This window comes from Sylvia atricapilla, chromosome 3, assembly GCF_009819655.1.
Source record: "Sylvia atricapilla isolate bSylAtr1 chromosome 3, bSylAtr1.pri, whole genome shotgun sequence".
Taxonomy (NCBI): Eukaryota; Metazoa; Chordata; class Aves; order Passeriformes; family Sylviidae; genus Sylvia; species Sylvia atricapilla.
The window spans coordinates 64,957,403-65,534,118 of record NC_089142.1 but is presented as its reverse complement, the minus strand read 5'-3'; the positions used below and the strand labels follow the sequence as shown (position 1 = coordinate 65,534,118).

General features: G+C 38.2%; 3 protein-coding genes and 1 long non-coding RNA gene across 9 annotated transcripts in view; 3 read left to right on the top strand and 1 right to left on the bottom strand.

The window, feature by feature from the left end:
• FBXO30 (F-box protein 30) overlaps nucleotides 1-3,987 on the top strand; it is a 17,402-nt gene extending 13,415 nt beyond the window's left edge. For all 3 annotated transcript variants that reach the window (XM_066315628.1, XM_066315626.1, XM_066315627.1), the window contains 2 exons: nucleotides 1-205; nucleotides 1,044-3,987. The exon at nucleotides 1-205 is cut by the window's left edge and continues 1,887 nt beyond it. In XM_066315628.1, the coding sequence (XP_066171725.1) occupies nucleotides 1-205; nucleotides 1,044-1,247 (409 nt within the window). In that variant the 3' untranslated portion in view covers nucleotides 1,248-3,987. The remainder of the gene's footprint in view (nucleotides 206-1,043) is intronic.
• Nucleotides 3,988-18,786: 14,799 nt separating this feature from the next.
• On the top strand, nucleotides 18,787-54,702 carry EPM2A (EPM2A glucan phosphatase, laforin). 2 transcript variants are annotated; one of them, XM_066315623.1, is made up of 4 exons: nucleotides 18,787-19,150; nucleotides 30,592-30,766; nucleotides 51,276-51,517; nucleotides 52,879-54,702. In XM_066315623.1, exons 1-4 carry the CDS (start codon nucleotides 18,889-18,891, stop codon nucleotides 53,157-53,159), a joined length of 960 nt encoding a protein of 319 aa, XP_066171720.1. In that variant the 5' UTR covers nucleotides 18,787-18,888; the 3' UTR covers nucleotides 53,160-54,702. The 2 variants fall into 2 exon arrangements, with proteins under 2 accessions (XP_066171720.1, XP_066171721.1); XM_066315624.1 differs by lacking the exon at nucleotides 18,787-19,150 and adding an exon at nucleotides 19,324-19,463.
• On the top strand, nucleotides 19,516-21,945 carry LOC136359205 (uncharacterized). Its single transcript, XR_010743237.1, has 2 exons — nucleotides 19,516-20,357; nucleotides 21,817-21,945. It is a non-coding gene; the product is annotated as an uncharacterized lncRNA (long non-coding RNA).
• A 203,072-nt stretch (nucleotides 54,703-257,774) lies between the features above and the next one.
• UTRN (utrophin) lies at nucleotides 257,775-574,217 on the bottom strand. 3 transcript variants are annotated; one of them, XM_066315631.1, is made up of 75 exons: nucleotides 574,109-574,217; nucleotides 543,107-543,168; nucleotides 528,408-528,500; nucleotides 526,928-527,005; nucleotides 525,107-525,199; nucleotides 524,070-524,242; nucleotides 520,682-520,797; nucleotides 519,531-519,694; nucleotides 518,719-518,922; nucleotides 517,545-517,726; nucleotides 516,683-516,833; nucleotides 515,123-515,242; nucleotides 514,300-514,401; nucleotides 511,308-511,415; nucleotides 510,552-510,731; nucleotides 509,090-509,256; nucleotides 506,678-506,801; nucleotides 504,844-504,931; nucleotides 502,861-503,096; nucleotides 502,411-502,591; nucleotides 499,655-499,800; nucleotides 498,921-499,133; nucleotides 495,011-495,124; nucleotides 494,041-494,196; nucleotides 493,010-493,180; nucleotides 490,544-490,723; nucleotides 488,913-489,047; nucleotides 488,268-488,417; nucleotides 486,729-486,890; nucleotides 486,266-486,394; nucleotides 485,664-485,837; nucleotides 484,958-485,113; nucleotides 483,431-483,601; nucleotides 481,349-481,528; nucleotides 479,562-479,690; nucleotides 479,242-479,412; nucleotides 478,550-478,699; nucleotides 477,307-477,444; nucleotides 476,362-476,514; nucleotides 471,277-471,468; nucleotides 469,288-469,460; nucleotides 465,260-465,410; nucleotides 463,736-463,911; nucleotides 462,731-462,866; nucleotides 461,574-461,723; nucleotides 460,328-460,412; nucleotides 458,575-458,780; nucleotides 457,329-457,446; nucleotides 453,978-454,183; nucleotides 452,326-452,480; nucleotides 446,803-446,992; nucleotides 374,863-375,035; nucleotides 369,654-369,810; nucleotides 346,455-346,584; nucleotides 335,015-335,283; nucleotides 332,810-332,956; nucleotides 331,333-331,411; nucleotides 326,463-326,523; nucleotides 317,014-317,075; nucleotides 315,942-316,016; nucleotides 310,039-310,240; nucleotides 303,112-303,197; nucleotides 296,356-296,513; nucleotides 293,707-293,873; nucleotides 291,211-291,322; nucleotides 284,622-284,758; nucleotides 283,037-283,075; nucleotides 282,735-282,800; nucleotides 279,213-279,278; nucleotides 271,545-271,703; nucleotides 270,922-271,165; nucleotides 264,693-264,801; nucleotides 263,156-263,242; nucleotides 260,486-260,508; nucleotides 257,775-259,926 (listed from the first exon to the last, which is right to left on the bottom strand). In XM_066315631.1, exons 1-75 carry the CDS (start codon nucleotides 574,200-574,202, stop codon nucleotides 259,918-259,920), a joined length of 10,449 nt encoding a protein of 3,482 aa, XP_066171728.1. In that variant the 5' UTR covers nucleotides 574,203-574,217; the 3' UTR covers nucleotides 257,775-259,917. The 3 variants fall into 3 exon arrangements, with proteins under 3 accessions (XP_066171728.1, XP_066171726.1, XP_066171727.1); XM_066315629.1 differs by lacking the exons at nucleotides 283,037-283,075; nucleotides 462,731-462,866; nucleotides 463,736-463,911; ... (40 more) ...; nucleotides 543,107-543,168; nucleotides 574,109-574,217 and having other exon boundaries at nucleotides 461,574-461,724; XM_066315630.1 differs by lacking the exons at nucleotides 446,803-446,992; nucleotides 452,326-452,480; nucleotides 453,978-454,183; ... (46 more) ...; nucleotides 543,107-543,168; nucleotides 574,109-574,217 and adding an exon at nucleotides 382,776-382,900.
• Between the last annotated feature and the right edge of the window lie 2,499 nt (nucleotides 574,218-576,716).

The window sequence follows — 576,716 nt, the reverse complement described above, 5'->3', positions numbered from 1 at the left end:
CAATGACCATCTGAGTAGTCTACCATTTGAGGTGCTGCAGCACATTGCTAGTTTTCTAGACGGCTTTAGTTTATGTCAGCTTTCAAGAGTGTCACGTTTAATGAGAGATGTGTGTGGAAGCTTGCTTCAAGCACGTGGAATGGTGATACTGCTTTGGGAGAAGAGAAAGTGCCCAGAAGGAAGTTCTTGGCAGGTAAAAGAAAAGGTAAGTTACTATTTTTTTTATTTTGAAGGTGAAAGGGTAAGTATTACTCTGGTCCTGTTTCTGCTTTTTCTCTTTATATTATATCTATTACTACTGGATTTTGGTACAGTAGCCTTTCAAGAAAGAGGTTGTTGTATAGAAAAAGTGAAAATTGCTGCAGGTTGTCTCCATCTTCTCCACACTTGTAGAAGTGGAAATAGAGTCTGTCTAGTTTTTGCTGGATATAAGTAAATTATCTTCTGTTTCTTCCAATATTTTAAAATGTTAAAAGATTACTCCATTATTTGCATTAAGATCAATATTCTATAGAAGTGAGAAAGCTGCCTACAAAGTTTGTTTTCCTTGCCTGTGCAGTGTTTACAGCAATTTTTTTTTTCAAACCTGTTGAGATCATATCTATTGCTTTGGTACTGAATGCCTTCAACATTGAAATAATTTCAAAGCTTTGGATGACCTTTGTGTAATGCAGTTTTTATCATTCTCCCCACCCCAAACTGCAGAGTATTTGCAGCACTCATATGGAGCTGCCGAAGTTGATAAGAAGTAAACTGTTGTATCTGTCTTAAAATACTTTGTCATTTAACTTCTAATTGTATCTATTTTGTGGACACGAAAAATACTACCTTTGTTTCTTCCTAGTGTTCAGAATTGTCTTGGAGTCTGAATCAGCTTGGGACTAACAATACTAAATTCTGTATAGTGTATTTTTGTCATGTTGATTTTTAGTATGAGTTAATGACAACATTACCTGGAAGTTTTATAGCACAAGCATGTAATTTCCTGCTTTGAGTTCAGGTATCTTAAAACGTTGTGAGCCTAAGTGCAGCTTATTTTCTAGGTTTGGCGCTTCAGTACAGCCTTCTGTACTGTGAATGAGTGGAAGTTTGCTGACATAGTGAGCATGGCTGACCACTTGAAGAAGTGTAGCTACAACGCCGTGGAGAGAAGAGAGGAGGCTGTGCCGCTGCCATGTATGTGTGTGACACGGGAGCTCACCAAGGAGGGACGCTCACTGCGCTCGGTTCTCAAACCAGTACTTTAAGTATTGCAGCCACTCCAATTGCACATACACTCAAGCACCTGATATAACCTCGGTAATATTACGAGACACTTTATTAATGTACTAAAGATACTTTCTAGCTAAATCTACTCTGTCACTGTGTATATAAGGTTTGAAGTGACATTTATTTTTTATAATACTGTTTAGCTGGAAAGTAATGAAAGTTGCCTTAACGTTTGAAAAATTCGGAACTTGCTGGACAGGGTAGTTTTATCTAACTTATATAATTTAAGAACAAAAATCTTAAGGTGTGTTTTCTGATTCACTGGTGCCCATGTAGCTGTTGACTGATAACATTTCAAAAATGGCCTCTAAATGGTATCCACATTTGGATAGGAAACACTGAACTGTAGTGAGAGTCCAAATCCTGTACCTTCTGTATCTGGTCAGTTTTTTTAAAAAGAAATTGCAATCCAAATATCTGAAAGATAAGGAAGAATCCAAAACTTTATAATAGATGTCTCAAACACAGCATTTTGAGCACCTCTTTTCTCATGAAATCAGTGTTTTACTGCTCTTCCTAGTTAACAGGTGATCTAGGATCAGCTTTTTTTTTTTTAAAAAAAAGGTTTTTTAGGAATGATCTAAGTAAACTCAGATTTACAGCAGCTTAATTTTTAGTAAAACTTTGTTTTGACATGTCAACAATTGCTATTTTTCTTCTGAACTCTTAACAGTTGTTTTACTTCTGGGAGCAAAACTTTTAGAGCTAAAACCATGGAATACTAGTTTTTATTCTCACACCTACAATTATATCAATGTCAAACGTTCAGAAAATTTTTCCTTGTCCTGCAGTTGGCTGAGGGTTAAATTGCTTGAGCAGTCAGAAATTCAAAGTATGTGATGAACAGTTATGAATTTATAGTGCAGCTAATGAAAGGGCTTTACTTGTTCTGTGGTATTGTGAGATGTATTGTCTCCTTTTCTGTTAATTTGTCTACAAAAATGCTGCTTTTTAAAGGAGCATTTTAAATTACTGGTATGTACAGCAAATGTATCATCTTCATAAGATGAGACATGATTTGTTAATTGCATAAGGCATATCAGAAATGTTATGTTAAACCGCATTTGTGAAACCAATAACTCCAATTTGCTTCCAGTCTTCCATAAGAAAAGATCTTACAAGGAGTTTGTGAACAGAGAAAACATGCTATGAAAAATGGCCTGGTATAGCAAAACTTTAATAACTTGAACTGACTTTCCTACTTGTTTGTATTACTGTCAGTGTTTCTAGCCTGTTGCACTTAGCAACTGTGCCACAAAGCTAAAACAGAAACAGACCAGAGCTTGGAACAATGAAATACAGTTCATATTTCCATTATAGGAAAAAAAAGATTAGTAAGGAGGAGATGTTTACAAAGATGGCTAAATTTATTACTTGTAATTTCTGTACCAGACACTTGTTTATGGCTAGTCTGGCTGCAGTTCATAGCTTTGGTATCTGTGCATTTCCCATTCTGGATTCAGTCCAGCTAAACATTCACTGCCTTTTTTCTATTCAGAGTGCTACAGGTGCCCAGAAAAAAAAAAAAAATAAACAAAACTAGTTCTTCAGTGCCATGATTTGAAATAATAAGAATTCAAATAGAAGCTTTGCCTGGATCTTCAAACTGCATGTTCTCGTTCCAAAACTTCTCTTCTTTGTTGTGTGAAGAGAGGAAAGGAGTAAACCCTCTATAGAAGTTAGCAACATTTGCAGTAATTCTTAGCTGTTATCACAGCTCTCTAGAAAGGAGAATCTAATTTCAAGTACAGATCTGACTACAGCAACTGGGTTTTAGGTAGGAATCTTAAACCCCCAGCCTGGTTCTTTGAGCACATTGAAATGCTCATTACCCACAAATTCTTCAGTACAAGGCTGGAGACGGACTTTCATCAGTTCTTGTCTTTTGGCTCTAATGGCTCCTTGCTGCTGCTCTCCAGTGTTTAAAAGTAGTTGTGTGACTGGGAGAATCCTGAAAGTTGAGGAGATAATGCTCGTATTTATGCCTAAATCTACTTTAAAATATCTGTCTTGGGTTACTGGTATTTTTTAGTGAACAATGTGGTGGTTTTGGTACTCTGCATTCTTTCTAACTCCTCAGAACCCTGATAAGTATGGTAGGCAGGCACATGTCTTGGTGCTTATGGAAAAGAGGATGTTCAGTTAGAGGAACTGGTGTTAGAACCTTGCTTGTAGCACAGTGCAGAACTGCATCTAAAGTATCATCAGTTGTTGATCTATTAAAATGAACTTTTAAAGTACTCTTCTTAAGAAATAACACTATTTCTCAGTACATGCACTTTTATTTTCAAATGTAGATACAGGCTTTTTTGTTAAATTAGTTTATTTTTTATGAGAATCCAGAGCTATTAAAATATCAATGTCGTAAACAACATCTCTGCCTTGTAAACTGCTCCAAATGCAGGAATACAGTATACTTAGGATTAAACCTTTTTTTTTTTTTTTTTTTTTTTTACACTGCTATGCAGTTTGTAAAACATCTGTGGTGTATAGTCAATCTATCAAAATGTGACTTGCTCACATTTGCCCTTGAATTTTAAAAATGTCATATCCCTTTCCTGGTACATGTTCCGTACATCATATATAGACAGCTGTTCAGTCTTTCTTTTACTTGATACCACATTGCTACTTTGTTTAAAATATTATGTGTTCAATCATTATGCAATTTTTTTCAATGTCTGTTGAAATTCTAATAAAACTTTTGGAGTTTCTCTTTTAGTATGATTGTATTTTCTTTAAAGTTTGTCCCCAGCCTTTGGGTGTTCAAGCATGGTGCTCAGAGTCTGCCTATAGGATTCCAGTAAGTACTCCAAATATAGTTACATATGGGAAACTATTTACAAACATTCAAACATTGCATAATTTGGAAATGGTTAATATTTATACACATTGGTCATTCACTTTCAGATTACCTACCAATTTCTATTGCTTTGGTCTGTTATGCAGGATAGATTTTCCCTTCCACAATTCAAGATTTGAGTACATAACATTGAAGACACATATTGTAGGTTGTTGGCTTGTTCTAATTTGTTTTTCTGAGTAATAAATTAGAAATATTATCTGATCAACATGATATCCTGCTGGTTTGCAAAGAACATTTTAAGTGTGTTGTTTCATGATTAAAGTTTTCTGTAAAAAGTTGTTGGTTAGAGTAGTACAGAAACAAAAATTTAGGGTGTTTAGATAATGGTTGTATTTCAGACTGCTTATGGAATGGCAAAATATAAAACAGGATTAAAATAGAAGACTGTTCAGAAATTGACATTTTGCCCTGACACTTGCTAATACTGGCATACTAATAGTCTTTACAAATAAAAATGGTACCCATACTGCACTAGGTTCAGCCTTAAAAATGTGTGACTATTTCAGTTTTTAGACAGACCACATTTTGGGTCTCTCTCCATAACTGCATTAGATATTCAGCTGTGTAAGAAAATATTTTTTCTTTAACTTTCTTGATGCTTGAAGTATTGTAGGGGATTTGCCTGTATGTTTTAGGTTCTTTTTTCTGAGATTGCTACTGCTGAAATTTCTGTGCTGCATGTAATGTTCTAAAATGAGATTTAAGTTCAGTGGACAGTTCAATCCCTGCTGTAATATCAGATTTAAATTCCTTTAGTCAGAATGTCTGTTCCGGCAGCTTTGATCATCTTCAGATGAGCAGAACCTAGCAGTTGTTTACAGAACTGAGGAAAAAGTAGTATTCAGATAGGATTTATAAGAAGTTATGGCATGTAAAGCAGAGTTTAAAGAATGGGGGTCTCATACTGTGACTTTTTGGCATGTGGTGAATATTGAAGCAATAATCCGTATTGGAGAGAGAAACTGAATGAAGAGATAGAATAACTCAGGCATGGAGTCCCAGCATATACAGTGTCTTCTGAGAGACTGTGAGAATGCTGGAAGTTTGACTTGTACATTCTGCAGCTGTGTTTCAGTGGGGATTTATCAGTTTTTCCATAATACCAGGAGTTATCCTGCTGCTGCTTTAGTTGTAAACTGTCTCCAAGCACTGCTTGCATTCCTGAATCAAATATTAGTCAAGTTAAACATAATCCTCTCTGCTGAATGCAAGGTATGTAATTGATGTAGATTGTACATGCTGGTGGTATCAGAGGCAGTATTCGGTAAGAATAATAGAAAAGTAAGGTCCTTCAGAGACAGAGGATCCATCTGCTTATTTTTATTGATATTTGCTGGAAAAAGAGACCAAAAACGTGTTAAGGAATGCAAGGAGCAAGATTGATGGCATTCAGTATTGCTCACTAATAACCTGGTGGTCAAGAAAACATTAATCATCATTAGATGCAGTATGATGGCAAAAGTCGACACCTCTACTGTTTTGACAGACTAGTTCTGTGACACATGCAGCAGTAAAAGGAGGTGTAAGGAGGTACAGCCTCAGGTAGTAGAAAAAAACAAAACTTATACAGTGTTTAACTGCAAAATACAGGAAAGCTAGAATTTCATTAGGGCTAGATTTGTACAATGAATCAGGAAAATGTGATTTCTGCCTCGAGGATATTTCAGTGTTCTGGTTCTTAGTTTCATCCTAAACTGGGCTGACATTTATATGTTTGTCTAAATCACAAAATGAATGAGCTGCAGGAAAACAGTAGTAGGAAAAGATGAAATGAAAATTGTTTCAGTTTCATAGTATCATATGTTGTATTGAACTGAGATTTTTTGCAAGATGTTAAAGAGAGGAACAGAAGAAATAGATTGATATATGCTTTTCATTTAACATTTGCATTTTTTTCCTCCCCTAATGTATGTTTTCAAGTATGTAACAGCAGAGCTACCTTCAAGTTTAATGTGATTTAAATGGAGGCAATTCTGCTAGCAAAATGAAAGTTGGGTTGCATTAGTATTCATAGCACAGGGGTAGGCTGCAGGACAAAACTAATCTGATTATGTGACTGGTTAGCAAATGAACGATCAATGACCTGGCGTGAACCTATGTTGGACTTTGTTCAGAAGTGTTAATGTTTGATTGTTATGTGTTGTGTAATCTGAATATTGTGTTCTCTTTAGTATTATAATTATATAGTTGTGTTTCACATGTGATTCTGGAGGCCTTTGCAGCAAACAGGAAACAGTGTGCTGCTTAAAGAGATTTGAACCTTGGTTAAGGTAAAATATTAGTGCTATGAGCTGTGACAGCTGTTCTTGAGCATCAGCTGTCCAGAGTTTCAGGTCATTGTGCATTTGAAGAGGAAGGGATGACTGGATGCCGTGTTGCCTAAGCAAAGTGGCTTTACTTAAAATGAAGATTTTTATAAGGTACAGCACTGGGCATGTGTTTTTTAATATACAGATGGCTAGGATATTCTTGAATTAACAATGCAGTAAGCCTACTGAGTAGATGGGATTGCATACAACATTCCTTCTACAGTTTGTGAAAAAGCAGACTCTATCCAAGTGACCTGCATCTCTGACATCAGTTAAATGGAGTTGTAACTTGTAATCATATTTTTCAGCTGATGCCTTTTTGGATACACACAGAAGCCTTTATGTTAAAGGTTAGAACCAAACCAGCCAAGAAAAAAAAAAAAAAAAACCAACACCACACGAAAAAGAAACCTATCCCAGCAACTGGAAAAATTCTCAGTGGTATATTTTTTTAATGTATAAACAGTGTTGATTAATGGTCGTTAGGAGAGGCTGGGAAGTAAACAGAAAACTCAGTTTCTATATTTTGTTCAAATGAAGTCTCCTGCATGTAGATAAGCAAGTGCCTCTTTTTAATGGAAACGAAAGTCAAAACAAGACACATAAGCTGTATGATTTGCAGTATCACTTTTCTTCTGTCCTTTTGACCTTCAAGTGAAAATTTATGCGTCCCAGATTTACTAATTTTGCCATCCAGAGGGAAGAAGCTCTGTGAGAAGAGACTGGACATTTAAGAGAGTATGTAGTAGCTGTGAAAGAAGAGTGATAAACACGTGAGAGAAATAGCCTTGCAGACACAAAGGGTCAGGGGGAGGAGGTGTCTGATCTGGGAAGAGAAATTCCCCTGCAATCTGTGGAAAAGACCTTGGTAACTCAGGTCATTCCTCTAGCCATGGAGGACTGCAGAGGAGCAGGTATCAGCTCTGCAGCCAGTGAAGGACCATGTGGGGTGCAGGTGGATCTACCTTGAGGGAAGCTGTGGTCTGTGGAAAGCCCCCACAGGAGCAGGCTTCCAGCAGGAGATTCTGCCCATGGAAGGGAGTCTATGCAGGAGCAGGTTTTGTGGCTATTACATTAACTAGTCCCAGAATAACACACAGAAACCTGTATGAATTAGTTACCTCGTGTAGAGGTGTGGTAAATAAGGCTGGCCAGAACGTCTATAAACTGTAGATGTAAAATGGAAAAAATAAGATGAAATAAAATTTAAGTAAGAAATCATCGAAATAGGTGGGGAATATGGAGTCATTTATGTTGTTGACAGTTAATGTAAATTGTAACTGGTCTTTAATTTTGCTCTGACCAGCCTATGCTCTCAGCAAGAGTGGGTTTAAAAACCACTACTCTAAAGGTGGGGCACAGCCTGCCTTTGGAATATTCTCTTTGAACTTCAAGCCGCTCTTGGTTGACAGCAATTGAACAACTTTCTGTTAACTATGGTACTTAGTGAGAACAACACACAAAGTGAAAGAGTATTCCCTGGCAGCTGTGGTGACCTAGCAGAGCTTGGGGAAAAGTTTAGTAGCCAACTGATGCATGCCATGCAACTTCAGGTCTTGAGCAAAGTACCTGATGGTTGCATGAAGATCATATGAGCATGTTTTTCTTACATATTTTGACCAGGTTAGAGTGGCTACTTGCATCCATGGTGATAAAGTTTCAGAGTTGTGCTCAAACTGAAACTATCATGAGGCTCATCGTCTGGGGACTCACCCATTGTAAGGCTATGCGGCCCTCAGACACACATGACCACACAGCTTGTAATTGCAGTTGTTCTCATCAACTTACCCACAATGCAACTTGTGTAAGGAAAAAAAAAAAAGTCACTATTTATTGCCATATGGATCATATAGATGTAGTCACATTTAAATGAAGTAAGATGATAAAGCTTTGACTATAGTAATTCCTTGAAATCCATGTAGAGTTAATTTTATGCTTAGTTGGATCAATGTATTAAATGAATTTATTTCTATCTCATTGAATTTATGCAGGTAGTAATGTTTGAACAAAGATGTGCTACAGCAAAGCAAATATTAAATGCAGACTAATAAGTGTAAAATAAAACCACTCATTCTCTGGTGCTATGGACATAAACCTTAACAGAACTTAGGAAAGACTACCAGTAACTACCAGATGGATTTACTGTGTAAATAACAACTTTTCTCAGATTTTTGAGTGGTTTTGGTCTCAGCAGAACAATCTGAAGTTTGTTAGTTTGTGTTATACACATTCATGGCATAGACATTTGTACATGTTCACATTCTGTCATATGACAACACTATTACTAAATTTACATAAAGAGGTGTTTGTGGGGAAATGAGTGACTTGACTTCCATGTAATTTTCAGGCTGTTCTAATCCAAGTCACATAGGTTGCTGCTTAAAATACATCTCAGTTCTAAACCAAAGTACTAACTCTCCAGGTCTGAAATAAGCCCTTCTAGGCAATAATGTGCCGTTCATCCATCACTCTAGTCCATTGCCATGAAATAATTCAGTAGCTTTCCCTTTTGCGGGACTCTGGTTGTTAGCCTGTCCCTAAAAAAAAAAAAAAAAAAAAACAAAAAAAACCTGTGATGTTTGCAAGCATTTCTGACTGGCAGAGAACTGCAATTAAAAAAAAATATATATATATGATGCCCAAATCAGTTGCTGAAGTTTAATAGTCCTCTTTACATTTTGGGCTGATTGTTTGTGAGCTTCAATGAAATCCACAGAGCTTTGCAAAAAAACACATCTGAGGGAAGCAGTAGGAAAAGAATCAGCCTCTCTTGGCATAGTTCAGACAGAGAAGGGCTTCTTTGCAATATTTCCTTTTTCCTTAATGCCTGTAATTTTCTTGGCATTGTTCAAAAAGTAATAATATCCCACTGGCTGTTCTCACTGAGACTTTTCATCTGCAGTCATACTAGTGTAAATTAGGTATGTAAAAGACCATTTTTCATAGCTTTATAAACAGCAATTCTATTTTCATAAAGTCTTAAGTTAAAACTTGCACCCATGTTAAATACCCATGGCTTAAAAAAGATGGTCTGAAAGCACAGAAAATGAAATACATGTTTCCAGAGGTGCATAATCCTTTATGTGGTAATAAAGTCACAGGCAGGTATGGATTTATCTGTTACTTCTCGTAAAGTCTTAGCTTTTGACTTCCAAAAAAAGAATGGTTTTGCTGGAGTCACTTTGAATCTTTCCACTAGCAAATGAAGTCAGTGCTTTTTATTTCATGCTTTTTAAATTAAAACATACTTTCTGAGGTTTAGTGTTTAACACATTTAGGGAGCCTTATTTGAGTAAGATTGGTTTAACTTTCCCTACAATGACATGGAGACCAGAATGATATGAGTACTGGTTTGTCTCTCTCCTTAAAAATATTAAAAGGAAAAGCGTTAGAAGGTAGGCATAATTGAGTTGTTACAACATAATATGCTACCTTGGCTCAGTTACTTTTTGAAGGCAAATAATTATGGGCTCAGCTCTTGTAGTGTTAGATGTAAAAAAATTTAAGTCTCATGCCTGTTTGGCATAGGAGCTTTCTGGAATCAAATACTGGTGTTGCTGTGCTGCAGATGGTTGTTTGGTACAGACGTGGATAGGTCTGTGATTGACACCTCTCCTGCAGTACCTGGCTTTGAGCATGCTGTAGCATGGATTGTTTCACTGGTCACATGTGGCAAACAGGCTTGATTTTTTTTTTTTTTTTAATTGATGCTGATAACTTGCCAGACTGTTTACTTCCAACCCACACAAGGATGGCTGATAGAGAAAAACAAGTACCTGCAGTGCGCAGAGAGAGGAGTATGGAGATCAACATGCAAATATTAAATTGTATTTTGTGTGCATAATCACTCTTTAGAAATAGGGTTGAAGAAAACCCTGTCAATTAGTTTAGCTTATTATTTTATACTGGTAGAGTTCAGGTAGTTTGAAAGCAATGTGTGTACAGCTGAAAGCGAAGTAGTTCAGAAGGCAAAGGTAAGACAAATGCTCCGTTATACTTGGAACCCACAGTCAGCACCTCACGTAATACACTCGTGTTCTGGTGAGGAGGAACTGGGCAATAACACCAGTCAAATTGACCAAACCAGAAGTGATACTCTCAGAACTTCTGATGATGGAAGCAACAGATTGAGTTCTCACACCACAGTCTTTGCAGAATGCTGAAGAGTAGTTTATTTTATGTGTCATTTAATGCAGTTCAGGGTAGTGAACATTAACAAGATCATTGATCATAAAGGTCAAAATCATTTTATTTGCATATTCATACTTACAGTCAAAGTGAAAATGCAGAGCTTAATTGTTGCTTTCAGTTTAAATCACTTGAAATGTGGCTGCTTCCAAAGATCTAATAGTGGCACATTAAATGCTTCACTGTGCGGCCCCTGTCAATGCAGACTGGCCATCACACCATTCTAACAGCTTTATTACCTTTGCCTTTTCCTCCTTAGAAATATTTTAGCCACTGAGATAGCTGTATTTGGTAATAAACTAAAATTGCTCATAAATGTGTGCAGTGTAAAAAAACGATCCTTTAAATAAGATTAAGTTCTTGAGAACTTGGAACATAATATTCTACTACATGCTACAAGGAATTGTTAGTTGGCTGACAGGGACTCAAAAGTGCTTGAAGTTTGCATGGAACTAGTTCCAACAATCCCTGTATAAATATGTTTTTTAAAACTCCCATTTCATTGTTTTATGGGCAGGAATGTAAAAAGGGAGAGAACAGATCAGGACTTAGTCTGCAAGTTTCACAGACAAGGAATAATTCCACTTCACTGGAATTTGAGGTCATGAGTGTAATACTTGAGAAATACGCAATTTTGGCCAAATTAACACCTGTTATTAATATATGAATATTAAGTTTTCTGATTAAATTTATCTCAGACTAGGAAAGGCATTGGGCAACAATATTTTATATAGAACTAAGCTTTAATGGATCTTAGCTTGAGAATTTATGCTTATGGAAGAGTGCAGTTTACTTAATGTATAAACATAAACCAAGAAGGAATCTCTAAAAATTAGATCTCAGTGCTATTTTTCAGTAAACTTAAAACCACTTTAGAGAGCACAGGTGTTAGAAGTTTGACAGCTTGCATAATTATAGTTTCATTCAGTAAGGAATTAAAAGCACTGAGAAAGATAATGTCATTTGAAAATTCAAGTGTTCTTATAGCTGTCCAAGACAATGTATGTGTACTTCAAGTGTAACTCTACATGGAGAATATTTGAAGTGTGTGCTGTGCTTCAAAGGCTGTTGTAATACTGTTGATTAACATGACTGATCTGGTTTTGGGCTGATCTTCAAAACCCATTATTCTTTCAAACAGGTGAAGAAAAACCAAGTGATCAGCTGCTGACTTAGGGGCCAGGTACAGCTCAGCTGTGGTTTCTGTGGCATTACCTTTAGGGATGGCTGTGCTAATGGGGAGGCATCTGTGTGAGAACTTGAGCTCAAGTGGAAACAGGTTACTATGGTACACAGCAACATACACACACCAAATTAAGTAGCAGGAGTCCCCTGTCTATGATCTAGTCTGCAAAGTATGTCATACACATCTCCTGGTTCTTGGCTGCAAGCTGTTGCCATGGCCTGTGGAAGGTTGCTAAGTTGCAGGCTGTTTACACTCTCATCCTAGACTGCAATTCCTATTTCCAAGGGTTTCTTTATATCTGGATGAGAGTAGTGTTTGCTTCTTAGCAAGGATTATTTTTGTGCCAGGTAAGTGAAATTAGCCAAAATAAAGTTTCTTTAAAATAAAGACATGTGCAGTGGAAAATTTGGTAAAGACATGAAATCAGGAAGATAAGCAGCAGAAATGTGTTGTATTGATGCAGTGATACAGCAACAGATTCATATACGGAAAGAAGATAAGAGACTAGATACTCTGTATGCTGTTATATACAATTGAACATTAAATCTTTGTTGTATTAGATTTAGCTGGTGATATAACCTCATTTTTTGTATGTGGTGGAACTGTTGGGTAGGGTGTTTTCTGAATTATTTTTTTTATTTCTGCTGCCACTTTTCCTAACTCTTAAAAATAATGTGATGATCTAAAGATAACTTCTGGATTTATTTTTGACCCAGTTTCAGTCTAAGAAAAACACTTGGATTTTTTTTTTTACATTTTTAATGTAATTGGAAAAATAAGTTGATTGGTAGGGTCAGTCACCAGTAAGTTTGATTTCTTGTACTATGGGGAGCATATAATAACCACCGAGGATTTTTTACTTAAATGAATAATTGTTTCTGTTCCACTTTCTGATATAGGGCCATGGCTTGAAGGATAATATCCTTCAGTTTGTGTTTGCTTGATTCTTTAAAAAACAGTAAGAGTTTCCCTTTAGTGTTCCAAACAGCTTTTGTTCCAAAGCCGTTTAATCATTATACAATAAAATGGTTGTATTTCTAACTTACTTAAAATCTAGTCAGACTTTTCAGCAAGACTTCCATTTTAATTAGGCTGTTTATTAAATTCCAGTCAGTTTTGGAGCTAGAAGCTTATTGCTTAAGCACATACTGAGAAAGAAGTTTTCTTGTCAAACTTCCTTTCCCATGATTGCTTTTCTCACCTTTTACTCAACATCTAGTGATGTGTGTGACTTCCTGAAATGTTATTTGCCATACATAAAACAATTGCAATTAAAAAGTCTTCAAAATGAAAAGCAATTACATTTTTCCTAAAATGGCCCCAGGAGTATAATACACAGGCACTTTCTATCAATCAGTAATTGCTGGGGATCCCAAGAACGAGGAAACCCTACACAGGTACAGCGGGTGCATTAGACTGGAACACAGTTATTAGGATCTGTGAGCATCAGCTTTTGAAAGTGTAAGGATTATTTAAATATCCACAAAAAAAAGGCAGGCACATTGTTCTACTTAAAAGGTTATCTGTCATACTGCACATAAGTTTTGGGTCAGATTGCATTCTCTTAACTAATGAAATAAAGTTTTGCTGTTCCATACAGTCAAATATTTGTTTTTATACTGTCTTGTTTCTGAACACTTTTTTCCTTGCATAGGTATTTTAATTAGAAACTTGATACAACATTGGTGGTAACAGTCCGGTTTCAAAAATGAAGCTTACAGTGAGTTAATATTGTAATGATTTCTGCTACATACTGTTTTTCACTCAAGAAGCTCCAGGTACTTTGATCTCCAAGTAAGCACCCGGTCTCTCTCACATCTTTATGCCAGGCAGAAGAGCCATGTTCCTGCTAGGGCTACCAGAACTCTTGAGTTGGCCTGGGCCACAGCATCCCAGTGCAAATGCACCACAGATGACCTGCAGCATCCCTCCAAAAACTGTGTGGCTCACTCTGGGCAGAAAAGGAGCCATGTGCTGGACTAGTCTGAAATATTCATTGATTTCTGGACATTGATGAGGCTGACTGGACATCCTGAAAGGGCCCTGTGCTGAAATATGTTGTGACTTTTTCCAGCTCCCAAGGCATATGAGGCTGGGGAGGATGCAGACAGCTTTACTAGATGTTGAAAAAAGAAACCTACCAGATCAGTTATTCCTGTATGTATTTCTGTAATGTTTACTGTAATGTTATTGTGTATTTATATTGCCAAGTTACTTCTAAAAATAACAAACTTTTTTTAAAAAATATGCTACACAAACCCCCATGTAAAAGGGGAAACAATCTCCTGTAGTGTCCTACCTCTTGTTGCAGAATCATTTTCCAACACAATTCCTAAAATGGTCAGTCCTGACAGAACTTCTGTAGCTTAGTCTGCATAAAAGGTCTCTCCTAGCAATAAGCAGCTGGTTCATGCAGTTATCACTACTCTGACACAGCTCAACTTAAAACTAAAAATTATGGATAGCAGTGCTTCTCTGTTAACAAGTTCTTTAATTCTTAGTCTTCTTTCAGTCTTCCATCTAGAGAAGTATTTCTTAGCTGCTGTATTGTCAAATTAGAAGTAGTGGTGAGAGCATTAGTTCATAGTTCTATCAGAATTGATGACTGGGACAGAATTCCTTTTAGAATTAGTTAGAATTCAATAAGAAGGATAGATTGATTAGTTTAGATTAATCAACATAAACAATTTTCACTTAAACCAGTGGTCTTAAATTATTTGCACTAGAATAGGGTTTCTTATATATTTAGCTCATTCTCTTTGAAGAAATGCAGACTGTCTATAATTTTTTCAGCAATGAACATTTTACCCAAATCACTAATACATCTAAATCAGCTTATCACATAATATAAATGTTTGCCTTTTTACAAGCAAGACTGCATACCATGTGCTGCCTTTTTATTTTCTATAATTAGCAGAAACATTTGGAAATTGCAGTAACACTTTCTCTGTATCTTTACAAGAAAGAAAATTACCTAAAAAGGGAAGAAAGGCAAGTCTAGGAAGGAGCACTGCTAATCTAAACATCACCCACAACTTGCAATCAGGGACACCCCCTCCCTTCTCCAACCAGATCTTTCTGTATTTGTGTTTTGTTTCTGTTATTCAAATTCTCTCTCTTCACTACAGATTTCCCTACTTGGAAATACTATCATCTGAGATCACTGTACAGCAATAACAGATAAAGCTGTTCCAAGCTGCAAACTGGACTATGGGGTAAAAGTTTGGAATCAGTAAAGAACACGTACACTGAAGACACAGGCTACCCCAACATGGAACTATTAAGTTCATTTGTCATTTTATTAGTGTTCACATTGATCAGATAACTGTGAGCTGTCTCTATACCTAGTAGACACTTTTTAAATAAGAAAACTGTGAAGAAAAATATGACTTTCCACTTGGAAAGCTGTATTTTGAACTGCTGTATACTGTCAAAATTCTCAACTACTGTCTTTGCTAAAATTTCAACCAATTTCAAATTTTGCCCAAGTTTTCTGACTGTAACAAATGGTTTGAAACTCTTGGGTTCACAAAAATACCATGACAATTTTATCCCTGAAAGAGACACTGTAAGAAATTAGACTTCTGCAGAAAGTTAGAAGTGTGATTCTGGAGAAGTTTAGTGCACAGAAAGTGAAGATACCTTTCAATGTGTTATACATGTTTGCAAATAGAATTACAGCTCCAGTTTCTGCACATTCAGACTTTTCCCTAGAATCCTTTAAATACAGCCATTAGGCAGAAACCTGAAGGCATAACAAATGGTTGGTTAATGTTAAGTTGGTACCCAGCCTCGGTGAGTTCTCCTGTGAGATTCCCACCTGCACAAATTTTGGATAATAAACCAGCTAATTAGCTTGAAATTGCATAAGGCTACTGTGTATTGGTACAATTTAGGTGAAATCCACGAAGCAATTGATTATTGCAGAAACTCTGATCTCTCGAGTCCCTTCTTGCACACTAATGCTGTGTAAAAATAAGCTGTCTTTTTTTTTTTTTTTTTCTCATACAATTCTTCCCTTTTTGCCAGTTAGAATCAGCTTTAGCAAATGCCCGGGATGGTAGCAGCAACAATAAACTGAAGGCTTTAAAATAAACTTGGCACTAAGCCTCACTGTGTTGCTAGTTCACTGTTCGATTTGAGGTCAATCGAGGCTTCCACTCAGCAAGTGGCTGCTGTAAGTTAAGTGTACTGAGAGATGCTAAACAGCTGTGAGGGGCACAAATGCACAGTGTTTATTATTACACTGCAGACACACCACTAAGACGGTGGTTCGTTCCCACAGGAATCAACAGTTTTTGTGACAGTTAAAAACAACTTGATTATTAGGGTTTTGCCCCTTTGTGCCAAAGCTTTTTGATGGGAACTTTAAAGCTTGCCAAGTTGGAATAACTTACTATAGTGGAAAAAAAAAAAAAAAAAAGGAAATAGTCATGTTTAATTTGTGCTTGTAAAAGATGACTGGGTTATAGGGAAAGCTTTTAGGTTTCAGAATAGTGTTGAGGACTGTATGGGAAGAGCAGTGGCCAGGCAGTACTAGAATAATGGGTCATTTTGGCAAAGGAAACTATTGTTAATTCCTTAAGAGGCTTAGGGTGACACTTAAAACTAAATTTAGGGTTATGGCAATGGCTCAACTGTGGAAGTACTTCATCAACTCCTTCAATCCCAAATACTAACAGTAAATGGAACTCCTCCCCACCTCCCCTGCCTTTACTCCAGCTGAAGTTCCAGTTTAGACAATGACAACTCATAGACAATGCAAATCTAATAGGGGAAAAAACACATATATTTGCATTTACTTCCTGACCTTACAGTACCCTTGGCTCCTCAGTCTCAGGTCTAATGCTAATAAATTTTATCCTGTCTCCAGCCCTTACTCAGCCTGTAATTTCACCAATAAAAAGTGCTCTTCTGTTCCCACTGTCACCAGCCATAGGACGTCCCAAGCCAATCTACATTTCTAGTTTCTATCTCAGTCTTGAGTGATTAATCCATCAGTAGATCCAGTTTTTCAGCCCTTTCCGTTGATCTCTCAACTTGACCCTAATCTGCACTAGGACTTTTGAGGAAACCACAGGAAATCAAGCTGGCCAGTTTCTGTCATCTTGAACTTTAAACTAACACACAGTATTGAGTGGCACAAAATGGATTAAGGCAGATCCTGGAGAAGAAATGGACTGAATTATTTTTAAAGATACTGCTTGACACATCAGAGTCTATGGCACAATTTTTTATTGTTCCACAAGGCTTACAAGTGTAAAATGAGGACTCAATATTTACAGGAATAAAGCAGTTCAGATTTGTCCAAAGATGGATGTTGCTGGTCTCTCATAACACTGGCGCTTAGAAAACAGCCAGGAATTAAACTGTCGGTCAGATGTACTATTAGATCCTGCAGTTTCTTAGCTCACACTGGCTGGAATGAACAGAAGCATATGGTTTTATGTAGACACAGCATGCTGGGGTGGTTTTAGGACTTCTATCATGCTTGACCTTTAGGATAAAACCCCAAAGTTACATTCTGTCTCATCCATGCTGCTAAAATGAAGGTGTATGGTGGAGAGATAGATATTTGAAAGACAATTATCAGATAGGGTATGGGTAGCTTGACTGTAAGGTTGAGCAAAAACAAAGATTAAAATGCACTGCACTGTTCCACAAAAGCGGCAGTGCTACAGTGAAGCCAGTAGAAATGGAGGACAGCAAGAATTCCATTCGCTTTGGTTACATCTAGAAAAGCAGTGGAATATCACTTACACAAGTTCAATGAGTATCAGTAAAAATTGGCTAAAGCAGTCTTAAAAATAAATTTGGCAGCACATACACTTCAGTGTCATCACCCCTGAATAAAGGAAACAAACAGCCATCTTCTCAGGCAGGATTTCTTTTGACTCATTGAAAGGCCTTGATCCTGTTCCCAGAACTTGACCTAAATAAGGTTACCACTCCTCTGTTTCTGTCCTTAAAAGCTGCTGAAATGGGTGTATTCAAGCAAGGACCGCCCCATGAATGGTTGGACTGCATCCTCTTCCTCAGTCTTTTTAAGGCCTGAATATGTAGGAGTTGCCGAATTTTCCCCTTCTGGCTGTAAACAGAACGCGTGCAGTGAACTCCAGATTTCTTTTAACAGCCTTCTAACCTCCCTCAGCATTTCACATTTCTTTTCTCACCACAACTGCCTGGCTGTGAGCGGGGAAGACACAAACACTAAAGCCTTATTTGCAGCCAATCCTTGTTTGTAGCTGCACGTATGGCGATTTTTAACGATGTGTTTGCTGCGCTAAATTAAGTCTGGGCTCCTGGGAGGAATTGCAGCGGCCCCCTTTAATGCAGCAATAATCCTTGTTAAAGTCAGCATACGTGACGCGTAGCCTTTGGCAACCAGGAGACCCAGTGTTTAGCTGGGGAGGGCTTCCCATCCCCACCCTCGAAGGCGATCGGGGGCCGGTGTTGTTTGAGCTCCCAGCCGCTACTTTCGGAGGGGAAAGTTCCCTCGGCTACGAGCGGCAGCCAAGCGCCCGAAACAACCGGGAACACTCCCGGCCGCAGGAGCCACAGCCCGGGCCCGCCGAGCCAAGGGGCGGGGGCGGTGTTCGGGGCACTGTCCGGGGCAGGGGCTGTGTTCGGGGCACTGTCCGGGGCAGGAGCACTGTCCGGAGCACTGTCCGGGGCAGGGGCGGTGTCCGGGGCAGGGGCACTGTCCGGGGCATTGTCCGGGGCACTGTCCGGGGCACTGTCCGGGGCAGGAGCACTGTCCGGGGCACTGTCCGGGGCAGGGGCGGTGTCCGGGGCAGGAGCACTGTCCGGGGCACTGTCCGGGGCACTGTCCGGGGCAGGGACGCTGTCCGGAGCAGGGGCACTGTCCGGGGCACTGTCCGGGGCAGGGGCGGTGTCCGGGGCAGGGGCACTGTCCGGGGCACTGTCCGGGGCACTGTCCGGGGCACTGTCCGGGGCAGGGGCGGTGTCCGGGCCCGGGCGGAAGGGCGGGCCCGGGCGGCGGCCCAGCTCCGGGCGGCGGTGCAGCCGCAGCAGAGCTCCTCGTTAGCCCACATTCTGTGCGCGGCAGTAAGATGCTGTTCCGCTTCGGCGTGGTGCTGCCCGCCCGGGTGACGGAGGGCGGCGCGGAGCTGCTGGTGTCCGGGTCGCGGCCGGAGCTGGGCGAGTGGGACCCGCGGCGCGCCGTGCCCATGAGGCGGGCGCGGCCGAGCGCCCCGCTGCCCGCCCAGGAGCCCGCGCTGTGGCTGGCGGAGGTGGCGCTGCCCGACGAGGACGCCGCCAGCCCCTTCTGGTACAAGTTCCTGCGGCGGGAGGGCGGCCACTTCCTCTGGGAAGGTAACGGAGGGGACCCCCTCGCCGTCCTTCGCGGCCCGGGCGCTGCCCCTCAAGGACGTCCCGGCCGTGCCGGGAGGGGCGGTGCAGCGCCTCTGCCTCTGGCTGCCTCTGGCTCGGCCCCGCTCCCCGCCCGCTCCCCGCCCGCTCCCCGCCCGGCCGTGCCCCAGCCCGGGCCGCCGCTGCTCCGGCCCGGCGCTGCCCTCCGCTGAGCCTGCGCTGCAGCCGCCCAGGCTGTCGGCGCTTCTCGCAAACAAAAATATTTTTTAACCGTGTGGTGGAGGCGGGTGAATGCAGAAGGAAGCTCCCTTTCTAGGTTGGTAAAAGTTATTTGAAACAGTTTTATCCCCCCCGCCCTTCCCCCCCGCTTACTGCCGGTATCCATTGTCATGGTGTTTTGTTTTCTTCATTCCTTCAGAAGTAAAGAATTCAGGATCTCCTAGTATCCACTATGGTGTGGGTTGTTATTTTGTTTCGCTAAGGTGAAATGTCATGATGGCATTTTCAGGCTGGTAAATTTTACTATTGTGATTTCTTAAAGAAAAACGCAGGGAGAAGTTCGATTACGGCTTTTCCAGTCTTCTTACTGTTTCAGTAGTACTTCCACGGTGTTTTCCTCCAGCTATGTGTTTTGAAAGGTTGAATAACTCTAGTGAGTTTCCCTGTGCTGTTCTAGTATAGTTAAGTATCTTAAATACAAGAGAACACTCAGACAATTGTCTGCTGAGTCAAATACAGCTCTAAATATACCTCCTGTTTCTGAGGAATAGATCTGACCTAGTGAAAGGAAGACAGATCACTTGGTAGTTTGCGAGGGTATTTTTTTAACTCATAGCATCATAATCCATGTACCAAAATAACACATTGTAGAGCAGTTGCTCTTCACCCATTTTAAGAATATATACTACACTTCCAAAGTGCCTTTCTGTCATGTAGACTAAAACATGCATGTTGTCATAACTGTTGCATTTGTTTGTTCTTCTTTATGCTAATAAAAGACCTTGTGTTAATGCTACGTTCACAGAAGTTTACATCATGGAGGACTATGTACATCATACAATAGCAATTGTTTTATTTAGTAGCTAAAACAAATAGTATATTCTTCCTCTTTTAACCATGTTTTTCTTTTCCAGAATTGCAGGAAAAGTGAGTTTATGGAATAAAAACCTTTACGTCCATCCAAGGAAGCTGAATTGGGTCTCTTTTGAAGGTGCCAAGTTGTACATAATATGACAATGATACTGGTATATAAAGCGGTCCTCACCATGCAGAATATATAAATAATAGTAGAATTAGAAGTAATTAGGATTCTAGAGAAACAGTAGAGAATAACTGGAGAGAATCAGCAATTGTAAGGTCCATGGTTACTGTCTGGTTTGGAAGAAGAGGTAGCTCAAATTTCTGTTCCAGGGAGCACATTTAGGAAATGTAGTCAGAGTAATGAACATACTGTGTTTCAGCAGATTTGCACACAGGATTAACCTGGGTGGCGTTTTGTTCTTGTCATTGTGAATGCTCAGGAGTTTGAGCTCAGTTCTTAGCTGGAATGATAGAAAGCAAGTGGGCATATCATCCAAATGCAGAAGAGTTTTTAAATCAGTTATTCATATCAACATTTTTTCATCAATTGAATCTAATTGAATCAATCAATTGAATCTAATTTGTTTTAATGTTTTTTTACTCTTGATCAGTGAAAGTTTTGGCTGTCATCTGTTTATTCTTATAAAAACCACAACTTGAATATACAACTCCCTTCTTAAAGAAAAGAACAATTTTTTTTTTTTATTCTAAACAAATACTGTGCGTTGTCTCTTTAGTATCCTTGTATGTTTAGAATTAAAATGTGCTTTGGGAAAGACTTAGCACTTGCAGAACATCTGCAGTTTTGAAGACATGTTTATGAGGGATGGAAAAAAGTGCAGAATGATACTTGCTCTAAGTTCATGAGTTGAGGCATTCATCTGTAACCAGAGAAACTCTAGTCCAGTTATGGATGTCAGATGTTTACATATATTGGATGTTGAATCATGTGCTGTATTTAAGAAAATTACTTCAGGTTTTTTATTAAATGTATGTATGTGAGAATTCCACTGGCAGTGCATATTGGTTTTATGATAGTACAGTACCTGCCATATCATATATTTTGAGTACAAATTGCAGCCATTGCAATGCAGTGGGGAGACTGAAAGATAAAAGTGGGGGTAGTTATTTCTATGGGCTGGAAGAGTCCAAGTCACAGGCCAGTGTTCTGTGGCTTTTGGTAGGAAGCTTTCAGGCAAGGCTTGGCCTGTGTGAGATTTGCTGGCTTGTTGTTTGTACCTGGAGGGAACAAGTTCCCCTCCCTCGAAAGAGGAGGTGGGATGTGAGGCTCCCCTGTGCTCCTGAAGGATCAGATACTCGCCTCTGCTGTCCCGGAGTGATGTTGCTGGTCTGCACCCAGGACTGTCACTTAAAGCCATTGAGCGTTTCTGGCTCATGTCACATGAGCTGTGTGGGGTTTCTTCAGGGTTGGTACTTGCTTATCTGCTGTGAAAGCTGAAGCCTGCTGTCCGGGAGGGTTTGTGATATGCTGTGGTGTGTGTGGAAACAGGTTGGTTATGCTGAACTGTAGAATCTGGGAATAGGTTTAGAAAAACCTTAAATTCATGTATGTGCTTTCTTCCCCCCAGCTGCACCTGTGTCTGTGTACTTTGGTTTTGATGTTGATTCTTCAAAACTGGACTTAACATCTTTCAGTGTGGAAATTAAAAGTATTTTGTGCCTACTGTCAAAACTAAATAAATACAAGATGAAACTTATGCTTGAATTTGTTTTTGTGAGTTTATGATGGAACACTCATCTGTGCCTTTATCCCCTTACTTTCATCTAAATAAACTATAGGTACTAATCAAGAAAGATGCTGCATAAAAGGACAGGGAATTTACTAGAGGTATGCCCCAAACTGTATTTTGAGATGATGGAATACAATCTGCTGATTTATATTTTTGAGAAGAAGAAAAAATAAATTATATTAAAAAACCTACATAAGCTTGTAGTACATACATAAGCTTGTATTGGGAAATGTTGATCCTTTGTTGCCCAGAGTAATTGTGGATGCCCCTTCCTTGAAGTTTTGAAGGCCAGGTTGGATGGGGCCCTGAGCAACATGGTCTACTCAAACGTGTGCCTGCCTGGGGAAGAGGTGGAAGGCTTGGAAGTGGATGATCTTTTAAGGCCATTTCCAACCCAAACCATTTTGGTTTTCTGTGATTTTTGTGTAGTGAAAGCTTAAAAGCAGGGTCAGCTGATGTTGTAGTAATTTGTTCAGGTGAGCAGAGCCTTAAGCCTTCCAAAAAAACCCCATCTCTAGTTTTTTGGGGAGGGAGTAGGTTAGAAAATGAGGTGTATTGTTTGCAAGACAAAACAATACAGTGCAATTTAGAAACAATTATTCACTCTGTGTTATGTTGGCCGTCCATTTCCAGTTCATGCTCCTGTGAGCCTGTTTGTATAAACCAAAAGATTGATACATTTATATAGAGTAGTAAAGGTATACACATCATTGTAATATAATCAATCAGAAAGTAAATTCTGATCATAGGTTTCATGGGTTGAGCACCTGATTTGATGAAAACATCAGTGATAATAAAGCACATTAAAATTTCACTTTTAAAGTGTGTTGAAACTTAAAGCATTCTGACTATTGGCCTCAGCTCTTTGAACAAATAGATATAATTTCTTCATTTAAAGGAGATTCTTGCAAGACTGTATGAGAAGTTAAGGTCCATTCACGATTTTCCATGGAGAGACTCTAACAGAACGAACAATATTTGGGGCTGAGCTTCAGCAGGATACACAAATAAATTCTTTGGAGGCCATTCCAAGAAGTACAGTTGGATACAATACTAATTTCTGTAGCTGAGATCCATTTTTTTCCACTTCTCCAAAGCTGATCTACAGATCCCTAAAACAGGTAGCAGATCCATTATTAAAAACAAACCCAAACAAAAAACCCTATCAACCCCTGAAGAGTTACATTTCTTCAGGGCTCTTTTAATGCAGGTATTTCATGTAGTGCTGTTCCCACTGGGTGGTGCCATATTCCCTGTGTATAGCCAGCGCCTGCCTAGCATCTTGCAGCTGCTTGAATGTTTCATTAGTATTTAGTGTGATCTGTTCTGCATTTGAAAATAATCCAGAGATTTACTTATTTTTCCTATCCCATCCTTGTTCTGAAGTAGGTGGTGACTAGAAATGAACACAAAGCACAGGTTATGTGATAGTTGAATAATTATGCATCATAGGCATTTTCGTTCCTGCAAAGCTGTTGCCTTCTGGACAATGCTAGATGCCTTAACACCTTTCAGATGTGACTAAACTTAATGAGTAAAAGTGGATAACTTTGAATTCTTCAACCCAATACTTCTTTAACGAATGGAAAGAACTTTTGGTTACAAAGTGCAATAGCTCCTGGTGTTTTGTTCTTCAACCCCTTCAAAGACGTATATAGAGCATGCATTTTCTATTTGCTTATCAGCATTAACCAGCTCATACTGAGCGGACAACCAGACATCAGTAAAACAATGTAGAGTGGCCTATGTAAAACTGTAAAATTACAAAAATAAAAACAAATACATATACTTGGCATTCCTCTGAGTTTGGCAGGCATGTATCTTTTCCTACCTACAGAGATAATCTGACGCCAGTTCTGATTTCTGTGAAAATCTAGTTAAAGCCTTTGTGGTTATAATGGCAATTTACAATAAATGCATTTTTTTATGCAAATCCTGTAGTTACCCTTTTTCCTGTCCCTCACTTCCACGTGGTGGTAGCATGCAACAGGGCTCAACCACTTCTTTTCAATGGCAAGAAAACTGAGAAGTGATAAGTAACGAGCCTGATACTTTGGTTAAGGTGTTGCTGTGGTTGCTATTTTGATGTCGCTCGTTTCCTGCCCATTCTTCCAGTGTGATAGAAAGCAGCAATCAGTAGCAGACAGTACAGTAGAGAGTGTCAAAGCAAATGGGAAGATTATACATTTAGTTGCTATCAGCCATTATTCTCGCATCTGAATTTCCTTTAGTCTTATTTCTACCAGCTGTCAGAAAAGAAGCTCTTTTACATGAGGAACATTTCCTTTTAGTTCCTTTTCTCTGACTTCCTCTCCATCATTAAACTAGGCATTTAATTAAAATCTCTTAGTACGGTAGAAGTTCCCACTGAAAAACACTTGGGCCTGAGCATTCCTAGAGAGAGAAATAAAGCATGTTTTTGAAAGTTCCCTTTGAAAATTCTGATTTTCTTATATCTGATTAAAAAAAAAGAAAAAAGAAAAAAAAAAAAAAAGGCCTTGGTGAGTAACAGCATTAAGTGTTGAGAATGGCTTTCTTGTAAACTATTTCATTTTAATTCTGGCATAATTTCAAAATATAATTCCATCAAAGAATTTTTTTAGGATATATAAATAGACTAAAATCTTAAATTCAGCCTGGATTTTAATAGAATTAAAACTTGTTTCCATGGTTCTATTTAGCAGCTCTACCAAAAGGGAAGTTGAAACAGTCTGCTTTAAGTCTGGTAGAATATAAACATGTGGTATATGATGCAAATGATTTTCTTCTTGGATATCTTCTTGGCTTGCAAATGCAAGGAAACATTTCTGAAAATCAAAGCAGTTAAAGAGTTACTGAATGATGTGGCAAATTAACAGTTTTGTCCTATGTTAATACTAGGTATTTAAGTAATACAATAGATTCATCTACCACTTACAGAATCTAAGGGGAAGATGCTTTACTGACAGCAGAAAAAAAATAGCATTAGAAATCAAAGTATGCTTTTCTTAGGCATACGAGTGAGGCTTTGTACATGGCACACAGAATTGGAGCTACTTGTCAGAGCTGTAAGAACAAAAGGGCTGCTACTGAGGGCTTTGCTGAGACTTGAGGAAGGTGAGACTCCAGAGCCTGTGGCAGACTGAAACTCTCAGAAACTTGACCTCGCTCAGTTCCAATGAGGGGAATTCAGCCTCCCCTACCTCTGGTTTTTTAACAATCAATAGCAATTCAGTCTTGGCAAGATTGAGACAGACCCTATTTCAAAACATCAGAGATTGAATTTTGTTCACAGGCTGCAGGGAGATTTTTGTTACAGAATCTGGTGTGAAGGGTAGGTAAATTTGAATATTGTGAGTGTACTGAAGGGAGTTCAGTTAGAGTGATGTGGGATAACAAGACTGTGCAATAGCACATTCAGATAACTGAGAATTGTATCCAAAATAGGACTTGAGACTTTTCTTCATTTTAATTTTAGTATAAAAGGTAAGGAAGCTAGCAAAAACTTATTCCGTCAAATGTTTCATTTTGGAGATTTTTGGGCATGTTTTCTTTCTTTCCTGTTCTACTACTGTTTTTTTAAAAGCCGTCTTTTATTCCTTGACCCCTCCCTGTTTATCTGCCCTGAGAGTGCTTATAATATTAAACTCTTCCAGGGGAATCTCTAAGCATGAACTTAAGATACTCATCTACCTTGTTAAAGGACCTCATTTGATACAGCAAATGGAATTACTTAAAGTATTTAGACATAGCTAAATTTTTGAATTGACACTTAAAGTCTGCTGGTTCATGCAAAATTTATGGCAAAGATTATAGGAGTTAGTCTGTGCTCTGACTGATTTGTGAGTAGGTGATATGAAAATTGGCTGTGTGTGGTTTGGGTTGGTTAGTCAATTAGTTAATCTATTTCTCTAAGGTTATCTAAATAGCCCTGTGGTTTTTAAAGAGGTAGCAGTGAATGGAGAAACACCTTCACCTTACTGGGGTTTGGAGGTTTGGAAGTTGCATATTGGTGTTTTAGGGTCAGGCTAAGGCAGGGATGAGATACCCAGTGTATTTATGCTGCTGTTGTGCCCTGGAGTTCCTACATACTTCCCTTATACAACACAAACCAGAAAATATTAAAACTTTGAACAAGGTGTGCAACAAGCTGGTAACTGGGAGAGCAGTGGCTGAACAGAGCCTTTGGTGCAAAGAGCTCTACAGAGACAGTGGGAGATGAAATATTTTTAAAAATTTATTCATGTGGTTTTTGTTCACCACTCTTAATGGCAATGACCCATATTTTGTTTATTGTTTATTTTGTTTATTATCTTGTAAGATCAAGCTGGTAATTTCTCCACTCTGAGTCTTGTGCAATCCATATGCAGTTCTCTCCTGTGTTGAGTCTGTGCTCTTGGCAGACTGTTGGATTTTACTTCTTTCATCCCTGCAGTACAGCTATAATAAAGTGCAGTTTTTTCTTTGTGTTTTGTGGTTGTGCCTCATTAGATTGAATTTCAGAACATCCTCTTCTAGTCTATGCTTACCTTCTTCCAGTCCTAGATCTTTGCACATCTTGTATAACTTCCTGTATCTTCATCTGGTTTTCACAGAATCACAGAACTAGTCAGATTGCAAAGGATCACAGTGCGTCATCTGATCCAACTTCTCTGCTCAAGGAGGATTAAAACCAAAGTTTTCCTTTGCTTCATTCTGGTCTCCTCCTTTTACCAGTGCCATTTATCAGTTTGATGGAGATCTTTGGTTTTATTCTTTCGTTTAGTTATTTAGACAGCCACTTCTTAGGCTCCTTTGATCATGCTTCATATGCATTAAACAAGGAGCCATAAACTGCAGTTATGCAGATTTTGAAAGTGCCCTCTGTGAGGCTTGAGCTGTAAGTAGGGCTACTTGGTTGCTTTGCTCTCCAGCAATTCCCTGTGTCAGTGGATTCTGTGCAAAATCATCTGCAGTACAGAACAAGAAGTGCAAAAGCAATGAAGAACTTTATAATTTAATGCCTAGAAACTTATTTTAATCTTCCTCTTTCAGATGAGCACTTTTGCTGTGAAGAATCACAAAGATGGGTTTTTTAAAAACTGGACCTTATTAAAGGAAAAAAATTCTATCCTAGAAGTTAAACTAGGACCTGTATATTGTAATAAACTCTTCCAAAATACTCTTCTTTAATTAAGAAAGCCAATCTTCCCAATTAATGGGAAGATCAGCACTATTCAAATATTTAACTTATCCCTTTTTATGGTTGAATTTTACATGTTTTCAGATGATTGTTTATTTGCTTCCCAATGATAAATAATTAAACTTATATTTTGCCACTTGGAATATGAATAAAACAAGATGAAGAAAAATACTGATATAGAAATGAGTTTAGCTGTAAAACCATGTATTTGCTGTTGTGAGCCCTTTCTCAAAGGACATTTGTGTTTGTTTTCCTTTTTTTCAAAGATGAGCAGGTGAATGGAACATTTGATGTTCTTGGCATTACTATTGTCTCTAGGGACATTAAAGTTGAAATACTATAAAAATTGCAAAAATTGTTATCTTATGGCATCCAAAATATGGTAGACTTCCTGTGACAAATTGTGCTAGCAGATGCATGATCTTGACTGATACAACAATTTTTTCTCATTTTGAAACTTACTTGTTAAATGCATATTGTGAAGCAAACTGTGGTGAGAAGTACTTGTGTAATCATGTGGCTATTACCTGGGTAGTGAAACCTGATATTTTTTGGTAATTGCAGATTTTTATAGTTCCCTTAAGAAGTATAGTGAATTCAGCTTTCTGAACACAGTCCACTTTGATCATACCGTTCCCTAAATTAGTATTCATTGAAGATGGTAGCACTCTCTCCTTCCTGTATGAAGCTATATGGCACGTGAATATATATCTGTATGTTGAAAATATGTTGATGTACATTCTGTTGCACAGATGTCTTATTTCAGTAGGAAAGTTGTTTAATTCATAGATCAGTATATAACATAAGCAGTAGCAAAGAGCTAGGCAATTCTCATGAAATATTATATGAATACAGGCTACTACTGTTTACCTGATTATTAAAGGCATAGCAGAACCATACCTTTTGAGATTCAGGTTTGACTGTAGGCCACAGCAGGAAGGCTGAGGATGAGTGGTGTAGAAAAATCAACAGTGATAAATAGTGATTATAGAAGAAAGTGTTTCAGCATGAGATTTGACAAAACCTATTAGAGGTAACAAATAAAATAAACATCTCATGGAAACTTACTCTCGGCCCCATTTCTGTATGTGGTTGTAGGCTATTTAGGGAATTAATGATGGTTTAGGCAGTAAGGTTACAGGGCAAGGAGGCTGAAGCACTTAAGAAGGCAGAGAGGATAAGGAAAGTCAGAAGGAAGAGAAAGTCAGAAATAGAGAAGGAAGGAAGGCAAAAAGAGACAAGAATTAAAGCTGGAGAAGGAGAAGGATGATGAACTGTAAAACTGGCAGGTGGCAGAAGTGCACACACCTCAAGCAGCAGCAATTGGAAATGGGGTCGTAGGAAGCACATGGTGGATACCTGAATTCAAGGAAACACAGGGATGGGAGTAGCAAAAAAGCCAGAGACCCTGAGAACGTGGTTCAAAACTGCCAGGGTGCAGTGAGGGCTGGCAGCTCCCTGGGGACTGACAGCCAAGGGCACAAGGGCAGCCCTGAGCATCAGGCATCTCCCTGGGGAAAGACTAAGGCTGGGACAGGACATGGGTCCGTGGGCATGTGGGGGTCAGGATCAGACACAGCCTCGTGATGGCAGGACATGGCCAGGGGATGTGCATCACTACAAACAGGTGTTGGAGGGTAGAGTGTGGAAGGCAAGATGTGATGTTTGTGACTGTATTTTGCTGAATGTATGAAGTCATTAATTAAATGTCATAAGCATCCACAGATTCTGCTACACTGTTGTATTTGTTGATGTATGCTGCTGTCTTCTCATATTGTTTAAAAGTGGTAAGAATATGTAAACAATTAGAAAAGTGACATAAAAATATAGTGGTAAGATTTGTAGCTTCTGAAGCTGTACTGATCTTGCTTACCTTATTTATAATCAAAATAATCAAAAAATATGTGATGCATAATTGCTCAGGAATGTGAAAGAGAAAATAGTTTTCTGCCTCGTATATTATTTTTCATTTTGGTAAATAATAATATTTCACAATTATGATAAAATGGCCTGCATGTCATCTGGAAAAAAGGAGATGGTTTGAGCTTTCCTATTCAATGTTATTCTTACTCTCTAATCATTGCATTAATACATCTCACAAAAAGCTCTTGCTCTAGTAAATTTCCCTAACTGTGGTGCTTGAAATGCTTGAAAACTGGTCATGCATTTACATGCAATGTGAAATTGAAGATATTCTTTGGGCATAATTTTTCTCAGAAATATTTTAACATCATTAATAATGTATAAGTTAACAGGCTTAAGCAAGCCATAGACTAGGTCACTTCTGATCTGCATGATAATTATTCCTACATGGTAATTAGTATTACAATAAGTATGTAAATTGGTGGTGGGGGGGAGAATGTACATTTACTGTATTTTTGGAGGCCAGATAACCTTTTGATTGATGACATGACCTATTTCAATTCAAGTTGCCTACTCTGGCATGGTATTAAAAACCAGTTTTCTGACTAAAGCTCATACTACTGCTGTAAGAGAAGAAGAAGAGGTAATGAATATTAGTGGAAAATCGTAAAAAAAGAACCTTATTTTAACTAGGTCGTTTAAGGTAGTTGTGGCCATTCACCATTGCAACTGTGACTGTCTCTCTGTGGGCAGCTTTACTGTGTGTGAACAGACACTCAAAGTGAGACATGCATTTGAAGACAGCAAAGCGATGTTTACTGGTTAGCAAACACAGAAGACAGATAGGGTTTAATGAACTCCTTGGCTAGATATCCGTATCTGTCTGGTCTGCAACAGGAATCTGAAGAGTCTTTGCTGGCCAGGCAGCTGTGAGTGAGGTGGAGGAGGACCACCCTTCTTTGTCCTTTAAATAAGTCTGCCTTGTTTCTAGGTGGTTGTCTACCACCTTCTTTGGGCTTTGATGCCTTTCCACATTGATGTTTTTCATCAACCCTTAAGCTGGTAGCAAATCCTATGTCACCACTCCTACCTTTTTTTGTGGTTGTCTCTGGCATGGCTGTCCTTTGAACTTTCACTGTGGTCTTTCCCATATCTTGGCAACTTCCTTAGAAGTCAGCCTGAGCCAAGGTCAGGCTGCCATGGCGTGTCTGAGACACAATAAGATTGATACCCTAGAGAGATCACTGAGCAAGAATATTAAACACTGAGGTCTCATATTGTGAGACATGAAATCAGGAACTTAAATGACATTAATTATTCCTTAAATTTTAAATTATTTAGGAGTTTTTAATATTGTGGGAATTAAAAAATAATTAATTAAAATAATCGACATAATTTTATTTTACTGCTGAACATTTATTTGCTTTGTGGCAGTGCTTCTGTTGCCAGTATTTCAGTTATTGGTAATGCAGTTTGAAGAAGCAGGAAGCACCACTCCTGGCCTTGAATGCTCAGTTCAAATCTTCCCACAGTTTTCTTTGACGATTATCCAGGTACACAGCCTGCAACTGTCCTGTCTTCTGTTCTAGGTAGTGGGCCCCATCATGATCGAAGTTGTGTTTACAACCAGAGCAACATAGTAGATGGAGTTTACTGCCTCCCAATAGCACACTGGATTGAAGTTTCTGGACATACTGATGAGATGAAACACACAACCGATTTCTATTTTAATATCGCAGGACATCAAGCTATCCATTACTCCAGGTAAAAGAAATGTGCAGAGCTTGGCTGGTGTCAAATGTTACAAACAGAAAATCTCAACTGGCATATCTGAAAACTGCATTTGAAGTAGTGAATATTTGTCTGTATGTAGCAGTAAACTTTAACAAAGACTCAGCACCTCTTTTCAATTAAATGTCAGTTTAGCAGATCCTAAAGGATCTGCTAAAGGATCCTGTATCCTGTATGGGTCCATTATGTTGCATCACATCTGAAAAGTTTTGTGGCAATTTTTGAACAGTCATTTTCAAATGCTTGTCTATATACACATGTAAAATTGCATGTATGTTATGTGTTTGGTTTGGGATAATTTTACTGAAGAACATGTCCTGGGAAAGAAAAATAATATAATCCAGCACCATAACTTAGTGGTGACATGTTGTCACTCATGTGGCAGCCACTGCAATTAGTGACAGCTGCTTTTGATGACTTCTGCTTCTGGGCATGTATTTACCAAAATACTTAAACTTAGACAAGCTCTAAAATGTTTATATTCTGTAGAATTCACTTGAGTCCACTGTCTCAGCAGTGAAGCATCCTGGCTTGAATTTGGAGACAGTAAAGGCCAAGGAGGGCACCCACCCTTTAGGGCTGCAGATGAAGCAAAGGCTGTATTTAGAGCGAAAGGCTGAGCACTGATGGTTAACAAAGTGGCACTGAGGAATTTGGGACCATGTGTACCTTTTTTCCCCAACTCCAGTCAATTGATAGAGCAGGAAGTTTGTGGATTGATAATAGTTGTGTGAATGCTAGCAGGCCTGGTATGCCACATGCATTGCCGAGCAGTTAGTTATTCCACAGGGATATGTATTTTTTAAGAAATCAAACCACCTTGTACTTTCACTAGACCTTAGCATTGTTTTGTGTGAATTTCTCCAGACCACTTATCAGCTACACCAACCTCATCATCTTGTCTCCTCTTTGTGCTCTTTATCTCCACCCTCTAACAGGGTAGGAAGGACAATTGTCTTTTCCTCATTAGACTTGTAGTGGGAAAGATTTCTTCCCCTTGGTATCTTTTGCAATAGGATGGATTCATTAACACTGTCAGGCACATGTTGGTATTTGTGGGAGCTTTTCCTTGAGACCCCCTCAAGTTACAGAGTATGCCTTATAGACTAGTGTTCTGTGGATCTTAAACGTATGTTTCCAACATCCTATCAGAGTAAAGATCTTGTTTATTCCAAAGCACAGACTTGTCAATCCCAAATAATCTTTGCTTGGCAGAGAATTTTTTTGAGAAAGAAGAACAGCTGTCAGAAAGAGAATATCTAAGTAGCAGAGGCTAACTTATCTTCCTTTCCAGAGGCAGCAGTGATCCATTTAATGCTGCCTTATCTGCATGACTATGTGTTTCAAAGATTAGGAAAAAAGCTGCAGATTCTGCTAGAAAATATTTGAAGAAAATTTTCTGAGCTGTGTAGTCTTTTTAGATGAGGATCTTCTCCTTCATTTCCTTCTCACACACACGTACCTTCATTGAAAGGCAACCTTATATGTACATCTTAGTAGTTCTTATCTCATTTCTTTGAGCTATATTAAGTAAGCATACTCTGTAATAGTCCTGTCACATAATTACTTCTAATACTTTGGAGATATTCTGCCTTAAATGTTTTTCTTTTAGTTATTAACAGTTGGGGGCAGATTCACCATTCTGCTGGTTATAATAAAGCAGCCCAAAAATACTAGGTGTTTTAGATTTTTTTTTTTTTTGATGTTGTTGGCAGAGCAGCTGAAGTGAACTGATGAAAATGCCTTTATGTTGCAATGGATTTATTGATTCAGAGGAGTACTATGAAGATTAATCTAATAAAAAATACCTACATAACCCCCTCTTCCCCAAAGCAAAAAAAAAAAAAAACCAAACAGAAGCAAAAAGCCAGTCCCTCTGCCTGTACAGTTAAATCTTAGAGTATGATCAGATCATGGTTTTGCAGCTAAGATGACTTTTTTCCATGCTGTAGTGAAGGCAGCAGTGCTGTGGGGAGCATTATGACCACAAATTCTGAGTCATGTCACCACTTATAGGATCTTGACAGACTGGCAGAGGCTGGAAAGAAGTGATTTATCAATGAAAACTTTTGATGTGAGTCCATCCTCTATGTTGCTTCCATTTAATAGGGCTGCCATTTGTGAATTAATGAGAAAGGAAGGTTTTCCTCTGTCAATGGAGCTTCCCACACGAGCCTTGGGACTGATTTTATTTGTCTTCTGTTGAATCACAATTAGTTGCTCTGAGCTTTCTGCCGTCTTACTTCTTCATAAAGCACAAGCTTCTGCTTTAATTGGACTGCGGCAGGATGAGAAGACCCTGCTTCTGGCTGGGGCCAAAACCAATTTTGCATTATGCTGAGGCAGATGATGATGCTCTGAGGAATCAGATTTTTCTCATTCATCGTAGATGTATTACTCATAATTTAGTGAACTTACATTTAAATTTCTATTTCAAGAACTCATTTATTGATGGTCATTCAGGTAGGAGAGTATATAATGTGATTTGAACAGCAGATTTGAACTAATTTCTTGTAAATCTGAAATGGAGCTTTCCCACAGCTAAGAGTCATGACTGATACTTCCATGGTATTAATACTCACTTGGTTTGGAGATGTAATGACACCTCTAACCAAACTGTGATTCAGGAAAAAAAAAAAGAAATGCAAAAACAATGAGTTTCTCTTTTGTGTTAGATATTACTGCAATAAGATGGCTTCAAATTGCAGGAGAGTTCACATAGGATGCAGTAGTTTTCCAAAGTAAATTAGAGTTATTGTGATCTTTTCTGAGAGAAGATGACTTCAGAAAATTTGTGAATCTGGGCCATATTATTTCTGTTTCAGTTCCATTTGTGAAACATGGAAGTTCCTAATTTGTAGATGTAGTATACTTTATTATTTATATTAAAACATCTGCATTTTTCAGAAGAAAGGCATTACATAAGAGCAAGAGCGAGAGTGACACCTAAAATTACAAAATCCTTAAATAATATGTTGAAGACAATGGTGCTTCATGGCAGGATTATGTACTACGGAAATTAATATCTCTGAAAGTAAAAGCCATCTAGTTAGTTTCCTGATTTTAGGTTTGTGCTTTTTTGGAGTCATGTTTCTTAAATCTGACAAAGAAAATTAATTTTCACATGCTTTGCATATAAAATGCAGATAAACTGGAATGTGTAAGTGAATTCCTCAGGCAAGAATCGTAGCTAATCTGTAGCTGTGGTATTGTATGGCTGTTAAACATTTTGGAGGAAAATACACAACTAGAAGTCCACAATCAGGGGAGTCACTACATGAGAGTAACCATGGGTCCTCACAACAATTTTTTGAAGTAGGAGTTTCTTTAGTACATTTTTTTAATTTTATATGTATATATAGGCCATTAAATACTAATATTTAATGTTCATGGAGTGATTAGGAAGTTGACAAATGTGTTGCTATCATCAGTGATTTTTTTTCCTAAGACAAAATTAAGGTAATTATAAAAGAAAATTGACTCCCGTGCTTGGAAATATAATTTTTGTTTCTCAATGGTTGCAAATGAAACACAATTTATGATGCAGTGTTTACAAATGCTTTGTGGCTTGTTGGTAAGACAGTTTCCTACAACACTCCCAGTAATACAGGTTATAACCTAAGTTAGGTGTTGAGTGGGAATGATTAGGAGAGTGCTGCTGCTTTGGAATGATTAGGAGAGTGCTGCTGCTTTGTAGTAAATGTTAATGTAGATAGGTGAGTGAATGAAGAATGATCCAGGGCAAAATAGGGGTTTTTTGTTTGTTTGTTTGGGTTGTTTTACCTTTTGGAGGCACTAGAGCAGTATTTTGCTGATGGAGCACAGAATTTCTTACTGTGGGAAATCACAGAAAGAAAAGGAGCATTTACTTGATTGATATGCATCTTTAATTAGGTGGAAAACAAGAAGTTGGTTAAGTATATTTCGTTTGGTATGAAATTAGAATTACCTTTGAAAATAATACAAGAGAGAACACTTACTAATTTTTTTAGTCTTTAATTTCTGTTTTTACTGGTTGCAATTCATTCACAAAATAAAATACCTTCCTGTTTTAAATATAATTCTTTCTATAGAGTTATTTTTTATTCCTGAATTATAAAAAAGTCTTTAAAAAGTAAGCTGTCACAAAAGCCCCCTAGAGTGCAGTGACCTGTGCCACCATAACAGAAAGCTGCACTGATATTTTATGCCTGGATTATGAATTAGAGGTAATGATGTCTACAGAGATTACCATAATTAACATTAAGAGCTGAGAGCTAACTGTCCCCTGCACCTAAATAATGCTTGTGATATTAGGGAAAAGAATAAGAAATAATGAGCTCTGGAACAAAATTCATTGATTGTGCTCTAGTAAAATAATCCTGATCAAAGGGACTTAACATCAATAAGAATTCATCCTTTGATTTCAGTACTTGGGGGTCTAACAGTAAAGTTATCTGGTCAGTAATGAAAATATTCTAAGGCACATTTTTTGATATGTTTATCTCATAAGCTAGGATATCTGAGTACTCTTTGGATATTTTACTGTACTGAGCTATAGTCTGAAACTAATCTAAATTTGTATTATTGTTTATTTACCAGTGGGAATTACCTTTTATAGAATGGTTTAATGGTTAATTCTATTTTTGTCCTTTCTGTGTCTTCATTTATTTTTCTACATCACCCCCAACTGGAGCTGGGAAATGCTTTTACTAGCCTCTGTTGTGAAGAAAATTGGTTTCAAATCATGTCACAAAGAAGTGACATTTAAGCAAATTTTTATTTAAGTTCTTGAATGTGAAGGAGTGTGAGGCAATAGGAGCAATAGTGAGAAGACAGATTATGAGGCTATAATTTGATCAGCTTTTAGTCCTCATTTGTTTTCGTGTATTTGGTTTGTGTGATCTCTGTATTGGGTAACAACTGCATTTTTCTTTCACATTTGTTGTCCATCCAAACAAAGAGCTTCTCCTTTTCTGAACTCCCCACACTGTGCCCTACATAGTAATGGCTAAACCCAGGAAAACTGATTCTATTTTTCCAAGTTTTGTGATCTTGCTTGGGCAAGATGGCACTCGGCTGGGATAGCTCAAGCCAGGCTATTCTTGAGTAAGCTACAAATCTCAGTCTTGTGAACGTGAACAGAAATAGAGCTAGGATATCCCAGCAATGCAGTCACATGCCATGAAGTTGAATACTGGGAATGAACTAGGTGGCAGGAACTTGCTTTTCAGTTATTTTGATTTTTTGAGTATTAGCAAATGGCTGTTACCAGCACAGCTCTGGTTCTCTTGCTGTGACCTACTGCCTGAGCACCCAAAAGGAACTTGACGTGGAAACTCCTGGATGTCACTCATTTCTAATTGCATTTCTTGTGAGCTCTGTAGTAGCAAGTGAAATCTACCTTTAGAAAAGGTGATTTTGCCAGAAGAAAAAAAGTGTCAGAACTTCTAGATTAGTGATTTTTACATGACTGTCATCAGCATTTGAATACCCAATATTACGTCCACCTACAGTGACTGGTCTGTAAAGCCTGATGAATGGCTATTAGCCAGCAGGCTGCCAGGTTTGTTGCCTCCTGCAGTGGCTGAGGGACACACATTTTTGGCTAGACTTTGGGATAAAGTTGAAGTAATGTCTGATGAATGGTACATTACCTATATGAATAAGTTAAAGGAGATCTTAGCATGGTATCTGGTTAGTCTTGTCAGTTTTTTCTGGAGGGTTTTTTTCTGTTGTTTTCTTTACCATTCTGCCATTCATATCTGGTTTTGGCAATGGGTGTTTGAGAATTTTTTTTTTATTTAGAAGGCTGATTGTTCTGGAATGAGTATTTTATTAATAAAATGGCAGCAAGCACAGACTGGCTGTTGATAAGAAGATAAGGCCTTTAATCAATTGGCCAGCGATGGGTAATATTTAATTAAAATCACTCTTGAGCTTTAAAATGGATCTTTTCATAGGTATGCCTCTGCACGAAACATTTTCCTTCTTAAGAAAAACTTAAAATTCTGTGTCATTCTGGGAGAAAAAACAGAAGGAAGATTGGGAACCCTCCATGGAAAAACCTGGAGGAGTAAATGTAGTTCTGTTTTTCTCTGTGGGATATAACAGAAAAATGTTGATAGTCCAGTAAGTAAGAATTTTATGTGGGGTGTCACTGTTAGGGAACAGAAACTATTGTTGCTTCTAATTCTTCTGTGTGTTTTACTGTGTCTCCCTGCCGCTTGTCCATATTTCTTCTGGAGGTTTTCAGCCCTTTTTCTTGCCTCTTTACTCTTTAACATTCAGGCTGTCAGTGAGGGAGTAAAGTTCTGTCTCCATTGGAAAGCAATTTGCTGGTGTTGCTGGCTGTGAATGAAATTGACTGAGATTGTGAAATCCTGGGCAATTTAGCTCACAGCTGGGATGACAATGAAGGGGCAGCATCACTCTCTCACTGAAGATGATGTTCCAGATATCTTGCAGATATTTATTCCTTCCTAGCATTTACATGCATTTATTAGGTGCTGGGTAATTGCTGGCATTTCTTAGTACAGTTTATCTAAAGATAGCAGAACTCTTTCTGAAAATTAGAGATTGTGTACACTTCCTTACTGATATTTAGCTTACCAGGAGGAAGTGAATTCAGATTTCTGGTTGTTGTGGAAAAAATGTCCCTAACACAACTCCATATGTTACACCTGGTTAACCTGTTGAACCAGGGGTGTGTTTGCAAAATAAACCCACTCTGCCTCTCCTTCCTGTGATTTTTTACAGGGACAGCTCCTAGGGCAGATTGGCCCAGCCAGCCTGATGCTGACTCTTACAGAAAAAAAGTCAAAAAGTCTTGAAGCAAGAGAGTTTTTAGTCCCCAAATGTGATAAGTGTCAGATGTTTTATTACTACCAGCTGTTTTAGTGTTTGCTTACTTGCTCAGTGTATACTATATTTCTGAAAGAGGTGATCTGGAAATCAAATCTGAAATAAACAACTGCATAGTTATTTTAAATTAAATGGGAAAAGCATTACAGATACTTCATTTATTATCAGTAGCAAGCCATAGCTATGAAGTTATGAATTCTATCTCCATCTTCAATATTTTTTGTAAATGCTGAGAGATATGAATGTAAGTTTTCAGGCTTAAATGCTCTAGATATTTACAAGATAATTTAAAAAATGTGCCTCCATATGAAAATATGGAGAGTCCTACTTAATGGGTATTTTTTTTTATTAGGAAGGAAACTAGAATATAGCTCTAGTTCCTTTGAAATGTGTCTCAGAAACATAAGTATTTTATTTCCCAAGAGTGAATAGAGATTATCAATTTGTTGTTGTATTTTCTCATATATAATTTTCTCTCTGTAAGAAAAAAAAAAAAAACCAAAGAAATGAACTGCATTTGTCTTCCCAGGGAACATATTAAGAGGCTGAACTGAAAATCTCTTGTTCCCTCCTTTAATGCTTGTGCTTTGGGAAATTTAATTTCAGGGAGTCAGGTACATAATCCCTGCTGTTGTTCAGAAGTTTAATGTGTGTCCTCCCATGAACTGTGATAAAAATTGAGTCAAATGTCATAGACATTGCCAAGCTTTAAGGAATGTGGATTTTTCCTTTATTGGTTCAGTAGACAGCATGGTTTATAAGTTTAAATGAAATGTCTTTCTTATTTGATGTGAAAAGCCTAGTAATAGAATTTATGATTTTAAGAATCAAGAAGAGGATAAAGGCAAAACATGCAGTTCAGTTTTAATACAGATGTAAGAAAACGTGGAATACATATAAAATTAATAATTAAGTAGGTGCTTGCTTACTTTTAAATTAAATTAATAATTAAGTAGGTGCTTGCCTTTCTCCCCTTTCCTTCCCTCCTCTTCCCTCCCATCCATCAGCTGTGGGTCAGCAATGAGACTCTCTGTGACTGTCATTCACTTCAGGGGCTGGATGCTGGGGACTAGTACATGGGGGTGGGAGGTTGGTGGGCTTCTAGAGCCTTTTCTTTTTCAATTATTATTTTTTAGTTTAACTAACTTCTCCAGGGCTGCCTTTTAAAAGCTCTTCAGAACTGTTATATCCACTGCCTTTATTTTCCCAAGGTGATTATCTGATAAGGAGGATATGCAGCTTCCCTAACAAAATAATTTCTCTAATGTTCCTTCTCTCTGTGATTGGGCTGCCAGCTTGAAGGGTTGGCCGTGAGCAGATCAGTCTTAAAGAATGTTAAATACTGATTTCACGGCAGAAGATTTAATTTCTCTTCCTTGTAATAATGAGTTACTTCAATCTGATGAGATAAAAGGAGAAAAAAAAATGCTCAAATATATCTGTATTCTTGGTAATAAGGCTATCCAGTATGTTTAACAAATTTACAAAGTCAAGCTTCAGCTGATAATGTAAACACATTTAAGCAGACTTTAGTAACAGTAGATCACTTTAATATATTTGTTCAAATGCTTGAAATTTCAATTTCCAAGTAGGTGCAATGATATTGCTAGAAAAGAAAGAATTCTGAAAAAAAAAAAAAAAAACCCAAAAAACAAAAAAACCCCCAAAAAAACCAAACCCCATTTTTTAAAAATAGAGAACTCCTGGTAATTCATGTCAGTCTTTGAGCTCCAATAAAAACTGCAACATTGATTGTTCATAAATTTAACTCTCATGATTTTTTCCAATTTTGTCATCCAAGACTTCTTCAAGACATTCTACTATACTTTGTAGTTTTGTGTTAAAAAAGACACACATAGGTTCTTCTGGGGCCTCTCAGTAGCTCCATTACCATCCCAGCCTCAACCTTTGATGTTGGCTGCACATCCACCAGGGTTATTCATCTTACGTTTAGAATCCAGTACTAGGTGCATTAGCTAAAATGAAGTTTTCTGACAATTTTGTTGGTAGCACTATGCACATGTGGTTCCTTTGATTTGAGTTTGCTGTGAGAACACCTTATTTTAGATGTTTATGTAGCTGACTGTGGTGAGGCATTAATTCCATTTTTCTCCATGTTTTCAAGTTGTTGTCCTGCAGCCTGTGCTGTTATAGTGTATATCTGTCTCTCTTTAAAATTCAAATAAATTAACTAATGCAGGCCTAGAAATTCTGGATAAATTGGAATGAACATCTATATAGAGCTCATCAAGGCTGTTTTCAGATGGTGCCACAAGGGATGAATGTGCATCTTTCTCTGACTGTTGAAGTTCTGAGAGATTCCATTATTTTGTACATGTGCAAATGGCACCATGTGGATCATAAGGCCACTTAGCAATAATCTGTGCTTTGCAATTATGCAATTTTCATGAATAGGTACTTGTTTCTGAAGCATTGGAATGTATCTTCATTGGATCTGAAATGCTATATTTTGAAAAGTTGATTTATCTTTTTTTGTTTTCCCAGTCTAGATTCCTAAGCAGTCGCTAATAGGTAAACTCTGAAAGAAGACAAAATATATTTTTACCAATGATTCCCGAATCTTCTCAGGCACTAACTTAAAGTTCATTTGTAGCAGTTTAAGTCAATTTTGTCGAGATGATTTAACTTACAGGTGCCAGGAGTGGCATCATTCCCATTGCTAAGCATTAATGCTAGAAATTCTCATTCCTATTGCCAAGAGATTCATGGCTTATTGCCGTCTGGCTGAGTTTAGCAGCCTGTTGTTCTTGTGTTTCCGGGTATTTGTTCTAATTCAAAACAAATGGGAATGTTGGCAATCTAAGGGAGACATATGTGGGAAGTAACCATTGGCAACCATGGCTGCATGAGACAAGATTCTATAATTGGAGCATTTAGGCACTAATGCTTACAGGCTAATGGAGGAGTCCTTTCCAGGTTGTTCAGTACAAGCCTTGGAACCTGACTCTCTTCTTAGGCTGTATTTTTGTAATTGGCACACTATCTACTTTCAGAGAATGTTTATGAAATGAAAGTACAAGGAGAGTAATTCCTTACAAAGGCAAATCTTGCTTTCTGCTGCATACAGTGTGCTCCTTAGGCATCAGTTGAAATCTTGCATGTATGTTTGAAAATAAATTCTGGCAAAATCCTATAAGGCTAGATCTGAACACCCTGTCCTACAAGGCATTGGTGTGCTTGTGAGTCACTACTTATCTTTACAATAGAAATACATAGAAAAATGTGGCATGAAATGTTTCATTTTGAATACAGGGAGAATAACATTTAGTCTTCCACATTTCAGTTTTGGCTATGTACATAAAGTCTTCTGTGACCACATTACTTTGGATCATATCTAGACTAGAGACAAAAAAAAGATTATTAAAAATGTATAAGAGATAAATTAATTTGCTTTAAGCTTTTTAGTGGAATAAGTGAAGAAGAAGGGACAAGAGTTTATGTTGTGAGTCTTTTCACTGTATAGACTCAAATGTACTGCAAGGTTGATAACAGCAATTCTACTGAACTTACTGGAGTATGTGTCTCTACATTTTAGAGACAAAATTAGGTAAGTTTGATCCATTATTGTGTCTGGAGAACAAATATGCAATGAATGAGAGTATTTTCCACAGGACATGTAGCTTTTATGCCACTGGAGTTGAAGCAAAAGAAATTGGCTTGAAATAAGTCGATGCTACTGTAGTTTGACTACTTCTGGTGCCTGGGATAGACAGCATAGTTTAATGAAGACTAAGAAAGAGGATCTATTATTATTTGTAAAAGACATTTAGGAATTACTACAAAAGGGGAAGATGAATTATTGAAATTGAACCTTCTTTAAGATCAAATGGATATTAATTGCTTCTGAATGAATTCAGAGTGTAAATTAGAACAAGGTTTCTGTCATCAAAGGAATGATGTCTGAATTCTGGCATGACCTTTCAAATAGGGCAGGAAGGACAAGGAACCTAAATTATTTCAAGATGGAGCTTGATAAATGAATATAGGTAGTGATTCCAGAAATAGAAATTAAAGTTTATGATTATAGTGTCATAGATCATAGGCTCAGAGAGACCTCAGAAAATATCCAGTCCATTTCCTTGCCCCAACTTAATCTCAATTACATTTAAATCATTTCAGGTTTATCCAGCCTGATCTAAATTATGATCTCATCTTAGTGATGAGGCTCTATAGGCCTGTTACTCTCCCATTCAGTTACCTCACTATTCCAACCATTAAAAAGCTTTACTAATCTCAATTTAAGTCTTTCTAGTACAATTTAAGTTAATTTCTTCTTGTTCTCTCCACAGAAGACTTGGAGAACAAATTAGTATCTTGCCCTCTATAGCCCTCTAATATATGCTTGAAAACTCTTTTTTTCCGAGAATCAGAGTGATTGACTTTGGAATAGCTCACTATGTTCATTCTGATATTAGTCCTTGGATCTTTCAGTCTTTTCTCTGTAAACTTGTCTTCTAGAACTCTCATTGTTCTGGCACTCTCTGCTGGGCTCTCCAGATGTTTCTCCCTTCATCCCAGTTTTCCTGATGATGGTCTACCAGTACTGCATGCAACAGAAGGATTATTTTGTGACCTTCAACATGGTGCTACGGCTTATCCAAGTATTATCGTCATTTTTGCAGTGTGGGATGTGGTTTACTTCCCAGTTGTCTATGTGTTTTCATCAAGTAAGTTCCCTGCTGTGGCAGGGTATATATAGGATGTTAGCAATGTCCTTGATCTCTGCATCTGTCCTTATGAGACCTTTTTTGTGAGTTTCTTCTAATAAAGCTCTTATGCTCCCTGTAAGGGAATGTTTGGGATTGCTGTGGAAGGGGAAAATGGGCCAAAAAGAGAAAATTTTGTGGATTTGTCTAGACTAAAGTCTTATGTGACTTTAATTCTTCTCACGTGGATCTTTTTATTGTCTATCCCTGGTGAATTCAAAGCCAGGACAATCCTGAAGCAGACACAGCCTACAGGATGCACTGGAAGGTTGTGAGCGGGAAGAGCTGTACTGTGCTTAGGCATGGGCACGGCTGCTCAGTGTCTCAGAACCTGAAGAGAGCACTGTGGAGCCTGCTGTAAGAGCAGTTTGGTGGATGAAGCGGGGACCAGGAAACCCTTTGTACTGTCAAGCTGATGCTATGGAAATCTTTTCCTGAGACAGCAGAACCTGAGGGCAGTGTAACACTGGAACCACTTTGTAGCTGAATGTCTGTGTTTCAGTTACAGGTTTGATATTATTCTTACCTGCTTTACTTTTAGCACATTGTCAGCTTGAGGTCAAACCTTAATGGCTTATTTGCTTGGCATATCAGTAAATAAGGTAGTTTTGTGTCACAGATTTGTGAACATGGAATAAATAAGATACTATTAAGCATAAGACTCACATTTCAAGGGCTTGAGAAACTTTGCATATTGCTAAACTGACAAAGTGTTGTTCTAAAGTGATAAAAGCAGGTGTTTCTTTCTACATTCTGAGTCTGCTCCCATGTGAGAGGCTAGATAAGTAGTTCAAATTACATCTAAGAAGAAAATTTGCCAGACCTTAATTGCTTTTCATCAGAGTTCCAAATAAGTAGAAGTAAAAAAAACACCTTGGAACTACATTGTAGCCTGTTTAATTTTCCTCATTTAAAACCCTGAGGTAGAATTCTTAACATCACAATAAACAGCACTCTTTCAGTGGTAAAGTAGAACAAATTTAAAAGCAATGACTTGTGCTCCTTCTACATTTGACATTTAGGTAAGAGCAATTTTTTGTTCAAGAATATAAGTAATTTCTACAAGGTCTGCAGCTGTGTTGTTTCAGTAGGATAAGTTTTAGCATTATTCAGTGCTTTTCTCTGATGGCTTCTGCTAAGGTTATGGCCATTTATTCCATCTTTCTTGATAAGAGTAATCTTATTAGGCCTGTTTATTCTACCTTGGAGTTAGACCATAGCATCATCAAATCTTGCTCTTCTGCTCTGGCCACTACTACTTGAGTCAGTGCTGGGAAATCAAGTGCATCTGACAGTTCTCAGTCAATCCTGCTTTAGTCAGGCCTCTCAGCACGAGGAGTCCATTGGTTTGTCTTCTGCTAGGAGACTTTATCAGTAAATCAACAGGAGAAGGGATTAAGACCACAGCCATTTACCCTTGTGCCCTATGCAATATGCAATGAAATGTCAGTGTTGTAACCCATCAGTTCTACATTATTATTTCATTGGGAAGGAGGCATTTTGCTGAGAGATCTTTCTGTCCTTTGTTTAAGCAGACTATAGTGAAACCAGAATTCCTGTACAAGACCAAACCAGGGACTCCTCGGTTTTGATATCTGCCCATGCTGTCTGTATTTTGGAGGAAGACACAAGACTAAAAAAAATATTTTTAAAATGTTGCCATTTTTCTCATCTCTTGCTAGTTAGTTTATAGGTGAAGCTATATGGAATTTTATATTCTTTATGTCTTTTATTTAGTTAAAGCCAGTTGGTTTCCTCTTCTCATATATATTTAAACAGTTGCTAAATTCCCTCCTAAGAATGTTAAATTCTCAGTCTGCCCTCATTTGAAAGAATTTTCACAAGAAATAGCTAGAATGTACTGTATTTTGAATATTTTAATTTTTTTCTCTATCTTTCTTGATACAATAAAATATTAATAAAAGGTTCAAATTTTGAGTGCATAGAATAGGATCAGTGATTTTTAGACTATTACTATAAATTTTCCATTACTTTCAGTTCACTTCTTGGTACAGGCTCATATTTCCACTTTGACCTCTTTATAAAGCAATGCTTTCACGAGTGTCACAACAAGCAGGTACTGTTTCCCTTTCTATTTGATTATAGTTGGCTTAAAACACAGTGATGTGCATATGAGATTATTTATTCCAGGACATATTGCTGAGATACATTCATCAACTGTGAATCTCATCTGCTCCTTTGCTGCATATTCATTTAGTTTAATTTGACACCATTGGCAATTGAAGCTAATATTGGTCTGGGCAAACTCTGGTCTCTCCTTGAGTAGGTTCTTCTGTTTGGAGAGATCTTAACTTGAAAAAAGAATCCCATGTTGAATGTAGGTCAGCAATGACATGCTGTAGAAGAACTGCCAGGGAACTATAAAGAGGGGTAAAGCCTTTGAAGCACAAGAAGTAAGTAATCTTTGGTTCTTCTCAGAAATGTACTCTTTTCAATACTGGGCATAACATAGTAAAAAAGAGAGAGTGAGTCCAAAGGCAAACAAGAGTGATCAGATGCTTTGAATATATGACAAGTATGTGTGTGTGTATGCGTGAAGAATGCAAAGCTGTGTTGGAGTGTGTTAGTAACTTAGAGATAAGTAAAAGGATTTTACAGAGTAAAAGGAAATAATCTGTTCTTTGTGTCCTTTGTGGAGACAAGAAAGTATCTCTATAACCTGTGACTGCACTATTCATATTGGACAAAAGTAAATTTTTTCTGAGGTGAAGATAGTAATCAGTGTGTTTTCTACATATCAAAGAATACTTGAACATGCTCAGATCTTCCACTGGAGAACAGAATTTGGTAATTTGAAAATCCTTCTCTGTTTGTGAATGCATTTAGGGCATTAGACGGCAATCTAAGTAATGTTTCTAGATTGCTCTGGCAAAAGTACAGGAACCTCATCTCATTTCTAGGAAGTGCTCACTGTCACAGGTTCAGAGAAAAGAACAAGGAAGGCCTGGAAAAGAGATGTCTAATTTGGTACTTCAGGGAAGGCACACACAGACCTATGAATAAGCTGCTGTATGTTGTTAGAAGGATGCCACAGGCCAAAAGAAGGAGCACATACAGGATGATAGTTCTGGGTCATCATAATCCAGTGGTATCGCCATTTAAAGTGATGTGCCTTGTCACAAGGCAGAGAATACAGAAAATATGAAAGCGCATCTCAGCTATAGCTGGTAGGATTTCCTATATTCTCATTTTGAATATGCCCAAAGCAATACTTCTGGAAATCTCCTTTTTGTGTCAAAAGAGACAGGGAACAGACATCTGGTTTCTGAACTAGTTTAAATTTGGCTGAAAGTTGAAAATTTCTACGAAGCCTTTGGTTCAGACAGATCGTGATTTTCCATTAAAAATCCACCTTATAAAAGAATTCTGAATTAGTTCCTACTCCAGTGCCATCAGGGGAGGAAATAGGAATGCAGTGTAATTGGAAACAGTCTCTAGTAGTTCAAGTGCTGCAGAAATCATCTTTAATGCAGTTGTACTTCAGGCCTATATTCCCTTTGAGCTGCTTGCTTGTAGTGGTACCAGGGTAGTAGCACTACACTGGTGCAAAAAATCACCCTGTATGCCTAGAAGCAACACAAAATGCTGGGGGTAAATTGACTGAATTATATATTGCTCTTCTGGGAGTGCAGATTGTTTTACTGCAAGTTCTATGCAGCTGTGGTTGCGTGCTATGCCTTTAGGAAATAAGAGTCTTGAGGGATGACAGTCAATGTAATCATTATTTTGTTTGTTGTTTCAGCTAAATTGCTCTGTTTTGTTATATGTACATATTAGTACTTATATCCACTGTCATCAGATGCTTAACGGGATCTAAGGGAGTCTGGTGTAGACAAGTGAAGTGGAGTGCAAGCTTTAACACAGGCTACACCTTGACCTGGCACTGAGGGATGATTCAATCCATCATTTTTCCTTTAAAATAATAGACTGGACCTTGGTCAAAAATATCTCTGGTATAAACAAATGGCATCATTGATGGATCACTGTTGCCAATAACCAGTGACAAATACCCTGCTATTTTTCCTTAGTTTGGCAATGTCATATCTTTTGAATAAAGCTGGCAACTATCAGGATAAAAGGATGTCTGTCAGTGCCTGGTAGATACTCTGATGAAATGTGTACCTTAAGTGACAAATCCTATCCTTTTCTATAAGAACTGTGACTCTTAGAGGGTTGATTAATTTTAGGGTAGATTCCAAGATGCCTCCTCCTAGCGCACTGATGATTGTTCAGATCTGGAAGCAGTACCTGAGTCATTCCAGCTTGCAACTCAGCATTTGAAAGAAATTTCTATTTAGGATCTGTTTGTCTCAAAGCATTACTAGAAAAAGTAGAACAGGAACTGCTGAAGAAGCAGAGTAGACATTGGTGTGATGGAGGAAGAGCTGACTGCCTGATGCAGTAACCTAGTGTCTTCCCCTAGGTCAGGTCACCTTCCCTGGGAATCAAATCCCTACAATTACAGTTGCTGGGCTGGTTTTGTACTGTACATAAGATTGAGAGGTATGGTGTGTCATGCTTTGTCAACCAGCCTGAAAATTAGTCTGCACCATTAAAAAAAAGTTTCACAATGCTAATTTTTCATTGCCTCAGACTCATTTTGTCCTTAGGGATGGGAAGATCATTTGCATACACATTGATTAAATGGAATGTATTTGTAATTTTGGATGCATTCACTCTGAATTGCTATATTTTAATCTAGACTGTGCAGGGTCCTGGGGGGAAGCCAACTAACACAATATATTTCTAGATCATTAAAAATAATTTAAGTGTGCTGGAAAAGGAGTGTACAAGTGTTTGCATGGTGTTCCATATTTAGTCTGTGGTAATGATAAATAATTGTTGTTTTTCTCAGTTTATAAGTCAAAAAGCAGGTTTTAAATATGTCAGCCTTTAGTCTGGGCTCTGCAAAAATAAACTGAATAACGTTTGCCTAACATTTAGTCCTTGTTTCCACAACCTCAAGCTTCTCATAATAATTCATCCATTGGACCCCTAAAAGTTCTCTCTACTACTGGTGGAGAACTGAAGTGTAGGGCAGGCTGAAACTGCCTATAAAGAAAGGGCTTATAGACAATCTGCAAGTCTTAATTTCAGAAGACTGCCAAATGTCATTAATATTTAAATCACTCTAGGTGATTCTTTCATTGATAAACTGTCTCTGACTGAATTGACCATTTCTTCTGGAGCCAAGCATGGTTTATTATCCTTGATGCAGAGAGTAAAAATGTACAAAGTGCCATTTTTATAGTAAAGCAAAATTTCAAGTAGAATTTTGCTAAGACACCATCCTGTTTTGATATTTTGGAACATCAAAGGGGTTTGGCTGAAAAGATTAAAGGTCTGTTGATCACTAATAATTTCCTAATGTTTTTTGATGTGCTTAGGGATCACATGATCTGCTGCTGGAATACACCCACATGTGACCTGGAAAGCAGTGGCTGTCAGAGAGCTCAGAGCACTATAACTTGACAGTTTAGAGAGAAATGTAAAAGAGCTCTCTTTCCCATGCCAAATAGTTTTGTGGCTAAAATCTAGCTACCTACTGAGGTTCCATGGCAACTCAAAGAAGGGCCACTGTTGACAGAGGCTCTAAATTATAGGAGGCCCAACAGAGAGCAAAACGGCACGTCGAACCGATGTGGTTAGCATGGCGTTCTCCCTCTATTCTCTCTCAGAGCATGGGTTAGATAGATTCTTAGTATAGTTTACAATGACAGGCCGTACAAAGAATGCAAACAAACACTATTTGTCTTATTCTTAAGGTGGCTGAACTGTTCATGCCACAACACTACATACTCCTAGAAGCCCACTATTCCCTGGGTATGCCTTAACATGAATTTTGACCTGTGCCACAGGGGCCCACAGGCCTCGTAAGCCAAAGGGCTCAGTCTGGAGTTGCTCAACCCTCAATCCAAATATAATTCATGTCCTCGCTATCTAAGAAACTCCACAATAGGCCACATTGAAAGGAAAACTAAAAGTTGTATCATTAAAGAAAGAGATGTAAAAATTAAGTTACCACATTCTTGCTTGGTTCAATATATATGTTTTCCTGACCTCAGTGTAATGAAGCCCTCAGTAGGGCTATCAGAAAAATGAATATATAAAATATAGCTGCTAAACTCTCCATTAGTCTCTGTACTTGCACATGCACTAACCCCTTTTGTTCCTTCCTAGTGATGTCAGAAATTGGTAAGGTTTGAACACATAAAACCAAATAGAAATATAGGTACTATGCAGTAGGATTATCCTAGAACTTTTACATAAATTTGCTGATAGGATAGCTCTGCAGTACTGTTTTCTGCATGGTAAAAGGGTGGTTAAGCCTTGGCCAGCATGACCAAGAATCACAGTTATTTGTAGGTGGGTAGGTAAGGGGCTTGTAGACCAAGGTCAAGGCTGCACCTTGATCCTCTCGAAGGCTAAACTTCAGGACCTGATCATAAAATTAATTCATAAGAATTACCTGTCCTAAATACATCCCTTAGGTGATTCTCTGAATGCCTCCACTAGTTTAGTTAATTATGGGGAAAGACAGTGAAAAAACTTGGTAAACTCTTCAGATTGTTCAGTAAATGCAATTAGTGTTGTGCAATACAGGAGGTCTTGTCATGTACAAGACCTGTTAGGCTGCAAGAACAAAATAAACAAATGGTCTGTATCCCAGGGATCTGGCAGATAGCACATCTTGTGATGTTCACCCATCAAAAAATCATTGGGGGAAAAATTATAAAGTGTTGGTTTATCAGTAAGCAAGAGTACTATCCAGATTGGTTTTTTTTATTTCAGGAATGCTTTAGTCAGTTTTAATTCAATCAAGTACTAGAAAGCATTTTTTTTTTCTCCCATCAAGGTAATTTAGTGCACTGGATGTTTCACAAAGTATCAAGTGAATTACATATGTATGAGTCTCCAGGAAAGCCTTTGAAGGAAGGCTACTAATGTTCTTGTTCTTGAAATAATATCCTCATATTGTCACAAGGTATTAGTGATATTGCCATTTCCCTGTCCTGGGAATGGAGTTTTGTGAGCATTGCTCATCTCCAGCCATTCGTCAGCATCTGTTAGGGCACTGTAGCTTACATTCACCACTCTGAAATGCTCTAATCATCGTGGCAGGTTCCTGTGGCAGAATGCTGGCAGCGGTCACTCTCTCAGGATAGGATGGGGGCTGCCATGGGGCTGGCACGTGGGAAGTGGGGCAGTGAAGCAGTTGTTGCAGTGCAACTTTGCCCCTCCCTCTGATCAGTGAGAATGCTTGAGCTGGTTATGTTGGAATTTTGGGCAATTCTTGAACATGTATGGGAAACAACAACTAAGTTTAAATCTTTTCAAGTGATCTCATTGTTGGAACATGGTTGGAATGGTTATTTGCTATGTAATATATTGGTTTAAATTGGTCTCAGTTACCATATATTGAGATCAAGTGGTTTGTGCCATTGAAACAGGGGCTGTTAAGGCCCAAGGCTGTGTTTGTGTAGCTAGTATGCAACTCACAATGGATGCAGCTTACAAACAGGAAACAATAGTAATTAGTGCTTCCTGGATCTGAATTTTCCTTTTTGATAATATTATAGTACTAATATAGCAGGATTTAATAATTACAGTAAAATACAAGTCTTATATTAAATACTAGTACTTATTACTGTGATAGTAAAATGGAAATAGCCACCTGATAATTTAAGAGTGGTTTATAAGTTCCTGTAAAAACAGGACCCTAAAGCTTTCCTTATTTGTTGCTGAGGTTAAAATTGGGAAAGATCATAAGACATGCATGGCAGACATGTTTGAGGAGCTTGCTTTTGTTTTAGATTTGCATTTAATAGTGTTTGCTAAGTTTGTGGTTAATAGTATTACAGATTTGTTGCAGTTAATAAGGTTTGCAAAGTTTTATGTTAAATGCAGGGATATTTTGTGTAGTTTGTGGATTGCATGTTCAAAATCGAAGTTAATGGAAGCCTAAAGAAATTAAAGTAGATGACTAGGAGTTTGAGCATCTGAATAATCCATTGTAGATACCATCAGTTTAATTGCATGTGCATATTAAAACCCCTCATTTGAAAACAAGTTTCTTAATATTCAGTTTATAATGTTGAAGTATACAATAGTTTTATGAGAATTAGCAATGGGAAAACGATAGAACTCTTGAAGTTTGATTTAGATAAACAACCATATTTCTGGTACTTTCCTACATAAACCTCTTTTCCTGAAAACTTTCTGGTCCTTCAGGCATTGAGGGAAGTATACATGTGTTGTAATTCTGTATTTGATTCCCACTAGACTCCAAGAGATCAGAGAAAAATTAGAAGAAAATTCCTCATTAATTTTTATGTTTCAACACAGAAGGGTATTCAAAATGCTTTTTTTTCCTGCTTCCCTCATTATAGTGGTAGCTAAAGAGTTGGAAGAGTTCTTTATGTTTGACTTATTATTAAATCAATGCCTATATGGATCATGTGAATTTTTTAGGTTTTTGTTGTTGTTGGGTTCAGTGTTTTTGTTTGTTCTCTCTGTGTGTGCAAACTGCATGAATCTTCAGAGTCTTTTTATTCTAATCCCTGATGTTAGTAATCTTCCACTGCAAGCTTAGTGATGAATGATGCCTTGGAGATCTGTGCTATAATTATGGTCTGGAATTTTTTCTCAGTTCATGTAGCTCTTTCTGGTAGCCTAGGAGCTTGATCCCCAGCATCAGACATCACCAACTCAACTGTAACAAAATAAGTTGTAGTGAAACAAGAAGTTTCTTACTGCCTGACATGGAAAGTCTGTGCTTAGCAGTGTTTGTGTGATGATGTCAAGCAGGTTTGGAACTGGAACACTGCTGAACTTGGCAGTTTCCTTAAGATACTGTAATCAATCCCTCTGCAATGTTTTCTCAATGCTAGGATTCTGCCCAACATCTGGCTGGGAAGTTGCCCTCGGCAGCTGGAGCATGTGACCATCAAGCTGAAGCATGAGCTGGGTGTTACAGCTGTGATGAACTTCCAGACTGAATCTGACATTATTCAAAATTCCTGGGGCTGCAACCGCTACCCAGAACCTATGAGCCCCGAAATCCTCATGAAACTGTATAAGGAAGAAGGTCTTGCCTATGTCTGGCTGCCAACTGCAGACATGAGCACTGAAGGTAATGTCACTCTTGCAGTAAATTAATAGCAAAAAACACTTTGAGTTATGAATCTGTCACTTTCATGACAGTTGGGAGGGAGGAGTTCAGTGTACATTTTGCATGAAAATATAGCTGGCACACAAGGTATAGTTTCTCTGTGTACTGTCTTTAATTATTCATATATTCTTGTAGGCAGAGGGCCCATCTGAAGTACTTTGTGTCTGGCAGTATTATGTGTATTTGAGTTTAAAGCCATCTGACATCAATAGCTGCTTGACTGTTTTTGCTTTCAGCTGGAGTTCAGCCTATATAATGAAAAGATGCTGTGTAGGTGGAAGACTGAAAGTTTGCAGAGCAGAGCAGCTTGCTACCTTTGCTGATTAAAAATGGAGAGACAGTGCTGGGTGTCTGCTATTCCCTTCCCAACAAACTTTTTCTTTAACTGTAGTATCCCAGTCTGATGAAACTCCAGAAAGACATTTATATAATAGTTTGTAATTAATTGAAAATACTCAGCACCTGAGCTGTAACATCAATTACTAGTACTTTTAAATCCTTGGTTGGAATGCTCAGACTAAAGTCTTATTTCCAATCAGAAGGCTAGAAAGTGAATGTTTTCAAGTGAGCAGCCTGCCAGCAGAAGAGAGTGCTTTCAACACAGTGAAATACCGCTGCCCCAAATAGATAACTGTCATGTCAGCAATAGGACATCAGAGAAGACAGGAGACCTTAAAAAAGGGATTTGAAAGGGCTTAATGTCACTGCTTATATGTGCCATGAAGAAAAGTTGGACTCTGCTGTTTGCAACTCTGGTTCCCAGGATAGCCAGAAAAAAGTGTCAGAAAATATGGCATCTGCATCCCTTTGGCAGTGAGAAAGACTATTCTGTGTTGTTTAACTGTATGCTTAGTACACAATGAAGTCATAATGGTTTTAAGTTGTACAGTAAAATGTTCTTCTCCCTCACTTATTGAAATGATGGCCTTCCTTACAATGGTTTGGAAATCAGCAGTATTTAGGTACCTTCACAAATACCTGGTATTAAAAAGAAACCATTTCATTTTTGGGTTGCTAACTTCAACGCTGGGTAAGTTGTGCTGTTCTCTATAATGTGTTGTCTTGTCTCAGTTCTTTGAAAATGAATGTGCCACACACATCTGATGTTATCAGAATGTATATTTAGGGAAGACTTGGGGCATTTTACAGTGATTCCATGTTACAAGAGAAGAATCAAGTTAGCCTAGAAGGTCATTTGAGAAAAGAAAGAAAAAAGCGGAATATGTCAGGTCTGCCATTATATCTCACAGTTCATCAGGCTGTGCAGGCAGAACCTCAGCCTTTGTCCAGTGCAGATGAACGTGCCTTGTTTTTCACCTTAGGAAGGATCCAGATGCTGCCCCAAGCAGTGTGCCTGCTGCACGGGCTGCTGCAGAACGGGCACACGGTCTACGTGCACTGCAACGCCGGCGTTGGGCGCTCCACAGCCGCCGTCAGCGGCTGGATGAAGTACGTGCTGGGGTGGAGCCTGCGCAAGGTGCAGTACTTCCTGGCTTCCCGGAGACCAGCCGTCTACATCGACGAGGAGGCTCTGAATCGTGCTGAAGATGATTTCTACCAGAAATTTGGGCATCTTCGTTCCTCATACCAAATACAGGAGTAGAAAAGCAGAAGAGGAAAAGGAAGGTGAAGAGGAATCCTTACATTTGAACCCTAAAGATTTAGAAATTTCTGTGACTCAGTCACCCACCTCCCCTCTTCAGATTATAAACTTGTAAAAGTGATGAGAATTTTGTTTAAAAAGTGCCTTAGAGTGTTTTTTATTTGCTTCCCTTAAGCTGACATGATTCCTGTTTTCAAGCCTTTTGGTGCAAATATGAGACCTAAAATCTGCAAAGTGAAACAAGATTCTCTTTTAGCTACTTGCCTGTAAGAACTGAGGCTTTAAGGTAGACACTAAATAAGATGTGAGGTGAAATAGAGGAATATTTCAGTGACAAAAGTACAAATATTAACTAGATTGAGGTTCAAGTTAGGATGGAGCAGATCATCATCAAAGTTGCTTAGTTATTTTAAGCAGATACTAACTAGATTGTTGCAGTGTTTTGTAGTAATTTTGTAGACAAGTGGTATTAATGAGAAAGACCATAAGAAAACTGGTTCTTCAACTCAGTGTTTAAAAACAAAAAGCTGATGTCTAGTACAGTGAACTAATATTTTCTCTTTGCCTATCTAGTTAATGTCAAATATTATGAGCTCCAGCTATATTCTTTTATGACATTGGGGTTATGCTAGGCTGTGGCATGAAGAGAGGACTCAGCTCCAGCTGTGGCAGCCTTGCTTTGTTGTGGGGCAGGAGCGCTGTTTGTTACATTATCCTAGGCTGTGAGTTCTCTGAGCTGAAGCTCCATTTTTCTCTGGTCCATGCAGTGCTGTACAAGGGCTCCCTTAGGTACCAAGTCAATCTGAGCAGTAACTGGGGTAAGACATTGGAATTGTGTGGTAAGCAATGTGCGTGACTGGCACCACAGCCTCTGGGCTGTTGGCCTAGATTGATATCTTCAATACAGCAAAACCCTTTCCTCGTACAAGCATTGGGTGTGTGTTCAGTTTAGCTGATTGAAGCTAATGCTGGGCTGTCTCTGGGCTGAATGAATACATCCCTCTCTAGGAACAAAGAGCAACTCTGCAGAGGATGGTTTCTCAGGAGCTTAGCCTCAGTGTTAGCTTTGTGGATGATCCCTAATGTTTTCCATTTCTGCTTGGTCCCTTAGCTAAACTAAACAGTGGCACCAACAGCTTCCTGCTCAAATAAAATCAATTTGCTGTAGGTTTCAATCTTCATAAATAAATAAAAGGAAACATAATTTCTCTAGGTTTATTCTTCAGTGAAATCTCATTTTTTTCCAGCCAAGTTGTCCCTCTAAAGATGCAGTCAGTGACAGAGTAGTTTAAGTAATAAATACTGATTTTCTGAATACTTAATGGAGAAACTATTAGATATGAACTGTTTATGGAGAATGTCCAAAATAATATTTTTTATTTATCCTATATTTCAATCATATTGAAAAGAAAAATGTTTATTTAAGTTATTCTATGTGTGGATTTGATCATGACTTCATTTCTGATTTTTTGAAGTAACACTGCCTGTTTACAAAATGGATGAGAAAATTTCTCTGTTAAATAAAGACAAAGCTACTATTCCAGCAGCCCATTTTGTCATGCCTTTGTCTCCCAATATCACAAATAGCAAAAAGGGTCATGACTAATATTTTTATATAGAAGTGGAACCAGCCACTTTAGTCGTAACAGCCCATGTCTTGTCTGGTGTGCTGTGTCAGTTTGATAGGAAATCTCAAAAAAACAGCACAGCAGTGGTGTCTGGATCATATGGCACCTCTGGTATCTCCAAAGACAAAAATAGGCATTTCTTCTTCTAGCCCAGTGCAGAGAGGAGAGGGAATGTGTGAGTGCTCCTATCTGGCTGCTGGGCTCACATGCAAATGTACAGAGCTACAGCTGCCTGCCCAGGAGTTACCTCATTTTGACTGAGTTTAAAGTAAAATTGGTGAGCTTTTGCTGCCATGTTCTCCTCAAAAATCAAGCACTGAGAGAAGGAGAATAACATAAGAAGTACAGAGTATACCTAAAGTTTTACATTTCTGCTAAGATTTATTTGAAACCACAAGCTTAAAATGTGTTTCCAAGCATCCCTGACAGACAGCCCTTTCCTCCAGATGCAACTTGTAATAAATGCTGGGACTAATACTTGTAGAGTTGATTCTTGTTCCACAGGTAATGTATATATATATATAAATATAATTTTAGGACCCTTGGGACTGAGCAGTGTATGACATGCTACAAACAAGTACGTATATGACTAAGTAAGTACGGCCACTCTGTTGGCTACTTCCTAATTCTGATTATATCAGCAATGGAAGCAGACTGATATTTCATTTGTAGGGCAGGAATTCATACAACACAGGAGTCACAGAATCAAGGATGCCCTACCAGGCTGTTAATTCATTGTTTACTGTCATTTCAGCAAGGGGTTGTTGACTTATTGCTTATTGCCACTTCAGTTTGCTTCTCTGCTGAACTGCTTGGAAGCACATATCATAGAGATTGCATTAGCTCATGAACTGCACAAAAGCAACTTGCCAACATCATATTAACAAAGGATGCAAAGAGATCCCAGGGGCTTGCAGTCCCTTTGTACCTAATTGTAGCATCCTTTTTTTCCCTCATTGCTACCTTCCTGTCTTTGTCAATGGAGGCCACTCTGACAGGCAATATTCATTCAAAACCTTTTCCGTGGAATGCAACACAGAACTTAAATGCTAAAGGCATCATTGCAAGAAACTACAGCAACAGAGAAATTAATCATATAAAATATTAAATTTCTTCAAATGTATAATTACATAATAAATCTGCATATAGAGATTATGTATTAGAATTCAGATTTGTAATCTTATGCATATTGGGTCATTAGCTCTTTCCACAGGCTAACCTCTTGATTTAATTTGGATGAGAGGCTCATGGCAGGCTCTTGATTTTGTACTTGTACATTTCCTTGCTATTTCATGTTGCAGCAGCCCTCTTGTTAGAGGGTAGAAATGAGCTGAGACACAGACTTCTTGTTTATGACAGCATAGAAAGGGTCATGCTTTATTCCTCTTTACAGCTCAGCCATCCTGACTCCAACTATTCATTGACTCTGGCTGCAGCAAGCTCCTACTGCAGGTTTCCCCTGCAGCCTCTGACTGCTGGTTATTTCCTGCTAAACTCTGACTGCAGATATTGGTCTGCAGACTCTGACTGCAGGCTTTTACCTGGCTAGAGTGTGACTGCAGGTTCCAACAACAGCCTGCTCTAACTGCAGACCCAGACTGACCTCACAGCAACGATTCTCTCTCCCCAAGATCCTTCTTCATGATCCTCTTCTTCAAGGTTCCTCCTCCTTCATGATTCCGCCCTCAGCAGCTAACCCACTCCTTTTTATCACACTCATCATTATTGGATAGACTCATCAGGGTCGAGGCTATTTTGGGTAATTAACACAGCTGTTACTTATCAGGAGCAAGGTCACTTGTACTCCCTTCTCCTACACTTCAGTCCTAAAGCACTAGAAAATTTAGAGAAAAACAGCTCCTATGAAAAGAATTAGAATCAGATAGACAATAATGGTTTTTTTGGAGGGGACCCAAGAAGCCCATAATAATGGGGACCAGGGAAAAATGTTTTGATAACTCATTACAGAAGAGCATCAGTTGGGGAAAAGAGCTGTAATGTTGTGAGCATCACTATTCTCTGCCCTGTTAGAGCCATGCTTTTACTTCAATTAAATAAGAAAGTAGAGTTTGCTGCTTGAAATGGGAAGTTAAAGTAGCTAAAGGTAGCTAAAGTATCTCAATGTCATGATGAGGCCAAACAATAGTGCATATTCTTTCCCAGGGCTATGCACATGAAGGGGCTAAGCAATTAGCTTATGAGTGATTTTGTAATGAGCATGGCTCCTTGAGAGATGGATTGGGCTTTGAGGGATACAATTTCATGGGTATTTTTCCTTTGGTCATCACAAAAGTACTCGTGACAATATTCTGCGGGACATTTTTAGATTGATGATACAAGCTGATGAAAGGGGACAGGTGTGGCTGGTGTGACTATTTAATACCTTCCTCTCTCTCTTACTTCTTGGTTGCTATTTTACACTTTGAACTTTGGTCCCTTTGCATATGTTGTAAGTTGATGATCTTCCCTCTGTACAGCACCAAGCACAATGAAGCTGTGGCTGCAGCTTTGATACCAGGCTGTTCTCTGTGGTTGAAAAGTCTCAAACCTGGCAACTGAGTTGTATGTTCTGCACAAAATTCTGTGCAAAACAGTGTCTCTGTTCTGGAATGAAATTAAAATTTGAGACTGCCCATCAAGCTCACTTGGGCAATGGTAAAGAAAAAGGGTTGTAAATTATGCTGGAGCAGGTAATAAAGATCTCTATTTAAAAGAAGAACCACAAAAAGTTAGACTTATTCCATCAGCTATCATGATGGCCTTTTTGAGCTCTAATCTATAAATCCCACTGAATTTACTGGTCTGTAACTGAGGGGAAAAAAAATCTAAAGTAGCCAAAGACATTTGCCATAAATATATTAGCCTATTACTCCATTTATTCATCATAATTAAATTGCAGTGAGATGTTTCAAACCAATGATGAAGTTACAAAAAAAAATCTTTAACAAAACAGACTGTGCAGCAGAAAACAATGAAAAAATACTTAGAAGTGTAATAACTAATGGAAAAGCATATATTTGGCAAGCAAGAGTTACCTTCTGGAAGGATAATGAACACCAGGCTGCTGTTAACTAAAATGAAATTGGATTAATGCAGCAAAGGATAGCTGAATGTCTCTAACTCTTTTTACATTCTCAGTGGTAAATCACCTCTGCAGATATTTCTTAAAAAGTATTCTGCTGGAAAAAAAAATGTGGTTTATTTTCCACATGAATATGACATAAAGGGAAATGGGCTCTGAAGGAGCAGACTGGGAATAGTTTAAGTGGAAACGAATCAATATTTTTTATGTTTTTTTATTTTTTACTCAGCAACAGAGTGACATCACCAACAGCAAGACCAAACCACATGACTTCATAATTGATCTCCTTCCTAAATTATTAGAGGAAAGCAGTATTTTCAAGGGCAATGGCATTACCATATATTTGCATAATTGCAGGATTTTGATACAAGTAACCAAAATAAATATTGTTGGCACTTCAGTTGTGCTAACAATGAACCTATGGGGTGCTCATTCTTAATTATACATATTTTCCTCTTGCTCTTCCTTTCACCTCAAGGTCTTTCATTAGAGTCTTAAATGGTTTACTTTTTAATTTTGTGGTTAAAAATTTCCATATTTGTAAGAATGAGTAATGAGTATTTTATCAAATCCTTTTTACATAGTGAGACTTGTCTTATGAAGAAAGAACTGTTACACCCTGTAAACTAAAGATGGTAACTTACTTAACCTGACGTGATTCAGTCTTTTTATGCTTAAATGTCTTGTCTTATTTGGGAGATAGAATTTATAAAAATTGCAGGATAACATTTGTGATTTGATAATTACTTCAATGCTGATGTTGTTATATTTACATCAAGGAAAATAGAAGGTCTATTTATTCATAAGATGGTAAAATATTAAATGATATCTCATTCTTGATTTAGATAATGTGGAAAAAAAGCATTTAAAAGCATCCAAGAAGAAATTTCTAATGCTGGACAGGTTTCTGTGGCCTTTACTTGATGTCATTATAACAAAATTTATTTTGTGGTAATGCAGTTTCAGCAGGGAAATAATTAATGGTCAGGCCATCATCCAAGAGTAGCAGCCATGGTTGAGTTGGGCAGCCAGCCCAAAGTCACTGCAACAAATCAAATGCTGAAAATTAATCCAATCTTCAAAAATTCAATAAAATGCATAAACACAGAGGTTAAGAATGAAAGACTGTGTTTAGGCTTAAAATGCAGTTTGCGATATTTAGCTGTATAAAAAAGAGACGTGGAAGGGTAGGCTTTCAAGAACACAGACCAGTTGGATACCATCTCTTGGGCAATTAACTCATGCAGTGCACCCAAGCTGGTGAAGCTTCATGAGCACAAAAATGGTTGCTGGTGCCCTGTGGTTTGGCAGTCACATAAATCCTTTGTGTAGAGATGTGCGGTTCAGAAGTAGGATCGATGCTTTAGAAGAACTAATGGTAAGGGCCCCACTTAATACATGCTTGAATTATAGCTCCAGGTGGAAGTCTAAACAAAAACGCATCTTGACGGAGACTTTCTCTTCACATCTGGCTTGCTGGAACAGGCAAGGCTCTTACCTTGCAATACCTGTGCTAATAGCCAGAGAGCCAGAACGGGAAATCCTCATGTAGTAGCAGCGGCCTTGACACCGGCTGGACTCTACCGGTCAAATGGATTATTTAATCTCTACTTCTTAACATGACACAAAGGATGCTCAACCACAGTCCGCTACCAGTAGCTAAATGGGAGAACTGCTGTTCCCAGTGCCTCCACTCACAGTGGCAGGGGGTTGCTGTGAGCACTTGATCAAACAGTATTTCAGGTACTTTGGAACTCCACGTTAGTATGGTCTAAATGACCACTTTAAATTTCACTGTGAGTCACTTGTCCATGACTCCCACACACTTTCCTGCCACATGTGTGAGTGTTGCAGTTTGATGGCACTTACAGGTAGCTCAGGGTCTAGCAATAAGAACCAGGACTCTGATCATACCTTCTTCCCACCTGAGGTGTCTTACTCACCTGGAACAAGGATGCATGAACAGATGCTGCTCTTTTTAGTCAGACTCAGTGTAGGTTTTTTTGTGCCTTTTGGCACTTTCCAACCAAGTGCCCTTTTCAAAGAATAATGTAAGTAATCATGATAGGGTAGTCTCAGCACCACTGAAAAACTCATTTGGGGGGTGGTTTTAGTTTGTTCGTATTTTGTTTTTAAATTAAGCTTAATTTAGCTATTCAGCTCTGGGCAGCTAAAGCTGAAAGTGCTGCTCTTAATCTGAAGACTTCCACTCTTCCTATATGGTAAAATAAATGCATGGGTTTGCAGCAATTTTCATGCAAAGACTGCAAAAGGTCTTGTAAGGCAATAACTAGCTATATTAGCCCAGCAGAGAAAGATGGAGAAACAGGAGCAGGAAAATGCTTGAACTGAGGAAATGAGCAGTCTGCTGGGAAAAGGCAGAGGAAGTGGCCAAGTGGCCTTCCTATCTCTTGAGCTCTCATGTCACCTGAGAAGAAGCAGAGGCGAAGGTGAGGATGGCAACACAGGCTGATGGCAGGGAGGGGAGACAGGGAGAGCTCTGTGAACCAAGAGTGGGTGGGAAGCAGTCAAACTGCAGGGTAGAGGCTCTTCCCCGGGGTTAGCAGAGCCACAGGCACAGCCTCCCATTTTCACTCGGGTTTCCGGGCACTTGGAAATACCTCATTCAGCTGTTGAGACACAGGGACTGAGGAAATGCAGCGTTGAGGCACAAATATATCTCAGCACCCAGCAATCACCATAAGCACGCAACACCCTTGGGAACAGCAAAGCCTGGAAGCCATTTAACAAAATCTGCCAAGATCATTATTTTTGAGAGGAAAAAATCTGATTAGGTCTCTCTTGATTGCTGGGAATATGACTTGAGTACACTTCAGAAAATGCTGAGCTCTGCCATTTGTGTACTTATGCTTATGGAGCTAAAATCAGTAACTTAATTTTAGCTATAAACACGGTTTTATTTTGCTTTCCTGAATAGCTGTAATTTCAAAGTATCCTTTCAAAGTACTCTGATTAAAAAAGGAAAAAAAAAAAAAAACCAAAGAATTATATCAGGAATTTCTGGAAATTATATCAATAGGGTAATTTCTGTGCTTTTAAGTCTGGTTTATTGGGGTATTACTAAACACAGAACAGTTATCTTCTTTTTGCTCAACTGTATATATTATATACTTATAACTGTGTTATATTCCTGATTAAAATCTATTCTTGGATAGCACAGTTATTATAAAACTATGTTTGAAAATGTTATGGTTTTTGTGTTGCTATGAAGATCCAAGGTTCACTGTGCCAAAATTTTTGTTAGAACCCTCACATCTGTAAAAGAAACATTGATGAGAAATGCAGTATTTACCAGAATCTGCTGTTATCCTGCTGAACCTGCTTTTCATTTGGCAAGCAAGAGAGAAGATTGTTTAGAAAAACTTGTTAAAGTCAAAGAGAAAGCATACCTATACACATCATTGCACATTTCCTCCCTTTTTTCAGCAGTAGACTTGGGCAGGTGATTGGCTGATTCTCTTCCTGTGCTCTGAAAGGCTCCACTCAGGTCACACATCCTTTAGATACAAATTGATCTAACAAAATACACACAGCTTGTGGAAATTTTAGTACCAGAACAGTCATGGGGATTTTAAGTTGAATATTTTACACTTGGTGCCCAAGTGCTTGGTTGCATTCTCCACTGTGATGTTTGGTGAAACAAATTAAAACTTGATTCATTGCTGCAACTAAAATGCCCCCAGAAAATGCCATGAGTTTGAGGATAAGGACACTCTCATGACTGTGACTCAAACAAGCTGTGTAAGGTGGCAAAGTTAAATCACTTCATTTTTCAAGATATTGGGTGGTAATATGTGTTGGAACTTCTTTATGCAAACAATATCTGACAGTATCTGTTGTGCACACCAACAGACTTTTCTGACCGTCTGTGTTCAGGTGCTGCATGCCTCCTTGGAACACAAATAAAATGAAGAGCAAGCCTATCCAACATCAGGGTTTTCAAGACTGCAAATTAAAAGGGTGGAAGTGTACATGTCAGCTACATAGTGGCTGCAAATGCAACTGAGCTCTGCAGTTTCTTGGTGAGACACTTGCATTTTTCAGCAATATTGCTGTTGTATTTGGCATGAGCATAATTTTTGTCTAGTGTATGTACACATTTACTCCTGTACTTTTCTGCTTTCTTTCTACCCCTGCTATTCCTCCCATTTAGAAGGACTCATACTACAGAAATTTGGAGAAAATTCTTTGACTTGTGGAATTTTTTTCTCCATGGGCTTCTGCAATCTGTCTTGGTAACTGTTCATTCCAGACCTGCCAGAAAACAGAGCAATCCTATACATGGTTCGGTGCCACAGCTGCTTCTTTTCACCTGTGTTTCTCCATAGTGCTTTTATTCAGTGGAGAGAAACACAAAACTATGTGAGGATTCTGCATGGCTCTGAATCACCTACAAGAGGGGTGCGGAAATCATAGCAATTAGATAGAAATCTCCCTGCTGAAGACTCTGGATCCTACACGTGAGCAGGATTTTTCCATCAGTCCTTCTAAAGTGAGGCTAATAAAGTTGTTCTCCCACAGGCCACAGCTGCACAGAGCAGTGAGATGGGGTAACGATGAGGGTTCCTCCAGCCCAACACCCCACTCAGATGGTGGATGAAAGCAGAAGCCAAGGGCAGGGCAAACATCAAAGGTACTTTGCTGCCCCCAGGCTCTGAGCATTTATAGCTCAGGATATTTCCCAAGCTGATGTAATCTCTCTGTTTAGGAATCTAGAATATAATCTCTATTCAAGTCCTTGTGCTGTCTTCAGTGTGCATAAGCTTCAAGCATTCACAGGGGCCTCTGGCAAGAAATTCCACAAGTCTACTACATGGTAGAGGAATAACCAGATTATTTTGTTTGTTTTGCAGTGCATTTCATATCCTCAAGTTTTCATACTGGAAGATTCAGAGCGTAATTAATCTGTTCTTCACCTTTTCCATCTGAGAACACGTGCTCTGTTAAGCACACATGTAACAGAATATTAAGCACTTGAGGAGCTCCACTGGGAATGAGCAAAATCTTAAGCCAAACCTAAATACTCTCTCACCTGCAAGTGCTTTGCTGAGCTTGAGAGTTCTGACAGCATTGCTGTGGAGTTGAGCTATACTAATTCTGTTCTGCTTTAAAACAGAACTCCCTGCTCCAAATCTTCATTTAGGTGTAGAGGTTTAAAATGTCCCTTCTAAACCTCTGCTTTCCTTGAGGCAAACTTTTCCCCCCTACCCCTATTTGTTATCTGCTCCCTCAAAACCCCTCTGGTTTATTAAGTTATTAATGAAGTGTTCAGGCCATTCCCACATAACTTTCATTCTCAACTCTTTTTTACCTTTGATTTCCATTTGTTCTCTGCTGTGGTCAGAGGCCACCAGCACCCAGAAGGAAACGAGTCCTTACACTCATTTGGCCATCTCACAGAGACTGAAGATCTAAAACTCCTGTGAGCACCAAATGCTGCTTCTAGGTACTTAAACGACCAAGTGGAAGCAATCATCACATTAGCATTGCTTGTGTGGTTCTCGTAGTGCTTGTGCAAATGTAATTCTAGTGATTTATTTTATTTGTAAAGATTCTGATGCATATATGCACAGTTAAAAGACCTAGAAGTAATGGAGGATAACTTAAAGGAAAAAGGGTCCTCATGTTTATGACTAATGCCTCATAAAGTCCTTTTCCCATCCCTGTCCCCAGAGATTTATTTCTGAGCATGTGACCTGCAGTTGTAATAGCCCAGCCATAGAGCAGACACCAAGAAGTTTATTATTTTTTTTTTAATTACCAGCTAAAAACTTCATTAAACCCCAGCAGTTTTATGGCTTTTGTGGACCAGATGAAGCTAAATTGTTTGGCGTCCCAGCCCCTATATGCCACCTGCATGCTGACAGAGGAGTCACTGGAGATACTGAATAGAAAACCAGAGGTCAGAGGCAAATCTGATACCTGTCCCTAGCTTGGGAGAACTTCGGATAAACACCTCAACCTGCCTGGGATATGGGGCATAGCATCATCCCTAGAGGAGATACCTCTTATTTGTAATGAATTTGCTGACTCCTGCTTCTTTTTTAGGGTGGTGGGACAGGGGTCATACCTGTAGTGCTCATTGCAATTTTTCAGGGATTAAAATACTGGCCTAGAAAATGGGACTGCAGGCTTAATACCCTCATCTGCCAAAAATATTTCACAACTATTGTCTCCCAGGATGTTGCCCTAGATGCTGAGTTGTATAGCATGTGAAGGAAATTGATGTTGAAGAGCCTTAACCAGCCAAAAACTTCCTGGAGAGCAGAAAGGTGCTGGGGAGATTTCGGGGATTTGATCCCATGATAATACAGCCTGGCCTAGAACATATTGGTAAAGGAACTTGCAGATTTTATGCTCACTTCCAAAGCAAGAATTCTTAGAAGAAAGCTGTTATGCCAAAAATATCACCATAATCTCAGGTGTTTCAGAAGAAATGAGAGAAGTGGTAGCATATGTTCACATCAGCATCAAGAGACCGACAGCCAGTAAGAGATATTTGTGCTCTGAAGCCTCAACTCACTGTGGAATCAGCAATGTTGTAAATCCCAGCCCTGGTAGCTGAGGTATACAAGGTTTGGAAATGCTCTGTGCTGCCACCACCATCATCACCCCAGAATCTAAGGGGGTTTTTGAATGTCAGCTCCTTCTTCGTCTGTCATCTGTTGTAAGTACAAAAAAATGTGTATGTGCCATCACTGTTTTATTCAACAGTTTGCAACATTTTCTAGTGAAAAAAAAGAGGAAAGTTTGTGTGCTGCCTCACCAAAGAAGTGTTTAGTTTCTTCCCATTCGTAGCCCATACTGACTGCAAAAGCTGTACTTGAAATGGACAAATACTATGGGTTTATAGTACAAAGAATCTGATTTCCCTGTTGTCTTTTTCTTCTTTTCCCCAAATGGTGAAATTATTTAAATAATAATTCTAAGGGAAGTTGGAGATCAGTCATAGAAAACACCAAATAACTGGTGATTTTCTAAAAAGGTAGCTGTGTGGGGGAAAAAGAAAGGGGAACAGAAAGGACGTGTGCCTTTGCAGCCATTCCAACAGCCTTCACCTGCCACTCTCAAACTGCTGGTACCACGGTGGGGGAATTCTGAACTAGGCTGAATTCCCTCAGGAAATATATTTGCAAAAAATGGGGCATACAAAATCATGACCTTAAAGTGGGTGTCAAGGTGAGGGATGACTTTTTGATTGCTGTGGGAGTTCAGTGCAACCCAGGAGAGTTCTACTGTGCACAGACAGGTCATGGCCTCCTGTGAGGAGCTGCCTGTCTGCCAGAGCATCAGGTTTGGGGGCAGCCTTACAGCAGAGACCAGCCTCTCTACCTCTGAGCTATGGACAGTTTTGGGGTACTTTAGGCCCAGGCTGGAGTGTTCCCATCACAGTGTTTGTGTGGACTCTGGCAGTCCAGACTGGGGGCTGGGGCACCTCAGGAGGAATGGAAGCAGAGCAAAGGCATAGCAGGGAGCCCCTGGCTCAGTATGGCTTATGGGGTTTGAACAGTTTGAAGCAATATCAGCTCTTGCAGCTGGGCACAAAAACTGAGACAGACTCATGCTTAAAAAAACCCCTCACAATAGCCTCATAATATAAGCAAGGTTTTGAGAGTCATCACAAAATGTGTTTGGAGCATTGTGCTGAAATCCTGCTCAGCCACCTGCCAGCAAGTTTCAGAGGGCAGCAGAGAGCCCAGATCTCTTGCCACTCTGCCCCACCACCTATCTGAGCAGGCGAGCAGGGCAAAACACAAAGATAAACTGCTATTTAGTAGTATAAAAACAGGAGAAACCATATTGTAAAGGAAATGAGAGACCTGGAAAGTGAGGAAAAATACACCAGGAGAAGAAACTGAGAGAACACCCAGGTGCATGTATGTGTGGTTTAGCAACTCTGTCAAAATGTTCCCATCATCCCCAAGAAAGGAGTAGAAAAAAAAGAGTCTAGATTTACAGCCCCTGGTGTTTATACAATTCTAATAAACAGTCCCCCCACACACTCATCACAATCTCCTATCCACACATGGATTCAAACAGAGATTGTTGTTTCTTGGGGTTTTATTTTGTTCTGTGTCTTGCTGACTGAAGGGTATAGATGAAATATATACAGAAATATAGGAATCCACAGAAGATCCTTTAATACCACCTTCTCTGGTGATAACTTTGCCATAGGTCTGTCCTTCTATCCTGTATCATAAAGCTTTTGCACTTGGTAAAAAGCAGGCATTTACCCTGCACGTAGCCATATCATAACAGGCAAATTTTCTTATACTGTATTTTCTTCTACTTCCCCACAAGGTGCTCCAAGGGAAAAGGGCATTCTCTTATCCTAGCATTTCACATTATAATATCAGTAAGTTTCTGTGAAAGGGAGAAAGGACAAACCTCCCCTACAGTTTACCCCAAATATCCTGAAATTTCTGTGATTAAGCCTCTAATGGGGACATCTTGACAAGAGACCTCAGGCAGCTCCAATAACACTTTGGAGGGAAAACAGTTTGCTCTGGAAGATGCAAGATCCTGAGAGATCCACGTAAGAGTGCCTTTGTCTTGATCTCACTTGACAGTGCAGTAGACTGTGCCAGTGCTCCATGTCCTCAGGGCACCTCGTGGTGTGTGAACCAGCTTCCTTGCTCATCCTCTCTCCCAGGAGATTCCAGGTCACTGGCGTCAGCAACTCAGGATTTATTTCCATTGTCTCTTACTTCTCTGTAACTGGGTAAAAACATGTACTTGTAGAAACAAATCTTTTTTAAAATGATTTTGAGCAGGTTCAAGTTTTTCAGTTCTCTGTCTACAGAGCAGACAGTGTGATGAGCTCCTCTTGCTGCTGGGTGTGGAGGTATGCCTATAGCACAGGTGGAAATTCTGAGGATGCAAATGCTGAGAATATCTGAGGTACTTATGGAAAAATCCAAGCAAGCCCCTCATACTCTGAAATATTCTGTTTCAGTCAATGTTTGCCATGCTTGAATTGGTCATTCCTTGGCATACAGCCCTTTAGCTGTATCATTTCATAGTCAATTCATAGAAAAATATCAAGCTGGCTGACTGGAAATCTTTGCTGCAATATATACACAAAGGGCAGATCAGTAAAATGACAGCGGAGCAGATACACAATTCATTGCTGCTGGCTGGGCTAGAACTGGTGAGGTGAAGAGTTACTTTCACTGGGATTGGGAAATTCATACACTGCCACAAGTGATTGTTTGCTTGGGATCACAAAGATCAACACATGAAAACATACTGATATCCTGCTTTCTGGTTACGGTTAAAAGTTTCATTGGTTTCATGGGGTGGAGTACTGCTTCAGATGTGCAACATTTGGTCTGCAAGAAATAGGGACAAGTGCATGTGAAACAGATACAGTGTGAATAACAATAAGTACAGAATAAAGCTAAAAACAGCACTTTGTCAAAAGTGTTACGGGTTTAAATGTTGATCCACGCATCAGCACCTTCTTTGGTTACTGACTAATGTGCAGAGCTGGGACCTCCAGAATGGTGTTCACATTCTTTTCTGAAAGTGTCTTCCAAATTAACTTGACTTCATCCTGTCTTCCTTCTCTGCTTCCCTTCTCAAGTGTTCCCTTGCTATGCATGAATTGAATTTTTAAGTTACTGCAGTTGCTATTGGTCTTCGAGGAAAAAAAATGCAGCACCCACATATGGGTTTTGAACATTCTGTTTTGTAGGGCTTCATTTTTAGGGAAGTGAGTGACAGTTTTAAAGTTTTTCTTGTGGGGTTGAGGTTTTTTTCTACCTTCACGAGAATATTCCTCTTTTCATGTTTTTGAAATGGAATTTTATTTTCATTTCTATGCTTGAGGAAAATTAAATGGAGCACTAGGGAAGGTGACTTTCCTCATTCAGATTAGATTGGTCTGGTTTCTCATTAAAAAAAAAAAAAAAAAAAAAAAAAAAAAAAAAAAAAAAAAAAAAAAAAAAAAAACAGGATAAAAAAGATTAAGCACTTGACAATACAGCCATATCAATCTTAGCTGATCTTAACTTTTGGGGGAATGAGGGTTTCTGAGTTAGTCTTTCATCAGGCTGTCAGGACATTATTTTCTCTTATAAACTATAGGTCCTGTTTGCATTTTTGTGGCATCTTCAATCCCGATGGACTGACAGCACTTCACCTTCTATCCATCTGCTCTGTCTTCACCCTCTGTTGAGGTACAGCTGCCACAGTCTCTGGAGCACAAATTGGATATGTGTTTAATTGTGAATAACAACCCTGTCCCGTAGTGAAGGACAGAAGCAAAGCAGAATCCAGCAGAAACAGCAGGGGACCTTCACATAAAAGTGTAGCTAAAAAATGAATATTCAGCTGAAATAATTTTCTGACATTAAATTTTACTTCATCTCATCCCTTACTTGGTTCAAACCTGTTTGTATTATGGGCATCATGTGGAAGGTATCTGATCTGCCTGTCATACTCTATAGCTAGTATTTTGATCAAAACCAACAAATTTCTAGTTTATTCTGAATTTATTTAGGTAGTACATGCTTTCTGACTCTCAGAGGTGCTCAATGTCCTTGCAAAAAATCAGTGGCTACTGATGGAGCCCCTTTGACATGCTCATCCTGCTGAAACACAGGCTCCCTAGACAGCCCAAGTCAGGAGCAGGGAATGAATTCCTGCTCCAGAAAAGTTTGATGATAACAGCAGTACCCTGCTAATACACAATGAACACCAAGTCAGAAAATTGGTGAGGATCGTAGCAGCCTCTTCTAGCTAATAAGGCAGTTCAGCAGCTGAAATAAGCACAGGCATTCAGGGTTTACAACTGCTGTAAACGGTGGCACTTCTAATGGCAGAATAGCAACAGTGCTCTGGGACTTTGATTCAGCAACTGGATGGTCACTGATATAATTTTATGTGGCTTCCATATTGTTGTCTGCAAGAAAACAGGACGACCAGCCCAGAAGCCCAGACGCACACACTTCAGTGTCCCTACTTTTGTTGAGAGGAGGCTATTTTGGTGGTTAAAGGAAGACAGCAGTGCAGCTACGTGCTGGGCACACATGAGCAGGGGTCCTTGGTAAACAACCCCAGAGGAAATGCCTTGTTACATGGAAAGCTTTCAGCCCCAGTTAGCTGAAATTGTAGGGAAAGGATATTTAGTAAAAAATAATTTGAAGACAGAAATTTCTTGAAGTCGGTGAAGTTTCTCGGCATCGGTAAGGCAGATGAAAGTAGTGAGGTCATTCTTGTAGACAGTTTTTCAAGAGTTCTGATTTCACCAAGGTTATTCTGATTTAATGATGCGCTGCGTCTCTAAGCTGAGGCCATGTGTGTGGCAGTGTGTGCTCTAGAGTCATCGTTAGCATGGGCCATTTTCCTAATTGTACCTGAGCATCATTTATAGGTGAGTCAGTCTGCCAAGGAGATTTGGTATTCATGGTAGCAATCCCCCTCCCTACTTTCCAATAACGTTAAAGGACTCATTTGGGCATATCTATCACATACAATTATGTAAGAACCCTGTTAATTAATTATTATTAACTTCTAATGGTTATGCAGTTAATTGCATTTGGAAGAATATAAAAAATTAGTAAATAAACTCAATGTGTTGAATCCTATTTGGCAAGATAATACAGCTCATCCTGCCCTATTACAATGATAAGATTTTAAAACTAATTGACTCACACTGTGCTTTTCCATTACCTGACATCCAGCAGCACACAGAAAGATTAAAGGGATTCAGGGGTGGTGTGTTTATAAAACCAGGAATAGTCACTCCTGAATCTTATTTAAGCATAAATACATTTTAATTCACAATTTAACATTACTTTAAATGGAGTTTGCCATAGAAATTAACATATTGAGAAGTTTGGGGCTTTTGCTGGTGTTTCAGGTTAAAAGTAGTGACCTGGGATGCTCAGGATCTCATTTCACAATGGCAGGTGCATACCCAGCAATCAGTTGCTCACTACGGCACCGTAGGAGCAGAGGGCTTGCCAGACTGTATTAAATCATTTGTTCATCTAACTTGACATTTTGCCTTCTGCACTGATGTTCTTGAGGAAGGTGGAAGGCTCCCATAATGCCTCTTACATATCCAATTATCCTGTGTGGTGTACAGGGATGAAACATCCTTCCAGAGCCCTGCAGGCAATTAGCATACACCCAGAAGCGTGATATTCAATTACCCTTATTATTTTAGCGTGCCAAGCAGCAAGAGGTGGTTAATGATTGCACAGAATTATCTAGTCTTTTAGGAAAGTATACTCAAAGTTACTGGAACCTTACACGGCATATCAGCAAGACCCATATGAGGCTCACTAACAGCAGTAAAGCTGATGGAAGGCCAATGACAGATTATTCACTTGCATGGTAAAATTTGTGTTTTTAAGCCTCTTATTCATACCCCCAGAATTAGTCCTGGGGAACATTTTACAGGATGAAAATTTTCACCCAGAAGCAAATCTGTTACTCTCCCCAGCTCCCCAGCTGAAGCTAAAGGCTTTTTGTTCAGTATACAGAACTGGCTGTTTTTCAGAGAAAGTTTTGGGCTGCTGAGGTCTCAGATTCTATTGCAGCACTTTGGACTCAGGAGCTGATGGTGACCATATCCATGGTACCCTGACGTCTTCTGCCACTCACAGCAAAACAAAAAAAAGATTGAAAACTTTGAGTTATCTTTCAATCACTCTTTCTAAAAACTTTTCAGGGGAGTTTGCACTTGAATGGGTATTTCTGTTGTGATGGCAAAATGGGGTCAAAGAAGCCAAGGTCTGTGTAAGTTCTGTGTAGGAAGACAGAATAAACCCCTTTCCATACCATATCAGACCATGCAAGAAGAGAGATGGTAAATAATAACTGCTGTGAGAAATTATACATTTGATACCTATTTTTACCAGAAAGATCTGGGCTGGTATGTCCTTCAGAGAAAGCATAAGGGAGATGATGATGAAATGCATCTACATGTTTTATAGTACCAAACAAGTGCTGAACTTTGTCAAACTGGTGAATGTGGGCTGCTGGTGAAATTTCCCAAAACCTTCAGTCTCTGAAGGAGATATACTCTGATTAAGATGTATTGAATCATTACTTATTCAGTAAGAGTTAAGTTCTTCCTGCTAACAAATTCAAGCAAAAATCATTGTCTTTGAGGCTTAAAGCAATTATCTTCCTTTTAAGTGAAAAGCTGTCTGCTAAAACCAAAGGTGGGGTGATGGGTGCCTCTTACAGCTTCAACCCATCATCCATGTTCATAGAGTGTCAGGATCTCAGTTAAAATGCAGTCTCATACCTTTCACCAGTACTGATTGGATCAAATGTATATTCTGCAAATACGTATTATCCACTAATGTTCATGGCTCTGCCTCAGTGAATACCAGGACTGATTCTGACCTGCTTCATATTTAACTAAGAAACAATTTAATTCCAAAGCCTTTACAGAAAAATACTATGTTTCTAAATTGACTTTTAAAATGGACTAGTTAGGAAGTGTGAATTTGAGTCTGTTTTGGGCATAGTCTTGGGATTCACAAAGAGGACATCAGGATTTATATTCCCCAATGACAGACCTACTGCTCATGACAGATAAAACCAGGCGGCCTCCTCATGGGTCACAGTGAGCACATGGAAATAAAAATACTGCTTTGCCAAGCTTACTTGATTATTGCAAAATTCATTTCTCTACTATCTCTGTTTCCTGTAGCAGATGATTAGAAAAAGTGAGACTAATCAGCTAAAATGTTTTCTTTTCCATATGAGGATTAAAATTTCACGGTGTGCTTTCAATTCAAATATTCTTGAATACCTACAGCTGTAGCTTATTGAATAAAATGGGTGTAAACTAGAAAAATGTATGGGTTTACTTCTTTCATTAATCAGAAGAATAAATTGCATTAAGATGTTGACGTTTTCCTAGAACGGAAAACAAATGATTCTGTGAATGACAAATAGGAAGTAGCACCAAATTTCTGCAAGTTTTGTAGCAGTGGCCGCCAAGACCTGCAAACATCAGAGGTGAATGAATAATCACCAACAGAAGCAGAACAGCCATCAGACATAATGATAGCAAACCTCCTTTCACACTCACAGACGTCAAGTTTCTGAGCAATTAGAAGTTGGCAGAAGCAAAAAATTGGCTTTAAAACAAGACAAAGAGCTATGAAAAGAACCAGGCTTTTTGCTTCAAATATGTGGACTGTGAATGAATTCGGTTGCTCAGCATGGAAAAGGGACCAAACAAAAGCATATATTTTGCACCCTTCAAAAAATTCAATGTAAGGAAAAAGAAATCAAACTATTTAATAAATCAAACAAGAGCTACCCAAAACATTAATTTCCCTTATTTCTTTTGAAGCACAGCTAGTAACACCCCTCAAAAGTGTCTTTAGATTTGTGGCCCTCTTGAAAAGGGCACAGAGAATAGGGAGAAATGGGGTTGTATCACCAACTGATGAACAGGATAAAGGTGTATCACTTAGTGTCTTCTTCAGTGGTATCTCTTGTGTTCTGGTGGAGTGCTATTGATTTCTTAAGCATCACTCACACAAGGGAGATGAGAGGTTTTTTTGTGTCCTTTGTGGCTCAAAATCCTTTAAGCACTGTTTGACTTAGTACTTTATTGCGAGCTACTTCTATTTCCTGAAGGAAGTTGCCAAAGAAGATGGAGGATGTTATTTGGGTGGCACCTGGTAGGAGATACTGACTGAAGAAGGGACTATGTAGAAAGAGAGAAGGGTGCTGGAAACAGACAGCAACTGATCTCAGTGTCACAGAGTAAAACCAAGACAATGGGACTTTGCATGATGATTTCCTTGTGAATGCTTTTCTTTCGGTCTGGGCCTGTGGGTTTGAGATACAAAACCTGGAATTTGTCTGGTTTCATTTTTGTTCTCGTTCTAACTTTCTGGTAAATTCTAATTTCTGGTGAATTCTAATTTCCACATCCTAATTCCTACCAACACTGAGTGGATAGCAGTATTTCATTGATTGCCTTCTTTAAATGACTGCAGCCATTCATGCTGAGAATGTTAGGCAAATAAAAACCATGTATCTCACCACTGAGCAGGAGGGTTCAGGGTTGCATATTTCTGTGCTTTTGACGGTTTTATTTTTATTATTAGGAAAGCAAATAGACATTTAATTGAAGTCCTTTCCATAGAAATGAGAACACCTGAAATTTTAGAATAGAAGAAAATAAATCAAATAGTACCTTTCAGGAACATTTTCTAATTTTGGCCATTCCAAGTGAAAAGACAGTACTGTCAGTCTTCTGACTTTTAAAGAAAAAAATCAGGCATCTTGAAATTTCAGAGTTAAATTTTATCAGCATAAATCTCCTGAAATACTATGGAAAATGTCATTTCATTACCATTCTTTACCACTGCTTTTTAGCTGTATTTTAACAGCAAGGTGAAAAGCAATTTATTGCCTTACCAAAAATTACTTTCCTGTGTTGGTTGGTTTGGGTACTAGTGTTCGGTGAAGGAAGTTCTAACATGAGTGCTTGGCTATTAGCACATTAAGGTATTGCTGTGTGGGAAAGCATTTCAACACTTGAGTGTTTCATTGAACTGAAACTACAATTTAAAATGGTATTGCACGCTGACATAGTAAAGTACGTAATGCTGGAGCAGATGGGAACACCTAGAAAGAAGGAAACTTCTCAGGAATGTGAAAAAGATTAGATTATATTCTTTCCACCAGAAAATAAAGAAAGAGAAAACAAAAGGAAAATAAACCACACACAATAACCACAAAATAAAATCCTGTCCCCTCACCTCAAGAGGAGATCGTCTTGATCAGTGGAAGATTAGATCCATTCAGATCCATCCATGTTCTCATGGATCTGGGCATCCTGTCACAGGGACATCAACCACCTTCCACCCTCCTCTGTTGCCAGACACCTATATAAATACTGGGGAAAGTTAAATAGACAAATTAAAAAAGTAAAATTTCCTTGGAAAAAGTTTTCTCTTTAGTTTCAGATTCAGGGAATTTTTTTTCATAAGATAGGTTCTTAATTCATCACATCTTCTCTACAGGCTGCAGCAAGGTCTTTCCCAGTAAACATTTGGATTAATCAGGTGTCATGAATAAGTGGCCTGTCTTTGTTAAGTTTGAAACAGGAAAAAGAAAAACACAAAAGGAAAAGGCTAAGAAAAATAGAAAAAAACCCTTCAATTCAATAAAAATAAAATGCAAGAGGGGATGAGGGTGAACTTGAGATTTTAAAAATTACCTAAATGTTAATAGTTTGGGCACCATTGCAGTTAGATTGCTTTGTGGGTGCACTGAGGGTTATGATGCCAGGAGCCACGAGAAGAAAAACTAATTGTCCAAGCTCCCTGGCTCCCAGTACAAATGATCACCCAGATTCTTGCCATGATCTTGCAATGACAGAGAAGGATGTGGTCCTTCATCACTCCCAGCTCACTGGAGTGATAGGTATGGTATGTCTACCACCCAGGTATCAAGGCAACACTTCAGGTGCTTCAAACACAATTTGAAATTCAAATATTTTCTCTTACTAATTCTGTGCCAATTTAGGACCCCAAGTAAATACCTGGAGTTCAGTTTCACTGTTGAATTCTCCATGAATTGCCTAAACCAGGCAGAAACATTTTTCTTCAGCTTTGCCAGAAAATGGCTTTTATCAACAAATTTATGGGAAACATTTACAGGTTGAGCTTGGTTTTCTGTAGCTTTTTTCATTTTCATTCAGCAAGGCATTTAAAACTCTAGCAAATTTTTATAGCATTTGCATGCCTCAACTATAGAGACTTTGTAGTGTAAACACACAACCAACCTGCTGGCTTGGACCCCCCCCTGTGAAATGTGATTGTTCTTCTATTCTCAGAGTATATTTAACAGTATGAAAACTCTACACAAAATAAACTTCTTGTAGGCTCTGAGCTTGCTTCTCTTATTGGAAAAATAGCAGCGTAATTTCCCCGCTACATATTTAACACCTTCCTTGTGAAATATAAATATAAATATAAATATATATTCAAAACTATATTTCCTATTTATTTATATGCAGTTTTTTATTTGTTGCTAGTGGATGATATAATTCCTTACTCTATGCAATAATTCTCTTAGTAAAAGTACCTTGCAACTACTTTAAGTTTTTCTCTATTCATTTGTTCAAACCAGCACAATAACTTGTCCTGCATCACTGGGTTATTGAGCTACACTCACTAGAACCATAGGTTTCAGGGCACAGAGCTCCTGGACATAAATGGTTGCTCTGCTCTCCTAAACGAGCAAAATCTGAGAAGACTAAAATCAGGGAGGAGCCTCCTATTGTTATTTACTATTTTGTCAATGTTACGTGGCATTTAAAAACAAACAAACAAATAAAAATGCAACACAAACCCAACCAACCCAACAATGTGTTTAAACATATCTTAGAATAGATCCTTCCTGATTGCTGAGGCAGATCTTTTCCCCAGCGAAATCCCAAGAGAGAACAAACCTCACACAAATAGTTTTTAAAGTTTTAGAGCTCTTCAAATTTTAGTCTTGTACAAGGCACCTTCTAGAATTAAGAGAAATTTGCCCGTGTCAAGGCTACATCTGGATGTCCTAGGAAGGAGAGCAAAAATGCTGGAGCCAGAAACAAGTTCTTTAAAACTGAAAGCTTCATTTCTCATTTTTCTATGTGTTCTCACTTTCATGTGTGCTTATTCTCTTTCTTTTTTTAATCTCAGCCTCAGGTTCTCAGAGCTGTAGCAGCACCTTGGCTCACCTATGTTACCCGGTGCTTTCTCTCTGACAGGCTTTTACACCATCCAGAAATCAATCAACAGAAAAATAGTTTGGTATTTGAAGCTAAAATTGTTATTCATATCAATGGTTTGGATACATTTGCTAATGAGATGTTTGTGCAAAAGATTTAAAAAATTAAGTTACTGGCTTATAACTTCAGAGGAACTGAGCAGCAGGTGATCTGATGTTTTCCCCTCTTACTTTTGTGCATGTTGAAGGTTTTGAAACAAAGATCCCTTTAGCATTAATGCACTCAACATCTATGATGGCAGTCAGTTTATCTCTCACTAATTGCTGCTTCACCACCATGAAGAGCTCATGTCTAATCCAAGCACCATCAAGTGTCAGCAGCATCAGTTTCCCATGTTAAAGCCATCTTGCCCTCATCGTCTCCCTAATTCCTGCATGATTTAAATGTGCACCTGCCACTGTTGACTCGATGGACTATGCTGACACCCTGGGAGCCAGTCTGTGCAAAGGGTGACAGTTTGTTCCTGTCCTGTGACAGGAGTAGTGTGCCAGTTTAGCACCATGTGAGTGGAACCAAACTGTGTATTTGACTCCCCTCTACATCCCAGTGCACACCCCACACCTCAAGCTACAAGCTGGTTGTTAAATGAGATAAAGAGGCAAACCCTGCTACACAGGCTGATGTTTCTTTTTCCTCAGAAATAGCTCAGCTGTGATAACTCCCCTCTGGAGAAGCACCAGCACAGTTACACCCGCCCTGAGGGGTCATGTCTGCTAATGTGCCCTGGTGCACTCCATGGCACCAGCAGAAGAGGCAGCTGCAATGACTTAGACCACCAAGAACTCCCAAAATATCTCATGATTCAGTGTTACATCGTCCACTGTGAAACTCCCTTCTTTGGGGGAGGTACTGAGCAACCCCTCCTGAACCTTAGCACGTACAAATCTTTGGCTTAGGGGCTGGAGACAGCACCATTGGATAGATCCAGAGGAGGATCAGAATTTCCCCAGGACTCTACCATGACTCTGACCAACAGGTGCCAGGTTATACTCTGATGCTGGGGGTCAAAACTAGTTTTCTCTGCATTGTTGTATTTGTTGTAACCTCTTCAGTAAGTTGCAAGTCCAAACTGTAATCTCTCTTGGGGTGTTTGAGTGGGGGTCAGTTCTCTGACCAGTTTGCTTTCAGACCAGCCTAGCTCCCAAGCTCTGGGCAGCCCTCAGTTGATACTCTAAGGTGTTTTCTGACAGCCATGGTATGACAGCTCCTGTGAAGGTCAGTTTCCCTGAGATATTCACAACATTCTCCTGAATCCCCATCTCTGACTCCATTTTCCAAAGGAAAGGTGTTAGTATTTTTGTTCTGTTGCTTCCTTCACCCCACATAAGCACTGGGCTAAAGGTAGAAATGTTGTTTTCCTTGTGGACTTCTTGGGTTGCTCATCCTGTTATTTGAATGCATCATTCATTTGGTGTCATGACAACCAGGCAAAATGGACTGCTGTTGTCATGCTTGATTTACAAACAGGATACTGAAGAAAAGGTAGTTGAAGTGACCAGAATAACTGGTGATCATTAAAGCCTGAATGATGAGGGGCCAAGGGAGACACCAGAAGGCCAGTTTTCAAGGGTCTTTAGCTCTTCCATGCTTTCTGCCCCTCCTGCTGTTATGCCACCCAGCAGCATCACCTTTTTCAGTCATCTTTCATATCGTGCTTTGCTCTTGGTCTGCTGCTAAAATCTGTTTCCTAAATTTAGTCTGGTCACAAAAATGCACATTGATAGCCTCATGTGAATGAAAGCATTCCTTAGCCCAACTAATCCCACTGACTTCGATAAGAGTAATAGCATTTGGCTTCATATATTAATAAACAGGGGAAAAAATGGTGGAGCTGCAAATATATTTTGTATTTCATCTTGGCTGTGAAACAAATATGCATTTTCTGGTAATCAATTCATATTATATGGTCTACTAAAAGAAGTATATCAGATGACAAGACTGACACACAGGCTCATATTTGTGGGCAATAAATCAGGCAGGGAGTGAAGAACTGTGTGTTGCTGTTTCAAGGGAACAATGATCATGCAGACTCAGAGCTTGCTGTTGGATTAAGTCCATAAGTTCTGGGGAAATAAACATTTCTTGGTCCCAGAATTCATCTTTTTGTCTCATTATTTATTTGCAGTTTGTTTATGCTGAGCTGGGCAGACAATAAGGGAGTAATGAACAGCACTGAGTTGCAAAGAGGAGCCTTCCGAAGCTGGGCTGTGCTACTCTGTGTGTGTGTGACGCCTCAAGAGCAGCAAAACTTTGTTGTCTTGCTTGACCAGCTATATCCCTAAAGCAGGCCTGGATACAAAGTCTGCAAGAGAGGTTTAGAAGAGCTGCAGGGGGAAGGTTCTTGCTTTATTTGCCCTTTCACTGCAGAAGCTGGGATAGTGCTCTAAGTGAACTCTGCATTTTATACTGTGTTTAAAGAGAAAGTCAATGCCTACTTTTTAGTCCAACCTAAACTCAAAAGCTTCTTCAATCTTTTGATAGTTACATTAAAAATATTAAAGCAAAAGTTTTCATATCCCTTAGCTAATAGCCAAAGGTTTTTTGATAATTTACCAAATCTATTCAATCCCCATGCTAGAGCTTCCACTTCCAACAAGAAGTGTGAAATGGCACTGCCAAGGTAGGGGCAGAACTGTATGCCACAATGTCCTTAATCATCAAAAGGGATTTTTTTTCTCCTCTGTCTTTGATGACTGAGTTAAAATTTAATAGAAAGTATCTGTCCCATGGACACATATTTTTGGCTGCATTTTGAGAATTCTTATCAGGCATCCTAACACTTTCTTTCCACCCTTGCAACTCCAAAAAGACCTACTGCTTGCCTGTGTTACTGCCTACGTAAAGAGCATGGTATGCAATCACTGGGATTATATACAGCACATGCATACAGCCTGGGAATTTACACTCCATTCAAACATAGTAATCCTCTTTTTGAAAAAACAAAGGTAGGTAGGTAAACATCTCAACATTCAACCAAGAAGATAGAATCTACCACTGTCAAAAAAAAAAAAAAAAAAAAAGATTGGCAAGGGGAAATGAGAAGAGTGATGAGCAGGAAAAGAAAAGTTATTTTATCAAGGCAACATAAATCAGGGTTGCTGTTGAGCTTTAAAAATTTTAGTAGTTTATAATGAAACTGCATCCCTGACTGTTTCTAGTGAGGTGACTCACCTCTTTTAACTTCCTTGGGATGTATTTGTCTCCCAGGTGGAAGCTGTCTCTCTAAGTTCAGCACCATTCTTCTGTATGCCAAGCAAGGTTCCTTGCACTTCCTTTTGCAGACCACTATCTATCCATCCAAAGTCAACACCAGTCTCTGACATGCAGTAGCGCATCATTAACAGGGTTATTAAACTGTCCACAGAGCTGGCAGCAAGATAGTCATGTCTCTTGATAGTGTTTAAATATATGGAAATATTTTTGACTCCAGGAATTAAGCATTTAGCTATACTTTCATGAAAGCGGAATGCTAGGCCAGATATTTGGTGGAAACTGCTTTAGGGAAGATCTGGATGAACTTGGCATCTTTGTAATCTCAGATGTTTTCAGATAAGCTTTGATCTTGGCACTCCATCATGAAATTAATTTTCCTGGGAGACTTCACAGAAATGCAAAATTAGACTATTCTCTGCTTTTCTAAGGTCACAGGGATGACTAGCATCAAACTTTAAAACATATTATCTTTACAACCCTAATAAAGAAAAAACACTTTAGGTTAATTGCTTACTTCCAGATATATTAACTGATGCACCATCCATATGTGGAAGGTGATGGTAGCAACAGAAAGGTCTAGAAGTAAAAGAAAAATTATGAAGGACATTCATACCAAAAATATTTGTATTCCTCTCATTCCCTCAGGAAGAAAGCTTAGACTGCAAATGTAGGTATTAGTTAAACTGACACAACTATTTATCATTTAAATGTGCTAGTCTCATAATTCTAAACCCCCCAGATATTAATACAAAGTCACCTCAACATCTGTTAGAAATAATCACAATTGTGCAATAAATATTTTTGACAGTGTAGCTAAGTATGTTTATTAAACAATTGATGTTGAAGCAGTGCAGACTTACTTAAAAGTCCTGTTCCACCCCAAAATCACTTCATGTCTTGAATTGCACAAGTTTAGTTTTGGATAAATGACAACAACAGTGAATACCACTAAGGCTGCTCTGCTAAAGCATCCCGTGCATGGAGGCCCACACATGCAAAGTAGGGGTCATATTTAAGGGGTAAAGCAAGATGATCAGGAAAAAAAAAGCTTGCATAGGGACACTCTTGAGAAGTACTATGATTTCATTAAAATGATACATAAGTCCATGTCTTTTTCCTTTTAATCATACAATTTTTAGTTCAGTCATTTAGTGACTTGTTCAATCTGTTCTGTTATTAGAGGATCTGTCCAAAGATGTTTTTACATCCCAAGGGCTTGCCTTAAATATATACTTAATACTTAATAAAATTGAATCAGACTACCTGCAATCCTTCATTTCCATACTTAATGTGTACAAGGCATCACTTATGTAAAAGGAAGCAAAAGGCTGAAAGATGATAATGAGCCCATTTGCTTCTGTCCCATTCTGGTTTGTGCATATACTTGTCAGCATTATGCTTGTTCACCCTGGATTGTGCCATAAAGCCATTTCAAGAAGAAACTGGAAAGAGCAGGTATTTGCTGTAAACATTGGGACAGGAGGCTGCTAGCTGCAGAAGGGTAAGAGTTTTTTTTAAAACAGGGAGGCAGAAACTAATATTTCTGGGTATTTGCTCTAAACAAACAGCACTCGTTCATGAAGAGATGTTGAAAACTGTGGTTCTGTAGAAGGAAAACAACGTTGGTGTGCCTGATATACTGTATTTGGGTGCTTTCCATTATGATTCTCTCCAAGATGTAAAGCAATGACTTTTATTATTTCATCCCTGTCGTTTACTAGTTAATCCACAGACATCTGCAAAATCACAGCTGACATGCAAACTGAGGCATCCTTTAGATTAAGGATAGTGCACACCAAAATCAGGAGTGGAGAGACCAATCTACTTGAATTTATGCCCGGTCAGCAGGTGACGAAATCTTTGGACCAGTTAAAAGATGCTACTTAGAAAGCCAGAGCACACGAATTATTTAGTGAGCTTTTATCCCTTGAAGCACTGTCCCTTCTGTTTAAACAAAAGGGAGATTTTTGGGGCACGATTGAGAGAAATTTGTACATTTTCTTACTTTTCTGCTAAATAAGACTTCATGGCATTGCCTTAAATGCTATGGTTTTCCAACAACAGAACAAGCACTTTGGGAAAACAGACCCATTACTTCTTTGTTGGAAGCAATGGAAAAATCTAAAAAATGCCCAGATCTGTTCTGCTAAGTGGAGTAAGGAGAGTTGGCCCAGTAAAGAGCTTTAAAAATTAAAATCCTGCTCATGATGTGCTGTACCAGTTTGGCATTGGTGTAGCACAGCCTTCCAGGTTAACTCTGGTTCTATGACCACTACCTCAGGCTCTTTTTCTCCAAGTGTTTCTGTGTGTTTTGCCCCATCCAGAGATTTTTTTGTGAGTTTCTCCCATCCACAATTTTATCCTCTTAGCTAAATTTCTTGCAGATCAGAATCAGCACTTACCACAGTCTTTGCTGCACGATTCTGCCAAAATTCATGTTAAGCAATCTTAGGATTTTTCCTGAATGTAACCTTCCAGTATTTTGAAAGAGGCTGCCACTGTATTTGAATAATCTCTTTACAGAAACCAGTATTATCTCAGAAACCATGCCTTCCTGCAGCTATGAAATAATTTTTAATGTTTCTAATTCTGCCAAGAAACCCTAAAGGGAATATTTTTATATTAAGGCAAGCTTGTAAATTTTAAAAAGTAATAAGGCTTGAATTTGGAATATAATTGCCCAATGCCTTGTCTAAATCTCATAACTTGACACAATTAGGGACTCTAGGAGGGCAATGATAATGAGTAGACGATGTTTTAAAATTTATTGTGAATGCAGCTGAACTATGCACAGAGGTATATTCACCGTTTCCTCAGGCATATACGTCATCTGCTTTTCAGGACAACAAAGGATCAAGGTGCTGCCCAACTTCAATAACTAAAGGTCTGATGATATTTCCTACAGGCTTAGTTTTAGCCTTTGTGTTCTGCCTGGGCTCCATTTCAGCTACTCGTGCCTGACCTACAATTTCAGTCACTTTCCTGGTCCCCATGGCTGTGTGATAAAGTGAGTCTGCCCTCAGCACTGCTGTGCCTTCCAGTGCCAACCTCAGTGTTTGCTGCCTGGGGAGATTGTGGAGGTATGCCAAGGTTGAAAGGGTACCTCTAACTCAATTTCTTTTTAATCAACCACCCTCCACTCCTGTCTGTGGGAATAGCCACAGTACACTTAGTCAGAAGGACAGGCTGCAGAGAATGTCCAGGGCATATCAAGATCCTAACTGTCTCCTGACAAATAGTGGCATAAACAGGAATAACTCTCTGTGGAAATCAGTGGGGTTGATTTACCCTTTTGTTGACGAGAGGAGAATGATTCTCTTACCCTAGGTGTTGTTGATAACACAGGCATCTGCTTTATAGCCTGGCTCCTGGCACAGGTCTATGAGCACTGTGGAGCTAATGATTGAAAAAGAGAGTTTTGTGCCTTTCGTCTCACCTGCTCTAGCTTTGTGATTTTGTTTCTGTGTTTGTTTTGCAGACAGCTAAATCCTTTCCTCTCAGTGTCACTGAGCCCTAGACAAACACTATGGTATTGGTACACCACAAAGAATATATTTTGACAATTTAATCAAAGGGGGTAGGGATGAGCTCTGAGCTGCTGGCATGGTCTCAAGCTATTTTCTTTTTTTTTTTTTTTTTTCACCTGATACTTATTTTTTATACAGTTTGTTTGCTTTCAGATTTCCCAACAGCTTCCACCAGTCATGGCTGACCCTGCTGTTCCAATGGCTGTAGGTGTTGCTTGGCAGGGTCAATGAGAAGCCCTACTGAGTAATAGAACATGAAGGATCTTGTGTTCCACAGTGTCTCACAGAGAAGACTAAAATAAACTCAAAATGAACATGCCTTCCATCCTGCCTTTGTGCCAAAGCGAGAGATGTTTTCATTTTCATTTTTTGTTTATCCAACTAAAAATAGAGATGATGGGAAAATGGATTTTATACCTGGAAGGAATTTCCAGTACTTTGGTGTTTGGTTTTTACCTTTGGGAATATTAAAAGGTGAAATAGAAACTTTTATCACAAACGCGATATGAAAATTAAATGAACTGAACAATTTTGGAGCAATGAGTGCCATCAGATATATAGTTTAGGCAGTCTGTCCAGAGACCATGGGAACATCAAATAGATGACAACAGCAGCCACAAAGCACAGAAAAAACTAGCTGAAAAAACCCGCAGAAATTAAAGCCATGCAGACAAGTTGTTTAATTTGAGTCTTCTGGTAGAGGAAGAATAAAATTTACTATTTTTATTTCAAATGTAAATAGTAAATCAAACCCAGAATTTTCTTAAGGAAGCTTTCAGCTCTCTGGAAGCCAGGGCTCACCAGAAAAGCAATTGGCTTGAATCTTTTGTCCTGTTCAGTTAAGAAGCATGTTACCCTTTTCTTTGTCATGCTCCAGGAGAATGAAGTCTCACTCATGCTTCGGCCCACCCTCAAGAGGCAAACAAACACTTGCTGTGCCAGGACTCAGGTCCCATAACACATAGTCAAGGACTTATTTATTTTTATCAGAAAGATCTTAGCCTTTGGTTTTTTTCCTGATTCCTTGGACACAGTCTTGGGACTTTATAAATCTTGGGCATCACCTAGCTCTTGGAAATACAGCCAAGAGAGCTCTGGCTGAATGCATGCACTAAAGGTTTTCTAAGGAACAAGGCAGAATTTACTGTCTCTTTCAGAATACAGGGGGTTTTTTAAACCTTTTGAGTGTATTGTGATATTTCTTAAGTTTTCTTTCAGTGTCTAAGAGATGTACACTTCTGAGTTGTTAGAGGATGCTTCAGACATGCAGATCCAGGTGATGTTTCCTTTTTTCACTGTCTCATGAGGTCACTTGCAGCCAGCCTGGGGAAGCAGCAGGCAAGGATGGCTGCAGTCCTTGCAGGTTTGTTTGGTTGTAACATGTTATCCCTAGGGGTCAGTAAGATTGTGATCTGAGGTTTATTTGATTTCTTGTCTTTTCTTGGTTTCTAAAGCAGGCCCAGGGAGGCAGTTTCAGGCAGGAGACAGGCAGTGCTGCTCCTCATCATCCTTTCTGTGCTAGGGTGGGAGCACGCATCTGCAGTGATAAGAATGACTGCATGTTACTTTTATATGTCTATTTTTTGGCCTGCCAGGGGACTGCATAGCAGTCAAAGTAGCATGAAGGTTGCTTTTCCTGGGGCATTGTGCTCTACTCAAAGAGCAGGCTTGAGACAGATGTTGGTGTCATGGTTCTTGCTGCTCACTTTGTGTACCTTAAAGCCCCCACAGAGCATTATTGTCAGGTCTCACAGGGCTCTGATTGAGCCCCTTAGAAACCTGCTGGGCATCCTTCCCTGGAGAGGTGGAAAGCAGACAGGAAAGTCTGAGACACTTTGTGCCCTTGAGCAGCCAGCACACCTTTGCTGTGCAAGCTCAGCCTTTCTGCTTATGCTACAGGGCCACAGAGAGGCAACTTAGCCTCACTGGACCATCAGATAATTTGGAGTGGAAGAGGCATCAGAAGGGTTCACATGCTTAAAGCAAGGTCAGCCAAGGTCAGACCAGGATGCTCAGGCCTATATCCAGGCATATTTCCAGAGAGACTCTCTCATATAACTCTTCTCCAGACACTTGTGGGTTGTTTTCTTTCTGAAAGCAGTAATATTTTCAGGAAATTGGGACATAAAAAGCAACAGAAAAACAGTGAAAAGCCCTGAGTTTTTTCCTATTCTTTACATGTTTGCCTGCATATGGTCTATCTCTGCAACTTTTACTAAGGCATACTCATCTTTAGGTAGAAGATTTCCTTTACAAACCAGCCAGGCATTTCTGCTTTAAACATCTTCCTCATTCCCCATCTGGTGATGACAACATTTATTAGTTTACATGATAGATGTTTCATGTGGGCTGGAAACAGATAAAGAGACAAATCCTGATAAAGGCTACAACTCATCGGATAGTTTCAATGGAGTTTAGCTCCATATCTCTTTTGATTGCCATTCATTTTAGATTTGAGTACCACAGTCTATTTCAGATATGGAAATTTCTGTGTTTCCTTGGAACTAGAGCACACCCAGGAACTCGCTGCGCAGGAAATACTCAGCTTTAAAGATGAGGTAGCAGGATGTTCCTAGATCTGACCCAAACAAACAAAAATGTTTGTTTCCATTAATGACCTTCACACAATCAGCAGGAGTGCAGCACTGACCGATTTGAGAAGCATCAGCATGCAGAACAGTATGAGAATACCAGCACAGGAGAAGGATGGTGGATGTGGCTGAAAAATATTTGAGTACAGGACATTAAAAGAGACCTTTAGGACAAGAAAGTCTCTGTTTTAAACTTCTACTGCAACCTGATCAGGGGGAGGTGACTAATGTAGACTTGAATATACTTGTGAATGACAGGTGTCTTACCTCTTGTCATATATAAGAGAGACAGACAGACATAGCCTTAGAATTCTTTGGGAAAGATATTCCCCAGTTCAAGAAGTCTAAGTATCACTGGGCAATGTCCTGAGAAGCCCTCCTCTGAATACAGCTGTCAAGAGTTTTGTCTTGATGAGTTCAAGAAAAATGAACTGAACCTAGAAGATGTCAAAAAATTCTGGCCAGCTAGTCAGAGGACAAGATACTGTGTAGGAGAATAGAAAATTATTAATGAAATGAAGAAAAAAGGCTGACTATGGTGTGTGTCTTTATGGTATAAATACAAATAGAAAACATGTGTTTTACCTTATTAAATGCTTTAGCTTCTTTGGGTTTGGATTCTTCACTAAGTTAGCTGGATTTGAGCAGAGCCAGGAGCACCAAGAAGACCAGTGGGGGGCACACATGTTTAGTAGGTGTTCCCTATTGAGATCAGGGTATTGGCAAGACCCTTTGTGCTTATCTCCATGTTTGTGTTCTCCTTTCCTTCTAAAGATTTTGTAAAGCCATATTACTGAAGTAAAGAGAATGATAAATTTTTTGATCCTTTTTGGAGAAGTTTTCTCATCTGATGTCCCACTTACCTTCTTGTAAGTAGATTCAATTTAGAAAGTACCATATAGCAGGATTTGGAGTATTTCCTAAAATCAGCCTACAAATATACCTGCATTGTGTACAAGATCTTATTTCTGGTGCGGAGACTTCTCCCACTTCTTGCCCTGATATGCTCATTTGTGACCCTCAAATTTTCTCTCTTCTTCATGGAACTAAGTATAATTACTCTATTGCCAATCCCAGTCTGTATACTGCCTGTGCTGTCTATGCATCCTTGGCTATTGAAAATCAAGATTTTTTGGGGGATAATAACTAACTGATCTTTAACCTGCAGGTTACCCAGTCATCAGGACTAGCAGGCAATTTTATTTTCCTTGTTTCCTTCTGCTACAGATTTCCAAATGGCTTTTTTTTTTTTTTTTTTTTTTTTTCAGATTTCTATTCCTTGCAGGACCTAGCTCAGGTTACTTTGTCAGTTACTGTCTTTATCCTTGCATGTCTTAACCTGCAAAATTTAGGTTTACTTACATATCTGTCTTTTTACCTTTCTATGTCTTGTAAGCTTTTTGCTTATATCCTTTTAAAGGGTACTATAATATATTTTAAAATATCCTTTTAAAGGTAGATATTTATTTACATAAGTGTTTAATGCATTTCTCTAAGTTTTATTTCTGGCTGAGGTTAAAGATTTCTGTTACTTTCAGTGCTCTTCAGCCAGCAATAAATTCCTTTTTCCTTCCACAGTCAAGCTGCTGTATCATCTCAGTCCAACAGAGTTTGCTAATCATTTTCCTTAGCTTATCTAAATTTGCTTTTCTGAAGTCCAAATCTTTAGCTAAAGATCTAGTCCTATTTGTTCTTTGATTTTAAATATAAACTGACTAATTTTTTTATCATTCTGAAGTTACTTTCTATTATTTTGTCCATTAGCCATCTCTCTTTTAATGTCCTTTACACTTGCTGAAATCCCACACTGTTACATCTCATTGACTGTAACTGTGATGAAGAAATGTGCTGAGTAATATATCCATGAATCCTTGCACTGGCATTAATACTGTTCATTTTTTATACAGTATTTAGGAAATTCACCCTTCTTATAATGCAACAAGAGTCTCTGGTATTTATCTCTGAAATGGAATCAGGCCTCTCTGTCACAGTCATGCCAGTCTGAAAGTGCAACCTCTCCATTTACCCGAAAATTCATCCAACCTCCCTGTCTTGGTTTAGGGCAAATCTGGGAGGAAACCTCTGAATGGGGTTCCTCTGGAGAGCAAAACCTAAACAGCTCCTCCCCCCAGCCAGTCTGGGGAAAAGAATTTTCTCAGAGAAAAGTGAAAAAAACTATTTATTTAACAAACAAAATGCTCACAAGCATGAGAAATGAAAAAAAATTAAACAATAAAACCCCTCCGAAGAGAGATGGCAAAACTGAGGAAGTTCTCACTAGGAGTTAGCTTGGCTCTCTCAGTCTCTTATCAGTCCCAGTCCCTTCAGTGCTGGAAAATGCCGAGGTTCCAGGCCCTGGCGGGCCACGTGTACCAGATCCCAGTCCTACTCTGGGTTTTCAGTCCAGAGTAGATTTAAACAATCGCAAGAAAAGGAAAAAAAACCAGTTCAGGAAGCTTCTGTGCCTCAGCTAGCTAAACTAACTAAAAGGAAAAAAATAACTTCTTTCTGGCCGCTGTCCGTGTATCCAATGAACACACCGTCCCGAGGAAGGAGGAAAAAGGAATGTGGAGGAATGAACACTTTTCAAAACAAACTGTGCGCATCTTCTTTCCCTGCTCACCCTCCGAACCAGTCTGAAAGGCACAGAACACAGCCTACAGCACACACAGAACAGACGACTGGGGATACAGAGGCATCATAGTCACCCCAGGACACTCCCCAAGCATCTGGCCTTGATTTTCCAAGCACCATATCCCCAGAAATTCTTGTCTCACTTTCAGTGAGCTGACCAACATGTTGCCCAGCAGTACCAAATATTGCACAACCTCACTCCTCTTGGTATTTAAACTATAAAATTTTTCTTCCTCAAACTCCTGTGGAGAGAGGGAGAAATTAAAGTTTCACAGAGGATCTTTTGGGAGACTGGGTCCAGGCAGAGCCCACCTGTGATCATCAGTGCTGGAGGAATTCCATGGACCTGTGTCACCACACAATAAAATCAGGTACACCGCTTGTGCGCTGCTTGGTTTATCTTCTCCATGGGTATTTGATTGTGGAACTGGAGATTGCATTTTCATTTTAAGGTAGTGCAGAGTGGCACATGATGGATTCAGCAAATGCTTTTCAGTTGATTGGATCAGTGTTTAGAAAATATAACTATAAAAAAAGGCCAAAGAAAAAGATTAGTTCAAAGTCTGATGTATCTGGATTTAAGACAATTCTAGCTGAATATGTTTTAGGGTTGTACACAGTTTTAAGGAAACTTGAGGAATTTTGAGGAACCTTTTAAGCATAAAATTCAGAGTTCTGAATTCAGAGTGGGGGATTTTAAGGTGACAAATTAGGATCCCTTATGTTGCAAAGCCTAGTCAAATATGTTTAGGCTTATGAGGACTGCATTTAACTTTTCTATGCAAAAAATAGTTTTAAACAGACTTCATAACTTTTAAGGTAGGAGACCTGACATCAACTGCAAAATGTCATATCAGAATGATGGAAACTCAGTAAAACTCTGTAGTTGTGGCCTCAGGGAGAATTTGATAATTTTCTTTAATGAAAATGCTTAAAAAAAGAGTATCAGACAAGCAAACACAAACACAAGACATCATTTTTAACAGTTTCCAGGGTGTTTTCAAAAACGTGCCATTCTAATGGGAGAAAAAGATTAGAACCCCACTGCAGCCAGGAGGATGAGACAGCCATGGTCTTTGCAGGCAGCCACATGGTGGTTAACATAATCTGTCACAGGCATTTTGTAGTATATAGTCTGTGATCATTAAAGCTTAAAATTACATTCTTTGGATGGTCTAATTCCTGTCTATCTTTGCTGTAATTACTTTGCACAGAGCTGAAATTCCTTTCTTCCCCTTGTAATTTTTACTATGAGCATGTATTTGCCAAAGTGAGAAAGTGTGTCTGAGCCTACAGTCTGTTGTAAAGCAGCTGTCAAGTAGAAGTTACGGTTAAAATACAGTAACTTGAGATATATATTCCCACGTGAGACAGACAGGAAGTACAGATTCACTGCTTGAGAATCTTTGTCATCTGGATCTTATTGTGGCCAGGTGATACTAGCTGGCCTGTTCACAAATTCTGGTCAAGCACAGCCTGCTCCATTGTGTCACAACCTCTCTCAAGAGTACTCTGACATCTCAGGCAACATCTCCACCTCTCCTAACCCCTTACATCTCAGAAGCATCTGCAAGGGCTTTCATGTCAAGAAAAAGCTGGAGAAGTTCCTGTGTTGTAACTTTTTTTGCTTTGAGTTTTGCACACTTTGAAGATGAGGAGGAAGTGCCATCTGACTCCTTTAAGGTTGAATTTCCAATAGCCAATGAAGAACAAATTGAGAGCTGAAAGTAATTACTGAGAACAGTTCACATCTGCTCTTCTGGACAGCTGCTTGAAGCCCCTAGTGATGGCTTCAAATAGGTTAATCCTTTTCCAGAGACCAGTGATCTGCTAGAGGGCTGCATTTTTTCAAATGAGAAAACAAGTCAGTTCTGCAATGAAGGACAGGGGCAACAGAGGGAAGAGGCTATTTAAGACCCATATTGTAAATTGCTGCAATAGCAGAGAAAGGACTCCTCTCTCATCAGCATTTTCCCGTTGTCTTATAACATTAAAAAAAAAGTTATCATTTTCATTAGATCATCGAATGGTTTAATGTGTCATTTGCTGATTACATAATGGGTACCTAGTTTACCTCAGCATTAACACTGTAAAGTGGATACTCACATAGACAGATATCAAGCTTTGCCTGAGCCTTCACAGGCATCTTTCTTCCCCTTTGCCATCACGTTTGTACAACCAGTAGAGCATCACTAATCAGAGCAGCAACCAGTGGAGGTGTGGACAGGAGCTTGTGTCCAAACTGGTGCCTTGTTCTGTCCTTTCTGCATGACATCAATGCTCACTGGAGAAGAAGCTTGCAAGGGAACTTTGCATCAATATAAGGAGCTCTGGGATAAAGCTCCTGTGATTTAGGTATGGATCTACAGTGCTGTTCCCCTGCACTCTCATTTTGAATCTTCTGTTTTTTGTGGGGACTAATTTTACATCCCAAAATAAGCCTCACCTTATATTTCTAAATATTTTAAATTTAGGCAAGTATCATCCCAGATAATGACTCCATAGTAGAAAAATGGGAATGTGTAAGAGAATTCCCAACTGAAGCTGCTTAGCACAGAGAGGCTGTAGTGGCATTTTGACCAAGACAATTCTGATTTGAGAGTTGGGATGTTTGTGGTTCAGGAGCAGAGAATAACTGAAGGCATTCAAAGGTATTAGGTGAAATTATGGAAAGAGCCAAACATAAAATTGCCTAAAGCTTGTACTTCTCCAGAGAAAAAAGAGGCCAAAAATTCTTCCTTTAGGTTTCTGCAGTCTAGACTTTCTGTGGAACTTATGACATACTTTTGTCAGAGCACTAAATCTGAGTTTCCAATAATGTCTGAAGAAGATTAATAATCAAGAAATTAGAGCAGTTATTGAATATAATTAAATAGAAAAGTTTCTATAAGTGCTTTTTTGCTCATGGTGATAACTGAAGACATGATGTTCAGACTGAGAAGAAAGAGGTGGACCAAAGTTTTTCTGCCTCTAGGCTGCTCACATGTAAAATACACCAGAAAAATGTAGCACATTTTTATGGGCAGTGTGGAATGCCTTCTCTTTCTAGTACATGAGACAAACTAAATGACCATGTGAAGGAAAAAATACTGAGGTCATTATGAGAATTAGTGGCAAACAGAGTTTTATCTCTGATAAAATGAAGGTGCTGATCTCAGCCAGGCAAATGCAAATCCACTGGCCTACATAACTAGAATCAACATTGTACTTGGAATTTTCTGTCTTTCTCAGCAGCACAGTAATTGGAAGGGTTTTTTTAAATATTTGGAATAGGTTTTAAAATTGTCAAAATCAGTCTAGTCTAGGCATAAGCTTGAAATGGCATGGGAATTTCACAAGTATGAAATGATCTGGAAGTGTAACCATAACAGCCAGCAGAGCACGTGCTCCTAATCACCTCAACAATTTGGGAGGTCCCAGATTAGTGCTTTCACAAGAGTTTATGACATTGTTCACACAGCATTTAGTGTGAAACAGGAACAACACTTGGTGGAATGCACTTAATCTTATTTTAGCTGCACAAAATAAAGCACATAAAATAGGTTAGTTGCTTACAACATTAGTGTAAAATGACTAATAGAAAGGGAGGAAAAAGCAATAAAGCAGCACATGAGTTTGTTTTCAAATGAAGCTGCTTATGTATTTATTTCTTATTTCTTCAGATGCAGAACTAGGAACACAGAGAGAGTTCTGTTCACCAGGAAAAAAGTCACATCATAACCAGATCTATTCAATCTTTATTGTTCACTTTGTAATAGAAGAGGAGAGCAACGAGCTCATTGTGAATTGTGCTCAGTAAAATCAAACTGCACTGTCAGAGAGCTTTGCCCACTGCTTTCAAAGCCTTGCTATGGAGTAGGGGCAGGCTATTCCAAGGACACTAAAAATGCATAATATCTTTGGGGGAAGAAGAGAAGGGTGTGATTTTGATCATGGTCCTTGACAATATGCTGCTGAAAGACATCTTAGAGTCCGCACTGATAAAAATTGTCTGTCATGTGAGTGGTGTGCAGTAAGACAATCCCTGGTGAGTCATAGAGGTCAAAAATTAACATCTAGCCTGTTGTTTCTTTTTTTGGAGAAAAGAGCTGACATTTTGTCTTCTGATTGCCAGGGAGAGAGACAAGAGTGTCACAGTTTGTCCAAATGACTCAATTTCCAATTTTAGGAACATAATACTTGCCCCTTTCTTTAGATTTTTTTTTCACTTTAGCTAAAATGAAGTGTGTTAAGACACTTTTGTCTCTGGGCCTATGAAGTCAATGGATCCTTCGAAATGAGTGGGAGCCTAAGGTTGTAGTGTCAGTGCTGTATCATACGGCCTTAAAAAAAAAGCACTGGCACTTAACCTTCTTATAAGAAATTATTCAAAGCTGTTACAAAGATGTAAAACTCACAGCTGAGACGTGTACCTTCAAAGATAAACAGCTGCTATTTTCTTTACATAATCAGGGTTGTTTTGTAGACTGAGACAAAAAAGAAGTAGGCCCTTGTAAATGCTGTCTGATTATTCCCTCACAATATATCCCTCCAAAACCACTGAACTTGTCACCAGCTGCCAATTTTCATCAAGAAAAGCCTCTCATTAAGTTCACGGAGAGCATTTCTGAGCTGTGCTCACAGAACTGGCTCTGAGCTCCTCAGTGTCTGGCTGGATGAGCCCCTGCTCTGCAGTGACAGTCATGCATCTGCATTGCTTCAAGGCTCGTGCTGGTCACCTGGAGGGAGAGAGGCAGAGTACTTTGATGAGGACCTTGTTTTTGCAGATGAAAATGGGGAAGGTGATTTGATTTCCTATGACCCACCCTCATGGTAGCTTCTGATCTCTCCTTGCAGTTCCAAAGCTCTTTGAGATTTTTTGAGGTGCCCAAGGCGATAGCTGTAGGACAGGGATACTGTGGACCATTGTAAGCTGGATCTCTCTTGTGCACTTGCCTGGAATGGCAAAGAGCTGGTCTTATGTTCTTAATGCCTCCTTTTGAACAAGTTGAAAATACATTATTGCCTTACACTTGCTATTTTAATAAACATTTATTCACTCACCATCTGTAGGATAGGAGGTAGTCTCTGAGTCAAGTTATGCTGCTATAGCCCTGGCTTTTACTGCCGCATGGGAACACAAAGGATGGATCACTGAAAACAATGATTTTCTTTTCTTCACACAAAAAATTGCTGGTTTTCAAGTTATAGGTTGCTTGCTAACAACACAGACATTTTGAAAAAGTTGTATGAAAACAGTTTACTTGCACGAAACTATAATTTACACGAGCTCGGTTACAAATGTAGCAGTCTGCTTTGTGAATGCTCCAGGCTAAGGGGTTGCCCAATTGCATTTGAAGGTGGCTGGTGCCAGTAAAAGAGGATGGAGAGCTTCATGCATGGCAAGCCAGACCTGCAGCGGGGACTTGGTTTTGGAAGGTAGGGAACGGTATGAAAGAACAGCTCTGGGGAAAATAGAACAAGGTTTCAAAGTTTTTACAGTGCAGACTGTTATTCAAATCTGGTTTTATTTATTTATTTATTTATTTAGTTATTTATTTATTTATTTGTTGATTTTTAAATATATTTTATATGTTGAAACCCTCATAAACCAGTCCTTGGCTTCAGCTCTGTAGAGCTGAGGTCACTCTTCTTTGCTTCATGTTGAAGAATGTGAAAGAGATGAAAAGACTGTGATCTTTCCTTCTCTTGCAAATAGAAAAAAATCTGGTAAGAGCCAAGAAATATTAGCAAAGATTGAATTATCTGTTCCACTTTTACTGCAACTTTCTTTCTTCCACTCAATTCACCAATTTTTAAATAAATTTTAAAATAGAATGCATTCTTTAAAAACTGCCATGGATATTTACTTTGGTTCAGAACAGACCATTTTCATCATCAAGTCTGACCTCCTGGAAGCCACCATGAAATTTCACTTATGGATTCCACTGTCTAATAATCTGTCAGAGGAGATAAATCTTGGGCAGAGTTAATTCTGTGTTAACTGGCAAACCTCTCCTGCTCCAACACAGAAATTTCAAAAGATTTTCACCCCGACCTGCCACTTCAGTCAATGCTGATAAAACTAGATCAGTCTGTCTAAAGGAATTATTTTTTTTCATTCTGAAGTGCAGGATGACAGTTTGCTTTCATTCATTTACAGGCTGAGCTAAATGCCACTCAGATCCTTGTTTCAGTACACTGTATGATCTTGGAGACTGAATTCTCACGCCACCACCACCCACTCCTGTAGCTGCCCAGAGTCATTTCCTCTGACATGCACTAAGCTGACACATGAGCCAAAAGTACCAGTCAAGAGCTGATCTTTATAGAGATATTGATAAGAGGTGTTAAGATCACTTTCTCCTAGCATAAAGGATTCCCTGCCAGCTCTGAGAAATTAATTGAGTAAAGACTCAGTGTGTTCAATATATCAGGCAGAAAATGTGCTCCTCTGTCCTTTCAGGAACTTAAATACTGCTGCAGTTTGCTTTTGTATGGGTTACCACTCTCCTTCAAGGCATCAAGCAAAGTGGCTGACAACACATCTCAAATCTGCATGAGGACCCCTTGAAGGCAAGAGGATATTCACAGAATATTGAATATTCCATTTTAAGCAGCCCATAGGTGCCTGCCAGACTTTAATGACTCCTGTTCACCTATAATCCAGAAGGATGTCTTTGGTACTACAATAATATTCACTGTTTATTTTATCCTTGCTCAATAATAAAAAGGTAACACTTAAGAAATACATTGAGAGTTCCTGAATCAGATGAGTGCTTAGATTTTAGTCGTTATCCAAGGAAATGTATCTCGATGTAGTGAGATGACGAGGTAGCTCTTCAGAGATTTTCCCTTGAGCAATCCACTTAAATGCAGCTACCTCACTGTGAGATGATTATAATGAGGGTTTGCCCATATCCACTTGGTCTTCTGGATTTTTGGGAGCTTTCAGCCTCTTCAGAATCACTGAAAGGTAAGGAACAGTTTAAAGCTAAATGTTTGAAGCCTATAGAAGGATAGAGTCCATGAATATTTGGTAAATATATACCCTAACTGGTAACAGCTTTGGGCACTTCAACAAGATGCTCATTCTTCTGCCACTTTCCCTAGAAAATAATTCTTCTTTATGTTTCCCCACTCACTTTTATTCTATTTCAAAGCTCACATTGCTGACTGTTAAATATAGCAAGTTTTCTTAAATTTTAAGAAGTCCAGATATTATAAAAACTGTGAGTGTAAAACAGGATTTTCTTTCAAGCATGGCCTTAAAGCCAAATTCACTGTTTATAGAGAGTTGTAGCTGGAGGAGGACCCAGCAAGACTGCTGGGTTCTGGGTGAGGGCCTATCCAGCTGCCTCAGTCAACTCTAGGTGGTCCATTCCACCAACCAGTGCCACTGAGGAAGTGCAGTTGAAACTTTCAGTCAGTTTTCTTTGTGCTGACTTGATTTCCTATCAGATGAATAGAAAAGGATCACCTAAAATCCTTTCTTAGAAAAGAGGATTTAATGCTTTGTCTTAACAAAATGCAACAGACTCTGCAGTGTGGTTAGACTGACCAAGGAGGTCTTCCTTGCTTTTCAAGTTGGTGGGACCAGATAGCCTCTGATCCCTTGTTTTGCTGATACAGGTTGTTTACTTTGTCTGTGACATGTTCAGTCTGGGGGTCAGAAATGCGGCTTCAGTCCCAGGGAAGATTGACAGATGCTTCTTTTTTTACCTTCCCCAGTGATGAGGACACTATTTTCCAGGAACATCCTGTACCTAATCAATTCTTTGCCATTCACTACTCCTTTGGCACCAGCTTGGTCTCTCTGGTATTCTGCCTGCAACATGCAGTTTAATCTCCTCAAAAGATGTCAGTGCCTGAAAATCTTTAGTTTTTCTAAAGCCTTTGGATTTAATATAAGATACCATCATGAAATTTAATGGCCTATGATATTTCAGAAGCCTGACTGGATGATCTAATGACTCCTTCTGGCTTTAAACATTGAATCTCTTGGATCTTCACTTTTCTGATGACTGCTTCATATAAAATACAATTTAGAATAAAAACAACCTGATCATTTATGTAATTTATTTTATAATTTATAATATATATATTCTTCGTGGAAGAAAATTATTTCACTGAAGCAAAATTACAGAAAAAGGTATCTTACCGGGACATCTGTGGATTGGTTCAGTGGAGTGTTCCTTAACCCAAAGCCTCATCTTGTATGGAGGGTTGTTGCATTTCTCTGTGCTGAATCAGGACTTCTGGCACAGTGATGTATGGAATACCCTTATCAATAATAATGAAAAAGAGCAGAGCTCATTTACTGAAGAAGACAAACAAAATAATTTCCCTGCTAAAAAGAGTTAAAAGATTGAGTGGTGTGAAAGTCTCTGGGAGGATAGTGAGGAGCAAATAGAACCTTCTAAATACAACAAAAATAAAATGTTGGTTTAAAAATTATCAAAAAGGACAGCTGAACTAGGAGTCAGAAAAATCTGATCTCAGAACAGTGTATCAGGCAGAGGAGTCTGAAATGAGATGTCAGGAGTCTTTGGCGGTTTGGGTCCAAGCTGGTGACCAAGTTTGTCTGAAGCTGTCCTCAGCATGGCAGCAGCTCTACAGTGGGGACTGCAGGGTGCTGGGCTGGCTTCTGTCCAATCCTCTGTGCAGCCAGGACCATGGCACAGGGAACAGGGACACGGGAGTCATGTGAGCATCCTGCTCAGGGGGTGGCTGAAAACCTGTCCCTGGATGGGACCAGCTCCTGTAAGAAACACAGCTGGGGCCTCGTTTCCATTGCTGCTCCTCGTGCAGCTTAGCCATGAAAGGGAGCACTCAGACAACAATTCTTCCTCCCTCCAGGACATCTGTTTTTCTTGCAGAGGATCTTAAACCGAAATTAGAGCCAAGAGTCCAGAAAATGTCCATACCACTGCAAGCAGCATGCTGTCTGTGGTGGGATTCTGTGAGAAGCAGAGCCCCTGTGGAAAGAAGTGGCAGAGAAATGGAATCCCAGTGTGGGTATCTCCCCACAAGTCCATTTTGAAAAGGGTATATAGAGAAAAAAATTGATTATTGAGAGAAAAAGAGTGTAGTCCAGCCAATTTACTGCCTTTTGTCTCACTGTTTAGGCCACTGGCCGAGAGGTGAATGGTTTCCTCTCCCCCACTCAGAATGAAACAGCAGGAATTAAGGAGCAGTCAGTGCTTTTTCAGGTACAAATCAGTTTCCACTCCCTGCTCCTTTTGCTTTGACAAACACTTGTATGAGGCACAGGTAATCCAATCAGTTCTATGTCCTCTCAAACCAGGTTCTTGTGTGAGGTTTAGTCCCCAAATCCCTGACACAGTTACTTTCTGCAAAGGATTTAGAATTGTTTTTGAACAGCCTCCAGTGTACTCTCCATCTGTGACTAAGTTCATTATAAACAAATTGTTGAATTTGCTCACCAATGTCATAAGGAAGTTCCTACTGTGATGAACTTGAAGGATGATTTTGTTTCGATTTGCTGACTTCTGAGTCACTCATAATTGGTAACAAAACATATAAAATAATCTTTTATTCTTGTCTTATATCTTTTTACATGCTTATTTACTGTGTACAAAGTCACTGATGTTACCAAATGACCCAAAATACAGTGAGATTTAATTTTTAGGAGGATAGTCACCCATAGACCTACCAATAATTACTGCCCTTGTTTTTCTGGTACATCTATGGTAAGTAATAAACATAATAGCAAGAGTAAGTAAGTAATAATAATGACAACAATAATAATAATAATAGGAAGAAGAAGAAGAGTAATAAAGCTCTCATTATCTGCAATGTGGTGAAGAATGTCACCAGTCATACTACCCATGGTCTCTCTTGACTATGAGTTGACATAAATGACGTGAATAAAATTATAACCATATGAAAAGTAAAGATGAATCCAATATTTTTCCTTGTCTACTTTGTCATAGACACAGCTTGCCACACAACTGTTTGCTACTGCTTTCCGGCATCTGCTGAGGGTATCTGTATCTTTTGATTGTCTGGGATACTGAGCTGAATTGGTTATTTAATTTGGTGGTACTTCTAATATTCCACAAATTTCCTTTAACCTTTGCATGAAGTTTTCTTCCTTCTCCTCTCTGCCATTTGGGAAAGAGCAGAAAATCAGCCCTTTTTGTTTCCTTATGTAGGGATTTGTGTCTCATCCTCTTGCAAGAAATTATATAATATATTTTGCCTGCCATGCTCTTCATGATGGTATGATGCTTGATAAAGAACATTTGTACTGTAGATGTGCACATTACTTCACAGTTTAAATATCATCCTGCTCATTTTCCTGCTGTGCCATGACATTCAGAGGATGATTTTTTTCCTTTTCATAGAATGTTCCTGCATTTTATCAATTATGGTGATTAAAATACAGTTTTCTGGAAAACAGCATGAATTGCTCAGCTGAAGAATTCAGAGAATGTACAGCACTTGGATATTCTTGAATCATAGCCCTGATGCAGCTCAGCTTGCACACTGAGTTGGTGCCAAAGTGACTCCCATGGACTTCCTTGTGCAATGTGAGCCCAGTGCCTTAATTTCTGAGCTTTGCTCAATTAAAAATGCACAGCATACATAGTTTACTGGTTTACCTGAACATTACATTTCTGTCACATCAGCTGGCATATCATTTTTCTAGGTATGTTGGAAAGTTGGAACAGGGCAATAGCCACACTGTGGAGGTGTGGTGACAACCTCTTTCCCCTGCAGCCACTGCACCTGCCAGGACCGAGCTGTTCAGCATTGCAGGAGCAATAGAAACAAACATTAGGGTAAGAACACTTCTTCCTTCTTGAAAATCTGGCACTGTGACAGGATGGTAATAGCCTGATAGTGCTATGATGTGTGTCTGGAAAGCCACTTTAGGACGGCACAATTCAGTGCTGCTACCAAAGAGGTTGTACCACTCAATCTTTTCCCTCTGGGTTTGGCAAGTAATTTGTGCCAGCATTCAGTGGACTACCTGTGGATTGAGGTGGCTGAAAAGTCACTCGAGAAGCAGCTTGCCCCGGGCCATGTTAGTTTTATGACCAACTTCACAGTTTGACTGCAAATTACTTCGAGGGATGAGTAGTGTGGGCATGAGAAAGAGCTGCTGGGAATGGGAAGTGAGCAGGATGCCAGAAAAACAAGGACAGTGAAGCCAGTCCAAGTGATCAGTGGAATTCGGAGATCCTTGCATATAGAAAGTCAGCCATTCAGGAGAAAGAAAAGGATGAGAATGGGCAGGGCAAGCCGGCCAGGGGCTCCTTTGACTCCTTTGGGAACACCTGACATCTGGTCCTACCTGTGGCTCTTTTTTATCTACATGGAAATAGTTTGGCTCCTCCTTTCTGGGAGGTAATGGGAGGGTAGGCAGAGATAATAAACACTGCCCCACCTGCTTTTCACAGCTGGTTTCTTACCTGAGAGGCTGCCACTCCCTCTCTCCTGGAGTTACAACAGTAAGGAAGATACACCTTCCCCAAGTGTTTTTTAACAGATGGAATAGAATAAACTTATTTTTTGGTAACGTAGCCTAAAACAAAGATAAAGCTCGTAAGGATTAATAATGTTCCTATTTTAAAACTTTTTTTACCTACCACTCGGAAAAAAATTCTCTCTATAGTCATTATTAAATAGTATATTTCGGTGTATAAAGAGGATTTATTGCCTCTGCCTGAAACATTGCGGTAGATATTTATTAATTTATTCTTTAATTCATAATACTTTGAGAGCACAATCAGGGGAACTATTGTACTAGACACTCAGCTCTGGTCAAGCAGATTTCAGTGATTATTATGGAGCTAACAGAAGTAAAATAGCCATTTGTTGCTTTTAAAGCACTGACATTTTTGTATGGAGTGGCCAGTCACAGTTGTGTTCATGCAGAATACCAAGCAAGGTTATTTAGTTCATTGTCAGCTTCTATCAGGAAAAAATACATCACCTAAAGGCAACAAATCCTTTTTCCTTCTGTCTCGCAGTAATATAAGTCAGTAAAGCATTGAAAAAGTGAAAATTTGCCACATGTCCCACAAATTCAAAGCCATGTTTAGGAGATGGGACAAAAATTTGCTTCAAGTTTTTTGAAGATCTTAACCATGTTCATGCTGAATGTTTCAGTGTAAAGTTAAAGTCTAGAAGCTATGTTGAAATTTGCAATGGTTGAGAAGGTCCTGAAGGTCATTTTATGATCAAGGCATAAAGAAGATGCTCAGAATGAAACTCAGAACCCTAAGAATGGAACATCTAAGCCTGCAAACAATAAACAGAGGAAAAAAAAAAATAAAAGAGGGAGGACAGTTTAGCACATGGTGATGGTGCTAGGTTGACAGTTGGACATTATGATATTTAAGACCTTTTCCAACCTTAATGATTCCGTGGCTTAACTTCTTCTGTATTTGTTTGAACATGTGTTGGGATGTTTTCTTCCATTGTCAAACTGATAAGAGGCAGTAACACAAGTAGCTTCTTCACCAATACGGTGTTTTGAGCCCTTTCCTCTTTGTGACATCTGGTTTTTAATGCATTTTCGTATGTCTAGATTAAAGACAACAAGCATGTAAGAATATTCCACTTTGATTTCTCTTTCTTCCTTCTGTGATCATAGTTCTATTATGATTTCTATACCAGTTTAGATTAACTATATTTTTCTCTGCTACAAAATGTGATGTTCAGGTCACCATTCACAGGATTTAAAATCTGTCTTAGATTTATCCCTTTTAAACTGAAATAAACCTTTTCTTATATTGAGCACATTGATAGAACTATTTGGAAACTCCTCATACATCTGATTCACTCCTCCCACAGCATATTGTTCTTGTACTTTTATTATGCATTTTCCATTGTGAAGCAAAGTGTTTATCACACCACTACTCACTTCAATCTGTAGTAGGTTTCCTCAGCTTTTTGGATTAACTCACAACTGTTTCTAATGGCCATATACTTGGCTTTCTGCTCAGAGTGATATAAAGCCTTGTAAGAGACATCAAGTAATCACTGATGATTGGATCATACCTTGAAAAGATAACATAAGATAGATTTGTTGGATTGAAAGTATACTTGTTATTGAAAAGATAAGAAATGATGGATGGAAATGATGAAAATGATGGATTTACACTCATTTGCATATAATAATGGAATACAATATAAAAACTACATAAAGGAGATTTTATAAAATCAGAAAAAATATAAAGGAGAAAAATATAAAAACAGAAAAAATATAAAGGAGATTTTTTAAATTGAGTGCAGTTTTAAAACCAGGAGAATTAAAAAGTGCTCACCACCTAAACCAGAGGATGAAATATGGACTCATTTTAAACTATTACAGCAGGTCCCTCAAGCCAGTGTTTTCTTAGTAATAGGCATATAAAGTCTTGATGCTTTCATAGCCAAAAAAGAGGTAGCTGTAGATCTAATTACATTTTTGAAATTTATAACTTGTTCATGTTCTCGATGTCATCATAGTCCAAAAAACAACCATGTTTGTGTCAGCCTATTGGAAAAATTTGCTAAGAGCACTTGCTCCACTGAACTCTCAAAGCTGATATCAATATAAATATGTCTGTCAGAAGGAAAACAGGCTTCCCAAATACTTCAGGAGGTCTGTGGGACTTTAAGGACCTTTATTCACAACTTATCTTAAAAAGGTAGTCACCTTTTATTTTTTTCTCAGCTCATTTCCCTATTAAAAGTTTTGAGGGAAAACAAACATAGAATAATGTTCTAAAAAAAGAAAAAAAAAAACACATTTACATAGCAACACAAAATTCAATGTGTTATACAACAGACCTGTCAAATTGAGAAAATATTATTTATATTTTTATATATTACTTATATTTAAATATTTATATATTACTACAATAAAACCCCAAAAAACTTAAGAGCCACATGAAGAACAGTATCATCCAACATGTTTAAAAATGTCCATGCCTCAGTCCATGATAAATCTTGCAAAGATGTCTCCTGTCTTGAACTGGCTGGTTTTATGCAAAGGTGCCGAAAGCCTCCACAGAGGAAAAAGTATCGCTCTCAATATTATCATGCTCTGAACTACAGAAAACAAACTGAAGAGAAGTACCCTCAAGTTTTCAGGGACTCAGTTTTCTGTGGAATGTAGCACTAGAAATGGCATATAATTTCTAACCAAGAGCCTTAATTTCTTCAATCCAAATAAACTTCATGATGCTTCAAATGGGGATATAGATACTTATCTCCATGATTTCAACAGCACTGTCTAAACACAGAAGTAGATATCTCTGCCTTTTCTTCTCTTTTCTTGCACTGAGCTAACTTGGAAATAGCAGCTCAGGTCCTTATAGATCAAACTGAAAAGAAAATATAGCATCTGTACTTTCAAGAACATTCTTATCCTTGATTATTTAATAGCAACTCATTCACCTCTCCCCTCTTCTGCAAACAATGATGTGATTATCACCCAATAGCTCTCTTCAGTCACAGAGGTGCAATTACAGAAATAGCCTAATAAAACCCACCAGTGTGCTATTTTTTATTACCTGCATAGGGTATCTTTTTAGATGGCTGTGGAATAGCTACAGGTATTAGTCATTAAGTTTCAAAACTCTATTGGTGAAGGAAACTAACACAAAGAAAAAAATATTCCATTTTACTCGTGTAATAAAGAAACATTTATTTTTCACCAGAGAGCACACATGCTTGCATATATTTAGGTATTTATACTAATTTTTTCCTGGATCCCTGAGAGTTGCTTTTTCTTTAGAGGTTAATATGAGTTTCAGTGTGTACCACCATTAAAAAAATAAGACAGACACTTTTTTACTTCTAGAGCATTCAGAACACCTCTAAGTTTTTATTTTGATTTCTTTTCCTGAATGCAATGATCTGTAGAAACCTTAAAATGTTTTCTATCAACTCTCATGCAGTCACTTCTAATTTTTCTCTATGGCCAGTATTTCCCTCTAGTGGAGCTGCTGTGTTCAGTGCCCTGCTGTGTTCCTCAATCCTCAAAATTGAGAACTGTCACTTGTCAGCACCCCTGATCAGCTACTCAGTAAGAGATTCTTTCCTTTTCAGGCTGAATGTAATCTTCTCAATCTTTATTTATCAAGATTTAAAAATGTGAGTGGTAAAAGAACACAAGCCAGCCCTTCTCTACTGAACACATAGTGCACATATGTAGATATTTCTAAACTTTTCTTCCCCTTACAGAAATTCCATCACATTTGTACATTCCAGATTCACCCACTCATCCCTGATGCACCCCAAAGTTCCATGCCAGAGTTTAGTGGCTCATTTATCTCTGTAATATTCCTGTTTGTACAAGTCCATGTAACAGGGGCAGAGAAAGCACTGCTTGGTCATAAACCCTGGGTTTGGTTCTGTGGGATGGGATAGTGAGTGGTCAGGGTCTTGCTTGACTAATTTTCACAGTGTAGTCTCAACAAGGGCTAATTGTGCAGATGCTTGTTCTACTTAGACACAAAACCCCAACCTTTTCCTTTTTGTCCTTTTCCTTTTCCCTTTTCCTTTTATTTATTTTTCTCTTTTTCTTTCAGCTGCCATATTGCACAACAATGGTGCAGAGAGGGGACTTTCAGAAATTTAGTAATGATGTTAGCTCATTAGAAGTTTCCAGGATTACATTGGGAAAATTTTCTCAGTCCATGACAACTTGCCTTTCACCCCAGGACCAAAGAATTTTTACACTAAAAGGGTCAGCACAGATCAGCTCTGTCTGGATACTCAGTTTTTCAGTAGGCTTAAGTATTTCAATCACCTGATACACTGAATTCTGGCAAATAAGAAAGAAGATGAATTAATGCAATGGAAAACAGTTTTATGAAGAAGGCAACAGCTAGATTAGGTTTGTGGAAAAGAAAAGGGAAAGTATGAATTTGAATCAAAGTAGTGCACTGGAAAGGAATCTTGCTAAAAAGAAAGAGAAAGAGAATTAATTTTCAAAAAAGTATCTCTGTGGAACAAAATGGTACTTTCCTTGGGTTGGTATTGGTCAATAGCATGTTTCACAGCATACAGTGTACCAGTTCTTCTGTGCCTCTTGTCCTTTGTCCCCGCATATCCATGGTGATTTGAAACTGGTAGAATTTAAAAGAAAGTGCTTTATGTAATTAACTGATTTTCAGAAGCCTAATTGTCTGTGCCAGAACAATGACAGAGAAATCAAATTAGTTCTTCATACAGCTTGGGAAAAAATGGAAAGCATCCAAAGAAAAATAACTGAGGCTGCATATGGGCTGATATTAAAGTTCAGGAAGTCCCTGAGCTTTTGCCTATCAATCAATGAGTGCAAATCTTCCTCTAGTGGCCCGCCTCATATTTCAAACATGCATGGAAAGAACCCTATAGAGAAATACAGAGGATATACATATATAGTTATTCACTGTTATTCATATTGTGAATCCTTTATGTTTTCATGCTCTGTATAAGAATTATTGTGCAGATGATCCGTAACTATAGTGTTAAAATAGAAAGAAGTTAGAGTTTCATCCTTGATGTGTTGAGATGTCACCATAGGACTCTCCTTCTCAACAGTGGTGTACCAAGCACAAAGTGTTTGATTACCAGTCAATCTTGGGGATTATATTTCTTTTCATAAATTAAAACATTTAGGGACCCAAGTGTCTAAGTGGTAACTTCCAGATCCGGACAGCAGCAAGCCTGTCTAACTCTGCCATACTACTCACAATAAAAACTGTGAGCTGTTTGTCAAAGACTGGAATTGCAGTGAATGCTTTCTGCAAAACTTTCAGAAGCTTTGCTTTCTCAAAGCAGCTTGTGAGGGCAACAAGCATAGATATTTAATGATGCCACAAGTTGTAGCTTCTGGTTCTGTATTTCCGAGAATGTCTGTGAAATAATCCATGGGAATACAACGGATCCCAAGTCTGTCTTCCATCCAAAAACTGTAACCATTTACAGTGATGTATTGCATTTCTTCCTTGTCTTTGTTTCCTCTCTGCTGAGGCACCCTCTTTACAAAGTCAGTAAAAAGTTGATAGATTCAGTGGTGGTATATTTAGAAGCCTTAGAGAGGATGGTGAAAATGCCATTCCCAAACCAATATAGGATTCTCTCCTCTGGATTTCAGACAGTAAGGATTATCCAGTCCTGTCCCTCACAACTTCAAGTGAGTCAGTAGCTGCTTAGTCCAGCTAAAGTCCACAGAGTATTGAGTCCTTACTCTCAGGAATTCAGCCAGACAGTACCTTTTGCACTCTATTATAAACTTCTATTCAGCCATGAAAAGATTTTGTGTCACATAAGAAAAGAGCAGGGTAGTTCAAGGGTGAGTTGACAATTCTAGCTCACTTTAGTAGCAAGTAAATGTTTTAAGTGGAAATGCTCAAAGTGATTCTAAAAAATTGATGGCTCCACCTGCTGCAGAAAAAGCTTTCCTACCTTATCACCAGTACCTGCCAGTCTGAGATACAAATGTGTACTCAGTCCACTTTAGATTTTAATTTATTGCTACCTTAATCGGAGTTCATGAGGAAACTTCTGACAAGTGATTGGCTCTGAATATGATTTTCTTTACTATTTTTTCCCATTGATAATATATTAACAGCCATTACCTTGATGTAGGTTGCAACTTCAAGTCTGCTGGTTCGCCAGATTTATAGATTTTACTTCCTTTACTTGTCTGTAAACCATGTGTTTCATCCTTCCTTCAGTCTGGATGTATCCGAGTATCTGCAACTTCTCCAGAAGCATTTGCTGTTTATAACTTTCATAACTTTTCCTGCCTGCCCTGGTTTAATTTCACCTGGTTGCTGGTGTGTGGGTGTTTGGGATTTTGAGGGTAGCATTTGCCACATGCAGAGTACTTGCTTGCTGGCAATTTTGCAGTAAGCAATCAGAGGTAGAGGAAGAATTGAAATGTAAGAGAGAAACAAGTCAGGGAAGGACAAAGGAGATATAAAAAATACAAAATAATTTATTTTTCTTGTGTATGCATGCATTTAGTAATAGATAACCAACTGACATGGACAAGAAGCAAAAAGGCTCTTCTTGGGGTGGATGTTTGATAGCAATGAGAAATACTGGTAAATGCACTCTGAGGAGGTTGGTGCCAGAGCAATTTTGCTCAGCTGATGGCTCCCCAGGCACCGCTCTGGGCTGATGTGTGATGATTTCTCACCACAATGGGCCCAGGGAGCATTGTGACAGAGCCCATTTCTGCAGTCAGTCCCATAAGTTTGCCTAGTGCTCCCTGCTTACCAGAGACCTTGACAAAGGAAGATGCAGTCAGCATCTAGGCATTTGTTCTCTTGCAGAATCCTTCTCCAGATGATGTCTATGAATTTCTTAGATGAGGTTCCTTTTTTTGGTAAGGGTAAATTTATGCATTTCTTTCCATATTGGATATGTTTTGTGTCAATAGCTCATGTTTACTGCAAGCCAGGCACTAAGAAATATATCCTGCTGAGACAATCTGGCACAGCTCTCCAGAGTTCAGACATTTTTCATCCCTTTCAAACTATGAGAAATTTCTAGCAATAGCTTCTTGGAGAGAACAGTGAAGTTATCTAAAAGTATTTTGTTATCTACAATTTCCCCCAACCAGCTGTGATATTTAAAAGACACTAGTCCCTTGCTGGGTCTCCCCTGCCTCTCCATATCCTCTGTTCCTTGTCCCCTGCCCAGCCCCTCCACCTCCCCAGCCTTTCAGCTGGGAGTCTTCAGCAAAGACTGCAGTTGATTTGTGTCTTGAAAGTTGCAGCTACAAAACATCTTGTGAGCCTGACAGCAGATGAGTGCAGGAGCCAGAAGCAGATAAATCACACCTCCTGGATGCTAACTTTTCTTTGTGCTCTGAGTTTTTTAACCTCCTGCATAAGCACATGAAGGCAGAGGAATTGCCAACTGTGAAGGGCTGAAGTGGCTTTCGTCTTCAAAGCTTTACTGCTACTTGTCATTAGTTATGTCAATTCAAAGGAGAAAAAAAAGGAGACCTTTAGACTGATGAGAATACATTGACAGTCAAAACCTGTACTGGAATATTAATAGAGGATTATATGAGATTCCTCTCTAAACAGCCAACAGATCCTGTTTTCCCTGCAGTGAGCCAAAAGACCTTCCATCTATAATGATCCAAAAATCATTGTGATAAGATTTAAAATATTTAAATATTTAAAATATGAAGTACTAAATAGAAAAAAAATCAAACCTAATGTGAGCTTTCTTCATAGCGGATTTTGCTGATAGTTATTACAATGAAAGTCCAAGGAAGTGCTGCAAATCCCTTACAAAGGCCCTTGGAGCAGGGAAAACCTAAAGAAACAAACCCTTTTTTTTCCTTTGTGTTGCTGGACACACTCTGCAGAATCATACCCTGCATAACCTTTTCTATGGTTATTACAGGCATTTAATCACCTCAAATGCCCTTAATAAAGAAAGAAGCACAGTCTGCTCTGGAATGTCTTCATCCTGCAGAGACCAAGGGTTTGAAGGGAAAGGAGTCCAAGCAAACTCTCCATGTAGACACCATTATTCATATGTTCAAGGCCAGTTTTTAAACTCTCTTTTTTTTTCTCCTATTAATATTTTTAATGTGTTCATATATGGACATATATGCCTATACACAAGGGCAAGTCCTGTTTTTGGACAAGAGTCATTTATTCTATCCTCAACGTAAAAGTATGCCACTTTTCTGCAGACACCAGAACTGAATGGTTCCATGTTATATTGAAATCAGCCAACAAGCTGAACAAAGTCAGTATCAGAATGGATGGTGTAAGTTTATCCCAGAAAGTCTAAGGAATCTCATGGTATTGTCACAGCACTATGATAGAAAATGGTAGCAGAAATGTTACTCATACTTTTTGTCTGACACACTGTGTGATTTCCAAAAACCTCATTATGGAAATAGGCATTTAGCATCAGGACTTGTATGGAAAAAAAAAAAAAAAAAAAAAAAAAACCAAACCAAAAAAAAAAAAAAACCAAAAAAAACAACCACCACCAAAACATTAACACATTTTAATAATAAGCCAACAATAATAGCATTAAAGTTCCCAAGGAGAGGCACACTATACAACGTTTTTTTTTTCTTTGTGCAAAAGGACTTCGCAGAGAATAATGTACTACTGAGCAGTAATTGGAATGATAAATGTCTGTAGAGTTGTTCTGTCACTTTTTGCTGAATAACACTGATTGAAAGGTGGTTTCCAATGACAGCTGTAATATTTTAAACATAGGTAGTAGCTATGTGTATTGAATACACAGGCTTACAAAGACACCTTCATTTTGAAATCACCTAAAATCCTAAAAGCAATGAGAAACTTTTAAACTGAGCAGGTGTTTACTGCAGAGAAAAACAGTCTGAAGTACATGAAAAGAGATTAAATCTTCTCAGAAAAGTTATCTTAAGTGCAAGGCCTCTGCAAAATCTTTCCCCTGTGACAGAGGCAACATTGGCTTCTTCTTAGGAAGGAAACACTTTGCAGTCCAGGGCAGAAAAAGTGAGAGCTGTGATGTGTAAAGCACTGAATCAAATAGACCTGTGATTGATGATACTTAAGGCACATCCAAAGTCTTTTATTTATCTCCCATGAAATGGGACAACTGGTTGTGTGCAGATGATTGAGAAGTGACATATATCACCCTAGAAAAATCCCATTTATTTTCTCTCCTGGAGGAATGGAAAAAGAGTAAAGCTGCATAGAGGCAGGGGGTTACAGGGATTTAGGGCTTTAAAATGAAGGTGATTTTAATGAAAAAGCATTATGTCTGCACATTCATGTACTTTTATGCAAATATTTGCAGTAGAACATTTTATATGGCATAAGAATACTAATTTTCAATCATAATTCCTTAGATTGTGGTATCTTTGAGACAGAGGCCTTCCTCAAACAGTCAATTTTGTACTTTTTTGCCAACAGCCCATCTCGTTGGAGTGCCATTTTGAGGCCAACAATAAACATTTATTATACACCTGAATATATAGAATTGCTGGAAAGGCTCACAATTTAATTCCAATTTTTATGTGCTACTGCAAGTAAGAAAACATCCTATGGAAATGTTTCCCATGTTGAAACCTTGCCTGCAGCTTGAATGAGCATGGAAAGGCCTAACCAACCTGAGAGGGGATTAAAAGAGTTACTGAGCATGGTTTTCTGCCAACCCAGAACAAACGCTTGAACAACAAAGTGAGTTCATCTATTCCCAAGCTTTTACTGAGCCCAAGGGTGATGTGAAGTCTCACACTGCTTGCCCTGTAGGAGAGGGCACAATAAGGAGCTCCCAGAGGCCATTTAAGTCTACCTGGGGAGTGTCCTGTTTTTATAAACAGCAATAAATCAGCAGTAATGTAACCAGTGAAATCACATGATGAATCCACATTTACGAATTTGCATTAATGTGGGATAATGTCAGTGAGAAGCAGCACAGGCACTAGGTCACTTAAGGTTATGTACACCCTTGGGGCTACCCAATTTTATACATTTCTATTGGCCATGAGAAGGTCTCTGGGATTTCTTCTGATAACAGTCCCAACCAATTCTATCCTATAAATCATTTTACATGAAATTCTGAGCTGGCTTGACATTCTTGTTTATGTTCCAGCAAGTACAACAGAGGAGCTTAATGTATAATGAAGGAAAGGAGTATCTGAATCCTCCAGTTAGAGCTAGAAAATGACTTACTGAATCTTACTTTCTCACACATTTAGAATCTAGGAGTTTGTCACATGGGGGGAGGATAGTTTGTACTAAAGTGGCTGTCATCTGAAAGTTGTTTAAGATTAGGAATAATATAAGGTAATAAGGCTGACAGAGTTCCCTGTCAAAGATTTTGATTTATCTCGTTGTCACTAACCACTTGCAGTTTATGTCATGTTTTCCTGAGTTTCCTCATATTCCATTTTTTTCCTGTCAATGTCCTATATCTCCAGACTACTTTTGGCTACAGGAATGATTCCAGCAATGGGAATAAAAATTGTTGAGCAGAATAAATGCTGTGCTGTGAGCACTTGGGCTAACATCCAGATAAAAGCTGTGGTAGATGTTTCTTGTGTGTTTTTTTTTAACAGTTTGGCACAGATGGTTGCTTAGTTATCCAAATCCCAATTTTCATCCTACCCTGCACGATTTCAAAATAGCCTTTCCTCAGAAAGTCTTGCTGAGCACTGCCTTCCAAACCTTTCTGACTGGGCTTTGCATAAATTGAATAGAAGTGTACAGCTTAGCTGACAGCCAGAATTGCAGGTGATCCTTCCAAAGCCCTCATCCCTAATTTACAGAGTCAGGGATCTGGATTTACATAAGGACAGCTTTGCAACTTCACCTTTCCCTTTTCTAATTAACCCCTGCTTGTATTATACTTTGCCTGGGGATTCCTCAGCTGTGTTATTGATAAATTTTGATAAGCTTCTTATGTTGATTAGAAACAAAAGGTGATGGTAGTCTAGGGAATCTCTAATGTGGCAAAGTGCTTTAATGTGCTTTGTGAATCTCTGCTTTGAAAGCCATGTAGGCAATGCTTGGGATTAGCAAATGCAGAAGCTGTAAAACCTTAACTGCTCCTTCCAACACTTTGAAAGATAACTTCTCTTGCTATTGTGCTCTTTGCAACAAATTATATTCATGGTATAAGTGGAAAACATGCCTTAAAAGAGTATTTCCCTTTAGTTATTTTCATCTTCAGCATGATGCTCCAGTGCATTCCTAAAATAATCAGAATATACATTAAAGGAATTCTTTGAGGGCTTTTTTGTCCATCTCCTGCTCAAAGCGGGGCCAGCTTCAGTGTCAGAGCAGGTTGCACAGAGATACTCCCAGCTGAAATTTGAAAACCTTCAAGAACAGACATACGCAGATTCTCTGGGCAATCTGTTCTTGCATTGAACCACCCTCATTGTGAATTTTTGCCTCATATCGAGTTGAAATTTACTTGCAATTTGAGACTGTCACCTATTCTCTTCATTGTGCCCTTCTGTGAAGAGTGTAAATTTTCATACTCTCCCATTTGGGGAGGGGAGGATAGCAATTAAATCTCTCTTTGTCTTCCCTTCTCTGGAGTAAACAAACCCAACTGTTCCAGTCTGATCCTACGTCATGTGCTCCAATCTCTACTCTCTCTTTGTGATCCTCACAGCATTTATCACAAGTAATACAGTAAGTAAGTAATGCAAATCAAATTGCTTTTGCATTCCAGTTGGAGTAAGATAAAGTAGTCATAGTTTTTTTGCAGTGTTTTTATGCAAGTTTGAATAGGAAATAACACAGATAATGGAATTGGGCATGAAAACTAAAGGAGAGATCGGGGTGTCACTGTGTCCCACTAGCCCTTAAATCCTTATCCCCTGCACTATCTCTGAGAAGCCATAAACATAATATGGCACTGTGGATCCATTGCACCTTGTGGTTTTGAATACCCTAAACACAGCAGTGGAGGAAACAGAGCGCTGACTCCAGCTGATTCTCAGTGAGAGATATGGCAAGATGACTCCAGTGGGATCCAATCCCTCAAAGAGTCACCATCCAGCCGCACAGGAGATTGCAGGCTGCACTGTCCTAAAACTAATGGAAATCACTTACTGGTCTTATCAGGGCTGCACAAGTTGCTTGCAGTTTCCAGAAATGGTGCCTTATTTAAAACACCAGGACTGATTCATCACTTTGTTATAGAGGTTTAATGGGGTGGTGAATCACATTTGTCATTTTCAAAAACTTAGAAGCATTGGTAGAGCTTCTCTCAATTCATAAATTTTAATATATATGTTAGGATAAGATTTTACCTTTAAATTTAAGAAGAGAATAACACCCAGTAATCATATTTAAGAATGTAACAGCAAAACCAATAATTTTCTGGAAACATTGTATATCAAGAAAAAGAAAACTTGTAACATTACTGATTTATATTTTCACCTTTAGGTTCATATAGCCTGACACATTTTTTGCCATTTTTAAGTATGAATGCAATGAAAAACATTATTTCAAGGCGTTAATTCTGGTAATATTTCACGTCTGTAGGGTTTTTTTTCCCTGACTGCTTGGTAAATGTTCAAAATCCCATGTCCTTTTTTTGTACCCAAATTCTGTTAATTTTCTTCTTCCTCACTTTCTTCATCCATTTTATATTATCCAGCTTGCAAGCAGAAAGGGGAGAGAGGACTGGAAAAAGTTTAAGGGGAAGGGAGAAAAACAGTGCATCCACTTTAATTTATTCAGGTATAAAAATATTCTGCAAACATTTTAAATTTTGATCTGGAAAACATTTCAACCTGCTCTAGAAGTTTAGGTAAAAATTGCCTAAGGTAATTCTGTCACAATCAGAAGACAGATATACTCATCTTCCCTAGGTGTGATGTTTGGCAAATAAAAAGAAAAATCGTGGCAGATTAGAGCAACATGTCCTTTCCCAAGTGTTGCTGTCATTTATTAGCTGGAAGAGAACTGCTTGATTTTTTTTTTCCTTTTTATTTTCTGATCTTTCTCCCTTATTTAAAAGGATTTAAAAGAACTGGGCTGGAAACCCTCTCACAATCTCATAAAATGCCTCTGCATGATACTGCACATTTTCTTCTTCATTCTGTCAGTTGTTATTGTATATTTTATACAGAAAAGCCTTGGGAAATGTAAACCATGATGGCAGTATATGTCCTCTTGTTCTTGAGAGGCACTGTATTTAAGCAAGACTCATACCATGGTTCCTGAGACCTATTTCTAATCCTGCCAATATCTCATTTTATGACCTTGGGCCAAACTTCTCTCTGTCCTTCAGGCTACTCATCTGTTATACAGGAACAGAAATCAGAGATACTTTAGGGCATTATGAAGTTTAATCAATATCTGTAGATTCCTTAGAGATGCTCAAAGGAAATTTGTCATCAAAATGGACAGCTCATACCAGTGCACAAATACCCTATCAACCAAAACCTTCTGGAAGGCTTATCTTGAGGCAGGGAGTAAAGATCATAAGTTATGTATTTGTTTCACTTACTGTCATCTGCCTCCTTCCAGCTGCATGCATGAGTAGAGAAAATCACTGCCTAATTTTTCCCATTCATTTGGTTTTTGTAAGCAAATGTAAACAGTGAAGAAAGCATGATCTGACATTGACCCTTGGGGCACCACTGGGCTGCCCATTTTGCCAAAGCTGGGGTTTGCTGGCTGTGTGCTGAGCTGCCATCAACCCAACATAGAGATTTGTCTTCTCTCTCACTGGTTTTCTACAAGACAGCAGTATGAGGAAACAGAAATTTCAAACCAGGATGCCCTCACTGTGGGTGGGATGTGAGCACAAGGTAAAGGAGAGGTGAAGAAGCAGAAGAAATTCATCCAGCTGAAGGATATTTATACACTTGTGCTATGAGTGCATTATTAGCTATAACAAGCGAGTCACTAACAAGGCCAGTGGGGTGGTCAACAACAGGCATTTTTCAAGCTCTTTATGGTGACTTTTGAGCATGCATTAGAAAAATAGATTTATTTATTGATAATCTTCCTATGATGATACTGCTACTCAAAGAAAAAAAGGCTTATTCAGGGCCACACACAGTTGACATCTGTATTTTTAGATCTCTTTTTCTTGCAATCATGGGCATTAAATTTATCAATATATCCACACTGGGTCAGAAGAAGCAGGTATTTCGATAGGAAATTGTTATGTAACAGTTTAGCTTGAAGAGCGTTTCCCAGATGTGAAACACTGATAACTCATCATAATTAACTGGGAAGCCTATGATTTTCTTGAACTTTTCACAAGTTTGCATCAGGAACAGAAGATAAGCATTTCTAGCTCAAGGCTTTCATAGATTCCTCTAATTAGGTCAATGTAATAAAATAGCTTAGTAAAACATGACTTGAGATATGTAGAATATTTATATATTGATCAACAGGTATTCATCTCCTGGCAGAAGTTTGTAGTTACATGATTAGATACTATGCTGGGTGCTAAATGCAGATACTTTTCCTTTTTTATTGCAAATTCTCCAAAACAGTCCCAGCTTAACTGAAAGTGCAAAATCCACTAATTATTGCCACCTACCATTGTTGCCTTCCTCCAGGAAACATTATTGGAGTATAGTTTACAGCACATCAGCACTTGTTAAGGCAGATATCTGAGAGGTGGAAGTCTTCTGATACAGGTGAATTTTCAGTCCTCTTTCCTGAAGTATCTGTCTGCAGACAGGAGTGTCACAGACAGAGGTGACTGCTGGGCTTTCTGCAGGGGGGTTGTGCACATCATAACTGCTCTGCTGTACAGCCTGCTTCCTCTGGAATCCTTATTTTACATCTGCAGGCTGCAAAAACCTCTTCCAGGTGTTCACATTGTCAGCCTCCATTCTCCTCCAGACACAGAAGTTGCACTTATTGCTGGTTTACAATTACGTGCTCATACAGGGTCATGAATTGTTTTCTTTGGGATTGACACTCCCGTGCCAGTCCCCCAGGCCATCAATAGCTTCCTGGGATTAATACTGTCCGACCTTCTTCAGCACTGATCAAGTGCACTTGCTCCATCCTTTGCCTTGTTGCCACCTGTCCCTTCAGTTGTTGTTAAGGTGAATTCAAGTTATACACTTGAACCAGTCTACAGGGGGAAATTCTTCCCAGAAAAAGGAGGTGCAAAATCTCCTGAAACACTAATATAGGTGACCCCTTACAGTCAAAGACTGTCATTTCAATCAAACAAAGCAAATTAAATAATAATGAAGTTTAAGTTTAGACAGACAAGATACAAACTGAGAAGACTTGATATGTGGCAGTCTGATCCTTCATTTTCCTCTGCTTTTTAAAAACATGGTTGACAGAATCTTTCAGATCTGAAGTGTTCTATTGCAAAAATGTAGGTATTTATGCAGTATAGTCCTATGCTGCTCGAATTATTTCAGCCATCCCTCATCCAGGCTGAGATGCAGGTTGAAATGGGGATCTTTGTTCAAATAAATTACGTCAATAGAATAATGTACCCAGTTGTTAACTGAATAGTGATTTCAGCTGCTAGTCTGATGGTCACACAGGACTTACTTCTTTCAGTAGTTCAGGTGATATTTGGCTGGGTTAATAGTGCACTTCACTGAGGTGTTTTAATTATCCAACACTCCTGAAGTCAGGAAAATTCAAATGGGAGAGATTTTTAAGATGAAGAGATAAAGCAAAACCATATAAATGTGTTTATAAATAAACCTAGGGTTTTATCTGAGGAAAACACCAATTGCTGGGCACAAAGTCTTTAATCTTAAAGACTGCAAGTTAATTCAAGGCCTTACTTCATTTTTACACACGGCATAATAATTACTGTTCATTTCCTGAAGGGGACAGTTACTTCCTTCCCTTTCTTACTGAGGGTCACATTACAGTGACCTGTGTTCATCACATATTTCCTTCATCTCTGCATCCTCTGCAGGAGCACAGTGAGTGGAAGAGGGGCAAGAAAATCAGAAAGACAGAGTCTTCTGAGGGTTGTGCAAATGAGCAAGAAGATAGGCAATGAACAGAGAAAGAGAAGAAGAGTAGATCAAAGTGGTGAATAGACTAAATGGCCAGACTTGTGGTACCTGGCAAGTTGCTATGAAGAGGACAGTGTTGCCTTTTGTACATAGGATCTTTGATGTGGGATTTGTAAAATCTGGAGCTCCTGCCCCAGTACATCTCCAAAGAATTGCTATTTTTCTGTATTTATTATGGATATTTTTAACCTGCTGCCTTCAATGACCAAGCACTTCATCTCACTGGGCTGCATGGCCATCTGCTCTGAAGACTCTCCCTCATAACCTCTTTTCCTGTCATCTGAAGTCTGTTCACATGATAGTGGAAGTTGGGATAACAGCCACAGCCAAGTGCTGTCAAGTGCACCCCATAAAAACAGAAAAGGTCTTGGTGTCACTAGTGCCACAGAAGGAGGTGAGTATAGGAGTTCTGGAGATGTTGGGCACATTTGCTTCAGAATTGCACTCCAGGCCTGAAGCAAAACATCAAACAACATAATAGCAGCTGAATTCAGGTTTGCAGAAAAAAGAGATTATTATAAGTAGAGGACCTTACTGAAAAGCAAGGAGCAGTGGAGTCTCTCAGACTTCTAAATTCTACAGAATGCATTTGATTTTATATTCTGCTTTTCCCCCTTTTTTTACATATGGCATGATATTCTGATTTATGTCATGGAACTTAAAGGCCTTAGTGTTGCCTCAAGTTTGCCTGCTTTTCACTGTTTGCATTTTGTTCTCACACAGCTTTAAGAAAACTATGTATATTTTTAGAACTTATCTACTTTGTTTTCATATTTTCCTCTTTGTTTACATATTCAGCATCCTTGATGGTGATGTTCACCAACGAGGTCGAAGAGGTGGCAACCTGTGTAGCCAATCTTTGGCCTGCTTGTAAAAGTGTATATATATGGAGTCAGAATAATAAAGTTTAGAGAGCTTTCCTGCTGATCTTTCTGCTGCCTGCTTCGTTCTTTCATGTCCCTAACAGCAACACCTTAGCTAACTCCAAAAGCCCAATTCACTTATGTGAATCCTAGCTAGTTCTTTGTACATTATGACAAAGAAGATTCACAGTTTAAGAACTGTATTTAAAAAGCAAGTCAACAACTTTTTTTGTATTGTGTCTCATTTCCAGATTTCCAATTTAATAAGCCATTGTTTCTGGTTTATGTGACAGCTTTAATGGAGATTTTCAGATGAACTTCTCTATGTTGCTACTGATTTTGAACATTTTATCCAGTATGTTTTATAAGACAATAATGAAGAGAAATGCAAAGTGCTTAATATTTATAATGGATTTTCTATGAACTTGGTTCTCATTTGAATAAATGGATTGTGCATATCTTCATTGATCTTTTTAATGAAATAGCATTTCTGACATTTTTCTAATACCTCCACAACATAGAAAGCTTTATTCTTCAAAAGTCTTTGCTCATAATTCCTACTGAATCTTTACTGAGGCTGGATGACAAGAACAAGGTACAGCACTGAAAGTATAAATGACCCTTTGAAATTACTCACTTTTTTCCCAAAGTCTCATTCTTATTTATCACTGAGCTGATCTTTGCTCTCCTAGAAAAGGAAGATAGAGCTCCTTAAATCATGCCTGTTGCAGTAGTGGAGCTTTTTAGTAAAAGCCATTAGACTGCCAGAATTTTCTAAGTAACAGAGGACAGTGGCACAAATTCTGTCTGCTCAATGCCTCAACTTTTGCAGACAGGCTGACTTTAAACTTTCCGACAGTCAAATGTTACATTATAAATTGAAAAATGTGTGTGCATTTCTAAAGGGTTAGTGACTAGCCATGTACTTGAAATGAAGTTATGGTGTGGTTTCCCTTTCAAGGCATTAAGGCTTTTAAGGTTTATTTTTCTTACCATTTCAAAGTCATTCAGAAGTAACCATCTAATACAGAAAAATTGCTGTCCTTCTTTTTTTTCTTTTGAGTTCAAAAGAGCCTGACCTTTAACTTCTGTAGGTCTCTGGAAAGATAGAGGAAGGATGGTATCCTGCATATGAAGTTAAAATGGATAGGATACTATTTCTCATATAAGGTTTTAGTTCTGCTGGAATTTTGATTGTTTATGAGAGGTATTTGTAACCCTTACCCTTCTTGCCATTAGAATTCATCTAACCTTCTTGTCTATACATGCAAGGCTTTTGAATCAGACCAGTTACCTATTAGCCCTGCAATCAAGGACAGACTGTCACAGCAGTTGCAGCAGCCCACTACTGGGCTCAGGTCACAGTCTGGAGAGCTCCCAGTGAATACCCATGTGCTTGACATGTGAATCAAATTACCCTCCTACAAGCCATGTCAAGAGAGAGACTTATCTCATTAATTATACATGGAAATTGAGATCCAGCAACATCTGACGAGATTCTGTATTTCAAGGCTTGGTTTTCTGATGCTGTCAGCAGCAGATCAACAATCTAATTAAAATGGCCATCAAAGCAGATCTGAAATACATTAAGTGGTTCCCATTTGTGTCATATTTAATTTACTGGTTCAGTGTTGAAGATGTTCATTACTGTCCTTTGCTCGATTTTAAACTTCTGGACAAGTTTTATAAATTATATTTACATCTCAAGAAACATAAACACCCTGTTTACATATCTGATAGCTCTTCTGTCTTTTCACTCCCATCTTTATTGCATCCAGGTTGCCAGCTCCGCGTTGGTTACTTCTTCAGAACACCCTGAGGAACTTAGAAAGGGTGGGGGAATTGCAACCAGGGGGAATGGCACCAGCTATTTTTGCTGTTTGTTCTCCCTGTCCTTCACAGCAAGTCTTTTGTCTAATTGTACAATTGAGTTGAGTCTAGTGATAAGATCTGAGGGAATGATCTGAAGTTGTGTCAGGGGAGGTTTAGGTTGGACATTAGGAAAAGGCACAGGGTATTTGGACGCTGGAACAGGGTCCCCAGGGACTGACAGAAGCTGAAGAAGGGTTTGAACAATTCTCTCAGGCACATGGTGTGACTTTTGGGGATGGTACTGTGCAGAGCTGGGGGTTGGACTTGATGATCCTTGAGGGTCCTTTGCAACTCAGCATATTCTGTAATTCTGTGATTCATTGACACAATGGGATGGCTGGACCTTCCCACTTACCATCAGTGTTCTTTTTGACTGCTGCGCACTAGAACTCACGAGGTGAGGAAGACTGAGTCGCAATCTTAGGTAGAAATAGCCTGTTAGAGGTCAGATGAGATGTGAAGGTCTCAACTTCATGCACTGCAGAATTACTTTGCTATTCTTCCTTATGGGATAGTCAGGAATGTAAAAGGCACTGTCACTAAACCCTCCCACACACAGAAGAAGGAAGAAAAGGTATTCTGAGAGAGTGTATTTACATAATTTTTGTCTTTTACAAATGGTTGTGGGTTTATTTTAAAGCAGATTTGTGTAATAGAATGGAGGAAAAATAAACCTAGTTATGAAAAAGATATCCAAACCACAGTCATGTAATCAGTGTATATATGTTGCCTATGTATACGTTGCCTTACTCAAAAATAGCGTTTTCCAAGGAACATGTGGAAACTTTACATTGTTGATCTTATTGATAAGAAGTCATATTTTTTTGTCTAATAAAACTGTGACAGAATTAGAAAAACACCTTTGCTGAATCCTTTAAGACACTATGAAAACTTTGAATTCAGAAGAATGTAAATATTTGGTATCTTCGGTGATCCAGGAAAGATGTCAAATAGTATAGCAGAATTGCAGCCAAGGAGAAATTGATAAATTTCCCAGAAATATTTTTTCATTACCCATGAAAATGAATTTTTTGGTTTGTTTCATATATCTAACTCTAGTCGCCACCTAAAGAACAATACTAATTAGGAAAACACCAGAAATACTTAGAAAAGTTGGAGACATTTCAATTTTGGAGAGAAGCAACAAAATCATTCTTTTATAGTGACATGATGAGGGCCTTTTAATAAGCACACACCAAAAACTGAGTTACTAGAAGGAATAAAGACCAAATTTTTGAAGATTATAAATACCGTATTAGGAAGAGTGATTCAAACAGTATCTGTATGAAATAAATGAGATTAAATTCATCAAATGAAAGTTAGCATGTAATATTTTACAGTTTTAAGATATTAGAATGTCAGTACCTGTTACTCTGAAAAAATCACCCAGAGCAAATCTCATCTCACTATCTAAAAGAAGACTGGGAAAAAATCATGACTTTTTAGAACTACATATGTATCTCTGAAAGGGAGTATTTAACTTTGAGCTAATCAAAGCTTTTTGCCATGAGTGGGATTACATGGCATTAATAGTTTTACTGAGACTGTCTACAAAGAGAAACAGAAATGTATTAACTCAAATTAATTATTTCCCTATAATGTGCTACAGAACAAGTCAGCCCTGTAATAACTGTGGCCTGCCTTTGCAGAACATCGACCTTAGATGTGAACAACCCTTGGACATTTTGGCTGTATTACCAGTAATTGAAAAAGGAAGACTCCTGGAGGCTGTAATTCAGCCACCCACACCATAACATTGTTACAATGGTATCTGATACACTTTTGGACCAAAGCCCAAGCATTGTCACTTTTTTGGGTTGCAGAAAAAGTGGCAGAGGTGGCAGAAACTATAGTTCCTACAACCCTGAAATTTTCCATGAGAATGTATCATTTCAGCTGAACCATTCACAAGTATTTTGCTAGCAAAGCAAAAAAATTATTGCTTTCTGGTCAAATTGAATTGAGTTATATTCTTGGCAGCTCTCAGAAACATCCCGTCAAAGTTCTACAGTTAAATTAAGGGTGATTTTCTTCTTTTCTGATTTGGTCTCCTGTGTACAGCACCTCTTTTTTAATTATTATTTTTAATTCTAGTCTGCTTTTCTCTCTGAACATATTGATAAATCCTGAAGAATTAAGTTTCTTATTTGGAGTAAAAAAAAAAAGTTTGCACAAGATTACCAGGAAAAATTACAGTTTTAGGCTCCCTACAAAGACATCCTTCCATTGCTGGTGAGAGTGTGATACAGTCATGTGGGCAGCCAGGGACTGGGAGAGGGCTGGCCGTGGTCGACAACAAAGTGGGCATTAGTCTAAGACCCTGGGAAACAAGATGCTAGGAAGGGGAACATCTGGCTAGATTATGGAGAGTAGAATGGGATTATGGGAACGATTATGTTAATGAAGTTGTGCCATATAAGGTTGTTATATGAGTTCTTGTATATGACTGCTTAACAGGGTTTTACATATGAGGTAATGTTAATGGTCGTTGGTTCGCAGTCATGGCTAAAGTCTATATACTGTTATGTTTGCCCCATTGTTGGGTCTTTCAAGATTGCCCCCATACTGTGTTCAGCTTATGTTCTTTTGTTGGCTCAGTTATATTGAAGTTATTTTCTGGGTTTACTTGATCATTCCTGTCCCTATTTCAGTTGTCACCCCAGCTGGTCCAGTTCATGTCACATCGCCAGTGACACAGTAATTCTGGAGATATATTAATCATACAGACTGACTAGATTTTTAAAATATAATATGTTGGTCTCCAGTGGTTTAGTGGTAATATTGATTTATTTAGAATTTGATAATTTTAGTTGCAATAGGGAAAAAAACCAAGTATTTTCTCCTGTTTTCAATCACAAACAACTTTAGCTGCTTGTACTTCATAAACAGAAGTGAAGGAAGGCCCCTCTTTCCTTCACATGGTTTCTTTGCTTCCTGCTGTTTTTGAGTTTGCTGTGAATTTTAGATGTGTATGTCAAAGACATACATTCTGTAGAATTCTCTAAAACACACTTGATTTCAAGCAATAATGTGGATTTAATATTTTTTTTTCTTTGTTTTTTTCCAAGTAGTGTTCTGTTTTTTGGGGGCTAGGAGTGGAGCAAAAGTCTGCTGTGTGTCTCCAGAGAAAAGACCAGGTTCAGGTCAACCCAGAGAGGAAGAAGTTGTCTATAATGCTGTCCCATTTTAACTGATATGCCAGGGAAGCCTTGTTTTTTCTCTCAGGAAACATCATCTGAATTGGATGGCAAAGAGAAACAGATTGGAAGTAGAACTAAATTACACTTACTAATTTTGTTATTGCAGCAGCACTTCCAGCACATTTTGGGGTAACTATATTACTTCTGCCTTTCCTAGAGGCTGTGGGTATATAGAAATGCACTTAAGCTGTGATCAGATCCTGCCGCCCAAGGCTTATATTTCTCACTGCAGGTAAGCAGAGAGCCAGGATTAGTGAATGAGTGCAATAGGCATTCAGAAGTTATGATGCTTTTTCTGTAGGTAATACAGGCTCCAGATCAAGTTCCAGTTTATCACTACCTACCAACATCCTATTTAGCCTCTCCCAGAACAAGATAGCTGTTCCACTGGTGATTATTTATTCCATACTTTTAATATAATTTCATTTTTTAAAAAAGGTCTTTGAATCAAGTGCCTCCTGCATTCATAAATTTGACACCTCTATGCCCTTTGAAGACTTTCTTAGACATAGCTGGGGTTAGTGAAGTTAATGTGTTAAAAAATACAGCAAGATTACCTTTCAGAGACAGAAAACTACACATTGAATTTAAGTTTGCTGAAATGTGTCTAGATGTACACTCAGGGGAGAAAAAAAGATTAAACATTCCAAGTGTTATGGTTTACAATACAACACAGAACTAAGTGTGAATAATCAGAATATTCTGACGTGTGAACTGACAAAAACCAGGGTAATGTGACTCCCCTTCCTCCACTGTTGCTTACAAGAATTATTCTGCACTGCTTCTTACAATTTTTCTCAGAGGATTTCCAGATTCTTTATAAACACAGACAAATCAAGACTCCTAAGGGAATAGCTCTCTGTACTCCAACCATGCATATAATCTAAATGTCTTCTTTACATATGCTGTAACAAATCTCAGAGAAACAGGTCTCTGCAAAGAGCTCTTGCAGCAGGAGCCCTCCCAGCCCACACAGGTGGCAGAGGATACTGGGCTCCCGAGGGGGACAGCAAGTGTGCATGTGACAGTGCACATGCCTGCTTCTGTGCAGTGAATTTCATAAATTGTTAAATTTAGCTCTGTCAGTTTATGTTTGCTTTCTGTGGTCAAATGCTTTTGAGGCAGGATCCAGGTAGCATGATACTTAACTGATACAGTGCCTGGATCTCTTGAATTTTTTCCATTCCAATGAAGAGGAAAAAAGGATTTATTGCAGTCAACCTTGTTGAACTGCCACTTGGGGAAAAAAAGTCAACTATGCATTTAAACTACAATACTTCTTTTTTAGACTCACTACTTTTGTAGTCCTACACAATTAACCTCACATGGCTGAGTCAAGACTTTGACCAGAGCACTGTCCAGTTACTTCAGCCAAGGCTGTGATGTAATTGAGCATTAAAAACCTAATCACTAGCACCAGCATGGTTTTAGAGCATTTCTTAGAATGACTGCATGGTATGAAACATAATAATGCACTTCCAGACATAGCTTATTAATGGCACATACATGGAAAACACCTTTGGGAGGCAATTTTTCCATACGAGCAAAATTAGGTGAATAAAATTCAACTAATAATTTTTTTTCAGAGTATTTTTTCAGAGTAACAATTCAACACAGTTGTCGCGAACATGTAGTTGCAAAAGCTGAGTGTTCAGATGTTTGCATACCACCAACACACATGAGTGATGCTGACCAAAACTCCTGCTATCAATTTCCTCTGAGTAGTGAGCTTCCTGCTCTATGATTATGGACATATTTTCCTGGGTTTTTTGAAATAAATACAATTAATGTTTTTTTCTGCAGAATCCTCCACTGCGTGCCTACAGCCCCCATAGGTGGGTGATAGTGCACCTGCAGTAATGAAGGCAGCAAAATATTTTCTCAGTTTAGAGAAAAAGAGTAAAAATGTATTTTGCTTATTTAATCTTCTCAGTGCATCTCAAAAATCCTGAGTCAGGTGTTTGAAGCCTTTATTGATTCTACAGCAAAAGTGAACTTTCCACACTGACATGGAGTCAGCTGCAAGCAGGTGGGTCTTGCTGTTTTCATAATGTATAAAATGGTCTAGAGAGCTAGACACCTAGCTCAGCATTTCTGAAGGTTTCAGATGAGTGCAAAACTGACTGCTCAGCCTATTACTAAATCATAAAAATGTGCTTATTTTGCTTGTTCAGTAAGGAGTACATTCACATAGATTTTTTTTTCCCATCTTGCTTATCCACAAAGCTGGGTAGCCATCTACCCATGTAGATGGGCAGTGAAGACTTAAAGGATACAGCTCTGGCAGCATATTTGGAGATCTAGGAAAACTATTCCTATCTGTGAACACGGAGGCCTGCAAATGCATTGTAAAATGTATGCTCAAATTACTGCCTTATGTCATCATAATACTCTGGTGAGTCATAGAACTTCTGTCCTGTAGGATCTGATAATGGAATACTCTTCATTTTGGTGTCTGGAAGAAGCTCAGCTTAGATTCTGAAGAGCTACAACCTGGGTTCTATGTATGTGGGTTCTTACTTCTGAGTAACTCTTCAGCCCCCTGGCATTTCTTCTGCTGTGTTAAGCACAGCAGAGGATTCAGTAAGACAGAAGCTGACTAAAATCAGCCTTTGTCATGTATGGTACCAACAGCCTACAGCCATCTGACAATAAAAATTTTCCATCACATGTTTCAAGACTAACTTCCAAGAAGCTGAAAAATACATTCCCTTCATCAATCCTCTGAGTGGCCACTACTGTCATCATTAAATTGTGTTAGGGGTGGTCTGGTGTCATAGCAAATTTAGAGGTTTCTCCCACTCCAGGTTGTCTTGGTGTATAATATTAAATACACACCAGTGCTACTAGTGGCTCAGGGAGTTTTCACCATAAGAAAGGGTAGTGGAGTGATAAAATGGGTGGCTGTCTGAAAAAGACTCTCTGGCTCTTTTCAATTCAAGGAGACAAAGAATGACTCTGCTCAATTTCCATGTACAGCATAATAAAGACAATTTATAGTCAAATGGAACAGAATTTGAAGACATTTCACGAAACAGTTACTCTGACAAAAAATAGATTTTGCTTTAAATATATAGGATTTCAATAAGAAGTGTAATGCATTTATAAATGGTGATGTTTTTGTAACTAATGCTGCTGGACCAGCTTTTGTTGCAGCTGTATCCCTGTCATCTCAGCATCTCATTCAGTTATAAAAAGCAGAAAGAGGGTCACACACTGAAAAATACCTTGGGCATCCATATGAATTTCTCTAATTTTTTAATGAACTTGGTATTACAAATACCAGAATTGTTTTCCTTTAGGGCACTTATGAAGGTCACTTTTTTGGGTTAGTCTATTTCTAAGTAACCTCAGGGTGTTTCATCTACATTTAAATCATTGGAGTTTTGAGTCCAGGTTTTATTCTTTTTTCCTTTGAATGTATTCAGCGCAGAGCTTTCTGCTTCAGCCCTTCAGGACATCTCAAATTTGTTGGGTCAAGGCAGGATTTTGCTAAAACTGAGTTTTGGGCATTTGAGCATTTGGGCATTTCTGAGGTGCTCTGTGCTCTTAGACCAAAAGAGTAAGTTAACAGCCTCATTCTTGTTCTACGGACATGCTTTCAACTGAATTACCTTAAGCTATCATATTTCCACACAAATTTTGCCATGATATTAAATTGTTGGGCTTTTCAGGAGCTTTCCCTCAAGATTCTTCTTTGAAAATATTCGATGCTTTCCATGACTAAGACGAGATTTAAAGCAGCAGAGTTTACTGTAGCAAAGTGCAGTAGCAAAGTTTCATAGTAGTAAATCTCATGGAGCTGTGTGTCTTTCATTTGAGAACTCTTACTCTTTTAGATAGAGACAGAAATATTTAGGGCTGGCATTTTTGTAACAGCAATGCAAGTCTTGTTTTGTGTACACGGGAATGAAAGCAGGAGAAAATAGATGCACAGGCTAGGGAGATGGTACTGGGCAGAAAGAAACAGACTTATTGTAATCTATCTCTGGAATCAACTGTGAAATTTGTCTTGAAGATTTTAATTTGTAACAGGTGAGGAAAGAGTTAACAAGTTGCTGGTAAGCTTTAGGGTCCAATGCTAGAGTTAACTCACTTGTCATCTTTAATTTAGTAGTCAGTCAAGATGTGTAGGAAATCAAAAAATACAATAGTATAAAGATATTTTTGATATTTTTGATCTTTATTTCCCATGTCAAAGGCCTTAACTAATCCAGCAACAAGTACAGCTTTTAATTCCACATGTTCCAAAGCATGAACCCTGACTCTAGCTCAGAATTTAAACTACAGACACTCGATGTAAATGCATAAGATTAAGGGGTTTGCCTTAATGTTGTACCTATTTCCTTTCTATCTTTCAGAATGGGCAGAATGGATGGTTGCTGTTTTCTATTTTACAACCCCAGCCCTAATTGTATCCTTGGCATTAATATTATTGCTCTCTGTGTATCATAATCATCCTACTGTAAAACAGAATATAATGCCTAATCCAATTTTTTTTTCCTATTTTTTTGACCTTTATGAGCTTCTTGAATTGCTGTAATATAACCACAATCCTGAACTTGTAACCTTGGTAAAAGTCTTCTACTAGAAGATTGCAACAGCTAAGAATTCTTCTATTTATCTCTGGAAAATCTGAAGTAACTTATAGCATAACAGCTTTCTGTGTATTTAGATTTTTCCAATATTAACTACATTCCCACTCATAATCCTTACCCTATCCTTCCCAGAGGATCACTTAAATGCAAACACAGTAAGGGTCTTTATGGGAGTGAGCACGTCTCCTTACTCTATATGCTGGAAACAATTCAATAATAAAATAAGATTTTTAGACTTTATGTTTCTTAACTGAAACCCACAAACCTAAACTTAGTTATAGGCAATGCATCAATTTTGGTGATAAATAGAACATAAGATTTCAAGCTACAGTCCTGATTTTACCTATCCATTGACCCAAATCCTGAACCACGAATTTACAGCAGACATTGGTTACTAATCACAAATATTGTTCCTGTCTAATGGAGAATCAAACAATGAGAGAAATCATGTTCTAAAAGAGAACATAATTGAGTGTCCTGGATATGCACAAGCCTTCTTACAACCATCTGAGATGTTATGGAATTCAGAAGTAAGCAGAACACTGAATAATTTGAATTTCCAAAGTAATGCTAACTGCCATCATACCCAAAGTAAGAAGTATTATTTTAAAAAATGTGTATACATTAGGCCTTACCAGCACCAGCCCCTTCTGCAGTTTCCTTAGACCAGCTTCCTTTGTTCACTTTCTTTGGGTAGGGAAGGGGACAAATTCTGCCTCAAAGGATTTAGTAGCATCTCATTTCCTTCGACAAACGCTGTTGCATTGACTTTCTTTTGTCAAAGAGTGTGTTGAACAGAAACTTCATTACTGCCTGACAGCAATCATCATGTGTGTTATTCTGAGCAATGGGGATAAAAAGCATTTAAAATGAAAGAGAAATCAATAAATTGTGAGGCTGAGGGTTGCCTCCCTATTTGGCAAGCCCTGACTCCATTAAATACCCCTTTTTAAACACTTGTGGGTTGCAGTTTAAATTACTGTTACTTTTGCAGTGCAAAGTCATATTCAACCATTGGTTGCTCCTTGTTGCCTTTCAATCAATAATTTAAAAGCACTTTGAAAGCCTTAATTGAGTCTCAGGGTTAAGCAGTTGTGATAATGAATGTTGTCACTTGTAAGAAAGAAACCTGTTATGCCATGAGATCTTACAGCTACCTCAGATTCTTGTCTCTTTAATTTATATTTACTGCTTATCTATCTTTTTTTTTTTTTTTTTTTTTGAGGTTTCAAGGGAAATGGTCACAAGGGGAGAAAACACTGATTATTTGAGAAAGAGCTAGGTAATATTAAGCAGTTTATAGCATGCAGATAGGTTGTGCAAAGATTTTAAAGGAAGCTTCTTGTAAAAAACCTATAAACAATCAGTATTGCTAGGTCAGATTGACCTTTTTCTCATTTTTCACATTTTTGTTATGAATATTCCTACAAAAAACTCAAACCAAATCCAGGACTCTAATGCCACCTTTTGTTTGCACTGGTAATTAAAACTAAGCACACTTACAGAAGGGCTATGAAGCTAGAGAAACTTCCAAGTTAGGCATCAGTAAAAAAAATAATAGCAAAACAATCTATAAACTGACATGAAATATGTACAGGGTCTCTTAGATTGCTTTCACCTCAGTGAATTTATTATTTGGATATCACACAGCAAGTTACTGGAAGAAAGAGAAGTATTAATTGCGTGTTCCACAGTGAAAGAATAAATCCCAAATCTACTACTCTTTTGACCATATAATTTTTTGATTTAAAAGATGCTGATTAGTGCCATCCTGATTTCTCAAAGTATTCATGTGTTATTGTGTTGGAAAATATTCTGTTCAGATTGAGACGAGGTGAAATCATGAGTTTTATATTCTTTTGATGCAAGATTCTAGGTTTAGAAATTAACTTGAAGATTATGTGCTTTCAGCCATAGAAAGTAATTTGTCTTTTGGGGAGCTCTGCGTGACAGAGTTGTATTTTCAGTTAGGCAGACATAGAGAAGTCTGATTTCAAATTTATGTACCATAAATCCAGGCTGTGGGAATATCATGCTGACCAGCTGGCACTTCATCTACTCCATTTTTCAAAGTAGGTGGTTTTCTCACACTATAGCTCATGTCAGCTTCTAAACTCAGAGCTATAAAGGTTGAGCTTGAAAGGGGCTCCTAGATATTGCCTAATTCAATGCCCCCTGTTCAAGTAGAGTCACCGAGGACAGGTTGCCCAAGACCATGTCCAGTCAGGTTCTGAGTATCTCCACAGATATCAATGGGTATGAATGCCTTAAAATACTTGACATATTGCACCTGCTCCAGGGAAGGTTACTCCAAGTGTGGTGGCAACCATCACGTTGGGTGTCTGGCTTGTGGGATGTGTGCTTTATGGATCAGAGGAAATGCAAACACTGTCCCTTTCAAATAAAAGCCTCATATGGGACACTTTCCACCTTATACTCCTACCTTCAGTCAGAAGTGGTGGTTTGTTTTTGTTTTTTTGTTTTGTTTTGGGTTTTTTTGGGTTTTTTTGGGTGTTTTGTTTTGTTTTGTTTTGGGTTTTGTTTTGTTTTGTTTTCCTTCAGGGGTGCAGTTTCTATCAAAATCAGGCCTGACTCCACGAAGTTACTCTATGTAGTGTCTGCTCTGAGAGTGGTCTGATCCACAGGACACCTTCAAATCTGAGACTGCTGCCTGTCTGCACTCCTAGCAGGAAGGGTGTCATGAGGGCCAGCACTGCAGCAACTTTTCTTCCTTTTTCTACTCCTGAGAAGGCTTTTTCTCCCCCTTTTTTGAGGCTACTTCAAGCAGTCACAGGGACCCCGACTGTCCTTTGAAGGTCTCCCCATCCTTCTGGTGCAGGGTGGGAGGGACAGAAGGGGATCAGAGGATTTTGTGGGAAGTCTGAGCCCAGGCTGAATTCAGGCAGACTGCAAGATGAAATCCAGGTGCCAGGGATCCTGGCATGAAGGTCCAGCCTCCCTGGCACAGCATATTTGCAGCTCTGACCATCTGGACTTTCTTACACAGGCAGTTTCATCCACCACCTGCTTCATGGCCCAGTTTCTTTTCTGAGGTTGGTCCCATCTGGTTTTAGCTCCTTTTCCTGCACTGTAGGAACACCACAACTCTCTAGCCAGACACTATGCACATTTCTACACAGGCACCATCCATTCCCATAGGAAGAGTAACATTATTTACAGTTAAAATGTTTTCTAATTCATTCCTCACCAAGGAATACTAAATATGGAAAATAGTGGGCATCATTACTCTCCCACTAAAACCACACCTCCCTTTACCAGCTCTCATTTACAGCTTTGGAAATATTAAAATTGAAGTTGACCCTGCAGAGATAAGTACATGGTAATATTGTGGTTATGCAGATATCAGTGTTATGTTAACGCCCCAGTACAACAAAAAGCTGATTGGCATTTTCGTTGCTGCATTTATAGTTGTTTATTAACATGGAAAAAGGCAGTCCAGGACTATGAACAACATCCTTTTCTCACAGCCACTCTTTCAGAGCACTCAGCCATCTGCTGGCTTGTCTACCTGTGATAATCACTCCTTCTCCCTGCCAAATTTTGTGCTGCACCATGCATGACATTTCAAATTATTTGATGGAATAATTTGCATTTTTCAAATAATTTCGCATGCCAATTAATTTCAGTTTATGGTTAATCTGCCCTTCTACAAACAGCTTTGTGGAAAGACACAGATAAATACAAACTTTGCCTGTTCTGAGTACATCAGAGAGGGAGGCCAGAACTGCTGGGGTAAGTCTGTGGGTAGAGGGGTTGGAGAGGGATGCATGAGGGATGTCTGAACTCGATTGTGATAGTAGCATGGTGTCCAGGAGTGTTATGCTTTGTGTGCATGGCTGTCAGGCAGCAGGGTAGGACAGGAGCATGCTGTAACCATGATGTGCTCTTTTCTGTGGTGCTGGCATGCCTGGGAGAGCTGAGGTAGAAGATCAGGCTTTTCAGGCAATGCAAACTGGAGATTTGCTTTCCCGCCCAGAGAGGCCTTTGTCAAATCCATCTTTTTTACCTGTCCTGCCCACCTTTCAGCTGCTGCCCCGACTGGGTGCCTGTGTCCCATCAAAAACAGCAAAGGGCAGATGGGGGATCAGCAGAGGGGTGTCCAGATGTAGCAGTTTCTGCCAGGAGCTGAGCAAAAATTAAAGAGCATAAAGCCTGAAGCATAACATTCCTGTCCCTAGACATAACTTCAAATTAAATAAATATTAGGTAAGAAAGGGAGAAAGACATCTCTCTCCCATTTTTCAATGTCGTTTATACTATGGAAGAGTACATACTCAAATCTGTATGAACTGGACAACTCGGAGCTAAGCTGTTTTGAAAAAGTGTTTCTTCATGAAGAGTACTTCCAAATGATGCAATTGAACCTTCCTATTGTGAGTTTTCAACAGATTGAAATAGTAAATTGTGTGTCTGGGGGAAACTCCACCAGCCAGAATTCGCCAGCTTCAGACTCTGTGGATGCTCCAAAAGATTTCTTTTTCTCAGCAGCAACCCTGACCGATGCCATGTCTTCCACACCACAGACACTGCAGCCTCTTCTGATGCCATGGGACAGGTGGCAGGCTGTAGGGAAAGCTTCCCAAAAAGTTACAGGGGATTTGCAATGGGAAATGCAATAACTAATGCACAAAATACTGTGTGTCTGTAGTATCTACAACGTCTTTCGGGAAGTTGTTGCTGTCTCTATTTTCTGTGATTATAAACGGCTTAGAGCTGCTCTATACAAAGCTAATTTTCCACCTAATTTTTAGGTGTTTACCTAAACACCTGTTTTTATCCACTGTGTTAAAACATCTGGCTAAAAATTAAGGGCATATTCTCAAGGTTGGCAGATTCAAAGTATGAGATATTTTCTGTGTGGAATGCACTTTAAAGTCCTCGCACATGCTATACTGATTGATTTTTATCAAGAACAATCAATTTTTTTATTTCATCAGTCAATCTGAAAAACAAGAAATGTTTGTTTGTGTGATGAAAAAGGAACTGTTTTATGAAAATATTTAGTTTATTAGTAGTCTTCCATATGTTCATTAGAGAAAAATGGCAAAAACATAATCTACCATAAAGTTCTGAGAAGTATCGACCTTGTCGTCTTTCATTTTTCTTAGTTTTAAAAAAGAATTCAGCTGCACTTATCAACATCTCTCCACTGAGAGAAGTGGGTATGTGAGGGTCCTTTGTTCATACTGAGGGTTTTTTCAGATATCATATGCAAACTGTTAGCGGCTCTGACCACTCGCAATATCTAACAACTTCTGTACGTCAGATGAGTGCCTGGCATCTTGGGCAATCACATCTGTAGAAATTTATAGCAATCTCCCACAGTGAATAAAATCACGATAAAATTTTTTATTAACCTAATTTAGAGAAAATCTGGAATCCCTCAATTTTTTCCTTAAGGGGAAACATACATGGCACTGCAGGTTAGAATAAGGATTTAAACATTATATGTTGGGTTTTAAGCCTTCAGCAGTGAGCCAAGGAGAAACCCGACTGTTCATAAATCGATCTGTTTCCATGGGACTAGTTTATCTCTCATAAAAATGTGAAGCCAAATGAGAAATCTCTTAAGGTATTGGACAAAGACCAGCAGCCTCTAAGTAACATTTACAAGAAGTTGTCACCAAAATGTGACCTCCATACCCTGAAGCCCCTTTATTCATTTGAAGTCCCAAGAGCAATTGCAAAAATTAATATTCATATAAAATATACAAGGATTTGGAGTGACACCCATGGTATTTTTCTGGATTTCACATTCATCATGTATTTTTTGAGAGGAAAGAAAATCAGGAGACTCAAATGTGTGACATGTATGCTCATTCAGAATATGAGTAATGTTTATAAAATGTTCCTCTTACTAACAGAATAAACAGCCCTATTTTATGCCAGAGGAAATCTAAATCACTCTAATGACCTTCCCTGAGCTGCAGGAACTTGGGTCTTCTCCATCCCATCAGATATTGTAGAATATTTCTGTAGTTATGCATGAGGAATATGTAAATGCAACTACTCTGTGAAAGAAAAGGGAATATATGCTAAACAAAGCTGTTGAAAACATTTCTGCTTAATGCTACTAGAAAACAGTTAGGCTTTGGGGATAAGAGTAATAAATTGGGGATAAGGGGAATAAATCATGTTTGTTTCTTAAGCACTCACAGTACCACAGTGATGTAGTGACAGAGTCCTTTAAAACCCAGAATGTATTCATCCTTACAACAATTCCGTGAGCAAAGCAAACCACCTTGCTCATTTCATACTGAATGGAAGTACAGAGAAACACCACCATTTACACAGTCATGTGAGGACATTGTGCCTCAAAAAGATTCAAAGAGCAGTCTAGTTGCTCTCCCTTCTTCCCTTCCTTATCAAGAAAACCACGCTTTTTTTTCCAGTCAGTAATACATTAATAGACTGTAAGCACAGAAAGAGGACCTTACATGGAGAGCATACCAATGAAATTGAGCGACTGGATCTTTTTGAAATTCTTCCCTAGGTTTCTTAAAAAATTTTTGGGGTCTTATGCAATCTCTGGGATTGCCTACTAGTGCTGCTAAAACCACTGACCCTGCAGTGTTTTGCAAATTATATGATGAAGGTATCTGTACAATAGTAAGCAGCCACTCCTGTTAGGGCTCATTTTTTTCCAAATGCAGCTGGAATTGTGGCAGGAACAGATAGGGTGCAGAGGAATGAGGCTCAAAGACAGAAAGATGAAAGTGAGTGGAAGGCTTGAAGACCTTGAGCAAAACTGGGAGGAAACAGACCAATAATAGAAGGGTGAAAAATCAGAAGAGCTATGGACAAAGCAGCAGAAATAATGAATCCGCAGAGGAATGGTTCACTGGAGAGGAAACCCTTGAGACAGCAAGAATACTCTTTCTGCCAGGAGCAGGGAAAGATCCCAAGGAAGCAGGGAAAAAAAACAGGGAAGAAAATGGGCTAAGTCCAGGCCATTAGTGGACAGAAGAGCCCTCATTGAATGTAATTGGAGAAGAAAAGTTTAGTATTGAAAACTTCTTTGATGGCAGGAGGTTGGTTGGATAAAGGGGCCTTCCAGAAGGCAGGAATGTCCTCTCGTCCTGTTGCTGGTTGCCTGTGAGGAGAAACTCTACCCCTACCTGGCTACAGCCTCCTGCTGGGTAGATGTAGAGAGTGTTAAGGTCACCCTGAGCCTCCTTTTCTCTTCAGGCTAAACACCCCCAGTTCCCACAGCCACTCCTGACAAGACTTGTGATCCAAGTCTTCCCCAACTCCGCTGCCCTTTTCTGGACCTTTCTTGCAGCGCAGGGGCCCAGACCTGGCCACAGGATTCAAGGTGTGACCTCATCAGAGCTGAGTACAGGGAAGCAATCTCCTCCCTGGTCCCATTGGCCACGCTATTCGTGATACAAACCAGGATACCACTGGCCTTTTTTCCCCTGCTTTTAAACAAATCTCTTAATTCTTATGCCTCCTTTTTTTTTTTTTTTCTTTTTTTTTTCCGTACTATAAGCTACTTTCAGAATAACTTGGAGACTTCTCAGCTTTCTTAAGCTCATCCTAAGCCCCTGCACACATCATTTATTCTGCTCTTCTCATATAATTCAAACTCTGTATTAAAGACGTGTAGAATAGCTTTGTAGAATGGCAAATATCATTGGTACCTCTGTGTTTGCATTTATTTGCCTTTAATATATGACAAATGGTAGAAGTAAAATTAATCCTTAATATATGTGTACCTATATCTTTTTTAATAACTTAGCACCATTGCGGCCTTTCCTCCAGTTCCTCTTTCCAATTCACGTGTGTTATGATTAGGTTTAATTGAAGTCTGACAGAATCATCCTGCTGAGGTTCACATCCACACTTTCGTGACAGAATACGACTTTCATTGATTTCACAGTATCACACTTTTTGTCAGCTTCAGAGCTGTATAGACTTTTCTGATCTTTTGCCAACCTGATTAGTGTACATTCAAAATGCACCTAATGGAACATTTTTAGTGCAACTGTCTAACCATGGCCAGCTGTGGGGATGGCACTGCACTTCTGGAAACTGGATATGTGTATTTTCTACCCTTATTCATCACCATCCACACTAAGATTGTATCTCTCTTCAGATTGTTTTGTTTTGTTGGTTTTTTGTGTTTTACACAGGTTTTTTTCAGGAATACAACATGAATTCTCTGCCCTTTCTGTGAAAGAAAAAAAAAATCTGAACCATCTGTTTCCTAGAAATAGCTGTATACACTTCGCTGAACTTTATACTTAATTGATGCAAATAAGTGAATGTTGTAGTCTCACTTCTACAAAACTTTATAGTGTCTTGAACAAAACAGTTGGAAACAAACAGATTTTACCATAAATGTGGTTCTTCTAACCCTGTTTTCTTAGCAGCGTGTAGGGATGCATCTACAAGAGCTATGGAGATGTTTGCCTGTATGTATGGAGAAGAGGACTGAGATAGTTTTCAGGGAGGAACCTGATATTTTAAGTTCCCCCCCTTCATTTACTCTGGGGCAAGAATACAGAGATTAACTTTTTATGTGACTGTAGCCTTAAGAATAGTTCCTTATACAGCTATAGCTAATATCTGGGGGTTAGGATTTTTTATCCCTTGGTAGAACCCTGCCTTCTCACCCTATAATGAGGCAATAAATTGGTTTGAAGGAGGTTCTTACCTCGACATGTTTCCCATTCTCTCTATAAACAGCAGCAAAACAGAGCTTGAGTGCACCAATGATCAGCAGCAATTGTGAAACAGCCTAGGGCCCTTTAGAAATATGGATCTAAGGAGCAAATTCCTCTGTTCTGTGCCTCCACCAGAGCTGGTGATTATTATAAGAAAACATATTTGATCTTTGATTCCAACACAAGCTATACCTAGGCATGAGGATTTTTTTTGAGAAACTCTATTACACTTCTTCACCCTGCTGTTTCCCTACTGATTGGTGAACATTTTTTGAAAGCTATCACTTTCCCAATACATTGTGTCTTCAACAAACCCTGTGCAATTATTGCAGAAGCTTTGTATTTTAACTAGTGAGACATGAACGGCTAAATGGAAAAAACCCAAAAACCAACAAACAAAGCAAACCAATTGTAACACTGAAAAATTGAGCCCTGTGTGCAGGTTTGGACACCACAATATAAAAAAGACATTAAAATATTGGGAAACATGCAAAGGAGGGCCACAAGGATGGTGAATCACCTTGAGGGGAAGCTGTATGGCTGAGGTCATTTGGTCTGTTCATTCTGGAGGAGACTGAGGGGAGACCTCATCACAGTCTTTAAATTCTTGTGAGGCAAACAGGAGGGGCAGGCACTGATTTCTTCACTCTGGTTTCCAGTGACACGCTCCAAGAGAATGGCCTGAAGTTGTGTCAGGGGGTGGTTAGGCTGGATATTGGACAAATATTCTTTACCTCCAGGATGGCTGGCCACTGATTCCCCAGGGAAGTGGTCACAGCACCAAGCCTGACATAATCCAAATGCTTGGGCAATACTCACAGCACAGGATGTGCTTAAGGGTGTGTTTTGGGGTGTTGTACACAGGGTCAGGAGTTGGACTCAATTATCCTTGAGGGTCCCTTCCAACTCAGCTTATTTTATGATTCTCTGATTCAGTTATGAATGTCTCTCATGTCCTTGTCCATCCCTTTAATCAACTTGTATTGCTGGACTTACCCTGTGTGCACAGAGCTAAGTCTTGGAGTGCCATTAAGTGACAAACCGGGACCTGGCCTTGCAGCCCTGCTCCCTGCAGGCCTGTGCTGTGTTCACATCAGTCCCTCTGAAAACAAGAAATTTCTGCCTGCTAGTGCATGGTCAATTACAGGACTTGTAATGACCCTGATCTTTCCAGATCTTAATTTTTATTCCAAGGAATAAAAATAATAAAGGTATTTCTTGCCTTGTTAACTGACACTAGAACATTTTAAGATTATGTTTTGGAGAGAGTGCATGATCATGTATTCAATCACTGCTTGAAACATCTCCAAGCATCTGAGTGCTACCAGCATGGAAGTCAATAACAATTAAATAATTCAGTAAGTCAAAATAGCAAGTTCATAATAGTAGGAAATATTCTCAAGTGAAAAAATAAGTGGATTTTTTTTTCCTTATTACATTGCAAAACAGTTCTTCATTGGCTGCTTTCTGATTGACATGGAATTGTTAACTGAGTGCAAATTGAAATTAATTGTTTAAGTTCTACTTACAAAAAGCACACTAGAACATGTCTTGCAAGGGCCTTTGCCTACACTTTACCATGTGCAGGTATTTAGAAACCTGATCACAGTTTTAGAGCATCTGGTAACCTCTGTCCAAGCCTCCTAATTGTATCCTTTTTCCTTGCCCTTTTGAACAAACATGCAAGAATAAAATTGAGTCACAGAATCATTGAAGGTTGGAAGTGGCCTGTAAGATCATTGAGGACCACCACTAACCCAGCCCCACCACATACCACTAAACTATGTCCCCAGGTGCCACATCTACATGACTTTTGAATGCTTCCAGAGTGATACACCCATCAACAAATGGTGATAACCAACCAGGTTAAATAACCATACAATTTAAATTTGGGTTTTTTTCCATAATCTTGCCATCTCCATGGAGCTAAGTAGCAGCTGACAGCATGATTAGTAGGTTATGCACAGTTTTGATTAGCACCAAGTATATTTTAATAGATAAGTCAGAAGCAATCTGGAAATGTTTGTTGATAAAGATAATTGGGAATATAAATTCATGCATGACTAGAGAGAACATGTGATTATCAAAAGTATGCTTTATGTACTCAATTTTAAATTATTCAATGCACTCCTGTAAAACTAATAGCATGCAAACATTGCCCAGACTGAAGCTGCTCAAATGATCTGTGACTCCAGAGTGTTTACGATACAGTTCACCTTCTGGCTGAGGAAATGTCATTGAAAATGCCAAGTGAAGCTGAAAGCTTAATAGCTTTGATATACTGATAGTATTAATTTCCAGCGTTTTCCCACTATTGTCAAGTCTTTTCAAGTGTTCAGTGACATCATCCTTCCTTCATCCTTTTTAGTCTTCCAGTACATTTTCAGTTCTTGCAGGGAAGAGCAGTTACGACTCCTTTTTCTCTGATGTTGGTTTTGGCTTGCAGAGCTTGGCAGCATTCACACTGCACTGCTTCTGACGGTACTGTTAGTTCTCAGTATTTTCTTGGTTGGGATGTTACAGGGCAGGATGCTGATTCCCTGCTCAGTCCTGCATTTCAAAAAACATGGGGTCTTTCTTCTGCAATCTTTCACATTTGTTATCTGTCAATAGACATCTCTAAAAAGCTTCCTTCTGCAGGCATGAACACCAGTAAGTTCCACTTCCAAGACTACTTCCAATTCAATTACTTACTCTCACAGATACAGCTAGTATTCTTTTCACAAATGCATTAATTTTTTTACAGAGTAACTGGACAGAAATGACAAACAACAAATACATTGAAGACAGTCACAAGACCCTGATCAAATTTGTTCGAAAAAGTGAAAGAAAACTGAGTCCTGATTGGAACTCCCCCTCAGTATGAGCAAGGGGTTAAACTAGATGACAAAATTATTTTCATTACTACTTATTTTATGTTTCCTTATTTTGGCAGCTAGGTAACTTCAGCTCTCAATGGCATTATGTGCCCAGCAGCCCTACTTTCATTTGGCTGTACAACAATCTCTGATCACCTCAAGAGCACAATCATTCTACACCAAAATGATTACTTAAGGCTTCCAATAAAGATTGTAGATTAGGTTTAGAGAGTTGATATGTGTCACTTTTGGGGATTATCTGAACTTTTGATGGACTGTTTTTTTTAATATTTCATGGCTTAAGCGATTTATTCCCTTTTACTTGTTTTAATCTTTTGAACCACACAATCCTTTTCAAAGCTGTCTGATTATCTTATTTGTATACAATATAAAAAAGATAATTGGTCAGATTTCCCCCCTGAATTAAAACAACTCACAAAACCAATCTGCATTGGAGCAATACATCAATGGCTGCTACCAAGCTCAGAATACAGGGAAAGATCTATATGAATTTTGTTACTTGCTTGTTTTCTTCTAGTTTGCTTTTTGCTTATTTTAATTTATTCAGAATTGTTAAATATCAGGTTGAATGAACTAAATTTATATGGATGCAAAAAAAACAGAAGGGAAAAGTCTAATAGCTAGGATGCAGTTTTTGTCGTGGTGTAAGAAGTTGACTTATCCTCCCTTTAGTAACATTACCCCCAGTTCATCTTTAAGACCTGCTCCTATGTGTGGACTCTGGCTTGATGCTTCTCTCACTAACATGACTGCAAAGCAGCACAGATATCTGTAAAGTCAATGAAAATTTGAAAGTCTCAAAGTGAGAGTAAAAGCAAAATAGTTCCCTTATTCTTAGCAGTGTATTTGTTTAAACACCCTGGAGAAAAGCCATGAGACATTTCACACTCTAACAAGCCTGTTATTAATACAGATCCTGGGGCTATTGATACCTCAGTAAAATATTTTCAGCTGTTTATAACACCAGCATCATTTCATTTGAGAAGAAAGAATGTTCTAGTCTCAGTAAATATATTGGTTTATTGTGATCTCTGTTTTGATATATTTATAAGAACTGCATAATGGAAAACTTTCCTAGAGGTAAAATAGAAAACTAAGAAATGAGCTTTTTAAAATCACCAATCAAAATGAAAAACAGCTTTGGTGAAGGAGGATGAGAGCAGCCATTTATTATACCACATTTTTGTCTGACTTATGAAGGGACATTGCAGATCTTCAATATTTTTTCAATGTCTTTTCTGGTCAGAGATCAAGTTTGCTGGGACATAGATCTTCCTTTCCCTCTCATAAAATACAAAAGATAGTGGACTTAAATGCCCATCTTTGTAATTGCAACTGCACAGGAGTTTGTTTATTTTTTTTGGACCACTCAGCTGGTGGATGACCATTTTCAGCAGTCTGGCAGGCAGAAGAGTGGTGGGATGGGGAGGATGGGCCAAAAGGCAGACTGTCCCAAAAAGACCTTCCTCCTCATCTTTTTGTGGCCCTGAGCGACAAAGGAGCCTGTGTTCTTGCAAGGGAGCCTCTGGGACAAATCAAATGTGTGCCCTGAACCAGAGAGGGGCAACTGGCTGGAAGCCAGAGCAGAGGCCACAGGGACACAAACAGCATAAGGGAAGCATAGGTACATAAATTAATGTGCTTTAGTGTGGATTTAATTACCAGGGAGCTTTCCTCTGAATAGAAGCCTCAAAATAGATAGAAGGTCATTTTAACCTGTGAAATAGTTAAACAATTAGTGAAACCATTAATCAGAACATCTTTGACTTTTCCTGGGAGTAGCTACCTAGAGATTTTGAAAAATAGGGACACTGGACATTTTGAAAAATGTTCACTTGATGATCATTTGCATCTGACTTAAATTTGTTGGTAGATAAATAGCCACAGGGTTTCCTCTGTGGCTGATGTCAATAAAGATCAAGAGATATCGAGATGTCAACTGAGGCATCCACATAGAAGCAACTGCAGCACCTTCCAGCACCTAAAGGAAGATTATGAGAGGGCTGGAGTAGGACTTTTTACAATGTCATGCAGTGATAGGACAAGGGGTAATGGCTTCAAACTCAAAGAGAGTAGATTGGATATTAAGAAGAAATACTTTATACACTCACCACTGTGACGGTGGAGAGGCAAAGAAAGAGGTTGCCTAGAAACGTTGTGCATGCTCAATCCCTGGAATTCTCCAAAGCCAAGCTGGATGGGTCTTTCAGCAGCCTGGTCCAGTGGAAGGTGATCCTGTCCATGGCAGGGGGGATGGAAATAGATTATCTTAAAGGTCTCTTCTTACCTAAACCATTGTATGATTCTATATATGCATAGTCAGTGCAGCTGTCAGCGGTGAGGCAGTGATGTGTGTGGCTCCCATTTTGCCCTTTCCGTCATTTTATGCTGCTGGCTTTTAATATTTACTCTGTGTTCATCATCTTTTTTTTTTTTTTTTTTTTTTTCATTTTTCAACCTGGGACTGCTGTGCATGGTTAGGGCCTCATCCATGTTTTGTGTGACACGGTTATGAGGCGGAGTCAGTAACCAGTTTGTTTCATATAACATAACGTGGCATTTAAAAACCTTCCACATTTCCTAGTACTGTAGTTATTCACAGCCCCATTTCAACAAGATCTTTGTTGCAATCCATAAAGTCAGACATGATTTAAATAACTTTCTTAGCCCTCTCCATGGCTTTGATTGCTTTTGTCACCATAATACTATTCAAAATGTGAGCAATAATGGCAAAAGCAAATTCCTGGAAAGAGATGCTTAGTGGAAAGGGAAATTGAGGGTAAAGGGTACTGCCTAGATCAATGATTCTACTTATTAGTAACCACAGGAGAACCAGAAAGTACAAATATGGCATACATAACTAAGCTGAAACCTGATATGAGAGCCATCTCACTTCAGATACAGCAGTTCTGTGTCCTGGTTCTGAGTCTACCATGTGATTAACTTCACACAGTCAGGGCATGTCAAACAAGGTTCATATCTCTAAAAGCAAAAATTTGATAGTCTACATCGTTGGATACAGAGATAATATTAGGTACTGATATAAGGTGCTCTGAGTCCACCAAAAGTTCTTCACAGAATTCTTTGTGTTCTTCTCCTTCTCTGGTAGTGTAGGGCTGAAAACAATTTTCTCTGGATCATTTCATTCTCCTGTTAGGGTATGCTTGTAGGTCTGCTAATTCATAAACCAGTAACTCTGATTTATGGTGCATGACATTACCAGTACAAGACGAAAGAAGAAAGTGGAGAGGTTCTTTGTATCATACTAGGATTAAAATTCTTACAGCAGTTAACACTGTTCCTATGCAATTTTTGTACTCTCTTGCATTGGTAAGTTTAGCTGATGTTTACACAGCACATAAAGTTGCCTGAAAAATTGATCAAAAGTAGAATTCTCATAACAAAATATTTTAATTCTTTTTGCATAAGGTCAATGTAGAATTAACAACTATGATAGAATAACACGGTCTTTTGTTTTCTGGGTATAAAGAGATCACTCTTACTTCTGGTATTTGGGTCAGCAGATATTGCATTGTTCATGCAGTAAGAAGTCCCAGAAGTTCTTAGTAAACTATCAGTCTGACATCCTGTTGTATACAGACCTCAGAATTTCAAGCAAAAATTTCTGTCTCAAGTATCTAGTTTTTCACTGAGTTGCAATGCACTGTCTGGGAAAGATCTGCATATTTTAGCCATCATTTTCTAGTGCCATATTAAAAAGTGTCTCCAAAGTACTTAATTAATTAATATCACTGAAGAATTTTTACTACCTTTTTAAAAAGTTCTCAGTTTTAGAAGACTGAGGCTGACTTAACTTCTGAATAAACTGCAGAACCAGAAAGACAATATTTCTAAAGTCAATTAGGCACTAATACTAAATGCTCGTTGTAGCTCCCAATTTACTGTGGGAATATGGAAGTTCTTTGCCCAGAGTGCAGAAACAATGAGAACTAGTCTTGCTTGTGGCACCTTGAAGGTCAATGAGACATGTGCCCTACAACTCATAATTGCTTCTGAAAAAAGAGAATTTTTAAATAGTAATGTCTAGTGAAGAATGGATTTTCAGTGCAGAGGGGTGAGGCACCAGATTCACATCAAGATTTGAGGTTGATCTGCTTGTATTTCGGTTATAAACCTACATCAAAATCCTTCTCAAAGACTTTGTAACAGTAAAGAGAATTTAAAATTTGACTAAAATGCCATTGATAAATTACAATCTACTGCTATTACACTGAAGAAGATGGAGGATTAAGCTGCAAGCAGTGGAAATCCACATTACTCATGCTTTCTAATGTACATCTGAGAAAGGAGCTGCCCCTCTGCTGAAGTCTTTGTTAAATCCAATTGAAAGAATTGGGGAGTTTAACCCAAAAAGTACAGAAAACACAGGAGTGTAAACAAAGCTTATCAGAGAAGTGAAATACCATATTTGCCAAACAGAAGAGGGAATGATCATAAAGCAATGTGAGTAGAAGCACTGTTAAAATTTCTAAGGTTGAGGGAATAAACAGAGAAGGGAAGTGATTAAAATGATGTAGACTGATCTTTCCTGAAAAACTTAGGGATAATAAGTAGGATTGTTGTAAAAAAGCTGAATACTTTGCCTGCACATTTTGGAATTTTGAATTATGTTGACAACTGTTTGGAGTTTGAAGACTTAATGGTTTTAAATAGATATAGTAGTAGTAATAACAATAATAATAATAGTAATAATAATAATAAATTGAATTGTTAATCTGAAGTACTGATGAACAGCTTCTTTCTATCTAATTAGAAGGAGAACATTTCTTTCAGAGAGAATTTAGCCATGAACTTCATTTAGCAACGAACTTATTTAGCAATGAATCTCATTGAGTAACATCTTATTTGAGAAAATACCTCTCATGATATTACTTTTCAGCTCCTCTGTCTTCACTTTTGGTGACTTTGATTTCTGCCAGTGAATGAAAATACCCCAGGAGGACCTCCAGTCCTATATCCAAGCTTTAGCTGTGAGAAGCAGAAGAAAGTGTTTTTCTTGTGTCTTCTTCTACTGGTATTACATGACATTATTGACAGCCAAACCTACTTGACTATATTGAATATTTTGGATTTATGTTTATTCCCAGCTATCATAGAAAGGTAAAGATAAAAACAGTTCCTTACTGTTTCCAAGCTAGTTCCAGCTGGACATGAAGATTCTGGTCATATCTTCGTGCTGTCCTTCCAGCCGATGAATCTGTTTTGCTTGCTAGTAATAACATACAACAGACACACACCAGTGCTACATTTGAGGTATCACCTCAAATCTTGCTTCAACTCATTCCTCCTTTCTATTCCTCCTTTCACATTCTGATCAGCAGTCAGACAGAAAAACCCATAAACTAAAATCCCAATTCCTTTTTAATAGTCTTATCACTGTGGAGAGCTGTTGGAGTAAGAGAAGGACATGGAAGAAATGATCATTAATCAGAATAGAAAATTTCAGTGTTTTCCTACTCTTTGGCAGCCCTCTAGGGATACGCTCCAAAGCTTATTAGGGGTATGCAAAACACCTCTCAATTTTGTTTCCATTTTTCTAGAAATGAACTAGAAAAAAATTTTAAGAATGTCACTTTATTTTGTTTGTGCTTTTCTCTTCAGTGCCAGTTTCTTTATTCCCCATTGCAGATGATCTTGAATCTAAGTACACCTGATCTGTTGCTCTTGAGGTGTCTGCTACATAGTTGTTACATAAGCCTCATATAAACCAAGATGTTCTAGATATTAGCTAGGGAGAAGAAAAAGAAGTTATACATTAGCCTAGAAAATAATGGAATTTAATAAACAAAACTTGCTGAAAAATTCTAATTATTAGAATTGTCTAGAATGAAAAACTGGGATCCCATGCCATTTTATGGTTGAATAGGTTCCAGATAATTTTCTGATAACTACTGTATATTTTGTTCAGACATCACAGTTTAACAAAATTTAAAACCACAGCATTTTCATCTGGCACCAGATGTTCATTGCTTCCGAAAAATCTCATTCATTCTGCTTATGCAAAAGCCTGTCTCATCAAATATGTATGTCTTTTCAATGTTAACTTGGCGTGTACAGTCTCCAGTGAAGGCTTTGAATAAGTTCTGAGTGTTCCTGTGTGCTGTACAGGTTGCTTTCCCAATAGAAATGGTCATCTGAGAAGGGAATAAGTGACTACAAGACTTTCACAGTGAAATACATCACTAAACTGAACAGCAAGAGAAAATATAGCTAAGCCAAATGCTTCAGCAGAAGGAACTCCAATTATAGTCTCCAGAGGTGATTTTAGAGGTGAGCCATACCATAAGTTATGAATAAAATTCAGAGTTTACACAGAACAGCCATCCATTTTAAAAAAATAAAAGTCTTTCCATTGTTTTCAGAAAAAACAAAGCTCTCTTGGGGAACACGACTCTTGGGTAACAAGAGCTCCAGACACAGTAATGGAGCAATCCTTCATTACATCAGCTGAGGACTTGATACCTGACTTCTCAAGGTGTTTTAGATATTGGGGAATCACTTACTTCCACCAGAACAGCTCAGCCTTTCCTGTGGGCAGAATGTTACAGCTGAGATGCACAAAAGGGAATGATGCCAGTCGTGTTGTGGGTGATCACTGTGCTCAACAATTTCTTTTGCCGAGTGCTGGGTCTTCCTTGACAACTGTGTGCTCACAGACAGATAGTATCATAGAACATCACACATTCCTCAAATGTGTGTACAGGAGATTCCTCTGACCCTAGAAACATTTCACAAGTGTTGCTACATGGCTGTATAGTAGACTCTGAACTTTATCTGCTTGTAAGAGAAGAATGATTTTTGCATACGAAGAAGTTTTTTTAAAAAAATTTTGGTTCCTCTCTAGTAAGTCAAGCAGCCCTCTGACCCTCCACTTTAAAGGGAGAAGTGGTGTTACCAGCTCTCCAAGTCTTTCAGCAATAGAGTTATTCTGTGTGTTTCTTATGTTGGTGACAGGTGGAGGAGGACTTTTTCTTATCAGGTAGTAATTTACTTTTAATTAGAAAGCATCTTTTTTGATAATCTAATTACTTTCAGGTTGTCTAGGTTTGCAAACTAATTTCCTTCATATTTCCAGGAGTTTATGCATAGGAGATAAATCATAAAAACTGCTAATTTAAGGGGGCTTTGAGGTAAACAAATAATTACAAGGGTGATATGTTCTGCAGAGATACATAAATCCTAATATAAGTTATAACTCCACATTCACACAAAGTCTGTCCCAACTTCTAAGGCAAGTCTTCATTACATGATTACCCATTTTCATAGAATCATAGAATGGATATGCTGAGCTGGAAAAGATCCATCAGTATCACTGAGTCCAACTCAACATCCTGACACAAAATCCTGACCTTACCAATAATTTTACCAGTGAAATTTAAATGAAGATGAAATCTGAAAAGAATTATCCAATGTTCTGTGATCTCCTAATATCCTACTATTTCAAGGCTTGTAATTTCCCATCTCGCTATTCACACAATTGTTTTGCAACTTCAACACCAGGCTGGTTTTAAACACCCTTTCCCTACTTGCAATTTGTTCCATTTAAGCACTTCCATTCCACACTCTCCAGCTTATCTCATCTAAATGTTACTGGATGCCCAGTGATAACAGTGATCCCAAAGGATTTAATCAGATTACAGAAAAGAAATATGAATTTGGGAACCATATCAGAAGGAGGTATCAGATAGCACTCTGAGAAACAGGATCTGCTGGGTGGCTGGCTAGAGTTGGGGGCATATGAAAAATTTTAAGGTGGACTGCGGCATCTGCCTGACATTCATTCTGTTTTGTACAGCAAAAGAGATTAATTTTCTTGTTATCTATTCTCCTAATTATTCCAGTTCATTGATCAAACTTCACATTTAAGGATCTCCTAGAGATTAATAAGAGTATGTTCAGTGAAATACTACCTCTGGCCTGGGGATACCATAGCTACATTACCATCAAGTTCCACCAGGGCTCGTTCTTGTCTTAAGAGTTCAATTTATTCTGGGCACAGCACAACTCTGCTTTTACTCCTGCTTTTAGCTCCATGACTAACTTGGCCGTCTTTCAGCATTACTGGACTGCAAAGCACAAACAGACCCTAAGTATTTTCCACAATTCTTCTGCCTTGCTAATGAGATGTGTGAACAAAGAAATATACCTTTTCCTTCCCTCACTCATCCCTCAAAAAAATGACCCTATGCATTTCTCTTAATGTGTTTCCACCTTCTCCACTTCCCTTCACCCACTGAACTCTGCATGGCCTGGGCTGTGCTCACTTTGTGCCCAGAGCAGACCATCACAGCTTGAGAAAGCTGTCACAGGTCATTCCTGGGCTCAGAATAAGGAAGAAATAATGAGGCGGGATGAAATGAATGCAATAGGTGGAGATGCTTCAGGAAGACAGATACCAATGAGTAATTCAACCGCTCCAAATCATCTACATTTGTAGCCAATTTCAATGCACTGAAGGTACTGGGCCCCTCAGGAAGCTGGTGCCATTAGACTAAAATCTATCCTTTGTCAATACCCCTTCAGTAAGGCAATGCATCTCCTTTTGCCTTGACTGCTTGTATTTTATATGAATACCTTTCTCCACAGAATTCTGTTCTAATTCTTGCACAGTCAACCATGAAACAAGACTACTGTTGACAGACCTCAGATCTCCTTGGCACATCATTCAGAACCCTTGGACATGGTTTTGTAACCAACTGGGGTAGAAGCCAGCTCTAACTAAATAAAAGATTAGCTGTTGGCAATTGTCCCTATAATTTGAAGTCTCTTGCTTAATTTCAGTTTGCTGTGCTTTTGTTCTGCTGAGCATTTCAGCCTAGCTGCTACTGTTCTCAGACTGTGAGGCAGAGAGAATTTCTTTTGATATGTTGTGCAAAAGTTAATCTTAAAAAAAAAAAAAAAAAAACAAAAAACCAAAACCACAAAAGACAAAAAATGAAGGTGTTTTGTTTGGTTTTTTTTTCTGGAGCATGGAGAAAACATCTCATAAATGTTTTAACTTATGTCTTCATGTGTCAGTAAAACTAGCAGTAGGAAATTTCTCCCCACGTGGCTGTAAGCATGCAAGGCACCAGCTATGTAAACTCCAAGTCTTATTTAGGTAACTGGCAAGAAGAAGTTGTTACAGAATTCCCCAGCAAGTATTTATTCACTGGAGAGTCCAGAATAACCCAGTTTAAATTCCTTGTACTTTGTTTCAGAGGGCATCTTCTGAGCTGTTGGCCCCTTACAGTTCTTCGGCTCAGAGGAAAAATGAAGGCAAATACACAAAATGCAATAGCACTGCAGATGTCAGAGTGATGGCCACACAATCTCTAGCAATTGTTACCAGGGCTGAGCTCATCTTCAGTCAAATCACAGTACCAGACAGTGTGTGCATCTCTCAGTCTCCCTGCTACTCTGACTGCAGCTTAAACGCATGACCTTACACCACCTTTCCACGAGCTAAGCCAACACTTTTCATCTTGCAGCAGGCTCAATATAATGATGTCTGCAAGACCTGTGACTGCAGAGGTAGCTTGCTGCACCCACTCAGTCACTCCATGGTCAGTTGCCTGTATCAAATGGCTTATCTGCACAATAAATATTCTCTGGAGCAGTGGTTTCTCATTGACTTTCTGCATGAACACCTTTGTAAAGACTGTCTATATAGTTGATCTAATATAAAATTAAATCAGATTACAGCAATATGGACTATATTATATGAATTATACAAGATCAACCTGATTTTTAAAAAGGTACTTCTGTCTTAAAAACATTAAAACATAGATTTCAAAACCATTCTTCTTCAAATGCTGGTCAGAGAATGACTGTGATCACTGCTCACCTTCTACTGCTCTTCTGTAAAAAAAAAAAAGTGCATTATGTTACTGAGAAAAGTCATAGTTAAAAAAAAAGCAACTAATTTTTCTCATTAACATAATTCATACTAGTGAGAAAAATCTTACTCTCCTTATACTAACCTTATTGCAAGAATTTTTCTATATAGAAAAAATTGAACAGACAAATCACACCTTTTTCAGCCAATAGGGCTCATACCATAATCAGGATTTTGCTGGGGAGTCTAGTTTAAAAATCAATGGTATGGATGTTCTCATGGAACTCTTTCTACAGAGGAAACATGAAGCTCCTGTACCTCCCTCATATTGTGTATATGAGTTCATGTTCTTTTAAGCCTCATGAGAGTTTTTGAAGTACAGTCAGCACAGTAATGTGTACAGAGATGTTTATGCACCCTGCCTGCCTTGCAGGTGTGAATTACAGGTTAGTGACTTGTGCAAGGAGGGAGTATTTACAGTTGTTCCTTGTGGTACTAATAGTTGAGGTACTATATGTTGTGGTACTAACAGTTGAGGCTAGATTCCCTGCAGGAACCATGATCAACAACAACAATAAAAAAGTGACAGTAGGACCATCAACTTGATATTAAGGTAAGAGGGAGATTTGAGTGGTGCTGTATCCTGACATATTTTCCAACAGGAAATAGGAAATAGGCACAGGAAATGCTTTAACCATTTCTGAAGACCAAAGGTTGCTCAAACAGACAAGAGAGGAGTAGAAAACACATGCAGAGGCTCAAACTGTTATTTTATTCCTCATAATCTGTCCTATGCTCTCAGTGAAATTCAGTAGAACCTTTCTTTTCTGGGAGATGTTTGTGAGTTGTAACAATAAAGTCCTTGAGATTTTGGCATTGTAATTTGCTGCTGTGACAGTCACAGGGATACTACAAGCTCCTACAAGGTCTCCAAGCCTCTAGACAAGAGGAAATAAAAGGGGACAAGAAATTATATATGAAACTTAGGAGAAAATATAATTTTTCTTTCAAACCATCAGTAAAATAGTATTTGATGCTTTGCCAGCTAAAATCTGTGGGAGTTTTGTCACTTGTGTCAACAGGAGCAGAATCAAGCACAGTTTGTTATGGAGATTATTATGCAAAAACAAGAGATGTGAGCAGCAAAACAGCTCTATAATCCCTTATGAAAAATCCTTTCCTGCCTCTTGAATGTATTGGCTGTTGTTGCCACTTTCCTACATGAAAAAGAGAAGAGCTAAATATCATCAGTAAGATGATATTGTTCTTAATCTCTAAAGGATATCATTCTGCTTTCACTAAGACAGATTTGACTGTTCTCCTCCATTGAGGAAGTCGGATGGTCCCTGGAAGGCTTTGCTTGCAATTACACTTTCAGCTAAGACAAAGATAAAACAGCTGAGTGCCAAGCCAGATTAACTCTTTAAAAGGGCTGGAGACCAGATCCTCAGGCTCTCACTCACATAGACAAGTTTGGAGAAGGACCTTTTTCATGTTTAAAACTGAAGGATTAGGTTGTAAAAGAATGAAACTAATCCCAAGGGTCAACAATTATTTCTCAGAGTTTTTAAGTTAATAATTAAGAAGAAAATTGAATCCTACTCGTTGAATGGCACAGCCAACTTCAAGGCAGTCAGGGGGAGGTGTTAGAGCACTTAGGATATTTATCCTTTACAGCAAGGGACTATTAACCTGGAAATAGAAAAGCTCTTATAAAACCCTTCATGAAAAATTGCCTTATTATTACATTCATGCTGCAGGAAGGGAAAGGAAGGAACACAGATATAAACAAGGTTTTCAACATTACACCACAGGAGAATGACTCTATTGCAGTACCATGGATACCAGAGCCTGTCTCTGGACACCCAGTCCATCATGTATGAGCAAGAATTGCATGCAGCATGCCCTGCTCATCAGACATACTTTTGGCACATCCAACGCATTGAAAGAAAAATCCCAGAACTAGAGGAAACAAAAGCTGACAAAGCACTTCGTTTCAGGAGGAGGGGAAGCTTGGGTTTGTGCATATGTGCTCTTCCATAGGAGTAATTGTTATTTGACAGATGAACATGCCATCTTCTTCCTCACAAAGCCATCAGAACGCTCAAGTTCTGGGTGCACCCCTCAAAGTGAGGGCCTTGCACTGATGTTGGTGGAAAGGTTGTTCTGCAGTGAACACACAACACCAGCATAAAGGCAATCATTGCTCAGCTATGAGAGCAGATTTTTGCCACCAGTGTTTTAATCAAGCTACAAGCGAAGATATATGTCCTGTGGCTTTGGCTGTTTTCCAGGTCTGTGGCAGATATTCTATACAGGTTTACAGGGCACTTTGCCATTGTTCTGTCCATTTCTCACATTTTCTATTTCTATACATCATCTTGATTTCGGTAAAGATTCTGCTCTCCATATATGATGCTTCTTGCATTCTCAGAAAGAAAATAATAAACTGCAATTTCAAAACAAAAGACAGAGAACAAACAGGAAGATAAATGTTTGCAAGGAAAATAGACCAAACCTTAAAGGGAAAGAAACAATAATTATAACTGTTAAAGTTTGGAAACCAGTAAAACATTCTCTATGTTTCTCAATTTTATACCATAGTGAAATAAATCTGAGATAGAAAGCTCTGTAAAAGATGTGAGAGCAAGTACCAAATATGGAGGAATTCTTGTTACCATTAGGCTTAAAATGGCTGGTTTTTTCACCATTGCAGAAATACGGTACATTAATTTTAAAAGTCTTGTTGATGCAATTAATGGAACTTTTTTCCTTATCACAAAAATTATACAATCCTTTTGAGTTGTTTGTAAAGTTTGTAAAGAAGAAAAGAGTTTAAGAATCAGTTAGGTCCATTACTTTATTTTCCAGGTTGAAAGTTGGTGCTTATCGTTCCTCCACCCTCAGGGCTCCCATCTGTAGAGTCTCCCAGTGCTCCACAGTTCCTTCATACTGGGAACAAAGGCAGGGTTTTTTTCTGTAATGCTACTAGTTATTAACAGTAAGCCACCAATGATGATAATATTTCTAGTCATTATTTTAAAAACTGCAACCTGGAATTCCTGGTCATATTATCTCCACATAGGAATGGGCAGATAGTGAATATATTATATTTAGAATGCACCACCTCACAAAAGTCCATTAAAAAATCTAATGAGTGTAGGGCACAATGGTAATCTCTTTCTGTGTACCTTTATTTCCATAGTGCTGACATCTTAAGAGCAATGCAAGTTCTGTGGTCAACTGAGATTTTTAGACATTAGCATACAGGTGCAGGCCTAGATTTCAAATGCTAAACATTATAAGTTTTTCTCACCAGAATCACCTAGAGAAAAACACTTTATATTTTTTTTATTCCCAATTTCAATGTTATTTTATCGGTTAATTCCCAGAGCTTCTTCCATATCAGAAATTCATTGTTTCTACTCTCTTTCCAAGATAATAATTGGGAGTGAAGGGTAAGCCTTTTCTTTGGGTTTGAATTCAGCATAAATAAGAACATTTTTCTCCCAAAAAAATAAAGCAACAACAACAACAAAAAAAAAAAAAACTCAGAGAAAAGCAAACAGCAGGATGACTCATCTTACTGAGGATAAATGTTCTGCTGGAAATACTGTGTGGGTGGATCTGATCTGCTGTAGTAAGTCTATGGTGCGCTGAATAAAAAAACAACCAAAAAAACCTTTTGGCTCCTGAGTCACAGTGTTGCAAGAAAAGATCCAGTAGTAGTCATAGAGCACAATGAAAGAAAATGAAGTCCAGACCATTGCAAATTTTGGAACAAAACCTGATTAATAAAGTGGCCCATGACTGGTGTTCTTCACAGAGCAGCAACCATAAATTTCCAACTGACCCCTCTTGAGGCCTGGCACTGGCAATACAGAGAATAAAATCTAGACAGGCCCAAACTGTTCACAAAGAAACTTCTAGTGTCTTAAGGAGAAAAAGACTGACAATAAAATACAAACCATCAGTTAAACTGAACTTTAGCTAATGTTGCTCTGAACGAGCTCTCAGTTATTTCTCACACAACATCTCTCAGCTATCAATGTGTGAAGGAGACTTCTAAAATTTCTGAATTTCTAAAGGGGGATATCAGAGATTCTCTCCACTTTTGATCTCTCAAGGAAAGAGGTCATGAGAAGAAGCTAAGGAAAAGAATCAGCTTTATAAGAAGCCATGAAAACAAGGTGAAGAGTTGCTTAATGCTGCTCCAGTGCTTGAAATGGAAATGGTAATTCCAAAGTTTTTCCTTTTCAGCTGTATTGTTTGCATTTTCTGTTACAAACTGCTGGTCATGAATGAGTTGGGGTTTTGTTATTCCACGGGAATAATGAACAATGGAAGAATTCTACATCTTAAAATAATTCTTTTTATCATTCAAGATCATCAGCTCCAATAGAAATCAAATAATCTGTCTGATTGTCAAATTTTGCCACCTTCCATGCTGCCTCTCTTTATCAGAAGCTTTTCTTACCCCAAAAAAACCTCTGTAAATCTAGCAAACAACAACTGTTAAATATTTAATGGGGTTTCCATAATAAAAAATATTCTGCATCTGCCATAAAATTGTTTTTTAAGGGCTCATAATCGATCAGACTCAGGTAGCTGTGAGCTCAAGGACTGCCATCAATGGCAGAACACCTTATTTATGTACTGGGTTTCATAATAGACCTCTAAATGGATTCAACAATGCATCGAGTTGTTTAAATATTCATACCTGTTCCCCTACAAACAAGATTTAATATGTTAAATTTGAAGGGATAGTCAAATTTATAAACTCCACCCCAAGCTCAAGCAGCAGGCCGTTACTACGTCCTCCTAAGGTGATGTTAGCAGCTCCATGCTATCATTCTGCCAGATGTATTAGCCAGATGTAAGTTAATTATTGGCTTGGACAAAATTTATTATATGCTATAAAGCTTCGCATGAAATGTTGCTTGGGGAAGTGAAAAATGAAAGAAAAAAGAAAGAGGAGATGGAATAAGTAAATGCTAAGCCTTGGGCATTGAATTTACATTTATGAGATTCTCTACGATTTACTGCTCCAGCTTGTTTTCCTAGAAATGCCCTGGGTTTGTTTCAGATAAAATACACTATAATGCTTATAACATTAATTTGTTTAAGGTGTCCCTTACTCTGGGAGTATTCAAGTACAAAAGTGAGTGCCCACAGCAAAACTCAAGTCAGTCACAGCTTCGATACATCCCAAGGCAGCTAGAAAACCCATATGTGTACAATCCTTTATCCATCCCCATTCATCAAAACCTGCTCTAAGTCACCATCATAACCAGAACTGCCTGGTTTTCTCACAACATCTGGATTTTTAGTCAGGACTCTGTCATATCCTTGTAAGAAGGAGGAAGCCCAGGCACTTTCAGCCCTGGACACTCAATACCAGAGTATTCACATGGTCCCCTGTGTGGTGGCTCAGGGGTGGAAGGATCTGGATAACATTGATCATTTATTCCTGGGTTGTTTGGGTTTTTTTTTCCACCTCTGATTTCACTAACGGTGTGCTAATAAGACTGCTTATAAATCAGAAGTAAAGGTAATGAATCAGCAGCTGACTGAGACTCGTATCTTCTGCCTGCCAACACAACAGTCCTCCCCATCTTTCACCACTTCAGTACTCCCTGGCAATTAGTAACTGCTGGTGGGTGTTGGCTCCTGTGCACCATATTAGCATGATATGGGGGAATTCCACTATTCCTGTGCTATTTATAGCTTCAGATATCCTGTCTGCTTGGCTCAGTGCCAACTCATAACCTATAAGAGGCAGCAATTTTAATGTAATTTCTTGTCATCCATATGCTCTCTCTTCAGAATGAGAAGAAATGGAATGGATTAAGCAGTGATACATGTAGAAAAGATGAATAAATAAAATGAAAAAGGCTTTGTCAGAAGAAGTTATGTGCATGTTTTAAGTTGACAGGAAAGCACTGACTTAGAGAATCACTGCAGAGCATTCTATAAAAAAAAAAATCAAAGAAACAAGATTTTTTCACATTTTCATATTATTTTAGGTTTTAAGGGGCGTGGATCTAACCAAAGAGAGTAGAAGCTCCAAATGGCAATTAAATACAAAAATTAATCTGCAATGATAAGCATTACTTTTCATAACATTCCCATCAGCCTCACTGAGTTACATTTTTGGTACAACTTTTTTTTGACCAGTTCTTATAAATACATAAGAAAACTGGGTATAGAATTCGAAAATTTTTCTATATTTGTATACAATATTTGCATAAAACCTGTTTTATTCAAGTGAATGGAGAGGGACAAGCTAGTTCCAGAAACCAGCAGGTGAACACTGTGAAAAAAAATGGAAGGCACTTTGAAACAGAATTACTGAGATTATTAGAATTTGCATAACTCCCTTCTGAAACAGGTTTTTAAAAGACCTTAAAGTGGCAAAGCACTACTGATATTCCCAAAAGATTTTTTTCCATGAGTAATACTAATAAACTGTGAACTGATGTTGCTAGAGTGAAGTCATAAGGAGAACAATTTTGAAAGTGGTGTCATGGGAACTACATACGTAAATCCTGTTGTTTGCTAACAGGATTTGTTACCAGACGTCCCCATACACTATGTTACAGATTGAGCTCTGAGAGGATTAAAAGAGGCTGAATTTTTCTTTTTCAAACATCTTTATTTTATTGCTTTTCTTCCTCCTCAGTATTCAAGAGGACACCATCTTCACAGCTAGAGGGAGCTGGATTGTTACAAGGTCCCTGTCAGCAGCAGTTTGTAGGTTGCAGGAAATCGGAGAGTTTTTCTGGGGCTTTGCTGATTCAGTGAAGAAAAACAGAAGGCTATCAATGACTGTTACTTGCCAAGTTAAAAAGAACAATCTAGAACAAGGTGAAACCAGAGTGAGAAAAGGAGTTGATCTGGATCTCCACCTGAGTCCATGGTGGAACAAAACTGTTGCCCCTCCTTTGGAGCACCGTGAGAGGAGGAGGAAGGAAAGGGTGTGAAAAAGGGTTCCTTCCAAGAAGTGTCCCAGCACCAAGCATGTGCAGATGGGTAGGGATATTTTACCTGATGGCAAAAATATGCCTGTTCACCACCTTGTAAAAAAAGTACAAACCAATGGATAATGATTTAGCAATACTTCAGTGACCTACCTGATTTTAAAGAAAATGTAACACATCCGTTATTAGGCCTGCGTGCCTTACAACATTTGAAAAATGTTTTATAAATCAAGAGTTGAAGGAGAAAGTAGAATCTGCCTATCTGCCAAAGGCCAGGGCAAAGTCAACATACTATTTACTTTCTCAAAGTGGGTTAAAGGGACCCCTACAGTTCCATGTTGGCCTTTCCCAAAGAGATGAGCTTCAAGAGCATTCAAATGGAAAATAATCACCTTAAAAATGAATACTCTGAGAGAGGAAAAGAAGAGGTTTCTTGACAGGGTGAAATATATAAAATCCCCAGCTCATATTACAGAAATAAATGTCTGCAGAGAGTTAAAAAGAGAGGCAGCATGTTTTTGCAACACCACATCCAGGAAACTGAACCACATGTTAACTTGAAAGAGATGCTATATTCTAAGCAGAAAGAGTCCTGTATATTTTAAAATATAAGGCAATCTAAACATCATAAACTCCTTTGAAATGTAATTTGATAATTCTTCAATAATTCCAGGGGAAATAAAAGATTCATTTTAAATTCTCTTTCTAAATACCATCTAGCTGTTTCCATGAAAATTGCTTAAAGAGGAAAGAGGCAGAAATAATACTGGAATGCTTCTGAGCAGTTTTTATTCTTGAATGCTGCCCAGCCTTTGGGCAATTTGCCCTTGCTCTTGTCCTCATGTGCTTATTTCCATGAAAGAAAAATGTCACTGCTCCAAACTAGAAAGATCTTACAGCAATTTAGGATCTCTATAAAGGACTGTTTCACAAGGTGTCAGGTTGACAAAGAGAGCAAAAACCAATCAAGGCTATGAAATACAGCAGAAGCAGATAAGCTATTTTAATTGCATGGGGCTAAATGCTAGTGGTATCATCTTCATTATTGTCTTTTCAGGTATATATACATATATAAATATGCATACATATTTCAGGAAGCTTTTTATGTTAGACCCACAGCTTGAAAGGGGTGTTAAGTGTGTTTGGCAGATTCTTCATCTGCACAGTGTCATCTATGCAATTAGTCATATTTTGAGGGAGGGTTGCTGGTTTTATTCTGTTTTTATTGACTGCATTTTCAAATAGTTATCATGGGCACATCTCCAAAGTCTTCATAGAAGAACACCAAGTATATAAATAATGGATCTTTCACTTGATTCCAAATGGTAACACATTACCCACCAGGGTCTTAGAACTTATGTGAAAGCTCTAGGAAACTAACTTCCAGAAAGCTATGAGGGCACAGATGCACAAGTGAACAGCATTCTGATGTGATTCCACACAAGGATGCACTTCTAGGCTCTGATATAGAGTCACAGCCCCTTGCTATGTAATGAAGCTTCCACAGCATTTAACTGCATGAAAGAGCAGAAAAGGAAAAACAGTGCAAAAAACCCTAAAGAGTTTCAGAGCCAAGCTCTAGCTGCATGAATTCTTGTTAGCAGTAGAAAATATGGATTGTGAGAGCTGAAAACCTCTGAACTAGTTTCTAAATATTCTCCAGACATTTAAAAGTAGACTGGAGACATGATACTACTAGTCCAGTCAGCAGTTTTCAAGATTCACACTTAGAAAACTATTGTGGACCAGTTACAAGAATAAACACCTGCAGGACAAAATTGAAGTTTTAAAAGTATACATGTAAGATGATCTCCTTTTATCTCAAGTTTGCAACTTCTACATACCTTAAATATTTGTGTGTCTACATTTTTTTTTTATTTTGCTAGTAATACAAAAGAAAGGAGAAAATATGAAGATGAACTCTAGAATGCATGGGAAATATCATAATATTAATTCTAGTTTAGAAGCTAGTGGCTGTGCTGTTACAAATGGCACTGACCAATTATGCCTCATACCTGACCAGACTATTCAGAGCCACAACAATACAGAAATTATTATAAAGCAGGCCATGAACCTTGTTAGAAATAATAGCTCAGACAAAATTGAAACCCATTAGTGTCTATTTGAAATTTACCTGAACATTTTTATATTTGATATATCACTGGCCATATAATTAATATAAGCTTTATTTTTAGATTTTGCATATTGCCTAGAGCCTTTCAGACCAGAAAATCACAGGAACAACCCTTTTCAGACAATATTTTGACATGATTTTTATTTTCAGTCTGGCAGATAATAAGAATCTGAAAGCGGAAGATAAAAAGATAGTGTTATCTGTCTGCAAAATAAACTGTGTGTGCAATGTGTGATTCAAGTTATTTCCTGTTTTTCTGGACCTGTTTGGCTCTCTACATCACTGTCCTGGCATCTAGTGAACAGAAATTCCTTTTTCAAATTTAATTTTGCCTCTTCATGAGGTTACAGCTTTCTATGGGGTATATATCTCTCACTTAAAGCTATAGTGGCACACCTTCATGTACAGGCTATATATTCTACACAGACACAAGGAACTCAGGGCCATAGGTACATGCAAAAGATCTGCTTTAAAACTACTCACAGCTTTAAAAGAAAAGGAGTGGCAAGTGCCAGGAAGCGTTTGCCATGGCTGGTTGATAACACCAGGGCCCAGTGTTCCATGATTTGCTGCCAATATCCTAGGGAGGCAAAGCTCCTCTTCCTGTTCCCTGACTCAGCAAGCTACATATTACTTTCAGAAATAGGAGAGGCAGGAGTCCATAGGTCTGATGGAGTAAGTATATTAATAGAAGAAAAGTCACCTTGAAAAAGTCAGTGGAAGAACTCATGTTCTTATGGCGAAACAAGCTGCTGACAAATTTTTTAAAATACATTATGCTCGAAGTATGGTCTTGTGGATAATGCTTCACTACTTGAAATAAAAATCAGTACAAGACAGTTTAAGGACAGCAACCATTCTGCCAGCATGGGATTCAGGCAGTGTTACTGCACACAGTACTCAGAAGAAACGAGAGGTTAGTTTATAAGACCATTTTCTGAAAGGTTTGCCATGGTGAATCATCATAGATGCAACTCCTGCTCTTGTGGCTAAACAGAGTTATCTCCCACTTGAAATTTTCAGAAAGAGTGCAGAAGTGAAATATGATTTAGAGCTCGAATGTTGTTATTTTTTAAAAGAATCCAGACAGGAGGTCCACTCACAAAACCATCCTTATCTTTTTTTGGGAGGGGAAGGTTCAGCAGAAGAGTTGTGGGGGTACTCCCTTCCCTCAACAAACTGTGAAGAGTAGGAAGGAGGTGATCCCCCGTGACTTGTTACATCTACTCTGTCAGAGAAGCACTCCTCAAATCAGTCTTACAAAACACCCCCTTTGTAGTCTTTTTTTTTCTCCAAGGTTTTTTAATCTGTTCATTTTGTCCCAGGCTGTACCATCATCTATCATTACATTTCGGAAAGTACTTATGGATCTCATCTTCATGCATCTAACCATTCATACTATGGCATTAGTGTAAACATTCAATAGCAAATTCCTATCAGATTTGGGATTAGGAAATAAAACAGCTTACAGTTCTTTATCCCTTTAATAATAATAGTGTTTACTTCAATAATCCCCTCACAAAGCAACAGAAGATGGAGCCCTCAGAGAACGATTGTCTTCATTAAACTCTGTGTAAATGTTCCAGCAATATACAAAATTACAGATATAGTCTTTCTATATCTACCTTTCAATAGCTTGGAAAATAATTTAAGCATGTACAGATGCATTTACAGGTGAATAAATATCCCTGGCCACAGGATGAGAATGTAGAATCTGAGCTCACCTCAAAACCACCTGGATTTCAGCCACTTAGTAGGTGGGCATGTATAGAGCTGCTTTATTGTGAAATGAAACCCTCACTCACAGAGTGATGATTTTTTCCAAGTGTAGCATGTCTGAGTGTCTCACACTTTTGCAGGTGACATTGTAGCCCAGCACCTCATGCTTAAAATAGAGAATCTGATGTACTGTGCCTGCTCCAATTCATTCCTCTCACTTTGAGATTTAAGCCATTCCAGGTAGACAGGTCATCTGTGAAGTCTAACACATTTGTAAAGCGTGGACACCTCTCAGCAGAGCTTAGGCTTTAATCATTAGATGCTATCAGCAGTCTTCTAGGCTGCTGCTGCATTTCGACAAGCACATTTCAGCTGCAACCCTGAAGGTGCATGAGGTAAAATTCTGAGGTCCAAAGGAAGGTCTCTTCCCAAAAATGGGTGAAGTTTGACCTTGATGATAACTCTTGTCCAGCTAGAACATAATCAGGTTGCTTGGATGGTGCAGGATCACTCTCCACTCATATTTTCTTCTCACCCAGCTGACAGTGACACTAATTCCAAAACAATTGTTGTAAGATGTAACTATTAATATGCTGTATATTTAAATACTGATTTGAATCCAAGAGCAGCTTTTGACTGTCTTTGACAGGCACGTCCTGGCATGTGTTGCTATACTGCAAGAGACAGGATCTGCACATATTAATGCATGCACATTTTCTTATCAATAAAAGCTAACACAAACTGAGCTAAATAAAATCCGACTTCACAGTAAGGTAGAGAGGTCATTGTTAATTAGAGTATGCAAATTAATATTAGCCCTAAACGATGCAGAAATTTGCTCTTTAATATTTGAATAAATTAAAAATTAATTATACAAATGTACTACATGAAATAAGGTCTTTTTTTTTCCAAAGAGAGAAGAGGAAAACTTTCTTGTTTAAAAAAAATCATACAAATGCTTTGTTTTATACAAGGTATACAAGGTATTCATTTGTTGCACAGACAAACTGAGGTTTTCTTGCAGAAATACCAATTACTGTTTCATTTGGTGACATCTTATTTAACAACACCTGGTATGCAGCATGCAGGAAGTAAGTGTCTTGTTTATAAAAAAATCAAGACTCCATGTCACAACACTTATGTAGGATGTATACAAGGGATTATCACTTGAGATGCAGCATCTCCCATCTTCCTGTTTATAGGAGACCTGAGACTGGCAAAAGGCAAGAGAATCATGGAGGGCCAGAGGGGAGCTTGAATTTGAATTTGGGAGCTACTGTTCAGTGCTCTATCCCTATTTTTTTCCAGACAATAAAGAATGTAAATAACTTTTGAACATTTAGCCGTGTCCCAAACAAACAATAAATTCCAATAAATTATGAAACTTTTTTTTTTTTTTTTGAAAGGGTACGTATTGTAAGCCTTTGAACACTAGAGATTTAAAGTCATGAAGAAGGTTTTTCTGAGAGACATTCTTGCAGAGAGAGGCAGAATTTTATTTAAAAGTTCCTTCTTTTAGCAGACACTCCTCAAATTCTTTTTATTAGCTCAACACTTTTGTCCTTATATGAGTGAGTAATGCATTAAAATACACTCTTTTCTTTATCATCTCAAAGTTCCTCATAGAGTTTCCAGCCTTTCTAGTTCAACATTTACAGATTTCTTAATCTGAATGAAACTAAACCTTACCAGTGGAAAGACCTGGAGAAAGAATTATGATGGAGAGAGAAGGTCTACCTGCCTGCCTCCACAGTTGCTGACACTGTGTTCCTGACCTTGCTTCTGGTGATGGTCTTAAATGTTAGAAACAGATTTGCTGAATTAATAGGATGCTTTTACCTTGTTAATTATCTGCCTTAGATAGGCTTCACTAAGGACAAGTCACTTGCTCTAAATCATGGTCTGGACCATATGTGCAGGGACCCTCCACTGCATGTTTTTCTCAGAGTGAGCACTCTATATGGAGATTATATATTCAACCAATAGTTAAAAATGGCAGATTTATTTTTGTACCCAAGCTAAGGGTGCCAATAACTAATTATGTCTGATTTTGATGGAGAGGTACTCGATAAAATGTATTAAGAGATAACTTCTGAGAATGCCAAGTGCAGAACTATTCAAAGCCTGTGCTGATGTTGCAACACAAAGCGATGTGATAGCAGAATGAGTCCAAGCCAAGTCTGTAGAGGGAGGACTGTGAGCAAACAGCAGGAAGCTGAAATCACACCATATTCATAAGATGTGCTGCTGTTAAATAAAGGCATCATACCCAACAGCTCCCATCTGGACATCTTAATTGTAGGCATAAAAGGTTCAAATTGCACATATTCACCTAGGATTGTCATGGAGATTTTTCTTTAATAAAAAAAAAAAACAATAGCTTGAAATAACAAGAGTTTCACCTACAGTTATCTTTAAGGCTGTTTTCTTTTGCAAAAACAGCTGTGTTCTTTTCTATTTTCTCTACCAGTCAGTTTGCTTTTGCTCTTTCCTACTTCTTCCAACTCATGCCTTGCTCTGTTTCCCTGAACAATTCCTTCATCAATGTTGCTCCTTCTTGTCTTCTTCTGCTTAAAGGCATGATGTTGTAGAGACTTTATTGATTTTTCCCTTTCCCCACAGCATTCCCTTTAGGCTGCTTTTGTTTTTCTTTCTCATCCACAAATAGGGCAGAAAAAAAGTAGAAGTATTCCTAGCAGTCATGTGTGGGTATCTAGATACTTCTTTGCAATACAGAGCTTAGATGTAGCTGGAAGCACCAACTAAAGAGCCATCTGACCCTGTAGGCCATCAAAATATTAGATATTAAAGTCTTAAAAACAAAAATTATAATCAGAGCCATGTACATATCACATTAATAAATCAGAGTAATAAGAATAGGAAAAAAAATCACTGTTTCTTTTTTATTCTGAATTCTATACCATGTGACCCTAAATGGGACAGCAAAAAGTGTTCTGTTTTTAGGTATTCCTTTATATCACAGCTAATTTGAGAAGTTGGGAGAATATAGGATCCAGCTCCTCTTCCTGGTTTAGTCACCAACATCGTATTTGTTGCAGCTTGTTGACTTTCTTGCCAGGTGTGTTTAAACAGGTGTGTTTAAACCCAGGCAAAGCAAAGATGTTTCATGCACAGGGATTAAGGGGAAACCACAGAAAATCTGGTGTGTCCAAAGTGCTGCTGTGTCCTGCATTCCCTGAGAAAGGGAGACAGTGTTTACCAGCTGTAATTGCTCAGGATGTGGGGGAAGTGGTCTCAGCCCCCAGAGCTGGGGTACCATTTAACCAGGAGCTGGATCTCAGGCCCCTACAAACACCTCACAGAGCACATCTCACTCCTCTGATGCAGTAATGGCTCACTTATCTTCTGCACTTTCCTGTAGATCTAGTTTTCTTTAATGTCTTGCAAATTAGTTGATTCAAATGCAATTGCCACCTCTCTGCAGAGTATTGAATTATGCTAATAAGAACATATTCTCGTTTTTCTAGTGCTTTATTCGGAATATAAACTAGAAATTCAAATCTCCCTCCTCACTTGTTTTATTTATCAATGAGGTCATTCTAGTAATTACAAATTTTATACTGTAACTATAATAATATTTTAACCTCTTTTAGAACTTCCCAATGAACTGGAATTCACCTATAAGGACAAAACTAATAAAGGAACTGCAAATTACATTGGTGATCTCTAGTAACCATAAACAGTTTCAGCTGGATTCAGTGGGAAGTCAATTACAGGACTGTAAAAAATGAAGTACTTTGGTTAACAGCATATTGATTTCCCTAGTATTTAGTAATGTATATTGATATCAAATAATGAAATTCATGCTCGTAACAAGAGTTAACTTCCTAGATATATTCAGAAAGATTATTCTAAAGAGAGAAATAATGATAACTGAATACTAAGGTGGAAAAATGTCATACTTCTATTTGATGTTTTTTTAATTCCTTTAATGAATATTTTACTAATGTATTCACTTTGACAAAAAATCAAAACTAATTATGGTAAAGCTGTTGCTGAGTATCAGAATGTAAAAAAAAAGAACCAAACAAAACTAATCCTACAGATATATTCAGGACTGAGCACCAAAATAATGTAATTAACTTCCAGTTCTATGATTCTGATTTTCTTGTGGGACTCTCCAATGTGATCCACATCTCTAGAAAAATTGGAATCCAAAGTTCAAACCCCACAACTGGGGTAAGTTTGTGGGTCTCTGCAATAAGTAGCTTCCCAAAACGCAAACATTACATTGATAGAAAACTTGTGTTATCATTTTGTCCGATATTTAAAATAATTGATCATTTAAATTAAGTTTTTCTATAAAATGCCATAATTATTTGCTTTTCTCACTTAAAAGTAAGGTATGACATGAAGTGACAAACTGGCGCAGATAATAGAAAAAGGGAGATGGAGCCTTTCACTCTATCTGCCTGGGATACCCTATTTCTCAGCTGAGTCTAAGAAAAGCTATATGTTCCTGAGGGAAATCAAAAGCATAAAATTGGTGTGAACTGTAAACACAATCTGTAGTGACCTATGCCACTATAATACAATATTACAATTTATTAATGCTTTCATTCATTGCAGGTGATTTTTCCTTTGTTCTTTTTTTTTGTCGTAATAGCTACCTAATGGCTATTTTCAATGTGTTAGCAGTTTTAGCTAATGTCATAATCTAAATAACACAAATAAAACTAAATTGAAACACCAAACTTACTTTTTTTTTCAGTCTTCTTCATTAATATAAGAAATGCATTTTTATTCCTGAGATTGTATAATTTGTTCATATAATTCAATTTGTATCTTTATGGGTCCTTCATAGGTATTGTATTAGGGTGGCTCTCAAACTGATGGAAATGGCTGATTTGAGGCATGACTGATGTATGTGTGATACTTAGCAAGACCAGACAAACGTGCTCTTCTGCCTGTGCTGCTATGACTTCACAGAAAAATATATGCACCAAATATGAACTAATGAAAAATCTTTTTGTTCTTCTTTTGTTTTCACAGAAGACTAAGTCGAGCATTAATACTTTCTTAAAACTCTTTCCTCTTTTATTAGTGAACTATTGATAGTTATGTTACTGAGCACTTCATAATTCTTTCAACATGAAGTCACCAGTAACATAACTAAAAATAGCTAAATTGCCTAAATTAGATAGATAAATCAATAGAATAATGGTAAAATTAACTGAAAGCCCAAAGAAGATGATTGTCACCAGATCTTTCTGAGATAAATATCCAAGAACATGAATTGGTTACAAACCATAACCTGATGCTCCTTAGTGACTGAACAAACCCATCTCCTTATGGTACAAAATCTTCTCCTTCAGCCCAGCTCAGCAATTCTCATTTCAATCTCTGGGTCTTTCTGTCTGAATAGCAGATTTGTTCATCAAATCTCTCTAAACGTTTTTGCCATAATACCTGCTGAGGTTACTTTCTTTTCCAGGTGAAAGTAGTTTCTTAAATTTTTATGACAAGAAATAAACCAAATGCAATTCAAAAGCTATACGATCTGTAGAAAAAGATGTGCAAGTCCTTAGGACAAGCTTTCCTGGAAACCTGAAATTTGTGTGACCTGACTTGTGGCATGCACTAATATTATGTGTGGAGACTTTGGCACACAGGAACACGTGGACTAGTCTGAAAGTCACGGAGCAAAATATCACAAGGCCACTTTTGTCAGAGTAAGGTGCTGACAAGAAGGCTGTGCTCATTAGTCTTTCCCATAGACTTTGTAAAACGTGGATGTCTCATTGCTGAGCTTCATTCAGATATAGAACTGAAGCCCTATTTGTAAATCTCCACATGTTATAGCATTCCTAGTTATGCCTGCTGTATTTTTGCTCCCTATAAACAGAGGATTTTATGTATCTCAGGACAAAATAGAACTTTAAATATTCGTCTCTGATTATTTTGTTCATTTCTGACACCCCAGTGTGCTATGGGAAACCTTATCAGCAGAGGCAGAAGAAACGAGCAAAAAAAGCTAGTTATAATCTTTTCCTCTGAAAAATACAGCCAACATTCTATATGGGATCAGTTATTTATGCTAGTCAAAAAAGAGCAAAGGGACAATAGCCATTTTATCCTTGACTGTCACAGACACATAGACAAATAACACACACAAGACAAATGAGGCTCAGACATCAAAGAATGCAAATTCATGCCAATTAATGCCCCCATTCTTTTTCAAATAGGTTGATAAACCTATTTGTTTGTCAAGCATTAGTACTGGAGTTTGCATGCTGTATGTATGTTGGCATTGGGAGCTTGGGCATACAGAATTTGAGAAATAGAGAAAATAATTCAAGGATTTATGACATAAACTTATAGTGCATAGCTTACTGAAACACTGCTGCTGTGCCCTCACAGGAAGTCTGCTAGTAGAGTTTATATTAGGCAGGACGCAGAATATAAAGATATGAAATTCATCAATGCATGGCCATGAGAAACTGCTCTAGAGTGGAAGCCATTTCAATGCCTAGTAAGAAATAAGACTGTCAGGGGAAACACAGTAAGACTTCCGATATTCTTTTCCATGAGCTGACCTCCAGGCCTTTACCAACAGTAATGAATTAGCCATCCAGATAAGGTATGGTTTTCTTCAATTCGGAGTAGGGTACCAAAGCACAGGAAGTTTTAACCTTCCTCCTTCATTAACAGTGAAGGTATTCACATTTTCATGCTGTGTACCACAACTTCCATTGTCTGAAAAATAAACTGTGACTTTAATTTACAAATTGCCCCAATTTCACAAAGTTCTAGCTCTCCTTTGCTTATTATGTCTAAACCTTCAGCTACCCTAATCTATCTGGAAAAACCTTGCAATAGAAAAGTTTCACGACTTCCTTCATTGTACCCCTCAGGTATGATTTGACCAAAACCCTATTGTGAATGAGTGAAAAGAAGAGGGGAAAAGAAAGTGACAGAAAACACTAATTTCTATTAGTGCTAAGAAACCTTAGTTCATTTGTATTCCCCAGCCTCAACAGACAGTTTTGGAGACTGATAACATAATTTTCCTTGAAGAAGATGGCAGATATGGAAAATCAACATTCTTTGAATTACAAAGGACACAGTACTATCCAGGATCTTGCAAGAAATTCTAATGCTATAGTTTCAGAAGAAAATTCTAATGCTGCTCTGTGATATGAGCCAAAGGAAACAAAAAACCCTTCAATTATGGCCTGTGGTGCCCATTTTACTTTAGGTAACAGACAACATGAAGGAGCTGGCAGCTGAGACTGGGCAGTGACAGAAGTCATAGCCGTGACTACCAAGAAGTATTACGGAGAGGGTGTTGCACTAATGAGTGCCCACTGTCCACAAACTCCAGTACATAGTGGAGTTTACCCACAGACAAGCTTACATGTAAAATGAGATCTGGTTACTATATTTCTGAAGTTTGTCAGTCATCTCTATACTCTAGGTTGGAAATGTTTCCCTCACTCCCTGTACAAGAGCGTTAGCAGCGTGCCAGACCTTGATTTGCAGGAATTATGTGAAGAACAAGTCAATACTGATATCACAGCTAGTCTTTGGCCTCACACATGAAAATGCCCAGACAGAAAAAACCCCAAAACAAAACAAGGAGCTGATAGTTTCCTTGGAGTGCCCAGGAATTAGTATCCATAACCCGAAATTTTTTAGTTCTGGGCAGTCAATGTGTCAGAATAATCTAGATGAAGATGTTCTTGTATTCTCTTCACCTTATCTGTACACTTCATTGCTAGTCACACTTCCCTGTTCAGCCTTGCCTTAAGTAGAAGGGAACAAGATGCATGTCTGCCTTTGAGCTCATACCATCTCAAGCAGAGATCTTGTAACAAACATCAGCTTTGGTTCACTGGCTTAATTTTTAGGAAGCAATTTCTTCTCCTACAACTACAACAGCAGTTTCAGACTAGCCACGGATCTAAACCCTCCTCTCCAAGGAGTCTGGGAGCAACCAGCAGGGCTGGTTCAGAAGGAACACTAATCCATTCTCTATTCAACAGGAAGGAAACCGAAGTCTACATACCAAAGCTTTATTTCAGAAGACCAAACATCAGCAGTTTTATAATGATCTTTAATTTCCCATTTGGTTCAAGAAAAAAAAAAGAAAATGATCAAAAACAATTATTGCCTGGAACAAAGCTCTCAAAGGGCTTTGCATCTCTGAAACAGCCTTGCTAATGATCTGTTCGCAGTGGACTGTCCTCCTTTCCTTTACAACTCTCCTCTGCACAGTCATTTTCAATTAAATTAAACTTTCCTACTTCGTTTTTGGGTGAGTTTTTTTTCCTGTCATTTTGTACAAGAAATACCAGGACAAATTTTTAAAGAGGCTCTGGAAGCTTTACTCTTCATCTGAGCCACCATTCTTCAGGGGACACCCTGAGCTGCATTTTCAGGAGCTGGCTGCAGGCACCCAGGCTCACTCCCCTCCTTCCTGACTGAGGTTCTGTGATATTCCAGCTTTGCAACACTTGTGGTGCTGCTGGTAACAGGTACCAGAGGCCTTTCTCAGTCCTTCAATTCCATTTGCAAAAGACTTGCATAGACCTTGTGGAGTACAGAAAACTGTCAGGAAAATGTTTATAGCCAAACTCCCATGTTGCTTGCAATACCTCAGCAAATATTTTATTGTTTACTGCTTTAAGGCCCACTGATACATTTAAAATGTGTTCCCTCGGGCAGCTGAAGCAACGAAGACTGACTTCCTACAGCAGTATCCCTTCTTTAAATTCGCTGGTACCCTCTAACAGTGAAGGCACAATGGGATCCCATGGTCTTTATTTCTCTCTTGTTGCATGAAATTTGTAAAAAAAGGGGGTTTTGAGACAGCTGCTACACAAATTTGAGTACAACTGTTGTAAGTTTGGGAGTAGAGGCTTGGTATATATATGGATAGCATGATACAGGTTTTATCTTCTTTGAATAGAGATTAAAATAGTTCTCTGGTACTTCAGATAATCTACCTGGGGTGACCAAAGGGTGAAGAAGCTAAGCTGTTACCCAGTACACCATTCAGTGCCAGAGATGACACATAGTAAAAAAAAAAAAAAAAAATCCCAGGCTGGAAAGAAAAATAGACATGACCAGGCCACACTTGCTAAGAGAATATGTCCATGTTTAACACTGAGGATGAATCATGAGTTGTACTCCTTGCTGTCAATAGATGAAGCCAGGAAATTGGGTGTTCAGTGGAGCAAATCGGGACCTCTGTAATCAGAGTGCATAATCTAAAACATGTCACTGTAAAGTGGGGAGAGGGAAGTGACTAACCCAAGAAGATGGACATTGTTCATTTCAGTTGTCAGGGTGAGTAAGTAAAGATAAAATAAGCTTTTAGATTCACAACAAGCTTTTTCAAGTTCGCGACTAAAGGAAGAAGCATTTTGTTACTTGGATTCTGAATTTTCAGGGTCTTGCACCCATTTCACTTGCATGAACAGGCTGAAGAAGAATTTCAAAAGCTTCAGGCAATTTTGTATATCTGTCTTTTATAAGCATTGCCCATTAAATTTTTTTTCAGAGAAAAGCTGAAGGGTCCTTACATTGCTCCTTGATTAAACATTTACTGACTGCTAATTTGGTAATGCATTACTGCTGTAAATGATTACTTGTGTGGCAGTGGAGAGATGGGTCTGAAATGTCTGCCTATTCTTATAGCCTTTGCATCCTGTATGCTCATGCAAGATTATTAATCTTTGTCAGGAAGGTCAGGAAGCATCACATAGTGATTAATGATAAGTTGCAGGGGTTTCTGATAACTGAGCTCCAGGGATTGTGGTTGAAACCCGTTAGATGGCTATTAATACCTCCTTTGCCCTTCCTGTAATTCGCTGTGACTGTAGATGAATGTTGAAGAATTGCTGGGTTTTGAGTTTGCAAGGACACTCACCACCCATCTCTTTCCTCAGCAGGGTCAACATTTGTAGGCCTTTTGTATTGCCAGTTGGGCACTAAGGAGAAAGTGCCATCCATCAATGGATCAGGAACAGCTGCATCCACATTTCTTTCCCTGTCTACAGTTCACCATGGTAGGCACTGCCCTCGGAAACAAGATCACAAATAGCAGGCTGGAGCATGTAAAAGGGTAAGATAAAATATTCCATGTCAAAGGTGTAAAAAAAGTACAAAGACTGTTATTTAGTGCAATCTGCACAGGAATCTGCAATATGCATTATTTAATTTTAATCCCTGCTTAGAGACTTCATCCGAGACTGCCTGCCTGAAAAAAAAAAAAAAAGAAAAACCAAAAAACCCAAAAAAACCCCAAAAAACCCCAAAACACCAACCAAACAAAAAAACCCACCAAAACAAACAAACAAAAAAAAACCCAACCAACCCTAACCAAACAAAAACCCAAAAAAACACAAAAAACATGGGAAAAAAACCCCCAAAACGAAACAAAACAAAACCAACCAACAAACAAAAAACCACCCCAAGGCCTCACCAAAACCCCTCTTTTTTTAAACTCTAAGCTTAGCGAATACACATCCTGCTCTAATGTAAGACACCCTGTCAAAACAGGGTCAGGAAAACTCTGGCAGGCAAACTTGTAGAAGAACTCCAGTGGATTCTCATCTCGCTAAAATAGGAAGGAAACAAAGCCATATCTTCTATGTTTGGGAAATGTTCCTAGTGATTCTGAACCCTTGTTCTTTACACTAGAGCACTGACTCTCTGCTGTTTACAAACTAGAGGTAGGGTTTCAGAGTAGGAATGCATGGTAAGGTGAGTCAACCTCTGTACCCTCTCTGGTCAGAATGTCCATGCTAAGAGGAGAGAGAGTCTCACATGTTGTGTTGGGTGTGTGGAACAAGTTCTCCAAAACAGTCAAGGGAGAAATGATGGCTAGACATTTAGGGAGATATCTTGCTTGGATATTTGAAGATGCCTCAGTGTATAATCTCTGTTCATTATGGTGTAATTTAGGTACAGAAGTGCTTTGAAATTCTTTCATGACTGTCTATGTCATTTTTAGCAACCCAAATATATTCTAAAATTTAGCTCTAACAGGCTACATGAGGCAAAAGACCTTTCAGCTACGTCTTTATATGATTGTGCCTCTTGTTAATTACTCTCTGTTCCCACATTAAATTGAAATCATAAATTTATAGCTGGTGCAAGCAAAACTGTGTGCTTGTGTAATCCATAATGTATCTGATTTTAAAATAGTAAATGCAGAGAAGCAAGTGTATGTAAATCTTTGGTGAGAATTGCTACGAAAATGCATAATCTGTAATGGGTTCTTTTTAGGACACCTCTTCCTGTGTCCTCTAAACTGTGTCATAAATGCTGGAAAACCACTACATCCTCACATAAATAGTCCTTGTGGAAGGATGCTGTAAGCAGTATCAAATTAACTGCCATAGAATTTGGCCACTTAGTGCTTTTGCTGTCAATGTCACACCTCCTGCTGAGTCACTGTTAAGTGATTGAGCTGATATAAGTGAATGCATTGACTAAGTCATTTATTTACATCTTGTTGCCACAAGTCTAAGAAAACTGCTAAATGTATTAAATAATCAATTCACTCACCAGCTGATGATCCAGTGGGAGAAATGTAGTCTTGCTAAGTTTTTATTATTGCTGTCAGAGATGCTCTTCAGATGCTCCGAAAGTGTATGCAAAAGGGTAACAATCATAGCTCACATTTAGAAAAGCCTGCATGACTTTTGAAAGAAAAGACATAATCCAAAGAAACTGGGAAGATAATAATACAAGCTTGTTTGTTTGGGGCTGCAGCATCCTGTAAGACCACTCTACAGGTTTGAAAGCTGTGGACTACAGCATGTGTCTGGATTACAGTATGTGTCTGATTGGTTAATACTTAATGTATTAATGATACAGGATAGTCTGTAGATTACAAGTTTTTCACTGACAAGGATATGTGGGCAGCATCATTCTGTATTATTCTTTACAGTCATGTGAGTATGTAATATGCATAATTCTAAAATGTCAAAAAATGGTTCATTAGGGAGAAGGCAATGCAAGACTCACCAGAATTGCTAAAGACCAAAGGAACCAATGCATTTAATGTCCCATGGAGTTTTGTTATATGCGTATTTCAAGTCTGTGACTCTTGTAAGCTTCAGCAGAGGTAAGAACATTGAAATCATAAACGCTAGTTACAACCACCATTATTTAATTTTTATGTTAGTTATACTTGCCTGGTGTAGGGCTTCGGTCAATGTCACATTCACAATTATTCTCTACGTTAATTCTGAACTGGACCCTGTAAAAGAAAAGATAAAGATGTTTTGGGGATAACAATGCAACATGTATCTGATTTTCTGATTACTCATAGCCAGAGGACAAAACCATGAAGATTCATTATTGTGCCTCTGTTCCACTTGCACACAGGCATAGACAGTTATACAAAATAATAGAGAATATAGGCTCAGTGTCCTCTGAACAGGGGGATATTGACATCACACACTGACATCTTGTCAAGAAATTTGACTTTACAGAGGTCACAGCAAAACTCCTATTGATGAAAAATGGCACAAGTTTCACTTCTAGAGGTTTACTCTCCTCTCTCATCGTAAGAATGATGTAATGAAGCCCACTCTGAACAAAAAGATTTTAAAGGTTGAGCTGATATTTTACTTTGGAATAGTATTTAGGAAATGAGCATTATCATAAACAGCCTGATTAGAAGGGAAAGCTATTGTTATACATGGAGCTGATAAAATAATATCAGAAAGCAAAGTGAAAAATCTTCTGAAATATTTATTATAATTGGGGGTTTTGTGAGTAAATTAGTGCATGCTCTTTAAAATATGTCTTTTGAAAGTAGCAGCAACACTCCTGTTTCTAATAAAGTGTAGGTGGTAGAATGGAAACATCAGCAAAACAGCATGGAAAATCTACAGGGTTTGCCAAGATGTGCATATTTGATCCTATGATTTAAACAAGAGAAATATCAAAACAAGAGTATTACAGAGACTTGCAGAAAGACTAAAAACTACTTGATACAGGAAATATTAAACATCTAGTTCAGAAAGAATTGTAAAATAAAACATACCACTTTATGAAGGCCTATAAAAAAGAGAAACAACCAGTTAGAAACGTAAGAAGACATAAAAGAAAGCAAATAAGGTGAAAACATAGGTCATAATTCTAAAAATATAAAGAAATCAAGATGAATGATTAATCAAATTACAGTGAATAGCAAACACAATAATAAAAGCATATTTATTATTGTGGAGAGGGACTGTTTAGGGCACTACAGCATGAACAGTTCAGCAGGGATGGTCTAGAGGGATGGTCTTTACTTCAGCAATATTTCTGTGCTAGTTTTGTTTACAAAAAATAGTTTCACAAGACGGTTTAATAGAGGGCAAAGAAGAAATTATTCCTCGCCTGGTATTAGCTCCTCCTGGATTTGGGTGCTACATATTGATGAAAGACATGCAAAACATGTATCAGTATTTGTTATTTTTCCAGACAGACAGCTGCTACATGGGATTCCCATTGCCATGAGGTGTCCCAAAGGGTAGAATGAGCTGACCTCACAAACGTGCAAGTGTAAAAAGCAGCCTACGTATTGAAAATGAGACAAGATAAAGGTCAACAAAGTAATTTCCTTTCCAAAGTTACTTAGGCTGAAAGGAAGTTTGAGGCTTGTTTTTCAGCATTGCACCGATCAATGAGAATTAGAATTTTCATGCAATCTCCTTTTACCCTTGGTTAAAAAACATCGCCATAAATACAGTGAATTTTTTCTGACAAGAATTAAGATCTCCAAGCAACAACCATTCATCCCCATTACATTAAATCCCCAGCTGCCAGAGGGTGCTTTTTTGTACCATAGACAGCTCCCATTGCTCTCAAATTGCTTTACTGCATTGCTTTAAGTGAATCTGTTGATTCACTACAGATTTAAAGGTAATGAGTCTGGCACTGTCCAAAGCATCCCATGATACTTCCTCATACTCAGCTAAACACAGTTATGCTGGAGAAACGCAGTGCCGTTGAGTTCTCGTGGTGATTAGTGTCAGCCTGAAGGAGTCAGGATGAAAAGAGAGCCTCAAAGGGGGTCTTTGCTAAGCCAAATAACCAAGGTGGTTGCAAAGAATTAGCTCCTTATTGCCAGAGTCAAAATTCAACCACACGAAGAGCCTGCTTAAAGCACAATTGCTGAGAAAACTTCCCACGAGAATGCTACAAAGAATTGACCAAAACTCACCTGTCGCAGGAAACAAATGATAAGGAATAAAGAAAGGGAGGAAAAAGAGATGCTAATGAGAACATAATAGATTATGAATGCACAGAAAATATTTAGAATTATAGTTTAAAATTAGTAACTATATAAATAAACTATAAATAATTTATAAATGTAGTTTAATATCTATCAAAAATATAAGTTTGCTTGAGTTGCCTTTACTATTATCAATGGTACTGCTGCTCTTCTATCACCTGTTATTTCCTGATTTGTTGCCTCTGTTGATTTTGGCTGTTGGCTTCCAGAGTTTGATTGATTATTGTGAGAAGCAAGAGAATTCTCTGGTGAAAAACTGCTGCATCCTAGAATTTATCAAAACAAATAATTGGCAAGATTGTGGATTTACACTTTCTGTGTACAGTGTACGAATCTAAAGTAAGTATGAAACCCAGCTTTATAGGCTGTTTCTTTAAACTGGGTCAAGGAAAGATTATGGTTACATCATTCAGTTTGCTGCACAGTTGAGAAGCTGAGGAAATTGCTCATTTATTTGATATTTTTTAAGAACTATGTAAATCTCAACATCAGGCCATGCTTACTGTCAGAGTCTCCAGGACTTCAGAACAGAGATTATACTGCACTGATGTCAGTAGCAGGCTGAATATAAACACTAGAAGTGTAGACATAAAAGAGATAATTACATAAAATTAACAGCAAAAAATGTCTTTCTACTCCCTGAAGCAAGCAACAAAAGTGTCTTTGTGAGTGCAGTTCTACACACGTTGCTGTTGCCAGCCTCTTGGGCGATGAAATAGAACTTAGCCAACTATAAAACCAACAATAAACTACAGAGAGAACAACTCTTCACACTGATGGTAAGTACTCAGAGGCTAGATCATAAAAAGAGTAAAGTTTTTGGTTTATCTTACCATAATGGGATTATCTCACCATTCCTGATTTTGCTAATATGGACAAAATTAAGGACTGTTAAAAAAATCAATCTGCTTTTATCTAAAGCCTTTATACGATGAACAATCCAAGAACAGCGGGGTTTGTGAATTCTGGAGCAAGACTGATATAGAAGATCTGTTTTAATGGTAAAATCACAGCTGCATTGCCTTCATGAACACAGCAGGTTTACAAGGTGGATCTGAGTACATAGTTTGTTTTTATATGCAAGTGTGATGGGATATAAGAAGCTGTTGTAGGTCTGTCCTTTCCAATTACTGGGTTTATCTGCTTATGTTTGAGCTCAGTCTTTTAGTGTAATCACCATAAAAGGTGAGGCTCTTCCCTGGGATACTGCATAATTTCTCTGCTGTTGCAGCTGATGATCAAGTTCTGCCTAGCACATTTCCTGCATTTATGTCAGCTTTTTCTTTATTTTGTTGCTAATCTCTAGTTGAGAGTTTACACAGCCCAAGAGCAGTGTCATATTGCTCGTCTTTTGAAATCCATCTTTTGTTGTTCCTTACAGCCATGCAAAATGGATCTCATGGAACTGTTCAGAGCAATATGATATTTAAAGCTCCTTTTCTCCTTCCAACAGAAGGTTCCTAATCCTGAAGTGCCATCCCACTGAGGTATTCAAGGAAATAGGTGGGTAATGGGTATCAGATGTGTAACTTTCTGAGGAGCATTAAACCCCTGGTGGAACAAGGTTAAATCAAGAAAAGCTAATTACAACTCGGTGTCTTGCAGACAGAGTCTAAGTTACTCTTTCCGGCTACCTCATAAATTTGGAAATCACAGCCAAGAGATGTTAAGCATTTCTCACTCTTTGTCAGTGAGAGCTGGCATCAGGCTTTTTGGAGCCCATCCATGGGTTAAAGTAAAAAGCCTTTTCTTTTTCTGTCCAACTCTACTGTGACTTGCACAACTATGTAACAGTCCCAGGGATGCCCATCAGGCCCTTGTTGCTCACCCCTAAAACAAAATTTTCAACCGGCCACTATTGCTTGTCTGGCTGTCTCTCTGAAGAGCCCAGGGGCAGAGAAAGTTGTTCCAGTTTGTTGTGATATAGCTTGAAGAAAAACAATCCAATAGCTTTTGTATTACCAAAATGTTTTTCTGTTTGCAGAAAGCCCTGAGTAGCATACCAACAAAAGCATGACATTCCTGCACAAATAATGACATATGGAAAAGCATCTCCTTCTGCAGGGCAGTGGGAACAGTAGGTTATGAGTGATGAAAGTCTTCAAGGGCACTTTGCTTGAAATGGTGCTCTGTACTTTCTCTGCCCTAGTGCAGACACACCACTTATCACTCTAATTGAATCAGTGACTTATTCTTATAGACAAACATGCACATTGGCATTCCTGGAAGGCTGTGAAAGATGCAGGGATAAAGACAAGTAGGTCTGTTCTGTCTGGAGCCTTAAGTCAGTGTCATTTCATGTACGTGTTACAGTAACACTCATGCTGAGCACACTGAGACAAAGTGACATTCTGATGTATCTAGACGTGTTGCCTCCCACATGAAAAGAACCATTTTCTTCTTTATGGGACATAACTTCAGCATGTACAATAATATATTTCTCACTGGGCTCAGAGACCTGTAGCAATTCCCAAAACCTGAACATTTGACTGCCATTGTTCTGGTTTTCCTTCATCATTTTTATGTTTTTTCACAGCTTTGTATAAATGGCCTCCATATCTCAATGTCTCAGTTCATTGCAATGACGAAGGGATGATTCTCTTTTAGTTTAGGATACCTGAAGCTCACCATGCATCATGACTCAAACTTCAGCAGGGAGAGAAACTGTTGCCCGCCCTCTGCCAGTGCACCAAGCATTTGGTCATTCAGCCCCTTCTGGGCTGAGAAAAACTTGACACCTACTTCCCCTAGAAGTATTTCTAGAAGTATTAAGGTATTTTCAATGATGACTAGGTGCAGAGCACAAGAATTTCATCTTCTTTCAGGTCCCTAAGTGCCAGGATGGGAAAAAGTTCCAACATACTTGACAGGTATCCTTTCTCACAGGCAGTGAATAGGCAGCTCAGTGTGTCATCAGCTGTCTCTGTCAAGAAGCACCCAACACTCTGCTACTGCATTCACCACTCCTCTGTGTGTGAGAACCTTAATGCCTGACCTGGCTGCTCTAGATCATCACACAGGGGCAGCGGCCACATTGCTGGCTAATGTAACATTTCATGTCAGTGCCTGGCCATAGCCTCTCTGCTCCTCCCAGCTAAAAACTATTTATTAGTAGTTCAATGTCTTGCTTTTCTTAGATTACATACATTTTGAGGTCCTGAGCTTTGAAAATTTGAAGCCGACAACACCCTGAATATTTAATTACTGAAATACAAGCTATATATATTGAACACTGTGATTTATTTCAGATCTTTAATCAAACTGCTGTGGGGTCTTTTTCCTTGTAGATAGCCTGAAGTCTTTCTTCTAAAATCCACAGACGTGCTGCTCAGTGAGTTCAGTTGGTAGAATACTGACAGCAAATGAAACCCCAAGACATGGGTGAGGCCAACTCATGCTAAAAATGTGAAAAATATTAGAGGAATTTTACTCATCCATTTTTCACTGGGGATGTGAGTGTTTGTCATAATAAATTATAAGTTGATATCATATCTGGCCCTGTAATTTTTGGTTGTATCTCTGCTGCTGAGGTCCAAATTATAGAATTACTTTGGTCCTCTTGGAGCACCCTCTGAAGATCGCCTCAAATGTAAAACTTCAAGAACTAGCTCTTCTCCAAAAGCAAAACAACTAGAAGTAGTTGTGCAGAAACAGACTCACTTTAATTCCAGATATAAAAAGGGAACAGAGTTGGTAGGAGAAAAAGAGACATGTTGTGAAACAAATATTCTCCATGTCATCTCCAGTCCAGCTGGGAGGAATTCCCTGTGCATTTTACTTACAGAATACTCCTGGTGAAAATAAATGGACACTCTATGCAATTTTGAGATACAGATACAATTAATTTAAAAATGAAAAAAACAAACCACCAAACAACCCAATGCCCAGAAACCCACACCCCAATCCAACCAGTAGTAGTAAAAAAATCAGCTTCAGAAAATAACCGTTTCTGGGTCGTTTTGTGTGTGTGTGTGTATGCACTTCTGGGTCAAAGGTTAGTAGCCATGGAAAGCAGATTATTGAGGCTGAAAAAGGAAACTCTAGTAAAAAACACAACCATCAGTTCTGTGCTACTTATGACATATCTGTGTTTTACTTTGTTTCATTTTCTTTTTAATATATTTTCTGTCATCTGCAAAAATACATTTGAAAAAAGTGCATCCATGAAAATCTGTTTAATGACATAACCACAGATCCTTAAGACTTTTCATCTTCTACATGGAATAAAAACTGATGTGGAATGGAGGAGTGAAAGGATGTCTCTGTAAGAAACAAAAAATGAGCAATATTACAAACAAATGAAAAAAATTATTTGTTTTAACATGAACGGAAAGCCTCACTGGGCTAAGATGAAAAATATCAAATTTTGAGTTATATAAACTTCTCCATGTAAAGAATGATAAGTTGTAAGAGCAAATTCTTGTATAATGCTTGGTGATTGAAAAGCATTATTTTTGGGCCATCACCCTAATCTGATTTTCCAATGCATTATTTCCCTCTCAGCCTATTATCATTTATTACAGACATATAAACCCAGCAATTTTTATAGCAGTGTTTTTATTAGTCCATTTCAATTATGTTGTTTGTTTTGCAGACTGTAATGACTTCAATCCTCATTTAAATACATAAAAAATGCATAATCCAACACTTAGTTATTAAAATATGTGGGAAATTATGATTGATTACCCTCTAAAAAGCCATTTGTCTTGTGTAGATATCTATTGTGTATCTACTAAGTATTTTAAAGATAGTGAAGAAAAAGCCTTTTGAGTGAACAAGGATAATGCAATTGAGAATTCCTCTTTATTGCAGCTTTGACACCATAATTAGCTCACTTTTCTCCCAAAAAGATGATGAGAGGGCATGTGGGAAAAACATGTTATCTAAGTAACAATGACTAATAAAAGGAAAAGTGAAATAGGAGGAGCTTTTTCTGATTCAGAGAGAACCATTAGTAAAAAGTCCTGCTGCTGCACCTCCAGCACCAGGACTCCAATATTTTTCACTTGCATGCAGTCAGAATATGACTAATGTTGCAAAAAGAAAAAAAAAAAAAAAGTTTTCATTATAATTCTATAGCAAATGTTCATAAATTGCCACCAGCTGCTTTCATATTGCAATTGTACCATTGTACCATAAAATTGCACAAAAAAATTTCAGAACAATATATGAAATTAATACATGTGGGAAAACTTGGAATTATAACAGGAATATTTTCCTTTTCTTTCCTCCCCAAAAGTCTCCTTTATTTTTCTAGCACCTATAATACATCCAAAGAAATAAAAAGTAGATTTCCTTCAGAGATTAGCAAAATCTTTTGCAAAATCCTTTGTGAGTCAAACAAATATGTCAGTAGTAATTTCAGTGTGTTTTTTATACTTGGAAACAAAAATAGGTTTGCCAGTCCAAAGTGAGGCAATGAAAAAACTGCACTTGTTCATTCAGAAACAGTTAAACATTTAAGAGCAGACCAAGACACATCCCAGAGCCTCTTTCCCAGATACTTTTCTGTTCCATTGTGAAATAGTATTTCCAATGAGCAACAAGGGAGTAAGCCAGCAAGGTATGGTAAAGCAGTCAAAACAATTGGAATTTAAACTCTTATGATTGTACTTACAAGTTAACAGACAAGAAAATATTCTGGGTTTAGCTTTCTGTAGGAATCCTACTATTCCTGATTGAAATTTGAGTTTGGTTACAAATATTTACCCTTGCGGAAACCTGAACTATAACATCTTTCCAGTATGGGGAAATTCCAGCAAGTTCTTCTGTGTAAAATTGCATATTTTCTTATATCAAAGCATGTACCAAAGGGCTAACACATGTATCTTTCATTCATTCTAAATGCTTTTGTCTTTGTTGGATATTATTATCATGTCTGTGGGAATTGCTCTACTCCTGAATCTAATGACTGCAGGGAAAATATCATTCATCTCCCTACACTATGCTGTCACTCTTACGTAAGACCATGGACCACAGGAAAGATGGAGAGGGAACTGAAATCCTTCTACAGAAAAGCAAGAAATTATTTTAAGGCCTAAATGCTCCTTTAATTCATCCCTCCCAAAATATATGTTTTCTGGGGAAATTGTCCTCAGTAGGTCTTGTTTGTCTGGACAGAACGGAGACTAACCAGCCATGAAATTATGTTTTCTTCCCTTCTCATTCCTACATATGTTCATTATTCAGCCTCCTGGCCTCAGCTCTCTAGAAGGGGAAGAGGGGATATTCCTGCCTCCACAGGCAGGGGCTTTCAGAAACCCCCTGTCAACTACAGTGGCACTTCTTTGCATTGAATTTGTCGTGTCCTTTGGGAGACACTTCAGATAAGATGGAAGGTTTTCCTGAAGACCTCCCAGGACTTTCAAAATTGCTTTGAAGATACAGTCAATCACTCAACTTTATAAAGCAGCTTGCTGATGGAGCAGCCCGTGGAAATGCTGATGGAGTGCTTGGGAAACATGCCTGCAGGGCGTTGAGTGATTTCTTGTGCAAGTACCCAAAAAACAGCTACAGAGTCTTTATTAAATTCTCTCCAACAAGACTGAAACACTCATGATTTTCAGGTGAATTGTGGCAAGGTTGCAAATATATTTGAGCAACGCATAATGAGATAAAAAAGCAAATAATTATGACCAATGTCCTAAGGACCAATATGAAAGACAAGGGAATTCTACCACCACATCGTATTCTGTTCTGCGACGGATCATAAGGAGTTTTATTTAAACTCATTTAGCTATGTGTCACACCTGCATCACTTTTTGTTTGGGGGTTTATGTAATATTCCCCTAGTTAGCTTTTATTTATCTACAGTCAGACACTATGTAATTACATTACAGTGTTATGTGTGACTGTCACTTAGACGGTCAATAAGTAACATTAACATTACTATGGAAGACACACCTGAAGACTCAGAGAATAAATATCAAATCCACAGGTAGTAGGTTGAAATTTGATATTTTTAACTATATAAATCCACTAACAACACAAATCTTTAGTTTTGTGACCTGATGGTCTGCAAGTACTTAAGTGAACCCTAAAGCCAGAAGAAGATTTTGTAGGTACAGTTCATTTATGACTCACAATGACTATAACTTACAGATAGGTTGTACTTGCCAGTGTACTGTCTAGGCTAACATTCTCAGTGATATCTCAGAAATAGATGCCATAATTATTCAGGCTGTAGTCCTGACAAAAAATTTGCTTCAGATCCCTGAAAAGTGTTGGTGCTAATTGCTGCTATTCTACCAGGGTGTCTTGTGTAACTACTGGCTTTTTCATCAAAGAGCACTGTAGACATCTTAAACTACCAATTCAAGATCTTTAACAGATTTTATAGAGCTAGCACTTCTGTGCAAAGAGGTCACTATTGCATTAAAGGCATTTATACACAACTGTTATATGGTTGACTTTCTGGTCAGATTTAATTAACCTATGCTTGTCTCATCCGCTTCTAAAAGAATGCAATCAATGCAAATGTTATTAGTGCTACTAGAACACTCCATTTTTTCCAGCTTTGAAATATAAATAATTATATAAATACACCTCCAAGTAAGCCCCTGAAAACAAAATATAATATTGTCCCCATAAGACTTTGTCCACAGTACACTTACTCTGGAAATTTATTAGTAGTACTACTGTTGGCTCAGCTGTATCATGGCCGAGTAAATAGTAGTAGCATGGAAAATGGTATGATCAGTTTAAGAAAAAATTCGAAAAAGCAAGGTTCAAAACCAAACTGAGAGCACATTAGCACACATGAATTGACAGAAACAGCTGGAATTACTTCCATCCCTCTGTGTCTACTTCCAGTTTCTGTCCTTCTGGCAAGGAGAGCCGAGTGGCACAGAGGATGATTCTGGAATCATTACAGCATTTTTGTCAGTGTATCCAAGCCAATCCAGACCTTTTTCGAAGGCAGCTTCATATGTCAGGCTGCAGACAGCAATGGTACAGAACCTGTGTCTTGTATGGTGCAGCTTCCAGGAGGTCACGCTGGACAGCTTGAAATTTTAGATGTCACATTTTTAGATGTTTTAATTAGTCACATTTTTAGATGTTCTGGTTCAATCCAGCGGTGTCCAGGAGATGATACCTGTGCCCAAGCTAAATTTAAAAAAATGTTCAGTCCAGTAAATTAAGATATTCATGTGATGAACACTGAGAAGAGAGGCAGGAATAAAGGAAGATCAACTGCTTCAAAGACATCCTTGAGTCAGAGACATTAAAGAAAAAATGTCAAGTGTGCTTAACTTACCTGCTTAAGTGAGAGAGAGTTACGCACACACAGTATCCTCTAATGAAAAAAAAAAAATCATGTCAGGATTGCAGGTACCTGATGTAAGAACACAAATTGTAGGAGGAATCTAAGTATCTTAAACATCAGACATGATTAAGCCAGAGGGGGAAAAATGATAATGAATAAACGATAATAATAATGATAAATGCACAAACACAAAAGAAGAAATCACATGTTAAGTGTATCCTGAGAGGAAGAAAGAGGAAGAAGTGCTCCGTCTATGCAAACTTTCAACAATGCAAAAACAATTTGAGCTTTTTCCCAGTACATACAAGGTCTACAGTGCAAACTTCTTTGGTTACCTACTGGAGAGCTGGGGGAAAAAAGTAATATTTGTAAAAATTCTTTGGGTGCACTGAGAAGCAAGAGTAACACTATAACAAACAAACCAACCAATTCCCCCTCTCAAAACCCCACTCAACAACTGTGGGCAGCCGGCATGAGAATAGCCAGAGCTGAAAGCTAGCAATAGATCAGCTACAGGTTCAGCCTCTGCCTAGAATAGAACTCCCAGGCTCAGAGTGCCTCATCCCAGAGCTTCAGAGAGAGCAGAAAATCTGTCGTGCAACACTCTGCAGAACAAGCCTCCACCACAGCCATGAGATCTGGCTCTTTCATGGACAGACAAAGCCAAACTATAAGTAAATAAACCAGGCAATATTTCACACCACTTGTGGGTCATAATCCCAAAATTAAGATACAACCAGTGTCTGAAAGAGTTGGGATATAGAAGACAGATTGAGCAGAAGTGCAGGAACCGAATGCAAAAGAGGTAGTAATAGAGCATAGAAAAACAGCCAAAATAGTATCATAAAGTATGGTTTAGACTTTCCACAGTAGCTTCATTTCAAGTGGTATTTCTTTCTCTGATGCATCAGGTAGGAGGAGCAGAAGGCCATCAAAGGGATATTATTTTCATTTCCACCCCACTGTCACAGAGTTCTGTTTCTTAGGGGACAAAAACAATCTCCATGAGGGATTTTCCTATGCATGAAATGGGTCTGGAAATAAATAGTATCACAAGAGTAGCCGTATAGAAGATTGTGTCCCCTTGATGGGATCTTCCTATGTTATCACATTTTTATTTCTTTACGGCCTCAAGTAGTAAAATATAGAAAATTGTGTTTATATATAATTCCTATATATTTTTTTAGTATTCATACTGTTCAAGGTGTTCTTACTTACTCCACACGTCTTGGCAAAATATGCTGAAATATACATCTTTTACTGCTTGGTTATGAGCATTAACCAAATGCATTAGGCAGGCTACCTGAAGTAATTTTCTTTCATTGCTGCATTATTAAAAGCAAAGAGTGCTATATTGAGTGATAAAATTAGTTTAGGAGCATAACTTCAGCCAGACAAGAATTTTGCAAAGCTCTAAAGCACCTAGACTCCTATATTTTTAGTGATACATTTAATTTATCATTCTCCATGCTTCATGAACAACCAGTATTGCCTTCGGAGTCCTTCTGAGAAACAACATCCCATGAGCAGTAAAACAGTAAAATGCATTGCATCTCTCCCTGGACTCCAGTTGGGAAGCAGATTGCTTGCATCAGAATTATTTCAGAGATGTTATACTTTCCACTCATGTACATGAAACTTTATTCACATGAACTACCTAAAAATAACATTTTTGGTGACATTTTTCTCCTGCATCACAGGCAAAAGGATCTAAATTTATGCAGGACTAAAATGAATGCAGCTCATTTACATCAGTAAATTGGGGTTGGTGGATTACATTTTTTGTTGATGCACAAAAGTATTTACTAGGCATATTACAAATTTTCCAGACACTAATGTTGATGATCTTCAAAATGTTGGGATTTTTTTTAAACAAAGAGTATTTCTGAAGGTTTCTATTGACATTTGCATTGACAAAGTGATGTTTAAATTATTATTAATAGAATGAGATTTTAAAAGGTTTACAGGATATTTTTTAAAAGGGAATGATAATTTTAAAACAGACTAATCTTATTTCTTTGAAAACAGTCTAGGTGTTAATTTAAAATGCTGGTTTGCCTATTTTGGGACAAGATTAATGTATTTTAAATGTTGATTTACAATACTTTAGGCACAAATCAAAATAAAATATTGTTTACTGTATTCAACTAAACCCAAATCTTCAGCAGTTAATTGCTGTTAAAAACGTTGAAAAAGTTAGACGATCATTTCTGAACAGAGAAAGACAGTGCTCAAAAAGTTACACAGGAAAAGATGACTGCTGTAAATTCTCAGACAGAAACCTGTTTTGACATGACATCTGGTGGAATAGAGTTTCTAATTAGAAGAAGTCCAAATGAATGTCAGAGTCGACTAATTATTTCATCAGCCAATTAGGGGAACCAGTGATTTCAGAGAGATTACAAAATCAATGAAGGGGGAAAGAAAAGATTTTGATTTAAAGAGTTTCTAATGTTAATTGAAGGGCACATTTGTCACTACATATTGTTAGGCAGCCCTCTGTGGTTCCCTTCACTCTCCATATGAGCATGGCCACATCTGGGCTCCTCTGAATGAACAGGTACCAGAGGCTCTCAGCTACTCACAGTCTTCCTGTCCTCCTTGGCATTAACTACACTTGCTAAACTCCAGGATTTTTCTTGCCAGATGCTCACCCAGCACAACAAAAGAGAAATAGAGGATTTTTTTTTTCTGAGTTCAAAGTTGAGGGAAAATTAACAAGACAACCTTAAATGCCCACAACAGTGAGCACAAGAAGATGAACACACAGAAGTAAGTTAGAAGCCACAACTTATTATGGACCAAGTCTTGTTGTAGCACTGCTACAAGGCTCAATACAGCTTTATTTGCCCATAGGTGATTCTCTATGCACAAGCAAATCCTCTGATGTGTTGAACTCATGGTCCTCAGATACAAGTCCTTCTCTGTCAGCTTCTGATTGCTTGCATACTAGCACTCCTTATTGCAATAAATTTCCTACTGAAGCAGGAAATCAGATGGCAACACACACCTTATATTAGCTTTAGACTAACTTAAAATGTGCATCCCAGGTGTCCTAGACAAGAATGTCTCTAACCTCTCACTGCACTTAGCCCCCTCTGCTCCTGTGACAGCATGCAGTTACACAATTCCTGTGAGTTAGGTCAGTGCTATTTATAGAGGCTCCACCAGCATGCCAAGACCTGAGCTTATGTCCAGACTCCTCAGAGGTGGGTCCATTCATCATGTGACATTTTTTCTCAATGTTCCAGTAGCGGCTCCCAGCTCCCAGTAGAATGCTCACATATCTACTCACAGCTGGGACATGTGCAGTTGGGCTGATGCACAACCACCACCTGCGTTCATCTATTTTGATACACTGGAATGGTCATGATCCTATGGGAGTGATAATGCCTGAAAATGTAACAGCATACTGCGTATGTCAAGCACGTGTCCCACATACTCCCTTATGCCAGTTGAGACTTGTGAGCCAAATCCACTCACAATTCAAGAAGAGAATGTAATATCAAGACTTGTAAATTATGTAGAGAGTCAGTTTAAAAATATCTGTAATTTCATTTGAATAAGGCCAAAATTTGGGTGCTGATCTAAGGTTATGCCCAATCTCTCCAACGGTAGTCATAACTTCTGTTTTGATCCATTTGACTTGTTTGATTTCCTGTATTTTCCAGAGCTTCTTTTTCACTTAAAATATGAGCTTTAATCTCATCTAGTTTAGACAATATGAATTCAGAATAAGCCCACAGAAGCAAAGCTTGAGTTAGGCATGAAGACCATAAAATAGAGAAATGAAAATATAATTGGAAAAATTGATCAATAAAAAGTAAAAAATGAAACAACAACTGTGAAATTCTAACATACATTTTCAATTAAAATTAATTTTTATTTAAACTAATCTTATTTCCCATTAATAGGAGTGTTTTCATTATCAACAGCCTAGTATTGGGGATAGCATCCAGATAGCAAAAGTATTTCTTCCTATTGGAAAAGCAAGTGCAACCCTAGAGAGCATCACAAGTCTGTAACTGGTAGAGAGTGCATGTGAACAAATGAGCATTGCCACGTCACTGTAGCCTTAGTGGACATCTGCATTCACTTCTTTTCTGGGAGTCAGGATTTCAGAAGCCAGTGCAAAACCCAAGCTGTTATTGGGATGCTGCAATTGGGGCTGAATGGCACACGAGGGCCTGATGGGATCCCCTGCACTACTCCAAGTCTACTGTGCCATACACGTAGAATTTAGGTGATGATGCCAGGCCATCTTAAGAGGCAAGTGAGACAAAAAAAAAAGCATCTCTAGGAGCTGACTTGTGTATCTTTTGCATGTGTAAAGGATAAATGGACCCCTGGGACTGTTTCTTTCTTCACTGATAAGACATCTTGAGTACATTATGACTGCATAGACCTCCAAGTCACACAGAATTAGCATCTACATCATACAGGTGAGTAAAGAGTCTTATTTATGTTTACATGTTGACTCCATATGAAGGAGTGGCAAAAATCTGCTGAACCTAAGTGACAAAAATGAAAATGTTTTCTATATGAGGAACAAATGTTTAGTTACAGAGAAGATGCTTTCTTATTTTGCAAAATGTGTGTTCCCATCTCCCTGTTGCAAATCCCTATCCACTCAAGAAAACAGAAGGATACAATCTGTAGGAGCAAGACCTTCACCTTTGGCTTATGAACAAATGGCAAATTCAGACACAGACATTTTTCCAGATGGATGCCAGTGGTAGAATTTGGTGGATGCATTCCTCACGACTGCCCCACCACTGACTGAGGGTTCAGAGAGCAGGCACTCACTTAAAGTACAGAGGAAATTTTAATGTAGATTCTAAAATCTGTCCTTTCAAAATTGTTCAGTTTATTTTGTAAAATTTCTATAAAGCCCATGGACTCACATTTCAATCTGGTGCCATTATTTTTTTGCTAGTGCAGTACATACTAGAATCTCAATCATTGCCATTGGCAAGTTTTTAGTGCTTTTTTTTAATTAAAGAGATGATAGAACTGTGAATGATTTTGAGAGAATCTTTTTATTAGCAAGACTTCTTACATGTCAAATAATAAAATGCTTAGGTACCCCATACTGAAGAGAGGAAAACTCTAACAAAGATAATTTTATTGACTTACACTTGGCTGCATCATCACATAGACTAGTGGATTTCAACCTACACTCAAGAGACCCCTGGGGGCTTCATGACCTTCTTACAAAAGAAGCATATGGTTTCTGCACATCATTCCATAAATCTAATGGAAATATATCAACAGCTGTAAATTAAAGACCATTGCAGTAGACAGAGCTGCAAAAGCAGTAGTTTAAAGCCTCAAATTATTGTAATGACCTTCTGGCTGTGGCCTCAATGATCCCAACACTGAACACTGAGCACAACCCAGTTTGCTGTGCTGTGGGGAACAGTGCTACACAAGTCACTTTGTGTTTTTCCTGCAAAATAATCAGTATTGACACTGCTTAAGGAAAATTAAGGGAGTGGATACATCTATCATTTGCCTCTTTTCCATGAATAAATGCCTTCTAATTCTGAGCTGGGCTGGTATACTCTTCTGCCTAAGCTGAAATAAACTTTAAAAATATGGGTGAATGCAAGGAAGAACAGACCAGAGCATCATCACCAGAGTATTGACTACTAGTAAATTAAAAAAAATGTGGTGTACACAGAAAAGCCTTCCCATCAGTCTCCAGTATCCACCATCTTTTTAGTACTTTTAGAGCTCTACCTACGCTTTTTTCATTTTGGTTTTGCTCAGAAAAAGCTCAAAACCAATTTTAAATAAGAATCAATTTGTTTCTTTGCTCAACTCTCGGTAAAGTAAAGAAGTAAAAGATTTTTTGCAGCTCTGTATAAAATTTTCAGTGTATTTTCATAGTCTTGCCACAGTCTTATTTCACTGAGCTTAAGGCCAGAAGGGATCTTATATCAACTAGTATTGCTTCTTATAGGCCACTGCATTTCATTAATTTCTTCCTCCATTGAACCTGTCACTTTGTGTCTTTAAGTGTGTGTTTTATGTATTTCAGAAAGACAATTACTGTTGATTTTAAGACATAAAAGAGACCATCCAGAAGGGTTTTTTCCTAATTCTTAAGCATTCTCACCATTAAATTATTTTTACCTCCCTCAATTTCTGAACAGGAGCCAAGGAGCAGCTCTTAGCTATGCTGTTTCTTTGTTGACACTGAAGAACCTTTTGATACTCAGTTTCCACTAAATCAAATTACTTTAGCTTTATTGATAAACTAAGCAAATTCACATGGTCCAGTCCTTTTCCTCTCCTGCCTTAGCCCTCCACACACCCTCCCCAAGACTGCAAAGCCAGCAGAAGCAACCAGACCAACCCTTCTGGTCACCTTTTGTCCCTCAGCTGCTTTCTCTTTTCTACCTGCACAATATTCACACACCTGGATGGTGAATCAGTTTAAAATACCCTGGTCCAAAAGAAAGACAAGAATCAAGGGAGGAAACAGTGCAGATCTGGAAAAGGTAGGCTTGCCCTTTTTAGGCAGTGGTCTGGTTTATGCCAGCTTCATGTGCTTGTGCAGTGGTGGAATAAAGCACAATATTCAGCTCAACAGTCTTTTTTTTTTTTTTTTTTTTTTTTCCCATCTGAGATATTTCAAAATCACTCTACAACTATGGGCTCAGAAGGTAAAGGTCATCTAAGAGTGTCAGTTCTGCTAGTGGCACTTGCCAAAGCAACACCAGCTGCCAACTGGTATTCATTATTCTCCTCCTTACATCATGGCCACAGTTCTCATTCACCTTTTCCACAGTACTGGACAAGGACTCAGGTGGAAAAGCTTTCACATTGTAATGTTTAAGTGGTTTTCAAGGTTACCTGTCTTCCAAGATACTCTTCCCTCCAGCAGTGGCATTCTAAATTAGCTAGAAAACATGAGCATGTCTCCTATGAAGAGAAATGTATGTTTGTAATTCTCATATAGCATGATTTCATAGGTGTGCACTTATATATAAAGTTTAAACTTTAAATATAAAGTTTAGTCCCACTCTCACAGATATTGTTTAATACAATTGACATAGGGAATAATTTCTTGTCTGAATATATATATATTTGAAATATTTCATTTTCCTTTTAATCATTTCCTTGTGCAGAAATGGAAAATTAAATGTCATAGAAAGCTAGATTTCTTTTGTGAAGAAATCATTGCATCACAACTGAATATGAAAAGTATTTATTTTCCCTACATTTTATTGCTTCTGTCCTTTTTGAAAATGGTTTCTCATGTGTTTGAATGATGAATTTTCCCTACTTCTCATGGAAAGGAATCTGCAGATAATATTTTCTCCACGAATATCCATACCATCCTTGAAACTGCACATACTGTTAGGAATGCAGAGTATAATTTATGTAGACAGACTTGGAAAGAAATTGCCAAGAAGGCTTACACAGACCAGCACAGCACCACCAAGGGCGGAGATAAAGGGCAGTATCTCCTATGTCTTCAGTTATATCAGGCATTCAAACATGCTGATGAAGAAACCAAAGTGATTACTTTGTGCTCCACCTCCACAGCAAATAAAAAAAAAAAAAAAAAGAAAAAAAAAAAAAAGAAAAAAAAAAAAAGAGCAGTGTCATTGCACAAGAAATGACAGCTGTTCCTCTTCTAATTAATGTCAAAATACCTTTAAATCAAGGTACTTACAGACCTCTAGAGTTTATGGTTTGGATTTTTATTGGCTTTGTTTTTTGTCTCTTCCCCACACTACTATTTCTAAATAATCTATCATATTAATTATTATTCAGGTTTATAGGGCTCCTTCTAAGTAGACCTTCTCTGATTAAAAGCCCTTTTGGTGGTTTTAATTTCTACAGACGGAAGATTTTTAAAAGGCAAATCTGTGCCTAAATGTTATGTAAAATAAACTAGTATAAGTCACTGAAAGTAGCATTTTTATGGGGGTATGCAGTGATTTTGTTAGTCTTACAACAAATCTCAGAGAGGCGATCAAGTGTTATTACACATAATTGACATGAAAAGTTCATGTCTGTCGGTGCTACCTGCAATTGTATTTTAACAAAACCCACAAATGAAGCCTGGTTTGGAAAAGTTCAATCAAAGGACCAGGGTTGTGTGAGCAAAAGGAAAACACTGCCATGAAGCTGGTAAGAATGGAACTATTCCTCCTGTTTAGTTCCCTATTTCGCAGGTGTCATCAGCAGGAGAAATGGTTTTTCTTGGCAGTGACCTCGGAACCGTCTTACCGTTCTGTCCAACCAAGGATACCCTTTTTGTACAAAGGAATATAAACTGCTTCTCCTTGATAAGAAAAACCTTTCACTCTTCGGGGCAACAAAGAAACTTTATCAGTAGGGGATTTAAGACACAAAGCAGATGAGAAGCACTGGTACAATTATTGGAGGATTTCATACTGCTTCCTATTGAAGTAATGAAACAGGATTTGTGGAGAGAAAGTGTCTTTTCTTTAGGCAAATTGATAATAAGCAGGAAAAAAGACAGATAAGAATGAGACCTTTCTTATCTAAAGAGTTTATTGAACTCCAAAGAGTTTATTATCTAGTGGCTCTCTGCAAATTTTCCTTGTTTCTTTTTTTTTCCCAAATACCCTCCATCATCCCATCCACAGAGAAGCAAATTCCACTGAGCCTCAAAATCGATGATGAAATCTCTGAGGGATATACTAAAGTCTCTCATAGTAATACATGGTCAAGCCAACACTTTTCAGAGGTTAACATTTTGTGGCTCATTTGCTTTGGAATAGAGGGGCAAATGAATATCCTGCTGTGGTGAAAAGACTTCCCAAAGCTTTACTGTATTCTGTAAAAATAGTTTCACATTTCTCCTTCTCATATAATGACAAGAAAAAGAGAAAAAAGAAATCAGGTTCAGTTGTTTTCTTACAGGTCATAGCTTTAATTTGAAATTAGGAAATAATTTTAATAAAAGACAGTTGTATACTAAATGGAACAAATAATGACTAGCCCTAAGAGTGGGAATTTATCTTTGCAGAGTAGGCCTTGCTGTCTCCATTAACCATCATTACATGAAAACAGATTCCTGTAATGCTTTCACTGTAACCATGCAGTTTCAAAACAACACGCAAGAAAAAGCTTGCTTTTATGTGAAACCTCCCTGGCAGTCTCCCAGACTGCAGATACATCAACAATGTGCATTGCTTCCTGGCATGCTCAGCAGTTTGCAGCCTGGGATAGACATTACCACATTCTCACACAGCTCTGCTCATTTGGGACATGAGGCAAGACATGCAATTAACTTCCAGGAGAAGGATTTTCTACTAAAGATTAATTACTGGGACTATTGAAGTCCACTCTTCTAATTGCCATTAGGCGTTAGGAATGTTCTGAAAATAAGGATGTCAGACTAACAAAGTCTTTTCAATTGAAGTTTTATATTTGAATATCTTTGACTTGGATTAGCTGGATAATTCTGCTAACATTTTACGTGTAACTTAGGTTTTATGCAAAAAATCCCAACCTACTGTGATATATACATGCATCTCAGGCTATAAGTTTCTTTTTAAGAAAATCGTATCAAAATACCCAATCAAATGTCATTTCAGCACTTCATGAGTTAAATACTTCTCAATTTCATAGATAGCTACATACAAAAACACTAGAATTGTTTAAACCAGTCAAGGAAGTTGATTGTCCCAATCTGCTCTGCACTGCCATGGCCTTCCCTTGAGTCCTGGGGGCAGTTCTGAGCACCACAATGTAAGGATTTAAAGCTATCATTAGAGAGTGTCCAAAGGAGGTCAATGAAAATGGTGAAGGGTTGGAGGTGAAGTTGTATGAGGAGCAGCAGAGGTCACTTGGTCTGTTCAGCCGGGAGGAGACCCAGGGGAGATCTCATCAAAGTCTGCAACTTTCTTGTGAAGGGAAGAGCAGGGGCAAGTACAGATTTCTTCGTTTTGGTGCCCAATGGCAGGACTTGAGGTACCGGCCTGAAGTTGTGTCAGGGGAGGTTTAGATTGAGATATCAGGAGAAGGTTCTTCACATAGAAGGTGGTTGGGCACTGGAACAGGCTCCCCAGGGAGGTGGTCACAGCACCAGCCTGACAGAGTTCAGGAAGTGTTTGGACAATGCTTCCAGGCACTTACTCTTGGGGCTGTCCTGTACAGGTCCAGGAGTCAGACTTCGATGATCCTGATGAGTCCCTTCTAGCTCAGAATATTCTGTAATTCTGTGATTCTAAGTATTTTTGGCACAACACAACTCTTGCTCATTTTTGTATCCAAAATTTGCCCACTAGTCTGTAATCATGGTTTATATGGTGAGAAAAGAAAATGCATATTACAAAAGAGGGAAAGATAATGAAAAGGTATTAGCTGAAAATAACAATGAATCAGTGAGAGGAAGTAATCATTCACCTCTCACAAAGATGACTTTTACAGAACTATTAGGTGCCTGTTACAAGTAAATACAGAATTGCTGATTTTTGTTTCAGTGAGTGCTTATGCCCTCTGATTTTGCTTTCTGCTGTTTTCAGTGTAGGAGATAAAAATCCGTGAAAATTTTCCCATTAACACAGCTTATATGTTATGAAGCAATCTGAAGGAAAATATTGCCATAAAGGCAAAAAAGAATAGAAAGCAATAGCTAAAAGCCAGTGAAAGGGGAAGCTCTGTGGGACACTGTGTTACACTGAACATTACAATATATACTCTGAAAGCATTGGACTTTTTTAGCAGCACTTGTGAAACTTAGTGCTCTTTTCAGGTGACTTATTTTATATGATAAGAAATGCTCTAATAACTTGTGAGCTTAAACAGGGTTGGAAGCGTGACCTTCTGTGTGCATAGAGCTGGATAATGTCACTGACAGAGACAGATGTGGATAAAGCTCTGCCAAAAGTCATCCTGAAGAAACTGGGACACACAGGAAGTTTTGTGATAAGTATTTCAGAGACAAAGAATATCTCTCTCTCTCTCCCCATATATATACAGATATGCTATAATGCAGATAACACATGAATTTCTATCCTTCCACAGCTTTGGATAGGGTTAATAACCTGTACCCAAGCATTTAAGTCAGTTACTGGCATTACATGGAATAAAGTGTTGGCTGATGCTAGGGGAGGGATGTTGTAACTGAAGAGTTTTAGTTTCTCTGTTACACATTTATAGCCCAAAATTCAGGAAATTAATTCAGAATTGAACCCCTGCATTCCACATGTATGCACTACTGTAATTTTAAGTACCAGTTCATGTATTACTTCCTTAACACTTTGTTCAGTAGTCTAACAATTCTGTATTTACTTGTTAACAACCTATGATTTCTGAAGACTGTGCCTGCCATTTCTCATGCTTGTGGTAGTTCCATTGTTACCATAATCACAGTCATGTTTTTAGTTGCTATTGAAACTTTTGCTCCTGGAAATTCTCCCTTCACTAAGGTATGCACTTTATCCACTTGCCCTCCCTTCAAGTGCCAAGGATTTTTGAGTTGAAGTTCAAATCTTAAAATAAAAATCAACACCAAAACAAACAAAGCATCAGAGAAAAGTTTTCTTAAAAGCCAAGGACAGAACCAGAGAGAAAAACAAGTGCCACAGTTCTCACTTCTCTCTGCTCCATTGCAAAGCTTGAGTGTGTGCCTTGATAAACACTTGCTGGTACCCATTTCAGCTGCAGGCACTGCAGCCCCCCCAGCAGAGCTCCACAGCTCTCTCTGGGCAGTAACATCCTGGTTCATGGTCTTGGTACTGGGGTACAAAGGTTTGCAAATGAGAATGGATAAAAAGATTAATTCTAAGGCATTCAGCAGCAAACAGTGAATTGATAGGTCAAAATAGTGATGTAAATGGACGTTGGATTTCATTTCAGATTTTTGTGAAGGATGAACCCCAAAGTGACACAAGTCTTTTAAAAATTACAATTTCTTAAGTTGTTTTGGAAGTGGCCTTAAACTAGATTTCCCATGGTTACTTCTTCCCGTTCATCATACATTAAAATTAAAAAAAGCCCCAACCAAACACAAACAGACAAAAACTCTGTTAATTTGAAAAATAGTCATATCTCCAGAAAAAAAAAATCTTTAAGTATAAAGGAACCCATTTGTAAATATTCCTTTCAACACCAGATAAAGCTTGGATCTACCTGCAGGCTGTGGAATACACATAAGGAAGAAGACATTCTGGAGAATTCCTCGTTTACTGATGTTCTTCATTAGTAGGTTTCTTCCCCACTTAATATCAATCAAAATCTGGGATGTTTGAAGGGCCTGTGAGGATACATTTTGGCTAGAGGTGGGCTGGAGTTTTCCAAAATCTAAAGATTAAATATTGAAATAACATCCCAGCTGTCTTCAATTTTACGGGATGTTGATACAGATAAACAGCGTGACAAAGTGAGAAATGAGTTCAAGACAGACACGAAACCTGCCAGCAGGATTGCAGTCTGCTTACAGTAGGATGCCTAAACAGAGGGAAGTTAGAAATAACATAATCAGTTGCTTATCAGACCTAGGAACCAGAGTAAGTCTGATAGGACTACTGTCAGAATTGCTGTGCTTGGGGAATTTAACAGCAGATTTGTGCCTATGAATGATTACTGTAAAAAATTATTCAAGCAGCTCTTCACTCTCACTTGGCTTTGATGTGATAAACCACAGTCTGAATATGAACAGGGATTAGATTTCAAATTAAACCAAAATGAAGACAAAAAGCTGACACACTGGGATGAGACAGTTTTCAACAACCAAGACCTGGCCAAGAGACATCATTTGCTGCTGCAACAGTCCCTCAGCTCCCCACAAACGTTTGACAAGAAACAAATAGACACCTCACCAGAAAATGCAATGTGGAATCAATATGTCATGAGTCAGAAACAATTGCTAAAATGAGCAAGTTTCCCAAGAACCATTCCTGTCCAGCAGAGCCTGAGTCCCTGAGATAGCTAAGAGCTTAGGGGAGGCTGTGGCAGTCATGCTAAACCACATTTCTTTTCCTCTGTTATAGCCTGCATTGCTAGAGCATGTCCTACCGAGGGGTAGGAGCAAAACTTGCAATTGGATTCTGTATTTGGCAGGTCACCAAGGCAGAGAGCTGCGAGCTACGCATAGGGAGCCTTGCTTTCTGAGAGATATTCAAATACTCTTGAATTTTCCTTTTTCTCCATCCCCCCTCCATCAATGTCCTACAGGATTAGCACTGGTAATCTTACCTCAAGTCTTATCAGGTTTTTACAAGACCTATCAGGATTCTAAAAGTGTCAATTTTTTTTCCAAAGGTAATTTAATCTTTCACATATTTAGGTGGCAAAAATAATTAATTATTTTAATACCTATGGATAAATGGATAAATGCCATTCAGACTTTTTTTTTTCTCCACACATTTAAAGTGACAGGTAGTCAAACAATGACCAAAGTAATACACCATGGACTCTATGCAAATAAACAGAAATTCTTCATCTTAAGTTTTAAAAAAATCTGGATTTTTTTATTTAAATCAGATGACAAGGAGACATATAGGGCCTAGTGTGACCTATAATTTGTCAAATATCTTAAAAACAACAAATGCTGCCTCTTAAAGAAATAGCCTTTTAACACAACTAAATACGTTACTTAAAACCTCAGAGATGAGGCTCCCAGCAAACCTCTTTGACTTTAGATTTCCTGATCTACAAAGGTACTACTGTTGTGAACAAAAACTAATGCCCGAGGGGTGCTCCAGGAGTGCCCACTTCAGTAGGAGGTAAGGAAAAGGCAGTCGAGGAGGGCTGTACCCTTCTGACAAGAAAGACCAGCAGCTGTTGATACACCCACAATCTGACTTCCCTGCTCACACACACAGGGGTCATGCCAGCAGGGAGGAGCACAGCTCAGCTTGTTTCTGCCAGCCTGCCACAATGGTGCACCACTCTAACAGCTCAGAGCCTCTGACAAGAGATTTTTGGTACCTTGTTTACAAAATGGAAGGAAACCTCTCAGGTACAGGCTGCTCGTTTGTACGCCTACCTTTGTCTGCTGTTTCTGAAGACAATACCTCAGAACAATCTCTAAGGAACACAGAGAGGAAATGGCTTGTTCTCTTTACCGCTCTTTCTCTATTTCTCTGACCATTGTCATCTTGCTACATTATTTCTCATCTCTAGGGTTTAAGTTCTTCTACTCTGTTTCATTTCTTACCTTCCCCCAAATAAACTGGAATTATTTCACACTCCTGTTAAGCCACTGGATATGTTTAAGCATAGACATGGACAGCCATAGACATAGCTGAATTTCTTCAAGGCAAGAAAGGTTAATTCGAGCCTCAAGGACTTTATAAGTATAAACTTTAGTGAAAACACTAATTCAAAAAAGGCCTGATTATTTTATTTCTGTGGTTTGGATAAATTTGTGACATGATGAAGATACACAGAGGCTGTATTCCTTTTTAACACCCACTATTATTGGGATCTAGCTCTTGTTTTTAGAGTTTGGTTTTGGTTTTTCTTATTTACTTGCTTTTTTACAGTAAGTAATCACGCCCATCAGTTCACGAGTGTAGTCAAGACTAAATGGCATTGGAGAGCATAATCACTGGCTTTTGCTGATAGTTTATTTAAAAGAGAAACCTACTGTCAGGTGAGATGTATTCACACAATTGGGAGTGCTCCAGTTCTGTTGCTACGGTGTGTTGAGTACAACTATATTAACTATCTTGTACTTCCCTGTGTTGATTTATCTACAGGAGTGTTTATAACACTTCTCAGGCCCAGGAGGAGTTTGGATGCTGTGGGCAAACCTCTCCTTTCCCTGGATTCACCACTTTAGATGGTAAATAAACAGACCTGCAAGTGACAGAGATTGCTGTTGAGGACCATTGGACAAGCACAAAACATGAACTGAGGTTCAAGAAGTAGCAATGACATGAACAAAAAAACCCAAAACACAACACAACAAAAGTCCCCATATACGTAAGAAGAGTATCAGCCTGCAAAAACAGAAGGAGGAAGTTTTAGAAGTTAAGCTAAACTGTGCAGGACTCTTCATCCCTTGTGCACTTGCACTGCGAGATAGCTTTAATTAAATTACCATATTTTATTGTTTCCTGTCTCATTCAATGAACAAGGAGTTACTCAGTCTGTACATATCATTGCTATTCATGGTATAGCCTCTGGTCTTATTCTCCACACATCAGTTAAGTCTAGACTGACTAGAGAAATTATTAATTTCTGTATGGATGCCTTTTGCAGTTTAAACAGGCTGCTCAAAATGTATCACAATCATCAATAAATATGTTTCTGAGAGTAGGCATCACATCCATTTTACAGGTAGCTATAGGAGCTATAAAGAAATTAACACTCATTCTATTTAATTTTAATTCATTTAAATTACACCTTCAAATTATTTTATCTACTTGTATCAGAAAATTTAATTCTAATTCTACATACCTTGTTAATATTTGTTTTTGGAATATTAAAAACTCATTAACAATGCATTTCTTGTACACAGTTTTCCAGATCAAAAACTGTGAGAAAAAAACATAACTGTTATCACCTTGCATCATGCTGACACCTGTGTATGTCATCAGCAAGGTATGACACACTGGATCTCCTTCACAGATCTATGCCTCTGCACCTAGCAGAGCGTCTTACAAGAACAGCAAGTATCTTTCTCTGCATGGGACTACATTAGAGGAGGCTGGCGAACTTCATCATCAGGGCTTTCTACATGAAACTGTCTGAAGTGCTTTATAAATATGGATGAGTTTCTCTTGTGAAATTAGGCAGTGTGAATCACCCCATTCTGTAGCCAAGTAACTGGAATGCAGAGACGTGGATTTTAAACTCCTCAAATTGTTTAAAGTGCCCATTAAGTTTGCAAGTCCAGCCTTAATTTTCCAGAGCACATAATGTTGTTTTTTTTTTTAATTCTTTCTTGGTCTGAAAGATGCTCCCGCTGAAGTTAGCTGTCACCATATCCACTTGATCTGTTCTCAGAAATGTCCCTTAGGGCACTTGAAAGGTTTCGGGGCTGCTCACCAGAAGCTACTTATGCCATAGATGTCATATAAAAAATCCATGGCCAAGGACATGAAAGAGACCAGTTCTATTGTGTGACATTTGGCAACTTGGGTCATGAGGCCTCAAGATGTGTCTCTGTCACAGACATTTGTTCCACCCCTACGCTATCCAGTAACAATACAAATCTCTCCTGAATGCTCTAAGAATAATTTTAAATTTTTGGTCTGGGAGCACTTCTGCCCTTCTCAACATTAATTTCACTGGACACAAACTGTGGGAGGGGTGCCCCTGTTTCAGCACCCACTGTCTACTTTGTACTGTGTCTTCCTTTGAAAAGATAAAAATGTGCCACACACAGAAATGTACCACAGTATGTTCCAGTCAGGGCCCCTGCCTGGACAAGAGGATCCCACCCTCTCCCTCTCAGACTAGGTAGGGACAGCAATAGACCTTTAGTTAGGAGGTTATGGAAATTATAGAGAACCCACAGACTCCAATCTCTTCACAGAGATGTTAGGGTACCTGACATTAAGCTCCAGCAAGGGGCTGCCTTTCATCCTGGTGAAACCCAAGTGGGGTTGCATAGAAATGAGCAGAAGTGGCCAAACTGGACTCACCATGAAACAACTGGGCTGCTGGAAACAAGAGCAGAACTATGAACTATGAAGAACTAAGAACTATGAAGAGGAGACTGTATTGGCTCATTCCCAAAGAATTCCCTCCAACAACCAGCGTAGATTGGATGAAATTGCTGAAACCTTTCAGAGGAAAAGGGGTAAATGGCACATTTGCATAGTTGTACGTGCAGAGACACAGTCTGATTCTTCAGTACATTCGTAGGGGGTTTATATATCTCTGGCACTACAGGAATTTTTATCTAATCATTTTAAACTTATTTCTTTGTGTTCTTTAGTCTCCGGTCTCCGTTGCTGATTCTCACCTGGATATTATTAAATAGTGAAAGCTGACAGAAGTTGCCAGCTGGTGCTGTTACATTACTTACCACAGAGGGTCTCTAAAAAGGAACACTTTGTAGCTTTGAGGATCCTTAAAGAGGATGGATGTTATGAATCTTTAAGCATCATGTTACAACTTTCCTGGTCAAGTCAGAGTCATCTCAGGGCTGGTGAGAGCACTCTGACACCTTCCAAAGGTCTCTCTGACGGCTTCTGGCTTCTGTTTTCAGATACAGTCTCCTTGCTAGCCATAGCAACCTGTCCTGAAGGTCGATATTTCTTCTTTCAGCCAACCCTCCACCCTGAATGTCACATTTAGTCTAGGTATATCTTCCCCATTTAGAAATATCCCACGTTTTGGCTTTGACAAAGGCTTGAGTTCATTATAGGATGAAATACCAATTTGGTGTGGATATGATCTTTTACTTTAAAAACATACTAATATCTTTCCTATGACTTTTAAGTTTTGACTTTGAAAGGATGCAAGACTGATCTTCACAATATTGTAAAAAGAACAGTGACAAAGAAAGGTTGAAAGTTCTCTTTGAGAATTAATTATATATTTAAAATAAATCATATTAGAGATGAAAGGCTTTCTTAGTGCACATTTGAGGCAAGATTCTCACTTCTTTTAAGCACTGATTGAGTAAAAGGACTTATTGGAGAATGGACAGAAGAATAGAAAAAGATAGAAATTTAATGTTCATGATATTTTGAAATATTTCAGGAAAAAATCAAGTAATATACTTAACAAAGTTAAAGGAAATACTATCTTCCTGTTTATAAACTTAAATAAAACAATAAAACAAAATAATTTCTTGAAGTAACTAGATAAAGATGAAATTAATCATTCTAACTGGATTCAAATGTAATCACACTTCCAATAATAAACTTATGAAAAAATTAGTTGACTCAGCCTAATCAGAGAAAGCAAAAGCATACTCAACTCATCCCCTTGATCACTCAACATTCATCATAGCTCTTCCTGCTAATCTCTGCACACAACAGCACTAATAGGAAAAATGTAAAAAACAGCAGCAAATACAAGCACTCATCTCACCTAGAACTGTTTTCTAATCACACAATGCCTGAAGAAATTGGCTGAAACACTACCAAAGTATTGCATTTTTTATTTTTATTCTTATATGAAAAGAGACTGACAGGCTGGTGTAGCTTCACACATTAGTGGTTTTTCCTGGTATGTAATGGGTTATGTACTGCAGAAGGTTAGACAGCCTGCATTAACAGGGAAGCAGTGGAACAGAATATGAACTTCTCTGGAAGTTTAACCTTACTGAATATTTGCTGTTTTACTGTCTCAAGAGACCTGCCTGAATGACATATTACACCTAGATAGTGTAATCTTTTTTTTTTTTTTTTTTTTTTTTTCCAGTTTCACAGAACCCCTGTAAGACCATTATCCTTACGGTAATCCTTCAGGACATTTTTCATTTATTAGCAGCAGAGGCAGGACCCTCTTTGCAGCCATTTTGTCCAGCTGTAGCTCTTCAGCTAGGCTTTTATTGACTAGGACAGGACTTTCTATATATGTGAATACTGATTTGGGGACTCAGACATTTTACTCCACTTACAAGTAAAATATAAACCCAAAAGTGCAACCTGACTGCAAAATTTTCCATACATTCAAAGAAAAAGATTTACTTTTCTTTTCTGGAGTTTCTACTATCTTAAGGTTTGTGCTTCTGTGCAGGAAGACTGTGGCTGTAGACCTTGAAGGCTACAAGCAAAGTAGACCTCTGGAAAATCTGGCAGAAGTCTTTGACTGTGTCACCATCAGAGTTTCTCGAAGTGAAGATATTTACTTTTAAATATCAGAAAACATTTCTGTTTCGACACACTGTAGGATTTCCCTGTAGCTCTGGAGAGCTTCCATTTTCCTTTGATATGGAGGCCATTTTGCTGGATGGAAACCTTTGGCTTCTGCCCAAGCAGTTCATGCACTTACTAGTCTGAATTAAATTCAGATCTTTAAACTAAAAATATTCCTTTCCCAAGTTTTATTGGACTGTCCCCTCACCGTAGTACAATAAGAGGCAGCAGAGTTGATCTTTGTCATTTTTACAAGTGCACAAAAATCTGGGGAATGCTGTCTGCAAGCTACTTGGAAGCTTTTGTGTTACAATGATCAGGGTCATCTCTTCTCTTCTCTCCCATTCCCAGCATCATTACCATTAGGACTTGGTTTTGGCCAAGATGCAAAGGAGTATTTTAGACCATCTTCCTCCTTTTCTCAGGTCCTCTGCCTGATTTTTTCTGCAACATTTTTCCTTAGAAATATTTTTTTTTCTTTTAATTAAAAAGTACTGAACAAGATTAGCTTCAGTTCTTGCCAGGCATCAGTCTGATGATTTGTACTGGCAATTTATCATCTGAGTCACTTGCCAGCAGGGACAAGAGTCCCTGAAACTAACCTCTCCACATCAGGCTAAATTTCATTATGTTATTTTTCCAGTAAAGATTTGCTTCTTAAGAGGAGGAGAATAAAAGGTTTTAAATAGGTTAGACACATCTCAAGCCCTTGAGGGTCATTGTCACAAATTTAGTTATTTCTTTAATCCTAGCAAATAGCATTTATCATTCTTCACATTCTGCATATTTTAACTAAGTACCTGACTTCAAAATTATTTAATCACAATTTTATCGCCATGAGCATTAATATCACTCCTAATTAACTACAAAAATAACTGAAATATTCTCACTCTAAAACCTTGGGAAGTCTAAGTGAAAAATTTTGTTTGGCACACAAGATTTCTAAATCTTCTAGGTCTGAAAAACTGGCCTAGAAGATTCAGATGAAGTGCCTAATAATTTTATTCCTCTTTCTCAAACAGAAATAGAAACATCAGAAACCCTCCTGATGTTCGCTCATTTGTGTCCTATGTCCTCAGCAGGTCTAGAGAATTCTGCAGAAAGAAAATAATTAGAAAGAACAAAAACTGATCATATTTTTCCAAATGCCTTGTAGCACTGGCTTGGTATTCAGTCAGACCAGGTGGATGGCAACACAAGCGCATTATTGTCTGCAGAGGTGAGTAAACAAGAGGCAAGTTCTCTCTTAATTTAGTAAGTCTTAGCTATCGAACAGAGGGACCCAGTTCTTCAACTCAGATAGAAACATGACAGAAAACTGAAGCAGGAATATGGTACAGCTTTCTACAGAGACAACATAAAATAGATGAACTGCATTTGTATTTTTACTTTCTAAGGTCATACTGGGGAAGTATCAACAAATAGGAATGACAAAATATATGATGAAAAGCCTGGATTACTGTCCCCTCTAGAGGTCTAGCCTGGGTCTTCAAAGCCTTCATTTGAAGAGTGAGTTGTCTCCTCACTATATTTTTCTCAAGAGGGATCACTAATGTTTTTAAAGTGAGGATTATACTGTCTCCTAGAAAAATACAATCTGAAGTCACTTTTATAAAATAAATAATATTATAAATAAATAAATAATGCCATGAAGAGTTACTGTTTTCTAGGATTTTTCTCAGTCGAAGGAAACCCCTTGTAACTCTTGAAACTAATGGAATTTTCATATTAGTTCTAGCATAACTATAATGTGTAGCATTATAATGTTCTCAGAATTAGCGCCAGAGGGGGAAATAAAGAATATGTACATATTTTCACCTGTAAGCACTATTGAAGATCAAACATATTAAATTTCTTTATCATTACCTTCCTGTCATTCTCATGCACACAGCTGCTCAGGACCACAGCTGGATGCCAGCTGCATTAGCTGGCCTGTAGTATGTCCTCATGTCACACAGTCCTAGGTGTCTGCCAAGTAGATACTGAAATATCTGAGGACCATGTTAAAATCACTTCTGTGATTTTTTTTTTTATTCACTGCTAAAATGGTTTTTTCCTACTTAAATAGTCTTTAGTTGTGTAAATAATATGTGCTGAATTTTGCAATTTCTTAAAGCAACTGTCCCATTTAAGACAACGTCTGTTTTGGTATGATAAGCTTTTAAATTTGTATAACCATTCAGTGATTTATTATTATGATAGAATGATATAGTTTTTAATTATGTTTGGTAAACATTAACATCCTGATATAAAATGGAACTGCAAGTTATGTCAACACATAGCATCTGTGTGTTGCATCAGATAACTCTACAAAAAAGCACATTTTTCATGTGGAAATGTGGGACACTGACATATGACCAGCAAGTGTCCCATTATGCTACTGTCATGAAATATATTTTTTCTGAATGTCTAAAGCAATCTGGAATTATGTTTATTTAGCTCTAGGCTCTGTCTCCTTCATCATGGAGAAGTTCATACTGCAGTTGGTCCCCTGCTCTTGGCAACATCACATTTTTGTGCAAATGTACTGACATGATGTGAGAGATCAAACCTTTCCTAAACCTGCTCGCAGTGACACAGAACTGAAGGCATCCACAGCTAGTGTCTTGAAAAGAACAGCTACAACAAAAATACCAACCATGGGTGCACTTAACCTCAGAAACTAGAGCCGGATAAGGCTGAGGAAACCGATTTGAAGAATTCCAAGAAACAGTAGTCAAATGGGTAAAACACTCCCAGGGCATTTAGTTTTATGTTGTCTTTTACAATATATGTATTACAACTATTAAAAAAGACCACTATGGAAAGGATTCCGTTTCCTTGTTCTCCAACATCAGTATGTTTAAGCAGAGGAATCAGACTTATAAAAGAAAAAGTAGCATCTAAGCAGGGAAAGCTGAAAATAAGTTCCATGTTCCACAGTTAGGCTGATGGATATGTTTTGAAGCTGGATAAAGGTAAAACCAAATGCAAATGCCAGTGGTCTACCAAAATGATGATGGGGTGATAGATGACCAGTTTTTAGAAAAAGTAAGGTAAAGTGAGAGCAATAGAGGGGAAATGGCTTTTAGCTGTGCTAACATCTGGGGTTTTTTTTACCCAAAGTCTGAAGAAATTAAAATATATGATTGCTAACTAATTGCTGTGCATGGTGAACCATTTCAGTTAACCTTGGTGCTGAAAAGATGGAATGTGCCACATCTGACAATTTTTAAAGGGGGGGCTCAGGAGAAATCCACAAATTACAGACCAGTAAATTTGATGATGCAGATGGGCAAAATGACAGCAAAGCTGAGATGGCCAGCAATGGACACAGCAACACCCACTGTAAAGAGGAAAGACTCAGCATCTCTCATACAGTAAAGAGGGCTGTCTGCCCATTCCTGCCAGCTCTCTCTCAGTGTATGATTATCTTATTTTTACATATCCCATTCTATGCCTCACTGTTGGTAAAATTCATCTGCTCCTGGTTCTTGATTGTAACTAATGTCATTCACATATTGACAGTTTTGGAGGGCTATTCATGTTCCCTCTATTCCCTCTAGGTGCAAATGACACAAATCCAGATGATAAATTCATTTTCCCTCTAAGAGAAAATAAACACAATTCTCTTGCACCCAAGAGACCACAGCTGCATGTTTTTCATTCTAATAATTCAAAGATTTTCTGTGTTCTTCAGCCAAGGAAAAAGCTGTTCTTTCTGAGCTTAAACTGTTCCAACTAGCTAATTTAGGAACATTTGGTGTTCTACAGCATTTTGCAGTTGCCCTCAGAGAGCAGCTGAAATGCAAACTTTTATTTTAAGTTTGGAAATTTATGCATCTATAAACAATGACATTGAAAATAATAGTTTAGACACATTCAAGAGATGTAGCTGTTAGGGGAATACAATCACATATTTGCTACACTCAGAAAAAAAAAGAGCCATAAACTATGAAAACCGGAAGTAATTTTAAATTATTTCTTTAGTGTGTGTCAAATTCTTCTGAAAGTGAAATCCTGTCTTCAACAGGAAAAAAATCAAAAATTTGAGGGTTTTTTGAATTTAAAATTCCCATCTACCAGTCTTCTGACACAAGACTTCAGCAGAAATTTTCTTTTCTCCTGAAGGAAAGTGCTTTATCTTGAAATTGTTAAGCATTTAAAGTATGTTTGGAATTTTTACTGTGATTTTCTTCCATCTATTCAGTGAAAATATTAACATCTTCATAAATAAAATTTACATGGAGATTTTCTGAATCACTTCCCACTTGTATTTCCCATCTATTATTACTGTCATCTCAACAATAACATAAAAAACTTATTTTTTATTATGCTTATGTAAATACATTTTGCACTGCTGATGTTTAATTCTTTTTTCAGTTGATGAATAATATCCATTGCTATCTCTCTGAATGTTGAAATGAAAAGATTTTGAAAAGCCAAACAGGTGGTGAGATACTGTAACATCTTTGCTTTGTATTTATCTTAATATCCCAACCCTTTTTTCATTCTCTGTATAAAGAACTAGCATGATTTACTTCTTATAACTTCAAGAAAATAGAATGCCACAACACAGCATTTCTATTTATAGTGTACAGGATGTATGTACCAAAACTGCTAGAGACAGTGAAATCCATGTGAGAGAATAGAATGGGGAAAAAATACATATATATGTGTATATGCATATAATCCCCATATATCCTACAGAACTCTTGCAGTGCTAGTCTGAGCTGTTTGGAACATTCAGAGAGCTGCCTTTGTAATCCTGTTCTGTCATTCTGTCAGCCCTGTGCCTAAGCTTGGTGGTCTCAGCCATTTCCTCTGCCCCACAAATCGACTGTAAAGGAAAAAAGGGGACACAACTTCTCTGAGTTCAGTTTTACTGTGCCACAGATACTAAGGAATTACTCAGCCTGACTGAAGAAGCAGTGCTTATATTCCAAAATGAGAGGAGCTGTAGCTTGTTTCTTTTGAAAATATCTTCCAGACTAAAGAAAGAAGAGAAGCTTACCACGAATGTCTGCATGGAATTAAATTCATCTGCTACAGAAAGACAGAGAATTTAGCAACACCTTCTGAGGTCTGAATAAATGACAAGCGGTATAAAACTAGATCCCTTAATTTGAAGTTGTAGCAGCAGGAAAAATTATATGGAATCAGTAGCGTACCAAATTAAGTACATCAAATTAAATATGACCTCTCATCTCACAATCAACTTAGATTATCTAATTAATGATGAGAATATTGAAAAAGTTTTAGGCTGCGGGTAGGGAAAGACATTTTTACCATCAGTAAATACAATCCTTCTGCAAAGACAGGAACAGGACAGTTCTGTGCTCCAGTCCCCAGCCAGAGAAAACCTCTTCTCCTGAAACTATGATGAGGCCAAAAGGCTGCAACCAGGCAGCTAAAAGAAAGCAGAATGGTGTTCAAACACTGAAACACTGTGAAAGATAGTGGAAGAAAAAGAAATAGATAATTGAAAGAAAACATTGATCTGGCTCACAAAGTATAAACATATATGGCAGTGTGTGTACTTCACTGAAACTAAGTAGAGGTATCAAGGATAAAGTCCAGTGATTTGTCTCAGCGGATAAGATTAATGTTAGATAAGCAACATAAACTGTAAAACTGAAGGAAAGATTGGCACGTCTTTTGGAAACAAGCTAAATAGGCCTCTACTTAGGGGCTCAATGATCAATAAGTGCCTTTTCTGTGTGATGTTACTTACATCTTATTGAGCCTTCAAAAATTGTTTCTGCAAAATCTTTCTCAAAGACATCATGGGATGCAACTTCTTTTATAACAGGAGTTTCGGAAATGCAGATGCACCCAACAACAGTTTCTGCTAGTTCTCAGCTTTTATTTTGAGTATTTCACCTATATATGAACACAGTGTGCTAAGTTCCCATTTGTGTAAATGATGAATGAAAATCTTGTTTCACAGTGTTTCATACCAATCTTTCCTAGGTAAAAATGATCAGAGAGGTTTTAAATCAATTAAAAATCAGCCTCAATTTATTCTGTTTTAAAATGTCCCCAGGGACCTTTTCAGTCAATACTTTTAACACTAGTTTCCTTGCTCTGTCTGCTTCTCTGTAGTTCTCTCTTTTTAATAAACATCTTCATTATCAAAAATTGGCTTAGCCTGAAAAAAGTGCAAGTTTTCCCTGGGGACCAAGGAGAATTTTTCTGCAGAGTATAAGGCACATTGCCTAACCTGTTTCAGAGCTACAGATCATTAAAAATAAATTACTCATTTTGAATATTTTAAAAGCAACTTGGAAATCACCACTAAAAAGGAGAAACAGAAATAACTGAAAGCAAATGAGGACTTGTTTATAGTTCATGAAAGATTAGTTGGACACATATAAGTTAATGTGCCATTTGCATAACACGTTAAGAAGTATTTTGTATGGGGTTTTTTTAACTTGTCTTTTGAGGGGTTTTCATTGTTTGTTTTTGACGAGAAAAATGAAATAAACCCAGGAGTTAATTTTTGGTTTACTTGAGCAAAAATCTTTTTTTCCTGGTGAAGTCAATTAATGAGGAAGAATGGGAGAAAAACGTTTTCACTTCAAAAGTGACACTCCATCACTTCTTCATTCCACTCAGGGTCATAACTAACTTGTGAAAATAACAGAAATATCGACATGAGTCTAAATCTTTCCCTTACTTATTCCCTGCCCATGCCTGCCTACCTGGGTAAGTTCCCAGCAAGCTAATGGTGTCCATCTCCAAATTATTTTGGAGAAATTAATTGACTCAGCCCTCCTTGGGGTAGTTTTGACTAGTGAGCATCACCTGCTGGAAAAAAACCCTTGAGAAATACACAAAAAAATTCATCACTTCCTCCTTCATGTTTCTCTTAACCAAGGCACAGTTAAGGGATCTGCAGAGGCACTGGTCCTGCTGGGCAGGGATATCTCAGCCTCCCACAGCCTGACCCTGCAGCTTGGACTGGGCAGGAAGCTGTGGGAGACACACCTTGCCCACCCATATATGTTGGAGCAGACACAAGAAGGGTATTTGGTTTGCAACTGAATTGTTTTCCAAGAAAGCAAGTCTTTTCAGAAAAATACAAGAGTGGTTAAAATTCTTCCCTGCTTTCCTGCCTATGCTTGGATGGAAATAAAAGTGCAGATAGACCATTTTGCTCCTCTGCACTTCTGAAGATAATAACCAAGCTGCAATTAGTGAGCTGAATGACAAAACTTCTGACCCTATAACCTTTTTTCCCACAGTCTTACACGATCTCACTGCCTTTGAACAGTTTGTGGTGAGAAGGCTCCAGCCTGAGGCCTTTAAAAGCACCAATGATAGGCACCAAAAATAAAAATCCTCATTTCCCAATTTAATTGCATTTCAGTGGCTGTATTACCTTTCCTCAAGGAATACACTGGCAACATACAAATCAGGCTTTTGCTGACTACTTTTCTGGTGTAAATCTTCTTTCTCAATGAGAAAACACAAAGCAAACATTTGAAGGCCATTTTTTGAGGCACAAATAATGCTTAGACTCATAGTCTACGTAGAATTAAAAGTCACAGAATTTAAATCACCTTAATGGTCCTCATGAATGCTATGTAAGCCTGTGCTCTAATAGGAACGAAGAACCAGACTTCCTTACTTCAGAAAATGTAGCCAGCTAGACAGACAGGACAAATTTCCTCACTATCTGTGTAAGGAAGAATCATTTTCTGGTAATTGTGGGATTTAAGACTCCAAACAGCACCTGCTGACAGCTAGAAGATGCACACAGCTGCCCAGTTCTGCCTCGTTCTCACCCTACCTGCACTGATAACAAGACTTCAGATATTCAGTTTGTGATATTACCGTTGAGCATCTCTAACATCAAACAAAAGGCACTAATGCTCCCAGGTTTCTTTTTAGCTTGGCCTTATCCATTAGAGGAAGCCCTTTTAAGCTCATGCCAAATTTGCTGGTAAAACTTTTTTTTTCTTTTCTTCTCTGTGCAATGCTCTGGTTCTTGGAGACTAAAACATGAGTGAGCAATAAGAAAAAGGTGGCCCTAGCACATTTTGTTTCCGATATATTCTTTCCTTATGTGAGTTTTCTTTTTCTTAATTGGAAGTTTTGACAATGCAAGTGACCAACATCTGAATGTAGGTTTTTTCCTCAAAATTTGAGTTTGATAACCTTACTAGAGGTCAAAAGGGCAAAGGAGAAATTAATGTGCAGTTGTATGGCTGCTGCATATAGAAACCCATGTATGTATGGGGAAATGTATAGTTGCACAAAACACAGTACAAAACCTGATAATGGGCAAAATATTTTTGCAAGTTTATGCCTTTCTAGCTGTAAGTCTCCAGTTTACTTTATGAAAGAGAATCTTCAGTTTGCACTACAGCTCTAGGTTACTGGCCAGTAGAAAATTGTTATTTCACATGCCACTTGTTATTAATGATTATAGTATTTGTTTAATGACTAGTCTATTTTTTCCCATGTTCCCATGACAGCAATTATCACATTGTTGTAGGTATTGTCATTAAGGATGGTAATTTTAAATGGTGTAATTTGCTTCTGATTACCATATTGTGTCCCATGAATAGCTGTAGTTCATTATGATGTACACTATTGTGGCAAAAAAGAAGAAAAGGGAGCCTTGCCTGAGGCTAGGTGAAGGGGAAAGAAATTAATTAAAGAAAGCTTCTGTGTAAACACCCAACTGCTTGCTTGGAATACAGCACTCTCAGATGGTCACTGTGTAGTTTAGATAAAGACAAACTGAATAGAGTGTGGAATCATGTGTCTTCATAAAAATTTGCTTTTAATCCTTGAAAATTATTCAAATCCTAACAGAATGCCTGTTACTAAAGTTGTCTACCTACAGAAGTAACTAAGACAATATATGTTTATTAACATAAAGTAATACAGGCAATACTGTTTGATGACAGTAAACTATTACAGCCTTGTGTGAGGCATCCGAGTTACTGTCATATGCGAAATTTTTCTATTTCCTTTCATAAAACATATAACATCCTAGACTAACAAGGACTACAATTCTTTATACCCTCCTATATTATATAGGCTATGCTACAGATGGCTACATTGTATACTCCATTATCCTAAAACATTATTTACAAAAGCTGAGAAGTCTCTGAAACATCTATTTCCCTTGGACAATACAGTCTCTTCAACAAAAAGTCCTTTCGATTTCTGCCAGTCATGTATGCAGAATTTTTTTTGTCATTATATTTACTCCAGCAGTGAATAAGGAAGAAGGAGCAAACTTGGAATCCTGTCACCTTTCTCTCTTCCAGCTGCATACTGGAACAGTAAAGAAAAACCTCAAAATAATATAGATATTCTACAGCCTCGTGACCCTTTCTCTTCAAATAGTGGAACAGTCACAACAGTAATGACGCATTTCCTTTGTTAATACTGGAGAACCTCCTTTGGAGCACTCCAAAACTGGAGCAGTCTGTCATAAAATTGCCACCTAATCTAGCAAAACACCCATTATCTGAGGACATATTGTACATATAACTTTCAGCAGATTGCTGCAACACTAGAGCAAAAGGAAAAAAATAACTTGGATCTTAGTGCTTTCCAAAAAAAATTTTAAAGCATCTTTTTCTCCAAGTCCAATTCTTCAAGCTAATGAGCTGTTGGCTAAGAATGTGTAAGATGAAAAATCAAATTCCAGTGAAGGTCACAGACAAAGTTGCTAGATCTTTTGAAACATCAAGAGGTAATGAAGAAATACACTGTGAAGTAAAATAATCAATTGGGCCAAAAATTTCATGTTTTGCTCTTTCTTTTAAGACTTGTACAGCTCTTTGACATGCAGCTGTGTGTGTGGCTGCCTGCTACCTCCATATTATGAAATATTATGTCTCCCCCAAAGGCCCTTCACCAGGAAAACTGCTAACTTTCATGTAGAGACAGCAAGAAGTAACCATATCACTTAATGGTCTTTGGAAACACAAGTACCACATGCATCTGACTTGCTCAGTGTTGAAGTTTGAATTAAACAAACATCCTGTGGATGAGAACAAAGGAACCACCAATTTTTTGCTATTTTAGGTTCAAGATGGAGATAAAATCAGATGCCTAAGTAATGGACTCCCATAATCACCACAGAGCATAAAAAATATCAAGGCAACCTGGCAATGAGAAAATATCAGACTTGCTCATTTCTTAAAACTTTTATACTTTAAGTTTCCCACCACGCATTTTAGGCGTTTATCAGTGACGAAAAATTATGAAGAAAGACAAAGTCTCAGAGAAGAGAGGTAGAAAAATATAAGAGATGGATTAAGCAGCTTGAAAAACATTGACAATGGCTGAAGGAAAAGGGTGAATCATAAACCCCAAATTCCATAGCTGTTCTGTGAGGTATTGCCAAACACTTTGACACACAGGCAAAGCAGCTACTGCCAAACTACTCTATAGAAATTCCCTTTCCTACTATAATTGTGGGATGGGATATTTATCCACGTCAGTAAAGTCTCTTGAGTACAGTTGTGGTATGTATACAGGATGCATATGGATGTTATTTTCTTAGTACTAGAACTTTCTAGCAAGAGGCCTTGACCAGTGCAGCAATATCACTTTTAAAAGTTGACCAAATTAGTCTACAACTAGTGCCAAGCTATGTCCTTTAGTTTAGGGTTTTATTTGCTTGATATTTTTCATGAAAAACTGAGATTACTGAATCAAGGCTTTTGCATTTTTTCCTTCTTTCATAGAAAAACATCTGATTACTACTGATTAAAGCTCAGCAAATGGAAATGGCTGGGCACTTTGGATGGCGTGTTTTTTCAAGAATAGGACACCGAAATTCATGCTCAGGTTTAAGCTCCTGTTACAATTAATAAAGATGTGGGGCTCAGTTCAGATGCCTAAATGTGGACCTCTAGTACTCTTTGACTTAGGTTGTGATATCCAAAATAGCCGCTCCAGGGTTGCACATGTGAATAGAGTTAATGGAGTTTAGCAAGTAGCTCATGTTTCTCCAAAGCTCACAGCTAAGACTGATGTTAGTTGTTTAGACAAGGACACACAAAGTGCCATTTCAGAAGACCCAGGTTACCCCTCCCAGCCTTCAGTCAGCTCTGCAGAGGGTCATAGTTCTTGCATCATATCTTGTCATACCCTTGTCAAGACAACTGTCTTGAATGCAACATCTCCATTGACTACAGTGGGAGCATTGATAAATCCTTTGCATGTAGACCCCCAAATAACAGAGACTTTTATAGGCAGCATAGTCACTAATAGATTCCCATCCTTTGAAGACGTGAGTGGAAAAATCTTCAACTCACATAAGTTCAAGGCTCCTCAAAGCACAATAAGGTGGTGTGGTTACACTTGCTGAAATTTAGTTTTCTCTTTTTCCTCTTGTCTTCTTATCTGGAACACAAAAGAATTGGTAAATGGTGTTATCAGCACAATTTTTCAGTACAGCCCAGAAGAGGTTTTGGGTTTTAAGCTGAGTTATCCAAACTGAATATTTAAAAAAATGGCAATATTATTCACCTGGTGTCTCTCAAACTTAGCCTTTGCCTGATTTCTGTAATAGCTTAGCTGAGGTATGCTTGATGGGTTGGTTTTTTGGGGGTTTTTTGTGTTTGTTTGGGGTTTTTTTGGGTTTTTGTTTGTTTGGTTGGTTGGTTTGGTTTTTTTGGTTTTTTTGTTTGTTTGTTTTTGTTTTGGTTTTTTTTTACTTTTATGTTTTGCTAATAGATAAATAAACTGTGAGAATCCTAGGGTTTACTCTTCTGCAGTAAGAAAATCTTTCCTTAGAAGACTTATCAGTGTCCAGACAACAGCCATTTGTGTCCAAGCAACAGCCTCACTCATCCTGCTCTTTGCCCTCTTCCTCTTATATGACTGGAAATGTTCAAACAATGACAAATAGAAACATTGTAAATTCCCTGAAAAAGGCTGGCATTGGCGAGGATGAAGCTCACAGTGTGAAGGTCACAGAGCATATGAGACTAAATGTACCTCAGGCAATAATTCTGCCTCTCACGCACTAACATCAACCGTGGCATTAACAAGACAGCTGCAAAATAAATCTTATATCCAGCAACAAATGATAACATAAATACCTAAGGACAGGTTGTGGGAGCCTCTTTTCTGTGATGGCTCTTAGCAGAGGTTAAGTTCCCTTATCCAGTGCCTGCTGCTGCAGCTCTCCACAGTGAAGATCTACCTGACCTGCAGTCTCAGTCAGAATTCATGTCTCTTACACCATTCAGATGAAATATCGAGGCTTCAAGTACATTACTGGAGTTTTCTTTGTGGATCTCTCACCCTTCCTGGCTAATATTTTTTGCTTGAATATTAGGGAAACAAGTTTTTGGGATGATGCTGTGTCAATGACTCTTCTAGTCTTAGAGTCACCAATCCCGTCCACCTCAATCCACTACAAATTGAAATTTAGGATGGTTTGGAACTGTTAAGCAGCTGCTCAGTTCTATTTGATGCTGCGCTAAACATTCCAGGAGCACACAGGCTAGGGTTTAGCAGATGGAACGCTGTTAGTCAGATTCAACAAGCATATCTAGTACTAGGATAATCACAGGACAGCACTGCTCTAAGCCAGTTAGTCTGCTGGTCTCTTCTTCACTGTAAGAAAATACAACATTGCTAGCAAGTATTCAGCTTCTTCCTATAAACCCTTATTTCTTTCTTCACCATTTTCATTATTTGTTCTTCTGTTTCTCTCAGGATGAAATTGCTTTCATACCAGCTTCATTTCAAAGATCCTGAGTTCTGCTGCTTCCACATCACATGTTCAGGGAAAGGAAAAAGTATCTAGCAGCAGAGTTATCATTTGAGTAAAGTTCCTCTTATACAAACGAACTAAAAATGGTAAAGTGGATGGCTTAACTTTGAAAATCCACCAATGGAACTGAACCCATTAAGAAACAAGATTGGAATTCGCATAATTCACTTTATACATCAAAACATTTCTCTATATTTCTGTACATGAAGAGTGACAAGTCCCAAGGCATTTAATGGTGTGTACTTTGAATGGTTTCCATTAGTTATTTTTCCCTTCAGGTTGTGCTAAATGGCTTTACTAACAAAAGATTACAATTGCTGCATCTTTTACAGTTCAGAAAAGGGCTGTAGTTAATTAACATGTTGCCTTAATCATATTTTTAATTTGTTTATTTTATTTTATCTCATTTTATTTTATTTCAAGGATTCAGTCCAATTATGGAAGAGAAAAAGCATCATATATGTTTATAGAACTGTTAAAATAAACATTTGATAAATGACTCACCCATGCTACCCAATGGATGCCCAGAAATAAAAACATGCAGAATGAAAAATGCTACATGAATTACTTGCAAACAGAAAAAATGGAATTCTGCCAGCCCCAGATGTTAGAAGATAATACCATTAATTTGACATTGATGAGGCGCACTTAATTTAAGATACTGCTATTTATAGAAATCGAGCGATATCATAGAATCATAGAGTATCTCTTTTTAAATACAGAGCACATTAATATTCTTGTCTCTATCATTGTGCTATTTTTTAGAATTTAAATAATTTGGAACAATCTGACCATCAGGACTATTCTTGAAATTCACCAGTGTGTCATTCTCCTTTAGGGTTTCTACAAAAAGTCAAATACTTGTAGGTACTTTTTCTCAGGAAAGATTTATTTTCCAATTAAAAAAATAAATCTGTCCAACATTACCTCCTCTGTGTTTCTGGAGCCACTACAAGACTTAAAAAGTGTTTGTTCATAATGCTTGATATTTAACCAGAGGATAGCTCTTTGGCAACAAATTCCTTCCTTTCCTCAATGACGTAGCACTTAAAAGTCTTTTGTTTGATTACGCCAAATCCTGAAGCTGGCTTTCCATCATAGAGTATATCCTAATTATTTGAGAAGAATTGTACAAAAAATCTTTCAAAATTAATAGAGGCAAAGGAAAGGAAGAAGCTGTTTCTCAAGAGGTAATTTGTCAATTGAAACCAGAAAGGAATTGTAATTTAAAAATGTTTGTAATAACCTGCAAACCTACTTCAAAATATCTGTCCTTTCTCCTCTAGAATATCCCAAGTAAAAGTAAATTATCATTTTAGCTAATGATGCCAAATCAAACTTTGAATTTTGTACTTGTAACAATGCTCTTCTGACATACAAAACAGGTGAGGCTTGTAGGGAGGAGTAGTGGGAAGGATATCTTATGGAAACTGAGAGAATAATTTTGGAAGTTGGACAAGGTTTTTATCACTCAGAAAGCAGGTGAAGAGGATAACAGATTTTACCAACCTTAACAGAGACTTGCTTCTCCTTCTATAGGGTGTCATTTTCCTGATATTCTCTTTGTTATTTTTCCACTCAGCTTGAGCACCATAGACTACTAAGTCCAGAAACTGTTAGACTTAAAAAGAAGGTTTTCAAGTTCTTATTTTTTACTAGTTGGAGCTGGTTCAGGGAAGTACTTCACTATAGCAATATGAAAACAAATCTCTTTGAGTAAATGTACCTTTAATTAATACAAAGCGGAAGAGGAAAGCTATAAATACTGATATGCCACATCATGTTATCATTAAGTGACCAAACAAGATGTGTGAAGGAATAAAGATCTTTTTAAGTCATGTTACTGAGTTGTCTCCTGGTGTCTGTCAAAAGGGTGCTGCCTACTTTAAGAAATCCTGTGACTAAGAAAGCAAACTGAATTCTGGATTTCATCATATAGAAATATTTGTACCCTACAACTAGATCAAGAAATGTCAATGGGTGAGAACAACAACAGCAGAATAAATTAGAACAAACAACAAAAACTAGGTGGTAATTCACTCTACAATCACTTTCTCTCTAGGAGAAAACTGCTGGAGGAACTTCTTCTATCAAAGCATAAATCACTTTTGAAGTCTGCCCTGCTCAGCCTTTTCAGTTCCTGGCTTCCTTCTCTAAAGGATCCAGGAACATTCAAAGCTTTTCAGAAAATACCAAAGACCATGCTATGAGCAACTGTCATAAGAACAGTTTGGTGCAACTTTCATAAATGTTTCATATTTTCATATATCTCTCTCTTTTTTGTTAGTATAGGTGCAAGTAGAGGAAATAAAGGATTGTGTACAATGTAGGTCTTTATTTTGCTTGGAATCCTTTTTGACCCATCATCTGAGGAGTTCGGGCACTTAATGTAACAGGTCACACTTTAAGAACCGGCTCAGTCAGGCAGAAAACCCCAGCCTCCACTGACTTGGCCTACTGGTGCATTACCAGTTTAATTTTCATTGATTGCAACCAGAATCAGAAGCTCTCATATGCAAAACTCTGCCCTTGCATGAGGCTCATCCTTTAGCTTTATGTTTGATCCTGTAGTGTGGACAATTACCCAAGTCACAGCCCCACCTGGCACAATGCAGTTTGCATATCACAGCCATCCTATTTTCCAGCCATCATACCATTCACAGTGGTCTGGAGGGAGCATATGAATTAAAAAGGACTTCAGCCTTATCAAGGGGAAATCATTTACTCACTTAATAATAACCAAGATTATGCAATCAATATCTTGAGCTCATACAATTGTTTAAAATTTAGTATGCAAGAGGTTGATCTGAAATTGGGAACCAGATCCAATTTAAACATAGCACAATAATTCTGTTCTCTATGAAACAGAAAACTCTTCAGCTTGACCATTCAGTGTTGATCAGGAGATATCAAGGAATCATGAATTTTTACTTACACCCAATTTTCCTAAGAAGATGCTAATAACATCTCCACCCACAGAATTTTGGGAAGTTGCTTTCTGCTATGCATCAGCAGCGTGAAACTCGGCCCTCCTGAACTAGTAAATTTACAAATGTGGGTGTTTTTGGAAAAGGAAAAAAAAAAAAAAAAAAAAAAAAAAAAAAAAAAAAACACAAAAAAAAAACACCCAAAAACCCCACCAACCAATGAACCAAAACCAAACCCAAACCAAACAACCAAAAAAACCACAAAACAAACAAACAAACAAACAAAACCAAAAAAAACCACCACCCCACAGTGGAGAATGGGAATCTTGTAAATCTCCAAGGCCATGAGATGCCACAGCTTCATAATTCTTCTTCCGATATGCAATCATAACAAAGCAACTTCTCTCATGACATCTCAGCAAGCACAGAAAAAGGAATATCTTCAGAAACTTTCCTTTCAGACTTTTTCTTTCAGAAACATCTCTCAAATGGAGAACGTGTTTCTTGAGGTTTTGTCTTCATTAGCTGATCTTACTTGCATTTTCAGCTGGAATTTTCAGTTGGCTATGCAGAATGAATATATTACTGTTAAGAAAGAAGTTTCTACCTTTACTCCCAGAACAAATTATTCTCAATACATGTCTTTAGTGTTTTGCCATTTGATTGTTCCATTCAGTTTCTGCAAGATCATTCAATCTCCATGGCTTTAGTTTAAAAAGGCTGACTTAAAAATTAATATAAAGATTCTAAAATGACTTTTCCATTAAGAACTCTAAAATTTCCTGTTTTCAGGAAAGTGATCTTAGATGAATGTCTACTTTTTAAAGCAAATATAGTTTTCCCAATACATTTGTCAATGATCATAAAAAAAGTGACAGGAAGACAAAAAATGGACAGTTAAAGGACAGACTTGCCAATAAACATTACTATGAAAATAATTCATTTTAAAGCCAGCTGAAAGTAAGAACTAATAGCCAAAAAAACTATCAGAAATGAAAGCTGACACATGAAATCTCTCCCACTGAGTGCAAATGTTTTGTCTGATTTCAGGTCCTGAATAAGAAATAAAAAAAAATCAATCAAACACAATATTGGCCAGACATTTTTCTTTGAATGGCATCCTAGGTTTCATGCAAATCAACATGAATAAGCCCAAATCAACATGAATAAGCCCAAATCCCAGGAGACTGTATTTATGGTCCCTGCCAACTCAGAAACACCTCATGTGGGGAAAGCAAGAATAACATTAGGGAGACTTTCTAGAGCAAATATTTGAATGGCATTCCCATAGCTTGTTGTCAGGAGGCAAGCAAGTACACAGAAATGTTGATATTATCATTTAGGAACACTTACTTGGCAGGTTTTCCAGGTCAGCTCTGAGATTACTTGTGATCACTTGTACTTGTATAGATAGCTTTCCATATCCAGTTCTACAAGCTGAGACTCTCTAAATGGATTTGTCTTTCATTGCTCCATGCACAAGCCTTGCCCCTTTAACTATGTGCCAGAATTTGGAGGTTTCGTAGCAGAAAGGAGAAATCTGCAACAAAAGCCCCCACATTTAGGTTGCCACTTAAATAGAGGCCAGTCTGCACTCTGCAGACTGCACACAGCCAATGTCCTCTCTGGCTGCTATCCAACCCAAAACAATGTCCAGATCCTGGGAAGCATCCCACTGTAGAAACTGCCCCTTCACATCTGGAGTAGGCAGCAAGCACTCAAGAGTGATGCCTTGCAATACTTCTTCTTCATCCTAGGCAAAATGCAGCGAGCTGCTTCTCAAAGCACATGACAGAAATCTAACAATTCAGGTTGGTTTTTCTGAACAGCTCTACTGCAGTACTCGGTCCCACTAGGAAGCCTGAAGGCAGGGACAAGAGCAAACACTTAGGGAGAGCCAAGAACTTCAGTCTATGGTAACAATAAAAGAGAATGAATCATGTTTATTTAGCAGGTTCATACAAACTTTTTCCTGTTGGCTTGAAACTCTTCCCCATTAAATAATTTATTTTTAATTAAAAAAGATGGAGAAACATAGTTGCCTTAGGAGGCAATAGTAAGAGTTCATTCCTAGGCAATGCGTGATGTTGCTTGACAGTACCACTCTAAAAAGAAATCTATAGAGAAGTAGCCATCATTCCAATTTGAAGTTACATTTGTAAATAAATGTTAGATTTTGAGTTCTCTCAAATTCTTTGTATAAGTTATTGAGTCTAGTGCAAGTTCGTATTCTTCCTGTCTTTCTAATGCCCACAGAATTAAATAAAGTTCAGTTTAAAAGAAAGTATGATCTGAAGAAAGTTGCTATTAGAAGATCAGTTTCCAAGTGACCTTTTCATGTCAGGCACTAACATGAAGCAACTCCATGGTGCTTCCAGTTCACCAAAGGTTAAATCAAGAATCTGTGAGCAGAAATAGGCTTATTATTAATAGCACTTTTTTCTTGGTTGTACTGCATGATGAGAAAAGATACCTCAGATTCACTCATGGGTTTGGTATAAGCATAATCAGATAATCAAAGTTCTACCAATTGAAAGGAGGAAATCACATTTATATTCAGGAACTCTGTTTTATCTACCTCTGCACACTAATAACTGCATACTAAAATTATGAGAAAAATACCAAAAGAAATATAATTTTCCAGCAAAAATATATTCCTTATTGTTGAGTGATTAATTGATTTTTTTCCCTGCAGCTTAATACAATTATTGGAAATTGCAAAGCAATAACAAAGACTCTCTCCACATAAAAATGTTAGAGGATAAGAAATCAAAGTCAGGAAAAGAATAACTGCTGGAGGCACAGGTCATCTCTTGTGTTGTAGAATGTTCTAACTACATCAACTTTGTTGTAAACCTGAAACTTCTAATTGAAAATAAGGCCAGATGTGAGTTTCCTTGAACTTAGGTGAATTCAGAACACTGTCAAAGAAATTTTTTAAAAAAAGAGGATATGAGAAGACAGGAAGTCCATAATTCTACTAAGAAATTATTTTCCAGTTTCTATTATCTATTTTCCATGGTCATTTTTCACATGTAGAGCACAAATACTGTCATGACAGGCAACACCTGCATCCCTGGGCAAACATCCTTGGGTGGTTTCTGCTGTGATCCTCTCTGCTACCAAACAGCTACTGTTTAATTCAGTGCTGCTCTGCATTTCAATGGACATTTATGTCTGTGCAGTCTGGCTGGAAAATGCTAAAAATACCATGAGGGAATGATTGCAGGATTATCGTTTGCCAGTGATTTGCCTACCTTTGTGCCTGATGTAGCTCATGGAGGAGAGGGAAGAAAGGGGCTGTGGCAGTGCCCTGTCAATTTTTTGGATGCTGCTACTGCTGTTATCCATCCCTGCACTTCACAGAAATGAAGATGACTAGGCAAACCACACTGAACATCAGAACATAAGTCAAGAACCATAAGATAAAAGGAATTGAATGCTTTGTTGGGAAGTATTGAGATGTTAAATTACTCAGATTAGAATACAGGTTCTGTATTCTAATACAGAATGCAGATGACAGGTTTGACATACCTGTCTGTTGATGTTCTGCCTTTGGCAAGAGAATTAACGAAAAATACAAGTATACTTAGATGGAAAATGAATATTTCTGTAGGTTTGGGGTTTTGTTTTTCCCCAGTAAGCTGTTATATTTGCCTTTAAGCCATTAACAATGAAGACTTAACAAAATGCTCTTTCTGAAGTGCCTGAAACAGCTCACCATTATTAGCATGCATAACATTAGCAACCCTTTTGATGCCATTTCTTATTTTGTCTTCTAGTTTACTGAGTAGCAAAAGGCCACATCAACAAGGCAGCCATGAAGAATGAAGAGGCGAGACAGTGAAAAAGTGAAGAAGCGACTGAGCACAAAAGGGCAGATACTGGGAAAGTAAATCTTAGCTTTGTGAATCGCACCAGTTTATTTGCACTTACTTTCACACACAAATCCAAAATTTATGTTGCAGAAGGAATGAGCAAAACCACCATAAAGAAAAGACAACATTGGTTTGTAATCCATTAAATAATTGTTCTGGGGTGAGGTTCAAACAGACCTTTGCAAAGATATTAATCTTGGTAGCTCCTAAGAGCCTAAAAAAATACAATCACTCTAATCAATGACATGTTGTTCAGCCATTTCAGCCAAAGCCAAAAAAATTAATTGCCTAAATTTCTTCTCTTTAGTCAACCTCGCAGAGACTCGGCCATTCCTAACACTGGGCACAGGTTTGTTTGCACACCTTGCCCATCATTCCCTATGAAAAACTTGGCTGTCCCTTGCCCACTTGCCTTTTAATCTGGTAATTACCTATGTGTCTCCAGCTTTACTTCATTCTTCAGAACTTGAGACTTCAAATCACTAGAGTAATTCAAAGTATAGTCAAGGAGCTGTTTCAATCCATTGATAAAAAATAACTGAGATAGGAGTTTCTAAGCTCTCACACTCCTGTGAGACCTCTAACTTCCTACTGGAGCAAGCTCTGGTTAGAGCTGCCTCCATTGGCACTGCTGCAGATAAAAGGTACATGTTCTCAAAGTATTTTTCATTGAATACTTAATCTACTTAGCCTATACTTTTAACTCCCTCAATGCATCACACAAAGTCCTTCTGCGAGAATATGAGAAACTTTCGTTTCCACTGGCTTTTCTTTATGGATTCTTTGGGTTAAAGGCAACTGAAGAAACTAACAACAGAGTGTATATGAGAGCATACAAACTCACAGACATTACTTTAATTAAATAAGCTGCTTAGTGTGCCTTTTGTTATTTTTTTCTATGGAACACAATCAGCATTTTTTAACTGTGCAAGTGGGAGCTCACTTTAGCATGTGCTTCAGTAAGTGGCTGTGTTTCCATTTCAGCTCAATAATAGTAGTAGCCGAAGTTAATTTCACCTTTCAGTAATGTTTTTAGACATTTTAGGATTTACTCTGGACAAGCTTTTTCCCTGAGCAGTGGAACATACTATTCTTTTTATAAAGCTTGGACCACATTCTGCAGTCATTTCAAAAGATAACTTTCAATTATTTCTCTTATTTTTAAATATATATATATATCTTTCAATTGTATATTCCTAACAATTTATAGACACTGAGACTGCTCTGACCAGCCTGGTTTATTTTGTAGACTGGACTGACAATTAAGAAATTTTTGTAGGCTACACTGACAATGTGAAAAATTACACAGAGGATTTAAAAAAAATGTGAATGCCAGAATATGTTTCATGATTGTCCAGGAGGTTCCACCAGTTGCAGTTATGCATCAACAGTTTTGTATTGGATGTTCCTTTGATGCTGTTTTTCAGGCATACATATCTGGAAGGGTCTCCTGGGCAAAGCATTTTCTTATGACCATTGATCCAAAACACAGCCCCAGAGTGAAATAAGTCTTTGTTCTCTTTTAGAGTCCTGACCTGGCTCCAGAATCACCCTCAAAGGTGATTCACTCCTTAAAGATCTGGATAAGATTGTCTAAATCTCCAGAAGAAACTGATTGCATAAGGGTTAAAAGTAATGCTCTGTTAAGATCTCAAGCCTTGAATAATGTCCCGAGTTGCTTTCCAGGATTTTAATTAGTAACTTACCAGCACAAATTTGCTTTCATCTTCTAATCATTCAGTAAAGCATTTCCTGTAATTCTTATGTATTACTGGCTTTTGTTTGCTGACAGCTTATTTTTTACAGCTTCCCTTCTCAGATGGTCTTCCAGGGAGGAGAAGATGATTCTGAATGAGCTACTGGGATCTGCATTCTTGGCACTGAGGTGACAGCAATATGTTCTGTGAAATAGATAGTTGCCATTTCCAAGCCTTTCTCGAGCTCATATTCTTAAAGAAAAACAAAAATATCAGAAAATACCCTCTTTGAACTGATCAGTTGTAGAAAATTTTCCCTTTTGTTGCACTCATAATGTTATCAACTTCGTTTAAAACAAACACATAATTGTAGTCATGCACAGAAGTGAATATGTTCCTGAAAGAAGTATTAAAGGAAGCTGCAAGTTTATTGTACTTTCTTATTTTTATATGCTTACCAAAGAAATACTTTATAAATAATTCAGAATTAGTCTCAAAAGATACAGAGTTGAATTACACATAAGAAGGGGATTATTTTCTGGATGTCTCTGCTACTGACCCCTCAGGGGAGTTGCTAAAAATTAGAATACTGCAATCTTTGGAAAAGTTGGAATAGGGTATTCTGTATTATTACAGATTGTGTCTTTCCACTTGGTTAACACAAATTAATCTGCCCCTCATTTGCAGCTTCTACTTTGGTATAAATGTTTAATATGGGAAGCCTTAAAAACTCTCTTTTTTTGGTTTTGGGTTTAGATCGCATGTTTTGAAAGAGTGACATGTACGAGAATTGACCCAAGATGAAAAAGATGAAAAGCAAATGCTACATGGGAGATCAGACACTAACTTCTCCCAAGACTCAAGCCATTTGTTTGCAAAAGTAAAAGGGAGAATATGTTTGATTTTCCCATTTTGTAGATAGAGTTTAGGTAATGACACTCCAGTGGGCCGAGCCAGAGAAAAGGTAGGTGCTTACAGATTTGTAGCTACTTTCTGAAATTTATAAATTTCACTATTGTGAATGACATATGCAGAGGCAACCTTCCTGCCCTACTCAACTTTCTTTTGATATGGGATCATGCTCCTTACCACTCTTAAAACTCCTCTTTTTCACTGAAATATTTTGGCAAAGTTCCAAAATGAAGAAGAAAAAGTCCCTAGACCTCTAAAATAGAACAGGTCAGGGAACCATCAGAGCCCCTCTTCTACTGTTTAAAATTAATGTTTCGCTCAGAGAGGAGATAAGAGTTGGAGTTTATCAACCCAGGGTTAACTTAAAAGACTGTCCCTTCTTTGATCTTAACAAGAACCCACTTATGCTTCTGTGAATCATCAGTAAATTTCCTGGAAGATCCATAGCTACTGTCATTGAAGGAGCTACTGATGTTTAAAATTCAAAGTTCACTTTCATTACTAAGTGTCACTGCAGCAAATATACTAAACTTATGGAAACACTGCTTGGAAAGACAACATCAGTTGGTTGCTGGAGGTATGCTAGGATACAAATTTGTCATTCAGAACAAAAATGTTTCCAGCGCTGTGTGGTAACAGCAATATCAGTAGTCCTCCAAAATGTAGGGATTTTCTCATCAGCTGCACAAGTTTGAACCATTACCTTGTATAGTGGGTTTGAAGTTTGAACTGAGAAGTTATCTCAAGATGCACTGCTAAAGGTATGCTCAGCCACCTGCATGCTGCTTTTGTTATCTATTCATTTTTATATGGCATAAAACAATGAAAAAAGGGAATATCAAAAGAATAGAAAGAGAAAAAAAGAAAAAAAGACCAAGCAAAAAAACCTGTGGTGGGTGGGAGGAGGGACAGAACCCCCAAATAATCAAAATCAAACACATCCCAGAAGATTTAGCAGCTTATCAGAAGAATTTTTGAGGGAAATGGGTATGTGCCTGAGAAGGCATGTAACTGTTCTCTCATAAGCATATCTGCAATGAGAATCCCTGTTTCAGAGCAAAAAGGAATTATCAGAGCAAAGCCATATGCCATGTAGGTTATCATCATTTCTTGACTTCAATGCAGTGATTTGTATCAGTGATACAAATTGATTCCAGACAGGACACATGCATGGTTACTGTGCCCTAAGGTCGTTACAAGAGCCAAGTTAATTATTAAAGAATTTAACTGATAGTGAAGTATTCCAAATGTGATGAGAAATATTTGTGGATAAATTTGTTCATCTGATAATTGGGTTCATCTGATAACTGAGTCCTACAAGTGTAACTAAGGCCAAACTCTCCCGCACTATCGCCAAAGCAGCAGTACATTTTACATCTGTTGGCCGTCTTCTGCCAAAAAAAGAAAAAAAAGCGCAAATATAAAAAGGATAAAAAAAATTACCGGGAAGATTTTCTTTTCAGTTTTCTTCTTTGAATTAACTTAGAGCATTAACTGTGGCTCTTCATTTCTTCTTAAATAAGCATGTGACTTCTTGGTAAAGCCTGCTTTCTTTTGAACTTAATAAAAATAGCAGATATAAATGAAACCTGCTCTAATCATGATCTATCAGATAGCTGACAGGCATGAAATTAAGAGAGCAGAATGATAGTTTTACAGTTTCCAACAGATCACACTATTGGTAAGTATGTTGTGAACTTCAATGAGTATTGAATTTCTCCCAGTTTTTCAGAGTGCTTTTGCAATGTTGTCCTTCCACTGTGGAAGCTAGAGTAAAACTAAAAAGCCAAAGGGCTAGGAAACATTTTAAACTTCAGTTTAGAAACCAAGTTTTTGAAATTTCTTACACTCTTTCCTTGGAAATTACAATGTCCAGATGAACTTACACTCAACATATCTTGGTCTGACATATTTTTAGTTGATTTTTCATCAGAGGAACTCCAGAGAGCTTATTCAATATTACTGCAAGTGAGATAAGAAGCCTGTCTTAGTGGACCTTAGTCAAACAGCAAGAGCAGCAAGATATCTACACTTGGACTACAGCTAAATTGTTTTCATGATGGACTGATTGTATTGCTTGAATTCATTTTCATGTCTAAGCAGAATTTAACTAGGGTCATATTTGCAATTATCATCCAATTTAGGAATCACCAACGAATTTAGAAACGCAGTGTTTCACAGAATCATAGAATCACAGAATGATTTCTGTTGGAAAGGACCTTAGCATCTAGTTCCAGCTCCTCTGCCATGGTAAGGGACATCTTCCACTAACCAGGTTGCTCAAAGGCCAATCCAACCTGGGTTACAACATTTCCAGGGATGGGGCATCCACAAGTTCTCCGGGCAACCTGATCTGGAGCCTCACCACTCTCACAAAAAAGAATTTCTTCCTGTTCTGGGTTGACCTGCCTCCTATCCCATATATCCCATATCTTGGATACATTGTTGTGTCTGGCAGCTGCCCCTCTGGCGGGGCCTGCTGGCTGGCTTGGTTTTTTTGCTTTGCTGCTGCTGGCTTGCTCGCTCTGGCTCTCTGCTCTCTGCTGCTTGCTTTTGCTTTTGCTTGGTCTGGGTTTTTTTTCTCTTTTTTTCCTGTTGTTTCTCTTTCTTCTTTTCTTTTTTCCTTCTTTTCTCTCTCTCTCTCTCCTGCTACCCCTGCCGCTGGTTTTCGCTGCTTCCGTTTGGGGTTTTTTTCCTTCCTTTCCCACCCTCCCCCCCACAAAGGTTTGAACCGGCTCTGGACCTGACCTGACCTGAGAAGTTGGAGAAGTCCTGGGCCTGCAAGAGAAGCGTCACACCCTCCTCATTCACAAGTAACCCTTTTCCCACTTTCGGTGTTGGGGAGTGTTCTTTTTCATTGGCAATAAACCAGTTTTTCCACTTTTCCTCCAAGGTATTTTCCTTCCCGAACCCAGGGCTGTGGGGGGGGGAAGGGGTGGTGGAGGTTTTGGTTTAGGGGACTCCTTTTGGAGGTTCTTCCCTAATTTATTCCAAACCAGGACAATTCCTAATACCTAATCTAAACCAGCCATCTTTCTGTTTGAAGCCATTACTCTTTGTCCTATCTCTGCATGGCTTTGGAAGTGTTTCCTGTATTTTAGGTGACAGACTGTAGATGGAAAAATTCAAAAGCGACTTATTAATTTTGCTTGAATGACAAAGATAATGTCTCAGTAGGCTGGGGAAGTCTCTTTTTCTCCACCTCAGACAAAGGTTATTGTTAGAATATTTGTATGTATTGACATTGAGAACCTACCCATATGTTTTGTATTCTCTGTAAAGCAGTCATACATATAAAAATTTTTATGTTTGTTCAGCATAAACAAAAATCTCCCACTGTAAGTCAACATTTTTCTTCTCAGCAGAAATGTCACAGACTTCACTAGCCAATACTGTGAGCAGTAGATTCTCCAAAATCATGGTTCATTAGGTAATTTTTCTGTTCTGTTGGTGGAGTTTGGTTGGCAGACTTTGAAATATATTATGGTTTTTCTAGCAATTATTTCTCTTTTCAGAGCTGCCAGACTCCAGCTTTCAACAGGTACTAAATACATATCCCAATGTATTTTCTAATTAAATAATTTTCTATTTTTTTTTTTACCTGAAAATCTGGAATAGCAACTTACAAGCCATTCCTTGGCTTGTTTTTATTGTAGCATCAAATAAAATTGCCTCTTTGTATAGAAGGCAAAGCCTTCCCAAAGACCTCTGGGAATTTTCCAATGTGGTCCAGTTGAGGAGTAATCCGAGGGCCGAAAGTGATTAAAGAGACAAACCTAGGTAAAGGAGAAAGAAAGGTTCTTGAGAGTAATTTTTGCATGTCTGAAAGAGAAGAGAAAAGGTCAAACAAACACAAAAGTTGTGCTAAGTGATACAGTGGAAAGAAAACCTAACCACACTGTGAGGAATGCAATTAAATGTCTGAGTATGCTCCAAGATTATACCTTGCCAATTATCGTTCAAGCTGATAATACACAGAACTCCTGCTCACCAGAGGTCCCATTCACCTTACTATCTTATTTTCCTTATCTCTAGGCCAAGAAGGACAAAGATTTCCAAAAACATACATGCTAACAAGGTCACAGGACAATCAGTGACAGGTGAGATAATAATTGTTTGCAAAATTGGATTTGAAGGAGCTGAAATTGCTTTAGAAATGGCAAATACATCTGTATCACCTCTTCTGTTTTATGCATTGAAAACCAGAAATTAAGTTTTTCAATTTCTTTAGTACAATCAGATTAAAAAATTCTTGCAAAATCACCCAGGTTATGAGGACAAAACAATTCTATACCTGTCTGAGAAGTAAAATATTAGAAAGTCTACAAGTAAACATCATCCTACAGTGATTTGCTGCTTCCAGATGTGACATAATGTATTAACCTGGAGATCTAGTAAACAAATCTGATTTAAAATACATGTATTTTGTAATACAAAAAGTCGGAAAAATTCCTGCAGATAAAGTGAATGAAACAGATTTATTTCTTCATCATTCCATAAATCAATTTGACAAGAAAACATTCCTATTACTTTAAGAACAAAGGCATCCTTTATTCTGAAGATGTATAAAGCATTTCCATAATGATTTCATGTGCATGTATTTATATCCCACAATACTTTTAAACTGCTTGGGGTGTAATGAATAATTATTAGAGGAAGAAAAAAAAGTCAAAAAAGAAAGATGCTTGAGTTGAATGTAGCCAGAAATACACAATAGTGGGCCACACTGTAGGTATAGAAACTAGTCAGGTTGAGAAGGGGTATCTCACGTAAATATCATGAAAGATGTCTCTGCTGCAAGCAGATCTTGAACTGTTTTTTTTTAAAGGATGTCTTTCTGAAAGAAAAGACCCGACTGGGTATTAGCTTTGTTAATGAGTATGTGATTAGAAAGCACACAGAAAACAAACAAGAATCAAATTTGGGCCTTTCCAGTCAGAAAGTCAGTTCAAGCAGAAGGAGCAGTAACTCAAATGCATTTTCCCCAATCACAATAGAGTAGAAGAAAGACAGTTTTGACTGTGAAATACTTTGTGTTTTCAAAGGCATTTCACTCTGTTTGTTTGAAGGTATGTACATGTGCAAAATACAAAAGCAACTGTCAAAAGAATCGTGCTACACCGTGTTCCTGCTGAGCCACAGAAGTATCCCAAGGTCAGCCACCAGAGCAAGCTGAGCTGAGTTTCTCATGGGTGGATTGGTGAGAAATGGCTGTCAGTCTCACAGGTAGAATTTCCTTTTCAGTGACTTTAAGAAAGAGCAATTCAATTGCCTGAGGACATTAGTATGGGGGACATAAATATGAAGTTGTAAGAGCACTGGTTTTCTCTTTTAGCTTTTGAATTCAGGTTTAAGCCAACTAAAGTCCAACTCAAAAGACCACCCAAAGGTAAGATGGCAAGCAAGTACTAAGAGCTAACCACCACTATGAGATATTGATATCTCAAGAGGTCTTTGCGCAGTCATATTCATTATGGTATCCAATACAAAAGACAACAGTCAATTTTTTTGACAGCTTCAGATCCACATTATTTAGAATGAGACCCTCCTGATAACCAAATTCACAACAAAGTTTAAAGAGAAATAATGCTTAGTGAAAAGGAAGAGTTCCATGGGAGCAGGAGCTCAGAAGACTAACAGTCACTTATGGATAAAGCAGACAAAACTGTGTTCTACAGCCAAATGATCATAATCAGGTTCAAAATCAAAGATTCATCTGCATCTACCATTTCATTTTTTTAAGTGTGCAGTACAGAAAGCATATGAGGCAGATGACAAAGTTGAAAGTTGATGGGATAATTATTTAATTTTTTTAAGAGAGAGTCAATGAAGGGTTTGATTCAGAGATTTTCCATTTCTAAGAATGGAAACGCAAGGGAACTACTGTAATTTTAAATGCTGAGCTTGGTTAGAATTCTCTACGCCTCTCCAATTTAAATTTTTAATATTAAATAAAAATCTTCTTGCTTCTAAATCAATTGTTATATGGCTTATTTTTCCACCACACACAAAGAATATGAATCATATAAATTTCCATTCAAAATTTTTATTAAGTCACTGCAGATATAAAAAGATAATAACTCCAGTTCTATGGCCTTCTCATTCACAAATTGGTATTGTTCTCACAATTCTTAGTGCATTAGGGAACAATATAAGCTCTTTCCTATAATTAAATTATCCAGTGGATAATTTAAAATTCCTGAATGTCTGCACATTTTCTTATTGGATACTTTTACATTTATTGAATAAAATAACAACATTATAATAGGAACTATCAGACTTTTATGACCCATAGTTTTATGAAATATTTGGCAAATATTTTCTCTAAGTTTTTTGTGTATTAATATGTCTTATCCTTAAAAAACAAAAGTTAAGGAATTTAGTTCATTTTTTGTAGGTATTCTGAAGATATTCTTTGAAGTAAAAAGACATTGAATATTCATTAAGTAGTACACAGGCCTTTTAAAAATGCTATATTAAAATCTTGATAAAATTTGTAAAAATCTTAAAATAGATCTTTTGCTTACTTGGAATATATGCTCCATACAGGTCACCTTAATGAATTTATAATGATCTATTAATGATCTTAATAGATCAGAAATATAAATTCATATTTATAATAATTTGCTTTGGTCTAAAAAATTCATATAGCTTTGCAACACAAAACTGGCTGAAACAAAGAGTTTCAAATTCATTAATTTTGTACTTTTAAAAATGAAGTAATTGTAATCATATCACCTAGATGTGACTTTTTTCCTCAAAAATAAAGGAAGCCATGCTTAAGAAAGAGTCACAAGAAAATGCCCTGTACAAAAAGCTTTTGAGTTGGTAACATCCATCCTTCAACAGCAGCCTGCTCTCCAACCTTCCAGGTAACCTGGCACAGATTTTCTGAGCATTTATGAAACCTGATCAAGCAGGAAAAAAAACCCAAAACCTCAAGAGGTTTTCTTTTTCAAGTTTCCCAGTACACTTTAGTAAGGGCAGACCATATTTTATACACTGCTGGGAAGCAACTTCCACTGCGTTTTTGGCTTTATGAGGTTTAGGGATGACCTCTGTGTTTAACTTTCTGCTCCTGCCTTTCCTCCATTAACACAGTGGAGTGTTTTTTCACTTACAAACAGAACTATTTTTGTGGAGAGACAATCATTCAGTATTAGACTCTCATATCTCTAACTGTTGTAGAACCCAACATTTCTAGTGCATAAATGTAAATATTGGAATAAACTTTGGAGTTAATAATAACAAATAAATCTATGTGAAAGTTAGTTTGCTTCAAGGATTGGGAGTAATGCCATAACTCCAATGAAGCCAGAATCTGGGCAAAACATAATCCAACACCTGGGCAATACAAAATTCTGGGAAAAGAAGCATTTGACAGTGCAATGAAATTGATGCAGCTAGAACAAGCAAGGTTGTCCTCATAGCACTTTCACAGGGAAATAGGAGAACTGTTGTAAGCACATTGGTAAAGAGTCTTTTAGGATTTCTGTCTTGACTTTTGCAAATCCTAGATAATAGAGAAATTTCAAAACCATCCTGAGTAGTAGGGGGTTCTTTATCTTTAGCCGAAATTGTGACTTCTGCAGGCAATTTTTAGCTTGGTAATTTAAGAAATGTATGAAAAATTGCATAGAATGGAAAGGTCAAGAAATAATTTCCCACCAGGCAAAACACAAGAGTAAAGAAGAAAGGAGATAGATCTAAATAACAAGATAAACCATTCAGGAGGGAACATCGCAGACTAGCATCTCCTCTGAGTTTACATAACAACAGAAAAATAATTATTCCCAGGTGAAGAAGAAGGAATGAGAAGGAGCCACAGATGGAAAATGCATAATTTCATATGCAAAAGAAAAATCATCTGGGACTTAAAATACTGTTAGAGAGGCTTGATCCTGAATAGTACTGGGTGAGAGGCCTTCAGGATGCATTACTTAAATTATTTTTCCTGGTTTTTCCTATCCATGAATCAAGTTCATTCTGCTGGCCAGGGTCCTGAGGATGCTGCCAACCCCCATGGGCCTGACCCAGCTTCCTTGGGGGTCTCCCTCCACATGCTCTGCCCCCAGGTCTAGCAGCAAGGGGAGGGTGGCCTGTGCTGGGGTCACCTCAGCTGGCCTGCCCTACCCCAGCTGGCCCTCACCATGCTGCCTGCCTTTCCTCAGACCTGGTCTTCAAACAGGGTCAGGCTTCCTACAGGAAGACAAGTCAGACCAAGTGCAAGCCCAGAAGCACAACCTAGCTCAGCTCTTACCAGCGAACTTCTACCACTGGGCTCCAAAGAGACAAGATTTCACCTTGGGTTTAATATTCCATATACACCCAAAAGAAGATGATGTTCACAGAGCTGGGTGGAGCAGAGCCACATCTCCACACCCCAAAAGAGGGCTACCACCCCCACATTGCTTTTGTGAGCTCCTCATGAGTTCATGCAAGAAGGACACTTCAAATTTATCATATATTTCTATTGCAGACTAGTCATATCTTTCCTAGAAAGATGAAAACAAGTGTAGAGAAAGAGTGTATCACTCTAAACATATGCACACTGGGTCAAAAATATGCAGGATCAAAAATATGTCTCTAGCTGAATGGCTTCCCACCCAGAGGGCTGCAAAGCATGCAATGTATCAATAAGTTTCCTGACACCTTAAAACTGAAACACCTAGACTTCCCTCCTAGTTTAATTTTTTTCTTTTTTCTTTTTTTTTTTCCTTAAGTTATGATATGATAATTAGATTTTTTTGCCTCAAAACCCATGACTAAATCTCTTTAATTTTAATGATGTTATTGGAGCTCTTCAATCATAGGGTTAAGCCTTTCCTCTAGCCCAAGGCGTCTCCTAATTACCTTCATAGAATGGCAATCGGAATGTTCATAAAACATTAAAATGAAAATGTTGCAGTATTGACGCACGACTCAAATCTCTAGAAAAATATCTCAATACAATATATATGATATATATATACACAGTATATATTAAATATACAGCATATATATACAGTATATATCTATATCTATATCTATATCTATACAATATTCCTAAGTAGTGTCTCTCCTGGGACCTACAAGCTAACATTACACTTCCTCAGAATCAGCACAATCCAAAGCAGCTCTGATCTGTCCCAAGATGTCAAAGACATCCTGTAACATCCTCACAGTAACAGTGAGGACTATGCAAATGAAGGCTTTTCAAATGAATCAGATATTAAGGCCATTATGTTCTGACTATTAAGGCAATGTTGGCATTTTTATAAAGTCTGGCATATAAATGAAACAGACACATTTTTCTGTGTTTTCATTAAAGCAGAAAATGCACAAGAGCAAAACCAAGTAGTTTTTATGCTTTACTCTGAGATGCAGGACTCTCTTAAGAGAATATAGGATTTAGATCCTTAGAATCCCATCTTTTTCAAATTCTGAAGTCTATTTCCATTGAAAGATTTGTCAAAACAGATTTGGACAGAAGATTTTTTGCAACAAGAAATTGTCCTTTCCTGATATTTACTTTATAAAAAATCCTGACTAGCTCTACACAACCTGCCCACACACAGAGTAACAAATATGCCTAAAATATAACAGTGAGATTCTGCCCATGGGTATGCAGGTATTTGTGGAAAAAATGATAAAAAACTCCATAGCACTCAGGGGCATCATGTTTTTAAAATTACTCTTACTAGTTTTAAGATCAAGAGAAAAGCATCCTAATCTCTCCTTACTCTTCTAGGTGATGATGAGAACATCACTTCCCACACTTAAAGTAAGGAAAATAACTACATCTCTTTGCAAACAGCTGCAAGACCTATTACTGCAACACACAATATTTGACTTAAGTATCAGAGCACTTTACCCCAGATACGCATCTCCAGAAACCAAAGTTCACGCTGGGAGTACTTAGACATTAAAAAAGTTGTCAACACAGGTTATGGAACGATGGACAGCTTTGAAGATCTTAGGCCTCCTAGGGGTTTTATGAGACCAAGGGACACAGAAGGGGTGGTTTGCAGACATAGACATGGACTGCCTTTGTAGGTTACATTTTGCTGTGTCTGGTGGGCAGAACAGGGTTTGAGTCTCCTGTAATAAAATCTGTGACACTCTCACCTCTCAATATTGATCCATACAACCCAGGGATAGGGTGAGTGCAGCCAAGAAAACAACACTGGCAGTACAGGATTGACTTGGAACTTGCTGCTTCTGAAATGAGAGGCTTACCATCTAGCTCCCTTTCCAGTCATCCTCAGTAGATTCAGGGCCAATAACTGTCCATTTCTGACAGTGCATTAAGCCATGTAATGCTTTGGATTCCCTCTCCACATTTGGGTGCCGTGTTTCCTGATTACTTCAAGGCTGCTTGCTGCAGTAGGCAGCTTCCAAGCCCTTCGTGCAGTCTACATGCCCTTTCCTGCCTCTGTCTAAACTGAGATCAGCACAGGCACCTGTCTCAAAGACATTTGCTAAAACTGGATTTCTGAGTCATGCCAGATGGCTGCCCTTGTGTAGCTGATCGTTCTTGGACTTCGTTCAGATGGAACAGAGGGAAAATATGATGTTACAGTCCATGGAGAAGGCCTTGGCCTCATCAGAGCCATTAACTCTGTCTACACACATCCCCTTACAGCATCCCTAAGCCCAGCAGGGCCAGCGTTCAGTGGTGGGAGGCCAAGGCTGAGGCACAGTGACAGCTGAGGCATTGTGTGGGACACAGGAGACCTCCTTGGACTGCTCTGAAGGACTGGGAACAGCAGGGCACAGTCAAGCCTGGCAGAAGTAGAATCTATATCGTATTCATGTTCTGGACCCCAGCATGCCCTATGTGCTGGCCCTCACTCAGATTTCCTGTGATGAATAAGCACCTCCTTGTCCGAAGGCCAGAATCCAGACATGGATCAATGTGTCACACACAGCACGTGGGATGATCCAACAGACCCAGCAGCACACAGCTGCTCAGCCATGGGGGATCTGTATCAGCACCTGGGCTGCTGTGGGAGGGGAGAGCATCTACAGCTGCCTCTCTGGCTGAACCTGCAGGGAGGAGACTGAACTGACATTCCAATGTGTGGGGAAGGGAAGGGAAGGGAAGGGAAGGGAAGGGAAGGGAAGGGAAGGGAAGGGAAGGGAAGGGAAGGGAAGGGAAGGGAAGGGAAGGGAAGGGAAGGGAAGGGAAGGGAAGGGAAGGGAAGGGAAGGGAAGGGAAGGGAAGGGAAGGGAAGGGAAGGGAAGGGAAGGGAAGGGAAGGGAAGGGAAGGGAAGGGAAGGGAAGGGAAGGGAAGGGAAGGGAAGGGTGAGAAAAAGTCTTTGTGATGTACTTTGAAGTGCAATTTTGGAAAGATCTTAATAGCTTCTCTGAGCTCAACTATTAGGAAAGCTTATTTCAAAAAGAGAGCCCTGGGGGCTATAAAGCAGGTGTTCACAGTTACTGTTGTTTTTTACAAAATAAATCATTGTCATTTAATGCCTCTGATTGGATCAGATGGAGGAGACATTACCCCCACTTTGAACATAGTTCTAATGTCAAACGACTCCTGGTTTCCATGAAAAACAGTCAAGTGGTAGACTGAGAATTAAGTGCTGGGAAGTGGAGCAGAAAAAGAGTACTTCAAATCATCCAGGTTTTCACAGATAAACTCCATTTACTGCAAAAGAAAACTTTCTAACAGCAGCAAAGGAATTTTTATTCATAAACAAGTTCACAGGATCACTCTTTCATCATCTGCATAGGTCAATCTAGTGCTTGCTCTGAATTCCTTGAGGCAGTTTTAATTTTCAGTGAATGCAGAGTCATTACCACACCAGCCATGCAGTGGAGGACTGAATCCTGTATGTTGAGCAGAATCAGCTAAACTGGAGGAGGAGTTTTTCCATTGATTTTTAGAATCTGAGGGTAAGTTGTGCAATAAAATAACTTTTACTTCATCTTTCTCTTGCAATGTGGGTGCTCCCCTGGCTTCAGTAATTAGACTGCTGGAGAAAATCTAATTACAAATTTAAAATTAACTAGCTGAAAATTGTGGCACCATACAAATGAGTTCCTCATAATTTCAGTTACACCTGTTCAGTAATAAATATTAATGAGTATTCAGCTTGGATGAGACAAAAGCCTGAAGAACTTTTTTCGCTTACTAGTAAGTGTTGGTTCTGCAGCACCATGGAGTTTTGTAAAACCAAAACAGCATGCAGAATCAGAGCTTTTGTGGTGGGAGAGATTTTTATATAGATAATATTTTATATGTGAGGATAGTTTTACATGTTTGGGCACAAATGATTTCAGAGATAAAGCCTTACACCATTCCTACTACAGACAATGGTAAGACACCCATGTGGCTCCCGTAGACCAGCACAGTCTGCATGCAGTGGCAGAGCCCGATCTTAAGGGAAATGGCAAAGACTCATCTGATGAAATAAGGATCCCTCCTGAGCCATCCAGGAGTTCTTCTCTTGGAGCAATGTTACCTCACCAAGGAAAGTGACTGTATACTCTCTCTTCTGGCATTTAATTTTGTTTTCCAGTTCCAATCCCAGCGAAGCCATTTAGACACAATTTCTGGGTTTCTAAATTACTGGGTAACTTCAGGTCCCTCACCATTAGCAAGGCTCAATCTGGTTTTGCATGAGCTAAGACAAATTGGAAAAACACCCCTAGAGGGAAGAAATTGTGCCAGCGAAAAACATGTGCAAGTGGAACCAGGACTGGCTTGTGTAAGCTTTCCTACCCATAGATTAGTACAGGTAGTCTATCCTCAGTGTTTCTCTCCATTTTCTATTCTCTTTTGTGAACAGTATTGCTTCTGGGCTCTGTGAAATACCAAAGTGAAATCAGGTGCACCTCAGTCAAAGTGACAAAGACATCTTGCCACATAAACAACAGTAGCCTAGGGTATCACACATATTTGTCATGAAAAAACTCAAATGGAAAGCAAAATTAACTTCTTTTTTTTTTAAATTAAGACTATTGTTTCACCCGCAAAAAAATAATAGCCAGAAAATGCTAACAAGTGTTAACAAAATATTTTCCAATAGTTTAGTATAAGAGGTATGGAATGTCATAATGCATGGAATTAATCTTGAAGAAATTTAACATTTCTAATTTTTGATTCAAAAAAGTTAGAATTTTTTTTGAGATATCTCCAAAGTTTATTCCTGATGCTTTTTGCTTAGTAAAATTAGATGAACAACATGATAAAAATTGCTTATACATCTTTATTCAATTTGGATCCAGAATACTACAGAAAAATAACCTTTTCACCATTGAATTATTTTCTAAAAGAAGCGCAAAAGTACAGAATCATTTAAAAATTTTGGGGTTTTTTAGAGTTCAACAAATTTTAGTTAAAAAATTGTTTTAGGTTAGTTAGGAAATCCATTCTCATTTTATCTGAGTCATTTTAGGCAGAGATGTCTAAAGGTAAGTAGGTAATTTTGACTTTAAAGGGTCTCTGGGAACAGTTCATGTATCAGTAGGGCCCAGAAGGGAAGATGAAATCACAAGTGTACGCCTCTTACTTGTGTCTGCAATTACACAAGATCCCTTTCATGCCCAGTGTACACTCTGATGTTGCATTAAGGGACCCCTCTGTAAGGCAGCTGGACAGAGCCATCACCAGGCCGAGGACTACTTGTGAGAACAGCTCATGCTTGTGTTTATGCACATTACAATACATAACGAGTTCAATTTCCATGGAATCTTGCAGCTCAGTTTATGATCATCAGACCCTCATGAAATGATAAGTATCCTCAACAGAGCTGTTTGCTGACCTTTGTATAATAAGCTGAGAAAACATGATCATACTCTGCTCTTTACATACAGCTGGCAGACTGTGAGAGCAGTGGCAATCCCTGAGTGGGTCACCCACTTCTTCACACTTCCATGTTTTCCTCATCTCACTCCCACACTACCAACCGTTCTTATGGTAAGAACCTGCCATGCAGTCCTTTCAGACTCCCCAGGTTCTTCCTGGTTTTCCCTCTGTTTCTAAATTACTCTGAGTGGCAGCTTCTTCCTCCCAGCCATATGGACTGGGTTGGCTACTGGGTGCCCTGCAGGACCTTTCCTTACCTGCAGCAGTAACAGGCAGGAGGGAGGCAACAGCAAGAAAGCTCAGTGCTGAGCTGTTGAAAACCGGAGCCAGAATATGTCCCTCACTTCACAGAGCTGGGCTGCAGCCTGACAGGTCAGGGCAGAACAAGACAAGGGTGCTTGTCCTACCCAAAAGGTTGAAACAAATAAAAAGCTGTGGTCAGCCAGGGATCACTTGAGGCAAAGTGAGCAGAGCTGCACGGAGGGGGCTAATTCATACTTTTCATTCACTGTCTTTGTCATAGATGGAAGATGCCGAAACCTTTTTCATCGTATTTTTTACTTATATATCAGCTTAAGGGATGCAGGTGTAATTATTTATGGGCAGTTTGACATGTGCCTTGCCGGCTTAAATAGGAACTCTGTGAAGGAGAAGAGAGAACAATTTTTTCTCACGCTTATTAACCACTGCACCCATCTACTCTCTTACCTCATTTCTGTACCAGTTTTCTCCCTAAAGATATAATTAATTGATTCATCTCTAATAAATCCACAAGGTGACCTGTAGCTACAGGACAGCTTATTTACCTGAGAGTGAAGATTATCTGAGAAATAAGGTTGCTTATCAAAAAACTGGGGGTGAGATGAAGAAAATACGATACTGAAACAAAAAAATTAACATACTTGGGGCAACAGGAGCTTGCAATTAATGTTCTGTGTGCTATAAATATCCACTTGTTTGAAAAGTTTCTTTTAAACTTGACTAACAAAGCCCAACTGTGTTGAAAGTATGCTGACCTATTTGCTGCAGCTTTGGTTCACAAAGTAAGTCCCATGATGAGTTTCAGTCTTCAGGCTAAACACTTTCTCATTTACTGTCTCTTGTTTTACCAGCTGGACTTCCACATTCACAAGTACGTGACACGAAAGTAATTAATGGCACTTTAAGTATTCATAAGCCACTTTCTGCACCTACTATCCTGTACAAGGTCATAAGAAATGTAAAAAAAAAATGATTATATATTTTTGTAGCAAAGAAAGTAAGAGTTGCACTTTGATATTTGAAGTCTCAGGTATTTATCCTGAGTTTTGAGACTTGGAAAGTGTCTTCCTAGCAAATGGAAGCTGTGATACTCACCTAATCTGAAGATTTAAGGGCTAAGTTGAAAAATCTGAAGTAAAATCACCAGAAAAAAAAAATCTCACTCTAGGTAGCATTATGGTTAAAGACCTAACTGCAGCTCTTCTGTCCACAGGGTCTGATACCTCGGACTGCATGCCATGTAAGACAGCAGAGTAACTGCATGGAGAAAGGCTCTTCTCCCCTACTACAGGGGAAAAGGAGCACTATTTTAAAGGTAGCAAAAAAACTTGTAAATGGTTTTAAGACAAGTTAAGGGCTCCAGTCTCCCAACGAATGCACCCTGTGTTTTGTCAGTGACTTGCTGGAGCACAGTGAACAACCAGGAGTTCATCAGAGCAGAGGCTCAGTCTGCCATCTGTCCTGTACCCTCCACTATGAAGTGTGTGCTGTCACCCAGGAGGGGTGCAGAGCCTGGTGCCTCCAGGTGAGTGTCAGGACATGGGCTTTTTCCTCTCTGCACTGGTTGGGGCAGTTACAAGTATCAATCACTTGAGTTCCCATGTCACCTGGCTTTTGGGAGCAGCCAGCCCTCCCTGCACCCTGACACAGAGCTCAGCAGTACAACAAGAAGTGTGAGATGGTTGTGATGCCTTGGGAAGGCTGACTTGAAACAGAGACTGGATAGAGCTAGAGAATAAAGTAGGTATTTACTGAAAGGCCTTTAGGATACACCTTGGGCAGGACAGGAGCCTGACCAGGGCTACACCCAGGGTAGACTAAGAACAGCCACCGTTGGCTGACCGGTCATGAGATCTTACATTTTTATAAGTTTTGGTCCATTTGCATATTGGGTTTAATTGTCCAATTACAACTTCAGGTTGTGAGGTTTCATCCTTCTTCATTGTTTATGCTGTTGGGCTGAAAGTTGTCCTTAGTCCTTAGCAGCAAAAAGATTTGTTTTGTCTACCTACTCTGTGAAGAAAACTCACTAGCACTTAATATGAGGCTCAGAACTACACCCCTAGACAGCACAGAATCTGAAAATATGAAAGCTAAAGCTTAAGGCATCAGATGACCACACATAGAGGATGTTGCCTTCTAGGGCAAAGGAGATGAGAGCTCTGGTGTCAGGCTGACAATGGCACCCATCTGTGAGCCAATCAGCCCAGCAAGGCTTCAGCCACATGTGTCTCCACTGCCTCTGCTCTGTAGGGTTGCTTGGGCACCCATTATGCCCCCCACACCAGCTGCCATATACTCACCCCTTGCCTGCATACCATGTATTCCTTCCCTGAGTGCGAACCCATGCCCACAGGAGCCAATCCACCCAGAACTTTTGGTTTAGGAGGGATGCTGAGATGCTTGAGTGCGTCCAGAGGAGGCAATGAGGCTGGTGAGGGGCTTGGAACACAAACCCTGTGAGGAATGACTGAGGGAGCTGGGGGTGTTTAGCCGGGAGAAAAGGAGACTCAGAGGTGACATTATCACTCTCTGCAACTCCCTGAAAGGTGGCTGTAGCCAGCTGGGGGTTGGTCTCTTTCTCCAGGCAGCAACTGACAGAATGAGGGGACACAGTCTCAAGCTGTGCCAAAGGAAATATAGGTTGGATATTAGGAAAAGGTTTTTCATGGAAAGAATAGTAAAGTACTGGAATGAACTGCTTGGGGAGCTGGTGGAGTCACCATCTCTGGATGTGTTTAAAAAAGGACTGGTTATGGCACTCAGTGCCATGGTCTAGTTGAGGTGTTAGGGCATGGGCTGGACTCGATGATCTTGGAGGTCTCTTTCAAGATAATAATTCTGTGATTCTGTGAATTCTGTGACATATTCATGAGTTCTGCTGCAAAACCCATGTGCCTTAAAAGCTGCTGTGGTGTGACAGTCAGCACAGATATGCCTAAATGGCTGTGAGCATCTGGCATTTAGTGATAGTGCAAGTGAGAATATGACTTAATTTGGAAGAAAATCAGAGGGATCAAGTAGAAAATTATTGACGTACAAAGACTTATTACTGCTAGTGATGAAACATTCATGAAAAAAGACTTAAACATCAATGTGTCAAGCTTTTCTGCTAATCTAGGACACACCATTAGGATTTGCTGTAAACAGATGTCAGCTTTTCTATCAACAGTTTTCTTCTGCAATTATTGGTAGCACATCCATGATCAAAAATTAACACCCCAGATACCAGGACAAATTGAAAGTTCAGTTATAACTGTGCAGAAATTTTCCTACACTCTTCCAAAAAAAGAAACTAAGAAGCAGTATGTGCCCAGTATCAACAGAAGGTCTTGTTAAAATAGTTGAGATTCCCTGAATTCCTGTGTTAATTATTTCTTAATTAACAGTCAGAAGCTTCATATTGCTGTCATATCAGGCTCACTAGAGGCCCCATTAGTAAAAAGCAAAATCCAGAATTCTTCAATATGTTGAGGAGTGAACTGGAAGACAGAGAAGAGGGATCTGAAAAAGTGTCCATCTGTCCTGCAGAAAAGCTTCCTTCAGCAAAGAAACAGGAAAAAAAGAAACAAAAAACAAAGCTTCCTCCTTCCATAACCTTTAGTGGCAACCATTGGTTTTGCCTAGAATAAATTAACAGCAAAGCATTAGCAGTAATTTAGATCAATTGCTAATTGATCAGTTCAAATGACTTTTTAAACTCACCTGAAATTTCTCCACTTGTATTCTGAGGCTGAATTAATCTTTTGTTTCCCCAGCATGTCTGTGTGTTTAATTTGAAGTCAGGTATTACATAGAATTTGTGTGTCTGCACTTGGATTTTTTGGTAGTTTTCTCAGCACGTAAGTCACTGTTTACTGGTTGATTAATCTCCTCAGCAAAACAAAAATCAGCTGGAAGATTGAACAGCACTTTTGTTTTGGGATAAACCAATGAATTAAGAAGACAGGGCCATCTCAGAGGGGCTGCCACTCATTTTAACATTAGGAAGCACCACCTAACCCAGTTCCATGTATATCAGCAGTTTCCATTTGAGGAATTCAGAAAACAGAGAATGTGCTGCTGTAGTTTATTTCAGTGATCAATCATGTCTTCTGTTAAAAAAAAACCAGTGCATCCTAGACTCAACACAAGCCACAGAGAGCCAAGAAAGTTGTGTCACACTGTGCACGCTTTGTGACATAGATTTGTGAAAGCTTTTTGATATGGTCCAGCATTGTTAAGAGATTGTTATACAGAGCAATACACTAAAAACAATTAAATCCTTAAAATTCCAAGAGTTATAGAACATTTTGAGAGAAAAATAAAACTCTTGCTTAACAGATGGAGCGGATGGAGCAAACCAGATAGCTACAAAATAATTTAATTGCAACCTTTAAATCTATGGCAAATATTGCCAGTGCTTAGAAAGGTCTTTAGAGTAAAGCAGAGAAACGAAATCAGGTCTAGGGTTTGATGGATTTTTAAGGCAGTGTGAAAAATTTTTCACCAACTTTCTGGAACAAACAACTCTACTGAGCTCACTCTATACAACTTATAAGAGTATTCCTATCAATCAAAGTCTTTGTGGTAAGCCTAGCAATTAAAGATGTGAACGGAATAAAATGCACTCCAACTCCTTCATGTTAATACTTGTGTGCTTGCAATTATTTATAGATATGAAAATTCAGGTCAATCTGGAAAACATCAAGATGAGTTGCTTCGTCTTAAGCCTTTGCATGTGGCAGAGTCACTGACAGTAGCCAGGTCAGAATGTGGTGATCAAAATCTGCTTTTCCACATAATTATAGTAAATACAGCTGTCAGCTGTTGTAATGTTCCTGGATTCAGGAATACTTTCTTTACTGTACTTATGAAAGACTTGTTAAACCAGGAAATCATACTTCCCATAATAGAGAAAGAAGTATTTAATGATGGTTAAGAGACACAAAATTCTTCCCTAAATTATATATATTGTTTATATGTATATACTTATAAAGTAGACTCACGGATGAGCACAGTGGGGAATGAATTACAGAAGAAGGTGTTTCAGAAGTTAAAGGTTATAAATTGAGTTAGTGATCAGAATTAATTCATAAGCTAAGGAAAGAACTATCACTTCAGGTAATTCTGAGCAATTCAGAAACTGCAGCCTTCTGATATCTCTCCATTAACAGAGCAATGGGAGAAGATGCCTGCTCGAAAATCTGTTGCAAGACCATGCAGTGACAGGTGATTATGAATAATTTACTGCAAATGTTTGTACTGCCTCTTTAGAATAAAGCAGATTTTAATTTACTCCTCATCACACTATCCTTGTTGTAAAGATTCAAAGATACTTTATTGCCTCAGATCTGCATTCCCACATCTTGTTTCCTCTCATCATCGCAGTGGATCAGATCTTTTGTAGGAATGTTCTCCATTACTAATGGCTGTGATGTTTGAGGTGTCCTGTGTGCTGGCAATGCCCCGAGATGGTGGTGTGGGAAGAGCCTGGCTGTGCTGCAAAGCAGGACAAACAGAACTGTACATTGCCCTGTCTCACTGGAGATTGGCACTTCTCCCTGCTGACATTAAAGATGATTGTTTCTCTTGAATGGCTGCCTTCATTAACACCCTGAGTACATATCAGGCAGTTCCCTCTCCCATTGTACCAAATGTGGCACTGGAAAGCAAAAGGATTTTATTATTTTATTTTAAAAATGTCCTAGAGTAGAAGTGCATTCTTTGCTTGTGGACAAGTGCCTGTAAGTCATGGGATACTGAGTGCACTGGACAAGAGCCCCTGCATTTCTCAGCACCTTGACATACAAATACTGAGAGGCAGCACTGGGGTTTACTAAGCACAGTCACCAGCAGCAGACCTGGCCCTGAAGGTCTCCTCCAGTGGCCTTTTTGATAGAGACCACCAGTTCGACTGACCCAGAACTCCATCCCGTCCTCTTCCCTTACACAAAGAGAGCTGGCTGAAGGAGCTGAAGAGCTGAAGAGCCACATCTCTGCACGTTGCAATAAGCAATTTCACACTGAGATAATAAATTTTTGGATTTTTTCCCCTCTGGATTCCTCTAGTCATATTTTTTGCCCTACTCCATGACTGGCTTTTTGAAATTGGATAAGTATACCTTGAGACACAGGGATAACCTGCTGTGTGCAAGGTGATCAAAGTCCTGTCAGGAGCAAACGAAGAAGTGGGCAGATCTTTGCTTATCCTCCTTTCTTTTCTCCTTGCTTTTCCTCCTTTCAGGAGGAAAAAAAAGAAAGTAAAAGCAGAGTTCAGGTGTGAGGCTTGGAGCACCTTTTGGTGGTAAAAAAACATTAGTATCTAGTCTCTGGGAATACAAGCCAATCTTAACTCTCTCTCCAGACTTAAGACTGATGGCTGTCTTGTTTGTAGTAAACAAAACCTATCAGAGCACTGCTGCTGACACCAAGACATGCAGGGACACCTTTTGTGGTACTTTCACAGTCAAGCAGGTTACAGACCAGATTTATAAGTGAGACAGTTTTGAGGCAGAGCTGCAACCTGATTTCAAGGAACATAACTTGCTGCACTGATATTTAGTGTTTAATCACCACCATCTGCTCAGTGTTACTGCAAAAGCCAGAACAACCAAACCCACATCAATGACTGACCAGCTTTGTAGAAAGGAACCTCCCTCAGTTACTCTCTGCCTGGGAAGAGGTACTACATTTTAAGTCTCACTGTTGCCTACATCCCATTTACAGAGGTGAGAGACGGATTTTCAACTAGGACTAGTTTTACTAAACTAGTGAAGCCAGGACAAGGCTCTGAGCTTGGGCTTCTTCCACAGTGCCATGGCAGCAACCATGGAAATAAAAACTAAAAACAACTGTTAGAAGTTTCATAGCCAATGTATCTACTGGCTGAAGGAAATCATACTGTGGTCAGAAGAGCGAATGACTCTAAGTCACAGAAATAGTCAGCAGTGTGAGGTACTGTAACAAGAACGAGTACAAAACTGTACCAGTCCATATGAATATTAATGACAGAAGAAATTACAGGAAAATAAGAAAAACAAGTCAAGCTTCAAAATTCAGTAAACCTAGCATCTTAGCTCTAAATGTTCAATTCCCCTGATTTCATCGCCTTGCAATATTATCTCAGTTACAGCTTGCATTAATTTGCCAATCAATTAAAATATGTAGTGAAGCTATCATGGAAAATGTTTTGAAGTTGAACTGAGAGGCTAAAGCAATTCTAATTTCAGGAGATATTTTCTAAATACATATGAGTAATTAGAACAAAATTGCCTGAAATGAAGCTTACATTGGATATTCTTCACAAGTTTGACTTGCTTCAAGAACAATTACCTTTTTTTTTTTTTTTTACTTTTTATGATAATTATATAACTCTTCTGTAGCTGTCATTTCAGTCAAAATAATCTCTACATGAACACTGTTTAAAGAAGAAACGTTTATAATTATATTAACCTGTAAATCTAATTTGCAGTCTCTGCTTCAGGAAACTCGGAGGGTAGAGCCATCATCATATGCAAGCGGCAATTTGCATTAACCCTGTGGGTCATCAGACTCTTTAACACTTCAGTTCACCAGACACAGCAACAACCGTGGCTTGAACAGCCTACTAATTTTTATAGCTCATGTTCTGTTAATTCACCTGCCTCCCCATGGTTATTGTCCTTGCACACAGCAGTGATTCCTGCAGATGCTTAAATTAAGTAATTGGCAATCAATATAACCTTCAACTATATTTGATTTTAAAGGTATTTTCTCACAACTCTTTCTGTATAGGCACAGTATGAAAATACATAGAAGGGGGAGGTGACTGTCATGCACAGCAACCTCCAACAATCCTGTGAGTATTAACACAGCTGTCACTGCTGATTTATAACTATTGGTACAGTTTCACAGCAGAGGGTTCCTAGGAAATGGCAAAATGCTGTCCAAAGCAGAGATGAAAATTCTTCACTATCCAACCACATCCTCCTTAAACTAAAAACCAGGAGTAATGCGAGTCCTCTCTCTGTAGTCGTTGCACACACAAATAGTGGCTCCAAGAGAGATTCCTGTGTTAGTTCTTTGAATGCAGAGGGAGTGATACCCTTATCCTATTTACAAAAGCTTATTGGTAGGGATCATCAAGCATCTCGAGGGAGCAGAGTATTTGTAACACCTCAGCAGGGAGCCAAATGAACACAGTTTTTCCAAGAAGGATAGGGCTTAACTCTAATGCTCACTGAGCATATACATTACAAATGGTCCTATGACTGCTAAGTAGAGCCAGACTGTCAAAACAAAAACAATGCTCCAGACTGGTTCTTCACTTGGTACCTGTGAAGATGATATACATGTATGATGAAACCATATGAAACTCCTGGGATATCTGACTAATGTTTGAGTTTTACCAGAAAGTATCACATCTGGCTTCCTGGTGGAGGCACTGTGAACAGTACAAGAGGAGCATCTGAGGACTCCAGGTAACATTCAGCTGTTGCTTTTCCTGCACTTAAATTTGGTTTTGTGACATTTTCTGATGCCCATTAGCAGGACAAAACTATGCTGAATGGGGTGCATGAGATTTGCAGACTTCAAAATAATTTTTAAAAATCACATGAGATTCTTGTCTGTGTTTATAATGGTACAAAAACCTCTCTAAAAATTAAAAATGCAATGCATTATGTATTGAAACACAGATGACTTCTACTGTCAGTGTGACTAATTGCCACTCTCTGGTAGTTTTGCACTGCTGACTCAAGAGAATACAAGAGGTGACTTTCTTCCCACTTCCCTCCCTGAACTTGCAGAGAAGTGGTACATCTGTCTGTGCAGGCACTGTGAAAGGAAGGAGCAACAGTGCTGGGATCATCTAATCAGGATGAGGCTGACAAGCTGCTCTGCTGCAGGCAGGTACTGCTGTCATTGGTAATAGTGCCACTGCAGGTCTGGCTGCAGCGAGGCTCTGTTTGAGATCGGCCCTCGCACAGCCTCTCCTGCACTTGGGCTCTTTGGGGTTTGACTCCTGAGATGTCAGTACCTGCCAGGCTAGCAGGTTGCAGGCCTGGATCTCTGATTTCCACAGACCAGCCCTTCTCTGCCCTGCTGGGTACAGGCCTGGGCACACAGCCATCACTGCATGTCCCCAGAGCTATGCTGACTGCTGAAGCACCAAGCACTGCCTTGCTTTCAGCAAGGAAGAAGTAAACTCCTTTCAGGCACACAGCCAGCCTTCTTGCTGTCTGCTATTATGTAGAGTACTTGTCCACACTCATCACTCAGGAATTTCTCATTTTAACTACAAAACTTACACGTAATTCTTTGACTAATCCACTTGCAAAATGTAGTATTTCTAGACTAGAGCATTTTAGGCATCAGCAGGCTCCCAGTTTTAAGAGTTTAGGATGAACCACAGGTAAGAACACATTGTTCATGCACAGTAAGTAACCAAGAGAGAAGCAGGTAATGAATGTTCACCAAATACAACCTGACAGGTCAGCTGTTCTTTCTCTTTGTTCTCTTTTAACTAATCAAAAAATTTCTTCTACCCAAATTTCAGCACATATGTAGTACAATATCTACCATAAATACCTATTACACTTATGTGAGGAATCCTTGAATAGCGGGGTTTATAAATTAAAACACTGACCTAACCTTATCTGTATCTGTCCTTCAGAGCATCTCATTAATGCAGAACAATAATTCCAGCCCTAAATTTTCAAATGGGGAGGTTTTTTTAAGCTAAGGAGAAAATGATTCACAGAAAATGAGAAGCCTTTACTTACACAGTGGAGCACTGAGCAGTACTCCTTTTTAAACTTTATTGCTTTTGAAAAATATTATACAAAGTGCATTGCCATCCATTAATCCTGCAGGGCAGCTATTTGGAACAGCATGGAACAGCTAGTTATACCTAGCAGGGGGATCTACTACCTTGGAAAAGACTGGGTTGTTTTTTTCCCAAGCTCTAGTACGCATTTCCCACTCTGGTGTGACAGGAACAGTGTGCTTCAAGTTCTCACACCAATGCAGTCTGCTGGGCTTCATCTGGTTCCTTGCATATACTTCTGGCTTCTGAGCTCCTCCTGCAGAGCATGGAACAAACAGAGCAAGCCAACTCATCCCAGGGCTTTTGGAAATATTAACCCAGCACTTTATTCCAGCTTTAGAATAGCTCGCTGGATCAGCCTTTCCCTGTTCAGAACATTTTTGTAGCATTTTTGACACATCTGAGGCTTTGCTGGCCTGGTGTCACCCAAGGAAGAGTGAAGAAATACTAAACAGCCCTGAGATGTTTCATATCCCCGTGGATGTGAAAATAATATAATGCAAAGATTTTTCTGCAATGTATGTCAGATGATAGGGTTGACACATTTTCTTAGAACTTTTTTCAGATTAACTCTGTAATTTTCATTCATCTCTTCATTTCAGGGATTCACCTTTACTCTGCAGCTCAGCCACCAGCTCTCTCTTCCCTCAGAAAGCAACGAAGTTGTGCCAGGAACACACAGGTGTCATGGTCTGGGAATGATATTCTCCAGTTCAGTACCCCCACTAAAACCACTGCTTGTTCCAGTTGGAAACACAAAACGTGAAGGTCATGGGTTGAGACAAGAACAATGTACTGGGAACAATAATGAGATAAGTCAATGAATAGCATCAATAAGAGAAGGAACACCGTTCTCCCTGGAAACTACAGTGAGTCTCCCCTTCTGCTCCCATGGCAATTGATGAGGCCATAACAAAAACAAATTTGGGCGCCAGCCACACCCCCACAGTCAGGTCCTCGCCTGGTTACTGCAAAAAACCTTGACCCTGTCCTGGCTGAAACCAGGACAACAGGAAACAAAAATTTTGTTAGGGAAGAGCAAAGCCGGGATCAGTAGTGCAAACAGGCAAGAGCTGCTGAGGTTCAAACAAGCCCTGAGTGAGGGCACCTGGCCTGAGCCCGGCTGGGATGGCCCAGCTCTTTCCCAGCTGTGCCTCCTGGAGCAGCAATTGGCTTCACCGGCTCAGTTTGCTCTTTCTTTGCTCTGGTCCCTACATAAGCATCCCCTCGGGGGGGTGGAATTGATGATGGTTGTAAGATGGGTCTCGACTGTGCCGTGGGTTGGGAAGGGTAATAGCTATGGAGTCTGAAGGATTGGGGAAGACAGAGGGGAGCAGCCCAGTCTGGAATGGGATCAGGAGGGATTCAGAGGCTGAAAGAGAAGTTGGGTTCCTGTGGCAGCAATTCTCCCCTTTGTCTTCGAGAGAGAAGGTAAGTACTGCCTGCTGCCTCTGTCCCTTATTTAAAACACTCAAGTCAAAGCTGAAAATAATCTTCTCTGACTGCAGTAAGTTCATGTTGTTTGTCACTATGGCTGTTGGAACTTTGTTGTTTTAGAAGTCAGCACTAATGGTTTGCAAGGTTCAATAATGTGCAAAGGGGCTCTGTTTTTGGTAGCAGCCTGATCTCTCACAGGATGAAGTTACAAAAGTAGATGATAAACAGTTGCGAGATCCAGAGATTTCCTGCTGCTGCAGGGCAAAGCCTGATTTCTTTCAGGCTTTTACTAGCCATAGGGATAGAATAAATAGACCCAGATCAAATCATGTTAGATTTCTAGGTAGGAGTTGGATTTGATAATAAATCTAGTGTTTTAAGGATATTGTATTTTTCTCAAAAACATCCAAACAAACCTGAATTAAAACCCCTCTGGCTTGAAGTAAAGAGTTGGTAAGAGCTACTCCTTTGAGATTGACATTCTTGAAACCAAAGCCACCTGGGAGAACTCACAGCTGTGAACTTTTAATAGTATGAAAGCCAAGAGACTGTCTCTAATTTACAGTAAGTAAAAGTACTGTAACAATCAAGTCTGAAGCCTCTTAAAACTCCTAGGACAGTCAAAGACTGCTGGGGTTTAGCTCGTTTCTATTTTGAATGTGGATATTTGCAGTGCAGGTTCTTCAGTGACAGTTTTCAGTTTGCACAGAAGTGGCTGAGGAGTCGCCTTTTCAGTGAACTCTTTTGTGGTTTTGGTATCTTCATTTAAAAAAGCTGCATCTCACGACTGGCAAGTTTGGCAATGCCTGAGGCTCAAGCTGATATTAGTCTTCCAAAGAACACAGCAGAAGTTCAAGATGAAGAACCTTTTCTCACAGTTTTTTGCTGAGTGGTCTTCTGGGGTTTGGCTTGTTTTTGGCCAACCAGGGAGAAGAGTAGGAGGAACCGAAGGGGTGCTTGTGACTTAAAATGGAATAATTTAATTTATAACACCTTTGGAAAGCAACAGCTCTGTGTGCATGGTGCTGTTATCCCCCCTTGTCATTTCCATAGAATTCATCGTGAGCTGCATCTTGGCCATAAGCTGAAGGCAGAGTGCTAAGACACAGCCCAGCCGGGCCTTTGCAAAGGAAGGTTTTCTGCTGAAGAGTTGTCTGATGCTGTGGGGCCCAGGTGAAAAGGAGACCCTCAAACTACTTAGTTTTGTCCAGCTGAGCTGGGCATTGCACAAGACTGCTGCCTCCCCCAGGCTTTGTTCTGATACTACCTTGAGATGCCTCCCTCCCAGGAGTGCCCACATGGCAGTGATCTGGCTCCCTGGAAGAGAAACTGCTTGAGGGAGGGACTTGACTGAAAAGCAATCTTAGTTTCATCCTACATTAGCACAGTGCATATCAGTTTGATACTGAAACACAAAGCTACTGATGTAGAGGTTGGAGTAGGAATTGAGGCTTTTATTCAGATTTTATACATTCATTATCTTGCTTATAGAGACTTTCTCAGAAACTGAAAGCATTTTAGGTTTTTTTGTATTGCCATCCCTCTTATATAGTCCTGAATCATTCCCAGAGGAATGTCTGGGCCCAGGAGCTCCAACTGCAGCTGGAACGGCTGAGGGAGAGGCTGCTGAAAGTGCCTCACTGTCACTAGTGGTGAAACACGTCTGTGAAATAGCAAGCCACCAGCTGGATGTCTGTGCAGCTCTTGAGAACAAAGGGAAAAATAAATCTGTGTTAAGCTCTCCATGCCAAATACAAGTGAATATGTGAAAATTATACCAGCAATTTTGTAACTTTGGCAACTGGCATTCTTGGATACTGCCTCCTTCCCAACACAGACTGATGTTCAGGATCTGCTCTAGTGAAAAGGGAGGCAAAGACTTCCTGTGAATAAAGAGCAAGAAAAACAGGGGCTGAAAAGCTGCTGTTTCCTGCTCTATGAAGGCAGGAAGTTAAGGTGAAGGAGATTTATTAGAAATCTGGTCCAGTAATTCCAATAGCTGGAGAAAGGGCTGCCTGCCTCTTTTTAGGAGGCACTTCATAGACCAACATGTTTTTTTCATATTTTGTTATTTTTTAACTGTGTACAAAGTCTTATTTGTAGCATAAAGCCTTCCAATAGTCTAAATAATAAAGTTTTTAATCTTAAAACACTTTCACAGACTCATGAAGTGGTTGAGGTTGGACTTCTGGAGGTCATCTTATCTAACATTCCCTTTCCACTCAAGTAGTGCCACCCAGAACTAGTTACTTGCATGGCTTTTAATATCTCCAGGGATGGAGACTTCACAAACTTTTTGGGCAGCCTCTGCCAGCACTTGGAGACTCTCATAATAAGGAAATTTTTCCTGATGCTCTGAGGGATTTTTTTGTTTGTTTGTTTCAGCTTGTGCCCATTGATCTTTGTGTTGTCACTGAGTGCCAGTGAAAACAAGCTGGCTCTGTCCTTTTGGACGGTCCCATCAGGTATTTATATACCTTGGTGCCTTTCTTCCCAAGCCTGAACCATCCCAGGTCTCAGTGTTTCCTTGTAGGAGAGATGCTCCAGTCTTTTCATTATCTTGGTGTCCCTTGGGAGTACACAGTTAGAAAAGCCACCGTGGATGGCAACTCCAGCATCTTATTCAGGTTATGTATGTGACACATACAAACTAGGGAGCAGTTAACTTATAAAAGGACTAGTAAAGAGAGCTCTAAATCAGTGCAGACAAGAAGTGATTGTTTAGTGGACAGTAGCAGACTCTTGGCTGAAGTGGGATAGATTTTTTTTTCCTTTGGAAAGTCTGAACTCTTCAGTCTACATGTTTGATGGGGTTTTGGCTTGGGTCTTGTTTTTTAAATCAAGTGACTTTTCCCAGAAGTTGTTTCTATTAGGAAAGAATGCCTGATGGTTGTTGATGTTTAGACTGATGATTGTTTTGTCATTTATATTTATATATTTTAATGGTATTGGGGAGTTCCTGAAAACAGACTATAGGAAAATAGCTAGTAGAAAATTTTGCTAAATTTAGCAGTCTTAAATTATTATCATTCATTTCTTTAAGTTGCTTGGTTAATCCTTTACCTAGCTGCTTGTTGTATGATTAAGTACTTACCCATGAAATATCCTGCAAATGCTTTGCATCGATTGCTAACCCTGGACAGCAGTATGTCATTGTAATAAGAATAAAAAAATCTTTCAGAAAGATAGAGGTCATAATTACTGTCAAACATCCATCTGTAGTTGCACCATGAGAAAAAAACTGGAAGTATAAAGCTTCTGAGATTAATTCCTTAAGAAAATCTTTTAAGTGCCACCAATTTTGGAGAGAACACCAGGAGCATGAACACACTACCAATGAGAAGGGGATCATTAACAGGTATAAATGCCCACAGAGCTTTTATAAAAGATAGGGCAAAATGTGTAAAAAGCTGAGGGTTAAAGCACACCACAAGCAGGATTAGTATTGCATTCTCTAGACTTTTCTTTGTTCAACCTTTTCTTTTCCCTGACATGAATGTGTCTATACTGTGAAATAAATCTTAATTTCTAGATGCTGGCAAAGGTAAAATGTTTGAGAACCACAGTTTTAGAGTCTGGGCCCTACACTGCTCATTAAGTAATCTTGTCATTATAGTTCTTGGTGTGGACTTTTTGTATTTATTTTTTTTTCTTTATTATTTCCATGTAACTGTTTTACGTTGAAAAATTCAATACTTAAGAAATTAATTTAAGAAGTCCAGTGCCCTTACAGGAAGCCTGCAGTCCCAGATGGCAAGTTCTTAATGCCTGAGTAGCCAGGACCTGCAGCTACACTGTAGGTCTGCTTTTAGAGTCCTTGCAGAAAGAGCATCTCTGAGAAGTCTGTCCTTCTAATGCCCTATCAATCCCATCAATTTACCTGAAATTCAACTTGATTTTTTTTTTCTTTTTCTTAGAGATCCTATTATTTTTCTTGTCTGCTTACAACAAAGACAATTTTCTGGCCCAGAATGTGTTTAACTACTCACTGGCTATCTAGTTTGTTGAAATTTGGCTTTTGATGACAGCCTTGCAGATACATTTGTTCTAAATCTACTTGAGCCTATTGCAAATGTCATAGGGAGATGGTGGGTCAGCAAATCTATTCCTAGGCTCTGACTAAAGGTATTTGCAGTATAATCTAGTGCTGGTGAAATACCAGAGGGAGGAAGGAGAAGGCATTCCAAGGCACACACTTGGACTGGCACAGAGTGAGTGTGTTCCCCCCGATATACACTGCAGGAGAGAGGAAGTGGGAGGAGACGCCCATCTATACCCAAAACATTTTTTTAGGGCTTCCTGGGGAAGAAGGATAGCAGTAAGGAAACTTTTAGAAAGACTCGCTATTTCAGTGCATGTTAAAACTCCTTGCTGTAATTCTAAAATGAGTAGTTTATCAGCTATACTAACATGTGTATTAAATTTGCGTCCACCCTGCGAAATCAAGGTGTTTGGGGAACTGAAACGCCAATTAATTCCATGACAGACCCTGTGCTTATATGTACAAAAAATGGTTTGTGATAACACAAAAGGTTTTTTACAAGTCCATGCTCACAGGGAGGCACAAATACTGAATGTATTGACTTTTTGTATTTGTATGTTTATTGCAGTAACTCAGGGATAAATTTTTAATGCAGACTCAGTTCCTATATGGCATTCTAAATACTAAGCTGAAGGCTGAACATAAATGTTTGCAATCTTCAATCAAGAAACTTCAATGGTGATGTGGGAATAGGTAATTGGCCAAATTATTTACTCACTTTGATATGAATGCTTATTCAGTGCTTGCTTCCCTGGAGCTAAAGCAGGAGATAATTGCCCCAGCCTTCAGTCTCTGTTCTTTCTCAAGCTCTAAGATAAGAACACATTTTTAAGGTGATTATTACTTAATTACCGCCATTATGCTGCTAATACCCACCAGATAAACACAGTCTTTCTTTTGAGTGTTGCTGAACTAGAATATTAAGTGGTCCCAGGTTGGGGATGCCGAGCATAAACTGGGATATCCTCCTTCCCGCTTTGCTCCGTGGTTGGGAGGACAAGGCCTTGGAGTGCCTGATGGGGTGGGAGCCTCCAGGGGCCAGTAGTGCCTCTCCTGAGAGGGGAGACTGACATTGATGGGGAGGGATGAGCTCCAGGAAGATGCCAAGGCACATGGTGAGGGAGCCAGCTGTGATTTTTTTTTCCCATTTTATTTAATTTTTTTAAGTGTTTATTAAACTTTCACTGGTATAATCCTGTCTTTTTATACACAGTTGTCTCCAGTGTGTGTGTATATAAAAAAAGCATAATACACTGCATGTGTGTAGATATATATATAACTGAAATAATGGCATATTATTTTCAGTGTTGCTATTTGAGATACTTCTTATTGGAAGGGCAATCCTCAGGACTGATTTTTTTACGTCTGCCTCATTACAGTATTATCTTTTTGTTGTTTTTGTTCTTTTCATTTCTGCTAGTCTAGGAAGGAAGGTAGATGGGTGTGAAATGTCTTGGTTTTAATCACATCATTTAACTAACTAGGTACATTTTGTTTGATAGGAGCATAATACTACTATTAGAAACTAGGGAAAAAATTCCCCTCTTTTTCTTAAGCATTTTTTTATATTAGCTATCCAAGCAAAAACAGATTAAGAAAAAATACTCTCATTAACTAAACTGCTATACTTTATATCCGATCTCTGTGGAAACAGATGTGCTATAAACTTCTCTTTCCTTTGCAACTGGGTTAAAAGCTAATAAATAAATGCAGTGACTGCAGACAAGGCTGACAGGCTTAAGCTTCTGTATGTACAAAGAGCCTTGAAAGATGTGATGGATTTTTTTTTTTCTGGATTAGTTTATATTAACCTTAAAGAGCCCTAAAATCAGCAATGTCAAGAAGAGATGACATTTGAGGGTGTTTGTAATCAACCTTTAAGAAGTGTAACTTAGTTGTATGTAATGACATTGTCCCATTCATCAAGCTGTTATTTTTAAGTCAGACTTTCCAAGAACCTTTCATTAGGAGCCTTTTTTTGGGCAGAGAACTGGAAAGTGTACTGTTTTTGTCCACTCAGCAGTAATTTGTAAGGTACAGGAGATGGCATAAATAATAAAGTGAGCAGCAACATTGACGAGCTTATATAACTTTTAATTAAAACACTAGGTGTGGCTTGGTTTTCTGTCTTTTTTAATGTTCAAAGGTTGCCTGTCTCTGCACATGTGAATGAAAGAAGTCAATCAAACCCACATATGAGTCAATGCCTGGGAAAGCAAGGCTTTTTTCTGCAAGAAGAGCAGCTCAATGAAAGTGGCATGGTAGGAAATGCTTCTCTCTTAATCCCTTTTTTCTAAATAGTGTTACAAGTACTGTGACTTGCAGGAAAAGAGAACCAAACTGCCTGCAGTAACAAGAATCTGGATAGTTATCAGAATTTCTTTGCCAAATGCTACCAATTGAATTGAGTGGGCACACCTGGAAGTCAGCAGCCTCATCTGTCACCTACTGCCTTCTCCATGCATGGTCCTGTGTTGTTCCAAGGCAGAGTTCTCAGCCAGCAAAGGGAGGGTATCCTAAGAAAATCAGTCTGCAGATCAAAGGGAGTGACTATTCCCTTTTATCTGGGGACACTGAGGCTGGAGTGCTGGGTCCTGCTTTGAACACCCAGTTCACTAAATGGGTAGCACATTCTGCATATTGAGAAACCAGATGAAAGTCAAAATAATTCCCTTCTGCTAAAGCTATCACTAATTTTCCTGTCATAGCAAGCAGACATTTTGCGGAGGAAGAAATTCCAAGTCCAGGCAGCAGAGTGTCAAATACTGTGGTACATCTTTGTTTGTGTATAAAGTCTGGCTTGTATTTCATAATAAACTCAACTATTATTCTGATAGTTTACTGTCATTTCACTGGTTTTACTTTTCAGCCTGCAAGCATCATCTTCGCAGGAACTGGGATTTAGGGGAATGAAATAACATTGTTATTCTGCTCATGTTTCAGCCACTTGGGTTTTCTATTTGTTCACGTCTGTACTTTTATAGAAAATTGATATGTGCTGTAATTATGGTATGTTGAAAGCAAGTAGGTCAGAGCTATACTTCCGATTCCAGAGGGGCTGCTGGCACTGGAGAGACAGAAATACAGCTGGATGTTTTTATTTGTCTGGGTGTTGCTGCCATTCATTAGGCTTCTCACAACTGCTTACCAAAATACTTTCAGAGGTACTAAACAAAATCAACCAAAGCATCTGTGTTTAAAAGGTCCTCTACTCATGTATTGCAATTCTCTGGCGAAAGATTTCTTTTCAGGGCATCATGCAAGAATTTTACTAACTGAGGGAAAAATTTCTTGAGTGTACTGGTGACAATTTCTTCATGTAAATGACTGAGAATATGGTGAGAGGAGAGATCTTGCTGGACCTCCTATTCACAAAGGAAGAGTGGGTAAGGGATGTGAAAGTTAAGGGTTGCTGTAGCTGCAGTGACTATGAGATGACAACGCTCAGGATTCCAAAGGGATTAAGGCAAAAAGCAGTATCACATCCCTGGGCCTCAGGAGAGCCAGCTTCAGCCTGTTTGGGGACCAAGAAGGGCAGATATACTGCTCAGTCCTGCAGGGATAGGGTTAGGAAAGCCAAGGCCTTATACAGAAGGTGTGAAGTATTACTTTGAGTACAGCAGCAGAAAAAAGCAGGCTGGGGAAAACACGAGCCCACTGTTGAAGAGGATCTGGTGACAAAGGGCATAGGAATGTCTGAGGTACTGAATCCCTTTTTTATCTCAGCTTTTAGTAGTAAGACTGGCCAGAAGTCTGGAGCGAGGGAGATTTACTCCTCCTTGGTGGAGAAAAATCAGGTTAGGGAACACTTAAACAAACTGGATGTACTGAACAAACTGCCCATGGGATGTGTTGGGACATACCCAGGAGTGCTGTGAGAAGAGGCTGGTATCATTGCAAGACTGCTCTTAATTATCTTTGGAAGGCCATGGGAAACAGAGGAAGACCCTGAGGACTGGAAGAAGGTAAATGTCACTTTGATCTTCAAGAATGACAGTCTAGGTAACCCTTAACTTTCCTAATTTCTGCCTGCATTTAAATCAGTGATGTGGATTGTCAGTAGCAGTTACTATTGTATCTTGTCTGGTCTCTTAGTTATTAATGTATGCAGCTTCATTTGTGGGTTAGGTGTGTGACCTCTTATGTCCTTAATTAATGAGCTTTCATTATATTTTCTCTCCCAGGTCCAGTTGAGGAAGGGAGTGATAGAGAGGCTTTGGTGGGCACCAGGCATTCAGTCAGGCTTAACCCACCTCAGTCAGAAAACCAGACATTTTCAGTGTTTATCTGACTGCATAAAGATAGTGACTAACAAGAGCATGAATAGTTAATCTGTAAATACAGATTCAGAGATGACTATGAGATAACAAATAGCAAAGCATGGACACTAAAGTGGTGTGTGAGGTTTTTTAATTTTTTTCTCCTGTCCAATGTACTGAAGACAAGCACAGCTAGCAATTCTATGCAGCTCTCCTGGATTCTCACTTTTAATAAGCATACTAACATAGAGCAGGTTTCAATTTAAATTATACCTTTGTGTTGGCTGCACCAGTTTGCTGCAGTGCTGAGATGCCTGGGAAAAGGAGCTGAGCCAGCCCATACCTGGTGTCTCAGAGGTGTTTAGAAAAGCAGCTGATGAAAACACTACCTACTACCTCCTGAAGGTGGCTGCTACACTTGCATGCAGCTGTTCTTTCTTACGTATAAATTTAGTTGTAAGGACTGTAATTTTTGCTGGCACATCATGGAAGTGGCACTAAAGACATAAGATTCCCAATCCTTTGTGAGCCAAGAATGATATCACCTTTTCCAGCCTCAAGACCATTGTTTGAGGAAAGCAGCAGCTGATGACTACTGAGAGCTTTTTTTGCTTCTAAGATGCAAGAACTCTCTTCCTGCCTAAATATTCTTTTCCCCTCTAAAAGTTGTTTTTTGTTGGGTTTTTTTTTCATACTCCACTGTTAGTAATTTACACCTTGCCAGGATTTGTTAGACTGATTTTATTGCAGTTGTTGTGGGAACAGAATTCTCAGCCATATGGCATGACATCTTCATTTCTGCATGACAGGAGACAGGATCCATTTTTCAGTTTTGCAATGCTGCAAAAAATGCCTTCATGAAGGTTTTTCTTAGGGAAATTCCATAGTAAAGTTGAGAACAATATATATATATAATGAAAAAATTCTTTCTCAAGGGATAATTTGTACTGGAAATGCTTAAAAGAGTATCTTGGTCTTCTGCATAAATCCAAAACTTGACCATTACAGCAATAAATTTTTAATTTGGCTGAGTTTAGGCTTGTTTGGTTTTTAGATTTTGTTGTTTAGTGACCTTTTTGGGGTTGTTTCTTGGTTGGTCAAGTTGTTGTTGGTTTTTTTTCAACTGTAGAAATAAAAGAAAAGAGGACAGAACCCCTGACCCTGGACAGGAAGGTGCCACAAATTGTCATGTGCCTACTGATGGTTTGTGTCCAGTATTTCTGACCTAGCAGGGCTGGTGTCTCATAATCTATCTGTCTTGGTTTTGAACATGTGATGAGCCTTCTCTTGGTCACATACCAAAGAAATAATACCACTCATACTACGATGATTGTTTCACTGTGGAAGTTCCCCTGAAGATGAAGCCCCAATAGTAGAAGGGTTCCTACCCTCCAATTTTAATTATATGCATCAATCTTGCATCTTCTCTGAGAAAATGAACTGACATGTTAATACTACAGCTTAAGAGTGTTTTCTAATGAGAATTTAAACTGATTTGCTATCAACCAATGCCATCCAATCTAGGCTGTGCAGGAGGGTGTCCCTCCTGATGTTTTGTACAGATGTGTATTTTGGACTGAGACATATCCTTCTCATGAAAAGTATCAGGTTGGCTTTATTGGGCCTGACAAAATCACAGCACAAGAGGCTGGTTAATGCTCAAAGGTAAAGGTTGGGAGGAGAAGGGAGGGACTGCTCACCATTGCACTGTGCATGGAGGACCAGGGGTGGCCACACACTGTCCCCAACAGCCCTGAGAAAAGCCCTGTGGTTGGTTAGAAATGAGGATCATTCTCTTCCCCCTGCCAAGGGCCAGGACCTTCATGGCACAGCACTGAAGAATGATTTTTAAGCTGCACAGAACTCTGGCACCTGCTGTCTTGGCAATAGAGGTACAGAGGGTGCAAATTGTAGATAGGTGCACCTTCATAAATTACTCCCGGTCAGACCCTGGAACTGATCCATACCATTCTCTTCTGCTGTCTCCTACTCTACAAACATATAACTAAAATGTTTACTTTTTTTTTTTAAATGACAGGTTATGTGGTTCAATACATGCTTTAATCTAGTTGTCTCTTCCTCTTAAGACATGCCTCTTGTTCTAAATACAGAACTTAATTTGATTTGATATATTGCTATTTCTGTAGTTAAATTCCTTGATAACTGCTGAATCATTTAAATAATGATCTTTCCCTACAACTTATTTGTTAACCATCCTTTCACAAATTGAGGGAAAATGTCATCACTTTGACACGTTTGACATTGCTTATAGTTTAAAAAAAAACCCAAACAAAACCCAATAACTAAACATTAAACCAGTGCCAACTGTTATGATAAGAATTGTTAAGGCTTTGGACTTTCTTTTTCTACTTTAAGTGTAGCAATACTAACATAGTCATTAAGATAATTTGCATCAATGCGAATACCTAAAACCAGCACAAGGTAGAAAATATATACTTTCTAACTGAATGCCTAATGCTGTGGTTCAGCTATGCATGTTGGCTGAAAGCCACCAGAAAACTGAAGACTAATTTACAGTTGTCCTATTTGACAGAGCTTCATGCATTATTGCTGTTCTGTAATACATGTACAGAACATTTTAAAATAAGCAGTCTGTTTCTGAGTGATCAGATTTGCTATCTGTCCTGAAACTGAGAAGGATTTCAGACTAAAATCACTAAAAATGGAAAAGTAGAGAAAATATGTAAAATTTATGAAGAAAAAAACCACTGCTTAATCTTATTTATATAAACTCAAACCACACAGAGAAAAAGCTAGGACATAGAAATTGACTATCACAGCTTGTTCATGTTAGTCTTCAGAATGAAATGTTCAGCATTTAGCAATGAGATGTGCCATCCTTGAAGACGCCCCAAAAATTTGGAAGAACTCCATACTTTTTCTCATGTTACTGCAATATATTCCTTTTATTTATTATTGTCTCAGAGGAAGAATGTTACAATGTAGTGTTTGAAGCAGCATTTACTTGGCAGCAGAGAACAAAGGATGCATACAAACACAGGCAGAAAAACAACTTTATACATAACCTCATATTCAGAACAAAAATAAAACCCACCAAATTCACTACTGATTTCTTTTTTATACTTATGTTGGGAATATTTTTAAAGATTCTTTTCCTAGAGAATTATGTAGCTTGATAAAAGCCAAGTACTTTGCAGAGAACAGAATATAAAGCTATTTCCAATACTACTTATGAAGATAGGTCTGAGGTAGAAAGGTGGTCATGGCTTTCCTCTTCTGTAAAATGTGGGGTTTTATCTTCTCAGAATAACTACATTACATTTTAATAGGAGCCAGCATCTTCTCTTCTCACCTTGACAACTTTGCTCCACTTACTCAGGACTAATACTTAGCATTTCTACAGAGCTTTTCAAACAGTAAGTCCTACATCACCTTTGAGAGGTAAGCACTATCATCCCCATTTTACAGATGGGAAAACAGAGGCAGAGTGGTTAAGTAATTTGCCAAAGGGTTCAGAAAGAACTGGCACTGGTGCCAACAGTTGAATGTGGTCAACACTGTGCCTGAATCACTCCTCAAGCAGCAGCAGTTCAGGAGTAAATACTGTGGGTGCAGGACAGTCTGGTTGGCAAAACTTCACAAAACCACTAGAAATTCCGGACCTGCTCTTTTAATGTCCCCTAGCATTTTTTAGTAGCAGTTGAGAATTTTACACCTCTTTCAATACCATTTTGAAGTAAGTATTTTTTCCTTCAGTGATAATTAAAAACAACATAGCTTTTTTCTCTTTACTATACATGAAAGATATTGCATGCAGTTTTACCAATTAAAGGTATGTCCTAGAATTAAAGCAAGTGTCCATGCAGCATTGTAAACTCTGTGAAGGCATTAAAATCTCTTGCAATAATCTTTAAACTAGAGATCAGCTGATCAGTGACATAACTTGCCCATAATTATCCTTATCAAAAATACATAAATAAATTATTTCAAAGATAAGGATGATCTACAAGGTTACAATGCCAAATGATAATATCTAAGTGCATTGTAGTTCTGGAGGAAGTTCATTTGCTAATAGTATTGGAAAGGGCTTTCTAATTGTCTCTTCATCTTCACAAGGCAGACAAAAGAAAGGGATCTCACAGAAATGAGTTTTAATTCATAGACTGTAAATTCCAAAACTTGAAGCAAGTTTGGCCCAGCAGGGAACAGCAAAGCTTTGTCTTTGAACATAGTTGGGAAAGATTACACTAACTTAGATGATAGCTTAAGTTGTTTTTAGTAAGAACTAAGTCCTCTTTTTAGCTATCTCCTGATTCAAAATAATGTAAGGCTTAAAAAAATAATCCTCCAAATGGAGTGTTGGCTGGAAATAATGAAAAAAAAAAAAAAAGTTAAAAATACCACTTAGGTACATGAGAATGCTCCTTACTACTTGAAATGAAAGTTTACCTTGCTTAATTGAATTAAAATACTGTATCTTGCACCCAATGACAGTTGTTGTTAACCAGTAACAATTATGCAAATTATGGGAACTTCATATGCCAATACTGAAAATAATGCAAGGATATTCTGAAATCTGTGTGGTCAGATGGTTAGTATATAAATAATCAGTACAGAATATTACATGTGTGAGAATATAACTGAGAGTACTTTACAATGCAAAAGCAAAGAGCTGAAAGGAATGTATAAATGTAACGTCTTGCTTCAAACTCCTTATGCAGTTCTTCTCTTTACGATTATCAAAAAGAATGTATATAAAGCCCCTGCCCCTTTTCCCCTGGCTGTATATTTATACAAATCAGTGACAAATATTCCACTGCTCGTTAATTTACAGTTGCATAGAAAGGGAAGAAGGAGGAAAAAAAAAAAAAAGACACTATAAAAACAACATCGTGGTCTTTGGGTATTCAGTGTTGAACTGTTTCAAGTCGCACACGCGGTCAGAGCGCACGGCGTGTCCCGTGCAGGTTTCTGATGAGGCGAACACGCGGCCGGCGGGTCGCAGGGCAGGGCTGCACTGCATGCCAGGAAGCACTGGCTGATATCCCAATGGACACTTCACATGGCCTGTTGTGATGGGAAACAACATCAGTGCCACGTGTTGGCACGCACAGAAACCCCTAACTGCTCTGGGCTCAGTCAGCTCACCACTGTGGCATCATCTTACAAAGCACTATATTTAAAAAATTTACATGTATTGGCCTGAGACTCAGAAAAATAACTGAGGCATATATTTAAATCTAAGTTTACAATACTGCAGTGTTTAATCTAATGCCTAAGGTACTGTGTGGCTCCTGATGCCCACAGATCCTTGGAAGAACCAGATTTCCTCTTGCAAGCTGATGCTGGCCTGAAACCAATTGGCCAAAGTAAATGCAAGCTGTTTTCATCTGGATAGCAACACAGACCTGCAGAACCATAATGGGTGTGGCAGTGCCTGACTTAGTAGAAATTTCCTATTATCTATGATATTCTGAAACCTTGCCTTTCTTTTGTATCAGCCAAGCTCCCACCACTTGAGAAAAATGTAGACAAAAACCACCCAAGCCCCTTTGCTTTAATGGACCTTTTCACTTGCTTCACTTTGTTTCCAATGACTATGCAAGTATGTAAACAAGTCTCATACCTGTGGTCTGCCAGTGAAACTTGCTGCAAATAGGAGAAAAAAAAAGGTTAGAATTTTACATGATTCTTCATCTTGACAGTTTAAAAACAAAGTTATTATCAGGAAAATACATATTACAGAAAAAAAAAAAGACTTATCTTCAAAACACTAAACACTTAACTAGAAATGTGTTGTAATGGCTTAATTCTTCACAAACTTACTTTGAACAAATTTATAGCATTATAATGATATAGTTAATATGAACACTTTCCTTTTCACCATTTGTAGCCATAGAAACCCCTGAGTGATGTATTATACTATCATCTGTTTAAAATGTTCTGTTCTAGCCATCTTTCAGATGTACAGACAAGACTTCTGCAGAGTGCTGTACACCTGCTTACTTCTGAGGACCAATGACATAAATAAGGAAGGAAAAAAACCAACAACAAACAAACCACAAAAAAATAAAATCCACCATTAAAAGCATTGCTGGGCTTACTATATGAATAATTGCTTCATAAAGGATATTTGACACAAATAGAAAGACTGATTTCAAGATGAATTATAACCTGAAACCCACGAAAACAAATAAAGCAAGTAAGACAACCATCTCTGTTAAACAGTCAAAATGGGATAAAAATTATCTGCATAAGGCTCAGATGCTAGTAACTCCTTCATAGAGGCTGTGGCCATAGCAGAAGAGACAAGGAAAGATGAAGTTGTGAAGGAAGTTTTTTACTTTTTCTTTTTTTTTTTTTTCCAATAATTGGCCATGAGATGTGGCACAGATTGTTTTGATGAAATTGAGATTGGGTATAATAAAGAGGCTAAGGATGTTATTCTTAGAGGTTAGGAATCTAGGCATCACTGTGATGCCTAGAGATTCTGTGGAATCTACATAATTTCAAGTCTTACAGAACAGATCTGACAATTGCCCAGCCAGGGGGACAGATCCCTCTCAAATGGCCACAGGAATAGATGATGGACTGAGATAGTCTCTCATGGTCTTCCGTAGCAAAACTCAGAGTCTAATGCCCTCTGTTGGGAGGGCCAGACTAATAATCATCATTCCAGGCTTCTAAAACATTTAAGATATGAACCTGACAGTCAAAAAAATTTACTCCCAAGTAAAAGATGTTACAGAATGACTGAATGAGAGCAAACATAAGTAGTACCTACTAACTGGGGCAAAGAGGTTTAGCCTGACAATGGGGGAGAATCACATGAAATTTGGAACTGTGGCTTCTTTTAATCTTAAATGCTCAGATAGACTTCACAATATGAAGGGCCCACGGTTTTCACTTGCAGTATTCTCCTCTCTCGTTCAAGGTGTTTTTGCATGGAATCAGAGGATTTTTTTGTTTGTTTTCCAGGTCTGGAAAACAACCATCATTACCAAGCTTGCGCTGACACAATGCAATTTGCTTTAAATTCATTTGGGACAAATGACCACGTAGCTATATAGTCACATAGCAAGACAGTAATTTGCAAAACCAAGAACAAATGCTTGAGTTGCATTTTATACTGATTTGTATATTCATACACCCTGTGTGTGCATACAAAGGTGTGCTGAGCAGCTCCAGTAGCTGTTGACTTCAAATGAGATGTTCCTTAGAATAAAATCCTTAATTTGCAGAACAAGGGGCTCTGAATTATTGAACTGATAAAAAATCAAAAAGGACAGCTGAAACAAGACTTTTTTGCTAGAATCTGACTTGCTTTTTTAAAACACTCAAGGTGCATCTTCCGTGATGCAGCTTGTCACAGCCAAACAATGTATATTCAAGAGATAAAAGGGATATTTTAAAAGGGTTCAGAAAATTTATGAAATAGCATAGAGTTGAGTCTTGATGCTTCCAAAAGGACTGGTCATAAACATCCACACTCAGTTTTAAAGATGACTATTATGAATAAATTAAATTTAAACTTTCAACAGTTTTGAGAATATATAAAAGTTTTCACTACTGTTTTTCCAAGGCAAAAGAGCTGAATTATAGATAGAGATGTGTATATGTATAAATGTATTTTACAAAACCCACCAAAATACATAAGACAGCTCCTCACTTTTTCAAGTGCAGTGACAGTGGAAGGAGGAGGATCAGTGGAAATGTATGTCAGCTGGTACAAGACATGCATAGGAACAAGCTGGTTTTCCTTTTGATCTCTCTTTAATAGACACTGAATAAAATATCAACTTCCAAAGCATTTAAGCAGGGAGAAGTGTAATGTGCAGCATTCACAGATCTCCTCTGGTCTATTTGATAACTAGTTCAGTAATTAGTCTAAGGACTAATTGTCTAAGGGCATTTTTTTCAACCTTTATTACAAAAGCTGCATTCAGAAATTCTGAATCTACATTCACTTCAGTTCTTCTACAAAAGGTTTTTATCAGCAGCTAGTGAGATTCTAGATGTCTTTCTACTTATGTGGGCTCTGCTGAAAATTCCACATTGAGCTGAAGGCTTTTCTTATAGCGAATCACTTCTGCTTAAAACAAGAACATTTATCTACCTTCTCAAATAATGTCTATTGAGGAATTTTAAGGGACAGAATTATATAGCTTACATATCTACAAGAAATCTCCTCAGAGATATTTATTTTCCTAGTCAATACCACAAGAATGATTTTTTTTCTTCAAAAAACCACCTCAAATTCAGTATGATTCTCAGAGACATATTTTGTTCAACTTACAGCAGCAAGCTGGAAATGTGTTGTTGATTTGCTCCATAACATCTGTTAGATCTGTGTTGGTATCATGAGGTGGAACTAACAAGTCATCTGCAGATATGACAACAACAACAACAACAAAATTGTAACAAGAGGAGGAAAAAAAAGGACAACATTCTTAAAGGCACTCTTAGCCAACCTTCCAGTTAAATACTCTTTTATATTTCAAGGGAAAACAGTACCTGAAGTCTTTGCAATGTGCAGGAACTATCACTTATAATTGCCAGACTTAGGAGAGGACATGAAACTTACATTCTTGATTTGAAGTCAAACTGCAAATTTCTCTTTTATTAAAACTTAACCATTGCATCCAGGATTTAACTAGAAGCTGTCAGCAAGGAACAGTATATAAAAATCTACAGTTAAAATAAATAAAATGACAAGATGAGGGAATTAAACTCTGCTCAATTAAAATTCTGTTCCAGTTGCAGAAGATTTGTCATGTGATTTTCGGAGTGAATACACAATTTTTTCTCTGAAAAAAATCCCAACATTTATCTTTTACATGGTTTTTATTCAATATGTACCAGCCATTTCAGTTGTGCTAAAATCCTCCTTGCCATCTCTTTGAAAAATGATGCTAAAATTAGCCAAGAGAATGGTTAGGGAACATAACTGGCTGTGTTGTTGGCAGTTTTATTGGACAGCATCTTTCATATTGCATCTTTTACTCCATGAAATCAGACTCAAAGAAGTTCCATGTTTTTCCAGGTAAAATAAAAACATATACTAATACTGAATGAAAAATGTTCAGTATGTAAGAAAGCATTTTTCCTGTTTTCTACAGAAGCAAAATAATTTTTAATCTATAACACAATGCTTAAAAACAAAAACAGGAGGAACTTTTACCTAAGATAATTTAAGAAAAATATTTTCCCTTTTCCCCTACTTTTGACCATGTCTATAGTTATTTCTGCTAACTCCCAGTGAAATGAATGAATTCTGATACTGGAGAATTTAAAATAATCTTTCAAGAGAGAAATCCCTTTATGTGCAGAGCCTATAGCCATAAATATTGAATTACTCCTAAAGATGCAAATCTTTTAGGAGTAGGAATCAAAATATTATGATAAGAAGAGGCTACACAAGAATTTTTAAAGCGGATAGCAGGGGTAGATTACATGATTTGGACATTTATCCTGTATCTGACAGATTACTTGGGTCCATGTGTGTACTGTAGGACAAACAGCTCTTGGCCACTTCAGTCCAGTGAAGTCTGGTTTCCCTTTCAGTGAGGATGGATTTGCCCAGTAAATTCACCTGGTCAGAACAGATGGAACCAAGGAGTCTATTGACAAAAGTCTGTAATTTGGAGTCGCATGGATCTTTAGGATCCTGCAGCTCTTTGCAAGCGTAAGGAAGCAACATCTCCAGCTGCACTGACCAGAAGCATCACAAAGATTTGCTTGTTTTATTTACAAATCTTTCCAGAAGGTTCCAACAAATCTATCCAGTAGTCACCTATGGCCCCATGAGGACATTATCTGATCAGAACACTCACCTGTCTGATGGAACTGTGAGCTCGTGTCCTGCTCCAGGGGGAAGCCGAGGGCAGAGTGCTGGGGTGAAGCACAGGGGGAGGCGCCATTGATCCGGGAGTCTGAGTCAGGCTACATTAAAGACAAGAAGACACAAATTTATGTTACTTGTATCCACAGAATTTAATTGTAGTTTTGCCAGCAGCCATCTTGTTCCTTTCCTTTTTTAGGTGCCGTTTCTTGCTTGTTGTCCAAACTACTGAAAGTTGGCTTAGGTCTATGCAGCTGATGAGAGGTAAAAAAACCCCAAAAAACAAACCAAGAACTTGTTAAAAGAAACTTTAGACTTAAGAACAGCTATTACAAGACTCCAGTTGATGGTCTTGTTAAAAACAACATTCTGTTGCATCACAAAAACACAGTGTAATGTACAACACACACAGTATGCCAAGGTTCCCAGTCCAGCTCTGCAGAAAGATTACACAATGGCATTATTTGGGTTGTATTTATCTGCATGGGTATATACTCAGACAAATAGGACATTCAGTTAGGGGCCCATTAAAAGCTTTACAAGGATGACTAAGCATGCTTAGAAACAACTGTTCAATCATTAACAGATTTGTGGAACTCCAGAGTCAAGTGATGAATCAAGACCGATTCAAAACAACTTCTTTAAATCTAAAAAGTGGTAGCCAGCTATCACTCCTGCTGATGCTACTTCTCAACCATGTGGAAGACACCAAATTTGCAGGAATTTGGACTACGCAAAAATTGTACTACATAGACTCCTGAAAATGATGAGAAATAACTTATATACTCAGAAAAGAAGCTTTTCAGAGCTCTTAAATTCACTTGAAGAATCACTGAAATTGATTTTTCCTTTAGCTGTAACCATATGTGTGTCTGAGATTACATTTCTGTACATATATGGACAGAGAACAAGAAAACACCATAGCAGCTCAGAAATACTGAAAGGGACCTTATACAGGCATTTTCCCCTTCTTTTCCTTCCTTCCTTCTTTTAAAAATTCTTTCAAGGAAGACACTAGTAATACAGTATTTGAGCTCCAGAAGTTGTTTGTTCTAAAAAAACCAGAAGTAAGTGAAATAATATTTACATCTGAGGGAGATGTAGCTAAATTGTTGCTGCTATCACTTATCTTTTTGATTTCAAATTATGAAATTACTTCTGAACAGCTTAAGGAGCAGATTATTTAAGTAAATCAATCAGAAACAGATATTGAAGTAATACAGAAAATCATTGCTTTTAAGGTCTTTTTGAAACTGAGCAAGTATCTAGAACAGCTATGGGATTTGATGCAGAGTTAGAATACAGAATAGCTGTTGATTTGTGCCCAAGTTTGCTCCTTTGCACTTCACAGCCTTCAGTGAAATATTCTATTTCTTGAGATAGCTTCCAACTTAACAAAAACAATCTTCAGTAAAATTCCTCTAAATCTTGTCTCTCTCAGCATGACAATACTAAAGACCAGCTTTGACTAAAAGAATAAGCCAAGAAATATTAGTCTGCGTAGGAGACAAAAAAAACGGAAATGCTTTCAAGCCAGAGAAGGATTTTACTGTCAAGATACTTCTATGAACAGTGAATTACTATCAAGTAGTTAAGTAATAACTTAAGTAGTTAAGGATAACTTAACCCAGGCAGTACTGTATTTCCAGGAACCACTGTTTGAGATGTTAGAGCTGTAATGGTAATGAGAAGAAGGAAATTCTCCAAAGGTTAGGAGTCACTTCAATACAGAACAACAAAACTACCTCCAGCAGCAGAGTCACTGCTTGCCATCCCCACAAATAGATGAACAGAGAGAACGTGAATCATCCAAAATGCAAACTTGCACCTGGAGTAAATCTCTTCCTCTGGCCCTGTTCAAGCAGTAACTATGAATAAATTGTGCTCAGATGAATGAGGTTAAATGAGAAGATCTGTGCTGGATGTACAAAACTGCAGCACAGCAACACATAGGCTCAGTCAAGCACAGTGAGGCACTACAAAGTCAACAATTAATGTCTACCAACATTAACTAAATGCCAACAAACTCAGGTGATGAGTTACTCAAGGTACCATTCACTAGTTCTATTGTAAGTGATAAAAGAGCACCAAAGGGCACAAGGACTATCAGTGGATAAACTGAGAGAAAACAAAACATACTTGGAATACCTTACATTGATGTACCATATATTGCTGCAGCAGTCAGAATGAAATATTGCAGCTGAGTTTAAAAACAAGTCAAAACCCTCAAAACAACCAATTTCTAATCAGATGGCAACACCAGATTACTTCATTTTCATTTAAATATACTGATAAATGTTACACTGCCTAGTTCCAGTGACTGCAATAAAAAGAATGCCTAAACAAACCCAACTCTCCTTCTAAATTAACAACAATATTGTTAAGTAGCTGAAGAGTGAGGTTTGGAGCAGAAAGTGAAGGTTTGCCTTACTATAATAATCAGATACTGGAAAATGTTAAGTGCAAACCAGTTGAGGATATAAATATATCAGCATGTATTTACATGATTTAACAATTTTATTGTTGGAGAACTTGAGAAAAATAACAGTAGAAAATCACATTCTATTGGACTCCAATTACATAACACCTACAAAATATGAGCATTTCTATCCTGTCCCACTTCAGGCATCATTTATTCATGTATTCTTATCCAAAACAACTCAGCAGACATCCCTTAAGCCAGAAACTAAAAGCAAATAGCTCTAGATATTTATAGGTAATTATACACCTGCTGCTGCTTCTTGAAAGAAATAAAAGCAGGGATACTGAGCATGCCTCTGTAGGGATGAGGGAGAGATTTCCAACTCCAGTCTCAGGGAGTTTTGAAACTTCTTTTTAGGTAAAACCAAGCAAAGATATGAAGGGACAAATAAGTCCTTCTCCAGAAAACTCTGAAATTATGGTTTTGTTTCTGCATTACAGCAGTTTTTAAAGCATTTCAAAGGAAATATTTATTTCAACCAGTTTTAATCTACAGCGCCTTATTTCACTATGCCTCCTGCTGGTGTCTTTCCCAAAGAAGAGTCTGAAGTGCTCTGTAGTTTAATGGATAGCTAAGACATGCCTGCTCTTTCCTTGACTTCTACTGCTTTTGGTAAAAACCAGACTAAACCTCAGTGTCCCCAATTTGAATCACAAGAAACCTCAAAAATGCTGATTTTACTATCACATTCATTACAGATGTTTCTTCTTGCTCCAGACTTTTTCTCCCAGCTACGAAAGAAACAAACTCTTCTGCACTCCTCTGATAAAGCTCCTCTGCTTTCAGCTGGAGAGGGAGTTGCAGCCTCTATTTACTCCCTGTCTGATCATAAAGCTGTTGACAGATGATTTTAGCTCCCATTAACTTCAATATCAAATCCAATATGAAACCTCTATTGAGTAGCTCAAAGAAAACAGAAAAATCCAAACAGGCTTTAAATGTCCTTCATAATAGGTCTCACTTTGACTTTGCAAATGCAGTATCTATAAAGGCTGAAGAAAGAAAAATGAGAATGTATTCTTTGTTTTTTTTCTCTGTCTGATTAACATGTTGATATCAAAGCTGTCACATGCCAGTTCTGTTTCACCTTCCTCTTTGGCACCCTAATCAATCAGGCAGACAAAATGACAACATTCTGTGACAGCTACCAATCCTTTGGGCTTGCTAAAATAAAAATAGTATCGCAACCTCAGAACTGTGACCTGAAGCAGACAAATGTGCAGTGAGGATGCATGAATATTTCTGCTAAAGGTGCTCTCTTAAGAATGTCCTAGAATGCTCTTATCCAGATTAAGCAGTTACTAGATCAAAGTTTCTAAATTTCATTAACTTTCTACCCCAATATCTGTGTGTATACGGACTCATTCTAGTCTTTTGGAGAGAAAAAAAGTCCAAATTTTTTATATTCAGTGGTATAAAACACCGGTTAGGAGGCTAGTGGAGAAGAGGAATGAGGGTATGTGCTGTTGATAGAATAGACAAATAGAGATGGCATGAAATGCCAGCCATAGAAAAGATATTGCTGTAAGACAGTTGTGTCTTTTAATACTAGTAATTATACTGTTGTTATATATTTTGATCAGGACCAATGAGTATCTTTCTTGCAAATCATCCATCTTATTAATAAGAAAAGGTATTCCTTTTTAGCCACTAAAAATAACTGGGACAGCAAATAAAAGCAAAAGAAGCAAATAAATATAGACAGGCTTCTTATAGAGTCCTTTCCCAAACAATGAAAGAAATAAAGGCTGCTCAAAAAGGCAGTGGCCAAGCTGATGGAACAACAAACATGCTGAAGAGTTGTCATTTTTTTTCAGAAAGGGAGCAGTAACAGAAATCAATGCTGCTTCATAATTGTATCAATGTCAAAATACATTTCAAAGAACATTACTGAAATTTAAATTATTTTGCTGAATTCCCATCAGGGGAGTAGCTTCAACATTCTGGAAATAGCTTGTAAAACATCCGGTAAATTAAGTACCGATATGTAAAGAAAGGTACATTGAAAAGCCACAAATATGTTATAAAAGAAATAATGCAGATCTTCTTATATACTTGACTCTGCACAAGCCACTTTATTAAATGACAGAGGAGAAACAAAGACCTCAGGAAATAATACTTGGAACAATCAGAAGCATGGCATGACTCCCACAGAGACAGGACAATGTGGACAGAAAGCAAAAGAGCAACAGTATACAGTAAATGAAGTGTAAATAGTCAGAAATATTGAAAAAGGTCACCTCTATTCTACTTTACCCTATATGAACCCAAAAGCTGCAGAATGCCTAAAAATTCCAAAGGCAGAAATGATAAGAAAGAACTACTGTCCCTTCTCCCATCCATTTTATCACAACAGAAATGTATACCCTAAAGGTGTTACTAAGAATGATTCAAAAAAGATTACAAAATTGTGAGATCATCCTCAGCTACATTAGGGGGAAAAAAAGGGTTTTAAGGGGCAAACAAGTTTCTGCTCTAAGCACTAGGCTGCAAGTGACCATGGGTTTGGCAGAACTTGCTTTCTATTCAACCACTTTTCTTTGCAGATCTTAAACCCTTCTTTGAAAGACTAAGTATTTGCCACATATCCCAAGATTCTTACTTTATATATTATTGTTAACAGTGCACCAGTTGCTATCTTCCCTGTGAAATATTACAGCCACTCAAATCCTGATTAAAATGCTAGAATAACAGTAGCAAGAAAAAAAATTTACTCTGCTAGAGGGGCAGGGAAGTCATTGAACAGATGCATCTAAATACTATTCAACCAAAATTGCCTAGAAAAAAATGACAAAGTCAGCCAGTGAAACAAATAGCAAATACCTTAATCCCTGTAATGAGAGTATCATCTACAGAAGGAACTTAGGCCATTTTAATACCTGGCTTATGTAGTCTGTTTCTTGGCTTAGTCAAATCCCCTACTACATCTGAGTCATGGAAGGCAGGAAATACTTGTTTTATTGTGCTCTGACCCAATAGTAATGACTAGTTTGAAGAAAACATTCATACAAATTTATCTTCATTACTCAATTTTCTCCACAGGATATAGTGCAAACTACCATCTCTAACAAAACCTGGTGTATGTAAGTCCTGTTATTTCCATAAGCCAGGTGTGCATATGTATATGGAAGGTGACTTCCAAAGCAGTGTTCCTTCTGCCAACAAGGAAACCCTACGACCTCCAGCTACCAACACTTGCTAAAAGCCTCTTGCCTCCAGCATTTACTTGTGTGAAAGACCACTTTGCTCTAAATATGCTACTCAAGAGGAACTGGATTTTTAATGTAATTAATTGCGCCTTTGGATTTCAGATATATCTTTGGCCATCTGTCTCTGGCATGCTAAGAGGCTTGACAGCAAATAAACGTATTATTTAAGGAAAGTGTCTGGGAAAACTGAAGTCAAACACGGGATGTGGCTGGCATCATTATTTGGAGTAGGGTATATATTTCTTCCCATGCTTTTTAATTAATGAAAACCTATTCCTCTTGTTTGTGTTATTCTCAGTGTTTCCTCAGTTCCCATGATCACTCCAGCACTTGCAATCATTTTCTGCTCATTTGACATTAACCACGGGTTATACTAGTGGGTAAGAAAAAAACCAAATATCCGGTTAGAAATGAATGATTGCAACAGACCAAGAGAGCACGGTGAAAATACCTGCAGTAAAATGTCAATGCCTTTGCTCCACCAATAAATGCATTGTGCAGAAACAATACGGGGCAAAGCGTACAAGTACCTGCTCAAGGAGCTGCCGTAGCCGGTGAAGCTGAGACTCCAATTGTTTGTTGTGATCTTCCAATATTTGCATCCTTGCTTCCAGGCGACCTTTATGTTGCCTCAGCAGTTTAGCTTCAGCAATGAGCTCGGCATCTTCAGAAGCGTGCTGAGGTGACACAACGGAGTCAGGAGGTGACGCAAGAGGGTTTATTCCTCTCCGAAGATGTTGCTCCTTTAGTTGCTCATATTCTATCTGTAGATTCCTGGGATATATTGAAAAGTGGAGACGAATGATGACTTAACCAAGTAAATGAAAATAAAATACTTTTTAGATAAAATGTGTTAACATCTCCAACTAACAATACAAATAGTTCAAACAAAGACAATGTCTTGACTTTATGGGGGATTGAAAAAAAGGCAGTGAAGTAAAAGTGAAACCAATTTATCTTTCATGGACACTCCTTCTTCTATCTAACAGAGCCAGGCTACGCACAACGCATGCCTTGATTGTGGATGGTTGGTTGGGGTTTTCTTTTCCTAAAATCATGACTTCTAGGTCTTTCTCATCTTCAAGATAGTACATGGCATCTCTCAAACAACAACAAAATGACAATTCAAACACCATTAGGGTGATTACGAGACCTTTGCTCTTCCTCAAGGTCAGCAATGATACGCTCCAACTCTCCCCGCTCTTCCTTCTCCACTGACTTGAGTATCTGAGCAGGACTCTGTGGCTGGCTCACAGGTGACTCTCCTCCCAGCGTCTGACAATACTGCTGGATAAGGGCATGCTCATCCTCTCTGAAACAATAAAACAAAACAGATAAAGACAGAGCAGTAAAACATTTATTATGTGAGCAAACATCTCTATCGAGCTGGGGGATTTTGTTTGTTTATGGAAAAAAGAGTAAGTGAGACTAAATCAAGCCTAAAAAACGTACTGAAAGGAAACCATATAAACATACAGTGCACATGAAAAAAAGATTAATCTCTGATAAAGGATCAATTTAGTTTAATCTATGCACAAAAAACAAATTCTGCTAGTGGTTTGAAAAGGAAGAGTGAAAACAAGAATCAGTCAGCAACCAAAGATGACTGATTTGAAATGCCTTAAAAATAAATAAAACAAACAAGCATCTTCTAGATCCATTTTTTAACAATATGTGACATTTTTGAAATTTTTAGGAAACAATTTTGGTTTGCTCAATTTACCTCATAAAATTAGAGAAAAAAGTCCCATTAAACTTAGAAGAAAAAAGTTGCATTTTTTTCTCTCTATTTTGATATACACATACAATACCTTGAAATTCTGCATTGGTTATAGATTTCCTTCTTAGAGATTCAGGAACAGAAATAAATTATAACACTGTCCTCCTCCTGACTCACATGAAATTACCTTTGGTAAGGAGATAGAGAAGTTCTGACACTTTCAATTATGCTTCAATACCCAAGTGAATTTGGTTTTGTATAGATGTGCCTTACTTTCCAAGTTGCTGACTTTTCTCCATAAATAAAGTCAGATGGATAGAAAGTGAAAGATACCACATCCTAAAACCAGTTTGCTTGCTTGGTTATTCAAGAAGGATGGATCAACAACAGAAAAAATATACAGTATTAATTTTTAAGAGAGAAATTGCTGCAGGAGTATAAATGCCGAAGAAAGCCCTCCTTAAATTATCTCCATTAGTTGACTACAAACCAGATATTGCATACCTTATGATACCATGAAGTATTGGTACACACTTTACCTTAAGGATCTCCTACAGTTAAAGCATGGTCAAAGCAGAGTGACACCACATAGACAGTTTATACACACATATTCAGATATTATTTAGAAAAGAAAGTTTCACATTAAAAATATTTTGTGCTCTTTATTTCCTCCTGCTGTTGGAAAGTAGCAGCTGAGAAATCTGCTATCCACTGGTTACAGAATGAAAAGTATCTTCAATGACTGCCTTTGAAAGCACATGCAAAAAAATCAGAAGTTCATTATATGCAAAGTATTTATTTTTCAAATAAAAGCATAATGGAGATTTTCAAGAGGCTTTTAAAAATTTCCTGTCAGTCAATTTAACATCTTTCATCACAGAATTTCCAAATGTCACATTTCATTTGAATAATAGTAAAAAACAGTTATTCAGAAAAGTATACCCCGGAAGAAATAGCAGTTACTTCTGTGGTGAGAATAGCCTAGAGGTAAATGCATGTACAAGTAAAATACATTAGGTGTCTTACAGTCCATGTATATGGATTGGGAGTTTCCTCAAAAATAAGTTCAAACTCTTGGGACAAAAGGAGACAATGCACGTGACAGGAACAGATGAGAGTTGCATAAATACTGTTTGTGTAAAGAAAAACCTTACTTTATCCTGTTTAACCAAGATTTTTTGTTAGCTCAATATATCAGTATCAATTAAAAAACATCACCAGTATTAGAAGCAAGACAAAATAGCCAAAGATTAAAGAAATCCAGATTCCTGGTGTGCCTCTCTTGGATAAGTACTTCTATCATTTAGCAAAATGATTTGGTTCTTTGTAGCATTGCTTAAGACAAAATTTGTACTGAAGACTAATCTCATGGTAGAACAACACCAAATTATTTCTTCTCAAGGGTAACTATTCACTGTCTATCCAAAGCTATGAGACTTCCACTTTCAAACCCATCATAGAGACTTGAAAATTTAGACTCACACAATCAAAGAAACGTACATCAAGTAACACTATGCTTGCTGAAAAAAATCCAAACAAGAAAAAATATAGCCTGTGACAGTTCTGTCCACTGGATAAAAAACCTAATCGTTGAGTTTTGCTTTTTAAAAAGCAAATTGAAAAAGCAAAATGAGTAAAAATTTTAAAGAAACTAATGTACATTCACTTCTTTCTTAGCTGTCTAAGCTGGGTTCAGTACTACACTCATGAGAAGAAATGACAACATGGATCTTCTCTGCAAATGAATAAATTTAATTATTTTTCATTAAATACATATATATGTATAGAGAGAGTTAAATATAATTGGAGTTGCATTGTGCATTTAAGTCCTTAAAAACAATAGCAACATCCAAGAGTGAAAAAGAAACAATGTTCCTTTTCAGCCCCTTATCTACAAAACAAAAAGCCTTTAACTGCCTTATCTTCACTACTTGAGTTATCTCAGGGAAATTCATAACCACTACTGTTTTTCATTAATACTTCATGTCTACCTGAAACTAAAACAAAGGCAAGTGCAGGTAATGGAGTTTGGATCAGGTCTCAGTGCAATGATTAAAACCTCACCGTATTTCTCTACCTATTATCATCCTCACAAAAATACCCTATCTCATAACAAAATTTTTGCCAAAGTGAGGTAAACCCTCTGGGGACTTCAAACTCTGCAGGGCACAGGCCTCCAAAAGGTGCAAAGTACCCTGTGACTGAAATGGCCCCAGCAAGGCAAGAGTGCCAGCAATTCAATGTCACACCTTGGGCGAGCACAAAAACAGAGTTAAAGCAGACAGGTGAGAACACAGCTTTATTATCCAGGCTTCAAAACACTGTTTACATGTGAATTTAGGTGATACTGTGTGGCTACACATAGTTTTGTGCAAGGGTGTTGATGATGTCAGGAAATGTTCGCTTGGTCTAGTTTAGTCTACCTAGTTTACTTTAATTAGGCATCAAAATGCTGCTGTCTAGGTTTTGAAATAGTGAAATAGTTTATAAACAAAATTTAGGACACCTAAACTGGATCTTTTTAAAAATAGGACTCTGCAAAGTGGATTTATTATATTTATTGGAATTTGTTAAATCTGAGAATCTGTCAAGATTTTGCATTAGGTGAAACCTCATTTTTAATGAAACCTATAAGCGCTTAAAAAAAAAAAAAAAAAAAAGCGTTTACACAGTAAAAGCTTATATACTCTTGACTGTGTTGTGATCCAGTAGATGAGATCAACACAGCTAAATACAGGTAAATAATTTTGGTCTCAGAGTTATTCAGTCAACAAAAACTTCATTTCTCTTCTCTTCCACTGGTTCAGAGCCTACTGGAGAGGCTGTGAATATTGATTGCTCTGTTTTTAGGCATCACAGGTTGCAACTAAGAGCACGTTTTTTCATAGGCACTAGATAAAGGAAGCCTTCTGAAGCAAAAGTGGTTTCTTACCATGTATTCTACTTTTGGTCTGTCCTGCAAAATTGCTAGTTTGAAAAAACACCATCTTGAACCTGCACCAACAAACCTCATGACTGTAATTAGGATAGATTCTTTAGTAGCACAGGAGTCTCAGGACAGGGTTTCAAATGACCTGCAACATAAGCTCATTGTTTTATGCCAGGAAAATAGTTTCATTTTGAGAACCTGGAACATTGTTCTGTAGAAGTGGTAGGAGATGGAAATCAGCAAACAAAATAAAAGCATCATGTAAAATTTAATTGCTCACTCTTTCTTGGTGGTTATTTTATTGAATGCTCTTCGTGCTTTGAGAAACAACTGGAAGTACACAAAGTCCTTTGACAGCAGAGGCTGTAGTTCCTATTCTGCATTTCACCATAGTAAAAAGGAGCAAACAAGACATACCAGAAGATCAGACTTGAAAAAAGTACATCTCAGAGAAAAAGAACACCCCAAGAAAGAAGCCTGGGGAAAACAGCCTTTGAAGTATCCTATTCTCCTTGTGGATGTGTATTTTCAAGATGTCTGTTCCAAAACATGCATTGTGCATAGAGGAAGCAAGAGGCAAATAAAGCTGCATATGACTTCCCTTTTATTGGACTATGCTGTAGAAAGAAAAATTCAGATTTCCTGACCATCACTTTTCATCAGTGAATTATTTTATAATTATATCTGATTAGGAAAACTGATTGCTAAATTGGATTTAAGACAGGAACATGTGGCTAATTTGTGAACTTACTTCATTAAAAATTTTCCTTTTTGCTGTAGCTCTCATACTAAGCACCATGTGTTCTAGTCCAAATAAAGTGTACCTTGACCTACTGATGCTATGAAACATAGTAGAATAAGGATGAAAAAGGTACTGAAAAATCAGTCAAATTTCGAAATTAGTCAAATTTCATCTCCTAATTTTACCATCACATGAAACAAATTGCTTATTGTGACAAAATACCCTTTAACCACTTATATCATGTCACAGTATTCAGTTACTACATACTGGGGCTCCAGTTCAGCTTAAACCACATTAAGTAGCAGTGCCAGGTAAAAGTATCAATGGCCTGCACTTCTGAACCTGTTCCTACTTCTGAATCTGAGTGCAGAGTTCTCTAACAAATAAAATTTCAGATATATTCCAACTCTGCCTTGGGATAAATGTGAAATAGCATCAACAATATAGTGGATGTGAAGATAAATGGTAGTAAAGGCAGAAAATAGCTATTAAGCATCTGCATTTATTCTGAAAGTATTTATACTATGCCCAGTGCAATTCACTTCAGTATGGGCTGGATAGGATTGCTCATACTTTACAGGAATAGGAGAGTTACACTCTTGTCCTATTTCTCTAACGATTTTTAGTTTCATTCTACTACACCATGATTTCTCAAATTGTGAGGCATAGCTTTCTGTCAGGAATACGTCATCATTCTTTGTTGTAAAGACTTACTTTTTCCTTATGTTCATCTTCATTTGTGAATAGGTAAGTCTGCTTTAAAGACAGAGAAGCTTTTTCATGAATTAAAGCCAAATAAAATCCATCACAACATTCTAGCCTAAACATTTAAAACTGTCTAATCCACAGCGAACACAACATGAAGGAAAAATATTTCTATTCAATGAATGTATTTGTACCAGAAGATTCATGCATGAGAGCATTAGAATGTTTTTTAAAAAGCCAGACATGCTACAGTAGAGACCATGGCTTTTATTTTGCTATCTACAGCTGGGTTTTTTATTGAGGAAAATGCATTTTTTAATGAAATTCACACATCTTTTGAAAAGGAGAGGGTTAGCAAAGGTTAGTCAGAGAGATAGAAGTCACAATTACATTCAAGAAAACAGGTTAGTTAAACCCCAAGAATTATCTTTGATGAGTGCTTTCTTAATCAAATGGCATATTGCAAAATATTCCTGAGAATAAACTCATTATGTTTAACTAAGAGCAGAAGTCTTCTTATTCAAATGTAGATGACTTCTTACATTTAATCTCTGAAGCATGAAGTGTGTTAAAAGTATTGTTGCTGAGCTTGTGAACCTGACAAGACCAAAGAAGTCACTTGCAAAATCAAGTGCAACACTGCCTCTGTTCCATATTCACAGTAAACTGAAGGACTCTTCAGGGGCAATAAAAAAGATCATGAAACAGAAATCCAATTATGAGAAGCACAGAATTTTATTTCCAAACTAGTAATTGTTTCCTGAACGTTTGAAATAATACTGTATATAAAGGAAGTTTGGCTCAGGGATTTACATCTGAACTGAAAAAAATATGTATTCACATTTCAAACTGCTCCTTTTGAAATCCATCCATATGAGAATGGGTACACCATCCCCATTTCTATGTTAAATGGCATTAAAAAAATATAAGAATATATTTGAACTATAATCCTAATTTCCCAGTGTTTCAGCAACTTCTGATCCAAACTGGGATACAACTTCACAGCTCTGTAGTTCGCTGGATCAAAAAGGGCTGTCAAGCACTGAAGCAGGTAGCCCAGGGCAGTGGTTGAGTCACCATCACTGCAGGTGTTTAAGGGAGGTAGATGTGGCACTTGGGAACATGGTTAATCATGGACTTGGGCAGTTGGATCTTACAGGACTTTTCCAACATAAATGATTCTATGACAATAGTTTAAACTTTAAAACACAGGCCTTCATAATTTTGAATACTTCAGTACTCGTGCCTTAATGAGAGCATGCATTAAAATCTGCAAATAGAACAGAAGGTGCCATTGTGTACAAGGGTACTTTCTTACCCATATTTTGTTTGGGTAACAGTCCCCTGACTGAGACCCAAATTCAGAGGTACCTATCATTTGTTGGTACACAAGTTTATATGATGATAATTCTTTTTCTAAGGAAAAGGAATTCAGGGAAATTGCTTTAAAATCATTAGCTGACTTGTCAGTAAAAATTAGGCATACATCCTCCCTTTTATCATTGGGATAGATGGTTGTTCTGTCTTTGTATATGAGTAGGCTCATTAATTTCTAAATACACAACTAAAGTGTATAAGCATTTAGCTGCCTTCAAGTTTCCAGCTTTTCTGCCAAATGAATGTATGTTTGCTCTTCTTTTTTTGTGGAAGGTAAATCAAAAGGGAATATTCTGGCTGCATTTCTGTCACTGGTGAGTGTGCCAATGACAGAAACTCATTAAAACTGTTTGCATGAAAAAAGATTTTATTTGGTATGTAAATAGAGTTAATTAATCAGAAAAGAGGCAACATTTAAAGGGGGTTACATGTGCTTCTTTCAAGCAAAGTATTTTTAAATCTCAAGCTGTTAGTACACTCATGGATAGAATAATTTCACTATTATTTCACTATATTTAAAACAGTAAATGAAAGTATTACTGAGACCAACAGCATTTTCTGACTAAAGCTGAATAAGGACAATTTCAGTTTTCCTCTTTAAAAATGCTGATGGTATTTGTAAATGACTTAGAATAGGCAGAGTCCTACAATGCTGATTTAATTAACTGAACTGAGGATAAAGTGAGGTTAAAAACATTTGTTTCTACATTTTAAAAAAAAGTATTTAGCACATCAGCAATTCAAGAGGTTCTATGCTTTCCAACCAATGCATTTTAATTTAGGTTTTTTATAATAAAAATGACACATAATTAAAAAAAAAAAAAAGGAAGAAAATCAGTAAAATTAATGTAGGACTATGTTCATTACATAGGATAATTCCAGGTACAAACAGATGGATCAGCAGCCAGAAAACTGAAATATAAACAAGAAGTAGCAACACTGCCCTGGCTCTGAAGAATCTTCAAAGTACAGATGATTTTTTTATTTTAAGAAGAAGGTTGTCTAGGGTCTAGCAAAAGCCTAAAAGAGGATTTTTCTTTTATACTACGATAAAAGCAGAAAAGGAATACAAAGTAGAATGAACAGGGCTGTGGCCTTTTACTGGTCAATGAAATATCCTCATGTTGAAGCAGAATGGCTGACAGACAGAGTTCCCACACATCGTCAAGTGAACATCTCCAATTTCCACGACTGGTGCTTGGAAAAATTAAACTTATGGAGGCATCCTTGGGCTCCTACTTAGGACTTAGTCCCAGTGAGAGCAGCTACTGTGCTAGAACTGCTGAAGATTATACCATGTATGTGTAACCAAAGTTCCTGGGAGCCGTAATGAGTCTGAGCTACTTACACGCTCCCAGTGGTGGAGCTGCCGTCCATGAGGAAGGAGCCGTTGGTCCTCTCCATCTGTGCAAGCCTGAAAGGCAGGGAAAGACCACGACTTTCAGACAACATGCTGCACAATCTAAACAGAGGCAGTGTGAATATCAATTCTACTTCCTAACAGCTCGGATATGACAATCTTTGTATACATGGTTAGGAATAAACTCCTAGATTTTGTGACAAAAACCTATAATCCAGAGGACTTTTATGAGAAACTTGTGCTATGATTAATTAATTCTACTTGCCAAACAACAACAAAATCGTATTTTCTAACTCTAGTATAATTATCATTAGCATCACCAGAACTCTCATGGCAAAATTAGTTAAAGAGATGTTTTCACAGATGGTTTTCTTTTTGCATTTTCTGAAGCTGGACTAACAAAAGAGGATGAATCCTTTTTAAATATAGCACATGCAACATCTGAAATTATGCTTGGCAAATAATACCACACTGTGGACAGACAAGTCCTGTAAAACAGCACAAAAAGCAGTATAATTACAGGGAATCATTGCCTACAGTTCCTCATTTTGGAAGCCATTAATCTAAAAAAAGCCAGATTATTAGACCGTATATACAAGGTCTTTAAGTTCCAAGGTCTTTGGTTCTTTAAAACCAAAGCAGAAATTTTCTATCTATTCAAGTTTCCAGGAAAGACGTACCTTATGTACATAAGAGACATACATAAAAATTGAGGAACATTTAATGCTCTACACACATTATTCAACTGCACCAAATATGGCTATTTCCTTCACTATGAAGATATCTTAATTTCACATAGATTTTTGCGAGTGCATTATGCATTACTATAGACATCCTCAAACTTCCTCTTGAAGAGAGTGTGCAAGGCCCTAAAGAACAGGGAACTGGTGACTTCTTTTAGAATGGAGCAAGTTTGCCCTCCTGTACATTTCTTACGATTCCTGAGGGTCAAAGAAGAAGAATAAATGAAGGCACACACTGGGTGTCATCTTGATTGTCTATTCCACCATGGCCAGGGTAGGACACTGTGCTCTAACATCTCCCTGAAGGGAAGAGAATCTCTGAAGTGACTTAGGACAAATCAGATCATCTCTGCTCTAGGGCATCTCAAACAAATCTATTTCACAGTGAGCAACATGCTTACAAGTCACCTTTATAAAGTTGCTAAGCTCAGCATCTTTTAATCTTTTGATGAAACAATTTTACAAATTCATCTTTATAGTCCCTTTGTCACATAGGGAAGTAGTACAACCGCACTTGCTCTTAAGAGAGAAGGGCTTGCCTTGAATCCCTTAGTGAATAATAGATAGTCCAACTTGCGAATGCAGATTACAGCATTATTATCACGTTTAGGATTTCCATCATTTATGAAGATTTGCTTGAGATAGTGTATATGGAACCAGCAGATGACCCTAATCAGGGAGCACAGTGAGACAGGGAAGGGACCCTAGAGTTGCAAAGAGCCTTCAAGGTACGATAAAAACTGAAAGCCGAGGAAGGAAATTAGAAACAACTCGGAGGTGACACAGCACAGCAGAACAGGGAGATGGTACCTGATTACAGGCAGGGGATTTAGTAAACAGAAAAGTCAGTTGAATATTCTCCAAACAGTGACAATGAAGGCTTTAAGCCCTAATATACTATTTTTGCTGGGCATTATCTTATTAGGGAAGCCCTGAAAATATTTATTTAAAGATGCTTAGCTGAAAAGACCAGAACAATAAAAAAGATTTACTACTTTATATGCAACATATGCATAACAGATTCAACTAGAAAAGACACAATAAAAATTACATGGAAGACACAGAATTGTGTCCCCTTTAGTTTGATTTTATTGCTGGAAGAAAAACAATCATGAATCGTTTTAGACAGATTACCTGTGAGGCAATCACTAGCAAGCTTTTTGATTTTGCTAAGCAATGTTTGCACATAGCAGGTACAGATTCAGGTTTATATCCTGAATGATAATCGAGTAGTGCACAGTCCACCTTCAGCTAATCTCATCCCAAGCAGAACTGGCAAGAGGTGAGGGGGAGGAGAGAGAAAACAGCTATTGCATGTAGGATCTCCACTGATCCTCACTGAGAGTCCAAAGTTTGAGCTTCATCTGGGGGCAAAAAGCCACAGTATTGTGGCACCACAGGCTGAAAAAAGGACATAGGTAGAAAATTCTTCCACCTCTCTAGAGAAATTTAATTTGTCTGGTTCAGGGGTTTTAATTGATTACAACATGGCCTAAGTTATAGAGTCAAAGAAATGTTGGATGATTTATATGAACGACATGTTTCAAAAAACTGAAAATATCTCTAATGACTTTGTATTTCATTGTGCTATAATACTAATAAAGGATGAAAATATTTGCTGTTGGGGAGCAAAAAAAATATATATATATATAGGCTCACTGTAGGTAGTCCTTCAGCTTTATTTCCTGCCCTATTTTCTCTTGCTGCAAAGATCATGTGCAGCATGTCCTAGCCATTTAAAAAACTGGTCTGAAGATTTTTAAGGTGCCTGTAAATAAGAATGCTATTAATTTAAACATGTACTCTGAATTTTTATTCAAAGAAATGAAAAAGTTAAAATTATTTTCCAGTTGTGGAGATCAGATATAACAATAAAAATACCCAAAGAAAAACCTAGTCAGTTCCCATGGTACTTATTTTTGAGAGGGTGTCTCTGGTTAATGTTTCACCGTCATCACACTCTTAACTCCAGATGAGAGGAAATGGCCTTGAGTTGTGCCAGGGAAGGTTCAGGTTAGATATTACAAAAAGTTTCTTCCATAAAAAGGTGGTCTGGTATTGGAATAGGCTGCCCAAGGAGGAGTTGGAACTACCTTCCCTGGAAGTGTTCAAAAGGCATGTGAGGGTGGGTGGCACTCAGGGACATGGTTTAGTGGTGAATACAGTCATGCTGAGTTAATGGCTGAGCTGGATGATTTTAGAGGTCTTTTCCAACCTTAATGATTCTGTGATCACCAGCTCTGAATGCACAGAAGTGAGTTAACAAAACACACAAACATTGAGATGGACCTGGCATAACAGTCATTTTATCATGACAGGACTAGGGTGACCCCACAAAAACCACAACATAAAATATTCATAATTACAATCTACTCTGCTAAAAGCCAACAGTAATGCTGAGTGTCAGCCTACCACAGAAGAAAACAAACCCCTGGATCTATTTTCCTACTGGGAAAACTTATATGTAAAAGTTCGGTTTATTTCAAAGGTTAAAGATGAAGAAAGAAACCAATAATGGCACATTTCAGAAATAATACAATTTTGCAACAGCTTCAATTCTGTATTAGAGATGATAGACTTAACACATGTATTTTACATTTAATAAGACCACAATCGGAAAATAATTATTTAAAAACATTTAAGTTACTTCTAAGTACAGAGAATTATATCTTTTTAACAAATAATATTCAATCAGTAGTGTGCATTAAAAACTGCAGGAATCAATCACAAAATGCAATGGACTAGTGAAAAACCATGTTTTTCTTACCTAGTAGCATACTGTTCTATCCTGGAGTGTGTGTCATCATGAAACAGCTGTGGAGACTGGGAAGGACTAGTTTAAAAACAACAATAAAAAATTAGTGGTGTCCAAAGCAATTCATGATATAGACAACATTATTTTTAAATCAAGTTAGACTGATGACAAATAAATCCATGCACAGTATTCCTGGTTATTGCTTTGGGTCAGCCATGCCTTATAGTTCAGGGACATCAGATTAGCTGCAACTGAGCTAAAAGAAAATAACTGGCAAATGAGGCTTTCCAGATAAATGGGTTCTGCATACTCACTCATATTGCTCTGGCCACATACTGATGAGAGTGATAGGACTGTAAGGAAGACAAAAAGAAAAAAAAAAGAGAGAGAGAGAAAGAATGAAACCATGAAACTAAAACTTTAGTACCCATTTAAGCAAGAGAAAGCTGGAGAAACACAAAATATTTTAAACAGCAACCCACTCTGAACCAGTAACAATTGATGTAGAAAAGAGACAGCAACAAATACTGCCAGCGTCATGGAGAGACAGAAGACTGACCTACATACTTAATTTTGTTACATAAAAATCAATTTAAAGAAAAATCCAAATCAGTGTTATTGATAGAACTGCAGTTCATAAACCATAATCAATTAATTTAAATTCTGCTCAAGCACTGGAACTTTCATTTTAAAGTAACTAGTAAAACGTATTAAAAAAAAAAGTGGAGTGCAAAAACCCCACCAATAACATCCCCCCACATAAGTCACAATTAACAATGTTGCTTCTCTTTACGCATAAAAATGGGGTAAATACATATTGTATTTCATTCTCACACTTGAATAACTATAATTTTTTTCTTTAATTTTTTTTAATTAAAAGGAATGTATTACTGTATTATTGCCACCTTCAGGGCAGAGAACTGATGCCAAGAGTTTTCTCAGCATGGTGCTGACTGTTTATCTGTATATTTCCCACAGGACTGGACCACCAGAATTTTATCCTGACTTGTGATTATAGTTTTATCATTCCAATTTCTGTCAGCACTGGCAAACTTTCATCACATTAAAGCAGCTTTGCTTTCCTGTGTTGGTGGCAGCTTCCTTAGAAGCCAGGCAATCAATCAACCAGTTTTCAGATTACTTCCTCCTGTATCTTAAACTGCTCATGAGGAGGTTTTGTTTACTTATTGCAAGCACAGCCCTACAGCTATGAAAGCCCTCAGACCGTGGGCACTGGCAGTGAGCTGCTGTGTGAATGCAGAGCATCTTTGCTGAAGCCTCGCCTGGGCAGTTGCTAAGTGGTGCTGTGTTCAGACAGTGCAGCAGTGCCACAGACTCCAGGATGGGAGGGACAGTCAAGCCATGAAACTAATTCTAGCACCCTGTCAACACATCTTAATTTTTGCTCTTGTAAGAGTGTCTTTTGCTCACAACTGCCAAGTGAGTAAATAAAGTGGAGCACTTCTGTCAGTGCCATAAATAATGCTGTGGAGACACTGAGAGTGCTCTCTCTGATTAGGTCACCAATATTTCTGAAGCCTGTAGGACCCCAATTAACTCAGACATTTCTAATTCCAGGAATTTTGACATAATCAAATAAGCAGTGCAGTTCCAAAAACACAGTCTCCTCAAACGTACTACTCTCCGTAAAATGGCTATTCAGCCCCCATCAAAATTACCTGCTTTGTCCATTACCATGGACATTGTAAAGTCCAATGCTGATAAAAATCTAATACTTTAAAAATAATAGAGAAGATCTGCAAATAATGTGAAACAATACAGAATAATATAGCACAAGGTTCTGCAACTGTTGTTGGCCTTCTTTTGAGTTTCAGCTTTTTGTTTCTGATGGAATAGGCCAGTGCCTCCAGGAGCATCTGCTCTATAAACCAAGCTTACGTCTCCAGGTTGTCACCCTCCAATACTGTCTGCACAGGTAAGTAGCCAAGTCGGGGATGCTTTGCAAAATACTTCTTTGACCGGAATTTATTCTTTAGCACCTTCGTGAAGTCCCGTACATCCTCCCCAGATGTTGTCTTAAAAATAAAAAAGAAATAAAATTCAACATTGCTGAACAGTACTGATTTAATGTTAATATTATTGATACTGCTGGTACTGTCCTGAAAAAAAAAAATTCAAGGAAAAACTTTGAAATTTCAATGATGCAAAAACTGCTTTTTTAGTGTCAAGCGATACAGTACAATAATAATGCTAATGCACCTACAAGTTCTCTTCTACTGGAAAATAACAGCAAGGCTTCAAATTCCCAGAAATAAATGCATTTACCAAATACTTTATAAATTAGAGAAAAATTGACACAGGTTGAAGTCTTAAGCTAAGCATTTATATCCAGTCATAAAAACCACAAGAATTTATTTTTTTAGAAAAAATTTAAAAGAGCAAAAATCAGTTGTTAAGATACAGCACTCTATAAACAAAGTTTGACAAAATACTCTGCCTCCCATTCTAGACCTACAACAGAAAACCCTGCCACAAGAATGGAGTGCTATGTGCTAAACCATACTCTGCTGCAATGGCAATGATTTTCATAAACATTTTCTCAAGTTATCAAATCTCTTCCTTTAGGATTCTGCCACTATTTGTAATATTCTAGAGTCAAAAAATGCACAGATGAAGTGGTGGCCAGTGTACAGGCACTACTCAAAAGCACAGGCAGGCCTGATAAGAGCAATTAATGCCTGAAGTAACAAATTCAGACTAATTCAGTGGTCTCCTTACTCTACAAGGAGTAAGATTAGGACATAGATTAGCCACAAAATTACACAAGTCTAAATTTGCAAGTTATAATCAACATCTTCCATCCCTCACAGCAACTTTTTTTACTGCTCGTGACTGATGCAGCCTCTTCCAAACCTGCTAAGTGCTTAGTCCCATCCCTCTCTGCTCCCTCCCTGCACACCACCCTATCTTGAAAACAAAATTAAAATTTATTCAACTACTTTTAAAAATCCCTTTAACTGGTGATAACCACAGCAATAATGGCAGCACTGCTCTGGTAATACTATTCGGCTAATTTCTGCTACAAAAGCAGGTATACATACAGACATAAAATAAATATAAGGAAAAAATGGCAATAAAGAGATTTGCAGGAAGAAACAATAGTATAGAGCCTGCCTTTAGTGTATGAGCTCAGACTGTGCTGAATATTTCAACAGAACGTCCCCTTCCAGCCAGTACTATTAAGCATTTTCTCTTGCAACAGCAGTAAAGAAAACATAGCCATTCACCTCCAGAATTACTTGACGATTTGCAACAGCTTTTACAGACTTCCAGTCCAGCCTCTGTAACAAACTACAAATTCCATTCCTGTACTCTCTGCTTTGGGAGAAGCCTGTTAGCATCAAAAGATGCCAAAGCCGATGGACAACCATGTGGAAAATAGAGAAGAAGACTGCAGTTTTGTAATCTTTTTCTTCATGTACTACAAAGAGACCTAGGGACAGGTCAGGCAAACTATTCTCTGCTGTCAAAACATAAAATACTTCCATATTCCATATATTTTAATGTATGCAGTTACAAACTCTGCAATGCAATAAAAACAGTAAAATAAACTGTCTTTGATAGAAATTTCTCATATATGGTTTTAAAAAGTAGACAACAGAGCAAATTTGTGACCAAGGGTTGTTTGAATCCCAGAATTTATTAAAAGTGAATCCAGAGAGGATTCACAAAATCATTCTCAAAAAGCATCTCTCCAACCACTGCACCATCCAAAGAAGGAACAATGCAAATGAGGCAATGCAAAGGGCTGCTAATTCTCATGCAGTAGTAAATCCAACAGATGGAACTCCGCCTCAAGGCCAAGGAATGAAAATTTTAATACTTACACATAGTAGAAATAAATGTCTACTGACTTTTCCTCTGGTGTATTCTTTATTTGGTACGACAACCTGATTCTCAGAAAGAGGACTAGTATGACTGTGTACTGACTGAGCACTGCAAATACTAACCAGTGAAATTTGACCAGATTTGAAAGAACTATTTAGATTTACGTGCAATTAAGGTGCAATTCTGAAAAATGCCTTCTATTTTTTTTCTTTTGGGCAAACAACCACCAAATACAGTCCAATCCAAAATCATGCCAAAGGCATGTTATAGATGTACTATAACATTTTCCCTTAAAAAAAGACTAGCCAGGCACTGTTGTGAAGAATCTATCTTCTAAATTAAAACTAGCAGGTACCTTGTACACTTCCTTACATCATGACATCCTAACTATTTCCACACAAATCAATAGGACAAATAGCAGCATTGTTACAGAACCACTTCAAAAGCAAAGAAAAAATACTTTCCTTCACTGAAAATTCAATCTAAAGACCATGCTTTTGAACTCAATTTAAAATCTCAGTTCTTAGAGTAAAACAAAGTTCAGGAAGAAACATCTAATATCCATGGCTGCCGCACACAACTAAAAACCAATGGTACAAAGACATCTCAAGATGTCACTAGCTACAATCTGTAACAATTGACAAACTGCATCAGCACTCTTCAATACACCAATCATGCACAAAGAGAGGTATAAGCAACAAACTAAGATACAATTACTTGTAACCAAACAAAAATGTAAGAAACCAGGATTTTATGGAAAGCAGTGAAAAAAAAAAATAGCATGGTGAAATATGTTTTCCATACATATCTTAAAAACCCAGCTGGTGTATGCTTTCAGTCTATTGGAAAGAGAACGAGCCTTCATTAGTAAAAAGTAATACCAAGATTATAATAAACTAATTTCAGAGTTCTAAGTTAAGTAATATATAATATAAAAATTACAATAACTATATGAAACATGAATAAATCGTATAAAATACTCATAATACATATATATGTTTAATTTTATTTATCACTATTCTCTCTTTCAAAGAAAAAGTAATAGTGGAACCCCATGTTCTTATCCCTTTTACTTCCCTTATCTATGTAAAATGCTGACTAGTCTGCACCTAAGTCATCATTCTCTTGATTACATTCATTATATCTAACACAAAACCAATTAGCTGTTTTAATACACACAGAGAAATTGATTCCCAGAAGAGGTGTGAACTTCACTAATGTATGCGGTCATTAAGACCAGCCACATTAATATAATACAAGTGCCATTACTGACAGGATTTCCATTCAAAAAAATAAAAAAAAAAAACCCTGTGTAGGTAGTTATGTAGGACTATTCACAAATTAAATGCAAGGAAAATCTAAGAATATTTTTTACATATCTGTGTAAAATTCTATATTAAAAATCTTATTTTCCCATCTTTTCAGAAAAAAGAATACGTAAAGGTGAAAAACAAACTAGAAAAACTTCGCATTTCTAATACTTAAAAGAGAATTATGTTTTCAGGTGCTTCTCATATTGAACTCTAAATCTTGGATGAAAGAAAAAACATAACTCATTATAACATCTTCTTTTTTCTTTTTTTTAAATGTTCATCATCAAGAAAACTAAATTGCAAGGTAAGAAAATGCAGAATGACATTACAGATTAAAATGCAGTAACTACATATAGCTATGTGGGGTAAACGGTCCTAATCTGAAATTATGAAGCAAATCTTACCTAATACAAATATCACAAAACTCATTAAACTGGAGAACATATTCCTAAACCCATTCTCCACATTATTTTAAATTTTATAAGAACTTACTGTGCTTCTGAAAAATCCCTTTATATCCTACACTGAACTGCTCACCTGAAGACAATTAAATGGTCTTCCCTCCATCTGTGACTAAGCTCCAGTTCTAAATGTCAGCTTAAGTAATGGAAGCATTTTTTAACCTATTTATTGCGAGTATTCTTGATTAAAAATGTATTAATATGCATTAGCAGTAAGTGAAGCTAGATTTTATTAATGCAGTTTGATGAGTACATGCATTTGTACTCCCCTTTTCAACACTGGCCAAGAAAGCAACATTTTAACATCAACAGCCTTTGAATTTAGTTGAAAAGGCAGAGTGGATGCACTCTTCCTGTTCAAGCTATTTGTACTGTAATATAATGGATTTTAATGAAAAATTAAGTGACCTTTGGTACTTTTATTTCACAGACCTAGGTCTATGCTATTTTTCAGGCATTATTCCATTTAAACATACAAGCCATTCTACTCACTGCAAAAAATTTTGCTGTTCTTGACTACTGTATGGCACTTAACGAGTTCAATATGTAGAGAGGTTTAGCAACAAATTGTATACCAACCATAGTGAATTATTGCAAATAGTAAGAATAATACAGGATTCTTTTTGTGAAATCAATTCTTCATTCCTAGATCAAATAAGACTAGTTAAAATAGATTGCATGTGGGTGATTATGGAAGTCTAATAAGGATCTAGGTCTGTTCATATAATGGGTCATTTCTTTTTACAGAAATGGAGGTAACAGAGTGTACTTACATCAGGACCCAAATAAAATTCCAGCTCTCATATTCAGCTTCCAAATTAACAGAGGTCAGTGCTGAATATCTAGTTTTATGCATCACCTAAATTATATGCCATTTCTATTATTCTGCTATACTTAAAACTTTCCCAAGTTCCTTCCTTTTCCCTCTTTTACACTGGCTTTAATCAAGAATGTCATTTTACTCCTCTTATTATCCCATAGTGGATTCACCTCATTCCTCCTATATTTCATGGAAAGAAGGAACTTTTGCCTTATGTTACCTTATTTTACACCTAATATTGCTTTAAAACTACATTCTTTCTGCAGCAGTAACAGAAATCTTCATTATAATACAAGCTATCTCTATTCCCAGGGACAGAGAGGATTCCAGCCATTTCCAGAATATATTTTCCAGTTTGTCAGCTTTCACTTGTAAATGGGATGGCTCACAGTTACATAATGTGAACTTGTTTAACAAGAACTGAAAATTTATCTTAGATATCAAATCTGCTGCTTCAGACAAAATCTGGAATTCAACAGAAATATGTCATCATGTTCTAGGGAAGGTACAATACCCCATGCCAGATGTAATCTGTATTTGACTAACTCAACAGAAAGGATACCCAGACAAGCAGCATTATCTATTTCAACACTCCTTACACTTCAATTTCTGAATTTTCTGAATATTATAGGTAGCAACAAAGGACATTTCTGTTCCCTAAAGATGAGGCTTATACGGAGGGGAAACAAAAAAAAAAAAAAAAAAAAAAAAAGTGAATTTTTAATGATGTCTAACCATAGACCTCCAAGTCCTGAGGTTAGAACAGTCATGTGATAAAATATAATAACATTAAAACCAGCAGAAAATACATCTACATAAAAAATATTTTTCAGAGTATTCCCTGATATGCCAATTTATCAATAAAATCCTAACATTTGGTTATAGAATTAATAAAAATACATTAAAATTCTTTTAAAACTCTTTTTTTTTCTGACCATAATGAAGGAAAACCACTACTTAACAGAATTTGAAGTCTGTTACAGAAAATACACCAGACAAAAAAGAGGGAAAACACAGATAGTAAGTCCAACAACTACAGCAAAAGAGTCAAATAGCTCAATGAATTTTTGCTACTATAAGAACCCACAGTATCTTGTAACACCATTGAAAAATTTGATCTATTGAATCAGCTCTAGTTACATTCTGGTCCGAATTTTTATGAACATGCAGACCTTTCACCACTGTCCTATAGAGCCCATACCAACTATCCTATTAATTTATTTGTGACTGAGTTAAAATTTGAGAATGTAAAGAACAATCTGATAAAAAAGTGAGAGTGGTATCTGCATGTAGCAACCCAGCCACTACTTCAGTTAAAAAAGACTCCTAGGAATCTCCTTTAAAAATTGTATTTGAAACATCCTTAGGAAAATACAGTGTTATAAAATTACGTGAGTAATGTTAATGCATTTGTCAGCTACTGCTGGTAAATATCTCACACCATTTCTGGCTAGAATTTCCATACCATTTCTAGTTAGAAACTATCAATTTTGTTTATTTTTTTCCAGCTACACATCAACTTTTATATATCCCAGTACAGCAATTATACAACAGAATGAAACACAACCTATTTCTAACCACATTTTCATGAAGCAAGGAAATGCTGGACTTGAAAACAAAGATAGATCACACCCCCCTAAAAATATTAATATGCATTACTAGAATATTAGATACTCTTTGCCACAGTATTGCAATAGTAAAGCAAGTCCTATTTCTCTGACATGTTCTTGCCCTTATCGTGTGTGTATATATAAGAACAGCATTTACTTTTAATATTCAAGCTTTGTTTCACCAATCAGAAGTGAAATTCAAATTCTCTCAGAGGTGGATACTGCTACCCATTTCTATAGAATCCAAACACTCCCCACATAAAATCAACAAAACCTGAAAAGTTCCTGATGCCTTCAAAAGAGAAAGGTGGGAAGACAAGCCATATTAAACACACGAAAAAGAAATCCTGGCTAGGTAACAAAGATTATGAAAAAAATTTAGACCTCAAGTCTGTGTTGTTCTCCATTAGAAACACTGAGTAAATTGGTACTCACAGGTATACAATACTCCACCATAGGATAATGCAATTTATGCCCCTTTGCTGTACGGCCAGAAAAGAAACAGCTCTGACAGACATCATAGTTGAAATGTTTTAAACTCCGGTACCTGTGGGAACATTAAACAAAGTGATTAGAGGTTTACTTCTAACTAAGCCTCACAAAGCAAATTACTCTCTGAAATGGTGTCACCTGCTATTCAGCAGCAGCAACATAAGGACACAGTGAGTTTGCTGGGATTAGCTCCGAGAGAACTCCAAATTGTGTGAGTGTGCACAACCAGAACGTGGCACAGCCAGCACTTGTCAGAGCTGCAGGCCCAGGGACACAAGTGCCACTGCAGCAGCTGCAGTGGACACAGCAAACCTGCAGCCCTCTCAGTCCACAGAATCTTCCTACTCTACCCACCTCAATGTGTATTTAAAAGCTCCTGTCTCCATATCAGTGTAGAGAGCCACTTGCTCTCTTGTCAGTCACTTGCTGCCCAAGTAGCTTTGATGCAGAAAATCTTACAGGCATCAGCTTCATTGATGGACTGGGAAGAATTTATAATTTTAAAGTTTTTACTGACTTTTAACTATATTGCTTTAGTTTTTCTTTTCCTCTATTTAGTATTTTCATGTTATCTCAAAGAAACTTTTATAAATCAGACTGGTTTATTTTAGTTTTTACACTCAACAGTTAAAGGTTTGTAAATAATTTTGATTCTCAGAAATTCTACACACATTTTAATTTCTTGAGAAATTATATTATCAAGAATTCATTAATTGTAAAAATAGTTTAAAATTCAGTTAAAAATATACAATGATTTGTTTACTTTTGGTTGTTTTTTCAAGAGGATGTATGTATAAATAGGGTAACAAACGTCTACAGTATCCCTTTTACTAAATGTAATCACCAGGAGCATGACTTATTTATTTATTTAGACTAAATCAACAGTACAGTTCCAGATTCTACCTACTGTTTCTATCCTGTGGTTGTTCTGACTGGATGAGGTTATATCATTCATATGAAACTAAAATGAGTTAACTGAACCAAATTGAATAGCTACTGAATAGTTAAAGTTTAAATTAAATTGCTTCCCGAGAGCAGTTTTCGGTACCCATCCACATTCTTCCCCTCTTGAGTTTTATGTTTTGTTTTGCAAGAGAATATGTGTCTATAAATGTAAAAGGTTCACTTTAAAAGATGCTGATCCAACTTGTTTATAATCTTTTCTCAGAGCCTGTGCATTAAATGGCTACATTTACCTTCTGCTAAGATGCTAGATGCTTTTGTTGTTGCAGATCTCTAACTTCATTGTAGAAATTATTTAGAATGACCCATTCTAAATGGGTCTTTGTCTTCTCTTCTGTCTTTCTGTCCTCCTGCACACAGTATAACATAGCTGAGCTAGAGCTTTGTCCCCCTATGCTTCCTCAAACAATAATAAAGCAAGAACACTTAGAGAATTTCATCTCCTTTTAAGATAGGCAACGAAGTTTGATCAGATTATTACTTCTGCAAATACTCACAATCTATATTTATAATAAAAAAAGAAAAAGGGTTGCTAGCTCAATCCCATAAGATCGACTAAAGCCAGCATTCCTAAAACTAAGCAAAATGAATCTGACCTCAGGATTCATATTATTATCCTCTAAAAAAACAGGAAGATGGAAAACAGAAAGCACAATGAACAAAAATTACTCATCTGCCTAGATACCTGAAGAAAGATGTTAGGAGCACTTAGAAGCACATGATAAGACTGATTTATATTTTTCCTAGACAATACATTAGACTCCCTGACCACAGCAGAGGAAAAAGCCAGTTACACTGAACTCTAGTCTCTACTGCAGATTTTGGAGATGGGGGTTGCATCACTTTATATACTGCAGCAATCAATTTACAAATGCATGTTGATCATGGTAATACTTACTAAGGGTGCCAACTACAGTTTAGGAGAATAACATGGGGAATAGTCCCCTTGTAATATTTTCTTCTAGAATTCACACCTTTCTTTGAAAAGACAAAAGTTAGATTATGTTCAGGGACATAGACAGGGACTTTGCAAGTCTCATTACAGTAATGTATCACTGTTTGTTTTAAGCAAGGCAAGACTGATGCTGAAGGGTGTTTTATAGTGCCTGGCATAAGTTAGTTTCTCAAGCCTTATGCAGGAGAGCAGACAGACTGTCCACGTTTTTTCTTACTGATCACCTCCTTTTGATCTTGTGCTTACAAAACACATCGGGTGCATTTATATTTCATTTGCTATCTCTTGGATCCATCAATCCAGACTCACATGTACCTCTGTCAGCCACAGGACCACTAGGTGTCTAACAGTGGCACTGCATGACCCAGAACTGCACCAGCTCAGGCCACACTGTGGGTGACAGATCTCATCTTAAAGAAGGAAAACAGTGAAAGAACAGACAGAAAGAACTTCACTTGTTGGATGACTTAAAAATGTGGATATTTCCAGAGAAACATTGCACCTAACACCTCTCCTCTTACCTAAATCCAACAATTGGACATTCTTTACAGATGTTGCACTTGGCTTGATGTTTTGCTGTTTCTGCAGCCGCCACACGGTGTAGAACCGGTAACCACACCATAGACTGTGGTTCTAAGCGCATCCAATCTATAAATTGCTTTACACTTATTTCTGGCTTATTGTGGTTCTGTGGAGAAAAAACCCACATCCAAATTAAAAAACAAAACAAAAACAAAAACAAAAAAAAAACCCCAAAAAACAAACAAACAACAACAAAAAAAAACCCCAAACATGAAAAAACCAACCAACCAACAAAAAACCCCCAACAAACCAAAAAATCAACCAACAAACAAACCAAAACAATAGACATCCACAAGTAGATTTTCCATAGGATTCTATGGAAAAAAGGCCCAAACAAAGTGCATGAATTCTTTCTATGACAGTTTAATCCAAAAACATTTAGAGGATACAAGAAATAGCCTCAATGAAAAAGAAAATAAAGACAACAAGTCAGTAAGACTTTAGAAGACTAAACAGCTGTGATAGAATAGACAGATGGTATCAAAGATGGAGGACATAGTAAAGAAGTAACAGTGCATAGTACAGCCATCTTTCAACAGAAAGCACTTGAAAAATAAGTATGAGCATAAAAGGGAAGCACATTCTGCAGTTCAGACATACTGAAGGCATGGTTGCCTTCTGACTTAATATCAATGACAAAATGCTAGAAGTCAGTAGTGTTTGCATGTGTGTACTGATGGCCCCAAGACTCATCATTTTTTTATTGTGTTCTAAGCCCACGGCGTTCTTTCTAGAGAGCACAGTAAACACAACACATGCACATAACAAACAAACAAAGTAAAGAGCAAGAAAGGAATCTGCCATTTATAGGCAATCACTGCAAGAATGTAGCAGAGCTAGTATATTAACACGATTGTTCTAAGAAGCAAACAAATACGCTCCCATGTTTCTTAAGTTGCAACCACCAGAGGAGCCTAGCTATAAAGGTATTGTATTCATCAACTTCATTAGCAATAACAGAGGTCATATTTCTGAGCTCAGTGGAAGGAATGAAATAAAAATTAAAATGAAAGCTATTATTAAATGGTAGTACATGATAGAAAGCAATGCTTAGGCATCTTAACCTATTCATAGTCCAAGTCAGTTTTTGGCATTAAGAGGGAGAAGCATGAAAAAAAGAAGTGTTTCTTCTTCACCAACTTGTTTTCACTGGGCTGAGATAACTGACATACAGCCAGACATTTTTTCTCTATGCTCTCCTAACAACTAGGGACTGACCTATTCATGTGAGATGAGGGATGCAGCTTCATCATCAATATAATCGTAATAACACGTCAAGTATTTGAACACTGTCTTGCTAGTACCCCTCACCTGTAATTGAATAGCATGGGAGATGGGGCAGATCCTTGTGGGACATAAAGATCATTCCTCTGTCACACAGAATGTCTTCAAACAACAAATGAATTATTTATTTCAGCATGACTCAAACCTCTGAAGGCCAGTGATAAATATGTCAAGTGCCATCCCTTATGGTCTGAAGCAGCAATGTTAAAATATCAGGGGAAGCATTACATGGTTAATTGGTCAACCCAACTTCCATAAGTATCTACCAAATTATTCATGACCTGCAAAACACGCTTCCAATCCTAATCGTCTGAATCCAGAAATTGTTCTAATAGTTCTGGAAAAAAGCCAGCACAATTGCATTTTTCAAAGAACTGGACAAAAATGTAGACATCTCTATGAAAGACTGGCAAAAGAAAATCCTCTGAAAGTTCACTAAAATCTTTTACGTTCAATTCAATTAAATCAGAAATATCCAAGTCAGTAATTTTATATAAGCCATGGTGTATTTTTAAACCATATACAATTTCTGACAATGCTCAAATCAGCTGCTTTCAGAAAAATAATGCACCAAAGCAGTATAGCTATCACTAGCTAACATTTGGAGCCTTAGGCATCCTTGAAAAAGTCAGAGTTAGTTGTGTCTCATTACAACATCCTGTTTTTAATTCTCATCTTCTTTAAACAGACAGACACTTCTTGCAGCTTCATTAACCCCCTGCATGTAGTGTGGAGCTGCACAGCAGGCTGCAAGAGCTTTATTCCATGTTCTATTCTGCTGCATAAAGGCTTGCAAGAAGACTATGCTTGAAGTTTCATGTAACTGCAAGGTCTTTTGTCAGTAACATAATGCTAAATAATTTCCTGGTGCAAAAGGTCAAAAATTACTATCAACATCATTTTCTTGTTCTGTTGAGATTATGCCTTATTCCAGCTGGAAAAAGCATGTTGTTCTCACAGCATCAGGTTGCTTTCAACAATGCATAGCAGGATGATTGGCTGCTACATTTTTTACAGCTTTTAGAGCAGCAAACACATCACTGTCAGACTCATGAAGATTTATATATTCTGTTGGCTAAACATAATCTGTTTGATCCTCTCCTAAACCATAAACTATCTTTTACAGCTACATTTTCACATGATTTTCCCATACTTAGTTGCAGGAGCATATTAATTTCTACTCAAAATTCAGTGGATATTTTTATATTCCTCTCTTCTTTTTACATCATTGTGCATAAGTGAAACTGGAGACATCAGAGACGTTTGGTTTTGTTTTGTTCTTTACATGAACGTCTTTATCTTACCTGTTGGAAGCAGCTGCGCACGCTGGGTTCAATGTTGCTGCCACCAAAGGCTGCCACTTCCCCAAGCTGTCGTGGGATCTGGATAGCATCGTGAAGCAGAAGGCCCAGCTGCCTCTGGTCACACATTTCTGTAGGGCCTGCCACCTCCTTGAAGAGGTCTGCAACATCAATATAAGACTCCATCTCATTCCATTTCCATGTACACCTCCTTTCCTTCAATAATGCTGCAGCTCAAGCTTTTAATTTCTGCATTATTGTCATGGCTGCAAATGACCACTGTCCCATTTACAAGAGTTTACTTTCATCTAATCTCAATTTATAACCATAAATAAGAGAAAAATAGGGTCAAATAAATAAGGTCAAATATATTTCTTCACTATCAAAAAGTCACCTTAACATCTCCAACATTCTTCTCTCTAAATTCAAGAGAGATGGATTGGATGGGTAGGCTGCTGGATGGATAAGGAATTGGTTGGATGGCCACAGCTCAGAGTCCCAATGGACAACAATGACAAGTGATGTCCCTCAAGGGTTTGTACTGGGACCAGCGTTATTTACTGTCTTCATTAATAAAAGAGATGAAGGGATTGAGTGCACCCTCAGCAGGTCTGCAAGTGACGCTAATCCAAGTGGTGTGGCTGACACACCTGGAAGACAGGATGCTATCTACACCTGGACAAGCTCAAGAAGTGGGTACTTAGGAACCTCATGGAGTTCAACAAGGTCAAATGCAAGGTGCTGCACCTGAGTCACGGCAACCCGCAGTATCAGTTCAGGCTGATACTGAGGGACTGAGGGCAGCCCTGTGGAGAAGAACTTGGGCATGTTGGTAGCTGGAAAGCTGAACATGTGCACTTGTAGCCCAGAAAGTCAACCTAGGCTGCATCAGAAGCACCAGCAAACGAAGGGAGGTGATTCTGCACACTCAGCTACTGTGAGACCCCACCTGGAGTACTGAGTCCAGCTCTGGGGTCACTAGCACAGGAAAAATGTGGACCTGTAAGAACAGATCCAGAGGAAGGCCAAGGAGAGACATTCCATCATTCTGAAGAAAGGCTGAGAAAGTCAGGGTTGTTCAGCCTGAGGACTCCAGGGAGACCTTATTGTGGCTTTTCAGTACTCAAAGGGAACTTATAAAAAAGCTGAGAACAATGCTTTTTAGCAGGGCTTGTTGCAATAGGACAAGTAGTAATGGTTTTAAACTAAAAGAAGGCAGATTTAGACTTGTTATTAAGAAAGAAATTTTTTTACAATGAGGGTAGCAAAACACTAAAACAAGTTGTCCAGAAATGTGGTAGATGTTCTATCCCTGGAAATATTCAAGGCTGAATTGGACAGGCTCTGAGCAACATGCTCAAGCAGAAGATAACCCTGCCAATTGCAAGGCAGTTGGTCTAGATGACCTTTTAAAGCCCCTTCCAAACCAAACTATTTAATGATTCCATGAAGAATGAATTAATATTTCAGATGGTAATGAGTATCAGCATCTTATGCTAAAAAACTATGTCATGCTTCAGTTGGTTAGGGACAGAAGCACAATCACTCTGAACTGAGATTGGAAGTTACCAGAAGTCAAAATGTGAAATAGTTTAAAGCAAGAGCAGAAGCCAAAAAGACAACTTGAGCTTAACAAGCTTAACTTAACAATAATCACATTTTCTTCCTGGATAAACACGTCTACTTCCATGTACTTTTCCTTCACTGATTCCATTTTCCTAAGGTAGGTGTCAAGCCCTGCAGTATAAATGGATGAACCAGGATGACTGTAACAATGGAAAAAAATGATGCTGAAAGAGATCAAGAAAATTTTTCCAGATACAGGCACTGGGAAAGAAGATACTGCTTGTACCTACACTCACAGTAAAGCACCTAGTTAACAAGCCTGTCAGCAGTGTAGTTATTATTTCTCGAGTGCTTTCTTAGCACATTTCTTTGATTGGACAATTTTATTTGTTAAAATTCTCAGCTAATAACGGTAATGTTTCTGCCAATAATTTTGATTTATGAACTCTGCAGCTGTGTACATTAGCATTTAGTCACAAGACTAATCTTTTCTGAAAACATCTTAAATGCTGAGCTTATCTAAGAAATATTTCTTAATTCTGTGATTTATACAAATTACAGAAGAAGTGGAATGAAATTCTTATGTTCATTCCAGCTGGTTTTTGCAATCCCCTTTTGAACTAAATGGCTGGCTTGGATTAAAGCTCCAAGTAATCTTAAAAGGAAAAGAATCCATTTATATTATACCCTTACTTTTTCATGTTTTCCATCAGAACAACCACTAATAAATCAGAAATACATAAAATTTGAAAATTCAGTCTGACTGCACTTCTGATTGAGGAAAAGACATCCTCTGTTCAGAAACTCATTAGTAACTCTTATTACATGGTGTAAATTGTTTTGCCCTTCATTTGGAGCAACTGGCAAGCTTTGCCAGTGTGCTTCAGACAGTGTGGGCACACTTTTTTCCTTCTCACAGGAGGTGGAAGCAGAAGAAACAATCTTCACAAAATAAAAATCCAAATGACTGAACTAATTTTTAGATTTTATTGTATTTTTCTCACCCTTTCTTGACTAGTCAAACAGCAGCTACAGCATCTTGTCCACTCTGTGTTGAGAAAAAAGACACACAACACAGACAATAGACAGGACAGTATTAATACTGTAGAGCTGCAGGCTCCTCTTGGCAATCCCAGATCCTGGTTATCTTCTTCAGCTGAGGGTGGGACAGTTTTTCAATTTCTACGAGTCAATTTAAAAAAAATGGATCGTATTAAAAAAAAAAAAAAAAAAGGAAAAAAGAAATTGTCTTCTTTCTGTTTGCATCAGTCTGCTGTGGAAACAGGCCATAAAAGAACAATTCATTAGCTGCTGGAGCTGGCTGGGAGGCAGATGAAGTAATTTCCTAAGCCTTAAAACTTCAGTTGATTGTGGAGCTGGTAAATAGAGGAAAACGATGTGACAGGACAGAGAACAGTGATTAGCTAAGAGGAAACCAGAAAATACCTTTGAAATACAAATTCCTCCAAATCATTTGTTTCTTAACACTGGAACCTGTGCCACAACAAAAGACTGTCCAGGTGCAAGGAGTTCTCTTTTCCCAAACCCCTCAAGGCCTTCAGTGTGGCACATAGTAGGAGGAGCTCGTAAACTGAAGGCATGGAAAGTAAGAATGCTCCTGTTATCTGGCCTACCTACCCCAAATAATCCATGAGCTATTCCTTGGCAAAGGAGGCATGGCAAAGAGCATCTCTCAAGTGGGAGACAGAGGAGAGTCTGTTTTAGCTCTGACAGGGAGCACCCAGGCACCCTACTCACCACCAGTGGGAAAGGAGACTCCACACATCACCCACCAGCAATCTCAAAAGCCACAACCTCCTTTTAATGGAGTTTGTTAACATGTACACACACACTAAAGGAGTTTCAACATAAAATACATTGATATAAAAGGTTAAACTGTATAAGGGGCTCTACAAAAGGACAAGAAGAACGACCGAGAAAGCAGAGAAATATTATTCAGATTTGACTTGTCAGAAAAAAACTGAAACTAGGAGAAGAGAAATCAGTTAAATAAATTCAGCCTCACACTAGTATTTTGAGGATTAAAGCCAGTGGAACTCAAACTGCACAGCTGGACAATACGAAAAAATGTACTTAATGGTTGATAAAAAAATGGCCACTTGAAAATATTGAAAAATATATTAAATTCCTATCAAAAGGATAATAAGATAGTTAGTAGAAAGATAACAATCCACATTTTGTGACATTGTCAAAAACACAATGCACATTCTAATTTCTTCTTTTTTTTAGTTAGTTCCAAATGGTTTGCTATAAAAGTAATAAACATAAAAGTAAAAATAATGAAATAAACATAAAAGTAAAAAAAATAAAAACCCAACACATATCAAGGATGTTGTACATCACTTGAAAAATGAATTGCTTAGAAGATGAGATTTATTAAGTATCCCTTCTTTTTCATCTCAAATCATAAAGGTTTTATTCATTAAACGATATTACCCAAAAGCTACAAACTGTAAGAAACTTCATATGAAGTTTTTTCTGTTTCTGCTGCCAGTCTGGGGTTTGGGTGTTAGAAACAAGTGCAGGTAAGAGTGCAGTGCACGCAAATGTATTCTTATGTAGCTCACAAGTGACCCTCTTTGTTACTAGAGAAATCAGAGAATAATATAGTTATGGCCAGACCAGGACATTGGCCTCATCAACAGCTTAGAATCCTGAGGCTCCTCACCCTAAAGCATAGATGTAGGCAGCTCACAACTACTGAATTACTTTTGGAGGTCCATTTTTATTGTCATGAGCACTCAGGCATGTGCTTGAAGTTAAGCATGTCTTAAACATTTTCAAGAACAGGCATTCTTTAATTGAGGCTTCAATGTTTCCTCTAAAGCAATTGGAACTTTTAAATAAAAATCCATTCTCATGTCAGTCCTGAAGTCCAGAATCCTAAAAAGTAGCTTAATTAAATTAAATTAAAAAAAATATCACAGAAATTTCTCTGTCAAAACATTTTTTAAAAATGGGTCAAGTGAAAAGATCCTACCTATACTGGAAATGAACATCGAGTCTCTAGGAAAGCTGAACATTTGAGCAGAAAAAATTCCAGTCAAGAGTCTTACAAAAGCATTAAGGGTCTATCCAAAAGTTTTTAAAACAAGAAACTTGCTTATTTTACCATCAACTACTCCAAGAAGAGTATGCCTCTCCAGGGCCAGTGCACTGAAGGCACAGTCTGTGCTCTGCTGAGGGCTCTAACTACAACCATCCAACGACTGCCACTCTCAGAGCAGCCTGGGACTGCCAACACCTCAGAAATGCTTCGAAGAAACAGCCAAAAGGAGAAGCAAACTCCAAGAATTGGTCCAAGAAAGAGAAAAATCAAAAGGCAGGTAATTAGTATTAAGCACTCGTGTTTGGGGGTCCTGATTTTTTTCAAAGTGACTGACTTTCTTGACAATGCTCAGGAATTCCATTACAATTTTCACTCAAGAACTGAAAACTCAGTATATATGACAAAACTTCTCTAAACAAGAGAGTAGGGTATGACAAAATCAAAAGGATCAAAAGAGCTCATACCAAACAGGAGTCTGTGACAGCTCGTGCCAGAGGACCCAAAAACGCTGACTTCAAAGCCAGTGCAAACAAGAACAGTACCTGACACACACTTCCTTCATTTGCAAAATTTCTTTTGGATTGAAGAGCTCTTCTGTGACAATTTTAAGGTTCATAAGGACAATAAAGCTAACAAAGATATCAAAGCCTGGCACATTGATCAGAACAGAAGTTACAACAAAAAGGATGCATTATCTGACTATTAATTCTCAGCTTCAAGAATGCAAGCAACTATTTTAATTTCAGATGTATTTCAGGCTGAAGTTACAATCAGTTGGTACAGAAGTCCTCCGAAACTTATTCTCTACTAATTTTTTCAGGAATTCTCATAGCATCCTTCAGAGTAAAAAGTCCATCTTGTTGACATAAATTTTATAAAATCTGTAGCCATCATCAGCTGCCATTTTAATTTTTTTACTAAAAACAAAGCAACAACATAAATATGAAGCTGACCTTAATTATTATTTCCTTATTCTACTTCAGTGCCCATATTTGGCAACTATAAAAACCATCTTTTCCTAGGGTAATCAATTTATCATCCACAGCCTAACTCCTACACTTTATGAAAGCTTTTTATTTCACAGAGAACATCAGATTACCTTCTGAATTGTCATTATGGAATAAACATATATCCATCAAGCTCTTTTTTAGTTATGGAACACTTCACATATATGTCAGAAGGAAGCTAAACACCCCAAAGTCTCACTATGTCGTTCAGATGTCAAAGTATGTCCCAAAGCATAAAGCACCTCTACTTTTGTTATATGTTAATAAGTAAGTTTACAAGATTGCTTACAAATGCTCTTAAGGAAAGCAGAAATTTTTGCAGCTCTCCAAAGGTACATGGAACAAATTCAGTCTCTATAATTTTTTTATGTGTTTCCAAAATGAGTCAAGGAACTACTGTAAAGAGCAGCCAATTTAAGATTATGTGCATAATATGTATATGTCCACTACCTAGAATGCTCTAATATAGCACTTTATCTTTTTTTCTGTATTTACAGCGATTTTTTTCCACAAATTTACTCAATTCTCTTCTGGTCCTGCATTTATTTTTCTGAAATATTTTTATATTACTCAGCATTTCTCAAGCTTGTGAGATTACTAAAACCAACTTAATTTAAACTTCCATTGTGCAGTTCTTGCAGAAAACACATATACTGGAAAACCACTTTCAGAGTTCAGATAGTCTTTGTTGTAGATCACTAAATACAGTTGTGGGATTTTGATGTATTTCCTTGCTTCATCAGCCATATCAATCTGATGCAATCAGCACTAACCTGCTTGATTTTTCTGTAAATATGACATATACACATACAAGAGAGAGCAGAATCAAATATAATACTTCTCTACCTTCCACACAGCTATATTCTCCTTTTCTTTTGGGGACAGCAGTACTGTGACTTCTGACAATTCAGAATGGACAGCAATACATTCTGGTCAAGATATAAATCCTACTTTAACCATTGCCACTGGTGATAAAAGAATTCTCTTTCACTTACTCAACAGAAAACTGCCTTGCAACAGGCCTGAGAAATGTTTTACTAAAAATTTTGCTAGGTGCTTTGTCATTGTACACAACTTAATTACATAGAGTATCTTGTAAAAGAAATTCTTCCTTACATCTGTACTTCTCTTCCAGAAGGCCCTTAGAAAGAGACATCAAGCCAATTTTCAGGGACTGCACTCGAATTTTTCCAGTTCGGCCACTGAAATGATAAAGACAAGACAAGTTAATTCAGTTGCATTTTATTTCATTCCAACTTAAGGCTATTAAATAATACAAAGACATTGGACAGTTATATTTCAAATATAATTCAGATCTCAAAAAAACCATTAACACTGAAAATCACATTAAGAATTCTTCCCATACAAAAGCTCAGCTCGCCTTTCAAGTGGTCACATGTCAAACCAGCTTGTATTACTCTAAAAGAACAAACATTTAGTTCTGAAAAGTTTTGAAAGGGATTTATTAATGTGATATACAGAGAAAAAATACATGAGCACACAGCAGGAAGGCCTATTACTCAGTGCGAAACACAAGGACTGTAAAATAAAACCAAGTTTTTATATCACATTAATTAAACATTTTCCTTTTGTTGTTGTTTGTTTTATTTTTAAGATGTTCTGACATACACAATATTGGGATGTAAATAAGCAATCAAATGCACTAATTCAATGATTTGGAGCTGTCATTCTTTTTAAGCAATGTCACTTCAGGCTCATCTTGTCCAGCATGGAAAAAAAGTATGTCCAAACCTAAAAAGCAACTTGAGAACAGATAAGTAGGTTCCAAAGTGTGCAATGTTAAGCCTGCAGGGCAAACACTGTTCAAAAAGACACTAAAACAACAAACCCAGCTTACATGGAAAAGGACAATTTTAAAGTTCAGAAGATCAATGCAGAAACATATTCTTGAAAATTCTTTCTTCTTTCAAACATGAAAAAAACATGACACAATTTGTCTTTAAATGAGATGCTGCAAAAAAAAAATCTTCAGAATAATTAAACTGTATTTATGACACACATAAGGTTAGCTGGGTCTTTCACCAACAAGTAAGATAACACTAAATTTAATATCACCTCAAACTTTGCTTTCTGCCACACTGAAGTTATATATACTTTAATTACTTCTGAAACGGTAATTACATCTCTCTTTCTATCCTATCCATTCAGCATATGGTCTGCTGTCTGATTTACTTCACAAATGTTGTGCTGAATACAAAATTATTAATTTACTCCTGGGTTCTTGATAAATTAGCTAAGCAACTTACAAATATTAATGCATTTGTCTTTACAACATCATCTAATCTAGTAACACTAGACAGCAGTATCTTCATTCCATAAGATGGAACAAAGGTACAGAGAAATTATTGCCAAATTAATCAAAAACATTTATTACTTTTACTGCCTAGTTGGAAAATCAGGACCCAATTTTCCAGAATGTTATAAAAGTGCCACCTTTTTATATATTCAAGCTTAGCTTCAAATTACCTCCTTCAATCACAGACACTACATCATTCTGGCATACCTTGCCATCTAAATGGCTCATTTTACACCCTGATAAAGTTATTTCCCTATTCCTTCTGTGTATGGTTGTTTGTACTTTAAATTTGTATTTGTCAGAAAAAGAGTGAACATTCATTTGGGTTTGATTTAACTCAGGACAGACCACATAAATTGTTTATTAAAGACAGAAACTGAGACTTTGCAGCTAAAAGATCAGGGCACAAATGTCAAGGCTCCAGGGTTCTCCTGATTTCAGGAGATTTCAGCTAAGGCCTTGAAAAACTTCCTTCACATAAAAAACATTTTCCCAATAAATTAGATAAATAATTACAGAGCCTGCAATATTACATTTTTCAAAAGAGTAACATATTCATCCCTAGTCTCTATCTTGGAAACAGATAAATATTAGCACTGTAATGACATATATACAGCAAAAAACCCCAACACACCAGAACCAAACGTCACACATGCTCCTTCTCTCCCTCCAAACCCATAGACTTTGCAGTCCTAACATTTCCAAGCCAATGGTTTAAGCTTTCCCAGCTTAGTGAGCCACAAAAGCACTGAGATCAGGAGAGGCCTCCAGAGACCAATGCCCCTGCTCAGTCAGGGAAAGCAGGTTTTCCTGGATCATATGCCATCACTTCAGTATCTTCAAGGATGGAGACTGAACAGCTTCTCTGAGTAACCTGTGGCACTGTTTGATCACTCTTACACTACAAACATCATGTTTCATATGTTTAAGCAAAATTTCCTGTGTTTCAGGTTGTGCCTGCTGCCTCTTGTCCTGTCACTGCACAGCACTGAGAAAAGCCTGGCTCCATCTTCTCTTCTGCTCCCATTGGGTATTATGCACATTGATAAGACCCCTCTAAAACTTCTCCAGTTGAAAAGTCCCATTTCTCTCAGCCCCTACTGATACATCAGTTACTCCATGTCCTTCATTGGACTCATGTCAATTTCTCCACATCTCTTTCGTCCTGGGGGAGCCCAGAACTGGACCCAAGATTCCAGATGCGCCTCAGCAATGCTGAGCAGAAGTGCAGGATCACCTCCCTCAACCTGCTGGGAGACTATTAGGCTAGTTTGCCACAAGCCTGTTTTGCAAGGTGCCTCTGAGTGGCAGCACAACCACCTAATTGTCCAAGGGGTACAAACACCTAAGAATCAAGGCCTTATAGTGGGAAGGTTAAGGAAACTTTTTAATTTCTGAATTTGTAAAAATTTATGGGTCATATATACCACAAATGTCAGCACATTTTTCAGACCCATTACAGCAATACAAGCATGCTTGTCATTAAAAAATCAATTGATAAGCAGCTCAGATACTTTCTTGGTCTGTTCCTGATGAAAGGTAGCCTGAATTTATTCCTTTCTCTAAATAACTTCCTAACACAGAGTTAGGATCCAAAACTTCTTGACAGGCAAACAGTCTATACCACAGTCAAAACAGAGGCAGTGAAACCTGTAAATGATAAATGTACTAATCACTATACAATAAATATAATTATTGAATGTTAATTAATTAATATTATTGCTGAATGCAAATATAGAAACTACCATTTTACCAACAATGGTATGCAAATATGCTACAATGGTAGCATTGTTGATGGCACGGACATAGAACATATAAGCATTTTATCTAAGTATGTGAATGACAAAAGGACAACCAGTGATGGGCACAGCTGCATACAGGAGTTAGCCAGATTAAAAAGAAGTTGTCAGACAGGCAATAAGATTAAGTATAAGAGATTGCAAACACAAATACACAATAAAGACTCTTGGAAAACAAAATTATAACATGAAGTCTAGAAGAGCCCTATGTCCGTGGAGGAGGAGGGACAACAGCATAAAAACTTCAGCTACTAGCAAGGAAAACTAGAGCATGAAGAAGAGCCCAGAGCCATTCAGACTTCTCTTGCCCAGAGCTCTCAAGCCTAGACAACACTGGCACTGCAGCTGAGGACTACCAGGGACTGCAGCTATCAGTTATCTGCACAGCCCAGCAATAGGAGGCAGCCTGGTAGATCAATGAAGGTCAGCACAGACACCTCCCCTTGATCACCCACAGATAAGCCAGAAAAAGGACCTAATTTTCCTGCCTTACAGAGGGCTAGAACCTTCCCAGAGCATTCTTCGTGCTATCACAGCCTGCTAAGCTGCTTCCACAGAATGCTCTATGAATCCAAACAGCCATCATAAACACTGGGGATGAAATTGGAGTGCATACAGAAAACTTCCATCAGCTACTGTCAAAACCAGGGCATAAAGTTAAGGCTGATTGAGCAGATGTCTCATCCTCATTCCTCAGAAGTTCTGATTTTACTGAAATGAGCACACTGCTAAGGCCTGGGATATTAACAGCCTGGTGTTAGAAGCTGCCAGGTGTATGAGTGCAATGATAAATAACAAAGCTGTGATTCTCCAGGGGAAAATTGGGCTGCAGAGAATGATCATGAAAGACAGCTTTGATCATATGGAAAATGTCAGCATAGATACCACAGATACCCTTCTCAGACTAATGTAGCAAAGAAATTCAATTTAAAAGAAGGCATTATCAAAAGTATCCTAGAATTAAAAAAAAAAAAAACTAAGAAAATTTAAAAGTTGAAATACAGAAAGTCAGATAAACATTGCAAAATATTTAAACAGTGCACATAAAAGTTTCTTTATGGGTAATTCTAATTGAAATGAGTCATCACCCTGAATCAGTACATATAGAAACAACTCATTTCAAGGGGTGTTAAGCTTTTCCATTAGCACTGAAAGCTATCAGTCTTTTTTATATAAATGATGTCTCGAGATTTCAGCAAATTGGACAGTATATAGCTGAAAAGAAAAACCATCAGTTATTGCTTTTGGATGCTTTAAACACAGGCCTAGCCAAAGTATTTTAAAGAGCAAAAAATCTCTTTCACAGTTCTCATCGTAAGTATCAAGATATTTATCTCTAATTTCATTAAAAAAAAAAAAAAAAGTCTTTGAACTTGCCAAAAAATAGAACTTTTAGTCTGGAAAGTGTTTATAACGGCAGATGTTGATGTCTGGAACAACCTTTGAGTCTTTGATGTAGTAAAAGTCACTGAGTAATTTTAGTGTTTCTATCCTCTGCTCAGAATGAATCATTCCTAATGTGTCAGAAAATACCAGAACATAACAGACCTTTTCTAAAAATAAATTGCTTCTTTTTAAGGGCCAATCACATCTGCAGGTTAAGTCAGGAGAGCTATTCAGTTTGCCATTAACCTGTGAATCTGTAATTAAATCTCAGGTTAGCAGCATGTGACTAACAGATGCTTTTTGTTGGCAGTTTAACAACTTGACACATTTTCTATGTGTTACACCGATGCAATATACACAATGGAAATGCCAAAACACAAATCAGCTCTTTTGTAAAGGCCAGTTTAGAAAACAAAATCAAAAAATTCAGTTTAGAATTGGTGCCTGGTCTTTTAGCATTTCTTTTTCTTCCTGGAGTGAATTTGAAAGGGGAACAAGGAAACACAGTGTGAAACTTAATTTTCTCTTAGTAAACCTTCATCCTCAATTTTTCGAAGTTTGAATAAAGACTCAATTTAACAGGCTTAAAGAATTATCTACATTAAGTTGTCAACATAACAGTCAATGGGAAATGGGAGAAACTGGAAACATTGAAAGAAAGGTTTGCTGGTTACTAAATGCATTTTAAATATGAACAGATTAAACAACTGACTTCTAACAGAAGATTAAAAGGCAAGCTGAAGAAAATGTAGTAGATTTGTGTTCAGTCTGAAATAAAACAAAAATCAGCTAGTTACTACAAAAAATTTTCTGCCATTATTATGTCTCTTATTCTAAATTGCCAATAACATTTAAGTCAGGCAACTCACTTGATCTACTGCTCTATTTACAAGTGGTGTGTTTATTTACTCACAATACAGAACTCTTCAAAATAAAAATAAATGCAGGAAGAAATCCTAGTCAATATTTGATAGACCCTCTAATTTTTCAGGAGCAAAGGGGAGAAGTCCAACTAACAGAAATGTCACAATACTTAAAAGCAATGTTTGAATGCCAGAAGCCAGCACATAAATGACAAATGGTTCTATGTACTCTGTTCCCTCCTTCCCTCCCCGCTAAAACCAAAATAAAGTAAAATATCCATGAAGTATAGGACAACTGGTATTAATCCTCTGAGGAGGAAAAAAAGCAAAAAAGCTACGAACTGTTAGAATTTGGCACTGAGTGAACATATTGAAGATAATGCATTCATCCACAAGCAAAAGCTCCCATTGGCAAAGCCAGGTATAAGAATTTTTATTGTTATTCAAGAAATACTTTTGTTCTTTTCAACTTCAAATGGAGAGAAAAAAAACAAATTTTGTAACCACCCTCATGGAGCTTAGAAATTCCAATTTGCAATTCTGTTTATAGCTCTGAACTAAAGCGCACATTCAATCAAACACACTGAAGCAATCACAACCTGTAATGCACTATTGAGTCTTTAGTCAGCTCCAAAAGAGTCCTGAAATGCCTTTGTTGAAGCAATATGAGGAGACATATTTTAGGGCATGGAGGAGTTGATGGAAACCAAGTCTCTCCCCAGTTTTTACTATACAAGGGAGACAAGAATAGTGAATGCCACTGAAAAATAAGCAACAAGCTCATGCCTCAAAAGCACAACTAAATAAAAGCAGATTGCTTGCAGGTCATGCAGGCTGACATAGGGCAGGGCAGAGTTCAATTTCCAGCAGAAGAAAGGATGAGAAGCTCAGAAAGAAGAACTGGCCACAACCACAAGGGGCTGTTGGAGTGGATGTTTTTTTGGGTTTTTTTTTGAGACTTAGTTCTCTCTCTGGAAACAGCAAATGTGTATTTAAATAAACCCACAAGTTCTTACTGTAAGCATCCCAAAACATTCTTGAGGTAAACTCAAAGCCCTTGGGAAATACAGCCTTGTTGCCAGGACAAGGGCAGGTGAACCACGTAACACCAGCTCTCAGAACTGATCAATGGCAGGAGCTGTATGCCCTGGAATTGAGCCAGAACCAGGACACTGCTGACCCTACAGAGTCAGACAGGCTTCAGTGCTGAGATCACAACAACCTCCATTCAACAGAGGACACAGGGCAGGGAGCTCAGCCAGGATGATAAGTGCAAGTAACTAAGGATTAAATACATGAAAAAACTGTCCCTAACTATGCCCCAAATAGAATCTGATATGAAAGGCAATCAATCAGGGAAACGTGGAATATTCACAGGAAGGAACACAGCTAAAGCAGTGTCCTAGCTCTCCACACACACACACACACACACACACACATACACACACACACACGTATTTCTTGAAATCCTTTCAATGTTTCTTTGGTAGTAGTATAAAAGCAGTGCAATCTTAGTTCAGTGCTGAGCAGGACAGCATAAGAAACATCTTATTGCATGCAACTTCAATTTCATTATGGAGACAAAACATCAGAAGATAACTTTTTAATAAAGACATTTTTAAGGCTTTATAATTTCCTGGGGGTACACACCGTGACAAAAAAAACCCATTTTTCTTACCTATCATACACGTTGAGTAGCCAGTTAAGACACATGTCTACACAGAGAGGAACATTCACCATATCTTTGTGTTTCTCTTCAAGTCCACTGTAGATGGTAGTGAGACAGCTGATCACATCCTGGACACCAATCAGCTGATCATTTTGACTCAACTTGTGCTGTTTGAAAACTTCACTTGTCATGTTTAGGTCCAACAGGTCCACTAACAATAGATTTTAAAAAACAATAGGATTAAAATAAAATAAAATAAGTGTGAATACAGATACCTGAACATAGCATTGACAATAATTCTTCATATGCAAATTGTAGCAAACACTGCAAACAGCTAGCCCAGTGGCTTTCTTTTAGTAACATTATAGTGACAAATCGTTCTCTGTGACAAGTCAACAGCATTTTGGCACTATTTATTAAAAAAACCTAGAATACAATCATCATAATGACACTGCACAGCTCAGAACAACATTAAAATAGTTGCTAAAGTAATCTTTGTAATTAGAGGACCCTAACTTTGGATGCACACACAGAAAATTCACTAGGCTTACAGGATTCTTCACATTTACCATAAAGCAGAATCCTATAAAATGACTATCACTTTTAAAATGTAAAACAAACAAATTCTTAGGTAAGAATTCTTTCTGAAAGGCAGTAGAAATGTACTGAGGCCTGATTAACTGAACAGCAGTTGTTAAATTAGGGCTTAAAAGAAAGCAGGGAGAGGGACACAGGAAGGTGATTTTTTGTAGTTTTTCAGAACAAAAATGCTATATTTTCTTAAAAAATATTTTTATCTCCTATATTACAGAATTCTTTCTATAAGCAGTTGGTGATGCAATTCATATTTTACAGGCCAAAAAGGGTTTTGCTCTCAAAACCATTCAAATGTGGTTGTGAAAATCTGGGGTTTGCATGGTGAAAATGAGAGGCCATCAATGAGCTCTTCTAATTCCTTTTGCAAAAGGAAGTGGAAAAGACAAAACATAAATGGTAAAATCCTCAGACTTTTTTTTTACAGAAGTAAGGATTTTAAGTAAAAAAATAAAAATTACTATTTAAGTAAAAAACAAATAGTTGCAATGTAGTAGTATGCTTGCTACAATATACGTAACATGCAGTTGAAGTATATCAAAAGCTCATACTGAGCTGTTTGTGAAGAGTCAGTAACACATTTGCACTACAAATTTCATCCCTCAAATGAAAAAAATCCACATGGCACATGTTGTGAACTGTCTTCACCAATCACCACAATGAAACATAGAATCAGAAAATGATTTTGTTGGACAGAACCTTAAAGACTTTTTTAGTTCCAACCCCTCTGCCATGGGAAGGGACACCACCCACTAGACCAGGTTGCTTAAAGCCTCATTCAACCTGGCTTTATGGAATGGAGCATCCACAACTTCTCTGGGCAACCTGTGCCAGGGTCTCACCATTCTCACAGTGAATAATTTCTTCCTAATACCTAATCTAAATGTTTTCTCTTCTACTTTAGAACTGTTTTTCCTTGTCCTATCACAATCTGTCCTTTCAAAAAAGTTACTCTCCCTATTTTTTATTAGCCTTCCCTAGGTACTGAAGGGCTGCTCTAAGGTCTCCCTGGAGCCTTCTCTTTTCCGGAATGAACAACCTCAGCTCTCAGCCTTTCCTCAAAGGAGAGGTGCTGCATCCCCAACCATCCTCACTGCTCGCCTCTTGACTGCTCCAATAGGTCTACAACTTTCCCGTGCTGAGGACCCTAGATCTGGATGCACTATTCCAGGCGGGGTCTCACAAGAGCAGAGAGTGAAGATGAAAATATTAAATAAGGACCCCAGATTTGCAGCCTGTGCAAATGGGGTAATTCTATCTGGGCTGGAAAACAAGGACAACAGAAAAAGAAGCAAGAGCAAGATAACATTAACCGCTGAGAGCAATTTTGTCAAGAACTCAGATGATCATCTACCACAAGACAGTTACATTTCCAAGCCCTTTTCCCCTATCTACCCTTCCTCACATCTTTGTAAAGTGAGAAACAGAACCTCATACCTTGCCTTTCCTCTCCTGCACTAAAATCAGTACATTCTATTCTGAACGCACAGTGTCGGATTTGCAGGGGTTTACATTTGTTTGGTTTTCATTTTGATTTTTGTTTGTTTGGGGATATTTTAAGCCCTTCTCTTGGGCTTGCAAACAAATGCCAGCCATGTATTTATCAAAGAGGCAGACTGGTAATTGCAGCAAAACACCTTGCCACTAGTTTGACCTGAGGTAGTTGAAATGTTTGGCAACACACTCACTGCAGCATAATCTTCTACAATAGCTATAAGGAATGTGATACACTGGGAAAGGCTCATAGGCATATTTTAAAACAATATGAATTCACAAAAAGTTCACAGTATAACCCTGACTACTTTTTGAGCTGTGGAGAGAGTGGAATGAAGCCAAGTGAGGTTAACCTGCTATCCGATGACATACATACTGAACTTAAGAAATGGCCACTTTTCATGCTTTCCTTTCATGACTTCAAAAACCTTCATGACAAAGAAAACCCCGTAAAAATTAATGCAAGCAGTTTGCTAGTTTTGTTTTGGGGTTAGCTTTCATTTTAGGTTTGGGTTGTGGAAGATTTTTTGTTTGTTTGTTTGTTTGTGGGGTTTTATGTTTTCTGCTTATTTTGCAACCTGTTTCTGTAAAGTACTTAATGGCTGGCTAAAAGCAGGTAATTACCTTCATAAAACAGACTGACAGCACATGAAATCTGCCCTTTTTAAAGCCTGTGAAAATTCAGAAAGCTTTGAAATGCCAGGAAGTTGTAGCTTTTGGGTTTGGCTTAACATTATCATCCATGCACTGAAAAGAAGCAATTCAACAGACACGAAGCCTGCTAACTTCACATCTTGATCTGCTAGCATCAAGATCCCTCATTCACATTTCTGCTGAACCATTCCAGAAGGACCTGGGAGAGGTACTTTCAGTATTTATATACTAAGAAATACAACAACTCTGATGCTATCCTCATGCAAATTAAGCTAAACTTACACTTTTGGATGGCACTATTCATGCAGAACAACCAGAGGAAATTACTTCCCTTCCTGCTTACTTCAGCACTTACCTGGCTGAATAAAATTTGAGACAGGCAGTCCTCCTATCATGCCATTTCTGGCACAATGCCTACACAGGTTGCAGTGCATTTTTGCAGTACCATTCTGCATCTGCTTGAACATACTGAATGGCCAATCCTGCTCCTAACCAACCAAGGCCCATTTCTCCCCTTTATACAGCAAGGAGACTTTCCCAAAGAAAAAGAGAAACCATATCATTCAGCATTGTTAAAGCAGGTGTGAGTGACTGACTCAGAAGCAAGTAACTACATGCAGCTGCTAGTGGCACATTTGAGGTTGCTGTAACCCCATGGAAAATAGTCAGGCATTATTGTGGAGTTTTTTAATAAAGAGGCCTTGAAAACTATAGCAAAGAGACTGCACTCTTCCCTCAAAGAGGGAAGTGCTCCCAGCTCTCTTAGTCCCTGATACCTAAATGTTCCATTTTTCCCCCTTGTGGGGTTGATATTCCTATTAATACTCTTATATTTTAAATCACCTAGAAGAACACAGCAACAGAATTCTGAATATACATGGTGATTTTGTTACCTTTTTGCCTTTCAGTACTTCAGCATACTATACTTCAGTATCGGCAGCATTTTAAGTTCTTGAAAAATGAGATAAAAAAATGCTGCACAAGAATAAAATATCATCAGGACCTGGTGCTACACAATTGCCCAGTACATCTGAAACACAGGATTCTGCTACAGTGGGAAAGCACTCTCACTGCATCTGGCCACATAATCTGAGACAGAGAAGCTAAGAATTTGTTATTTCCAACTTTCAACCTTCCTTATATTCCTGCAAAATACATACACATGTATAAGAAAATGTATTTTCATATTCTCATATTCAGATTCTCTGCGGGAATCTACCTGTCAAAAACAAAACAAGAACACAACTCTACTTTCTCTTTTAAAAGGAGAATGAGGGAAGTGGGAGTAAGTTCCCTAGAGCTGAGGTTTTTTGACACTTACCAAGAAGAGAAATGGCATCAGCAAAGTTTTCTAAAGTACAGTTCTCAAATGAAGGTTCTAAAGTGCAATTGGTCCTGAATCTGCTTGTAAAGCACTTACACCACAAAGTCGAAATCTATCAGGTGCAAGTGGAACTCTGCATCCAGCTCCAGCTGTGCTTTTGGGAGTTCCCACTAAAAATGCCTTTGACATTATACACACACCATGCCTGTGACAGCAATTTGTCAGATTTTACAGTGATCGCCATTTTTGATGATTTGTTTTGACATTTTCTTTGCCTTAGCACATAAGCCTTTTTTTAAGCATTCTGCATCGAAACACCTCTAAAATGCATCTGCAATTAAAATTACAGGAAATACAACAGAAGACCAAAGTAACTCAGACCAAAAAATGAATGGCAATAGCACAGAAGATGACTCCCTACCTAAAAATAAAACAAATTCTTTATCAAGTACACATATATAACAAGGACAAAAATTTTTTTGGCTGCTGTCTCTTCCTATGTAGCACAGAGACAGAGTAAACAGCTTTATAGACAGTAAGATAGAGTAGATCTGTAGAGATGAGTTTCACTCCTAGCCCTTTCAAAGCAGAGTATTCTCTTTACTTCTTACTATTTCCTTCTGTCCTCCCTTCAACTTCCTCCCCTGAAACTGGAAATAACAAGAGGGCACTTCTGAAATCTGTGAATGAGGAGAGCTAACTACAGCAGTTATTATAGAGTTATTACATGGCAGTTATTATTATATTTTGCAGTAAAAGCAAGAGGAGAAAGTATGTCCCTCTTCAAAGCTTATTAGAAGTAATAAAAGTGAGGGTTGATCTATATGGGTCACCAGAAAAGCTGTATGTCTGTAAGAAATAGGCAGCAAGATTAGCATCTGTCACATGCAGTCTGGTTTTTCTCCTCTTCTCTGAGGAGGAGCACACACAAGGAGAAATTTACTCTACTTTCTGATTTCTTGATTTGCTTTTTGTTTTTAGGTACAAGTTGATGAATACTTTATACCCTGCAAACTGATAAGCAAAAAGCTCATGTTCTTTTGTTTTGCTGGGAGATTAAGCTGTAGTCCTTGGTGGGACCACAATCTCTAACAAGAAAATTTGGTAATATCATATATCTTTCTACCATCTGTTGCCAATAAATTTCAAAAGGTCTTAAATCAACAACCTTTACTCTCATTCACATCTTGTATCTCCTTCCAAAATTGTCTAGTTTCCTTTTGCTTTTTCTACTTCACCCTATTTTTTTTTTCTGTTAGATGTGTGTTCTTATGTATTTCCATAGTTTTTAAAACTCAGTTTGCTTTGCACAGGAGACTCAACATGAGCACAGATCCTCAGTGTGGTACTTGCTGTGTGATGTGGAGAAGTCCTAAGTTCAGAGGCCAGGACAAGATCTCCTGATTTATCACCTCTGAGGCTGCTAAACTTTGAATGAACGTGGTAATCATGCAACTTGCTCCTGAATTAAACCATAGTTATGACACAACTTTTTGAATACCTAGCAATATAACACAGTTATGACACAGTTATTTATATTGCTATAATACCTAGTAAGATAAAAAATTAAACTTACAAGTAAATAAATTTACTTACTGAACAGAAAATTTGAGATACAAACAATTATTAGCAGGCTCACCATTTCAACTTACCTGCTGCACCTCTTTTTTTATTAATTTATTTTCTTTATTTGTAATAATGGCACCTACTATCGGCAATTCTTCTTGCCATTTTGTTGGTTTGACAGTGTGTCAAGGCTGACGCTGGTCCACCATCAGTGTTGCCAGAGCGAAGCTGACCCTCCCCTCCCCAAGTACAGCAGAGAAAGCATTTCCCTGAAACTCACAGCACAGTGCTTTCTGCAGCCGGCGGATCTTGATGGCCGTGCGGTAGGCGGAGAAGCGCACGTTGTTCAAGTCAGCTGGAACGGCAGAACAGAAACATGAGCAGCCCTAAAAGTACAGCCTGTAACTTTCCTTTACATACAAATCTTCATATTTTGGAAGAAGTCTGATATCCCTTCTCTTCAATGAATTAATAGGATATATCAGAACAAATTAAAAAAACCTGACAAGTTGAGACCTCAGTCCAGTTCACCTTCAGGGAAAGCCTCTTGACTCTGACAGTCCAGAGAGAGAGGCCCTCCAGAAATGCTGACACTGTCATGGCATGTGTAATAGAGTTTTACAGACATATTATGCACTGGTATTTGGTTCTATACATTGCAATTGTTTGAGACAATTGTTCAAATACTGTAAGTGTCTCAAATAATTTACAACTCCATCAGATAACACAGAGGAAACAGGGGGCAGCAAATGTCACAGTAACAGAAAAAAATGGCTTAAGCTATAATTTATATGCCATGATTTTGCAAACTTTAGAAGTGCTTTAAAAGGGACAATCAAACAGCTGTTAGTTCTATTTTGGAAACTGATTGGTACAGTAACATTTTTTCCTCGCTTAACAGTAATTTTACCCTTCCTCTCTTTAGAATGGGAGATTTCACAGTAAATGTTGATGCTATCAGGGCATGTGGAACTAGTGGCACCATAATACAGTGTAGCTTTTACTGAAAAGGTAGCTGCTCTATTTTATTATCAAAATTAGTTCCTTGCAGACCTGCACCATAGTTTATACATGCAGAGAGCCTGTATCATTGGACAATTCCTTGTGAAATTAAAAGAAAAAAATCCCAAGGTACTGCATTCAGGCATATAGTCAGGGTAAACGGTTCAGAACTAATATCACCAAAAGACAATACACAACATGACCAAGACAGTAGGTTTTGGGCAAAGTGTGTCTCATCAAAGCAGGAAATGCTGTTACACTCAGTTCATGAGAACTCAAACATATTCGGTATCCAAATACAGCTTTTACTCATGGAATAAAAATCACAATGCTTTTATGAATGCACTCACCTAAGGACTGGAAGAGATCAGTCATTTTAGGATGATCCCAACAAGTTGTCTGTGTCTCATGACTACAAAGAAACAAAGTAATTCAAGTTTCAGGAAACACAAATATACACTTTCAAAGAATAAAATCTTAAAGATATTCTGATTTTCTGCATTAAGTGGTAAGAAATCCCTCAGCTCTAATTAAAATGCATAATCTGTACCACCTAGCTACTTGATTTTATAACCACAAAATTAGGCAGACAATATTTAACAATATTTTACTTCTGATTCTCATTGTGATAGTAAGAGCTGGAGTCTGACCCTGCAGCTAGGAGGCACACTAATAAGGTAAAATACAAAATTTCCTGTGCTGTAAAATGATAAATATAGTTGTAAAAACAATTTAAAAATTAAAATCTTAAGATTTTATTTTAATCTTCTTTGCATATCTGAGCACATGTATCAGAACACAGACAATGATGTTAAGCTTCACCTGTAGCATTTATTTCATATGTAACATGATCATTTAGGTTGGAAAGGACCTTTAAGATCCTGGAGTCCAATAGGAAGCCTGATCACCATTCACATAACCAGTCAATAAATTTCTTGATTTAGGGGACATGCTCCACACTACAGTTCACAGGACAGAGATTTAATAGGCAGCATCCCTTAACCTACTTTTTAGAGTTGCTGTTTAAATTTATCAGGGTTTCAAGCAGGCAGACATAGGGGTCAAAACATGTATTATGTCAGGTTCATTGAAATCTCCAATTCCCATCTACAAGCCACACTTTATTTGTATTTATCAATATTGAATGCATTAAATACACTTGAATTAGTTTTGCAAGGTAATTAATCAGAGAAGTCATATTAAAAGGATCATAGGATTCCCTTTAAAAGTTAATGAAAATTAAATTCTGCTATGTTAGCAAATTTAACAGTAATACTCAGAGAATGCTAATTTCACATTTATTTCTATTTAAAAATTCTTAATATACCCTTTTTTTTCTTGCATAGAGGTTGTAAATAATGACTTAAAAAAGGCCACTTTGACATTAAACATAGTGAACTGTATCATCATTTGCCATATATAAACGGCTGTACCTCAGTGAGTGCACAGTAATTTATCATCAATGTTAATTTTTTTACCAAGAATGGACCCTTTTTTGCTACATGGTACAAAAAATTTGTATAGAAAATCCTTGCTCCAAAGAACTGCAGAGACAGGACATGTCCCATAAGTGAAGGCAAGCTTCTAACAAAGTGCTGAGGACCTGGTTTGTGTATACATTAGCCTCAAACATACACCAGTGGAAAAAGCATGAAATGGGTCTCTGTACATGGGACATGATCCTCATTTTGCAGTCCAGCCACCAGGATAACCCTTCCAGCTTTGAGTCCAGCCTAGGCATTCAGAGACAGTTTCTCCCCATCACCACTCTCTATTCTCTACTCTCTGCCATGCATCTCATTTGTCTATCTGGCACTATCACAGCTTTGTGAGGTGCTTTTCATGTAAGTTCATGGGCAAAATATGTATTTCCTATTAATACAGTAGGTACAAGTCTTTTTTTCCCTCTTTGTGATTATTTCCTAGTTGCTGACTTAACATGACTATATTTAAACAAGAGAGATTTATACAATAATCAAAAAAGCTTCTATCATACTTTGATTGACTCTCCTCAACTTAGAAGAAAACACTTAAATACATCTTTACATCTGAACACATCTTCCTGAATAGAAGCTTTTATTTGATTTCATTTTGATATCATTATCACATGAATTGTATTCATGTTTCAAATTTCCAATAAGGTGTTTGAGGCTCTGGTAATGCTAAACTCCAAAACTAATGCACACCAGTAAATCAGTGTGTTTGCACTTTTTTGAAAGATACTTCTAAAACAGCACTATGTTTATCTTTGTCCAGAAGAGTAATTTTGAAAACAAGTAGATTGACAATCATTTTCTTCTAAAAGGCACACCAATAAATCATCATGAAGCCAGCAACAGGAAAGAATGCATTTAGATTTTATGCTTTGCCATGGTAAAGGCTGGTGACTGTCCAGCATTCTCACCCTGGTGTCAAAAGACTACAGTATATCAGAAAAAAGAACACATACAGCTTCAGTAATTATTGAAGTAAATAGGAACAGGAAATAAAATATAACAGTTCATACTGCTCAACTTACTTAATTATCTCAAAACTACTCTGGAAGCTGCCAAATGTCTGCACTATCATGTTAACAGGATGCCATAAATATCATGTTGCCTATTTAGAATTGTTGACTAAACCCACTGCAACTGCCCACAAAAATGAATACCATATGTGATCAGTTTAATAAAGCTTGTTTTAAGGACATGGCTTTAACTCAAATTCCCTAAGAAGCCACTCCCAAAAGTCAAGTCCCAAAACAAAGCAAAAACCCCCCAAACAACTAGTGATTTTACTGTCAACAAGTGAAAAGGATTTCTTAGGATATTCTGAGAAAAACAAAACAAAACAAACCTTAAACACCTTCAAACTTCTATGTAAAAAGTAAAGGTATATGGAAGTATCGTGACAGAAGCTGTAGACACATGTATACAAAGAAACACATTTCCCTCTATTTTAAATGTTGAAATATCAATGCAAACACTGCATGTAAACTACAATTTAGCTGAGTCAAATCCTGTTTACGGTGCTAGAAATTATGATGTCAAAACTAGCCATGATCACGAGGACTTTATTGAACTGCAGCCTTTATTTTCCAGTTCCCTGTTTTCTGGCATTAAATATATGGTTCCATGTGCAAAGTTTATTTAGCTAGGTCCAGAGACCTTTTCTCTTTTTTCCTCTTTTTTTTTTTTTTTTTTAATTGCTAAAAATATAGGAAAAATAGTACTTAAATACTTGTATAAATCCTTGTCTTTTTTTTATTCCCCTCTGGAAATATACTCTAATGCATTTGCAATACTTAATTAGGATGTGGGCATAGTTAATTGCAATTTAGATTCCAGCTTGTAAGTAATTTATAAACCCATATGCAATGAATAAGAGCTGATTTTACCAATCAAACATTATCCCTTAAATCAAGCTTCCAAGAATTAAGAGCAAACAACAGTTTCATTATTGAAATTGTATATTCTAAATAGAGTTTAAGTACAGTTTTATCTGAAAGACAAAAATTACTTTAATAGTGACAACATGCCATACAAAAAATACACTTTTTCTATTTTGTGTTTACTTAACATGAAGCAGAAGAAGTGAACGAGATATAAAAACTTCTGTGTCCCACACTGTAATCTTGTTTTTGCATTCGAGGCATTAAATACCTGAACAGCAAAATTTTCTCTTTACAGAAAAACACAGAACATAAAATTTATACCTAATAAAATAATGACCATAAAATATTTTTCTGCTTCTGTTTTATTTGCAAAAGAAATACATTTGTGCCAAATCACATGAAGAGCAATGGGCTTTTAAAAAGCTTATCACTCAGTTTCTTTCTATGCCACACAGAATTTGTGAGAAAAGAGGCCAAGCGAACATCATCTGGAGCAACTGAAAAAAGGCAAGAGAGAATATCCCTTCCAATACCCTGAAGTCAGTACTACCTGACAACTGCTAAGTGACTACAGAGGGTGAACATGACTGTGCCAGCCTAATCCCAAAACACCCAGCGAGAAAACTGGCAACAGCCAAGCAATTCCCTATGAGGATCCCGCAGAGAAGAGGAATGGGCTCAGAGCGAATGAACCACCAGCTTAACAGTCTGTTCAGGTCAAGGGAGGCAGCAGCTTCACGGTCACGGGCAGTGCTGCTACCATCACCAAATATATCTCATGGGGAGGTTCATTTAGGCACCAAAGTCAGAATTCTCTGGACAAAACCATGGAAAAACCACATGACTGTAAATTTAGTAAGAGCTACAAAATATCAGCTCATTGAACTTCCGAAAAGATTCATACTAAGCATTTTACCAAGAGCAGAGAAACCTGCAGAGTCTGCTCTGTCACAGCTACCATGGCACTTCTGTCCCAGTCACAGTGATGACTGTGCAAAAAGCACCTTCTCTCGGAAGTACTCTGCTGATGTCAAGAACTACTCGTAGAGTGAGGTGATATTAACTTTCATTGAAGGTGAACAACTGGGCCCATTATTCATCTTGCTTGTAGATGGCACCAAAAAAAAACCTTTTCAAGGTGTACAGGATACAAGGCCCAGGATACAAGATTTCATTCTGTTCAGTGGATGGTATAAGGAGGGATTTCTGCTATTACAGAAGCAAGCAGCTCTACAGGGCAGTAACACAAGCTGTATGAACATATTACATCTTTTCTCATGGTTTAGTCGGGACAGAATTAAAAGCATTTCACTGAAAAATGATTTTTTTGTTGTTGTTGCTCCTATCAAAAGAATGAGATATTCAGAGCAAGAGTCTTCTAAATCCCTTCTGCCAAATTTATGGACCCAATATGAGCCACGCAGCAAAACATGCATCCATAAATATATTACCCGACAAAGCAGTGTAATTTAAAAAGTCTAAGTGCATTTGTGTAAATTTCACTAACAAAAAACCATGATAACCATGAAATGCTCCAAACTACAAATCCCCCACATATGAATGAAGTGCTTGAAATCTTACATGACAAACATTTGCCCTTACACTCTGTTTCTTATCCATTATGTTTGCTGGCAGCTTTCTAATTATAATTGACAAAGATAATCCATTTTAAAAACACTTCCTGATTGTAAATAAAAAGCTGAGAAACAGTTAGCATGTCATTTAATTTATGCTTTAGAAATAAAAGAACAGTCCTATTGAAATGAATGGATTAAGTTCAGCATCTCCAGGTGTTTCAGGATGCTCCTGGAGTTGTGAAAAAAAATCCATTTGTTCTCTTTCAGCTCTTTTGTACAAGAAAGAAAAGCAGATATAGGTGGTGGGTATTTTTTCTCATTTCTTATCATGGACAAGGCCTCTGTTGATAACCACTGGCAAACACCACAAGAAACAGCACTCTGGCATGATGTTAAGTACCCTTCTGTTCCTATAGTAATTTGCACAAAACATTACCCAAAATCTTTACTGATCACTAATGAATTGACAGCACTCAGAACTCTGACTTTGCTACCCTTGCCAAATTTCAAATGGCATAACATCCCCACTTTATGTCATGGTGTTTTATCTAGATACTGCATATTTTCTTTTTTTCCTTTTTTTTTTTAAAGCCCATTAGAAAATAGTGTTCAGTGGTAAAAGGAGTTGGCATAATGCATCACAAGAGTATTGTACCTCAGAGGTTGGCAGAACAATTTACATGCAGATATTTTCCAATCACTCCAGAGAAATGTGCTACTGCATTTCTTTAATTGAAAACAAAGACAAACACAGGAACTGGTAATTGAAGAAACTCTCAAACCTTCAAATCTGTATTACCTCCTTCTGTAAATTAGATTTTGTTTTCCCTTCTAAGGGAAACACCTCATACTTCTAAGAATGAGATTATGGATATAATTATAATAAGAAAAACTATTTTTTTTCTCTCTCTTCCATTACTTCTCCACCTCCTCCCCATACCAATATACCATAAACCAAACATCCAGCAAAGTCTTTCTGAAGAGTCTTAAAAAATGGAGAAGCAGAAAGCATTTTATTCCTGTCCCCATAAAACTGAATAAAATACAGGATTTGATAAAATAGGATTTCTAAGACACTGGTGATGCCAGCCACTTTGCAGGATTACAGAAAAAGTAAGGCAACCATGGAGTTTGGTATTGATCAATTTAATGGTTGCAACAAGAAGTTGCTCTCCCTATGTAATGCCCTGCATGAGATTAAACTCACTGTGACCTCTTCTGTATTACCCTTTTGTTTCTTCTGCACAGCACAAATATCTAATAATTTATGGCACTGAAAGGTACATGACTGAAGAACACTTAAATTCTAGTTAAAAGACAAACAGTGAGAAATGCTAGGGTAATTATGCTTTCTGCATATTCATCATGTTTCCCTCATGGATGTTTAATGATCATAATATTTCATTTATTATTTTGTTTCTCTTTAGGATATTTTTATTGAAAGCCTACATAATATAGGCTTTAATTATTTACATTTACGGAGGCCAAGAATATCTTATTTGTATGAACCAAATTGTTATAAATTAACAACAACAGAAACTTTTTACTATTAAATCTCAAATCTTTACAAACCAACGTATGAAAAGTGTATTCAATGCCAAGTTTGCTAAACCTTTTTTTCCAAACCTCACATATTTATCACCAAAAATGCACTGGTAAATATTGCGCTTTCTGTGTTGCATTCCCTTCCACATGCTCATTAGCTCAATTAAAAAGTATGAAAGACTATGCAGGGGTTTTTTCCCAGCAGCCTCAAGATTTTACAGATTAAGTTTTTCATTAAATTTTACTTTGACAGAGAAGACACAGACTACATTTCTCTAAAATTTTCTAACTGGAATTCACTTTCTGAATATTTTACATTTCTCATTCAAGGACACTAACAAAAAGCTATCAAAATGAAGTGAAGTTATGAATTCATGGTTGTCCATAAAAGGTGTTCTTAATCAGAATTTAAGCAACCTGATTTCAATCAGCATTTATTTCCCTTTCAAAATTAATTTTTGAAACTTCTCATTTTTCAGCCACCAATCATTGCATCATACTTCTATTATCTTTGTCCTGCTATACCATAAAATGAACAACTAGCATTTTACATTTTCTATGTTCAGAGGGAAGTCTCACTGTAAATACAGTCAGTTGCTCTTCAATGATAAAATTTTTGAGACTTATTGCAGCTGCTCTTTCTACTCATGCTGTACTTTATATCAAAGGTAACTTGAAAGACAACATTAGTATAATTAAAATAAAAATGAAAATTAAGTAAGTTTCTTCCTTTTTCCTAGCTTTTCTTTCTATATTAAAAAAATCATTAAATCTTATTGACTGCTCTATTGAATCGTCTTACTCATGTAATCACTCCAAACAAGTAAGTTTTTCATGTCACTATTGTTTTTCTCTCTTCTTTAAATTGTGTCTGAAATTAAGTAACAGACAAAGATTTAAAAGGGTATTTAAAGCCAAGAGAACTCTAAGCCTGATCATAACAATGCAAATGAAGTTCAGAATCAGCTATTTTCTACTTTATCTTCCACAACCCTCTGATTTATCTAGGTGCTGCTGAAAATGATGTTTAGATCAATTAAGAAATAAAAAATGTAGGAAACTGCAAATGTCAGTCTGCTTTCTAGACAGTGAAGCTATTGAAATCCACAAGTTTTTTTTTTAAAAAACAAACCCTACTAAGTACATGTACTATCATTCTTTTTCAAGACACAAGAATCAAGACATTGCTTTAGCAGCATGTATTATGTTGAAAGATTACTGGAAAAGCCTTATTTGAGATGTAGGAGTTAATTCTGTTGACTTCATTAAAGCCAACCTGTAAATAAAGCAGTGGTCTCTGCTACTATAAAGACCTCGACCCTACACTTCTGCCCCCCTACCAAACTTTCTGTGAAAGACCATTAAAAACAATTTCTAAGAGATGCTGGGGTTTGAGCCTCAACTGGTTTCATTCCACAATCTAGCTCCAGGGCCACCAACACACTACTACGGGACCAAGGCCACTGTACAGACGATACTTTGCCACCAACGGATGTGCTTGAAAGATTGCACCTAGTGTACATGCTGGAAAGATTTTCTTCTGAACCACCAATGAAAAAATATAAAACCTCAAAAACTGAACTTTTGCTGAGGTAGGGTAAGAGAGAGCCTCAGAAACTCAGAAGAATGTATTAGATAAGAAAAAAATAAAGATATACATATGAAATATTCAAGTTTAAAATCTTTGGTTTGCCCAGCACAGATCAGAAGGTATATCTTAGTTTGTTCCATCTGTTCCTATGTCTGTTCCCCAGCTCTGAATGAACTGGTGAGCTCCACAGAACCCTCTGAGGCCAACTCATGCTCCCAACTCCAGTTATTGACTCTGATAAGGCAGAATAGGAACATGAATCTTCCAACATCCACTAAGGACATACCCACAAGAAAAAATGTCAGGTTTAGAGTAGTTTTCCTCTCACTTTCTGCAGTTTGCTACTTCAGCATTTTCCTTGAATTACTGTTGCAGGTGTGATCATTTTAACAGCACCTCTGCCTGAGTCTGAGCAGTGAGTGTGCCTCCACATCCAACTTCTGCCCTCTCTTCTTCCTTTGGGAGGGAGGCAGCAACCTCTTCTCCAGTGTGTCACAGTTTTTGCTGCCTCTTGCAAAAGTTTTAAGGAGAAGCACCAATGCTTTTGTAGAGAATTCAAGGATGTTCATAGCAGGTTTTTGCTTTTTCTAGTTACCTACTCAGACCCTTTAAAGAAATTAATCTTGGTATGACAGCTTAAAAACAACTGTCACATCTCAAGACTGCTAACAGGTTTGATCGACAGATTTATTGCTACCTGCTTTTCAAAGCTCTCAAGCACTTGTAAATTGTCTGAAGCACAAAATGTGGCTCTCAGAGAAATATGCAATAGTAAAATATCCTCACACATTCTTTTAAAATTAACTATCTATCTTCAGGTCCAATTCATAGTCATCCTACAGACTTAAAAACCCTATTCTTTTCCCAAACTGATAACATTTTAAACACAGATTTCCTTCAGCCTAAAATGAACTGCTCTGGGTCTCGTTTATACACTGTACCTTCTTAAAATTTCATTTACCTTTCTAGTAAAGACCTATCCCCCTCTCAAAGCTGCAATAGTTGACCTTGAAAGTACAGGAAAACAAAATGAATGCTAGTAGAGTAAGAAAAGCAAAGTTAGAGACTGCTCTTTGTAGAACACATCAAGATCTCCACACCTCTGTAACTTAGGTATTCCTTATTCAAAATAAGTATCTCAATCAGTCCTCTTGGTAATCAAGATGTTTGAAAATTTTTATAAATGTTCACATCACAGTAAAACTTACCTTAATATTAACCCCTATAAAAATTCCATAAAGTAAATAAGATGACAAAAGAACAGTCAAGGCACACCTATTTCCAAGGGAATTTTGCATAAAAGGACTAATGGGCTCAATAGATATTAGTCACCACTGTTCTGCTCTGGGTTATGAACTTTGTAATTTACTCAGTTTTTTTTTTCCTCTACAGTTTATACTCTGAATGAGCCGCACACACAAGAACAAGTGCAGTTTGGACATTGACAGTGTATTACACTGGAGGGCCTTTGCTGTTTCTTATGTGAATGAGGCTTTTAATTTGTGTTTGTCAGTGACTTATTTTTACATATTTCTAAATTACACAGCACACAAAGCACTAAACATGACTTTATAGTATAGGCAGCATAACACTACGCAGAGAAACTCCCAATAGCATTTCTGGCAACTATTTTATGCCTTTGTTTTTCTGCAAGGTTATGGTGATAGGATCCTCTGTTATACTTAAGAAAAAAAGGAATCAAGGCAAACTTACTTGATATAATAGGGCACTTTGTTATGTGAAACAGATCTCTGCCATGGAAACTGTACTGACGCTGAGGAAATAAAGAGAAGGTTGTTATTATAAAGTACCTGTCATATTAAAAAAATTAACTCTCTTTTATTTATTTTACAATTAATATGGTAATAATAAATTAAACAGAATCAATTAATATTTCCCAGACTACTTTCAGCAATTAGAAAAGCAGCCAAAGAAAATTACGGCAATCTATCAAGGATGAAAACGGGCATCTATTTGATGCCATGCTGGAAATAAAACAAATGTGATGATTCTACTTCAAAGAAGGATGATAAATTCTGACCAAGCAAGCTACCCATTTAGGGAAACTGCAGACACTTGTTTTCCTACTTCTATAGGATTATTATCAGTTTATGCTTTTACAGTAAATTATTCTACTAGTATAAATAATGTTCTGCAACAGAACAAGAAGAAATATCAACCCTGTTTTTCTTAGTTGCAACACTTAGTTCCTACTTGCAACTCAAATTAATATTGATTAACACTGTATGGCCAAAAAAAATAAAAAGAAAAAAAAATTAAAACCTGTCTTAGCACTCCTTGCTAAAGAATTGCAATCTTTGCAGAATTTATCAGATATCATCCACAATATCAGAAAGGTTTCTGCACACTGAGTTGAAAAAGGCATGAAGATTCCTAGAGATCCCAAGGGGTAAAAGGTAAAAAGTGTTCCGGCTAACAGGACTGTTGGTGCTCAACATAAAAAGAGCTATTTACTGAAAAACCATAGGGACACATATCAGAAATTACCTGACTAGTGCCTGGGTAATTAGGGTTTTAGCATGGAAAAAACTCCCTGCACTAGATTCCCTGTGGAAGCAGAGATTGAAGGAGCAGGCAGGAATAAGTGATTGCACACCTATGTCAGTGCTTCTGACACAGAGCGCCTGCTCTCGGGTCCTAACAACCCCCATTTAGAACCCTGGTAAAATGAGACAGCTTTGATCTACACTAGATCTCAAGTAATTAAACTCTCAATTAATGTAATTTTCTGCAAGCTTGGCCCACTTTAGGATTCATCCCTCTCTGGGGGAAAAAAAAAATCCACTTGAAAGTAACCCTCTCCTCTTCCCTAAAGACCTCTCAAAACTGCAGTGAAGCTTTAAAAGCTGTATAAGCCCCATAGGCTGTTGCAGCTACAGCCAGAGGCAGGTCTTGCCCTGTGACCAGCTGGCTGGTGCCCAAGGCTTTCATGGCTGTGACCTCCTCCTCAACCACACAAAAAAAAAAAAATCACAGTTTATAATTTAAGAAATGTTCACGCACTGAAAGACCTATCAACTGGGAAGAATATTTGGGAAATTACAGGAATAACATAAACCACTTTACTGGAAAAAAAAAAAAAAAAAAAAAGAGAAAATTACATCTTCATTTGATGAAGATAACATTTGCAACAAAGACGTAGGTAAAAAAAAACATAGTAAAAGCTAAATGCTCAAAAAGACATAGCTTGGTGAAAAATAATCCTTATGCCTTCATAAATCTGAAAAAACCAGTAAAATCAACCTGACAGACGAAGGTGACCATCAGCTTTAGAGTTTAATTCTCTAGTGTTGCAATTTGGCACTTAATGGTGGCTCTTGTGACGTCCTGTTCACATGAAATATGGCAGCTAAGTAAGAATTTGCTTAACTTCAATTTATTTGCTATGAGAAATGTAGATATTCTGCACTGACATAAATATGAACTAAACAATGCAATCAATTAAATTACTAATTATTATGGAACAAGTAATATTCTATTTATTTAGGAACAACCTTTGTAAAACTCTCTGCTGTATAAAAGTCTGGAAAATGAGATTACTATTTTCTTTTAAAAATCACTGATGAAAACTGAACATAGCAGTTATCAGCTTGGTATTCACTAGCAGGCTGCAGATATTAGTATGTGTGACAGATGCTTTGAGCAGGCCACTGGAGACATAAGCTGTTTGTTAGGGAACATGTGGAATCAGAGCTCTGTGGATGTTCATGGATTCATCTTAGAAGGCATACAAGAGCATAACAGAGTAGTGGATCAGTCAGTTTTGGAAAATAACTTACAGAAAAACCAAGTTACTATTTCTAAAGGCAGGAGGCAGCAAAAAGCAATCTTTCTGCAAAGAATAATGGATTATAAGGATTCTTCACCTTTATCTGTGTTAGGGATGTGTAAAATTCACTGTGCTTACCTTCCATCTCAAAACCACTGAAAAACAAATCAACCAAATTCTGCCTCCCAATGAGGGGAGGGGCCAAATAGCTCAGCAAAAAGAGGGACTGTAGATTGCAGTGGCCTCTTAATACAGCTTTACCTCATTCTCCTAACACAGAACATTTTACAAAGGGCTAATACACTGTTTGGTAGTCTTCAAAAAGATTCTGAAGTTTTTTTCATAGTGATGGTCTGCAAGAATCCATGTAAATGGTGTTCCAAGAAGCCAAACACTAGTAGCAAATGCAGCAGTGTGCCTTTTTAGTAAAGAAAAGTTTCTTGCCACTGCAGAGATGACATCACTGGACTAATAGGGCTGGAACCAGGGTGCTGGATAATCTCAGCTAAGCTCCCTTTCCTATAAAATGTCATGATCTTTTGAGGTCAGTCCCTCTTAAACAGGGCTATTCCATCATTATATGAATCTGATGAACAGCCAAAAATAGGCTTTTTAAAAAAAATTCCTGATTATATGATAACTGGGATCCAGTCTGTTGAAAATGGTGTGATGGTAAATTATGGCTCCTGCTTAGTATTTGGAGGAAGGGTAACAGGTAGGTGAGGTAAACTGAAAATTGCTGCTGTCAGATAAGCACAGATAATAGCCTGCCCTCTAATTCAGAAGTGCAGCTTTGGAAATGAAGATTTGCAGAAGACATACATAATCAATCTCAGTCTTCGGAGTCTGAGATTGTTTTATTCAGACTACTATTCTACTTGTTCCTCACAGCTAGGAGTCACTTATGGCCTCTAAAAAGGTTTGAAATTTTTGATTTAGAATACACAGCCTTTCAACCTGTCAGGATAAAGCCTTCAACTTTCAAGATTAAATGATTTTATTCTATTATTATTTTACTTCTGAAGTTACTGTCTCTGACTTACATTTACCAGACACTATATCAAGTTGTAGATACAGGTTCTTTAACTCTGTCTTCTTAAAGCTCTAGAAAAGGTTTGGTTGTTGGTTTTTTTATTGTTGTTGGGGTTTTTTAAGACACTTTAGTTTTAGTTGGTGTGGAGAAAGAGGTTGTTATTGGTTGTTATGGTTTAAATTAATAACTACATATTATTTGTTTTTCTAAAACCGTGTTACATAGGTGTAATTCTTTGTGGTATCTACCAACACAGAAACCATCCTGGAAACTTCCCCTTTTTTACTTAGGTATATAACATAAACTGAATGTCTCCTTAAGCCTGAAGAATATTCCCTAAATATGGCTGAGGAATGCTGATAAGGCACGGCATAGTCTCTGTGGACATAATTCTATGAATGTTTTAAGCAGCAACAAAGCCAGTTCACCACTCAGACTTGTGAACACCGTGTTTTATTGTGGCATGTTGTAAGCCAATTCAAGGAAACGATCCAGGCCGAGACAAACAAAACCAGCCAGCCTTTCCTGGCAAGTTTTACATGTGGACTCTTTCAGTGATTCTCTCTCAACTAGAGTAAGAGCTAAATTCTGAGAAACAACTTCTACATTGCTTCTTAATCTGTTTTATTAACAGAGACTAGACTGGCTAGTCTTACAAACATGATCTTCTGAACAAATTATTACATAGGAGTACTGACCAGGTTATACATTTGAGACTACAAGAGCTACAAAATCACTGTGGCAACAGCATGCAATATTTCTAATAGGGCTTTATAAAAGAAACAAATAATATTCTTTTAAACTTGTTTGTTCTGTCAATTTACAAAAAAAGAATAAATGGCTCCAGGAATTGCTGGTTCACATAACAGCTGTAATATTTTATATACACTGCATTTGGTCTAATGAAAAACTAACTTTCAATTCAAAATAATAACATGGTTGTAACATAAGAAAAAAAATCAAGATTTATTTAGTGCTTTAAATTATAATAGCAGTTTAGTTATACAGTGATATACACTACAGAATTTTGAGAAAGGGCTGCTCATTTTGACTTCATAACTCCTGCAATAATATTATCTTTTTTATAGAAGCTCTCAGTTAAAAACTGGAGAGGTGACTGGGTTAAAATTCTGTCTCATTAGCTCTGGTAGCAGGTAGGCAGGAACATCAGGAAACAGGGACCTCGATACGACAACCTATCTATGTGTAACAATTATATCAACGCAGCTTTTCCCCTCTTACTAGATGTGAGATTATAATCTTATACCTCTAAAATGTTTATTAAAAATATGCAAGGATAAGTCCTGAGGAAATTATGCATGTTTGCTTTTCCCAGCTCTTTACTTGAAGTTCTGGGAATGTAAGACATGGTGTCTTTAAAAAAAAAAAAAAAAAAAAAAAAGAGAAATTCAGGGAGCTTTTCCTTTGTGCCATCCCAGCAAGGGGGAAAGCAAAAGGAAATGGAAGATAGTTGGCAAAGGATGAAAAGATGTGGTCACCAACATGCCAAGATTCTGGAACAGTCCCTGGTCAGACTTTGTAGCAGAGGACACAGAATAAAGCAAGGAGGGCACAATCATCTCAGAAAGGGGGAAGCACACCAGTCAAAATGTCAGTGAAGTTATGAAGATGAAACACCCATGATGATAATATCATGGAAGAGGAACTTCCTCAAGCCACAGGGAAACCTGGAGTAGAGATCAGTCAGTGTTTGAGAAAGCCTCATATCTTACATGTATCTATTAATTCAAGGAACTTACTGGAAAGAAAATGCTGTGATGCAGGTCCAAAATCTCGGTGTGCCTCCTGTAACTGTTTAAGGCGATCCTCTACAGACACCTACACATAAACAAACACACAAAACCTACATTGCATGTACTTTGCAACACCAAGGTCATGATAACAAAATCAGTTGTTTACATTTCTTTTACCGAAATCAATTTGCTTGTGTGCCACAGCAAATATTTGACATCCACCTACTTAAGGCTACATATTTTTCTTTCATCTGCTTAACGAGAATCATGTTTCTGTTTTGTAGTGTTCTTGTGTGAGAACTGTAGATCAATAATGAACATGAGGAGTTTCATGGTGACTACAGCCAACTGCTGAAGTTTTTGACCTCTACCAACCCTTCTGTTGTCCTAATTCCCACAGTCAGCAGGTCTCAGTTTGATTGCACTGATCTCACAGCTGCCTTTCCAGCACAGAACCACTTTGGAAGTCACTGCTTTCACCGGCTGATATGCCTTCCCTCAGTTTAATTGAAACTGCAGTAGCAGACCCAGCAGTTCTTTGGTTGCTTAGTTAACTAAATTTGAGAGGGCACACACAATACCTGCCCCCTCCACCAAAAAAATAAAACAACCCACCAAAAACAAAACCAAAAAAACCAAGCAAACTCACAAACAATATAAGAAAAGAAACCCCACTACCAAATGGTATTAGGACAGGAAAGGTCTGATATGACACGATAATGGCTTTGACTCTTGGCCAAGACACTGGTGCCCAGGTTTTGAAAATTAATTCCCACCACTCTCACTAGAAATGTGATAAGTATTTCCTACAAAAACAAACACAAAAAAAGGGAGAAACTTCAAAAATTCATAAATGAACTTTAAACTGATGTAAGAAACTTCACTAAATCAGTCACTGTGAAACTATGTATGAGTTTCAGCTGTAATCAGGCACATTGATTTACCCTTCTCAGATCATCTAAGCACAATAATCATAACTAAGCAATATGAATATCTCAGCATATCCTCTTCTGCTTTTCATGCTAAATTGCTATTGCTTATATCTTTTTAGAGCTCTACTAATACTTAAATCACTGAAATTTCCTACAGAAACTGAACATTCAAAGACAAAATAAAACAGCTTTCACACAAGCTGGAAACACAACAGAAAATTTTTACACCAGTTTTTGGTGTCACAGATTTATGCAGTAAAATCTACTGCTACAAGACATACAAAAAACCCATGCAGCAATAGTTCCCACTATTCCTCAGACTTTAATGCAGCTTTCTGTTCAAATAAACTGCTGAAACAGATTGAAAGGAAAAGCTTTTGGCCAAGCTACAGCAGGAAAGGCAGCTCCTTTTGTTGCACTGGTACTAACAGAATAACACCTTAGTGACAGAAGTAATGAACAAATGGCAACAAGTGAACATTTTAAAGAAAACAGAGGAGACTGAGAAATATCCCTCCCCACACACCAACTGCACATATTCAGAAGAATACCTGTAAAAGTTTCCACCGCATATTGAGATCATCCAGTTGACGAGACATCTTTAAAGATGGATAAAGGTCAAGTGGAGACAGCTGGCTGGACAGATCATTCACTGTTTTAACTTTTAAGTTGATGGGAGCAATTTCTTCTCTAAAAGCCTAAAAGGGTAGGAAACATACACCTATGTTCAACTGACATCTGAGCAGCACAAAAGCCACTGTAAACTCCACATGGTGCTGACCTGCCCAGTGTGGCAATTTATGCTAAACAACTACACACAAGTCAGTTCTCAGCAAGGAAAGTTCACTCCAATATTCTTATTGTATCACTCACAGCCACCTTTAAGGAAAAACAGTATTAAACTTACTGAAATGCCCATAGGCAAATGGCACCCCTAAAATAATTTATTATTTTATTGTGGTGCTGTATGGCAATAGAGCTTTTCTTTGCAAAAGGAAATACACAATGCTATATTAGGAGCTTTACCAGCATACAGCCTGCCAAGTGTTCTTAAGAAAAAAATTGTTCAGTAGCTATAGTTTAAGTATTAAGCAGCTGACAAAAATTCAATTTAAAAACTATTATTGAACTAGCAAAGCATGAAGGAATGTAGCTTATAAGGAAAAGGAGTACAATATTTTACCTGATCAGAACCAGAGAGTAAAGCCATTACAATGACTAAAAAGAAGTAAAAGGTTTATTGAATCAAATCGAACTAAATACAGTATTAAGACAAAATTGACACTTGTTTTAGTTACAGTTAAAAAGACACACCAAATGTCTTTCTTGCTGGGAGTAGTTAAGTGTTCAATCCTATAAACAGCTTGATTAAACATCATGAAACAAGCCCAAAACAGCTGTAAAGAAAGTACTTTCTTTGGACAACTCAATTATTTACCCCCCTTCAAAAATCATTCTCATCAGGCCAAGGAACAGAAGGAACATACTGTCAAGAAAGTAACATTGGGCTTCTGGACAGCCAGTAGTCCCCTATTGCTACAGCAGATGCTCCTGTTTCCCCACAGCAACGAAAATCTTAAAGACTTTTCTTTCATGTACTTTACAGAAAAAGCCATTAAGATATGACAAATCACTGTTTAGCATGAGAACAGGGAGCTATCCAGCATCAGCATCTTATTTCTTGCTTTAGTATCTATATTAAAATATAAGAGAAGGAGGAAGAGATTCATTACTCTTTTCAAATCAACAGCAGTCAGAATACTAACTCAGCATTGACTGCCTTTGTTTTAAAGATTTTGGTTCCATTAAGCTTGAAAATAACAATATAATTTGGAAAATGAGGATGCTTACATTGCTATATGGGAAATAATGTAGCCCTGTGAATTCACTGACACTGTATACATGAAGAGAATATCTACATAAATCTGGTAGTAGCCTATTTTATCCTTCTAACACCAGCATCCTATGCAGAAGACATGGATGGTCAGGTACACAACCCCAGGGTCTTCTAATGCTTTACCATATTCATTCTTAAGCTTAAAACCTGAAAATCTGTGTTTGTGAATCAGAAGCTTAGCAGTAAATGCTGAATTTGCCTGACAGAGCAATCTTCTCTACCTACATGTGCATACCCACATGTTCTCCTGGAATCCATGATATTCACTGTATTGTTTCCAGGCTTTTCTGGACAATGCTAATTATCAGAAAATATTCCTTCTTGGGGAGCTCTGCATCCCAAGAGTAGGGCATGACTACTACCCATCAGGAGCAGCCACACCTTGGGATGCTGAGCCCTGCATGGAACCCAGGCAGCAAGAACTGGTTTGCTCACAACATTATAGGGTAGTATGTGCTCTTCAGTTTGAAATAATCCTGATGAGAAGCCAGGCTAAAGTAAAAGTAAATGCATTCACTTATACAAACAAAACCAGACAATAGACGTGTTAAGTTTGTGAAAGTTAAGGAACAGAATTTAAAACTATGTATATATTTCTGTATGATTAAAAAAGTTCTAAATGTTTTTCTAACAAGAAAGTCTAATGACCAAACAGATCTATGTGTGTATGTAATCCCAGCCAACATTAGGAATGTGGCCTAGCACTGGAATTTATTTGATACTTCAGATATCTTTAAAGACTTTATACTGCACGTGAGAATTTCAGCATACAGTGTATAAATATCTAATATGACTAGAGGGACTAGAATGGAGAGGTCTGACACACAAACTTAGTATTTTCCAGGAGTTCCACACTTACCGTAGTTTTTTCAATGTGATCTGGTAATGAATCTATGAGCAGGTCTCCTACAGGTTTCCAGCCATTCCTCACATTTTCAGCCTCCTTCAAATCAGCATCAAGGTCATCCATGGCACACTGAAGGTCTTTCAGTTTTTCTAATGCTTTGTCCACTTGCTTCTGCCAGATACTGGCACTGGCATTTAGGTTCTCCCATTTCTCTTTTACCTCCGATGACTGCTTACGCATAGCTTTGGCAATCTTCAAGGCTTTCTCCTCAGGGGTCAATTCTGCAGGGGGAACGAACAGTTATACTGTTTATTTCTTATTTTTGTCTAGTGGAACAGATACTGCTCCTGAAATACACACTCAAGACCGCCAGTAAGTCCAGTGTCAACTGATAACTCATTTCAGCAAGTACAAGGTAGAAGAAAGTGCACCTTGCTGTAACTCAAATAAACCTCAATCACTCCCACTGACAACACAGACCTTGATCAGAACACAGGAAACTATTCCTGACTTTCATATATTATGATACACACAAAGTAAAAGCAGCTTACTGCTGATCTGTTACTTTTGGAGGCACAGGGAAATGAAATACAACATCTTCCTTTCTTCCTGGAAACTTCAGTAGGTCATTTTGGATAATTCTGAATCATTTTACATAGAAAGAGCAAGGACAGTGCTTTGTTCCTGAATCTCTTACCACCACCTTTCACTGTGGCATCAGGATGTCTCTTCATATTCAGTAGCAAACCCCCAGGTATGCTAAGTACCATGGGTGGTCTGCAGCATTACATTGGTTTTTCTGTGTTAACACCAAAGTCCAAAAAGGCCAGTTTAAATACCTTTCCAAACCTGCAAATGTTCTTTGAAGCTATTGACTGAAAAATAATTTAGCTTACAATGCAGTATTTCTCACAAATTTCAGGCTTATACGTCCAGACCCCACACAATCCAGCAGCCATGGAAAACCTTTAGTTTGAGACTGAGCAAAATCCAGACAGCCAGAAAGCTAAAAAGAAAACCCTAAAATATCCTCAGCAGGTCCTGCTGTCTAGTGCCCAGGGGGCCCTTGCTGAAAAAAAATCATGGGAAGCTTCCTTCATCAGGAAAGAGTTGTTTCAGTAATGACAAACAAACACAGCCAGTCACAGGGGATTCCCCTTCTGTACAAAAGCAAGCAGAGGAAACTATAATGCAAAAAACAGAGAACAAAAGAAGGAGCAGAGACGTGACATGCACTGAAACTAAGCCAATTGGCCTTCTATTCAGTCCTATATAAAAGCCCTGGAAAAGGTTTATCACAGTACTCTTGTGATTAAAATTCAAGTGTTGCCTATGAATAAATTATAAACAATCATGCATAGATGAAAGTACCATTTTTGTCAGAAGTCAGATGAGACATACAATCTTCCATATAATGATAGACTGTCTTTAAAATCATTATAACTGACTGAGCTTGGAGTTGCTAATGTGGTGGAGAAGGGTGAGGGGGCAACAGACAAAAAAATGGTGTGGGAGAAAAGTTTTTGCTCTGCAAAGGCCAGATGAATATCAAAGTAAATGCAGTTATGATTGCATGTATGCCTCTTGTATGCAACTGTTTTCCCATAGCACCCAATACAGAAAAGCATATTGTAAGTAATTAACACAAAATAAAACACTGAAATACACTCCAATTTGTTGTTAAGTCACTTTTTTCCAGATAAAAAAGTAACAGGGAGTTGTTTGAATCACAACTAGAGTTTCTGCCCACCAATTCCACATATTTTTCCTGTTTTTTCTTTTGAAGCTTTTTTCAAATCTTGTTAGCCCATATTAGTCTTCATACATTCTAGACTATGAATACTAGAAGCATGTTTAACAAGACAATCCAGATGCCATCTGGGAAAACAAACAAACAAAGATCAACCACAATGCAATTATAATTTGTATAACAATTGTTGATATAGGGAGGAGAAGGTGTTGCTCAAAAGCACAAGGAGCTTGTTGGGAAGTGATTATGTAGGAGAAAAAACAAACAAGGAATGGTAACCAGAGCACAGTGGAAGGCAAAGAGTATCAATAAGAGGCAACAGCACCAAGGGAAGGAAGACACACACCCAGCCTGTGGGTTCTGGTGCATGTTTTGACCTCAAAAGAGAGCCATTTGAAGAAAGAGTGCAGTTGGGTGGTACAAATGACATTTTCAGTTTACCAAGTGTCTTAGGTTAATATTTCAGTGAACTTGTTGGGTGTCATAAGCTGTCACATGACAGCACTGCCTATGTGCACTCTGTCTGTAAAAGCAGAGATTATACCCAGGCTTAGGGACACTGCAGTGGCAAGAAGGTATTACAGAAGAAAAACCTGGAATGAAATAGTTGTGAAAAAAACCTGCAATGCTTAAAAAACCCCGCATCTTTGGCTTAGATGCAAAGAGATATGAACTACATACGTAACTCTGGGACACAGAGACATGGCAGTAACCTACGATTTGCAGTACTGATACACCAGAACAAAGATGAAGACCAAATGCTGTGATAAATTGCACCTTGTCTCTGGATTTACAGCATTTCACAATAGAATAAACTGCATCATAGCACAACAGTTTTGGAATGATCTTTAGCACCCCAAGGTCTGCAAAAACAAATGTCTCTTTATTTCTTCTGAAAAGAAAAAAAGCTCATGCTCTAAGTAAAACCATCTTTCAGGAAAAAAAATCTTTTGCACAGAAGAGAACAGCTACAAATTGCTTATATAAAGACATCAAAGTTGTTACCATAAATAATTTTGTAATAATCCACCTTTAAAAATATTAATATTGATGAATGAATGGAAATACACTACAGTCCAGTAACAAAGGGACTGTGAACAATCTAGAAGTCAAGCTGCACCTAAGGACCAAAGTTTAGTATAACAGGTTGAGGTTTCCTATGATACAGCTATAGGTTGTGGACAACCAGACATCAGGAGTAAAAGCTGCAACGCTTATAAATGAGGATTAAGGAAGCACCCAGAGGTGGAATATTTTACCTAAGGTAAGGCAATACCAAGCTTCATTGAAAGGGGACAGAAAATTGCACACCTATTGGATGAAGCCTCCTCTGTTGGTATCTTGAATATGTGAACATAGGGGACACACTACCCAGAAACTGGACTAAGGAGAAATTCCATATATGCAAAGCTTCAATCTACCATTTTGATCCAACATCATGCAGTCGCATCATTCATTATTTGTTGTCACAGCCAAAACCTACCAATTCTGCATAAAAGAGTAGAATGTTGCAAGACCTGAGCTGGTCTAATCTAGATTATTAGCCAGTTAAAAACATCAGCCACTTGACAAAGAGCACATGGAAAGCTTTATAGTAAGAGCTAAAGATCCTGCAAAACTCTTTGGCTTTCCTTAAAGGTATTGACACAGCAGAGTCAATGCTCCAATGAGTGCTTCTTGCTCTGACAGGCAATAAGTGGCTGTAGCAATAAATAGACTGGATGTAGCACTTGGGGATAGGCTGAGGGGTGGTTATGGTGGTGCTGGGTTAACAAGTAGATTAGATGATCATGAAAGTCTCTTCCAAGCTTAATGACTCAGTGATTAGGAGAGGGGAACACTAGCCTGAATTTATTTGTCTGGCCAGCTAATACAAGGCAGTTTTACTCTCAAAAGAACTAGTCACTTACTTGGGGATGGGAAAAAATTCCAGAATGACTGGGGTGATACAAATATCCCAACAGAACTGAAGCCAAAAACATGTCTGAAGACCATTTGTCAAATCAGTGTTATTGTGCAAGGATATCTACCACATATTGTATTTGAAAAATATTAATTCATTGCAAGACTGCTTTATTTTACAAAGGCTTTGGAAGTGCTTGTAAACCTTGCACTAAAAAGACATTTACTAAGGAAACAGAGCAAAAAGTGCTTTTATGAGCTATAAACCATTCATTTAAGAGAAATGTATCTTGTATAACTTCATGTTTCCCATCACAAAAGCCCAAATTATTAATGAGCAACACATTACTTTTTTTCAAGCAGAGATCACATTCTTCAAGATACTGGTTGTATAGCATAAAATTGTAAATCTCAAAGAAAGTGTCTTAACAGTAGGATTTTTCTTCTGTTAGTTTGGAATTAATTTAACCAGCCTGTCATTACACAAAGCAGCAGAGAGGATTCCTTTCTGCTGGGAAAAAATTTTACACAGTAGTCATTACTCTTTTGTTCCTACTTTATATAAAGTCTTCTCAAACATCAGTTTGATCAGTGTCTTCCCACCCCTCTTTTTTTTTAATGGTACTTATTACATTATCTTCACACTTCAGCTTCTGCTCAGAGAGTAAAAACAGCCTATATTCACTGGACCATTTGTTTACCAAAGAGAACAGATATTAACTGACTTTGCAGACAGGGAAAAAAGTCCTCTTCTGTAGTGGAAAAAAAACCCCAAATCTTGATTTTAATATACATTTTTGTCACAAAAAAGCACTGAAAGCTCCAACAGCTTTTCTGTGTCTCTAGCAAAGCCTGAATGCCATAGAAGGAAAACTTTCAGGCCTGAATTTTCAGCATATAATTTTCTTGCATGCTTACATATATAGATAATACCAATGAAGAAAATTCTTCTTGCTTAAGAATTAATTTTAGACCTCTTGGACTATTTGGCTGTAGCAGTTTTCATTCTAAGCAACTGATTAATCCTTATTATGTAGCCTTGAACTAGGCATCTCTTTACATCTTGTTAAAATTATGTTAATTTCCTTTCACTTCTGCTAAATTCTTCACCAAACATACTGGAACTGGAGATGATTTCATGTTGCCTCCTTCTCACATGATGTCAAACATTGCCTCCTTAGTTCAATCAATCTTTGCAGCAAAAAACAATAGATGACACAGCACTGTGCTCATTACCAAAACTTTCAGAGGATTTGAACAGGCACAATGGCCCATTATCAACTCCTACACAGAAGATCCAAAAGCATTTGCCTCATGAAGTCTTTAGCATTGCTGCAGAGAAAGCATTGTCTGAGTTTCTAACAATCTTGATAGAAAACTTAGTCCTGATGTGATGGGAAGAGGAAGTTTAAGAATAAGCAGCAGTTGGTTAAATGCAGCAATTAGTCAGATTCTCAGCATCCAGCCACAAACCACAATGTCACCTTCTTCTCCTATCTCCTGTCTATTGAATATAAAGTGAAAACAAGCAAAGAGCACAGTCGTTTTTCCTTGATGCCCACTTAGGTTTTCTTATACCAAAAGTCAAAGTTCTTTAAACTAGAGAAATAAAGAGTGAATGAGAAAGGTCTCTTCAGGATAAAAGACAAATTATCTCTGGTCTATAGAGGACAGAATTGCAAAAGTAGAGCAAACAGAACTGGTAATGTCATGTATGATGAATAGTTCTGGAAAAGGCCTCAAGTATGGATTCCAGATAAAGACAACTGAGAACACTACCAGAAAATACACATGTCCTTTATTAATGATTGTTGATATTTCCCAGTGGGTGCTGGTGGTGAAGACACAGAAGGATGAAACAAAGAAAATAGCTTATAGGTAATAGATCATTAAGTCATCCCATAGCATCTCTCTCCAGAAAACCAATGAAGCTTACAGCAAGCCTGGGAATCAGACGTCTATACAGCATAATCAGTGTCATTTGTCAACATAAACAAACTACACACAGTACTTCTCACTATAAGCATGACAACATTTTGTAATAAATGGTGTGATCCAAAGCAAGCTAACCATACTTCTGCATAGTGAAAACCCAAACTTTATGCTGCTCCAGGAACAGAAACCAGGTATGAGTTCAGTTCTAGTATGCTCCTGACACAATCCCAGAAAAATGCAAATATAACAGTACTGTTACAGTATTACCAGGCTGTGTCTTCTCCCAATTGCTGATAAAGGGAAAGCACCAATGGATTATTACTCCTGTATCTCAGTTACTCAACGCAACCAAGAAATTATTCCTGCTTCTTTTCAAAGCACTGTGACTGCAGATTGTAACAAGCCTTTTATTTATCCCAAAGATCAATAAGGATTTTTTTTTTTGGCACTGCACATATGGCAGGTATGCACATTTGGCACATATGCAGCACGACTGCAGCAGACATACATCCTCCAACAGCATTTAAAAACAAAACAAAGGCACTTATTTAATTCCAAAACCATACAAACCCAGAAAATAGACAAATTAAATAGCACAAAAGATATGGCTCCCCAACTTAGCAGCACCCTATAATGGCCACACAGGACTTAAAAACATCCATGTTCTGAATTTTTCTGACCTTCTAAGCAACTATTTTCAACCTGCTTTCTCCTTCATAGACATTACATTTTTTTATTATTATTATTATGCATTTCTCATTTGCTTTCTTGAAGTTCATTTACAATGCTTTTTGAGCTATGCTTGCTCTAGAGAATAAGAAAGACATTTTCTTTCACACAAAGTCCTAACCTTTGACAGCCATCAGTCATCTGCACTGCTCCTGGCATAACTGAAAATTCTCTTGCAACAAAGCTTCACTGGTTTCTAGGGCCTTTTAAACAAGGCAACAGTTAAACTTTAAGAACCTGCTTCCACCCAGAGAACATCCCTTATTTCAGGTAAAACTGGGACACAACCAACCAATCAACCAATAATAAAATTAAACATTTGGAACTCAGGCCAGCATGTTTCCATTAAAACCCTCTAAGTTTGCATTCCACACCACTCAGCAAGTGGAAACAATTTCCTTAACCTTACTAATATGGCTCCAAGCAGCCCCTGTAGATCCTATAGGAAGAGTTTCAAAGCTCTACCAAAGTAGGGTGACTAAAAGTTCTAATTTTGAAAAGGAGAGAGATAAGTGTTTTATGATTCTCTCACAGGTAACTGCACATTTCTCTTATCATAGGAAGAAAATTTAAAAATCAAAGAGGTCCAACTAAAACTAAAGCAGCAATTTTGAAAATAGTGTAAGCAGTTTCTGGATATGATTCCACTGATTCCAGTAGGCTATGTCCTCTTCATTCTCCTAACCACTTCTAATTTACAGACAAGACTTCATGCTCAATCCAATTGCACAGCAGAGGAAAAACAAAATTCCAGTGGTGTGTGATAGCTAGAGAACAAACACAAGTGACTGGGAATAGAAATGTTGCCTGCAAAGCTATATACTAGAAACATGCTGCCTGCTATATACCTGTTATATATTAGAAGAGAGTAAATTGCCTGTTTTCAGTGAGATCTTGCTTGCAAAAGTAAAAAATTTCTCCTTGCAGAGAAATTTACCTAAATGTGGTCAGTGGTGGTAAGCAAAACAGTTCAGTTTTTATTTATGCCTGAAACAGGTAAAGATATTGTCCCTCTACAACTTTAAATGAAGTATCTACATACACAGATACTTATTAATATATGTCTCTTGTAACACAGATGTGATTTATGGGGTTTTCTATTAAATTAATAGATAACAGATAATAAGTACTTATTTTTAAATGCTGTGTTTATCACAACAACTTTTGCTACCAAGTAGCAGCTTTCAAAGGTAGGAATCTAATTTTCTTAAGAAAACTAAGTTACTAAAGTAGTTGGACAACAATGCAGGCTCCTAGAAACATTCACTATTACAATGAGAATCAGTGCAGTGGCCCGTGATAATCTGCTAGGACTCTCCACTGCTTCAGTGGAAATAAAAGGACAGAATTTCAGCAAAGCTTTATCATCAGTTCATAGTACCTTGGGGACATAAAATATGAAATCAGCTTTCCTTTGTCTTTCCAGTGGCCTGTAACCTTACAGTAAATGGATTTAAGAAGCTAGCTGTAACTATGCTGTAGAGAATCATAATTAACATTTTAAGAACAAAGTTTTCTCTTATATAGACAAGTAACAAAAACCGCTAAAAACCTGAGGATTTTCAATTTCTTTAACTTGTCCATCCATGAAATTCAGCAGCTGGCCTGCCAGCTTATCAATCAGCTCCACTCAGATACTGAGGCAGCTCAAATACAGGAAGCTGTGAAATTTGCTTTTTTGTGATGGAGCCTCTCTACAGAAACGGGGTAAAAACAAAAGCAGAAGAAAAGATAGATGGGAATATAATTAACTAAGGAAGTAGTTTCCTGGAAGATAGAGAACTCTGTCTGAATGTGCCAATTACTCTCTGATACAGTGGAAGGCCAACACAAGAACCATAAGGTGAAGATGGGAAAGAAGAAACCAAGGCTTACTCACAACATGAATCTACGTTTTTTTCATATGTTTGCAATTAGTGAGACCATTACAGACAATAATGGTTTATCATAAGGCATCCTTTGACAAATGTTCTATTTATATACAATAAATGTATATATGCACAAGCCCTTCAAACAGGTCTCAGTCATGTAAATTTAAAACTGATTCTTATCAGTTTTCTCTAAACCTCTCTCATTCCTTGCCCTTGCAACAATGCCTTCTCTGGCATGAAAAGACGCGTGGTGAAAAAGAAAATAATAAAATCATTTTTAAAAATTACTTTAAAAAATTAGACTGCGAGATTGAAGAAAACAGAAAACAGTTTTACAACCTTTATCATCTTCCAATTAGCTAACCATTCCCCCATAACAACCTCTTCCCTTATACAAGTAAGAAATAACCTCAAGAAACTGTGATTTCCAATTAATGCAAGTTTGATTTAGTAAGCCAGTTTTGCTATTTCTGTTATAGAACACGCCACAGCACTGTTCAAATCCAGACTGTACAGTGTTGACAGTTTGTCAATATCGTTGGAAAACAGACTATCAGTTTATAATCTGTAACCACACTCCACCTTTATCAACATGAAATGGACTTCATTGAAGTTAACAAGTTAACTTCAATCAACTACAGAGAATGCCAGTGATGAAGAAGCTGACAGAAAATGAAAAAAAATTAACATCTTAAAGGCAAATGAATGCCCACACTCTTCACTGAAAATGGTTACTCTGAAGAAAAATTGTGTCTGTTTGGCTGTCTTCTAGTTCAGAGATTAAGTTTTCTGGAGATTGGTGGCATCAGTTGCCAGAAAAAAATTTACTAGGCTTGCTCCTAGATAAAAATTAACAGTTTATTATATATACATGAGCTCAGACAATATGATTCAAGGATGGCTTTTGGCCTGAAGGTCTATTAATAAACAGAAAGTGCAGGCCTGTTCTGCACAGGGTGTGAGTGCCCACTGCCAGCAGCGGGAGCTTCACAGGGATGTCTGGAAGAGGCTGGGGCTGCCCTGTGCCAGGGACAGCAGACTCCAGCCAACTAACCTTGGGGCACACCTGGGCCCTTCAGCCACGCTGGTGACACCTCAGGTAAAGTGTATCTGAGAAACAGAAAACACCAAAGAGGAGAGAACCAATAGGAGAAACAGCAGAGAGAACACCAAAGTCAGAGGAGGAGCAATCCCATGGTAAGGCAGATACTCCCCATGGAGACAGCACACAGAGGGAAGCCATGAGAGGAAAGAAGGAGGAGAAAGAAACTGCTAGGCTAACGATGGAGTCACCACCTTCCCACTTTCTCATGCCACTTGTTGCCTCTCTGAGCATGACACTCTGGCATCACAAGGTGAAGGAAGGGACAGGAATGAGGGAGTCTAGCTGAGTTTGTGAAAGGTGGGAAGAAAGCCATGGTTTTAATGTTTGTGAGGTTTTTTCCCCCACTGTGAATCAACCTGGTATTTAATTATTTTAAATGGCAATGAACAGTTTGTTTTCCCCAAGCTAAACTGGTTAGGTCCACAAGAATAGTTTGTAGTGGATCTGCATCTGTGATCCATCTGATGCCCATCCCGACCCATGAGCTTTCTCACTCTCGTTCTTCCCATCTCCTGCCTCCATTCCACTGCAGTGGAAGATGTAAAAGTGGATGGGTGGGAGTTTGGCTGCTAGTCAAAACTAACCCATCACATGCTCAAAAAAGAAAATCCATGGAAGTACTGAGTGTGAAGAAGAAAGAAGAAAAGAAGCTCAGTGCACATGTATGAGGCTTTCCAGTCTGAACATATGATTGTTTTTCAAATACGATGACTAGACCAGAAACATGCACACAACACTTGTAGACCACAACTGCTATTGCTATAGAGTTTATCACAGTCATCAAATTCCCTGTTATACTGTTCTCACTGCCATTGGTATAGCACAAAAAAAATAATAATTTTCATCATAATAGACTGGATAGCAAGAATTTATGATGCATCTTATCATCTGAAGTTTGCTCTTGCACTTTGCATCTGGTCAATACTGACTAAATCATTAATATCAAATCCTGTTAAAAATGAACATTTTACATTGGTAAGGTTTTGCCTACTGGCATTGTTTGTGCTGAGAGGTTCTATTTTTGAGGGGAGAACCTGCAATTTCAAATTTCTGTATGAAAGAATGAACAAATATACAGAGAGCATCCTTACTTTTCAACTGCTGGTTTGCTTGTGATTTAGACCAACTAAAACATTAGAAGTAAAGCTAAGGTGCCAGCAGTACTTACCAATGGGAAAAATGGTTCATTGGCTTTAATCAGCTATTCAAACTTTATCACAAAGTTGAACTAAGGAATATGAAACCACTTAAAAATTTGTGCAGGAATAACACAATGTGTGGGTGCAGAAAAGATTAGTTGTTTCCACTGAGCAAAGTTAAGAAGTTTGCAATGGAGATGTATACGATGATGTATAGAAAGAAAAAACTAATCCTGATAAAAGCAGATAGATTGCAATTTTGTAAATTATACAGAACAGTAAATATTTCACATCTTACAGCAACTGATAATTCTGCAAAAGCAAATTACATTTTCTGAGAACAGTTCTTGTGTAACTAAAAGCAAGATTTCTTAATGCTGTAGCTTGTATCAGAGATATAATTGTAGAACTTGGAGAGAATTTCCTATTTTGTGGCCGGGGACTGGAGAAAAATTATTATTTTCTTTTAGGTGTCTGATATTTAGAGCAATATCTCAACAAATACTATGTAAAAACAGTTTCTAGGAGAGCTAGGTGGTTCCATTCCTTAGCAATGATTCAACTAATATTGAAATCCTAAGGACTCTGTAATGACTGCCTTCCCAAAGCTGATTTATTTTACTTCTAATAAGATACACCACTAAATATGCTTTTTTCTATTTGTGGAGTAAAACTTTACAATAGACATAAGAATGTTTGAATGGGAATCCTTGAAGTACTATTCTGACTACACTTAAGATGCATTTGTTATTGTGTTAAGAAAAAAGAACAGAACTCTCATTAGCATTTTGAATCAAAAATTGGAAAAGGCAGAAGAGATGTTTCTACTTCTTCCATTAAAATGTAAGCACTTACAAAACAGAGAAGTAATCTGTAAGCCTAAAACACTGAAATAAAAGCCATCAGGATGCCATTGAGAAAATTCTGAGGTCTGAGCAAGTAACTGGGTTTTAAAATAGGTACTAGAGAAGTGCAAGTCCTTTCTCTCCTTTTTTGACCTTCCCCAGAAGTGTTTTCTGACCTGTTTTTGAGTGCAAGCTCCTCCTCGGTTCCTCAGGGCCCTCAATTGGTTGGTCAGCAAGGAAAACTCGTGCCTGGTCCACAGCGTTGAGAATGGTTTGCTCTTTATCCTTCAGTTCACGCCTCAGTGCCTTTTGGGAAGGGAAAGGAGAATGCATTTGTAACTTGACCTTGTGAACCATACAGTTTTCTCTGTTTTCACCTCTCCAACCAGACCTGCCTACTGAGTGAGTAATAGCCAATGTTATTGAGACTGCAAGATAAAATGCAAATTTTACGAAACAGAAGCAGCAGGAAATTGAGGCTGAAAGGGTAATTTTTAGAAAATTGACTTGAAGAAAGGAATACAAGAATGGTAATGATGGTGACTTTTAAAAAAGCCTAACAAACTGAAACTACTACATTAAAATGCTATTAAAAAGTAAACTGAATGCATTTATTGCTTTCAACATTGCTAATATATAGTAGATTGCTACAACAGACCATTTACTTTTTTGATAGCTGGAATAACAGTAAACAGCATCTACTGAGACTTCAGAAAATTATTTTAGAAATGCTAAGAAGAATTGCAAAAATTGTTAACATTCCTTAGAAAATGAAATATCTTGTTTCTGTCCACTATTTACTAATATTTTTAAAATTTGGAAAACATGTATCAGAAATTTTATTGAGTTAACACATTCTGAAAAAGTCATCTTTTAAATTACTCAAAAAAATTTTGATATCTATTATGCCAAAACCCTTTGAAATTTATATACAGAAAGAAATAAAATTTTATGTAAGATTTTTTTATTGTGGTGGAAATTAATTTCAGGATATTTTACTTTTGCAGCATATATGACTTTATTAAAGGGTTAAGTGTAACCAACCTTAAAAAAAAAAAGGTTATAAGTAGTCAGCTTATGAAGCATTTTCTTCCAGCATAAAGCATAAATCTGTCTCACCTAGAAGGGAACTGATTTTCCTGTTTTATTTGTACTGTTTCCTACACATAGAAACACGAAAGAAGATACTTTAAACATTATTAGAATGCTATGTTTATTTTTTACAATGTATTTCTTGGTTTTATTTAAAAAGTCGAGGCTTATTTTGCTGTCATGATTTGCTACGGGCCCATTCCAGATCAAAAAAAAGCAGTTACTCAATGTTGACAACATTATATAATAAAATGAGTCGTCTAGTACAAAAAAGTTTGAAAAACAGATACCATAAAAGCATCACAAATGCTGTCTTATAATTTTCTTTAGTTAGTCTCTTGATGTCACAATCACAAAATATACCCTTATTTCAACTTTAACTTGGCAGGAGGCAAGATGCTCTTTTTCCTCCCTCTTCCACTTCATTCCTTTATTGTCCTCATCTTTTCAAATCCTTCCATTCTACTGCTTCAGATAAAATAAACAAATAAATAGCCCCAACAAAAACTAATCACTGAAAACACACAAACCTCCATTACATTTAGAAGAAGTCTGCATTATACAGTCCAACTTTCACTACTCATTAATTGTTGTATTTATACAAGCACTCCTCAGAACAGTGTTATCTCTGTATGCTTCTGAAGAGCAACAATATTCTTTGTAGAATTCAGTACACACTACATGTAGTAACCAAAATTGCCATTTAAAAAGCAAGCCCTCCTTATTAAAAAACCCCCCAAACAACAGAAATGGAAACATTGTAAAAGCAACATGCCTGAAGAGTCTCTTCAGCTCATCACAGTACATATCAGTATGTAAATTTCACATTACATGCACTAGAATAAGGCACTTGAAATCATCCATAGCTTACAAATCATTAAAGCACTCTCTATGCAGGAATTTGTTTCAAGAAAGAGGAAAGGTAGTATTATGGTTCGAAAAATTCCCCATTTAAAAAAGACTTTTGGTTAGTAGAACCTGTGTGGATACATCAGTAAAATATAATGCATTTAAATTTCAAAAACTTCGTCAGAAACAGAGGGCTGATAGCTACACTTTAAAGTAGGAAATATTTCCAGAAGTACTTTTCTCCCCTCCATATAACTTCCAAAATATTCCCAAAGTGTACAAGAAAAGGGAGGCTATGTCACATTTCAAGTATGCTAAGTCCAGCAGTTAGAAACAATCTAGAGGTGGATCTCTTTTACTCTGTCTCTCCTGTTTACCCTCACATAACGTGTTTCATCAGTTTCTCCTGACCCTCAATAAAACTTCAATCAAGTTTGACCTAAGAGACCTTGGATTTAATTCTCCTACATCCCTGCCATTGAAGTTGTTCAAATTGAGGTTGACAACACAAAGATTTTAAGAGTTTTGCCCATACAGCTCATCAGCTATAAGTCATCCGTTGCCATCTTTATCAATATTTTTGATAGAAAACTCTTTTAGCATGAAATAAGCCACACACTCTCTGAAATACTACTGCTAAAACAATTTAGAAGTAGAGTACCTTGAACACACCACAGACTTCCTAGATTGTTTTCTTTTGTTTTTGTTTTTTTTTTTTCCTTATACCACTGGTACAAAAAATAATGCATTTAGACTTGCATAACTTTTTCTTAGCAATACTCACTACATTTCTCTGTGTCTCTCTGACAGTAAACAAGATCAATGAGAGTACACAACTCAAGGATAACTCAGCATACCAATAATACTATTGCTTGTCCCAGCAAACCTCTCTGCAACAGAACAGAAGAAACCCACTCATAAATCTGATCTTGAGCTGAAATATCATGTGTCTTGAATGGACAAAACAAAGATTTCATTGGAAAAATCACATCTAAAGGAACTCTACACAGTAAGTCATAAAAAGCCCAGCAAGGAACATAAAACCTGCAATGGTGAATTTGATTATTGTAAAGGTTTTTATATAATAAGTATAATCATATATTTTGGTGGTTTATTTAGTTTTTCAAGAGCTACTCCTCCAGTGGCTACTCAGAATGGACGTACCTCCTTCAGTAGACAAGGATATTACTTCACTCTCCTTTCGTCATTAGGATTAAAACAGTTAAAGCATTTGTAAGTTTTGAGTGGATCATAGGTTTTAGTAGAGGAAGAATTCCCCTCCAGTTGCTGATGATGCATTTCAGGGAGAAAATTAGGAGCAAATTGATACTAGGGTTTTGGAATAGATTAAATTGGTGAAGGAATGGCAGAAAAAACTTGAGAAGCATCTCAAAACATGTCACTGAAAACTGTCCACTAATAAGCTAAAGATACGGATGCAAGTATTTTTTGAGTCCTGTTGAGCATGCAGATGTGAAATGAAAAAGTGAGTTCTAAGCAAAGAGATAACATTTATTTTGTTTGTTTATAAAAGCACAATAATATTTTAAAGCTATATTGGTCATGCAGAAAGGGGCTGTACACAACTTGGGCAGTAATTCATACCATTGTATTTCATCCAACTATTATAAATTACAAAATTACTGTATACTTTAGGCAATGGTTTAAAATGAAAGCTTCACTTCCCACAGTAATCTGACGGGACAGACTGCTAAATCCAATGTCTATGGTTTACACAGTTGTCTTGCATTTGCAAATCCATTCTTACTTCCTACATAAACTGGGGGACATGCAAGAGGTCCTGGAAAAACCAACACTAATTTTAGACATCCGTGATTCTAACAAAAGAGATGAAAAAAGCCCTGAAAACTTAAAATTTGGCGTGCTTATGCAGTGTCAACACAAATTGTTTCCATATCTGACCCTAAACAATACTAGCCAAAATATTTTTTTAAAAAACCTACTTTGAAAAAAGTCTTCCACTGGTAGATGGACATGTGCTTACAAAACTACACTCTTGAAATATTTTGTGCAGCATGAAACAAAGCAATAACTATAATCAGCAGCATTCATTTTGTAAGGTATAAGGTCTCAAGTTAGCCAACTATGGTGGAGTAACTCAGGACCCCACTAACACAATCCTCCTCTCAGGGAAGAGAACAAATGTGCCTCCATGATTTTCAACCATGAGCCAGTAATTTACTTTCTGTTTTGATTTGTTCCTCTTTCAGTGACCGTGAAACATATGTTACTCCCTTTATAACTCTAGAAATGCAGATAGACCATTTGCTCTGTTACACCAAGATAATCAAACCCATTTGGCCTCTCTATGTTAAAAGATACCTCTGATTTCTAATATAAAAACCAACTCTTCTTATAGGCTAAGATTTTTAAAGGAAGTTGCCTAAACCAGGGCATTACAAAATTTCTGTTGGGAATGCTTTGCAGCTGAAGTCTTTTCCACTCTTGCAAAATTCAAAGGCTACAAAACTTTTGCTATTGTGATTTTTACACTGTTTAATGTATGCTGAAAGCACCTATTTCCTTCAGCTGGACCTTAAAATTGTTTTTTGAGCATAGTAAGTGGACTTCCAAAATTACTCACTGTTAATTTGCAGTCTCTTTTTCTCTTTTGAATTGTACAGGCTTGTACAGAATAATTCAAGGAGCAGATCTGCTTAATAGTTCCAACAGATGAAGGCAAAGCTAATTTCAAAGAAAACACATGGGATGTTTCTTAAAAACAGAACATATTTAAATCAGGTCTCATTATGCACTCTTTCAAGGAAGTAAAGATGCAAGTTATTGTAACTCATATCAGTTCAGCACACTGTAGCCTTATGTGCCAATCAGCAGCTCCTGTAGCATTTAATTACTTATTCATCTTTATTCTGTACCCAGTGCTTGAAAAACTCCTGTTACTTTTCTACACTAAAATGGAATGGAAAAAAATAATCTGTGGCATTTAATAGGATGGGAAGAATAAGCAGGATGATTGAGCAAACTCAGAGTGAGATGAGAAATTGTTTATAAAGATCATACAGAGATAAAGGTTGTGACTCAGTCTCTGCCAGCTGTCTCCATCACTAAAGAATGAACTAGAAAGAAAATAAGCATAGCATGTTTAAAAGCTGTTCCTTCCTGCCAGATATTATTTAATGGAACATGCATGCATAAAATTTAAAAAGTCTTTTGGTCTCTGTACACGTCTCTCTGTAAAAGTCAATTTTATATGTCTACCCCATCTGATAAAGAAAATAGTCAAATAAAGAGCCATATTTAACTTGAGATCATGCAGCCCACCATGCATTTATTTACCTTTTACTACTTCATACAAAATCTGTGTGGCAAGACAAATAATGAAGGAGGAAAATGGTGCCTAATATACAACCATTAATACCTAGAGATATGAAGACACATGTAGCTCATGGGACATTAAAGACAAGATCGAATCCTACATGTTCTGATTAATCAGTGACAAACAGTGACCAACACCAGAATAAAAAAAGAAAAGGAAATATGAGAGTGGGGAAAAAATCTGAAGGAAAAAATAAAAAAAAAGAAGTGTTTGCCTTCATAATAAATATATGCTGAGTATTTTAGATTTTTTTAATAGACGAATCTAAAATTGACATCTCAAAAAAGACCAAAAAGAAGTGGCAAAGGCTGCATTTTTCTAAATTCTCTCAGTTTACCATTTGCCACTTGCCCTCCCTTTTGCTGTAGTGTCAATAAAGAGTGTGCAAATAAGGGGTCAACTTATTTGAGGGTAGAGAGAGTTCAATGAGAGTATAGACCGAGAAGTCCCATCTATAGCAAATTCCTCTTTTTTGCCTGCATGCACAAGGAAACTAAACTGACAGGAATTTAAAAGCATAGATGTGGGTAAAAGAGAATTAGACTATGCATGCTGGTGATCCTTTACCAGAAGCAAATAAATGTTAGCTTACTTAAGACTTTCCCTTTGATTTATCCAAATAGATGCTTCAGGCCAAGAAATAGGGGCACTTTTTCACTGAGACTTTCTTGTTCCTTGATAATTTCCCGTCTCTCTCTGGAGGACCATGTGTGCTCATGGCTACTCACAGAAAACGCCACCCACCTCCGAATATGCAGTAATAGACACACATCACAAAAAAAAGCATGTAAAACATCTCTCAGACAAAGTACTTTGCAGCAGTGCAGCCAAAGAGATAGGGGAAGGAAAGTATGCTGTATCATTACTGCTCAGACTTAGACAAAAAACACAAAGCTATTAGTGACATTCTAAAAACCAATAACCTGACAATCTCAGACTGCATCTGTACATTCCTGTGAGACACTTCAATATAAAGAAGGGTAACTGGCTTTCTTCTGAACTTGTCACAGTTCAAAACCAGTAAGGCTATACAAAACCAGTAAGGCTATTTCCTCCATTTTCATTTAACAGCACTTTAAAATCAGGAAATATGTTTTGAAGCCTGTTTGGAAAAACCACACTTAAAATAACCTCATGAAGGCTTTGAAAGGCCTCCTTTGTGCCTAGAAAAGAATCCAGTACTACAGCAAAAGGCAGAAGTAAGCTTCATTGTCACACAGATTGCATCAAAAAAGATATTAAAAAGCTATTCTTAAATTAAACATCACAGGGCTATGCTTTTTCTTCAAAATTAAACTAATTTTTTTTACATAGTTAATTTTCCAAGAAAGAAGCTCTTCAGTTTTTTCTGAAGCAAGAACTGCAAGTCCTGCATTCCCTAGAGATGCTACAGGATCTAAATCCAACTAGAGATGGGAGACACTGCTTAATTGAGCAAAGGTTACAAAAAATGAGGCATAATGATGTTCGTTAATATGTCTTCCAGCACCAATAACCTTACGTAACTTGATTTCTTAATTCCTAGTCCACTGAAATGAGACTTTGTGTTTCTAGGTCAATGATAACCAAGACTTGGTTGCCCAGAGAAGTCTGGAAGCTCAACAGAGCACAGTCTTTAGGGACTGGAAAACACGGAATGCCTAAAGGCTTTTCTTTTTTTTCCTATTAAAATTTATGTATTTATGTTGGGGGTGGGGTGTGTTTTAAATATGATTAGGAACTACGTCGAGGGGGAAAAAACCCACACCACACATCCTTTAGCTAATGCCGAACATGTAATCATCAAAAAGCTTTTTTAAAACATAATTATTTTCTTAACAAAAGTGAAAAGCCAGGCTTCAGTATGCTAAAGTGAATTCTCTACTGAATCAACTACTGAAATCCCCAGAAATATAACCACTATGGCCACTGGAACCCTTTTGTGATGGGTTTGCTACACAGTGCATATCCACTGAACTTGCTTTGTGGGCTCTTTCTCTCTTCTTCGAGAAAGCAATTTTTAATATTCAATCCTTACTTTGCATTTCACCATAGCATGAGTACTACAAAGGTATCATATAAACAACAGAACAAAATCTGATAGAATATGCCTATTTTGCTCATCCAAAATGAGCATATTTTGGTTTTAATCCACTGTAATATGACAGCTAAAAGAATGAGAATCATTACATTTGATGGCTTGCATAAACTATACAAAAGGAGTAGATTAAAACAGGCTTGTCTTACAATGCTATGCATAAGAAAAAAAATTTTTTATGGAGCTTTTAGAAAAAAATATGTTTAACATATCTAATCAGGATTTAATACAAGAATTCATACAGATTGTACCCCAGAGACGGAAAAAATGCCTAAATCAGTGTGAAGACTGAAAGACGAAGAGAGAGGGAAGCTGTCACAGCTTTCTGCTCTTTGTGTGGTGGAGAAAGTGTTTACTTTTACACAACAGCAGTAATTACTCTGCTAGCAGTGGTACCAATTTTCAAATGCCAAACTGCCAGTAAAAGCACACTCAGTTTTACATCAAAAGGACTACAGTGTACTTTTGGTGAAGGAAAATTTATCCCACCAAACCCTATTTAGTAAACACGGCAGCTATCTGATATCAGCAACCTTGGAAGACTTGATCCCTTTTTATTTCTATTTTTATTTATTTTATAGTAAACAAATAGTGTCATCACAGGCATTTTCATACATCTCTGATCAACAGAGATCAACTGACCCTCTAATCTTTTCTTTTGCCTGTCTCTTGTCAGAAACAGGACAACTACTTATATGTAACTTAGGGACAAACCAGAACCTTTAATCTAAAGTATACAAGAACTGGTGTCCAGACACAGGGGACTGACAGCAAGAAATCAGCAAAGATAAAATAACATTTTAAGTTGTCTGCCAAAAAAGCCCTAAAAAACCTCAGAGGAAAAGATCACTGTACAATGCCAGCTAAAGCATTGCACTGAGTCTATTTCAAAGACATTTTAAAAGATTACATCCTCAAAAAAGTAGCCTTAAAGACAAAGCAATATACCATCAAAATAAGGATCCTTCCATTTCAGATGAAACTGTTTTGTAAAGCTGTCTGCAGAACAGAAGTCACATTTCTTCCACATTCTTCAAAGTTGTACCTCCTTTGAAGAACCAAAGGAAATTTGTGTCCTCAATGCTAACTCCAATTAGCTTCAAACTGTGTAACTGTGCACTGCAGAGTGCATAACTGGGTAGCTTTGGATAACAGTTCATATTCAGTTACATAAAACCCAGCAAATGAGTTTATGGAAGTAACACTGTCTGAGCATCAAACTCTATCTTTTCTTTATGGGTAGCAACTGGTATAACTTCTGCTTTTTATACCAGAAAATACTCACAGAAAAAGGGGGAGAGATAAGAACACACAAAAAAGCACTGTTCTGTTTATGCATCCAAAACATGTACCGCCTCCAGCCTGACACAAGACACACAAAACATCTGCTGCATGTTAAATGGCTTATTACTTAATTGAGCAAGAGCCCTCAAATATCCTGTTAGCACTGCCTATTTTCTTGCACCCACAGCAGTAATCATCTAGCTCTTCAACACGAGAGAGACACATTCCTCTTTCTTTGCTGGCAACAGACTAGCTTGGGTTTGTTTAGGCTGTGTGATTGCAGAGCACTGATGAACTGCCATTAGTTTCTTGCTTCAAACTGAAATGATGCCACCATTAACAAGTTGGGTGCTGCATTGTTGTTAAGAGTAGTAAAACTCAGGTCACCTTTTCCTCATTTTTTGCGATTAAGATTCGTCTGCATTTCTTAAAAAAACCACCAATGGGACAAATGGGACAAGGTATGTTTGGTATCATAAGCTACTTCACTATTAAATGGTACCTCCTGTAATAATGCAGATGTCTTGAGAAAGACTTTTAGTAATTACAGTTCAAAGTCAATACACTTAAGAGAAACTTTGTGATATGCAGCACTATGAATATTCATTCCATATATAAAGATAGGATGCACTTTGTGAGCATGCCCACATCTCATGAGAGGTTTCCTCCACATCAGCCTCCTTAGTGCAAGAGAACATCAGTGTCCTTGACAATGAATTGTGATCACCAAGAAAAATAGTGAATGTACTGTACAGCATCACCTATAAATTATAAATAATCAGATCACTGCAAAAAGTCTCAAGGGAGCATCACCTGTATGACAACTGTATAAGGGGAAGAGAAAGTACAGGCAACAGAGCCCAGCTGAATACTGAAGCAGAAAAAATTGCTAGGGACCAGTTGCAATTTGAGTCTAGTTCTAGTGTTCCTGTTCTGTATGCATGCATGTATACATGAGAGAGGACTGCTACTGAAAATCCTTTCAGAAGCAGAAACCCTGTCAAAGCTAATTACTCCTCCTTCTTAGAAACAGTCACTTTGGTTTCTCTTTGGAAGCAAATGGTCCAGGACAGACAACTGTATAATCACCAGTCAACAAATTGTCTTCCTCACCACAGTCTACTCCAATTTCCTTTGTAGCTTTTTGCTCTCAACTCTTCCACTATGGCCTTCCATTTTCAAAACTATCTAAAATGACAGCATCTTTGTAAAGCTGTTATCACACAGTTTGTTACTGTGACATGACAAATTATGCTGGATCTCTGCTTTAGGTCACTTCTCCAGAATTTCCTGTCTCTGGATCGTGTGCTAGTATATCCAACATCTGTTCTGCAGAGAAAGATTACTGTAAAACCATTACTGAATAAAATAAGTAGTGTTTGAAAGAAGAAACACTCTACTTCAAACAATTTTCTAGGCATTTATGAGAGAGTCATGAGGTAGGAATACCCTAAGGGCAACATGACTCCCTTCTGCTTAAGTCATCTCCTTCAGCTCATTCTAGTTGCCAACAGAAGTTACAGGAACATGAAAGCATAGAAACTGGCACCAATGTCATATCTGTAAAAGCCAGTGGCATTTAAGAAGAAGAAGAAGAAGAAAAAAAAAAAAGGCAAAAAAGGCAAGCCCCAAGTGTAATATTTCATATATTCTACAGCACAGCAGCAATGCAGCTGGTATCACAACATAGTTGTGGGGTTGTTTTGTGGTGGTGTGGGTTTTTTTGTTTGGTTGGGTTTTGTTTGGTTTTTTGTTTGGGTGTTTTTGGGTGGGGGGAGGTGCTGCATTCGTTTCAAGTAGCAGAGAATTTTCCCTCATCATGAATCACAAAGAACATAAATAACATATAGATTTCTGCTGGGAGTTTAAGCCCCTTGTCAAAGAGGGGACACTCAAACCTTTCACAACATGCAATAGTGTGTTGCTTTACTAGCTCCATTTATGCCTCTGCAAACTGCACTTTTCCAACACAACAGCCTTGCTCAGTTATTGCATTTTCAAATAGATGATCTAACAACATCTCATTGAAACAAGAGAAAATCCAGCTGGACCTGTAAATTCAACTTAGGAGATAAGGAAAAAAAAGGGGGGTGCTTTCAGACAATCCTACCGTTAAGAAATACTGCTGGGCATTCAGTATACATCTACTGATACAAAACACTGAGCAAACTCACTCAAAAATTGTCAATATTTTCCAAATAGTGTTCCATCACCTGGTTACAGGGTATGGCCCTCCACCTTTCAACTGAGTTTGCTATTTGATTTTAACAATTTGCTAGGGGTTTTATTCAGTAGAAAAAGACTGAAACCAAAATAATCCAGACAAAGCTCTGCAAAATATCCATGGACAATAAAGACAAAACTTTGCCTTTCTTTTACCCATGGTAAGTTCTTTTAATAGCTGTTCACATAAACCATATTCCTTGATTAAAAATAATTCTATAAGAAAGACGGTTAACCTGGAAAAAAAGAAAAAAGGTCTTACTGAAACTTATTGCAAAAATTGTCATCAACCATTTTTTTGAGGATGACTACAAAGTGTCTTTCTGCCCATGAGAAAAAAAAAAGTAATTTAATATTACTGACAGTGATTAGGGGTCAATTAGATAAAGATACCAGGACTTAAATAATACTTCTGTGAAGCAGGGCTATTTAACTCAGTCCCATAAATATTTTCCAATAGAGGGTGAACATATCAGAGAAATCAGAAGACAGATTATTACTCATGTTCACTCACTTCATTTCCTTCCTCTGCTTTATTTCTCCATATGATGAGCTTTTTTATCTGTAGCTCCTCAGGCAAAGAATTGTAATATTTTACATGTAGTGGAACCAGCATGTATAAAACAGGATTTCTTTTTCTTTGGAAACAGAATTTGAAACCACAAACGATTTCTCATTAAGAAAAAAAAACCCAAAAACAAAACCATAGAGTCAATTTGTTATTTTTAGTCCTCAATACCTAGAAACAAGCTCTATACCACAGCAAAGTTACCTAGTAAAGGTATGGAGAAAAGTAAAAGCAGTAAGCAAAATACTGAAGGTATAAACAATATAAACAATAACATTGAGAACACAGGGAATGTCTCAAAACCAAAAACTATAATTGGTTTTAGTGACTGAATGCCAAAGAATACTTCAACACATCTGCAACAATTTCCCAGAAATGTAAACTGTCAACTTAAAGCCATTTAAAAAAGGTGAAAACACGTAAATGTAGCAAGACATCTCTATACTGCTCTTTGCCCAAAAACCTTAGTGAAAAGTGTACAGCATGAATACAGATTTTAAAAAAAGTAAAAGAATTTCACTTATTTTTTGTATTTCGTTCATTTATAATGTATTTAGCAATAGAGTGCTCTAGCTTCTGTGCTTTTCACTCTGAACTCATTGTTTTCTTAGAAATTTCTTCACGTTTTTCTACAAGGATAACCAAAAATGCAGTTAGCATGCTTACTTGCAGTATGTAGATTTGTTAGGCCACACACATCATCTTGGTACCCAAGTTGTTTTTCCAGAACAGCGTTAATAATGTGTTTCACATCTGACCTGTGTTTGTTTAGTTTTCTCTCTAGCAATAAAAGCACCTTTGTTTTTATAGCACCATGGGGTTTTGTTTATTTGTTTGTTTTATATACCGTGCTGTGCTTACCACTAGCCAGTCCCTCATGGATCTACAATTAAGATAATAACTTCTTCCTTCTCTTCCAGTGTTGCTGCACCAGCGCCATGCAAAGCACAAGCAGGAAGACACAGGTAAAAAAAGGATATGATAAACTGCAGCCAAGCACCCATGCTCGCTGGACTAAGAATCTTGTAGCAGCCAGAAATGTCAGAAGGCATTATCTGTGTGATCATACAGAAGAATACAAGTTCATCAGAAAATCATCCCAAATGAGGCTGACCTACTGAAAATGAGAAATTTCAACCAAGCATGACTGCTTTGTAGCAGTCTGTGTTTTAGTCAAAGCCAGGGGACTTGTTTCTCTGTCAAGGACTGAGGCTGCTGAAAGCCTCCCTACCCAGCGTGATGGCAGGTGCTGACCACAGCATCAGGTATTGCTCAGTATCTCTCTGCTACAAATCTTGAGATTGAAAAATCACATGCACAGGATAAAATTATCAGATACCATTGAAATTTACCTAAAAATTACACACCCTTCCTTGCATTTATTTGATGATAAAAATGTTTTCACAATTAGTGTTCCCTCTCCTTTCAGGGCATCAAAATGTCACCCTTTCAGCATTTTGTTCTGCTGGAGGGTTTCTTCCCTGGCTTGAACGTTATCCCTTCAAGGTAGTGAATGCTCACATAAACTTCTACATTCTCTCTCAGGCAGATCCATCACTCAAAAAAAGATGGAACCACAAAAGAGAAAATGCACAAATAGACGAAAGAAACAAGACTTCATATCAGATTGATTGCAAGGTAAATAATTATAGACTATAAAATCTAGAACAAAAAGAAAAGAAATTTTAGATGACCTGCAGTAATATATAACTGAAAAATTATCCATTTGTTCCAGTAATTTCTTTAAAACCATCTCATTTACTATTCTCTTCTATTACTGCTAATATTAAATTCCTGCTGACCTGTTACACTGACTTAATGAAAAATATACTAATAAAAGTAATGATTCAATTCAATCATTCAAGCCTCTGCTGCTACTGAAAATTTTAATTTAGATCCAAATAAATCACACAGTTATAAAGTATGCATTTTTAAATGATTGTTTATAAAATGACAAGGACTGTCTTTTCATTAATCATGATATTTTACTTTATATTTTAAAAATTCTTCAAGTATATAAGTTGCAAACCAGCTGTTTCAAGGGAGAGGAAGTCTATAGGTTTAAAAAAAAAATCCATCCTATTACCTATATTAGGACTTTTAGACTAAAAATTCCTTAGTGACAGACAGAGCACATAAAATTCAGTCGAACTTCAAACAATAGGGAAAATAAATGTATCAGAACATTTTAATGATTTATGGCTTTGGTTTACTCTCTCTTAAGCTTCTAAATATTGCTTTCAAACACGAATTTGCTGACAACAATACTATAAAACTGACTAGGAAATACCACTGGCGTATTGTGCTATACCATCAAAGAGATGGCATAGAGATTTTTTCCCTCTCCATTTACACATTCATTTAACAAGAAAGGTCTGAAAGATTAAAATCCTATCATAAAATACATGAATTACCATTAGTAGTAGCTATTAAATTCTTTGAGAAAAGAGGCAGGCTATGCCTGCTCATGTAAGGAACAGGCCCCCAGTGGCTGGAAGTTCAGAAGAACTATTCAGCTTCCCATATCCCCTCAAAATCTGCCCCAAGAGAGACAGAATATAGGGATAACCAACAGCAACAACCAAACAGCAGAGTCATGTGACAGTAATAGCATGGCCTCTCAGACTATCAAAAACTAGAGTTAAGGCTGATCTTCATTCACTGCAGAACCAGAAAAGGCTGTTCATGTCACAGAAGTTACTGCATTTGCACTGTCTGTTTGGCAGAGCAGGCTACAAAGTTTCATACCCAGTTAATATACAGTGCTTGAAACCACTTTAGGACACAGTAGCTTCATTACTAGCGCTGACATAATGCTACGTTATCATTAAGCAAGATAGACAGGACCCTCGAGAAAACCTAGATTTTGTACAGGATGCGTTTAAACTGTCCTCACACATTACAGGGGAATAAATTAAAAGATGACCAACCATGCATGTAAAATAACTCATTAGTGGTAAACGTGTGAGGACAGCATTGCACTCCTTCCAGAAAGAGATGCCTATAGAACCACCTCAAAACCAAGACACAGACCAAAAGCGACCTAACCCTTACAACCAACAGCCACTTCGTCAAGCAAATATTTTCTATCTTAATTACATCATGCTCGTAAAATCCAGTAATCTTCTGATTAAAACAAAGTAATCTCAGTAACTCTAAGGAATGACTGCAGACCTACCAGGCACAGCACTATTTGGAGGAATTATACTTGTACCTTAGTACTGGAGCTCAGGGTACTCCAAGTTTCTTGATGTGGACAACTACTGATGATACTTTAAATGACAGGAGGAATCATGTTGCTGGCCTCACAAAATGAGCACTCAGATTCCAAATCTGATTAAAAGAAAAAAAACCCATCTTTTCCCCAAAACAACTAACCCTGGATGAATCTCTATGTGGCCTCTAGCAGCTCAAGGTGTAGGAGTGGGCACCAAGACCCAATATAACGCCTTTCTGAAGCACAACACTGAATTCACTTTGCAGGAAACACATTAGCAAAAACATAACGCCCAGCAGCTTCCCTAAAAACAAAGATTGAAATCTTTAAGCATCATTTTAGGCTTAGCACCCTTTGGCATCCAAAGCTGAAAGACCAAAGCTTCAGAGAAGAAAATTGCTTCTGGCAACATTCCTAGCAATTTCCCAGCCTCACAGACTAACCACCTTGGAGAAGAGAAGTTCATTGAAACCCAGGTCAGAAGATACAGATGTGTGGAAACTGTTTAGGAACTACTATTAGCTATGGTTAAGAGTTCTTGGAAAGAAAACAAAACAGAGCAAAATACCTCCTGTGATTACCTTACCTATTAAACCCATACCTACCATTGCATTTGAAAAAATTCAACAACAAAAAATGGGAAAACTAACAAAAAAGTGTAAGAAAAAGCAGAATCCCATCCCCTCCTCTGTTTTGTACATAAATTTTGAAACATAGAATCTGAATCTCTAGAATCTGCATGAAAACAGGAGTGGGTGGCTGCCATGGAAACACAATTTTTTTTCCAATTTATTGCTGATCTTCCTAGGGTGGATTACTGACTGTAATAACAAGGGATTGAGCATCCTTGAGTTCAGGAGTTAACTGGAATAAATATTCTTCTTCCCTAAAGAGTCTGCCTGCAGCAGCAAGAAGCAGGATATAGATTAAGACGTTCTTAACTGAAAATAAAACAGATTCTTCACCAGTCCCTGTCTGCAAATGCAGTAAGTTTCAGGAGGATTTTAAAGTGGTAACAGCCTCTGTCTTACTGCATATTTAAGAAGCGCATCATAAACTAATGCTTCTGTTCAGTTTCTCCAGACGAGCGATGCGTAGGGGACTCTGCCCACTGAGAACACAAGACGAAAGAAAATAAAACACTCTGGTGTTTGCACAAAATTCATATGGAAATATGTCAGTTATATAAAAAGGTTCTTAAAATTTGCATTAGTCCCTACAAGCTCCAGTCCACACCCAAGTGACAAGTGAACAGCTTTGTCAAAAAAAGTAGGTTTCTTCTTAGTGGTCTAGTTTATCAAAACAGATCACAGAGAAATCAAGGAAACCTGAGCTAGTTTTATTGACTATACAGAAAGAACCTCAAATTGGTGTCAAAATGAGAAAGGTATGAGCAAGAACAATGTTCATCTGTAGTACAAGCTATGAAAGCATCTGAAAAAAACATGGCAGTGAACCCTGTATTATTGTGGCTCCCTAGCAGCACTTCCCAGCTGAAAAAATGGATTCACTGTGACTGTGCCAGTATTTTTTCCTGGCTCTCTGCCTTTGGAAAAACAGACCTCAGCAAAAAACAATATTTGCATTCAGAGAAATGTCCTGTCTCATTTCCTTATACCAGTCCATCTCTGGGATCCAGTGGGGCAGCTCTTCTGTTGACATACCATCCTTAGGTTTCAGGTAGCACCCAGCATTTTCAAATGCAATTGAAACACCAACCGACTGTTAAAAAGAAGCATACACAAGTTGAAATCCATGAGCATTTTTCTGGGCAGTTACAACTCAGAAAAAAAAAGGTCTTGGGAGTTTCATCGCCTGGTCCTCGAAATAATTTACTTAATATGCCACTGCAACCAAAAAATAGCCAATAAAATATTAAGCATTCTCAGAAATGACCAAAAAAACCAAAACCCTGTTGTACTACAGTATCAAACATTGCATTAATGCAACTTCATCCTAAGTATCACATGCAATAGCAGTCATTTTAGTTCCCTAAGGATGTAAGTTGAGTCAGAACAACACAGCAAGATGAACCACACAGACAGCTAAGAGAATAGAGTGGCTGTCTTATGGGTGGAGATTAAAAATCAGTCAGTATTATGCTTGTGCTCCATCATGTTCCCTGGCAGTGCTCATGGCTCACCCCTGAATATCAGCCAGTCATGGTATTGTGGCTGAAGACAGGGGAGTAAAACAGATGTCTGCTACGTTCTAGCACATCGAGATGTTACAAGATGTCATTAGTTGTAGATGGGCTACTACTAACAGTGATGGAACTAGAGTGGTCTTTTGTGAAGTGAAATACAGATACCACAGAAACAGGCATTCAACTCATTGCAGCTTTTTAAGGACAAAGAAGAAGGCTGATTGCTGTTCTGTTTCTGCAGTGTAAGTCTAATTTATGACACACAAGCATTCTCCTCCACAGCAATGTCAGAATGACCTCTTAGGTATTTGAGGATATCTACAAATCTTCCTCTATTCAGTGGTTTGAAAAAGACCCAGTGAGATCCTAAAAATTTATATGGAAGTCTTTGATTGAAATAAATGAGACAACGGTTCCTCAGGAAAGAGTAGCATGATCTGTATACATCAAAATGATATTATTAAAAAGGCAACCCCACCAAAATGTTTCATTTTTTGTACTGGAAAAGTGTTTATGAATTGTTTTTTTCCACAGTAAGATAACCTGCTTTATTCTGCATTAGTGACAGAATAATTTGTTCTTTCATTATCCAGGTTATTTATTATTTTAAGTACTGATCCGTTGCAACTTTCCTGTCTTATCGCAAGACAACCACACTTCTGGGAACAAGATGAAATACAGCCAGGAGAAACAACTTTTTTTTTGTAAAAGTTAAAAATACGCTGCACCGGCATCTTAATTTAACACTTCATTCTTCGTGCCATGCTTTTGTTTACGCACTATTCTTCTGGAGAAAAAGCCCAGGAGAGCAGTGACACACACCTGAATCATTCATGTAACACACAAATCAGTTTAAGTAAATCCTTAGTGAGCAATGCATTTAAGTCTGTCCACTTGAGAATCCTCATTTAACTTCAAGCATTAACTACACTCCTCCTCTCCTGTAACAAAATATTCCCACCCACAATTTCCACTTCTTCCTCCTAAACACACCACAAAGAAAAATCTCAGTGGTAGATTAATGAGTTGTACTGTCCTTGAACAGTACAAATTTTCAGTGTAGTACAATAGCAGATTTTTTCACCAACAATCAACATGCAGAACTCTCAAATATGCAAAATTTCAAGAGTTCTTAAAAAACTCTTATCCCTTATAAGTTTTCTTAAGGAGCTCTCATACCCCTCAGTAATGCTGATTGACTATTGGGAAGGCTATTCCCCCTCTTGATAGAGCATGTAGTTTTTGAAACCACATCCTGACTTTAAAGAGCCACTTCAGAGCAGCATGGTACATACTGTTCAAGCTCCTGCTTCTATCACATCCTTGTCCATCAGACCACATTGCAGCTCTTCCTCTAAGCAAGAGGCTGTATTGATTTTCCTCTTCCAACCACAGACCACTTAATTCTCCTTTCTCAGCCACACATAGCTCACTCATAACTCTAGTCAAAACTAATGTTTTAGCAACCATCCATTAACTGACCAACGAATTTAGCTGATCACCTCTAAGCTGCAGAGATTTTAAGTGCTTTGTGTCTTATGTGATGAGTAACAAATTAATAAAGCTCTTTCTAGACTATAATTAAGAGCATAGCCCAAAGCAGCAGCAAGACTTTAATGCTTCTCTTTTCATTCTTAAATCTAATAATTCCTAACATGGAAGTAGATTCTAATACAGAAAATATCCCAAAAAAACAAATCTAGAATAATTAAGTAGGAATTAATTTAAGAATAAGCCCATTGCCCAACTGAACGAGTGAAGGCAAGTTTAAGGCTAGAAATAGATTTTTTCCTCACAGACTTCTCTCACTGTTGAAGAGAATAACAGAATTATAGGCACCCTGAAGGGATAACACTTAGAAAGTGGTTTCCAGTTGGCTATGCTAATAGTTTTGATGAAACAAAAGTGAAAACAGCCACATAAAACAGACTGAAATACTACAACTTTCATTATTTGATTACTTTAACAAAAGAAGTCTGAAACATGAAATACATAGACAGCAACCCCAAAAAGTTTGAAGAGTATCTAGAATATTAATGACCTATCCATAGATATAAAATTATCAATCAAACATTCACAGGTCCTTTGCCAATTCATTCTGAGCTCAAATGAAGCTAAGTTAAGCATCTCTTTGATCCAAGATGCATGCATTATTTAGCATTAGCTAGACATTTGTTCATTTATGCAGACACATGCCAACAGGATTTATGCAAGAGGTACCCATTTCTGCTTAATTTGATATGTCCTGGTTCTCTCCCTGGAATCTAAAGCACAATGATTTACAGCTTTTAGGAAGTCTTTGTATTTCAGCAAAAGCGCACTTTCAAAAAGCTACAGTCAGAAACTCTTCCAGTAGAAAAGCGAGATATATAAAGGTTTCAGTGCATCTCCAAAGAACAAGGTGTCAGCAGCATCTGTGCTGCCTCCTCTTGTAAACACTTGTGAATCTAGGTACTTCCACATATCCAAAACCAGCCCACTGAATTCTCATGGTATTTTTTTGAGATTTTCTTTTCTGGCATATTGAAATATGTATGTAGAGGTGGATTTTCAAGGGATAGAGGTTGGGAGGAACAGGCTTGGGGTGGTGCTTTTGGTTTCTCAGTTTTGGTGAATTGGTGTGGGGTTTTGTTCCTGGTCTATGCAGCTGATCAAAATTTGCATCAAACACATTAAAATCCTAAATAAATATTTATAAGGAAGACTGGTAAAGAACAGAATGAAAGGGAAACATGAGCTGCTAAGAACTAGCAGCAGTGAGAAACTGAAATTATGGGAAAATACATGGCAGTAAACTCTGAAAAGGTTAAGTGCCTCCAGTTTCTTTTTCCCTATGAACTGCCTGCTGTGTCCCCCACTTCTGGAGTGTGAATGTAGACTCAGCTATAGGTACACCCCATATGAACAGCTTTTCTGCTCAGGTACTTGTAAGCTTTTTCTCTGTGTCCCAAATTTTCCAGTACTCTTCGGACTTCTTACTCTACAATCCCTCTTTTTAAGGCAAAGAAATTTTGACAAAATTTATTAAATTTATTAGAAAAACAATCAAAATAGGAAATTCATGCACCATTGTTTAACCTTCCTCTTGCCCTGTCCCCTGCAATGCACAGAGCAACACTGAACACCTAGACAGCATTTAGCATTTAGTATGTGATAAGACTATGAACTAATACAGATGATGGAACATCAAAAATAGTCAAAAAATTATAAATATTTGTCACATTCTAAAAGATTCCTGTTAACATGAGAAATATAGGCTAAATCTGTAGCCCTAATTAAACTCATTAACAGTGCTGTGGGCATTGTTTGCTTTAAAAGCACAGAAGAATGAGTGTTACTTAAAACAAAAACAAGTTTAAAAATCAAACAGCAAACCATTTATTTCCTCCTGTCCAAACAGACCTCAGCAGCACCCAAACAATGTGAGCCAACCCAAACTGTCACATAATACTGTACTTATCTATCTAGCACTGCTGAAGCCAAGCACTGAGTGAGGAAGATACTAACAGAGGGAAAGGCCAATAGAATTAGCACCATTACATTGAAGCAAACAAGTCATCTCCTGTACCTGAGGGGGGAAAAAAAGTAGGTTAATAAAAACAATTATTGAGTAACTAGAGGAAAAAAAATAATGCTAATGCAACAGAACTCAAAAAATTAAAGGGAAGGAGATGGTGCTATCATGAGGACACATCTTACAGAACTGAGCCACTGTTTTACCACTCACATTTTGAAGTGCCAGCAAGGACAAGATCAGGCAAGCATGTTGGAAATAGGAGAAAATGGGTCACAGAGTAGTGGAGACAGAATGAGGTACTCAACTGTTCAATTTGCATAAAGACAACTTCAAATCTACACTCAGGTATGAAACTAAAGGAGGGGAGCAGAGGCACACAAACAGACCTGGGAGAACATTTTCAAGGTCAGCTGATGTGATGCTGCAGAAACTCAACAAGGGATCACAAAAAACCCTTTGATCAAAAGTAAATCTTAAAAATTAAATGATCAGGAGATTTAATGCTTAAAGCATGGGCAAAGAAACATTTTAAACAGTACCAGGACAGCCAGTGATGAGAGGTGGAATAAAGGGAGTATTCTTTGGAGCGAGAGAAATCAAGTCATATCTCTGCAATATTCATCTGATACAGTTATACCTCAAATCTGAAACAAAGAAAACTCTCCTCTTAACACAGGATATATATTCTAAATGGAACACCTTAAAGGCAAAGCAAATGACACCAGCCAGCAATACCCACTACAAGGCACAGAGTAACTCACATTACGTTTACAAAAAATCCATGTAACAGTCTTGGCATAATGTTTTGATACAGAAAAAAAAAATCACAGGGATAAAACTTGTGCTCCTCTACCAAGGACACTTTATCCAGCATCCTAACCACATCAAACAATCACTTAACCTAACTGAGGAAGCAGAAGGACTTCTAACAGGTTTGGCAGTTTGTTTTGTTGGCTTTTTGTTGGTATGGGGTTTTTTTTCCCCTTCAGTTTTCTAGCTGAAAAAACCACAACTTTTCAGCTCGATCGAGTTTATTAGCAAACTGGAGATTCAGCAAGGAATGAATAGCTCCTGCTAAGAGAACAGCAGTGAAGCATTGCCATGAGAATCAAACCAATAGACAGCTGTGGTTCACCTCCCCTCCTCTGGCAATAGTTAATAAGCAACACTTTGACAGAATGTGAAATGCCACCTGCTAATAATTTGTATTTGATATAGCGCAGTATCATTATAAGATAATGGGAATCTCTTGTTTCCCCCTAACAAAATAACTGTTTGGAAATAGTCCTCCAGACATCATCTAAGAAATATCTGCAAGTGTACATAATGCTTCTACTGGCATAGGTGTATAAAAAATAAAGTGATATTCAGGGTTGCTTTAACTTCATGCTGTAGCAGACCATTAACGCAGCTCGTGGTAAATACTTGACTCAGACAACTATATCCAATACTCCTGGTGACATTGCAAGAACCTTGCCTTTTTGAAAAATGAAAGAATAATCTCCAAAAGCTCCCAAATTAACTCACTAGAGTCCTGGCCTTGATGCATAACAAAACATCAGTTATTCTTTAAACACAAAGGCAAGGATTAAACAACCCAGCAGTGCTCTTCTCCTTCATACTGCTGCAGTTCACTAGCAGTCCAAATGAACCATCCAGCATCATTACTACTGAATTTTTCCACTTCAGAATAAAGTCCCAGTTTTATTAATCAATTTGAGTTCTTCAGATGAGAGGTACTTACTAGTAGTATTTTGCTACTATCATGTATATACATACTGTAATCTAAACAAGACACAAACAAGCCTTTAGAAAATGACCTGTAGAGGTCTATCACCTTCCACTGATCTCCGTCAAAATCATATTTGGCTTTGTTTCAGCCTTTTATTGCTCTTTGGCACTAGTAATCCACCATTTCATCATTATAAAAAAAAAAAATCACAGCAGATGTGCCTACAAACAGAGAGAGCATGAAGCTTTAAGTGGATTAGGAAGAGACAAACTCTCAAGAAACAAAGTTCCTGAGTTTATGCTAATAAACTTACTTTAAAAGACAAAATCAAGGAGAAATGTATGCAGATTTCCTTGAGCACTTCTACTTTGGAGTGTAGAGGCAAAAGTGCTGCTCATGACAGACTACCTTTTCTGTACTACCCCACAGTATTCCAAGTATTTCTGTATTAGTAAGTTTTTCCATACTCCAATTTTGCCCTCCCAAACACCACAGCAAAGACACCACTGCAGCTGGCAGAGGTGGACATGTTTATCATACAATTAGCAATATAAAGCTGCATTGTTCTCTTTCCCTGTCTACACTATACAGATCAACAAATGAGATGAGACCACCTAGATTGAATTTTTCCAATGGCAAAATAATCTTCACTTGATTACTGATCAAAATTGGCAAGATAGACTCTAAATGCTACATGAATGAAGAAATGTAGATGCAAGTAACTTTTTTACTGTTGAGTAGTATTTAGGAATTAATAGTCTATCATGTACAAACCAGAGCAGGACAAGCAAAACCAGAAAAACAGAACAGTATGCTATAGTTACAACAGTACAAGGCACAGAAAACTTATAGTTCTCTAAAATAGTTTTGAGTCATCCTTGCAGTGTAAGCAGCATGGGTAGGGGGCTGCTATCACTGGTGAGTTTAGTGACAGGTAGAAAGGCACTATTCACGATTTTACTGAATTTACATTCATCTTTGCTTTCTTGGTCACTTCTTTGTGACATTTTTGCATGCCTTCCTTAACTTTTGGAGTAAAATAACAGATTCATCCACCAGGATTCACAAAATATCAAGGAACAGCAAAGGAAAAAAGTGTTTAAACTAAACATATGTCTCAAAAACCCTTTAGATGAAATTTTATAGCGTATCTTAGTTGTGTTTTACTGGGCAAGGCGGGTAAGCAAAATGGGTGGAGACCAAAAGGTTTTTAATAGAAATTAGTCACTAGGAATTCATCATTTCCCCTGTATAAAAATCTGCTTCATTCCCTAATTCATAGCAGCATATCTATAAAACTTAAGTAACTTACTTTGCAGTGGTCATACTGCTGCTGTAAGGTTGGAACATCCCCTCCAACAGGCATTTGTTTTTTCAGTTCTTCATCTTTTGCGTTCAGCCATTTGATTAACTCTTCCAGGGATGTCAGCAGTCTGTTCCATTTCTCTGCACTGGCCTCCAAGTGAGCCCTGTGAGACAGCATAACAGCATCTTTAAAATACTGAATGGCAAAACCAGCGTGGGAAAACAATAAACAAAATTACTCCATCAGTAAAATGAGAATGTTTCAAATGTTTAACTGCAAAGCTACTTTGTGTTTAAAAAAAATTAACTCTATTTTGGAACACTTTGCACAGTAAATGAAAATAAGCAGAGGAGAAACAAGGGAACACAGATAAATATATCCCTGATGCTCTAACTCATCTAAAACCTTGAACACTGCATGTCTAAGCAACGAAAAATCCCATATTTTGTTGTAACTCCACCACTGTTGTGCAACAAGCACAAGCATTATTTTGTGAGCTAAAGCACTGCAAAACTGAATCCTTTCACACCAGATCTTGACTCTTCAGAAGCAAAATCCAGTGTGTTCTACCAGCAGTGATCAACAGCAAATTGCTCCTGAACATACCAATCAGTGACACAAGGTTACTTAATAAATCATCTTTCATCAATGTTGAGTTACTAGACAATTAATATACTGAATCTGTTCCTCACTTTAATTGACAATAAAAGTCCAGTTCCACAATATCTTTTTCTATAATTTTCGGAAATACCTTATGGGCTGTCTTCTCCCTGCAGTGCCTAAAGGATGGATAGAAATCTTCAACAGGGACCAGCTACCCCTCCTTTACTGCAGTCATTCCACAGGATGACTGCAGTAAAACCTGCATATGACTGCACAGAACCATAACATATATGGTATCATTCAAGATCAGCACGTATCTAATTTATATCAGCAAAGACCAGTCTCTTTCTTCGCACAGGTGGGGGAGTAGACCTGAATAATTTTCAGTGTAGTTTAACACCAGTTCTGCAAGTTTCTCCCCTGCTTCTGAAGGATGAATGAACTAAACTCTATTCCCTTTCCTATTTTGCATGTTGTTGGTTATCTTTTTTTTTCCTGATTCACCATGACTCACACCTAGAAACTTTCACCTGTCTTGTCCTATATTATGATTTCAGATGGCATTAGAGTGAATGTTTGGGGCTGATCCAACAACATTTGCACTGAAGAGATTATGTGCTAAAAAGTTAACTTCAACACAAGCTAGGTTTGGCCACACATCTCCCAGCAATATGAGGATAGGGGAATCAATAAAGCAATCGAGTAAGAGTATATAAGGAGGGAAATACAAAGAAAAAAAATCCACATTTCTGAAAAGGATAAACTAAGTACCTTTAGAAAGAGAATCTATTCTCCTTCACTCCTGTGAAGGAAAGCACTTAGGTAACTACTTGGGAAAAAAAATAAAATTTAAGTGCTTGCTCGAAGCGACATTTTACCACCTACAGTTTTGTGTTATGGTTCCTATTGTCCCTTATTGCTCTCACTGATACCTTGATCTCAACACTGAATTGCAACAAGCTGCTTGTAGCTCAGGCCTAAACAGCAGAGTCAGCATCCCACCCTGCACTGAAGCACAAGCTGTTGTGTTGGCCTTGGTGTACAGGGCAGCAGCTTCTGAGTGGAATGTATTGTCTCCACTCTCCTGATATTTTTCAGAACTGGCCCTTCTTTCTTGAAGTGAAAACAGTTATACTTATTAATCAGGCAGAGGAGACACTGCCCTCTCATCTAAGCCAAGGCAGCCCACACTTAAATTTACAGTTTTGCCATTAGACTTTGATTGTTAAAAAAAAAAAAGTGTGTGTGTATATTTGAGAATTTCTACTACCAACTACAATTAAAATGTTCAGATTTATAGCTTTTTGTACATTTCATAGTGAGAGCTCTATTCATCATGACTTATTGCTGTTTCTAGTCCATATAAGCATCACTTGCCTCTAAAAACTAGCACTCTGAGGCCTCAAGATTCTGCTCTAATTATTTAGTGGAATTCTTGTATGCAAAATAACTTGGGAGATTTGTAAGAAGGGGAAAAACTGCTGCATCTAGATAAAGGACAATTAAAGGGTGGTTCACCACTATTTAACATACAGTGCAATAATATTAATAGTGAAAAAACTAATCTGATATTAATGTGAATCATACAGCATATGTTAAAGGATTAAATGCATTGTAATTTACCACTTAGTACTTGTGTGCATGCCAAATTATTGTCAATACCAAAAATAACACCAGCAAGTTCAAAGTCCAGCGCAAGTTAATCCTGCAGAGGTAGAGCAGTAAAAGGTGGAGAGGAAATGGACTACACCAGCAGGGACTTCAAAATTTTTCACTGAGTACAAAAGTGACCTAACATTCTAAAGAAAGACATTAAAAAGGGAAAAAAGCACACAGGAAAAAAAACTCATCACATCAGCCTGGATTTTCCCAGAACACTGTCCTTTTATTCTTATCAAAAGCAATACTGAAAATGAGAGCAAGCTGATGCAGCAGCTAAAGAGCAGACACAAGCATTCAATTTTCCTGGGGAGCAAAAAAACACATATTCAGTAAATCCCAATCAAAGCAAATGCTGCACAGGAGCAAGAGAGTCAAGATATGCTTCAAATTGCATTTCAGTGTAAAAGTTTAGTATCATGTTTACATTTGTCACACAGTCATTATTAGAGACAGAATATAAGCTATGCAGAAGTTCTGAAATCTTTCTTGGGCTTTTTTCCTAAGGGAATCCTGGATGAACCTGAAGAACACACAGATGCTCCCATCCAAGTGACCAGACTAAGAAGAACCCTCCCTGCCCCACCTCATGCTGAATAAAATCATCCAGAAAACAGCAACTCTGACACAATTCCCCTTCTGCTGACCCAAAGGCACTCTCTTCCCAGCTGGACATCTCCTCAGCTTTGGATCCTGCTATGGAGGTAGCACTTTTCCCACTGACTGACAGGGGAAGACACGGAATAAAAGAAGATTGGTGGGTGGTCCAAATATAAGAGAAACACAGAGAAACTCCTTTTCTGTTTCTCCCCTCCCTCAAACACTGACATCCTCACACCTCCTGCCCCAGGAGAAAAGAATCTCCTCTAAGCATTTGGCTTTAAAAAGCAGACCCCCCCACAAGCCTGCAGCTTTATTTTCTTCCTGGAAATAAGAGAAAAAAGAAAGGATTTCAAGAAGAGATGCGTGGCATCATAACACTTTAAGTACAGGTTTAAGCAGCTTCCATGCCTTTAAAAATATGTCAGAACACCACTGCTTTTCGAGTTTGGAACTCCCATTAGCTACAGTACCAAAGTAAACACAGTGAATAGCAACGCCAGCTCTGAGGACTGAAGTGGTGAGGAAAAATCCACACTATCTCTGTTTGGGAGTGTAGTACTTTCAGCAATTAAAAATCAGCATAATCAGAATATACACATACCTGAAAATAGTCTAAAAAGCTTACAGAAAATTAATTTAGGAACACTCTCCTAAGCTAAAACCCATAACAGAGCAATCATCTTTTTCATTCTTCAGTCCTAGCATGTTAGAGTTACATATTGTTCTCACTAGAGTCATCCATCCATACTTTCTAATTGATCAAAGATACAACAAGAAAGCAGAAAGATACGTCAAGAAAGCAAAAATTGAAGACAAACAGACTTCATATCAGTTCTGTGCTTTGTTACTTCCCTATGAAAGTTTACAGGACTCTTGCACAAATTAGAAAAATGAACTGCAATCAAAGAACAGGGCAAAATGCATGGACTCAGAAATACTACACTCTTTTCAGTAATGACTGAGATTTGAAAGGTTAATTTACTTGTCTTAGATTATCACCAGTATTCTCTTTCTTGTCTATCTTCCACTTGAATCTCTGCTGACATGTGGCTCTGCAGCAGTGCAGGTACCAGCAGAGCAACACTAATGCTGCCCAGTGGTATACACATGCCACATCTATGAAGAACAGAAAAGATGGGTCCGTGGTCAGAAAATGTATTCCCAATTTCTGAGCAGTGACTGCACAATTGGTCTTTCTGTACTCATAGTTGTACAGGATAAGTGGCTTGAAGGCCCTTTTCCATTTCTTTGAAATTATGACCAACCCCAGGAATGGCCAAGCAACCCAATGGTTCTTACTAGGACTCCACAATTGATAAGCTATTCTTTTAAGAGCACGCTTTTGTCTTTCTCTCAGATAAACCTGTGAATAGACCTCATAGCTCCTCAAGCCCAGCAGCTCTTGCATTAAATTGGGTATGTAGTGAAGCCAGTCTCTGCAAGCCCGCAGACCAAACTGCTTAGTTCTTTGGGTTCAAGTTCTGCCTGTGGGCTTTCAAGGAGCTGATTTACCTGTTTCATTTAACTGGTGATTGGAAAAGTGGATATGAAAAATAAACACCACATTATCCACTCTATTTCATTCATTCAAACTCTTGTGCCTGAATTTCAAGCTCATCTCATTTTCCTGGCCTTTGGAATATTCATCTCAATGTTTAACATTGTTCTTTTCTTTTAAAAGAATGGTTTTCTGAAGCCAACAAGCAAGTAGTTGCAATTAAAAGCTCTAGAAATTATTTCCTATGTAATTCAATATCATGTAGAGTTTAACTCAATAATGAATATGGCAGTATCTATTTCAAAAATGGCATCACGAAGATTTAACAATTACCACACTTGAGCTTGGCACAGATAGGGTATAGAAACTGTAAAATGCATTCCTTGATTAATAAGTACTTTAAAAAAATTTCAGTTGAATGGCAGCAATTAATAATTAAAAACCAATTAAAGGCATCAAGATACTAAGATGAAGTTCTATTAACTTAATAATTTCAAAACCAAAATTTTGTAAAAACAAAACCATCAACCAACTCCTGATTTCTACTCTAAGTAATGGCAGATTTGCAGAATTATTTCACTGACACTGCCATTGATTTACAATAAGGAAAGACTCAATGCACTTTCTGGAAATTTTGGTACAAGGTCGGCAAGTTACAACTGTGAAGATCTGGAGAGAAAACAAGTAGTTAAGGCAAACTGGTGAACAAATTCACCAAGTTTCTATTTCTGCACTCAGGAGTCCTTCACAAAAGAGAATAAATATTTTATTTCAATGCTATGGTCATATTTGTCAAGCCTCTTACAAGACAGGTACTGTGCCCCATCACACCTTGATGTTTCCATCACTCACCTGATGTTAGCTGACTTTGCCTTCAGGTCATTCCAACGCTGGTTCATGTCATCAAGCCGGTGCTGGAGCAGAGCAGCTTCCTCAGAGTTTCCCAAGGCTTTCACCATTTTCTGTCTGTTTCCATCAATGCTTTTAAAGATGTCATTGTGGGCATCAATCTCAGCTTGGATGTCCTGAAATACCAGCAAGAAAAGTTCAAACATAGTTCTGTGAGTAACTCCGTAAGGAGAGGAGGGAAGAGCTGACTCTAACAAATACTCCTAAACACTAGGACAGAGTATGTGTTCCAGCTTTCTTGGGTGGCTCTGATAAAAGATGCACAGGAGAAAAACTGCAATCCTATTAACGTCACTTCAAAAGGTCTAGCTTTCTTAAGTGTGAGAAAAGGAGTCTGAAAGTCATCCAAGGCTGCAAAAAAGGAAAGAAAATTATAAACACCAAGTTCTGTGATGTTGTGTTTTGTAGCACTGAAGGTAACTAACTGTCTCCTGTTCACCCACGCATTTCACACAGTGTGGCATTTGCAAATGCACTAGAACTCATTTCCTCTCCAGAAGTTACACAGATTCAGCCTTAGCTATGTCATCTCTTTCTCCTTTGAAACAAAACATTCCAGAAACTTTACACAGTCTAGTGAAATAGAGCCTTTACCTAGTATTTTAGGTCACACATAATGAAAGCATTTAACTAAAATCTGTCCCCTTAAATTGCAGCTAAATGGTTACAGCAACCTAAAGTCCATTTTTACAATCAAACTACATTACAGTGTGGGCTGAATATGTGGAGAGGTAGACATAAAATGGCAGGATGCATTATAATCTGAATTTCACTACATACCGAAAAGAAAAAGAAAAGCTTGTGATTTCCATTCAGTTGATTCATTTCTCCTCCCCTTAGAAATGAAACACATTTTATTCTCTCATCTACCATCTGCCTCAAGAAACACATTACAGATGTTGTCTTCATCTAATTGAGCACAGTATTATTTTTAAAACACATAATAAAAGCAAACAAAACTTCCTGCACCACTGCCAATGGTTTCTAGCATCCATACATCTATCTATACTCCAATAAAGCAATGTAAATGTGTGGAAAGCCAGGAGGTGTACAGGCTGTCTCAATAGGATTAATCAACGATGATTATGACAGGAACTTGATGCAGATGTAAAGAAACTTCTTTTGCAAAGGAGGAAATCAAATAACAAATTCCTTAAAGGTTTCTATTCTTCCAATCAACTCCTAAGTAATCACATCTGTTCAGAAGCAGAAAAGGAGGGGGCTTTTGCACCTCCCCATCCAAAAGATGTATTCCTGCAGCCACATACACAAACTGAAGTGGAAAAATAGCCATGAATTAGAGATAGTATGAAAGCTTTCTTGAGTTAATGAAAAAAAAAACAAAGAAGTCAGGATACAGGTGAAGAAGTGGAGGGAGGAAAGATGGGGCAGAGGGAAAGGAGGTGAGAGGGGGAAGGAGGCACTGGTGAAGCCCTGTCCGGCCAGAGGAACTATAGTGTGACTTTGAACAACTGCCTTTCTTTGCCCTGAGATTCACTCCTTTAAAGCACATAAAAAGACACTTTTGTTGTCTTTAAAACAGCCCAATAAAAATCACCATAATAAACACAGAAACAAAAATTACATTTAAGAGGAAAAAATGAAGTGGAACTGTCTGATGATCAGCCAACACAAGTAAGATGGCAGAGTCATTAGCTGAATTAGATGCCTATCCGAAAACGTTTGCAGCTCCTGTCCTTACAACCCCAATATGCATGCAGGTGCAGTGAAACGCAGCTCAATCCCACACAGCAGGAGATACAAACACTGCACACTAGTTACAATTCTAACTGCAATGAATCTGCTACTAAAGCTGGGTCATGCAAAAAATTTCTCTTTGCCTCTTCAAAGTCACAAACAACTTCACTGAAAACAAACTGATTTCTAATCTTCTATACTACAATCACAATATTAATTGTAAATCCATTCATTCTAGAACCTTCATAAAGCATTCTTTGACTTGAGAGGACAATTCAGCATGCATGCTCAAAAATGTTCCATTCACAATGGGTTTGATTTTACATTTTCCAGTCATCATGTAATATTAATTAAGGTACAATAAATCTGTTCACATCCTTGAGTCCCATCTGTAATAACCATGTTGAGACAACTCAGTTCAAAGAATAAAGTTAATTATGTAACTTATCTCTCAATTCTGATTTCCACTTTCCAGGTAAAAAACCCAACAAACCACTGCCAGCTGACAGATAACCCAAAAGGATTGATAAAGTTAATGAATGTGAATTTGTAACAGTCTTCAAACAAAAGATGGAGAGAAATGCAAATAACATACCCCCGTCAGTGTGCATATGGAAAAAAATAGAGCAGGAAAGGGGGATATGAAAAATTACTAATAGCAAGAAACGGACACAAAAAGTTAATTATTCTCCAATAATGATATAAAACATTTGGATTTTTAATCATGTACTGTCTTCTGGATGATAGGCTCCCATCTTATTCTAAGACTGCTGTAATTGGTAGCAGTTGGGAATACTCTCCTTTACTCACTGTGTTATCAGTCCTTCAATTCTTATTCGTAAACATGTGGTTACCCTCCCTTCAAATTTCTAAGTGGAAAGGACTCTATCATTCTGTAAACCCCAAAATTTATGTTCCTCCTAACCTATTATTTCTCTTTCTCCTGCCTTTCTCTTAGTCTTTGATTCTCCATTGTCGTCTGTGTGGCAAAAAAATGGGATGGAAAAAGTTGGTTATGCCTGCTCAGGCCCCAGTGAGGATTAATTCTAGTAACAGTTAATCCACTTTCAATTTTGCAATACTTTAGAAGAAACTCTAAATATTCCCCTATTATGACATAGAAGATCCCATATTCAGAGTCACTGGGGCAACACACTGGAGAATGCAGGAGAAGAAGGAAAAATTCTGTTGCTTTTGCCAGGTAAAGAGGGGGATACAACTATGAAACTCCATCATTGCTCTTAAGCCCAATGCTTAAGGGATCTGGGCCAGACTGGTTTCCCAGTGCATGTGAAACAAGTCAAAGGTCAGAGAAAAGAAAAACCAAACAAAAACACAACAAGAAAAAAACCCCAGAAACCTAAAGAAATACACTATAAACAGAAAATGTCTTCTTGCTTTATCAACTTTGGTTTTTTTGAGGCACTACTATAGAGATGCCATATTTTGCAAATATTTATGTGCACCTATCTGTTAAACAGAATTGATAATTTATTGGATGAGGTCAACATATTTGTTGACATGCAACTGCTTGCAGGATTAATGCCCTAATTAAAAGAAAGCTCTTTGAGGAAAGATTTATCTCATATATAAATCAAGGTGAAAGCTCCAAAGTTTAAAAGACAGAAAGGAGAAGAAATAACCAAACTGGCATTTAGATATGTACTTAATCCTAGCCAGACTATTAAAACATTGCCACTTCCCTTAAATTCCTTTTAAGTATTAAGATCAAACTGCTGCCTTTCTCCACTTTGGTGTGGTGATTCCAAAATTCTATTTCCATTCTGAATCTTCTCTGACTACTTTCCTTCTCTTCCTCTTTACCATTCTTCCTGCAGAATTCAAGCTTTCATTTTATGTTTGGATTTGATTTTAAACCTTGTCTTCATAATAAAAAAAACCCTATTTCTTGTTTTAACTCCTACCAAATAAAATCTAAAGAATCATGCAATGACAACTGAAGAGCATGTGTCTTTAAAGAACATATAAATATGTGCCACACAGAAGGCTGCAGATGGCAATACGAAAAAGGACCCAAAAACACAGTTGAATCCCTTTGAAGTTGCTACCAGAACAGCCCAAAGGCAGACTGGAGTGATGTGCCCAGGGTAAAAGAAAGTATGTGACAAAGATTGGAACAGAACTCAACTTCTGAGCCCAACTCCAAGATCAACCACAAATTAAACTTTTGTCTTTTGTTTCCCCCTTATGGACTGCAAGGATATGCTAAACGCAGTTACAGCATTAGGCATGATTGTCCTTTGGAAACTATCAATACTTTACAAAAGGCAAAAAACCTCCAAATCAAACTAACATCATTCCCATGATGTGTCTTTACTAAATTACAAAACCAGAGGGCCTCTAATTCACTCCGCAATCCTCTAAGCTATTAACCGATTCATTTCTACTCACATTTTTTCAGATTTTGTCTGTATTGGTAATATACCAGTAAAGACTGTAACAAAGGAAGACTATTTCCCTTTTTATAGGGCCCAAACACTTCTGTTGAAGATGAAAACACAACTAATGAAGATAAAATCACAACTAATAGAAGAAAACTCCATGGTCAAATTGAAGTGGAAGAAGCGATGCATTTTAAAATACACAAAATATTACTGTATTGAATTCTCACTATTAAAAATGCTGGGGTAATAATAAAAGAATCTAAACCAGGGAAGTTATTTTATTTTGTAAGTGAAATAAATATGTTCCCATAGCACTAAAGGTTCTATTATCAAGAAACCTTAATGAAATTTTTCTTACATATAGGACACAAAACTCAACTTAGCCTCTCAAGAAAAAAGTCAACAGCATTCTGTACGAAATCATAGCTCCACAGAGGGTTTAAAGGCAAGACTCATCAACATTTTACTACAAAGTTTTTTGAACCCACTATATACAGCAAAATTCTGCATTACATTAAAATTATTTTTATGTTTATTAGGAAACAGAATCCCACTGAATTTTCATAAACATCTGACCACATATCAGAGATGGCAAGTTATGTCACATAAACCAGACATGGCTTGCAAGAAATGGACATACAAGTACAATGCTGATGCTGTGCAACAAAGCCTGGTATCATTTTATGTTGGCACACACATCCTTTTGGTCCCCAGGGACCAGCCATCTGTTGTGGCTTTCAAACCACATGTTTATCTTAAAAGGAACTAGTGGGGTTGAAGTTGACTCTTCATAAATGAAAATCAGATTGAAAAATTGCATTTTTCTCTAGCAAAAGCTACTCTCAGGCTATTTTGCCAGAACAGTTTTGTACTTCATGCACCCAATACAGATCATGCCTGTGATTGGAACAGGCACACAGAATTGCAAGTCTCATAAAAATGATTGCCCATTGCCTTCACTGACAGTGTTCTAGTCAGCTAAGACACAGTTACAGAAATGCTGCACTTGCCTCTTCCAAAGGTCAGGAAGAAATGTGATGACTGCTCAAAGTACCTGCAGAAAAACGTCAGTGCTAACTAAAGAACATAACTGCACACCACAGACAACAAGACAGAACATTGTTCTCTGAGGTCTCGCAGCAGGTGTCAAAGAAATGGACCTTTTATTTCTTAATAGCAGATTGCTTCGTTTATTTTGAACCAGGTACATTTTACCTGCTGTTGTCAACTGCTTCTGGGAACACTGCTGTGGCAAATATTCCTTTTAGCCTCTGCTTTACTTGGAGCTTTTCACTTTCTGATGAATCTTAAGGAAAGAGTAAGAATTAGAGCATGATAGAGGTGTATGAAAGTGGCCCTTTGTGAAAGGGAAATTGGACTTTTATTGGTCTCCACCTTAAAATGCTGGAGGTGGCTGGGAAAAAGATATGCTTGTGTAAAAAAGATGGCTAAAAACATCTCATCCAGGAAGTTTCTGATGTCAGAGAACAGTGATTCCTTTAAAAGGGCTCATCCCATTCGCTGTTTCAGAGGCCTGCCTGCAGTAGCAGTTGCTCTTAAGCAATCCATTTACAATGAATTCACATTCAGAAAGCAGTACACATTGAAAACTTTTAGTTAGAATTGTCATTATCTTAAATCCACCAGTGCCAGAAGCGTATAAAGATGACATTAAATCTCTCTCAAGTGTCATACACAGATCACACCATTTCACTGCAGCCACTGTGACCATAGTGTAAGATCAAAGCAATTTACAAAGCAATTTCCTGTAGATACAACAGAAATGTATTTACTACTTAAATTCTCAGATATTTCATGAAGAAAAAACAGAACTTTTTTGGAGCAAAACCCACTTTAGGACATTTTTCACTTCTAATTTTCAAAGGCTTGTATTACCAAGAGCCTTGTTTCAACACGTCAAGTTTCTAAAATGTTGACTTGCGCTTAAGCCTCTTGGAGAGCACCCTAAGAGGGGACATATGGTGTAGTTAAAGATTAATTTTATCACAAGAATGATGATGCATTTACAGGAAGGCTGAGACCGCCTCCAACAACCTCTGTGGCTCCATTGCATGGCATAGACTCAACATCTGAGGGGCACCATAAATGTGTTAATACTAATTCCAGCAGTCACATAATTACGACGGAACAAAGCCAAAGCAGCCCTGCCTACTGCAGTGTAATGTGACTCTGCTTTTGCATAGGAAGGGAGTGTCATGCAAGCTTCTGCAAATGCCATCTGGCTTCTGCATTACGATCACAGTAACAGCACTCATAATTCTCTCTGTAGAACGTATTAACGAATCCAGAGAGCTGAAAGTAGCTTACAAGCCAGGATCACTGTCATAACACTGTTTCTCCTGGCACCAAAAACCTCAGGAAGGACAGGATGGGTGTGTGGGGAATCATAAGAGGGACAGATGAAGCAGGAGAGGAGGGGAGTTTGCTAAATAAGCACAGACTAACGTTTTAGAATTTGTGATCAAAGTCCACCAAATAAAACGTTAACTTTCTCCAGCACCAAAGTATCCTTTTATGTTGCATTTCAAATTTCAGCACAGTAGACAACAAAATTTCACAGCAAGCTTCTAGCTAAAAAATACAGCAGAGCTGTGAGACCTCTAAGTTTTGGGTTTGGTGACAATTGCTATGATCAATTTCTTTAAGATAAACACTGGAATATTCAAAGTCACAGGGGAGTTTATAAATACCAGGGCTTGTATGATTCATAAAATATTAGAAACACTGCTCAAAAACTTCTCTCTTAACGAAGTCAGCATTTCAGAGTCTGGCACGTGTCCTTGTCTTTACAGGCTACCACAGTGGCAGCTGCAAGAGAAGAGTGAAGTCCAGATGATAGACTGGGAGCAAGAGAGAAGCCAGTGACTTACACAGTGAATAAATCAGATCTCAAATGCTTTTGCTATTACTCTTGGCTACTTTTGGAATCAGGCTTTACAAGCCACTCTCCTACTGTGGGACCACATTTTTAAGGTGTTTTATCTAAATTCATAAATAACCTACTTTGTATTATGTTACATACTTGCAGGATACAGGAAGTTTCTATGGTGAAAAAAAAGACAAAGCAAATCTAAGAGTGGTTACAAGCATGGAAATGAGGTTTCACTAGAAATGATGACAAATAGATGAAAACAATCTGTTCTTCAACATCCTCATGTCTCTTGCTAATCAGCACAAACTGCAAAGCCAAACCTCCTGCCTCTAAGAATTACTGCTACCAAACAACCTGGTAATACAAAGAGCAACTAGTTGGAATAAAAGAAGAACAGATAAAAGAGTGGGAAAGTTGCATATTCATTGGAAATAATCCTACTTACAAATGCTATCATGAGATCTTCCAATTCAACTAAAATAACACTCAACTAAATTTAACAGTAAACCCCAGAGCACTTGCTCTATGTCAATAGTGGAACAAAGTCACAAGCAGCCTGTAATGTCCCCTTATACCCTTGGCTTAGCAAAGGCCAAACTGTTCTTAATTTGCTTTGGAATTTAAAATTAAATAAATAAAAATGCCCACGATCAGGGGACATGCTCTAAAACTAATTTTGTAGAACCTGAAATGAGGAAGATAAGCAACATTAGGTTTCTATAAACAGAGTACACATGAGGACATAAACAGCAATACAGAAAACCGAAGTTAAACATCAACCCGCCTTTTTTATGTACTGTGTAATTTTCCAAGGCATACACAGCCTTTTTCAAAGGCATGTGTGCAAGTGCCTCTCATACCTTTTCAAATTTTGTCAGCAACTCACGTAAGCTGAAGTTCAGACCAATCATCATTAAGCGTCTCCTGAAGCCTACATTCTCCTGGTACGTCCTCCAAGCCACGTCTATAGCCTTCAAAAAGTTTCTCTCCTTTTCCACCTATACAGTCTCCAAACGCTCCAAGCGCTCCAGTGTGTGTCCCTCTCCTGGGCTGTGCTCCCCTTGGAACAGCTCACACAGTGCCATCGTCACAGTCTCCGTGTCCCTGCTCCTTCCCATGGGCTGGGCACCCAGGGGTGAGCCGCTGGCACTGGGCACTGCTCCTTGCAGGGCTGACCTGACTTCATGGCACTGTGGGGATCTCCTTGGCTCCACTCCTCCCCAGGACTGCCTCCGGCTCACCTCAGCAATGGCCTGAAGGATCCAAGCACTTCTTGCAGGCCTCAAGCTCAGTGGTTGGTCTCAGTGACCCTGAGTGAGAGAAGCCATAACCTGCTGGTATATGACAGGTGGAGAGGAGGAACATGTCCTTCCATGGCGCTCCATTCAAGGGGAAAAAAAAAGAAATTCCCGGAAAAATTTCTGTCTATAGAAAGCATAAAAAACCAACTTCTCAGGCAAGTTAAAAAGGGATGAGGAAAACACCTAGGAAACATGGTGGTGTGACCAGATGGGAGGCCATGTCTCCTCTGCCTTCCTCAGAGCCAGCACCACGGGCTGGTGCTGCCATGGCAGTAATCAGGCACCTCCAGCCCTCTTGGCATTGCCCAGGAGATGCTGCTCCACAGAAAAGCCAAGGCCCATTAGAAGCAGTCTAAAAAGTAACTTCCTTTGTGTCAGAAAAAAAAAGTCCAGCAAAGGATCCTGCTGCAACCTCCAAAGCTTCCCTGGGGATCTCCTCCTTTGGTGCTGCGTGTTCTGACAGCCGTGTGGTAATCTATCCCCGGCATTTGTTTATTATTGTAATCAGCATCCTCCCTTCCAGCAGCCCTGGTGCTGCTCCGAAGCCAAGCACACTCCCCCTTCCTGGAGGCCTCCCTGCTGGAAAACCACCACCACCCCTGAGGCTGCAGAAACTCCAGACCAAAGCCCCTCACTCTCCCCTTTTTCTTCCCCTGGAACGGAAAAATGGCTGTTCAGTCCCTGAGCAAGCTTTGGAGCTGTAAAAGCAAGCAGTGCTGCACAAAGCCACCACGGGCTGGGGCTGCTCAGCAGGGCACGCTCCGCCAGCCAGATTGTTTTCCATATGAGCCTTTGCTTGCCCGCGGGAAACCTGACACCCCATGGGTGGCTGTGAGGAAATCATTCCATTTCCAACCATTCCCACTGGAAACCCCATGTGCATGTGAAGGCCTATTTAAGCTGCCATTAATGCCTTCCGCACAAACACACATTACTCAGCCGCCAAAACCAGATTCAGTAATAGTTGCCAGCAAGTCAGCAAATGTATAATTAAAACCAAACCAGGAACCCATCACTTGCAAAACCCGTTACAACTAATTCTCCTACGAACACATTGGATATCACATGTTGCTTTTACTTTTATTTTAATTCACCCAACCATCATATGAAGCACCAGCAGCAAAACTGTCTTAAAATTACTCTGAGCTAGTGGATTATACTAGTAAATCTGGTATGGGTCAGAATTTTAAAAATAACTCTGAAGGGGGGAAAGAAAAATATTGGCATTAGCAGAATTTTTACTTGGTTTATTTGTACTTTGCCTCCTGTCTGGATGTTTTATGTGGGCATATTACACAAACTGCAGAAGTGCTTGCAAAATAAACTCAGGAAAGTTTTCCAAAGGTGACAGAACTAAACCAGCTTTATAGCCCATGTAACAGATAAGCTTAAACAGTCTGAATTTATTCCACTTCTTCTGCAAGCAAAAAGCCTGTCTATCATGTTCACATACAATTTGCTTACAATTAACTACTTACAGAAGGAAAAACTACACATTAGAGTGAAAAAGTAAAACCATTCTGCAAGAGATGTAACTAGAATCACTATCTGAGAATCTCCTTTCTTCTCCTCAAGACAGACAAACTTTGGATCCTATTCTCCTGCACACTTAGGCTTTCTGCTGCTCATAGAGAAAAAAATCTTTTCAAACCAGAAATGAACAGACTTTAGATCCACTTCAGAGATGTTAATGTATATAAATAAAAATGAGTGTCAGGCTGGATTATAATGAAGCTTCATAACTCCAGGACTGAATCCAAATATACAACATTAATATTATGTTTGGTCTCAGGCTTCATACTTAGATAACTTGTTTTCCAATTTTCATTTGTCATTAAAGAAATCATGCATTCTAGATCTTCCAGCACTATTAGATGCAAATTAAATGGCCTTTAAGGTGAATAGGTACCATGTTGCATAATTCTATAAAAGGTTATAAAATATTTACGTATATACACAGTGTTGGACCAAGGCTTTCAGCAAAACAGCTTTGAAAATTATACTGAATAATGACTTTTTCAGTTGCTTTCTCAAATGAAAGCACTGCAGTATTTGAGAAATTCTGAATATGTAGAAGACAACGTAACTAAAATAAGCTCTTCATTGACATGTATTTAATACAAGTCAGCAGTTCTGTAGATATGGCAATATTAGAGCACAAGCTCCAGAAATACAACATACATTTTAAGACAGCTTTACATTACTTATAGCTACTAAAGTTCAACTTTTCTTGATCAGCTTCATCATAATTTTCTTTAAAAACAGCCCTGCATACAGTATTGGCAATGAAAATGCAAATTTTATACTGGGAACTGCAGCTATTACACAGATGAAATATTTGAATTTTAGAGGCCAAAGAAATTCACATTCTGAGAATTTAGGCTCCCACGGAAATACATAATATAGAGCTGAAAACAAGTGCACCACCAACTGTAACAAAGCATCCTTCCAAAGTGATCTTGTAGACCCACAACTGGGAATTTAAGACACTGGAAACAACGTACAGCCACAGATTAGGTGCAGTGAAGCTTTTTCTTACTTTTGTTATTAAAGTGGTTTGGTGCATTTTCTCATGTATCTTAAATAAGAACATAAAACTGAATAAAAATAAAACAACCAGTAAACAGCATTTTATAATCATTGGTAATGTTAGTAATGACAGCCTGCAAAATTCAAGGGCCATCAAAAGAAAAGCATGTCCATTAATGGTAGGAAAAGGAGAGTCAGCACAGCAGCCTGTGACACAACTGCAATCACATCTGCTGGAAACTGTTTTTAGGCATGGGTTCTGCAGTGCACCCCCCACAAATCCAGGCTTAAGAGCCTTGTCATTTAGCAAGGCATAATGCAGAGATTCTAAAACTGAGAGCAGAATTTTACATCAAAAATCTTAATACTTCAAAGAATTAACTAAAAACCTCCTGCTTCTATCAAGTATAAATCCAGAAGCAACTTAATGTTAACATACTGCAAAATAAAAAGAGAGAAAAAAAGTTACTCCAGTTCTACTTGAAATAAAAATATCTGATCAACTTGGAGATGATCTTATACACACCTCTAAAGTTCAATTTCAGGAAAGATAAAAGCCTCTTACACTTTACTGTGTGAAACAATATTAAATATGTATGCAATAGGGAATTTGCTTCACACTTGAGATGATGTGCAAAATACACAAGAAAACTCTCAAGCTGAACACAACTTGATTTTGGAATGCAAACTAAAGAAAAGGGAAAGTTTTTTTTCTTTTCCTAGAAGAAAAATGGGGAAAATAAAGAGCAACAAGAACCTTAAGAGTAAATAAATGAGGTTGTTTATACTTGGAGCATACATACATCTTATGTGACTCACAACAACAAGTAATGACAACAGAAAGATAAAAAGAATAGTGTTGCCTTGTGTGACTCAGATGTAAAGGGCACAGAGGTCAATAGGTGGTTACAGCAAGTCAAGACATCCTGTTTTCACTCAAGACATGCAGCTTTAGGCAGGAACACAAAAAATCCAGCAGTTCAAAAGCACTGTGCTATATTCACCTGCCTTGAAAAATATCTGATGTCAATCTGATCAGACCAGGAGGGGCAGATGCCCTCTCCCTTCCTACAGCAGGTCAGCATTTACAATACAGAGTTAACACACCGCTCCAGCAAGGTCAGTCCTACACTGAGGCTTATTATCAATTGAACCCAACATAAAGATTTCAATTTTGAAGAGGTTCACTGATAACCTCTGCCAAAAGTCAAATCACTCAAGCAACATAGTATCCCAAGGACCAGCAATTCATCAGGACAAATGGACAGATCAAAATCTTACAATAAAGAGGTACAAGAGGCAGGGTAAGACAAAAGTAACATAAATATGGTTGCCAAAATTACCAGTTAGGTATTGCAGGGGTGATTGCAATGCTGATAATGAATTACATGAAAGTCCCTAGAGCTTAGAGCAACACAACCACCAGATTTGTTTTGGTTTTTATTCCTCCTCTATGACTAAAGGTAATGGTTTGCCTAGGAAGATGTTTTTACAAGGATCAACCAGTCACATTCAGTGGTTTACCCTGTGCAACATCTGCCACATTCAATGACAGAGCTCTACATTAGGTAAGTGGAAATAGACTGTGGCCTTCCTGAAACAAATGAGACAAGACTTTAAACCGCAAGAATAAAATTTGGTAGAATTCCAGATGTAGTGTTGATGGCAAGCAGTGCTATACTACCATGAAGGATTTATGCAGGACTGGGTGGTTTGCTGGTGGGCTTTAATGGTCTGTTACTTTTTATTTGTTTGGACAACACATGGCTTTCAGCTTTATGAAACAATCACAATTTTATAATGGTTTAGACTTACATATAAACTGCTATGTTCTTCAAACTTCCCAGAAGAACCCAGCCCTAAAAGCAGAATATTTCAAATATACTCAAGAAAAGAAGGAAGTATATAAACTTTGGAGTATACCAAAAAGAAATTAAATGTCAAAGGGAAGTATGGAGGGAAAGTACCACCATGGCATCTATTTCATGCATAAAAACTTTACTGAACCAAGATAGACCAAGATTTAAATTCAATTTATGGGACTGACCAGAACATGAAGATATTAATCCTGACCCTAAATGACAGAACGAAGGAGGCGGAAGAGATATGGATGAAATTTGGCTTTTGTGCCAAGCAGGAACTTGATCATTGGGTGTTACTTTCTAGTTTGTAATGGTGACTAAATAAAATGCTCCTATTTATCAGCTGTCTGTAAAGATTTCAGTGGGGAAGTCTCTTTCTAAAACTGTAAGTTGCCTTTCCTCCTTGTTTCCTTTTCAAGCACAATACTAGTGGCTTGCTTGCAATAATCACACTGGAAAACACAAAGTGTCAGGGCACCTTGTGGTCAGTCTTAAATAGGCGTTTTTATGCTGATCTCTTTGAACAAAACAAAATAAAAACATTATCTGAGATGTACTTATTCACATTTTTATTTAAAAGAGTAAAACTAAAAAGAGGGTGACTGCCTAGTGGTGATACAACACGACAGACTGCCAAAGTAACATATCCAAAAAAACATTCTAAACTCTGCATTAACCCACACCCACAGTAAATAGCCAGTTTCTCAAGTTTAAGAAATGGGACTTACAGTATTTTGGATCAACTTGAAAAATGTTTGCCTTAAAAATTTTTTTGAAATGTAATGAAAACTATTTTATAGCTTTAGCACAATAAAAGCCTCATTAAATCCATGCATATTATACATCTTTAAAGAATTCTAGAAGGGCTAAAGAAGGGCTTATTTATATATCTATTACTTAGTAAAGAGTACCCATCTCTTGAGATATTGATCAATGAAAAGATGATTTATTTAGTAGTTTTTAGACAAGTACTCAATCCCAGTAGTAGAAAGACCACAAAAAACATATTTTCATTTGAGTTCATAATAAATAATTGATAGAGCATCTTAAATTCTACAGCACTAACTCAGTATCTGTGGATTAAAATATCATTCAAATAATGTATTGCAGTCTCCTCTTATTTCACTTCTTAGCAATAGCTTTAGACTCAAGTGTCTAACATGGATTCAGAGCCATTTCAGTTATCCTGTGTAATTTATCATTTTGCCACACTCCAAGGTTAAGTACCTTCTGACTCAGTCTGTCCATGTATTATGCTCTAACTTGTGTTATATTCTCATTTAACTAAGCGGCATTATTTTGCAGGAAGGAGAAGTATTACCAAGATCTAGTTGATTTGGGGCTTTTTTTGGTCTGTTTGAAAGCCACTGGGAATGGGACTCTCCCTATCCAATGAAAACTCTATTCACAGCCATAAAAATATGCTTCAGCTGTAAGCTTTTCAACAGTCAACTTTGCCGTATTTGAATATTAGCTAGACATTTCAGGAATTAAAAGCAATGTAATCAATATGATTTCAAGTAACTTCTTCAAGTCACTATAAAGTGAGTATCCTTAAAACATTTACCAAGAAATGTGCCTCTATATCAACTTTAACATCGCACAAGAGAAGAACAGTACGAGAGTCACTCTTGGGAGTTTAGCAAGTGCCCATCTACGAGGAGGTTCTATCAAACCACAGAAGGTCTATTTCCTAATCAAGCAAGAAATACCGAAGCAGACCACTGCAATTTACCAAAAAGGTGAAGGTTTTGGTTTTGTTTGTTTCCAAAGTTCACAAAAAATGATCAATGACCCTGGACTACAGAGATGTTCCACTAATATTTATTTTAAATCTTTTCATGCTGTTGAAACTGCATCAAAGCAGCAACCCACAATGTTTCACCAGCAAACTGAGCTTTTGCTGTGAGTGGAGAAAGAAGAGCATCTGATGGGCAGGCTTACTTTAGAGGCCTTATGACTGATACCATATGACAATCTTGTCTTGATCTAAATTAATTTTCAAACCACAGAATTAAACCTTAAAAACTGGTTTTAAGACCAGGGTCTAAGTGTTGAAGTGCAGAAAGGGTATTAATTTTTGCCATTAACTGTAATATGATCTTCCAACTCTGCAGTTAGATAAATTAAATGAATGCATTATAGTCCTGTATCTCCATGGAACACATGAAAAGCACTGTGTTTTTAATTTTTTTTTTTCTAACTGAACAAGTTAGTACTTATTAAATCAATAAGTGTCACAGGTAATATAAAAAGCCCTAAAAGTCTAAGTTCTGATCCAAGTCAACAAATACTCAATGCTGTTGAGAGATGAGATTATTCTATTTTGTAGCCAACAGAACTGGGAAGAATAATACTCTCATTCACTGTCTAAAGCTCAATCACATGCAAGGAACATATGAGAGAGATCCATGTGCAGGAGTGAGTTCTGTTATTCATATATTTTATATGTACATGCAATCAGAAACTAATTAATATTACTTTGATCAGTGAGGCAAAATCAAGAAATTGTAATGCGACACTGCTAGGTAAAGAATAAAGGTAAAGTAGAAAATGCAGAAATTCTTTTAAAAACACCTTTGTTTCTGACTAAAAAGACTTTCCAAGGCAGTTAGCTCTACAGAAAGACTCCTCTGAAGTCCTTCAGAATTTTAGAAGAGTAAATAAAAGACTTACCAAAAGGCATCAAGGAAACCAATTGCATATTTTCTAGCCAAATTATATTAATTTAAGTAACATTAAAGCTTTCAACAACCATTATCTAAGGACTTCCAAGGGAATACCACATGCTCTTAAGTAACAGAATGGTTGAGAGCATTTTTTCATGTACTGCTGCTATATTTCTGCTATCTCCCACAGCAAGAAGTGCTCTCCACTGCAACGCCTGAATAATTGGCCTACAGTCTTTGTCTTCACACAGGTTGTTTTCATCTCTTATTTCCCTAATTTTTTTCCCCTGAATTCAGTCTGTGAAATTCTTCCTAGCATTTACCAGAGTAAGAAATCAATGTAAAGTCTCAGTAAGCAGATACACTTAGATGAACCTCTCAAAAACAACCCCATGCAGCCCCTATCTTGTTTCTTTTAAGGTAGATATACATACATGATTGCTTGTGGCAAATTCATGTTGCTTAGTGAAGTGCCAGACTAGCAAAAAAAAAAAAAAAAAAAAAAATCCTTTCTTGTGCACTTATGTACTGTCACCCCTTTGCACAAGGTAAGTAAAGCTCAGAAAATGGGGAACAGACACTGTGCAGGACAGGAGGCTGTCCCCACATTCACAGAGAGATTTGATGCTTGCTCCCAGTGCCATTGCTGTAACCATGCTTCTCTTTCAAAACAACCCACCTGATTTAAGTTATTAAGCACTAAACTGAATTTCCGCACAGATTTATAATCTTTATGCATTCTGTGTCATTTTGCTAACTGAAAGCTCAGTCACAATGATCTTATCACCGGCCTGTTGACAAAAGTAAAGAGCATTTACAATTGAAATTATGGTAATATAATATTTATTCTTGAAATAAAATGTAATAAAATTATCCGTAACTGCACTTTTGCTCTGGTTTGAAAAAGAAGCTTATTTAAATACAACATGCCTAAGGCTTCTCTAGCCCCACTTTATTATAGGCTACTATACAGGGAACAAATTGGTTTTCCAAATTTATTCAGCCAGAGCTTTCATTGTCTAATGTTAGTCAGAAGCTCCATTTCCATTGAATTATTGAATGCTTTTATTCTCATTTAATTCTCATTTAAAGTCAAGGACTCCACCTACTTTTGAGAAGCACCCAACTGTGCTGGAGGAAGGAGGTTGAAGATCTGCACACAAAAGCCTAAAATGAAGGTTACAGTCAGCTTCACAAGGACACAAGAGGCATGGGATCACCTTATGGCATTTGCAACTCAACAATTCCTGGCTTTTCATTGGGTAGCAAATTCTTGAAAGGAGGCCTTAGGTTTGTTTGGGGGGTTTTTTGCTTCACAAAAAAAAAAAAAAAAAAAAGAGTATCACTGAAAAAGTCTGGTCAGCATAAAGGAAAATTTGAGGAAATTAATTTTAAAAACATCCACTGCTTTACATTCATTCATACTGAGTTTTAAAAACAATTGTAGCATTGTAAACTTAAAGAAAGATTCGCAGGTCCTGAAGATTCAGATAAAAACTGTTTAACTCTAGGCATGAGAGACAAAAAGTACACCTGGCAGTCATACTGCTGAAGAAGTATAATAGTTCATTACATGTTTACTAGCACTTCATCCATGTAGGTCCATGCAGGATCAAATTCTGCTGGCCTTTCTGTATGCCTCAAGTCCCAACCAGAGGAGAAGGAAGAGATGAAGCACATACAATAAAACATAACAGAACAAGAATTCCTAAAAAGTTGTGAAGGTGGGAAAACCAAAGGCATATTCATGTTTGTGCTGATCAAATAATAACTAAAATGGGCTTTCTACAGAGGACAGAAGAGTAGGAGTAAGTGCCCTAGTAAGGCATGGCAGGTGAGCACAGCCATTTTAAACACACTGAATCAAACAGCTGTGAAGGGCAGAGGCATTGGTCCCTTGCATTCCCTCCACCTGTGGAACACAGCTGGATGAAGGCTAAGAACTGACTGGTCCAGAGCAATGTGTATTCCTAGAACAAGTCCCTTCTGCTGCTACATTTTCCATTTGAGAATTTTGTGCCTAGTCAGCCATTTAGTGATAAGGTGAAAAAGGTTCAATATGGCAAGAGGTAACTCACAGTAAAATATGCACAATGAAGAAACAATTGAAAGGAGAAAATAATAAAAAAATAAATTTAAAAATTAATCAAGTAAAATAAAATAAAAACTATTTTAAAGCATACCTAAAGCCTATTCAGCTAAAAAGTCCCATGTCTTTGGTATATTTAGTAAAATCAAGCTATAAAAACTTCAGGGCAGAAAGGCACAAGCAAATGTGCAAGCTGCCTCTCTCTAAAACCCTTTTCCATTACACGTTGCTTGTCTTGCAAACAAGCAAAAAAAACCAAAAGCACTCTGTTAAACGTGACTTGTTCAACATATTGAATTATATTACTATATTCAAGAGCTACTTTAAGAAGAATAGCGGCAAAAAAAACCCCTCAAATTGACTGTAAGATGAAACTACTGCAAGATGAAACCTATGCCCTTTCACTCTTAGGCACTGTTTCCTTGAAGAGCAACCAATTCCAAATCCTTCTTCAGGTCACTGGCATTTCCCATTGGTACTGTCATCACAGATCAACTTGAAACTACTCTGAGACTTCTCAATAACTACCAAGGAATAAAAAATATCCATGTTTGTGCATACATGGTTTCCTCTTCCCTCTGTGCTTTTCATTCATACATTGTAAGAGGGCATGCAATGAGTAAACAGATTTGTAAAAAAGCAGATTTGTTAAAAAACAACATTGGATCATCTGTCAAGGATGCCAAGTACTTGCAGCAACCCTTGAATCTTGAAGGCAATATGCTTCTTAGCAAAGCCTAGTATTTATACAAGTAAAGCTAAAGCAAACATGAGTGAAAGCTTGCCTGCAAGGAAATGAAGCCCATCAAAGAATAGTACTCTATAGCTCCAAAAAGTCACTGTAAAAGACAAATGCTGCTTTTTATTGTGCCAGATACTTTCAAAAACAAAGAATCTTCAACTGCTATTACTGCAACTTAACACCTGCTAAAGGAATCTCTCACCTGTAACAACCTTGTGCATTTTCCTCCAGCACTTGGTAAAAGCCATATTTTCTGAACTCACAGCTCCCTTGAGAAGTGAGCATTGTGGTGTTTTTGGACACCTCACAAAAATTTGAAACTGAATGAAGTAGTTTTGAGCTCATATTGGGGTCCTACTGAAATTACAACAACATGGAGTAGTTCAAACCCTGCTACACAGAAAAAGTAGCTAGCACTGTGGTCAGCCATTCTTAAATATAACTTGAAGGAGTACCTAGGCCACGCTGTCAGACATGATCACAAATGGTCTTTCATTCAGAGCTACATTATATGCTGACAGATGGTGAACTGCAGTTTTTGTGTACAACATTCGTGAAATTAAATATACAACAGCTTCCTCAATAACAGCAGAACAGTTTTAAGACTGCCCTTCTGCCTACAATGTTTTAAATGTACATCAGACTTCTACAGAGTAGCAGAAAAGATCAGTGAGAGAAATACGAAAAACAAGCACTTCTCAGAGCCCTCGTTCTGAGAGGGGGTTCCCTCAAGAGGGACAAAGAATTTAAAATGGTTAACATTGGCAGAAATGGAGCTATCCTACAGAAGACCTGGAAATAACAAAAGACATTCACAAGTACCAAATTTTTCGAGCTAGTTTCCTCTCTATGACTGTTCACTGCCTGTCTAGAACAGCAGAGAGGAGAGCAGCATTAGCAATTTGGCCTAAGGTCTTCAGGGAAAGAGTCTCTGCCCTACTTTAACAATAGCAGTTGCTGAGGCAAATTAGGTCTCTGACAGGGATAAAATGAAGTTCCACTGTAAGCACAAAAGAGCTCCCATTGATTTTGGCCTCTTTCAGCTGATGTAAATAATCAAGTAACCATAAATTTGGCAAGGAATAATTGCTGCTTTGTCCATTACACAGTGTACTCAAAAAGGCATTTAAAATCACCTTGAGCAGAGGGGAAAAGGAGAAAGGAAAGCTGAGCTTGGACAGTTCTTCTCCTTCATTAAGTTCTATTCTACAATGTCACCTGCAACAACACAATCATCTTTCAGTGAAAGTGTAGAAGGTGGTCTAAACAGTAGGTTTGAAATTCCATGCTCTGACAGGGTCAATGGGCTCTTAATTCTGCCAAAAAAAGAATTCATGAAGTTTCACTTAACCTGAAGAGCAACTCATTTGAAGCAAAGGTGAACTGTGAGCAGTGGACCAGTGACGCATGGCTCTCAATAAATTTTTCTCCAGGTAACTTTCCACACAGCTCTCCTTGTTCATGCAGTCTCGACACAAGATTTCTTTCACCTGATGTTCTACACTGGTTTTCTTCCACCTCTTGACCTGTATGCACAGGACTTTTTCCAGCAGTCATCTCCACTTCAGCCAGTACTCCAATTACATTGCAGGACTTTGCTTTATCAAGACATAGTTGTTACATGCTGAGGCAGCAAACACCTTTCTCCCGAGTGATATGCCAGAGGCATCCCCCAAGACCAAAAGGATTTACTAGTCAATTTGAGCTGACATCCATGCCTGAGGGGTGTAAAAAGTAAATATATCTTCTCTGGACACAGACTCTCACTATCACCACAGAAATCATTTTGGCTTCAGAAGCTGCTATGAAATCTTTCCAGCTTCGGAAAAGTTCACAGAGTGGCCTTGCACAAAGTGTGGGTGTTGCCTTCCTATTTCATGCAAACAAGAATCAGGAAGGCATACCCCAAATAAAGGGAGTATGATGATTACGTTTGTTATTTCAGGCACTTACAGACTTACAATCAAACTTTGAACAAAATCTAGTACCTCAAGTTTTGTACAATGATAAACTAATATTTAAATTTGCTTAAAACAGTTGCTGCAAAAATAACTGGAAATTGACACTTGCATTTCCTATCAATCTAAGCATAGGAATTATTAGCAAACCTGCATGGGTCATTGCATCATTAAGGGGCTATATTCACTCAACAAAAATAATTTCCCCCCACCATCTTATTCCTTTTTTTCTAAGTTACTGTTTTGGTCATCTCAATGGAAGCTTAAAATGTTTTCCTTCCTCTTTAAGTATATAATTTTGCTTTTGAAGAAAATGGCAAGACTCACCTAAAATTCATTTGGATTTGTTGTTAATTAATATAACAGTATTAGTGAAACTTCTGAAGGAAAAGAAGGGAGAACCAGAAAAAAAAGGACCATCATGGTTTCATGAAGCACATTAAGGAATGTTAGGTCACTTCAGAGAATTTTATGTTCATTTTAGCTGTTGCCTCAATATCTCGCAAAAGAAAAAAAAAAGTGGAGAAAAATTGCACTGATCTCAGAAGAGCTCAAGTAGTAACAATAAAAAAAGCACTTAAAGTTGTCAGGAAAAGAAACAGTGTTTATACCAGCCTTTATGTTAGAAAGCAATAAATGCCTGAAAAACATGTACAATGGCATCTGTGGATAGAAGAATTACTATTAATTGCTACTTTTATTAAGTAAGGAGATTAGGCTATGCTCATGAAGGCTCAGGTACCCAATTTAGGTTTATTTGCAATGTCTCCAGTATTTCTGAAGACGCTCCTGTTATGGCAGAACACTTACAAAAGAAAGCAAAATTAGTCTAAAAGGTTTTTGTAATATCAAGAACAAAGGAAGAGACTAGCAAAACCTAGCAAAAAAGAATGTAATTTAATTTCACACATTTCATCAATGACATTAAAAAAAAAACAAAACAAACAAACAAACAAAAAAAACAACAAAACAAACCACACACACAAAAAAACCCCAAAAACAAACAAACAAAAAATGAAATAAAAACTTAGCACCCTGACCCCTAGAAAACAGAAAATTTAAAGATTTTTTTAGCTATCGCCTCTTGCATTTAATTTACATTGTGATACTTTTGCAAGCATTGCATGACATTGCATTGACTGTTAATTTCCTAAAAGTCGATACCCACTGAAGGCACATGACCCTTTTCATTGTTGCTTTCTTTTTTCCAGGACAGAAAAGACAGTTCTGCTGATATGCAGCTGTTCTGCAACAATCAAAATAAAGCATCCAAACATCACACCCATGCTGCATAAACCTTAGTGTTTCTCATGTTAACATCTGCTGATGTTCTAAATGCCTAGATAAGCACCTGGCCTTGTTTAAATACCACTAAGATTTATGTTTTTCAATTTTTATTTTTATGACTCTCAAAATACCCACTTCCAAAAAGCTCCACAGGAACAACAGCAACACCAAAAGAAAATTCTTCCAAAATGCACAAAAATTTGCAAAATTGGTACTGCCTTCTAAACGAAAGCCCATGGAGACCAAGATATGATCATGCTTAGAAACACCAAAAAATACCCAGAAACACCAAAAATTCTCCTACCCTATTCTTCATCTTTAACAGATTTACCTAAAATACAGCATGGCAGCTTTAACAGAAATTGAGGTTCTGTGTGGAAAAAGCTGTTGAAACAAATGCAAGAAGACAATTCTCATTTATCACTGCATTACCGGAACTGAGATATCGTAAATTAATGACTAAAAGAAAGCTACATTGACCACCAACACCCCCCCACCCCCCCAAAAAAAAAAAAAACAAAACAAAAACAAAACAAAACAAAACAAAAAACCACACACACACAAAAAAAAAAAAAAAAGAAAAAAACAACACAAAACCAAAAAAAACCCCACACACAACACAAACTTCAAATTTGTGGTTTTAAGGTATCAAAGATGGGCACAGAAGATTGGACTGGAAATGCAGATCAGATCCACCACCATTTAGAAAATAAAGCACCAAAACTCAGCTGGCAGACCTTCAGCCTATAAAGAAAATCATTGTGTTGGTAGCTTCTATCTCCTTAACAAGAGTGATCAAACCACCTCTGCTGGGCACAGTCTGAGGGCTAACTTGACTTCCAGTACTTCAAACTGAAAAGCTAATTCTTGTTGACAAGTATATAAATCTGGCAAATTTCCACAGCAAATCAAAGGCAGAAACCAATGACAATATTATTTGACATGTGACTAGCCAGAGTTTTGAGGATTAATTTATATGCAATACACTTAAATATGCAAAATATCAATTATTGCTATTTTAAAATAAGAAACCCACTAAGTCTATTGTAACAACATACAGATTCTGAAGAGGATTAAAGGGATACCTCTTACAAAGTCTTTTATATATTTCAAATGCTCCATCTCAAAAACTTCTTTAAGGTTAAATTGTCACCTTGTTTATGCAAAAGCCTTTCAATCACCCCTAAGACTTTCTCAGTACAGTTTTCATTATTCACATTTCTGCTTAAAGGTATCTTATTTTAGCCGAAGTTAATTCTGCTGATAATTAACAGTCTAACCAGATTAATCTTAGCTTAACTATTTTTAAAGTATTTTAAATTATTATACATTGTTCAATTAAACTTAGTTAAAAATTACAGGTGGAAACAGTGCAGTTTCCTGACAGATAATGAAAAAAAAATGACAATATCATTTTGCTGCAGGAGCTAAGAATTGAACTTTTAACCTTTAAAACTACTGTGTCCCTAAGAAGTATTCATGTTCATTTTGGAAAATGAAATAATCAAATATATGATGCAGAAACTGTCTGTGATCTGCACCATAACTGCCCTCTACTACTCTAAAGAGAAATAAGATATCCTTTAAAGAACACTAGCAATCAAAGAAAGGTGGCATGTGCTGACATGGAGCAGCATTAGATGATACAAGTGGTCACTGAAATGTATAGTTGGCATTATAAGAATCTCTCTCTGAACATCTCCTGATTATTTGCTTCTGTTTAAAAATACAAATAATTATTACTACATTTGGGGACATTTAATATAGTCATAATAGGTCTTTATTGTTCTTACTGAAATGCAATCACACTTGCAGGAAAGATGTATTTTGAATACACAATTCTTCATTGCTGCAAGTTGCTTGACACTTTACTTCATAAACCTCAAATATAGAGGACTCTCCTAATCTAATTGTGATTAGATTGTGACACTCAAACTGTAAAATGTGTTGGAGTTAATCATGTCAAACAAGCACAGGAATTGTTGCAACCTACGTTGTCTTGATACCCTTTTCATCATTATGTACTTGTTTAGAATTTCTACTGACTTGAGTTATGGTCTTATTCCAATACAGAAGCAGGAACCTCCAGAACTGCTGCTGAACCTGCAGTTCAAATGAGTAAGGGTTCTTTGTTGAATTTTCTTTTCATATATTTAAATTGGGAAAGGAGTCTTCCCTTCTCTGCAGCCTCTTTTTTTTTTAAATAACTGTTTTTCTATTTTTGGCAAATGTAACCCTTCCATCTGGATATACTAAGGTTTCATAAGAAATGAAAGAAAGAAATGAAGAATACGAATTGTGCCTTTTAAATTACTTGCAGCAGGCTTCACAATGTTCTCTCTCACTACAGCACCTGTTAATGAGACTATTTTCAGTAATTCCCAGACCTAATAAATCACATAGAGGTACCTGTACCTATAAGGGCTCATGACAGTAACACACTGAATACTATAAGACTGCAACTTTTTAATAGAAGCTCCCCTTTTGATCTTATTGAGAAAAAAATCTCCCCAAAAATCCCTATAAAGTACACAATATGGATGCTAAAACCAACCAAAATTAAAGTATATTATTTTTATTCATCTCCTTTTTTCTCCAGAGTGTCACCACACTTGTCCCGAGTGTCCTTATCTGTGCACTTGGATCAAGTGTTTTGGATCAAGTTTTATACCATCTAACACAATTTAAATTTGCTCTTTGAGATATGCAAGATCTTCCTTTGACACTTGAATTGCCAAAAACATACCAAATACAATTCCATTTATTTAATCCTATAGAAATGTCTGAAGAAGGCACCAATTCCCATAATTTCTAACACAGAAAGAAGGACAAATGCTGACTCATACTATCAGAAAGCACAACTGATGGGTGATCCCAGTAGAGATGGAAAAATGCTCTTTTTACAGTGATCACTTAGAGCAGTCTCCTGTACACTTTCCCTTCTGAGAAAACAGAACATGTTTCAAATGCCACACATTTGAAAAAGAAGGAAATTCTTAGTAGAAATTTCTGTAGAAATTCTCTAGAGTAAAAAAAATTATTAGAATAGTATAAGAAATATTAAACCTAATTAAATGAAGATTCTTTCAAATACAGTAAACACAATTATAATTGACTGCATTAGTCTATAAAATTTTTTTGGAATAAAATTTTTTAAAGCCATGCCAGACACTGTATTTGACTTGCTTTTTAAATATTTCTTTCCTAACTTGAAGTATTAACTGAACACACGGGAATTCAAGACAGTAAAATAACACAAAAATGTTTCTTTTAGGGAGAAGAAATTTATAGCTATTTTAAGGAAGAAGTTCTTTTTGAGATCCACTCTACTATGCAAACAGTATTGCTACTGCAAATGGACTTACTGGAAGTGGTTTCATTTTATGGGAGTTTTTAAGGGCTTTTGGCTTTTCCTGCAGTCTTTCATTTATTAGTCTTACTTTTTGGAAGTGAATATGGGAAAATACTCATCTCCAAACCATATTACAATTGAAAAAATAAAGTATTTCTACAAACTGCAAGATGTTTTCTAATCTCTCCAAGCAATACACAATTTTTTTGTCTTTTTAGCATAGTGAGGATACCGTAGGCCATACAGTACATCAAATCTGAGCTTAATTTGAGGATGAAACAAGTGAGAAGAAGTTCAGGAAGTGTGCTCTCTTGACAACAGAATGGATATTGACAGAAGGACACAGAGATGACAAAACGGCATATACAAATTAGTGCTCTTAAGCTCTGAATTACTAATGAAATGAGAAACATCTGTCTCTTTTACCAGCAACTGCTTAAGTTTTTTCAAAGTCTCAATTGCCCCACATAATTGTTATGTGCAATGCCCACCCAGCAGCATTTTCTTGGCTGTTCTTCTCCCTGCTTAGCCACAGTGATGAATGACCCTGTGAGACAGACCCTGCAGAATTTGGGGAACGTTATTGACCTCAGACTGGAATACAAGTGCCTCTTTAAAAACTAATGATGTACAGCATGATTAGATTGAAACTGGGAAGACTGCACTGAACACACCTACGGTGATGCCTTGCGATGCCATCTGGCAAGTGAGGGCTAAGAGATCACCTAAAAGCTTCAGCACTTTGGAGCTGATGGGAGCAAGACAGTGGAGATGGAGTAACATAATTAATAAAAAGATGCAGCTGAGTTCATGCCAAGGGCCTGGGATCACTAAAAGAAAAACTATTTTTGGAGAATCTCGTTCCACTTATATCCGGAAAAAGCAGTGCAATCTCATATTTAAGGAGCAGCTACAACGGGAAAGGAAAATTACCAGATGGCAGGAGCCCAGGGCCTCAGCCAACAGCTCCAGTGGAAATTAAGAAAAGAAATCCTGCGGCACTGAAACAAAGAGAAGGTATTACTCACATAACAAAGTAACCAGTTTTTCAAAGGAGTTTAGGCAGGCAGGTTTCTCTTCCAATTGCAATATAACAAAGATATTTGGCTACTCTTTTGATTGCTGCAGATTCAAGATACGCAGCAGCTTTAGACATAGGAATCTCTTCCTCACTGCTACATGCTGCAAGAAAACTACTGGCGTGAAAGCTGGGCTACATGGGGCACTGACATCTCAGGGACCTGTGTACCACAGGTAGAGCAGAAACCATCCCTTTCAGATATCAACAAACTATTTCCTGAAGTACCAGTACTGCACCCGAACAAGTAAAAGAGGGAAAGAAGAAAACTGAAGTAATGCAAAAGAGAGATGCTAAAAACTATGAAGTAGTAGAAACAGTTAGCATGTGTCTTTATGGATTAAAGACAAAGGGCAAAGAATGAAAAAGGCAGAAAAAGTGAGAAGTAGTGCAAGAAATAGGGGGTTTTAATTCTTTTCTACTGGGTTAAAATTTAAAAAAAAATACAAGCCTTTACAAAATGCTGCACTGCAAAGCATTATAAAGCAATTTATTCTGCTGCAGGAGGTTATAAAAATGAATTATAGAAATGATTGAAGACACAAAGAAAAATATATTCCTGCTCCAGTATATTTTTTTACTGCACTTATTACTGAAAATTTTTGCTAGATAGCCTGGCAAGGAGCAGTGAATTTACCTATGCCATAAGCCTACTGTCAAATCAACTGATCATGTATCAGCATTTGTAAGAAATGGATGAGTTTACAACAGATCTACAAAGGTGATTCACTGCAGCAAGACAAGCCCACGTATTAAGTAATTTCTATACTCTGCACATATTAGCTGCTTGCTGAAATAAGCACTTTCAACAGCACAAAGCACCATCACAGAAACAGCTGTGGGTTTTTGTGTTTGGAGGACCAATATTAATTACAGCAGCTTAAAAAAAAATAGCCTCTCTCTTTGAGTTTGATGATGTTCAAAATAAAGTACCCAGGGCTGAACTCTGTTTTGGCCATTTCCTTGCCACCAGTACTTGTGTACTTTCATGCCAGGGGCACTACTGCCAGCCTGAGAGCACACCCACCCCGCTGCAGACAACCCTTCCTTCTCTTCTGCTACCCTCAGTAAAGGCTGGAGGAGAGCAGAAAAGCTTATGTTTGCAAGGAGTTGAATGACCCTATTGAGTGATTTCCATAGTGAAAAGGCTGCCAACAATCAAAGCATAACTGAATTGTTCAGAGTGAATATTTTGCATTCCTATATATTGTTGAAGGAATGCCATTTGGAGTTATAAGTAGTTCGTCAATCAAGAGAGAAAAACATTATTGCTAATGCGAGATGTAGAGGGAAGGAACAAGCATCTGTGAAGGCAGTCCAGATAGTCATATCAGGGGTCAAGCAAAGTCAAGAGCCACAGCAAAAGACAACAATTGCAAAACAAAGCTCGCATTGCAGATGAGAAAGTAAAAAAAGAGTATTTTGAACTATCTTAATGCATTTAAAATAAATCTGCAAGAAGTGAATAAAACAATTGTTCCTTGTCACTGAGGAAATGCCATGCATGAGCTTATGAACTACATTAAAAAGACCTGGTTTAGAACATAAAAATCAGTCTTCGCCACCAGTGATACAGAAAAAATTCTCTGCTTTAGAAGATTATTCCACAAAATAAGCATTGTTTGAAATGCGATCATACCTCCCAACGTCAATAAGCTACTTACAATGCACCATCTCCAAAACTCACCTTCCCAATGTGAGCATGCAGCTAAATCAACAGAATATTTAAACTGTTCACAGTTTATGTCCATTTATAAAATAGATGTTCTCTGTGTTAAATATAAAGTTTCATATTTTTGCACTTCTCCTACAACTTTGTTTCTAGAAAAAAATTTTCTCTCTTATTTCAGATCATTACAATATATACCGATGAGGGGTTGACATAAGTGTATTACTACAACCACATATTTTGATCCTTAAACCCTCTGAATTCATGGAATTCCCAAAATGCCAATATGAGGCTTGCAAATTTGAAACGTTGTCCTTAACACATCATGTATCTGATATTTCCTGACCAATGTAGTGCCATCAGTGCCAGCCACGTAGGTGACTGTGGCATTTTGTATGCTTTAAAAATGTTAGTTTAACACACTCCCCACAAGCAGAAGCTGAGGCTGAAAAAATGCATCCATTACATCAGAGATGTGTCATGGTCTCAAACAGAAACTACTGTTTCAATAATTACTCCAGTTTATCTTCTTTTTCCTTCCTAAAATCTAAAAAGAATTTATGCATATCATGTGAACGAAAACACACATGCATCTGAACAGGTCAATCCACTTTTTTCTGAATGATTAAACACATCTGTTCTAATAAGCACGGCCTCATTCTTTTCTCCAGAAAATAATTTCACTACAGTAAATTATCAAAAAGGAAGCTGTAGAAACTTCAGGACAGCTCTTGCATTCAAGCTTTCTCTGTGAGCATTCAATATCTCCTAATAGTCAGTTGCCACCTAAGGAAAAGGTTCTTTTCACCCATGGGATGGTCCTGAATCTGATTCCATTACTACAGAGACATATTCCACTCTGCTGAAGTGAGATTTGGTTCTGTATTATATATTACACCAAAACAACAACAACAAAAACATCTACAGATCATACATTCTTTAAAGTGTGATGTGTTATTGGTTCACCCACAAGCAGCAGTCTTAGACAGGAGTAAATTAGTATTTCAGCCACATATCTTCTGTCTCCTTCAGAAGGACCTAAAATTCACAATGCGACTGTTGTGCCTTGTGTGGCAGCATTGATCAGAAAAACTGCTGCTTGGCTGGACAGAAAAATTCTATAGTAGAGACTGGATTTCAAAATAACTTTCATTAACAGATACAATCTTTCACTGCTCTTCCTATCTGTCTACAAACATCTTTTCAACCAGTACTCAGTAAACCCTATTTTAAAGGAGAGAGGAGACAGAGGGCAGACATCTAAAGCAGTCTGTTCTACAGAGCTAATAAGTCAAAATAGTATCATAAGTTTGGGCTTTCATTCCTCATTCTCTCTCTGAACTGGCATCTAACAATGTTTCTGAAATGTCAGACACCCTCACGCAACCTGTACCCAAAGATGAGGCATGGTGGGCGGAACTGCAAAAGCTCAAAAGCTGACCATTCCAATAGGAATGAACACAATTTGAGCTTCACCTTGGGCTGGAAACAACCCCAAGCCTCAGTGGTAAGGTCCATGGTTGCACCAAGCAAGCCAGCCAGCTTTGACCCCTATATGAGGGCTTTTATTCATGAGAGCACTCCCAAGGGAGGAGGGCAAACTACAGCTTCCAGAGCACTTCCAGGGCTCAGCTCTCCTTATGCTACAAGCAACCACAGCACTGTGACAGGAGGGGGACTGGGCCCAGTACACCAGTACACTCTTCCCTTTGACAGAGAAGATTCTCTCCTGTTGTCAAAACAAATTCAGCCCTGTTTAAGAAATGAAACACACAGCTACAGGTAGTACACCTCACCATAAATGAGAAGGTTCTTTAAAAAGAAAATAGAGTTGGTCATTATACTTAAAATTTCATTTCAAACACAAGATACAAAATTTAATACCCTGAGATATCCCAGAATGTATTTGATATCAAATAATCAAAATACAACTACTCAAAAGTTTTTCAGTCGGGCTCAGGTAAGAAAATATAGATACAATATATTTTCATGGAAATGGTCTTCACAAAAGTTAACATTGTTCAATATTCTTATGTTATTTCACATGTGCAGTTGATTGCTCCTAGCCAAGATCCACAACTATCCCTGCACTGCCTTCATTACTTCTGGCTTTGAAGTACCACAAAATACTTGAAATCTGACTGATGTTACCAGCATGAGGTTGCTTTTGGGAGGGTCACACATTTGTTCTTATATGCATACACACACTTACTTATATGTATATTTGTCTCTCACACTGTGTACACTCAAATAATGTGCACTGTGGAGGTACAGAGTTATTTACTTCAGTATTTCTAAATTTCTTTCATCAACAAGATAATGTGTAACTACATGCTTCCTCAGCACAACCAGATTTCAGCTTTTGACTTATCTTTGAGCTGCCATTGCAAGAGTACTTGAATAGATCTACGGTTATTTCTTACCTTTTCAGACTTAGAAGGAACCAAAAAACATTTGTTAACTTCATAGGGAACAAAACACAATCTCATAAATCTGGGAAGACAGTGGTCTGGGGATAGACAGTTTAAAGCTTATGACCACAGAGAGTAAGCCAAAGCCTTACGTCTGATCATAGATATATATAGATATATACATACATATATTTATAAGCAAAAATCTATTTGTGCACCCTTATTTTTGTTGCTGATGTTTTCTTTGACTACTATTTTATATGCCTGGAGGCTAACATTTGATCAGAAGACTCAGTTGCTCATAACTAATTAGGAAACTTCAGTAGTTCTCTGAAGGATTATTTATTTGTTTAAAATATATCTAATTAGACTGCATGTACTGTTTGCAAACGAGCAACATCAAAATTCACACACCAATCAGTCTCCAAGCAGGAGAATATGAAAAGAAGTTCTCAGGTGATGGGAGTAAAGTCAAACTAGTGCACCATTCTAGTCTACTTTGTGGCAAGCAGTTAAATACTGGGTAAGAGACATGCCCCAGAAATTAAGCAAGATCAGCTTTATTTTCATTGCAACTATAAATAAAACCTAAGTTCAAATGGCTACTCGCATGATAAGCAAAAGAAGATTATGGCTGAAAATTCACCTTCTCATCATAAATAGCTATGCTTTCCCTCCATTCATCAAGAATGTTTCAGAAAAATCCACCCTTGTGAATTTTCCTGTTAATGGGCAGCAAGAGGCACCTATTCTCGTGTTTCATTTAGTTTTTTGACTAGAAAGAACAGGTTAAAATGTCATCTTGTCCAAGTCATTATTTTACAAGTAATAGCAGTGTCCACAGTTCTCTCCATTCTGAAGATCACCCTTCTCTCTGTAACAGAGTTTAAAATCTATTTTTGCTAAGCTTGTCTATACACATCCAAAGAGACAGTGACAGTATCATGTACACTGGGAGAGAGAGAAGGAAAGCAGTTGGGAAAAAAAACAACAAAAACACCCATCATGGTTTTTTTAAAAAAACATCAATTTTTAACCACAATATTTAAATCCACTGGTGGTGAACCATTACAGTGATTTCTAACTGACTTCCCTTCAATTTTTAGAAGTATTTCTGAAAGCGTTCTTGAAAATATGTGGACAAACATTTGGAAATAAAACACTTACTTTCCACAAGAACAATGTCAATGGTAAAAACAGAAGTAGTGAGCACAGATTAAAAATTACTGTGCAAGTAATTTTCTGCTGTATTTTTATTTTGAGGCAAAATCCCCCCAAAACAAGTTGCTTTTTGTATTCATATGCCTCTTTCCACCTGTTGTTTTCAGTTTCCATCATTTGCTTGCTAGGAAGTATAACTTCAAATTGCATGGAAGTTATACTAAAAAGAGCAGGTCTCCTCTTTGCCAAGACAGCACATGACTAAAGCAAAACCCACGTGCAAAACTCATAAGACTTCCCTGAAGAATTAAGTTAACGAATGACCATGACCATTCAACTCCTAATCAGGTTGATACAGTTTTATCAAGTTTCATTTGTAGAATGGACAACAACATGGACAGCACTTGCAGTGTTTGGGCGAAACAAACAAATTGCACTTTCACAGGATGACACATCCATCTAGGATGGAAGAAGCTCTGCAGCTCACCAGGTAAATGCAAGGCTGATCCTAAAGTAAGGGTTACACTGCTGAAATCATTGTGCAGTCCATTGTCTCCTGTCTATGCCCTACTTCTCTTTACAATTCATAATGATTCAAGATATGAGGTGTTTTCCCACATCATTCTGCATGCTATGCACTTTTATCAATGCACATTTAATATATCACACATTGAAAAAAAGCCTAGGTAAAAAAATTAAGGCAGCAGTTTTCATTTCTTGTCATCTTTCTCCTCCTTGCAATACATTCACATGAACTGCTATAGAAATACTTATTACTTTAAAGTTTATGAGTATGCACTTGGAAGCAATAACAAATGAAATGCTATGGAAAATGCTACTTGAAAGATATGATCTTTTGCAAAGCAGTATCCTAGAAGGCAATTAAAAGGAACATTACCAAAATCTTGGCAGATCTGCAATAAGAATGCCATTCTTTTGATGACAAAGATAAGATGGGAAATTGTTCATTTTGTGAAATGAATGCGTTGCATATGAATGTGTTAAATTTTAAGCTGTATAAAATTATCTTTGCAAAAATACAGTTTAACAGCTTATTTAACTGTAAATTAGTTGCCTTGCCACTTCTGCCATTCATTTGGAAAACAACTTGTATTTGCAGCAATCTAGCATTACCAAAATTACTCAAAAACGTAATTACACTTGAATTTTGGAGAAAATTATGCACTAACCCTAAACTAAATGGACAATCTCACTTCTACAGAAGAGGATAGTGCAGTATGTACAGATAGGATTTTGGCACTTTAAAAACAGTTGAATAAACTTAAAGAGGAACTGTTTTACATGATGTTCCTTTTACAAACTAGCTGATTAGACAATGCAAGCAGAAATCAAAACTAGCAGCAATTAGCACATCTATATTATGAATATACCCAAAAGACTTATACTGATTAAAAAACACTATAAATTAAATCTTTATTGCTTCTTTGGAAACAGAATCAAGGAAAAACAGCCAAATACTCATGAAAAAAGCTTAAATTTATTTCCCCAGGAAATCTGATTAAAGAAATACAAGCTTTTAATAGAAGATTATTCTTATGAAATTATCTAATCTACTCCACAAGCAAATATGACTGTGATCTGGCTCTTTATCATGGTAAGAAGATAAACCGTTAGAATGAGAGCCTTCAGCACACTGAAACTTTCTGAGGTATAAACATATATATAATACATATATATATATGTGTATATATAAATACACAAATATATCTATATATATTTATATCACAAATGCAGCACCAGAAATGCGTTCCTGAATTAATTTTAAGATAAATATACACAAAAGACTAGAAGGAGTCAAGGACAACATGGAGGCAAGCAATGTGCTATGCTTCTTACAACTTCCTTCAACAGATTTCTGGTGTATTTCACCGCGATGAAAGTTCTCGATTCCCTCAAAAAGCACTGCCACGTGGAAGACAAGACCTCTGCTTAAAAGTTTCTTCTTAAAAATATAAACCTATTCCCTCCTTTTGAAACAGCAGTGAGGAAGACCATCATAATTCGAGTTAAGCCCAGAGCCTATTCACAATTGGAAACAAGCAAAAGAGAAGGCAGCACCCTTCATCCAATACCTGTTCCTACTTGAACCTCATGCAGTCTAGCAGTACTTTTTATCCATTACAAACTCCAGTAATTGCAAGAACATTAAAACTACAATATTACAAATATTAATTAAAATAGCAACTCAATTGAGTAGAAGAGATTCCATCCAAGTGCTTATTTTCTTTCTGTTCATATAGAAGGGTTATACACTTCAGAAAGAGAAATTAATTAACTTCAAGGTCATTGCCAATTATTAATTTTGTATTCAGATAAAGTAGTGTAGACATTTTTGTTAAAAATATATATGGACAGTGAATATTTCCAATAGAATTAGTCACGTAGGTCTCCTTTAATGAATTAATAGATACAGTGTTTGTTATGCCAGAAGATATTTAATTTTCCTCTCATTTCCTACAGGCATTCAAGAAAAAAAATCTAAATCAAATACCAGAACTAGTTTAGTTAAAAAGGTTTACAGACATGAATTCATTCCTGTCACATCAGGAGTCTTATTTCCCTTAATTACACTGATTAACATTGCTCCCAAAAATCACGCAATGGAAGACATAAAATACTCTATGACATGGAAAATTCCTGTACTTGTATGTTACTTTTCTAGAAACATATATTTGCTGTTTTCCCACATGAGATTTACAACACCGTTTCACAATGCTGACACACATGCATACAATCAGCTTCCTAATGAAAATTAAAACAAACAAGACCAAGATCCAAACCAGCCCTTGGAGAGTTTTGATTCACACACCATCCATTAGCATCTGTTCCGTATACATGATGCAGACCTCTAGATTAGAGCAGCATTAATAACTGTCCACAGACTGATTCATTTACACGAGTTTCTATAGTGAAATCACAATGCACAGTGCAACCCTGGGTGATACATTTGACCTGTACCATCACACAAAAGTAAATTCAGTTTGGGAAAGATCCCAACCTACAACTGATGATTTAAAATCCTTGGCACTTTCTAGTCAGTATTATTTCAATTTAGATGGACTGAAAGTAACATAGGATCGGGTACTTCTTTAAAATTCTGCTTTTACCAACACACAGGCAGTTAATGCTTTCTTTGCTTACATTGGGAAATTTATGTGGCTTTAAAAATTGAAAAAAAATTAAAAGGTCAAAATTTATGGTATTACAAGGTAGTCATAAGGTCTTATTCAATCAAGGGACCACTTGAGTACTTCAGGACTTGTTGATCAGGTGAGCACTAGCTGCCACATGTTTGTGCTCCCAATTCTCTCATTCCAGCAGAGAATGGGACCCTGAGAAAGTGGCATAGGTGTCAGAAGAAAATCCTCAGCGCAGAAGGAACTGCACAGTGTGTTTGTGTCAACCAAATGCACCATGCCTGTGCTGCTTTCCTCTCCATCCTGCTGGATGAGGAGTGGCAGTGACTGGTGAAGGCTCACTCACAGCCCCCAACCCCACAGCAAAGCTCACACATGTGACAAGAGAATAATCTGGCCAGTGAGGGGTACAAAGGGACTGATTTCTTTGCAGTCATCTCATTTCTAGGGAGACCAACTACTCTTGATGAGAAGACTCATTCCTAAGGAAACTCCTTGCTGAAAATACACCCAGAACAAGTGTTATGGCTTCAAACAAATGCAAACACTGCTGCAGTACTCATTTCTCCTCTGAGAACAAAGGACTGGAGTTAACAGAACTTCACCTGCAATACCTGCAACTGTATTTAATCACTTCTTACACAGTCTTTGATTCAAAGTCAACTTCTTACGATCCTGAGAAGCTCGACCATAGTTTTGCTAGAGATAAACTGTAATTATAACAAAAACCTAGCTGACAGAAATTACACCTCTTGTTCAAAGAGCAACTGCACATTTGTTTTCCATTATCATGTTGCTTTGTCAGTAAATAAGCACAAAGGCATGCATCTCTTTCTCCTTTGCAGTCAAAAACTGATTTTCTACAGTCCATAGTTTCACATGAGAAAAGATGATCAATTACTCCAGCCAAGAGTCTTCAAAATCATTATTAGTAATAAGTGAAATTTCATTCCATTTATCAACTACTTCAAAGATCTAACTAAACATGGAAGAACCTGATCAATACTAAGGAAGTAAAACAGAAGACAGTAGTAGAAGTATTTCTACTGAGTCTTTCCCTCCATAAGAAGGGCAACAAGGGTGGACTCCATTATGTACAAGGCAGCTGAGAAGGAAATAGGAAGAGAAATTCATGATCTTGTAAGGCTTTGTAAGGCTTGTAAATCAGTCAGTCCACCAGAGCACACTTGCATACACACACACCAACACTTCATACATTTTCAAATAACCTTAGATTAGAGGAAGCTGTCTGCCAAAATCCACATTTTAAAGATATATAATCAAATCACAACAGAGGATGACTTTACTGGAAACACATGAAACCATTCCAACATGAAAAGACATGTCACGAATCAGTTTTTTGTGAACACTCAGTTCCCCATATATCAGAATTTGAAACTGACGTCCTAAAAATACTATTCAAAATAACAATTGAAAGAAAAAGTTATACACATCCCACCCAGATGTACAATATTTGCAAAGTATTCAAGCCATTGTGCAAAACCAAGAAGGCAGCACTTTCCTCATTGGTCCTAGGTACAGTCAGCAATGAAATTAGAGGAAAAATAAATGCTAATAAATTTAGACTAGGGCAGACAGTAAGTACTCCAGTAAAACAATACTTGCTGCATTTCCAGCAATTTTGTAATAGAGGTATTTGTAGTTTATAAAAACTATGTTTCTTTAGGGAAGAAAAGAGAATAGTGTGCATAATATGTATCATTAAGATTTGCATAATTATATTTTAAAGTAAATATGAAATCTAGCTTTTAATAAATTCCCATGTTTAATTTGATTTCACAACCTTTATGTTGACTATATATTTATTGACAAAATCTGACCATTAACATTTGAATATTTTATATTATTGTTTGATGCATTTCACACATTCATACTGGAGCAGAATATGAGATGTATCTTGGTTTCTCTAAGGTTAATGAAACAGAATTTTGTGGTTTCATAATTGGTTTCACATCAGCACAGAACCTAGACTTACAAAACATTGTATGATGTACTGCCACCTTAGAGGAGCTTGTCTAAAGCGACATTTCAACAACACTACATCACTTACTTAGTCTAAAAATTAATTTTCAGAATATTTTCAAATTAATACAAATCCTATTGGTTCGCAATCTCTCTTCTGTTCATCTGCTTCTGTTTAACACTTTGACACCCTTTTTCAGAACATTTGTCCCACCACTGCTCCTGAGAAAGCTGGTAGCATTGAAACCTGGTGCAATAAATAACTAAGTAGAGATAAGTGTGAGTCTAACTTGGAGTCCATGCTCACATTCAAAGTCAGAATTCGATCTTCAACAGGTGAAATAAGAGCACACCCTTCACCTGAAACATCCATGAGAACTTGAACATCACGTGCATTCCTTTGGTTAGAGTCTTAGATTTCTATCTCTTGAGGCAGATCACCTTTATTTACTAATTACATTCAATTCTTGCTTGGGTTTTTTGTTTGATAGCTTGAGGGACAAACAAAAAAAAACCCCAAGGCCCCTCAAAACCTTGCCCTCACTCATATCCCCAATATTTTTATATCAACTTGTTCCTGTTTACTACATTCCATACAAACAGGAATTTATAAGGCCATTTGTCTTTTCATGCACTCAGTAACACTTCTCTACATTATTATTAGTATGAAAATTTTCTTGTTTTGTGTTAAAGAAAAATAATCTATATAACAAAGTCATACCAGTATTTTGATATATTCACAGCTGTATTTAAGTCTATGTTGTGAAAAACTACCACCTTAAAAAAAAAAAAATTTCACCTGATGAAACCATGCTCTGCTTTCCACAGTTTTACAGAATGGCTGTAAATATGTTTGGGCTAAAATAAGAGGATTTACACTGAAAACCTGAACCAGTCACCATTTACTTCATCAATGGAAACACAGTCTTTCCAAGGGCACCCCGGAAGAATTGAGTTCTCTTCCTAAAGACTGAATATGAATTATCTTTGCATGGAGCTTGCTCATTTTCATTAACTACATAGGAGAGACAAGAGATTCTACACATCAGAATAATGAGATTCAAGCACAATTTCCTGATGGGAGTGATTGGAACAAACAAGCAAACAAACTGTTAAAAAAGGTGATACTATTTCACCAAGAAGCTATTTGATCAAGCACAAAGAAATCCTCTACTATACAGGATATATCAGCATACTTGTTTTCTAAGTAGCTCAAATATTAACAAAATAGGAACAAAACTCAAAAAATATCAACAGTTAAAGCAAAAAATACAAACTTGGCAAACTTTTGTGATGCAGACTCTGACTTCAGTCTACAGTTGAGGAAACATTAAAACTGTCCCTGTGTTTCATCATAAAGGCAAAACAAAACTGACTTTGTTTTCATTTACATGCAAACATTTGCCAGGGGAAAATTTCTGTTTAGATTATCTATTTAATTTGCATTATTCCTTTCCTAAGCAGTATCTTACCCAAATATTAAACTGCTGTCATTTAGAAAAACGAGGAGTCTGAAAATCTACATTCTCCATTCAGTGAATTGCAATGGGAAGATGATCAGAACAACTTTTGCTCATTATAAGTGAGTCCAGGGTCTGAACCACAGACACAAAGAAAACAATAGCACAAATTCAAAATTCTCACATTGGTAATCAATGCTTTGCCTTTATCAAAGTCAGTAGATATCTTACTGAAAACATGGAAAATAGGGAATGTAATCTTTGTAAGGCTGAATCATCTGTGCGAGAGCACTGGCTCTCTCAGGCAATTCCAGAACTGAGTCTTAAATACCCCTTCTACTGGCCACAATTTCAGTTTTGGTTTCCAGGAATTCAATGGAAGAAGTTTTTCTATCAGGTTGCCAATGTCAAGTGCTGCTAAAAATTCAAAACCCACCAGTCAAAAATAAAAGCTTAATAGTCAACTGTTTGAAGGGCTTTTAGGATACACTTTGCTCCCTTTACAGTTTTTTTAAACACTTTTTAAATACAAAAAAAGGAAGTAAGATTACCACTCTAATAACAAGCTCCCAGAGGAAAAGTGAAAATGTTCTGAAACGCGCAATGGTGCTGGCAGTACTGAGCTCAGCAGTAACCCAATTAGGAAGGGATTAACTGAAAATATCTGTACATGCATGCATCCACACTTTCTCCCTCCCTTCTGTGCTGAGGAGTCCTCTGAGATGTACAGACACCAGGCTGACTTCCAGCCAGCAATTGAGGACTTAAAAATTTCTTTGCCTGATATGGTACAGAGGGGATAGAAAAAGATAGAAATACACAATACTCAAGCTAAAGCAAACAACTGAGCAAGTTTGAAGAGGTTTTGATAGCTCTTCTGTTTGACTTTAAGAGTAGAAGTCAGTGTGTAAGGAACAACAAATGGGTCAGTTCTAGCAAGTGAACAATCCATTTATCTGTGTGAGCCTGTGCCAGCATCTCATACATCTCTTCTGTCAATGCATGTCCTTTTTCTCCTCTTCTTTTGTCACAAACTGTTTCTCAGTGGTTGGCTCACTGATGTCAATCAAAATACCTTTATCAGCAGAGGACAAAAATCACGCCCTAGCCTAAAGCAGAGCAAAAAAACACCCCAAACATTAAAATACTTCAACTTGACCAATTACTATTTCAAGGCAGAACATAGTTTTGAACCAAAACCATAGCTCACATTTCAGAGGATCAAAATAGGACAACTGACAATAGTGCCATTCTATCAAATAGAAGTACTTAATACAAACAATGTGAAACCTGAAAAGGTCTTCAGCCTCTTTTCAAGGAAGGAATCCACATTATACTTCTGCTTCTAAATAAAGGCAGAACAGGTGAATGGATTGTCTTCTGCTTTAAGACAAAGAACAGGATGCACAGTCATGAATGTAACCTGAAAGCAGCTGCAAGATGTCACACTGCAGAGTACAACAGCAGGAATCTTTCCTTCAACAAACTTTCCTTGTCTTCAACTATCACTAAGCCAGGGGGCTTAATGAATCAGACACAATCTAAACATCATGTTTAATAACCCTGATGGACTACTTTTTTTGCCATGATTTTGTCCAAACATTCTACATCTTTTTTACATCATTCATTTTTACATCTGGCCACTACATCATCTCTCAGAAATAATTCCTATAATTTAATTATCATAATTATCATAATTGTCATATGAACAAGGTATTTCCTTCTATTTAATAACTTACTGCCTTATTAAATATATCCTCATTGTCATGTCAGGAGATATAAGAAATAAATCATTCCCTCTTCATCTTTTCCCTGCTATTCAAGAGTTTATAGACTTCAGTGAGATGAGGATGGGCCCATGGCTTTCCATACCAAGAGTCATAATTTACTTACTTTCATCCCATTCTAAACCTTCCAGGACATCCAATTGCTCTGCTTACTTTTCTCAGTATCTGTTCTGGTTGAACTGTATTACACTATACTGAACTTCTGAGGCGAAGGCAAATCAAAAAATCGTAGTATCCAGCAACACCATTTACCAAGGGCAGGCAGTAGTGTAAATAATGTTTTCATTCTGTTCTCTCTTCTTTTATTAGAAACTATTAATTTATTTCAATTCCTGAAACTATCTTTGTGTTTTGTTTAGAAAATTCTGTGTCTAAAACAACACCAAACTCAAACCCAGAATTACCCTGAAGATCCTTTTTTGAAGTGTAGCCAATTAAGAACCAATTACTGTTCATGTGTAATTAGGACTGTTTCTTCTGGCACAGTCATTCATATGCCATTTTAATCACCTTAGAAAGCACTGCAACTCTTCACGGTAGTTTTGCTGTCTTTAATACATATGTGCAGGCAGTACACTTCAGCATCCCATTATTCATCCTTTTTTCACAAATTATTCACTAATATATTGAACCATGAAAGTTCATCAAGAAACCTAAATCCAAAAGAAGACTCCTTACACCATGACAGCATCAGGGATTTTGGTATTTTTACCTACAAAAACATGAACCACGGTAGCTTCCTCTCCCTTTAATATATGCATACAGGGATCCATCAATAGGTTTTGGTAATATAAATAGTGTTGACTGAATGACTCTCTGTGGTGGCCTTTTTTACCCTAAATTGAAAGAACTCTGAAATATTTTTGTGGTGTAGCATCTCACCAAAACCTGGTAACTGTTTCTCAAATATGTAACAGTTTTAAATAGCTACCAATTCTATTTCTATGATTTTTAGCTGTACTATTGGTATGAAAAAACAGATTTGCTGGTCCATGACTTCCAGGACTGTAGTTGTAGTGTGGGTTTTTTTGGTTCGGTTTTTTGTTGTTGGGGTTTTTTTTTGGTTTGTTGTTGTTGTTTTTAAAGCTACCATAACATTTGCCACCTTTCCACAAATTTATATGCAAGCCAGTAAAGGAAAAATGTTGTCCACCAGAAACACCAGTTCAGCAATGCCCTACAAGGTTTGCATGAAAATACCTCAATGTAATAATCTGGTTATTACTCATTTTAATGCACAGCACTAACTTATTAGAACTGCTTCTACTGGATTTCTGTTTGGGAGAGACCCTCAGGTTTGCTCAGACTCGAAGATAAAATTTTCACCCAGTCACACACACCTTTCATTCATTACGTGTACAATTTACTTGCTTCAAAATAAAATTCAAGCACTCAGACTGGCTTTTTGGTTTTATGTTTTGTACAGAGGTCTAACTTTTGCTTAATTAACTTATGGAATAATTATTAAAAAATGTTTCCCAAATCTGTTGTCAGAGTAAAAATGCATAAGAGCAGAATCCATTTTCCTTTAAACTTATTTATCCCAGGGTCTCAGTCTATATCTAGGTCTTGTACACACCATGAGGACTAAATAATAAGCTACATATCAATAATAAAAATAAATATTGCACAATAAAAATGATTAGTGAAATACCCATACTACCCCTCTTCTTAAGATAGCATATTTTCATCTCATATAGATTTTGGAATAAAATTCTCAGCTCTAGAAGCCTGACAGCACAACTGATTCCAAATTTACAATCAGTTATGTTCTCTGAGTTACATAACAATATTTTAATGTTAACAGAGGTAGTCATAAATCCAGCACAGTCCTTTACGTTACCTTCATTAACTATAAACTCGTTACTTTTGCTCATCATTTCAGCAAAACTTCAAAATTCAAGCTAGAATTATCCATTTTTACAGCTTTTATTCCCTTTTATTGTAATAAAGAAACAAGAAAAAAAGCAGTATTTAAAATAACAATAGCAGCATACATCAGAGGTAGGGGTTGGCTCCTCTATCACCAAATTAAAATGTAAATCAACATAAAAATCCACTAAAATTTGACTATTTCTCTGAGGATTTAAATAAACAATAGGTTTATATATAAATGAAGAGGTAAAAGCCAGCACGTCCACAGGAGAAAATAAAGATTTAGGAGCCTAAATGCCCCAAATTTATGTCCAGTCTGCATGTGTTTGAAACTTGGGTACAGGCTTTCTATGTGGAGTTGCCAAAACGAACATAACTGACACTCAGAGTTAACTTACCAAAATTATTCTGCTTCATTAACATTGTTGGGGATTAGGTTTTGTTCCTTTCTACTATAAAGAATTTTTTCCCCATAAGTTACCAAGAAGACTAAATGTCGTACTTAAGACAATTTAACAAAACAAACAGATGGTCGAAGCTTGGAGGGGGTAGGGTTTTGGGGCAGAAAAAAGGACAGAGCTTCAGGTAGCCGCTCTCTGGTTTTCGGCGTTCGGGGAGAAAGCATGGCTGGGTTGGTGCTCCTGCTGGTGGATTTCACTGGTTCCAGTCCTGGGAAATCTGCCATCATCTGCTCGCCCTGGAATTCTGAGCTTCTCTGCTGCCCTGTGAGAGCTGGGCCAGCCCTGCCCTGCCGTCACGGTTCCATCAGCGCTGCTCCTCTTGCTTCAGCGACCCTGCATCCCCCTGCCCTGCCACTGTCCCTTGAAGGGACATTTCTGCCACTTCACAGCTACCGAGACTCTTTTTCCACTGTTCCCAGCTTGGTGCTCTGAGGATCCTACAAAAGCACCGAAATCAAACTGCCCTCGAAGCTCTTGGTACTGTTTTTGTTATCAATGCTGTAGTTGGTTTTGTTTGTTTGTTTGTTTGCTTTGTTATATATTAGTAAAGAACTGCTATTTCTATTTCCAAAATCTTTTGCCTAAAAGATTTTAACTGAAAAAATTATAATTGGGAAAAAAAATGAGTAGTAGTGGTTTACATTCCCCATTCCAAGGGAAGCTCCAGCTTTCCCTGGCAGATACCTGTCTTCCCAAACCAAGACAAACATACAGCTTGAATAAAGGGCCACAGAACAGTGAGAGATGGCAGTTCAGAAAGCACCAGCATTTCTACTGAGAATACACAGACAGATGTTCTCAGCTGATTTCTGAGTTGCCCCAAGTGATCAAGAAGCACACCTCATATTCAAATCTGAGGAACAGATCTGTACCACTGTAGTACTAGGAAAAGTGACCACCTATTGTATGACAATGACATCATTAAATGGTATTTATCATACTCAACTACTTAGGCAAGGAGGATGGTGGCCCTGCTCCCTACCACTCTGATTCCATACCCAGGTCTATCCACCCATCTCCTACTTTGCACTTTGGATTAATGAATGCAGGAAAATATTTCTAATCTATTTGCACAGCACCTGCTTCAGTAAAACTGAGGAGGACTCTGGACTTCCTGATGAAGAGCACTGTAAAAGCACTGCTTCTCCTGTCCAACTATAATATTGCTCCTGCACAGTACTATAGCAGACAGGCCATGATACAGGCCACATCTCTATCAAGAAGCCCAGAAATGCAATAGGAACAGACCTGGGGAATGCAAACAATTGCTATGCATCCTCTTTCAGTGCTCAAGGCTTCAGGCTAATTCTCCAGTGACCGTACAGACTGCATGCCTACCAGTGCCTTTGGACCACAATTCAGTGTGCCTTGAGACTTATCTTCTAGTGCAGCTTCATTCACTCTAAGTGCAGAAACTATCCCTGTTGATATAACTCAAATAGGAGGGACAAGCCTGCTCCAAGAGATTTCCCTCAAGAGACCATTTCTGATTTGAATACAGAGAGCCACATCCCACTGGCACTGAACAGCAGCTACCAGCTCCAGCTTCCTACAGTTTTTGAGATCATTCCCTTCCTTAGTGGAAGGATGGTTCCCTTCTTTCTGAAAATTCCCTTTAGGTACTTTTCAGATTCTGCTACTCTGCTGATAAAGCAGGTAAAGTGTGAAGTCCTTTGCACAGAATATGAAACTCATTAAACTTCTGCTGCTAAATTTAAATGTTGTACAATCAGAAGAAAAAACCCATGTGCAGCTGAACATCATTTTTTGCATATGCAGCACTTGTATACAACTGATTAATTTCCATGTGGAATTTCCAGTACTTGTACAATTAGCCATTTGAATGCAAGAGTCATTTTTGCATAGGGAAAAGTATATTGATTTAATAATAAATAAAACTGCAGTAATAATAGTTCTTTCTATCTTTATATCTGCCTATATCCCAAATTTCTTCATGGATGTTAACATGCAGTACTCCATTTTTCTTTTTTTGCCTACTGAACAGATGGCATTTTACTATTAAAAAAGGGAAACAAAACCAGAGATAATGTTGAGAGTTCTGGGTTTACTTGCAGAAACTGGCAGGAGCTAAAATAAAAAACCACCCTATTTCAGTGCAACAAAAATGGAGACATTAACTTTGTGGGTATATTTTTAAAGGCAAAGATTTTACTTCTACAGCAATTATACTATCCTAAATTTTAAGGAGATGGTTACTTACTCCCAGAGCAGATCTGAATTCAATATTTAGTTGACCAGAACTGGAAGTAATTACTTCTAGACACTTTCAGGGAGATAAGTAAAATGCTTTCATTCATAGGACAGCACAGTTCCTTTGTACATGCAGCATTTGGAATTATTTGTGTAATAAATAATAGCCTATAATTTACTCTTCACATAAAATCAGTGAAATGTAGCAATTCTACATGAGGCTGCAAGATGTAGAATACTTGCAATAGGACTAAGAAAGCAGGGTACTTCTAAGTTGAATTTCTTAAGCAGAAACAGTTTGAGAACTATATTTCATAACATACAGTATTTGCCAAGAATTGTATTGATACTCTTAATAAGTGCTAGAGTTCAAGCAGTTACTACTTTGGAATTTTGAGTTACCGGAGGTTGTGGCTAAAGGCTATTTTAGTAACACTGCACAGACAAACTACCTTATTTCCATCCAGCAGCTCCATAAACAACAATCTCATTATCCTCTCAGTTTTCTGTGACTATAACATTATATGTTTTAAATCAATAAATTTGTTCCATCCCTCTAGGATATATATGAAGTGAGTATATTTCTCATCAGCTGCTAGGAGAAAATCCTACATTATCTTTCTTTCCTGTCAGCTGCATTACCTCTTCCTTTCTGACCACCACATTTAAATTCAATCTATTCAATATATCAGGCACAAAACCATTTCTTCTCGTGCTCCAAGTAGCACGATTGTTGATTGTCTCAATTTTCTTTTCAAAGCACTTTCACGTACTGTTTGGAGACTCCCTTCAATTCCCAAATGATGCCTTACACCTACTTCCTGCATGGATACGTGGGAGGGATTCCCCTTCCAGCATGCTAAGCTCTCCTCTTTACAACTTCTTGCTTTCTACTGCTAGCATCACCTATTTTGGTTCTCTTGCTAAGAACATAATTAAAGAAGTCTGCCAGCATGTTTGCAACCAAGTAGAAACAGACACTGCTTGTATAGAACAGATTCTCTCTGGTCATGTTTGACAATATTTATCACTTGCTTTGATTTAGACTGCAAGTTCTTCAGGTTTTAATTTCTATTTCTGTAAAGTGCCATTTTTATCATGCATTATAAATGCTACAAAATGATTAAAACAATCTACTGCCAACAGAAAAATGCAACTGGATTAAAGTAGATTAATTTGTTCTAAACATCAGTCTGATTTGTGGAAAATAATATCTAGTATGGCTGCTGCCTTTCCAGGTTGGTTTGTTTTGTTTTCTCCTTATCCCAGAGATTAGCTCCCATGGTAGTACTTTGTTTTTTCCTGTAAACAATCAACATTTACAAGAACTCTAATTTTATGATAAATTAGGTTTTATCAGCAGATTAAGCACTACATCTTCAGTAATACTGAACTCTGTCATTTTCCACAGACATACAGTGGAATAAACCAAAATATACAAGGATCTTTTGGTACAGCTGCCCAGCATTTACACATCCCCATGTGCATATTATTCACAAGTGTCTGCATCTACAAAGTCATTAACATTCTTGAGCAGGGTAGTATTTTTGCAAGTGCCTGTTTCAAAAGCATCATTACAATACTGAAGAAACAACACAACACCAAGCCTCTAAGCTGATTTTAAATCAGGTCATGCTCAGGTTCAAAAAGCTGAAAAAGTCTTGGCCCACGCTAGTGTCAGCACAGAAGGCACCAAGGAACACCGAAGTGCCTCTGCTAAATCTCAAGAAAAAGTAAATCAGCAGTCAAATCCACAAGCAGACATTGCTGTTGCCAGCTTATTACACCTCTTACATCCAACTTCAAGGCAGTCTCCAGTCCTCTCCAGTTTTCCTTTACACTCTATCACTTTTTGTAAATAATTCTTCCAGGCTATTAAGTGACAAGCTATCAAAGACTAATTAGGCAGAGAAGGATTTTAATAACCAGCTGGACAGCTTGAATACTCAATTTTGTAGTTCTCAGGTGCTTGAGACACCTTGATGTTGTTTGTCTTTTTTTCCAACATAAACCCTAGGTTTAAAATCTTGTCTTAAAGAGACATGTACAGAACTGCACATGAAGGTCTGTATATTCAACTTTTGTATTTACTTGAACTTATCACCAAGATCTAAAAGAAGAGATTTGCCAGTAAAATAAGGTAATTGACTCTGCAGTAATATTTAACAGTGATAAAATAATGAAACTCCTTATAGCCATTCAAGAGCTCACCATAATCAGATCTCCCAAGCTCTAGAATCTCAGCACAGACAACACTTGACTAAGCTCATACCACAGACAGCTGGCTGGGGTGGCACAAAATGTGTCTCCCTGCACCCAGGAACAACAAAACTTGCAAGAATCCATAGCACATACTCACTGCCAGGCAGCACACTGCTCATTAGAGACTGCTTGAGCCTTCCTGCCTCCTGGTCAGGAGCACACATCAGGACAAACATTTGTCTGAGGCTATGGCACAGCAAACTCTTGAGAAGGTACTGTATCAGAGAGACAGACTGTATCAAAGGACTGGGCTAAAGCAGGTGAGAGTGCATGCCTTGCATGAAAACGCAATTTCCCTCACAGTTAAGAAAAATACATGCTCACACACACATCTAATCAAAAGCTGTTCTGCCTTTAGGCAAACACAGTAATTTAAAACAGACATTTTATTTTTGTAAGCCAATTCAAATTTTCTTGAAGGGTGTCACAATTTCTTTTATATATCTGCTGCCCAGAGAGATCAGGACTCTTCAGAGAGCATCCTATGCATGTCTGTTGCACTTGAACTTACTGCCGAAACTCTAACATTGTGGTTTGTCAGTAACCTTTTTGTCAGCTGACCTGTAATGACACAGCAAGAAACTCAACCAGCCTTTACTGAAAGAGAAAACTGAAAGAAAGAGGGTGTCTACAACCACTTCACAATCCAGGTCACTGGGATGCTGCGAAAGACACACAGGATTCTTATGCCAGTCTCACCCTCCAAAGCAAACTGAAGTAGCAGCAGAATAAAGAAACAAGAAACACAATGACAAAAGGGCTCAGTAAATTGAGGTGCCAACAATAGGTAGGAAGAACACTCAATTCAGAAGCAAGCTTTTTGAATACAGTAATAAAAAAGGTTAAAAAACCCCACCTGAATGCTAATCACTCCTTACCTCCAGCCACTCTTAGGAGTGGTAATTTCACAGTTAAAATAGTTGCTATCCAAATCCAGAATCCATGGTTGCAATTTAAATATTGGGCAGTAGGGAACAGGTAAAACAGATTTGGCAACTCTTCACTTTAAAAAATGTAATACCAACACATTGAAAATGAACACCATTTTGAAGACATCTCTGCTACTGAAAACTTCTAGAACAGGGCATACACTAAAAGCTTTGTGGAGACTTTAAACAAAAATAAGCTCATTGGTTGAGAAGGCATTTTTTTTCTCTTTTCAAAACACTAACATGTAATGGACAAAGTATAAACATGAAAAGATGACAGTTTATTCTTACAGGAGAGCAGAATATGTGAACTGATGCTACCTGCCTGGCAACACCACAGATCTACTCTGCCTAGCAGATGGAAGCACTTAATCTAGTGCTGAACATTTTGGACACCATCACTACACACATTCTGTCATTTAGATGCAGCTCTTGCCTTTAATGACACTCTCTGTGCTCTCCTGTTATGGAATAAACAGTGCTTGATTTAGCATGATGTTTTCAACTTCCAACAACACTATGCAAAAAAGGGTCAAAGATCAAACTTGCTCACCTGACAACAGGCTAGACACTCTCAATCTGAAGTGAGCACAAGCATCAAGACCTGACATTTCTGTCAAGGAAGACACAGTGATGACCAGCTGGATGAACTACTGTTTAATTTGGGTCACAGCCACAAAAATATTTCCGGAACAAAAATGCATTAAGCTCTGTATTAAAAATACAAGTAATACTTTTATGCTGCTGAACCTAAGAAACAGATAAAGAAATCAAATCTTACTCTTTGGTTAGCAAATAATAGTATGATAAAACCAGGGAACAATAAAGTTTCCTCTGGAAGGCGGCAGAACCTCACCAATCTTCATTAATCCATACTGAAGTAGAGGGCATTTCCTCTATTATACTCCTAAAAGTAAATATTGTGATTCAAACGATTATTGGACATATAAATCTATTCTTTTTATATCCAAAGGTATAATTCACTTAATAAAGACCTCTAGGCAGAAAGTGGTGTCTTACATTAAGCTACCTGCGTACTTTTGCTAAAGGCCATGCATTTTCTAAACAAATACATATGTCAACTATAAAGCACATCTTTTAAATCTTATGAGTATCTTTACTTACTTTAGAAGAGCTGCCGATCGCTGCTCAGAGATAGGCTGGGCATTGGTCCATAGGTGATAAACAATTCTATTGTGCATCACTTGTGCTTCATTTTTTACTTGCAGTCTTTTTGCCCATTACTATTATTTTTATAGTTAGTAGTAAAAGTAGTAGTATATTTTATTAACTCTTTTATTTATTGGATTATCTACATCCATTATAATATTTTACTTTGTCTTTGTTTCAGTTATAAAAGTGTTCTTAACTCAAATGTTTGGGGTTTTTTCCTGATTCCCCTCTCCTTCCCATAAGAGTGGGAAAGAGCAAGTGGCTGCATGATGCTTAGTTGCCAGGTGAGGTTAAACTACAACTGCAATCATGCAGTGGAATAAACACAACCTTGGGTCTACAGCAATACATTAAAAATTATTTGCTATTAGAATATAAAGAGCAAGCCGAGAGAAGACTAAAAATTCCCTCTTTTCAACGTATTACGCAATCTGAGATGAAGTTGAACTATAGGACAAAATCATTACACATTAATGCCCACGACAAGCAAGGGAATACTTGCTTCAGAAGCCTTTTGACTGTTCTGATCCTCACAGATGTTAAGACATCCTGAGTCAGGTTGACTTGCAGGCATTACCCCGGTCATCATTAATAAGTGTCAATCTCATTTTCTGCTTACTTCCTCCTACCTGCACCCAGCCTTCCTGGGCAATACACTTTCACATTTGATCTTTTTCATTTCAGTCTCCCACCCACAGATTTTCCTGCATTTAAATGTCCTGAAGAATCAAGCAAACCATGAGATAAAAAGCAGCATTAATCCAGATAAACTGATATTTAGATACTTTTTCTTTTCTCTTATTTTTTCTTTAATATTGCAGAGATTGTTGCTCCCAAACCTCATAAGCATAGAAAAAATGAGAGTACTCAAAATACCAAAGCCAGCATTCAGTGAGTCTCCAGACTCAGTGCGTAAAGTTATACCTTGAATGATACAGAAGAGAGGGCCTGTCAGAAAGAGTCAGGCATTAGATTACCTTTCTTTGGTTTTATCTAACTAAACTAAGTTTTCTACATTAAGACATATGCTGTGCAATTACACATCTATTTAAAAATATTAAATTGGTCTAAGCTTTAATTATGGGCATTCATGGAAAAATTAGGAAAATGAACATCAATCAAAAGCCCTTCACTTTAGCATCTCCTTTCATCCAAGTGTCACTATTACTATTTTATGACTGGGAATGAATTACCAGAAAATCCAGGACTTTTAGCCTTTTACGCGGCTGATCATCAGCTCCATGTCGGCTGGTAGGTCACCCACTATGGAATGACCACAGCCTGACTCCTGCTTCTCTGCAGATGACCCATACAATAGAGAAGGGAGTGAGCTTTCTCATTTGGAAAGTCTAAAGATGCCAAATGTTTACAAGAACAACTTTACATAAGCCAGGAGTCATAAAAAAGTGGAAAAACATGGAAAATTGAGAATCTGAAAGTGGATGTATCAGCAATTCATATTCTTTAAGACCACATCACACATTGACAGGAATTGTACAGCTATAGTTCTAAATGTGAAAACAGTCATTTTTATACTTAAAATGTGAAAATTTCCACTATTTAAACATTAACAATACCTTTGGGAGTGGTTTTGCTTTTCAGATGTTTTTTTGATTAACAGCTTAATCCACAGACCTGTGAATTTAATCAGCATCTTACATGGCACAGGAGGGAGGAGAATCCTAACCTGTGTAGCTGTCACAGACATTTGGCAACCAGCAGGCCACTCCATCTTCATAACAAGCTTTGCTTTACTACATTTAAAATTTATAGAAGTGGCAAAATGGAGGCAAAAAGTTAGTTTAGATTAATGATGTTAAGTGACTTGCTTATTTGTTTTGAAAAAGCTTTTCATTTACAGAGCACTTCCACCCTAAATTATGAAACACATAAGTCATTTATTATTCTTTATTGAAGCTGTAAAAATATAAATCCCTATTCCCAAGCAAATCAGAAGGATTATAAAAAAGGTAAATTTTACTTACCAGATGCTAAATAGTAACTTCCAGTGACACCTCTCACATATGTAACCTACATCTTTTAGATGGCTCCATGCATTCACCACAGAGCTATTTTAAAAGATAAGTGTTTAAGCCTTGCTTTTATTATTTTTATTTTCAACAAATTCAGACATAATTATCAACTATAAATACTGCTATTTCAAAACAGCAAAACAGTAATTAATTGTTAATTCTTAGTATATAAACTGAGGAGCCTAAAGTGAAACGAGAGCTAAATAGTTCCTTTGCTGTCCATAGTGGAATCTTGCTGCTGCATTCAGAGCATTTTAATCATGCATTCACAGACCAACATTTTAAAACAATGTCGAGAAACACCAAAAATTCAGCAAAGCCAACTAATAATATAGGCAGAAAATGATGACCACCCTGAGCTGGAAAAAGATAGCATTTGTTACAAGTATGCAAAATGTCATCCCCTGTTGAGAATACAGAAAACACAAATGAGCATTCTATAAATGGATACATGAATGTGTGAGAGGAAAAGTACAGAAAGTAAAACCACAACACCACTGCCTTAAACCTGCTCAGACACTAAGCATCTACCCAAATCTTTCCACTTCGGGGGGGAAGGGGGGGGGAAAAAAAAAAAAAAAAAAAAAAAAAAGAGAGAGAGAGAGAGAGAGAGAGAGAGAGAGAGAGAGAGAGAGATATCACAGAGAGACATGAGCCAGGAATTCCAGTTGAAGGGCTTTGGCAGTTTTTTCCCACTGGTACCATTCCTCATGGTTTAAGCCTAAGACTTTCGCAAAGCACGATCAGCTTTCTGTGTTTAATTACTTGTGTTATCCTGACACCCAGGAGCTTGGAGCCCAAGAGTATCAACAATCAGAGCACTGAACAAGCACAGGCTGTGCAGTGGTTGACAGAGTGCAGAGGTTGAAGGCAGTCTGTAGCCCCAGCAGAAAGCAAAACACAGACAACTGAGAGCCTAAAGAGAGACCATCAAGACAAGTCAGCACGAGAAGCAGCAGTAACAAGCAGTAAGCTTCTTTTAGCAGAACAAGCTTTTCTGTGGCGTTTCAATCCTTTATAAAACTGATACATATTGGAAACAAAACCAAAGGCTACCCTCCTCTGAGATGCATCAAAAATTATCTTCCACCTTGTGAAGCAGAAAACGTATAACAACAGAAAACACCCAACAGGAAGGTATGAAAACAGTAAAGCATTTTTATAGTGTATTTGCACACTCAGGTTAATTACTTTTGGGTCTTCTTGCTGTTCACTGTTTAGAAATTTATTATCCTTTTCCTTCCCCTTATTTTCACTGCTGGACCTACTTTAAACAAAGATCGCATTACAGTTAGTAAGTTCCAAACCAAAGACCCATTCCCAACCCCAGAAGAAGCAAATATTCTCTGTGCGTATACAAGTATTCGTCTTAGCAAAAAGCTCATTAAACAAGCCTTCAATTTTCTTCATTATTATTAGGTTTCTTTATTGAGCTGTCATTCGCCTCAGTTTTTCATATTATAATTTCTTACATAGCTGTACATGTCTAATTTGTATTGTGCATTCCAGAAAAACCCATTTTGTGAGCCACCATGGAGCTTTTTGGAATTTCTCTAAGCAGACCTAAAAAATGATACAGTGCCCTCAAACATTTATCTGCTTAAACAATTTGCTACTTACTTACTAAGCTTTTCACAGTCTTTAAAGGTAAAAATGCACAATATCATAATCCTTTTTAATTCCCTCCACTTGAATTTTCCATGCTTAAAGTGATCAGAAAAGAGGTTTTGTTGTAGTTTAATTCTTCTTTATGCCTGTTTTCCATATACCATTCACTGTCAAAACTTGTTCCATGATATGCTCAGTTTCCAATTAGCCAAAAAGTGCTCCAAAAATGCCATCTTTCCCATTGTGAATGTAATGGAGGCAAAATCCCTGCCTTCTTTTTAGAGCCAACTGGACACATTATCACTTCAGCAAGATCTACACAGACATCTTTATGTAACCAACCTTCCTTGAAAGAGTGACAGGTAGGTCTCTTCACTACTAGATATCATTCATTTCCACAATTGCCTTTAAGTATGAAGATTTTGCCAAATCCTTGAACTAAGATATAGGTAGTGTTTGTTCAAAATAGGCCTTTGCTTTCTAGTATCATAAAATCAGTTATTTTTTTACCTGGATATTCAAAACCTGGCAAAGGTGTCTGATATACACCTCAAGCATTCATGTAAGAACATACATGCTGAGGTTTAAGGTTCAGATCAGACTGTTTGCATGGTGATTTCTAGACTCACTTCTACACCATCCTGCCAAAGTTTGCTTCACTGCGTGCAGATCCACCTTCTTAATACAAAGATGAGCTGTTATTTTTATCGACAACAACAAGATTACTATATTGTTTTGAAATTAAACATCTTACTAAGGGAACGGTTAGTTTCTTTTAAAGGGAAAAATTCAATAAATGATACCTTAATTCCTGTATTTATCTATGATGTTACCTTTTGAAAACAGCAGGTTTTTTTATTCAAGCCAGTAACAAGACCACAAAGGGAAGCTATTAAGTAATTATGCTGAAAAGGAAGGAATGTTCAATACTTTCCTCTGCTTCCAATCTCACTAATGAGGAATATTGTGTTTCAGGTAACTACTTAACCACACAGATGAAGCAGCAAAATTTTGAGCTTCAACTGGAGAGAAAAGGCCAAGTAGTAATAAGTGTGGCTTTCTCCAATTATGCATAACTTATTAAATTTGGCAAATAATACTTAAATAATAGGCCATTAGTGTCTAAGAGCTATTAGCAGTTATCTCTGAGCACCAACAAAAGATGGCAGAAAAATAGAGATACAATTTTTCTCTTTAAATTAGGAATCAAAGAGGGAAGTAAGGAATTTACTGTCCATAAGCTTTATTCAATTCCTGTGAAAAAAGTAGTACTCGCATGATACATAAGAAGAAAATTAGCACCAGCCAACATGATTTGTCAAAAATTAATCATGTCAGGTTAACCTACTATCCTTCAGTGACAGGATAACAAACCTTGGTAATATGGGAATGGTAGTGAGTGTCATTTACCTTAACTTCACTAGTTTTCAGAAACAGTTAAATGAACTATAAATTACCAAAGAGCAAATGAGAAAGGAGAAAGCACAATGTACTTTCAATACATAGTGAAACATGTGCAAACTACCATGAGAATATATTCTTGAACTGTAAATTCAGATTTGGGGTGAGTTGAAGGACCTTATAATATACTTCTCTCAATTATAAGGAATAAAATTTAATTTATACATCAGGATAAAATACAAAAAAAAAAAGCTTTAATAGCTTGAAAAAGGTGACTCAATTTTAAATTTTATTTTAAAGGTGACAAATATTCTAAAGTGACACAGGAAGAGATGATCTCAGCATTGGGCTAAGACAGGTGACAAGCAAGAATCTCTGCTTTTATCTGCACTGTTTCTTACCACTCAGATTATTTCCTCATGTACTAGAAACATGAAGATAATGTCACCTCAAATGCCTACTTGATCTTTCAATACTGAATTCATATGTACATCTCTGAATTCCCCAAACACGAGGAAAAGCGTCTTCAAACACAAGGGAAATATCTTCCAGAATCACTCAGTGATAAAGTTTGTCCATCTCCAATGCTATCTATATCATCACACAATCCTTGTATACATACACAGCTCATGCTTTCATATGCAAGCCTAAAAATTTGGGGCTTTTACCTCAACAAAAAACATTTCTGACACATTAAAAATTCAAAAAGAAATGCTGGGGCAGAACAACAAGTACCCAACTTACATCTCTTTTTAAACTCGAGTAGCAAATTTAGCACGTATTTGCCTATCATCAGGAACAGATGTTCTTAGGAAGGTGGCTTGCTAAATTCTATTTGCAATTTCAAAGGCCCTTTTGGGTATAGTTATATCATATACCTCCACAGCACTGTGTCTCTCATTTTAAATCAAACCCATTTTATCACTTAGGCTGAATTTCATAGCTCACCTCATTCACACATCTATAAAAATACCATGACAGACAAGACTGGAAAAGTGAGCAGCTTTCCCTTCCATGCACAGTTTCACTGTGATCACAGGCACAGTGCAATTTAATACTTTCTAGAGAGCCTCACCCTAAAAGAACTTACATACCAGTGGTGCCACAGGAAAACTTTTTGCAGTATTCACTTCGCCAAATCTCAGAACTATTATTAGTGAAACCAAATGGCAGCAGCAAATATAACAAGTAAACAAAATACAGGATAACACTACTTTGAAACCAGGGCCTTTCTTCACTTCTCCAAAATACATAGTGGCAAAATGTTTCATTCTTCTTTACGTTCACAATTATATCTCCACCTACATTGCATCAGCTGGGAAAGTGCTCATGGAGAAGAGGAAATAGGGCTTCCTCCTCCTTCAAAAAGTGAACATGAAGCATTTGTGGTGCCTCCTGCAGAGGAATCAGTAGGTGGCATGTATGAAAATTAATGTCAAATGATTGCACAAAGGAAGTTGCCAGAACCAGCTACACTAACAGGGAATATCAGCACACAAAATTCCCATGGCTGTGACAAAATTATGATGAAAGAAATTAGCCACAAGATATCAAAAGGAACAACACTTTATTTACTTTCCTTTGTTCTGCTTTCTTCCACTAAGAAAAATTGAAATGTACTTACTTTTACAAAAAGAAAGCCACAGGCAGTGATGGCCTGCATATCTGCATAGATTTACAGCACAAGAAGGTGCAGCTTCTTTTATCTCTTCGTACTTTTTGCAAACCCTGACAGTCCTGCTGCTTGAGGCAGCCAAATCACAGAAATAATGCAAAGTCTGAGAAGGGGCTGTATCAGAAGCAAGCATTCATTTTCTGTTGATGAAATTTCTAGGGGTCTGGAGAAGGAAGAAAGGTTAAAAAAAAATCAACACAAGTGTCAGCATTTGCCTAGGGATCATGACTCATTTGCTTCTTGTACTGAGAAATTCTCCAGAGCAGTTATTTCATGTCACCCAATCTCTCATTCTCCTGCAGCAACAGCAATTTATTCAACTTTCACCTTAGAGCGTCTACTAAAATGTTGCATCAGAAGAACAAACCAGACAGTGCTACAACAACTGGGGAGATGGGTGTTTTCTGTAGTTCAGTGCCTAGTTGTGCTATTTTATGTCTTTTTGTCTTTCCAGCAGGTTCATTTACTCTGGCCACCTTGCCTGTAGAAGTCCCAGGCTCCCTTATAAACTGAAGTCACAATACTCCCAGTGCAGTAATGACCAACTACCAGCTCTCCGTTTCAGTGTGTTGACTTTGACTTCAAAAACCATCTCAGTAAATCACAATTCGGTGAAACAACAAGACCACAAAATTCATACCATCATTATAAACTATAAGCCAGCTGTTTCTCTTTCTAAAGTGTCTTTAATCTCATTTTATTTTTCCCTAAGTCACTACACAAATGCCACTGCCAAAGACTTATCTCTTGCAAAGATGCTGGGACAATACCAAAAGAGTCATAAAATCTAAACATATTTTATAATCAAATTAAACAATGCTAAACAAGACAAATTAGTATACTTAACTTTATGCCCTGGGCTTTCTAAGATGATCTAAATCACAGTTCCCTTTCAACATGTCCTATGCAATTGGACTAAAGCCTGGAAAAGATATAGTATAGAGCTTTCCTACACCTTCTCATTTCTACTTTAAAATTTATTGCATGCTGTTCTAGATCTGCCATTTAGAGAGTATAAAAACAACTACCATGTAAGTTTCATTTCTCTTGATTTCCTACAGGAAAAAAACAGGTATTTTCTATGCATATATGGTTTCTTTGTCCTCGATTCAAAAATGGTATAGGTTGTTTTTACACAGACTGACAAATTCTAGCAGCATTCACCTGGCACAAGAAAGTTACAGTGGGCATGCTGACAGCCAAGTTAAAATATGCAAAAGTAACATCATTAGGTAGCTTAATTTCTTCTCCCTTACAGCTGTTAATTTTTTGCTCAGCCTATAATGTATCATTTTTTCTAAAATCATGTTCATTACATTTCAACACAACCAACACAATCCACCAGGGAACATACACCTTCAAAACAATGCACTGGGCCTCATTAATATTAAAGCCTCTATTTGCTCACTAGCAAAATCTTCATTTTCTTCTCAAATTTTGACTTGGAACATTGAGTTATAAAGATTAACATACTTTTAACCTAGTGAACCATACAGACTTGGACCAAAGCATACCCTTGGCTTATTCCTAAATTCAATATCCAGCAGGACCTGGACTAATTTGAGATGCGGGACCACAAGAACCTTATAAAGATCATAAATTCCAAGTTCAAGGTGCTACACCTGGGTCAGGGCAATCCCAGACAGGAGTACAGACTGGGAGAAGAGCTGACTGAGACCAGCCCTATGGAGCTTGGAGGACCCAGCGGAATGAAAAGCTGGACGGGACCCAGCAATGTGAGCTTCCAGGCTCAAAGGCCAGTACCATCCTGGGCTGCATCAAAAGAAGTGGGGCCCGTGGGTGAAGAAAGGATCCTCCCTTTCTTCCTTGCCTTCATGAAACTCCACTTCAAGTTCAGAATCCAGGTCTGGAGCCCTCAGCACACAAACCTGTTAGTGCAGGTCCAGAGGAGGAGGAATACAAAGTCAGGGGGCTGGACCACCTCTTCTTTGAAGACAGACTAAGAAACTGAGGTCCTTCAGCCTGGAGAAGACTCCAGAGAGCTCACTGCAGTCTTCCAATAATTAAAGGATGATTATAAAAAAGAGGGACAGTGACATTTTTACATAGGAAGATAGTAATAGAATAAGAGAAAATGGTTTAAAAATTAAAGAGGAGACAGTAAGATAAGTTGTTCAGAAAAAAATTCTTCACTATGAGGGTGGTGAGGCACTGGACAGGCTGCCCAGAGAATCTGCAGATTCTCCTCTTGCAGTCACTTACCAGCAACATCACAATAAAACCATGTTGCAAGTTCTAGCAGTGCCATTTGGTCTGACACTTTCCCCTCCTCGAATTGACTTTAATCCATAGAGGGAAACTTTCATCTGGTACTGTGAATCTATGAGGCTGACATGATATTGGCTTTAGACAACAAAATGCGCTCCTGAAGTGCAGAAAGCTAGGCTATACTGCAGACTGCTATCGAATGATAGTTTAAACAAGAGGCTTTTCCAATGGATAAAACCTGCTATAGTCCTTGGAATTTGATCACAATTTCCTAAGATTTCTGCACAACCACAAAATTCATGGGCTAGTTTGGGGTTGTTTGCACTCTTTTCCAATTAAAACAATAGTTCACACCAGGATTAAAAGGCAACTCACATTTTCAGTGCTTCTTGAAAGAGCATCCCTCTCCTCCATCCCCAATTTCAGTCACAACCAAACACTTTCAAAATGTATATTCAGGTTCTGCTGACAATGACAGTTTCTCCTTATGGAAGAGATCATTACCACACCTCTACCACTGAAAAATGGGAGAGGAAATACTTGTTCAACCAAAACAAAACTGCTCTCCTCATCCCATGGAGTCTGAGATGCAATGACAAATTTCAAGATTTCAGGTAATAGTAAGACATCTGGTAAAAAGGAAGTTTAGACAAAATGAGTATCAATCAAAATTCTAGCTTAGTGCAAAAAATCTAGAATTCCGTTGTCTTCTAAATCTAAATAATTGTAACTAGTCCTATGTAAATCTCTAATCTCACTTAGAGACAATGCACATGGAAGGTCATGTCCACATCCAAATTCTTCAACTGAACCTGAATTATCTCCCTTATTTTCATTTAGAAGTATCCTTAATATAGAGGGAACAATGTTATAAGGGTTGCAAGTCTTCCACAACTAGGCTAAGTTATCTGCTTACAGGTAACAGCTGAATCATTTAAGACTGCATTCTTCTTACTGAGAACTATGGAAAGAAATTCAGAATTAATTTATCATTACACTGCTGGGCTATATGAAGTGAAAGATAATGGCCTACAAATTGATATAAAACTATTTCACCGAAACAGCTGAGGAACTGCTTTTAACTCCTGATGCAAACAGCTAAAGAAGTGAAAACATCATTGATAGGCTTCTCCCTTTTATTTCTGGACCCATTTCCCCTCTCTTCCAAGAGAGGAAATTGTCATGCTTGCTAATAAAGGAAAAAGTGGGGAAATGAGATCTTGTGTAATCTTTTATTATGCTTGCGACCTTCTCAGAGGTGCCCAAGAATTTCAAATATTGCGTAACTTCCATTTAACTTCTGAAATTTAAAGCTTAATTTCATGTAACAGAAAGAGGAGAAAGACATTTGTTTCAAATAGTTTGCTGTGTTGGAACTTGCAGTAAAAGAATACTCCTCTTTGTAGCAAAAAATAAGAGAATAATAACCAAGAGACTTCCAGTATTTGATATGGAACATCCAAAATTGAATGTGAAGGGTAAGTGATTATTTCAGGGTTAATAATGCATCCCTTCTTAAAAGAAAGGAAAAATAAGTAAGCAAAAATCATAGTTCACAAACTGAGTCCAAAGACAGCAGGTGACAGAAAGCGGTGACCTCAGATGACTGTTCTAGGACCATATCCCAAAAGCCAGCACAATTAGCACTAATTGATCAGCAGTCTCAGCAGAAATGCCAAGAATTGAGCAGGCATTGAAAACCAAAGTCTCCACCTCTCCCCAGAAAGGATTCTTTCTCCAGGTCAGAAATCTGGAACACCAGAGCAGAGAAAACAGCACTTTCCCCACTACCACAACACTGTGCTCATAAATACAGGGCTCATCAGCAACGGAGGAGCATCTACAGATTCACAGAATCATTCAGATTGGAAAAGACTTCTAAGATCTTCAGTTCCAGTCACTCACCTAGCACTGCCAAGTCCAGCACTAACCCACCTACACATTTTTTCCTACATTTCCAGGAACTCTAATTCTACCACTTCTCTAGGCAGCTTATTCCAATGCCTGACCACCCTTTCAGTGAAGATTTTTTTGCTAATACTAAACCTCCCCTGGCACAACTTGAGTTGCGCAGCATTTCACTTTGTTACTTCACTCGCAGCACCTACCATATTTACCATATACCACCAGTAAATATAATTACTCTATGACTATGAAGAATTGCTTTCTGTAGCACAACACAAATATCAATTATCAAAAACATCACTGACATCTTCCACCCACATTGAATTACTCAACTGCACAGGGCTGAGCAAGTTACTTTTGAAGTAAAATCCTTTGCACCAAAATGTTTCAAGAGTGCCCAGCATTAAAACATCACAGAGCAGCCAGAATGCAACACAGGTCTGCAAGCAGTGGATATGAAAAAGAAAACTCTTAGGGCAACTTTGGAACATGATGTCTCTTACAGTTTGTCTGATTAAAAACAGAGAGGAAGGCAAAAAGGAGGCCAGAACTCCTCCAGAGCCCCATGATGACTAACAGTGACAGGACATCTTCAAACAGCATTATTTTCCCAGCTACCTAGTGAGTGCAGCTTTTTTTAAAAATAAGCTCAAATGATCTATCTGAAGAAGACAAGAAAAAAATGTCAGTTCTCTAGACACAAACTAGTGAAGTACTGTGCTGTTCTAGGCAACTACTGCTTCACGACTCCATGTATTTGGGATGGGTAATTAAGCCCTAAGGGAAAGAGTGGGGGGGGGAAATTGCTTCCTGAAAAACAGCAGCAATCAAAAAGCACTGTGGCAAAATACTATGACAAGAGGGTCTTATAACAAATATTGATCCAGCTCCTGTAAACATGTAAAGTTCATGGAAGTCAAGTTTCCCATTATTGCTACATTCATGCTTTAATAGAAGTACCTCATATTTTAGATTCATTTTTGCTGCAATAAGCAAAATATTTTCAGCTTAAAAATCAGAGTTGCCTTTAAATAAATGTAAGAAGATTCTAAAAGCATGTCCTGAAATATTTCTCTCATCTCCTCTCTCCTTTCCTCCCTTCCACATTACTACAAAATGCTATTAAAAAGTGCCATATCCTAGAACCTGTCTTAACTTTTGTTAAGCTGCATTTTGTTTGCAAATAGGAATGACTGATGCAGCACTTAGCAACACTGAAATTCTGAAGCTTTGTCCTCTCCCATTTTCTTTTTCCTTGTTATTTCACCTTAAAGAAACCATTCCATTTCTAGAGAAGCCGCCTAATACACAGAGGACTAGAGAGCACAAGGCTTTATTATAATGTACCCATTTATTATATTACAGTTTTATTTGGCAGTGATCCTAATTAGACAAATGGCAAAACAAAGTGGTTTCATTTAGGTCAGCCCCATCACTCAAGATGTGCAAAACCTTTCTGCCTTCTACTTTAGTTCTGAAAACGTTATCTGAGAATGCAGAAGTGGGGGGAAGGTTAGATGACAAAGTTTTATGCTATATTAAAATGCCTTCCAATCATAGGCACAGAATTCAGGTATGCACCAAGTGACTGTACTGCATTACCACCATCGAGGTTAGACTACAGCAAAAGGATTTGCACATGAGTACATGCTGTGGCTGTTCAGCAGACTCATAGCAGGCTCAGATTTAGATCAAAATTCAGCAGAGAAGTAAGAACTTTTTCCACATGGAGTAAAATTGTGAAGCTCCTTTTCATAAGAAGTGAGCAACCCACAGCTGAAAACTGCTGCACTATCATTTTGACTATTTTAGTCTTCACTTATAAGCTAATAGAGCACTAGACAGAGAATCATAGAAAATCACAAGCTGGAAGCTCTGGAGGTCAAACCTCCTGCCAATTCCAAGAACCAATTTCAAAGCTGGGTTTGCTGCTAAGGGCCTTATCCACTACAAATGTTGATACCACCAGAGATGGAAATATAACAGCCTCTTTTTCTGGGCACTCCACTCCAGTGCACAGTTACACCTCCTGTGCAGAATATTTGCCCTTACACTAATCTCCCTTGCTGCAGGGTATTCTCATTGCCTCTTTTCCTTCCACATGGCCCCTCCAAGAAGAGCCTGGCTCTAACTTTTATAGTAACAACTCACCAGGTATGCAGTGACAGCAGCTGCAAATTCCTGGAGCCTTCTCCCTTCCAAATTGAATGAAGTCAGCTCCCCTGCTGCTCCACTGCTATGCTCCAAGCACTGCACTCGCCTCAGTCTCTCACTATGCATCAAACTGGGGGCCTGAAACCAACTGTGGTATTCCAGACATGACCTCATGAGTGCTAAGTAGAAAAACATAAACACTCCTTCCTGTGTGGCTACGATCCTTCTCACACTTGTACCAATGCATTGGATTACTCCTTCTCAGGTGCAAGAATTGGCTTTGGGTTCTTTGGAGACCTTTTTAAAAAATTCACGGGGCTCCTGTCAGCCTACCCCTCCGTCAAGGCCCCAAGGAATGGGAAGTGTTCCTCCACAGTCTATTATCATTTACAAACCTGCTGAGAGTGCACTTCATCCCACTCTGGATTCATAACAATGCTAAACTGTACCAGTCTCTGTTCCACCCCTTGAGGAACACGAATGGTAAGGACAGTTGTCGTCCCACCTTTTGGCTCATATGTCTTGCCCATGTCTCTGATTTGGCTGTGAGAAGCTGCATCTAAAGTCTTTCTAAAATCGCAGTCAAGGAACAGTACTGCTTTCCCTACAGCCAAAGACAAAGGGACAACTTTCTCACAGAAAGGAAACAGCTTGGGCACTCTTCTCAAAATCCATGATGGCTCTTCACAATCACCATCTTGCCTTTTCTGCTTGGAACTGCCTTACTGAAGTAAGCCATTGCACTGGGAAATGTTTTCTTTAAGGACTAAGGACACAGGAGTCCTTGGGGAAAGACACTTAAATAAGCTCTTAAGTCTCACTATCAAAATGTCTTGTTGGCAACTTTACTTACAAGCTCCTCTTTGAAATTCTGCTCATTCTTCAACACTCCAACTCCAACCACAACCAAAATCCACACCTTTTTTCATGAGCCAACTTATACTACCTAGGATGACTATGGGAGTTCTGAGGATCTCCTATCTCACTGACCTATCAAAATATGAAAATATCCCTCCAATATCCCACTGACTTTTTTTTTTACCAGATCCCTAAAAAAGTGCAAAGGAAATCAATCAGTAAATAACATGCTAAGAGTTAACAACATCTTGCCTACACACCAAAGCCCTTAATTGTGCTTGTCCATCACTAGTGCAATTTGATACCAATGGAGAATTGAATTCCATTATAGTTATTATATTTCCAACTGGAATTCAATTTCTTGTCCATATTTCTACTTTTCATGTCTTTTGACTCACTGGATAGTCATTTTCAACTTTCATTTTCCTCATTTTTTTAAGGCTATTACAATTTTTCTCCCTTCAACCTTCCAATGTTTCTCTAGCTGCTGTGATCATTCTATAACAAAGGCCAGAAGCAAATCAGCTGTCACCTCCCAAGATTTCAAGATGCTTATCATTTCAAGTATTCCCCACCAGCTTCACAACTTTTAATCCAAACCCGCAAAGAAATTATGTCCATCTCACTAATTTTAAATGACCATTGACTGACAAATTCTTACCCTATTCATGTTCCTTCAAATAAGGGTTATATTCTGCCACTAAACACCATCAAGGTACCTTGTTCCCCTTTATTAGCTGTATGTTGGCCCTGTTCTGCTTATCAAGAATGCAAGTCATGTTTCAGCCCTGTACATTCTCTCAAAAAAATACACTTAAAACCACTTCTATTATCATTCCCAACACAAATAAGCTGTGGATGTTCTGAGGTGGTGTGGTTACCAGTTACACTACTCAGTTGTTTTCTAAAATGGTAAATCCCAAACTCCTGAGAGGCTGATCATTACTTATTATTTACTACATCTCCTTTTTCAAAATAGTCATTTTGTTTTTATCCATTCACCTCTAGTCTCACTACATTTTAGTAGGTAGCAATCATTATTATCAGTCTCCCTTTAATTTTGGCCTCCTCCCTTCAAAAAGGCTTTTTTGTAGATCTAGATCTAGTTAGAACGTCCTTTATACAACTAGAACCATATTGAGCAGTCTGGATTTGACTTTCTTATCTAAAAAAAGCAACTCTGCATAATTTAGCAAAGCTTTATGACGACACTTCTTCATTTTCCAATCAACAATCTGCTCAATAGAGTAGCCTACTTCAGAACATGTTTCCAAAATTAACTTTTATTCTCACTTCTGCTATCCAATAATTGTACCACATTGCTGCTCCTCCTCATCCACACTTGGTTTTTTTTATATTTTATACCTGAATACATCAAGTGCCAATGATTTATTTTCGAAATTAAGTCAAAGTCATGTAAACATTAAAAAACTTGTATCTTTCTTGAATTCATAGGAACCATGATTAACTTACACATTTCTCAACAGCCTTCCAGGCTCTTTTATTTCCCCTGCCCTCACGACCTTCATATTTTTTTTCAAAATTTCATAGGAACAGTGCCTTTGCTGCTACTCTCAAAATTCAACGTGATGTAAACGTCTTTTGGAATGCATCACCAGTATCACAGCAAAAAAAGGTTTTGGCTGACCCCAGCAATTGCTGTGCTTCTAATTTCCTGCAGTTTTATGAATTTAACACTAGCCATTAGAAAAAAACAGCATAAAATAAGACGACTGCATTTTAAGTTACATATGCTAAAAAAACCCTCAGGAGACATTTCTGATGTGTTTCATAGCTGAGGAAGTCAGGAACTCACCTAAGTTGCCACATGAAGACACATGCTGGATTAGGTTTGAGACTTGAGTATTTTATATGAAGGGAGCTGAATATTTATTTTTAAAGCAAGTTCTTCTCAAGAATTTATAAAAAAAGTGAGAGATAAAAATGAGAAAATAACCTTCTCAGCAACTAGGTATTTTCCTCAGCCTGTTTTCCAGTGGATGAATGCTCCTGAATGCTAGCAGTATGTTTCAAAAGCAACACAGTAAAATTCCACAAGCAGGATACATATTTCAAGATAGTCATTTAGCTATCTGCCCGAGATGCACTATCCCTTACCTTCCCATAAGGGAAGTTAAAGAAAGTTTCACAATTCTCTACTTTATTTTTATAAGTAATGTTGTAGTTCTAGTCTCTCAGAAAAGATCTATCAACTCGTACCTCAAAATTATTTTCCCTGTTATAAATCCATTCTAGTCTGAGTGAGTTGGCTATAACAAACAAGTCTTTCTTTAAGGAACAATCATATCAGCAAAACACAGAGCAGATGACAGCCTGTACAACAGTTTTCTGATTGTTAATTATCAGCATCAAAGTCTTACACACGAGTTTTTTAACAAAGCTGCTAACAATAAAGCAAAACTTATTACATACTGACCACACAATGCCAAGTGCAGACATTTTGCCCTGGTATGCCACTAATTTCAAGGTAAAAGAATCAAATAGCAACTGGTGAAAAGGTCTATCTGGCAAAACTCATCTTGGTATGAAGAAACTTGTGAAAGAAAAAGCAGCAAAAGAAGAAATTTCCTAAACTTGGGATTTTGTAGTTTTCAGATATGTTGTAGTATGTCAACAAAGTGTTTATTTTTGGTTTTGCTATAAAGGAAGTTGCAATATGTGGACTATTAATGCTGATTGCTACTCTTATATGAGGCTATTAAAAGGAAAAATCATGACTTTTCCCAGTACAGTTAAATAATAAGTCTTACTACTTCTTTCATAAACAGTGCAGTTTAAAACAAACACTAAACTTCAAGAATTTGCCTTAAATATTATATTTGCCTTCTGTTATGCTTCAGAGGACACTTCACATGAAACATGTAGATGTAGCTCATGAAGCATCTACCCTGGATATACAATGCATTAATTCACACACTGTAGTAAACAGCTTTTCTTCAGTAGATCTGAACTATACCAGTGTGTCCAGAGAGTGGACAAGATACACACAAACATCTGACATTCCAAAGACAGGAGTATACAGGGCACTACAAGAAATCCTTCCTGACATGCTGTCATGGTTGCTTTTAGTAATTTCCATACATTTTCTCATCTAAGCATTAACATTTCCATCACCAGACTTCCATCTATCATTGCCTTACATTGACACCTGCTGGAAGTGACTGGGATTGTAAAGCATTTCTTTTTTTCCCTCCTCAATTTGTGTGTGATTTAACTCTACGAGAAGACCAACAATTCTATCTTCACTAAACTAAGCACAGACATCTGAAAAACTAAGCCACATGACTTTTTAACAAGCAAAAAAAAAAAATACACTGTAATTTTAAGCAATGTGTATTCCCAAGGCTACTACTGCATAGGTTCTCAATCAGAAAATGTATTTTAATAACAGCCTTTTAGAAGATTTTTTTTCACTACCCCTTGGGTAGATTTAAACTCAACAGATTCAGTATGCAACCATTTACTGGGCTCTCAGGGTAATTACCAAATAATTATTACTGTAAGAGTCACTAAACAGTGGCTTGAAAAACATTTTACAAACAAATTTACACAAAAAATGTGACTAAACAGGCAATTATAACTTCTATCTTTGCATTATTAAAAAATCTGCTATATTCACAAAAGCAAACAGGCTGTTTAATGGCAACTGATAAACAATAACAACTGAGGAATGTTTGTTAAAACAGCTTGTGTGTACACAAACTACTGTCTCTCATTCTTCATAATGAAGATGCATCTATTAGTACAGCTTGGTAAACTGAAGCATGCTGAAACAGCCATTTGAATAAAACATTTTTCCCCATATGCCAGAACTTCATCTACAAGCTTCACTGTTACAAACAACATCGTGCATGATACTTTTTCCTTACTTTCAAACCCAACCCTAAGGATGAGCTCTCTCTCACTTGATGTAATTTTTAAATTCCTCACAACAGAAAGCACATTTCAGATTGAAGCAGGTAGGATGAGTTAAGGTGGCTTTGCTTCATCATCATCATCAGAACAAGACTTTGGTTCTCACACACCTTGTATGCAAAACGCAGACCTATTTTCATCAAAAAACAGACACTTTAAAGTATCACAAGCAGCAAGAAGAGAAAAACAATTTCAAAGGCAGCTAAATAGAACTTATGTAATGTTATGTCATTATATATACAGCTGAAGACCTATCATATTTTATAATTTTGCAAAGTTTCAAGACAGAATTCTCATAATAAAAGTTCAGTAATATTAGGCCAGTATGACCACGTCACATAGACATCAACACTACAGCAGTATTAACTCACAGACTTTACAGATTAGTTAGAAGTTTATTAATTTTATTTACTTATTTTAATCTGGTGAGTGATCAAGCTACTTTTAAAAGTGAATTTTACTGGGTATCCTAGATCATCACCATAGTATTAAGGTTCAGAACTATTGAGCTTGTGAAAAAAACCCAAAACGTAAACACCGTCTTTGGAAACAGAAACAATCATCCACCAAACCAAGTACCATCAAAAATAGCAATAAGTTGTAGCCTATGTCAACATGCTTTTCCTCCAACTTTTCCTGATTTTTTTTTAACTGAAAGAGCTCATTTGGTGAAGGCAGAAATTAACAGCTGCATATTAAGTCTGCTGAACTCATTCCTAATTAAAAGTTTCATAAAGCTCAAAAGAAAAATAACACTGGCCATGGAAAAACAGAGTTATTCTACATAATGGGTACACAGGAGTTAAAGAATCATATTTACCAAGAAGTAAATAACTCCCTGGGAAAACAACTGGCAGTTAAAAAACATAAAAAATCACTGAACGTAACAGTTTCTCTCCAGACACCCAGATGGTGGGCAAGAGAGCACTTTGCTAAAAAAATATATCACTCTGACAAGCACAGGGTTGTTTTGGTTGTTTGGTGGGTTTTTTTTGTATTGCATTCTTTAACAAAACACATATGGAGAGCATTACAGGCTTAAAAGCACTAGATAGCCTAAATGATTTTGACACTCATCCCATGCTCACTTTCTTTTCCTTTCATCTCATAAAGGGAGAGTTAGCAAGACACACACTCGACATTTAGGGCTTATGTTTCTTACCTTACAGAGCTTCTGGTAACGGGGAGAAGAAACTGCCATCCTCTGTAAGCGATGCAACAACACCACAACTTTCTGAAGAGAGCTTCTCACCACAGCCATCATTTTAAGTTTGCCACACTTCTGAAGATACCTCAGAATTTGCATTATAAATGAAGAGCAACTATCATTTCCTCCCGGTCACTGGACAATGATTTGCCAGCTTTCTGAGCATGCTCTCTTCCAGGACTGCTTTTGCAAGCTACAGGCTTTATACGTTTCAAAGGCAAAGGAGATTGATATAGCATAAGTTTTTCTCCCAAAATAACCCCACAAAACAAAAGCAAAAAAATAACAGCCTTCCCAGATTCTTCTGATCGGTACTGCTCAGCTCTGCTTTTGCAGAGGGCAAATGAAGTTGAGCAGCCGATCGTCTGCCTCTGTTCAGGAGTGCACTAAATAGCCAGAACAAGGTTATTAATTTAAGCCTGAAAGCTGCAGGAACAGAAGAAGAATTCCTTCAGGAAGACGGCTCCAGTGTATCACAACAGTTGCTCTTCCTTAGTAGCTGCTTTCTATCAGCAGACTGAGTGTTTGCTCCCTCACTCCGGGAAAGGATGCTCTCGTTCTCAGACTGAACGCAGCTCTGGCAGAGCTGTAGAGTGAGTGAATAACAGATTGTGTTATAAATCTTGAGAGAGGAGCACAGGGATACCTGCCCTCATTATATCAGCCATACAATAAAGGCTAATAAATCACATAGGCGTTTCTCAAAACTAGATTACCCAACACAAAAGGGAAAACTGCAGGGGGGTAAACCTCTTTCTATAAAAACTCTCTTAAAGCTAATTTAGTCAAAAGGATCTCAAAGGATTCTCACTTGCACCAGGAAGTAATAATGCTTTTCACAATTAAATATTTTCCGGAATGACTTTAGACAAAAAAAAAAAAATATAGGGTTTTGACAAAGTAAAAGCATACAGTTGCATCATCAACCCCTTCTCTAAGTCATCCTTGAATCCAAAGAGCTAACATAATTTTGGTGTATTTCCCCTGACAAAACAGAATTATTTAAGCCATCTAAGGATGACAGTAGGATGTTGAAGAACATGGAAGTATTTTGCTACCAGCAAAGCACTCCCAAGGAAATACAGCCAACATACCCCTAGGTGTGGCAAAACTGCAGCATAGCCAGAACCAGCTACTCCTTGCTTCCAAAGGTGCTTTGATGAATCTACTTAAACCTGTATCAGAGGGGCTGCTGTAGCAAAGGTTCAGGGAGGCTTGAACACAGTAGGTGGAACACTCACTGATCATATGATTTAAAGAGCATATTTCCACATGCAAAGGTACCTACACGTTTCAAGTACATCAATCAGCACAATACACAGGCAATAACTATCCTGACAAGTTCTTATGATCCAAGTAGTGCACAGCTTAGATGTCAGTGCATTATACACTGTTTTGCCTCTTCTAAGGCACTTTCCTACAAAGGAGATGAATACAAGGTTCAGGTTCTTCATACAGGACATTTAAAAACTGTTCCCATCCAATTCTGTGAAGACAACCTTTTCATCTTTATTTTTAGGACTGAATCAATGTTTCTACCACTCCTCTATACATAAACCCCACTTCCCTGTACTCTGATTTCTTCTTGATCTGTCTGCAACAATAACAACATCATTTTGAGTAAACAGATATACAGATTCCACTCTATATATAGAAATCTTACCATCTGTATTCACCTTGCCAGACACGCTGTCTTTTCTCATCTTTGCCACTTATTTGAACTGTTCCTCTGCATGCCATTGCTCCTGGTTGACATCTATTCCCACCAGAAGCCTGCCTTTTTAACCTTCCAGATTGAGCCTACCATGACTAGCTGACATGCACTTACCAAATATCTTTTAAGGAAACCAATGAAGCAGCAGAACTCTGAAACCATGGAAGCACTCAGAAATTACTATGCAGAAGCTCAAACCTCTGCTGTGCAAGAGACCCCACAGTCCACACCTTCCTTACTTCAGTTCTGCTTTTTATCTTCCCAGATCAGTCTACAAGTTTGAATCAAGCAGTGAGACAAACAGCTGGCCACTATTTATGGTAACTTTTTTTACAATATAATAAAAACTTCAAACTATTTTGAACACCCTCACATCTATAGGCACAGGACTCCACATGCATTCCACTACTTTTAACTATTTTCTAGCTTATTTCTGCATCTTTTTTCAGATTATATTTCAATCTCTTCCAACTCACAGCTAAACATTTTCCAACACAGACTGTAGCATTTTGGCACTAACCTGAATAGAAAGTCTTCTACAACATTTAGATACTGAGAGAATGAATTGAACTGACTGATGAAATAATTGTGGATTTCTCCTCTTCAAAAAGACATTGCTATCACACTCAAAGGTTGCATAATGCTGGCCTCAGGTAACACAATGGAAGGAAAAACAGGGCTTCAGGGCTCAGATCATTGATTCCACTGTAGAGTGACTTGAGCTGCAGCCAAACAAGCTAGTCCCAAAACGTAATGGAGGACGGTCCTCTCATGTATGGACAGATGTCAGTTTAACAGATGATCCTATTTTGAAAACGCATGGCATATAACAGCAACAACAACAAATTCATCATGTTTGGTCTAGGTTCAGCTCATGTCACCTAGAATTTATCACAACTCAAACTCATAGTAAAGATTTACTTGACACCCTTGGGAGCAGATCCTTACATTCTTCCTAAAAACATTTAACCACTAACCTTAAAACCAATACTTCTTTACATATTAAACAAAGTGCCAAGAGAGCAACAGAACTGTTATTTTACACCACATAATGGGGGAATGGGAAATGATCTTTGTTTAGTCAGATAATAAGCTTAAGAACTTTCAACGGAGTGGGCTTGATCCTTTGAGGTACAGGAAGATGTTTGAGCTTCATTTTGTTTTCAGAAGTGCAACAAATACTTGAAAACATAAAGAGTGATTTTAGAGTATTTGCCAGTGCCATGATATGCCTTCATTTAAAAAGTAAGACTGTAAGATGGTAGGGGAAAAAGTTTATTCTGGAAGTCATTACATTATGACAGTCTTTGACAGGTTCTACTTCACTCCCTAGGGTAGCCAGAAAAGGCTCACAATATTAAGTAAGGTCATGGGTGAGTTAAGTGATGATACTTCATGTGCACAGTGTATAAAAACATAAAAACATAGTCGCAGAAAGAGATGGTCAATATCTGGTACTGAGGTGCTGAACCAGGGGAATCAGATATATAAATTCCACTCTCTATATAGAAATCTTACCATATGTAAGATGTCCCAGCACCTCCACCTGCCTTTTCAGTTGTTACAAGCCAGGACAACAAGCACAGTCAGGGGTTGGTTATAGACCTTCTCCTTCCCTCACAGCAGGCACTCTTGCCCAGCACAATTCAGGCAATTTTAATCAGATTGCCCAACAAAGAATGGCAAACAAACTTCCACACTCACAATGCCTCACAGCCACACAGAGCCAAAAAACAAACTGTGAAATTAGCTGTATCTTGGTGTTATTGACTACACAGAACGCAAGGTAATGCAGAAATAAGTCTATTTGCACATAGCACTGCCTTCTGTTGTTAGCTGCCTGTGCCCTCTTTTAGCTCTTCCACTTCCACTACATTACAGCCAATAGAAAGCATAGCATTAAGTTCTAGGTGTCACCACTACAGACTAGTCTCAGCATTTCACAAAAAGCCACTTGTCTACAGACGAGTTTCCTGACTGACTAGAATCATTTGAGTATTGATGGGTGACATCTCATCTTCAACAGATACAAGTTTCCACAAAATATTGTGCTCTTCACTATGATTAACAAGAATAGCTTCCTATCAGATACTTTTAACAGTCTTGTTTCATTTCAATTCAGTGTAGATATATTCAGATTAAGAGTGCTACTAAAAGCAACATTTTTTTTTCCTTATAAGCTGCTCAAACCCACTTAGATCACAGATGACATTAATCCAAACACAGAGTGCAGGATTTAATAAGTGGTGTCAGTTAAACTCCTCAGTCATTTCTAAGGTTTCCAGTTTGGGGCCTGAAAAAGAAGGAAGGCCAGCTGGGAGCTGTTGGGCAGTAGGAGAGGGAGAAGAGGTAATCCAAGCACAACAACTTCTTAGACTGCTGAAAAAGCAGGAGAAAGGTGGCAGACAGAAGTAGGAGAGTGCAGCCCAGGAGGGCTTTACTTGGAGGGAAGTAGATTAAATTGTTCGGTTGGACAATCACACAACATGACTCGGTTTAATGAAGCGTACACTTCCTGAATGCAGTCACCCTCCAAGGACATTTAAGAGCCCTCTGTGCCAAAGACATACACAAAAAATATGTACTTCAAACCTTAGGAAGACAAATCTGCTGGCTTTGTACACCTGACTTCTAAAACACTGTTTTAGGAAACACTTTTCAATAGGCTGCAGCTTTCCCCAAGCAAGCAGATAGCTTTTCTTCACAACGTTTGTCATTGAGAGAAAACCTGAATAACAGCAATACTATTCAGTTTCTCACCTGCATTTGCTTTCTGAGTTCCCTTACGTAGACACTATCCTGAGCAGTGTTCTCACGCTCGGATGCATCTGCCAGAACATTAACTGTTGTCTCTGCCTCTTGAAGCCACTTGAGGAAGCTCTCCAGATCCTTGTGTGAGGCCTGTACTGTCTTCATCTCTGTCTCCAAGAAATTCTGCCTGTCGACAGCTCTGAAAAGGAGACAAGTGTCAGAATATTCCCCCATAACATACAGCATTATATATACATCATAATGAAACTCCTAAAAGGAAATCTGAAAGATATCTCTAGTAAGAAACTATTCATCTGTACAGCTTGTTTTATCATTATTTATATCACTGTTTTTAATGTATCTATAGCTACCCACAGATGTCCTGAACTGGTTAGGCATTTGACAGACCTTTTTAAAGAGGCATGCAGTAAAAACTCAGTTATTCATTAAAACCCTAGGTTTTCCTTTTAGAGTGTTACCATCCATCAACATATGTTACCCCAAATGGTGGAAGTGTTATTTCCATGTGTGAAAAATTGGCTTTTCCCCATCAACAAAAACTACATGGAGCAGAAGCACTGAGTGCTTGGGACATTTTTGTTCCTCTTCTACAGCGAGCAGAAACACTGCCATAAATTCTTAAGAGTTAAAGTACTAAGGGATCAGATACTTGGTCAGATACTCTCTGCTAGAAGACTTTTGACACTATCACTCAAGCAGAATAATGCACTGCCATAATAACAGTCAAGCCACGCTCAACAGATTAAACCTAAAAAAAGACTGGCAGAATACGGTCCGAATTTTCAATCATCCAAAAGATTTCTGACTGATGCAAACACTGAAGTTTGTGTCTGTAAGGAGATTTTTTTCATCTAATAACAATATAATCCAAACATTTTATGTTACTAGCAATTTCAAACAATTTCCTGAAAAAAAGAATCACCTTATAGTTTTGCATAACGGTACTGTCTCCTAGTGTCTGAAATCAAACCCAGATGAGAAACTATTACAGTCAGCAATTTTAAAAGCTCTGATTAACAACATTAATAAAGCATGACAAACTAAATTTCATCCATTTGAGGCTGTAATTCTGCAGCATTCCTTCTGCCAAAGCCAGGACAAAAGAAGCAAGCTGTCCCACATCAGCCTACTGTAGAGAAACCTCTAACAGAGCTAACAGCTTCTGCTAAGTAGAAAGTTCAATTTTATCTTCACATCAAGCATTAGATGTATTATAAGATTTTAGGGATAAAGTGATATTTAATTTCAAGACAATCAAGGCCAAAACACTCAGTATGTGGTATTTCCACATTTCTCCTGACAGGCCCAAACTTGTGTCTTCTGCATCTTCCCATCTACTTCATCTTTCTTTCCTCCTTGTCATGCTGAGGCACAAGTACTGCTCAGCAGTATGAAGGAATAACCATGTCTGGAATTGTGAATTTCAGAACTAGTTAAAATATTCCTTTTAGAAAAGAAGCAGTAGGTGTTCAGTACCATTCAGGATGACAGTTCAAAGCAAGCAGCCTGGTTTACTAGCACATCAGATGAGACAGATGCAAGTAAAAGCTGTTTTCTTTCAAGGACTGTGAGGAAATCTCATGCAACCCAAATTCTGCCAGGCTCACATTCCTAAGTTTTAGCATAACCAACTGAATATTTTAGAGACAATTAGCCCAAAGACAGTGTTGCAGCCCCTACTTTAGGAGCTTAGGTCCTACATTACTCGTTAATAATCGCTTTATGAAAAATAAGAGTTTAAGAAACATTCCTGATTTTGTGCTTGCCCAAGTTTTGGCTACTAGCAAATGACTAAGAGAGCAAGAAGCTTTCATTCTTGCTTCTTACTTGCAGCTGGAATGCTTCACCCAGTCTTGAGAAAAAATGGTAAGTAGCAAGCTAGGGATAACAAGGAGTTTGATATTGTCCAGAAAAGATAATAAGCACCAGCTAAAAATTAGAGCACACCAAGGAACTGTGAAAAAATGTAAAATAAAAGCAGTTATGAGCTCTAACTTCAAAACTCTCCCTCTGCAGGGATTTTTTTTCCCTAGCAGGAGGTTAAGGCCAAAGGTGGAAGAACAGGAGTGACAGCAGGAAGAACAGACTGTTAATAAAGGTGACCTTCAAATAAAAAGAACAGCCCCAAAGGATGAAATACTAAATGACCCAGATCTCTAAGTCTAAGTACTGATATATTAGATAGGAATCGAGACAACTTGAACTTTGAAGTTAACAACATTCATTGAAGAATATTGTCTTCATCCTGAAGTTTTAATTTCTCAAGCTTTCAGCTTGGCTAAGCTTTAAGGAAAGAATGAAATCCTATTACTGAGCCACTGCCACCATATATTTGAATTAAAGCTGAAAAACAATCCCATCACTAAATACATACAAATGTACAACTAACATTGTAAGATTACATGGGTGTTTTTAAAGAGGACATGTATAGCAGTAGTGAGCAACACTTTTAGATAGCTGATGGAAATACTTTCCTACCCTGCTAGTAAGGACTCCAAACATAAAACAGAAAATGGAGAATTCTGTGCTGCAGATTATAAACTACCCCATGCTCTAAAAATGTAACTCAGATTTTCAAATAGTTCTGATACAATTAGAGCAGCCTCAAAAGACAGAGGATCTGTACATCTTCCAGGCTGCAAGAACTAAATGTGAGGAAAAGCTGGAGAATTATTTTCAAATGAAGCTAACTTAATACAGTGATAGTGGGGAAAGTCTATGCAGATTCTGTTGGCAAACACACACCCAAGGAAAAATTGTTATTCTATTATTTAAGTTTTCATGGCTCTGTTTCGGGTTTCTGTTCCACCCAATTATTTTTTTAGATTTATACTAAAAATCCATAATGCATACACGTGTGATCACAAGAAACTCAGAAACTAACATCTGAGACAGTACAGAAAGCAACTATAATCCATTATCTAGGCAGCACAAACACACAGAATGACTAGAGTTTCACCCTAAAGTGTAAAAATAGAACATTAACAGCCACTGGGCAAAGTATCCAATTTACACAATATCAAGCAGAGGAGCTTCAATCTCTTAATGCCAACAGTTTTAAAATAAGGTCCTTCACCACCTACAATTGGCCAGGTGGTGTTCTTATGGTGACCAGGACAGCAATCCTTCCAGGTGATGTTACTAAGGACCCTCTCCACAACCTCCAAGTAGAGGAACAAACTGGTATTTTAAAGCATTATGATATACAGATTTATTCTTATAGACCATATTCTATAGTCAGAGGACTACATGTCCACTCTATGTATAAGCCCCACATGTCCCAACATCTGTGACTAAAGGTAAGCGTCATCACTGATAGTTCTATTTCTTGCATTTAAACTAAGTATAAAAATCTTCATCCTGTTGAAAAGGTGTTTTAATCACACATTCTCTCCTTTTAATTCTACCGTGCTGCTCAGATGGGATTACACTAAGCAGCTCCACACATTGGCTATCCACTAGCTCGGAATTGTCCTTTATATTCTGCCACTAGTTAATAAACAAAGCAGATATTCACCTTCCTTAGGCTGCAGACTTCAAACAGTAGCCCCAGTGATAATTAAGGCGCTTCAGTTATACAAAACAAAGTGCAGTAGCTTATTATTTTAGACTTTAAGCAGATTCCAAACTAATTAGAGGCTTCCAGGCAGGAGCTCTTCTTTCTGGTCACCTTCCCTGAGTAGTGGGCAGTTTTATGCCAGTTCTAGCCATAACACTGCAAAGTCTGAATGTGAATGAGAGTTTTAGTCTACTGTCAATGCCAATCCAACAAGGATCCAATGTTTCCCTTCAGCCCCTAATTAACTAGGAAACACGCTGCTACATCCAAAGCACAAAATGACAGAAGAATCATTTTCCTCCAAGGAAGGATAAGATGACATTCTACTCTGTTTTCTTCATTACCTGCTTATTGAAAATAGTCCTGCTGAGAAGGACTTGGGGGTGCTGGTGGGTGAAAGGCTGGGCATGAGCCAGCAATGTGAGCTTGCAGCCCAGAAAGCCAATGGTGTCCTGGGCTGCATCCAAAGCAGTGTGGGCAGCAGGGCCAGGGAGGGGATCCTGTACCTCTACTACACTCTAATGAGATCCCACCTGGAGTGCTGCATCCAGCTCTGGGGCCCCCACTTAAGAAGGATGGGAACCTGTTGAAGCAGGTCCAGAGGACAACCACTAAAATATTCTGAGGGCTGGAGCACCACTCCTATGAGGAAAGGCTGAGTCAGTCAGAGTTGTTCAGCCTGGAGAAACAAAGGCCCCTAGGGGACCTTATAGCAGCCTTGCAGAGCCTGATGGGGCCTACATGAAACATGGAGAGAGACTTTTTGCAAGGGCATGTAAGGACAGAACAAGAACAATGACTCTAAAGTGAAAGACGGAATATTTAGATTAGCTATCAGGAAAAAATTCTTCACTGTAAGGGTGGTGGAGCACTGGAACAGGAGAAGCTGTGAAGCCCCATCCCTGGAAATGTCTATGGTCAGACTGACTCACACTTTCAGCAAGCTGATCTAGTGGATTATGGTCTGCCTGTGGCAGGGGGGTTGGAACAAAATAATCTTTAAGACCTCTTCTAATTCACACTATTCTATAACTCCACAATTTGTATAACCTTCTCCTCCTCTTACTCCTCAAGAAATAACACCTCCTTAAACTTCAGTAAGTAGGCTTTTCATTCCTTTAACTGACATCCCATTCCAAAACCAGCAGCATTTTTCACATGCACATATATTGTCATCTTCCCCACTCCCACATACAGAGGATTAATTTTGTCTTCTATCCCTTTAATCACAATGCATTTAGACATTCAGAGTCAGACACTATTCTAAATGTTAGTTGCTCATCAATACCAAATACTCAAAAGCATTTCTGCAGAAATTAGATTACCCTGCAGGAAAAAAAAATTATGCATAGAAAAATACCACATTTTCAGTGAGACATATCTGCAGATACATCTTAAATAGAGGATGAATAGAAGGAAAGAAGCTTCAATTAAGTCTCAGTTCCTACAGTGCATGTATTTTCTAGATGGGTGTACTGGCAGGATTGCACTCGAGAACCCAAAGCACAGCCCCATTCAGGGGAAGTTTCCATTAGATGAAAGGCTGTAAGGAATTTATGCATGGGAAGATGAAGCTGAACACTTAGACCCTCATAGAAAGGAAGGACAAAAACAAACTACAAATACATAAATCATACCAGCAATAAAGAATAAGAGAGGAACTTTCAAAGTCACTTTGAGAATAATAGCTACAGTAAAACCCGAAACCAAACATGAGAAGTCCCCTCTTTTTCTGCTTAAAAATATACTGCATAAACGGAAGTGATACAGAAGCTTTATATTGTGAACTGTGGGAACTTCAATCATCAAAAGAATTTGACTGGAACTGACTAATTATCCCCAGCAGCCCTAAATGCTGCACTAAAGCACACAGAGACTACAATACACATGTATACAGAGAATGCAAGTTTAAGGCACCAGCTGCTACAGATAGAGTGAAACCTTGTAATTACCTTTGGTTCAGATTAACCCAGCAAGTGTTCATTTGGTCAGTGGTTTCCTTCACCTTCCTTGAGTCATCATCACGATACTCCCGAAGCAGTTTATTAGAAAGATCATTGAATGCTGCTACTGTGATGTCACCTCTGTGCAAATCCTGTACTAACAGCTAAAAAGCAATGCCAAATGAGACAGATTAAAATCAGACTATTTCTCACATTATCCATTTTATCACATACTATAAACCTCTCATTTTTTCCTCTTTTCTAAAAAGCAAAATGTGCATATTTTTCATCTAGGAGTAAAACCATAAAGAGAAAATCTACAGATATTAAGTGTCCTGATAATGAACTAATCAGAACAGAAATAGGTGAGAAAAATTGGCAATTACCAGAACTGCCAAAGGTTAGAGAAATCCTCTTTTAGAGTCTACTAGCAACAGAAATAAAAACACTTCTGCATTTTGAATAGCATGAATAAGTCTGAATTATTCTAATAGCAATATAAGCGGCACCCAAAAGTGGCATAAATGAAATGGGCAGTATAAAAATTTGATTTCATTCTTTGGTTTTTTTTTCTTTTGGTTTTGTTTTTTGTTTGTTTAGAATTAAAAAATACATTACAAATGTTTGTTTATTGTGGCAAGATATTTATAATGGGCCTTAACATTAGAGAATCTGAACTCAAGATTATTTCTAAATAAAAAAATATTTGCAGATAAATATATATATATGCAGTTGCATATTAGGGCCTCTAACTTTCTGTTTGGACATGGGTCTGATTTCACTTAAGTAAACAAAGTGGACATAATAATCTATTTCTATTTCCCTGCTCATGTAGAGAAGACACTAGTCAGATAGTTATGCAAAGCACACAGCTTTACTGTGTACTTAAATAGCTGTGGATTGGTAAGCAGCTCTCAGAAACATACTTCCTTGCCTCTTTCCATACCCAGCCGCACCCCTACATCACCCCTTCATGAATATATATGTGCATCTATATATAAACATGCACATATTTTTTTAAACTCTATTATATCCCTGTTCTAAATACTGCACTGGTAAGAGCCTCTCCTCACTGCTTTGTGTCTTTAGTTCTCATACTGTGCCACCTACAGCCTGTCCTTTTTGTGACAGGCACCAGGACAAATGACACTAGACTTACAGATTTATCACAGCACGCTTGACATGATATAAAAAGCATCAAAGATTGCATGGAATCAAAAAAAAAAAAAAAAAAAGCAGCATTGGATATGCCTGGCACCCACAGAAGTGAAATTCAGGACTATTTTAAATACCTTAGTCCATTCCTTGACTTACTAAGCTACCTTTAAGTATTTCTATGAAGTCAATTTTGTGGCAGTATCATTAAATTTTAATTGGTCTGAGGTTCAAGCTCTTTGCACAATATAATTTCTTTGATGCTACATTATACTCATTTGAGCTAAGCTTTCAAAGACACACATGCACACATGCCACCTGTTTACCTCCCCGAATGGGGATGCTTGGGAAGTCTGATATATTGAAAAGCATAGACAATTAAGAAAATATCATGCCCAAAAAGACAGAAAATAGTACAACAACTAAATTGCACATTCACTCATCAGCTGAACAAGTAGCATTACACAGACTGGATTGGAAAAAAAAATAAGCATAAGTGGTGTTACTTTGCTCTCTGCAATCTGTTTGGCAAGCATCTCCTTTGGGGCCTGCAGGAGCATTCGCAGGCGGATCTCGCACTGCTCCATGAGGTGCTCCATCTCCTGCCTCTGCTCGTGCCACTGCAGGCTGTCTGCCAGCATGTACTTCAGCTGCTGCTGCCGCACCTCCACACTGTGCTGCGTGCTGTCCCACTGATTCTTCAGCTTCTCCACTGCAGAGGACAACATAGAACATGAAATATATGAGGCAAATGAAAAAGTAGCTGTAACTGCCTCTTAAATTCCAGGGCAAAAGGAAATAATATAACACATTCTCAAATACAGTAGTTTCCATATTCAGTATTTTAGCTCCTCGTGTAGTTGACGTATTCACAGAAGCAAATGAAAAAATCAGGTGTTTGCATTCCTCTTGCTTAAGCAGGATAGCATACAAGTAACAATGATCATTTCTGGAATAATTCAAAGTCAGTATTTACTTTTAAAGTACACACATGTAGGGAAGTGCACTGTAGAGATATGCCAGGAACAGGGCTCCAAGAAGCACAGCTTAAGGGTGATTTTAGGGTGACAGGACCAGCAAGTTTTCTTTGTGCCTCTGTAACTTAGGCCAGTACAAATAAGTAAATAAATACTGTTTAGACAGCTTGTACAAAGCAAACTGAACATTCCAGACCACTATCTCATGGCACCTGTACTACAGCTTTGGCCAAGGTAGAAACATTGTACAAGGTAGTAACAATCTACTTCAGCACTTTAATTCCACTACAGGTTTCTACAGAGTTTAGTAGATTACACAGGAGAACAGAGAAGTTATTGATTACACCCCACTTCCTTCAAGTAAAAGAAATTCCTCTCTCAATAAAAAGTTGTATTAGATGATGGATAAACACATTTAACCTTTAATAAACAAGGAGTGAAAAAGATAACATAAGAGCCTAGAATAAAAATAGTGCATCACAAAAAGCAGTGAATCTGTCTTTGGAGATAAATGCACAGCATCATCCCTTTTCCTGGACACTTACAGACCATTAAAGCAAGTATATTACTTGAAAGTCTACAGAGGTGGAAACAGGTTTCTCTACCAGCTGTCATGACAGTTACAGGGGAAAAATTATATCACTAAAGAACATGATAAAGAATGTTGAAAAAAAGTGAATGGTAAAACGCAAAACCAAAAAAGACTAAGCCAGCTTTCTTGAGCATCTTGTTACTCTAATCAGAAAGATGTACACAGTATGTAAGCCATCCAAAGTATTATTTTAACAGTAAGTACACAATTTTATTAAAAAATTAACACCCTTGATGCTTAAGTCACTTCAATTTTTCATGAAGCAAAAATGCCAAAGATTGCACTTAAATTGAAACCATTTAACTGGTTTACATCTTTTTTAACCTTTTGCAATTACACAAAGCCATTGTGTTTTATCTGCTTGAGAAAATCTCTTAACTTTAATACGTTCAACAATATTCTGTTTAGTTCCACAAAGCTCTCAAACATGGTAGCAGCAAAGCTCACCTGTCAAGAGTAAATATCACTCCACCATACTGGTGGACAAACCTAATAATTTGTGCAATATAGATTCATCCATTTCAACCCACAAGCAGCTTGTGGATTAATTTTCAAGAACAGATATTTGATGTTTACACAGTAGTATTACTATTATAGAACCAATATTTATTTATATACTTTTTCTTATTAATGGACAGATCAACCTTACTCTCAACACTGCCGACATATTTACCCATTTTCTACCTCCAGCAAAACAGGACAGAAAAATAGTGACATTCCTGGTAACCTCAGGATTCGGTGGGTTCAAGACCTAAGTTCCTAGAAAAATTTGTCATTGGCCGGTATCTGTCATGTCTGATATCACAGGCAGAAGGACTAGAAAGAATTCCTGATGAGACTGTTTTTTCAGTTCCCAGTGTCCATAAAGCAATTGGGAGGGAAGTTCCAGAGAAGGAAGCTTTTCTCTGTTTCTCTGCTCCTATCAATTTGAGTAATTATGCTTCATCTGATGACACACAGCAGACTCACAGAAGGTTGTAGGACATTAGTATATTCTGATAGATATTTGGTGTCTATATGTACTCAGTGTTTAAATAATGAGGTGCAAAAGCATTCCTGAGCTTTACCTTTCTTCAAAGAGCAAACTTTTCTTAACAAATGTCAGCAGTAAAAAAAAAAACCTTCATATTTTTGTGTTTCATGAAAGCAGAAATTCTTCACATACATCTGAAGGATCTACTGGAAGCTTAATCCATGACACCATATACAACATCTCTTTTCCCACCCTGGAAGCACATGACTATAAGGGAACTCAAACTTTAAACACACAGTCCTTTACTTCTTGTTCAGCTTTTCTGAAGAATCCAGAATGTTTTGTGACTGACATCATGTCTCCTTGTTGACTGACTCCTATGGACTACATGGTTATTATCCTGCCTCGAGTTTCCACCTCACTCCTAGTTCTCAGTGACTGCAAAACTAAGTTGCTTCTTTGAATCTTACTGCCCCTACTAATCCATAGACTGCGAATCTTAGACAGCAGATGCCATCTCATCAGAGGTCCAGAAAAACAACCCACCTGTGGGCTTTCCATCTGACCACATCATCTCCATCAAGTCTTATGGACACCAAAGAAATTCTGGTAGACGGAGTGAAGGAAAACTACATTACAGAGGAGAGCATAAGAAAATATATCTTTCCATTTTTCTTTCTTACTATAGTATTCCTCATGGCATGAATTTTCATGCAACCAGCAAAGCTTAAGACTTCAAAAAACAGATTGTCCATTTGTTTCAAATTGTGACAATTGTACATTTCTTCAGTATGAGTAAAATAAATTTTCAGAGGGAGTGAGGACCTTTAAATCAGAAATTAAATTTTCAAGTACATGTCAGTAACTTAAAATCTCTACTCTCAGTTAGCAATTTTCAAAGTACACATGCAAAATCATTGTCCTAATGCCAATACATTGATGTTTTTAACTGTCCAGGGCCTCAGAGTTCAACAAGAAAAAAACACTATTAGCTCCTTTTCTCAATAAATAAAATCCTCATCCCTGGGTTTATGATTGTGAAGCAACTCAAATTCTTCACAAAATATTTCAAAATCCCACCAAAACCACTGACCTCCATACTTAAAAAAATGGCCTGTCAAAAAAACAAGTGGCAATTCTTGTTCCAGGAATTTTCATTAGACTGTTTAAATGAAAGCTACTTAACTGCCAAGTTTTCTTCTCTTTTTCAAGGAAGGTAACTTCAGCTATGCTAAATCGAGAATTTTAGAAGATATGAAGGTTTTTTACTGCCATGGAAACAATGTATTTGCAGACACAGGATGGAGAAACTTACTTTTTTCTGTGATCTCTGTCCTAATGTCTGAACTGGAAGTTTTATTTTTCAGATTCTGAGCCAATGTAAAAATAGAATCAAGTTGAGGGTGCCGATGGTCCATATCTGCATTGGTTATCTGTTGAGAGTTAGGATATGATTTTAAGTCCAAAAAGTAGTAAATAGTTAAACTCATCTACATTATTTAGGTAAAAAAACATGTGTCTCCACAAGTATACAGCCGGTCTCGTCATTACTACAACGCTTGAATTGTCACAGTATTATAGCACTGCTTTAAAAAGCTAAAATATTTTAAATTGCAGTTACTGAAAATCCAGAGGTGAAGGTTAACCTGAACAAACTACATTGTTACCACAGTTGTTGCACAATATTTTCCAATATCTATTTTTCACTTCTCAATAAATTATTTTTCTCCTAACCCAGCTGGCATCATTTATATGTACCAGAAGCAGCAGTGAGTGCAGGGGGAAAGTGAAGGGGAACAACTGGAAGGAACAATCAGATTATATCATGTTGCTCTATAAACCATTGTTCACTACATGGCAATGTACCAGAATCCCATATTACAAATATTGTACAGTTAAAAGAAAGTGTTTCCAAAGCTACATCACATTATTCTTCCAAATTCCACACTATGTGAGATACTCACTGAAACAGTTTAGCACTTGTCTAGCCTACGGCTTCTACTCTACACTTAGTTAATTGATATTAAGTCAAATAAAATGAACCTTAACAGCCTCATACATCTCACTAATACTGCCCTTAGTCACAGTTCAACAGAAATAAACATTTACATCATAAGCACTTATGTTACAACTTTTAATCCTCTTAGCATGTCTCTGGAAATCAGTTTAGTGTAAGTACACCAAACAAAACTCATTAGAAACCAGCAAAGAGTGAATCAAAGTTCACCTACTAAACAAACATGAAACTGCTCTTAAGTCTTCTGTGTAAGTTAACTATTACAAATCCCAAAAGATGTCACGAGGTATTCTCCATTTTCTTTGTTTTAAACAAAATAGAACAGTGCTTAGCTCACACAGGGACACAAGAATAAATAGGAAATGGCTCAGAAGGAGAAAGAAGTGTAATAACAGCATTTCATGTGTAACTTCCATGTTATACATTTAGTTGCAGTCAGGTTTTTTTTCCCCTTAAACACATTATTGCTTTTAGCTTCTTTAGTGAATATAAGAACTATTAAAATGTAAGACAATTTTCTACTAGGTTTCACAAAAACACATACTTTCATTCGTGCAATAGTCCGATTGATCTCTTCAGTATTTCCCACAGTGACTATGTTTGACTTGAGCATCTGGTCAATCAATACCAACCAGTCAGCCAGCTCAGTTCTAGTTTTGTCCAGATCAGCAGGTGCAGAAAGTTCCAAAGCCTGCTGAGTCTGAACAGGAATTTCCAATGAAGAAGATGCTAGCACCATCCTTTGGATATCTGAAACAGAGTGTGGGGATTCTGTTAAAGAAAAAGTAGTCATGGCCACATGAGCAGTTCTTGGAATTATAGGGGGTTTTATGCAATTCTTATAAATATGTAACAGCATCTATAGAAAAAGCACAGCAAAAATTGTATTTTAACAACCAGAAGCTAAGTAATTAGAAATTCCTTTTGCACCATTAAGGCAGCTATTTTTTTACTGCATACCAAAAAGACTCACCCAAATGATTCAGCCTAAATTCAAAATAAACAAGATGAAAACTTGCAAAGACAAAATTACATTAAACCTAATGGAATGAAGCTAAACACTCATTGACACTTATTAAGCATAAAACCCAATACATTTAAGGTAAACATCCAAAATTGTCTTCCTCAGTTTTCTACTAGGTAGCAAAAAGGTCTCTCTCCACTCTTGGCTCAGAATTCACTTAAGGACAAGTGAAGCTTCTGCAACAGATGCTTCATGGATTTGGCATTACACAACTATCTGAGGAAGGGACAGATGCCGACTAGTTCAGTCACACCTTTCTCCCTCTTTAACCTGTCACAACAAAGGAGTGAGAAATGAGCTGAATGAACAGTAAGATTCACTCCAGAAGTTGTGTTATAGTTCCAAGGAACACTAAGTTACATCAAGCTGAAGCATAAATATTTCACACTTCCCTCAAACAACAAAATACAGGAGCTTTGTTTAACAAACATGTATGAAAAGAGAACAAGCTGTACTCAAGGTTTTAAAAGGATTAAACAGAAGTTGGTTTGCCTCAAATTTTGTTTATTGGTGCTGAATTAAAAAATAATTAGAATTAATTCACTGAAGTTTGTGTTGCAAATTCTTTCCAGCAAGGCCTGTTTTCTTTACCTAAATTTCCAAAACAAAGGCCTGGGCATGTTGTTTACAATCTGTGTGTGCTGAACCAACTCCAACCATTTGAAAACATGACCAGTGTCAGTGTCTGACACAAGAACATATATTTAGACAGATTTCCCTAAGAGATTCAGGAAGGTCACTATCTAGCAGATAAGGAAGACCCATCTGTCCTCCTAACTGAGCCAAGAGAAGCAGAATGGCCTTTTTTTATAGGACGGCAAAAAATCTGCATGCAAGAGATACTTTAAGAATATTTAGATGTATGGAAAGCTTTTAGTGGATCTTAATTAGTCAAAGGCATGACCACAAATCCACAGGAAATAAAACACAGGAAACAGGCTGTCACAAACACAGCTATTTTGGTTTCTACTCTTTATCTAGTCCTGATGAGGAGGCCTAAGCTTTAAAAAAAAATTCTCCATTTCAAAACTGTTAGAGGAACTCCAAAATACTTCCCCAGTCCTGAACAATAGAGTGACTTCTTCCCTACCCAAATATTCCCTCTCTCCCATAGTAATGAGAAGGCAGCCTCAAGTTCAGCATGATGCTTCAACACTTTTTATTTATGTTTGTTTAAGTTCATAGAGTTTTTTTCCTTTTTTTTATTACTTTTGACTGCAAACCAAGATAACACTCAAGACAATTAAGCAGAAGAGAAGGACCAATCACTCACCAGGAGGCTTTGTCTTTGTAACAAGACGGGACTGCCCAACAAACGCCTCCAGTTCTCTCATTTTGTCAGGCACTTCTCTGAACACCTACAGCCCAACAGGGAGAAATAAAAACAGTAACAAAACCTATATTAATGGCAGAAAAGTCATCTCTTATTGGAAGACAAAATATTCCACACCATGCCTCAGATATATTTCAATTATTTTTGGAAGGTATCATTTAAAAAACAATAAAAACTTCAAGAGGTGCTAAAATGTTTTTTCAGTACATCCCAGTGTCACACCTAAATATTGAAAAGAAATAAATAAATTGTTGTAGACAGATCATTTACATGTTTTTTATGGTCTAGGCACCAAAACTATAACTCACTATTTAAATATACTTTGAAGAAAAGATGATGCAAAGCATGACTTGTCAGTCACACAAAAGTAGAGAAATAGGAAACTAATTGAAAAAATAAAGTGTTACAACCCCATTGCAGTGAAAGCAAAATTGTCAATTTGCTTTTTAAAAGTTTTTAAAAGGCAGTGATGAAATTGTAGTGCTCAAAGCAGAGGGGGAATCCCTATTTTCATGGCTGAGTTGGTAAAAACACACCTTTTTCTTTCCCTGCGGTATCAAAAGCCCCTTCCCTCAGTACATTCTTACCACTGTCATCCATAAAATAATCTAAAATAATTTAATATTTTCATGTGGATCTCCAGGCTTTGCTTGAAAAAAATCTTGCTTTACTCCAGCCAGCTTTGCCAATGAGATTGAACACGAGTTTCTAATTTACAGTAATGTTTAAGAAGAATCTCAGATACACTTGGCAAGATTTTCTAAACTTTACCACAGCTTCATTTATTTTCCTCTTAACTGCTACAAACATTCAACTTTCCTATACAGCAAAAATTTATTCTAACTCTCAATTTCAAGTTAATACATTACTGTTTGACTCAAACAAAATATTTTTGATCTAGCTGATACTGTTGATCCATCTTTAAAAAAAAAAAAAAAAAAAGGCAATACAAAAGAAAAAAAAAATCAACAGAAAAACCTAAGCTAACCAATTAAACTCAATCTGATGGAAAAATGTCATCAGAATTTTCATGTGTAAGTGGTCTGAGGTACATTTCCCGATCATGCCTGTATGGTTTCCAGATCATTTTATGTACATGTCACAGATGCATGAAAAGGAAAACAACTATTCCAAGTATCGCACTCTGTTTTCAGCCTCAAGTACTCAATGCTGAAGAAATGCACACCTTGTTCCACCTCACATTAAGGGACTGCAGGCAATCAGAAAGTTTGTTTTTTTCCTGAAGATCAATATTTTTATCCAGTAGCACTTCAGGTTCAGTTCTGTTCAGCCATTCAAGTTTTTCAGCCAGAACTTCCATTTCTTCACTTAAGATCTAAAATAGAAGAAAAGTTTTAGACTGAAATAAATGCATACATGCTTACTTAAAGGAGGAGAAAAGCTTTAAGTCCAATATTAGACATTTCCCTGAACATAAATAGAAAAGCTTCTATTTTAGTTTCTATGCTTGATCTAGAAATTATTGAAACATTCACTTCTAGCATTTATATTAAGGTAGATGACAAGAAAAATTACCTTTGATGACAGGCAGGAAATACTCAACTGACATGAGTCAATTTGTTTAGGCAAACACAACTGAAACTACTTTACATCATTTATAAACACTTGTTCAAGACCTCCTACTTAGATTTGGTCTAAAAGAGGTTCGTCAGGGTTTTGTTGGGGTTTTTTGTTGCCTTTTTTTAAATTACTGAGTTTTAAAAAATGAGCAAGCAGGTTAGTTGGACTGACTACTCCTCTTGTTCTTTTAGGATTTCAAGAACATTTTCTTACACACATTCTACAAAACAACGATGTTTTGTTGTCAAAGTTACACACAAAATAAACAGGAAAAATTTTCACATGTGCACACTACTCTTACTTAAAATGGCCAAAACCCTTACACAGTTGAAAAAACAGGTTAAATAAAAATCTTACACACACAAGAGATTATTACAACTGCCCTGTAAATGGGACAATGTTGCTACTTACCTTTTAAGGATATCAGCTTTTTTTCTATAGGTTGTAGCAATTTTAAAGTTGACACATTCACATCTTCTCCAGTGAAATTCTACTTACTACATTTTATCAGCAGTACATCTGGTTCTCACTGTCTCATACATAAACACCATCTTTTGACTACGTACCAGTTACCAACTCAACCCAACTTCATTTTGAGGTGCATCTTGTCTGTGCAAGTAATCTTACAAAATTGTCTCACACAACCATAATTTTTTTTGGCTATTCACAATGTGAAAATTTCCCTCCTCAAAAGCCATGTCCTGATGCTTTACACATACAGATGTATACATATATACACTATATTATACTAAACAGTCTTGCCTGCAATTCTTGCAAGTTTTCTTCATGGTTGAATGTAAATCTTGTGTCCAGAGCATTTTCTACATTTTCCAACCAACAACGCAGTTCATCAAGCTTCTTTCTGCACTCTATCAGCTGCTGGTTCTCTCCTTTTAGCCTTAAAAAGTGAAACAAGAAGTCCAGCACATCGGTCCTCAATTACTTCTGATGTCACAGTCAACTTTTTTTCAGTGCTTGCAGTATTTTAAAGGATTCATTCTATCATCAATAGATTCTACTGTCATTATTAAAAAAATGCAAATAAATGCTACTGTCTTAAAACCAGACACATTTTAGTTCCAAAGTCATAAAACAGACTTTTAAAAGACTGCAGAAATCATTAAATGTAAGTGATAGTAATGACAATCTTCAGGCCTAATCATTATAAGGTCACTGAATTTTTCTCCTGGAGGTTTTAGGGACATATATAATACTTCCACTAAATTATATGAAACTTTAATGAAATTTTCCAACTTAATTATTAAGTACGGTCCTATTTTGTTTATAAATGGAGCAGGAGATGTTAAAAGCACATAATTACATAAAGATCTTACTTTATAGTACTGTGGAAACTCAAGAACAGTACAAGTTGTTTCAATTAGTGCATCTCTGTCAATGATAAAACAAAATTTACTGTAAGGTACTTACAGTTCAGCTTCAGCCAGAGAAAGCAGCTGGGCAATTCTTCCTAAAACATCTAACTTTATAACAAAATTGTTTTTAAAACAAAGGAAAACTGTAAGAAAAGTAGTTTTGTGGTTGTCATTTTGTGAGTTGTTTTAAACCGACTTACTAAGCAATCAATTGCAGGTGAATTTATGAGAAATTTGTTTTAGAAGACAGTTCAAAACAGGGCTTTGAACATTAGGAAAATTCAGATTAATGACAGCATGCAATAGAATGCACTCTCTCTCTCTCAGAATTTACTAAATTAAATTCTCCTTATTGCATCTGGTCAGGCATCCAAATTTTTGATGAACTTATTACCTCTGTTGTCTATCCATGACCTCTGTTGTGATTGCTTTCCAGCGTCTATTCAATCCTGCCAGTTTCTCCTGTAGGAAGCTCCCATCTGTAGCAGACAGTTTCTGTATGATCCCTTCCCCAGTTCTGTTCAAAGCTGAAACACTGGTCTGATGGCTGCTGACTCCCTCTTCAAGTTCCTGTCAGAAACATAAAAGCCACATAGAATTTTATTACTGACCTGAAATGACTTTGATCTGGCACATGATATGCAGGATGAATCCTGGGTGCACACTATTTTACTAAAAGAGGCACTCACAACCATCTCACTTAGAAATGGATGCTGTTGATAAAGTAATTAATGTTCTGTTGTTGAATCTAATTCAATTTTCTTAGGTGTCAATTTTCAATTTTCTTAGGTGTCATAAGAAAATAGTGATACACAATAGGCTATGAATATTACAAAGAATCACAAGAATTCATTTAAGCCACCAGTGCTAAAATCTACACACATATTTGATTCCTTTTCTCTTAATGTTACAGCACTTCTTACAGGTTCTAACAGATGGTTTGACTTGAACCAGGTCCTTTCATAATCTATAATACCCCAAATATTTCTTTACCTTCAGAGTGTTTTAGCTAGGATAATTATGGCAGTGCTGCCATGGTCCCAGACATCACAGAAAATCCATGAAGCTAAAGAAAGTTAGAAGATGTCAGGATTAAGTCTTCAAAAGCCCTAACATCTACTGAAGTTCTACCCTGTTAGCAAAAATTTCTTTCCAACTAGATTAGGAATATGATGATTCAAGAAAGAGAAGTGAAATGCCCTAGAACAAAACTTCAAGCAGCAATAAGGATAAAACAGAAGCTGTGTCTTAGACAGAACTTACTTTTCTTTCACAACACACACTGACACTTGGATAACTAATACTCTCAAAAGAAAAAAAGTCTGATCTTTAAAGTGATGCTTTCTTCTCCTTATTTAAAAGGAAGTAAAATTAAAATATATCAGAGATAAAGTTATCAAATTCCAAGACCAAAAAAAAAAAAAAATCAAACATACAACCCCTGTAATTGGAATCTTTTTTCTAGACTATTTATACAAGGCAGTATGTCCAAATGACATTTGTTTAAATAAATAATTTGGTAAGTTATAAATTACCTTCATTGGGGTCCACTTTTTAAACTATGAGTCAAAAGTAACTGAAATAATATATTGGATTTTTTTATCTGGCTAATATATTTTGGAAGCTGTAAAAAATTTACAAATCAACAAATTATGCCAACATTTGAATTATCAGATTATCTCAAACCAATCCTTATCATAAGTGATTATAAAACCCCATACTACAAGCAGGAGTTGAGCTCTTCCCCAAGAATAAATTTTAAACAGCAGCCAAAATAGAAATGTTAAGAGTTACTGCTTTCTGAAGCGTAATTGCACAGCCTCTCTGCAAATCCATATGTCTATCTATAAAGCTACAATTTTAGATGAAAATCTAGGCTTTTTCCATCTTGCTCACTTTCTGCCTGCATCCCACATACCTGCTGATGCAGCCCAGCTGCCTGCAGCTCCAGGCTGCCATCTAGCCCACGGGCATCGGCCAGCAGCACCTCAGCCTCTGCTATCCAGTGGGAGAGATCATTGAGATCGCAGTGGAACTGCCGCCACGCCTCTATCGCCCTGTCAAAGCTGCTGTGGGAAAACAAAGGACAGAAAAATTACCCAAAGTTTCAGTTAGAAGGCTAGAAGCCCTACTCCAGGGTGGAGAAATTTGCCTTGCAGAATGGAAAGACTAACAGAGCCTGGTTAATCAAGTCCTTGTACTGAAGGCTTCCTAGCACAGTAGCAGCTGGTGAAAGCCAACAGCACAAACTGTCATTAACTTCCAGTTGACGGAAGAGAGGGCAGTCCTAAGCAAACTTGTTTCTATCACTTAAAAAATAAAGATTGATTAGCTACATCAAACTTGCTTTGCAGAACCCTTTCCTCCTTTATTGTGAAACAATTCAGCTATCAGACGGTGTGAAGTATGGAATATGATTAATTGCTCAGATTTCTGTTCTCCTTCATAAGGAGAAAATGGGGTGTTGGTGCCTGAATTCATTAGGTGAAGGTGATTTTTGATAATATAGATTATATATTTGATTATATAGTATTAAAAGTGAGCACACATAAATAGGTCATAGAATTGAATCACAATTTCATTGTGATTATCTTTGCAGCTTCAAATTAATATGTTGCTTAACTGGAAGGGCAACATGTTCTAGCATGGAAAAACAGAATAACCACAGTCACAAAGTTATTTTTTAATAAAATGAGAGTTCTGTTATGTTAACAAGCTACCAAAGTGAGAGCATGACAAAAACATGTCAGAAAGGAATAGAGTGGCTTGCTTTCTATTTGTTGATTGTTAACTATTCCAAACTAATTGAAACAGTCATTTTTAAAGACCTAAGAGGCCAAGACTACTATTAATCAGGGGACCCTCTGTTTTGACTGAGGAACTGTCATTTGCAGCCCACTATTGCAAACAACTGCAAATAATGGCAACAATAAAGACTCCAGGATTATTGCATATATAAATATAGATGCAATCTGAAATTAGCAGCATAATGATATCTAAAACCAAACTTAAAAGACCTACCATTGCAATTATTTTTTTCACTAAGTCAACAATCCCAGAGTTCTTAGTGAGATTAATTTCATCAAAATTAATTCTCATTTTACAAAAGATACATATTTCTTGACATATACAGGTCTTATTATATATTATTATTACTAGCCAATTCTAGCAAAAAAAGTCTTAAAAATCTCCACTTCAATTCTTCTAACCTCATCTTCTAGTTTTACCATTTCAGTTTTAGCACATCCCTTGATTTAATAGCCTAGACCAACCTGTACACTGACCTCAAATCTCAATGGCTAACATTTCAGTCTAAGCATATGGTCTCATGACAGTAACTCATTTCACATTTAATGAGAAGATACATTCTAAGCACTTAAAATAGATTAAAAGAAGGTTTCATAGGCTTCCTTAAAAATTAAACTTTTTGAGGGAGTTTTGACCACATGACTTTTTCAGAACACAAAATTTTAAAACTTCAGAGAACACCGAGATAGAAAGTTTTAACTTGTGCCATTTCTGTTTTGAGATGACAGCTCCATCAGTATTTTGAGCAACGAGCAACTCCAGTTTTTATTCAGATGCATGTGCTGCTGTTTCCCTACAGACTGCCTCATCAGAAAGCTAAAAGTACCAAATTCCTGTGACTATTGCACCAAACTTGGCTATCATTTGCCTCCTCTGCAAGAATCCACTGCTTCCAATCCATATCTCATTCCCAAGTCATCAACACTTTCAGCACTAGAAGAAAACCCACAGCAAAAGGAGCAGATCCAGCAAACCAGCACTGTTACAAACAGTTCAAAGCATTGAGACCTTATATACATACAAAACACACACATTTTACTCTACACATGTTCAACTCCAACTGCAGTCAGCTGGATTTAGTTGACTATTTAGAAGCTTTGCTAAATAAAGTTTAATTCAACTTGTGCTTGGCTTCATCAGAGCATTTACCAAAGGTTTAACTACTTAGCTGGCATTCAATTCAATCACAAAATCTTGACTAGCTCTGAAAACTAAGTCAATCTTTTGCCAGAGGCCTCAGATGCTGCTGCTTCTAATTTTGTCAAAATCTCCACCTACTCCAGAAATAGAAAAAAGCCAAAAATTATTAAGGAGATAGTCGTCCCGCTTGTACTTAGTGCGACACTAGGAAAGGCAAGGTTAAACTTGGCTAAGAATTCTTCTTTGTAACAGGGTATAAAAATACTAATACCATTTTAATATTGCAATTAATAATGTCTTCATTGATCAAAGAGTGTGCTTCTATTAAAATTGCAGCATTTTATATATTCAAGAAGCTACATAGCTAAATTAGTAGTCCAGTAGTCCCTTTTCACATGAAAATGAAGCCCAATATTATTGTCATTAATATGCAGAGCTTTACAAACTTTATGAAGTTCAAGATTATTCTGTATCAGCAAAGTGACAGAAGAGGCAGTCTGTTGCATTTTGCCAGTTATTCATAAACACTGAACTTACTCTTTGACACACTTAGCTTTTCAATAAGGTGCCTAAGTTTCTGGTTAGCCCTGGCTATTTAATCTAAGCAAATCTGAGTAGTAAATTAAACTGTACTCATACTTACAAAATGTTAACATTAGTTAAAGCTTTTTCAACTAAGTTACAAGTGGAAAAGAAAGTCATAACTAAAGTTTAGTGCCTACAGTATCTGTGAGGACAACAGAATAGCTACAGGCATATAAATATGGATGGGCACCAGATTCTGGAGCACTTGTCTCCAAGTATAGCAGGTGACCACAAGCACCCAGCAAGAGCACAGAAAGTTGTATGTAGCTTGCATCACTATTTTCTAATTAGAGAACCCACAGTGAAACAGCATGGCCTGCTGAGTAATTAGAAATCTTGATCCTTCACTGATCCAAGGGCCCAGAATTTCTGGAAGTCTCTGTTTAGATGATACCACCAACTGATTTTTATGTCCTACACACATATCAGTACTTTGAAAAAGAGTTGCAAACATCTTCTTATGCAATACACACGTTTCCTAAAAATATCTCTTCAAAATATATTACCACACGTGTCTGATATCAGATTTCTGGTGCTACAATGCAAGTAAACATGGTTATGCATACTTCATGCTCTACAAAACTTCTGCATTGTCCATTACCTTACAACATATTAAAAAGGAAATACCGTAAAAGCAAATTAACGACAGTATAAGCCTTTGCATTTAATTTTAAATTTCATGGAATAATTTTCAGTCATTAAGGGTTTTTTTGCACAGCAGTAATCTCAGTGTCCATTGCTGATTGCAGTGTGAGCACCTCCAGCCTACTGATAACTTTCTGAACACATACTTTGACTCTTTTACAAATTCCAACTTAAAATACTCATCTAATACACTTTTCCAAGATTGTCTAAGCAGCACTGAGTTTGTTTTTAAAGATTTAAAAGTGATTCAGATAAGGAAAAAAGTTTAATGTCTCTTCTGTAGGGGGTGGGGAGAAATCAAAATTTTTGCCCACATGAAATTACACCTATTTGTGGCAAGGAAATTAAAATACCTACTTTTTAGGTACTTATTTTAGTATTCTCTTATTTCCCTAACAGCAAAATTTTTTAATCAGGTAGTCTCTCATTTTCAAGTACTTACAACAAATATTATCTACAACTGTCATAGGTGCTGTTTTCTAAAGACTCCATTCTTTCAAACTGAATACTTCCTTCAAAAATCAAAAAATCAGCCTTGAATTCTTTGTTAAAAGATGTCCTATTCAACATTACACTTCTAGAACTTTGCTTTGCAATACCTTTAGAAAACCAAAATTTTACATTCTATAAACAAAACCTTCTATCTCAAAGTAGGAACAATGAGCCAAACTCATCTTTATCATTAAGGTAGATTTGAAAAACACTTACATAAACATGCACATAAAGTATTCACCATACAGCCACAGAGATCAATCACTCTTTACTTACCACTTACGATCATTGTACATTCTATTAATTCTGTCCCATTCTGCATTCAGCTGGGTTAATGCATCTCCTATTTGTATTGCTTCAGGTCCAGATGCTTCCAATATAACATCAGGCTGCTTCTCATGTATTACTGCAATTTGATCCCCAAGTTTATCCAAAATATCTTTTATGTTCTGCAAGCACAGTAATGGCACAAGTCATTAGTAAAGTCAACACCAGCAGAAAATAAAAGAAAAATACCAAAAAATAATATGTCCAAAATTCTTCTCCAAAAATCAGAATCTGCAGTAAGACCATGACCACCAGTATCAGCAATTTACAGTTTAAATCAGTTTTAGCAACTGAACTGAATAGTTCATCACACTCTTTAAGTGTGTGTCCTTTTCAGGTTTTTGTGAAAAGGATGTATCCAATTTGTTCCTAAGATAAAGGTGCATACCATACTTCTCAAAACAACAGTATCTTCATTATTAAACAAATCTGCCCATGTAATGAAGACACTATAAATACTCTTCCCCCATGGGGAAAAACATGGACCACAAAATGCAACTTCGTCATGCTTCGCGTAACCTCCCATATACACAGAACTGCATGTGCACAGAAAAGCATAAGGCTGCATAAAGGTTTTAGATTTAAATGACAAAGTTAATGGAATGAATTTCAAATACCATTGAACTATTATGTGAAAATTCCTTTAAACCAGATACTGTTGTAAGACTGCCTTGGTATTCAGAAGACAAACAGTCCATGCAGACAGTGGAATTTACTTATCTTTTTGAATTTAGTACAGTAATGCTTCAAAAATTCTATGTTCTGCTATTTGCTATTTCTGAAGACACCTTTAGAATATACCAAAACTTCAAAATCAGATGAGACACCTGCACCAAAATGAAGTATTTTAAACCCATCTTAACAAAAACACTCCAAACTGCACTCAAGGCAGCACAGAAGCAGTGTAAGCAGGAATAAGATAACTTCACCAACAAAATAAAAAAAGGGCTGCCCCCCTTTATCAAAGGCTGGCACCCTTCCCATATTTGCTTCTATAAAATCTGTAAAAAAAAAAAAAAAAAAAAAAAAAAAAAAAAAAGAAACATGAGAAATGGAAGCATGCACACAGCAGAAAGAAAAGCATGTCAGGAAAGTAGACTGAATTCTGAAAAGTTTTTAAAGGACCTATCTAGCAGCCGCAAAAACAGCTAATCTAGCTGAAAGCAAAAGCCTGACTGCACTTCAGATATGGCACATGGACCCCACTATGATTCCCAGTCCAGAGAGGTACACTACACTGCACCATGCCATGTGTAATTCCCAACTCCAGTGTATATTTTCTGAGGGAATTTGTTTCACACTCTTTTCTATGCCAAGAATTAACCAGGACTTGGACTTCTCCACACTCAGCTCATATTTGACAGCAGGATTCAGTATTTTCAAATATAATCTCTTCATCTCCTTTTGAAAAAGACCAGGTCCTTAACTATTTCTTCACTGTTAATCACACATGTAAATCCACTGGATGACACTAAGAAGGGGGAGCTTAAAACTGAAAGAATATTACTGTTTTGCTCATCAGAACAGGTACCATCATCTTGTGGCCTCATACACAGCCTCATAAAATGTCAGGATTCACCCTTTCTCCTGCTCCTATTTGAGCAACTATTTTCACATGACCTAAGAACAGTAGGGGTATTAAAGATATGAAGCAGGAATGTAAGGAGATTGGCTTTAACATTTCTCTAAGTGTTATGTAGGCTATGATGAAAAACACAAATGTCTACAACAAATTAAACCTCAACCTCCCATACCGCTACATTTTGTAGCTAAACTATGCATAGAAAAAAAGTTAGCCAAAGTAACTGCCATTTTTATTTTTCAGTGCATATTCATCCTGTATATATCAAGCAAAACCATAAATATAGCAATACAGTTGTAAAGGTGCTGGTCTTTCTTCTGATTCCACTCTGAATATAATGCTTAGGCATGCAGTACCTTCAATGCATCTTCCTGAGCTGAAAAATCCTCATAGATGCCAGTATTCAGCTCTGGTGCGTTCAGCAGCAGTTCAACATCAGCCATGGCCAGCAGAACTTTGTTGATTTCAACCAAGTACTCAGCGGAGAAAGGCAAGGTTCTAATTCCTTTAGTAAACTGGCCTTTTAACCTCTGCTGGACAGGGATTGCCTAAAACCACAAAAATTCATTTTATATTTCAAACAATAATCAATTTCATGAAAATATTCTAAATCAATAAACTATAATCAGAATAATTATTCTTCTACATTAGAAGAGAAAACACAAGCCTTTTTAGCAAGATTACATAAATTCAGAAAGCTGCAAGTCCTGCACAGGATAGTTTCCTTATTTTAAAAGTTAGAAAAGAGTAGATGTCATGCCTCAAACTAACTCTGTATTATTCTTGATTAAAACTCCAATGGGAAGGGTACCACTGTCTAAGATATACCACTGTGTCCTGTGTATGGTTGTCCTGTGGAAGAAAAGGGCCCCAGTTCCTAAGAAATCAGTCTGTGCAACCTAAAGTATGTTTTCCCGAGCAATATGAAACAAGTCAAGGTAAGAAAAAACACCAGGATACCTTCTACAGCAGAGCTATTTGCAACATCTTCACAGGGTGTTTTCTCTAACTCCCAGTCATTCCAAAAGTCCCATTCTCACCCAGGTGACAAGACTTCAAGATTTCAGAATCAAGACTTCACCCACATGAATAGGTCACTGGGCTTTATTTATTATGTTTCCACTTCCCATACACTGCTTTGTCTCTCATTAGAAAAAACTTGCACGAGATTTAAACAGCACATGTTGGCACATGGTAAACCTGTTTTGTACTTGTGCATTGACATGATCTGAAACTTTCTGCTTTCCCGGTAACACCAGGAAAGTGTTACCAGATTACTCTTTTCTGCTAAGCAGTGAATTCCTCCTGATGCTGCTCCACCAGAGTGTATCTCCATGCTAATCTCCTCCAGTTGCCTCCCATCACTGAGATGCTTCCTCCTCTCACAATCCTGATTCTTAAAGGTGAACATATGTAAGTGCCATAAACACATTAGTGCTTTAGTACAGCAGAGTTTTAATTGTTCAGCTGTTCTCTACCTTGCATTGCAGACTGGAAGCTTCTAAAATGCAGCAAAATATGTTAAAAAAATAGGAGTTTTATGTAACTCTTTCACAGTTACCTGACAAATACCTAAATATTACAGAAGATGGTTTTGGTTGCTTGGCTCTCGTTTTTGGGAGGGGGGTGTTTTGTTTTGGTGGGTTTTTTTGTTGTTGTTGCAGTTTTATAAAGAAAAGAAAACCTCAGGTAAGCAAACTCTTCACAGAATCAGGATGGTTTAGGTTGCAAAGGGACCATAAAGATCATCTCATTTCAACCCCCCTGCCACGGGCAGGGACAACTTCCACTACATCAGGCTGCACAAAGTCTCATCAAACCTGTACTAGAACACTTCCAGGGATATGGAACGCACGGCTCCTCTGGGCAACCTGTTCCAGTGCCTCACAGCGAAAAATTCCTCCCTAATGTCTAAACTAAACCCACCCTCTTACAGGTTAAAGCCATTGCCCCTTGTTTCATTCCTCCATGCCTTTGTAAAGAGTCCCCTCCAGCTTTCCTGGAGGTACTGGCAGGCTGCTATAACAACCTCCCCAGAGCTGTCTCTTCTCCAGGTTAAAAGACCCTTCTCAGACTGTTTTCATAGGAGCAGTGCTTCAGTCCTCCCACACTTTTTCTTAAGCATACACAAATGAAAAGTCAATCTAAGGTTATTTAAGAGGAAATCTGACCGGCTGACTTAATAATCCTTTTTTACTTTCATTTCAGTGTTGAATAGAGCATGCTCAATAAATTTGCTCTCTCTTTAAATACTACCAAGAACAAACAATTGGGGCAATAAAGAGAATACTGGGTTATTAGTGAACATTCTATAAATAAGGCCTCTCAATAAGAACTGCTAAAAAAGGCTTTTAATTTGGAGGTCAAATAAAAATTTATTTCCTCCCATACTCAGCATACTGTTAAACTTGCAATTCAGAATTCAGTTTCAGATTTTTCCCCCTCTCTACTTTTACACTGAAATATATTTTGAAACAAAATCTACCAATGCTTCAACTTAGGAAGATTTTCTGACTTGCTTCCAAGTGGATTTTAGAAAATACTGCCTTAGACATTGACATAAAATTAAATAATTTACCTCCTTGGACGTTTAACTATACACCAGTTTTTAAATCTCAAGCTATTTCAGGGCCAGTTTTCTAAAAAAAAGGTTTCCCAAAAGCTTGTGTCCATTCAATTAACGCAACCAGCAAACAATTGTTCATATTTAAGTAATCCAGAATCTTTCGTAAAAAAAAGCGTGCTCAAAAAACAAGTAAGTTTTCTTTATTACAAAAATAATACTTCAAGAGCCTTCAGGATGATGTCTGCTTCCGTTTACAGGAAGAAATGCACTGTGCCTGCAACCGTATACTCACCATCTGCAAAATTACCATTTTCACTTCAAAACAAATTCCTAAAACCTGGTAAAATCTCTCAGTAATTCAGGCAACTAATTACCTCTGCAATTTAAGGTTTTTCCTTTCCCTCATTTTGAACAAAGGCAGAATTGTCCAATTTAAAGAAATACTAAAACACTGTTAGAAAAGAAGGACCTCTAGGAGATGCAAACTTCCAATGCAAGCTTTTCTTGCTAATGGATTTGTGGCAAAACAAGGCTTACTCAAAAGTACCTACTATGCAGAAGCATTACCAATATTTCAGAGATATTTTAACTCCATAATACCTAGAAGTATAAATGAAGAGGAATATTTATGATCCAACTACTTCCAGCAAATCAATATATAGATATGACCTTCAAGCACCATAAATAAGTCCTCTCCTCCGCACTTACTTACAAAAGCATAAATAATGAATTACATAAAAGCTCAGTTGAAGTCTACTCCCCAGCTGAAATCTTCCTTTCCCTCCCTATTTTGTTCACACCAAACTGCAGTTTCTCATTCTCTGCTCACTACAGCTTCCTTATATCAAGGTGAGGGCTTAAGCCACCTGCACACCAGCTGGTCAGGAATTCATTTACTGCTGCTTAGTCCTGAACTGCAATGAGCAACAAGCGCTGTAATTTTCAAGTCTGGTGGCTCCAAGAAAATTCTGGAGCAACAGTGATTATGTAAAATGATGATGATATTTGGGAAGACTATTTCTGCCTTTAACAATGTTATGGTCTCACACCATTTTTGGTGTTCAAGACTGATTAGTAGAGCCAGTGAAAGAACAAGCAATAAAAGTAAAATAAGGTCACTTGAGACAAGCTGCCTTAGCACTCAAATATCAGAAATACAGAGGAACAAGCACATGAAGCAAAAGCAGCAGTTTGAGTTTCCAAGTTTCATGCCAGTAATGGAAACTGCTGTGGTCCCTTTCTGACAGTCTAGCTGACCTGAGCAAGGATAATGTTTCTCCATCAACATTCTATTTATTGTAATTGCTACGGTAATCCACAATTACATGACATTCTAATTTCAGCCACCAAATTCACTAATCCAGGAACGGATCTAGCAGTAACAGGGATCAGCTGCAGGATATCCCTTTAAGAAAAGGGCTTTACGGGAAACAAAGTATCTTCCTTAGAAAAGGACAGTGAGGCCAACAGTGACAAGCAGGACTGGTCTGAGGCATGACTGGACCGCCCCCATTAGCAAAGAGCCATGTAGGTGCACCATTTTCCTATTTCTGTCCAGTTATTGATTCATTCAAAGCATCTGATGGTCAAACAGAAAAACTGAATAATGTTGTTTTACTTTAAATACACATGGATCCCCATTCCCTTCAAGAAAACTCCACAGCATCAGCCATGTCCCAAGGAACTTATGTCACCAGAAGAGACTGCTGGAGACACAACAGAGCAGTCAGATGTCAGACTGTTCTACAGACCTCAGGCCCTCTGCTGCCCAGCTCTGCGTGGGAGCCTTATCATGTGAAACACCCTTTCTAAAGGGCAGCAGATGTAGAAGTTGATTCTGAATGGCCTGGGTGACAAAGGACAGCAGACCACCTATCACAGGCAGCTGAAGCCACACAGCACTAGCTGTGAATGAAGAGCACCACGTTATGATTTTGTGGTGCGAATCTCATAGGGAGCCAGAGCATGTTATCCCTGCCTCCAAGGTTATTGGTTCTGGGTTAAAAAAGTTGCAGAGCAGTCAAAAAGATTGATAGATGTTAATTACAAAGCTTTATATGCACAAATTGAAAAGTCCTTGACAGATCACCTAGCACTCAAGCTTGTTCAAGAAATTACAAGTTTCTTCACTGTTATTGTCTAAATTATTAATGTAATTACCACAAAAACCACAAAGTTTTTTTTAAGGATGGAGAGGAGAAGTAAAAGATTTTAAAAACATGAACCAAAAAAAAAAAAAAATCCACAATGCCACAACAAAAGCAATCAAAAAGTATCTGAATCCTCAACATTCAAGACACAACTTTTTGGGCAATAAATTTTACCAGACCCTGACATCAGTGGCAAAATTGTTTGTCAAGACCCACACACACATTATCAGAAATACTTCAACCTTTGTCTGTTTTATTAATATTTATTGTGTACAGTAATATCCATTACATGAGGGCAGTTATCCGTCTCTAAGCACTTGAGGCAGGAAAAGACAGCAGAGTAGTTACAATACACTGACCACAGGGTGCAGAGGCACTGGATTTAAGCCTCAAACAAGGCTTTTATCACACCTGCACCAAAGTGATATTAAATTAGGCTGTTTGAGTTAAGAGTTCTTAAAAAGGGTTAAGGTGTAATCCTCATGGATGGAGACTGGCAAGACAAACTGTCCTGAATCAGGCCCACTGCCCAGATCATGGTCTAAGATTTACTAGCATATGCTGGTAATTTCCTAACAAAAAATGAATGCTGTCATTTTGAAACAGTCCTTTCCACAGAAGTGTCCAAAGAAGATCACTGGACTAGACTAAACTCTAGTGTATGAATCTCCAAAGTTCATACACACCATTAACTCTTTGCTCTAAGAAACAGAAGCCTCATTTACCTGCAGTTTTTGTTCATCCTCCACACCTTGCAGCCCTGACAGACGCTCCTCAGCCTCATTCAGCCACTTCATTAGACTATCATGTTCCTTCTTATACTGGGAAAACACTGGAGAGAGTTCCACCGCCTGCCTCCTTTGAAATGACCTGCACTCCTACAGTCCAGTATGTTAGGAAAATATGGTGTAAAAAGAGGCAAGTAGTGAACAGAATAGGTTTTACTTATTTGAAAAACAAAAATACTTGAGGGATTCATTTGAAGGAGCAAATTCCAAAATATGCAAAGTACTAATTTATTTTTGTAATAGCTATACTCTTTTTATCTGCAAAGCCAGCCTGAGGGTCTTGCCCTGCACTTTTGAACTACACCTCAGCTTGACAACTCTAACATTATTCAAACAGGTGAGCTAAAAAGGGCATCTTTGCTCTAGACAAAACCATTTTTAACACAGTATGAGTATACACATTCACCAGAACATGCTGCAGTCTGCTGTTACTGCTAATATCCTTTGTTGGAAGGAAGAGGAAATTGGGAGCAGGCTCAATCACAGAAAACGCTGAGAGGTTGGTATGCTTGTGTATGTGTGTATACAGTCACTCTTCACACAGCCTGGTGGTGGAGAAAAACCTCAGTTCAAGGGCCAGCAAAGACAGGTGGAGCAAATGCCCAACTCAATGCACCTATCTGGGTAAATACACAGGGTGGCCCGCTGTGAAAAAGACTTTAAAAATCATAACCATTCCCCTAAAACCTAGAAATGGGAAAATTCATATTTTGGAATTGCAAAGATTCAGAGTGTCAGATTGTGTATACATACATTTAACTCTCTTCCAGAGAAGCACATATGCTGAAAAAGTCACAAGTTATAAGATATGGATTACAGGTTGTAAGTGGAATACCAAAGGGAAAATTGATAAACAAACAGTAGTAACTATCATAACTGTACCTGCACACTGTTGTATTTTTTCTGCAGAAGCAACAACTGTAGGCGGATCTTCTCTCTCCTGTGGTCCTCCATAGGCTGCTGGAGCAACTCCCCTCCTCTCTGCAGAACTTCTTCAATCTGAGCTCTTTCTTGATCCAGCTAAAATTACACAAATCTCTATTATCTACAGAAATTAATTTTAGAAACATTAGCTGCTCAGATATTAACAGCAATTGTACCAAGCTTTTGTCTTATTATCCAAATGGGAACCACACAAATTCAAGCAGAGATTCTCTTCTACAACTACCAAGTCATAAAATCCAACTTGCTCATTCCATAAACTTTTTATCAAGAGACGTACTGAAGGAAATTTAATGAGCCAACAGTATGCAGTCACATCAATAGGCTATTATGACTTTAGTGCCACTTCTATTTTAGACATTCATTGACAATAACAAGCAAGCTCAGAGCACAACAGCACAAAACAAAAAATTCAATAAATATAAAACCAGTATAAAAGGCTGGCTATGTTCTAGAACAATAGTCCCTTCTATAGAAATCCTTTAAAACTTGTATTCTGTAACATACATGGCATTTTCCATAGACTCATGTCCAGCTTTCCAGCTCAGTTTATAGTATTTGAGCTACTGAAAAGGAAGGCAGATAGAGTGACCTGACAGGAATTTGTCCGATTTAGTAGGCAGCAAGGCTACAAGGGACAAGATGCTAACAAAACTATGGCAGTTTTATATGGGTGAATAGCAGAGTCTAGATAAAAATCTAGAAGATAAACTTTGGTCTTTCAACATAGAGCCAGATTACAAGATTTACTTGCACCTTACCTTGCAAGCATCCTCTGACCTGGCCTATGCGCTGTGATTCACTTTATCATACCAGTTTAAGTCTGAACCTCATTCAAACATCATTCAAATACAGAAAGGATTCCTTACAAAGAGCTACTTTGAGTAGGAGAAAGAAGACAGATAAACAAAGGTCAGAGTTCACCGTCTGTATTCTATAAAATCATGACGAAAATACCAACTCAAGTATGATTAGTTACTCTCATCACAACAGCCAAGAGGCAAGAGCCATGGGAAAAGTATTAGAAAATTGGGTAGGGTATCCAACAACCTAGTAGTTCCCTTCCTTTTCTAAACTAACCTAAAGACATTTTCTGAGAATTCCTCCTCAAAGTCTGGAGCAATGCAACCTGGGGACAAAATAGAAAGTTATTTAGTCAATATTTGTTCCATTGCTCACAAACCTTTTCATCTTCCCCGCTCAACTCCAGGTGCTTTTCCACAACTTTTAACATATTCTGTATGTCACTTTCAAATTTGTCCAGGTCTAGAAATGCCACTCTAGCTTCACAGGGCTCTGACATGACAGGAAGTCGTTCTTGTCCAACAAGCATCTGCCAAGCAAAATAAAACGTTGGTCAAGCTGAAAGTCTCAGCTGCCCCACACAACCCCCCATAAACAGGTATATCAGTTTGCAGGACCGTTAGATATCAGTATAAATCAGAATTGTAAGAGTTATTTGATTTGAAAGATAGCTTGAACACACTTGGTAGTTATTACCAAGTTTCTACCTTCAAACTTGGATCCGAGTTTTTTGTTCTCAAAATAAATGAAAAATCTCCAGTCACATTAGCTTATGGTATTGTTTTGTAGCTCACAAATATGTACTGCAATATATACAATTTTCTGGACAGTTGTTTGTAAGTTTTCCCATGAAACACAAGTCATCACCTGTCACTCAGGTTAAAAAAGCAGCTGGCCTAAAAATCAGTCTGTTTTTTACACATAAATACCTACACTTAGAAGAGAACTCAAAACCACTGAAGTGCTGTTCTAATAAACACACATAGTGACATAGTAATCTATCCACTACAGCCATTGCCATCTTCTTGGCACAGACCTCCAAAGCAAGCTCTAGGGCTTGTTCATCCTCACCTTGGAACTTTTGATGTGCTGAGAGACCTTCTCAAAATTACGGTTGAGTTCTGCCAGTTTGGGTTCAACAAGTTCCCGGCAGGACACGCCCCGGCCATTCATTAAGATGACAGCCTGGTCACGCACGTTATCCACTCGGAGACTGACATCGTCTAATTCAGATGTTAAACGCTAAGAAGTGAAAGAAAATGGAAATTATTATCTCCTAGGCAAGGAGAGAAAAATAAAACATCTAAAACTAAACAGGAAGCAAATCTGACATTATTCAGAATCCATTAATTGACTGGTAATATTTTGAAAGATGACACAGCATTTCTTACCTTCACAGTTTCCTCCTTTTGGCTGGCTGACTTTTTCTCAATTTCATCAAGTAAGGCTTCAGCCTGATACAACCAAGTACTTATGTGGGCGACATTTTCGTCAAAAATTTCCAGCTGGCCCTGATGATTCTGGAAAAAGATGAAAAAATTTATAAATGCGAGAAACTTCTAAAACTCCAACAAAAAAAAATCCAAAACAAACAAACAAAAAAACACTGCACACCAAAAATCTCCCACAAACTCAAAAAACCCATCAAATAATCAACTCTGTCAAAATCTTATGAGTAAAAGGGTGATTAATAAAATAGTGCTATGGACACACTTTGGAATGAAACACTAAAAATTTGATTGTACCTTTCATCTTCAACAGTATTTACAAAAATTCAATTTTCATTCTTGACTCTTTGATAATATAATTTCTAATTCACAGAAAGGGAAATAGAAGTAGCTGAGGCAGTTCATAAAACTGAAGATAGACAATGTATTACAACATTACAGCCAGATCATAATATCTGTCAACCAAAAATGCCACAATTTTTTCTATCAGCACTAGCAGGTACAACAGTATGCACTATGTGTGGTTGTTGGTGTTTTTTTAATTGGAAAGGGATTATGTCAAACTTACAAATTATAGCAATCAAGTTTTGATATTTTACTGATGACATTAAAATGTTTCCTCCTCTTAAGAAGAGTCACAAAACTGTAGATGTGTTCATTAGGTCTGCTTTCACATGCAGTCAGAAATTGTAACATTAGGTACCCCAGACAGATGTAACACTATTTTGTCTATCAGATTCAGCAAATTACCAATCTACTTAAACCTTTCACCAAAACGAAAAGGTAGACAGACTCGCTCTTTTAGAATAATAAGACAAAGGGAAGAGAGAAAAGAGACAAAGCCTATGAATGTGCTTTGTAAGGATGAATTATTGTTTTGCGACATGTAGCTATTAGTTTCTTAATGCTGATAGAGAAAGCATAGACAATCCTTGTCAGCAGATATGAAGAGAATGTAGAAGTATTTAGTTATGGATCATTCTTACAGCATTTACACATAAGCTACTGACTACTCCTAACATGGGATTGGATTACAAAAACACTGTCACTTGCAACAGGCATTGGACATGAGGCACAGGGCTCACCACCCGTGTATACACTAAAATTTCCACAACTTCCACCTTTAGAAGTCCCTCATATGGGTTGATTGTCATAACTAGTTAAACAACACCAAAATATTTATATAAAAACATCAGTCTTATACTAGTATCAGTTGTAGACTGTTTCATGTCCATTTAGCTTAATTAGCAGCTTTAGCTGTATAATATGTTCAGGCTATCATTTAATGAGCCAAACAGATGCTGTTGCCATACTCAAACACTTGTAGTTATGGTCTGGCCAAAAGAGCAATAGGCTGACAGAGTCACAAGTGCTTTTCTGAACACCACTACAAAGTCATTGTCCAGGAAACAGCCATCATCTGGGCCCCAAGGAAATCTATCAACACAAACCCACCCTGTTCACGTTGGAGCCAGCACAGAGGCTGAATATTCAGGCTGAATAAAGACCAGCATATGCAGCAGCCCAGTTTCCCATCTTGCTCTTTGCATACCACCTCATGACTTACCTCTCCATCTACAGCATAAATAGATAACCATTCCACATTCTTTTAAGTCCATGAGGCATCATGGAAGCCTCAATTTACAGTAAAGTGAGACAAGTGAAAACTCCAACTGCTCCAAAGGGTGGAAGGAGAGCTACCCTGAATATTTCTCACACATGCAACTTACCAACAAGGTGTCACACCAGTCCTCAGTCCAGGTTCGAACTCTGCTCCAGCCAGCATTGAGGACACACAGCTTCTCCTCCAGGACAGTCTCACTCCCTTCCACCAGAGACTGGAGTGCAGTGCAACTTTCTGTGATGCTCTTCAGATCAGCCTTCCTCCTCTCCAGCTCTCTCAGCACATTCTGAAACAAGTTCAGCCATTAACACTGCAATGCTTCCAAACACAGGAGAGGAAGATTTTTGCCTCTACAGGAAACAAATATATGTAGATGATCTTCTACTTTTGGAAAGAATTAAACCAAGTATAATTGCCTTCTGTTTACAGTCACTCTCTGTAGACAGTGATCTCATTTTTTAAGAATGAGAACACAATGCATATAAATTGTTCTGAACAACTAAGGGACGGACTCCTTTGGTTTGTTGTCTTACACTGTCTTCACTGTTTCTTTTCACTATTTAGGTAAAGCAAATGCATCACACTACATTGCAAGTCCAGTTTTACAAGGTTCTTTTCTGCATTGTAAAGCAGAAAACAAATTTCAAGAGACATTCTGGATTCCTCTATATCTTCTCCTATTAAAGTAGTTTTACAGTTGGCAACAATGAGAAACATTGCTTAACCTAAGCATTGCTTAGGCCAATGCTTAACATTTTTTGAGAACCATCACAACCCATTACTGCAGATGTTCAATTCAGTGGCTCCATATTACAGAAGCCCTACTGTTATATTATCTATAAAGAGATACATAAATATGTGTATCTTTAGCTCTACTCGTTTTCCAAGTCATCTCTGCTTTTAAATAGTTTTTTAATCTAAAAAAACACACCTTTTTTGAACATAGGCATACTGACATGCAAATTAAATAATATGTCATCTCTTGAATATCAGCACACTGTTTCCATGTGGAAAACAGACCTCTTGCCATACAAGATCACCAATCATTACTGATGATATCTGCTTGCTTAGAAGGCTCTTTGATGTCAGTGTACAATGTGGTGAAGAATGCACTTCATCACAGCCAGTGTCTGGAGCTCCTTGAACATATTATCTATGAAGTAACTTATTATTTTATCATAACTTATTACCTTAGAAACAGAAACAAATACTCAAGTTACTACATTTTAAAATTGCCTCCGGAAAACTTCAAAACAGAAAGGACAACTCTGTATGCAACATAAAGGACTTGTCCTCCTGGTGGTGCAGCATAAGTGTCATTACCTGCATGGCTTACAAATGTATGGTACGTATACTTCCAATTAGGATTCAAAAGTTTGTTTGGAGAGGAATCTTGGGGACACGGCCACAGCAAAACCATAGTACTAATAATTGCTAATTGAAACACGTGAGAACAGGTTATATTAGATGAGTGCACAATTTGGTGAGCTTTCAAGTTTTAAGACTGCAGACAGACCCATTCCAGAGGTAAGAGGTGACAGAAAACAAAAACTGGAAAGTTCAATATTGCTGAACTGTATCAACTGACCCTTGTTGACTCCTAGTAATATCCAAATTTTGAAAATATATATGAGAAAATATAATTACTCTGAAGAAAGTAACTAACGCATTTGCCTGTTTCAATTAAAAGTTTCAACTTGTATGTGAAAGAAAATAAGGAATTACAGTAGCCTTATTTTGCAAAATCACAGTTTTGAAGACAAAACTGTTTAAAAGAAAAGTTACGAACTCAATTTTTCATTGAATGCACTTTTCATTCAATGCACTTTTAGTTTGCTCTACAAGTAAAATACTTGATTGAGTCCACAATTGTGTTTGCTGATAATTTTAAGAATATTATACTTGTGAAATGTGTAAGAGATACAGTAAGTATTAAATACCTATTAGTACCAAATATGTAGAAATATCTTAAATATTTCACTGGCCATTTAAGCTTGATGCAAGTTGTCTAAGATGAAACTGATCAAACCCAGTAAGGTACTGAACATAAACTATTGATTCCACCAAAATTTCAGGATGTGGGAAATTTAGAAACAAGTTACAGGAATTTAAATTCACAGCCACTTATACATAGTATTGCCATAATGTCACAAATTTTTTTCTACAAATATTTGGTAAGCATGCTTACTTTGGCCCAAGCAATTTCTGAATCTAGATCAGAAAGCAAGCTCTCTGAAGCGGACTTCTGCACGAGGTCAGCTTCAGTGGTAGCCAGCCACTCTGACAGTGAGGCAGACTCCTTCCTCATTTTGCGTGCCAGCTGGGTTGCTCTTTCGAGGTCTTGTTTTCCTTCTGTCACCTACAAAAAAAAAAAAATTAAGAGGGAAGAAAACAAAATTAGATTTTAAGAGACAGCAAACACAAAAGTGCTAGCCAGCTAAAATATCCACCTAAATATATACAATCATTTCATCTTAAAACTGTCTTGCTTTTAGGAAGGACTCTAAAAGTAAAATTTATAAGCATCTGTATCTTACTATACAACACAGAATATATACAAATAACTTCAAATTTAGATACACCTAAAGGAGATAAAGAAACCTGCATATTGATTTATTGATTTATTTTAGCCAGCAATCCCCAAACTGATGTTTATCACTTTATTTTGATCCTTTAGCTGAAACTCAAAGGATCATAGAATCCAGTCAGTCACTCACAAAGGTAAAATTCAATTCCTCCTAGTAATTTGTAAGGCCTGCTAGCAGAAAGCTGTAAAGAAAAATTTCACTAAAAATCTAGTCTGCCCTTAAAAACACATCAGCAAAATTAATATGAAATTTGCTGTTGCTGCAGTAAAATAATCTGTATTTCACACCAGTTATACAATTATATAACTGGTCAAATTTAACACAGACTTGAGAAGAACTCCAAGCATCATAGTCAGAATCAATTGACATTTAAAAAAATTGTGCTCTGTTCTCTGCTCAGAAAGAAAAAATCATAACATTATACTGCAAGTAACTGCCTTTCTATTCTTTCCTAATCTCTTGCCTACGTGCCCCTTCTAGAATCCACAGCTTCTTGGATGTTCTCAACTTTATAACTGCAAAATCTTTCCTGGGACCCATCTCAAGATATTCCAGCACTGTAATCTGACCCTTTACCCCCAGCTTAATTCATGGAGCACTCAACAGACATAAATCCTTGGGATTCCATCTTAGTTTAAGTAGAGAGTCCAAACATTCCTATAAGGGTTTAACCATTTTTAAACACTTCTCTTGGACAAGTAAATATTCAACTAATAAGAAAATTATGCAATATTTAATACAGTTCATGGGAAAAACAGATTTGCCTGCACTTTCTATTTCACACAGAGCAGCCATTTAGATGGACTAAAATTCAAAACCATCATGACACCCAAAAAACCTCAGATTGTCATGTGAGAAATGTGAGTCAATCTGACCATAAATTATCTTAAAGGACTTCAATGAATGCTTTGCCAGGGCAATCAAAACTCTGTGAACCTTCCTTTCTTCAAGGCTACCTCTCCTCCACGGAGGTATGTGTAATCTTTAATCTCTCACCTGATTGCTCCTGGATGCACCAACTAGCCTACATACTATTAGCTTTAGAATCAAACTTCAAACACCATCTAACAACAAAGAAGAGAAATCACATACAGACAAACATTCATACATTTATTTATTTTTCTTACCTGTGCCCCCAAGTCATTGTAAAGAAATTTCAGTGCTGTCAGTTGTTCATCCATCCCTTTGGGATTATCTGTCTGTTGTTTCTGCACAATTTGCCTTCCTGTCTTGATGACAGTTTCAACTTCCAGTTTCACCTCACTGAGGGTCTTATAGAGTTTCTAAAAGTGCAAATATTTTAATTGGTGATCAATTTGTAGTGCAGGTTTTCTGACTCTGCTTCCTCTAAGTACCTTAACTTCAAACTGCACTTAAACTCTGATTTACAAATTAATAGCAATATCTGACAAGAAGATTCCAAACTCCTCACATTCTATAGTTTATTCTAGCTTGTATTTTCAACAATGAATAAGATCAATAATTTAACAGTGTTTACTCCAAGGCTAACATTGTGATCTGTACTTCATCTTATGCACAGTATTTGTTTTGTTCAAATACTAATGACGGTGATGCTTCTCCAGAACATAAGGATGAACCAGGGAAGGGAGTTTATAAAAACACAGCTGTTCCACCTACGATCAACAGCTCACTACTTTTATGCCCCACAAGAATACAAGGGGTTTAGTTATAAAGTGCTCTGTTAGCATCTCCCAATGAGCTGCAATAGTTTCATGAAGACTTTAAGCAAAATTTCCTCAGCAGAGAGTTTAAGCTACAAGAACACGAAAAGGAAGCACCCCCAAGCATGAGTCATGAACATTGTATACATACCATGCACTTCTCCAAGTGAGCTTGGATTACATCCGGGTCAGTATCCTTCACATCCAAGACGTGAAGTTCTGCTTTTACACCGTCCAACACCCGTTTGCAATCTAACATGCGCTGCTCAAAATTGGCTGGTTTCTGGAAAAGCTGATACTTCGTACATACCTCACGGAGCTTTCTCTGTTTTAATGAATATTACATTGAAAGATTATTTTAAATTAGTATCTGCACTTCAAAAAATCACCTTTAAAGCATCTCACACCACAGATTAGAACCCCATCATGTCACCATGAATCAATATATATGGAATTTTGGCTTGGCAAATAATGTTGCCATTCCTAATCTCTACCCAAGGTGCAAGAGAGATGGAAATCTGTATCATACACTTTGAAAATACCCATTCCACTCAAGTACAGAGACGTGCTAACGTTCAGCATTTATCCCATGACATTTGTGAAATTTAAGCTTTATTGTTCAATTCATCTAGGGCTGTTTGTTTCCTTATGAAAGCATAAAAGCACATGCTGTTTTCTTCTGAGGTTCAGCTGACTGCATCAAACAATTTACAGGCTGACACAGCAGTGTGTAAGGGTGACTCATGTCTTTACCTGCAAAGCATCCAGCTGAGTTCCACCACGGGGAGACCTGCATTCAGGAGAAGCAGGAGGGAAAGAGCGAGCACTTTTCTTCAGCTCCTCTAAGGTGGATTCATGAGCTGCAATTTCAGCTTGAATTTTCTGCCATGTCACAGAAGTAGGAAAAAAAACACATCACAAAATTGCTTGCAGAGAGAGGAAAGGGAGCTTTCTTAGCACCCACCAGAAGTAAATCTATTCTGTAAAACTTAAACATCACCAGGTTTATTTTAAATATTCTGCCTTTGTTGACAACTTGCTAAATTGAAAGCTGCTGTTATTCAATACAGCCTTCTTAAAAAAAGAAAACACTCCAGATTAGAAAATATAACACCTAGTGTATCAGCATAGGAGTGAAATTCATTACTAAGTCTAGACTAAGCACTATCATCAAACATTTCCAAAAGTTTTGTAGTGAAGAGCTATACAGAAATACCTGGGCCTCCTGAGGCAGCTGAAAGGCATCTATCCTATCAGTCAGGTAAGATGTCAGCTGTCTATCCAGATCACCTAAACTTTCCTGCAAGACCTGCAGCATGTGGTCTGTTTCTCGCATGGTCTGAAGCTGTTGTTCCAAGGAGATCTGTCGGCTCACCGCCTGAGCAAGACAAAAAAGCAAGACAAGACACAGCAGTAATTCAATACAAATTATAGTAGACATCCTCAAAACAAGGTGGAAGAGAGTAAAAAAAAAATCCTATACTTGGAGGACTGGCTAAAAAGAATCCTAGAAAGCAACAATTTTGGAAGTTTGCTGTGGCTTCTGAATCAGTAACTGACAAACAGTAGAACAGAAAGAGTTCTGCTGCTAGATACTTATGAGATAGTAAAACACACCTCTCCTACCACCTCGGGAAGAAAGGATTCTGTTAAAACCATACCAGTCTCAAAAGCTAGCTAATCAATGGGAAACAGGAACTTTGCAAGACCACAGATCATTGTTGCTTGATATGTTAATATTCACATTTTCTTTCAAAACAATAAACTCATTGGGTTATACTGTCAAAACAGAAGTTCACAGTTTTTTCCCTTTATTGCCTGTTCCTTTAACAGCATCTGAAGTGTCACTACTTGAACAGGAACATAAATTCCTCACTATCAGCACATGCATGCACAGACCAGTGCATGTGCACACAGACACAGATGTGGAGAGCTGCCAAAAGCCCAGGGTGCCAATGCTGTAGCTGCCAAAACAAACAGGTTTTTATATGGCAATACTGTTGTAACAGGAAGAACAGCAGTCCATGCTAACTTAAATGCCAGCACATAGTCCCCAGTTGAGGGCACTGCATTCATGCTGCTCATTGTAATGAGGATGAACTGAAATTCCATCTATGATTACATTTTTTCATCAGTGACACAAAGTAACTCCCATCCCACAGTTTGGCAGGGGCCACCATTACCAGGATACAGAACACAAATTACAAACCTGTGCTACCTGCAATACAGCTAGTCTTCCTCTAGTTATTAAATCTATAAAAGACTACACTGAAGTAGGAGAAGAGGAAGAGGACAACCTTATAGAGGAGTAATGAGAAGAATGTTTTCCTTCTGCTCTTTGTTTCAGCATGACTTCTTCCTAGCTATTTCTAAGAGTGAAAATGTCACTTATGATCCTCATTTTTACAGTTAGTGAGAAAATGACTAGCATTTATAGCAGTAGCAAGGCAATATTAAGTTGCTAATATTGAGCTGTTCCTTGATTTTGGAATCGTCTTTTTGTCAAAATGATCTGAACAATACCAGGGCATTGTTGCAGTGGAAGCTTGCAAAACAAAACTTGACTCATGTCATGAAAAACAAAAGCATCTTGCTCTTTGGACATTTTTACTAACTGAAAACAGCTGACAACACTGACGCTATTTTTTTCTTTTCCTGTATTGCAGTCTGACATCTTTGAATTCAGCTAACAAGAATCATTTCAGACTTGAACTGAAAAATGCAGGCTACTTCAGCCCCAACCCCAAGTTCTTACCAAGTGACTCAATTCTTCATAGCGGGCATTGAAAGCTTCCAATTTTTCACTGATGATGTCGTCGAGAATCCCTCCATCAATCAACGTCTGCCCAAGTTCCCGAATCTGGGTTCGGTTATCAGCTGGGTGACGCAAGACTGATTCCAGGGACTAATTAGAGAAAGTTTTAAAGGTCAAGATGCAGAACATTACCATATTTTCAGAGCTGAAAATCTGGTTGTATACACAAGTTTAACACTTCAACTGTCTTGAGAGTGCTTTAAAAGCATAAATTACATATGGTTTAATTCATAATGGCATGTGGCATTATAGCACAGAGGTGATAATCAAATTTCACAGCACTTTTTGCCTACTCACATAATTTCATACTACTATAGCACTGGAAGGAATTAACGCATTTACACAGGCCAGGAGAGAGCATACAATTTTATCACAGTACCAAGTATGGCACTATCACATACAGTAAAAGTCCACTTTTGGTGGAGGATCTTACAAATATTCATTTCCAATTCAGAGTAATATGTTCATTTAATGTGAAGAATCAGAATATTCAGCACATTTCAGTATGCTACTGAAGTGCAGAATTTTATTTTTTTAAGCAGAGCTATCTGCAAAATTACTCATCTGATAGAATCATTATAATACCTCAAGAGCATCATTGACAGCATCCAATTTATCAGGCAGATTTCCTGTCATTTGCACCCTTTCTTCCAGATTGTTTAGCCAAGCTGTTTCTAAATCAAGATACTGAAGCAGCTCAATCCAACAGGACCACACTTCCTAGGAGCAACAGGAAAGAAAAAAAAATTAGAATGCCAGGCGTAGCTCATAGACCCTATGGGAAACTTATAGATGTGTGTCTAAAAAACCACCTAAAAGAGACAAGTAAAAAATATTAATAAAAATGTCACAATACAGTATATTCTAGACAGAAAAACCCCACAGCTCTATCAGGAAGATAGAGAGAAAAGAGCATAGTAGTCTCCAAACTCCTGTTAAATAAAGACACTTACATACGTAACTATGTAATAATGTAACAAAATGCATCCACTCCTCTGTGAAAGTCAGGATATGCACACCCTACCCCAGACTGTGATCTCATGTTCTAGTTATTATTGGATTTAAACCTTTAATTTCTGTTAAGTTCTTTTTGGCCATTTTGGAAGACACGCCAATCAGTAACAGGTCTGAGAGACAAGTTTACTTATTTGCAGAAGCATCTAATACAATTATAAAAACAAAGTTAGATGATGTCTCATGGATTCCATCTCAAGGGAAAGTAATCTTGGAAAGGAGTAAAATGCATTTATGCTGAAGCTACTGTATTCAGACGTTTTCAGTGTCCTTGTGCCACCTGCCTCCATTTTACAGAATCACAGAATTGCTTAAGTTGCAAAAGATCTGAGAGATTATTCAGTCCAAACATCAACCACCTGGTCAATGAGACTCAGTGCCACATCCACTCTTGCCTTAAACACTTCCAGGGACAGTAACTCCAGCACCTTACTGGGCAGCCCATTCCAATGTTTAATCATTCCTTCTGTGAAGAAATTCTTCCCAATGCCCAACCTAAAACCCCCTCTGGAGCAGCTTGAAGCCATTTCCTCTCATCCTGTCACTGGTCTCAGAGAAGAGGCCAAACCCCACTTCCCTTTCAAGTAGTTGTAAAGAGCAATAAGGTCACCCCTCAGCCTCCTTTTCTCCACACTAAACACTTCCAGGTCCCTCAGGAGCTCCTCATAGCACTTGTGCTCCAGACCTTCCAACCAGCTTTGCTGCCTTTCTCAGCACCCTGATGTCCTCCCTTTAGTGAGATGCCCAGAACTGGACAATGCACTCAAGGTATGGCCCCAACAGCACCAAGTACATACAGAGGGACAATCCTTACCCCAGTCCTGCTGGCCACACTGTTTCTAACACATGCCAAGATGTCATTCTCAGCCACCAGGGCACACTGCTGACTCACATCCTGTGGGTGTGTATCAGCAACATTGGATGTCTTCTAGCTGTTCTTTCCCCAGGCTGTAGCACTACATGGGGTTGTTGTCACCCAAGTGCAGCACCTGGCACTTGGTCTTCTTGAACCTCACACCCTTGGCTTCACCCCACCTAAACAGATTATCCAGATTCCTTTGCAGAGCCTTCCTACCCTGCAACAGATGAATACTCCCACCCAACTTGGTGTCATCTACAAATTTACTAAGGGTAGACTTGATACCCTCATACAGACTGTCAATAAAGGAATTGAACAGATATTTCTAAGCTATCATTCTTACCTCCAAAGTGTGGCATTTCCCCCGGATCCGATTACACAGCAGCTGGTAGTTCTCCAGCACAACATTCAACTCAGTTGCCAGGTCCTGACCACTGGATGGCACTTTGGTGGCCAACATGTTGATGTTGTCTTTGAGAATCTTCACCCTCACCTCCTTCTGCAACACATCCTCCTTCGCTCTCTGTCAAAAAAAGTATTACACTATCAGCTTTCAATTGTTTTACACTCAGCTACTCACCACTCAAATCAAAAATCAGCAGTTCCACATTGGAGGTCTTGCTGCCAGTGTACTTCTTGGGCCTGAACACAACAAAAGACAGCACTGACTTGCATGGAATTCAGGTCATGTTAGCAAGTGTTGAAAGATCCTGTTTTATTAAGCATACAGATATATTTACCATTTACACTTCGTTCATTAAAAAAACCTCATGACTCAAACCAAAAAAAAAATTTAATTTCAGTGCTATTTCTATGCTATCATGCAAATACAAAAACCAAAATAACCAATAGAAAAAAAACCCCCAGATGTTTGCTAAAAACAAGTATATCAGGAAGAGAAAGGTAGGGTGAATTTACATAAATGATGAGTCTCAGAGCTCAGTAACTATCTCCCAAAGTTACCCAGGAAAGATGATGTAATTACCCAGGACACGTGCAACTGCAAAGCTGGAACCTCCCTCACAGCTGCTGGGTGTGCTTGAGGAACACACAAAAAGGACAGCTAGAAGAATTCCTTCAATCTAACTCCACTCAGAGGAGCCTGGCAACACATTTACGGGATAAGTACAGGACAACTCCCAGCACACAGGCCTGGAGAAACTGTATTATCACTTGTCAAATTTTGCCTTAGCCAGAACTGAGGAAGAAGGATAGCTGGAAGACAGATCAGGCAGGCCAGTCTGAGTTCCCCTGCTGAGACAAATAAAAGCCTCCAGAAATAGACTGTTCAGTATCTTTCTTTTCAGGTTCCAAGAACAGTTTTATGCAGTTGAAATACCTCTAATAAATAAGGCATTGCACTATATAATAGAATTTAGCATAATTTTCATTATTTCAAGATGTCTTAAACATATATTTCAAGATGTCTTCTAAATGTAAGGCAATAAAAAAGTCAGTTGAGAGAAGAGCAAAGAATAGAAAATTTTGGAAATATATTTTATGGCAGGATTTTTAAAAACCACCCAGCCTTATATTAAACCTATTCCTTAAAACCTTCCTTAAACCTATATCTAAACTCCTAATGTCAGCAGGAGTTCCACTCTCTGTTCAAATGAAAGCAGAACCAGCAAACTTAAAAGCAAATGCAAAAATGAGGCAAATCCAGAAAGCGCTCTTTCCCAGTCTTGAAAGTAGTCCCAGGATAATATTGTTACTGCAAATGAAAGGGAATTGTAAGTGTTACAATAAGCTTAGGGGCTCACTGACAGAACTGTCATAATATACATAATATAATCTGGATTTGACAAAGGTAAATGTGCTAAAAGTCTCACAGATTTGCCAATGAAAAGAAGGCTCTTTCTTTCCTTGGCTTGTGTTCAGCCAGCTGTCAGACTATGTGATCTCAAGTGGCTTCAAAGGACATGAATATATTAAAACTCTTGTTAAGGACTGCTTCAGAAAACCCCTTCAAAAAGGGCAATTCAAAACTTCAAATGGCTTTACCAAAGCACTTGTAAGGGATAATTTTTTTTATGGTCCATCAAGTAACAGTAAAGTGGATACTCATTTAAAAAGTGTACACACAAGTCAAAACATTTATGAAGAAATGACTGAACTCTGAGACTAAAAAGCAGAGAATTATTTGCTCTGTACACATAGCCAAGAAAATTATCTGTTTAACTGACAATATTATAATGAGATAAAAATATCTCCTTCCTCTCCATTTATTTGGCCACCAGACCCAAAACTATAGAAGCAGGGAGCAACATCACTAACTGATTCTTGTGAATCTCTTCAAACTCACAATATTAAAAAAATCACTTGGCAAGAGATGAACACATGATAACCTTACAACACACCTGTCAAAGTGATTTTCTAAATGTGGAGTTACAATATTTAGGGGACAAGAAACTGAAGTCCAAGAGATAGAAGCAGAACGTTTTCACAACCACTAATTTAGATAGAAATAAAAGATGACACTATACCTTTCTCAACTTTCATCTCCTGCAAAAATTTTCTGTACTTCTAATGTTTCATATGCTATACATAAGAAGTTGGACTCAACAGCTGAGCAAGCTGTTATTTATTATGAACTCCCTACTCCTCATGGCCAAAAAGAACATCTGCTTTTATAGTTTACACTTTAAAAACCAAAAATTCCATGAAGCAAAGATGAAAAATACCACTAGTCTTGTCATAACCTGAGCTCCTTTCCACAAATATAATTCCATAAAAGGTCAACCCCCCCAAAACTGTGAAGTTTTGTTTCTCTTTAATCAGGCCTCTACAATGAGCTGGCATTGCTGACCTTCATTTCCTCTACTGCATTCTCTAGCTCTTCGGGGGACTTGTATTCAAAGTCTTTCTCCAAATATTCTTCTTCAGCTTGGGTCATCCATTCTTGCATCTCTGCCAAATCCTTCTTCAGATTTACAGCTTTTTCCTGACTTTCAGACAGGCGATTTTTCTGACTAATGATCTAGAATCCAAGGTGGATAAAGAAATAGCAGCTTTGTTACTTAAATGTCCTTGTACATAAGAAAAGAGAAAAATCTTGGTTAAAACACTCTACTACCAAAACATCTTCAGGCCTTTTTAATTAACAAAGCATTTTTACATGCAGACACAAACATATGAACCCATTTTAGCAGATCAACAAAGTCTAAAAGTGAAGGAAGGAGAAATATCACTTTTTTTTTTCCTCTCCATTGAACATAAACTGGTAACAATCCCTGGAAAAAGTCAGACAAAGTAAAATCCTCCTCTGATAACAAATGTCATACAGTTAGCTATATATTACATTGAGAATAAAATTGAGACCTCTTTAGGTCTCACTTCTTTCCACAAGCCAGTCACTCTGGATTTTGTACTAACAGCAAGGTTCTCCAGCACAGATTTTCATCAGCAATTGCAACAAAAGTATACTTCTATAGAAAGCAGGCGGCTTCCACCCAAAACAAACAACCAAATATACTTGAGTGGTAGTCTATTATTAGCCTTTTATTTTTCAAAGCTGCTTGGAAACAGGCAAAAATTATACAGGGACAGCATAATATTCCAGACTTCAGAAACAACAACAACAAAAAGTTACTTTCCTCCCACACTCTCCAGAAAGAGCAGCATAAAGCAAAGTGAACAAATTAATTTTTAATTACAAACAATTAAAGAGTTTATTTTGCTCCTTCCAGTCAGGTACCAAGAAATATGTGTATTCAAGTTGGACTTCAGCCACTCTGACAGTGAAACAAGTAAAACATTCTCATCCCACTGTTTCAGCTTCTTATAATCCTCACAGTGCCATAGTAATGAGCAAGCACTTGCAACATGTTGAGAACTCACCTGTTTGCTCAGCTTCTCCCACTGAGTCTGGCAGTCTACTAGCTTAGACTTGGTCCAAGTATTTATGCTTGCAACAGGCTGAGCTCTTAAAACAGCTTCTACTTCTTTCATCTCTTTCAGTGATGGTTCAATTGTCTCCATTTCATTGATAAACATCTCAACACACAACAGAGAAAATGAATATTGCTTTTCAGCAACATATTACATTAATTTATAACAGTATTAATAATTTTTCAACCTTTAATTATTCCAGAAAAAAATTTTTGAGCCAATCAATACTGTGATCAGATCAATACCAGACTGCTTTAAATAATCCTTCAGTGATTCAAAACATCAGCACTATGCCGCTAAAGAACAAAGTACAAAGCTTGCCACACACAGCATAAACATTTTCATATGCCAAATATCAACATCAAAACAACACAAGTTTGCAGATTACACGCACTAAATATTTCTGGTGCGCCTAATTTATATTCTTCTCCTAGAAACAAACATTTCAAGGTACACTGTAATTACTTACTATAAGATGAAATTCTACATAACTGTGGTCATTATGTGCCACTGACTAGCCAAGAATCTTCCTTGTAAGATGGCTACAATTCTAAACTTGAGGACATCCAAAGTTATTTGCTTCTTACTTTCACCATCCATGGAAATGTCATGCAAAAGGCATTTTTCACCCACAGATTCAATTCCGTAATCACAAAAAATTGGGAAAAATACATAAACCTTTTATAGAAGAAGTAATGCCAACTTGTAGATAGGTACTTGTAACTACAGTGAAGATCTTTGAAAAGCACAAAATATTATAGCTGCAAAAAAGACGCCAACTCCAACTTTCTCTGAAGAAAGATAAAACAATTTTTCTGGTGCTCTTAATGTGCTACAGACAGTACTTAATACAAGCAAAATAAAAAAGAAGAGATGCTACTTGTTATTTCAAAAGACTGCTTATTAAATCAAAACTCACTGTGCACTGGTCAAGTTGCCTTTGAAGTCCTTCAGTATCCCCTTGAACAGCCTTTTCTGTCTTTAGAAAGTCTTTCACACCATCCATCCACTTCTGAACAACTTTTGAGTCAGTCTAAATCAAATACAGTAAGGAACAGTTGACATATTGATGTGATAAAGATTGTATGGCTGCTGCATTTCCACTTCTAGCAGCTTGCAAAGAGTATTCTACAAGCTGCTGGCATAGTCTTGGATTCGAAGCAGACCAACTTTTGTTTAATTTTTGGGTTTGTTTGGGAGAAGAGGGGTATCCCAAATTTCTCTGTTCCCAAATTTATAGGAATATTAAATTTACAATAGTGATATTCTTCCATCCACCAGAGCATGGTTTAAGTAACACAGCATTGCTCCAGGCTATCTATCACACCGAAGTACAGATCAGGTAAGGAGGAGAGCATGCCTTCAAGAATTATGTAGTTACTCTTCACATGAAGGATTGGCTGAAGGTTGGAAATATGCCTAAAAACTATGATTAAAAAAATGCATGACTGTTCCCACACTTGTTTGAAAACTGCACTCCCAAGGAAAAGAGATGGCCCTATAAAGATATAGGTGAGTAAAAGAGGAGTGGATAATGCTAAATGTACTTTTCAGGTAGAAACCATGCTGGGAAAGCCATTTGCATAAGTGAGACACATGTAGAAGGAAAAAAACACAGAGGATCAGATTACCCACTAAAATTAAAAAAATAGCCTAACTGTTTGAGGCCAATAGCAGGTACGGTACTCACTAGAGCAACTCTTCTGGAAAAAAGTAAGCACACACCCAAATTTCAGAATTATGTGATATAACCATTGGAAGTTGTCTTATACCCTGCAATGAGGTAGGAAGTGAAGGAGGGAGGGAAGGAGAGAGAAGGCACTGCCATCTCCTTCCTGTGCAATCATGGACGTTCCAAATCATCCTTACAAATAAAACCAACACAGAGCACAAAGAGGGATTTTCCTTCCCTTGGTTCAATCAACTTACGCAGTCGACATTTTTTTATTAATATAGCTGGATTTCCTTAACTCAATATTTTTTGTCTATTTGGTTGGAGTTTTTCATAGATGGCATCTATTTATCCTGACACAATCATCATCATAGAAGAGCTTATCAGCTCCACCTTCTATTTTGCATGTAACAGAGGAGGAAAGCATACATTTCATTTTCTTAAAAACCCTACACTAACAGTTTTTTTCAAGATCAATACATTACACACTGTTTCTCAAAAAAGTCTGCATTAATGAAAACCCATTAGACTAAGTTCATGCTTATTTTTAGATCAATGCAACCATTAGAGGTGAAAGTCATGACATTTTCTTCATGCCTTTTCTATTTTGGGGGAATTTCCTGCAGATGATTAGCCTGAAAATCGTTTTCCAAAAAACAGACCCTAGGACGCTTAACAGTGAACCACGGCCCAATGTAAAAAACTATGTATAAAGGCTACCTTTTGACAAAGTACTTTAGCACACAACTAATTTAGCTCTCTTACAATAAGCTATTTACATAAGTAGCTGAAGGGAATTAAATGGGATTACTCAAAGATAGACACACATTTAAATAACTTGCTGAATCACAAACCAAGTCTACAAAAGTTTAATTAAGTAAATGCTCCTGCACTACACAGGTAAATAATTATCAGTGGTCAAATAACCAGTACAGGCTGTTGATGTACAAGAGTTCACAATATTTAGACAAAAACATTCTCATCATAGAATGGCTTGGGTTGGAATGGATTTTAAAGATTATCCAGTTCCAACTCACCAGCCATGGGCAGAGTCATCTTCCACTGGACCCCATCCAAATGGGCCTTGGACACTTCCATGAATGAAGCATGCACAGCTTCCCTGGACAACATGTTCCAGTGTCTCACTGCCCTCACAGTAAAGAATTTCTTCCTAATACCCAATCTAAACTTATCCTCTTTCTGTTTAGAGCCTATTATCCTTGTCCTATCCTTACAAGCCCACGCAAAAAGTTTTCCCTTAGCTCCCTTGAAGGTCCCCTTTAGGTACTGGAATGCTGCTATAAGGTCTTCCTTATAATGGCTTCACTTCTTCGGGGTCAGTTTTTGACATTTATTCCTGGCAGGAACAAAGATCAAATGTGCTGAATCTTAAATTGTTCACTCCTAGAAAAACTACATGAGGTACAGCCATGCAGCAGATTTAAAAGATCTGAAAGTGATACATAATAAAAGATGCAGCAAGCCGTACATTACTAGAGGTATGATAACAGAATACAAGATTAAAAAAAATTTCCTTAGAAAAAAACAAGATGCAAAACTGATAAAATGAGCCTTGGCCTTGTCTACTCTTCTCATCACATGAGTACTACAGTCTCCCAGTAAAACATTACTCCCAGTTCACGTCACTAATGCATGCGTTGTCAGCTTGGGGGAGCCTCTGTCACATCACAAATAATGAAAGAGCCACCTAATCAGTAGGACTCACAGGCAGATCTGCCACTGACATGCTCAGTTCACCTGTCAGCTCACTGTTAAAATGAAAATATTTACATTGCTTCTTTTCAAAATGCTAAATATGATGAGTGCTTTTTGGAAAACGCCAGTTTTTAATGGTGATTTAGGAAAAAAAGAAACCTTAAAAATAAACTAATACTTGCATGCAGTTGAACATAAACCACATGTCCACCAAGCATTGACATTCACTTTTTTTCCTCCTCCACATAATTTTTTTTCCCCCTTTAACAGCCAGGTGCTTCAACTCCTCTGTTAGCCAAGAACATCCTGCTCAGTCATTCTCCAAACTAATCTTGTGTCTCCAGTTTGGTGTCTGCACCAGGACCATACACCAACGCTGCCATACCAATCTTTCCTTCTGTACAAGTTACATCCTGGTGTGCCCAGTGTTGTCCACAGCATTTTTATTCAACCTGTTCCAGACATATCTATATTTATCTACAAAAATCTCTGTATAGATAACTACCAAACGAAAAATCAGAGAATATAACACAACTGCCTTTACACTGACAGCTTTACAAAACATTTAGAAAACAGGAATTGTGTACTTAAAAATACAGCTCTTAAGAAAACAATGTAAGCCCCATATTTCAACTGATAGCATCAGTAGGTATTTCTTTCATTTTCAGTTAATTATAATAATAGTTTAATATTAGTAAAGCAGCTATTTAATAATTGCTTCCATTGTTTCTTCTGCTCTGATTTCCTTTTTGGCTTCTGTACCTCCTTCTAAGCTAACAGGAAAGTTTCTAACATCTTGCTCAGGACCTAATTCTGTTCTCAGAACAGTGGGGTTTTCAGTCTTGCAGGATTTCATAGGCATGTGCATGTATTCATAAAATAGGTAAGAAGGCTGAGTAACCTTAATTTTTTAACTGTTCTTCCTGTAACTTCAGAGGCCAGGATTGGAATTGGAAAAGTCACTATACCCAAGCATTTTCTTTACTCCCTTGTACAGAACTTGTACTCCTTTTCATTCCTGTTCACCAAAACCCCACTTGAAGGAGCAGGTTTTCCGTAGCAGGCATGGAATTACACTTTAAGATGAGTGGGCATCTGATACCAATCACTCTGAAGATCAGCAGCCTCTACTGGGATCAACAGCACAGCTGGCATACCCTTGACTTTAGCATAACCTTTGCTTATGGAAAGAGAGAAACACTTGTTTCAAGTGAAAAGTATTTCTGTTAGAAGACAAAATAATATGCTAGGCCTAATAGAATTCCACTTCTACACCGCTAGAAATATACTACATATGCTTTCAGCCTCTGCAAGACCAGTGGATCATCAACATTCCACTTCTCAATCAGTTTCATCTGGACTCCTGCAGGAACACAGAGAAAGAAAGGCCTCTAAAGCAACTGAGTAATGCAAGGCCCCCAAAAAATCCCCCTCATTTTACCTCAAATATTCTCAATTTGGGCATAATTTCCTCCAGTAGTTTAACATCTTTGGAAATCTTGAGCTTTAACTTGTCCCAGCGTCCCTGTACATCCTTAAACTCTTGCATATAGGTGTTTTTTATGTCCGAAGATACATGCTTCTCCAAAGCCTTTGTTTCTTCAGCAAGTTTATCTACCTTGGGCTTCTGGGCTTCCAGTGTCTCACAAACTGTCTATAACAAAGGAAAAAAAAGCCTCCTTCCAGTATTAGCCACACAATGCATACACACTTGCATACAAGCACAAGTACATCAAAAGTTTCGTTGTTCAGAGAGCAGACTCAGTGAAGAGTGATACTCCAGTTACAGTAGTTACACAGCAGAGATGTCCAAACAACCTCCTAAGCAGCAAAACCTGCTCCTCTGTTGCCAAGTGCAGTTCTAAGGAAAACCAGGAGCTGGGATCTGCCTTTCCCTCCCCTGGGAGCTGCCTCTGCCTGAGCCACATCACAGTCATGCCTATGCCTGGCCTTCTGTCCTGGGGAGGCCATGTCCCTCCCTGGGGCACAGGGAAGTCTTGCAGGCTCAGAGATTCCCAGCCCTCAGCAGCCTGATAACCCAGCAAGCCACCCCCAAAAGTGGGTTCCACACTGACACCCCTCTGAGCAGTGTTAGCTACCCCATTGAAAACAAGGCAGGAGAACACGCGGCGACAGCTGTGGAGTAACATCCTTCAGTAACAAGGGGAGAGTTACCTTTGCCTGCTTCAGGGCACTCTCCACCTTGCTGGGCTCACTCAGGCCACTCAGCATGGAGTGCTGCTTGCCCTCCAGCTCACCCAGCACATCCTTCAGCTGCTGCAGGGACTCCACATACTCCCGGCTCGGCTGCCTCTCTGCCTCTGGTACCGTGCAAAAGAATACAGGGAGAAAACACAAAGTAAGGAAATGTACTTCCAACACAAATCATAGGAGATGTGAATATAATCTACTTTCTAAGAGCTAAAAAACTCTTCAACAGATAGCACTGTCCTTCCTTTAAAAATATTAAATAATATATTACTATATAGAATAAAATAATAAATATGCAATTACAACCTCAAAAATTTTATAAACTCAATCCATTTTCAGAAATTCTTTTTATACACTTAAGCACCTAAATCTGTTTGGGTGGGCGGGATAATAGAATCAATAGTATTTAAATTATATATTATTATATCATGAGTAATCCATATTATTTAACATATATAAACCACCCAAATTTAGTATGTTGCATTTTTAAGCTTTAACATATCTACTATTTATCTGCAAATACACATACAGACACTATATATATAAAATATAGTATAGCAAATATAAAAGCCAACATTACATATTAAATTAAATATACACACTATATATAGCAACTATATAGTCTAGTATTTATAAATGTGTGTATGCATATATGTATATAAACACATAAAACACATACTAGTGTGGGCTTGTGTTTTGGTTGCTTTTTTTACATCTTTTTAACATAATTACCCACACAAATACATAAAAATAGCAGCTTACAGCCTGCTGCCAGAACAGATGCACCATCTAGGAAGAGTTAAAAGGGAATTAAAGTTTGGATGGAGTATCTGCTTGCCATCTTCAATCACATAACAAAATTTGTTCAGTCCAGCCCTGTGTGGAATCCTAGGCAGGAGACAGCACCTCACTGGTGTTTCAGAACGAAAACTACCAATTAGAGTAACTACAGTAAACAGGATTTTGCCTGTAAGTCCTGTACTGTGGTATGCACATTTTCTGGCCCTGGATTCCTAAGCAATTTTGTTACTGCCACAAGTGAAAATTAATCTGAGCCTTGTTGTGACTCACCAGGTAGCTTTTCAACAGCTTACTGTCAGAACTGTCTCACCATTTATAAAAATGAGTCAACATTTTTGAGAGAGTCAGAGTTATCCCTTTTCTCAAAAAGCCAGATCAATTTAAAGGGGGGGGGGGTGAATAAAAAGCATATAGGTGCACTGTCACTAAACTACACAAAATCCTAAAGGAGAAGAAAATAGTTAAAATTGTTTCCCAGTAACAAAAATATTGAATCAATTCCCATCTAAAACATGACCAGAGAGATGGGACTGAGTAGCACTCCATGGGAGAACTTTCAGAGGTTAAAAGAAGGGGCATAAGAGGAGCTGGCCTTCTGTCAGTCAAAGCCTGCCAAGTTCACAAATGCCTAAGTCACACTATAAGTCACACCAGCAGTTGTTTCCACCAGTTACATAGCTCTGGAAGTTTTCACCTGGCAGCAATTCAAATTACACTGTAAATAAACAGGTAAACCCCTGAACTGACATTTCCCTCTGTTCTTCAGCAATATAATTTCTCAGCAGGTTGTCTCATTCAAAAGACACAAAGACAAATTTAATGTGCTAGGATATATATGGTGTTTCTACCAGGTAATGATTGGTTCAAGTATACCAGTAACTCCTCAAGTGATGTGTGACACACACAAAAAATGGTTTCTTGTTACATGATATATAGTTACCAAAATACAAAATACCAGTAAAACTACTCACAAGTAAATGAACTCAAAACAGCTATAAAATAACAACTTGTCACAGTAGGAATGAAAACATACCTTTGTAATATGAACATGGCTGACAGATAGTTCATTCACACAGTTTTCTGCATGGATATAATTGAAGTATGCAGGCCTGGCGCAACACATTGTATGGCTGGCCTAACAATTCAGTAATTTTTATTACACACAGAATAGAGTGTTAATGCTCTTCCATTTGGGGCTGTTAATAAAACATTTCCTCAAATTCCTCTGAAACAAAAACTAAGCTAAAAAAAAAATCTCTTACAGGTCTGTGCTGTTGCTATTCAGCGGTAAAGTATTGCCAGAATTGCATATTTCATGGACTACATTTAAAATCCTCTAGGAACCAGCATGACTGGTTTGAATGCTCATAATGAAATTTTTAATGCAACAACAACCCAAGTAGAAACTGCCTGAAAAGCAAGTCAGATTCCAAATCACTTCAAAGATGAAATTTCCAAAAGGAATTATGATTAATGTGCTCAAAGCTATGAAAAAGAAAAAAAACTGTCATCTACACTTTCATTTTACAATGTACTCCTAATCTTCTACTTTTCATTTCTAGAATTTCATTATAGAACATTTATTTCTGTAAGTGCCAGAGAAAGAGATATTTCTGAGCTATATTATCCATCTTAAATATGTCTTGCTAAGTAGTTAAATGAGGTTTCAGAAACTTGCATCCCTGTGTAATCATTTCAAACACCATGGAATGATAGATTTTTGAACTGTGCACAGAGGAGGCCATATTCTTCCAGGTAAATAAAATAATTTTGTCAGTTTGACACAAAGCCTAGCATAAACCTTAAAAAAACTCTACCAGAATCCAATGAAGTTTCAGTTAGCTCAAAACAAATTTTTAAAAAAAATCAAAACACAACCAAGGAGGAGGCTTTATGCTAACATATATATGTTTATTTACCCTTTTTCAGCTGTTGGTGACGTTCCTCTAGTTTCTGACGAGTCAATTTGAAGTGATCAAGAAAACCAGTCAAGTTCTCCTGAATGAAATTTGGAGGCATTGGCTGAGAGGTGAGTGTCTTGCAGGTGGCTTTCAGATGTTCCAGCTGTGGACTCAGGCTTACAAGATGAGTTAACTGCTGCTGTAAAAGAGAAAAACCAAACCCAAAACTCACATATGCCCTGTAAACACAAAGATTTTAGTACAATACTGCAGCACAGCTCATCCACATTACTAGGGTGACAACACTAAAATACTTCTGTGACAGAGATACCAAAATCTTCCAGTCCAATCAGGTGCCCTGCATGCCTTAGCAATTGAGTTACCTTACTGACTAAGGCCAAGTTCTTCTGAGGCATCCTGTGCTTCTGACAGCCTCCAATCAAAATTAACAAGTTTGGCCAGACTTACCTGACATAAGTCTTTCAGGACTGCTGAGGACTGGGATGCTGAAGAAGCGTCATTTTTAAGCCAGTCATCCTTCTCTATTAAAGTTTTCTCAAGCTCATTCATTTCCTTTAAATAAGCATTTATATCGTCCTGGTACTTTATCTTTCTGGTCGCTTCTTCTAGATTTTGAACCACATCTTTCCACCCCGACAAAATTTTCTCCATCACAGACTTTATATCCACTGTAGGAAGTCCCTCTACAAAGATTATAAAAATTATTGTTGTATTAACTGCAACATATTTTCATTAACAGCCATTTAACCTTTCCTCTCTTCAAATAGAAGTGCACTTTCACATTATTATACAAAATGGTCTGATTCCAAGTCCAATATCTATAAATCTATACTTATTGCTAGCACCATTTCAGGTTTATATGTCTAGTAAAATGAGTGAGATACTCTAATTTTGAGGAAAGACACAGGGAGGGTTTTTTTTGCTGACCCACTCTAGCACAAGCAGAGCCCAAAGCTCTGGTCAGGGCAGCCAGCCAGCTTCTACAAGAGCACTTGATGACCCTGCTCCATAGATACCCCTGTGCTAACACATTGGCCAAAGGCTGGGCACACCAACACCACAGCAGCCACAGGGGAGGAGCATGCACAGGGACCAGTCCCTGCCATTATGGCACAGCCTGTACCTGTCCCAGGACAGAAATGGATGCAGGCACAAATGTGCCAGTGCTGTGTGTTATTCCACACAGGTGTAGCTGGGCCTAGGTCTGGAAAAAGGCTGTGAGCCCAAGCTGGACAGAACATACTATCAGACTCTAACAAAACCAGGTGTTGTAGATTGGTTATTTTCTGTAGATCCCAGATGACAATCAATTAGAAAGAAAATTCTTGACCTTACTCTTTGCTGATACAAAGCAGCTTTTCAACTATGGTTAACAGATGCTGGTTTCATACCATGACCTATCACAGCTAAAAGCACTTGTAAAAGAAAGAGGAAGAGAGGATTGATTTCTCTTTGGGTTTGAAACAAGAAACATATAAAATTTTATAAACCAAACTCTAGGTCAAATCAGTGACTTTCAGCCATAAATTCAGGGCAATAGCACCCACTCTAAAAACTTCAGCTGCAGTAGGCAAGAAGGGGAGGACTGGACACGCTTAGTAAATTGGGGCATGTGAGCAAAGCATCACACTGCAAAAAAAAAATGTGATTGCTGAGAAATCCAATGGAATTCAGCATTTTTCAAAAGAGATGCTGGTCATTAGGCAGGACAGTGATATGCCATCCTCTCTCGTGTCTGAATGCTACCAGCGATAACTTCACCAGAAGTCAAGGGCTCAGCAGATCTAAAAGACTGCCTCTAGATGATGTGAACATCTCTTTCATAGAGACATCATTTCACTGATGGAGTTTTCTCCATGTGAAACAAGATTTTGGCAAGGCTTAAAGATTCAACTTTCATGGATGTCAATTATAAGATTCCATAGATAAGGGTTTTAATTGGCAATCATTTTCTCAATCATACAGACTTCTCTTGCCTTTGAGCCATAGATTGTAACTGTATCATTAAAAACACACTGACAATCTTTACAAAAATAGATAAAACTATGAATGAAAAAATAGATTCACACATACGTATCAGGTTTAAATTTGGTTTTTAAATTTTCACTTCTCTATAGCAGTTGTTTTAAAACTTTTACTTAAAATCAAACCAATTCCTTGAAAGCATATAACTATCATTGTTACTGAAATAATTTCTTAAAATATCCCTTAAAAAGACTGCAAATGAACACATGCACATTAATGAATAATAATATTGTTTTTCTAAAAGCTTTAATTTAAAAGCCACACATAACTGACTAGTAACAGTAACAACAACCAATGAAGGAAAGAAATTAAAGGGAGAAGGAAGGAGATAATGTATTTCAATATTATTTCCCAGCAACTCAACTGATATAAACCACAAAAGAGAAAAGCCTCCAAGTTGCTTACCCTTTCCCATTTGATCCAAAACAATACGTCCACTCCGTTTCAGTTCATCTAACTTCTGGCTTTTTTCAGCTCTTTCCTTTTCAATCACCTTCAAAGTGAATCCCAAAAGAATACAGCGGCAGCAAGGGTTATTTATTTTCCTTGACTTCACTCTTTCGCCCAGTAAATTTTTTTTTCCCCCTACTACCCAAAACACATCATTGTCTTGGATACACCACCTTCTGAGGTGCACATTAGTTCTGCTTGTGCAGAAAAGAAATTCAAAAGGAGTCACCTCTCACAAGTACCAGGCATGTGAGAGATTAGTACTACAGCACCAGGACTAAAATATTGTTTAAAGGCTTGATGATCCCACAGTGTGAATAAGATATTGGGAGACCAGCTAAAACAAGTCACTTGTGATCAAAATTCAGCTGTAATTCTCTAATGTGAACCAGTGGAGAAAAGACCTTAATAGTCCTTCATTCCTACAGTTTCTACTGTGATTTCCAGCAGAAAGGAGCAACAGACCTGCTCCCTAGACGTCCAAACAACAAGAACTATAGGACACCAGTAATCCACTCTCATAAGCTCTAGTGCTTTACTCTCCTTCACAAAGATTTAGAGAGGGAAATTCTCTGTGACCACCAAGATTTTTAAAGGAAAAAGCTCCTCCTACAAATAATACACATTGGTGAATATTCCTTTGTGAATCAATAGGTAGAATACATCCACAGAGGAAAGATGATCCTTGGCCACAAAACCACAACCTCAATATCCTCTGTGATTACAGAGTATCTCCAAACTAAAATCTTTTTGAACCTCATGTCAAAGGTCATGACTCTGGTTTAGACTTGCTACAGTACATTCAGAGGCATGCACTTATTTGCACAGCTGGGAAGAACAAACTATGTCCTATCCACTTACAGTCCAGTCATTTAAAAACATTACTGTTCATGGGAACCTGGTGTTCATCTCGGAGCTTCTTTTTTAAAGAGCTATAAACATTCTTAAAGATCTATAAATAAAATATCGAGATAGCTGTTTTGGCTTTTATTTCCAACAGTACTGTCATTCCGAACATTCCTACTGGCACCATTTTCCACAAGAGCACTAAGGAGGAGCCTCTTTATGGATTTTTTAGGTATTGTTTTTGATTTCAAAAGTAGATTGAGGTTCTCCTCCAGTAAAGCTCCAGTAAGTCCTCATTAACAAAGAATGCTCAAGAACCAGAAAAAGGCAATAATTCATTCCTGAAAAGAAAAGAATAGGAAAAAAATAGCTATTTCACAGCTCCCACAAAACTCCGTAAAAATTATGTAGTCTGTCTTGCAGGTCAGCAAGACTGTACACAAGCTGTAACAATCAGGTTTTCTCCAAAATTAATAGAGCAAACAATATGTCCAAGCATTATAAAACCACTTTGGACCCTGGGTGGTACAGCGTTTGAGGTGTGCCACAGCATGATTCAAGGGGTCTCTGAGCACCCCACTGGCCTATCTCTACCAAAATTACATAAGTAGTGCTAATCAAGGCCATTTCCAACTGTGAAAAAATTAAACCAAAACATGCTACTTAGTGTAAAAGATAATAATCCTGAAAACAGACATTTTTCAGAACTCCAAGGGAGACATCAGTAATATGTTTTTTAAATTTCCTGTGGATTATGCAACAACACCAGCAAAAAAATGTGTCCAGCTGGTCAGAGATTTCCATGTATGCTCAGTTCTGAAACTGTTTAACTGAGGGACTTAATCCCCTCAAAGCACAGGGATCAGCTCACACCTCCAGCTGACAGCCAGCTTAGATACAAAGTCGAGTATTCACTGAAACATGTTCTATCTCCTCATTTTACCTTCAATTTTTCTTTCATGCTTGAAGTCTCTCTCATCTTCTTATATTCTTTGATGTCTGTGGCCTGAATGGTAGATTTTGATTTTGAAATCCAGTTCAAGAGCTCAGCACTTTCAGCATCAAACCTAGTTTAGAAGGTCAGATCAGACAGTGGTTTGTTTTTTGGTTTTGGTCAGTCTGTCTTAAAAATCAAAAGTCTTAAAGTTCAGCACATTATTCGATCCCAAACCAGCAAGGCTGTCTATAAAATTCATGCTCCTTATGTTACTACCCACAGAAAGCGAGGTAGAGAGACTTTCAAAAGCCTTCCATAACAGAAATTAAAGCCACAGTATCAGCCTTTTGGAAAAAATTGAGAATACATGTTGCAATTTTTTTTTTTTTTTTCCTCCCCCACATAGCTTCACACAAACTATAACCATTTCTTTTAATATATTACAGAATGCCAAGTATTTTGAAAGTAATAAACTGGACTTCAGGAACAAGACAAGTAAGAATTGCAGTTCCAAGTTTCAAAAGTGTGCAATGCTATTTTGTCTGAAGGCTAACAGTGGCAGTGACAGCTGACAAACATTTTTGCACACTTAGCTGACAAAAGAGTAACTTATAGCTTACTGGTTTTGTCCACAAAGGACACATCTATACTCACAACTTTTACCCCTACAACACCAAAAAAACCCAAATCAACTCTCAAATTAATCAGTACTGTACAGAACTTGAGAGATGGACAGATACACAAGTCAGGTTGTATTATTCACACTCAACAGTGTGAATGCTAACATGGAATAACAGCATCCCAGTAAATGCAATTGTCAATCACTCCAAGCTTCCATGGGAAAACTAGCAAAATTTCTCTTACTGGCCATTTGTTGATTTCAACATAAGTAAATGATTTCACACAAAAGCATCAAAAAGTTTATTACTATCCCTGGTTTTAATACAGTTTGAACTCTAGGAAAACAGATGACAGATAAATCACTTTTGCTTTCAAAATCTAAAATAGTTTCTATAACTCATGAGAGACAGAAAAGGGACAGATGCTTGCTGACTGCTTTACTGCACTGGCACATCCAGATGCACACAAAACCCCCACCAGAGCTCAAAGGGTTGGACCAGAGTCCTCAAGAGGGTTTGGGCAGGTTCCTCACCCATTCAAACCTCCATTCCTCCTCCAAAATAGAAAAAGATTTAAAAAAATTTTAAAACTCTTCTTCATTGTGCAAATGCATATCTCCTAGCACAGTGATTCCTTAGTCTTGATGCAGTCTCTATTGTATCTCTAAATGACCTAACAGAGATTTAAACCAGTGACACTTTAAGGAAACGCTGATTACATCAGCCAAGCACAAAAAGCAAAATCTCATTTTGCATACAGCACACAGCACTTAATTTCTTAATTTATATTGAAACAATTCCTTTAGTTTTAGGTAAGCTATTTAATAAAGAGAATTCAACACAAGTTATTAAACACTGTTTAGCCTAAGAGGAAAGAAGGTTCCAGGAAAACTTGATAGCAGCCTTCCAGTACTCAAAGGGGGGCTACAAGAAAAACAGAGATGCACTTTATGGGGAAGTATATTGATAGGACAAGGAGTAACTTTTCAAGTGAAAAGGAATATATTTAGACGGCATATAAGCAAGAAATTCTTCAGTATGAGGGTGGTGGGATACTGGAACAGGCTGCCCAGAGAAGTTAGAGATGCTCCCTGGAAGCCTACCAGACCAGGTTGAATAAGGCTCCAAACAATCTGGATTAGTGGAAGGTCTCCCTGCCCATAGCAGGGAGGTTGGAATGAGACGATCTTTAAGATCTCTTCAGCAGAAATTATTCTACATGTCTATGTATGCAAATGAGCCAGACACTCCAGAAATATTTTTCAAAAGAGATATCAGTGTAATATTATTCTTATTCCTAAATACAAGAGAGATGGAAAACCTTTCTGAAAATGTTTTTTTGTGCTGTTTCTCCCACTTTTCGCACATATTTTGTGAAGAATATAAATAAATAATCAATCAAAATGCTTGACACTTCCACACCACCTCTTGAGCAAAGATAAGATGTTTTCCCTAAAGAAAGTAAATGTAATTCTGTCTTTTCAGCAAATGAGCTGGGGTACAAAGGACTAAAGAGTTGCTTCTATGAGAAATAAAACATCCCTGTTTTCCTTTGAAATTAATGGAAGCTACAGGTTTTCTGCTGCTCTGAAAACAAGGCCATATATAACATGCCATTCCCATTCAAAGAATCACAGAATTGTTAGGGTTGGAAGGGACAACTGGAGATAATCTAGTCAAGGCCAACTTCACAACTGCAACTTAAGTATTGCTCACTTGCATAAAAGGAGGATCAAAAGTCAAGGCAGTCTCTGTAGTATCCAATGAGCAAGGGAAAATTGCAATGACATATACTTACTTTTTCTTTGCTTCACTGTCCCCTGGAATTTGCCTTTTCTTAGGGAGTGGCGGTGGGGGCAACTCCTGTCTGGACTGTTTAACCACTGTCTGTTCCTTCAATGGTGTTTCTACAGCAGTCTTCTGTGAAGCCTGTGACATTCCTACGCTTCCTACAGCTTGAGTTACCTATACAAAATAATTTAGGGCAAGGGTTATGTGCCATTTTTACACAAGCTGAGTTGCTTTTCCTTATTTTCTCTTATTCAGTAAAAAAACCTGTTCATTCACTCCCACAAATGACCACACTGAATTGTCATGAAGCACTTTTATCATAGGTACACTCCAGAGAAAAAGATCATTATTCTCATTTTACAGATAGGAACTAAGCATCAAAATTCTCAGTTCAACTAGAATCATGCCAGTCCAAGTGAGCTAAACTTAAAAAAAGGAGCATTATATGTATTTTCTTTCTTCATTTTTTCACAAAAAGAACAGAGGTACTTGGAGTTTATTAAGAGCAATTCTACATTTTGTACTCTTACTCCATAAAACAAAGCCTGGATCTCAAAGAGCTGATACACAGTGAATTTGACCTAAAACCTCACTCAAGTCAATAGAAACCTCCCATGCTCTTTACTAGGTTATAACCTAAGTCCCAGGACACTCAACCTGTAAGTTCTAAGAATGTGCTTGATATTTAAGGGGAGCAAAAAAATAGAGACAGGAACAGACATTCTCTAGTGCTTTGACTCAAACACAAGATGACATTAAAGCCACATGGCTGAAATGAACTCCTGCTCAGACTGCACAACTCATTCACTATACACTAAACGGATCACGAATTAGTGCCATAGTTTTCACCATAACAACAAATTAATATCACCAGAAAAAGCACATATGAGTTATAAAGCTGTCAAATAAGGCCCTCACAGAATCCAGTAGGAGTTCTGCCTAAATAAAAACATTAGCAAGCACTCAAAATACTATAATAAACATTGAACAATCCAGCTTGGCTATCATCGTTACATGTCAAATAAACAACTACTCTATTTTCAACAGATGAGAAATCATACTCACAGAGCATAAATACTTGTATGACTCCCATTTATTTATCTATTCTGGGGTTTGGGTTCTGCCTTTGTTTTCTTTTAGTATCAATTTTCTTTTAGTGTCAGATTTAATCCAGTCCCAGCACTCTTATAATGTTTAAAGGCATTTGCATTGACTGATAATACATGGCAAGCCTGCTTTACTCATCAGAAAAATGAAGCTTAATCTGTGTGAGAAAGGAGTAATAGTACTAGTCAGGTTAACAACTTGGGCTTTTGGAGACCAAAAATGCAGACAGCTTTGTCAGCCCCATGTGAAATAGCACTCACCTACCCCTCCAGCCTGATGCCTGGAAAATTTTGCTGACACAGTGAAGTTTGCATACATACAGCCATATAAAAAGCTAAAAAATAACAAAGCTTTGTAAATACCTGGTTAGAGTAATCTTCTAGCTTCTGAACCAAACTGTCCCACCTCTGAGTTAGTTCTTCTTGATCCTGATCAATTTTACTGGATGCTTTGCCATTCCCAAGAATTTGGGCTACATCCTGACCTAGTTCATTCAGCTGGTCTAGTGTTTGTCGTTTCATGCCCATGTCCTCTTTTAAAATCTGTAGTTAAAAGAAAAGATTAAAATATGACATCAAGTACTGTACTTCCCCTAAGCTTTAATTCCATGGCTAAGAGGCAAAGGGGGTTGAAAGGGTGGTGACAGGGTGAAAGATGTACTACCTGAGCCAGATGAACAGGTAGTGCTTTTGTGTAAAAAAAGCACTAACAGATACTATTTTTAAAGAGCACATCCTTGACACATGTCCTAGAGGAACTAGCAGTATCTCTTCGGTAACAGTTACAAATTATTAGTTCAGGTAAAAGCTGCTCCAACGAAATAAAGAACCCACACCACAAACCTACACTTTGGAAAGCACAGCTGACTGGTGGTCTGCAGTAACATCCAAACCTTCTCAAAAATCTGGGATAGCTGTTTCAGAGTTTGGCACACCAAGACAGAACAGCCATAGAGTAAGTAGTACATATTTTTTAAATTCAAGTGTGAGAATTTGCCAAGGAGAGAATGCTGACCTGGCTTCTATCATGCATTCACAACTCATAGTCGTCAAACTAGTAATTTGCCACTCACCTAGTCTACGAGATTTGATGGGATAGAGCAGGATATCAATACTCACTGCTAGTTTTCGAACATTCACACTCAGGTCTGTTTGATCTTTAAAGTTGCTTGTCTGGACCTTACTCAAAGCCTCTTCTTTCTCAGTTAACCAAGCTTTCAATAAGCACTGCAGATCATAAGAAAAATATTACAAGAAAATACCAAGATTGTCAAGCAGCTATTGACAATTGCTTCTTTAAAATCTTTGCATTCAAAGTACAGTTCTGCAGTCTTTATATGTTGGAATTTCAATTGACTTTAACAAAAATAGTACACATAAGAGGACAAAAATATCAGATTATATTAATATCAGTAATACTTCCAAGTGAAACAATTTCAACAAAATCATTTCTCAATATATCAGAGCACATATCCCCTGAAGTTATTTACACAGCAAAGAGATAGCCACCATAAAGCTAACACAGGATTTATAAATCATATTAGAATATATCAAAATGGCATGTATGTGTTCTTTTGTTTTCCACCCTTCCTCCTCTGTGACTCAAACGGAGCTGTTACAAACATTTTGTCACAGAAGTGACACCTCTGGTAATTCATATTTCTTTTGGTCCAGGCAGTTGATCAAAGACTCTGATAATTAGTCTGACTAAGTGACTAATCAGTCACCTCCCTGCTTATGGTACCTACTTTCAATTGCAAAATAACTTCAGCAAATCTGAGTTCATTAACTACTGCAAGCTGGAGTGGTCTGCTCTGAATAGTTCTAACTCGGGGATCTTTAACTTTTTCCATTATTTCTTCCAGGAACCTGTCCTGGGTCTCACTTTTCTTTAGTAACACAGCAGTCCTGTAGTAACACCAGCAATAACTGGCATCAAGTATCAGGAAGGATTTTATGTATTCTGTATTACGTCCCCACATAATGCTGCTGATAGACAGCGATCTCCATGGACTAGAATGCCCATGTCTATCAAGCTCAGCTGCCTAGCCATTGGTACTGTTCCTCTCTGTTTAAAACTAAATCACACAGCAAGACAGACCTTTTTGTTCTTTGAACAGCACACTCTACAGCAGCCATAGGTTCCCCATCCTAACTGCTTATTTTTGGCATTGTACCAAAACTTACTACAGCAACTTTGGGCCACAGGGTTAAGGCAGTTTACATTCCAAATGTAAACCAACATGCAAAATCTACAGACAGAAAATATGATGGTGGCTGAAATGGCATAAGGCTGTGAGAAAAAAAAAAAATATAACACCACACACACTCTGGCAAAATCATGCTGGCATCCCAGCCAACATATTTTATGCATAAGAGGAGCTCAAAAACCCTTCATGCGTTCAGTTAATTTCTGCTAAATCAGCAGTCAAAGATAATTCTCCCTAGAAAACTGAAACATAATTACCACAGTGCTAAGAAGTCCCTGGCACTGATTGAGGAATTTGTTTCCTGAGTGGTAAGGATTGTGTTGACTTGAAAATGTGGTGTACAAAAGTTTTCTAGCAAAAAGGCTGATGCATCACCACTGTTGCTCATCTCTCCATGTGGTTGGGCAAAATAGAAAATGCTTGTAACAAAGTGTTTTAGTTACTTCTGTGTTATCAAAGTGTTTGTATTCAATTTTTAAGTGGTTTCAGATTGCAATTCTTGTAAATCACTTGATCATTCTTGTGGATTTGTAATTCAAACCTGTTAGTAATAAATGCATTGTTCAGGTAAACAGTGAGAACAAAAAGGCTCACCTAAACCACTCAAAACAAACTTCTATTTCCTCCTTATTTGCTCTCTGACATTCTTAATTAAGCACACTCATTGCTTCATTTTACACAGCAACATAGCTACACACAAATTTAAAAAAGCTGAGTTCAAATGTTCAACTCCAACAGAATATGGCACTTTTAAAAGTATTGTTATAGTCAGTGAGTGGTCCCAAAACAAATGCAAGGGTAGAAGACGACAAACATGTTGACATGATGACACAGTCATCAAAACTAAGAGCAGTTGAAGTCTGTAACTTGAACGTACACAGCAAGGATTTTATTTCTCATATCTGAGTTACCATGTTTAAGATTAGCACAAGATTTTCTGGCTACACATACACAGGTGACAAAGCATTATTTTAATGAAAGATACATAAACAGATACTTGTCATGGAATAAAGCTGACTCTTAACCTTGAGTCCATATTAACAATAAGGTCACATGAGCTACAAATTCAGTGTATCAATATACTACAAACAGATATGTAAGGGTTAAGAGAGAAACACACATGCAGCCCCAAAGAATGCAGACAAAACATCCTTGTCAAAGAAATCAGGCTGCAGCTGATTCCAGTAGCTATACCAGCACTGTTCTACTTCTTTCAAGTGTCTAAACAATCTCTGAGTACTGCCCTGTTTAAACAATAGCTTACAGTGATAAATAACATCCTTTAAAAAAACCCAACAATTTCAGTAAAACCTTAAAAGAAAAAAACAAAATATTTTAAGCTGAGAAATGAAACAAGCTCTAGTTCTAGACATACACACAGCACATGTAGTTGTGGTGCCGTATTTTTTATGCCATCAGTTACTTGTGTTTAAGCAGTATTGTATATGTAAAATATTGTGATATCAAAGCCAGAAAACGCTTCAGTATTGTGCAATTGTTGAAAGCACATATACGTATATTGCTGACAGCACATATACGTTAATTAGGAAGATTTCTGTAATTAAAAAACAACCAGATAGGAAAATGACGATGAATTTCCTAAGTATCACAGATATTCCCATTTCTTGAGCATTTTATACGATATCTAGGAAATTGTTTTATAAGAAGCTATAAACTTCTATTCTTAAACTTTGGAAAAGTACTTCTCTTGCACCTCAGAGCTACTCCTGTCCTCAAAAAACACTGGGAACCTAAACAATAACAAATTCTAGGCTTTCTAGGTGTCTTTTTCATGAGTTGCTCAATCCTCATTAGAACTTGGACTGTTTAGGCTTTTTCAGTTTGGTTTTTTCCCCTCCACAAATTGACCAGTCACCTTAAGAAACTGGACAGCTACTCACCTGTTCTTCCAGCAGCTCCTGCCATAAAAGCTGAATTTCTTGGAGCTTGACCCTCCGATCCTCAGTCCAACGACAAACTGCTGTCCACCGCTCACCAAGCCTCTGCAAAAAGTACAAAACACTCAGGGAATGATCAAGGACCTCACAAAGAAGCTCCAAAACCAGATATTCAAAAGTGCGATTTCTACTTCACATTAACTTCTGTCTACATTATATCTACTTTCATTGTCCATAATTAATATTGCTGTATTGAACAGAGCTGGAGATTAACACTTTCAAAAACATTCACATATGGCCTAAATTCTGGTTTTGTTCAAATATTTGAGCTATTTAATTCACTTAAAAAGGAATGAACAAAGTAGCATGAATTCTGTTTGAAAAAATTGTCTCATGGACTCACTGTACTTCAGGTTGCAGTCCTAAGTGACAGAAAAACACTTCATATGATATTCCTTAGATTAATTGTGTTCATGTCTTCAGGCATTTCTCCTATCAGATTTCAGCTTTCTAAGGACAATAATTTACATGAACAAAGGGTTGTAGTATGCACCTTCCCCCATCTAATGAAACTGCTGAAAGGAGACACTACCAAATTACTTAAATCATTGGGAATACCAACAGCCTTAAAGTCACCAAAGCACTCTTGCAGGTTTTAGCTTGACGTGATTTAATAATTCTTTAAGTTATTATTGCTCCTAAAGAAAATGTTATTTGAAGTTACTTTCTAAGATAAATTGTCTTTAAACACAAAGATGTTGATTAACAATTACATGCAAATGTGCTTAATACCACAGTTTAAAAAAGAGGACTCTTAAGATTTTACCTGCAACTGTTCCTCCAGAATAGCTGTTGCACCTTCCCCACTGCTTTCATCAACAATGACCACCATGTGTGTTAGGGAGTTGACCTTCACCTGTTCTGCCTCTAGGTCACTCTGCAGGCTCTACAAGAACAAATCAGAGGTTACCAACTTTGAATGCATTTGCTAATCTGCAATTTTGGCCACAGAGACTATCACAGCTGCTGTGGCAAAGGAACTTTGGTATTTCAGATCCGACAGCTTAGCACAGATTTTACCACTAGGAATCACTGCACAGTTTAAAAGTGGTAAGCAAAAGACCGCTAGAAATGAACACAAAACCACTGTGTTAAAATGCTGTAAAAGATGGGGTGCTTTAAGTTGGATGCCCCATACTTGACTAGGAGAATCACATGACAACTGCACTGACTTTCCATATGTCTGATGTTACATGTGGAAAAGTTAAGTGTTTCTACACAGGGCTGCTATTGTTAATAAGCAAGCAACACAGGGCATGCCAAACAGAAATCATTAAGAACACCCATTTTTCAAGAGTTGACAACATTCAATTCAAATAATTCAAATAGTTATCAACAGTGCAATAACTGATCATGATGTTCCTAAGAAAATAGTTGAAAAGTGCAGAAAATGTGCAGCTCTGATTGGTTTAAAACAATCTGTAGATTTAAATATTCATACAACTTCTAAAAGAACAGATTCAATGGTTAAAGCCTGCTACATAATATCTCTGCAAGAACACACCTTTACAGTACTGTAAATACCACTTTTTTCCCCAGCATATCCTAAATTACTCTAAGAAACACATGCCTCAAACTCTCCAGACTTTGAAAACAAAGGAAAGAATGCAAATGTGGGACAGGAAACTACACAGACTAAAAATACTCTAGTGTTCTTGTTCTGTGAGGTATGTCCCATGCTGGGGAGAAGGTCAAACCTCAGCACTGAGCATGAAAACTACAGCTGCACCACGACAAATATCAAAAGGACATCTTTCTCCTTCACAAAAACATTGCAGGACAGAAAGGCTGGATTTGCACCCAAAAACTCAGTGGAGACAAAAACCAATTCCAAAATATTGCACACATGAGAAGGCAGTGTCTAAGCACTCCATTGAGATGCGATCCCTGTAAAAGCAGAGACTGGAATTGGTGACTTGGAAGGCCCTCATCGTTTTAACTCTGACATTATTTTCATGTGCAAGTCTCAAGCAGACTTTAGCCTGCCAGTAATTAAGTCTGTTCACAGTACCTTTCATACTGTTCTTCACACCAACAGTTTACCAGGGGAGGCCTTATTCTCTGCACAAAGTAAGGGTAACAATTTTCTCTAAAGGTTTCGCTTCCTGGATGAAGCAAATGTAATATTTCCTGCTAGTCAGCAGTGCTCAAGTGTTTGCCTAAGGCTTCTAATTCCTTTCTACACCATCATCATCCTTTTCCAAACACCAAATGTGGCCATAGGTGACTTCTGACACAATCAAGTTTCTCAGCCAAGGAATCCACCGATGTACACCTCTTCCAAACACTTTCCCTATACATATTACATAACAGGCAAAAGGTTTACCTTATGTTCTTCCAGCTGTTTTTGAAGTGACTCCAAATCTTCCGCCAGGAGCTGAGACTCCATCTTCTGAATGCGCTCTTCTGTGACTGTCAGCCAGTCAGACAGCTGCTGCAACTGCTGCTTCTGAAGCTCCATCAGCATGTCGTGCAGGCTGCAGGGGGAAGCACAGAGTTACTTCAGACACAACTTTTCTGCGGAAAGGAACTAAATTCTAGTTCATACAGGAAAGAAGCAAGGCCATACGGAAAACTCTTACCTATCATCAAATAAAATTTTCACCATTAAGCTGTGTTAAGGAACACAGATATTCTTTCAGAAAAAAAAATGTTCATGAACTTTGCAATTTATATCAGGGATTGTTTCTTCCAGTGGGGGTTTGCTGCTAATAAAGCCATTACTGAAAGTCACAGTTTCTCCCTTGATGTGCAGCTCTTACCTAAGTAACCCATATGTAGGAAAAAATTCTTCTGAAAGCTTTTTATGCTAATAAAAATTAGTTATGCTAATACCCATAGATATCCACATCCACTGTAGGCTTTATTGAGAAACTTAAATGTGTTTCTAATATTGTTTCCGTAGTTTATGCAACCACTGCATTTAAATACCATATATTTAGTCTGGCACATCTACATAGCAATTCACAAAATACTTTACATAATGACCAAAAAAAAAAAACCCCAATCCATCATCCTCATTCCTTTGTTTAACTTTAGAAAGTATGAAGGTGGATTTTGTCTCACAAACTGAAATGCCAATTCTAAAAAAAGTCTTACAAACAGATGTAAACCGAATTCTCCAAGACAGAGCAATCACCAGCAGTCAGTCCTGAACCTCTCCAAGAGGTTATGTGCCATGAACTCACCGGGACTGCCTGTCCATACTCTCCACCCTGAGCTCCTCCCAGCGGGAGTTCAGCAGCAGCATTTGCTCCTGGATCTCAAACTCTTCTTCAGGTGACAGATTTCCCTGGGCCACCAGTTGGTTTCCAGCCTGCAGAACATTGCCCACACTGCTCTGGTGCGCAGTCAGTTCCATCATAAAACCCTGGAAATGGTACAAGCAGACCACTGTGAGGTCCTATGAGAGTTTATGACTTGGTAAATATCCTAAAAAATTATCATGCTTGAAACAGTGCTGTAGTAGGAGCTGGCACCATCAAATGCATGAGGACGGCAAATCTGCTTCTGTCTTTGACACAAGATTTTTCCATGGGCTAAAATATTCTGGATCCAGTAAAACAGAGGAAAAAAAAGCTGCCCAGCTCAGACCTGCTTGGGAGAAAAGAGCCTTCAAACCACCACACCAAGAATATAGATCAGGAATTTACCTATGGGCAGCAGAATATAAAGCAACACCTGATATATATTGTAGGAAAGCAATTAGAACCCTATGAGTTAGCAACATATATTTACTGTAAATCCAGAACACCTCTTCCTTTGCTTCATAGCTTTAAAACTGTAGCACAAGGAAAAAAATCCTCCTATTGATCAGCATTCAAACTCTACATTCTATTTTATGCAGTAAGCTGACATGGGAGAAAAGTAAAACATCTAATATGACAAGCTTCTAGCAACATTAGGATATTTGTTCAGATTTAGAACAATGTCAAATCAAAATTTAAAAAAAAATAATTTTGAAGATTTTGAAGCATCAACACATGTTTCTGAAACAAACTATCCTAAAACATCACAGGAAGACCACTGAATAAATTGACACAATCATCAATTTCAGCATTACCCTTACTTAACAGCAAGTGGCATACAGCTGACCAGGCTTTCTAGCAATTGGCAGCAAGGAAGTACAACTCAGTCTGGATCAGACTGCCTTTGTACTATGCACATCAGTAAACTGGCCAGCAATGGCTGATTAAAAAAAATACATTAAGGTTTCAAAGCATGCTACAGTCTAGGTTCTTTTATTAGAAGAATTTTGCCTTGAATAAAGACTAGGAAATAGAAGTTCTGCAGCTTATTTACATACACACACACAAAAAAAGAATCCAAACCACAACAAAAAAATTTATAAGTGAAGCTTACTTCATGGGTGGAAAATTGTTCTTTGACTTCCTCAACATCACCAGATATTTCCTCCTGTTCCCGAAATGTATCTTCAGCTGACAGCAACCATGTAAGAACTTCTTCCAGAGCAACTTGGTAGCTATCCAAGTCCATATCCACCTCTGTCACTGTGCTGGGAGTCTCTGCTCTAGAACTGTCCTGGTCTTCTTCAAGTGCTACACTCTAGGCAGCCAAGAGGAAAGAGATGTCTTAGAAGTGCACAGAAGATGTCCTCCCAAATGGTATTAAAAACAGAACTAATATCTCTTTCACTCAATGTTACAAATAATTGTTGCATACATTTTAATGAGAAAGGCCAATGTCACCATATTGAAATGCAAGTTCTTTAGTAAAGAACCTAGATAGAAAACACAACTTTCATCTTGCTCTGTCAACAGTGAATCTCAGAACCAGTCAAAATCTCATCACTACCACTAACCACTACAAGTTCCCTGGCAAATTCAGTTAAAGATTCTGGACCACCCTCTTCAGCTGATCAAAATGTGTGAAACAGAGAAGTAAAAAAAAAAAAAAAAAAAAAAAAAAAAGGCAGTATAGCCTATAAAATGGAATTTTATACCTCAATACACAAGACTTTGTACAGGTTTCAGAAAAGAATAAGGAAGACAGGAAGACTGAAGTTAATGACAAAGAAGTTGCTATGATTTCTTGCATTTTCCCAGTTGTGTTGCCCAGGACAGAAGGCATGTTCCAGTGACAACTGACAAACATGAAAATCAGCTAAAACTGCAACTCAAGAAAAGAAAGGCTGGCTTTGATGACAAACACACCTGCTGCATGCTGAATTCTGCATCCTCACATTCCTGCTTGTATCTCCTTGGAAGAGTTTCTACCTCCCGAATGTCTTCCATTGTAACTTGCTTAGGAAGGACCTCAAACAAAGAAGTTAAATACATAATAATGGACTTTTTGTCTGGAAGCTGTACAGCAACATCTGCATCAAAAAGATAAAACATGGGGAAAAATAAATGAAGACTTTTTTAAAATCATTACATAGAACACAGGTAACAATTCACATATTCTCCTGTTCAATAGCCTTTCATAGGTTTGACATAAATTAAAAGTAGCATGAAGGAAAAGAAATATTAAAAAAAATATTTCTACATTTGGAAGTGAATACACATTAAAAGTCTTGATTATATGAAGTAAGAACCCAGATTTGGTGTTGCTAAGGAAGAAAATTTGTTTGGGGAAAATTGTTCCGAAGTATCTCCCAAGCAGAAATGCATTTCAAGGACAGTATCCTACATAAAAAACATTTCCACTAAGGCCCTAACCCCTTTCCCACGTTAGGTAATTTTCTTGTTTTCCACATTAGAAAGTTTCATCAAGCCAGATTCACTTCTTTTGGGTTATGAACAGTACACATTCAGTTAATACAATTTTTTTAAAAAGAAGGTGGTGCTTGAAGTTTGACGGCTTGTCTTACAGAATAAATCTTTAGAGATTCCCTTCAAATCAGAGCAACAGGTCAGTATTTTATAAAGGAGTCATAAAAGTTTCCTGGTAAGCATTCCTAGGCAGTTACTGCTACTCAGTATGTATGTAAAGAACAATAAATTATCAGCTCTTAAACAGAATGCACTACTGCACCTGAAAACCACACACCCTTGCAGCACAACTACTACCCAAGAGGAAACAGTCAGCCTACCAACCTCACCTTCGTTATACAGCCTTTGGATGGAAAGTCAACCCAAACCTTAATATTCAAAATGTCAAAGTCTACACACCTATATTCACACCCTTACCCGAAAAAATGGCACTTGTTTGAATCTAAATTTAAAGGCTTGAAATTAAATAGCAAATGAAATTAAATAGCAAAGCTGATAGAATTGTTATTCTTACTTAGTATCAAGAGAAGAAATTTCTTTTAAGAGAGCTCAAAAAAAGCTTCTTGCTGAGTAAAATAATTGTATCCCACCTTCAGGATCCAACAGTTTCTCTATTCCTAAGTGGTTCTTGGCTACATTGAAAGCATTTTCCAGTCTCTCAATTGGGGACATCTTTTTAACTTTATCCCAGCTGAACAGCTCCGGTCTAAAAGTGAAAGCAAAACAAGGACAAAAGGAAATCAATCCATAACAAAATTCCATACCATGCAGAATATCAAGTTATGTATATGATAGTAGCTACCCAAATAACATATTCATACACATATATACCAAATACGGACATAAGTGCATATACACAAATGTAAAAAAAAGGCAATTTCAAATTAACTGACTGCATGCCCACAGTAACATCCACCTTCCATTCTGTGTCCTAAACAAAGTCATTGACTGCAACAGGAGATCAAATACCACTAGCAAGAACACATCAGCTGTGTTTAAAACTTATCCCAGAACCAGTTTTCCTCAACTGTTTCTTTTACAGCTACACATTTTCTGCATCAGGCACTGCTGGGTAATGAAGAGTCACTCTGTTCCTGGAAAACCTCATTCCAAAATTGTGATGTGGCTTAGTGACCACCCCAGGCCCTCACAGTCAGGAGGAACAGCAGTCTCTATCCCACTCCTTCACTCTTCCCCACAGTCTTTTTCTCCCAGTAACAAAAAACAGCCTACGTGAAAAAGTCCCATCACAAGTGCTCATGAGTCCCAGTGCAAATCAGGCCAAGGAGCTGATCAATTTGCAGCACCAGCAGCCTTCATCTAAGATCAGTGCTAACCCAATCTCCAGTCCAGCTGTGCACCCAAAACACACTGGTGGGTCTCAAGGGGAAAGAGCAGAGCGCACAGCAGGAAGCAGAGGGAGCCAACAGGGCCCATTCCTAGCAGGACCTACACCTGTGGGGTGTGATCAGCCAAGTGCTGCAGCAGCATTTAAAACACCTTCCATTCTCCTGCAGCAATGGCTTCTCATCAAAACACTGCTATTGATTCTGTACTCTATAGAACTTAGGGAGGAAGAGATGGGCTTGCCTTCAATTCTTTTAATATGTGATTCAGTTGTAAACTGAATTAAGAGTACCCTTTATCAGCTGTCAAATTATTATATTTGCGAAACAGGAAGTCCCTAGGCCAATAGAGTCTAAGAAGCAAAAAGCCAGAAGAAAGCAAGGTGAGCAGGAACAAAGATACACATAGAAGCTCACAGAATACTTTACATCTATGCAAAAGCAACAAGGATAAGCACAGATTCATTTAAGAATAGACATGGATAGTAGACACTGACTTTGAAACCAAAGTTTTATTAAATCACAACTAGGTGCTTACCTAAGAGTGAGGGAATCAAACCAAAAAGCAGAAATCAATCCAAGGAGAAACTAAGCTAATATTAGTAAATGAAAGCAACCAGTGCAGTAAACGGCTAATAAAATTATGAGGTGATAGGTTACTAACATGCAGCAGGTGTTACAAAGTTACTAGACATTGTAGGCAAGAGGTAGTTCAACTAACAATTGTTGATAGATAGAAGAAGAGAACAGAAAGATATTAAGTCTCTTAATGGAAGCCATGAAGATTCCATTCTCTTAAGCATCATGTTAAACTAAAATAAAAAAGCAGTACTGAAAAATGCCCCTTAAGTAGGGAAGCACTACTCTCTGGGTAAGTTTGTTGTCCTATCGCTTCTGCAACCTGCCCCAATCTCCTTGTTCTTTGCAAATGCTTTTCAAGTCTCTCCTTCAAAGCTGGACAGAGAAACCCAGTTTAAGACTTCTTAAAAGTATGGGGAAAAGGGTGCTTTCTGACTAAAGGACTTGTGCCTAGGGACAACAAAGCTGAATTCTGTCATGCCAGCAGCTGTCAGGCTCCAAGGAATAGGGAATAAAAGGCTCAGACCCAGATTTTAAGTCACAGGAAAGCACAGTTATGAAGTCAAAGCTTTCAGCTGGGGCTCTTGCTACCTAACAGTGCTCTGAAAAGGGCAGAGCTCACAAACTTCAGATCGTGCAAAGCCTAAGCACATAGTCATAACAAAACGGGCAACGAATGTCTAAAACTAATTTTTTTTCTTCTCTCAGGTCACCTAGGTTTCATTTGTGTCTAAAGCTGACACACTCTCTATCACAAAGCTTCACACATTCAGCAGCAGAGCAAGGCCACTATAGGCAGTTGTGCTGGCAGGAAAAAAAAAAAAAAATCACAACGGCTCACACTATCCAGGGGAGGGACTCAATAATACTTGTGATAAATTCCACTGAGATGGTTTGGTAGTATTGCTCTGTCCTTGCATAGCAGTCCTTCCAAACCTGCAGAAGCCCTCAGCATGATGCATCTTCCTTACACACCCATGCAGGCTGAACACATGCCAGCTCCCTGGGTATGCCAGGGCAGACCTGTCCTGAAGCCAGAGAGCCTGAGACAGAGCCTATTGCAGTTACCACAGGCCAAATGGGCACTTCAGAGCAGGCTCAAACCCTTTGCACCTGCTGGGTGTAAACATGAGTGTTTGTAAAGCAGTTGCTGTGTCAAATACCTGGTTACCAGGAAGTCTGATTGAATTCTAGAAATTATTATACCATTTCCACATGAAAATGGTTATTTATGGACAAGAACAGTCAGACCTTGCAAAGCAATGAGCTGACTTCGTTTAAGAGACATTGGATTAGACTGCCCAGTAGCTCTCAAAGAAAAGATTTTTAAAAGGAAGTAAAAAAAGGTATGCAATGCTAATAGAATCTGTAATGGTGATTTATTTAAACTTCTGAAGAGTTCTGAAAAAATCAGAAAGAACACAAAAGATCTGTGCAAAGAAACTTTAATGCTATTCCTTATAAAGTATAATGAACAAACTAAAGGAGACTCTACAGATACCTGAAGTGTTCTATTACCCTTTCATATTCTGCCCCACAGTTCACCTGAAAGAACTGCATACACTGTCTTTCAAGCAAGAAACGGAAAAAAAAAAAAAAAAGAAAAGCAGCAGTCTCTCATTCCTTCATTTTGAAGCATCTGTATCTTCCTATTGAAATTATATGGCAATCTCCAACAGAAGAAATATTTCTATTTGCAGAGGAGAGCAGGTAGAAGGAAGGAAGCACAGGTGAAAGAGATGGTCAGCTCCCCCTTCCTCTGCCAGGACCCTTTCAATATATTCACTGTAAAATGCATACCAAGTGGGATGTAAGTTCACTCCAATTAGCAAGTGTTTGTACATGTGCAGGAACTCAATGTTACACTCCTGCCTTTGCAAGGCTCTGGCAATGTCCCACCACTGCTATTGTTACCACAAAAAAAGACAAACAAACAAAACACCTGGACAATGAATCACTGAAATAGGCTAGAAGCTGTCAAATGCTCAAGCATGAAGACAGGAAAAAAAGCTATTTACTTCACTAGGTCAAAGGGAAGCTGTTTGCCACTTACTTGTGTCTGTGAATCACAGCATTAAAGGCGAGTCCATCAGCCCAGCTCGTGGTGAAATTCAAAACATTGACCTGACTGTAAGGTCTGGTGGACTGCCGAACCCAGCTCAGCAGTATCTTCTCACTGTTGGTCTGCTGCAAATCTGACATGATGTTCTTCATGACATCCTTGACCTGCAAGTCAGCAACAACTACACCTTACAAACCTATAACCAACTTTTCCTCCTAACAAAACCAAATTACTTCACAAATCATGGAAGGGGCTCCCTCATGAAAAGCTATGAATCAAAATCAAATTCCTCACATAAAATTTGGGAACAGTAGTCTTCAGGCCATCTATGCCCTCTATTGATTACAAGAGCCAGTAATGCTTTGTGTAATAATAACAGATTACTCTGATATCATGATCCTCCCCCTCTCCTTGGTGCAGTCTGGTTTGAGCATAGGGAATAACACTCCTCATTGCCTCTTGCTGTGCTTCCACCAATAAACAAACTCCAAAAATACAGTTTGTATAGGTTTTTTTGCAAGAAGAGGCTATCTGCTTATCCAACAAAAGTAGTTTGTCGTTTGGGTAATAGTTATACACATCTACCAAAGTCCTCCAAGTTAATTCACTGATTTTCCCAGATACTTGGATAAACTAGGAGCAATTTACTCTATGACACGAACAAACCTAACAAAGCAGCTGTAAGATGCACACAAACACAGCTACCTGAAGAGTAAAACACTACCTGCCCCAAGCCCTTGAGGGAGGAAAAGAAATACAATGCTCCAGCCCGAAAAGCCTCTCCGCAATTCACACCAGCAGGAACTAAACTGGGCGGCTGAGCACAACTGGGCACATACGAGAATACGGATCATGGGAGGCAGCCAATAGACTTCCAGCAGAAACCAAATACTGGCCTGCCTTTATTTACCAGCCCAAAATAGAAGCGGTATTTTCTGCCACCAAGAGCCTGGGAAGGTTTGCGAGAATCGCAGCAGAACAATGTACATGATTCCTGGAAAGGAAGAAATCTCAGAGCAGCCTCTCACCTGCCAGTGCAAGATAATGCTCCACAGCAGCCCCAGCGTCAGCTTGTGATTTCCATCAACGATGTCAGTTCCTCCAATATTCACCAACTCCACCTGGAGACGTTGAATCACTCTCTATTACATACTGTTATCACAGCCCCAAGACACAACCCCACCCCGCATGCCTGGCTGTACAGCCAAGTATTACCAAGTGCTCTGAAATTAAAAGTAGTTGAAGAGAAAAGCAGAGTTGACAGAGAACTGTTCATCTGAATTTGTCATGACGACTGCTTAAATAAACTTAATGTTAACTGTTTCAACTGCATGACAAAAGATGGCACCAAAGAAGATATTCCATTGGAAGAGTTTTATTCTCTCCTCTAAATATACAGGGGCATACCAGCAGTCAAAACTGAACAACAGAAATGCAAGCATGAAGGATCTGACGGGAAAATAAAAGTTTAGCAAGTTTGGTCCTCATTTTTTAGTATTTTTTAATTTTATTGACAAATCAAAGAAGTTGACTTTCCTTAATTGGAGCAATTCTGCTTAAAGGATAAGGTCCACAGGATCACTTGATCACCTACACCCTAGGTTTGTCTGATCCTTGCAATATATATTTAAACACTTCTATAAATTATTTCATGAGTTATGAATATTGCATAGCCCACAAACTCTCAAACAACAGAATGCAACTATTTCTCAGTGGCTGCCTTTTCCCTCCATTGTAACACACAACACACTTTCTAATGAAGTTAAGCAGTAGGCATAAATCAAGTACATGACCTTAACAACCTTCAGCTAACTAAGATCATCTGTTTACTTCCAGAAACCCAGATGCTGCCAGCTTAAGGAAGAAATAATTAATTATTGCAATTCCGTATTGTTTCATTTATTATTATAATAAAATAAATCAATTTCAAGCTGAAAAACCTCATTATTTATCCTTGTAAAAGTTAATATTTACAGTAGCTCAAAGAACAAAAACAACCCACTGCCAGCTTTGTCTGCTTACAAGAAATATGACACTAGTCCACCAACACAGAGGGGAAATTGCAGTATAATACAGCATGTTGGTATCACTCTTCAATCAGCAGTTTATACAAATAGGCCCATGCTTTCTTGTATTCGATGTATTTTATTGCCAGAATGTTCTTATTAGGTTATTTATGACTTGACATTCACAAATAGAAATTCTAAGTATAGAGAGCACACTTACTAGGAATTGTTCGTCAAAAAAGGAAGAAAAACTAAAATCACTTTACTATAGCAATACTGCCTTCCAGGCAGTAAAAACAAATATTAAGCCAAGTAATTATTACTTTTATTTTTCTTAAAGGATTTGATTTTGTTTGCTTGTTTGTTCTTTTGATGAGTTACCAAAGCTGCAATTTAGAAACACTTTACACAGAGATGACAGAAGTCAATAAAATTACCCTCCTGGAAACAGAGAGCAGGACAGAGCCACAGAAACCTGCCATCCCCTTACAGATATCTCACAAGTTATGCAGCATTACTGGAAGTTAATTTTTTGTCCTGCTGTGTTCATCAGCTATGCAATAGCAAAGCTTCAGGGCACCTTTTTCTTGGGAGCTGCACACATTTCAACAAACCAGAGTTTTATGATTAGTGGTTTAATACCATTATTGAGTTTGTATTTTAAGTCACAAAATTGCTGGACACCAAAATTCTACACCATGTAAGAAACTATAAACAGTTTATCCATCTCAATGAGGTCTCATTTTAACTACAAAAAAAAATCTTTACTCTACATTCTGAACTCATTTATATACAGCAACAAACCAAAGATTCTCTCAGAAAGTTGTGAAAAAACATGCTCACATTGTTCTGATGCAAGACTTGCAGTACTCGGTTGACATTGTTTAAGGCGTGTACTCGCGTGGAACCTCGCTCTTTAGGCTGAAAATAAAAAGTTACAATCTGTTCAACATCAGAATTAATGGACTCAGCAAACAAAGTTAGAGAAAAACATTCTCCAGATTTTAACTTTTTTCTTCTTTTAGTAGTAGTAAAAAAAAGCAAACAAGATCATCCACAGTAATTTCAAAATGAAAACTGGTCAGAACAATATTCCACAATTCAAGGCACCAGACAGGCCTTGGATTCAAAATGTGTTTCAGCTCATCTTCAGTAAGTCCAAAAGTTTTATTCCCAGCATCTACAGAATTATAAACTGGTAATGCAAAAGGCAAAGGGAGAGTTCCTGGGGAAAATCTGAGGCTTTTGAACATTTGCCAGAGTACTTGAAATTTTCTGGCTCCCGAGAGAGAACAAGCAGCAATTTGTTTTTCTGGCACCAAAAGCCTGCTAAATCTTTGCATACTGGGAAGAAGTTATGCTTCCTGACTTTCCCTTCCCTTTAACATCAGGGAAAAAAAAAAAAAAAAAAAAAAGAGCCCACCAAAAAACCACAAACATTCAACTCTTGACAATACCTGCCACTCAGTTTGCTTTTAATCACCATAATTTAATTCCTGTGGCAGAAAGTGATCATACTGCAAGAGCACAAGGCTGAACTTGGAACACAATAATCAACTTAGAAACAAAAAACCTGTTGTTTTCAGCATACTCCAAATCACACCACAAATTTTTAAAAGTACTAGTAAAACACGTCTGCTTAAAAAAACAAAGTAAGCATGCAACTAAAATTTTATATGGTCCATAAACAAATTTGAGACTTAATATAAGAAGTGAAATTAAGAATTTAATTCGAATTAACAGGCTTCACCATATTTCATATATCTTTCTGTAGAGCTATTAATGTAAGCAGGGGAAGAGTTTTCAGCCACACACACTTTGCCATACACATTTCAAGCAGTTTTCAGCCTTTTCCTGTCTGTAGATGACAAATTTTTTCAGTGGAGATGCAGATTTTTTTTTTCCTACTAGCTGTTGTCCTTTTACTTTCCTTTTTTTCTTTAAGGGATCTTTCATGAGCTTACTACAAGCCCACGGCGATCCAGCTGAACACAGGTCTACCTGAACATCCAGAAACAGACCTTTAAAAGATCTCTATTAAAAACATACTCTGTGTGAACACCACCACTGGTTTTACATGCTTTGCTAGAGAGTATGTAAATCCTCAAGAGAGGGTTACACAGTTAAGCTTCAGCCTGACCCTGTATCTCATGAGTGGAGTTCATGGGAATTTCACTGGAACTGTAGAGAACAAGTACACACTACAAGCAAAATCATGTTTTAAATAAATTCAAATTAAAAAAAAACCCACATGCCTCAGTTTGTGTTTTGTTTATTAATTTTTTTTTAATAAATAGAAATATGACTCAGATATTTCTCTTACCAGAGGCTTCCCCGTCAGACCCTCCAAAAGGTCCAAAAGCTTCCTTCCATCTTTGAGATCTGTGAACATGTCTTTCACTGGGGCCTTCCCACTCTGCAGAAGAAACAAAAGGAGTAATAAAACCAGTGTTTAAGCAGAACTTCCCTCAAAATAGATTTTTTTCCTTTGTATCTTTTAATTTATTCTTATTTGGCACTAAAAGTAGTAAATGAAAGCTAGGGGACTTGCTACAGTGATCAAGAAGGAACCTTTCCCTTTTTAAGTGTCTTTTTTCTTTCCTCCCTATCACTGCAGTTCTGTGCATCAGCAACCTTGCACTAAGGAACCAAATCAGTGCATCCTGGCTGAGATTAGGGTGGATGCATCAACACACAAAGATGGCAATGAAGGAAAACTTGGCAAGTTTGAGGAGTCATTTGAGAAGGAATGCTTTGGTTTGGCTGCATCTAAAGGAAGAAGAAACTGAGGCTTTTCAGAAAGAAGCTATTTGGACAAGTTCTCTCAGATTAAAAAAAAAGAAAAGGACAAAAATTACTTGGAATTGAGCCCTGTGTAAGAAGATGCCACTGTTCTACAAAGACCAGTAGATCAAAAGGTATAATATTTATCAAAATAGATTAATCAATTTTTCTACCATGAAAAAGAAGCATAATCTGAAACCCAGAGCTACTCTAATCATAAATTTCAAATTTTTGCTTTCTTTTGGAGTGGAGGGACTCTGCACATGAATTGTGTCAGAGATGAGAATGGAATCATGTTAAACTTTTCCATGCTTCCCTTTTATCTCTTCTTGGACCATAAGAAAGTAACTGTGGGACAGTTCTACAGGGCAGGGGGAGAAGACACAGCCAGCCAGCAACTAAGTGCATTTGCTTTGTAATATTCACCTGCTGGCTGCCAAGAAATCAATTAAACTACTGCTTTCAGCGTCCCTTTCAAGTGCCAATTTGAGGAGAAGAAAAATATTTTCTAACTACCACAGAAAGCTCCAGTATTGCCTTTTCCTATCACCTCGACTTTTCAACATCACTCTTCAGTAGGAAGGCTGTCAGAGGCCCACCTTATATGACATGAATTAGCTGGCATAGATCTCTTCAGTCTTCACTTATCTCCTTCTGCCCTACAGCTGCTGGTAATTGCCAAATACTGGCTAACAAATCCAGAAAAGAAAACTGGACAGCCCAATGAATCCCGTTTTTTGGCAAATGTCTGGTTTTCCCCAAAATTCACATGGGTGTCCCATTTAGTTAGATTTAATACTACTAAAACCACCAACACACAAAAAAAAAAAGGTCTGAGTTGAACAGCTGCAAGGAAATATTTTAGTTTCTTGTACAAAAACATAACTAAATCTAACAATTTCAACAAGCTAAAAAGTGATAAGTATGATCTTCCTCTCAGAGTGTGTACTTTTCACAGATGATTCAGATGCCTCACAGCTGCATAGCAAATTAACCAAGCTTGTAAAGCATGCTGAAGCCTAAACTGGGAGAACTGGCTGGAGACATGAGGGGAGACCAATGGCTGCTCCCTACCTACTTCAGCAAGTCTTTTGACACTGTCTCCCATCATATCCACATAGGCAAACGCAGGTGTGTGAACTGGACAAGTGAAAGGTGAGGTGGATTGAATGGCAAATCCCAGAAGGTCACTACCATTGGCACAGGGTCTAGTTGGAGGCCTGTCACTTGTGGTGTCCTCTAAGGTTCAATACTGGGCCCAGTACTGTTTAATTTCCTCATCAATGACTTGGATGGAAGGACAGATGCCTCCTCAGCAAGATGACACAAAGCTGGGAAGAGTGGCCAATACCTCAGAGGGCCTGTGCAGCCACTCAGAGGGACCTCGACAGGTTGGAGAGATGGGCAGAGGAGAACAGTGTGAAATTCAACAAAGGCAAGTGCGGGTCCAGAACCAGGGGAAGAATAACTTCATGCAGTGGTACAGACTTGGGCTGATCTGCTGGGAAGCAGCTATGTGGACAAGGACCTGGGAGTCCTGCTGGACAGCAAGCTATCCCTGAGCCAGCAGTTCAGAGAGACATGATCAGTGTCTGTAGGTATCTGAAGGGTGATGGAGGATGGAGCCAAGCTCTTCTCAGTGGAGCAACAGGACAAGAGGCAACAGGCAGAAACTGATAGAAGTTTCACCTGAAGATAAGGAATACCTTCCCTGTGCAGGTGACCACACAACAGAATAGACTATCCTGAGAGGTTGTGGAATTTCCCTCATTGGAGATATTCAAAAAAACATCTGGATGCAATCCTAAGTAACAGGCTCTAGGGCTCCCTGTGTGAGCAGGGAGGCTGGACTAGATGATCTCCAGTGGTCTCTTCCAACATTAACCATTCTGTGATTTTATGAGCCAGAGAACAGGGTAACTGAAACAGAGACGCAGAGAAGCCTATTCCACAGTTTATGGTGTAGTACAGGAGATCAGCCACAGTGCAATCAACCCAGATGTCAGTAAAATTTAGTTTACATTTGGTTTGCATCACCACTTTGAAGACAGTAAAAACAGGTTGCTAAGGGCACAAGGAAATTGTTCATATGACCAGAAAAACAAGCAGTAGGAGCTAGCAGAGGTCTCTGGATGCAATAATATTCAAACATTCATTGTGAAAGCAAAAACCTAAAAAAAAAAACTCAACCAAACAAACTGCTTAGTCATTGAAGTGTGGCCTTTCCAGAGCAGAGGGGGCGAATCTCTTCCACTGACCTGCTTGCCACACTTCTTTTTATGAAGCCCAGGGTATGACTGGCTTTCTGAGCTGAAGAAAGCTGACAGCTGACATTGCTGTCTCATGCCCAGTTTTTTGTCCACCAGCATCCCCAAGTCCTTCTCCTCAGGGCTGCTCCTAATCTATTCTTATCCCAGTCTGTACAGATATTGGGAAATGCCATGATGCAGGTGCAGGCCAGGACCACACACCAAACTTCATGAGATTCACATGGGCCACTTCTCTAGCCTGAAGTCTTCCTGGGGGACGTCCATTCCCATCAACTGCACTTGCTCAGTGTGGTGTCATCCACAAACTTGCTGAGAGCACACTCAAACCCACTGCATGTCATTGGTGTTACTGAACCCTACAGACCACATTATGGACTCCTGAGGGACAGCACTTATTTCTGATCTCCATTCGGACATTGAGCAGTTGACTGCAAATCTTTGGATGCAGCTATCTAGACAATTCCTCATTTATGTAACAGTCCATTCATCAATCCCCTATCTCTACAATTTAGTGACAAATGATGTTGTGGGAGATACCCTAAAAGGCCCTACAGAAAGAAAGACTTTATATATTACTAGAATATCATTAGAATATTATTATCCTAATATTATCAGAATATATTATTAGAATGTCATACACATATATAACACCAAAACAGAGAATGTTACAGTCATAATATCCTCAACTGATTTGTTGCCATAGGTTAAAAAGGATTTGGCACTACTGAAAAAGCAGAAAGATACTCCATTTAATACAGTGCAACAAAGATATTGAGAGAATATCGCCTTCTTTCTTTGCTTCCATCCCCTCACCTCACATGCTTGAAAACAAGCTGAATGACTTCCTGCTTTTAGTCATTCATTTCAACAGATCATGGTATATTCCAGTCCTATGCAATGCACACTGCTGGAATGGTAGAATTTAGATCTGCTTTTCATGAGAATGACTTTTCCATTTTGCTGGCTGTCAGAGAACCATGTTTTGTGCCAGTTTATCAACAGAAGACTATCAAATTATTTCTGTAATCTAAGATACTCATTCCTGGTTTGAAAAATTATCCACTATCCTCAAAAGCCACTGCATTTAGTGAAGTCTGGTAAATGCTTTCTGAGGAAGTTTCTGAGGAAGACAACTCACAGGATAGATTTTCTCACAGGCAGGCTGACTCAAGTTTGCTAAGGAAGGGTTGCAGCATCCAGCCCACCAAGCCCATCACCACATCCACAGAAGCACACCCATAGGAAAGCTGGAAACCTGCTTCTCCAGCTTCCCACGCCCACCTGAATCACATGCATACACCTGGTGGCAGCTGCCACCCAGGCAGCCTCAGCTGTCCCATCAGGGCACAAAGCCAATCCTGACAGTCAGCTGATATCCCAATTGAGCAGAGACTGCACAGGCACTGCATCCTGCTCTGCTCACACTGCCTCCTCCCACTCTTGCATTTTCCACATGTGCCTGAACGCACATTTCCATGCAGGATCTGCAATGTGAACCATATGGTCTGCAGTCAGAAACATCACTGCTCTGTCCTCCAGTGCGACTGGATACTGGACTGCTTTCTTGGGATGCAGTTCAATAGCAACCCACTGTGCTTCAGGAAGTCTTCTACCTTCTTTATGCAAACAGAACAGCTACAGATCCCAGCTTCTGACCACCACGACTCTTGAAGTTTATTAAGCATAGAAGGGTGCAGGAAAATAATTTCTTTAAATGGCAGTCGCAAGGGATAGTCCTATACCCTTATTTCCCAAGACATGGCAAGAAAAAGCTCTCGGGCAATGCTAACAAAGCAGCCATTCATGCTCTCCTGTTCCAGGCATGAGCCAGCCCTCTCTTTGTGATAAACCCATGCAGCGCCCCCGACAAGCTCAGGAGCAGTGCCCACCACCCAGCCTACGGAGGCAGCTGCTGTGGCAGTGCAAGGGCAATCTGGGAGTTGCAATACATGGCCTCTAAGGCTGGACCTCTGCTATTTCCAGGGGCCAGGAGTACACTTGAACTCGGCCCTGACCCAGCAGTCTGACTCCCACAAGGGCACCTGTTCCATGCAGACTGCACTGGGGTGAAGCAGGCAGCCCTGAGACAGACCAGCTACGTGCTGGGGCAGGCTGGTATGCAGACAAGAGTCTGGGCTCTGGGGGAGGACAGAAGGTAAGGCACAGAGCTCTGCAGCTTGCTTCCTTCACCATACCTACCCACATCCATACTGCTCACTCCTAACACTCAGAAAATAATCTGGCCTTCTGCAAAATAAGGACTGTACCCACAGATACACGCACAAATAAATACACAATCTGCAGCATGCAAAAAGCACATGTATTTCTCTCTGTAGAGTTTCATCTGGCTTATAGTATGCTAAGGCAATCTAAATTTCTTTTTTTCAGAACTGACATTTTACTCACTTTCTAAATACTTAAAGACTACACAAGTACAAAGTAGTTCAGCCCCTGCCAGCATCCTGTAAGGAGAAGTAGTCCATCACTGAGCATAATAGATTGAGAAATGTAAGTATTTATCTTATAAGAAAGAGTGACAGTGACAAAGCACACCGACCCCTTTCCAAGGGCAAATGGCTAGTCACGGTTGTGCTGGTAAGTACTTAAAGAGCCGCTTACATTGTGGTAAGCACTGTACAAATATGAGAGAGCTAATGGGTCCTTTCTCAAAGACAAAATAGAGTCCAGTTTACACTACAAAGATAGTATAAAGGACAGGCAAGGACACACTTCCTACCAGAAGATCTGTGCCGGTTCAGGGTGTAAAGCGTTCACATCCCCCTCACCGAACACTTTTATAATTAACAGAAGGTAGTTTCTCTCAGCTTCGCTTACATTTGCTACAAGAGCGGGGGGGGGGGGGGGGGGGGGGGGGGGCGCGCAGGAAAATCCTGGCAGAAATCGCTTTCTCTCAGCCTGTTCAAGAAACCTTTGCCAGCAGAGCTGTACACACAGCTACTGTAATAGACACAAGGGCTTGATAAAACAGACAAAAGAACATAATTAACAGACTTAGAACGAGGCAGTGTTGGTTCCCCAGTGCTTTAAATTAGCACTGATAGCAGGAAAAGAGTTGATTCACTTACCAGGACTAGTGTAAGGGAAAGAGGAAGAGAGAAAAGGAAAGGGAGGCAGAGCAAGAGAAAGGAAAGTAAAAAAGTAAAAGCTAGAGACTATACACAAGCTGTGGGCTAGGTTTGCTTGTGTTCTTATGAACTTTGCATGGTGATAACATTTGTTATGCACCACTAGGCACATACACAAGGATCAGAACCAGATCCAATCCATCACGTTACATTTATTCCAACAAATATTTTGGTGCCAGCCTTTGTGTGAACACAAGTAAGGGAAGGAAGAGACAAAAAACTTTCGTTAGTTATCCACAGCAGAAACCACTTTTTTTCTGATGATTTATGTCATGAGGAAGCAGCAGTTTATTAATGATCTCTGAGCTGGAGACCAGATGCTACCATACGTACACAAGACCAGGAACTCAGGCATCAGTTTTGCATTTTCCAGTAAGATAGCAGCAGTGTTTGGGAAGGGGGTACCACACACAGTGCTCTTCTCACACCAGCAGCCCTCATATGCCCCTTTGGCCATCTTTCAAGTCCTTCTACCGGGATCAGGTTTAAGAGGGTGACTCACTTCCTTGTGTGCATCTAGAATTACTTACAACCAAGGGTCATCCAGGCCAGCCAACATGACTGTGCAGAAATCATTCCTTCTCTTTGCCAGAAAGCGTTCCCAGGAAATGGAGGAAGGCAAACAAAATCCAGATCAGAGTTTTTAAAGTCATCCAATGCTGCTGACAGCTGAAAGCCCAGCCATCAACACTTACAGTTTGTTCTACTGAAGCCACCACAGCCATAAGGCAGTGATCGCTCTTGAGTATGTTCTACAGTAGAATAGTCCTAATTGTCCCTATATTATCAATGGGGAATGTATCAAACTGAGCCAAGTTAGAGAGAGAAATGGAGTCAACAAATTCTCTGGAGGACAAAACCTTTTTTTTTCAAACACCAGCTATTATTTATCATTTTATCATGACTATATACTTTGTTATTCTTGAACATGAACATATGCAAAGCCAATCATTACGGAAGTTAAAATGTTTACCTAGCTGTTTAACTAGAAACATGAAATTTTCTCATATTCATTACCTGTAGCACAGATTACTTGTGCTTTAAATCAATAATTATTGAAGCTACATTATTAAGCCAAACTTTTCCAATTAACGAATGCCAAAGAGATTGGAGAGTAAGAGATAAGCCACCTCCATTTCACATCCTCCTCGGTGATACTGATTCAGACCTTGTAGTCACAACATGAAAACCAGGATGAAAGGTCCTCTCAGTTTCACAGTTAATGAACACTGGCTGTCACCAGGAAAGTAACACGTTTCATAAAACCATACAAGTGACCTTCACCAGCCACTAAGGGAATGCAGCAGACAAGTTCCACTGCCCAAAGCAGTGCTGGGAAAAGCCCTGGTTGCCATTTACATAATTTTCCACTTCAGGAACACCAAAACAACCTGAAAAGACATAAGAAGCAACACATACTGATTTTCCATTAGATTCTTCAATCTTCAAATGTCACTTTCATGAACTTAGGAGTTGTTTCAGATTATTTTTCTTAAGCAATACATGAAAAATTTTAACATCTAATACGATGCTCAACACATAGGTCAAAATAGTAGTAGAACTGCAAAGTTCCCTCTCCTTTGGGAAGGGGCAAATATTGGACTGGTCTGACTCTTAAATGAGAGCATTAACCACTCCTAATGTTCAAGTACATTCCCAGGGAGCTCATGGTAAACAGTTTAAACTCAAAGAGCACAGGAGCAAGAACTTTATCATGACCAAGACCAAGAAAGAAACATGTCAAGTGCTGCGACATCATAAGGCCAGCACATGGGAACTCAATGTGGGAAACAAATCAGAAAGCAAAAAGGTCATTGCATAAAGTAAACAATCATGTCAACAAATAATCTTGCCAGTTTCTAATTTAAGACCATTCATTGTTTACAGAAGTATTTTTATTAAAATGTGATACTTTTTTCCATTCTCCTTCCACTAACATGCAGGAGTTACAGGACACCATTCATAAACACTAGCTATACTGTGACAGATATTTTCACTGAGTATACTCTACTCTATACTGAATATTTCCAGGGAGTTGTGTCATCTCGACACGACACTAGTACCAAAACTATGATTTTAAATACCAAGGAAAAAAAATACATTAAAAGTTACAATCATAAGAGAAAAACACCTTATAGACCAAATTATTTTTAACTACTGGTGCTCAAAAACAAAATAGTTACAAGCAACTAAATAGTTATTTAAAACCCCAGACTAAACGGGGGAGGCAGGGGGAAGTAATACTCATCACTGAGATATGCTGGAAATTTTGATTCTACTAGATGACAGACATGAGTTTAAGGAGCAGTAAAGCTGAAAAGATAAAGATAGTTCAATTCACAGGACACCTAAAATACTCGACTGACAGCACAACCAAAGGAGGGAAGATCTATCAGTGCAAACAGAAAAGCAGTGCATCAGTAACTCTGTAGGTCTTTCTCTCTCCAGTGTAATAATTAACACATTTACATAAGCCTATGTTTTATTATAACATGTTTAATGTAACAGTACTAACCTCAGCTTGCAATTAAATCTCATTACATCACAATACCAGCAGGGGCAGTTGGGACCCTGCTTACCACTGTCAGTTATCTCACTTGTGAGACTGAAAGGTCATTCTCATAGTTCTTCAAGTCAGATAACTTCAATTGGACCCTTAAAAAAATATTCCTTCTTACCAGGTTGACTATTCTCATTAGCAGCTAACAGGTAAAGGAACAGATTTGCTCTGGTGCCTCTTCCAGGTTCAGTTATAGTACTTGAGACGGTCCCACAACACTCCAACAACTGGGATGATAACCAAGTCCAAGAATCAGAGTCAAACTCTGTCCCAAACCCAGGGCATTAACCAAGCCAGCAATACTCACAGCTGACATTACTACACCAAGCTTTCAAGTCCAGAAAGGGAGATGCTGCCCACACCTTGTTCTTAGAGCAGAAAGTTGAAAGGAGGGCAGAAGTCGAAAGGAGAGCAGAAAACTGACAAAATTTTGCTGTGATTATATCTGGGAGGGAACACAAACTGCTACATATTATTGGTTTTATGCTAGAAAGTATAACTTAACTCACATTGGTTGTGAGTGTAACATAACTCACAACCTATTAGAGAAGGAAAAGTTACTTTTATGCTTCTTGGCTAATACATAACCTAGGCCTAGAAAGACTTATTTGGTCTTCTCATAAAAAGAGACTAAGTAAAAAGTAAACTAAAAATTGATTTTTTTCAAGGCTCGCTCATGCAAACGCTAATTCTATTTACCCAGATTATTCCTCTTTTCTACCAAGACTGTTGTTTTTTAAGCTTTGGCTATCTTTTTGAGTGAAGTTACATTTTACAGTTTAATTCAGCATTGAAAAATATTAGAAGCAATTAGACTGCAGAATATTTCACCAGCCATTGAGTATTTCCTTGTTTGCACCACAAAAACTGAGCTGTAAAAAGAACTAGACAGCATCTTAGGTGATGTCACCTTGGACAGACAAAATTGCCTAATCAATCTTTTTGATCTCTTTTGTTGCATGACTAATACACTGAACTCTGTAATCCTCCTTCTCCCCCCTCAAAATACTTCTGAAATGTCTTTGACCTGAGGTACCTTGGGTCATGTGAAATTAATTATCATGAATAGGTATAATTTTGCCTTTAAAAAGATTTATCACAGTTGCTAAGGGTCAGCAGTGAAGCTGCAAAATGTCTGCAGAAGTACAGCACCTGACATTTAGTATCATGACAAAACAACCCTTAAAAGAAAGAAAATTAAGGAGCAGAAATGGAGGAAAAGATCCATTCAGCACACCACACAAAAAGCTAAAAGATGACTTTGCAATTAACAAATTAACGAATGCCTGGTATAATGAGGAATTAGCCATTTCAGTTTTAAGATGCATATAAAGCCACAACATCCCAAAGCACTCTTAAGTACAACTCATTGGTTCTCCTACTGGCCTGTCCCCTCTCATCTCCCTTTGGTGTCCTTCCAGGAGACACAACAGAGCCCAGGAGAGGAAATGCACAGGAGCCCCACACAGAGCACCTGCCTTCTGAAAGGCTAACTTGCAGCTCAGCCCTGGAGGATGCATTCTGCTCCCAAGCTGCACCTCCACCTCTTCTTTACTCTAAACCCTAAAGTGAAATGCGTTTTTGGAAGACCACAGTGTAGGAAAGAGTTTAAGATGCTGTAAAAGTGTGGGATGTCTGGTTGTATTCACACTGGCAGATCCTGGCCTGGCTCCAAACCCTGTCAATGCTGGCCAAAGCAGATGTCAGGGCACTTGCACAGGACATGGAGGAGCAGAATCACGAATACATGCAGCAAGAACACCGCAAATGCACAAACAAGACTGTATAAGGTTTCTGTACATAAAAAAAAGAAATTGAGCTTGGATTGAAAAGTGATGGGAACACATGATGGAAAGGAAAGGGAGGCCCAGCGCTCAGGCATGCAAGGGCTTTGAATGCAGTTCCTGACACCTTGGAACAATGCCCCAGCTGGCTCCATTCAACAGCCTCCCATATCCAAGACTTATAACTGAGGGGCAGGGAAATCTAGTGTCATTTTCACTGAATACTGCAAATCTCTCGGCTTTTATGCTCTTTTTGCAGAGCACAACCTTCCCAGCAAAAAAACGCTTTTTTGTGACCCCAGTGGGAAAACTTCCCAAACACAGTGAAGAAACAAGTTTTCGGTAAAAAGACAGAGCTTCAGATTGCCAGTGCTGGATCTGTAAACTTCCTCTAGTGAGTGACAGCACTAAGTTCCAACAGGCTGTGACAGACCTGACTCCATGGGTCTAAATTAAGTTAGGGGATCATGTTTCTTGTGCTGACTCTGTGCTCCACCTGCCAAGTTCAGGAATAGCAGAGGAGGAGAGGAACCAATCTGAAAGCAAACTTGGAAAAGTACCATCTTGCAATATGAGAAAACTAAAGCCAGCAAAGACCAAATCCTGCAAGGCAGGGGAAGGTTTTTGTCTCCCACTGAGACAAAGGGAGATGCAAAAATAGGACTGGCCACACAAGCATCAAATCCTGTAAAGGTGGGAGAGGGGAAATGAAGGGCAGATGGAGCAGGACTGGAGCTTTAAAAAGAAAAACTAGGTCTTGATGGGAAAAAAAGTATAGTGACAAAGGCAAAAGTGAAATAGGCAGGGCAGTCAAACTCCAGATTTGCAAGGATTCGCCAGGCAGGCAAGGCTTCTGACATGAGAGGGTGTAATAGTAAGTGAGGGGAAAAAAACAAACAAACCCTAAACAGGGTCAGAGAGTAGGAGTAAGGAAATAGGGCAGAAAGAATTGTACTTGCAGGGTTCTCAAGTGGGACACAAGGCCCCTGAATTCCTTAACATGACTATCAAGTTTCTAGAAACCTTCTGGAGTTGCAAGTGCAAGCATCCAACTACTTTGCTCTGTAATTAAAAGCTGAAACATCAGAGATCTGCAAGATGCAGTTAAAAATCCTGGGCCTGCTGACAAAACATGTAAGTAGATAAAGATTGAAGCTATTCAGATATTCGGACAAACTAGGGTGGATTACAAAATCTTTGTTCACTTTACTTATGTGAAACAAGTAACATGGCAACTGGAACACTAAATTATCCTCCAGACTTGAATTCAAACTCCACTGTTAGCCAGAAGTTCCTCTGTAACTCATTGGAATAATTTAAAACACAATTTTACATGCAGTTACTAACTGTGTGCTAGATGAAGAGATTTCCTTAGATCATTAAAGCCAGTCCTTGCTGACACAGGGATAATCATCTTCAAGTCCCTTTCCTATGCTGATCAAGCTCCATCTGAAAACCAACTAGATATTTTGGATGATTTGATTGAGTTTTCAGAGGAGATGATCCCTCTGAATTCTGCCATAAGGATCAAGAGCTCTGTTTTATATTAAGAAACGTCAAATAAATGTCAAATCCTCTGGGATAATTTAGCTAAAGTCCTAGATTGGGTACTCAAAATTAGTAGCCAGTACTGATGTATGTTTACCTTTGCAGTGGCTAAAAACCACTGTGACAAGATAGCACTTCTGCATTGCAGAATGCTGTTCTGAAAATAGCATGTGTATGGACTGGTAAGTATTAATGAAGATTAATACAGAAAGGGATAGAGGGATAGAAAACAATTCTACACAGTGTAAAGAGTGCATATCAGCTATCCATACAACTAGATGCTTTAATTGGTAAGGCTATACCACAGGAAAACAGCTAAACCTGACTCTTGAAATTAGACTGGACAGGGCAATGGAAAAAATACGGTAAGTAAAAACATCACATGGCTTTATAAACATATGCTGAAATGCTCTGCCTCAATATTTATTTGAGTATAAACATCTCTATTGGTTAAAGCTGGGTAACAGACTATGTCTCTAACTTTTTATCCCCTTTAATTTTAACAAAATATCCTTATTACACAGCCATCATAGGCTTGTGAGTTTTAGTGTGTACAGCTCTCCTAAGGTATGTCTAAGGGAGCACTCAGTCTTAGCTGAGTACATTTATCCACCTTAAGACTTGATCCACTTTAAATGTTTGTGCCTTGATTTCGAACAACACATACAAATAAAAGGCATCATTTTAGCACAGGTTATACCAAGAGCGCAAAACCAAGTTACTGTACTGAGAACTACACCAAGAACTCTTATCTCACCCATCGAGGTACCAAAGCAGGCACCTCACAGCACACCTGAGATACTTGAAGAGTTTTACTCACCTACCTATTCCCTGATGAGAGAAGGGAAGGACACAACACTCTAAATCCTTTGAAAAACCTTATTGAATTGACTTAAATCAAACTCAGCACTACGCAATTGCAATTTCATGATTTTAGTATGCGAAGCTAGTTTATAAAGGATCAACAGATTACTTTTTATTTGCTTAAATGAAGGGCAAGTACAATATAATTAACATGGAAAAACAACTAAAATTCTCGGAATGAAGTTCGCAATTCCACACAAAATTCCCTAAGTTACCATTTTGTTTCCTGCAATGTAAGTCGGATTACATTTAACTAACCTCTAAAATCTCTCTACTCTACTAAGCAGCTAAATCAATCTAGTTCACAGAAAAGGAATTTTAAACAACCCAAATGACTTGGTACATTAAAAAACTTTGACATGACAGGACTAAAATCAGTCCCTTTCTATTTTTAAGGTACAGCTGAAACTAGACTCTTACATGAGGTGATTTCTACTTAACACACTCATTTTCCTTGCAGTTTGAATTTGCCAGTCTTCATAAATATGTGCCTTGCCATGCCAAAATAGCCATGGTCAAGTTTGAATTGGACAAACAGCAGCTGGGGAGTATGTCCTTTTATAGCAGTCTCTTTAATCATTAACAAGGTTTCATAGCTTCAGGTGTTTAATGGACCATGAAGTTACAGAGTTACAAAGTTACTTCAAATCCTGGGAGTATCTGACCATACCCTGTGCTAGGGAAATCCAGGAGAAATTTTAGGAGCAGTCCTGAAAACAACTTTACCTTCTTCAATACAATGCCCACAGCACTCACAGGTAAGTCACCTGGCATGTTGTCAGTATGACTGTAATGCATTCTCAGTATCACTATCATTTCCACGTTCATGCCAGCTACAGGACTAGAGTCAGTCCTTTCTTTCTCGCCACATTTTCCTTCCTTACATAATTCTGATTCTCCTTCTGCAGGACCACCACTCCTCTGGGCAGCATTGAAGACAGCATAGAGCAACCAGCTACCCACACACACTCCTCCTCTGAAGAGCAAACTAGCCAAGAATGCACTGGACGAAGAGTGCAGGATATCAGCTTTCAACCAAAACAAACCTAAGCCAAAATGATTCAGCCAAGGCCACAAGCCTTGCATTGCCCAGTGTCCTGTTGCACAGGAAGGAAAGGAAGGTAAAAATTCCTTACATTACTGATCAAGAACTTCAGAAGGGCAGCGCTCCAGAAGCAGCCATTCATTGCTCAAGCACAGTTGGAGCTTCATTTGGAAAAAAAAAAAAAAAACCACCCACAACAAAACACATCCCTTTCCTTTTATACCTACTTTCAGGATTTCACACACATGCTGCTTTTCAATAAGAGCATGCAAAATAGTAGTTACCCCATTTGCAGCACCATGCTAGGCAGAAAGTTGAGTTTTCCCTGATAATATTCCAGATTCTTTCACACATTCAAACTATGAAGCAGGAAAACTTTCCACAGACATGCTCCTGGGCAAAGTGTCATTTTTACCTATCAGCAGAACAGTGTAAAAAGCAGGCTTTAAATAGCATTCCAAAGCAAATTTCACTTCCTTTATCATCCCAAACCATGAAAGATCCTCAGGAAGTTTCAAGCCAGTAGAGAGAATTAAAATGAGGAATGTACAGCATGAGAGCCAAGGAAAATTCAAAATGAGCAAGTAATTACATAAAATTTCAGTAAAGACTCAAGTAGCAACACCAGGTGGCTTCAACTAGATGTTTGCAGCATGAGCAAAGCTGACTCAGCAACAGAGTAAACACAGTGATGAAGGTTCAAAATCTGCTGCAATGCACTCTGAAAACTGCATGTAGAAATTAACTAAACCCAACCTAAACAAAACCAAACAGACATGCTCATGCAAATAACTATTCTGATACAGTAACAAATAGAATTATTTTTTTTTCTTAAAACATAGTATCAAATGTTTATGTGCATTAGGAAATTGGGCAAACAAACACTACACTATTTTATCCGTTTTCACTACACACTGACATTAGGAATATTCAACAAGAGTAAGACCAAAGTATACTTAGCCAAAATTATTCTAAACAGTGAACCAAACAAAACAAAGTAGTACATCCAAACCAACATTACCTTGGAAAACCGAGCGTTTATCCATTTTGTAAATGTTTTTTTCTGTACATCATTGTGCTCATCTGGAGAGAGAGAATAAGAAAACAATGAGTGAAAATGCATTCTTCTTAATCCTAGATTGTTCAATACAGATCACCTTAAACACTATCCTGAGAAGTGGGAGAACTTCTTGCTTTATCTGTCAATAAAGCTGTTCAATCATCCACAACACTTTGGTACTTGCAGAGTTACACAAATGTTCTGCCTTTGCTAGTAACCACAGCAGTTCCTTTGCATTAGAATCAGCCTCACAGCACCTCCCAAGCGGGTTTCTGATGCATAAAATTCACAAGCTTCCCATCTGCTGAAAAACAACCTACCAAACCGTGGGCTTTTAATTAACAGACTTTGTCAACACCTTTTTGCCTGAATGCATTACTCCAAAAGGTGCTGAGGCCCTTATTCAAGCTTCTGATGCAGATAATAGCTTCCTTCAGTACACAGCACAGCAACTGTGGTAGCAAAGCTCCTGGGGACAACCCTCGAAGCACTGGCAGCCTCACCCACCCTCAGCCTGCTTTTGCACCTGGGTTCAGAGCCCTGTTAGTGATCAGCCACAGACAAGTTCAGCTGAGGAGTGGGAAGGGCTGCCGAGCCATTCCCTTCTGTTGCCCTGCTGATGTGACACCGAAGTACCACCACCTAGGGTCTGGGAGACAGCCAGAAGGGCCCAGCAGGACAAGGAGGAAGGGCAGGCAAGTGCCTGTCGGTCAGAGCAGAGGGAGGAGCAGTGGCCTCCAGCTGTGCAGAGAGAAGGCAGCTTCCCAGGATGTCTAAGGAAACCATTTAGGAGTCACCTGAGCCTGTCCCACTAAACCAGGGTGAGTCACCTCCAGCACAGTACAGGCCTGTATCACAGGACACATCTTGGGTAAATTGCACTGAGCACTGCTAAAGGTGAGCCTGTGCTACATCATCTGTATTTTAATGACAGTGAAATAACTGCTGACAACCAGACTAGGCAAGGGAGGTTCACCCAGTATGGACTTCCCGCTTGCTGCAAACAAGAAAATACATACACACAGCCTGTCAAAGGCTTTAACCTCCAAATCCCTGCACAAACCACGGCCAGGGCAGTCAGTGCCTTACACCAGGCAAACTGTTGGACAGCTGCAGCCACTATCAGGAGTCTCCAAGGCCCTCCAAGACTCCACCAGCTTCTTGGCAGACCAGTCTCGAGACACCCTTGAGGTGACCACAGCATGCTGCTGTCTGGAACACTCTCTTTCAGAACCTCTTGGTGGCAGCTGGCATCAATTTTTCCAGAATCCATACCACAAAGCAGCAAATCATGATGGTGTTCAGACTAACTGTCCCTGCACTTGGAATGAAGCCATAGAAAAAGCCTGATTGCAACTCAAATTTTCTACTTCATGCAATCACAAAAATGTAGGCACTCTGAAGCAATATCAGATGATTATTAAAAAGCAACACTTACAAGATCATATACCTCAGCAGCAATTGAGACTGCTGTAAAATAAAGTTTTATCTACAAAATCCAAATTATTTTTTTTTAAATTTCAAAATAACAGAACAAAACCAGAAGATTTCTTTTATAATTAACCTCAGTATTTCTCATTTCTGGCCTAACATGTATCTGAAACTGACACTACCCATGTATTCACATCTAACGATTCATTATCTAGCCAAAAAGCTGTTACAAACAGAAATCAACAATCAGGTATGTTTTATCTAAGAGCAAGGAAGAGTGGCGACAGCTCAGTCCAGATACTAGTCACATTGGTAAGAAATGAAGTGGCATGACAGTTGAAAAACTTAAACGGTATGAAATTGTTCATACCCACTTAAAATAAAACCTCAGTTCTGGGCTTCTTTTAGATGTTGTTTCAGGGGAGTACAACTACCTAAGAAATCGTGTTGACCCTGACTTTTCCCCTCAGGGGCACAGAGCTCCTTGCCATCAAAGACAGACAGAACCAAGTAACTTCCTGGTGGACCCAAAGTACTCATCTCACAGGAATCTGGCAGATAAGATTAAAAAAAAAAAAATTATCCATCTTTTCCCCACAAGTCTGTTTGGTTGGTTTTGTCTTTTAAGACATAGGAATGGACTAGATTGGTCCAACTGCTACTGTTGGACCAATATTTTCCATTAGAAATTATTTCAAATATTATTTGTACTGAACATAGTGTTATTAAAACATGTTTCTCTTTTTAAATATCATTCATTAACCTGCCTACCCCTTTTGTGCCAACACCCCCAAGTACACACCTATGTACCATGATGCTTTCCTAAGGCCCCATCTGCCTTTTTCCTTCCTTAAGCATCTGTGAGAATGAAGAGCAATGCTGTGGTGGTGTGTTTTGGGTTATGTATGTTTTCATTACTTGAAGTTATTTATAATGGTTTGTTCCATGTACCCCTTTGGTTATTCCCCGCTTGGTTTACCCCAGTCACCGTTTTCTGTCAATCCTTTGTTATGTAACCCAGGGGCCCTGCCTGTCACCTCGAGGCCTCTCCTTACCTCTGGAAAGTTCTAGGGGGAGCCTCGAGTGATAGGACAGGATTCCTGATTTCCCCTCCTACCCCACCTTGGTTTGTTCCCCTGTGTGTCTATTGTGTCTTGAGCCACGCCTGAGTTACCTCTGATTGGACCCACACAGAACCCATCCCTCTGTACCACCCCCGGGATAAAAGTTATTGCACAAAGGGTGACTCGGAGTCTGTCGAGGCAGACGCCCTGGGCAAATAAACCCAGTTTGGTTGACCCTCGACAGTGTCCCCTCTTTCTCTCTCGCGCCATCACTGCCTCCAGCCAAGGGCCAGCCAGGACCCACAGGATCTCTAAGGTGACCTGGTCACTGGAGAGTACCTTTCCTGCTGCGGTGTCAGGGTTAGCCAGGGCAGGAACAGCCGCGACAACGAAACAGCTGGCGCCCATCACGTGGGGCCCTCTTGAGGCCGCTGACCACGAGGCAGTAGCGTGGTGACCGACGCGGTTGGCCCGAGGACATCTCCGGACCCCGTGGATTGCATCCCTGGACCGCTGGAATTTATTCCTGCGGAGCTGCAGGGGCTTTCGGCACGCCACGCACCTACCAGTCGTAGCAGCCCTTCGTGGGTGCGCTCCTGGTAGGAGGGGAAGGTAGCTTCTCCTGCACCCGGAGAAGTCTTCCCCAGGCGGAGAGAACCAACACCGCCGGCTTTGAAGATCCCATCCCGGAGCGGTAAGTGGTCAGCCCCTGACGGGGCGCACTTGGTAAAGGCTCCGAGCCTGGAGGCTTTACGCCTCATCTGGGAAAGCAGCTCCGTTTGAGCCTGCTTTGGACTGCGCAGTCCCGGGGGGGGGGAAAGGTTGTTTCTGCCCTCTCCCGAGAAAAAACTCTGGGAAAATTTGTGTTCGTTTTAGTTTGATACTTGCTTTTGATTTTATGGGTCAGTAGCCTTTCCAGCAAGTGGCTGGTTTGTGGTTTTGCTGCTGACTCTCTTTTTGTTTGTGCGCGGCACCCCGGGGGTGTGGATTTCTGGGTGTCCCCTCCGGTTTTAAGTGTGTCTTGGGGCGCTGGTTTTTGATTTTAATTTTTCGTTGTCCGGTTGTGTTGGTGAGCGGTGAAATTACATCGAGCCATAATGGGTGCCAGGCTCTCCACCGCCCAGAAAGAGGTTTTTTATACAGTTTCTGGTGTTTTGTCTGTTTCTAATGTTAAATTCTCGAAGGGTGAGCTGAAGCGGTTTGTCAGACGGCTTTTCCTCCACTTCCCGCAGACATCTCCTGAGATTGTCACTGAAGTCCAATATTGGGACTCAGTGATTGAAAAATTTGATCAATTGGCGCGATCGGGAGATGTTCAAATTGTAAAAATGATGTTTTGGCCGACGCAGATCCGATCTGCGCTTTTGGGGATTAAGGGAGTGGAGAAAAGGCAGCCCTCTCGAGAGAGTGTTGTTTCCCCCAGTTCAGTTTCTCCTCACCCCAGTCCCAAATCCCTCTACCCCAAAGCAGGTATTCTCAAGGGAGCGGCAGGAAGGCAGAAGCCTTCTCCCGCCAACCCTGGCTCCCCTAGAATACCGGAGTCCCCCCGCTCGGGTAGTCTTGGCCGGACTGCTCGGGATTCCTGCGGCAGCCCTGGCCAGGCTGCTCAGGATTTTTCCCTTCCCCGTTCTTTCCCCAGTGAAAAACCCCGTGTTCGGTTCAGTTTGGCGGGGGGGGAGATGCCGCAAAATGGCGGCGACCGCATGGCGCGGTCGTACTCTTTGCCTGGTTCGCGTAATGGCGGCGACCACATGGCACGGTCATCCTCCTTGCATTCTTTTCCCGCCTTTACCCCTTCTCCTTCCCAGAACCCCTTTCGTTCCCCGACTAACCCCTTCCTTTCCGGAACCCCTCCCTCTCCCCGAGCTCCTCCTCCTTGGCAGTCTCCTCCCTCGCGCTCCTCCCATAGACCTGCCCCTCGGGTGACATCATCAGGGTGTCAGACCACTCCCCCTGAGTGCCCGAGGCCACGCCCACCTCCTGGTTCCCACGCTCCCCCTCCCAGTTCCCACGCCCTCTCTTCCGGTTCCCACGGTTGGAGCTCGGACGAGGATGAGCCGGAACTGGAAGGCCCGGGCCAGGACTTAATCCCTTCGCTTGCTCCGGTTACATACCGGCGGTCAAGAGGAGGGAATAGTACCACTCCATCCTGGCAACCGTTGTCGCCAAAGGTAGTACAGGATCTGTGCAAGGCCCTCAAAGAATACGGGCGGGATAGTCCGTATTTTAGAGGAGTGTTAAATGCCCAATTGACCGGGAGTGTAGTAGTCCCATACGACCTAAAGTACCTTTTCCGGTCTCTCTTGAACGCTACAGAGTATAAGGTTTGGGAGAGATCGTGGAAGCGTATTTTACAGGACTCCCTCCTGAGTCTGTTACAAGATCCTACTACAGCGACAGATGAGAAAGGGCTCGACCTCACCCTTAACCACCTAAGCGGTGAGGGCCGGTGGGCAGATGCGAGGGTGCAGGCTTCTGACATCCCACCCCCCGTCCTAGAACAAGTCACAGAGGCCGCGGAAAGGGCATTTTTAAAAATGCAGCCTGCGGGTCCCCTCCCGCATCATTCAAAGATTTTTCAGGGTCCATCTGAGCCGTTTATTCACTTTGTCGAGCGTCTCACCAAGGCTGTCGAAGTCCAGGTTCGGCGAGAGGCGACTCGAGAGGAGGTGTTGGAGCAGTTGGCATTCGCGAATGCCAACGAGAACTGCAAAGCTGCAATCCTTACATTGCCGCTGAATCCTCCTCCTACACTAGAAGATATGCTCGAGGTCTGCGAGCAAAGAGTTCCGCTCATTGGGCCCTCAGGAGATCAACGGAAGGGGAGACCTCCTGCTGCTGCTGCCGCTGTTGCTAATGATGCCCGACCATCGACTGTTCCGCCGGCTACCCGCACCCCGGCTCAGAGGAAGCGCTCCTTTCGGGGAGCCGCTGATAGGCCTTGTGCATTGTGCGGGAAAGGGGGACATTGGTGTCAGCAATGCCCCTTAAAGAAAGAATTTGACCAGTTCAGGGACGGGAAGGGAAAAGGGGGGGGTTGTAGCTGCCCGACAAGGCTTCAAAAAAACTAGAGGGAGAGCGCGGGACCACCCAGCGCGATGACAAAAATCGGGTGGCCCGAGCTAAAAGGGGGGGGGGAAGGGACAAATCCTCTGGACTGACTGACACACATGACACTAAACTGACTTTTTCCACAGATCCTCTTCAGGATCCACCGGACCGGACAGCACGCCTGATCTTGCCTCCCCCATCGGTCACACTGACAACTGACTCCCGGTACGAGCCGTTTCGCCTGAGTCTCGTTGAGCCGCTCCACCTTCGAAATCGCGATTGGCACACTGCTGTAGTGGCCAAAGAACGAGGTACGTGGCATCGTATCGAGGGAAAGTTTGTCGTCGTTGGGGACTGTAAATACACACCTCAGGAGATAGAGGTTGCTCCGGGGTTGATAACATCTGACCCTGAGCGATTTGTCCTTTGGCTGCACTGTCTAAACCCACCAACCTTCCTTCCCAAGGGGCAAGTCATTGCCCAGGTAATTCCAGCTGACACAGACGCCACCCCGCAGGTGAACGCGGTAAGGGCGATTGGGAAGGACAAACCTAAAGAGACATGTAAACTCACGGTGGGTGGGGAGACCACCACGGTAGAAGGTCTCCTAGACACTGGGGCAGATGTGACAATTATACCACAAAAGATGTGGCCATCACATTGGGCTTTGCAAAGCGTGGCTGGACACGTTAAAGGTGTAGGGGGCATGCAATTGGCCAGACAATCAAAGCGTGGTACAAATTGAGGGGCCGAAAGGACAATTGGCTACCCTTCGTCCTTTCGTTTTAGACTATGAGGCACCCCTGTGGGGAAGAGACCTGATGGCCCAGTGGGGGGTCAAAATTGACATACCCGACCCTCCAAAGGATTTTTGGGCGGCGGTCACTGAGAAGCGCCCCATCCAAAAACTGAATTGGAAAACGAATGACCCAGTATGGGTGGAACAGTGGCCGCTATCAAAACAGAAATTAAAGGCGCTCAATGAGCTCGTGGAGGAGCAGCTAAAGAAGGGCAACATCGAGGAAACCACGTCTCCATGGAACTCCCCGGTGTTTTGCATTCAGAAATCAGATAAGACCAGGTGGCGCCTCCTCCACGACCTCCGAAAAATTAATGAATGCATTGAGGATATGGGTTCTCTTCAACCAGGAATGCCCTCCCCAACCATGCTCCCCCGAAATTGGAATTTGGCTGTCATTGATATTAAAGATTGTTTCTTTCAGATTCCTCTGCACCCTGATGATGCCCCACGCTTTGCCTTCTCGGTTCCTACCATCAACCGGGAGGCCCCTCGGAAGAGGTACCATTGGAAAGTTTTGCCACAGGGCATGAAGAACAGCCCAGTCATATGCCAGTGGTATGTCTCTTCCCTGCTGTCCCCAGTCCGTGCAGCCGCACACGAGACCATTATTCATCACTATATGGATGATGTGCTCGTGTGCGCCCCAACTGACGACCTGTTGACCCACGCACTTGACCTGACAGTGACTGCACTGGTTGATGCAGGGTTCGAGCTGCAGGAGTCAAAAATTCAGAAGATGCCGCCCTGGAGGTACTTAGGGCTTGAAATCGGTAAGCGGACCATTGTTCCGCAAAAATTGGCTATTAAAACCAATATTGCGACTCTTGCGGATGTCCATCAACTGTGTGGAGCTTTGAACTGGGTGAGGCCTTGGCTGGGTCTATCCACCGAAGACCTAGCCCCTCTTTTCAATTTATTGAAAGGGGGAGAGGGGCTGAGTTCCCCTAGGTCACTCACCCCAGAGGCAAAGAAAGCCCTGGAAAGGGTCCAAACAGCAATGTCCACAAGACAGGCCAGCAGGTGTGACCCTGACCTGCCATTTAAATTCATCATTTTAGGACAGTTGCCACACCTCCACGGGGTGATATTTCAATGGGACGGGAAAGTTGCCACCATTCCCAAAAGGGACCGAGGCGGAGAAGATCCTCTTTTGATTATAGAGTGGGTCTTTCTCAGCCACCAGAGGTCCAAGAGAATGACACGGCCGCAGGAGCTGATGGCAGATCTAATCCGGAAAGCCAGAGTCCGGCTTAGAGAACTGGCTGGTTGCGACTTTGAATGCATTCACGTACCGATTAGGCTAAAATCGGGCCAAATTACAAAAGCAATGCTGGAACACCTGCTTCAGGAAAATGAAGCGCTGCAGTTCGCGCTGGATAATTACTCGGGACAAATTTCTATCCATCGGCCTGCCCATAAAATTTTTAATCAGGACGCTCAATTTAAATTGGCATTGGAAAGCGTTCAGAGCAAAAGGCCTCTTGATGCCTTGACCATTTTTACAGACGCGTCCGGGAGGTCCCATAAGTCAGTGATGACTTGGAAAGACCCTAAAACTCAGCAGTGGGAATCAGATGTAGCTGAGGTCGAGGGATCACCTCAAGTTGCTGAGTTGGCTGCAGTCGTCAGGGCTTTCGAGAGGTTCTCTGAACCATTCAATTTAGTAACTGATTCGGCCTATGTCGCTGGAGTAGTGTCCAGAGCAGAAAAGTCTATTCTGCAGGAGGTGTCCAACATCGTGCTGTTCGAGTTGCTCTCGAAATTAGTTAAGCTGATTTCCCACCGAGAGCACTCATTTTACGTGATGCATACCAGGTCGCACACGGATCTGCCAGGGTTCATTGCAGAGGGAAACAGGAGAGCTGATGCTCTTGCTGCTCCTGCTGAAATGGCCCCGCTGCCGAATATTTTCGAGCAAGCCAAGATCAGTCACCAGCTCTTCCACCAGAATGCGCCAGGTCTGGTCCGGCGTTTCCACCTTACTCGGGATCAGGCCAAGGCGATCGTGGCCGGATGTCCCAATTGTCAGCAACATGCCCTCCCCACCATGAGTGCGGGAGTGAATCCCCGGGGACTTAACAGCTGCGAGGTGTGGCAGACAGACGTCACACACTTCCCTCAGTTTGGGAAGCAGAAGTATGTGCACGTCTCAGTGGACACCTTCTCAGGAGCTGTCTATGCCTCTGCCCACACAGGGGAGAAATCTGCAGATGCTATCAAGCATCTAATTCAGGCTTTCTCCTGCCTGGGCATCCCAAAGTCCATAAAAACTGACAATGGCCCTGCGTACAAGTCCAGGGAGTTCTGCAGTTTCCTGCAGCAATGGGGTGTGGAACATAAAACAGGCATCCCCCACTCCCCGACAGGCCAGGCGATCGTGGAAAGGACTCATTCAAATCTGAAGAGAGTCCTGTGTCAACAGCAACAGGTTCTTAAGATCGAGCCTCCCTCGGTACGGCTTGCCCGGGCTTTGTTCACACTAAATTTCTTAAATTGCTCCTTTGAAGCACTTAATCCACCGATTATAAAACATTTCGGGGGGAGCGGACAACTGGCTCTGCGGGAGAGACCGAAGGTCCTTGTGAAGGACCCGGAGACCTTGGGAACGGAGGGACCTCATGACTTAGTCACTTGGGGGCGCGGGTACGCCTGCGTTTCCACGCCTGCCGGTTTGCGGTGGGTTCCCTCCAAGTGGGTGAGGCCCTACGTCCCCAAGGCCTCTGGAAAAAAGGCAAGTCAGGTAACGGTGGCTTCCTGGAGAAGGAAGAAGAAGTCAGTCAGTCCAGAGTGGAGTCCTATCCCCATTTGACTCAGGTGTGGCTCTTTATTTAATTATGTTATACCTTAAGTTTCCTCAGGTTAAGCAATGGAAACAGCCCAGAGGAAGACACCCATGGCAGCCCACCTCCTGAGAGCTGCGACTGTCGCCAGTCTCCTGCTGCTGACCAGCTCGTGGATCGTCCCTCAGCCAAAGCCAAAGCTGAGGACGTCCACAACTCAATTGCAAGGAACCATCAAAAAAGAGACAGGAGACTGGTTTGACCAGATTCTGGGGAACTGGGGTGTCTCCAGATGGGCTGGATCTATTATAAAGACTGGACTTTTGGTTTTATTTATTATAATAATTATTTCTGTTGCATTTGGACTCTTAAAGAGACTTATTTATAGACTACTTTCTGTTTCCACCACACTCCCCAATGCAAATCACCTCACCATCCCTACTGCACCGGAAGAAGAGGTACCAGAAGGACAAGACGACGAGGAGAACTACATTCCCGGAGAAGAGGGACAGTGGCCGGTTCCTTTCGAGGACTGGCCTACGAACCAGCAATGGTTTGGGGACTTACATCCTGACTCTGAGCATCTAGCCCCTCAGCCGCAGTTCTCCTCGTTCTAATAAAAAGAAAAGGGGGAGATGTGGTGGTGTGTTTTGGGTTATGTATGTTTTCATTACTTGAAGTTATTTATAATGGTTTGTTCCATGTACCCCTTTGGTTATTCCCCGCTTGGTTTACCCCAGTCACTGTTTTCTGTCAATCCTTTGTTATGTAACCCAGGGGCCCTGCCTGTCACCTCGAGGCCTCTCCTTACCTCTGGAAAGTTCTAGGGGGAGCCTCGAGTGATAGGACAGGATTCCTGATTTCCCCTCCTACCCCACCTTGGTTTGTTCCCCTGTGTGTCTATTGTGTCTTGAGCCACGCCTGAGTTACCTCTGATTGGACCCACACAGAACCCATCCCTCTGTACCACCCCCGGGATAAAAGTTATTGCACAAAGGGTGACTCGGAGTCTGTCGAGGCAGACGCCCTGGGCAAATAAACCCAGTTTGGTTGACCCTCGACAGTGTCCCCTCTTTCTCTCTCGCGCCATCACTGCCTCCAGCCAAGGGCCAGCCAGGACCCACAGGATCTCTAAGGTGACCTGGTCACTGGAGAGTACCTTTCCTGCTGCGGTGTCAGGGTTAGCCAGGGCAGGAACAGCCGCGACAACGCAACACAATGCCACGGTTTGAGATATCAATTCTTTTAACATTACTCCTTAGGATGATAAAGGCAAAGAACAGAGAGGCCAAAACCAGTTGTATGACTACATAAAAGGAGAGCAACAGTTATGAAAAGGGTCCTGGATTTTTAAATCCTGTGCAGTAGGAGGAGCTCTACACACCCCACTCTTGGAGGATTCAGCTCCTTCCCCAGCATATGCACAGCAGGAGGTGACAGCTCTCCTCAGCAATCACCAGCTTCAGCCTGCCAGGACTCCCTCAGCAGGCCTTGCTCCTACAGCTGCTCCCCAGCACCTCAGTCCAGCTTGTGGCACTGCTCCTGCAGTAGCACACAGGGCACTTACAAATAATCCAGCCCCTTTTCTCTCCTTTCGAAAGGAAGGTTTTCTAGGAAGGGGAAGGAAAAAAAAATCCATCAAAACTCACAACTTTGATAAACACAAATTACTTAGTCTTGATAAAAGACTTGGTGAATGAAAGAATATTAATGTACATATCCCTACTATTCCCTAAGATAAAGAGCGTCCTTTCTATTTTTATGCAAGGAATGAGAAACCCCACTACTCCCATCTTCCTACAACATCCTGGTCAGTTATAAAATATGTAGACAACCCTTTCCAGTCAGGCTCTGCTTTTATGTTTACTTTTAAAAAGCCTCTGAAACTAGGATTTTTGTAACTGGTCATTACAGCTATAGTTTTGTCAAGCTTTCTGCTATAAATCCCTGAAAAAACAAAACAAATAAAAAAAAACCCCACCAACTTGAAATGCTGGTGCTTTGATAGCAACACTGACAAGTTATTTTATTCCCTCAAAGTAATTTTCTATAGATTCTTATAAGTCTGTAAGGCTAACTCCCAGAGGCTGACGTTATGATTCAGAAAACAAATTAGCCACATTCAGCCAAAAGAACAATATCACCATTCAGCAAAGCACACAGTAATCCAGCCAGTCAACTTCTCACACAAGACATTAAAAATGTCAGCAAGTTACAGCCCAGTGAGAAACAAATTCACCAAGCTGCTAAAACATTTGTTTCCTTTCACACTGCTACAGCCTGACAATAAAAGCCAAGGACTGACTCAGGGCCAAATTCTGCTCCATTACCTACCGACTGTTTCCTTTGGCCAATGTGGCTCTGCCTGCCCTCCAGCCACTTAATGGACTAGTAATGGACACTGTCAGAACAGTTTGTTCCTTTAAGAGGAAATAAAAACAAACCTAAACACACACACACACACAAAATTAAACTCTTGTGATGACAAAAGAGAGTAGAAAAGCTTCCTATCCCGGATGCCTGTTTGCTGAAGCCTGCTTCTGTTACACAGGATGATCTATGTCCACCCCAACTGGAGCACACTCGAAAGAATCCCCAGATCAGAGCCCAGGCTGTGTCCTGGCACTCAGTCGCCCCCAACAGCCGCTTTTGGAGCCTTACATACCTCCTCTACCCACAACCCTGTCCTTTAATTTTGTTTGGGGCGCCTGAACACAGTTCAAGGTCAATCTATTACCTGGTGAATATCATGTTGGAGAGCAAAAAGGGATCTAAATTATCTAAAAATAGAGGCAAAACCAAAAGCCTCACTGAACTGCAGTTCGTCCTCTACTCAACCTCTGTTTCATGCTGAAAGAGCTTTCTTATTTCCCCAAAACACATTACATGCTTGCATGACAGAACTGCATTATTTAGCTTTTGAAAGACAGAAGTTATCGCACCCAAAACAGCTGGCAGAACAACGCTGTAGTGAAAATGCCCTGGAGAAGCACAGACTTGATTGGCAAATAAAGCACAGAAATTGCCCAACGACTCCAGCACAGTTACCAAGGGTCATCTCACATTTGAAGACTTAAATTTGCCTTCACCACCTCGTTATTTAGGTTCTCAGCAAAGGAATTTAGAAATAAAAGAAGGAATTAGCCTGTGGGTTTCAATTAAGACACTTGGAATGTAGGGAAGTTAGAAACATCTCTTTGCCTAAGCCTTTAGGCAATCGAGAGTATCTATCGTAGATACCGCCCCACCCAAGAATAGCACACCTATGAAACCCTGACAACAGTAACAAAAAGGATGGATAAGGTTTGTATTTCTGGACGGCAAAAGCCTTTTGAAAGCAGCTATCTTTTTGTCTAACTCAGATTAATTCATACAGCAAAAGACACAAAGTAAGTATTTTAAACTTAAGCATGGAAACCAGCACTGTTTTTATCCCTGTTAGCAAGAAGCAAAAAGCCAAGCAAGCCATGTAGCACCAGTTTGTGACCACCAAGCTCACAGAAGCACCCCTGAGCTCATTGGGAGTACTGCCCCCTGACTTTATCAACACAGAATAATCTTTATCAGCAGGTTTTGGGCTGGGCCTTTTTTAAGGATTGAGGGGGAAAGGGGGAGGTAAGATGTCTAGTCTTTTTCAAGGAACAAAAAGCAAAAGTTGAGATTGTTCTGCAGATTCTCTCTTCTCTTGCAACACCATAGTAGAAAAAAAACAGCTCCAGCAACACATAATTTGCTTGTAAACTTTCACCTCTGTGCTGCAATTTTAATTTCTGCAATCAGTGGTATGCTTTCCCTCACTCCTTTTCTTTCTCTCTGCAAACTTCAGCAGTCAGGCAAACCCACAGTTACACTATTAATAGTGTATCTAAAAAAAAAAATACACACACATATATATATATATATATATATAAAATCTGCTTACAGCAACTGGCAAACAAAATACAGTTATCTAAATTTTAAGTTTTCTATAGAGACCAAACTATGGAATATAAGAATTAGCAAAAAAAAAAATAATGCAAAAGGAAATGTCATGCATCTCACTACCTTGTGTTTCCCAACAGCAGACACCACCAAAGAGACACCACAAACAAGTAATAAGGACCACCCCCTGGTTCTCACCAAAGTGTACTGTAAGTTTAAGCTGAATTGTGTTTACTTCACAACAAAAATTCCCCCAGCAACTGATAACCTAGAGGAAGGCATCCTCACAGCTGAAGTAATATTAAAATAGCTGTTTCCATACCTCCCAACAAAAGCAACCTAACACGCCACGCTGTGGTCTCAGCACATTGGAATGATGATTAAAAGGGAGGTATAGATAACCAAGCTCTCAGGAGACAGAAATAATGCTCAACATGAGGCCTGACAGCCCACGCTGCTCAGCCAGTAACCCTGCTGTTTTCACGGGATGACAGTGCAAACCCAAGAGCTGTAAGCAGTGCCCCCAATATCTGCTGCTCCAGAACTGCAGGCAGCACACAAGGCTGCTCCAGGGGGTCACCAGAGCCAGAAACCCCACACGTCACTCCAACAGCTCGCAATGTGTCCCTAACACAGGGTCAAAGCAAGCAGCATCAGCTCCCTGTGCAAGACAGCCCTGTGAAGCTTTCACATACAATACAAATACATTTGAGCACATATTTCACAAGCTGGCCAGCACATGGAAAGAGCAGAGAAAGGCAGATAACTCCTGCCCAAAATCTACCGAAGATGTTTCTAAGCAACACACAGGAAGGCACTTAAAGAAAAAAAGACAAAGTAAATTTACGAAGACAAATAAAATCACAAACTAGATTTACTACAGCTGGTTTTGTTATGAGCACAGATTAGGTCTTTGAATTTCTAAGTGGTTATAAAGAAAATGGAATCCACAAGTTGGTGATAGCCATCTGCTCCTTTTTCTGCGCCCAAATTAGAACTGTTATTAGGCTCACTTGCACTTGTGGAGGTGATTTACAGGATATAAGGTTGGAGGGATCACTGTGATCAACCAGCATAATCTTCTGTGTAACAGAAGAGCCAGCCCCACAAAAAGCCCATCTGCATACCAGAAAGGAAGCAGAGACAACAGATGTCAGAGACCCTGTACAGGCACAAGTAAACAAGATTGCTTGGACAGAGAAGGAAGACAAGCCATAAACTGTATATATGCAAGTAGCTCTATCTTCTAGTTATGGCAGAGTTTCAAATCAGGCAGACATCACAACCAACTTTGTTTGAACATCTTCAGGAAATAATGTTCACAGTACAAAAGACAATGTTATTTTGTTCTCTGTGACAGGTAGGTAAAGACAGTAGCACCAAAAAGTTATTCCCAACACTAAATTTTTCTGCCCACTTGTATTCCAGTGTCGCTTCTCTCCCATCTCTTTCAGTCTGGGGTTTCCCTATTTTTCTTTTTCAACAATCCAAAGGCTGCAATCCTAAACCCTCCTCACTCCCTGTCTTTTCACTCCAAATATTAAAACTCTTCCTGATCCAGCCCCTCAGAGCTGCCTCTCTTTTAACCAAGTTCATAGATTCTACCATTCTTCTATAAAAGTCTCTAGGTCAACAAACAGAAGCCTGTTCCTGAGATTTAAATAGTAATACCTGGCTCCTATACATAACTAAATGCTCCAATTTCCTAAATAGAAGAATTCTTGGCCTCCTACATATCAGTAGATACCCCATCAGTGCCAGCTCCTGCCCACCGCTTCCCTGGCCTCTCACTGCAACTCCCACCCCATCCCAGCACACGCGCAGAGGCTACAGGTAGTTGTTTATGCACATGCACCAGGTTGTCCTTCACATGCACATGCTGACTGGCATATTTGACTGGTATGCTCACACAACCTTCTAGCTGCTTAATTAGCTTTATAACACACAATTAGGTTTATGAATACTGGATTAAACTTCCACTAGTTACTACAAGTTGAACTAGTTGTGCAGAGAAAAAAAAAAGATGGGAAGACAAGTTTAATTAGAGTATCCTACTATTCTTGTGAAAATGCATTAAATCAACAGATTTCAAAAAACTGTATGCTGTTAACATTTTCAAAATTATATAAATGCTATTTAGAGGTTTCTGAAAGGAAGTTAACCAAGCATCTCTGGATACAGACTGTGTAGGTCCCATTTCAGTGACAGCAGTGTGCAGAGTCATTATTAAAAAATGGAATTTACAACCCCATGTAATTTAAGTCTTTCCTGGCAGTCCAGCGCAGAAGACATCCACTGGTTTTTGTATTGTTCCTAGAAAGATTAGTAAAATTTTGATTGAAGTGCTTTTTGTAGAAAGTACAACATGGTAGAGGTCAGAAGGCATCTTTGGAGATCATTTGTCTAATCCAGTCCCCCAGTCAATGCAGGCTGCCCAAGGCCATGTCCAGCCAGATTTTTAACATCTGCAGTGACAGACTTCACAGCCTCTCTAAGCAACCCAAGACAGGGTTTTAACAAGAATGGAGTTTGCTGTGTTTCAGTTTGCTCCCCTTGCTTCTTGTCCTTTCAATGGCCTCAGAAGAGCCTAACAACCTTCTTTGCACCATCCTTTCAGATATTTATAAACTTCAGTAGCATCCCTTGGACTCTGATCCTTTTCTTCTGGTTGAACAGTCCCAGCTCTCTGTCATTCCCCACAGGAGGAATGCTCCAGTCCATCACCATCATGGTCCTCACTCCAGTATGTTCACATCTCTCCTGTACTGAGGAGCCTAGAACTAGACCAAGTACTCCAGGTGTGGCATCACCAACATGAAGTAGACGAGAACACATCCAAAAACATGCAGCATGATCATGCCTAAAGGAATTAAGAGAAAGGAAGCAAGTTCCATTTTCACAAACTTGCCAGCAGTATGCCCAGGTAGCCAAGAAGGCCAATGGCATCCTGGTCTGTGTCAGAAAGCATGGCCAGCAGTGATCATTTCCCTGTACTTGGCACTGATGACACCACACCTCAAATCCCGTGTCCAGTCTTGGGCCCAGCACTACAAGAAGGACACTGAGATGCAGGACTGAGTCCAGAGAATGGCAACAGTGAAGTGTTTAGAGCTCAGATCTTGTAAGGAGTCGCTGAGGGAGCTGGAGGTGTTTAGCCTGGACAAAAGGAGGTTCAGGGGTGGCCTTATCACTCTCTACAACTGCCTGAAAAGGAGGTGTAGCCAGGTGGGGTTCAGTCTCTTCTCCCAGGTACCAAGTGACAGGGCAAGAGGAGATGGCCTCCAGTTGCACAAGGGGAGGTTTAGACTAGATACTAAGAAAAACTTCACTGGAAGAGTAGTCAAGCATTAGAACAGGCTGCCCAGGGAGGTGCTGGAATCGCCATCCCTGGAAGCATACAAAGGGCATGTGAGCAAAGCACTCACCAAATAGGGTTTTGTGAAAAGCTAGATAATTTCACCAAACAGACTATGTAACAGAAAGATTTTTCACACTTCTGTCCAGCTTATAACAGTTTACTAGAACATTTCAATTCTTCACATCTAAGATTCATACCAAGTGATGCTACTCTTAAAAATTCCAGGGCAGGCAACACTTGGAAAACAGAACTGGAGGAAACAGTTGCACACCAATCTTGACAACAAAGTTAAACTCAGTCTTCACAGAAATCAAATAGACAAAGAAAGTTAAAAAAAAGCAGAAATTGTTTATTTTGTTTCCAGACAGGCCAAGTCTGAGCTTCATTGGCTATTCCATTATTTTGTTAAGGATCAGTCACTGATGCCTGTAAATTATTTACCTTAGCCTATTAATCTTAGTAATAACAAAGATGAAACCTGAAACACAGAAGGTTTAAAGGAAGCCCCTGAAAGTCACATAGCATAGTAGTGCTCTAAAGATGAAAGAGAAGCAAGCAAAAAGAATAAACAGGATAACTGAAAAATTTTAATCCAAAATATTTCTTAGTGCAAACTACACCAAATACTCTCATTTCTATCCCTAAAATAATCCAGAAAGTTCACTACAGAAATGGTGACCATAAGTTTGGCTGCTTTTAGCTTCACATTACCAAGTCAAAGAATGCTAGATTTCTTATACTGCCACCCAGCCCCAGTGAGGAGGATTAAGTGAAAGGCAAATCCAATCCTTTAGATAAATTATTTCCTTTCCCAGTTACAACCCTTTGCTGGTCAAAGAATATTGCACCACTGGGGAAGGTTCTGTACATTTGTGCAGAAACTGAAATGCTAAGCAAATCTTTGAGCACTTTGCTCATGACAAAATTACTCTTCTTCCTCTAGAGGTAAGAAGAAACAGTCATAAAGACTGTCTTTCCTGGCAGTCACTTTGTGTTTTTAGTGAGACATCTTAACGGAGAAAAAAATATAAGATAAATTGGAGTAAAGTATTATGAATGGTCTCTTCTTATGGCTTCTGGCAAACGTAAGATTTTCTTTTGTCATTTGATCGGAACAGCAGTAAGTTGAGGCACTGCTAATCCTATATCCTAATTAAATTCTCATTTCCTTCCCTGGCTTAGTCATTAATTAGTCCCCAAAGCTGAACACCCTCTTGATTAACTGCTCTGAAAGTACATAAATTCTGTTTGGCAATTGCAGGACAAATATCTGGAACACATTAAACCAGTTATTTATGCAATCAAGCAAGCACTGACCATCAGTGTGAGCCCACTGAATATTTCCTACTTCAATAGAGAAAGACCTTTAAGGATATACCATTCTCAATAGTGTGAGGAAAAACTGGAGAAGACAGTCTGCTGTCATCAGACTCCACCTGGAGTACTGCTTCCAGGTCTGGGGGCCCCAGCACAAGGGGGCAAGGACCTGTTGGAGCAGATCCAGAGGAGGCTACAAAGATGATTTGAGGGCTGGAACATCGCTCCCATGAAGACAGGCTGAGAGAGTCAGGGTTGTTCAGCTGGGGAAGAGCAGCCTTCCAGTACTTAAAGGTGAACTACAAGAAAAATGGGGAGGGAGACTATCAGGAAGTACATTGATAGGGCAAGGAATAAATGTTTGAAAGGGAAAGAATATATTTAGATTACATATAAGGAAGCAATTCTTTGCTGTGAGGGTGGTAGAACTGGAACACATTGGCCAGAGAAGCTGTGGATGCCTCATCCCTGAAAGCATTCCAAGCCAGATTAGATGGGGCTTTGAGCAACCTCATCTAGCAGAAGATGTCCCTGCCCATGACAGGGAGTTCGGAAATAGAAGTTCTTTAAGGCCCCTTCCAACTCAAACTGTTGGTTCAATGGAAATACAGCAACAGAGCAGTCACAAGGAGACCAACTAAAGTTCAAAGCCTACCAAGCCTTTGGCAGAACCTGAGCCATAGGCTTTCAGCTCTTCATTGTTTAAGCAAAGGATTACATGCACACATCCCATTCCCCATGCTGTTATTATTGTATTGACAAGCTTTGAAGAGAACTGTAGTAGAGCCTGTGCAAATGTAGAGTTTGATTTCTGTTACTCTAACATATCAAGTGGGTTTGTGTACAATTTGGAATAGACACATCACCTTTAGCTTTGTAGAAACTGGTTAAACAACAGAAAGATCACCTAATGAAAATAGATAATTACATGTCATATTAGTACTGCTGCCTCTGGCAACTATTCCAGTAGATCAGTCACACTCATGGGTATAATCCTGTCCTGGGAGCTTTTTCAGAGAGGGTTCTTTTGCATGCCTTCCCAGTGCTAATGAGTCAGGCAACAAGCAGGCTCAGGATTCACTTTTTTTTTTGCCCTCTGCCAAAGGTCAATGTCCCTGCAGCAGACAGGTGGGGTCTATGCCTCAGTGAGGATGGAGCTTGCAGCCTGAACGTTGCTAGCCTGAAGACCAAAATGATGATAACCACCAGCAAAACAAGAAAAACAAGGCAACTAGTATAAACTGGCTAAAAAAGCCAAGACAAGCTTATGGAATTAGAGTCCACAAAAAGACAGATGATAATTTATGGCTGAAGAGATCCCTGAACTGCAAATCAGAATGTGAAAATAAGGTATTTTAGAGGAAGCACCATTAAAGATGTGCTTATAGAAGAAGTATAAGCACATGGTATCTACCTGTGGATGCCACTACAGGCAATGATGAGGAAATGATTGCAACTGCATGGCAGATCAACTCCTTGCCAGCAAGAAAGGCAGGCTATACAGCAAACCAAAATGCCAAGTACAGCCTCTGCAGCAGACAAAAGCATTTGATGCAATACAAAATCATTTCCTCAATTCAGTGGTTTACCTTGAAACTCAGAACACTTGGTCTGATACTTTTTAATCAATAAATATACTTATAACTTTCCACTGCCTACACAGACTAAGACACAGTCTTTAACCCCCATCCTACAAAAAGCCAGGACAAGATCACCATTGCTGGGTCACATAAGGCAAGGGGGAAATTCTTCTAAGGTTTTGACACTCCCACTCTCACTCCATCCCAGAAAGAAAAAGCTATATCCAAGAAGAATCAAACAGTATTTCTATCTACAAACAGTTTTATGAACGAGTACTCCCCAATCTCCCAAAATGCATGCTATAAGCATAGCTAGAATAAGAGCTGCACTTAAAGCTGGGGTTCAGTACAACATCCCAGCCTGATGTTACCTCTCAGCACCTTCTCTGTACATCCCAGCTCTCCAAAGAGCCAGGCACACATTAGTTCTGTCAGATCTACCCATGCAAACACTTTCAAGTACCAGACAGCTCTGGTGAAAAGCAAAGCCCAACTGCTCCAACATATTTGAGTAGCTGGCGAAGGATCTACATTGATGTGCCACTGCTCAGAATAAAGGGTCAAATGAAGGAGAGAAAAGAGATGGGGTAAGGCCAAGATGCACTCCCAGAAGCATACAAAAAGACTGTCTCTGTGCAAAAGAAAAACTCGTGTGGTTCCTCAAAGGGGGTAAGAGAAGCCTGTTTTCTATTTAACATGTTTTTGCACTTCTGAGTGAGAAAAGTATTACAACAAATTAACCTCATACACATTTACAAGAATTTCAAAGTCTCAATAAAATGATGCATTTAATTTACCACAAACTATAAAGCTTAGTGGCACAAAAAAAAAAAAAAAAAAAAAAAAAAAAAAAACACAACCCTGCAATGTATTCCACACTCTTCAGGTTATGTGGATAAATGTAAGGCCTCAATGAAGGGAATAAAAAGACAGATAGACAGATCCTTATTTCAGAAACAATAACATTACCTTCACAGAAAAAAACAGGTGTTATGAACTGAGTCAAATAAACAGAACAAATCACAAGGTCATCTCCTAAAGATGCTGCTGTTGACATATAACTTGCCTTCGAATCTTTGGCTTTGTGTACTATAAATGTGATGTGGAGGAAAAGTGGGGAATGCATCTAAAGAGTACTTTTAACTTAATTTTTTAAATTCATTTATACAAACTAAAAAGCAAAAAGAGCCTGCCTTCAACACTCTGCATTTCTAACTATCACAAATAACTTCAGTATTTCTCACACTTTTACCTGCATCACATAAGGTAAAACCAAAAGCAATGTGATTGATGAAATTTGCTACAACTTTTAAGTCATCCTACTTTAACATATCTTTAACTACTGTAATATAAAAAACAGTTGAAAACCTCTAATAGCTTTTAATATTAAGATATTACAAGATTTTTCTACAGCTGTTTGTTCCTTTGGACAACAGTCCTAAAAACTAAATCACAATACCACTCATTACTTTCAAGAAACATCCCAAACACCATTTTCATCCCTGACACAATGACATAAGAAGCTTAATTCACATAATACAGATTAGACCTTGATATCTGAAGATCTCTAATTTCACTGGAGACAACTACCACATCCAGTTTTCCAGAGTATTGCTACATTAAGGCAACTCTTTAAAAGTTACAATATTTTCTTGTCCAGAACACAACAGCAAAAGCAGCAGCGCAAAAAAAAAAAAAAAAAAAAAAACCACCCACAAAAAAAAAAAAAAAAAAAAAAAAAAAAACAACCCACAAAAAAACTTTAAGCTGCAAAGAAGCAAGGAGGTGGGAAACAGTAGTAAGGATGTACAGAAGGGCATATAAACTGCTGTCTGAAGATCATGGAACTGCAGTACAGTGCTCATATGTCAGGCTGTTCACCACTGACACACAAGCAACCTGTGGCAGAAGAATTATTCTTCACAAAACCCAAGTATTCATGACGCCTACCACAAATGGGAGAAAGGAAAGAATTCCTGCAGCTGTACATGGCTGGTGTTGCAGAACCAAATGCATCCTAAATGTCAGTCACTTACTACTTGCTCAAACAGCACAAGAGACATCACTGTCCAACAGGTTTGGAAATGAAAATTCACACTGACAAATAACTCAAATAGCCAGAAGATACACATTCTTCTTTTTCTTCATAGGATGATTCTACTAAACACTGCCATGATCCCCCTCAAAGTTACACACTCCAGCTAAGAAGAGCTCTGGGAGTGCTTAGAAGGCAATACAGACATGCTTTATCCTGCAGCACCTTTTCAGTCCAGCTGTGAACTACCATGACTGGCTTCACAAAACAGCCTTTGCAGACTTCAATTTATTCAGAAACAGATGCCTCAAATTTTGTAAATGACAAGTGAAAACTGAGTAAAAGGGGGAAAGTGCAAAGGAAGAATCAGAGTGGACTTCTAAAGAGGCTAGAGAAAAAAGCATTATATGTGAAGACTTTTGCTCTCAGAAGAATTAGCATAATTAAGAGATGACTTAGCAGCCTTTTATGCCTATTTCAATTTCGGTGCATTTAATTATAGCCTTCTACATGTGAAAGAGACCTGTCTGCAGCCCTGCAGAGATAAGTATATAATAAAAACAACTTGCTTAAAATTAAATAAAGCTCAAAACCTTAAATCTTGTCACATTGTTCCAGTCTTTCTATTTGTGTCACAACACTTCACTGTTATTCCTCAAGTCTATGTGGCTGCAAAAAGGGAAAGCAATTAAAACTGACTACCAAACTTCTAATCCTTCAAAAGCAGAATGAAATTTGGTCTCAGTAAGGGAGCATTAGAAGATGACAGAACTCCAGCTGCTCAGTTGTAATAACTGCACCTCTTAGACATGAACATTATAGAAAAAAAAAAACCATGGAAATCTTCAAGAAAGGCTTGAGTTTCTACCTTTTGTTCTCTAATTTTAGCATATTAGAAGAGGCCATGTAAGAAAGCAGTTTGTGAGGACACACATTCTTGGAAGAGAAGAAAACATTAAGAAAGACTAAGAGTGCCCAAGGATGAAACATGAATGTTTGTATTTACTGTATCAATTATGACACACATTCTTCATCTGGATCATGTCAGTTTTTAAACCACAGGGCAGCAAAAAAGAATTTGGGGAGGAGGAAGATGCAGACAGAAAGCAGGTACCAGTTAAGATAGAACTTTATGAGTTAAGACAAATGCAGAAGTGTCATATTATAAAAGACCGGGAAAAATAAAACAAGCCTGAGAAATTGAAGATACTAATCAAATAACTTCAAAGAGGCATTTAAGTGTAACAAAAGGAGAAAAGCTGAAGATGACAAAAAAAAAACCACAGTAGCAGCAAAATCATAATTGGGCAAAGTTTAAAAACACACACCATGTCACTTATTCATACCAGGGAAATTTCCCAAAAAAACCCAGTTTCTTTGACAACATAAGATACTAGCTTGGAACTTTAACTTTCTTAACTGAACATTCGGTTTGTTTCTTGCAAAGGTGAAGGCTCAGTAAGTCACTCACACTGGCATGAGAACATAATAGGAGAATGAATATGCAAAGACAGAAACAAGAAAAAAAGCTTCCTTGATTTATTAGACCCAATTATTTATTGCACTTTTCCACTGCAAAGCAGTCAATAATAAAACAAGAGAATCAGAGATTATCTCTTTGTCTCAAAAGTCTTCAAGAGCTACCGCTAAATCAGGAGAACATTGCCCCAAGACCTGTAGCTGCTTGAGCCATTTTACAGGAACTTCTTCTAACTCTAGTATCAACTTTTCTCTGCTCCCCCCAGAATACACTATGAAAAATAAGATGACTACAGATTTATTCATAGCATCACATCCAATTTTGAATTGAACAAGGAGCAATGGCCCTGGCAGGACTGCACGCTAAACTACTGAGCTGATGAAGAACACTTATTTTTCCTAATTCCTTCAGCCACTGATAATTTGTATACACAGATATATTTGGTTCTGTTTGGATTTGGTAGGGCTGTTTTTCTTGGGGTGTTATGTTTAATGGCTAGAGTAAATGGTTTTGGCTAATCCAATAGACAGTACATTCATACTGTCAAAACAGCAGCTAATTATTTACCTGATATGACTGCCATGTATAATGTTCAAGGATATTAGATAGGACAAGGCTGTTAGAATACACATGTTGTCCCTGAGATCTGACTCACTCTCTGTCCCTCTGGAGGGTCACAGCTACCAAGCATGCAAAGGGGAGTGGAGACAGGGCAGCATGCAGGAATAAGGAAGATTGTGCCAGGACTTCAGCAAGAGGGGCTAGAAAACATCCACTGCTCCAGCTGATGCTGGCTGTGACCCAGCCTCACTGCTCCTGCAGGCTCCTTCAGGTGATGCCATCAGAAGCAGGAACAGTGTCCACAGACAAGCAGCAGAACTCTTCATGTGTTTAGCAGCTGGCCAGGACCATTTCTAAGAAGCTGCAAGTGCTCAGTGCAAGCCTGCATGCCTCAGACATAGGTTTCACTGGTGTACGTTTGAGAAGCACACAGAAAGGCACAAGGACTCAGTGTCAGCCAAACCCTGCTCCCACAAGCATTAGCATATTTGCTAAACCAAACTTTGAATTATTTTTGGATATATTTTAGTTTGTTTCAGACCAAGAGTTCATTTTTACCATCTGAAAATTTTTGGACCACAAGGTTTTTAAGCTCTTACTCTTGCTGAGAGTTGACTGCATGTGTCTGCCGAGAAAACCCAGCTTTTCCTCTCAAAAAAAAAATTTCCAGTTGAAGATGCAATTTAAATAAACAGTCTTTTTCATTCCCATTGGGAAAGGGGTGAGAATTGAGAATTAAAGAGTGAAATAGAGTCTGGGAAGATGGAGACAAGCTAGGTAGAAGGCGTTTTCATTTTTCCTCCTTGTTTCATTCTATCCTATTCTAATTGTCAGTAAGTGGAAAAAGAAAATTCCCCTCAATCAAGTCTATTTTGCTCACAGTTCAAACTGGCAAGTAATATATATCCCTATCCATATTTCAACCCATGAGCTTTCAGTCTTATTTTTCTCCCCCGTCCAACTGAGAGGAGGGTGAGGGCATAGTTGGGTGGGCATTTGACAACTACCAAAGTCAACCTACCACAGCAGCTGAACAGCAAATTTGTTATGTAGAGGCAAAGACAATATCAACTGCAAGAAGGCACACTTACAGCAATTTATATAGAAAAATCTTTCCCTTTAGCTCAGAGAAGAATGTCCAATAAGATAGCAAGCTAGTTTACCTGGCCATAAAATAATTCCAGCTCAACTCCTGAGGACAAACTCTTAAGAGTTATTTTTATTACCTTAACAAAAACAATAAAAGATGAACAAAAACCCCAAACAAACCAGCAAATACACAAAAAAAAAAAATTAAAAAAAAAAAAAAAAGAAGCAAGGTCTATTATAGTATTTCTCACTATAACTCTAATGATTTGATCCTAATAATACAAATAGCACTGTTTTCTGATATTAATCCATTGTAAAACAAAATACATTGGAAGGTCAGCATCTGGTTTCTCTTTCAGATGCAAACCTAAAAAAAAATATTTGGTTAAAATAAGCACATTTTTCTCCCCTTAGGGACAGGCAAATAAATTACTTAAACCAAAAAGCACCTCCAACAGAAGTCTGGCACTGTGCACTGAAGTGGGAATAACTTGTGACAAATGACAGTTTGATAATTTTCAAGAATATACTACATAACTATATTAGAGACAAGAATGAAACTGCATCAAAATCAACTAAAAGCACAAGAAGCATACTGTGACTGGTTTAATTCTGTCTAGGTATAAGGACTTGCAACACTTTCTGCTAACAACTTTTGTATAACCAGTTCTGTTCACAGATCAAAAACCAAAACTAAAACACTTGCTTCCTGTACAGCGGTACAGCACATTTACTGCTTGATTAATACAGCAAAGTACACCATCAGTACATCATCATTGGATACTCAAGGTCACCAACTACAATTTCTCTCACTTTTATTAACCAGAAACGAGCTTGAACATTGGGGGAGGCTCTACCTACATTCAAGAGTACTAAACAAAAGGTTGATGCATGTTCCCACAGGAAAGTTATCTGTGTAACCCACACTTGGAACTTTTTTTCAAGCTACTGCATTTACTGCTTGTAGATAAGACAAGGAATGCTTGCATGAGATTTTATGGCAACAGATATGGAAATGATGGTAAGACATCAGGTGACAGTTTTATGGCTTTCTTGTACACGAGGCTAGGAATCCCAGCATATTATCCTACAATCTCAAATTGCCATCAGCAAGCAAAAGCTTACAACTTATTCACTGAAAACTACAACTAGAATTAGTAGCAAAGTGTTTGGAAAAAAATACAGTGCAAAACCTACATTACAGAAAATCAGAAAAACAAACTGGATGATATTTAGTAATACAGAATAGCTTCCAGATATTCAATTCCAAGTTTACATTTATTTACAGCAACTAAACAGATTATATGAATTTGCTTTCTTCATTAGAAGTGGAAAAATGGCAATTAACCTTTTAGAAAGGAGTGTGCCTGACAAATTTGGCAAAAGAATCTGTATAAGGACTTTAAAAGGGGAAAAAGTAGCTTTAGAGGGGATCTATCATTCTGCTTTCAGAAAGTCACAACTTTACTATCTCTTTCCTACTTAAAAGCAGCAGCGGAAATGTTTTCCTTGTATATAAGGCAATTCAGGTCTGCAACACAAGCCAAGTAAATATTGATTTTACTATAGCTGAGCTGGGAGCAGAAGTTAATTTCAATGGTCTGCACAGAATGCTTTACAAACTGCTTTAAAAATATTTTGCATTACAAGGTATTAAACCAGCTAAGAACCTTTTAAAATAATCTGAAGCTTAAAATGATTGAGCTGTACAATTTTTTCAGGGTAAAAAGTATAGCTGAGAAAAAGAGAAACAGCATTAAAGGCTGCACTTGAACAGCTCATAAAGCCAAGCAGGCAGTCCTGAACTGTGATGTTGGGGGCCAGCTCGGGGCAGCCTTGAAAAGCACTGGGATAGAACCAGCCACCGGCACAAGAGGGAATGGGCAGGGATAGGACCTATGCACTCCGAACTAGCATATCATACCACAGGCCTTAATTTCGAGTTAATCAGACCCAGGCCAGTTAACCCTGACCAACACTATCTCAATAAAGAGGAGATATGTCATAACCACAGTACAAAATCCATGCTGTAGTGAAATTCAGCAAGACAGATCACCCACTCTGCTTGCATAGGCACAAGGGATCCAGAAGGCTCTGCTCAGTGTCAATTATTAGCAAGGGCTGCCAGGGCACGCTTGTGTGACAGCTTTGATTCGGGCCGACACAAGGGCAAAGCTGTTGACTGTCCCCCTGCACCGCACGGAACCCGGACAGCAACCTCCCGACTTCTGCAGAGAGCCCTCGAACCATTTACTGCTTTTCCTGACTGCTCCGACAGAAATTCGTCTCCGCACGTACCAAGTGTCAGAATGAAGGCATCTCCTTGCCCTGCAGCACAAGCCCGGGTTACCGCTGGAAGGATCAGCCAGGGAATTACTGCAATTCGCTTTCTCAGCTGCTCGTTTAGCGAAGATTAGGGCGCGCTCCACCCAGACGCCACACAAATGAGGTCACATAGCTGACCACACACTGCTGCCAATTCCTGCCCTATTCATCAGGGACGAGGGCAGGAAGCAGATGGAGCCCTCAAGTTAAGGGTCGCAACGTTTCAGTAGGAACATGAAAGCGAACGTGCGGCAGCCAATTCACCGCTGAGGGAACGCGGTTTCACCGCAAGGCAGAGCTGAGTCACGGGCACCGCTCTGCCCCACACTGTGCACAGGGGCACAGCCTGCCTCCAGCAGCGAAACAATCCCCCCGCACAGCCTAACAAAGGGACTCTAACACAGGACAACAGAAAATACTGACCACTTTTTCAGTACCTATGTGCATTTAAAAGTCTAATTTACATGAGTTTCTTTAAGTCCTGCAGACCTTGAAAATAAAGTTCATTTGAAGACCCAAAAGGCGACGTGATGTAATTACTATGTAAACCTGTTTCTATGTACTACTAATGCTGTATTTCAGAACACATACTTACTTCATCACCTGCTGCCAAAAAGGAAATATATCATTTACAAGTGTTTAAAAAGCTAGAGTTGTTTGAAATCAAACAGGTTTGAGGTCCAACACGGCTCTACTAAACAACTAACAAGACCAGAGTTTACAGTAATATAAACAACACCATAAATATTTTGGCTATTGTAACAGGTTGTGTGTGGTCTCAATTTGAAGCTGCTATCAGGGCATATATCTTGTGGCAACCTTCCCATCTGAAAGAAAGCATATCATTTATAGGCTACTGCTTCTGAGACACAAATGGTAGAAGCTAAATGCAGAGTTTCAAAAGATATGCTCTCAAACCATCTGTTTGCAAAATACCTCAGTCATGCCATTGCCTTCTACTGCTGTTGAAAAGTAACACTCATTTCAACCACTGTAACACTCATTTCAGTCACTGATGGCTGCACAATTAATTCATACAACAAAATATAACTTGATCTCTTGATTCTGTTAACAATTGTGTGAATAAAATAACAAAACAACACCTAGTTGCATAATGCTGAGATGCTAACAGATTATTCAATTACTGCAGGGTGCTTTACTGGCTTCAGGAGTTGACACTTGACAGGAAAAGATCCAGAAGGCAACCCCTTTCAGAAGGTTTCACAGAACCAGCATCTTTTTCTGCCTGTGTAACATAGCTTAGGTAGCCTCCCTCCAATGCCGGTGATTTCCATCTGGGTAACGAGGCAATTGAGGTGGAAAAAAATTATTAAACAATCACATCAAATAGTGCTGCAACAGTAGAGCATGTATATGTAAACACAAAAGAGCCCAATCATTTTCCTGGAACAGTTTAAGAATTTTTACTAGAAGAACACAGATTATTCTCCCATGGCATGGAACAGCAATGAAGAAAGGCCTTTTGTTCAAACAGGTAAAGAAAGTACAAGATCCCTTCCTTTTTCTCCTCTTAGATAAAGACTAAGCTTTGGTTCCATTAGGCACCAGTAGCCTACCAGTGCCACCACACTCCCAGCACCTATCACCAACTCGAGGGTTTTAAAGGTTGAGATTAAACTCTTATAAAAGAGGTGCATCCCACTAGATGAGTTAATTATTTTATATGTTTTAGACCATAAATCAACCGCTGACAAAACCTACTTGAGTAGTTTAGGCTTCAGAGAATAGAAGTTAGTCTTATCCATTTTAGTTTCACCCAAACTAATTCATTTACAGTCAGATACTTCATCAGGTATGAGCTTCAACTTCCCTTCCTCCAGTCCCTGCCAATTCTCACAGCAAGTATACAACCAAAAAAGCCAAAGCCACACCTCTGCTGACTGAAAAGTGTCCCTGTTATTTATATTCTAGATTTCTGTGAAAAGTAAAGGACATGAAGAAACAATGACATACACACCTCTTCCAACTTCTCCACCCATTTTTTTCTCTGAGTATTTCCAGTACTGCATCATTAAATATCCTGTCCTCTCAGAGAATGGCCTCTTCACCACAGCATGCACACACACACATTTTACCCTCAAGCTTTTTCCTCATTTTCCCTTCCATGCCTCTTACCGCCTAGTTTTTTTCCCTCCTGTGTGCATTTACAACACACTAAGAAGCATCCAAAGCCACAACTCCCTCACCATCGCCAAATACAGAGGTTTTAAAAAAAAGAGAGGATGACAATGAATGTGAAATTATGACTCTCTTGGAAAGCAAATCTACAGTGCTAAACTTTAGGAACACTTAGGAAGATTATAATTAAACAAGTTTCCTGAAAAAAAATCTTGCTGCTTGAAAAAAAAATCATAATTGCAACATACCAACCATGATCTATGCTCTTTCACAAACTGAGGACCCAACTCCCCAGGGCTTTAAACAGGCTTTAAGAAACAATCACTAAACACTGTGCTCAATCATTTAAAGCACCTGAGCAAGCATGTAGCTACTACTTACCTAGGAGATTTACACCTTAGCCTAGCCACCTGGAGCAAGAACCAGAGAAATTATCCACAGATACATAAACATCACCAAATATTAAGTGTGCACACATTGGCACTTACGCATTAAAAAGACCTGAAGGATTGAGGCAGAAAACCTCAGAGACTGACCCTCCTATTATCCCACAGATGAACATTTCAGAGGTTTCACAATTACAGTGTTCATCACTTAACTACGTGGCTGCTTGTAACACCTGTCCCAAGTTTGTGCTCTTCTAAAAATATAACAAAAAAGAAAGGAAAAAAATCCAAGAAATAGTCCCAAAACCCCTACACCAATACACACGGAGCCAGAACAAACAACTTCCATGAACAGCAGCCCAGGTTAAAAACCAAGCACATTGATTTTTCTCCGGTTGCTAACCTTCCAAGAGTGATCAACAGCAGCTGTCTCACATTTGAGGGCTGAATATGTGCAGATTTTGAAGAACACTAGATCTTTCCAACCTGTAATTTACTGAGCTCTCCAGAGTTAGTCAAAAGCAACTCCACTCACATTACTGAGTTTTCTCGACATTTTTGTCAGTTTCTTAAGGAAGTTTGGACTGAGCCAAAGGAAAAGTTTCTGCTCTCAGCTAAACTGGCATATATCCAAATCCACCTCATTGTTCTAGAGGCAAACACATTTGAAATCAGAGTCCCAGCCCACCATTTTATTCTAAAGTTAGCAATTACACTGATGCATCTTCAAGGGATTTTAGTTTCTCTTTCCAAAAACCCATATTCAGACTCCAGCTTTGTAAAAAAAAACTTCACATGAAAGGTCAAGCGGACCAAATTCTTTACAGATCAACAGTTTCTGCTTTCATGAATGGGACACCAATTCACAAAATAAACAGTTTCCATCTGTCAATAACTGTATCTACATAGCATATTCACAGGTACTAGGAATGATCAAATTGTCTTCTCCTTGTCAATCCAGGTTATTTGGCCCCAGTCAAAAAACAGAAGAGACAATCCATGAAATTTCAATCAGAATAGGTATGAAAGATGGTAAAGGGAAGAAGAAAGAATAATATCCCAAATGTCTCTTTGTCAAAGCATCCCTCCACAGAACATTCTTTCCAAATTACAGGAAATACTGCTCTCTTGACACACCACCAAAATGAGGAGGAGAACTTGTGGGCTGTCAAGGAGCTGCTCTAAGTTTATACATTCAAAGGCATCAGAAGCCACACTAGGCAGAACTGTAAAGAATCAAAACAAGTAAATGCTGAAATCAACATAATTTAATGCACAGTTTAAGAAAACTGGGGACATTAGGACTTTCAATCAGACAGAATGACGCTAAAACTTCTACCACGAGCAAGGTACTGTTACAGGTGAAAGGGAAGCCCACAGCACAAGCATTACCAAGAGGATCTTGTGGCTGCAGGTGTGACGCAGCCAGAGCTCACACAACACTTGCAATGGAGCAGTGCCACAGAAAACAGCCTTTCCCTGCTCTGTTTCCTGCCCTGCCTTCCACGACCTGCTCTCTTAGAGTAAATAAACTTCCACAAAGTTGAGAAAAGCAGCTTTCATCAGGTGTGGAAGATAAAGACAGACCCACATGGCTGGATCCCCTCACCTCCCACAGCCTTCAGAACACAGGGAAGCACTCACCCAGCGCAGCGCAACAGGTCTGCCGGTCAGTATCCCGAGGTGCAGCCACCTTGGACTTTTTCCACACAACTTTTTTGGCTGTCTGAACGCTCATGATCAAGCTGACTCTTTGAATAACAGGAAAGTGAAGATGCAGAGGAAGTACACGCTAGTACCCACGCAAGAACTGCATGCTGGGATTCAAGGGGGAGGGAAGCGCTGGTTTTCCTCAGAGGGTTTGACACATTCAGCCACACAGCGACTGACAAAACCAGTCAGGAAACAAACCTTTAAAAAAGCCGCATGTTAACAAGTAACAGACTTCAAATTAATTGAGATTTCTTTTCTCTTCAAAATCAGATAAATACGCTGCTTTGCTACTCTTTATGAAAACAGGAGGACACTCCAGCTTTCAGAGAACTGTCAAGTTAAATTCTACAAACTGAAAATAGGAAAGCTAATGGTAATTTGCCTCTTCTGCTGAAATCAAACTCTCTGGTCAAACACCATACTCATTCTAAAAATCCTAAATATTTTTAGCATTCGTTCCATAAAAAGTTTGCAGTATCACTATAACACTTTTTTTTCCACACATTCAAGAGAATATAAAACCAGAACAACTCTGCAAAGTAAGCATCCACATCTTTTAATGGCCTTTCAAAAAAGCTCCAAGAATTTTAAACGTAAGATTACAGCATAAAAAGGAAGTTGTACAAATCAACCTCCTAGTCAAAAATTACAAACTCTGATTAGGCATGCAGAAAGTTGGTAATGCAAGGCTATGATAGGATCAGAGATTTTTTCAAGTGGGCCTTTAAGCTGCACTTACCATCAGTACAAAAAGTGAATCAAATCCCTCTGTCTTCAACAGCCTGTTACCAACTTTATAATCAAATTAAGATTACTCCAAATACTGTACTTATGAAAGACACTCCATATTCCACACTTTCAGGTACTGAACTGTACAGAATTCCAATAGTCACAACAAAGTAATGCAAGAAGAGATTAACTATAACACATACATACAAGCACCATGACCAGAGGAGTGTTTTAAACCACAGAATTGGTTTCTAAAGCAGAAAGACAGAGGCTGTTTGATTTGTCTGTCTGTCTCATTGTATCATGCTATGAGACAAATATTCTAGACACAGCTCTCCTCTCTTCATTGATATCCTGTCAGGACAGTTTACTGTTTCACACTCCAGACACTACTCAGAGAAGGGAAGGAGGGAGAAATCAAGATCAGATTTTTCTTCAAATTTTTGAGGGCCAGAAGTTGGGCTTACTTAAATTTGTGGGTCAGATGTTTTTTCCCCCAAATTCAAGAATTCCCCAAAGTTGAAGGCTGAAAGGTTTCACACAAAAGGAGTTTTGTTTCCATGAATAAAGACGACTATACATTCAGAGGGCTAAGTCAGACATTTGTGTCCAAACATTTCTATGAACCATGCAAATAAGAGCAAAGTGGAAAGGTAATAAAAGTTTTAAAGCTAGGATTTCTACTTTATTTTAGAAACAAACAAGGATGTATTTTGTAAATACAAATACAAATCTTACTGTGCCAAGCACTTCCCAAGCACAAAACAAAAAGACACTGCCAACTCCACCAAGCAAACTATGCGAATTAGCAGATAGTCCTGCACATATGCCAGAAGTCTCACCAACAGCACCACATGTTCCTTTTTTCAAGTTTTGATGACACTGGTCCAAATTCCCTAAGAATGCTCTCCTGTGTATCCAAGACCTCACCTCCCTTAGTCCCCGCTGCTCCAAGATAAGGCCCACCCACACTTGGCAAGACTGAAGAATAAGCACAAGTTTCATGAGTCAGCTAGTTTGTAACAACATTTCTGGGTTTACCACTTCTCAAATGAGAGACAGATTGCAGTCAGTGAGAGCAGTTAGAGAAACACCAGTCTGACTCCATCAGTCCCAAGAACTTCATTCAATGTGAAGCTATTAGCAAATCATTCATGCACCAGAGCTTCCAGAGGAACTCAGCTCTCCAGCTCTGCCTACCATCAGCAGCTGCCCCATGAACATCAGAAAAACCACTTTCATCTAACAGCAGGTTTTACCCCAGAAATCCAACATTTCAATAAGAATATACACTGAGAATATTTATTAACTTGAGATGAGGGAAGAAGGCCAGGGGGTGTTGCACTATGTTTAAATTAAAAAACAAACATCTCTTGCCTAAATGGAGATAGAATTCCTAGCATGAAATAGTTGCATATCAAAACCCATCTGCAAAGAAGTTAGCTTTAAGATAGCTGGAATACTTTTAAGCTAGGTTTTAAAAGTGAAATCACGGCCTCTGTTAATGTCTGAAGTATTGGGTGTGAAATCCATGCATTAACTGCAGGAGCAGATAAGCAGAAGAGAAATAGAAATTTCTAGTAAAGTAATCTTTGAAGAAGGCAAAGGAAGACTTTTAAAAAAAAAAAAAATTAACCTAACTCCAGAGCTCAACCTACTAATATACTCTCTGCCCATGAACCACTTCATTCATTGGGAGGAAGACGGTCTTATTTCTACTACTACTGAATCCAGCAGGCCATTTATTTAGTAGCTCTCTGACTGGAATACGTGCTCTCTTCTATTCTCTGTAGTGTTGACAGCAGTAATC

Bases quoted from the DNA above. Each gene is read 5' to 3' on its own strand.
- EPM2A (XM_066315623.1), top strand. From the start codon at position 18,889: ATGCTGTTCCGCTTCGGCGTGGTGCTGCCCGCCCGGGTGACGGAGGGC. The intron at 19,151-30,591 runs GTAACGGAGGGG...CTTCTGTTCTAG, and splicing joins CGGCCACTTCCTCTGGGAAG to GTAGTGGGCCCCATCATGAT. The intron at 51,518-52,878 runs GTAATGTCACTC...TTTTCACCTTAG, and splicing joins TGCAGACATGAGCACTGAAG to GAAGGATCCAGATGCTGCCC.
- UTRN (XM_066315631.1), bottom strand. From the start codon at position 574,202: ATGAGCGTTCAGACAGCCAAAAAAGTTGTGTGGAAAAAGTCCAAGGTG. The intron at 486,395-486,728 runs GTATTTCTGTAT...GTGACATGGCAG, and splicing joins AGCTGCCTCAGGAGGCCCAG to AAAATTCAAGCTGAAATTGC. The intron at 332,957-335,014 runs GTAAGTGTGGAA...CTACCCTTTTAG, and splicing joins ATCACATTGAAAAAACTACG to GCTTTTAGAGAAGAAATTGC.